At 46.4% G+C, this 567994-nt stretch overlaps 8 protein-coding genes and 1 long non-coding RNA gene across 14 annotated transcripts; 4 read left to right on the top strand and 5 right to left on the bottom strand.

Moving 5' to 3' along the window:
- Positions 1–45452: 45452 nt before the first annotated feature.
- Positions 45453–62165, bottom strand: LOC144938481 (serine/threonine-protein kinase 35-like). Its single transcript, XM_078866333.1, has 5 exons — positions 61632–62165; positions 54926–55209; positions 52600–52809; positions 48527–48880; positions 45453–45533 (listed from the first exon to the last, which is right to left on the bottom strand). Exons 1-4 carry the CDS (start codon positions 61945–61947, stop codon positions 48680–48682), a joined length of 1011 nt encoding a protein of 336 aa, XP_078722459.1. The 5' UTR covers positions 61948–62165; the 3' UTR covers positions 45453–45533; positions 48527–48679.
- Positions 62166–151031: 88866 nt separating this feature from the next.
- LOC144938480 (uncharacterized) lies at positions 151032–173405 on the top strand. Of its 2 annotated transcripts, none has more exons than XM_078866331.1 (3): positions 151032–151133; positions 154377–154851; positions 171596–173405. In XM_078866331.1, exons 2-3 carry the CDS (start codon positions 154702–154704, stop codon positions 172871–172873), a joined length of 1428 nt encoding a protein of 475 aa, XP_078722457.1. In that variant the 5' UTR covers positions 151032–151133; positions 154377–154701; the 3' UTR covers positions 172874–173405. The 2 variants fall into 2 exon arrangements, with proteins under 2 accessions (XP_078722457.1, XP_078722458.1); XM_078866332.1 differs by lacking the exon at positions 151032–151133 and adding an exon at positions 151144–151213.
- Positions 173406–173456: 51 nt separating this feature from the next.
- On the top strand, positions 173457–178499 carry LOC144938479 (uncharacterized). The gene is made up of 2 exons (XM_078866330.1): positions 173457–174639; positions 174841–178499. The coding sequence occupies exons 1-2, from the start codon at positions 173465–173467 to the stop codon at positions 175292–175294; spliced, it is 1629 nt and encodes a 542-aa protein (XP_078722456.1). The 5' UTR covers positions 173457–173464; the 3' UTR covers positions 175295–178499.
- A 7505-nt stretch (positions 178500–186004) lies between these two features.
- On the top strand, positions 186005–396683 carry LOC144938475 (phosphatidylinositol 3,4,5-trisphosphate-dependent Rac exchanger 2 protein-like). Of its 3 annotated transcripts, none has more exons than XM_078866327.1 (41): positions 186005–187047; positions 188299–188462; positions 217101–217172; positions 225312–225434; positions 229509–229613; positions 234113–234214; positions 235848–236009; positions 242085–242218; positions 244701–244849; positions 246803–246952; positions 250397–250541; positions 252237–252337; positions 261989–262092; positions 265224–265273; positions 266611–266686; positions 271149–271221; positions 273518–273681; positions 282277–282369; positions 285457–285605; positions 287190–287275; positions 310118–310254; positions 311642–311930; positions 315762–316120; positions 321773–322060; positions 331732–331981; positions 333134–333401; positions 335477–335890; positions 336692–336786; positions 338924–339006; positions 343838–343928; positions 345329–345457; positions 357860–357901; positions 364468–364685; positions 373220–373322; positions 377299–377442; positions 384161–384275; positions 385793–385859; positions 388279–388475; positions 391602–391704; positions 393898–393965; positions 396143–396683. In XM_078866327.1, exons 2-41 carry the CDS (start codon positions 188301–188303, stop codon positions 396180–396182), a joined length of 5700 nt encoding a protein of 1899 aa, XP_078722453.1. In that variant the 5' UTR covers positions 186005–187047; positions 188299–188300; the 3' UTR covers positions 396183–396683. The 3 variants fall into 3 exon arrangements, with proteins under 3 accessions (XP_078722453.1, XP_078722452.1, XP_078722451.1); XM_078866326.1 differs by having other exon boundaries at positions 246803–246973; positions 315765–316120; XM_078866325.1 differs by having other exon boundaries at positions 246803–246973.
- A 1313-nt stretch (positions 396684–397996) lies between these two features.
- On the bottom strand, positions 397997–417890 carry SLC2A12 (solute carrier family 2 member 12). 2 transcript variants are annotated; one of them, XM_078866323.1, is made up of 8 exons: positions 417428–417890; positions 410972–411653; positions 409107–409161; positions 407178–407526; positions 406109–406234; positions 404875–404997; positions 402742–402874; positions 397997–400396 (listed from the first exon to the last, which is right to left on the bottom strand). In XM_078866323.1, the coding sequence occupies exons 1-8, from the start codon at positions 417468–417470 to the stop codon at positions 400300–400302; spliced, it is 1608 nt and encodes a 535-aa protein (XP_078722449.1). In that variant the 5' UTR covers positions 417471–417890; the 3' UTR covers positions 397997–400299. The 2 variants fall into 2 exon arrangements, with proteins under 2 accessions (XP_078722449.1, XP_078722450.1); XM_078866324.1 differs by lacking the exons at positions 397997–400396; positions 402742–402874 and adding an exon at positions 403306–403501.
- Positions 417891–418106: 216 nt separating this feature from the next.
- EIPR1 (EARP complex and GARP complex interacting protein 1) lies at positions 418107–436604 on the top strand. The gene is made up of 9 exons (XM_078866322.1): positions 418107–418276; positions 421130–421213; positions 421543–421675; positions 422240–422396; positions 424148–424247; positions 426325–426461; positions 428301–428468; positions 430810–430986; positions 432253–436604. Exons 1-9 carry the CDS (start codon positions 418235–418237, stop codon positions 432425–432427), a joined length of 1173 nt encoding a protein of 390 aa, XP_078722448.1. The 5' UTR covers positions 418107–418234; the 3' UTR covers positions 432428–436604.
- A 20189-nt stretch (positions 436605–456793) lies between these two features.
- Positions 456794–481087, bottom strand: LOC144938424 (thyroid peroxidase-like). Its single transcript, XM_078866205.1, has 14 exons — positions 480997–481087; positions 479119–479212; positions 478028–478197; positions 476115–476247; positions 471612–471741; positions 468010–468216; positions 466827–467345; positions 465753–466011; positions 464376–464546; positions 462902–463139; positions 462121–462326; positions 460810–460980; positions 457822–457953; positions 456794–456897 (listed from the first exon to the last, which is right to left on the bottom strand). The coding sequence occupies exons 1-14, from the start codon at positions 481085–481087 to the stop codon at positions 456794–456796; spliced, it is 2625 nt and encodes an 874-aa protein (XP_078722331.1).
- A 6997-nt stretch (positions 481088–488084) lies between these two features.
- On the bottom strand, positions 488085–551719 carry LOC144938476 (otoferlin-like). Of its 2 annotated transcripts, XM_078866329.1 has the most exons (38): positions 551588–551719; positions 550938–551004; positions 549914–549994; positions 548432–548591; positions 547461–547647; positions 544348–544534; positions 542057–542280; positions 541531–541639; positions 539517–539709; positions 538918–539038; positions 537478–537578; positions 536490–536580; positions 535223–535339; positions 533323–533478; positions 531613–531790; positions 530975–531099; positions 530020–530154; positions 529356–529517; positions 527346–527465; positions 525538–525699; positions 524559–524718; positions 523906–524003; positions 522047–522169; positions 519863–519923; positions 518418–518509; positions 510583–510648; positions 508233–508364; positions 506522–506659; positions 503595–503722; positions 502714–502884; positions 501101–501261; positions 499603–499745; positions 498159–498247; positions 495772–495870; positions 493823–494064; positions 490687–490865; positions 489713–489813; positions 488085–489202 (listed from the first exon to the last, which is right to left on the bottom strand). In XM_078866329.1, exons 1-38 carry the CDS (start codon positions 551708–551710, stop codon positions 489025–489027), a joined length of 5160 nt encoding a protein of 1719 aa, XP_078722455.1. In that variant the 5' UTR covers positions 551711–551719; the 3' UTR covers positions 488085–489024. The 2 variants fall into 2 exon arrangements, with proteins under 2 accessions (XP_078722455.1, XP_078722454.1); XM_078866328.1 differs by lacking the exon at positions 510583–510648 and having other exon boundaries at positions 523906–524074; positions 524555–524718.
- Positions 551720–552944: 1225 nt separating this feature from the next.
- LOC144938478 (uncharacterized) lies at positions 552945–555612 on the bottom strand. Its single transcript, XR_013637846.1, has 3 exons — positions 555587–555612; positions 554395–554449; positions 552945–552963 (listed from the first exon to the last, which is right to left on the bottom strand). It is a non-coding gene; the product is annotated as an uncharacterized LOC144938478 (long non-coding RNA).
- Between the last annotated feature and the right edge of the window lie 12382 nt (positions 555613–567994).

Here is a 567994-nt window from a genome sequence, read left to right as displayed (position 1 = left end):
GAAATATCTATAGACACATCAAAACCATTTAGAGAAAGAACTGTAACACTGCTGTGCCCATACCCTGGCTCGCCAGGAGAGGACGGCCCAGCCAATGGTGACTAATATCATCTGTCCTATCTGTATGGGATCGAGTGTTGCCCTCTCGCTCGCATATGCGACTGTGTTTGGGGTGCTCTGGTTCTCCCATCGTAATGTCGAAACGCGCCTCCACGCGTTGCAGATTGTGTAGCGATGTGCGAAGTGGTTGCATTATATGACGCCACAATACGAAGTAATCATTGTAATGTGTTATGGGACATGCCTTGCCAGTAGCAAAATATAAGAATAGGTTGTACCCTTTCTGGCAATAAAACATCTGTGTTAAGATGTTAAAACACCAAACTGAAACCTTTTGCAAGGAATCACGTGTGCAGTAACCTCATATACCTGTATTCAACATGCAAACAAAATAATGCTCTGGTAGTGGATGATGCATTGTCTTTGAAACGGATTGGTCCACACCAGAGACAGCTTTCTATAGCGCCTAGTCTCACAGAGTGTTGGACCAGAGGACAACGCCAAAAGGCGACTAGCACAAGAACAATGCCACTATCAGGACTTTGAGAGCTCGGGGTGAGCAGCCACGACATGGGAGCTCTCTGTCGTTCTCTGTCTTCGGTAGCGAGCGATTATCGCGAGGCCACAGCGGCGCGTCACAAGTTTAAATATGATAATTGTTTTTTACCCTTCTATCTGGCAACAAAACTGACACCTTTTTTTTTACAAGGAGTCATGTTTGCATAGACCACAATACCTGCGGTCGTAATGCAAACAAAAAACATAACTCTGATAATGTATGCACTGTCCATGAAGTTGATTGGTCCACACCCGAGACAGCTTTCCTTAGAGCCTAGTCTCACATGGGTTGGACCAGATGACGCCAAAAGGCGCACAACTCAAAGACAATGCACCATCAGAGTATGAGAGCTCGGGGTGAAGCATTTCCACCATTGGAACCTCATTTGCAAGTAAAAAATATGATAATTGTTTTTACCCTTCTATCTGACAACAAAACTGACACCTTTTTTTTACAAGGAGTCATGTTTGCATAGACCACAATACCTGCGGTCGTAATGCAAACAAAAAACATAACTCTGATAATGTATGCACTGTCCATGAAGTTGATTGGTCCACACCCGAGACAGCTTTCCTTAGAGCCTAGTCTCACATGGGTTGGACCAGATAACGCCAAAAGGCGCACAACTCAAAGACAATGCACCATCAGAGTATGAGAGCTCGGGGTGAAGCATTTCCACCATTGGAACCTCATTTGCCAGTAAAAAATATGATAATTGTTTTTTACCCTTCTATCTGACAACAAAACTGACACCTTTTTTTTTTTACAAGGAGTCATGTTTGCATAGACCACAATACCTGCGGTCGTAATGCAAACAAAAAACATAACTCTGATAATGTATGCACTGTCCTTGAAGTTGATTGGTCCACACCCGAGACAGCTTTCCTTAGAGCCTAGTCTCACATGGTGTTGGACCAGATGACGTCAAAAGGCGCACAACTCAAAGACAATGCACCATCAGAGTATGAGAGCTCGGGGTAAAGCATTTACACCATTGGAACCTCATTTGCCAGTAAAAAATATGATAATTGTTTTTTTTTTACTGGCAAATGAAGTTGAAATAATGTTTATTTGTATTGTTTTAAGACGTGGCAGAATACACATAGAGTATGCAGCGTGGTTCGTTGATGTGAGATTGTGATGAAAGCATTTGAAATAGAGAGGAGAGCAAAGGCTTATTTAGAGGCTTTGGAAATATAATAAATTTGTTTGAAGCTTTCGTGACTGTAGGAATCCATATTCTTTGTTTTTTCAGTAAAGTCACGTAAGTATGAAAGAACCAAAGAGTATACGAGAATGAGCTTTTTACCAGTGTGCCTGTTCAATCGATTTTTTTGTCTTTTCCACCAGTGCATTATGGCCTGCTAAGCCACGACTCGGAAACGTGGACACTCGCAAAGAAAATGTCACAAAAGTTTGAAATGTTCACGAAGAAGCGCGGAGAGGCGTACGCTTGTCACAACACTGAGATTCAGATGAAGGCGCACAAAGATCAGGGAACAAACACAACTCAGAGGCATCCTTTTGACATAAAAGACAAGTAAATCGGCTTGGGCAGGACACATTGCTCCGAAAAAAGTAAACTATAAACTTTTTTGTTTTATCTTAGCAGGTAAGGCCCACTGAGCTATATCGCTCTTTTTCAGAAGCGACCTGGCCACAAATGATAGCTCAACGAAGTGTCTTATCGTGCGGAAACGTACAGCAGCCAAATACTCTAAACGCGTGATGTTGAATCTAAATGTGGAGGGAAAAACCAGAAGACCCGGAGAAAAATCCACACGACCACGGGGCAGAACACGCAAACTCCAAAAAACACAGCTGTCAGGGTGGGGATCGAACCCACGACCTCCTGCATACCAGGCGAGTGAGTTAACATCTCGATCACCGCCGATGGACGAGAGCGGAGACGGAAGAACAGTCAAAGGAGGGAGAGCTTCCAAGCGGACGATGACGGCAGAGATGGAGCGACGGGAATCGCTTCACGCGCACACAGTGAGATGGATGGTGGCATGACAGGACCGTGAGTGGTTAGCGACGGAGTGGGGGAGGCCTTCATCTAGCAGTGGATAAACAGACATTGGATGATGATGATGATGATGACAACGTAGAATCCTTCGGAGGCAAGAATGGGCATAAATTATGACGGCATATATACAGAGGATATAAGACGAAGAGTTATTGGAGGGACACGGTCAGGATTGAGGGTGGGGGTCACGCAAAGGGACCACGACCCAGAGGTATAACTTCAAGAGGGGCTCTGGGCAAAGAAGGCGCGACACAAGGGGATAGGAGATTGGAGGACAAACCCCCAACAGATACACGTCGGCATGAAAGACGAGGTTCGTGAAGAGGTGGAGAGGAGAGAGGGGCTACAAAGAGGGGAGGAGGAGGGGTCAATCCGTGCCCTGCAAGTGTCAGTGTCGGGCGTGTGTGTGTTTTTTGGAACAACACGTGGTGGAGAGCTCTCCGTGTTTTATCTAAAAATCCAACATCCTCACTTCATTTAATTTTTCGGGAATTTCTTCAGCAAGAGTGAGTATTCAGTCTCTTGCGCACACAGGTCGATCTATTTGTGTGTTTAGACCACGGTTTTTATTAGTCTCTATTGTTTAATAGTTCAGGGCGATGCATAGGCTTTTGAAACACAGTGGTGTTTCTTAGGCCCTGTGCACAATCACACAAATAAATAAAGCATCGTTTTCATAGTTGAAAGTTTTTTTTTATCCTCCTTTATTGTTGTTTCCTCCGGTCATAAAAAATAGACACCTTTTGACTTTTATAGCAACTTTTATTGCCGCCAGCAGCAACGGCACTGGAGGCGATTTCGATGCGAAACAAAAAGTCACCGGCAACAATAACACGAACGCAACAAATCACACAAACACAATAACAACACAGAGAGAGAGAGAGAAAGAGAGAGCCAGAGAGAGCTGGAGAGAGACGGGGAGACGACAGCGGTCCACAGACTGGCGCGGTGAAAGGGAAATCGCTTTCTTTTGAAACCGAGCGCGCTGGGGGCGGCTGGGGTGGCGGGGGGGAATGTTTCGTTGAAATAAGTAAAGCGCATGAATAATGAAGAGCGCCTTTGAAGGCGAGGGCCGTGAAAGTGTTGTCCCATCTGCTGCGGATGATCCACTTGGGCCCCCCCCCCGTACACCCCCCCCCCCGCACCCCTGATTGAGGGGTGGACAGGCGCGTGGCTGTCACCAGCAGTGCTCTTCTCTGTGTGTCCAGATGTGTTTGTGGGGGGGGGGGCGCAGGTGGCCTTCATAGATGCTCGCTAACAGCACTTGCCCCAACAGTCTGTTGCAGGCTATACGGGGGGCCTTTGTCTCTGGTGGTGGAGCGGTTAGCGCTACGCTGCGCTACGAACCCGGCGACCCGAGTTCGATTCCCGCTCACGGCCAACACCCCACTGACAATTATGCGAACCGGTTCTGGGCCCTCCCCGAGGTCGACTCAGCCCCAAATGAGCACCTGGTGTGGTGTGTGAACATCGCCACTGGGGAGACAAAGGCGGCCGGGCGTGGTGTTGGCCACCCACCCCTCGTGTGCCGTGCCGGCCTTCATAGGTGCTCGCTAACAGCACTTGCTCTTGAAGTCTGTTGTGGGCTACACGGGATATCTTTGTGTGTCTGTGGTGGTATCATTGTCGGTGTAATGCACTGCAAATATGGTTACAATTTATACATTTCTGACCGTACTCAACTTAAATGGCAAGTGTTATCTGAGCGTATTCTGGACCTCACTTAGATCAACTCAGCCTTAAACGAGCACTCGGTGCAGTGATGACAAAGAAATGATCACTGGATAGACCAAAAAAGTGATTGTCCGTCATGCTGGCCTTAATATTCTCTCTTTTGTCGTTGTTGTGTGTTGATGTATAGTCTATATCAGTGTTTACACTATGAGATCTCTTTTACCAGAGGTGGGACAAAGTCATTGTTATGCAAGTCCAAGTCGAGTCGCAAGTCATCAAATTCATGACTCGAGTCTGACTCGAGTCCAAGTCACATGACTCGAGTCCACATCTCATAGGTGGGACAAAGTCATTGTTATGCAAGTCCAAGTCGAGTCGCAAGTCATCAAATTCATGACTCGAGTCTGACTCGAGTCCAAGTCACATGACTCGAGTCCACACCTCTGTCTTTTACCATATAATAAACTGGTACAAAACTGACACCTTTATTCAAGGCATCATGTTTGCCATAACCACAACACAAGTAGTCAAAAAAGCAAACAAAAAGAAGCAAAAAAACCTACTATTCTATATCAGTGGTTCTCAACCGGGGGGTACGCGGACCTCATGGAGAGCACGTGGCAATGCCCCATCGAGCGGCTTGAGGTGATTCACAAATGCGTGAAATGATATCACGCGCGAGAGTCATTGGTGAACAATCAGGCACAAGTCTGCCAATGTGAATTAACTACGATAACATTTGAATCCGTATGGTAAGATTTCACCATATAAAATACCTTTCTGAAGTCATTCATCGTTAACAATGCGGGTTTCCGAGAGTGACCAGCGGGCGAAAACAAATTACGCCACGCGTGAAAAGCGTCCTCTGATTATTATTTTTATTCGCTTGCAGTTACTGGCTTAGTTAGGATACCGCACAGAATGGACAATCGGTCAAAATATTGATGCTCATTATTAATGAACATTTATTCTCATAACGATGTTGGGTCAGGCAAGGGGGGAGTGGGTGATGGTTACTCGGTTCAAACAAAATTCAACAAAGGGGGTTACAGAAGCCAATAAAACTCAACTTTTTCTTTTATTTTACGAGGTTGGGAACCACTGCCCTGGAGAGATGTCGAGACCTTGGGCTCTGTCCACCCATGAAAGGGAAGCACTCTCCCCTACGCTAATGGACATTCACCCGTCTTGCCTCCCTTGTTTCAAGCACGCCTAATGGAACGCAGTAATGCACAGCCAAGAGCCATCATTTTGAATACAGATTGCAAAATAAAAAAAGGAATATCGCTCACGCGTGCGCGTTGCAGCACAAGACCATTCCGTTTCCTCACGCTGTACACAATGCCGGGTATAGCTTTGTCTTGTGGACATATAAGTGATCCTGTGATGTTTTACTCATGCCCAAATCACCCGCAATGCACCCAATTTCGTCAGATGGAGATAGTGACTGGATTTGGTGACCTCTGCTCGCAGAGAGACGCCCAAGCGCCAAGCGTACGCGTTTTTCCTTCTTGTTGTTTCTTTGTTGACATCGTTCGCTAAGAGCAGCGGCCTCTAGTGGCCGCAGGGATAATGCGAACCCATCAACGTACAAACGCACGGTTGCAATCAAACAAACCATCGATTTTCTTGGTTCTTTCGGTAAAGTCACGTAGAATGGAAATAATAAAATAATAAAAATAAAACATTATAAAATAATTCTTCGCTAACATTCTACGTGACTTTACCGAAAGAACCAAGAAGATGAATCCCTGCAGTCACGAAAGCTTTACATCGAAATTTAAACCATCGATTGTGTCGCGCGCGCCGTTCGACGCACATATTCGTGAGCTCGAGGATCGATGTTATTGAACAAGACGCATCGTCGCAAACCCCAATCATGAATCTCAGCGGGTGGGAGGCTCTTGCTTGGTTAAACAAAGCGACAGTCCGGCACGGACGCACCGAGGAACGCGCCGTTTTCCACGCTGTCGTCTCTCGAGAGGGTGCAATGAAGCGTCGGAGGGGGGGGGTGGTTTGGGTCGGGTGCGATGCGGCTCACGACGTCTCCCGGTGGAGGAACCACGAGTTGAGACGTGGATGCCCCCGGGCAGAATTTTTCTCGTGCGAGTAAAAAAATTTAGAGTTGCGCGAGAGATAAAATAAACGACAACAATAAACCGCGCACTTGAGAATCGAGAGTGAGAAAATGTATTTTTGCTGGAGGAATCCGATGAGCTATGAAGTTATTTTTCACGGATGTTCAGTAAGGGGGGGGGGGGGGCAGGTCAGAACGATACAACAATGAATAATACTAAAACTGCGATAGGAGTTCAAAGAATAGAAAAAGTTAACAAATCACGTCAAAAAATTCTACAAATTTTTACCTTTCGATTTAAAGGTTTCGTGACTGCAGGGATTCATCTTCTTGGTTCTTTCGGTAAAGTCACGTAGAATGGAAATAATAAAATTATAATAATAAAACATAATACAATAATTCTCACGACGTTTCGGCCACAACGCAAGCAGCCGTCCTCAGGTGAAGAACAGGTCTGTCGAGAAGACAGAGTCTGAGGACGGCTGCTTGCGTTGTGGCCGAAACGTCGTGAGAATTATTTTATTATGTTTTATTTTTATTATTTTATTATTTCCATTCTACGTGACTTTACCGAAAGAACCAAGAAGATGAAATTTTAACCTAATTAGACGTCCTTTATTTATCCGGTCGAGAACCAATTTTGGCAGCTCTATGGGGGGTCACGTGTGGCCCAGCGGTGGCGAGCCCCCCAAACTGTCGCAGAGGTTCACGGTTCGAATCCAGTGGCCGCCCTGGTTACAATGAGCGCAGTGTGGCGTTAACCGCCAAACATAGGAAGGGTAAACGAATCACTGTTCCAGGTGCCGCTCTGCAGATTCACTTCGCGTTTTAGCATTTTGCGAGGCCGAGGTTGAAGGCAGAGTGCGACGGGGATGTTTGCAGCTGTGATTCGTGAGCAGCGCGTATTGTGCCGCGTGTCTGTGCGCGTTTCGTGTGTGAGCGGTAGCGTGCCAGTGGTCAACGCGCTGCACTGCGAGCGATCCTGGCCGCCCGAGTTCGATTCCCGTGCATGGCCAACATCAGCCACGAGTGATATCTGAACCGGCCTTGCATCTCCCCTAGGTCAACTCGACCTGAATTGAGTAACCGGTGCATTGTGTAAACATCAGCACGTGGGTAGACTAAGGTGGGGAAGGCACGGGGGCCGACCACACCACCTCCTCGTGAGTCGTTACGGCCTTAATAGGTGCTTGCTAACAGCACTTGTCCCAACAGTCTATTAAGGCTATACCGGGAATCTGTATCATCTGTGTGTGAGTCAGCATGTATCTGTGTACTGGAGTGGGGAACGGTGGTGCAGTGGTTAGCGCGCTGCGCTACGAACCCGTCGACCCGAGTTCACTCACGGCGAACATCGGTGACGAATATCTGAACCGGTCCTGGACCTTCCCTAGGTCGACTCAGCTTTAAATGAGTACCTGGTGTGATGTGTAAACCTCGCCACCGGGGAGACAAAGGCGGCGGGGCGTGGTGTTGGCCACCCACCCCCTCGTGTACCGTGTCCGGCCTTCATCAGTGCTCTCAAAACAGCACTTGCCCCAACAGTCTGTTGAAGGCCACACGGGGGAACTTTGTCTTTTGAGTACGTATCATATATGAGCAATGTTATTGTGCCTGTCTGGTAATTGGGGGGGGGGGGTGGGGGGCGAATGCGTGCTTCGACTCTGCCTACACACGCCAGCTTCTGTGCTACGCAGCAGGGTCTACAAAGTTCGCCTGCAGCACAGAGTCCCCTTTGAACATGTTCCACGCAACACGAAGAGACCGCTAGCTGCCTCTGCTGCTGCTGCTGCTGCATCATTACACATCTTGAGAGAATGGCAAGAGCGAAAGCCAGCAGGGAGAGAGCATTGTTTGGATGCGAACGGGCATTGGAGTGGGGCGTGCGGGTTCGGAATCATTAGGGCGATGGTAGCAACCCTCTAACACGCACGACGGCGTGTCTCGCTTTTAGTTTTAAAGCAAAACGCGCGCGTCTGGGTGATTGGCGGTTTAAACACGTGGGCTTTCGCGATCAATATAATGCACAATCAAGAGGGGCTTTCGATTTAAAGCTTTAGTGACTGCAGGGATTCATCTTCTTGGTTCTTTCGGTAAAGTCAAGTAGAAGGGAAGTAATCAAATAATAAAAATAAAACATAATAAAATAAAATATAAAATAATTCTCACGACGTTTCGGCTACAACGCAAGCAGCCGTCTTCAGGTGAAGAATGTCGTGAGAATTATTATTTTATTATGTTTTATTTTTATTATTTTATTACTTCCCTTCTACGTGACTTTACCGAAAGAACCAAGAAGACAAGAGGGGCTTCTTCACAATTCTGGCCAATCCACTGACGAGGCTGGTTGTAATCGGCAGCGAAACGTCGGACTCGAATTGTGAACGTCGTGGGTTTTACTCTCCAGCGCACAACCGGCGTGATGAAGTGGGTAACACGTTTTTGTTTAAGTGACAAACCCCTTACTAATTGGCTGTGTCGGGTGGTGGCGGGTTTAACGACACATTTATATTTACGCGAACTAACCCAAAAAAAAATAAACCTTTATTATGATTGTTCGTGATAGAGTTTGAATGGTACGACCGCTACGAACAACAGACATTATTGTCTCCGGGAACCAGCGTAGTAGCTGCTGCTGCTACTGCTGCTGCTTCTTCTCAATGTGCGTGCAACGCATCCCAACCCCCGTGATGATCGCCACCCTGTGGGGAAACGTGAGATCGTGTCCGGTGGCTCCCATCGCTCCGCGAGATTCGTCGCGGTTTCATTTCTTTAGCGCGCGCTGAACTCTCTACGAACGCAGAGGTGGGAGAGACGTTATCCCCTCCCCTCTCGCCTGGTGTGTACAGAGGAGGTCCTGGGTCCGATTCTGATTCCAACGCTTGCGTGCTCGGAGTTTGCGTGTGTGCGTATGTATCTCTCTCTCTCCCCCGCGGTCGCGTTTCGCCACCACAATTTGGAGTCTCGCGTTCAGAGCTTCTGAAAAAAAAAGAGCTATTAAAGATCTGAAGCGGCTGTGCTTTCGCTACGTTGTCCCCACCTGAAGAAGGACGCTTGTGTTGCGCCCGAAATGTCGTGATTTAATTTAATTTTAGTTGCTTTCATTCTATTTCATTTCATTTCTTACATTTTTTTACCTACGTGACTTTACCGAAAAAAACAAAGAGTATGAATACTTGCAGTCACGAAAACTTCAAATCTAGAATTATTAAAGATCTATTATCCGCGGAAGTGACGATCGATTTTGGGGAATAAAAAATTGCAGCTGTCTCACATTGGTTGTTGCTCTGCCACGGTGGCGAGATGTGAAAGGCCTCGCCTGGTACGCAGGAGGATCCCGACCCTGACGCCTGCTGCTGTAAATCTGGAGTGTTCTCTCTCTCTCCCCCCGTAGTCGCGTGGATTTTTCTCCGGGTCCTCCGGTTTTTCCCTCCACAATTTAGAAACGCGCGTTTCTCGAGTATTTGGCCGCGATGCATTTCTACGTGAAATGTCTCTTCGTCGAGCTATCATTTGCGGCTAGGTTGCTTCTGTGGACCATACCTGGTAAGATTAGACGTAGTTTCGTTTTGGATTACACTGGTCAACAAAAAAAAATCATTTTTTTCTGGCCTGGACTTTTGCAGCTGTTTTAGACTAATTTCAGGGTGCTGATTCCAAATCTGATCTCAGATTTGCTCTATCACATCTCATTTTTATGCTATCGGCATACCACATTTTCATTGATTTTACCCGAAATTAACTCTGTCACTTATGATTGCAAGTTGTTGCGAGTCAGTGACTGCTTTAGTGTTAAAATATGGTGCTGTATTTTTAGGATAGTGTGTTTATAATATCATTTTATGTAGATATCCACATATATTTAATATTTTTCTTCTGCAGATTTGATTGAAAATGCAATATTTGATATCTCAAAAACCTGATGTGATAGACAAAAACTGATGCCAGATTTGGAATCAGCACCCCAAAATTACCTTAAAACCGTTGAAATACCTTATGCCAGAAAAAGTCTGTTGACCAGTGTTATCTATCATCAAGCAGGTCGCATTTGGTGGGGGTAAAATGTGGGGTGCTCTCACCTCCTCCAAACGGGTCCGGTGAACGTGGAAGAGTAGACCAAATACCGCCCGAGAGATCACTCGAGCGAAGGTCCTTCTGCCAGCAGCCAGCAATTGCAGGGCTGCGCCTCTAGCCTCCGCCGTGGTATTGCCCAGTGATCCATTCTCTAATGTGAACACATTTCGACCCTGCACTGCCGTCCGTCGTTGGAGACAGTTGAGAAAGAGTCCATTCAGACACATCGCCTCTTTTCGCAAGGTGCATCATTTATATCAGAGTGGTGTAACGTTTAGCTCACTGTGCTATGAACCCAGCCGCCCAGGATTCCCAACCAAGGTTAAACATCAATTGTGTGTGGCGAGGGGCAGTACATATTTTTTCTCATGTTATGTTATTGCTGTTGTCTTGAACAGCGTTGTGAGATGCAATTTTAGCTATAGAAATAAATATTATAATTGGGCAACGATATCTGATGTGGATTGACAAGGGCCTGTACGTTTGTTGTCGCTGTTCTATTCTTGCGTCTGGCAGCGATCTGGTCATGAGCTAAATGCCAATGCCGAGATCTGCTGGCCACGAGGGGGCTTCAGTTCGTGCAGTTTTGCATATTCATTAGAGGAGCGCAGACCACAATGGTTCTGCTGTATGGTCCATAGTTTGGGTTGCATGGCCACAGTCACACTGTGGGCTCGTTATTCATTATTACGTATTTGCTCATTTTAAGTACAAAACAAACGCTCACGTTGGCCAAGATTCATCTTGGCCAGCCTGTGGTCATGTGTGCTTTGTGTCATACATTTCAACCCAGCATCCTCGACTTACATTGGCACGACAATGTCCGTTGATTTGATAGGAAAACAGTTAAAACCATCTGAAATGACAGTATGCGTGTTGCAGGAAATGAGGCAGGTAATAAACCGGTTTGATGGCGCGTGTGGTTTTTTTTCATTCCCACCACGCTTACATCTCTGCCCCTAGCCCCCCAACACTCCCACTGCTGCCCCACCAAATCCCATCAACGTGCAAATGAGTTGTAAAATTGACTGACACTTGAGGCCGCAAACGCGATCACTGAGCGAAGCAATAAACGACGCGAGCGACGCGGTGACGTTAGAAATGTGTCGACCCCGTGGGCACGCGCGCCCGGTGCCTCGCTCAGCCCTCCCAGCTTCCGACGCGGCAAATGGCAAAGTCGCTCGCTGGACACGGAACTGCCAAGCCCGTTGCGTCTTCCTCCGATGAGCGCGGTTGGCTACGTGCTGTTGCGAGAGAAGTTCAGCGTACGTACCGCTACGGACGATGCGATGGATGTCAAATCTACAAGTGGGGGGGAATTATAGACTGTCTCTGTCGTGCGTGCGACTGTGGTTGAGAACCCCCCAAAGCATGGATTGTGTAATTTCGCACTGCCCCAAATATGAACGAGTCAGTGGGTCGGTGGGTAGGAGAATGAGTGGGTGAGCGAATGTGGTAAAATTTCGATTTAAAGCTTTCGTGACTGCAGGGATTCATCTTCTTGGTTCTTTCGGTAAAGTCACGTATAGAAGGGAAGTAATAAAATAATAAAAATAAAACATAATAAAACAATTCTCACGACGCTGTCGCCTCGACAGACCTGGTTTTCACCCGAGGACGGCTGCTTGCGTTGTGGCCGAAACGTCGTGAGAATTATTTTATTATATTTTATTTTTATTATTTTATTACTTCCCTTCTACGTGACTTTACCGAAAGAACCAAGAAGACGAGTGTGGTAAGTGAGTGGATGGCTGAGTGGATGAGTGAGTGAGCGAGTCATAAGTGGTGAGTAGGAGAATGATTGTGGAGTGAGTGAGTGTAGTGAGTGAATAGCCGAGTGGGTGGATGAGTTCGTGAGTCATTGGGTGAATAGGTGAATGAGTAAGTGCGTGGGTGAGCAGTTGACTTAGTGAGCGAGCGAGTGGGTAAGTGAATGCATTGCCAAGTGAGCGGGTGGGTGTATCTGAAATTCACGAACTCTCATAAAAAATAACTGAACAGCGAAATAACTTAGAAACGAATCTCTAACAGGTGCTCCCCATTCGCCCTTTGACAGAAGACCCCCTTTAAAGGCGTCTCTAATTTGGACAGTGCTGCTTGAAGCACTTCGCGCGAGGTGCGGTGGTGGCTTGGCCTTGTAGTCTCAGGGGCGCCACGCTGGCGAGATGTTAACTACCTCGCCTGGCATACATGAGGTTGTGGGTTAGATCCCAACCCTGACGCCTGCTGTTTATTTGGAGTTTGCGTGTCTCTCTCCCCGTGGTCGCGTGGATTTTTTTCATCTGGGTCCTCCGGTTTTCCACCTCCACATTTATAAAAAAAAAGTGCGTTTACAATTAGAACCTATAAACTATTTTTATTTTATTTTACCACGTAAGGCCCACTGAGCTATAGAGCTATTTTACAGAAGCTGACCTGGCTATCACAAATTATAGCTCAACCAAGTGGGCTTATCGCGTGGAAATGTATTGCAGCCAAATACTCTAAACGCGCGTATCTAAATTGTGGAGGGAAAAACCCGGTGGACCCGGAGAAAAATCCACGCGACTACGGGGAGAGAGAGAACATTCCAAATATACAGCAGCAGGCGTCAGGGTCGGGATCGAACCCACGACCTCCTGTATAGCAGGCGATGCATTTAACATCTCTCCACCGTGCCAGAGGTCCAACCAACGTGAGACCGCTGGTTCAATTTGACTTTTTCTCTCTCCCCAAAAATTGATCGTCACTTCCGCGGGTAAACACAACGGCGCTAGGAAGTCTCTCCATCAATGACGACCGGGCGCGATTGAGCGTGCAAACAGCCACTCCGTTAATGCCACCCGTGCTCGATCCCGATAACAGCCCCTAGCCCTGGCCACATGACTCACGCGCGAGAAGGCGCGCGCGCACCAGTGCGTGTGCGTGTGTGTGTACGTTTGTTGTGTGCGTATTTCCCTATTTCGCTTTGTGTGTTGTGTTGCTTTTTTTAAATCCTTGATATTAAGTTCGCTTGCTTGCTTACGACCGTGCAAATTTTTCGGTCGTTTTTTAACCCACTTCCCGTGATCCAATCGAGCTGACATTTTCCACACAGACTCGTTGTGCGTGACAATTGATGTTCGTGAAATTTTTTTTCCAAAATGTTACACTTTTTAGGACAAAAATATTATATTTAATTACCAATTGCTTAATGGTGCAATGCAATCATCTGACCCATAGGTGGCAGCCATCTCAAGCCAGAGGACGAGAGGACTCTAGCCGCCACGCATATAAAGGATTTATAGTGAAAAACTTTGTTTTTACGGGTTATACTTGTTTTTGCTGCTGCCAGCGTCCGGAAGAAAATGACCGGAGTCCCTGCGTCGCGCTGCGGTTGTCGTTTTTCTGCGGTGGATAAATCAGTTTCGGGTTTGCGGGGCAGTGGTGTGAAATAATGGCACAGTGTTGGCATACAATTGCACGTTTTTGACAATAGAGCAATAGTAATAATAGCAACTATTCCACTGGTTGTTGCTGTAGATTCACCCAGCAAAGGGAACATTAAACCTCGCCAAAACAAATCAGTAGGGACCTATTTTGTTAATTTTGTTGTAATAATATCAACAATATTTAGTTTTATATATCGTCTGAGCGATCGTGAAAATGTAATATCACAATCGATAAAGAACCACAGACGAGCTGCAAGGCAATAGCCAAGCAGTGAGCCCGCACGACCAAAAATTGCCCATGCTCTGCAGTCCTCGGTATATTAAGATGTTTTCAGCCACATAATAAGACTAATTTACATTTGTAAGGCGCATGTCATTCGTAAATGCCAATGCGCCGTGTGTGGAAAGAAGAAAGTTAACAGAACCTGCAGAGTAAATGTCCAGCACTCGAGGGTAAAGGCCAATTTAAAGAGGTGAGTTTTCAAGACTGACTTAAATAGCTCTGTTTAACCCGTAGGCTTTCGCGACCAATATGATTCATAATAAAGGTTTTTGGGTTAGATCGCGTTATTTATAAATGTGTCGCAACCCTCCACCACCCGACACGGCGAATCAGTAAAAAAGGTGTCACGTGACAAACGACAAATAGTTCACTTCTTTAGCCCACCGGTGTGTTGAAGAGTGAAACCACAACATTTACAATCTTTTAGTACGACGTTTCGCTGGTAATTACATCCAGAATGAAAATTGCCCGATGATGCTGGATGTAATTACCAGCGAAACGTCGTACTCAAAAATTGTAAATATTGTGAATTCACTCTTCAACAAACCGGTGGGCTAAAGTAGTGAACTATTTTGTCTTTTGTCACCGTGACAGAGTTTTTACTGTTTGGCCGTGTCAAGTGGTGGAGGGTTGCGACACATTTATAAATAACGCGATCTAACCCACAAACCTTAATTATGGATTAAATAGGTCTAACCACTTTGATTGTCTTATTATCAACGGCACAATCGTCGTCCCATCGTCTGGGAGCTGCACAGTGGCAGAAGCGCAATCACGCAAGGAACAGAGACTTGACCCTTAAGAGACTTGACCTTGGAGCACTCAGAAGAAGGCGATCGGGGACCTCAATGGAGAGTGAACACGGATCAATTCCTGCAAATATTGTGGGGTTAAACCATGGAGAGTCTTGTAGGGCAGCAGCAGCAGCAGGATCTTATAGTCCGCTCGATACTTGTACGTATGTAAGTTGAACTTCTTTCGCACCGTACGTATCCAAACGTGACTGGTAGTCAGTGCAAAGAAGCAACATATTAAACAAAAATACAATGCAAGTCCTACAATTTAGTGTAATTATCTTGGGTAGATAAGTGAAGTATTATTATTATATACTCTTTGGTTCTTTCGGTAAAGTCACGTAGAAATAAATAAAATAATAATAGAATACGACATTTCGATTGCAACACAAGAAACCGTCATCACGGACAAATGAATGAGAAAACAAACCTAGTAAACTTGGAAATATAATGCAATACAACACAGAAAGTCGGCCAACAAAACCGTCAACACCCCACCTGTTTGATTAACGTTCTTCCAAAGATTGTTAAATTTGAGAGAGAAAAAACATAGACACGGAGACACACAAACAGACACACAAACAGAGAGAGAGAGACACACACAGAGACAAACAGAGAGAGACACACACATAGGCACACAGAAGGACAACGTCTCTGTGTCGAGGTCTTAAATAGAGAGAGAGGCTGGGGGGGTGGGGCAGAGGGGGAGTTGTGTGGAATTGCTGCCCATAGCGGCCGGAGGAGAGAGTGGACTTATCAACAAGCACGGTAGCAAGAACCAGAGTGATTCCTGCAGTCACGAAAGCTTCCAATCTAGTTTATTATTTCGATGTAAAGCTTCTTTCACGACTGCAGGGATTCATCTTCTTGGTTCTTTCGGCAAAGTCACGTAGAAGGGAAATAATAAAATAATAAAAATAAAACATAATAAAATAATTCTCACGACGTTTCGGCCACAACGCAAGCAGCCGTCCTCAGGTGAAGAACAGGTCTGTCGGAAAGATAGTCATTCAGACGCTGTCTTTCCGACAGACCTGTTCTTCACCTGAGGACGGCTGCTTGCGTTGTGGTCGAAACGTCGTGATAATGATTTTATTATGTTTTATTTTTATTATTTTATTATTTTCATTCAACGTGACTTTACCGAAAGAACCAAGAAGATCGCTTATTATCATATAACTTTTTTAATTTTCTTATTTTCTGTTTTCATTCCCTAATAGATATTTGTTTTGCTTCTGCTTGTGTGCAGCTGCTGTTCGGCCCCAGGGGTTTTGGTGTGGCCTCTTGACGGGGCTACGCTACTGCTGGTTTGACAGTCCTGTGCAGCTCCAGGCCTCTGCACCCAACAGAGACACCGAGGCGGTGGCGTCGAGTGGAAGCATGCCCAGCCTGTCGAAGCACGGCTTGTTAAAGGGCGTGTGACCGCTTGTGCACACAACGAATTCATTCGTTTGGCTGTGTTGGGTGGTGGAGTGTTACTTACACAACACACACTCGAGTGTGTGTTGTGTAAGTAACACACTCGAGTGTGTGTTGTGTAACCGAGTGTGTGCTGTGTTGTGTAACCACATTATTGCTTCTTGTTTGTTGTGCAACCAAATTATTAATTGGCCGAACCCAATAATCGATTGTGAATCAGCCCAGCTTAAATATACGCTCCAAAGCTTGGTGGTGTTTCATTCTTCACCTGAGGACGGCTGCTTGCGTTGTGGCCGAAACGTCGTGAGAATTATTTTATTATATTTTATTTTTATTATTTTATTACTTCCCTTCTACGTGACTTTACCGAAAGAACCAAGAAGATGAATCCCTGCAGTCACGAAAACTTTAAATCGAAATCAGCCACATACATGTACTGTTAAAGGCTATTAAATTGTTATAACACTTGAACTACAGGTACTGCAAGATTCCCGTCATCGTGAGCCATGATCTGTCAACTGCTGGATGAGGGGGACCTCTCCAAGATGTCGAATTCAGCCCTGCGGTCGACTGAGTCTGGTGGTGGTGGTGGTGGTGCACCTCACTCCGCCTTCCTCTCTGCCAGCTTATTTTACGTAAGCCTCCTCCACGCGCTCCGTTTACGATGCACGCCGAAACAATTAAGCGTTCGTGAATAAATATCTGAACGCACAACAACAACAACAAAGACACTTTCCACCCCTTATTAGCGCGTGAGTGCATGTGCCTGTTTTTTTTATTCGCGGGGCTTACGTAAGAAAGGAGAAAAAAATTGTCGGATCTCGATCCAAGCTTCCATAAATCAAAAAGCTGTGTGCCTTCCACATGCTTACCCTTGTTGTTGCTGCTGCTGCTGCTGAAATTGTGCATTCTGCCACACCAGTGACCATTAATGCTTGCGTAATGGCCGCTCGTTATTTATGTAACGCTTAATACTACGACGACTACTACTCCTGCCACTAACTTAGCGGGTCGCTGCTGTAATGGTTCAGCCCGCTGGACTTACGATGCGGAGTTCGAGGGCCTCTCCTGGTAAAACAGGCGTCGTAAATCACCCCCCTCAACAACCCCCCCCCCCCCCATGTCCATTTTATCAGCAAAGATGAGTTTGTCGATCGGCATGTTGTGGTGACACCACGGTGGCGAGATGTTAACTACCTCGCCTTGTATACAGGAGGTCGTGGATTCGATCCCGACCCTGACGCCTCCTGTATATTCGGAGTTTTCTCCAGGACGACCGGTTTTTTTTCCCCTCCAGATTAGGAAACAATGAATTTGAAGTATTTAGCTGCTGTAAATTTGCACGCGATAAGCCACTTCGTTGAGATTTCGTTTGTGGCCATGTCGCTTCTGGTAAAGAGCAACATAGCTCAGTGGGCCTTACCTGGTAAAATAGAATTAGTAAATCGTTTAAAGTGTGAATACTTCAAGACGTCTGGCTCGCGTGTAAGAGAACACCAACATATACTCTGCAACTCCCTCTTTATTCGCGCAGAGACTCGGATACTAAGAAGAAGAATAAGCAGAATAATCATTTACCGACACATCCCCGATACATTCTCAGAATGTAGATCACGTAGATGAATATGAAGGTGTGCAGAATGACTCAGGCTGCAAGGAGATTTTGGACTCGGATAATAGGCTTTTGTTTCGCTGGCCAGGATATATTTTTGTAAGGGAATACCTGTGGCCTGGGTGAGATTGGAGGAGCTTGGCTGTCACACACAGCCATGTCCCCCAAAAAAAATCACCCCTGATAGCCAGTCAGGAATGCAGATTCAACTCGTACGCGGTCCGCACGGCCAACGTAATCTCTCAACGTTCCTACTCACTTGCCAGGCAACGCGGTGTGATTACAAACACGAGATGGCAGCGGACTGATGTCACTAGTGCAACTCCAAATACGTAGCATGCCACAGATCCAAGTTGACATTTTCTGCCAATTTCATAATTTAAATACATTGCTCTATGGTACACAAGGTATGTTTCAAATTGTCTCCTACCTCATGTAAGTCAATGCTAAAATCGTTCTTCGTTTGTTTGTTTGTCTGTTTTCCCAACGTGAGACTTTGATGAAATATATTGTAATACATTTTGAACTGTTTTAAACAGTTAAGCATTGTTTTTTTTATCCAGGAAAGTCTCATTGAGTCTCCAGACTCCTCTTGTTGGTTCTTTCGGTAAAGTCACGTAGAAGGGAAATAATACAATAAAGAACCAAGAAGATGAATCCCTGCAGTCACAAAAGCTTTAAATCGAAATATCTCCAGACTCCTTTTCAGGACGGCCCTGCCTTTGCATGTTTGGCCATGTCCCAAATGTGTTGATGTCACAGTCTTCCATTTAATTCTCACTCTGTCCCTTGCCCGGAATGTTGCCTAAAATGAGCTCAGTCCACAGAAGTAGATGCTACAGAAGTACTTCTGAGATTCCGTCAGGTGTGTGGCTGAAAGAGATCACCTGCAGTAATCTCTTTCAGCTACACACTGGGGGACCGCATTTCCCACACGCCCTACTACGCAGAAATGTTCATCGCATGCAGTGAGTCAAACTGATGCTTTTTGTTTAAATTCTCAAAGCTGGACGTTTAGCCAGTCGAGTGAATACTCACAATGAATGTGGTAAAAACAAAAACATTGGCAGTCATTCCTGACTTGGTTGAGACCATCACCCCATTCTGCTTGAGCAACGCAGCTTAACCACGGGCGGCTGAAACTCGGTTTCAAACCCACGTTCTCAGCTACCCCGGGCTTACTGGGATCTAACAGTTGTTGAGCCACCGATCTGCATTGAGTACCGGTGCTATGCATTTTACGGAAATCTTGAAACGGCTCGTGAAACCGAAATTATTTTCGACGTCGAGCAAAAAAAAAACATTTTTTGTTTCTTACGCGACATGAATTGCTACCCGCATTCCCCAAAACAGCAGGACTAGTCGCCGGAATTCAGTCGCTCCATGCAGGAGGAGACTCGGAGGGAAATGCCGCGCCGTGGATTTAATGTGAATTAAAGTGTTGAATGGCACGCTTGTCGTATCGACGTATTTGATCGAGCGTGCGTTGCCGACATTGATCTGGGCCGGCGAACTTGCCGCGCTCGATATGTTCCCGCGTTCATCGCGTTTCTGTTCACAGCGTTAGAGTCCCCGGCTAAGGGAGGACGCATCCACCCGCAGTGAGTCATCTACGCACTTGAAATGCGGTGGTCGCGATGCGCATTCATTGGAAGTGATAAGGGGCCGACGGGAACGCGCTATTGGAGGAGCATCTGAGACGCTTGAATGGTGGCAACTTGAAGTCCATCGGCCGTGGTTTGTCCACTGCTGGATGAAGGCCTCCCTCCCTCCTCCCCCCTCAAGTCATCGCCATCATCTCTCTCTACTCCCTCTCTCCCTTCTTTATGTATATTTTCTGCCTGTTTTTTATATAATTGTTTTTACGACAAGTGCTGCATCTGCACCCAGCCCTTCTCGCAGTGTAACTCGGAGCGCCTCGCTCCGTGCGATTCTTTACGCGCTCGTCAACTTTGATCACATTTGTCGTTTTGCCGGTGTCTGTGTGCTTCAGATCCGTACTCATCATGGTACCGAGCAGAGTCCATCGTAAAAAAAAACACACACACACAAGAGCGCTGAATCAAGCATTGAAGTGTGCATCGCGTCGTATTAGGGGCGATGGCTCATGCCTTTGTGACCGTGAGAACATTTACTGCACAGTACACACACACACACGGTAATGGTATTTTGTTTTGTTTATTCCACTTCAGTCTTTGCCTTATTAAAGGAGACAGCTTTCCCCGTGTCTTAGAAGCCGCTTACTTGCCTCCTCCTTGGGATGCAGTGACGGGCGCTACGGGATAGAGTTCATCGTGAGCGCCACTCAAAGCCTCTTGAGAACGTCCCAACTTTTATTGGGGCACAAACCTCTTTTGGGGAGCCCATCTCCTTCGACGCGCGGGTAAGAAACTACCCCGTTGGTATCGGCCGTCTGCACGACCCCTGGCGTATTGCGCCGTGCCAATTTAAAAGAATTAAATTAACTCCCGGGGCCAATATAGATTCCGTCGTATTTCCGCCGGATGGATTTTTTTTTCTCTCTCTCTCTCGGTCTTTGGACGCGATGCTGTGAAGTTTTCTGAGAATATTTTCCACGTAAGACCTAATTGGTTCCTGGGCGACGGTCAGCAAGTTCGAGCCGTCGTAAGCCGTGGCCTACCTGTAAATGTTTTTTCGCGTGATCGGTTTGGTGCCTATAAATCACGCACTTTTGAGCCTCTCAAAGCTATGCGGTTGTTAAATTAGCTCGGCCACTGACGAATGCTGACCCTATAGCCGAGGGCCAACAGAGGTTTAGATGTGGCCGTTAAAACTGCACGCCCTCTCGCGGTGCATTGGTAAGGACATCCTCACATCGGTACACAGTTCGTATGCCGAGTACAAAAAAAAATACGGAATGGCTCTGTAAGATATTTCTGTCATTTTTTTGCATCTCGTTCGCGAAACGTTACCGCTCGGCGCACACACTGACAGCGTCAGTATTGAGTTTATATTTACCCAATCATGGATTCATACATTATTCATATGTTTTTCAGTTTTATCTTCTAATGCAATCGTTTAAAGTTAAAAAAAAAGCTTTCCGTAATATAAATATGTTTGTTCGAAGCTCCAGTCGGCCCTTTTTTTTTAGAGACGCTGAAGAACGGCCGATGCATTTCTACATTCAGTTCGTCACAGACAACAGCCGAGGTTTGTAAATGAGAAGTGACACATTTATTCTTTATATATTCTGGCGTCATATATATTGTTTTGTTTACCAGCTAAGACACGCCACTCTTGGTGTGTACACATCCCCGAGATGCGCTTGCATTTAAATGTCCCCATGAATGTAAAAAAGCTATCAAGTTACCACCATGAGCAGGCGCGCACCCCTTAGGGATCGAGTTTTACTTCTCGCCAAGGTGGTTTGGAATCAGTCGTTTAAGTCCCTTTTACTTAGTTCCAGGCGAGAACTGATCGAGACAAGGGGTGTCACCTGCAAGGGGAATTATTCGATAATTACAAAAGTGAAAAAAATGCCGGCTAAAAGAATGTCTGTTTCTTTAAAAACGATGAAAACACAAGGGGATATTGCTAAAGTTTGTAATACCAGAAGTGCCCTATAGGCCACGTCACAGTACATATATAAATTCAATATATTAAACAAAGTGAGTGTGCAGGAACATTACGATTGCATTTTCTGCAGAGTCATATCATCATCCAAAGCCGTATGAAGAAGTGAATATACAATGCACTGCCTTTAGATCTGCTGCTCAGCCATTCTTATACGGTTAGTCTTTAAACTTTACTCCAAGGGGATATTTCTTGGGAGTAATTATGGAGCGGCACACAACTTGTCAGAGAGAGAGAGAGGCAGAGCGTACACGCACCGAGGAGATGGAGCAATGACATCAACTCCTCGTGTGCAGGGAGCTATTTATACAGATTGTCGCAGCATAGAACGGTGAGATATGTCAATGACTTAAGGAGGCCTTCATCCAGCGGTGGATTGACCATCGTTGATAACGGGGAGAGAAGCACTTTTCCTGGGCATACCTCCCCCATGCACAGGTGGGTGTTTCATGCTCTCATGTCTCCATCTTTGTGTGATCCACCGACCCAATATACAAGTTTTTGGATTACATGCAACCAAACGATATCCATCTGTTTTGAAGTTATTTCCAGATATGTGTTATCTAAATACATTACGCTTGTAATGGTTTGATGGTAGGATGCTCTTAATCAAATTAACATTACAAATAGCGATAATGATTCACCGCAGATGCTGCTGCTGCTGCTGATGACGATTACATTCAATTTGCATTTAGATAGAATCTAAGTGCAACCGCCTCTCTCGACGTACAAAGCGGAATTCCGCGTGTCAGAGGGGACACGGGGGCATTCGCAACGCGTGCGAGAAACGGGCATTGGCAGGGCAAAGTAGATATGGCTTCATCCTGGAATCACACGGGGGGGGGGCGGGGGATGCTGGAGCAGCGATCAAGGAGTGCTGCAGTGACACGCGCGCGTGGGGAGAGGGGTCGGAGGGGCGAGTGAGTCCCGTGGAGGATCGAAGAGAGAGAGAGTGCGAAGTTCGATATCGAAATTAATTTGGGACTTGACTGGCAGTCAGTGGAGAGATCCGAGTACATACAATGATGATGATGCATAATGCACGGGCATAAGTAGCACTAATCACATACCTGCATTTCCCATAAATATGCTAAATTACTCTTGATATGCAAATTCTTTTGTCAAGGCGCCCTTTCCCCCCATTCCAACCCAGCTTATTTATATGCTCCAAGCACGTGTGCTGTTTCATTCAGACGCTGTCGCCTCGACAGACCTGGTTTTCACCTGAGGACGGCTGCTAGCGATGTGGCCGAATCGTCGTAAAAATTACTTTAATATGTTTTATTTTTATTATTTTATTACTTCCCTTCTACGTCACTTTACCGAAAGAACCAAGAAGATGATGTTGTTGTTGTTGTTGATGATGACGGTGGAATTGTGCAGATGCGCCTGAAAATATTAGGAAGCCACTGGAGCTATGCACTGTTAAATGTAGATTGACAAACGCATTTATTTAGCACTGATTTTTGTGTTTAGTTTGTTGTCCTTTCCCCCCTCCCCCTACCAAACACCTCCGATCAACACGGTTGGCTACGGTTGGCTACGTACGGTGCGAAAGAAGATTAACATACAGTACATACAGACTCACACAGAGACCCATAGACTCACGCAGAGATCCATAGACTCACACAGAGACCCATAGACTTACACAGAGACCGATTGGCTAACACAGATAACCATAGACTCACACAGAGACCCATAGACTCACACAGAGACCCATAGACTCACACAGCGACCAAAAGACTTGCACAGAAACCATAGACTAACACAGAGACCTATGGACTCACACAGAAACCCATAGACTCACACAGAGACCCATAGACTCACACAGAGACCCATTGGCTAACACAGATAACCATAGACTCACACAGAGACACATAGACTCACACAGCGACCAAAAGACTTGCACAGAAACCATAGACTAACACAGAGACCTATGGACTCACACAGAAACCCATAGACTCACACAGAGACCCATAGACTCACACAGAGACCCATTGGCTAACACAGATAACCATAGACTCACACAGAGACACATAGACTCACACAGCGACCAAAAGACTTGCACAGAAACCATAGACTAACACAGAGACCTATGGACTCACACAGAAACTCATAGACTCACACAGAGACCCATAGACTCACACAGAGACCCATTGGCTAACACAGATAACCATAGACTCACACAGAGACACATAGACTCACACAGCTACCAAAATACTTGCACAGAGACCATAGACTAACACAGAGACCTATTGACTCACACAGAAACCCATAGACACACACATCGTCCAATAGACTAACACAGAGACCCATAGACTCACACAGAGACCATAGACTCACACAGAGACCATAGACTCACACAGAGACCCATAGACTCACACAGAGACCATAGACTCACACAGAGACCATAGACTCACACAGAGACCCATAGACTCACACAGAGACAATAGACTCACACAGAGACCCATGGACTCACACAGAGACCCATAGACTCACACAGAGACAATAGACTCACACAGAGACCCATAGACTCACACAGAGACCCATAGACTCACACAGAGACAATAGACTCACACAGAGACCCATAGACTCACACAGAGACCCATAGACTCACACAGAGACCATAGACTCACACAGAGACCATAGACTCACACAGAGACCCATAGACTCACACAGAGACAATAGACTCACACAGAGACCCATAGACTCACACAGAGACCATAGACTCACACATCGTCCAATAGACTCACACAAAGACCCATAGACTCACACAGATACCCATAGACTCACACAGAGACCATAGACTCACACAGAGACCCATAAACACACACATAGTCCAATAGACTCACACAGAGACCCATAGACTCACACAGAGACCCATAAACACACACATAGTCCAATAGACTCACACAGAGACCCATATACTCACACAGAGACCCATAGACTCACACAGATACCCATAGACTCACACAGAGACCATAGACTCACACAGAGACCCATAAACACACACATAGTCCAATAGACTCACACAGAGACCCATAGACTTACACAGAGACCCATAGACTCACACAGCGACCCATAGACTCACACAGAGACCCATAGACTCACACAGAGACCCATAGACTCACACAGCGACCAAAAGACTTGCACAGAAACCATAGACTAACACAGAGACCTATGGACTCACACAGAAACCCATAGACACACACATCGTCCAATAGACTCACACAGAGACCCATAGACTCACACAGAGACCCATAGACTCACACAGAGACCCATAGACTCACACAGCGACCAAAAGACTTACACAGAAACCATAGATTAACACAGAGACCTATGGACTCACACAGAGACCCATAGACTCACACAGCGACCAAAAGACTTACACAGAAACCCATTTCTTTAGAACTGCTTTTTGTGTCCACTCCGATCAGCACGGTTGGCTACACGCAGCACAGAACACGATGAGCGGAGTGTTGTTGCCTTTTATTCAAAGTCCACAATTGCCGGGAGCTGTAGCCGGCGACGAATGGCGACGAGGCGGAGAAGAAATACATCTCATCGCCTCGGTGATTTGCGCGCCACTGATACGGTGGGGCCCCCTGAGATGAAAAAAAAATCATCGGAGATCGAAAGGGTCTCTTCATCGTGGGCATTTGTGAAAAAATAGCTTTATGGCTCATCGGATTCCTCCAGTGTGAATAAATAAATGTCTTCCGATTCCTCCTCCACCTCCTCTCGCCTCCAATCACGCCACCGCATGGCTTCATCCATCGCCTCGCTCGTCTCGAACAGCGTTCCCGGTGCCGGTGGATTGAAGCCACGATGCAATTTATCGCGTCTCTCAATAATCTGAACGCAGTATACAGCGTGCTTCAAAAATATGTTAACACTTACATGGGACAGTCGTTTTTAAAGTAGTGTATAGTAGTGTATAGTGTATAGTAGTGTATAGTAGTGTATAGAGTATAGTAGTGTATAGTAGTGTATAGTGTATAGTAGTGTATAGTGTATAGTAGTGAATAGTGTAGTAGTGAATAGTGTATAGTAGTGTATAGTGTATAGTAGTGTATAGAGTATAGTAGTGTATAGTGTATAGTAGTGTATAGTAGTGTGGTAGTGCTGGAGTCTGTAGCCAGGTAAATGGAGGTGTGGGACCGCCACGACTCAACTCGCTGCCGCCGCGACCCTCACCAGCACAGGCGGACTGAGAAACGAACGGAGTAAAACAACAAAACGCGTGAAAGTCTCATCAAGGTTTCGCTCCATTGGCGGATCCCAAGCCGGGCACGGCGAGTTGTCTTTAACGCTCTCGTTAAACAAGCCGGGCTAAATACCGCCATTCAAGTTCAAGTTCATTTATTAGGTAGAGCCCTGTGAGCCATTCGGCTCTTGAATCGGGTGCAACCGCAACAAACAAAAAACATGAACAAGAAAACATCTTAAAGTGAATATGTGACTAAGTGCAAACAGAAAATCCAAGAAAAGACGGCAAAATATTTCAGAAAAAACACCGTACACCAACGCTGTGTGCAAAAATTCCAGTGGGATGCAAGTCAAACAACAGCAACAACAACCACAAGACAACTTAGATTAAGGCCATCAGTCTAACTCTGTATTGCACCGAGAAGAAGAGGGGCAGTCAATCCCATGTCTGCCGTGCAGCGTCCCCAGCGTGCGGTGGTGGTGTCCGCCTTAGGGGCCGGGTTAGGTCGCGTAAATAGAAATGTGTCGTTAAGCCCGCCACCACCCGGCACAACCAATTAGTCACCGTCTATAAATGACGTCACGCACCTGGAGGGGGGGGGGGTGTCAGACTTTTGTGACGATGTGTGACGAGAGAGGGGGAGGGTTTGAGAAATGTGACGTCACATCAAAATGCGCAACTTTAAATAAATATAGACAACACGTTCTACTTAATTAAAAAGACTTTTTGATAAATGTTTTCTCCTACAACATCAGAGTGCAGCGCCACATTAAATACGCACTACAATGACAATAGTTTAAAGCGATTTGAAGCATGTTTTATATATTTTTTGGGGGGGGGGGGGGGGCAGAGCTTTGTGACGTCATATTTGAGGAGGGGGGGGGGGTTAAAAAATCGTCCAAAATCGCGTGACGTCATTTATGGACGGCCCCTTAATAGCCTGCACTTTTACTTGCTCGTCGTGCCCAACGTTGGGGTCTCTCACACTCGGCCGGTTGACTCGTGGATCGCTGTCGCACGCGTTTGCATTTGGAGCTCTGAGAGGCATCGGATTGCCGGCGGGTTCTCGTGAAGGGAAATAGATTGGCGTCGTCTATATGGGTGCGCGTGCGTGTGTGTCAGTGTGCGTGTGTGTCAGTGTGTGTGTGTGTGTCAGTGTGTGTGTGTGTCAGTGTGTGTGTGTGTGTGTCAGTGTGTGTGTGTCAGTGTGTGTGTGTGTCAGTGTGTGTGTGTCAGTGTGTGTGTGTCAGTGTGTGTGTGTCAGTGTGTGTGTGTGTCAGTGTGTGTGTGTGTCAGTGTGTGTGTGTCAGTGTGTGTGTGTGTCAGTGTGTGTGTGTCAGTGTGTGTGTGTCAGTGTGTGTGTGTGTGTCAGTGTGTGTGTGTCAGTGTGTGTGTGTCAGTGTGTGTGTGTCAGTGTCTGGCAAAACAACCTCCTACCTCCTCGCGGTGCCGGACGGGCAACACTGTCGTTGGCAGTGCTGTGGGGGGAGGGCCAATGCCCATTGGCCTCTCCCCTCATGGCGTCTGTGACCACCACAGTGGCTAAACGGGGGCTCTGGACGGGTGCGAGGGGCTGGTAACCCCTCCACCTTCAATTAACCACCACTAAACTACGAATTAAACATAAACCTGTAACTAATAAGCTTGTACCGGAGGCCCCGGGGGGTCAGGCTTTTATGACGTCTCCTGGCCAAACCCCATTTGGCGGAGCCAGGAGATTGAATTTTCACCCTCGGGGCTCCTCCAGAAACAACGAAAAACCATTGCGGATGGCCACGTGGAATGTTCGAACGCTCACTGCGGAGGAGAGGCTGCCACTCCTCTGTCGGGAGCTGGACCGGTACCGCCTGGCATTCAGGAGGTCCGGTGGACCGGTTCTGAATCCTGCCACCATGAGGGGTGGACAATCCTCTACTCGGGGCAAGAGACTGCAAAACAACAGTGTGTGGCTCTTCTTCTGAACAAAAGAATGAAGGGGGCGTGGGAGCGTGGCGGTGAGGTGTGGGAAGCTGTAAGCCCCAGGATACTTTGGGCTCGCCTTCCCATCAATCAGAGGCGAGGAGTGGTGGTCGTGGTTACTTATGCCCCCACCGAAGACGAACATCCGTGGAGGGATGCAGGCAAAGCCGATGAGTCAGACGCTTTCTATGACCTCCTGTCACAGGTGCTGGCTAAAGTGGCCACTCGGGACAGAGTCATCTTGTTGGGTGACTTCAATGCCCGAGTTGGTCATGATGCTGGCACCTGGTCTGGAGTGATTGGAAGGCATGGGCCAGATCAGCTCAATAATAACGGTAGGAGGCTGCTAGATTTTTGTGCAGCCCATGGGCTTGTAATTACCAACACGCTCTTCCGGCATCGGCGCATCCACACAACATCATGGATACATGCCGGGTCCAAGCAAGAACATCTGCTGGACTACATAGTGACGGACCAGCGGATGCGAGCCCATGTCCTTGACACCAGGACCTACCGTGGAGCTGATCTGCCCTCTGACCATCGACTAGTCATCTGTATGATGCGCCTGCCATTCTTCCACTCCGGTGGTGGGTGTACACCCAGGATCCCATTCCAACCAAAAGTGGCCTGGTCTCAGTTAGCTGATGAAAGTTGCAAGCGAGAATTTCATCATCGCTTGCAGCTGGGGTTGGCATCGTCCCCCACTCCACCTGATGTCGAGGGTAAATGGGCGAGGTTTAAGACTGTGACTCATGCAGCTGCAATGGCTGCTTTGGGTACGCGGTCCAGACCTCCCCAGAAACCCTGGCTGACAGAGGAGGTGTTCAGGTTAATTGAGAAAAAGCGACAGGCCCACTCTCATCGCCTACAGCATCCCACGTCAGAGAATGAGGAGGTTTACCGCAGCCTTCGCTCGGAGGTTCGGAGAGCTGTAAGGTGCTGTAAGGATGGGTGGTGGTCGCGGGTTGCTGAGGAGATGGAGTCTGCCTCAGTGGCCCGCGATCACAAATCACTATTTAACTCCATCAAAAAAGTAACCTGCAGCGCCACACCTATTACCATCATTAGAGGAAAAAACGGTGATCCAATCTCCGACCCCCAGGAACAGGTTTGCAGATTTGCTGAGCATTTCTGTGAGGTCCTGGGGGAGGGAAAATCTCTCAGCCAGGAAAACATCATGGCACAAAGTGGGGATAACCCTGCTGAGGCTGCGGTGCCTCAAATATTGGAAGAGGTCACCCCCTGTGAGTGGCTGGCTGAGGTGCCAGCTGTTGAGGAAGTACTGAGGGCGATCCGGAGTCTGAGACCAGGGAAGGCACCGGGCAGAGATGATCTCCCAAGCGAAATGCTGAGGGAGGGTGGCGTTTGTGCACAGACTGCCCTATATGACATCATAACAACAGTCTGGACCACTGGACGGGTTCCGCAGGACTGGAAGGATGCCCTGGTGGTCCCCCTCTTTAAGAAGGGGGACCGTACCGACTGTAACAACTACAGGGGCATCTCACTCCTCAGTGTGCCGGGTAAGGTCCTGGCAAGGATTATTTAACATCGCCTTGCTAGGCACGCTGAGGAGAGGCTTGCGGAGCCCCAATGCGGTTTCAGGAAAGGGCGGTCCTGCACAGATGCCATATTTTCTGTCCGTCTGCTACAGCAGAGGTGTAGGGAATTCTAAAAAGACCTACATCTCTGCTTTATTGACCTGGTCAAGGCCTATGATACCATCAGTAGGACTGGGCTCTGGGTTGTTCTTCGTGCTTTCGGAGTCCCTGACCCTCTGCTCACGATCATTAAGGACCTTCATGATAGTGAGCGGGCCCGGGTAAAACTACGTGGCCGGGAGTCGGAGCCTTTCCCTGTACACCTTGGGGTGCGACAGGGATGTCCTCTGGCTCCCACATTATTTAACATCTATTTCGACTGCGTAGTTCGTGAAGCCTTCAATAGCTGTACCGGGGGAATTTCCATTTGGTACAGATATAATGGGAGGCTGATCGACGCCCGGGTGCGATCAAGGGATGGCTCCCTATTGGTCAACCACGTTATGTATGCCGATGATTTGGTAATAGCTGCTCATTCAGAAGAGGAGTTGGAGACGCTGCTGCTGAGACTGGAGCGTGCCACTAAGAGGTGGGGCCTTACCATCAGCCCCACCAAAACTAAGCACCTGCCTGGGTATTTTGTACCATCGGACACTCCACCCCCACAACTCCCAATTGGTGGGGCAGTTGTGGAGAGAGTGGAGAGTTTCCCATACCCGGGCAGTGTGCTTATGACCGGCTCCAGTTTATCAGCAGAGGTCTTACTCCGAATCAGTCGAGCGGCAATATCTTTTCATCGGTTGCGTAACGCTGTGTGGAAGCTACCTGGTCTGTCGCTCCGCACGAAGCTTCAGGTCTTCTCGGCCACGGTCATTCCCTCCCTTCTCTACGCTTGCGAAACGTGGACCCCCCTAGTGGAGCATCTTCGCCGGTTAGAAACATTTAGGCTGGCCTGCCTACGATCCATCCTGGGTTTAACCAGGCTGGATTGTGTGAGGAGCTCACAAGTCCTTGAAAGATCTGGGCAAAGTCCCATCAGTGAGCTCCTCCGGCAGGCAAGGCTGCGTTGGCTGGGTCATGTAGCCCGCATGCCCAGCCACCGCATGCCTAAACAGCTTTTGTTCGGCCGGATCGAGGGGGCTAAACGGGCGCGGCACGGGCTAGAGAAGAGATGGAGTGATGTGGTACAGGAGGACGTGGAGCTGAGTGGACTTGCCGATGACTGGTACCAGCGGTGTCAAGATCGGCCTCAGTGGAGGAGGCTCGTGAAGGACGCTACTGGGAAGTTGGAGGCAGTCGCCCTCCAACAACAACGGAGGGCGGAGGAGCGACGCTCACAACAACGAGCGGAGCGCCGGGTGAATAAAGCACAGCAAGTTGGTACAGTAGGGGGCACAGGTGGTGTATCAGCCAGTCATCTCGGTCATCTCGGTCAGTCGACCCGTGGCACCTGGGTCTGCCCCGTGACCTCCTGCCAGCCGGCGTTCGACACTTCACGTGGCCTCAAGGTGCAAATGACCTGGCACAAGCGTCGTGGTGACGTCACCGCCACTTAGTGGCGAATGGCGGTTGTTGTTGTTGTGTCAGTGTGTGTGTGTCAGTGTGTGTGTGTCAGTGTGTGTGTGTGCCAGTGTGTGTGTGTCAGTGTGTGTGTGTCAGTGGATGTGTCAGTGGATGTGTGTCAGTGTGTGTGTGTCTGTGTGTGTGAGCGGTAGTGTAGCGGTTAGCGCGCTGCGCTATGAACCTGGCGACACGAGTTCGATTCCCGCTCACGGCCAACACCAGTGACGATTATCTGAACCGGTCCCGGCCTCCCCTAGGTCGACTCAGCCTCAAATGAGTACCTGGTGAGGTGTGTAAACATCGTCACTGGGGAGACAAAGGCGGTCGGGCGTGGTGCTGGTCACCCACCCCCTCGTGTACCGTTCTGGCCTTCATAGGTGCTCGCTAACAGCACTTGCCCCTACAGTCTGTTAAGGCTATACGGGGGATCTTTTTTGTCAGTGTGTGTGTGTCAGTGTGTGTGTGTGTCAGTGTGTGTGTGTGTCAGTGTGTGTGTGTCAGTGGATTTGTGTCAGTGTGTGTGTGTGTGTGTCAGTGTGTGTCAGTGTGTGTGTGTCAGTGTGTGTGTGTGTCAGTGTGTGTGTGTGTCAGTGTGTGTGTGTGTCAGTGTGTGTGTGTGTCAGTGTGTGTGTGTGTCAGTGTGTGTGTGTGTCAGTGTGTGTGTGTCAGTGTGTGTGTGTCAGTGTGTGTGTGTCAGTGTGTGTGTGTCAGTGTGTGTGTGTCAGTGTGTGTGTGTCAGTGTGTGTGTGTCAGTGTGTGTGTGTCAGTGTGTGTGTGTCAGTGTGTGTGTGTCAGTGTGTGTGTGTCAGTGTGTGTGTGTGTGTGTGTGTGAGTGTGTCAGTGTGTGTGTGTCAGTGTGTGTGTGTCAGTGTGTGTGTGTCAGTGTGTGTGTGTCAGTGTGTGTGTGTGTGTCAGTGTGTGTGTGTGTGTGTCAGTGTGTGTCAGTGTGTCAGTGTGTGTGTGTGTGTCAGTGTGTGTGTGTGTGTCAGTGTGTGTGTGTGTGTCAGTGTGTGTGTGTGTGTCAGTGTGTGTGTGTGTGTCAGTGTGTGTGTGTGTGTCAGTGTGTGTGTGTGTGTCAGTGTGTGTGTGTGTGTCAGTGTGTGTGTGTGTGTCAGTGTGTGTGTGTGTGTGTCAGTGTGTCAGTGTGTGTGTGTGTCAGTGTGTGTGTGGGAGCGATAGTGTAGCGGTTAGCGCGCTGCACTACGAACTTGGTGACCCGAGTTCGATTCCCGCTCACGGCAAATACCAGTGACGATTATCTGAACCGGTCCCGGGCCTACCCTAGGTCGACTCAGCCTCAAATGAGTACCTGGTGCGGTGTGTAAACATTGCCGCTAGGGAGACAAAGGCGGTCGGGCGTGGTGCTGGCCACCCACCCCCTTGTGTACCGTTCCGGCCTTCATAGGTGCTCGCTAACAGCACTTGCCCCTACAGTCTGTTAAGGCTATACGGGGGATCTTTGTGTGACGCAAACAGGGGAGCGGTGGTGTAGTGGTTAGTGCTACGCTGCGCTACGAACCTGGTGACCCGGGTTCGATTCGCGCTCACGGCCAACATCGGTGACCATTATCCGAATCGGGTCCTGGGTCGTCCCCTCGGTCGGCTCAGCCTCAAATGAGCACCTGGTACGGTGTCGTAAACATCGCCGCTGGGAAGACAAAGGCGGCCGGGCGTGGTGCTGGCCACCCATCCGCTCATAGGTGCTCGCTAACAGTACTTGCCCCAACAGTCTGGCAAGGCTATACGGGGGGTCTTTTTCTTTGTGTGCACTTGCAAAATGTATCCAGACCAGTGCTTGAGTGAGATTAATCTGCCCGATTTCCTTGGCTGAAATATCTTCTCTAGCTGCACTCGTAATTGATTGCAACGTTTGAAATACGCATATCTGCTCCAATGCATCATTTGGAGCACACAAGACTTGTGCCGCTGTGTTAGCATATAAAGCAGTCTCCATACCGTATCCACTCCATAACCTATCTGCTGTGAAGAAGGGTCATTTCCCGAAACGTCGCCTATTAAATATTTATTCTATTTTTGATTTGAAGTTTTCGTGACTGCAGGAATCCATACTCTTTGGTTCTTTCGGTAAAGTCGCGTAGGTAGAAAAATTAAATAAATCACGACGTTTCGGGCGCAACACAAGCGTCCATCATCAGGTGAGAAAGCATGGTCAGCTGCTGAGGCAGACTGTTTTAAAAGGTTTGAAATGGGTGTAACAGTCTGCCTCAGCAGCAGATCATTCTTTCTCACCTGATGATGGATGCTTGTGTTGTGATTTATTTTATTTTATACCTACGTGACTTTAAGAACCAAAGAGTATTTTCTATATTTTTTCTTCGTTTTCAGGCCACAACGCTATTAACAAATCCATTTATTTCCACTGTCAATGCAATGTCCGAATAATTTGCCGTGTGAGCAATTCATACTGCGCATTAGCATCCATCTCATACGATCTCATAAGACTGTCCAGTCTGTTGATTTGAAGCTTTCGTGACTGCAGGAATTACTCTTTGGTTCTTTCGGTGAAGTCACGTAGAAAGAAACTAAATTAAGTAATCGAAACGTCGTTCTCTATTATTGCATTTATTTTATTTCTGCGTGACTTTACCGAAAAAAATTAACCCGTAAAAAAACAAAGTTTTTCACTATAAATCTTTTATATGCGTGGCGGCTAGAGTCCTCTCGTCCTCTGGCTTGAGATGGCTGCCACCTATGGGTCAGATGATTGCCTGCCACCATTAAGCAATTGGTAATTAAATATAAAAACAATTTTCCTAAAAAGTGGAAAATTTTGGAAAACATTTTTCACGAAAATAAATTGTCACGCACAACGAGTCTGTGTGCAAAATGTCAGCTCGATTGGATCACGGGAAGTGGGTTAAAAAACGACCGAAAGATTTGCACGGTCGTAAGCGCGCAAGCAAGCAAGCAAGTGAACTTAATATAAAGGATTTAAAAACAAAGATTACTGTATGTCCCGTCAGTTCTCCTTGAACGCGGCGTTCCTGAGAATCAGCACCGCGTTACGGAGAAATCCCGTGAGAATAAAGAATATAAGGCAAAGCACACAGTGAGTTGCGTACACAGGCTGAACAAAGACTGGGGCGAGTGGGTAGCAGCTCGAATCATCCAGCAGCATCCCAGTGCCTTGTGTGATGTTGCGCCGGGGCGATCGCGTTATATAAAAGGGGCCGTCCATAAATGACCTCACGCAATTTTGGACGATTTTTGACCCCCAACCCCTCGTCACACGGCGTCACAAAAAGTCAGCCCCCCCCCCTTAAATATGACGTCACAAAGCTCTGCCCCTCCCCCCCCCAAAAATATATATAAAGGATGCTTCAAATCGCTTTAAACTATTGTCATTGTAGTGCGTATTTAATGTGGCGCTGCACTCTGATGTAGGAGAAAACATTTATTAAAAAGTATATTTAATTAAGTAGAACGTGTTGTCTATATTTATTTAAAGTTGCGCATTTTTATGTGACGTCACATTTCTCAAACCCCCCCCCCCTCGTCACACATCGTCACAAATGTCTGACCCCCCCCCCCCACCTAGGTGCGTGACTTCATTTATGGACGGCCCCCAACAATTCGCATTATAGGAGAACAGACTGGCACGTAGTACACAACACAATTTGAGCATTCTTCTTCGTAATAATCATCATCCATTGTACATCCACTGCTGCATGATGGTTATCTCCATCCCTTCGCTGCAACACAATGCGTCTCACTCGGGTACACGAGCTAATCCCTCAAGCGTCCTTTCGGGCACGATCTTGCCTCTGGCTACCATTCCGTCACCAGCCTCATTCATTGGCCATCAACCCTTGCTAGCCCAAGGCCATTTACTTTTTACATCCTTTATATTAAGTTCACTTGCTTGCTTGCTTGCGTGCTTACGACCGTGCAAATCTTTCGGTCGTTTTTTAACCCACTAACCCGTGATCCAATCGAGCTGACATTTTGCACACAGACTCGTTGTGCGTGACAATTTATTTTCGTGAAATTTTTTTCCAAAAATGTTACACTTTTTAGGAAAAAATAAATTATATTTAATTACCAATTGCTTAATGGTGGCAGGCAATCATCTGACCCATAGGTGGCAGCCATCTCAAGCCAGAGGACGAGAGGACTCTAGCCGCCACGCATATAAAGGATTTATAGTAAAAACTTTGTTTTTACGGGTTAATTTTTATTAAGTCAACATGCGGTCTCTCATTCGTATCCACGCGCTCCTATGTATTATGTCTCTCATTTTAAATTCCCAGCATGCATCTCTCCACACTTCTCCGCACTCTTTTCAGTTGTTTTTGTTCTTGTTGTGTAACGTACACTGATTGAAGACGTTATTCTTTAGGCACATTGCTAAATTACTTTTAATTTCCAAAGTCTGTCGTCCAAAATGTATCAATTCACGTCCATCTTAATATGTACTCAATTTCATTGATGTGTTTTTCTTTGACTATTTCGCAGTATTATTTCGTTTGAGTTATGTCGCAAGATGAAGAAATGTCCATTCAGAACTCTCACAAGAGCAGTGCATCACCCTCTGTTAGAGAATGGTCCGTAGACGTTGAAATCACGGAGCTGTGTCAGACATCATTCAAGTGACCTCATCCACGCTTTGCGCACCGCACTTTAAGAAATGTAAAAGCCTCAGGGTGGAAACCCCAGAGTCTATATGATATAATTTCTATGCAGTCATTGCTAACCCGACCGACACCACCAACTCCCTAAACTTCAGAACCCAGTTTCACCCTGATCCACAATAATTGATAGCGGTCGTTTATCTATACCCATACACAGAGTCTCAAGAATAATGTTTCGAAGGGTCCTCCTAATTGCTTTGTTTTGGTCAATTGGTCATTGCACGTCAGTGGAGATGTTGATGGCTTAGAGAAAATCAACCTACTTGTTCTACTGCATCCTGTAAACCGGGCACTGAATTGCAGCGCAGGTGGGTGTCTAATTCAGGCTCCATATCTGCAAGATTTACGATGCTTCCTTCATTTCATTGAGATGATCGATTCGCAGTGTGGCACCCCCCACAAACGGAATGTGTTATAGTGGGGGGATGTGTTCCCCAAAGTTTGGCGCTGCTAATAAAAATAAGTAAAGACAAAACTCATGGCTAGAAATTAAATTTCAGAAATCGAACATTCTGTTTATTTCAGATGCATCCTAAAACACGTCACCGGAAGTTACGTCACATTCATGCCATCACGTCCACGCTTTTCTCAGCGTCACGTGCCATCCAGTGACGCCACTTTTGTTAGAACGAAGACACTTACAAATATTAGCTAAACGATTCGAAAACCAAAACATCTGAAACGAGATCCAAAATTGTCCGTAAAAAACTCCGAAAACACAAAATGTTAAAAACCAAAACGTATCTCCGTAAGCATGCCGAGAGTTGCCACCTGTCCGTGTTCGATCTGGACAGTCCGAGAAATTGACATTCTTGTTCCGATGGCAGGTATTGACTTGCACTGCGATGTGGTGTGCAGGTTATTTGTGTTAAACGTTATGTATGTTTTTATAAATGTATGAATGTACAGTACTTCTTTCCCACCGTATCAGAGGTGCGGGGGAAGGACAACAAACTAAACACAACAAACAGCAAGTGAAATTAGTTTTCAATCGAGATTAAAAATTGCATAGCTCCAGTGGCTTCCTAATATCGGAAAGAAGAGGGTTCCAGACGGTCGCAAAAGCGCATCTGAAAGCGCGCGGCATAGTTACCGTCTTTGTTTGATGGCTAGCCACAAGTCGCTGCGATTATGACCGGAGATCGCGTGATGATGGTTTATGCTCCTTGACAAGATCAGCGATGTGTTGTGGTTTATTATGTGGCAAGCACTTTGTGTTTCACGAGTGCGACCCCATCATCTATTCGTTCGGCAAACGGAAGCCAATTGCAGCTCAGGCGAGCACTGGACAGGCACGGTCGGATCTTGGAGTACCCGTCACGACAAGTAACGGATAAATTTGAACACAGTGTACTGCACAATTTTGATAATAGACCGAGTGCTGACTGAAAAAAACGTGTCCAAGTTTTAATCTGCGGAAAGGGTGGCAACCCTCCGTGGCCCTATTGGTTGGATTTATTTCCATAGTCGGAGGGGATGGAGAGGAGTTATGTGCATTGCATGGGGCAGCTGAGCAGAGATTAGGGGTTAGGGGAATCGGGGCACGTTGAATGTTCGCTCAACCAGATTAAATGCGCACACTGCTTCCTCCAGAGAAATCGCCGACATGCCAGATTAACGCACATTATATAACATGCTGTTAAAAGGCGTGTAGATTTGCAGCGCGAATCACGATAATTTTCGGAATTCAGTGATTTCAAATTGTGATCAGTGCTACACACAGCCCATCGTCCATAGGTGGGGGGTAGTTAAAATAGATACTGCCCGGTGGGAAGTCAAAGGTGGATGTCCTATAAAGATAACAGGCTCCACCATGGGAATGAGGAATTTCCACCACTGGCTTGGAGACACCAATAGAGATGGGCCCTTTTGCACGGAAGGGCTCAGCTGTAGTGATTCGTGCCTCCGTCTGTATGCAGTCTCGTTTGCACACTCTCATTCACTCCTTTCGCCCGAACGTAACATTTGCAGACAGCTACTTCGCATGCATTGTAAAATAATACTCTTAGGTTTTTTCGGTAAAGTCACGTAGGTAAAAATTTATAATAAAAATAATATAAATAAAATAATAAATCACGACGTTTCGGAGGCAACACAATTCTCTGTCATCAGGTGGGACCGTCACAGCTAAATTTACTGTATCAAGTGAGGATTTAGCTGTGACGGTCCCACCTGATGACGGAGACTTGTGTTGCCTCCGAAACGTCGTGATTTATTATTTTATTTCTATTATTTCAATTATTTTTATTATTTCTTTTTACCTACGTGACTTTACCGAAACAACCGAAGAGTATGAATCCTTGCAGTCACGAAAGCTTCAAATCTTTTGTAAAATAATCCCGCTCTTTAATTTGATGCCCGGATCGTCAAACGCAAGGATCGATTTTAACCGCGGTAGCATAATTGCCAAAGTAACGATACTGCAATCGCAAGCGGCGACAATTCATGTGTTCCGATTATTTTGGATCGAAACTGCGCTTTCGGATGCACGAGAATCAGGTTTGGCTCCTGGGCAAATGAGGGCACTAGGCAGAGCACGCACTTGTAATACGCTTGGACGATAAACATTGTAACCGCGCGAGGCCATTGCGGCACGACACCATATTTATTCTATGAACAACATCTTTTAAATTTTCTTGGTTTTTTCGGTAAAGTCACGTAGAAGGGAAGTAATAAAATAATAAAATAAAACATATTATTTTATTACTTCCCTTCTACGTGACTTTACCGAAAAAAACAAGAAGATGAATCCCTGCAGTCACGAAAGCTTTAAATCGATATTTTAAATTATCAAGGTCTCTCCAATTGTTCAGGGTTTATATATATACAGCTGGACAAAATGATACTCGGTGTGTCTCAACACGTGCTTGGCCATGCGTGGTGAAAGCGGCAGATAATGTCTGCATTGTGTAATTCCATTATTGAGGGTTACGTAACGTGTCCTCGCCGTGATGGATTTGAATCTGCTTTTTGAAGTCCCGTGGCAGATGCTTTATCGCGGGCTCAAGTCTCACGTGAAAAAGAAACGCAGCTATTTGCTTGGCGGAAAAAATAAAACCACAACACGGCAATTCCTTCTTCAAGGTTGCAAATGAATTTAACCTGCTATATAGTGTACACAACAACAGATGAATGTGGCGAGTATTAACAGATATGAAACAGCAAAACAAATTCGACAATAACATTGGCGCTAAGAGGAACAAAAATATCTAATGTGACGTTTCAGGAATAGCCCTTCTAAAAAGTGTTTCCTACCTACCAGTAGATCTACAGCTGAGTTATGAGATTGTATATTAGATTGTATACCATTTTTATTACACTTGTTTACCAAGGAAAGCCGCACCGCGGATTTGGTGGCATCCACACATTTCTTATCATGACCTCTGTTAAGCGCCTTTCATGCCGGGCTGATGCAGCAGTGTTCCTGCTCACAGCTGACCCAGCTGCCAATGTGACTTAACCCGCGCACTCTGGCATCGTTCGTTCAATGTGTTTGATGAGAACGCACTGCTTTAGTAACAACGTAACTGTCGTAGCACTCCGGCTCTTAGCTCTAAGACCTAACCCTGAATGTAATGTAGTCGTTCCTAGTCGTCATAATTAGCGTATATATTACAAAGTAAATAACGTCTCTTTCACATATTTACCTCTCTACGTTGTAAAAACGAGCATTCAACACAACGCATCGATCACACGGCCTTACATGACGCGCATGTTATTATCAGCAGCATTGATTCAATACAAGCAAACTCTGGGCCACTGTCGAAATTTTAGTTTATCAAGCAGTCAGGCCAATGTTGGTGAACTACCTGATGCATACGGTATAGACAAAGACAATATTACTGGTAGGAACCTCCTGGTTACACCAGCCCACAGGGGATTATTGTGTCCGTCTGTCCGTCGTGCAGGGAGGGGCTGGGTGGGGAGGGAAGGGCTGGGTCGGGAGGGTGGGGAGGGGCTGGGTGGGGAGGAGCTGGGTGGGGAGGGGCTGGTCACGCCGTGGTGCCCTTATAAAACTCAACGTTTAACCTACTCACGCCGGCTTGTGCCCGCCCTCAGTCGGGCATATTTGCGGAATACACCACGCCGCCGTTGACCCTGACCATTGACCGAGCAACCCAACGTTCCTACCAGCTCCCTCCGCAGGAATGTGTTTCTATAGGAAATGGACCTGAGTTCGACACGAACTTAAATTTCCTTAGTCGCGTGCTATAGCGAAATGTGCAATATCGATTGTCTGGCTTCCGAGATGGTGAATGTTTTCGCGATGAAATTTTGATACCGGCTTTGTTGAGCTCCACTTGCAGAAAGACAAAACATGGCAGCAGATAGTGGAGTCCAAAGCTTAATTACATGAAAAGTATGGGAACAAGCACAATAATGAAATAGATTAGCAAAGATAGGTATTCCAGGATTAAGAAGCATAGTTGGACTATAGCTTGAGGAAACGTTTAAATCTATATTTCAGAAATAAATTTACGTGTTTACTGTATCACAAACTGTGTGAAAAACTTGCAAGCCGAGAGTATACCAAATTAATCACATTGTTTATTTGTTTTCACTTTTTACCACAAAATGACATTTAGACAGCATTGATAACGAGCAATAATTTAAATGACGAAGGTAACTGAATAAAATGAATATGGCTTTCTTTTTTGCGCCAAAAGTGCACCAATCTGTGGATGCAGGTATAATAAACAAAGCAGCCTCCGACTCACACGTCACACGGGGAGGGAGGAAGCACATCTCCCACACCATCGCTTGTATCCTGCACAAAGGCACGCGCGATCATCTAAAACTTTCTCGTAATGCCGTGCGACATGTTCGGTTGAAAACACCCACCCACGCGTCATCACACCCCACAGCAATATTAATTGTTCAGAACTCGTGTTTTTTTTCTCTCTCCGCATTTCTTCAGGTTACTAAGCAGTGCGCGCACTGCCTCCGGAAAGTCGCACGTCCTCCAATCGTTACAGGGAATTAATAACAAAAGACTAAAAACCCAGCAAAAATTATTTCAGCAGCTCGTTTATTACCGTCTCACACTTTCCAATTTTTTTTAAACATTAGGATGTAATAAATAACAATGAATTGAACTTTTTTTTTTACACTGAAGTTTCGTTGCTGCATTAACCTGGGGGTTTCACTGATACACTGATTGTAGAACAGTCGACGAACACCTACAATGGATGTAGAAAATCATCACAGCACATTTATGTGGGGTTCATGTGGTTTCTCTAAAGTTGCCCGTCTAATCAAGAGGTAAACGTACCAATGGATGCCTAATGCACTAATGGTTAGAGCTGGTTGTTTATGTTTAAAAAGCTCGGCGAACCACTTGTGCGAGGTATATTGACTCAAGCCGTCACCTTACACGTTAAAATGTAAGCACCGATAGTCAACCTAGATGCTTGTCAAATGCCACGTATCATCTCTCCTGCACTGTTTGAAAAGCGGGCAAAGTGAACCCCGCTGGGTTTTCCCCAGATTTAAATACTTAATGAAAAAAAACTTATCTCCGATTATTTCTGAAGCACGAGGGGCAGTCCAAAAACGATAATAGGATTTTAAAAGTAGGCACTTGCTCCCACTAATTCATCTACTGTCAATAATGTATATATTGTGGCCTATGCTTAAATTATATAAAGAACAGATTTAAGTCATCCCGATCGCTACATTACAATTCAGCTAAGTGGTGTAGTGGTTAGAGAATAACAATAATTTGAATTTGTGAAGTCCAATTCATCCGTAGATCACAATGCGCCGTGTATGGAAAACAGGTAATAAAACAAAACCAGAATAAACGGCTAAGAATAGGGGGTAAAGGTCAAATTAAAACGGTGTTTTTTTTTACATATTTAAATAACTCTAATGGCTCTGCCTAATGACCAAAGTCCATAGTCTAGGAGCAGCGCTAGCAAAAGCCCAATCACCGCTATCGGAACGTTGCCAGAAGTCCCAGTTATAGGTTAATTCAGCCGTTCATCCCCATGGGATTGTCAACACCGATTCGTACAATTTAATCCCGGTTGTAGGAATGTGGAGTTACCACCATTAACTTAGGGCTGTAAACAGATTAGTGCCTCGTCATGCTTTCAGTGGGAAAAAAACTATTGAACGTTTGATTAAAATGATCATCAAATAGTACTGGGTGATGAGATACGTATTAGAAATAGGACCGATGGGCTGGTGCAAGGTTGTGTAATCTCATTAAAAAAACTGTAACGGTCCCTCCAACTGCACACCTTACGAGGTTTCCCGTTTACGGACAGGAAAAATCTAACGTGGAACAAACGCGACGTAAAATTGCCAACGACCCGCTGCCTGGGCCCCAAGTTGTTTCTTAACCGTAAGTAAAGGTCCCATTGTCCAGCAAATTTGCGAGTCGCAGCGAATGCCTGTTGATTCCGATGCAAGGAGGGCAATAAACAAAGCCAGCCGGTTGAGACAGATGCAAACAGGGTGCAGTTTGGTCGTAGTAGGAAACGCACATAAGCACATAACCGGTAAACATTTGGTATTGTACAACGCCTGTCGTAACAACAAAGCACATGGTGGGTGCAAATAACAGGGGGTTAAAATTAATCTTGTAGTGACAGCTCTCCATTCCTCAGCACTGATGCAAACTGGCTTAGCAGATATATTATTTTTGAGAAGGGTAGCAACACAACATGATCAAATGTTATAGACGTTACTTTTAACACAGGAATTTGCAAATAATATTAAAATAGCATGTTTTGTTTGTTTTCTGGGCACGTGTGATTGGGGTGTACAATTGTATAGATTAATATTCTTGGTTCTTTCTGTAAAGTCACGTAGAAGGGAAAAAAAATATATAAAACAATACAAATTCTCACGACGTTTCAACTGCAACACAAGCAATCATCATCAGGTGTGAAATCCACAGCAAGAAAATTTGAAAAAAGTGGCGGTTCTTTCCTGACGTTAGAAAAACCGCCACTTTTTTTCAAAATTTCTTGCTGTGGATTTCACACCTGATGATGATTGCTTGTGTTGCAGTCGAAACGTCGTGATAATTATTATTGTTTTATATTTGTATTTTTATTTTATTATTTCCCTTCGACATGACTTTACCGAAAGAACCAAGAATATGAATCCCTGCAGTCACGAAAGCTTTAAATCAAAATGTATAGATGAAGTTAAAATGTTGTTACAACAAAATTTTTAAATGGGTGAATGGTGTAATAATTTGGTGCTATATGTAATGCCATCACAGCAACCACTAAACCTCCAAAAGATTCTGTCAGCAATCTGTCATTAGAAACTGTGTGGATTTACTGAAAGCTTAGCATGTATTACGTCCTGGCTTAGTGTACGTCTGTTGGTAAAAATTACACACACGAGTGCAACAAAAGCATGCATATTAGAACGTGCGAATTAAAACCATTTTGTACATCACTTTAGCATAATAAATGTTGCGTTTAACAATTAAAAACACCCATATAGTAACAACCTAGCATGAATTGTGAACAATTTTCAATGATTGAGTTGCACGGAAATGTATAAACCATACATTATGCTCTAATAGTAACTGTAATTGATGTGAAATTATATTAGCCAAGTTGACCAAGGAATGCTTTGCAAGGCATGCATATGTAAAGGGATGGAGACTTATTCACTGCTGCAATGTATCATGTAATGTCACCAAACAAATGAATAAATACACCTTTTTACCGTCAAATGCACTTAAGGGCCCATTCATTGCTGCCGACTTGACGCAAGTGTTCAAAGCAACATCCCTGAACATTCAGTAATCGATAGGCCATTTACAACACCAACTTCACCTTGCAGCAAACTCATTCAGCGTTTCAAATTGATGAATTAAAATGCTAGGGAAACCGTTTCTGGCGTTTAATATATCTTGCCAATTAAGGTATTTTGCTATGCTCAATGGGCATCTAATTTATTTTTTACCAAGAACCCACTACAAATCACGCAGTAGGAGTGGCATGTGCTGTTTTGGACATAAGAGTGGCTTTTAGTTTCTTAAATATAGGTGCACTGTAATCATGTAGAGCTATTGAACAAGGTCATTATCGCTCTAAGTGCTCAGAATGTTATGCAAAACGATGAGAATTTGCCTCGTTTTGCATTTAAAATCTGAATTACATTTTCTATTTTGAGTGCTTAAAATGGCCAATTTCATCTGCTGTTTACTGCCCAATCTCACCTGCTATACCCATATATTGCACCAAGCTGCGGCGCAGGATAAACACGCTTCTGCTGGTCATAAGTGCAAACGGCGTGTGCTACTTGTGAGGCATTTAGGGTAGTGGCCCGACAATTAAAGGTGTATTTACACTGCTCAAAGCATATTTGGGATTTTGCTGTCATGTTACCTGCCCAAAGACTGCATAAAGAAAATGCAGCTCTTAGCCATTGGCAGTGCACCTATACAAGTGAAACCAGTTTGATGAATGTAGATGCACCATTTGCACCGTTTAGTGCCAGCCAGAAGCCCACTCCATCGACATTTTAACTTCCAAAATCCATACTGACCAAAAGTAATTCCACTAATATTACATTGCATGTGTGTTATTTAACATTGCCTATTATTGCCATGTAAAGCAGACGTCAAATCTTTCACGACTGTGAATCCCCCCTGTACCTGTAAATGTTTCGCAGAATGTTAAGTGGAACACAGCCTGGTGAATGCATTTGAATTTAGAGATTGCGACAAAGATTTTATAAATATTCCACGGTATATCAGATTTGTGGTACCAATCTCCAATTTTCAAATAGTAATGTTATACCCCTGCATGTGTGCCAGAGTAGGTACCCCGTGTACCAAAGATTGGTCCAACAACCAAATGACAGAAATTGAGATGATGCTCTGTGCATGGCTTAGGAATTAAACACTGCCATACACTGAGAGATGTGGGCCAAACGCTAAAAAGCTGTTGCAAAGCACTGCTCAATGTGAACAGGACCAATGTGACATAGGACCAATGTGAAACAGGACCAACGTAAATACACTGTCCAGACCAAAATGCTGCTTTTAGAGTGGATGCCAGCCACCCGTGCGCCATGCAGTCAAGGAAATATATCTACATTTTCTGAAATCGCCAATAAAAAAAAAATGCACCCGACGCTGCTCTAACATGAATAAAATTGTGTTTTTCTTTTAAAGAAGTTTATTAAAAAATCGAACTGAAAAAGTAATTGCATAGATCCCTTTCAAATGTTAGTGGAAAGTTAACCTAGTGAATATCATTAGGTCACTCGTCATGCTGTTTGGACATTCAATTCAAAGGGAAATTCAAACTAGGCTTTACTTTTCACCTGGAATGATTAAGGGAAGGTGTTACTCTTTTTATTTGCATGTCCCTTTAATTCACCGACACATTCGCTCACTCACTTCATCGACCCATACAGCCAGAACACTCGAGTGCAGCGCAAACATTTGTCACAGCCACGATGTACTCGCATAAAATGATGACAACATAAAAAATAAAGTTACACCATAAACTCAACGATGGTCCATTTCAAGTCCAGTGATGTGGTGGGCATCACCTTATTCATATAGTTTTTCAAACCAATGCCAGGTAGTTTAACATTCAGAGGAAACTGCAGCAGTATGCTAAAACAGCGCCACAATCATGGCTACATTCACTCATCAGTTCTCCTCTTAAACAAGCGGAAGCAGCCAGCTTTGGTCATTTTCAGAAGGCCAATCCCACCACGCACAAATCACTGGTCAGTTTATATTCCTTTATTACTTAAGTTACTATGTTTCACAGTGTTCAAGTGGCACTCAAACAGTTGTGCCTTGCGTTTGTTTTGACCGAAAGGTGTCACCCCGCCCTGTAGCAGCCACCACCCCTTGTACTGTGGATTCACGATGGATGCTGTAAAGCCCTTCGGAGCCCTTCCAGCTGCCCCCTCACCAGCCGCATCACCCCCTTATCGCCGCCCCCACCTCCCAGATTCCACGCTTCTCGCCCCCCCCCCACGTAAATGCCTTGCAGTGGTGTTAAATGGCTTGCTTGAGAACCGGGAAACCTGTGAACACAAGGGACACTGTTAATTCAGTGGAACTCATTGCGAGTAAAATTAGAGAAACCTAAAATGAGGTTTGGAAGCTTCCGTGTGTAAGTGTAGGTCACTGTGTGCTAGCACAAACAGCCAGATGTGATTGAACATGGCCAAGAATTTCCATCTAAGGCTTTCTTGCAAATGTGCTGCATGCAACTCAGAATCGCGAGAATTGTATTGTTTAATTTGTATTCTTTTATTATTTCCCTTCTATGTGACTTTACCGAAAAAACCAAGAATATGGAGAGTTTATTTTTAATTTACTCATTAGCAATACCTCCAGCCTACACTGTAGAATTGTTACCATTTCAAAACGGCGGTTACAGTAAGCACTTTGTTTTATCCTTCTGGAGTGCACTGAAATGCCTCTTCGAGATGTATGCAGAGCAACACAGTGATATGCTTGCTATCATTAATTATTTTGGAGTGTCTGCCAACAAAGGGCGCATTTTTGACAGCTGATGGAGGGGGAAGCACAGATAACTTGTTTAAAAGCCAGTTCTTCATGAATACATTCCCTGCGGCTCTTGAAGTGCCGACAAAGATTTTCAAATTTCAAGGGCACCATATTGTGTTAGGACCTGTACAATTTGTGCCCAGAGTGCTCTTGCGAGTCCCTAATATATGGACTGTGGGTTCAAGCAGTACTGTCTATTTCAGCAGGTAAATCATGTTGGCTGCAGTTCTGAGCGATGACATTAAGCAGGGCGTCTCTTCTAACCAAATGCCAGCCTTGTTATGAATCCCTGCGCTCACCTGCAGGGAAAAGATAATGAGCTGTCGTGATCGATTTGTCAAGAGAAAATAAACTGTTTGTGACTGCCGAATTGTTATATTTAAGCTGGTATTGTCGATTCACCAATGTAGTATCTAAAAATGTTAATAACAAATGGTACAAAACTGTAAACGATCTCATCCCAGGCAAAGAAACTTAAGAATAATTATTGGAAACAATATTGTAAAAGAAATGCACCAACCAATGCAGTGTCAGCATTTCAGTCTTAGAGACAAGTCAATGACAACTCCTGGACATTGAGTCAAGTCTTAGTCACTGTTGTCATTAAATGCTAATTAACATAAAAATAATAATAAGAGCAATGACGAAAGATAAAAAATTAAATCCACAAAAAAGAATTTGACAAAAGTTTCACACATTGTCAGACTAGACTAAGACTGAAAGTACTAAAATGCTGACTAAATTGTCACTGCACCATTGTTCCCCCAACAGCCAGCTTTACAAATGATTCATGATCATTCGTCCGAATGTGAGTAATATACTGGCCTCATTACAAGCGGCCCAGTATTTTCACTCTCAAGCTGGTAATGTAATTTGACAACACGGCACTTTTCAAAGCGCTGGTACTATCGTGCTGCAGTAAAGCTTGTATAAGCCTTACAATGCCGTGCAGTCTACCGAAAATAAGTTGTCTTGTAATACTCTGTGCCACGGTTGCGTTGGCACTCACTGAGATTTTTTTTATGTCCGCGTGCATTCAATAGGCTGCCTTCGTTTTTGTTTTGTTTAAAAGATCACTCTGATTGAAAGGGACACACATTAATCTTCATCCCAGCGTGCCGTCAAACTATTTAGAGGGCAACAACATTTTCATAATGCAGACAGGATATTATCACTTTGTAAGTGCATTTTTAAATAATAATAATCTTTGTAGAATACAGGATATTAACATGAATAATTGACATTTGAAGATTTTTTAAACAAAAATTTGACATGCTGGTACTGGTGGGTAAATGTTCAACCCCAAGAAAAACTGAATTAACATTTTATTGCTCGACTGCTTAAGTAAGCAATGCACATTCAGATTGTCAGATTGTCTGTGATAAAACGATCAGAGGGATCCTGTGTGTTCCAATCCATCTCCATGTGGGGAAACAATCTTCAAGTGGGGAAACCTATTACAATAAATCAACATCAACTGTGCACATGGATCCAATTTATCAATGCCTGCTGTAAATGTCTAGGCATGGCTGAACACTGCTCATCTGAATTGAATTTGCAACCAACGCTGGTTGACAGAAGACATTTCAACTTGCAGGCTCCCAATAGAGAACGGAGACCCAGATCTACCATTAGACAGGGCTGAGTGTGATTAGCAATGGAAAAATACGAATTTCTACAAGTGGTCTCTGAACATGCAGTGGAATAATTCTCCACCTAACTAGTGGGCAGGTAGAGAAAACATACCGCAGTTAGTCACGTATGAATATGAAACTGGCAATCACAATGAAATAGTGACAACCTAGTTTTAGCACTGTATAGTACACGTGTGTATATGAACACAGCCACAGTGGTGATGCAGTGCACTGTGTTAAAATCCTGGCTACATTGTTTCAACTACCGGCCATGCAAATTTTTACTTGCCATTAACTTCCCCGTTGTCAAATCAGCCTTACAATGTGTACTGGGTGCAATGTATAAAAGATTAGCAAACTGTGGAAAAAGCAGCCATGCTGGCCAAACCATTTCGCAGACACTTGTGAACTGTCCCTAGGACTTAATAGGCTAAACAGGAGACCTGTGTCTTCCCAAGGGTGTGCATATGACTCAATCTGGAGACTTGACATGCCACAATGAAACTGCCAGACACATGAGCCATTAAAATTTCCTACCCTGAGGACAGCTTGCATTCTGACTTGTTTGTATTACGTCCCTGCTGGTGTTCATCTTCTTGGTTGTTTCGGTAAAGTCACGTAGAAGGGAAATAATAAAATAATAAAAATTAAACATAATAAAATAATTCTCACGACGTTTCGGCCACAACGCAAGCAGCCGTCCTCAGGTGAAGAACAGGTCTGTCGGAAAGACAGCGTCTTTTTATTATGTTTTATTTTCATTATTTTATTATTTCCCTTCTACGTGACTTTACCGAAAGAACCAAGAAGATGAATCCCTGCAGTCACGAAAGCTTTAAATCGAAATTCCCTGCTGGTGGTGAACTCACATTATCAAAGGATGCTTTCTTGGCTGGGCTTGAGGAGAATGAAGCCAGGAGGTAGTAGGTACACACTAAGGGCAGGTGCAGAGGCTGGGGAAGCAGCAGAATGGGCGTCAAGGGGTGTCAGCGGTGGAGATGGCAGGCAGAGCGGTGCGGACGTCACACGGCGCAGGCCACAGCCTCGCGCACGCGAGCCTCCAGCGTGACCGAGTCGGGCCGCTCCTGTGGGTGTGGCGACAGCATCTCGCGCACCAGCACCGCCATCGCCGTGCTCATGGGGCTGTGACGGCGCCGTGGGATGTGCAGCTCCGTGCGGGGGTTCTCGAGCAGCGCCTCGCCCACCGGCACGATGCGCCGGCCCTGTGCGGCACGCACACGCGCACGGTAATGGCGAAGTCCGAGCAAGAGGCAGATTGCTGGGATCAATCTGTCACGATGCCGACTGCTGATCTTTAAAGCGTTGCATGATTGAGTCTGGTTGATGCCCAGATGCCAGACTGCCCAGGAATGCCAAATATTGCAAGTTTTGGCTTGAGATGGCATCGCAGCCATGGATTATTTTATATATCCATGCAAAGCTATGAATGTTACCCACTCGTATACTTGGGTTTTCTCTGGGTCCACCCAATGACCAAACACTCCACCAGGGTATTGGTGATATATAATACAGACTCTGATAAAAAAGTTAAGGACATTATTATTATGCTAAGATATGAGGCCATTAGGGCCAATGACATTGAAAACACCACATATTCCCATAGCTTTCTTTCTTCTGCTGGATTGCTAAGCTATTGTAGTTCCTGTCCCGGTAACCTGCCCTCCTTATTTCCTGCACGTACCCACCCATCACAACAGTCTCTTCTTGATATCATCCAAAATCTATTCTTTCTATTCTAAACTCACCCTTTCCCTATCTTACAATCCTCGCATCATTTGCATACACATACATTCAAAGGAAAGAAACCCATTTCTATTTTACATAGCAATATATTTGCAGCAGTAGGTACATTTGCAAGAGTCGATCGCATATCAGTGGCTAATGCTTGCCAATGACACAAGAGCAAAGCAGTAAAGGTTTAATTTTTAAAGCTGCTCAGTCATTTGTGTGGGGAATTAGCAGAGCATGTTATATTAAATCAATCTTGAGATTCCTGTGATTTAATAACATTTTATTGTATGAACAGTGGTGCAATGAAGCTAATATTATTCCCAGGGGACTGTTTTTTTCAGCCCCATTAGATGGGGAAAAAACCCATAACTAGGCCAGGACATAACTATTACATAACACACACTTGGATGAAGGGCAATTAGGATGATACTGCTTTGCAGGAAAACGGCAAGTGTCTTGCAGCCTTATAAAAGCAAATATAACCACAATGCATTATGTAGCTAAATTTTGTTTGTTAAAATATGCCTTTATGAAAATATAAAAAGCAGTAAAGTAGCATGAGAACTAAATAATGGCTTCACCCTTCATCAGCTTTCAGACGACAGGATGCGACACTTAAAAATAAATGTCAGTTTAAATTGCACTTTTCTTTATAAAGCACTTAGAACAGTGATTCTCAAAACATAGGTCAAACCCCCTGAAAGACATGTCGCAGGCTGTGGCATCAATACCGTGCAGGTGAAGTTTAGAATGTGCTCAATAACTTGGTATACGTGGTACGAAAATGCGTTGTTATTAAACGTGCTCCATCTTAAGTTTACTGGAAGGAATAACATTTAAGAATGCACACAGCAATTTTAGTATTCCCCTGTGGATCTATTAATTGTAAAATATAAAAATAATATTATGAATAGCAAATGTTGAGTGTGGGAACATGTGCCACTCATAAACTGGCATGTACTTTGGCCAAAAGAAAAACGAATTTAACGTAACACACGTTTTCTTAATTTTATTCAAGTAATGAAAGAAATACTTATGGGTTTCATTTCCACTAGTTTCCAATAGTAGTGCCAATCACAAATACAGCAGATATAAAATTTCAAATACATTTTCACCCAATGTCAATAGTATTTATTACATATTCAGTTTATTTCGAGTGGCATATTCAGTAGTCCAAGGGTTTATAACATAAAGCTCCCAAAAGCATTTACGATGTTGGCTTTTGATTAAGAAGCCTACATGTTAAATTGATTAAGATTTTTGCTGAAAACACATGCAATACTCATGACATGCAATGGCATTATTATCGTGCTGCAATGCAAGAAGAGAAGATACACATACTTCAGAGATATCAACATTCCGTCAAAATCAATGATGCCAGCATAGTGTTTTCACATGGGAGGACTGTCATCAGTCTTTTTGGTTACGTTTTGGAATGGTGATTATGATTGTGGGTTATAATTATTAAATTAACAAACGGTGTTTGAATCTACAATGATTTTGTTGTACCTGCAATGGAATAAGTATTTGGGGTTCAAGAGAGATTTTATACATTTCACAAATGCCCACAAATTTGCACTACTATAATGTTTTCAGAATTGTTGGTTAACAGCAAGACATAGAGTTAAGGAAGATGCCCTGCCAAGACGTACCTTCATCAATACCAATTAAAATACAACACCTGCATGATTGTGTTTGCAGGAAAGGCAGTGCATGCGACTCATTTTACAAATTGATTCCGGAATTTATTTTAACATTACATGATACCGAATATTTGCCAAAACTTTCACTCCAGCCATTTTAAGCAACTTTAAATACATACTTTACATTTATGTATAACTTAATTACGCGAGCTAGAACATCATGGGTTATTATGTCCCACTGGCTAACAAATACTACATTTGGATTTGGCATCCAATCTTGCAATGCCCTTGGCGAGGAGTTTGTAAACAATTGAGAGGTAATTAAGCGAAAAACACAACGTGGCTTTCTTATCATTCAAGAATGTGGCCAACGCAAGCTTTTGTAATAGGAGGCCCATGGGTGCCACAAGACCAACTTTCATTTGGCAGCATCAGCCAGTCTTCCACACGTGTGCACGCAAATTCACAGTTCGGCAGCACATAGCATTCTTGCACTGTGCCTCACCAATACAATTAAGATAAACTTTACTGACTATTTTTTTTAGCACAGCCCAATTCACTTGGCTCTATGACAGTCAAGTGAGGTACAGTTAGAAATAAATTAAAATAAAACAAATCACGACGTTTCGATTGCAACACAAGCAATCATCATCATCAGGTGGGAAACCCACAGCAAGAATTTATTTTTGCTTAAGTGGGAGAGAGCTGACCATTGTTATAACACTGTGGGCTCGCATGATAGTTTTTTTCCGAGACCAAGGTACTCTGCAAACCTTCTGGCTACTATCAAAGGTGTGTTCATGAAGCCATCCAGATATATAAACAGACATAACTGAAACCTTGAAGATTTATACAAATTGAGCAATCATTGGAAGGATGTTATTAACCAGGTAAAACCTTAACTGCATTATGGTTGTCTATCATATCTGCCGGGTACTGGTCTATTTATCAGAGTTAATTTCCCTCCCGCCCCGCATCCCCAGCTCTCTCGGCCTCCCACTTCCAGCCCCGCCCACTCCCCCCCCCCAGCCTCACGTCCCCTCTCCAAGCGCTCACCACGCAGCGCTACCCTTCCCCTACCCCACCCTCTCTCTCTCTCCCCCCTTGCCCCTCCCCCCTTCTTACCTATATAACCTCTTGCCACGAGAGCTCTCTCTCTCAATCTCTCCCACTTCAACAAAATTAGTTTTCTTTCTGTGGTGTTCCCACCTGATGATGATTGCTTGTGTTGCATTCGAAACTTCGTGATATGTTTCATTTTAATTTATTTCTAACTACGTGACTTACCGAAAGAACCAAAGAGTATGGATTCCTGCAGTCACAAAAGCTTCAAATCAAGATTATGCAAGTTGATTACCTATATTTAACTTAAGTGTTGCAGACCACAATAAAAAGCAACACGGAAACACACAATAAAGCAAGTATAATTAATCCACCATTTAACTTGAGATTTATAATGACACAAGTGGCATCCCTTGAATAAACATAACCCCAGCCTGGATGCGACCCCTGGCTATGTGAAAGCGTTAGGTGTGTGTGGCGTGTACCTGGCGCACGTAGGAGCCCAACAGCTTGCGCTTGGACTCGGCATCGGTGAAGGTGATGCGTTCCAGCATGGCCCACACGATGATGCCCAGCGCAAAGATATCGGCCTTGGCAGTGAAGTGACCCTCCCACACCTCGGGTGCCATGTAGAAGGAAGAGCCGCATGCAGGGGACAGCCATGGGCGATTCACCGACTCGCCATTGCTCGGGCCCTGCGCAGTGCCCACAAACACCCACTCTTTTTAGTGGAATGAGGCCTAATAGAGGGAAGCCAGGTGGCTCACGCTGCTGTGTCAGAGCTTCGAGCCGAGTATGGATTGTTACATTCATGACAACATGTATGGAATCACACGTATACAAATTTATTGCTTTTGATTTTCATTACATGAACGCTCGGAAAAAGCAGGAAAAACAAGAGTGGGAATACAAACAACGAACAGAACGAAGCCATAGAAACCAAAACGGACAAACATAAAAGAATATTTTTTTTTACCCACAAATCATTATGTATTCACCCATTTGCAAGGGTGGAGGATTGTTATATACCTACTGGTCTACCTGTGATTACATCAGGATTGTGGCATGTCACGTTGTTTTAGAGGCTTTCACAGAGTAGTGCCACACAGCGTTATAAAAAAACATAACATGACTAGAATATATGTATATGTATGGGGAAGACCCAGGAATACTCCAGATATCACTCGCCATTGACGTTAACCATGGCCCTGAATTGAACCACAGGCTGCCAGGTTTGTATTGGAGTGTTGCTAAGTGCTGCACCCATCAGATACACTATACCTATACAGTTTATACACTTGAACAAATTGCCTCTGGAATCTGTTGCATCATAAGCTGCATAAGTCGATCACAATTAATACGTAAACATTCGCAAACGTGCGGGCACCTGCAAATGAGATTGAAACCTAATTCCAAACACTGCACTTTCATCAGCTGCTATCAGCAACAATCCATTCCCAAGGAAGAAGCAATTGGACCCCTGTATGTGCCAGCCAAGGGGACACATCAGCTATCTACAAATAAAGTGTGCAGACAAAGCAGTTGGTATTTACCCATAGACTCCACTGTACACTTACCTGACAAACCATAATCAGTGCATGAGCAATAACCCAAAACCCACACTTTAAAGCAATGCACAAGTAACAATAGACAGTTGCTTTAAAGAAATAGAGGTGCCATCCACATGCTTGTCACTTTTGCTCTTGGGTAATGGTGGTTATTGTTGATGTTGTTTATTTACGATTAAAGTAAGCCTCCGTTTGTTCTTGTAAAGCAAGCTTTAAGCGTGTCATATTACCAATAAGCAAGAGAAGTTCCAGTTCGTGGAAATTTGAGAATTCCAGCAAAGAGACCTCTGAAAGTGAAGTTTTGCCATTGTATTAACAAGACTGCCAAATCAGAAATGAAAAAAATTATCGTAATATATTGGAATATTTGTTTTTTAGTTTGTTTGCCATCTTTTTTCGTTTATATATGACATTTGCATCATTATTTCCAATTTAATAAGGCGTCTGGTTTGGAGGAGAACGCTTTCCACATGTTGCCCCCTTTCGAGTCTCGACAACAGACGCTGTTCTGGGCTCTGTGACAGAGCCCGAGGACCTGGCATAAAAATGCTGGCCCACAACCAACACTGACTGGCATTGGCCCTGCTGCTCTGTTGGGTCTCACACCTGTTTTTAGTTTATTCCCAATGGGGCACACTAATTTACTCCCTACAATTATATTTGACACGGCCGTGCTTAAAGGTCTAATGTGCTCCCATGATGAGCTTTATACGATGGCTGTTAGCCAAGTCTGACACCTAGAATTACCACAGTGGACCTTAATACCCTGTAGCATTATTTGCCAAAGCCACTGCGGCAGTACATTGTCCAAAATCTAAATGTTTAAAATAATTTTCAAATGTAATGTAAAAATAGTGTTGTTGTTAATATTAAGTCATTAATATCTCTATTGTGACCAAACACCAAAAAGGGCACTGAACATTTATGAAATAAATACAAATCGGAGGGCACAAAAAACGCTATCAAGGGATGGAATGGAACATGCCGTGCCCTGACAAGAGCCAACCCTTACTTATGTGAGTCAGATAAAATTCAATCATTAAGTTCATTGCATCGACACCGACAACGTGCTGCTAAAATGCAATAACCTGCCTTTGGCAGGGGATTTCCAGTGATGGGACACATCTTGCGATTCCATTATGAGTGCATTTGTCCAAAGACACAATCACGCCATGGCGAGTAAACAACACAAGTGCTCGCACATTGCATGACGTAAGAATACAAAATATTTCCCCACACTCACCTGTCCTTGGCCAGCGAATATCTTGCTTAGACCAAAGTCAGCCACCTTAAGCACAGGCCGGCCGGAGTTCTCAGCCACCAGGATGTTGTCGGGCTTGAGGTCGCGGTGCACGATGCTGTTGCGGTGCAGGAAGGCGACAGCGCGGCTGAGCTGCATTGCAAAGCTTGTGTTGAGCCAGTGGTCGGGCTGGCGCGACAGCAGATAGCCATTCATATCACCACCATCACAGTACTCCATTACCAGCCACAGGTAGTAGGAGTTGCCCGGACCGAAGCAGCGCTCACCTGTGTGGCGACACAGGGAAGGAGAGGAAAACGAAATACAGTTAGCGATGCTACTGGCGTGCAAACATGAGCTCAAACAGCAGCAGCAGCTACTGCAGTTCACAACTAATGAGATGACCTGTGCCACACCTGGTTCACGGAGGCCATATAGAGGTGAAGGGTCACTAACAGGGAGTTACAAAGCACATCTAACATGCAGTGCAAGTGCACAAGGCGATATAGATAGAGATCATATACACACACGACCACTTGCACGTCACAAGCATATGGACCATGTCACACAACACGCACACTAGCATATGGACTAACTACTTCATATTCCTTAACCTGAGCATAGTGTAGAGGACTGACCTTGTGAATCACAGATAAATGTGTACCCTTCCCCTTTGCAACCAGACTGTTATACAGCTGTGTAAAATGGCGATTTTTTTTTGTGCGACTGCCATGGTCGTACCAACTTTTTATTTAACAAAGAGCATTGCTATACTTATGCCAATGGGTGTTTAACAAAGGGTGAATATCACAAAATAAAATTCAACAGATATGCAGATGCAAACAGCAACAGATGCATTTCACTACCTCTGCCATGTTAAATATTATACATGGGAAAGTGATGAACGCAGATTTCAAGTGCAAATACTAACAAGGGCAGTGAGAGGCCAATGCGGCCATGATCCTCTCAAGAGAATAAATAAGCCTGGCCATCTGCTTTATTGCTGCACGTTGGCCCTCATGGGAACCTTTGTTCATGTGTGGCTGCACTGACATCATTCCACCAAGTCCAGTTGTGGTGCAATTGCACCAGCATTTGCCTACCCATGCAGTTTACATGCTGTTATAATCTTGTGATTTTATTACCTCCAAATGTCACAGTACAGCATTATCTTATGGGTACCTATTTAAATGGGTCAAAATGTAGGTTGTTGCCATCAAAGATAAATGAACAAATTGTGTACTATGCAAATATAAAATTAATAAAAGGTATTTATGAACAGATTTATGAACACATTGACATAGTATTTCGTGTACACTAAATTACTTAAGCTTGAAAAACTTCTCAAAGTTGTGCAAAGAGACTAATACTGCATTTTGCCTCCATATCTGTATAAATACTTTCAGAAATAACATTGTTTAAAAAATGTGTGATTATCTCACTTATATATCCGTGAATAAATATGTGGCTAAGAATAGTTATGATGCAGAAAAAGCCTTTTTATTTCATTTGTGTAGCAAGGTAAAATAGTTGTGGACTGAGAATCAGGATGTACTGCAATGTTATCACATTAACCTCCATGTGTATAAAAGGCAAAGTTGTGATTGTGTGTCGGTTCTAAATGTTTAGCGTACTTCCCGACATGCAACAAACTTGAAATTTTCCAAGTGGGTACTTTCCAGACTGTACACCATGAAAACATTATAAAAACACACCTTATGGGGGGGGGAGGGAGCTCAATAATGCATATATTTTTAGCACGGCAATTGAGCTGTGACGTCAAATCTGTCACGTGACCCGCGCATGTGGAAGCGTAACGCATTGTAGTGTAGCGGTTAGCGCGCTGCGCTACGAACCCGGTGACCCGAGTTCGATTCCCACTCACGGCCACCACCGGTGACGATTATTTGAACCGATCCTCGGCCTCCCCTAGGTCGACTCAGCCTCAAACGAGTAACTGGTGTGGTGTGTGAACATCGCCACTGGGGAGACAAAGGCGGCGGGCGTGGCGCTGGCCACCCACCTCCTCGTGTGCCATGCCGGCCTTCATAGGTACTCGCTAACAGCACTTGCCCCCTAGTCTCACAGGCTACACGGGGGATCTTTGTTTTCATCCTGTGTGTATGGGCGGGGGGGCAGCGACTTCGTAGGGATTCGCGCGATGCGCTACGAACCCGGCGACCCGAGTTCGATTCCCGCTCACGGCCACCGCCGTTGACGATTATTTGAACCGGTCCTGGGCCTCCCCGAGGTCGACTCAGCCTCAAACGAGTAAGTGGTGTGTGAACATCGCCACTGGGGAGACAAAGGCAGCCGGGCGTGGTGAATCAAAGTCCCGGGCGAAGCCGGGTAGTAAAGCCAAGTACCCAATAAATGGAATGTTCGTTAGGATTTAAATTACCCAACTGCAGCTTGTTTACAGTTTGCAAGGGGATGTCTCCTTCAAAGAATGACACCTTCAGCATGTTGGTAAAGTAATAAAACAGTTAAAGTAAGTAAAAAAAACAGTTAAAAAGTTAAAATAAGCACTCCTTTTCTGCAAACAGTAAAACAAGCACAAACACTTGCTTTGACGAAGCAGTGTAATATAAATATACATAATTTATTCTAGATTTAAACTTTCAGTTTTGGCGATTTTGGGAAAAACCTCCACCGAATCAAAGTGGTATGCTGTTGCCTTAACATCACTATCTTTTAAGACGCTCACAGCCATTGTAGCCTGCCTCATGGGAAATACAAGTGTTCCATTTACAGCTCCACTTACTCCATACAATGTCAACACATGCCAATGTCTAGAATTTAAACAACACACCTGGGCTTAAGTAAACATATATGATGTAACTTTAGTAGTATTGTGACTGCACCTTTGACTTTGAGGAGATATGGAATTGGATATGAGCAGAATTAAACAAACCACTACTGTATTTGTCTCCTAGGTTGATGCCTCACCTTGCTGCTTTTAAACACTGGGCAAAGCCAGGTTCTCTTTTTGGGGGCCCTTAATGGAGTATCTGCAAACACTCAAAAGTGTGCATTCATGAGACATTCGTTTGTTGATGTGTCCCAGGAGTTGTTCTAACAAAAGCCTATTTATGCGACGTATCATACATGTCTGAATAACCCTGGTTTTGCTGGGTGATCTGATGGAGTTGTTCTTTGTGCTCATTCTTTCAACCAGCCTTCATTGCCCACCACCGTCTTCGCATATAAAGCAGCAAATACCTGGCACTCGTTATAAATAAAACACGTTTTTACAATGAAATGGCTTTGTAAAAATTGGGCATTTATGTTAATTCACTATTAAACCCTGGCCGAGACACGCATATTTATCCATCGTGGTTACAAACCATCTTAAACGCCCGGTAAAGTTTACAGCACATGTTAAAAGTATGTTTTCCCAACAGTGGAGATTAGGAGAGATTTCCCAGATTGTCTCCCTGTGGAAGCATTAAATCACCCCCTGTACTCTGTCAGCTTAAGCCACCATGTGAGGCTAGTAATATTCTGAGTACAGTATATCTGCTTATACAACATGCCGTATCCTGCCCTACAGAGCTTCCTTATGAAAGGTTGTTTAATAACAAAATGGAATGCAGGGGGGCGATGGCAGTTTTGTAACCGAGAGCACCACATCTAAAGTAACGTCCTTGCGAGAATGCACATGCAGGGGTAACACAATAAAGCCATAAAAGCACACGAAAGCATTTACAAGGACAGATGTACATTATTGTAATAACAACATTACACGTAATCATGCAAATATAGGAAACAAACCCAAGACACCCACACGCGGATCAACAAGACCAAAAAAACGACTTCAAGAAGCGTCCAGAGAAACAGGTAACAAATACACGAAAGGCCTCCCCAGTATCTTACTACCAATGCACATACACACTCCTATTGCCATTTGAAATTGCATTGGACATTGTAATGTGCGGAAATGATACTGTGCAGAGCACTAGTGTTTATGCTCGGACACTGTACAGTAATGCACTGTATTAACCCCCTATTACATTGCAGCACGGTGCCTTATTGCGAATTGGTTTGAATATTGTGAATGGTATACAGCACAAGCACTGTCTACAATATCGCAGACCACCTCCCCCTCACATCACCCCATGCAAACACACCTCTCAAACACGTCAACACCGTGTGCTCACCAAAACACACATCCTCACACCAAGCAGACAACGCACGTCAGGCCAGGCACACGCCGTACAAACACACGCTCCACGATACATGCAAAGTATCATGAACACCCTCAGCACGGACACTATACATTATCCCCACATTATACACCACCCACACACGCACCTAGTACGTTACGTAGCGCAAACCTGACGCATAGACAAAGCCCACAATGAACTCCCTGCACAAACCCACACGTTTGTTGAACTTCGTTCGCACCCTATGCAGCCGACCGTGCAAAATCGGAGGTGCAGAGGAAGGGAAACTGAACACAAAATGCAGAAATTTGTTTCCATTAAACATTGCAAAAAATGCTCATAACATGCACACCAACCCCAAGCCCTGCCCACAAGACCACGCTTCCCCGACAATGCACAGCACATACCTCAAACACAGGTCGCACAAACCCCTTACAGCCAACAATGCACACACAACAACCACCATTCGCCACTAAGTGGCGGTGACGTCACCACGACGCTTGTGCCAGGCTATGTGCACCTTGAGGCCACCTGAAGTGTCGAACGCCCGCTGGCAGGTCACGGGGCAGACCCAGATGCCACGGGTCGACTGACCGAGATGACCGAGATGACTGGCTGATGCACCACCTGTGTCCCCTACTGTGCCAACTTGCTGTGCTTTAGACACCCGGCGCTCCGCTCGTTGTTGTGAGGGTCGCTCCTCCGCCCTCCGTTGTGCACACACACACCCCCTCTCTCTCTCACACCCACACACAACCTCGAATGAACTCTCTCCACGAGTCCCAGGTAAACACACTTTACTTGCCTTAGTTGCCAGTCTCAAATACCAGTGTCTCACAACACGGCTCTCACCATCTTCCTCAACCTAGGATCACCGTTTCATTGCTTTCATGGCTTTATTTTGGTGATTTCGAAAAGTTGTTTGGTTTGGCCATGTTTGTTTGTTGTAGTACGGAGTTATACTGATGGCCTTAATCTAAGTTGTCTTGTGGTTGTTGTTGTTGCTTGACTTGCATCCCACTGGGATTTGTGCACACAGCGTTGGTGTACGGTGTTTTTTTCTGCAATATTTTGCTGTCTTTTCTTAGATTTTCTGTTTGCACTTAGTCACATATTCACTGTAAGATGTTTTCTTGTTTATGTTTTTTGTTTGTTGCGGTTGCACCCGATTCAAGAGCCGAATGGCTCACAGGGCTCTACCTAATAAATGAACTTGAACCTTCAAGGTGGCTTAGCCTCGAGCCCAAAGTGTACTTCATGACAAAAACAAAGACCCCGTCCCCTCCCCCTGTAAAGCCTGAACAGAATGTTGGGGGAAAATAATGTTAGCAAATAGCAACTTTGAAGGCTTGCGCGGCACACGAGGGGGTGGGTGGCCAGCATTACGCCCGGCCGCCTTTGTCTCTTGTGGGTTTCACAACACAACACAAACTACCCCCCGCGTCTCCCTCTCTCCCCACTGCATTCCTCCCTCTTGAGAGCAGTCTCCACGAGTCTCAGGTAAACAAGAGCCGCCATCTGCCACCAAGTTGGAGTCAACGTCACCACGGCCCTTGTGTGCCAGGCTAGGTGCACCTTGGCCACGTTCAGTGTTAAGCGCTCGCTGGGTAGGTCAAGGGACAAGACCCAGGTGTTATGGACGAAGTCAGCTAAAATGACCCCCAGAGATCACAACCCCTTGTACTCTTGTCGAGATATTCACACACACATACACCCTGTCTATCATCCTTGAGGGATGTGTCTGCACGAGTCACTCACATCTGTTTTTACTTTCTCTCTCCACACACACTCCCCTCTATCTCCTTACCCCTTGAGGGACGTCTCCACGAGCCTCAGGTACACGAACACACATTTATCCTCATAAACACACACACACACACCCCTGTCCTTCACTACTAATAAGAAGTCTCCAGGAGGCTCAGGTAAACAAACCTCTCCTCACCTCATACAGCAGCCGCCGCTTGCAACCAAGTGACGTTGACATCACCACAACATTCGTGCCAGGCTAGGTGCACTTTGAAACCACAATAAGTGCTTACACAAGGCAGGCAAGGTCACGGACTGACCCAGATGCCACAGGATGCCCGAGATGACTTACAACCACCACCACCACTCGCGCTCCCTACATCACACAACTTTGCCGCGTCCTCACAAACACACCACTGCCCCTCACCCTTGAGGGACGTCTCTACGAGCCTCAGGTACACGAACACACATGTATCCTCACACACACCAACACCCCTGTCCTTCACCATTAATAAGATGTTTCCAGGAGGCTCAGGTAAACAAACCTCTCCTCACACAAACCTCTCACCTCTCACAGCAGCCGACGTTTGCAACCAAGTGACGGTGACATCCCCACAACGTTCGTGCCAGGCTAGGTGCACTTTGATACCACAATAAGTGCTTACACAGGCCACGGGACAGACCCAGATGCCACAGTATACCCGAAATGACTTACAAGCACCACCACCACCACTCGCGCCCCATACATCGCACAACTTTGCCGCGTCCTCACAACACAAACACCACCGTCCCCTCACCCTTGAGGGACGTCTCCACGAGCCTCAGGTACGCCTCTCCGCGCTCGTAGTCGTCCCTGGCCATGCGAGCAGCGCGCCCGTTGTGCTGCAGCACGCACTCGTCGAAGCGCACCACGTTGTGGTGGCCCCGTGGCGGTCGCACGCTCTTCAGCGCCCACAGCTCCTGTAGGCCGAGCTCCACACTCTCGGGGCTGCAACAGCGGATCCTCTTGACGGCCCTGCGAGCACCAGTGCCCCGTACCACAGCCTCGTACACCACGCCGAAGCTGCCTCGGCCCAGCTCCCTCAGCAGCTCGTACTTGGGCTCGGCGGCCATGGCGTTCTCTTCCTGGCTGGCTGCCTTCCACACTTGCTTATCGCGCTCTCTCTCTACCCCCGCCTTGTCCGTGCTCCCCTACTCCGCTGTGACAATGGCCTGGTGTTACTGTGCAAACTGTCTCGTCGTTAGCGCCGTTGTTGTTGTAGCTACGACGGTGCTAGCGCCGGCCGCTGCTGTCACGCTCGCCACCATCATCGTCTCCCCACCGTTCTTGCTGTTTGCAGTTCAAAATGGTGCCTTATTTGCATACGCTTGGTATTCATGAGGGTGGGGGCGTGGCTTAAGCCGTCTGATTAATTATTCATGAGGAGGCGGGGCTTCAAGGTCGCTTCGCAACGCCGTTAATGCTGCTGCAGGGAGGCGGGGCTTGCGAGACGGTCGTTAATTATTCATGAGGAGGCGGGGCTACGACTGTGATTATGAAACCCGAGCGGAGTGGTTTTCAGTTTTTTCAGTTTTATTTATTTGGTATAGCAACCGCAACAAAGAAAAAACTAAAACATGAACAAGAAAACATCGTCAAGTGATTATGTGACTAAGTGCAAACAGAAAATCCAAGAAAAGACGGCTAAATATTGCAGAAAAAGCACCTTACACCAACGCTGTGTGCAAAAATCCCAGTAGGATGCAAGTCAAACAACAACCACAAGACAACTTAGATTAAAGCCATCAGTCTAACTCCGTACTACAACAAACAAACATGGCCAAACCAATTTTTTTTTTCGAAATCACCTAGATAAAACCATAAAAGCAATGTAACAGTGAATTAATGAAATTTTAAACTTGAATGCTGTCGAACTGACCGATGTTATGATAGCGAATGACCCTCGATTTAATAAATGGGTCCCACAGTCGTAGTCAAAACGATATGAAATAGAAACTACAAAATAACCATCAGCAAATGTGTGTTTGTGTGAGTCATGTATTATCGTGCAGTGATGGACTAACGTTATCCACAACACAGAGTAAATCCATGTGTTTTTGTTGTTGTAAATTTGAGCATTCAAATTGTAAATTGTTAGTGCTGTACGAGTAACGAATTGGCCACGTTGATTTATTCTCATTTATTTGTATTTTATTATTTATTATTTTTTACCTACGTGACTTTACCGAAAAAACCTAAGAGTATGAATCACGAAAGCTTCAAATCTAGAATTGGCCACGTTCTGTTTACGTGACAAACCTTACTAATTGCGGGTTTGATAACGACACATTTATATTTACGGGATCTAACCCCCCCCCCTGCTCTCTATTGTGGCTAATATTGGTTGCGAAAGCCTAACTTAAGTACTCTTAGTTTTTTCGGTAAAGTCACGTAGGTAAAAAAATTGAAATTAAAATTAATACAAATAAAATAGTAATAAAATAATTAAAAAAGTTTTTTTAAATAAAATACAACAATAATAAAATAATTAACTATTATCCAATTAATTCAAATAATAGAAATCTCGACCTTTCGAAACGTCGTGGTTTTTATTATATTAATTATTTTTATTTTATTTTATTATTATTTTATTTTTATTAATTTTAATTTCATTTTTTACCTACGTGACTTTACCGAAAAAACTAAGAGTATGAATCCTTGCAGTCACGAAAGCTTCAAATCTAGGACGTAACTTACGTGTTAACGCGGGCTAACCTTGTTAATCATTATTAACAAAGTGGACCCGGGTTTTATTATTACGCGCGCATGGCCAGTTTAAATGATGCATTTAATAATCACATGGCAGTGGGGAGGAGCCAGCTGCCGAGACTAATTAATTATTCATGAGGGGGGCGGGGCGTTGCAACCGCCCCGCCCCGCCAAAGTTTTCCTCAATGGGGCGGTTGAAAACTCGGGCCGGCTTTGCCAAATCGCTTTTGTTGTTGTTTTCTGGCCGAGCGCGATTTAGATTGTAATAATCGCCAAGTGAGCTCGATGAAGCATCTTAAAAGTGTTACGTTTTAGTCGTTTAAAAACAAAAAATACATCGCATGGCGTGAAAAAAATGGGCCATTTGCGTGAGGGGAAATGCGCGGGAAAACGTTCAGCCAATCACGTGGCGGCAAAGTCGGACTGTGACCACCAGCACACTGATTACAATATTAATTACTTAAAGGGCGATACTGTATAAAAAAATTAGCAACCCCCCCCCCACCATTCCCGATTTGCGTGTAATTAATTCACAATTGTAATTATATCAATCGGTCAATGCCTCCTTGATGCGACGTTTCTGATTCGGTTCACATTCAACGGAAGAAGTAGTCACGTGACAAGCTATCCGTGGCCACGGCGGTCACGTGACGAGTCATTTGGCCCATTCATAAAAAAGCCACGTGACCCCGTGCGCGTTATTTATATTTAGTAGGATTTGATTTAGTTATTTTATACTGGAAGAATCCGATTAACTATACAGCTCTTTTTTACAGATGTTCAGTAGGGGCAGGTCAGAACGTTAAAAATGACAAGCAATACAAAACACGATAGGAGTGCAAAGCATAGGAAAGTTAAACAAATATCTTAAAAATGTATACACATACAACTAAACTATGTTTTTATCCTACCAGGCAAATCCCACCGAGCTATTAGCCTCTTTAAAGAATAGGTGAGCCATATGAAGGGACATTCATAAGTAGACCAAGGTAACGTTTTTATGCCTAACTCAAGGAGAGAGCTTGCGAGTTGTCTGGGCAAACGCAGATATTTAATCGCAACTCCATTATGTGTCACCAGTCAGGCTTGTTATACAAATGCTGCTGCTGTATTACCAGGTGTTATTGGCAAGAGCAATGCAAACACACTGTGGGACCCTATTCAAGGCAAAAACAAACTAGTTAAAATTAGGTTGTGTACGATAACGTGTAGTTATGGTGGTTTTAGAACTGTCTGCAGTCCCTTGAGAGATGCAACCATCAGATTATACTAATTATTTTCTGATATGACGTGGACATTGGTGCACAAGTACAAATAAAACAACTAAAATCACTAAAGATCTAAGTTTCGGTCAATGGCCCTTGATAGCACATGCATAAGATTAATATAATAATTGGTTTTTTACCCTTTTATCTGGCAACAAAACTGACACCTTTTTTACAAGGAGTCATGTTTGCATAGACCACAATACCTGCAGTCATAATGCAAACATTATGCAGTGCATACATTATCAGAGTTATGTTTTTTGTTTGCATTATGCCTGCAGGTATTGTGGTCTATGCAAACATGACTCCTTGTAAACAAAAGGTGTCAGTTTTGTTGCCAGATAAAAGGGTAAAAAAACTATTATCATATTTTTTACTGGCAAATGAGGTTCCAATGGTGTAAAATATTAATATAGTTTTAAAAAAAATGCCAATTTAGAAGAATCATAGTCATGGCACTGCAATGTGTATGTGAACAATGTACGGGGCCTTGCATCATTGTATTTTCAATGTGCATGTAAACTCTCTGTGACTAATCATTATAAATCGAATTTTACATTCTTCTAATTGTGCATCTTAGAATTCACTACGATATTGAGGATTTATTATACGTATTGTATATGCTAACATACCTTTAGACCAACAATGGACAAAGAATGAGATCGACGACATAAAAGTACAAACGAGGAAATTTTATACATTATTGCCACTAAAAGTCAATTAATATATCCATGAATCCATCAGTGAATCAATATTATTTGGCGCGAGGCATAATCAAACTAAGTAAAAGCGTACAGGCAAGGTAAACAAAGAACTAAATAAGTAAAAGGACCCCGGATTCATGAAACAAGTACCAAACATCAGCTCGAATTCAGATCCTAATAAAGATAAACAGCCAATAAACGCAAAACGCGAATATATCTCTAATTTATTTTGTCTCTTTTTAACTCACTATTCTGTCTCTTGTCTACATCTCTATTATTTCACTACATCTCTTGTCACACCCGTATCTCCCTTCTCTAATATTGCAGACTTCTCTCATCTGACCACATCTAACTGTCTAGTGTCATCTCACTTAGGAGTTTAAATTCAAAATGTGCCCCCCCAACTCACCCCAAAGAAATTTATGCTTCGGGCCCCCCTCAGGGCCAACTCCACCATTGGTTGAGAGGATCGTGAATTGTTGCACGCGTCACATTTTAACGCAACTAAATGAATATTTCGGGCCACTGGCCATCATTATTTAATTACATTTTTTACGAGTTGTTGACTAAATAGCTGCTTGTATGACTAACTGAAAGTGTTGGGGGGTGGGGGGGGGATGAAACTTGAGTACAGTTTCAGCCAACTTGTTCCCATGGGGCAATATTAATGCATATGTCACTGCAGGCCGCCTACCAGAGGTCGCAACCGGGTACCCGATACCCGTACCCTACCCGATACCCGGCTGTACGGGTACAGGTAGCCGTTTGCGACCCTGGTGCGGCCAGGTACGGGTAGGCCGTGAGTCACTGGTGAGTAACCGTTTGTCACTCATTTCTGGTAGGGTACGGGTATGGGTACCTATTTGCGACCCTGGTGCGGCCGGGTACGGATACGGGTAAGGAATCAAAACCCGTTTGCGACCTCTGCCGCCTACACCGTATGTAACGTGCACCAAGTGCACTTTGGGTGTGGATGGAATGTCTTGAAAGGGAGAATTGCCATGTACGATCCTACAGGAGATGGATGGATGATGCGCATACTCTTAGTCATTAGTCAGGACGTACGGTATTTATGGAAGGTGTAAAAACAACCTGTGTAGGTCACAACTTTGTAAGCAACATTGTGCGATGATGGCATGCATTACAATCGCAACCACAGAGCCAAAATTAAGGATGAGCTTGGGGCATTAATACATTGGTTCATGACGCAGTAATTTAATTTATTCATCCAGAAAAGCTTTGCTTAGTCTCAAGACTCATGTACATTTCTCATTTCGGATTTTGTTGTCCAATTCATCATAATAATATGAAAAAAAAACACAGTGAATGTCCAAAAATAGAAAGAGTGCAGTCAAAGAGCCTGGCTCCTCAAATAAGCGATAGGACATCACTGATCTCTATTGGAAGACTCAAGGCAGTGATGGATATTCCACATTTCTATCTCAGAGGCCAATATTTCCATAGGAAATCAATAGAAATAACACTATACAAAAGGTGTGCTAACAAACAGCAGGACGGCATGATGGGAGTCAATCCTTCCTGCTGTTTGTGAGCACAACATTGCACTTACAATGTTCTCAGCCTTGTCTAGACCACCAGCATAATAGAGCTGAACGTTTCGTCGTTTCCATTTTCCTCCTGCCAGCATGCATTTTCCTTTGGTGATGGGTTTTCTCATCATTTACAGGACAACCACTGTTGCTGAACTTCCCACAAAACAGGCCGTTCGGTATTTTTCACATATGCAATGGCACGTAAAAGCTATAACGTTCCGATTACGGGGTTAGTCCAGGCCAATACATGTCACGGTTGTGCAGTAAAGACAGTATTCATGACAGGCAGTGATGCAGTCTGTTTATTTTCTTCCTGGTTAATGCGGCTCAGGGTTTGCGCAAACAGATGCCAATCGAAGATTCAGTGCCATGAGTTCCCATGGACGCAAAGTCTTTGAAATGCCATCCGTTGCATTACGTAAGATGCCCTGTGGCAGTTAGATTGCCAAACATATGAACTCCCCGCGTGCATTTTTCAAACATACCAATGTGGCGGTTATTTAAAGGGTAGAAAAACAATTCCTTCAGTTTTCCAGAGCAGACATGAGTCTCTTGCATGCATTGTAGACTGATCGTATCAGTTATTCCGACAGAATGCATTCTGCCGTTGGTAATGCCAACTGGCACTTAATGTGTGTACATACTATGACCACTATCCTGTTACATACAACGGTATACCAATCTAAAACATCATTTTTTTAAAACATGCAATTCATTGCAAGTATCGTCAGCTTTACGGATTGATACTAAATGATACATATGTGCATCTTTGCACTCCTGACATGCATACACTCTATCCACACGATGTGTTCTTATTTCGCTTGCACTGCGAGCACTGCAGATCCGAGGAATGAAACTTGTAAAATGAATTGTGAACCACGTTATTTACAACTCCAAGAACGCAACATACATACTCCGTTACATTACTTTTGTTGATTATTTACGATACCCTCACTTGCAATTGCGTTTTGTTTACATTTTTGGTACAATAGTTACCCTGTATCTGTGTCATATTTAATGTTTCTGCTGCTTACTTTTGTAATTTGCGTTGTGTTCAATCTAGAGGCAAATATGCCCAAAAGTCGATTTGCGTTGCAGAGAATTGCGCTTTACAATATGTTTAATTCCTCGTGTGATAGATGCAGCAGTTTTTTGTTCAGTTTTTTGTTAGTTTGTTTTGCTTTTGAGAACACTATGATGAACTTCTTTCACACCGTACGTAACCGACCGTGTTAATCGGAGGCGTCGCATGCTCAAGATGTTTGACTCAATGCGCTCTCACCTGGTTATGAATACATCATCAAATAACATCGTTTTCAATGGACATTGTTGTCAAAAAACAGAAAATAATACCCTTTGGTTTTTTCGGTAAAGTCACGGAGGTACCTAGGTAACTACGTGACTTTACCGAAAAACCCAACGAGTATAATTGATTCTGTATTTACGAAAGCTTCAAATCTAGAACACAGAAAATTATGATAATTTTTTTTTACCCTTTTATCTGGCAACAAAACTGACACCTTTTTTTTACGAGGAGTCATGTTTGCATAGACCACAATACCTGCGGTCGGAATGCAAACAGTTTTGTTGCCAGATAAAAGGGTAAAAAACCAATTATCATATTTTGCTACTGGCAAAGGAGGTTCCAATGGTGACATAAAATGATGTGAACAGAGCCCTGCAACCAAAGTAATGTAATTGCAGAAATAAACAAAAGCTCACCAGGGGGCGGTTTAACCATAAGGATTGAAATAACTGTCCACAATCTGTCACTGGCGTGGCTGTTGACAGTTTTGCTCTACAGGCTGCACATAGATCTCCGGATGTCAGATGTCTCCACGTGCTGGCAGCAGCTTCAAGAATTGAATTTCGGCAAGGAGCATCAACCGAATTCAACTCATCATCATCATTGTCGCAGAAGCGGCTGTTGGCTTGCCCATCGAACAAAGACAGTTCAGGGGCCGTCCATAAATGACGTCACGCGATTTTGGACGATTTTTGACCCCCCCCCCCTCGTCACACGGCGTCATAAAAAGTCAGACCCCCCCTCAAATATGACGTCACAAAGCTTTACCCCCACCCCCCCCCCCAAAAAAAACATGCTTAAAATCGCTTTAAACTATTGTTATTGTAGTACGTATTTAATGTGGCGCTGCATTATGATGTTGTAGGAGAAAATATTTATGAAAAAGTCTATTTAATTAAGTAGAACGTGTTGTCTATATTTATTTAAAGTTGCGAATTTTGATGTGACGTCACATTTCCCCAACCCCCCCCCCCCCTCGTCACACATCTCACAAATGTCTGACCTCCCCCCCTTCCTAGGTGCGTGACGTCATTTATGGACGGCCCTTCATCACATCGCGCTTCTACGGCTGTCTGCAACGCTCTTCATTCCAATATTACGAAGCCGCTGGCGCTATGCACTTTTAAGTCTGGATTGTAACCTCATTTCTTTAGAACTGCTTTTTGTATTTAGTTTTTTGTCCTTCCCCCACACCTCCGAATAGCACGGTTGGCTACGTACGGTGCGAAAGAAATTCAACGTGCATACATAAAAGAAGCTCCTAGCACGCAGAACGGACCGTCGGACATCATGCCGAACAACACGTGGTACGACCCGTTAACACAGAGAACGAATGTGTCATCTAAACCTATGGCGCCTATATATTAAATGAACATTTTATATGTAGTTATGAACCTAGTAATTCAGTCCATGTTTATATGCAAGTAAATCTGAAATCCACGTGTAAATTATGCCACAAACTATGGGCTAGATTTCACTTCATGTGACTGGAAATGCCATGTTCGAATGTAAGAATTATTGAGGCATCATTCCACAATTGAGGTACTGCGTATATCTTACTTACTCCTCTTCGCTCCCTGTGGAGCATAAGGCCGCAACAAGCCCACGTCATGCCGGACGGTCTTTATGAACATTTACGCAAATATGTATTTAATATTTGTGTAAATTTTATGAAATAGGTTAACAATTTTTTTTTTCTCTCCAGCAACCGGTTCCCCTTCTTTGGCGGCGATGTTAAAATGTATTCCATCTGGTGCAGGAAACAAAACTAATTTGGAGAAATAGGGACCCATGAGCCTCCTGTCACACACGTGTGTGTAGTGGAATAGCGCCGGCTGGTGGACAGCGGCAGCCACTGTAGTGGACAGGCAGTACACACGCCGGTGAGCGTGAGCACGGGGTGTGGGCAGAGCGGAGGAACTGGGGCAACGGTCATAGAGGACCCCGCCTGGAGGCCCCTAGAACCTGCTAGCGGGTTCGAGAAGGGAGGCGCGGTCAGGGCAGAGCCAGGCCGCGCTGGGAGCATAAAAGGAGCCGAGAGCGGGGGCTCGTGGCTGCCGGTTCTGTGAGTGGACTCGTCTCGTCGTTGCTGTCGTCTCGTCGCCGTCGTCGCTAAACGTCTCCGCTAGATATCGCGCTACGAAGGAGAGTAGTTGGTTATCTCAGTCAGCGCCGTCAGTGTTAGGCGGCTAGTGTTGTGTACAGGCTCGGCTGAGCTACTGTGGAGAGTGTGTGGACGAGACCGTGAAAGTTGTTAATAAAGAAGGTGCCTCCTATAAACCCTGTCTCTGAATCGTTGACACTCCACGTACACACTGTGCATTGTCCACAGAAATAATAGGGCACCGTATAATGGACAAGCCAAGAGGTTCACCGACAATGTGAGTAAGCTGAATTTAGAAAATATATTTCTGCACAACAATCACTTACATATGTAGTCTGTTTCCTACACCAACTAGTCTAGTCAACGGCGATCGCACTCAGGATGGTATTACTGGTAGGAACCTCCTGGTTACAACAGCCCACAGGGGATTATTCTGTCCGTCCGTCCGTCGTGCATCCAAAAATGGGAGGGGTGGGGCTGTGTGGAGAGGGGCTGGGTGTGGAGGGTGGGGCTGGGTGGGGAGGGTGGGGCTGGGTGGGGGGTGGGAGGGGTGGGGCTGGGTGGGGAGGGGCTGGTCACCCCGTGGTGCCCTTATAAAACTCAACGTTTAACCTACTCACGCCGGCTTGTGCCCGCCCTCACAGTCGGCCATATTTGCGGAATACACCACGCCGCCGTTGACCCTGGCCATTGACCGAGCAACCCAACGTTCCTACCAGTTCCCTCCGCAGGACTGTGTTTTAACAATACAACCATTTAATAACAATGAAAAACGCGGACAGCCATAAAACACGGCCTCAGCTCTGCCTCACTTTCCCAAAACTATGGGGAAAAAAACAGCTCCGTCCCTTTTAACATGACGGCAACTGTAAGTTGTCGACACATACTATCAATTTGATTCTAGATAAGACCACTGAACATCAAATACCAGTATGCCTGCTATTAGTAGATGATGAAAGTGCATTCGACTCAATGGGAACAGATTGCAGTCAACCAAGCCGTTACAATTTGAGGCGTAAAAATAATTATAATATATATACTGTCATGTGATTGTGAGGGGTAAACTCAAAGCCTATCTAGAACATGATTAGTTCTAGATAGGCAGTTAGTCACAATGTTATACTGCCTCAGAATAATGTAGGCCCTTTGTCAATCCACTGCTGGATGAAGGCCTCCCTATACTGTGACAGTCCTGGAAGTGTCCTTGTTTTTCTTCGAGACCACTACGCTAGTCAGAGCAGCTTGGTCAGAGTGAGGAAACCAGGAAGAGTTCGAATATTACCGACTACTGATGTTAGCCGTGGCCGAGAATTAAGCCTCCGATTGGTGAGTTCAAAGCTCAGTGCGATAACGACTTCAAACCCGCATAGCTTAATGTCATGACATGGACGCGTTACACCCTCCCCTCCCCCCAGCGCTGGATTAAGCTAGTGCGAGGCCTGTAGCATATGTTATAAAGGGGCCCTATACATAAAAAAGTAAAATATAAATATTAAAACACAAATGTTTTACTTGCGTAGTAAAGTGATTGTATTTTTTCATTTGCTATACAGCCAGATAATACGACAAATCGCTAACATTAAACACCCAGTCGTTCATAAAAGTTGATGGCAGTATAGTACTATAGTAATATAGCAAGTGCAGAATCACTGAACTGGCATTTATAGCTTGAACGCGTTTAGCGCGGGGCCCTTGAAAGTGCGGGGCCCATAGCATGTGTAGCTACTTTTGCTACTGGGATAATCCGGCACAGCCCCCACCACCATCCTTCCCCTAGAAATTCGGCGAATCATCACAATTCAGGGTTACAATTCAACCCGACCGTCAATTATTTATCGGCTTGTTTGAGTTCTCCGCCTCGCACGTTCTGTCCCGCTCTGTCATGTTCGTTCTATTAGCCTCGTGGTATATTGCCATGCAATGCGCATACATCATAAATAATCAATTCGTAGGCGCATTATATGGTGCACGCATCACGAGCAAAGGAATTACGCCTAATCGATTAATCAATGAGCCTGTGAATTGTAACGTGGCTGGAAGATATATATGCTGGGTTTCATTTTGTCACGCAATATTTCCAAGAACGCTGCTACTTGGCTTGTACTCTAGCTACCGCTAGAGTACCGCTAGAGTACAGCTACTGCTAGATTACAAGATATGCCTCTCTATAACAATCATTTATAATTGTATCTTATATTCCTGTACTTTAAGCATACGAACCAAGGCCGTAATTATAATATATATTGGGGGGGGGGGACATCCCCCAATATTCAAATATGCTCAAAATGTCCCCCCCCCAATATATTGCTATCAAAAATATTTAAAAATAATCATTGCTATGCTATGTAAATAAAAACAAACTATTTGCTAAACCTTGGCCACAATATTTGGACTTGTCTTCATATAACAATGCATAGATTTATGTTTATATGATTGTGGTTATGGTTGTACTTTATTAATCCATAATCTTTGCCATTACATACAATGAAACAAGAAAAGGTAAAAAAATAACAACAGAGCAATGTAATACAATTAGTAAAAAGTCCATCCCATGTGGTAGTGAATTTTGTAATATTTTAGGCAGGAAATTCGTTTTCAAATTTAGATTTTTTTCTGGGGGGGGGGGGGACCCCCAGACCCCCTGGAAGATTTGGTCCCTCCCAATGTCGACTCCATGATATGAACAGATTCATGACAACCCCAACATCGACTGCCAATCGCCACTAAGTGGCGGTGATGTAACCACGGTGCTTGCGCCAGGCTATGGTGCTCTTTGAGGCCATCACGTGAAGTGTCGAAGGCCCGCTGGTAGGAGGTGATAAGACGGCTCCAATGTGCCCATGGGTTGACCCACTGAGATGACTGGCAAATGCACCACCTGTGGCCCCTCACTGAGGGGAGGTTTATAACGCACCACCGTACACACACCACCGCAGAACAACGAGGACAACGCAAGGCGAGATGCACGTGGCGTGCCATCAATAATTCCCAAAACAGTGTTCAGGACTTTTCCAGCTGAAATTGCAGCACTGGATATACGCACAGTATTTTAGTGAAGGTGCACAATGTTTAAAACGTAGGCAGTCGCGGCCAATATTATTCATAATAAAGGTGTTTTGGGTTATATCGCGTAAGTTTAAATGTGTCGTAACCCTTCACCATCCGACACAGCCAGCAAGGGTTGTCACATAAACAACGCCCAAATGGATTACTACTTCAGCCCATCGATGTGTTGGAGAGTATATCCACAACTTTCACAATTTGAATACGACGTTTCGCTGGTAATTACATTCAGTATCATTGGGCGATTTGCAAGAATATTCAAATGGTAAATGTTGTGGATTTACTCTCCAACACACCGGTGGGCTGAAGTAACAACTAATTGGCGAGTTGCTTACGTGACAAACCTTCCTGGCTGTGTCGGGTGGTGGAGGGTTACGACACATTTATACTTACGCGATCTAACCCCAAAAACACCTTTATTGTGCATGATCCTACTCGTAGAGCTTGACTAAGGCACTGCCTAAATGGACAGCGGTTGTATTTTGGGCCCCATATGTGCATTCATAGTCCTATTGATCCATGGCTCATGGGGCGGCGGGTGGGGACACGTAACGCAGGTGGGCACTCGCTTGCAGCTGATTGGTTGGGGGGTCTTCACCGTGAAGGGCTTGGCAGTACAATTCTCAAGGGGACACACGCTGGGGACAATTGCAGCGGTCGCACATTCCTTACCCACGGTGGGTGTCCCCTGCACATCGATGGGCCGATTGACGTCGAGGTTTTTTTGTTGTCGCAGCAGCAGCAGGCGGAGCGAGCAGTGCGCGTTCCAAGCCTGCGCCGTGAATCGATCCGAACGCATTGGGGGGCTGCTCCGTGCCCTCGATCGTCCGAGGTGCTTTATCAGGTGGCTCGCACAAAGACAAAGACCACCCCCCCTCCCCCGTGTAGCCTTAACAGACTGTAGGGGCAAGTGCTGTTAGCGAGCACCTATGAAGGCCGGAATGGCACACGAGTGGGTGTGTGGCCAGCAACCACGCCCGGCCGCCTTTGTCTCCCCCAGTGGCGATGTTGACGCACCGGGTACGCAATTGAGGCTGAGTCGACCTAGGGGAGACCCAGGACCGGTTCAGATAATTATCACTGGGGTGTTGGCCATGAGCGGGAATCGAAGTCGGGTCGCCGGGTTCGTAGCGCAGCGTAGCGCTAACCACGACACTACCGCCTCCCCACACACACGCGCAACGCACACGCGGGCGGGTGATGATGATGGTGGTGTTGGTGATGAGTCACTCCTTTACTCGCCTGCTACCGCAAACCGCGGAGATGGATTTTAAGCAGAATAAAAATAAGAATAATCGAGCAATGGCTCCTGCCGCGAGGTGGATTTTTTTTTAAAATATAAAATACCAAAAAACCGCAGAAGGCCATTGTTGTCACGTCAATTTACAAGGGGAAGCTGATGAGCTTCACAAATGTGGCTACATCACTCGCTTGTTATACTGGTAGGGACCTCATGGTTACACCAGCCCACAGGGGATTATTGTGTCCGTCCGTCGTGCATCCAAAAATGGGAGGGGTGGGGCTGGGTGGGGAGGGGCTGGGTGGGGAGGAACTGGTCACCCCGTGGTGTCCTTATAAAACTCAACGTTTAACCTACTCACGCCGGCTTGTGCCCGCCCTCGCAGTCGGCCATATTTGCGGAATACACCACGCCGCCGTTGCCATTGACCGAGCAACCCAACGTTCCTACCAGCTCCCTCCGCAGGAATGTGTTTCATAGACCAGCACTGCGGCGTTCGAATATATGCGTAAGCCACTGGAGCAATGCACTTTTTAATCTACATCGAAAACTAATTTCTTTAGAACTGCTTTTTGTGTTCAGTGTGTTGTATCCCCCCCACCCTGCCGCACCTCTGATTATCACGGTTAGAGTATGGTGCGAAAGAAGTTCAACATCCATGTATATGAATGGCAAGGTGACATCGTCTGCAACATCGTTGTGTGGATATCGGGATGATTAAGCCGTTAAGTAGCCTCTGTGGAGGCTCGGTGGATGTCGGTGACGCTTCCCGGTGATATTGATAATGTGTCGTAGTTATTATCCATAATTTAGCGAGCAAATGAAATATGGGGCTCGTTGAGGCGCATGATACATTGCCTCTGTTGCATAGGCGACGTGGCTTAACATCAAGTCGAATAGTACTGTATATTTATCGAGGAATATAGGCAACACTCTTATCCTTTAAAAAAAAATCATATTCTTGGTTATTTTGGTAAAGTCTCGTTGATAAAAAAATTAAAATAAAAGCAAAAAAACACGTTTCGCGCGCAACACAAGCGATCGAAACGTCGTGGTTTTTTACTTTGATTTTATATTTGAATTTATTTTTTATTTTTATTTATTTTTATTTTCTATCTACGTGACTTTACCGAACGAACCAATAACATGAATTCCTGCAGTCACGAAAGTTGTAAGTAAAACAAAATTCAGTCATACGTTCCAGCCTGTTACGGTTTTTACCAATCAGCTGCCAGATGAACACCCTTTTCCCCCCTACACCGTGTCAGTCAATGAGGCTGTTTGCCCATACTTCATTGTGGCTGGTCATCGAAGGTCGCTGAAGGTTTGGTGGGCCCAGGACAAGTTGAGATAGTATTGATGTTGGCCATGACCAGGAGTTTTAGTCAGGTCGCCGGATTCCCAGCACAGCGCACTAACTCCTACACCACCACTCCCAAAAAATGTATAGTATTTAATAATATATTTTATATACAGGACTGCTATGTTCAAATGTAACAGCATCTCCGGATACAGTACATAGCAAGGTGAATAATGTCAACAAATCACAATCAAAACTAATTGAATGTCTGGGATGGATGGAGTGATGGTACGGTAGTTAGTGCACAGCATTATAAATCCTATGACCTGAGTTTGATTTGTGGTGATATCTTCAAAGTGTTCTTCTGACACGCCGCCCTCAGCGCTCATCTGAACTGACCAACATGGTGAATTAAGGACATGAAGCAGTAGCAAAACAGCAGCACAACATAACATTGTACTGATTAGAGTGTGACTTAAAGCTTTCGTGACTGCAGGGATTCATCTTCTTGGTTCTTTCGGTAAAGTCAAGTAGAAGGGAAACAAAGCAGTCGGAAAGACAGCGTCCCAATGAACACCGCCAAGCTTGGCAGCGTATATTTAAGCTAGTTCGGGGGAGGATGGCTGCTTGTGTTGTGGCCGAAACGTCGTTAGAATTAGTATTTTATGATGTTTTATTTTTGTTATTTTATTATTTCCCTTCTACGTGATTTTACCGAAAGAACCAAGAAGATTAGAGTGCGCTCTTTCACGATTCACCATACGTCTGGTATTGGATGAGTTTCGATTTGAGTTACAAATATAAGTTTCACTGCTCAGCATACATACTTAAAGAGTAATACATAAAAGAATGAGGCACTGGAACAGGTCGAGTGGCTGACGTTTTATTTATTATATTTGCAAGGCACGCAGATTTAAGTTATATATATATGCAGATATAAAGCCATAATGTATGTGATGGACTCTCCTGCGCCTAGCTTATATGATACTAAATCAGCAAAATATCTGAGATTTGAATGGGAAAGGCAGTTGCCATCAATTGCTAGAAGCAGTGTGTTACACGGACTTGTGCCGAGCGGTGGACCAGCGGTTCGTGCTATTCATTACGAACATTCGACCCGAAGTTCGATCCCCACTCAATGACGGTTACGAACATCTGAAACCGGTGCTGGGCATCGCCAGGATCGACTCAGCCTTAAACAAACACCTCGTGTGGTGTGTATACATCGGCGCTGGGGAGACAAAAGTGGTCGGTTGTAGTTGTTGGACACCCACTTCTTCCTCGTGTGCTGTGCCCGGCATTTATAGGTGCTCACTAAGTAGCAATTGCCCCAGCAGTCTGTTCAAAGTATTTACAGGGGATCTTTGCCTGTATAAGTTTGTATATATGGTCTCCACGTGTCATGAACGGATGAGTGTATGGCCACACAAAGATTGCGTGTATAAAAAAATATAGTAATTTCCCCCAAAAAGTCTCAATTCAGAAATGTACACATTTGATAACAAAACAGGAATTTATACAGCACACCATTAATAATAATGTAGTTTTCATTTACATGGCAATGCAAATATTATAGGGTAATAATAATGAATAATTAATTAATGTATAGAGTTTAACAATATGTTTGACTACATGAAGCAACCATGATAAATATCACAAGAGCAGAACATCTATAAAGTGAGGTTAAACGATATTTGTAGTCTTAATATAATAATATATATACAGTAATTGTATTATTTGTACATCCAAGTAGTATGGCACAACCCAACACACTGTGTTTGCCCTGGTTCCCGGGTTTAATCGTGGTCATACTTTCCTCCGCCTGTATTTAAAGTTCAAAGTTGGGGGGTGGGAGGGTTGCATTTTATCATATGGTAGGTGAGTGTGTGATCACATTTGCATTTTTTATTGGCACTGGAGTGCATCGTATATTCCTGAAGATAAGCTTGGGGTGCCGCGGTGGTGAGATGTTAACTCCCTCACCTAGTATGCAGGAGGTCGTGGGTTCAATCCAGACCCTGACGCCTGTATATTTGGAGTTTGCGTGTCTCCCTCCCCGTGGTCACGTGGAATTTTCTCTGGGGCCTCTCGTTTTTCCCTCCACATTTAGAAACATGCGTTTACAGTATTTGGCTGCTTCTATACAATTTTCCACGTGATAAGCCACTTAATTGGGCTTTCATTTGTGGCCAGGTCGCTTCTGAAATAGAGCTACATAGCTCAGTGGGCCTTACCTGCTAATATACATTTTTTTATTAGTTACTTAAGGACTCAGTACTTGCTCTCTGCAATGTTGATGCTTTTTTTCTTTTGGAATTGCATTTGCTGCTGCTGCTGCGATGCTCACGCACCGAGATTCTCCCGTGTAAAATAGCCGGGCAACTGGCGAAACGGGATGATCCTCGTCACAAATCAACATAAACTCAAACTTTTCGAAGCGGTGCCAGTGTTTTGTTTTTCTTTTAGGCTTAACAATTACAAATCCAACAGCAAACGAGACAAGGAAAACCCGTGACGGTAAATTGAACACGTAGGCTTTCAAGACAATTATGTTTCGTAATATATTTGTTTGGGTCAGAAGTAAAATGTGTGTAGTACACCCTCCTCCACCTGACACAGCCGATTGATAAAATTGTCACGTAAACAAACGCGTCCCAATCTATCACTGCTTCAGCACCACCGGTGTGTTGGGAGAGCGCTCCACACACATTTAACAAATTGGGTTCGTTCGATGTCTCTGCGGGTAGTTATAACCAGCAGCATCATCAGGCAATTTGAAATTGTTAAATGTTGCGGATTTATCTCCAACACAGCGGTCTGCTGCAGCAGGAATAATTTGCCACGTCTATTCATGTTAAAACGATCATTATTGCTGGAGGAGGGACTGTAACACACACTTTACTTTTGTAATCTGACCCTAAAAAAAGTTAATGAACCCGTAACAGTGTTCAGATAAACGACTAAAGTGCGGGTGCTTACACGTTTGTGCCAGTATTCACAGTTTACATTTCCACTTCCAGATCTAAGAGATTTAATTTCACCTTTAAAAAAAACCCTGTAAACTTTATTGATACTTTCTCAATTTACATTTGTTCATTATTCAACCCCGCACCTCCGATTAGCGCGGTTGGGGCTACGTATGGTGCGAAAGAAGTTCAACGTGCATACCTACAACCCTAATTGATCCATCGCAGTCACTCGAAGCGCTGGTGTGCCACAATCCTCACAGTGCTCAATTATACAGCAAAGAGAATCAATGCGTGAACAGAATTGGGACCGCGATCTGTGCGGTCCAGTATACCGTTAATAGGGTTTCAATGCAACATCGGTGGCAGATCTCTGTCGAAATCAATTGCTAAGTCCCAGGCTGTCCGGGTCAAACCCGGACAGTTGGCAACCTCAGGGGGTTGTCGGGGGGGGGTGAGATCATTCACCCCTCCCCCACCCTCGCCCCCTCTGCCACCATCTGTGATTCTAGATTTGAAGCTTTCGTGACTGCAAGGATTCATATTCTTAGGTTGTTTCGGTAAAGTCACGTAGGTAAAAAATAAAAATTAATAAAAGTAATATAAAATAATAATTTATTTGACTTTTATTAAATAAAAATTAATAAAAGTAAAATAAAATATTATTTTATTTTACTTTTATTCATTTTTATTTGATTTTACTTTTATTAATTTTAATTTTTTACATTTTTTACCTACGTGACTTTACCGAAAAAACCTAAGAATAACCATCTGTGATGTCATGAATTATCACGATTTGGGGTCACGATTCCATTCAAGAACCAATACAGTCGATTATGGTGCCCCAATGCACCTCTATTGTCCCATCTGTCTCTCTGGCCACCGTATCTATGTGCTATGAATAAGGGTCATTGCCCGAAACGTCACTTGTTATATAGTCATTATAAGGCCACATTGTTATTGACGGATGTCTTGGGGTTCATATGGATCTCACTGTGGTTAAAGAACGGCCCTTGATGAAGACATCACACAGGTCGGTGTCTTATACCACACAAGGAACACACCTGTTATATGCTCCTGCAGAGAGTGTTCATCGCACGCCAAACCACACGTGCTTTCATTTTCAGAACTGGAATAAGAAATGAAGTAAAAAAAAAAGGAACGTTTTATACGATTAGATTTTATATGTGTGTGTGTGCAGTCGTTGGTAACCAGGCTGCGACATACATCAACGAACTACACTTAAGAAGGGCTGCTCAGAATCAAGCCCATTATTCTCAGCAGTGCTGACTCAGTGTTCGGCTCTTGTGCCACCCAGACACTGGCAGAAACGCATCTTGTAACACGAATCGGCCAAAAAGAATCCCAGTTTTCAACTGCCCCATTGACGCTAATGCTCAGCAAAGAGATTGTGTCGGGTCACCAAAAATGACTTGCAGGAGGGCCCAACAGCGCGTGTCTCAGGCCCCACATCTCGCTTGACTCGCGGAGCACGGAGTCAGATCATCCAGCGAGGGTTTTGGACGGGAGAGAGACGAGCAGGGACGTGGCCCTGGCGGTGGGCGACACCCGCCGGTTTGACCGGCACGGTCGGCCCACTGTGGGCCTGGAGGGGCATCACAGGTGGTGGCGGTGGCGGCGGTGGCGGCGGCGGCGGCGGCGGTGGCGGCAGCTGCGGCGGCCGTCTGTTCTCCTCCGACATCAACATCGGCGTCGTCGGCCTACCAACGCCGGCGGGCGGCGTGGACGGGACCAGAAGCTCCTCCCGGCTCTCCAGCAGCGTCTCCAGCGGCAGGAACCCTGGGCCCCGGCCCTCGTGCGGCGTCGGCAGGCGGGCCACCGGCCGCCGGAAATCGGCCGAGAAGAGTTGCAGCTCGTGGGCCACGGTGGGGGCGAGCGGGGGCATGAACGTCGCTTCCCGCTGCAGCCGCGGCATCGTCAGAGGGGGCAGCGGGTCGTGGCCGTCTACGGCCGGGCTCGCGAGCTTTGACCAGCGCTCGCTCGCCTTTTTCTTCTTGCGTGGCCGCTTCGGCTTGCGCGGGTCGCTTGATGGCGTGCCCTCCTCGTCCTCGGGGTTCTCTGCGTTCTGGAAGTCTGTCGTCGGGGCTTCCCGTGTGCCTGTTGAATCCTGTGTGTCCAAGGTCAGTGGCTCAGTTGGTGCGCTCTGTATCTGCCTCAACGGCTCAGTATCCGGCTTGTCTGCTGGAGGCTCCGTCACTGTGTCCGTGACTGGTTTATTCTTCTTAACTGACCTTCGCTTTTTTTTCACCGAATCCGTGGCTGGCTTGCTCATTGTTGTGGTCGTTGGGTTTATATCCGAGTCCATGGCTGATTTACCCATCGCTGGGGTTGTTGTATTTTTAAATGACTCAGTAACGGTAGGCGTATCCTGCGTTGCAGCTGTTGGAATTTTTACCGAGTTCATGGCTGTCTTGTCCATTATCGCGGTGTTTGCCTTGTTCGCTGTGTCCATGGGTGGTTTATCCATGGGTTGTTTAAGACTGCTCATGGTCAGTTTATCCATTGTGGGCGCTGTGGGTTGGTTTAAATTGTTTACGTCTGGTTTGTTCATGGTGGATGTTGTGGGTTGGTTTACATTGTCCATGGCTGGCTTATCCATTGATGTGGAAGTTGACTTCGTTATGGCATCCACAGCTGGCTTGTTCTGTGTGTTCACGGGCTTTTCTTGTGCTAGCGGTTGGACAATCAACCGTATTGGATGCACAGTTGTGCCTGTGGATCAAAGGCATGTATTGATCATTAGACGCCACTCAAAGGAGCATTCGGTCAACGGTTTTTTTTTTTACAACATTAAATGCTATCCCTTGATGTGGATCGATTTTCTCCAGATTCAATGCGACAGTTTCCTCCAAAATGTAATACACTCGTTAAAGCTGGACTGGCCAAACAATCTTATACAGAACCACCAGTTGAACACAGCACTATAACACACGTTCTCTGAGTGGCGCTGCAGTTAGGGTGCTTTTGACCCACAATCAGAAGAGTTGAAATTCCAGTTAGGGGTCAACTCAGCCCATCCTCCCTCTATGTTCATTAAAATGAGTACAACTTTCTGAACGGTCAACCGTGGTCATTGTATTATTGGAATTCCCATGGACACAAAAATGTGGAATTTGCACCCTCAATACTGGTTTTGAGCAGGGACATTGCTCTGAATTACTTGCAACCTATCGCATTCGTCAATAACGCTGAGGCCTTAAAGGAATATATAACAGGCAATGTTTCGGGCAATGTCCCCCTTCTTTATAGCAATAAAAAAAGAAGCCAACATCTTTCTTCTTTCTTTTAAGAAGGGCCACGACCCACAACGTCACCGATTTGATATGAAGCATACAGCGTTATTGAGGAATGTGTTCAGTTATTTTTGTCATTGTTGCTTGTGCACCACTGCCAACGCAGTATCACGAATTACATTGTTTGATTCTGAAATTACTTGCATTTAAAAGCGAAATAATCATAATTTAACACGTGTAAAACACACTTTGATTATAATGTGACCGGGACAGATATGCGAAAAAAGCATATGACCTGTTAATTTATTTAGTATTATAAAATGTGCGTGTTAATTCGAGGCCAAGATGCACAACAATAAAAATGATACCCATTACGTGTCCAGGAAAGCCTCACTTTCATTATTCCTGACACTTGTTAACCTGGGAAAGCCTCACTGAGGTCCCGAGATACTTTTTCAGGGGGCCTTTGCCGTCGTGTCACGGTAGCGCGTGATGCTGCTGCTGCTGTGTGCGATTGCAATCAAGCGATTTGCAGGTGATTTTTTCAGCATGGGGATGTTTGGCCAAAACTAATGACGTTTTTTCTTGTGTTTACTGAGTGTCAACATTGTTCTTTTTTCCCTTTCCAGGAGGGTTTTTGAATGGGATGTTTGGCAGATGCAATTATTTGTGTTTGACGTTTAGGAGGAAATCTGTGAGAAAAATCCCTGCATATGAGAGATGATTATTAATTGTATTATTTATTAAGCGCTCTTAAAATGTTATCATCATCATGAACTTCGTAATAAAGTGTTTGCTTTTTGAGATAAAACGTCTGTTTTGCAATAGATACCTGGGTAGCAACAATTATGTTTGGGAGTATATGACTGCTACACATTTCGTTGAGCTATCATTTGTGGCCAGGTCGCTTCTGAAAAAGTGCAACATAGCACAGTAAAATACAAAAATATATATAAATATTAGTGCCACGTCGTACACCAGTGTCCTTTGTCGCTGCAACGTGCCGCTGAAGTTCCCCGCGCGCATTTAAAAAAGTTTCCTGCACGGTATCCATGCCGCAACCTGCCCTTCCTGGTACGGGGGGAGGGCGGGGGACGAAACGACCCACGGGCTGAGAACCGCTGCACTGGAGGGACAGTCTCAGTGCGCACGTACAGCCACGTACCGTTTCGGCGCAGCACCCTTTGCCAAGAGCGGCGGAACGCGGCCGTGAGCCTCCCGTGCGGCTCCGGGTGACCGAGGTGGCCGGGGTAGCCTGGGTGACCGGAGCCCGGCGGCAGCGGCGGCAGCGTCCGGGCGGTCGGATCCGCCGGCGGGACGACGCCGCTGGCCGGTCGGGTCCGTCCGCCGAGCCGGAACGCCAGGATGACGCCCAGGAGGGCGGCGACGCCCAGCGATCCGAGCACGACGGCCGCCAGCGGTCCCTCGGCCAGCGAGCCGCGCCCCTCGCCGACCTCTGCGCCGGAGTTGGGGACGACGCTGCCCAGCTGGTCGTAGACATCGTCTGCGCGAGCACAGGCAAGGCCCACGGTCGGACAACGTGTGTACCCGCACGAGCGCTCAGGTCGACATTGGGCCGCGCTGACTCGATTCCCTCCGCGTCGGAATGTGCCGGCACGTGACCAAATGCGTAAACCCGGCACTTTTCGGAACGGTCTCTACTCCCACGCTATGATGTTTCCACAGAGGGCAAATGTCAGCGAACATGGGTTGCAGAATGGCCGCGACAATCTCTGTCCTGCAAATATCTCACTTGTCAAATAAATATACTGTTGTGCCACAAATTGTTGTCATGTCTTTTAGGAATTGGCTAAAATATGTTATGCAGGTCCCTCTTTAGAAATGCTTGACGCCTCAGTGAAGCTTTCCTTGGTAAATAACATTATCATTAATAATAATAAAAATCTGAAAGGACTATATGAACACGTGACAAAGCACATTTCAATCCAGCAATGACTCCTGATGCATTCATCTCGCGGTGACCTGAGACGCGGTCACATTGAAATGAACTCTTTCATTCCTGATGGTAACACATCGCATCGCAAGTACTCCTCCTGATCGCTGACCCTGAGGTGCGGCAGAGGGGGCCGATTGTGAGGCTACCGAATTTCTGGGAGGCTCAACCAGGACACATGGTTTTGAGTTGGCAGCCCATCCGTTCTGCGGCCTCACCAACTTCTTACAAAGCCACGGCCGCTCTATCACGAGCCCTGCTCCCACGGTGAGTGGCCTCGTCCTTCTCGCCGCTTATGACATCGTCCCCACCCTACTGCTCATTAGGCCCCTGACTAATCCTCTGGCAAAACCCCGCCAACTGCTCAGCTAGCAGCACCCGCCGCCTCTTGCGCCTGTCACGAATCGCGCGGCATGAAGCCAATATTTTCCAAACCGGTGACAAAAATAAAAAGCACGATGTGACATTGGGACAGCCTTTCTCTAACCGGGGAGTGTTCCGGTCAAACCAGGACGTTTGGTATAATCTCCACGTCCGCGTGTAGCTGTCCCGTGGCGGCGCGCGAGGGCAAGTACCTGTGAACACGTACTCGTTGGCGTCTGCGATGCCACCACCTTCGGGAGCGAGGTCCGCTTCGGACCACGTCTCCTCGAGAAGACCATCAGGATCCCCTGAGCCGCATGGTGCAACGTTACAGCACATGCGGGCCGATGGGGGCTTGTCATGACTGCGGCTGGGTTTATCGTCCTAGTTTTGCTGTTTGTTGTGGTTGTTGTTGTTGTTCGACCGAGCCAACATCACCATGCGTCAACTGCGGTTACCGTATTCTCCGGATTAGAAGATGCTCCGGAAAGTAAAACGACCGCCAATCTTGTCAATAACGTTATTAAAATCTGGCCACGCGTGCACACGCACACACACGCACCTATAAGACGAAAACCCCGACTTTTGCTTTAATATGCGGAGGAAAACGAGCGTTTCTCATAATACGGAGAATGCGGTAATACTGATGGGATTAAATCCGGAGTGGGCACAGTTTCCCGTTTAATTTAAGGGCTTCTCTGAGCTTCCTGCACCGTGCGCTGCTGTTCCCTATTGCACTGCCTGCAGAGCTATGAGGTGGCCTGTAGAAGGCAGGAGAGCAAAGTCAGTTGCTGAGCTACTGGCAGAGGTCGCAACCGGGTACCCGATACCCGTACCCTACCCGATACCCGGCTACCCGTGCCCGGCCGGGTACGGGTACCCGTTTGCGATCCTGGTGCGGCCGGGTACGGGTACGGGTAGGCCGTGAGTCACTGGTGAGTAACTGTTTGTCACTCATTTCCCAAGGTCTTGGCTCTTCTCACAATTCAAGTTCCTAGAATCAACCCACCCGCGCCTGCAACATGGCTTCATCCCAGAGGTCGCAATCAGGTACCCGATACCCGTACCCTACCCGTACCCGGCCGGGTACGGGTAGGGTACGGGTACGGCTGGGTACGGGTACCCGTTTGCGACCCTGGTGCGGCCGGGTACGGGTAAGGAATCAAAACCCGTTTGCGACCTCTGGCTACTGGCCTTCTGCGGATTATTGAGTTGCTACCCTATGGGCTTTCTCCAGGTGCTCTTGGTTTCCTCCCTCCCACATGCATGCCCTGTATGGGATTTTCCAAATGTCTCAAGCAGGATTTATTTTGAGTGAAAATGTTTCTTAAACATTGCCTTCGAAGCTTTCGGGCCCAAAGCTTTATTGCTGTAACGAACGCTCCTGGCAAATACGAGTCCAGGGGGTCAATAAGCTTACAGACTTTACTGAAAGAACCAAGAATATAGGCTTAAGCTTGTTTCACGCAGCAAAACTTCGCTCATTTCTTGGCCAAGTGGCCACGCTCGCCTCGGTCCCCATTGGGTTCCTTACGGTTAACGCGTAGGTATACAGACGTCAATTACGAATGGCAACAGATTCTGCTTCGAACGTGCGTTCACAACGCCGTTCTCTGTTTACGCGAATCAGTTCCACCGCGGAGCTTCAGCGCCACTCGCTCAGTGGCCCCAACAAACCTGCCGGGTGCAGTGCGACACGAGTTTGACATCGGCGTTTCGAGCTCTGCTCTTTTTTTAAATCCTTCATATTAAGTTCACTTGCTTGCTTTCTTGCGCGCTTACGACCGTGCAAATCTTTCGGTCGTTTTTTTAACCCACTTCCCGTGATCCAATCGAGCTGACATTTTGCACACAGACTCGTTGTGCGTGACAATTTATTTTCGTGAAATTTTTTTCTCAACATTTTACAATTTTTAGGAAAAAATAAATTATATTTAATTACCAATTGCTTAATGGTGGCAGGCAATCATCTGACCCATAGGTGGCAGCCATCTCAAGCCAGAGGACGAGAGGACTCTAGCCGCCACGCATATAAAGGATTTATAGTGAAAAACTTTGTTTTTACGGGTTAATTTTTTCTTCTGCTCCGATCAAACCGCTCCTTTGTTCGGAGGAAGATTCCCGGTGTAAACGCAGCTCGGGCGTTGGAGCAGTTTTAGACTTTCTGTTCACGTAACTAGCAGTGAATATATCCATCAACAACACAGCGGGGTTTTTCCTTTGTTGTTGGACACCCCGGTGGTGAGATGTTATCTGCCTCGCCTGGTATACAGGAGGTCGTGGGTTTGATCCCGACCCTGACGCCTGTATATTTGGAGTCTGCATGTCTCTCTCCCCTTAGTCATGTGGATTTTTCTCCCGGTCCTCCGCTTTTCACCTTCACATTTAGAAACGTGCGTTTATAGTATTTGGCTGCTATAAATTTTCACGTGATAAGCCACTTAATTGGGCTTTCATTTGTGGTTTGGTCGCTTCTGAAAAGAGCTATATAGCTCAGTGGGCCGTGCTTGGTAAAATAAAAAGTTTAGTTTGTAGTTTAGTTTAACGGTGAATACGGGCAAACGGAAATCACCGAGCGTGACAGTGACTACGATAGCCACCCATCGGCGCTCAAAGCGCAACGACATGAAATGAAAGAGCCTGAATGAGGACGCAGACTTACATTTGTTTAGTCACATAGTGAGAGATAGCAGTGCACTGAGGAAGACCAACAGTGGTAATTGGTTGTTTATTGAATTTACGAATTGGCTGGGGGAGGGCGGATGGGGGAGACGGGGAGAGGGATTGCACACCCCTGACACCAACATTCACTAAACTAAACATTTGACCAAATGTTTCACTGCTCGGGTTGACTGCACTATGCGAACGACGCCACGGAATCCACGGATTAATATTTCATTAAAACTCCGCAGGCTGTCGTTGACCGGACAGAGGCTGCGACCAAAAATAAAATAAAAAAACAGAACCACCAAAACAAACCCAGATGACTAGGACTTTTGCGGATATAATTCCACTCCACAGGTCCACTCCACGCGACAACGATCGCCACGTTGCGCGCAAGCACGTTGCACTTCTTGCACACCGTACGAGCAGTGGCCAGAGACGACAGCGCCGCACGCGCTCCCTCGCTCGCTCACCTCGGCGTGGCGGAGGCGTGGGTGGCGGCGGCGGTGGCTGCGCTGGCGGTCGGGGTGGCGCGGTTGGGGGGGCCACGGGACTTTCGCACAGCCGGCCCGTGAAGCCGGGCAGGCAGACGCAGCGGAAGGTTTCGCCTTGTTGGCCCTCGCAGCGGCCGTTCGCGCACGGATTGGGTTGGCAAGGGTCTCGCGGCGCCGCTGTGGACGCGGCAGCAGCGGCAGCAGCAAAAGCAGCAGTAGCAGAATCGGCAGCGGTAGCAGCAGTAGTTAAAGCAACGGCAGTGCCAGTGGCAGCAGCAGCAGCAGAAGCAGTGGCAGCAGTCGCGGCAGGAGTAGAAGCGGCAGCAGTGGCAGCACCAGCAATAGCAGAAGCAGCGGCAGCAGTAACAGCAGCATTCGCAGCATCAGAAGCAGTGGCAGCAGTAGCGGCAGGAGTAGAAGCGGCAGCACCAGCAATAGCAGAAGCAGCGTCAGCAGTGACAGCAGCAGTCACAGCAGCATCAGAAGCAGTGGCAACAGTGAGCACAAGCACGGTCAGTGCAGGAGCTGTAATCTAGGAGGCTTCGGGCAACATTCGACCACACTGGAGGCCCACTTTCACCTATGACCCAATCAGCCTGAGTGCGTCCGATCTCATTAGAGTGTGGAAGCTGAGCAGGTTTCAGCCTGGTTAAGGACTTGCTAGGGAGACTGCCTGGGAATACCAGGTATCGCTCGCTTGGGCTGTGAAATGACGAGGAGATTGTGGTACAGCAATGGATTCTTGAAATTATCCATGCAGAGCCTAAATTATTACTCCCGCTCGTGTGCGTGGTGGGTTTTCTCCGAGTCCTCCGGTTTCATCATTAGACCTCCTTTGTCAGCACCAAAATATAATAATAGGGGGGTTTTTCCCCTTTCTTTGGCAACAAAACTGAAACCTTTTTACAAGGATTCATGTCTGCATTAACCACAATACTTGCAGTGGTCATAGTGTGTTTTTTGTTTGCATTTTGACTTCAAGTATTGTGGTTAATGCAGACATGAAGCCTTGTAAAAAGGTTTCAGTTTTGTTTCCAGAAAAAGGGGAAAAACCCTATTATTATCCTCCAGTTTCCTTCCACATGAAGCCAAATGACCATCAATGCGATTGTCCAAACGCATCTCAACTCAGCGGAACTTTCACGATAAAGAGTTTTAAGACTCAATGAGGCTCTCCTGGGTAAATGAGAGCACCATCAATATTACTTCCCATCGCCAATCTAGTCTTATACATCTGATTCCAATTTGCTAAATGAAGTTAAAATTGTTTCCCTACTCAAATGAGAAATTGCGTGGTGGTCATTCCACATTCCAATGTAATAAGTGACTGAGAAATGGAATGTATGACCGTGATTCTTTGGGGCAATACAGGTTTTAAAATGTGATCTCATCTTCGGGGTAAATTATACGGTAACATTACAAACAATCCAAACCCAATTTGCTACATATACAGGAACATTTCAATAAAATCTGGATTTGAACAGCGTATAAATGCAACCTGCATCTCAAAACACTGTGCCAAATAGTAGGAAAGAACGCATTTGGGGAAGAAATAGCCATACGATAGACACATAATATATATGTGTGTGTGTAATGTCATGACTAAAAAGCAAACCTGAGTTTGAGTTCCAGTCATAGCTGTTGTCCTTCCCCTGCACCTCCGATTAGCACGGTTCAACACACATACTATCTAATTTTAAAATAATTTATATAGCGCGTTATGCAAGGCGCTCTACACAGAATCAACAATCGTACATACGAAGGTTAATGGTGGAGGTGGGGTGAATTAAACGGATGAGAGGAAGCAATGGCGGGCAAATCCGTGATGATGCGTGACATCGGTGAAAGCGAAATTGATGACGGGAAATGATGATGATGAATGGATCGAATGAATGGGGAATGAGTGAAAGGCATGTGAAAATATGCAGAGGGAAAATACACGTTGCCTTGTGATATTTGGATCGGTCCTAGCCCTCCCCCCCCTTCCCCCGCCCCCCCCTTTAGCCCGCCCCCCTTTCACCAACTCGCACTTTAGCAGCAGGTTCGCTCGATCAAAAATTGGACTCTTGAATTTTCAGCAAAACATTGTTTTGGGCCAGGAACTTACTTAACACCATTCTAGATTTGAAGCTTTTGTGACTGCAAGGATTCATATTCTTAGGTTTTTTCGGTAAAGTCACGTAGGTAAAAAATAAAAATTAATAAAAGTAAAATAAAAATAAAATAAAAATCACGACGTTTCGGAGGCAACACAAGCTTCCTTTTATTAATTTAAATTTTTTACCTACGTGACTTTACCGAAAAAAACCTAAGAATATAACTTAACACCACTCCGCGATGATTGTGCTTCGCAGCTCTCTGACCGCGTCGGTGGGTCGTAGCGCGTGTTGTTCGACACGGTGTCCGACGCTTTCGCCGTCACGTGCCGGGCGGGAGCTTCTTTGAGAAACGGGTAGAATTTCCGTCGCTGCAGAAGCTCCCAGGCACGTGGAGCGAAACGTCGGACATGGTGCCGAAAAAGGCACAGTGCGACCCATGAACAGAATGTTTACAGAATCTTTTAATTAGAATGGAAGAATCCGATGAGCTATGAAGCTCTTTTGCGCTGATGTCCAGTTGGGGTGGGTCAGCGAGTTACATCGAGCAGCTAAGACTAGTTAGAATTTTCCACGTGTATATAACATGGTATAGGGCATGTTGAGTTGGCTTACAAATAAAATAAGTCTAAACCATGCATGCATGTCAATTCCTTTTGTTGCTCTGATAGTATGCTCACCATGTATAAGTAATTAAATATATAACTAGATAATTGCAGGTGTATTGATAATACACTTATGGATTTGTGCCAGGAAAATGGCATGCTTTGATTTTGTGCATATGCATGTCTGTAAGTATGATGAATGGGCTGGGTGAGTAGCACACGCGCCCAGCCACCGCATGCCCAAGCATCTTACATTTGGCAAGATAGAGGGGTCTAAACGGGCACGGCACGAGCTAGAGAAGAGATGGGCTGATGCGGTACAGAATAACATGGAGCTGATTGGACTTGCAGATGACTAATAGTGTCAAGATCACGAAGGACACTACTGAGCAATTGAAGGCAACCACCCTCCGGCAACAATAAAGGGTTGAGGAACTATGCTCACAACAAGAAGCATAACACCGGGCAGCTAAAGCACATTAAGCTGGCACAATGGGAGGGAGAGGTAATTTATCTGCCAGATATCTCAGTCTATCTCGTGACTTCGAATCAGCAGGAATTCAATATTTTACATGGCCTCAAAAGTGCACGAGCCCTGTGGTGACTTCACTGCCACTTAGTAGTGAATTATGGTTGTTATTGTTGGGCATTCAGAATGTACAGTATTTTTCGAATTTCACCTCTAATTTTCAATTGCAGACAATTGAAATGCAATATAGTATGATTGTCGTCTTCAGAAATGGAAGGATATGCTTTGTGTGCACAATCATAACTGTCCATTTCCTGCAAAGGTTCACATGCTGTGGCCATAACAATGTTTGTGTAATTGATGGAAAACAACCTCCTTTGAGAAAATGAAGTCCAAGGAAAGAGTTATAGGAAAATAACAACTCAAGATAATAATCCTATTTCAGCACAATAGGCTATTAGTAAAACGTGGAATTGGATAATCTTTAAAATGAGAGCTGCCATTCACCACTAAGTGGCGGTGACATCACCACAGTGCTTATGCCAGGCTAGGTGCACTTTGAGGCCATCACGTGAAATGTGTAAGGCTTGCTGCAGGCAGGAAGTCACGGGACAGACCCAGGGTGTTAATGGGTTGATTGGCTGAGATGACTGGCAGATGCACCACCTGTGCTCCCCACTGTGCCAACTTGCTGCGTTTTAGCCGCCCGGCACTCCGCTCGTTGATGTGACCGCAGTGCAGTCCATTGTTACTGGAGGGCAACTGCCTCCAGCAGTCCAGCATCCTTCAAGGAGCCTCCTCCACACCAATATGATCAGAATCAGAACATCTATTTTTTACTGGAGGAATCCGATGAGCTGTACAAGTATTTTTCACAGATTTTTCAGTCGGGTTTCACAGATTTCCGTGCACACGCATGCACCCAGCATACTGATACGACAGTACCAGTGAATATCGATAACATAAAACATATATACAGTGCTGTATTGTATAAGCATATATATATATAATAAGCTGTACAGATTTTATCCATTTGCAATTATATAAATGCATCGGTTGGAGCAGTGGCAAAGTGGTTATCTCGCTGCACTGTGACTCCAGTCATCTGAGTTCGATCTCTGGCCCATGGCTAATATCAGTAGTGAGGGACATCTGAGTTCGATCCTTGGCCCATTGCTAATATCAGAAGTGAGGGACATCTGAGTTCGATCCTTGGCCCATTGCTAATATCAGTAGTGAGTGACATCTGAGTTCGATCCTTGGCCCATGGCTAATATCAGTAGTGAGTGACATCTGAGTTCGATCCTTGGCCCATTGCTAATATCAGTAGTGAGTGACATCTGAGTTCGATCCTTGGCCCATGGCTAATATCAGTAGTGAGTGACATCTGAGTTCGATCCTTGGCCCATGGCTAATATCAGTAGTGAGTGACATCTGAGTTCGATCCTTGGCCCATTGCTAATATCAGTAGTGAGTGACATCTGAGTTCGATCCTTGGCCCATGGCTAATATCAGTAGTGAGTGACATCTGAGTTCGATCCTTGGCCCATGGCTAATATCAGTAGTGAGTGACATCTGAGTTCGAACCTTGGCCCATGGCTAATATCAGTAGTGAGTGACATCTGAATTCGATCCTTGGCCCATTGCTAATATCAGTAGTGAGTGACATCTGAGTTCGATCCTTGGCCCATTGCTAATATCAGTAGTGAGTGACATCTGAGTTCGATCTCTGGCCCATGGCTAATATCAGTAGTGAGTGACATCTGAGTTCGATCCTTGGCCCATTGCTAATATCAGTAGTGAGTGACATCTGAGTTCGATCCTTGGCCCATGGCTAATATCAGTAGTGAGTGACATCTGAGTTCGATCCTTGGCCCATTGCTAATATCAGTAGTGAGTGACATCTGAGTTCGATCCTTGGCCCATTGCTAATATCAGTAGTGAGTGACATCTGAGTTCGATCCTTGGCCCATTGCTAATATCAGTAGTGAGTGACATCTGAGTTCGATCCTTGGCCCATGGCTAATATCAGTAGTGAGGGACATCTGAGTTCGATCCTTGGCCCATTGCTAATATCAGTAGTGAGTGACATCTGAGTTCGATCCTTGGCCCATTGCTAATATCAGTAGTGAGTGACATCTGAGTTCGAACCTTGGCCCATTGCTAATATCAGTAGTGAGTGACATCTGAGTTCGATCCTTGGCCCATGGCTAATATCAGTAGTGAGTGACATCTGAGTTCGATCCTTGGCCCATTGCTAATATCAGTAGTGAGTGACATCTGAGTTCGATCCTTGGCCCATGGCTAATATCAGTAGTGAGTGACATCTGAGTTCGATCCTTGGCCCATTGCTAATATCAGTAGTGAGTGACATCTGAGTTCGATCCTTGGCCCATGGCTAATATCAGTAGTGAGTGACATCTGAGTTCGATCCTTGGCCTATTGCTAATATCAGTAGTGAGTGACATCTGAGTTCGATCCTTGGCCCATTGCTAATATCAGTAGTGAGTGACATCTGAGTTCGATCCTTGGCCCATGGCTAATATCAGTAGTGAGTGACATCTGAGTTCGATCCTTGGCCCATTGCTAATATCAGTAGTGAGTGACATCTGAGTTCGATCCTTGGCCCATTGCTAATATCAGTAGTGAGTGACATCTGAGTTCGATCCTTGGCCCATTGCTAATATCAGTAGTGAGTGACATCTGAGTTCGATCCTTGGCCCATTGCTAATATCAGTAGTGAGTGACATCTGAGTTCGATCCTTGGCCCATTGCTAATATCAGTAGTGAGTGACATCTGAGTTCGATCCTTGGCCCATTGCTAATATCAGTAGTGAGTGACATCTGAGTTCGATCCTTGGCCCATTGCTAATATCAGTAGTGAGTGACATCTGAGTTCGATCCTTGGCCCATGGCTAATATCAGTAGTGAGTGACATCTGAGTTCGATCCTTGGCCCATGGCTAATATCAGTAGTGAGTGACATCTGAGTTCGATCCTTGGCCCATGGCTAATATCAGTAGTGAGTGACATCTGAGTTCGATCCTTGGCCCATTGCTAATATCAGTAGTGAGTGACATCTGAGTTCGATCCTTGGCCCATTGCTAATATCAGTAGTGAGTGACATCTGAGTTCGATCCTTGGCCCATTGCTAATATCAGTAGTGAGTGACATCTGAGTTCGATCCTTGGCCCATTGCTAATATCAGTAGTGAGTGACATCTGAGTTCGATCCTTGGCCCATTGCTAATATCAGTAGTGAGTGACATCTGAGTTCGATCCTTGGCCCATTGCTAATATCAGTAGTGAGTGACATCTGAGTTCGATCCTTGGCCCATTGCTAATATCAGTAGTGAGTGACATCTGAGTTCGATCCTTGGCCCATTGCTAATATCAGTAGTGAGTGACATCTGAGTTCGATCCTTGACCCATTGCTAATATCAGTAGTGAGTGACATCTGAGTTCGATCCTTGGCCCATTGCTAATATCAGTAGTGAGTGACATCTGAGTTCGATCCTTGGCCCATTGCTAATATCAGTAGTGAGTGACATCTGAGTTCGATCCTTGGCCCATTGCTAATATCAGTAGTGAGTGACATCTGAGTTCGAACCTTGGCCCATTGCTAATATCAGTAGTGAGTGACATCTGAGTTCGATCCTTGGCCCATTGCTAATATCAGTAGTGAGTGACATCTGAGTTCGATCCTTGGCCTATTGCTAATATCAGTAGTGAGTGATATCTAAACTGGTCCCAGGGCACCCCCTTCCAACTTGCTCAGCGCGGTGAAGTATGGCTAAAAGAATCCCCGTGGCCGATATGATACAAGGCACCTTCAGCGAGCTAACAAAGAGCTAATTATGATCAATATTATTGACTAAGTATACAAATATGTTATATGTTAGTAGTGTGTATGTGCATATTTATAAATATTAAGTTAAATGTTGTTACATTCACCACAACCGCCCTCCTTGAGCAAAGCCTTAATCATTATAGAAGCTCGTTTGAAGAAAGCTGGGCGCCTTTCTGCGCAGACACGAAACAAGGCCATTCTTCTACAATGAAACCCAACACAATAAAAAATGGCTGCCTTGTTTAAATCAATTGGGATCAAACTGTCCATTGTCGCGGGTGACTAATGCACGCCCGGTTAATGAAACGAACACAATGCGTGGGTCCGGAAGCATCGCGCCCCTCACACTCCACCACGGTCAATGAGGCATTTGAATCCAGGCACACCTTTGCGAGATATGACAAACACAAGCCTCCACACGCAGGCCCCCCCGCTTTGTTTGCTGAAAATCCAGTGAGTCGATCGATCGCTCGATCACACGGGGAATTTACGCAAGCCCGAGTGTGAGTGACCACTGTGTGTGTGTGTCCACGTGCGTGCGTGTCCTTCTTCGTTTGGGGAGCGGTGGTGTAGCGATTAGCACGCTGCACGACGGACCCAGCAACCCCAGTTCGATTCCCGCTCACAGCCGACACCTGTGACAATTATCTGAACTGGTCCCGAGCATCGCCTAGGTCTATTCAGCCTGAAATTAGTACCTGGTGCGGTGTGTAAACATCGCCGCCGGGGAGATGAAGGTGACTGGGCATGTGCCGGCCTACATAGGTTGCTCGCTAGCAGCCCTGAAAGTCTGTCAAGGTTATGAGGGGGGATCTTTGTCTTTGTCCATTTCTGTGCTTGGGTTTAAAACAAAAAATGTGCGTGTGTCACACAATCTCTGAGTGGTTGTAGTAGCGAAGAAGTTTTTATTAAAACATTACCATACATCCTAACCAAAACAATATTTTACGACCGTAATTTGCTGGTTCTTCGTCGTCCATTTTATGGGAAGACACCATCGTCTATTTTGATAGGGAAGGAAATACAACCAATGACCAATTTGTTTACAAAACTTACAGAGTAAGGTGTGGTTTCAGTTTTCAGATTCATTAGAAAAAACAAATAGTTTATATCGATTAAGAATAATGTAAATTTTATTAATTATAATTATAACCCTCCACCATCCCACAATCAATAAAATCGAGAAGTCACATGGGGACATTTGCTAATTGATTTTTTTTTCATTCAGAAACACAAAATGTTGAAAGACCCTTGCAAAATCTTGACAAAAAAATCTAAGCGTTAAATACGTACGCTTCGATGGCAACGGGGGGAAGTTTTAAACGGCTGACAATTCTCAAGAGGGCCGGGATGGGCTCACCTGTCTCGCAGCGGGTCCCCGTGAACCCGGGCGCACACTCGCACGTGAACGCCGCCACTCCGTCACGGCACCTCGCTCCGTTCAGACAGGGGCTCGACGCGCACTCGTTCATGTCTGCGACGTCGACAGACACACGTACACACACGCACGCCTCGAAGTCACCGCACGCTCCCCGGGCCCGTCATGGCAAAGTGTCAAAAGGCTCGCCGCTAGCTGACCCAGGCGTTACGGGGGTTAACTGACTGAGACGACCGATGGCAGATGACGCCGCCGGTGCGTCCCGTTCTGTGCCAGTGGCACAGCGATAACTGCAACGCCCAAGCACAAAGGCACATGTTTGAATACAAGAGCAGCTTGGCTTCGCAGATTCACCTCCCCTGCGAGTTCATGAATTCTCTGTTTTCGAGTCTCGGTTGTGCTGTTGTACAGACTTTGTCCCGGGTTGTTTTCCACACCGCTTGACGCAGCATCTTGTGGCGTCTCGTTAAGTGCAAAAGTTGTTTGTTTTGAATAGTTAATTTAATTAGGCTAAAAGTAATGCTGCCATATAGTTTGATTAAATTGTAAATTAAGTGATTCTCATGTGCATGGCTCAGTGCTCGCAACTTGAGCGTTAGGATGATGAATTTTAATCATTGATTCGTCACACACTGTATCTTCCTGGACAAAGACAGCTCACTGGAGATACGGGGCTGAGGGGTGACCATTGTCTCTGAACGAAGACGCCGATTGATTTCCATATTTATAACTCGGCCTGGGTGTAACAAAACTACAGTTTACCACAATAAAGTTCAAGACAATTGCTACCAGATCTCCGTACAAAGGAATTCCGGTCACCCAAACACAGACACCAATTCCCGGGCAGTCCGAGTTGAACCCAGACAGGTGGCAGCCTGTCTGGGTTTTACAGAAATATGCACTCACAAACAGTTTATTAAGCCGGCACGCAACTGACAACAATCGATGCATGATTTTAAAGCAGTTATAATGCCCAGGATGCGTGGTTCATGCGCGTGGACATCAGTTGTTATTTTTCTCCGGGTCGTCCGTTTTTTTAAATCCTTTATATTAAGTTCGCTTGCTTGCTTGCTTGCGCGCTTACGACCGTGCAAATCTTTCGGTCGTTTTTTAACCCACTTCCCGTGATCCAATCGAGCTGACATTTTGCACACAGACTCGTTGTGCGTGACAATTTATTTTCGTGAAATTTTTTCCCCAAAATTTTCCACTTTTTAGGAAAAAAAAAATGTCATATTTAATTTCAAATACCAATGTGATAAAAATGAAACTCTTACTCAAGAAAAACAGAAATGAATAATAAAATAAAATCGATGCCACGCATATAAATGATTTATAGTGAAAAGCTTTGTTTTTACGGGTTAATTTTTTAACCCTCCACGTTCGGAAACACGCGTTGGGTAGTATTTTTGGCTGCTGTTAATTTCCACGTGGTGATCAGCCACTTGGTTGAGCTGCCAATTGTGGTCAGGCCACTGCTGACGAAGAGCTACGTAGCTCAGTGGGCCTTAGCGGGTAAAATAATAATACAAATTGTGCCGGTTCGTCTTGGCATTTACTTCAGATTGCCTCCATTAATTCCCTTCCCCCATTCCCTCCACTTCACCATCCCACGCAAATTATTACCCCCCCACGCCATAGCCCTCCTCCTCCACCGCCCAGAATATCAATACAGGACTCGCCATTGTGTGTGTGTGTCAGTGTGTGTGCGTTAGTGTGTGTGTGTGTTAGTGGGGAGCGGTAGTGTAGCGGTTAGCCCGCTGCGCTATGAACCCGGCAATCCGGGTTAGATTCTCGCTCATGGCCAACACCGGTGGCGATTATCTGAACCGGTCCTGGGCCTCCCCTAGGTCGACTCAGCCTCAAATCAGTACCTGGTGCGGTGTGTAAACATCGCCACTGGAGAGACAAAGGCGGTCGGGCTTGTTGCTGGCCACCCACCCCCTCGTGTGCCGTGCCGGCCTTAATATGTGCTCGCTAACAGCACTTGCCCCTACAGTCTGTTACAGGCAATACGGGTGATCTTTGTGCGTGTGTCTTTGTGTGCCCGTGTCTTTGTGTTACTTTTAACGGCTCGCAAACCTCACGACGGCCGGGAAGGGCTCACCTGTCTCGCAGCGCGTCCCCGTGAACCCGGGCGCACACTCGCACGTGAACGCAGCCACTCCGTCACGACACCTCGCTCCGTTCAGACAGGGGCTCGACGCGCACTCGTTCACGTCTGCGAAGTCGACAGACAGCAGCGGCGGCCGCACGCACAAACACAAACACCCGCACGCCTCGAAGTCACCGCAGACGCTTGCGCCAGGCCTCACGTGCGCTCCCGAGGACGTCACGGCAAAGTGTCAAAAGGCTCGCCGCTGGATGACCCAGGCGTTCCGGGGGTTAACTGACTTGAGATGAACAATTACCAAGCTTGGTATTCCTTGATGCATTGCAGTCTCGAATAGCGTTACTCAATTATCTTCGAAGAGTTGAGTCTGTCTCGTCATAGCAGAGGTCGCAACCGGGTACCCGATACCCGTACCCTACCCAATACCCGGCTACCCGTACCCGGCCAGGTACGGGTACGGGTAGCTGTTTGCGACCCTGGTGCGGGCGGCCGGGCATGGGTACGGGTAGGCCGTGAGTCACTGGTGAGTCACCGTTTGTCACTCATTTCGGGTAGGGTACGGGTAGGGAATCAAAACCCGTTTGCGACCTCTGCGTCATAGTCAGCGGTGCTTTGGTCTCTGATGAGCAGTCCAGAGTCATCAATCACGCTTCGTGTGATTTCCATTCACCCACAGTCATCGTTGAGTAAAATAAAAATAGCGCTTCGTCGATGAATATTTTCGTCACCATTGACTCTGCTATAGTCGGGATGCAGCGTGTTCATGAATAGGTTCACCAGTCGATTCTGTTTCCCATTGTGGTTACGTAAAGAATGTACGGTGGTATGAATCTATACAATGGCAAGTGATCGACAAAGGGGAAACCTAAATGAGCCAGAAATACAATAATTGATTTTTACATGAACAATGTGATAATATATATGTCGCGAGTCAAAACATTAATATTATTTGCAGGTGAGAGCCCGACAAGTTTGAAAATGTATGTTTTAACTCGAAAATGCAGAGATGGACTCTCGGATTAAAATATTTGTGTGCCTCACATTTTATTTTTCATATTTCTCCACCGCAGGGGTGTAGGGCAGTCACAATCCTTTTATTGGAATTGACGAAAGTGCTGAGTCGTTCTGTTTAATTCAGATGGTGACCGGGCACAGGAATGCATTGCTAAGTGGATTGTGCCTTGTGCTCACAAGAACAAGTCTTCCCACTATGCAATGTGCATGCAATTTATTTTTATTTTTAAATGGAATATGAATGAGTTTATTTAGTCATACTTTTTTTTATTGATGAAGATTTTATCTGTTACACAACAGCTATTAATAACGTAACTATTCATAGGCCAATTTAACACATTCCTAAGGAGGGAGCTGGTAGGGACGTTGGGTTGCTCGGTCAATGGCCAAGGTCAATGGCAGCATGGTGTATTCCGAAAATATGGCCAACAGTGAGGGCGGGCACAAGCCGGCGTGAGTAGGTTAAACGTTGAGTTTTATAAGGGCACCACGGGGTGACCAACCCCTCCCCACCCAGCCCCACCCCTCCCACCCCCTACCCAGCCCCACCCTCCCCACCCAGCCCCTTCCCACCCTCCCCACCCAGCCCCTCCCCACCCTCCCCACCCTCCCCACCCAGCCCCTCCCCACTCTCCCCACCCAGCCCTCCCCACCCTCCCCTCCCCACCCAGCCCCTCCCTTTCCACCCAGCCCCTCCCTGCACGACGGACGGACACAATAATCCCCTGTGGCCTGGTGTAACCAGGGGGTTCCTACCAGTAAGAACTTCTCATCAGAAGACGATTTACATTCAATTATCATCAAGGCCCCATGGTGTCAAGTGCAGCGTACAACTCGTATTGTCTCTCTGGACTTTCTCTTCATGTGCTATGAAGAAGGGCCCTTGCCCAAAAATGTCAACTATTATATATAGTTTTACTTTTAAGGCCACAATGTTATTGACAAACGTGTTGAGTATTGTGTTAAATATGCCTGTTGCACGACTGTATTTGATAATTATTTTTACATTTGATAATTCAAATTGATAAATAATTGCTCCCCGTGAACCCAGGTGGGTGCTCGCTTGATAACGCTCCCAGCAAATCCACGCACCGGCCTCCAATCTGCCAGGGATTTGATGCGTACACATCGATGTCTGCACGCACGCTCAATAATAAAACACACAGGCACCACGTCCAGCCGTGGCAAAAAAGGGTTGTATGTCTGGGCAGGTCGTTGCTATCAATTCATCGACACATACAGACTGTGCTGATGATGTCAAAACTGGTCCAGAGTTGTGTTCGTCTTGAATCAATGCTGAGAAAATGATGCACTCCCAGAACGCCGTGCGGCTTAGGGTCGTATAAGAAATATTTTTTTTTACGTAGAGAGATGGACATGTAAAGGAGATATGTCGTCTGCTTAATTGTGTTTTTTTGTAAGCATATAACAGGCCAGGCGTAATGCACCTTCATAGCGAACTGAGGGGTGCATCTAGGCTCGCCGCCCTGGCAGGGGTAACGATTGAGCGTGTTTATTTGTTCCACTTACAAGGTGTCAGATAAAACATGACATTCATAATAAGTGTTTTTGGGTTAGATCGCGTTATTTATAAATGTGTCGTAACCCTCCACCACCCGACACGGCCAATCAGCAAAAAAATGTCATGTTGACAAAAGACAAATAGTTCACTTCTTTAGCCCACCGGTGTGTTGAAGAGTGAAACCACAACATTTACAATTTTTGCCCGATGATGCTGGATGCAATTACCATCGGGCAATTCGCCCGATGATGCTGGGGGAAAAGGGGAGCGTTGCCACAGAGGGTATGTAAAACCCTTTGTACTATAAACCCGGCGTTCCTAGTTCGATTGCCATCCATGGATAACGTCAGTAGTGAGTGATATTGGAACCGATTGCGAACTCTCACCACCTGCCCACACCCCTTGAGTGACCAGCGTGGTGAAGTATGGTCAAACAACCCCACCCCCCACCACGACCGACGTGGACCTTCATGCAGTGGTGGGGTTGACATAATGGCCGTGCACAACGTCGACAGTGCCGTTGACAAAATACAGCTGCGGTTGACCTTATGCTGATACCGATTTTTTACACGCTTTCATTTAACTCACTCTGTCTGTTGTTGTTGTCGTTGTTGTCGTTGTCATATCCTCAAATCTTCTAACTCAATTTTAAACCACTTCCCAATGTGGTATCGACTGCAAACTTGGTATACTTATGTCATACTGATGACAATACTATATTCTATCATAAAAAATATATATTTCTCAACATTCATTTTTATGTTATGTTTCGGCTTGGGTCTAATTGTCCACGGTCAACTGACGTTGGCTGTAATTGGCCACGGTCCCTTACGTTATGGCAAGCTTCGGGGCCACTTCCTGGAGTCGTGGAGTTCTTCCATTACTAGTACATTTAATAAAAGCGTGTTTAAAACAACTGTTGTTTTAAAATATAACTTATTGTTTATCGGGACCCAGTGCCAGATTAAGCTAGTGCGAGGCCTGTAGCATATGTTATAACGGGTCCCTAATTAAAAAAAAAACACGTAAATATTAAAACACATACATTTGAACTTGCATAGTAAAGTTGATTTATTTTTTTATTTGCTATACAGCCAGATAATACGACAAATCGCAAGCCTAAAACACCCAGTCGTTCATAAAAGTTGAAGGCAGTATAGTACTATAGTAATAGAGCAAGTGCAGAATCACTGAACCGGAATTGATAGCTTGAAAGCATTTAGCGCGGGCCCTTGAAAGTGCGAGGCCCGTAGCTACTACATATGTACAGTGAGGGAAACAAGTATTTGATTCCCTGCTGATTTTGTACATTTGCCCAGTGACAAAGAAATTATCAGTCTATAATTTTAATGGTAGGTTTATTTGAACAGTGAGAGACAGAATAACAACAACAAAATCCAGAAAAACGCATGTCAAAAATGTTATAAATTGATTTGCATTTTAATGAGGGAAATAAGTATTTGACCCCTCTGCAAAACATGACTTAGTACTTGGTGGCAAAACCCTTGTTGGCAATCACAGAGGTCAGACGTTTCTTGTAGTTGGCCACCAGGTTTGCACACATCTCAGGAGGGATTTTGTCCCACTCCTCTTTGCAGATCTTCTCCAAGTCATTAAGGTTTCGAGGCTGACGTTTGGCAACTCGAACCTTCAGCTCCCTCCACAGATTTTTTTTTAATGGGATTAAGGTCTGGAGACTGGCTAGGCCACTCCAGGACCTTCATGTGCTTCTTCTTGAGCCACTCCTTTGTTGCCTTGGCCGTGTGTTTTGGGTCATTGTCATGCTGAAATACCCATCCACGACCCATTTTCAATACCCTGGCTGAGGGAAGGAGGTTCTCACTCAAGATTTGACGGTACATGGCCCCGTCCATCGTCCCTTTGATGCGGTGAAGTTGTCCTGTCCCCTTAGCAGAAAAACACCCCCAAAGCATAGTGTTTCCACCTCCATGTTTGACAGTGGGGATGGTGTTCTTGCGGTCATAGGCAACATTTCTCCTCCTCCAAACACGGCGAGTTGAGTTGATGCCAAAGAGTTCCATTTTGGTCTCATCTGACCACAATACTTTCACCCAGTTGTCCTCTGAATCATTCAGATGTTCATTGGCAAACTTCAGATGGGCATGTATATGTGCTTTCTTGAGCAGGGGGACCTTGCGGGCGCTGCAGGATTTCAGTCCTTCACGGCGTAGTGTGTTACCAACTGTTTTCTTGGTGACTATGGTCCCAGCTGCCTTGAGATCATTGACAAGATCCTCCCGTGTAGTTCTGGGCTGATTCCTCACCGTTCTCATGATCATTGCAACTCCATGAGGTGAGATCTTGCATGGAGCCCCAGGCCAAGGGAGATTGACAGTTCTTTTGTGTTTCTTCCATTTGCGAATAATCGCACCAACTGTTGTCACCTTCTCACCAAGCTGCTTGGCGATGGTCTTATAGTCCATTTCAGCCTTGTGTAGGTCTACAATCTTGTCCCTGACATCCTTGGAGAGCTCTTTGGTCTTGGCCATGGTGGAGAGTTTGGAATCTGATTGATTGCTTCTGTGAACAGGTGTCTTTTATACGGGTAACAAGCTGAGATTAGGAGCACTCCCTTTAAGAGTGTACTCCTAATCTCAGCTCGTTACCTGTATAAAAGACACCTGGGAGCCAGAAATCTTTCTGATTGAGAGGGAGTCAAATACTATTTCCTTCATTAAAATTCAAATCAATTTATAACATTTTTGACAAGCGTTTTTCTGGATTGAGTTGTTGTTATTCTGTCTCTCACTGTTAAAATAAACCAACCATTAAAATTATAGACTGATCATTTCTTTGTCAGTGGGCAAACGTACAAAATTAGCAGGGGATCAAATACTTTTTTCCCTCACTGTAGCTACTTTTGCGGCACTGTCGGGACCCCAATGTCAATTATGAAGGCTCGCTGTGACTCACCTGAGTCGCAGAGCGTCCCCGTGTATCCTGCCAGGCAGTTGCACGTGAACGAGCCCACCCCGTTCACACACTGCCCTCCGTTCTGGCACGGACCCGAAGAGCATTCGTCAATATCTGCATCCGCGGGCATAAGCACGCGCACGGACACGTGGCGGAGATCCTCGTTAAGGCCCCGTCGTATGACGTAGGATCACGTGATGTTAGCGAGCACCTATTAAGCGTGGCGTGCGACACAATGGGTGGGGTTGCGCAACACCACGTGCCCAACATCATCCCCCCCTCCCCTTTGTGTTCCGATAATGATATTGACACGTGAATGTTCGCACTCTGCACCAGAGGCTGAGTTCGGGCTGCGTTGACCTAAGGAAGGTCCAGAAAGAGCCTCTTCTGGGTCAACTCGGCCAAACGGTATCCTTGCCGAGGAATTTAACTTCCGGTTGTTGGGACTTTACGCAGTGTGTTTAACACCTGTGCCACACCTCAGCACAAAAGACAAATATCCTCCGTTAAGTATTCAAAAAACTGTTGGGGCAAGTGCTGTTAGCGAGCACCTATGAAGGCTGGCACGGTACACGAGGGGGTTGGTGGCCAGGACCACACCCAACCGCCTTTGTCTCCCCAGTGGCGATGCATTTAAACACCGCACCAGGTACTCATTTGAGGCTGAGTCGACCTAGGGGAGGGCCCGGGACCGGTTCAGATAATCGGCATTGGTGTAGGCCGTGAGCGGGAATCAAACTCAGGTCACCACGTTTGTAGCGCAATGCGCTCACCGCTACGCACACATCAGAACACACTCACACACACACAGAAGTCACCCTTGTTAGACTGGTTATTACGTTGGGTTGAAGTGCTGTAAGTGAGCACATGATGTGCTTTCTTGGCATACAAAGTGGTTACTTGACTATACTTCATGAGTGACACGACGTAGAAAAGCATGTAAACAGGCAGTAGAGATTACACCACCACCCCTGGTTAACTTTGCTTTCAAAACGGATGATACTGGGATTCATAATAGATTTGTTGGTTGGTTTGTCACGTGATTAAAATGGCAAGCTGTGTGGTATACCCACCTCCACCCAACGAAGGCATATATAAAGGGCATCGTGTGGACAATTTTCATTGCTTTTGAGAGCAATCTACGCAACATTTTGTACTTTGGTACGAGATTTCGCTGGTAGTTAGGGGCCGTCCATAAATGACGTCACGCGATTCTGGACGATTTTTGACCCCCCCCCCTCGTCACACTGCGTCACAAAAAGTCAGACCCCCCCTCAAATATGACGTCACAAAGCTCTGCGCCCCCCAAAAAAAAACATAATTCCATTTTTAAAGTAAAACATGTTTCAAATCGCTTTAAACTATTGTCATCGTAGTGCGTATTTAATGTGGTGCTGCACTCTGATGTTGTAGGAGAACACATTTATTAAAAAGTCTATTTAATTAAGTAGAACGTGTTGTCTATATTTATTTAAAGTTGCGCATTTTGATGTCACGTCACATTTCTCAAACCCCCCCCCCTCGTCATAAATGTCTGACCCCCCCCTAGGTGCGTGACGTCATTTATGGACGGCCCCTAAATAAAAAAACACGTAAATATTAAAACACGTAAATGTTAAATTGCATAGTAAAGTTATTTTATTTTTTCATTTGCTATACAGCCGGATAATACGACAAATCGCTAGCCTAAAACACCCAGTCGTTCATAAAAGTTGAAGGCAGTATAGTACTATAGTAATAGAGCAAGTGCAGAATCACTGAACCGGAATAGATAGCTTGAAAGCATTTAGCGCGGGGCTCTTGAAAGTGCGGGGCCCGTAGCTACTACATATGTACTGCAGCTACTTTTGCTACTGTGATAATCCGGCACTGTCGGGACCGCAATATCAATAACGAAGGCTCGCTGTCGCTCACCTGAGTCGCAGAGCGTCCCCGTGTATCCTGCCAGGCAGTTGCACGTGAACGAGCCCGCCCCGTTCACACACTGCCCTCCGTTCTGGCACGGATCCCAAGTGCATTCGTCAATATCTGCATCCGCGGGCATAAGCACGCGCACGGACACGTGGCGGAGATCCTCGTTAAGGCCCCGTCGTATGACGTAGGATCACGTGATGTTAGCGAGCACCTATTAAGCGTGGCGTGCGACACAATGGGTGGGGTTGCGCAACACCACGTGCCCAAAATCATCTCCCCCTCCCCTTTGTGTTCCGATAATGATATTGACACGTGAATGTTCGCACTCTGCACCAGAGGCTGAGTTCGGGCTGCGTTGACCTGGGGAAGGTCCAGAAAGAGCCTCGTTTGGGTCAACTCGGCTAAACGGTATCCTTGCCGAGGAATTCAACTTCCGGTTGTTAGGACTTTACGCAGTGTGCTTAATACCTGTGCCACACCTCAGCACAAAAGACAAAGATCCCCCCGTTAAGCATTCACAGACTGTTGGGGCAAGTGCTCTTAGCGAGCACCTATGAAGGCTGGCACGGTACACGAGGGGGGTGGGTGGCCAGGACCACACCCAACCGCCTTTGTCTTCCCAGTGGCGATGCAAGAGGAGGAGGGGGGTGAGGAGGGTAGGGGGGGGGGGGCGATGCGAGGTGAGCGATGACCGTGGGCTCACCAGTCTCGCAGCGCGTGCCTGTGAACCCCTGCGCGCAGTCGCAAGTGTACGACGCCGCGCCATCGATGCAGCGGCCTCCGTTCTGGCACGGGTTCGGTGAGCACTCGTCGACATCTGCACCGGCGAACAAAAAAATACAAACGACACCACCACCCCCACACCACCCCCACCACGTTTAACAATTTTGACTGCCGCCGAAAGTGCTTTTAGCGAGCACCTACCGAAAGCCGGCTCGTGACACAAGGCGGTGGTTAGCCAGAATTGCGCACGTCTTGTTCTGAGCCGACCTTCAACCATTGTCTCGCCAGCGCCGTGTGTGTGTATACAACGCGGTTCACACGAAGACGAGACAAGCGAAGATAGGGTTCACGATGCTAAGATGCGGGCAAATTGTCACGGTTCCATACGGTGGCCTCTGAAAAATCTGCGTTTTGCGAGAGTAGATTTCATTTGAGCAGTGGAGACAGCGGTGTTCAGATTGTTAAGACCTCTTGGTGGAGTCCAGCATGGAAAAGAGCAGCCACCCAGCATGTGACGCATCCTCCTCCACATCAGCCAGACCCACAGACTCACACTGAGACCCATAGACTCGCATTGAGACGCATAGATTCACACTGCTACCCATAGATTCACACTGCTAGCCATAGACTCATACTGAGACCTATCGACTCACAATGAGACCCACAGACTCACACTGAGACCTATATACTCACAATGAGACCCATAGATTCACACTGAGACCCACAGCCTTACACTGAGACCCTTAGACTCACACTAATGACCCATAAACTCACACTGAGACACACAGACTCACACTGAGACACACATACTCACACTGAGACAGACAGACTCACATTGAGACACACACACTTACACTGAAACACACAGACTCACACTGAGACACACAGACTCACAATACATATACCCAAAACGGACGGAAAATCACCCTCCACATCACTGAAGGTGCACAGTTTGCTGCCCCAGATACCTCTGGAATGAAAAATTGTATTACAGCAGATTGTGTTCACACAATGCACCATGGTACTCATTTACAGCCGAGTCGACCTAGGAAAAGGCCTGAACACGTTTAATACTATTTGCCACCGATGTTATTCATGACCAGGAATCAATCCCAGGTCACCAGGATTATAGTGCAACGCACAAGCAACCGTGCAGCTGCTCCATAGGCACACACACAGATGTATGTACACATGTATGTACACATGTATGTACACATGTATGTGCACATGTATGTACACATGTATGTGCACATGTATGTACACATGTATGTACACATGTATGTGCACATGTATGTGCACATGTATGTACACATGTATGTACACATGTATGTGCACATGTATGTACACATGTATGTACACATGTATGTGCACATGTATGTACACATGTATGTATGTTTCGATTTAAAGCTTTCGTGACTGCAGGGATTCATCTTCTTGGTTCTTTCGGTAAAGTCACGTAGAAGGGAAGTAATAAAATAATAAAAATAAAACATAATAAAATACAATTCTCTAGTGAGAATTGTATTTCATTATGTATTTTATAATGTTTTATTTGTATTATTTTATTATTTCCCTTCTACGTGACTTTACCGAAAGAACCAAGAAGATGTATGCATGTATGCGTGAGCACACATAACAAAAAACCTCAACACAGTCGTCAACAACACTGCGGATCTTCTTTCAGACAATGGCCCTTCTTCACAGCACGTAGAGAGGCCAAACGACAAAGAGTGGGAGTTGGGGTTATGTCTGGACGTGTGGAACAGATTGAACTTCAGGGCAAGTACTCCTGGTGAGGACACAAAGGGGTTGTTGGAAGCGATAATGGATTAGCTCCGTGCGTATGTCTGTCTGTAAAGGAGGTGGGAAATCACGGTTACTCTCGTAAACACGAACTAATTATACATTGAACGTGAAATTTCGAAATAAAGCTTTCGTGACTGCAGGGATTCATATTATTGGTTTTATCGGTGAAGTGGTTTTCACACCTGATGATGATTGCTTGTGTTGCAATCGAAACGTCGTGAGAATTTTATAGTTTTATTTTTATTATTTTATTATTTCCCTCCTACGTGACTTTACCGAAAGAACCAAGAATGTGAACGTGAAGTTATGTTACTAATTTGGACTCACCCGATGGGCAGACGGGTAAATGTATCAAAGGGTTTGCCAAAAATCACCGAAGAAACGACATTGTGATGACGTGGGTTCTTGTCAAACAAACGTTGACCAATGCCAGGTTTATATGCCAAACGTGAGTATTGCTGCTTTGAACACAACTATGCTTGATAAAATCATAGTGAAGAGCTCTCGACCAATTTCATTATTGCTCCTCAATCTAATCGATCATCACACGTACATAAGCCATATAGTAATACTAGATTGGTAGGGCAAGTGCTGTTTGCGAGTGCCTATTTAGAATGACATGGCAGGCAAGGGAGTGGCCAAAGAACATAGGCTTTACCCTTTCTGGAAATAAAACAGATGTTAAGATATTCAAACACCGAATATGCATCTCGTTGAAGGCATCGAGTCTGTATTAACCACACCTGCTTGTGGAAAAACGTTCAAATAAACACGCTCTGATAATTAATATACCCATTGTCTTTGGAACTGATTGGCCTACACCAGAGACAGCCTTGTTCTTTAGGGCCTAGTCTCACCAGTGTCAGACCAGAGGACGCCAACAGACGAACAGTACAGGGTGTCGCGTAGCCCCAGCACCACCCCAGGTCACTTTTGTCTCCGAATAGCTGATTTTTTACTCGGGATAAGCCTTGTATTTTGACGACAATTCCGAATTTTTTACAGATGTTTCATGAACACTGCGGTAGTTTAGCGTGTCGTTGTGATAACAAAAGTGATGTCACCTGATACCACGTGATGCCACTTTTGGCGGGAAAAGAGCAGACAAGTCGCCATTGAAGCGACATCACTTCTTGTGATATCTTTTTATATCAATACGAATATATGAACATTTTCGGTTAATCAGAAATGTTCTATATCTAGGCTCTATGTTCAGATTTTTTTTTAAATGTACCTTGAAAGTCGGTACACAACCCAATGTTTACACACAGGGCATGGCACTCATTTAAAACTCACACAACTTGCTAATGATGTTAGTCATAGCCTCTAATCAAACTCAGGTCACCGGGTACATGACATGGCGCAGCGGTAGCGCGTTCGCCGCTTATTGTTGCAGAGGTTCACGGTTCAAAACCAGCGGCCGCCCTGGTTATTACCGTCCTGTCGTATCAACCAAAGAAATACTACACGCCATCTGCTGCACAGTGAACATTAAAGATCCCGTCATGTCGTTCGTAAGAGTAGGCCATTCTGTGCAGAGATCACGGTCCAAATCTGCCAAATTAAACCTGTAAATTAATCATGAATATCAATACATTACAAGGTCGCACTCATTACACACAAAGTGCTTGCCAAAAATGAACCACAATATCTTGGTGATTTCGTCAAGAAGCATAGACCATCACGCGAACTCGGTCATCCTCGGTGGTCACCGCATCGCGTGCTTTCAGATGCGGCTTCTGCGCCCGTCTGGAACGCTCTTCCTTCCGATATTAGGAAGCCACTGGAGCCGTGCGATTTTTGAGCTTGATTTAAAACTCATGTCTTGAGAACTGCTGTATGTGCTTAGTTTATTGTCCTTCCCTCGCAACTCCGATTAGCACGGTAGGCTACGTACGGTGCGAAAGACGGTTACAACATGCCACACGTAAAATCACACACCAAAAAAAAAATAATCGCCCTCTACCGCAAAAAAAAAATAACTTGGCAGGACCCTCCTGAAACACGAGGCACGAGACTTCAGCGACGCTCCCGGGTCAACGGTTGGCGCGTGAACCCTCCGTAGTCTGTCGCCGCCGTTCCACGACACACAACCCTCACCCCCCACACTCGCTCGGCAGGTGCACGCACACCTGGGACACGGGCGGTGGTGCGGGTGAACGGTTGCCAATTTGGGCTCTTAAGCAGCAGCGAGAGCGCTGCCGCGAGAGGGAAGGGGAGGAAATTATAGATTTGAAGCTTTCGTGACTGCAAGGATTCATATTCTTGGGTTTCTTCGGTAAAGTCACGTAGGTAAAAAATTAAAATTAATTTTATTTTATTATTAAAATTAATTTTATTTTAATTTTACTTTTAATAATTTAAATGTAATTTTTTTACCTACGTGACTTTACCGAAAAAACCCCAAGAATAAGGTGAGGAAAGTGAACTCCGTCACCTTGGAGACGTAACGAGCGGAATTTTCCCATTTTGTTTTGGCTTGCGAGGAGATGCGAGGAATAGGTGAGTAACGCGTGCTCGCAGAGAACTCTTGGGGAACGTGGCCCGTGGAAGTGCGTGCAATTACGAGCAATTTGCGCCGTTCGGGCTCCGGCGTTACGAGCCCTGCATTGAGCATTTAACCCCTCAAGAAAAAAAACGAACAAAAAGACGAAATTGCAAGGGAGCAGAGGGCATTTACGGTCCCTTTAACCGTAAGTTGTTTTGGGTTAAGGACGCTTGTTTTTAATTTTAAGTTAAACGCGTTTGTGACAGAATAAAAAAAAACGCGAGCGTGGGGTTATATTTGATAGGGCACGATGATAGATTTGGAGGTCAAAGTCAAAATTCAAAGTGGAGTGTGATGATAAGGCCAGTAGAAAGAGGGCAAAGACTCCATAATAGAGCTATTTGGGTTAGATTGCGATAATATACATGTGTCGTTAAACCCGCCACCATCCGACACAGCCAATTAGTAAGGTTTCTCACGTGAACAAAACGTGCCAATTCGTTATTCGTACAGCACACGGGTATATTGGACAGTAAAACGACAATATTTCCCATTCGAGTACGACGTTTCGCCGGTAATTACAACCAGCATCATCAGGCGACAGCCAGAGTTGTGAATAAATCCTCCTGCAAAGCCTCCTACGAGATAATAGTACAGTACATGGAACTCAAATTTCATAATCAATTCTTGCAAAGAGTATTTAATGAAACACGTTGTGAGCGTGCGATTTGAATGTAATCAACATTTTTCTTTCTTCAACACAGCTTCTGAACACAGCATCCAAAGGTCCAACACGTCAAGGGACCAGCAACGAACAGCACTATCGAGGTTGGAATAGTTACGAGTTAACACCTTTCTTGAATGGAACAAGGCTATTATTATTGCAAGAGCTTTGAAAAAGATGATAAGAGGCTATTTCAAAGTGGAGAGATGCGAGGGGCATAACAGAGTGAGAAGCATCATGGTCATCAGTGTGGTGGGTGAGTAGGTAAGTGGGTGAGTAAGTGACTAGCTGAGTGTGTTGTTGTGACCTGCAGTGTAGTTAGTGAGTGAGTGAGGAGGTGGATGAGTGAGTTCGCTCTAGTGACACGCAGTGTAGTCGGTGAATATGTGAGTGGGTGAGGAGGTGGATAACTGAGTGGGTGTGTGGTCGTAATCTTTCAGTGTAGTTGGTGAGTGAGGAGAAGGTGGATGAGTGAGTTTGCTCTCGTGACACGCAGTGTAGTTGGTAAACAGGTGAGTGGATGAGGAGGTGGATAACTGAGTGGGTGTGTGGTCGTTATCTTGCGGTGTGGTGGTTAAACGCAGTGCAGATGAGATGGAGCAGTGGACTGAGTCCTCCGCTTGAGTGGAGGGATTGACGAGTGAAGTGTCAGGGGCAATGGTAACCATGGTATTTATTGACCGTCTTCTCCAGATTATATGATGCTATGGAAAATAAGACGCACCTTAAACGTTTGGCTCATTCTAAATAAAAATGCTTCTTATTATTTGGGGAATACGGTATTGCTTTGGAGAGCCATCTTCCAGATGATTTTAATAAATCTCCCAGATACACCATTGGAACCTCATTTGCCAGAAGAAAAAAATATGATAATTGTTTTTTTACCCTTTTATCTGGCAACAAACCTGACACCTTTTTTTACAAGGAGTCATGTTTGCATAGACCACAATACCTGCAGTCGTAATGCAAACAAAAAACATAACTATGATAATGTATGCACTGTCCTTGAAGTTTATTGGTCCACACCCGAGACAGCTTTCCTTAGAGCCTAGTCTCACATGGTGTTGGACCAGATGACGCCAAAAGGCGTCCAGATACGTCATCTGGAAGATGATTCTAAATGGTCAGTGGTGTCTTCTGTCCTCTGCCTAATCATGCAATGCGATGAAGCGACTAGTCGATGGGAACACACCCTTCCGCGAGACAATGCACTCTGCAAACAATAATAAGAAAAGGCACTCCCAACGTTTGCTCTAAAATACCTTGAGAAAAGCAGAGTGCCTTATAAGCCGAAGAGTACGGTAACTCAAATGTGCCGTGAGTGCAAGGCACCTCTCTTTGAGGTCATCGCTTCCGTGCTGGAGGGGAGGGGGGGCTGGGCTATACACATAACACACGGCAAGTTGAATTGTTGATGCTTGAGCAAACATTACACGGTTTGATTTAAGTAGAACAAAATAAAAACACAAAAACCATTTTCCTCCCCGCGAGCGAAATGTTTCATTTTTCTATTCCTGCCAGCAAGAGACCGGGGCGGGGGGGAGGTGGGGGAACGATAAAAACAACATCCCGATTGTTTTTTTACTTTAATAACACCGTGTACGATTCACTGAAGCAGCGAGCGAGTTCTCCGCCGTAGCTCGTACGATACACGCGGTCAGTCGATAGTGGTGCCGGGGCAGTAAACAGGGCCACGGAGGGCTCCCCCCCCCCCCCCCCCAAGTGGTTTTCTGCCCTTAGACGCGAGAGAAACGCGTTCAGTTTGGGTCACAAGGCTCGCACCCGGAGTGTCACGGATGATGGAGACTTTGTGTCACGGGCGCCTCGGGAACAATTTCACGCACCTTGCCCTGCGCGGGCACGCCATCGCACGCACATCCAGGGCTCTCAAGCTCGCGGTGTTTAAAACCTGGGCGAGAAAGTCGTGAGATCAGGATGGGGGAGCCTCACGAAGCGCACGAGTGACCACCCCGCTCAGTGGCGGAGTAAGCTAGTGCGGGGCCTGTAGCACATGTGGGTGTGTGTGTTTGTCGATGTGTTTGTGTGTGTGGGTCGATGTCTGTGTGTGTGTGTCTAAGTCGATGTATCTGTGTGTGTCTTTTCGCCCGGGCACTTCCCGCTAGTATGCTATAAAGTGGCCCTCTATTTTTTTTGTTTTAAACACGCATAAATATTAAAACACGTAAATGTTTAACTTGCATAGCAAAAGAATTGAAATTTTTTTCCCGAGACATGCCAGATAATACGACAAATCGCTAACCTAAAACACCCAGTTGTTCATAAAAGTTGAAGGCGATATAGTACTATAGTAATAGAGCAAGTGCAGAATCACTGAACCGGAATTGATAGCTTGAAAGCATTTAGCGCGGGGCTATTGAAAGCGCGGGGCCTGTAGCTACATATGTAGCTACTTTGCTACTGGGATAATCTGGCACTGCCCCCCCGTCACCCCCCCGGAAAGAAATAACAAAAACTGTCAGCAAATGACGCAAATAGAACTCGGCACAAAATCAACTGTGCCACGTGAGAACCCGCCAAAAAAATCGAAAAACATTCCCCAAACATAAATCAAGGTCACGTGACCACTGTCGCCTTCTCCCCCAGATTCCAGCAATCAACCTGGTGCAGTCACATGAGCGGCAGTGTCTCCCTGCTTCGACGATCGATTGGGGCACGTGGTCATGTCCGTGCGTGGAAATTCCACGTCCCCATGTCAAGGTGTTCCAATTAAGGGCGGCGTACAAGGCTGTCGTTGGCCGGTCGCACCGAGCCATTAGTGCAGGACCATTCTGGCCGCAGCAATGTCTTTGTTTTTTTGGAAGCTCGAGAAAAAATCTGATTCAGAGTTGAATGTTAATTCTGCTGTCGGTGTCACGTCGCGAGATTAGCACCGTTGGCTACGTACGGTGCGAAAGAAGTTCAACGTACATATCCATACGAGATGAAGACCCCTTTCGAAAGTCTTTCAGAGCAGAGCAGTGGAATGTTCATACCTGTCAACCCCTTATCAGTGCCCTATCTTATTTAAGGCAAATTCAGACCTTATTAGTAACCCCGTGTACTTATAAATCTCAACGTTCATTCTACAAAGTCCCATCAACAAGGGAGAAACACAAACAAATATAGCATTTTTTTTTGCCCGTATTGAAACGGCTTTGCACCGTTTGGAACTGAAAACTCAATTTCCCTGTACAACAATATGGGTAAAGCGTATGGGTTGACAGGTATGCATGTTAGAGTATGGCCTACGGAAGGTGATATCAGGTAACTATTTCTGAGATCCCTTTCATTGGCCTATTTATTTCACATCAAGGGGCGTTACAGGTTCCCATACACTCATTACGTGCCAATCGATCCAGAGCATTTAAGGGAAATTAATACATTGATCAAGTGAGAAAACTAATTTAATATTACTGGTGAGCTTCGCGCAGTCATCGGTAACTGGGTTGAGATCATCAACTCGTCACAGTAATTGAATGAGTCATGAAAATCATATATTATTATATATCATTATCATGAGCTCATGACAGATGATGCCTTTAAGTCAGGCTCCAATCCCTCTGTGTAATGCAAGCGGTGGTGATGTGGGTGGCTTGGTGTGTTTATTAAGGGGTGTTACGTCGCATTGATTCATTGATTGATATCGATATTTAAGCTCACGTGTGTGTTAAAATCAATATTATTCAATTTGTTGCATGTAATTGGCTCACGTGACACATGCGGCCGTTATAAATTCTACATTCACTACACATGGCTATACAACGAATCTTGAATCATAATGCTACTATTCATCTAATTCGGAGAGGGTTGCTTTGTTACATGCCCACTAAGCACTTCAAAAAGCCCCACACACATTCAATCTTCATCATAATTGTAAATAGAAATCGTAAAATTCCTTCCTTCAGTCGTTGTACATGCCATGAGTTCACGTGACCCCTGCAGACACTCGCGGCTGCTGCATTCACCACAGTACAGTGAGGGATCGATATCTCAGATCCTATTAACCGTGGGGTTATCCGCTATTTTATTCCGCGGTAAAAAAAAATGCGAATAATTAGAAAGATTTGCCGCTTAACTCTAAAAGCAAGTAGCTTCTACCATCTACGTAACAAAAGCTCAGTCCCATTAGCAGCAGCCGCACCTTGACAACTCTGGCACCTCCCAGCTCAACCAGTCTACACAACAAAGGCTCATTCCTAGCAGCAGCCTCAGCCGCACCAACCTCACAATCTATATATATATAAAATCGCAAATCTGTCTGTCTGTCTGTGTGTGTGTCTGTGTGTCGCCGGACCATACGCAGTTTCATTGGACGGCGGTTGCCCCTGGCAACGGGTAGCGACGCATTCGCTGCAGGGTGGACGCCATTTTTAATTCCCGTTAAAAATATGCGCACGCATTTGTGGTATAAACTCGATATACCCAGCGTTGCCCGGGGGGAAAATACATTTAAAATCTTATGAAAACTTTCAAACATTACATACCAATGAAAAAACAACTGTGTAATTACTTTTAAACCCGACGCGCCAAGAATAGATTCTCTGAATCGCGCAAAGGAATCGAAGATTGTAGATTCCTTTAGATTCGGACGATTCCCGTTTACTATAAGTTGGTTAAAGTCGATATAAACTGCTACGAACGGGAAATATCCGGCGTTGACCGGGGCAAAAATGTAATTAAAAACTCCTGGAAAAATAAAAAAATAAAATAACAATGAAAATGAAACTCTATCCTTCAAAATGTAAACCCCCAACATGCCAGGAATCGATTCTTTGAATCGCACAAAGGACTAATCGAAGGTTGTTAATTATTTTAGGATCGCGCTTCCTGTTTAATATAAGTTGCTTATAGAGTTGATATAAACTGCTACGAATGGGAAATATCCGGCGTTGACTGGGGCAAAAATATAATGGTGAGGGCGGTTGTGAGTGGCGATTGTGAGTGGTGATTAGTGAGTGGTGAGGGGAGGTTGAGTGGTGAGGGTGAGTGGTGAGGGGAGGGTGAGTGGTGAGGGTGAGTGGTGAGTGGTGATTGGTGAGGGTGAGTGTTGAGGGTGAGTGGTGAGGGTGAGTGGTGAGTGGTGATTGGTGAGTGGTGAGTGGTGAGGGTGAGTGGTGAGGGTGAGTGTTGAGGGTGAGTGGTGAGTGGTGATTGGTGAGGGTGTGATTGGTGAGGATGAGTGGTGAGGGAGAGTGGTGAGGGAGAGTGGTGAGGGTGAATGGTGAGGGTGAGTGGTGAGTGGTGAGGGTGAGTGGTGAGGGTGAGTGTTGAGGGTGAGTGGTGAGTGGTGATTCGTGAGGGTGTGATTGCTGAGGATGAGTGGTGAGGGAGAGTGGTGAGGGAGAGTGGTGAGGGTGAATGGTGAGGGTGAGTGGTGAGGGTGTGTATATATGTAAGGTTATTAAGAAATATATTTTTCACCCGGGCAACGCCGGGTACTACTGCTAGTAATAATACAAAACTCCGATCCAGGTGCCTACCTTGGCTCCTCCCCCCTCAACCAGTATATATACAAGGTCGGGTCTCTTGGAATTTCTCTTTACTTGATACAGCAATCGTGCTGTGACGGTTCCACCTGAAGACGGAAGCTTGTGTTGCCTCCGAAACGTCGTGAGTTTTTATTTTACTTTTAATAATTTAAATTTTATTTTTTACCTACGTGACTTTACCGAAAAAACCTAAGAGTATAATGGGAGCGGTTTACGTAAAAAAATAGGGTCACCTATAATTGGAGTCTTCGCAAACCCAACAGCCTCTGCAGGTAACAGGAGAACAGGGTGGCGGATAATAGGTGTTCACCTCGATCGCAACATGAATCAATTCCCGAATCGCGTTACGATCCTGAATACAATAAATGATTCCAATCGTCATGGGGGGAAGGGAGTGGATCTAAGCAGCTGTACTCTTTGCTGTGCTTGGTAAACCGTGTGGGTGAGTGTTCGAGTGTGTGCCAGTATAAGTGAGCAGGTAGTGTCGTGGTTCGCGCACTGCGCTACAAAGCCGGTAAAACAACATCGGTGACGAATATCTGAACCGGTCCTGGGCCTCCGCTAGGTCGACTCAGCCTCGAATGAGTACGTGGCGCGTGCGTGTAAAACATCACCACTGGGGAGATAAAGGCGGCCGGGCGTGGTACTGGCCAGGCATCTCTTCGTGTGCCCGTGCCAACCTTCTTACATATCTGTCAACCCTTACGGTTTACCCCGTATTTTTGTACAGGGGAATTGAGTTTTCAGGTCCATACGGGCACATTTTTGCGTGTATTTGTTTGTGTTTCTCCCTTGTGATGGGACCTTGTAGGATGAACGTTGAGATTGATAAGGGGGCACGGGGTGAGCAATAATGTCTGAATTGGTCTTAAATAGAGCAGCAGCAGGGTGACGTCATCATTTTATTCAATCTGGTGCAGGAGAGCTTCACCATTCTTGCCCGATGAAGCTGATTGTAATTATGAGCGAAACGTCGTACTACTCAAATTTTAAAATGATGTTGATTCTCTCTTAAACACACCGGCCACAACGCAAGCAGCCGTCCTCAGGTGGAGATCAGGTCTGTCGAGAAGACAGAGTCTGTCTGTCGAGAAGACAGAGTCCGTCCTCAGGTAGAGAACAGGTCTGTCTTCTTCTTAGGTTTTTTCGGTAAAGTCACGTAGAAAGTAAAATAAAATAAAAACAATTGTTTTTATTTTATTTTAGTCACGTAGAAAGTAAAATAAAATAAAAACAATTGTTTTTATTTTATTTTACTTTCTACGTGACTTTACCGAAAAAACCTAAGAAGATGATTCCTTGCAGTCACGAAAGCTTCAAATCTAGAACAGGTCTGTCTGCTTGCGTTGTGGCCGAAACGTCGTGAGAATTATTTTCTTATGTTTTATTATAATAATTAATTTATTATTTCCATTCTACGTGACTTTACCGAAAGAACCAGGAAGATATATTATAATCATAGGTGCTCGTTAACAGCACTTGCCCCCAGGAGAGCTTTGCCTTTCTGTGTGCGTGCGAGTGCTCAGCTGCGCTGGAGGTAGCGATGGACCGCGACGCTCACGCACCTATTTCGCAAACCTTCCCCGTGTAGCCTCTGGGACAGTTGCACCTGAAATCGTCCTGGCTGATCTCCACGCACCGAGCCCCCCGCTGGCACGGCTGCGAGTCGCATGGCGGGGGGATGACTGCGATGGGGAGGAGAGGAGACAGAGAGAGAGAGATGCCGCAGCAACGCAAGTACCTGGGTTAGTACTGCGGACATCGCGTATTTCAACGGAGGCACAGTTGCAGTGGCAGCGGCAGTGTCCGCACCTCGATTTAGCGCGGTTGTCTAACGTACCGTGCGAAGTAAGTTCAACGTACATACACGCAATTGGATTGTAATTTGGAAACATGAACAAAATAAAAAAGAAAATAAAGTGGGCCTGTGCAAGGGTATGGAGTCACGGAGAAGTGATGATGGCGAATGCAATGAGAGACTGCGATAGAGTGGCAGCCAAAGGATGGAACGGAGCCTGAATGCCACCACAGAGGTGCAGCGATGGCATGAGTCCATGCGCTGGAGCAGCGTGGATTTTGTGGCATCGCAGGGCCATGACGAAAAGTGGCGGTATGGAGAAGACTTCATTTAGCAGTGCGTAAAGAAAGGCTGCTGATGATGATGACGGTTAAAATGTATCATCTCCTTTTAGATAAAAACATTATTTTCTTAGATGTCTCAAACTAGTGTGTTTCGTTTGTTTTTTGCCTAATTATTTTATGAGCCCATTGATATACATCATCGGTCAAGCAAGGAGTTGTGATAGATCTGAGGGCCTTGGCTGAGTTGGATCTGATGGAAGCCCTGGGTAGCAGCGGTGATGGCTAGAGAGGGGATAGCTTTCCATCCACCCCTCCTGATCCCTGCACAATTATCCTCCACGACACGCGGCCGATGATGCGTGGGTTATAGGTCAATAGGTCACCGTCCCGTTGCCTTAATTGTTAATGCCGGCCAGGTTTGACAGTGACCCCTGTGACACACGGGGCCAAGTTTGTAATTAGGGCTGCGTTTATTTTGTCGAGTTGCTTTGAGTGGGAGGATTTCATTACTATTTTGTTTTTAACAGGAGGTGAGGGGCAGAAGAATACATTATTTTATTTTTCCCCAAGGGGGGCCGGGGGGGGGGGGTTTAATCACCCATTTAACAAGAAAACTGCATCCGCACAGGTCCCATAGCCCATTAGATCGCTCGCTGCATGCACACGAATCGGTCAACATGCAGGCTGTTTGTTTGCCGACGTTTGTTCACCAGAGTTGCTAAGGCATGACCCTGGAGAAGGTCAAAGGTCAAAGTGATTTCCTGCTCAAATGAGCGTTGAAGTGTTTACAGCCCTGAGCCTCGTGGTGGAGATTCACAGTGCCTTCGGTGGGGGGCAAGTCTCCACAAAAGCGGTACTTATTTTATTGACCCTGCTGGATGATGGGTTGAGTCAAGCCCCGGAGCGTATTGCATCAGGCACATAGCGATTCACCTCCATGGCAATTCAACGATTTCATCACACTTAACGTCTTGTGATTCGATTCAATAATTAATCGATCGGCCTGTTCCTCGATTGGACTGCTGTTACTCTTTTTGCAGTATTTTTCTCCGTAATTTTTTTGTTTGCATTACATCGATAAAAGCACAGACCAACGAATGGACAGGCCGGTCTGAGTCGCACGCTTTATACATCCTCGGTGCGTGGTTAACCAGAGCGAGAGTATTTATTTAATTGTGATGACTGTAAGTGAACGGATGTCATCAAGCGCGACGGTGACTACGGCTATCCGCCATAGGCCTAAGCGTGACTGACTACGACAAGACAAAAAATATTTAGTCTGAATTCTGAAGGATACTGTAGCTATAGGAGAATGCTTATCTGTGCCCCTATTAGCCACCATTCCTATTATCCACGGCAGCTGTAGGATCTGCTCAAACTCCTATTATCTCCGGCTCAATTTTTTTTTAAATCAGCGATTGTACCATAATGCACAAAAAAGATGCTTCCCAATACTCTGCAAGATAAGAAGAGTTACGCAGTAAATTCATCCTTTTATCCGCGCGTGGTTATCTGCAATTTCTTACCTCGCGGATAAGATGACTAAAATCGCAGATAACCCCAGGGATCCGTGACATCGTGCCCCCATATCACTGCCGATAAGAGGCATTCTCACAAAGTGCATAATCCATGAAATACGTTATCGTGGATGACACTCTTGGGAATTTGTTAAATGCATGTAATATTTTGATTTGAAGCTTTCGTGACTGCAGGGATTCATATTCTTGGTTCTTTCGGTAAAGTCACGTAGAAGGGAAATAATAAAATAATACAAATATAAAACAATACAAATTTGAAAAAAGTGCCACTTTTTTCAAATTTTCTTGCCGTGGATTTCACACCTGATGATTGCTTGTGTTGCAGTCGAAACGTCGTGAGAATTTTTATTGTTTAATATTTGTATTATTTTATTATTTCCCTTCTACGTGACTTTACCGAAAAAACCAAGAATATGCATGTAATATGTTATGATTTGGGGAGGTCCACCGAGCTATGCAGCTGTTTCAGAAGCGACCTGGCCACAAATGATAGCTAAACGAAGTGGCTTATCACGTGGAAATGCATCGCAGCCAAATACTCTAAACGCGCGTTGATTCTAAATGTGGAGGGAAAAACCAGAGGACCCGGAGAAAAATCCACACGACCACGGGAAGAGAGACATGCAAACTCCAAATATACAGGCATCAGGGTCGGGATCGAACCCATGACCTTCCGTATACCAGGCGAAGGAGTTAATATCTCGCCACTGACCGACCCTCGAAATGGACCCATAGAATTGATCGACGTCTGTTTTCCTAATCTTACCCAGCTTCAGTTTGCTATTTACTAGCCCCCCCCCCACTCCTCCCCTTATAACAAGTAACTTGAACTTTGCATCTTTAACAATATTTAGCTGTAAATGTTTCTGAAGTTAGACGATTATACAGGTAACATAGAAGAATTTGGCTCACACAAAGTTGAAGGGATATACGTTGATAGAAGCTAAAGTGTCCATTAAAAATGTAAGGGCACATTACACAGGTAAATAATGAATGAACTTTGTCATGGCAGTGCCGCACTTTGAAAATCTGTGGTGACATTCGTGGCTAATGTCTGGGACTCTGACTTAACCGACATTTGGAAACCAAGAGTGTGGTACATTGTTTGACTGCTTCAACAAGACTTTGACTTAAACAAAAAATGCTGGCTGAATACATTGCCTCTTACAATTGTAACATTTCATCCATAATAGAGTTTATTGGGTTAGATCGCGTAAATATATAAATGTGTCGTTAAAACCCGCCACCACCCGACATAGCCAACTAGTAATGATTGTCACGTAATCAGAACGTGGCCAATTCGTCATTAGTACAGCACGCCGGTGTGTTGGAGAGCCAAGCCACAACATTTACAATCGGAGTACGACGTTTCGCCAGTAATTGCAACTAGCTTCATCAGGCGACAGCCAGATTTGTGCTGTGCTAGTGACGATTTGGCACGTTCTGTTTACGTGTCAACCCTTACTCGTTGGCTGTGTCGGGTGGTGGCGGGTTTCAACGACACATTTATATATTTACGCGATCTAACCCAATAACCTCTATTATGGATGAAAGCCTACGTGTTAAACTGTAACATTTCGATGGATCTGTTTGCTCTCTTCACGTAAATGTAACATTATACATGGCCACTGCCTGAAATGTCGCTTATTATATTTGCTTTGCGTTTAAGGCGAAAGTGTTATCGACGAATGTGTTGAGTTTTGCCATTTGTGCTTTGCGCCACTGCCAATGCCATCTGTTTAACGCTACATAGTTCAAATAAACCATGAAATAATTACATCGAACACGCACAGTTTGTTGGATGATGTATCGTGACCACATGGATATGCTCGTCTGCAGCTCTAGTCATCCGGATGACAATTAATGACAAATAAACCTGGGCTTGAGCCACTCCTAGGTTCACTTAGCCAAAAAGTAATTATAAGGTGGCAAGTGGTCAATATTGCACGCTGGCAATCGGCGTTTTGATGGCCACGTCAACAACACTTCCTTCAAGGGTCCATGAAGCAAAACATTTCTAACATATAATCTTCACAATCAAGACTTATTGCAGCAGCATCATTTGAATACCATCCATAGACAATATATGGGTGTTGCATGCACGACCGATTTCTAGGTTCACGAGGCCAAGAATTTAGCATCTTGGAAAAGCAGGCCAAAATATTGGCTTCTCGTTCTTTCCTTTCATCATTGTCCGTGCGACTCGTATTCAGCGACTGGAAGGGCAACGATTGAACGCGCGCGTGCGCGCTGCTCGGTGTCGCTCTGAGTGAACGCGCGCACTGTCCGGGCCACTCGAAAACCCAGCGGTCCGTCTCCGACTTTTCTCAGCGCTCATCACCCCCCCCCCGCCGCCCCCCCGCGCCAAAACCCCGCACCCCACAGCCAACGAGGCCCCCAAACTCGATCTCGCATCATCGCGCGTCCTGTTTGGCCCAGACTCGTGGCTGCGATCGATTCGTATGGATTTTTTCTCGGGGGGGGGGGTGGATGTGAGGGAGGGGGGGGTGAATTCAAGAGTCCTGTGGTGCCCTCGAGCAAATTAAAGCCCTTCTGCAATGAAAATCGCTGCCGTTTAACTTAAAAAAAAAATTGAGAGCTTTTCAGCCGAGTGGACTGCGGGGGGTAGGGGGGGGGGTACGCTTGATGAGCCAGGCGCTATCACTTGACATTCGCCGGAACGCAGAGAGCGTCAAGATGTGGCATCTCTTGAAAGGCACTTGATGAATCCTGGTCGCTGTGGTGCAGCAGAACTGAGACATAGCCGCGGCTTGTTTGAGCAAGGGTAGGGCAGGGTCTCCAAAGATTTGCTCGACGATGATGAAGATGTTAATGATTATGCCTTCTGCGCAGAGCCGAGGGTGACTGTAAAAATTTACGCCGTACGGATTCAAAACCGTCAGCCAAAAAAAAAGATCGCAATAACGATGTATTTTTGTGTAAAACGCAGATGTGGGCCTCTGTTATTTGTCGATTCTGCCGCTGCTGCTGCGTTGGCAATGGAGCACAAACACACAAATAACAAGAACAGCAAAACTCAATGCGTTCATTACTAGCACTGCCTTAACTGCCTTCCTACGTGCCTCTCTATGCTTCTCTGTGGTTAAACTGTGGCGACATGTTAACCACCTCGCCTGGTATACAGCAGTTTGTGGGTTCGATCCTGACCCTGACGCCTGAGTTTGCGTGTCTCTCTCCCCGTGGTCGCGTGGATTTTTCTCCGGGTCCTCAAGTTTTTCCCTCCACATTGAGAATCAACATCAAGCGTTTAGGATATTTGACTAACGTAAATGTCCACGTGATAAGCCACTTCGTTGAGCTATCATTTGTGAAAAAGAAGTACAGTACATAGCTCAGTGGGCCTTACCTGGTAAAATACAAAACGTAGTTTTAGTTTCGTTTTCAGTTCTATGTGCTGTGAAGGAGGACCATGGCTCAAAACGCAGAGGTGTGGACTCGAGTCATGTGACTTGGACTCGAGTCAGACTCGAGTCATGAATTTGATGACTTGCGACTCGACTTGGACTTGCATAACAATGACTTTGTCCCACCTATGAGATGTGGACTCGAGTCATGTGACTTGGACTCGAGTCAGACTCGAGTCATGAATTTGATGACTTGCGACTCGACTTGGACTTGCATAACAATGACTTTGTCCCACCTCTGTCAAAACGTCACCCGTTGCATATTTGTTTCCTTTATGAGGCTGACAATGTTATATTTGACGAATGCGTTCGATAATTCTTGTTATTTATTGTTGTTGTTACGATATGGCCGAGAGTCGTGAAGCGACGCACGCGCACGCAGGATGTCCTATTGGGGCCCTGCTTCGGTGACGTCTTTATTAGGGCCCTCTGACCTCACGGCCCAATCGCCTTGGCTCGTTTACAAGAAAAAGGGGGGGACTTTAATGTAATTAACGGTGTCAAAACGACCGTGAGGTGGCAGTTTGAGTGTTTCTGCAGCCCTCGTCTGAACACGGTCACGAAGTTTCATTCGCTGCGTTTATTCATTAATGCGGTGTGAATTAGTTAAATTAGTTGAGAAACGACACTACTCGTATATTGCGTATCAATCGACCTTCACTCGTGCGTGCAGCATTATGTACAACGCAATACGTTCCATAAGTCCACCTGTCTGTTAATACAAATCAAATGATGTTAGTCCATTGCTTTATTGGCCTTCTGGACTCGTACTGTGTGGCAGCATTTGATTCCCGCACCTCCGAATAGCGTGGTCGGCTACGTACGGTGCAAAATAAGTTCAACACACGCACGCACACACACATGCACACACATGCACACACATGCACACACATGCACACACACAAAGACAAAGATCCCCCGTATAGCCTTAACAGACTGTAGGGGCAAGTGCTGTTAGCAAGCACCTATGAAGGCCGGAACGGTACACGAGGGGGTGGGTGGCCAGTACCACGCCCGACCGCCTTTGTCTCCCCCCCCAGTGGCGATGTTTACACACCGCACCAGGTACTCATTTCAGGCTGAGTTGACCTAGGGGAGGTCCAGGACCGGTTCAGATAATCGTCACTGGTGTTGGCCGTGAGCGGGAATTGAACCCGGGTCACCAGGTTCATAGCGCAGCGCGCTAACCGCTACACTACCGCTCCCCCACGCACACGCACACACACGTACACGCACACACACACGTACACACATGCACACACACACGTACATAGTCACGCAAAAACTGTGGACGAGTTGAGACCTCGTTTAGACCTTCCAGGTCGTGCGTGGTTGGGTGCGTCGTCTGGCCAGTGTGGACGAGTAGGCCAAAAACACACTCTTAGAGGGGGCACTCCGGAGCGCCCTCTTAGTAGAGGCCCTACCACCAGCAGTGCCGTGAACGAGCAATTGCAGGCCTGCGCCTTTACCGTTTAGCGTCTCACACACGGGCAGCCGCAGATTGTGGCAGTTAACATCAATGCGGTCGGCATCCCAACAATAATAATAATGTACATTTTTATTTAAAGTTTGCGTGACTGCAGGGATTCATATTTTTGGTTCTTTCGGTAAAGTCACGTAGAAGGGAAACACACCTGATGATGATTGCTAGTGTTGCAGTCGAAACGTAGTGAGAATTTTAATGTTTTATATTTTTATTATTTTATTGTTTCATATTTTTATTATTTTATTGTTTTATATTTTTTATTATTTTATTGTTTCCCTTCTACGTGACTTTACCGAAAGAACCAAGAATAAGAATAATAATGTAGCGCATTGCATTATTCCTCCAACGCAAGACAATTATAACGGGTTCCTTTCCTATTGAAATCGGGCGGTTTGCCAGCATCGGTTCAAGTAAAGGCTGACTGCTGATGAGACACTGAATGTCGAATGCCCCGTTTCGGGAGTTTGCTTGCGTTGAGCCAATGCCGCTGAAATGTTGCACGCCCAGAAGGCGCTGCGACTGATGTGTAAGTCGGCATTTATTTTTAACGAGGAGGGACATCTATGGGAAGGAGGTTTATTGTCTGCTTATTTATGTTATCACGAAAATGCTATGCTTCACAGGCGGATATAGTTTGATCGTCGCGTGTGACGTAACTATGGGGTTTTACCCAGCTCAGTAATTTGTTGGTACTGTACATTTTCAAATTTGCCAAATGCGGACCGTGACGCCAGCGCACGTGTGGCCAACTCTTTATCGAATAACGCCACGGGGGGGACCATTAACATCCACCGTGAAGCAAGACGGCGCATACACAAATCCATACACACACGCATTCTATTCTCGTGCCTAAAACACCCACGGTATTAACCAGGGCGGCCGACCATTCCCCCCCCACTCCCCCAACCACCACCCTCCCCCGAAACCGCAAAGAGCTCGATACAAACACATTCCGCAAGGAGTGAGCGTGCCTTCGTAGTTGAGCAGGAAGCCGGCGTCGTTGACCGAGTCGTCGCTCTGCAGGTAGATAACCGTCTCCCCGCGGCCCTGCATCACGCCGCCGTTGGGCACGCGCGACATGTCGCTGCCGCACAGCCGCGTCGGCTCGCGGCCCGTGAAGCGCACCTGTGGGGGGGGGGGCGGGGGTCGTGGGTCGTGGGGGGTTCAGGGAGGCGGGGGTCGTGGGGGGGTTGAGGGGGGCGGGGGTCGTGGGGGGGTTCAGGGGGTCAGGGGTCGTGGGGGGGGTTCAGGGGGGTGGGGGTCGTGGGGGGGTTGAGGAGGTCAGGGGTCGTGGGGGGGTTCAGGGGGTCAGGGGTCGTGGGGGAGGTTCAGGGGGGCGGGGGTCGTGGGGGGGTTGAGGGGGGTGGGGGTCGTGGGGGGGTTGAGGGGGGCGGGGGTCGTGGGGGGGTTCAGGGGGTCAGGGGTCGTGGGGGGGGGTTCATGGGGGCGGGGGTCGTGGGGGGGGGGGGGGGTTGAGAGGGGCGGGGGTCGCGGGGGGTTCAGGGGGGTGGGGGTCGTGGGGGGGTTGAGGGGGTCAGAGATCGTGGGGAGGTTGAGGGCGTCAGGGGTCGTGGGGGGTTCAGGGGAGCGGGGGTCGTGGGGGGTTGAGGGGGTCAGAGGTCGTGGTTGGGTTGAGGGGTGTGGGGGGGTGTTCAGGGGGGCGGGGGTCAGGTTTCACTCACTGAGGTTATTAAGAAATCTTCTCTCTTTCTCTCTCCCCGTGGATTTTTTCCTCCGGGTCCTCTGGTTTTGGCCCGCCTCATTCACGATCGACATCAGGCGTTTAGAGCATTTTGATAAAACATTTCTCATGATTATTTTGCTGCTTTAAATTACGTGATAAGCCACTTTGGTGAGCTATCATTTGTGGCCAGGTCGCTTCTGAAAAAGAGATATACAGCTCAGTGGCCTTGAGCTGGTAAAAGAAAAAAAATAGTTGAAAAGTCTTTTAAGAGTTTTACGCGCGAGGTTGTTTTTCCACACAGGGCAGATGACCAGGCGGGCGATCGTTTTTTTTTTATCGCGATCGTCAAAGCCACATCCACGCCAGAACTGCGTTTGGTGTTTAGTTTGTTGTCCTTCCCCCGCACCTCCAATTAGCACAGTTCGCTACGTACGGTGCGAGAGAAGTTCAACATACATCAGAATCTGAATATTTGTTTATACTGGAGGAATCCGATGAGCTAGAAAGCTCTTTTTCACAGATGTCCAGCGAGTCAGAACGTTATAAAAACAATACAAAAAACACGATAGAAATGCAAATATCAGGAAAGATAACCAAATAACGTGAAAAATATGCAAATAAAACTAAACTATTTTTTCAACCTTACCAGATGAAGCCCACTGTGGTATTAACTTTTTTTGGCAGATGCGACCTGGCCACAAATGATAGCTCAACAAAGTGGCTTTTCACGTGGACATTTTAGCAGCTTAATGGATATTGCCCACAAATCGGCAGTTCTGGACCAGGCTCTGGTGACCATAGCAGCCACACGACGGACCGTTCATCTTTTTCCATTGCTGGGAGGATGTTACTGCTGCACCGCATTTGCCATTCCCTGTTCAGCTGCGGAGTAAATGTGCATGCAGCTGCAGAGTAATGCGACTTTCCGCGCGCTCTCTGTGTCCACACGTGTATGCACGCCCACACTCGGCACACGCACGGTGACATTTCCGTGAAATCTCGGCTGGGAAGTTCCGCATCAAAGGGAACACAACCCAGATATTGCCCATTCAAACTTCCATCTGTCTTGTGAACAAACAAAAAGAGCCGAATGTTCAGGACGGGTTAGACATTGCCGAGTCCGTGAAAGCAGTGTGAGTGGTGGTGCAGCCAAGGCACGAAGGCAACCCCAAACGCTTCCGCACCGGCGGAAACGGCAAGCTTCTTCTTGGTTCTTTCAGTAAAGTCACGTAGAAGGGAAGTAATAAAATAATAAAAATAAAACATAGCGAGAATTATTTTATTATATTATATTATTTTATTATGTTAAATTTGTATTATTTTATTACTTCCCTTCTACGTGACTTTACCGAAAGAACCAAGAAGATGAATCCCTGCAGTCACGAAAGTTTTAAATCGAAATCGGCAAGCTTGCGGGCTGCTAGGACGAGGAGTGCGATGATGTGACAGAGGGTGACTGTGAAACAAAATTGCGTGTCATGTTGATGCAAACAAATTGGAAAATATATTGTGTCTTTGTACTTCTTGGAACACCATTGCACTGATTTCTACCGTATGCTCCGAATTATAAGAACCTCTCCCAAGATGCACCCCAAACCTGTGCAATGCGTTCCACCATCATTATCCCCCCCCCCAATCCTTCTGCACCAAATTGTGACGATTCAAGGTTACAATGGCCCATCGTGGTGTCAAGGAGATGTTACTTCCCTCGCCTGGTATGCAGGAGGGCGTGAGTTCGATCCCGACCCTGCCGATGCCTGTTGTGTATTTGAAGTGTGCGTGTTCGCTCTCTCTCTCTCCCCCCGTGGTCTTTGCATGGTTTTTTTCTCTGGAATCCTGCAGTTCCTCCACCCCTCCCGTCACAATAAGATACGTGCCATCACATTATTTGGCTGCGACTATAGCTCTCCGCATATGATGATATAAACCACTTCGATGAGCTATCAGGCATGCAGAGGTCACCCCTGAAAAAGAGTGAATAGCTAAGTGAGCTTAACCTGGTGAATAAAATATCGTCAATAAAAAAAACAGTTTTAAAGAATTTGATTTCAACAAGCGAATATTTCGAACATCGCGGTGCGTCGTGGCTGCAGGGTGTGACAGGAAACCCAATCCGGACAACTTGTGCAAATCCACAACAACAACAATCTACGTGATGCATGTAGTGATGATTAGAATTAATAAATGATAGAGTTTTTTTTTCGGTGAGATCGCGTAAATATATAAATGTGTCGTTAGAACCCGCCACCACCCGACACAGCCAACTAGTAAGGGTTGTCACGTAAACAGAACGTGCCAATTCGTCACTAGTACAGCATCACCGGTGTGTTGGAGAGCCAAGCCACAACATTTACAATCCGAGTACGACGTTTCGCCAGTAATTACAACTAGCTTCATCAGGCGACAGCCAGATTTGTGGAGAAGTCCACCTGTTTCGGTGGAGATTACTGAGGCAACGTACATTATGCATCATGCGAGCCCTTTCAACTTGTCCTTCCTGTCTATTGCGCGGATTAAAATAGCCGTACCAACGGTAATCGTTATGGATGATATTGGTCTCGAAAGCCTACGTGTCTTAAATTGATTCGAATTGTTGAATCCTTCACTCGACCAGGTGCTGTGGGCCAACCATCATTACGAGGAGCAGCCCACCCTCAGGATTGCGGCCGCGAACATCAAAGCCAAACCGCGGAATAACGTCGCATCCTCCCGAATGTCTCACGTTCACGAGCATCGCTCCCGCAGCCCTCCCAGCAGAGGCTCATCCCGGCCTCGACATCAACGTATAAAGTCGCTGCTAACCACAGGCCCCCACGCCCCCCCGCACGAACCGAGACGAACCGATCGAGCGGCGCCGACCGCGCGCTGGGCCCCCCTACCTCCAAGAAGTCCCAGCGGCAGGTGGGGTCATCCTCGATTCGCATGGAGCGCATGCGAATGCGCACGGTGTCGCGGCCTCCCGCGCGGATCTCCCACGTGCACCGCACGCGGTTCGGGTAGCCGGGCTGCGGGTAGCCGGGGCTGGCCACCTCTCCCCGCCGCTCGGTCAGAACGCCGCCGCATGGCTGGGAGCTCGCTGGTTGCAGGCGCGCGTCCCGACGGACACACAAAAGTGAGGCGGACGAAGTGAAGGTCAAACTCCTTGCTTTGGGCGGTGCGGCCCTTGATAAGATCGTGCGTTTAAGCTGCAGTGAGACTGTGGCCATGCAACTCAAACTACGGACCGTATAACTGCAGAAGTAGATTTTCGCAGTCTGTGCTCTCGTTCAATGGGGGAAAAGCAAAATTACACGAACTCTCTCCTCCATTCTTCTCGTGGCCAACAGAACTCGACATTGGCATTGAGCACGTGGACATATTACCGTGAACATTGCCGTGAACATTGCCGCCGTACGCGAGGATAGAAGAGAAATGCAATGAAAAGGAAATCATGCTCGCCAACCTTTACCATCCCTTTCGGCCCTACGTATGTACGTTGAACTTCTTTTGCACCGTACGTAGCCAACCGTGTTAATCGGAGGCGCAGGGGGAAGGGCAACAAACTAAACACGAAATGCAGTTCTAAAGAAATTATTTTCAATCTAGATTTGAAGGTGCAGAGCACCAAGTGGCTTTCTAATGTCGGAAGGGAGAGCGTTCCAGACGGCCACAGAAGCGCGGCGATGCAGAGACCATTCATTGGAGGCAGGGGTGCCTTGCCCCCCCCCCAACCCCTTGGTCGCCAAAGCTCCGAGTTGGGGGGGGCACCCTTGACAACCATCCTGAGATGTGTTTTCAACAACGGTGTAAGAAAGAACAAAAAGTATTCAAAACGCGGTTTAATTTATTTTGTGTTAATGAAAATGCTGTCATTTACGCTCCACGTTTTATTTAAATTAATTTAGAGCAGTAACGGTTTTGGCTTCCGCAAATTGCGCACATAAAATATTGGGGCTCCACCTGAGTGATTGCCGCAACCCCCTGAGCTGATAATGTAGTTTACTTCGCCAGTGGCGGTGACAATATTCTGCGGGTTTATAAGATGCTGTGGAAAGCGAAGCCGGTAACTAGGCACTTTGACGCCGGGTGCAGAGAGTGGCATTCGCGCTCAGCCAAAGATTACGGGCTGCAATTAAATCTAACAATCCGGGGCACACAATCGGACGGTTACCTCCGGGAGAGGTCGCCCGATGCGGCTCCCCCGCCCCCGCGTCCCGAATGCGTGCCCCCCGGGGGTCAATAAAGTTGTACAAATCCCGTCTCAAAGACAAAGATCGCCCGTGTAGCCTTAACCGAATTTTGGGGCGAGTGCTGTTAGCGAGCGCCGATAAAAGGCCGGCACGGAACACGAAGGGGGTGGGGGTGGGCCAGCATCATGTTTACACACCGCACCAGGTACTAATTTGAGGCTGAGTCGACCTAGGGGAGGCCCAGAAGCGGTTCAGATAATCGTCACCGGTGTTGGCCAGCACGCTAACCGCTACACGCCGTTCCCCAGCCCGCTAAACCACACACGCGCACACACACATGGGATGTTAAAATGCACCCTGTCCCTCTCATAATCTGTAGAACAGGGTTCTCCTAGGCTGCACCTATGTTTTGGCAATAGGCAAAAATACATAGCTCATGCTGAGAGACGACCACAATATTGCTCTGATTCAACCCTCGAGCGGGAATCAAAGTTGCAAATCTCCAATCCTGGCTCAATTTCTCTGCCACGGAGCCAAACGACGCAGTTCAAGTCACGATGGCCGTCGCTGCGGACGTGTCTCTCCAAGTACTGATGCTTATGCGCAGCGCCAGGTAATAATTTAAGCCTGAGTCGACCTAGGGCAGGCCCTGGACCGGTTCAGATAATAACCACTGATGTTTGCCGTGAGCGGGAGTCAAACGCGGGGCCACCAAGTTTGTAGCGCAGTGCGCCAAGCGGGACACTTCAGCATGCATGCAAAAGACAAAGATCCCCCGTATAGCTTTTAACAGACTGTTGGGGCAAGTGCTGTTCGTGAGCACTCAGGAAGACCAACGTAGCACACGAGGGAGTGGTGGGTTGGCCAGTACCACCTCCGGCTGCCTTTGTCTCCCCTAGCGCCGATGTTGTCACGCGGCACCATGTGGTGCTCATTTAGGGCTGAGTAGACCTATCGGGAGGCGCACGCCCAGCGAAGTTATCCGTCAGCGACGCGGGGAAGTTTAAGAATCGGGTCGCCGGCTTCGTGGCGCAGTGCGCTTCCCGCTCACCGACAACGTGAGATGCCGTCCAAATGCGCGCTGCGACCCCTCACTCGACTCCCCAATAAAAATCTGTCACAAGTGATATTGCCTCGGGCGCTTTAAAATCCGCCGCCGACGCCGAGGCTAAGGGCGCCATTGGCAACACGTCAGTTGTAACTGACGTGTCCGACTAATAAAACCCACTCTTTAATTACACCGCATGCGACAGAATCGGGTGACGCGAGGCGGTGTGCGGGGGAATTAAACGCACGTGGCAGAGGAACGCCGACGTTGAGTTCCTCCGGTGAAGTCAATAAAGTCGGCGGCTCAACGTCTGCGGATTCGCCTAACTTCAGTGCCGACCGCGTTGCAGCCTGCCTGGCCACGCTCCCCTCTCTCTCCCCTCTCTTTCTCGGTGCCTTTCCCGCACCCCTGGCAGGCCACGTAAACAGAACCCTTGGCATGCTCATAGTTTTTTCGGTAAAGTCACGTACGTAAAAAATGAAATAGAAATTAATAAAAATAAAATAATAAAAAATCACGACGTTTCGGAGGCAACACAAGTCTCCGTCATCAGGTGGGACCGTCACAGCTAGATTTGCTGTATCACGTGATACAGCAACAGTGATACAGCAACACTTGATACAGCAAATCTGGCTGTGACGGTCCCACCTGATGATGGAGACTTGTGTTGCCTCCGAAACGTCGTGATTTTTTTTATTAATTTTAATTTCATTTTTTTTACCTACGTGACTTTACCGAAAAAACTAAGAGTATGAATCCTTGCAGTCACGAAAGCTTCACATCTAGAACCCTTGGCCCCACGCATGTTGACCGACGGGACCCCTGCTGCTGTTATATCACGCAACGATGCCCTCGATGTTGCGCATGTATTCGATAAAAAGCGAAGTTTCGGTCAAATTGAACTCTGGATGTTATTACTTTTGAACAGAAAGCTAAACATTAAGTTAAGCAATAAAAACATTTCACTGACACGAACGAATAAACTGTAAATGTTTCTGTCCGTGGTAAGATATAAATGAGAATAGAATTGCAATAAGGTATGGATTTTTGAGGGTTGCGCATCACGATGTTTATTTTATTCATGTCGGTGTTTTATTTGAATGCTGTTATTTTCAATATGAATTGTCTTATGTTTACAATATGGATGGCAAGTTGTGAAGTGTTTATAGCATGACATAGTGATTTCCGAAGGCTAGGAGCGCATGCTCATGAGTACCAATGTGATAAGTTATTCAATAGTGGAAGTTTCAATATACGAACGAAGCTCCAGTAACACATCTACTTTGTATATCGAGGTATTGCTGTATGTAATATCGTAGCAAAGTACGCTGGCGCTGTTTCACACCTTATTAGTAAGGCATTGACATTATTACCGTTCTGTTTTCGAAACAAAGACTGTCCAAATACTGTTTAATGCGAAACTGAAGGGTATAGGGTAAGCGACTTGCATGTTTGGAAGAGAAATGTAAAGGTGGCAATGGGTGGGACATATACAAGGATGTTGGAGAGACACATACTGTGGTAGGCACTGGAGCCTGACGCAGATGTCAGAGACCAAGGGGAATGTCTGAAGCCAAGAGGAAGACATGCTGCAGAGGGGTAGATCTACAGTGAAGATGAAGACCTAATGCCAGTGGGTAAACCTACAGCCAAGAGGAAGACCTAATGCCAAGGAGTGGACCTACAGTTAAGAGGAAGACCTAATGCCAAGGAGTGGACCTACAGTGAAGATAAAGATCTAATACCAGGGGTGGACTTACAACCAAGAGGAATACCTAATGCCGAGGGGTAGACATACAGCCAAGAGGAAGAAAAATGCCAGTGAGTAGATCTACAGTCAAGAGGAAGACCTAATGTCAAGGGGTGGACCTACAGCCAAGAGGAAGAATAATGCCAGTGAGTAGACCTACAGCCAAGAGGAAGTCCTAATGCCAGTGAGTAAATCTACAGCCAAGAGAAAGAATAATGCCAGTGAGTAGACCTACAGCCAAGAGGAAGAATAATGCCGAGGGGTAGACCTACAGTCAAGAGGATGATCTGAAGATAGATGGTAGTAGTGAGACTGTAAGAGCGGACTGTAAGAGCGGGTTGGTTGTTAACTTTTCAAACATTTTCATTGACACGTCAACAACATAAGGAACCAAAACCACGGCTCCACAATTCCAAGCGACCGGCATAAAGCGAACGTAAAGCAGAGCCGTCTTCAGCTGTGATCTAAGGAGAGATAGAGAAATAGGAGGAGAATAGTGGAAATAGAAACAAGAATAGAAAAGAGATAGGGAAGAAATGCAACGGAAATTGTGATTTGGGGGGTGGAAAGAAAATTACGATGGGGTATGGGAAAGTTAGATCAGGGGCGAATCAATAAAGTGTGAAAACACTTACTTGTTGTCGACTACATGATCTAGCAGGAGGAAGGAAGCGACAGCGAGAGGTGCGGTCGCATCACCAACTTTGGCCGTGATGACTTTGTCACCTTGGAATTTGTCGTAGTGAGTTATAAGAAAGTAGTGCCCCAAATATTGATAAGTTAAGTGGGAAGAAAAACCGTTGTAAGCGAAACTAACGTGATTGTCCGCTGCATCAAATATGTCCACTTCAATTCACGGATGAGAATCGGCTTAAGCAAGCGAAACGCTCTTTGTCGCTGACACTCGCACGGACGATGCCGAGGTAGGGGGCAGTCTTACCTTCGCGCCAGCTCAGGTACAGAAGCAGGAAGATGAGGGCCCATCTCGTCTTTACAAAAGCCATGAGCGGTGGTCGAGGCCAGCTCAGCAACACGAGGGAGCGAGCGCCCGCGGGTTCATCACGCGAGGCCCTCCATCGTTGGAACTACAAGTGCCCAACAACAACAAAAACAACAAAAACCAGGCACGGGCAAAAAAAATAACAATTGACGTGGCCGCTGTGAAACACGCAGTGAGACAACTCGGAGAGAAAGAGCGAGAGAGACAGAGAACACAACTCGAGTGAATTCTCGGACCCTGCGACAGCCTCTACTTGCCTTTGACGTCCAGTAGACGGACAACGTGATTAATGCGTGCGTTCATAATTAAGGATTCTTTTCGAATGTCGTGAAGGGTCATTGAAGCGCAGCTGCTGCGTGGCTGTGCCGCCCGCGTGTCTGGGTGGAGAGGTGGATGCTGGTTGGTGATTGTGGCTGGGCGGCTGGGCGGGTGGGCGGGTGGGGAATTTGTTTGGAGTTTGTTGGGTCATGTTTGCGGCCGCCTCGTATGAGCAAAGGACATGTGGAAAAAAACCCAAGAAAAAACCCAAGAAAAAACCCAAGAATATGCAAAGGACAAGTGGAAAAAAACCCAAGAAAAAACACAAGAATATAAGAATATACAAAGGACAAGTGGAAAAAAACCCAAGAAAAAACCCAAGAATATACAAAGGACAAGTGGAAAAAAACCCAAGAGAAAACCCAAGAATATACAAAGGACAAGTGGTTCACGATCGACCCGACGATTTTAAATTTGGATGCAGTCCGCTACCCGCTTTGCGTGCGCTCTCGCGCGAGCGCAAAGAACCGAGGCAAAATCTGACCGCGCTTTCTCGCGACGCGTTGCGTGGTTATTGCTGCAGCGCGGCGTCTTGCTTGGTGATGCCGGTGGTGTTTTTGAAACCAGCGGTCGTAAATGCCGACATCGATATTCTCAACTCGCGTGTAAAATAGCTAACGGCGGACGGCACAGTCCTGTTGATTGGGAAACGCGCAGGGGTCGAACGCACGTCGAGTTTTTGTTTTCACAACTGGCGAACATGAAAACTCCCAACGCATTCGTCGATAACACGTTCATAATAGGAGTTTGATCGCTGCTTGTTCAATAGCGCGAAGATCCAAACTCACGCTTCCTTCTCGTTTCCCGGGTCCATCCGTTGACAGTTCGGCAAGTCGATCCATCCATTCACGGAGCGGTGCTGCTCGCCTTCAATCAGACGTTGCAACGGCTCGCCTTACCAATGCGGGCTTGTCGAACATAGATCTGGGACAGAAGCCGAACCGTGCAAGGGGAAGCCCAAGCCCAACCCCGGTGCTCAGTTATCATCGTCGTCATTATCATCATCATCGTTATCATCATCGTCGTCGTCATCATCATCGTCGTCATAATCATCGTCGTCATTGTCGTCATTATCATCATCATCGTCATCATCATCATCATCATCATTATCGTCATCATCATCGTCATCATCATCATCGTCGTCATCATCATCATCGTCATCATCATCGTCATCATCATCATCATCATTATCGTCATCATCATCATTATTGTCATCATCATCATCATCATCGTCGTCATCATCATCATCATCATCGTCGTCATTATCATCATCGTCGTCATAATTATCGTCATCATTGTCGTCATTATCATCATCATCATCATCGTCATCATCGTCATCATCATCATCGTCATCATCATTATCATCATCATCGTCATCATCATCGTCATCATCATTATCGTCACCATCATCATTATCGTCATCATAATCATCGTCGTCGTCATCATCATCGTCGTCGTGGCGCCGTGCCTACCCAGGAGAAAGTGTGCTGGCTCGGGGCGATGGAACGCGACATCTGGAGGAACGTTCGAAAGAGCCCCTTGATGGCTTCCACTACCCTGCATACGGCGTTGCCCAACGCATGAACACCGCGTTTTACCCAAACCTATTGGTGCACCGATGCCTGCCACCGCCAACGGCGGACGATGGGATCAAGTGGCCGGCTACACCGCGGGAAGAGCCCGCAAGGACTGAAGCAAAGAAGCACTGAGCTCCAACACCTGACATCGAACGCGCTTGTGGCGGTTTCAAAATGCCTTGGCGAGAGTCGCAGCTCCTCGTGACACTGTCCCGCGTGGCGAGGTAGTTGACATGTCGCCTCGCTGGCGATATGTCAACTTATTCATATTCTTAGGTTATTTTCGGTAAAGTCACGTAGGTAAAACATTAAAATTAATAGAAGTAAAATAAAATAAAAATCACGACGTTTCGGAGGCAACACAAGCTTCCGTCTTCAGGTGGAACCATTATATAAACGGAATGGTAGCTCCTGCAATCTCTCATTTACTTGATACAGCTGTCGTGGCTGTGACGGTTCCACCTGAAGACGGAAGCTTGTGTTGCCTCCGAAACGTCGTGATTTTTATTTTACTTCTATTAATTTTAATGTTTTACCTACGTGACTTTACCGAAAAAACCTAAGAATATGAATCATTGCAGTCACGAAAGCTTCAAATCTAGATATGTCAACTACCTCGCCTGGTACGCAGGAGATCGTGGGTTCGATCCCGACTGTGGCGATGCGTGTATATTTGGAGTGTACGTGTTCTCTCTCTCTCTCTCTCACCGTGGTCGCGTGGATTTTTCTCCGGGTCCTCCGGGGGTTTCCCTCCACGATTAGAATCGACATCACGCGTTTAAGAGCACGTGGCACCAATATATTTCCACATGGTAAGCCACTTCGTTCAGCTATCATTTGTGGCCAGGACGCTTCTGAAAAAAATGTTCTGTGGCTCAGTGGGACTTACATTCCTAAATCATTGCACGCTCTTTTCATATAATCCGAGGAACAGGTTAAAATTATCTAATAAGGCGAGTTGAATGTTGCTGTGAGTCAAAACAAATCCTGATAAAGCGGTGTCTTGGACTGTTCCAATTACAATTATACGTTGATGCCATACGCCCATCCGCAAGTGCGAGCCAGGCAAAAACCCTGCTTCGTCTCCGAGATCGGGAACATATAAAGAACGAGTTCGATTCCCAGCCACGGCTAACAACAGTAGCATGCGAGTTTTGATCTGGTCGAGCGAGTGATTTCCTAAGTGCCCGGAGAAATCCCCACGCATGCGATGGTCCTTGCCTTTAACATCTGGCAGTTCAGCAGCATGAGTGATTCAAGCAAGCCTGGCTTGTGCTGATGATACAATGAATGTGCAAATCGATTCACAGTGAACTTATTGATGAGCCAATGTTGCTGTAGTTGTGCATTGCCAGAAGGCCGTGTGGCTGATGAGATTAGTAAAACATTTTTTTTTTATAGACAAATGTTACGTGGAGGGACATATAGAGGAGTGAGCAGCCAGCTGACAATATTGTCTCCCTATCCTGGTCTCTGTAGCTCATCGGATTCCTCCAGCATGAATAAATACTTTAATTCTGATACATGTTGAAGTTAATTCCCAACTTACGTAACAAACTGCGCTAAACGGAGGTGCAGGTGGAAGAACAGCAAACAATTAGTTCTCAAGGAATGGGGTCTCAATCGATTTAAAAGTGGATAGCTCCAAGTGGCGTCCGAATATCGGAAGGAAGAGCGTTCCAGACGGCCGCAGAAGCGCATCTGAAAGCGTGCGATGCGGTGATAAATAATCTTTGATCGATGGCCAGCCAAAAGCAGCCGCTGCGAGGATGACCGGAGTTCCCGTGATGGTTTACGCTCCTTGACCAGATCATCAATGAGTTCCGATATTAGGAAGCCACTGGAGCTATGCACTTTGAAATCCAGATTGAAAACGAATTTGTTTAGAACCCCATTTCGTGCTTAGTTTGTTGTCCTTCTCCCGCACCTCCGGTGTGCACGGTTGGCTACGTACGGTGCGAAAGAAGCCCGGCATACACACATGTCACTCGGGTTTCAATACCTGCGCGCACGTGGCAAGGCTCGAACACGACATTCGGTTTCTGTAACTACCGCGGGAAGGCCGCAGCCCACGTCGCTGGGCGCGCCGAGTGATATTTGAAGACTCTTTGGTTTTTTTTTCTCTTCTTGGTTCTTTCGGTAAAGTCACGTAGAATGGAAATAAAAAATAATAAAAATAAAACATTATAAAATAATTCTCACGACGTTTCGGCCACAACGCAAGCAGCCGTCCTCAGGTGGAGAACAGGTCGTCATAATCATCGTCATCATCATCCGAGAAGACAGAGTCTCTGTCTTCTCGACAGACCTGTCTTCTCGACAGACCTGTTCTCCACCTGAGGACGGCTGCTTGCGTTGTGGCCGAAACGTCGTGAGAATTATTTTAGAATGTTTTCTTTTTATTATTTTATTATTTCCATTCTACGTGACTTTACCGAAAGAACCAAGAAAATGAATCCCTGCAGTCACGAAAGCTTTACATCGAAATTTGACTCTTTGGTTCTTTCGGTAAAGTCACGTATAAAGAGAAAATAATAAATTAAATACTATCATACGACGTTTTGAGTGCAACACAAACAATCATCATCAGGTATACATGAAATAGAAACACAAATCTAGTATACTTAGAAATGTACAATCTGGTTCTGTATTTTATCTCTCTCTCAAATTTAGCATTCTCAGGAAGAACGTAATCAACCAGGTAGAGTGTTGACTGTTATGTTATCCGACTCTCTGTTGTATTACATTACATTTCTAAGTATACTAGATTTGTGTTTCTATTTCATGTATACCTGATGATGATTGCGTGTGTTGCAATCGAAACGTCGTATGCTAGTATTTAATTTATTATTTTATCTTTATACGTGACTTTACCGACAGAACCAAAGAGTAATTCCTGCAGTCACGAAAGCTGCAAATTAAGTTTGATATTTGAAGACATCAAATAGAGCTCGTGGCGACCCACCGACCACCGCGTTTGGCTTCGAGAGCCGCTTCTGCCCGCTGCTGTTCTCCGATGGGCATTGCACCACGGGCTCGAGCCAGAGAATTGACGGGGGTTTTGTTTGCCGACTCACTGCCGCATTCTCGCGGATCACCGAGCTCGCGTGCCATCACCCGCTGTCAATGCAGTTATGTAAATGTCAAATCTTGACGCTTTCGTGACTGCAGGAATTCATGTTCTTTGGGTATTTCGGTAGAGTCACGGTGATGGGTTCATCGCGTAGATAGGGTCATCGGGTGACGAGCGCTTATGCTGCGATTGAACAGTCGTCGTTTTTTTGTTCTTTGCTTTGAACCTATCTACGTGACTTTACTGAAAGACCCAAATAATTATACAAATGTTGTCGCACGCTGGATTATAAGACGCACCACCCCACCAGCTGTTGCTTTGAAATACGATGGAGGGGGGGGGGGTCTTGTAAATCCGGACAATACGGAAAATTAAATACGGTTAAATTTTCCACGTGCAAACATTATTTGTGAACACACAACTGTACCGTGTGATAATAACCACGATTAATAATGCATAAATCGCAGCCCTCTGTTAATTCACTGCTGGATGAAGGCTCTCCCCGCGACGTGTCGGTCGTGGGGGTCCTCTGACCATACTTCACCGCTCTGGCCAGTGCAGGTTAGTAACGGGGGGGGGCAGGGGGGGGGGGGGGAAACCGCGACCAGTTCGAACATCGCCTCCCTACTGCCCTTGGCTCGGCTATCGTTGCGCTAACCACTGCACCACCGCTCCAATCCGGCACAGTCGTTTCATTCCTAAAACTCTGATAAGCGAAAGGTCAATTGTCGTTGGCCTTTGCCACTGCACCTCCGACTAGCACGGCTGGCTACGTACGGTGCGAAAGAAGTTCAACATACAACTACGCCTCGCCCAGTCTTGAGACTCGTTTCAGGTGGTGCCTTGCTTGGCAGTACAGTGGTTCAATTTCTAAAAATCGAAAATAAAATCGTTATTACTGTAGTGGTGTCCTGCCACCGCAGCTGCGATGAGCACGGATAGCTACGTACGGTGCGAAAGAAGTTCAACACTCAAAGCATCTCCGACTGTTGAGACTCGTTTCAGATGGTGGGAAAGAAGGAACTGTGTTAACTTGTATTTTTAGAATCATCTTCCTGCTGTTCAAAAAATAACCCCAAGGCATGCATACGAGAGTCCTTGCCTGTAGACTTCTGGCAGCTCACCGGCATTGGTTTAAGCAAGACTGACCTCTGCTGAATGTCCAAACGAGTTTAGAGTTTTCGTGTGCTGAACCAATGCAGCTGAGAGTTTACATTCCCCAAGGGCTGGGTAGTCAACCGTGCTAATCGGAGGTGCGGGGGAAGGACAACAAACTCAACACACAAAGCGATTCTACAGAGACGAGTTTCCAATTTAGATGTAAACGCGCCTATCTCCAGTGGCTCTGAATATCGGACGCAAGAGCGTTCCAGACGGCCGCAGAAGCGCATTTGAAAGCGCCGCGTGATGCCGGTGACCGCCGTCTTTGCTCGCCGGCCGAGCCAAAAATTCCCCCGCTGCTGCTGCTGCTGCGAGATGACCGGAGTGTCGCGTGATGGCGGTTTATGCTCTTTTGACGAGATCCAGTGAGGAATCGTGGTTCATTTGCGTCAAGAGATGATGACGACGACGACGAGATCTTGGTCCTCGCCTTCATCGGCTTCCGCCGCCACCCACGGGGACACGCGGTGGCGATCGTGAAAGCGTGCGGGCAGCTTTCTTCTCTCTCGCTCTCTCTCTCCGGTTGGAAAAAAATCGCGTTGAGCACATTCAGCCGGGGAGAGGCCGGACGAGCAAACGTGTCTCAATTTCTGGGACGAGTTAGGCGCGCGACTTCCACATTTGCAAGTCGCGATCCTGGAGGGAAAAAGAAAAAAAAACTCGTTCTACTTCGGTCAGGGAATTGGGAATGAAGGGCTGGAAGAGAAAAAAATTAACCCGTAAAAACAAAGTTTTTCACTATAAATCCTTTATATGCGTGTTCAATGGGCCACAACCCAGCCCACATTGGTCTTTGAAACGGGCGGCTAGAGTCCTCTCGTCCTCTGGCTTGAGATGGCTGCCACCTATGGGTAAGATGATTGCATGGCACCATTAAGCAATTGGTAATTAAATATAATATTTTTGTCCTAAAAAGTGTAACATTTTGGAAAAAAATTAACCCGTAAAAACTAAGTTTTTCACTATAAATCCTTTATATGCGTGGCGACTAGAGTCCTCTCGTCCTCTGGCTTGAGATGGCTGCCACCTATGGGTCAGATGATTGCCTGCCACCATTAAGCAATTGGTAATTAAATATAATTTATTTTTTCCTAAAAAGTGTAAAATTTTGGAAAAAAAATTTCACGAAAATAAATTGTCACGCACAACGAGTCTGTGTGCAAAATGTCACCTCGATTGGATCACGGGAAGTGGGTTAAAAAACGACCGAAATATTTGCACGGTCGTAAGCGCGCAAGCAAGCAAGCAAGTGAACTTAATATGAAGGATTGAATAAAGTCGCGGCTTGGAATCGGAGAAGATCAGCAGGAGAAGGAACGGACGATGAGGTGGCTGGACGATGTGAAGAGCGCCACGGGTTCGGCAGCGAGGGGGTAGAAGACGAAGAAGGTGGAAGGCGCTGGGGTTATGGATGTCTCCCAGAGGTCGTGCTCGACCTGCTGCTACAGGATGGCGACAAGATGGTTAGGAGCAAGGCCTCCATCACACTCCGGCACTTTCTCTTTCTCTGGCACCAAGGCACGCGTTGACACGTTGGCCAGCTATGTCCGATCCAACACTAATGGAGTTGTGTGCACACTGCACGCCCGCGATGATTGATAAACATCTTAACACCTGTTTTGTTGTCAGAAAAAGGGGAAAACCTTTTATCATATTTTGGTACTGGCAAAGGAGGTCCCGTGATGTAGATGCTCAAACCCGAGCTCTCATACTCTGATAGTGCGTTGTCTTTGTGCTGTGTACGCCTTTTGGCGTCCTCTGGTCTAACACCGTTTTGAGACGAGGCTCAAAAGAAAGCTGTCTATGATGTGGACCAATCAGTTTAAATTACAATGCATATATTATCAGAGTACGTTTTTATAATAAACGTTTTTTGGGTTAGATCGCGTTATTTATAAATGTGTCGTAACCCTCCACCACCCGACACGGCCAATCAGCAAAAAAGTGTCACGTTGACAAAGACAAATAGTTCACTACTTTAGAGTGATACCACAACATTTAACCCTAACTATTTGTCTTTTGTCAACGTGATAACCCAAAAAACTTTATTATGAATAATATTGGTCGCGAAAGCCTACGTGTTAAACAGAGTATGTTTTGTTTGCATTCTGACCACAAGTATTGTAGTTAATGCAGACATGATTCCTTGTGAAAGGTTTCAGTTTGGTGTTTTAACATCTTACCACCTGTTTTCTTGCGAGAAAAAGGTGAAAACCTATTCTCACGTTCCATGGTGGCTTGGAGAGCCATGGTTAACATTGACATTGGCCGTGTGCGTGTGTGTGTGCGTGTTTGTGTGTTTGCGTGTGGTCTTGTAGCGGTGAGCACGCTACTCTACACTAAGTAACGCGATTTTTGCTCCTGGGTAGTAAGTGTTGTTTCTAATTGCTAATGCCTCAAAAGTATAGACAATGGCTGTTATTCCCCACAAACTTTGCTTTTGTGGCCATGACTTTACGTGAAGGAATTACACAAATGCACACCACGTTTTCTCATTGAAAATAAGTACAAAAGCAATAATAGCCATTTTCTGTACTTTTGAGGCAATTGGAAAATAACACTTACTTCCCAGAAACATTTTTTTTTTAAATATATAAGTGCTGTTAGCGAGCACCTACAAAAGCAGGCCATCTTTGTCTCGCTTGTGGCGATATTTACACATCGCACCAGATACTGATTTGAGGTCGAGTCGACCTAGGGGATGCCCAGGACCGGTTCAGACAATCGCTATTAACTGTGTTTGGTGGCCGTGAGCGGGAATCGAACTCGGGTGGCAGGGTACATAGTGCAGGACGTTAAGCGCTGCGCCACCGTTCCCCCACAACAAATGGAAAGCACACACACACACATTGTGCACAGACACACACACACAATACAAACATACACACGCAGACATTGCACAGAGATACACAGACAATACACACACTGACACACACACTGACACTGTTAGCGAGCACCTATGAAGGCCGGCACGGCACACGAGGTGGTGGGTGGCCAGCACCACGCCCGACCGCCTTTGTATCCCCAGTGGCGATTTTTACACACCAAACCAGGTACTCATTTGAGGCTGAGTCGACCTAGCGGAGGCCCAGCACAGGTTCAGATAATCGTGACTGGTGTTGGCCGTGAGCGAGATTCGAACTCGGGTCGCCAGGTTCATAGTGCAGTGCGCTAACCGCTACACTACCGCTCCCCACACACTGACACACACACACTGACACACACACACTGACACACACATACTGACACACACACACTGACACACACACAGTGACATACACATACACACACTGACACACACACACTGACACACACACACTGACACACACACACTGACACACACATACTGGCACACACACAGTGACATACACATACACACAGTGACACACACACTGACACACACACACTGACACACACACACTGACACACACACACTGACACACACATACTGGCACACACACAGTGACATACACATACACACAGTGACACACACACTGACACACACACACTGACACACACACACTGACACATACACACTGACACACACATACTGGCACACACACAGTGACATACACATACACACAGTGACACACACACTGACACACACACACTGGCACACACACAGTGACACAAAGATCCCCCGTATAGACTTAACAGACTGTAGGGGCAAGTGCTGTTAACGAGCACCTATGAAGGCCGGAACGGTACACGAGGGGGTGGGTGGCCATCACCACGCCCGACCGCCTTTGTATCCCCAGTGGCGATGCTTACACACCAAACCAGGTACTCATTTCAGGCTGAGTCGACCTAGCGGAGGCTCAGCACAGGTTCAGATAATCGTCACTGGTGTTGGCCGTGAGCGAGATTTGAACTCGGGTCGCCAGGTTCATAGTGCAGCGCGCTAACCGCTACACTACCGCTTCCCACAACAACAACAACAACAACCGCCATTCGCCACTAAGTGGCGGTGACGTCACCACGACGCTTGTGCCAGGCCATGTGCACCCTGAGGCCACGTGAAGTGTCGAACGCCCGCTGGCAGGAGGTCACGGGGCAGACCCAGGTACCACGGGTCGACTGACTGAGATGACCGAGATGACTGGCTGATGCACCACCTGTGCCCCCTACTGTGCCAACTTGCTGTGCTTTAGCCACCCGGCGCTCCGCTCGTTGTTGTGAGCGTCGCTCCTCCGCCCTCCGTTGTTGTTGGAGGGCGACTGCCTCCAACTGCCCAGTAGCGTCCTTCACGAGCCTCCTCCACTGAGGCCGATCTTGACACCGCTGGTACCAGTCATCGGCAAGTCCACTCAGCTCCACGTCCTCCTGTACCACATCACTCCATCTCTTCTCCAGCCCGTGCCGCGCCCGTTTAGCCCCCTCGATCCGGCCGAACAAAAGCTGTTTAGGCATGCGGTGGCTGGGCATGCGGGCTACATGACCCAGCCAACGCAGCCTTGCCTGCCGGAGGAGCTCACTGATGGGACTTTGCCCAGATCTTTCAAGGACTTGTGAGCTCCTCACACAATCCAGCCTGGTTAAACCCAGGATGGATCGTAGGCAGGCCAGCCTAAATGTTTCCAACCGGCGAAGATGCTCCACTAGGGGGGTCCACGTTTCGCAAGCGTAGAGAAGGGAGGGAATGACCGTGGCCGAGAAGACCTGAAGCTTCGTGCGGAGCGACAGACCAGGTAGCTTCCACACAGCGTTACGCAACCGATGAAAAGATATTGCCGCTCGACTGATTCGGAGTGAGACCTCTGCTGATAAACTGGAGCCGGTCATAAGCACACTGCCCAGGTATGGGAAACTCTCCACTCTCTCCACAACTGCCCCATCACCGATTGGGAGTTGTGGGGGTGGAGTGCCCGATGGTACAAAATACCCAGGCAGGTGCTTAGTTTTGGTGGGGCTGATGGTAAGGCCCCACCTCTTAGTGGCACGCTCCAGTCTCAGCAGCAGCGTCTCCAACTCCTCTTCTGAATGAGCAGCTATTACCAAATCATCGGCATACATAACGTGGTTGACCAATAGGGAGCCATCCCTTGATCGCACCCGGGCGTCGATCAGCCTCCCATTATATCTGTACCAAATGGTAATTCCCCCGGTACAGCTATTGAAGGCTTCACGAACTACGCAGTCGAAATAGATGTTAAATAATGTGGGGGCCAGAGGACATCCCTGTCGCACCCCAAGGTGTACAGGGAAAGGCTCCGACTCCCGGCCACGTAGTTTTACCCGGGCCCGCTCACCATCATGAAGGTCCTTAATGATCGTGAGCAGAGGGTCAGGGACTCCGAAAGCACGAAGAACAACCCAGAGCCCAGTCCTACTGATGGTATCATAGGCCTTGACCAGGTCAATAAAGCAGAGATGTAGGTCTTTTTGGAATTCCCTACACCTCTGCTGTAGCAGACGGACAGAAAATATGGCATCTGTGCAGGACCGCCCTTTCCTGAAACCGCATTGGGACTCCGCAAGCCTCTCCTCAGCGTGCCTAGCAAGGCGATGTTGAATAATCCTTGCCAGGACCTTACCCGGCACACTGAGGAGTGAGATGCCCCTGTAGTTGTTACAGTCGGTACGGTCCCCCTTCTTAAAGAGGGGGACCACCAGGGCATCCTTCCAGTCCTGCGGAACCCGTCCAGTGGTCCAGACTGTTGTTATGATGTCATATAGGGCAGTCTGTGCACAAACGCCACCCTCCCTCAGCATTTCGCTTGGGAGATCATCTCTGCCCGGTGCCTTCCCTGGTCTCAGACTCCGGATCGCCCTCAGTACTTCCTCAACAGCTGGTACCTCAGCCAGCCACTCACAGGGGGTGACCTCTTCCAATATTTGAGGCACCGCAGCCTCAGCAGGGTTATCCCCACTTTGTGCCATCATGTTTTCCTGGCTGAGAGATTTTCCCTCCCCCAGGACCTCACAGAAATGCTCAGCAAATCTGCAAACCTGTTCCTGGGGGTCGGAGATTGGATCACCGTTTTTTTCCTCTAATGATGGTAATAGGTGTGGCGCTGCAGGTTACTTTTTTGATGGAGTTAAATAGTGATTTGTGATCGCGGGCCACTGAGGCAGACTCCATCTCCTCAGCAACCCGCGACCACCACCCATCCTTACAGCGCCTTACGGCTCTCCGAACCTCCGAGCGAAGGCTGCGGTAAACCTCCTCATTCTCTGACGTGGGATGCTGTAGGCGATGAGAGTGGGCCTGTCGCTTTTTCTCAATTAACCTGAACACCTCCTCCGTCAGCCAGGGTTTCTGGGGAGGTCTGGACCGCGTACCCAAAGTAGCCATTGCAGCTGCATGAGTCACAGTCTTAATCCTCGCCCATTTACCCTCGAAATCAGGTGGAGTGGGGGACGATGCCAACCTCAGCTGCAAGCAATGATGAAATTCTCGCTTGCAACTTTCATCAGCTAGCTGAGACCAGGCCACTTTTGGTTGGAATGGGGTCCTGGGTGTACACCCACCACCGGAGTGGAAGAATGGCAGGCGCATCTTACAGATGACTAGTCGATGGTCAGAGGTCAGATCAGCTCCACGGTAGGTCCTGGTGTCAAGGACATGGGCTCGCATCCGCTGGTCCGTCACTATGTAGTCCAGCAGATGTTCTTGCTTGGACCCGGCATGTATCCATGATGTTGTGTGGATGCGCCGATGCCGGAAGAGCGTGTTGGTAATAACAAGCCCATGGGCTGCACAAAAATCTAGCCGCTTCCCACACACATCCATTGACACACACACACACTGACACACACACACTGACACACACACCCTGACACACACACTGACACACTGACACACACACACTGACACACACACACGAGCCTATTCAACGCGAAGCTCTGCGTTGTAGCGGCTGGGAGAGTGGTGGCGCGGTTTGTTAGCAGGGTGAGCTGTGAACGGGGCCCACCGCTGCAGTTTCATTGACGCCCGCGGTTATCAAAACATCGCCAGCGAATGATCATCGCCAGCGAATGATGTCCGAACCTGTTCGCGAGATCTGAACACCCGCTCGTATTTCACCCCCAACCAGCACTGAACTGGCGTGGTCAAGCTCGGTCAAACCCCCATCCGTGTTCCGACACGGTGTGCGAGGGGGGGGGGGGCTTTCATCCAACATTGGAGTGACAAAAGACCCTTTTAATTACGTTGTTAATCAGGTTAGACTCTGAAGTGCTGTTAGCGAGCACCTATTAAAGCGGCGGGGGGGGGGGATGTTGAAATCAAATTAACAAGAAGACATTTTTTTTTATTCGGTAATAATAACAAATAAATCCCCCTCGATATTTCAAGAGCCACCGAGGCACCGTGGCCGGTGAAGACGAGACGGTGGGCATTGTTTGTTGTTGTTGTTATAAATTAACGTCACGAAGCAGTCCAGTAAGAAGCTGCGTGCGGCTCCCGGAGCCGCAGGTTGCAGACCCCCCCCCCTGCATCAAGGGCAGCAGGACGCGACAAAGGGGTCATTTGACTCTCGCGAGCCCCGTTCCACTGCGCACGCTCGCCCCGCATCGCCTCACCGCCCGCCGCCAATGTTGACAGAGCTCCTATTTAGGGCTGAGTCAACGTAGAGGAGGCCAGCGCCAGCATCGTTTACCAGCTGACAGCGTTGCCATCCTCCTCCTCTCTTCTTCTTTCGTAAGGATTCGTCGCAGCGGATTAAAGATGTAACTTTAGATGCTGTTCATCCACCAAAATTGCCTGCTATATAAAAGCGGAGTGGATCTCGTCCGTTCCACTTCGAAAGCAGTGGAGACAGCGGCTGTCTGCATCGTGGGCCGATCGTTCGGGATCGGTGGCCGCAACTCACGGCTCCATTTGTTCTCGGTCGGATGCCCGGTCCCTGATTCGGGTTATTCGCACGGCCCGTGATGGAACAAGCAGCCGCTGCGTTCGTAGCGGCGGCGTGCCAACCACTTCGCCACCGCTCCTCGGACATACAACGCAGGGCGCGCGCGCGTGTAACCAGAGCGGCCCAGTGCAATACAGACAACACACCGACGTGTAAATGATACGGACCGCTGGGGCAAGCGCAGTTAGCGAGCACCTATTAAGGCCAGCGCGGCGTACGAAAGGGTGGCGTGGACACCACCACCGCCCCGCCTCGCGCTGCCTTTGTCTCGCCGATGCTGACAGTTTACACGACGTATCAAGGTAACACTTTGATGTTCAATCGACCCAAAGGGTAGAGAGGCAGTCGACCGAGAGCACCGCTTCTGATACCGCTTTGCCACTGATGATTAGAGCCGTTGCTGGGAATCGATTCCGAGTTCGCAGTGCGCTACACTCGCAGCAGATTGACGCCCGCGTGCTTCAGACTCCGCTTACAAATTCATGCCGCGCTTCGCACCCGATGAACGCATTATTCGCGAATCAGCGTCCATTGCATTGCGACGAATTTCTGACAACAACAACGACAACAACAACGACAACAACAACGACAACAACAACGACAACAACAACGACAAAAAGCAGCGAGTTACGCGGAGCACGATATGTGCGTCGCATCCCACCTCTCCCCCCCCCCCCCCCCGCAAAAATCCGTGGAAATTAGTCAAATTATTCTTGGATTTCAGCGCCGTGTTAAGCTTTCGTGCCGATGGAAATGTCGCGTAGATGCAGACACGCAGGCACACATCCCTCATTGAGCCTTGCTGCATAGACCGAGGATCGCCAACCTGCGGCTTGGAAGCAGCATGCGGCTCTTTCAGGAACTGCCTCTTGACACGTGCATGCATTAAGGACCGACGTCTCGTGTTCACCACCACGCAGTGCATTGCGGCTCTTGAACTATTGAGCTGGGTTTTTTTTTTACCGAATATTTTTTTGAAAAATGTCTTGTTGTTGTTGTTTTTTTTTTTGCCGACCCCCCTGGTATCGACAGGAGATCGCCTATTAAGGTCGACACTGAACGCGGGGCTATGGTCTGGCAGCGCTGCGCTTGTATTTGTCTCCCTGTTCTTGATGCTTACCCAGCGAACAAGATTTGTGTTGCCTCCGAAACGTCGTGATTTTTATTATTTTATTTTTATTATTTTTAATTTCATTTTTTTACCTACGTGACTTTACCGAAAAAACTAAGAGTATGAATCCTTGCAGTCACGAAAGCTTCAAATCTAGAATACTCGTTTAGGGCCGGGTTTTGCTCTTCTGTGGCTTGATTATATATATTTTATATTTTTATTTTTACAGCAACGGGTACTGTATTCAGGCCGAGCTGACCTAGAGCGAGGCTTGGGAATCCGTTCTAAACGTCGCAGTGATGCTAGCCGTGGCCCGGGAATAGAACTCAAGCTGATCGTCGTGTTTAGAAGTGTGGTTTGTAGCGCAATGCGCAAACCACTGCGCCACCGCTCATCGCTCTCGTACACTCAGAAACAAAGACAAAGATCCCCCCCACCCCTATAGCCTTAACAGACGGTTGGGTCAAGTGCCGTTAGCGAGCATCTATGAAAGCCGGCACGGCACACGAGGGAGTGGGTGGCAGGCACCACACCCGACCGCCTTTGTCTCCCTGCTGCCGATGTGTATACACCGCAAATGGTATTCGTTGAATTATGAATTGACCTAACGGTGGCACAGACCCAGTTGAGATATTCGTCACCGATTTTTGTCCGCGAACGGAAAATCGGACTCGGGTCGTCAGGTTTATCCGTGTCGCGGCGCGCTAACCACTGCGCCACCGCTCCCCATACTCACTCACATTCGCGCATCCCAGATAACAAGGCGAGGGGAGGGGGCACGCGCGCGCGCGCGCGCTCCACGCACTCACACGTGCACGCGCGCACCCACCCACCCACGCCTCCTCCTCCTGGCTCCGTCTCTATAAATGGGGTTCGCTCGTGGAGTGGACGCAGCGAGCCCAGGACTGGCGCGGGTCAGGTACGGGTTTGGTCCGGTGCGGCGTGGTCTGGTATGGGTCTCCGCTCGCTCGAGCAGCTCCTGGAACCGTCAACTCACAGGCAGGATGATGTTGATGATGGCGGTGGCGGCGGTGGCGTTAATAGCGTTGTGTAATTGTTTGTTTGTAAGTGATGAGGATGATGCTGACGATGTGGTGTTGTAAGTGTTGCTAGCAGTGCACGGTTCTTTGTTGGCAAGATGACCCATAATCCACGGACTATCGTAGACGCATAATGGTCGAGTTAATTTCGTTTTCGTCATTGCGCAGACGACGACCGTGACGATGGTGGCGCCGATGGGCAGCGTCAGGGATATTCACCGATGCTTACGGCATAAACAACTTCACAATAATGATGAAGCTCTTTGTAACGCGCGCACATTTCGCGGGGGGGCGGATGCAATACAATGAATGCTTGCTGCTGACAAATTGTTGTTTGTTGGCGAAGTCGGAAGAGCGAAATTAAGTTGATGGTGATTACGATGGGGGGGTGGGGGGGGTTACCGCTAACTCTACCGCGATAACGATGTTGGAGGCGGTTGCGATGACCGCTCTGGTCACTTCAGTGGCGAGGATCGTGATCATTTAGATCAGGGCTCGGCAACCTGCGGCTCTTTAAGGACTGCTTTGTGACGTGGTTCACAAGCATTGGGGCTCTTGAATGATTGGGGGTCTAAATATTTTTTTCACCGATTCCCCCCCCCCCAAAAAAATTTTTACTCTTCTTGTTATTTTGGTTACCGACATTTGATGTAGATGATTAAAGTGGAACGTTTGTCGATAACGTATTGTGTCCTTGACTCAAAACTATCGTAGCTCACCACCACCGTGGTGCTATTAACAAAATGACTTCAATGAGTGATGATCGTCAACGTTCTGCATTTCGCGCGGATGAACACGAAGGGGGGTCGCTTTCCACTGCCGAGTAAAATCATCTTGAGCCGCGTGCCGCAACGATAAATCGCGATTTTCATTCCGTGCTAACAAATTAAACCCGGCTCGCAATCTCTCACTCATTCAGTCATCCGTTGCCTTTCCTTCCCTCCGTGTCTTTAACGCATCACGAATGCAAATTGCACCGGACACAATTTAAACAACAACAACAGCAGCCTCCCGCTGTGCACGAGCCGCTGCTGCACTGGCGCGTCTCCGTTTCTTTGAGCGGCAGTCATCGCGAGATGTCCTCCGATCTCAAACAACCACTCCCAGCCCTGACCACCTCGGTGACTGTATTTGAGCCGAACATTAACTTGGCGAGAGAACCCGCTGAGATTGGTGATCTCTTTCGATTTAAAGCTTTCGTGACTGCAGGGATTCATCTTCTTGGTTCTTTCGGTAAAGTCACGTAGACGGCTGCTTGCGTTGTGGCCGAAACGTCGTGAGAATTGTATTTTATTATGTTTTCTTTTATTATTTCCCTTTTACGTGGCTTTACCAAAAGAACCAAGAGGATTTGTGATCTCGCCATGTCCTCGTTCGCGGCCACGCTACTTCCGTCGACGTGTGCCTGCTGTATACGTTTTTTTTTATCATATGCGCTCCCCCCCTCCTCCTCCCCCCTGCCAGCCTGGGAATAAATACATCGCTGCGTCGTAAAGGCGCGATTGTAGGCAAAACGCGTATTTTCAATACGTCTTCGTGTTCAGGCCGCTGACCAATGTCTGTGTTTAGCTATCACACAAACGCATAAAACGCTGTCCTTGTTCGGTGATTACACTGCGCAAAGAAATAGCGCGCATGGACTTCGCCGAGCGCACGCGCGCGCTCATTCTAACGCCCTCGCCTTCTCGTTCCAACGCAGCAGAGCGCTATCTTGTTTGTGTTTATGGTTCCGATACGGTGACGCATTATTCGTATTGGGTTCTGTCCACACAGGTCGCAAAAAACCAATCCGTTAAGGAGAGCCGTCCGTGTTGTTACGGGGATTTGTTGACCTAACGCGCAAATCGCGCTGGGACGTAGCGTGTCAATCACGTTCATTTACATTTTTAAAAACGCGGGTTTTAAGCAGTCCGCTGCCAGACAATCATGCCCCGAGAAAAATCTACCGCAGATCTGTGAATTGCTATTCGGTGGTGAGGCGTGTGGTGAGTTTTGCAGGGGGCGGTGCGGTGAAGGGGCGGGGTGGGGGGTGTAGTTATCATGAATTAAAACATTCAAGATATGTTCTCGAACGGACGTTTACGTAGCGATAACTATGAGTCTGCTCGCTTAGAGAAAACGCGGCAATAAGGTTCGAACAGTGGTGTGTCGCCTAAATAGGGCAGTAATGTCGCCTCGTGCAAGCCGCTCCGAGGAGATGTCTCGTGAGCGAGTCGGGGGGGGGGGGGAGTCACATCTCGCTATGATCAGCGCCTTTTACGCATTACCTCACGTCACGTTAGCGGCTCCGTCGATATGAATATCAGAAGCCACGGTGAATTTGATTGATTCGGGATATTAATTGGTGCCGAGTGCACTTGTGTGGGCGAGGAACTTGATACCAAACGCGCTCGCTTTACCTTATCTAGTGTTTGATCAATGTGTGACTGCGTGTGTGCGTGTGCGCGTGTGCGCGTGATGGGGAGCGGTGGTGTAGTGATTGGCGCGCTGCGCTACGAAAGCTGACGACCCGAGTCCGATTCCCGTTCACTGCCCACATCAGTGGCGAATATCTGAACCGGTTCTGTGCCACCGATAGGTCGACTCATAATGAAATTAATACCTGGTATGAACATCGACATTGGGGAGACAAAGGTGGCCGTGCGCTGTGCTGGCCACCCACCCCCTGCTCGCTCACAGCACTTTCCCCAACTGTTTGTAAAGGCTATACGGGGGGTCTTTGTTTTTTAATGTGTTCGCGTGCAAATATCCTGCCACTGACTCTTGCTTTGATGGGTCCCCTTTCGCAACTTACGCACGAGCGGCTACACGTGTGCAAGAGTGATGATGTCGCTTGGCTACCGTTTAGACTGATACATTAAATTAGCGGCGCATGTCTTACTGACTGTGTCTGTCTGTCCGTCTGTCGTCTTGGCTGTCTGTCAGTCGGCCTGCATATCTACACGGCTGTCTGTATTGTGTTTGTCTATATGTCTGGTCCTAAGCGTCTGTCTGTCGAGTGATGCGTCCCGTTCATCTGACGTCTTGCCTGTCCGTGTATCCTGTTTGTCCTCAGCGTCCGTTCATCTCCGCGCATAACTTTCTGTCCCTCTGCGTGTCTCTGCGTCCGTGTGTTTAACCAGAATCAAGCATCCCCATCCGTCCGTCCGACCGTCCGCCCGCCCGCTTATTACCCTCCTCTGCAGTCTGCTGAGCTCATCCTTGAAGAAAGCGCAGGGAACGAAATCCCCCAAGCGAGTCGAGGTCGACGCGCGGGGAGGAGCGGAGAGGAGTCCCTGACTCGGCACCAGAGACGCGCCGAGACAGCGAGCAGCGAGTGACCACCTCCGCGAAGTCAAAGCGAACTCCCCTCTCCCCTGCGCGACCCCGGTTCGACCCCTACCGCTCACCAGTCTCTGCTCCATCGGCGGTGTGGGGGGGGGGGGTGATACAAGTCGCTGGGCGATCATGTGGCGGGGTGCGTTCTCGCTCATGCTGCTGCTGTGTCTGTGCGGCGGCGCGGGCGCCCTGCAGCGACACGCGGCCCCGATGTGTCGCGACGAGTGCGCCGGGTGCCTGCGGCTGCCGCACGCCCGCACCCTCAACCTGAGCGCCCTGGTGAGTCCCGCAGCGCACGCGCGCGCACGCACTCGCGCGAGCGCACTCACTCTCGCGCGCACGGCACGCGCGCGCACTCGCGCGAGCGCACACTCGCGCGCACTCACGCGCGCGCACTTACGCGCGCGCACTCACGCGCGCGCAGCTAGGGACAAACAGAGATTCACAAAGACGCAGATTCCCCCCCTCCCCTCCTCCCCTACACCGCTACCGAAACAGGCCCCGAACAGACTGTTGGAGGGCAGAAAGCGGTGTCTGTTAGCGAGCACCTACGAAGGGGCACGGTGGGGGTAGTGAGGTTGGCCAACATCACTACGCGGCCGTCTTTGTCTCCCCCGTGCTCCCCTCCCCCGCTTACTCCCGTCCCTATGCTGACATTTACACACCGCACCAGGTTACTTATTTCAGGCTGAGTAGACCTAGGGGGGAAAAGCCCGTAACATTTTCGGATATTCGGCACTTCTGTTGGTCGTGAGCGGGATTCGCACAAGGCGGGTGGCGGGTTTCGTAGCGCAGTGCGCTAAGCACCACGCCACCGCTCCCGCAGTTCACGCGCGCGAGTTACCACGCGCCAGAGAGCAACGCGAACCCCGAACGCGCGTGTCCGCTGTCAATAAAGTTACGCAAAATCTGATGTCAAAGACCCGCAACGACCGGATTATAAGACGCACCGCCCCATCGTTTGCTTTACAATACAGAGAGCATGCGTCTTATAATCCGGACAACACGGTACCTGTGGGTGTAAGGATTAACACCGCCCCCCCCACACACACGAACCGACATTTCAATGCATCGTCATTATGTTTGTAACATCAGGATGACCGTAGCGGCCTCTAGTGGCTGCAGGGGATCACGTAAACCCTTTAAAGACTGCGTATAATAATCAGAAAAACCCCCATCAATGATTACACACGCGCTTTGATGGATGTATCCGGAGCTTAAGAATCGATGTTAATCGATGATTCGATGCATAGTTAGCTACCACTACCACTCACAGCTACCACTATCGCGTTCTCAACACAAAGCGCTGGTCTCGATGCAGTGCTTTGGAGGCAAAATTTGGTACATCACGTTGACATTTGTGAAACTCCCGAACCCGCTCGGCTACGAGGCGGATAGTTTGATGATGATGATGTGAGTTGTAATGGCAGTACAGCAAGTGGGTTTCATGAACCCGTCTGTGCGGAGCTGTGCAAATTCATCCCATGATAGGCGTCGTGGGTTTCCTCCGAATTACTCGGGATCCCTCGCACGCACGGCATACAGGACAGACATCTCAGTGCAGGACCCTCTTGAACATTATTTTGAGACTCGGTGTCATAAAAACAATGTGACCTCGTGCAATTAAATGTATTTATTGGACCTGGTTGAGTGCCTGCTATGATTAGGCAGCTTTGAGTCTTTTTGTTAAAAGTTAAAATCCAAAATCGCATTTGAATTTTCATCTCTGCCCATCGTCAGTTTTGGGGGTCAGTGAAGTACCGTTTTTTATCACTTCGTACGAAATAAACAGTGATTGTAGATTTATTTCAGAATTTTGAATGTTTATACTGGTAGGAACCTCCTGGTTACACCAGCCCACAGGGGATTATTGTGTCCGTCCGTCGTGCAGGGAGGGGCTGGGTGGGGAGGGAGCGGCTGGGTGGGGAGGGGAGGGTGGGGAAGGGCTGGGTGGGGAGGGTGGGGAGGGTGGGAAGGGGCTGAGTGGGGAGGGTGGGGAGGGGCTGGGTTTGGAGGGTGGGGCTGGGTGGGGGTGGGAGGGGTGGGGCTGGTTGGGGAGGGGCTGGTCACCCCATGGTGCCCTTATAAAACTCAACGTTTAACCTACTCACGCCGGCTTGTGCCCACCCTCACAGTCGGGCATATTTACGGAATACACCACGCCGCCGTTGACCCTGGCCATTGACCGAGCAACCCAACGTTCCTACCAGCTCCCTTCGCAGGACAATGTGTTTTAGATTGTCGGAATCCGATGAGCTATGAAGCTCTTTTTCACAGATGTCCAGTGGGGGCGGCTCAGCAAGTCACAACAACAATCAGTGCAAAGACACGTTGGGGAGGGCAGAATAGAGAAAATAATAGTAAGCAAGTCACTTAATGTAAACAAATCAAATGAGAGTATATAAGTCCGATTTTTCAACACTAACTGCATGCTTGGGCAAGGCAGACAACAACAAGAACGAGTCTCAGACCACCACACCAAGACAATCGATAGAATCGCACAAACAGCACTGTTACCTGCCATTAACGCCACTTTACAGGCATTATTTGAATACGAGAGCACGGTCTTTTTGTCAGAGCGTAACATACAACACGGAGGTGGTGTCATTACGGATCTCAACATCATCTCGACCCTCCGGAATCACCAAACATCGTGATAGAGTGCGGTCATGCTTCGTGAGAGAGCACGATCAAACATCGTGATATCGAGCACGGTCAGGCATCTGAAAGATTACTGTCATACATCGTGATATCGAGTGCGGTCACACACGGTGATAGAGTCCAGTTAAATAACTCCCATGACCGACAACGGCGGAGGTAGGGTGAGATCATCCCTTCTTCGATGAACTGCGCTGCGCTTCAGCGCGCTCAACCAAGGGACGATCTTCATTGAGAAGCAGCAGCAGCGGCAGTCGTAGATGATGATGCTGGCTAATCGGGACGTTGGAGAGGTTGCCTTATATCATATTTATATAAAGCGCATTTATCCAAGGCGCCTTACAGGGTTGCGAGTGGTACAATGAGGGTAGCTGAACGTGATACGGTGAAAAGGGATGGCGTACGAGGGACGGAGCAGTGCCGGATTAAGTTAGTGCGGGGCTTGTAGCATATGTTATAAAGGGGCCCTAAATAAAAAAAGTAAAATATAAATATTAAAACACAAATGTTTAATTTGCATAGTAAAGCAATTGTCTTTTTTCATTTGATATACAGCCAGATACTACGACAAATCGCTAACCTTAAACACCCAGTCGTTCATAAAAGTTGAAGGCAGTGTAGTACTATAGTAATAGAGCAAGTGCAGAATCACTGAACCGGAATTGATAGATTGAAAGCGTTTAGCGCGGGGCCCTTGAAAGTGCGGGGCCCGTAGCATGCTATTGTGATAATCCGGCACTGGGACAGCAGTCAGTGGGTACGGGAATTACGGTGGGTGCCTCGGGGTGGAGGAAAAGATGGACCAGAGGTGAGCCTTTAGGCAGGATCGGAAACTAGACGGGGAGGGACCTTGGGTCACGCGGCGTGAACGCTGCGTTCCAGTGCAAGCGTGGCTATAGCCACTGCTCTTAGAATGGATGTCGACTGGCACGGTATGGTAGTCGAGACGTGCCGACCACCCTTTTGATAACAACACCAACAAGAACAGGACGGCCATCCGCGCGCAGAGGCTTGTGCGCGCTTACCGTCGGAGGCAATTTGCTTAATTGGCAGGTGGCGGCGATTACTCGATATGCTTTGCGCGACACTCCTCCGGCTGCATTATGAACTCGGTTCGGTCCGCGTCTGGCCCGTAAATTACAGCGCTGTGCGCAATCAACGGAAGAGGCGAATGAGGAGGAGAGAGAGAGGTGGGGGGGAGGGTGGTTGCGAATTTAATTTGGCAAGAAATGTTTCAGTGGGCGGGCGGGAGAGAGAGAGAGTTTGTGTGTGCGTGTGTGGGGGTGGGAACTCAAAAACATCGCTCTCAATGTAAGTGACATTGAGAGAAGGGCCGCGTGAACGTCACGCGGCGGTCGTCCCCACGCGTATGCAGCTCGCCGGCGAGCACCTCATTGTAATGCCACTCGCTGGGAAGTGGTCTGTGGGTTGTGCTCACTTGCCGGATTGTCCCAGTAGCAAAAGTATCTGCACATGTAACTACGGGCCCCGCACTTTCAATGGCCCCGCGCTAAATGCTTTCAAGCTAGCAATGCCGGTTCAGTGATTCTGCACTTGCTCTATTACTATAGTACTATACCGCCTTCAACTTTTATGAACGACTGGGTGTTTTAGGTTAGCGATTTGTCGTATTATCTCGCTGGATAGCTAATGAAAAAATGCAATTACTTTACTATGCAAGTAAAACAATTGTGTTTTAATATTTGCGTGTTTATTTATTTATTTAGGGCCCCGTTATAACATGTTCTACAGGCCTCGCACTAGCTTAATCCGGCACTGGGTGTGCTGTGGATTGTTGTGTCGTGCATCGATTGTGGGTGAGCGATTAGCGCGCGCCGCGCCACGAACCCGGAGACCCGAGTTCGATTCCCGCTCACGGCCCACACCAGTGACGATAATCGGCGCCGGTCCTGGGCCTCCCCTAGGTCGACTCGGCCTCAAATGAGTATCCGGTGCGGTGTGCAAACATCGCCACTAAGGGGATAAAAGCGCGACCGGCCGTGGTGCTGGCCACCCACCCCCTCGTGTGCCGTGCCGGCCTTCATAGGTGCTCGCTAACAGGGGGAGGGGGGAGGGGGACAGGCACGTGCTATTTTCAAATACGAATTGGCATTCGCGTTGTTGTGCAGTGCGTCGCGTTCGGGGAATGTGATGGGGCAAGCCAGGCTCTTGGCTAGGGGTAGGGTCGCCAGATCCACGCCCGGCCACCTTTCTTTTCACAGATGTTTGCACACCTTATCATTGTATGGTAAACTTCGTTCGCGCCGTACGTAGCCAACCGTGCCAATCGGAGCGAAGTGCGAGGCACGGGAAACAAACTAAACCCCAAAAAGAAGTTCTCAAGAAATTAGTTTTCAATCTGGATGATGATTTAAAAGTGCATAGCTCCAGTGGCTTCCCCGTATCCGAAGGAAGAGCGTTCCAGACGGCCGCAGAAGCGCATCTGCAAGCGCGCGATGCGGTGACCGTTCGATGGCTATCCCAGGCGCTTATTATCGAGCCCCTATTCAGCGTGACGATATTACCTGACAGAGCGTGGCAAACGCAAACGCTGGGGAAACAAAGACGGCCGGGCGTAGGGTTTGTAATCGGTGTTCGACAACGCAATGCATACTTCATAAGTAACCGTGGTGTCTGCAGCGGAAACTCGGGAGTGCATTATTACTTAATTGGCCTCGAACAATTGAACGCGTGTGACCGATAGCGTGTGAATAATCAGCCGATAAATCAATGGGATACTTTACAACCAAGCGAGAACACATACGTCTCTAAACAAGGAGAGAGAGGCCCAGGGAATATGTCTTATCTATCGTACCGCAGTCATGTCATCGAATATAATTTCACGATGGGTATGGATACAACCTTTAGAGAGAACGGATGTCTTCACCGAGTCTCAAGACTCCTTTTCAGGAGGAAGCGTGGAGGCCGAGATTACCCTCTTGAGACGTGGCTCTCTCAAGCATCATCATTATTATAATTATTTATCTAAGAGAGTGCTCTCTGAGACCTCCTTTACCAGTGGCAAAATATAGTAACAGGTTTTTACCCTTTCAACTGGTACAAAAACTGACACCTTTATACAAGGCATCATGTTTGCAATAACCACAACACAAGCAGTCAAAATGCAAACAAAAAGAAACAACTCTGATGATGTTAATGATATGCACTGTCCTTGAAGTTGATTGGTCCACACCCGAGACAGTTTTTCTTAGAGACTAGTCTCCATTGGTGCATTACATTAATTATCATCATCAGAGTTGTTTCTTTTTGTTTGCATTTTGACTGCTTGTGTTGTGGTTATTGCAAACATGATGCCTTGTATAAAGATGTCAGTTTTTGTACCAGTTGAAAGGGTAAAAACCTATTACTATATTTTGCCACTGGTAAAGGAGATGTCTCATTGTTGTGTATTGTCGGGGCCCGCACGCCAGAGGCCGCACTAAAGGCCACCAAGGGCGGCCAGTGGCCAGCGGACCTTGCAGCTAATCAGCTGATTGTACTCTGAGGGCGAGCTCCCTCCAGCGGGGGCCCCGCTGCCGCCAGCAGTCGCGTGAGCATGGCAATTGCAGGGCTGCACCTCTACCTCGCTTACGTTTCCTTGTTTGGGATGTGGGGTTAGTTTGTGAGTGAGTTTTTTGTTTGTTTTAGTCCGGCGTGAAGTGAGGTGGAGGGAGCTGTGTTGAATGCGGTTCGCGCACGTCATGAACAGCCTGGCAACCTGATTACAATTCACGGCTACGGCTAACGGGGCCGCCACGGTGGCGATGTGTTAACTAGCTCGCCAGGTATACAGGAGGTCGTGGGTTCTATCCTGATCCTGACGCCTGCTGCTGTATATTTGGAGTTGGCATGTCTCTCTCCCCGTGGTCGCGTGTTTTTTTTTCTTCCGGGTCCTCCGGTTTTCCCCTGCATATTTACAAAACACGCATTCAGAGCATTTGGCTGCTATACATTTCCGCACGTGATAAGCCACTTCGTTGAGCTACCATCTGTGGCCAGGTCGCTTCTAAAAAAACGAGCTATACAGCTCAGTGGGCCTTACTTGGTAATATAACAAGTATAACCCGTAAAAAACAAATTTTTTCACTATAAATCCTTTATATGCGTGGCGGCTAGAGTCCTCTCGTCCTCTGGCTTGAGATGGCTGCCACCTATGGGTCAGATGATTGCATGGCACCATTAAGCAATTGGTAATTAAATATAATATTTTTGTCCTAAAAAGTGTACAATTTTGGGAAAAAATTTTCACGAACATTAATTGTCACGCACTACGAGTCTGTGTGGAAAATGTCAGCTCGATTGGATCACGGGAAGTGGGTTAAAAAACGACCAAAAGATTTGCACGGTCGTAAGCAAGCAAGCAAGCGCGCAAGTGAACTTAATATAAAGGATTTAAAAACATGTTTTACGGAGCTGGCGAGTGATATCTGTCGTGCTTTTTGGCATGTGCCTCTTCACCGAGAGGGCGTGGTGAATTATGGGTCAAACAAACCCCCATATCCGTGGGGAGGCCTTTCGTCCAGCAGTGGATTGACGAAGCTCTCTCTCGATGCAGTCGTCGTGTAGGGTTCCAGATGCGATTCGCGGATAGCCAAACATCGCGGACAGCGGGTTCGTGCGTAACGACGGAACGCCCCCTTGACCGACGGCGTGGCCTCGTCTCTGCCCCGTGTCCCCCCCTCTCCTCTCCTCCTCACCGCGTGTCTTGGGAGACTCCGCAGTGCCCACAGCGCGTGGCTGTTGTTCACAACCAGCTTGTTTGCCCGTCCGAGAACGCGGTGTGTATCGCAGTACATCTGAAATATTCAATAGAAAAATTGTTCTGCTCGTGATTGTTAATGTGGGGAGGGGTGGGGGGGGGTTGCCCCATGTGGCGTGACGTCACCCACTCATGGTTATTGGGGAGGGGTGCGGCATGTGGAGTGATGTCACCCGCTCATGATTATTAATCAAGTTCAAGTTTATTTATTAGATATAGCCCTGTGAGCCATTCGGCTCTTGAATCGGATGCAACCGCAACAAACAAAAAACAAAAACATGAACAAAAAATATCTTAAAGTGAATATGTGACTGAGTGCAAACAGAAAATCCAAGAAAAGACAGTCAAATATTGCAGAAAAAGCACCGTACACAAAAATGTGCAAAAATCCCAGTGGGATGCAAGTCAAACAACAACAACAACCACAAGACAACTTAGATTAAGGCCATCAGTCTAACTCTGTACTACAACAAACAAACATGGCCAAACCAAAAAACGTATCAAATTAATGAGGGGGGCGGGGGGCTCATGTGGAGTGACGTCACGCGCGAGACACACACACACACACATTCTTGGCTCATTATATTAGTAACTTGGCCGTGAGTAGGTGACAGGTGACGGGGCCGCCAGACGGCGTGAACGTCGCCCGCTATCCGTGGGCCAATTTTGGGAGGCAACGCAAGAGTTTGTCCGACCCCACTGCCCCTCCGAGCCCCTGATGTCGCCGAATTCACCGGATCATGACACGCCACCGCTGTTTGTTCTCATTTGTTCTGAGATCCACAACAACAACAACGACATCGCTTGCGATCCACTCGTGGATTGCGATTCACCGTATCGCGCACCACCTGATCTAAGCGGATACGAAGGAAGTCTAACAGCTGAACTGCCACGGAGATTTGGTATTTAGAGGCAATGCAGCGGTGATGTCCGTGTCGGCGTGCCGATGTCGTGACTCAATGTGAAGTTTTCTCGGAGAGGACAAAAGTCATCCTCCCAATCTCACGATAGGTCCTGGCGTGATGTGGACCCGTCATGGCACATTGCACGCATCTCCGTGCTGACAAACAAAGACAAAGATCCCTCGTATAGCCGTTACATACTGTTGGGGCAAGTGCTGTTATCGAGAATCTGAGTGCTGTCAGCCGGCACGGCACACGAGGGCATGTGGTGGTCGGCACCACGCCCGCACACACACACACACCGTGAATGTTTCATACCGAAACAGCCCAAGTTCTGCCCAGTGAACTCACAAGCGACGCAAGCTTCCACATCAAATGTCATTTTTGTCCAATAGGCCGGTCACTGCCATCGCAATTTGTATTTCTTCACCACTTTGGCCAGTGGCGTAGTGTAGTTGGCATGGTCCCGAGTGTAAGGAATATATAAAGGGGACCACTCTCTCCAATCTCCCCCCCCCTGCCACCGCCATCCCCTCTCCCGCCCTCCCTCTTCGGAGCTCAGCGCCTGTGAGCCCTGGCGCAGTTAGAGGCCGTCCATAAATGACGTCACGCACTTAGGGGGGGGCGTTGAGAAATGTGACGTCACGTCAAAATGCGCAACTTTGAATAAATATAGACAACACGTTCTACTTAATTAAATAGACTTTTTAAAATAAATGTTTTCTCCTACAACATCAGAGTGCAGCGCCACGTTAAACACGCACCACAATGACAATAGTTTAAAGAGATTTGAAGCGTGTTTTTTTTTTGGGGGGGAGGGGGAGCTTTGTGACGTCACATTTGAGGGGGGGGGGGGAGCTTTGTGACGTCACATTTAAGGGGGGGAGTCTGACTTTTTGTGACGCCGTGTGACGAGGGGGGGGGGTCAAAAATCGTCCAAAATCGCGTGACGTCATTTATGGACGACCCCATACACCTCCTACACCGGCGTTGGCCAACCGGCGTCTCCCGAGCCGCATCCGGCTCTATAATCCACCTCACGCGGCTCTGTCGAAGGGGTCATAACGTAGGACACACTGTCACAACAGCGGTAGCAAAGAGTAACACTGGTCAACACACTTTTTCTAGCATAAGGTATTCCAACGGTTTCAAGGTAATTTTGGGGTGCTGATTCCAAATCTGGCATCAGTTTTCGTCTATCACATCAGGTTTTTGAGATATCGAATATTGCATTTTCAATAAAAACTGCAGAAGAAAAATATTAAATAAATGTGGATATTAACATAAAATTATATTATAAACACACTTTCCTAAAAATACAGCACCGTATTTTAACACTAAAGCAGTCACTGACTCGCAACAACTTGCAATCATAAGTGACAGAGTTAATTTCGGGTAAAATAAATGAAAGTGGGGTATGCCGATAGCATAAAAATGCGATGCGGAAGAGCAAATCTGAGATCAGATTTGGAATCAGCGCCCTGAAATTAGTCTAAAACAGCTGCAAAAGTCCAGGCCAGAATTTTTTGTTGTTGTTGACCAGTGTGATGAACGTATCCCGTGCTGTGCGAAAATTTGTCAACATATACACGTATTTCGATTTAAAGCTTTCGTGACTGCAGGGATTCATCTTCTTGGTTCTTTCGGTAAAGTCACGTAGAATGGAAATAATAAAATAATAAAAATAAAACATAATAATGATGTTTTATTTATAATAAAATAATAAAAATAAAACATAATAATGATGTTTTATTTATAATAAAATAACTAAAATAAAACATAATAATTATGTTTTTATTTTTTTATTTTATTATTTCCATTCTACGTGACTTTACCGAAAGAACCAAGAAGATATACACATATATTACATATACACACTTTCCTCTTTTGCAGAACTCACGGGTAGATGTTGGCTCTTGGTCTGTTACAGGTTGCCCCCCCCCCCACTGGCCTAAGGCACTCGACGGCTGACACCGTTGGCGCAGGGTGGCGAACAACGCGAGCTGCTAGGCTGCCCGATGTTCGCTCGAGCCGGGAGCCGCTCTCTCTCTGTCAGTTGAATTTGCCACGTGCCGAAACAGGCGTCGTGAATTCCGCCAACGTGCCGAAGGTGACGCTGGAATAATCTCACAGCTGTCCGCAGAATTTGGATTCGACAGAGAGATGGCTTTCATTCATTGGCAGGGGAAAGTGCTCGGGTTAAAATCGTGTGCGGTTTTTTTTGTTGTATTACCGGTAACTGTGTAAAAAAGAAAAATCCCGCGGCAAAGAAAATCGCTTTTGGTTTTTTGTGGCGCATACGAACAAAAATTGTATTTAAACGATTTGCTTTTTGAAATAGCGATATTCCAGATTCGGGAATAGCCAAAAATCGCGGTTAGCAAGTTCGCGAATAACGAGGGAATACGGCACAGCGCACGCGCCAGTTTTATCCTGATGCTCGGGTTGAATTGTCCGATAACATCTTGATGTGTAGAGGACCGCAAAGCTTGAGTAAATGTTGGCACCATCTCATCACGTGGCTGCCTTCCTGCCTGTCGGTGGTTCCTCTTCGCGCCGCTGAGTCGTCCTGTGCTTGACAGCGAGCGAATCGCGTGTGGCGTGGTACAAGTTTAAACAATAATAGGATTATCATTATTATTTAGCGTGATTAGTACTGGCTGTCTGGGGCGTGATTAATACTGGCTGCCTGGGTATAATAGGTGTTATAGAGTCGGGCTCAAAGGTGGCCAGCTGATAGTGCAAGCAACAGATGATTGATTCCATCGGTGTGGATATCGAGTGCAGTCCCCTCGTACACCACGGTGAGCTGTAACAGTGTACGCCAGCTTCCTTTCCTTAGCACCACATCATCGCGTAATCGGCCAAACAGCTCGAGGCAGGACCCTCCTCAAAGATAATATCGAGGCCCACTGATACGTTCCTGGGTTAGAAGCGCATTGTGAATTGCGCCAGTAACAAATACATCACACTGCCTTGTTTGTAAGTTCACCTTGGTTCCAAACACAAGCGAACGTCACCGGTGGCGAGATGTCACCCACCTCGCCAGGTATACAGGAGTACCGTGCCTTCGATCCCGACGCTGACGCCTGCTGCTGCTGTATATTTGGAGTTTGCGTGTTCTCCCTGTGTTCGCGCGCATCTTTGTCTTTGCCTTGGAGCCATCGTGTGGTCAGCAGCGCCGCCTGGTGGGAGGTTTTGGTGAGACACGTACACGGAGGAGGCTGTCTCTGGCGCAGGACAATCAGTTCCACGGACAATGCCGATACATCTTCTTGGTTCTTTCGGTAAAGTCACGTAGAATGGAAATAATAAAATAATAAAACATAATAAGATAATTCTCACGACGTTTCGGCCACAACGCAAGCAGCCGTTCTCAGGTGAAGAACAGGTCTGTCGACAGTCTTCTCGACAGACCTGTTCTCCACCTGAGGACGGCTGCTTGCATTGTGGCTGTCTTCTCGAAGACCTGTTCTTCACCTGAGGACGGCTGCTTACGTTGTGGCCGAAAAACGTCGTGAGAATTATTTTATTATGTTTTATTTTTATTATTTTATTTTTTCCATTCTACGTGACTTTACCGAAAGAACCAAGAAGATGAATCCCTGCAGTCACGAAAGCTTTAAATCGAAATGCCGATACATTGTCAGCTCACGTTTTCGTGCACGTTTGATTACAGGCGAAGTGTGTGGTTAATGCAGACTTGATGTGTTGCAGTAGGTGTCGATTTGGTGCTTCAACATATTAACACCTAGATTTGAAGCTTTCGTGACTCTTAGGATTTTTCGGTAAAGTCACGTGGGTAAAAATAAGTAAAAATATAATATTAATAATAATAGAAATAAAATATATTTTTTATTTCTATTATTTTTTCTATTATATTTTTGATTTATTAATAATAATAGAAATAAAATATATTTTTTATTTCTATTATTATTTGTATTACATTTTTATTTATTTTTACCTACGTGACTTTACCGAAAAAACCTGAGAGTATATTAACACCTGTTTTTTTTTCCGAAATGGGTAAACATTTGTTTTTTTTAATTATTATCGAGTGGAAGTTGGATTTTTTTCTTCTTCTAACCTTTGATGCGCACGACGATTCGCCCTTTCGCGATTCGTCGGTGTCACAAACCGGTTTAAGAAATCGATTATTTTATTTAACATCGTGAGACAAATGGCTGCAGTTGGTCGATGAAATAAAATAACAAACAACTCGACACATAAGTCAATAACACAGTGGCATTCATAGCAAAACATAATCATCCATCACATTTTTTAACAAAACAAAAAAACACCGCCCTGAAAGTAACATATAAAACAAGGAAGAGGATATAAAATAATTGCCGATACTGTATATACATATTTCCATTTAAGGAAGTTGTGATTTAGGAAATGTATTGACTTGTTATTTCTGCATTGTGGTGGATTTGGCGACATCCAGTGTGTGCAGAGGGTCAAGCGAGCACATCACACAGCACACACGTACGATTCCACAGGCATAGATGCTTACACACGTGATTCGGCGAACTAGGATAATTGATATTTATCGGTTAACCGGCGCATAACTTCACAGCACTGAAACAGCCATAATTTATCATCATCTATCTGTCTCTCCACATCAATACATCCCACTGGCCCCATCTGCTTCTGAGAGTGCGTACTGTACTTTCAGCAGCGTTGATTCAATTCAAGCAAACTGTGGAGCGGAGTGAGGCTTGCTTGAATCAATCGTTCTGGTGAACTTCCAGATGTGTTTTTGTTTGACTATTCTCTGAATTGTACCAGGTAAGGCCCACTGAGCTGTACAGCTCTTTTTTTTCAGAACTGACCCGGCTATTGCATAGCCCAACGAAATGGCTTATTGTCATGTGAAAAATTACAGCAGCCAAATCCTCCAAGTGCACGTTGATTCTTAATGCGGAGTGGAAAAAAACGGAGGAACCTGGAGAAAAATCCACGCGGTCACGCGGAGAGACATGCAAACTCCACATACACAGCAGGCGTCAGGGTCGGGATCAAACCCACGGCCTCCTGCATACCAGGCGAGGTCGTTAACATCGCATAGCCACCGAGTTAAAGGCATTATCCACGTTGCTGGATCAGTGAAGCTGCACAGTGAACATCTGTGGACAATGCAGATAGTACACCAGTACATAGACACACTTAACACCGGTTCGTTCCCGTCATGCCTCGAGCAGTTTCCATTAAAGTAAATCATTGCATGCTACTTTTAACACACAGCCCTTAGGATGTAGGCGTCTCTCTCCACGTCGTTTGGGTCTTGGGAATTGTTTTTAACCATACTTCACCACGCTGGTCAGTGCCCTTAGGCGGAGGGGTGGGGGGGAGAGCTAACACTGCTTCAGAGGCAACTCGTCACTGATGTTGAGCCCTGGTAGGGGATCGAACTCGGGTTTATTTGGCTGCTGTGACCCAGCGCGCCGTGGCGGCGGCTATATGCGCGCTCGTAATCCAGCAGTGTGGAAGGCGAGGGTCGTTTCGCGAAACTCCCATTTACCGTGGGTGTCGAGGTGCCATATACCCCCCCACCTGGTCTGGCGGTATGAGATGTACAGCATGTATTTTGAACTTCTTACGCACCGTACAACGGTGCTAATGGGGGGGGGGGGATAACAAACTCAACACACAAAAGCAGCTCTAAAAAAATAAGTTTTCAATCCGGATAAAGTGTTTCCCCCGTCACGTGCGTGGAGTTTTTTTTTCACGAGCTCCAGTTTCCTACTCACTTGTGAACCACTCAGGAATTGTTCCGGTAGCACCTCGACATATAGAGGACTGCAGAGCGTGGGCAGTTGTTGGCGCCGGCTCGCCGCCCGTCCGTGGTGCCTCCTCGCTCCCCTATCTCTGCGAGAGCGGGCGAGCGGTGCGTTTGCGAAAACCAGGGCTCGGTAAAGGAGAGATCTGGTCGTTTCGTCTCATCCACCGCGTTGTATTCAACCACCGCCAACCCTGCGGGCCACATTGCTCCTCTGTACGTCTCTTCCCCTGCACTGGTCCACAATGGAATCCTCTCCCACTTGTCTAATTTCTCGACGTCATTACGTAACGACTCGGACGACGGAATTGCCCGATGATGCTGGATGCAATTACCAGCAAAACGTCGTACTCAAATTTTTTTTGTAAATGTTGTGGTTTCACGCTTCAACACACCGGTGGGCTAAAGCAGTGAACTATTTGTCTTTTGTCAACGTGACACTTTTTGCTGATTAGCCGTGTCGGGTGGTGGAGGGTTACGACACATTTATAAATAACGCGATTTCACCCGAAAACGTTGATTATGAATCATATTGGTCGCGAAAGCCTACGTGTTAAACTAGTAAGAAGATATTTGGACGCTGCCGCAATAAGGAACCCGAGGCTTCCCTCTGTTCTTCCAGCGCGTACTTTCCTCCTCTGAGCCTCTCCACTCCTCGTGCTCTCCCCGTTTAATGACACGCGCTTTTTTTTTATTAACTCACTCTGTCTGTTGTTGTTGTATCCTCAAATCTTGTAACTCAATTTTAACCCACTTCCCAATGTGGTATCGACTGCAAACTTGGTATACTTATTTCATACTGATGACAATACTATATTCTATCATAACTTTATTTTTTATTTTTAAGCATTCTTTTTTATATGTTACGTTTCGGCTTGGGTCTTATTGTCCACGCTCAACTGACGTTGGCTGTAAATGACCACGTCCCCTTACGTTACGGCAAGCTTCGGGGCCACTTCCTGGAGTCGTGGAGTTCTGTCATTCCGAGTACGATACATTTCATGAAAGCGTGTTATAAATGTTTTAGTTTTAATATGACTTATTTATTCACCAGCCCCCTTTTCCTCGAACCTTCTTGTCCTTTTTAACACGTAGGCTTTCGCGACCAATATCATCCATAATAGAGGTTTCGTTTTTTTGTGTTAGATCGCGTAAATATATAAATGTGTCGTTAAAACCCGCCACCACCCGACACAGCCAACTAGTAAGGGTTGTCACAAATCTGGCTGTCGCCTGATGAAGCTAGTTGCAATCACTGGTGAAACGTCGTACTCAGATTGTAAATCTTGTGGCTTGGCTCTCCAACACACCGGTGTGCTGTACTAGTGACGAATTGGCACGTTCTGTTTACGTGAAAACCCTTACTAGTTGGCTGTGTCGGGTGGTGGCGGGTTTAACGACACATTCACATGTTTACTTCTTGTCCTTGTTTTTGTTTTACCTTTAACCAATTCCCGTCCTTCCCCTCTCACCGATCCTTTCTCTTTTCCCGTTTTCTCGTCCAAACCCTTATTCCTCCAATCCCTTAAAAAAGTCTCCCTCCCGACCAATCTCCGTGGAGGCCTCTTTCGTCCAATCGGAGACCTTCGTTTATTTTCAAATAGCCGCTCGGCTGCATATTGGCTTGGGGTCATTTGTCGGCCATTACACTTGTAAGGATATCCTTGCTCATTGCAAGAAACGCACAAAGCGTGTGACTATTGCAACTTCAACTAGTGCCGTTAATTACTGTCGCATTGGGTCTCCCGCAGAGGTCGCAAACGGGTTTTGATTCCTTACCCGTACCCGGCCGCACCAGGGTGACAAACGGTTACTCACCAGTGACTCACGGCCTACCCATACCCGGCCGCACCAGGGTCGCAAACGGCTACCCGTACCCGTACCTGGCCGGGTACGGGTAGCCGGGTATTGGGTAGGGTACGGGTATCGGATACCCGGTTGCGACCTCTGGTCCCCCGGTTCTGTCCTCAGCAGGGTAAACACTTGCATTGAGGGTCTTTCACTTGAACTCGATCAACGACGGAGCGACATTTGAATCGAATGCAACTCCGCTGCTGATAGAGACACGCATGGATGGAGTAGGATGCAGTGCTCGTGTGGGGTAATGACTGTGATGGACACTCACAATGATGATGATGGCTTACCTGTCAACTCATTATCAGTGCCCTAACTGATTACAGACCAATTCGGACATTATTAGTCAACCCGTACCCTTATACATCTCAACGTTCATCCTACAAAGTCCCATCACAAGGGAGAAACACAAATATAATTTAGAAGTAATAGGTTTTTACCCTTTAAACTGGTACAAAACTGACACCTTTATACAAGGCATCATGTTTGCAATAACCACAACACAAGCAGTCAAAATGCAAACAAAAAGAAACAACTCTAATGATGATGATAATGATATGCACTGTCCTTGAAGTTGATTGGTCCACACCCAAGGCAGCTTTTCTTAGAGCCTAGGCTCTAAGAAAAGCTGTCTTGGTTGTTTCTTTTTGTTTGCATTTTGACTGCTTGTGTTGTGGTTATTGCAAACATGATGCCTTGTATAAAGGTGTCAGTTTTGTACCAGTTTAAAGGGTAAAAACCTATTACTATATTTTGCCACTGGTAAAGGAGGCCTCATAGTACAAATATAATTTGTTCATACCCGTATTGAAACGGCTGTATGCCGTATGGACCTGAAAACTCAATTTCCCTGCACAAGAATACGGGGTAAACCGTATGGGTTGACAGGTATGTGATGATGATGACGATGATCGTGTTGGAGACATTGGTGATGACGACAGACGACCATGACGATGCGAGTGATCGTGATGATGCGGGCGATGACAACGACAGTAAACGATTGTGATGATGATGTTGACGACGATGAACATGGCAATGACGAGACGGTGGCATTGTGGATGCGTGCAGGTGTGCGCCCTTCAATGCGAGGGAGCTCGTGCCAAGGGGCTCGAGTGGATCGGCTGCGGCCCGGAGAACAGCCTCGATGGATCCCACGCGGGGGCATCCGGCAATCTGCTGGCGGGTGGCGGCGAGGGAAATGGCGGCGGCGGAGACGACGAGGAGGAGACGGTGGCCGGAACCTACGGCCATTACGAGGGCGACGCTTACATGAGTAACGGCGACGATCTAGATGGCGGTGACGCTGCTGCTGCTGCTGGCGGTGGTGGTGGTGGTGGCGATGGCGGTGGTGTCAGCGACGACGACAAAGAGCTGGCGGGCGCTCTCAATCACTTGCTGTATCGCGTAGCGAGCGAGCTGCAGGAGGATCACAATCTTCAGCAGCAGCAGCAGCGCGCCGAACCGTCGGGCTTGTGGAAGCGATACGGGGGCTTTGTGCGCTACAGCAGAAGAGACGGCGGCGGTGGCGCAGAGGACGATGCCTCCTCCTCCTCCTCCAGACGCCGGCGCTACGGGGGCTTCCTGCGCTTCGAGAAGAGCTCAGAGGGGGGAGGAGCGGCGACCGTCGCGCAGGGAGGAAGAGCCGGCGGCGCCCCAGGACTCCCGGAGACTCCCGAAGACGGCCCGCAGAAGCGCTACGCCGGCTTCATGAGATACCAGAGGACGCTGGAGTCGGACAAGGACCCGGGGACGATCGACGTGGAGGAGGAGCAGCAGCGGCAGGAGGAGGAGGAGGACGCGGACGAGGCGGAGGAGGAGGAAGACGCGGCGGGACCTCGCAAACGCTACGGCGGCTTCGTCCGCTACAACAGGGGCGGCGTGCAGAAGAGGTACGGCGGCTTCCTGCGCTACGCCAAGGCGCCCGGGTGGGGAGCAGACGACGAGGGCGACTTGCCGGACCTCCGTAAGCGCTACGGGGGTTTCATCCGCTACAGGAAGGGCGACCTGCAGAAGAGGTACGGCGGCTTCCAGCGGTACAGCCGGGCGCCCGCGGGGGGCGACGGTGCGGCGGGGGAAGGCGACGGGCGGGAGAGGCGCTACGGGGGATTCCAGCGGTTCGCCAAGGGGGCGGAGGCGGAGAGCGCCGGCTACGACGGGGAGAGGAGCGAGGGCGGCGGCGGCGGCGGAGTCGACGACGGCCGGAGCGATCGCAGAAGCGCCGCGCAGAAGCGCTACGGGGGCTTCATCCGATACAAGCGGTCGACTGACGAGGTCGAGGCCGTCCGCGCCGACGAGAGCGATCGGCGTGGCGGGTTCATAGCGGCCAACGCGGCCACGTCCCAGTAGCTGGCGGATTTATTTAGTTTATTTTTCATTTATTTCTCATGGCAACATTCATTGTCCCATTGCTCCTCTCATTCATCTCCATGCTGCCCTACTCCCCATCCTTCTCCCCACCCCCCCTCCGCCTGACATTGTGGAAGTTCGCCGCTCAATCATTCTCTGTTTTGAGGTCACCTTTTGACTTTTGCCCGCATCTCGCGTTCCTCTTGCACGCGAGCACGAGCGAGGGCTGCTGTAGATGAATTCGACCAGCACGTGGTCACGTGGCACGGATGATCCACAGCACTGAGCCCAGAAACGCTGAGGGTCATGGGGTTGATCCCTGGTTTCAGCCGCCAGTGGCTGAACAACGATCCGTATGCGTTTGATTTTGAAGGCCGCATGACTTTACAGGTCAATATCTCAATTTGCCCATTGCAAAACATGTTCCGTAGTATTTTAAAGTGATTACAACCACGCCGTGGTGTTATGTAACCGGATCCCAAATGACATGTTCACGGAAAGAGAAAAATGTCCATTTCGTCTTTATTAGGGTCAATTGAGATGGGCCATGCTTTTCCATAATGCAGTCAAATTAGATGATTATAGCTAGGCATGGGAGCAGGTCTGTGTCTGTCTAGACCCAGAGCCAACTGTTTTCATCAACAGGACTCAAAGCTCACATCAAACATCAACAACACCAATACTAAACTCACCACGCAGATCACCAACACCAATACTAAACTCACCACACACATCACCAACACTAAACTCACTACACAGATCACCAACACTAAACTCACCACACAGATCACCAACACCAATACTAAACTCACCACACAGATCACCAACACCAATACTAAACTCACCACACAGATCACCAACACTAAACTCACTACACAGATCACCAACACTAAACTCACCACACAGATCACCAACACCAATACTAAACTCACCACACAGATCACCAACACTAAACTCACTACACAGATCACCAACACTAAACTCACCACACAGATCACCAACACCAATACTAAACTCACCACACAGATCACCAACACTAAACTCACTACACAGATCACCAACACTAAACTCACCACACAGATCACCAACACTAAACTCACCACACAGATCACCAACACTAAACTCACCACACAGATCACCAACACTAAACTCACCACACAGATCACCAACACTAATACTAAACTCACCACACAGATCACCAATACTAAACTCACCACACAGATCACCAACACCAATACTAAACTCACCACACAGATCACCAACACTAAACTCACTACACAGATCACCAACACTAAACTCACCACACAGATCACCAACACTAATACTAAACTCACCACACAGATCACCAACACCAATACTAAACTCACCACACAGATCACCAATACTAAACTCACCACACAGATCACCAACACTAAACTCACCACACACATCACCAATACTAAACTCACCACACAGATCACCAACACTAAACTCACCACACAGATCACCAACACCAATACTAAACTCACCACGCAGATCACCAACACTAAACTCACCACACACATCACCAACACCACTACTAAACTCACCACACAGATCACCAACACTAAACTCACCACACACATCACCAACACCACTACTAAACTCACCACACAGATCACCAATACTAAACTCACCACACAGATCACCAACACCAATACTAAACTCACCACACAGATCACCAACACTAAACTCACCACACAGATCACCAACACCAATACTAAACTCACCACGCAGATCACCAACACTAAACTCACCACACAGATCACCAACACCAATACTAAACTCACCACACAGATCACCAACACTAAACTCACCACACACATCACCAACACCACTACTAAACTCACCACACAGATCACCAATACTAAACTCACCACACAGATCACCAACACCAATACTAAACTCACCACACAGATCACCAACACTAAACTCACCACACAGATCACCAATACTAAACTCACCACACACATCACCAACACCAACACTAAACTCACCACACAGATCACCAACACTAAACTCACCACACAGATCACCAACACTAAACTCACCACACAGATCACCAACACTAAACTCACCACACACATCACCAACACTAAACTCACCACACAGATCACCAATACTAAACTCACCACACAGATCACCAACACTAAACTCACCACACAGATCACCAACACTAAACTCACCACACAGATCACCAACACTAAACTCACCACACAGATCACCAACACTAAACTCACCACACACATCACCAACACTAAACTCACCACACAGATCATCAACACCAATACTAAACTCACCACGCAGCTCAGTAATATCAATGATCAACTCACAATTCAAATAACCAATAGCAAGGCCCAGATATGGCTATATTTTGGACAAGATTGGCAACCAACTACCTAAAAAAGAAATACATTGTAGAAATTAAACTAACAGCGTGATACGCATCGCGTACCAGTGCGATTGCTCATGAGGTCGGCGAATCCACTAAACTACATGGGGCCTCCTTCAATGGACTGGCTGTCGCAGCGAGAGTTCGTATTGAGATCGAGACGTTCGCAGTGACGCAGTGTTTATGAGAATCGGTCCAGCGGTCCAGGACACAGGAGCACTGATTGGGACATTTCGACGTAGAAACTTAACCGGAAATTTACGAGTCAACAGCCGTCCGTACAGGTTTCCCGCTATCCACGAATCAAATGTGCGAACGTCCAGGAAACCCACCGTTGATTGAGAATGTGTTTTGCAAAAACAACAACCCCCCCGCCCCTCCACCTAATTCGTTTCTCCACCGGCGATGATGAGCGAGTGAGGTTTGCGTGTGGAGGCTGGAGGACGTGAGGGTTAGAGGTTGGAGTCGCTCGATGCCTCGAGAGAGACGATGCCCGTCTCGCGTCGTTGGCATCCTCGATGATTCTCCCTCCCTCCCTCCTTCCCCCTTCTCCCATTTCTCTTCATCTGCATCCCACGTCCTGCCTGGAACCCCTCTCCGCAAAATAACTAAAAAAAGCTCCCTCCGATCGGCTGGTTAAGACAACCAAATGGGAGGAGGCATTGCATTCCGAACCCGCGCACCTGCCTGCAACGTGCACCACAGATTTTACTATATGTGACAAGATGCCTGGCATGAGCCAACAACGCGTTTACGTATATTTGTAATAATAATGACGACGACAATACTACTACTACTAATTATTATTGTGATTTACAGCCCTTTGCCGGTCCACCTGCTGGATGGAAGCCAACCCCAAGCAGTGTATAGAGCACGAATTCATAATTTTTGGGTCTTTCGGTAAAGTCACGTAGATAGGCTCAAAGAAAATAAGAAAATAACAAGATCTCCCACCTGATGACGAGCGCTTGTGTTGCGATCGAAACGTCGTCGTAGTTTTTTTGTTTGTTATTTTCTTTCAACCTATCTAACGTGAAATTTTGATTTAAAGCTTTCGTGACTGCAGGGATTCATCTTCTTGGTTCTTTCGGTAAAGTCACGTAGAAGGGAAATAATGAAATGATAAAAATTAAACATAATAAAATACAAATCTCACTATCTACGTGACTTTATCGAAAGACCCAAAGAATATGAATTCCTGCAGTCACGAAAGCTTTGAGTCAAGATTTAAAGCACGGATTGTTAGGACGCACTTTGCCGCGTTGGTGGGCGCGGGTTCGTGAAAGCAGGCGCCCAACGACCGGCTCAGACATCACTCATATTCTGAGGTTTTTTCGGTAAAGTCACGTAGGTAAAAAAGTAAAATTAAAATTAATCAAAGTAAAATAAATTAAAAAATTAAAATCACGACGTTTCGGAGGCAACACAGACATCACTCGCCACAGATGTGAGTCGTGACCGCGAATCGACCGTCTAATGCGAATTTCAAATGACCGCGTTGCTCTCAATAATCGCTCATCATCGCGAACAACTTGGTGAAATAACGCGTCTGGCTACGCTCCAAAGGGAGAGTTCACACTTTAAGGAGCCGCGTTAATAAGACACCAAGGCAACAACAACAACAACAACTGCTGCACACTTAATCTCTTCCCAGCAACGTTATTAAGGTGATGTTCAGCCATGTTCTATCCACTGCTGGTTGAAGGTCTCTCCACGCCGTCGCATCTGCCACGTTCTGCTTTCAGTGCGTTCAGTTCGCCCCCCCCCCCCCCGCATCTCCCATTAGCGTGGTTGGCTACAGACGGCGCGAAAGATGTCCAAAGTGAGTCCGTCCGTCCAAACGCTGCGACGATACAACAATCGGTCGCGAGTCCGTGCATGAAAACATGATTTCATCACTCCGTCTCCACGGTGGGTTCGCCCCTCGCAGGCCCGTTCACTCCTTTGGCTGCTAAATCGTCGTTAGCCTCGAACATTCTTGCAGCTTGTCCTGAACGTGACGTCTCTCTTCGTTTAGTTCTCTCACGATCCGTGACGCCCTCCAACCCCCCCCCTCCCCATTTATCTCCCTGTAATTCCAAGCATGCATCTCACCAAAGCTTCGTAGCGCACTTTTCATGAATTGGCTGAATGACATCTTTTGGCATATAGAGGACTGCAGAGCTTGGATAACCGTGGGTGCCAGCTCACTGCCTTCCAGCTCGTCTTGTGGCTCCTCGGGGATTGTGGAGATGTAATTTGCATGAAAGACGCAATGTAAAACGAAACACTATATTCAGCGTTTGTTCCATAGTTGTGTTGAATCAATAAACAAAAAAAAATACGCCGTCTACATTTGACACGTGGCTCTGTATAAATTATTGCCGAACAAAAATAAAATGGAAATTCCGTGGTGTAAAATTTTGGTCCCCCCCCCCCAAAAAAAAAATGTGCAAACTCAGTTGGTGAGCTTGCCTTTCAAAGGTTGTAATATGTTCAGAAATCCCCACTCAAGTGTATTGGCATGGACAGACGGCAAGGCAAAGACTCCCCGTATAGCCTTTAACGCGCTGTTGGGGCAAGTGCTGTTAGCCAGCACCTATGAAGGCGGGCACAGCACACAAGGTGTGGTAGATGGCCAACACCACGCCACAGTCAACCTTTGTCTCCCCGGTGCTGATGTTTGCACACCGTACCGGGAACTACTTTATGGCTCAGTCGATGTAGCAGAGGCCCACTGAGCGGTTCAAATATCCGCCACTGTCATTGGTCGTGGGTGCGAATCGAACACGGGGAGTCGCCTAGGCCCGTAGCGCAGTGCGCTAATCACTGCACCACCGCTCCCCCCCCCCCCACACACACGTGTTCCAATTGAAACGCCACTCCCATCGCAGCATTCGGTGTGAAGGTTTAAAACTATCGGGAGCAAAAACGGGAGTGGCTCTTTTGATTTTAGTTGTTGTTGTTCAAAGCTGACTTTATATTTTTTTGTGCAATTTAAAAGCCCTCTCGGAACGCTTGTCAGGATGTGACGTTGAGCTGTGCGCAGTGTTGTAAATATATTTCGTGAGTGTGGCTGACGTTTGCCCGTCGACTGTGTTTGCGTCTTCGTGTCGTTCGCCGTCGCTTAGCTCGTAGGCAATCCGAATGTCGTGTTCGCTCGCCGATGGGTCTATTTTACAGATGTGACAATTCCTGGTGAATAAAGTGACGCTTTTGCCTGAATGGTTCACTCGAGTTGGTGTTGTTGTTGTTGTTTGTTGTTGTGTCGGTGAATGCAACTTTTTTTGAGCGGCAAGAAAAACGTCCCTGGGTTCGATTTCCGACTCGGACGCGTCTCTTCTTCCGTGGAGTTTGTAAATTCTCCTCCTCCTCCTTTGTTCTGCAATGGGTTTCCATCCACATCTGAAAACAAACAAAGAAACAACATACCATGATAACTGCTATTGGCAAGCATTACAAAAAATCACCCCAATGCCGACATTCACGGAAAATGTCACTCGATTTGTATTACCAACAGAGCAATTCATAATAAAGTTTTTGGGTTAGATCGCGTTATTTATAAATGTGTCGTAACCCTCCACCACCCGACACGGCCAATCAGCAAAAAAGTGTCACGTTGACAAAAGACAAATAGTTCCCTACTTTAGCCCACCGCATCCGATTACACACAAATTGTCGGGATTATCTCGAGAAAGAGTTTGGAGGCTCAGAGTTGAGGCCTTGCTGACTCTACAAGCGGACCAAGTTGATGAGTGCCGTGTTCACGACTCACTCACATCCTTGGGCGCAGACCAGACAAACTTAACAGCACATCCACGCAAGCAATACGTGGTATAATAACTCGCAATTACGCAATTGGATGGAGGGTGGGAGGTGTTGATTTTCATTTGTCACAAGGTATGTGTGTTAAAATGTTACACCGCTGGGAAGGAACGAGTAGCAAACACGCGTACATGCACTGCAACTGTGTAAAATACATTTAATGAGAAAAACAAATATCAAATTACCGTAAGTTGCATAAGGTTACCATTAGTGCAAATAAAAAAACGTGATTTTACCGACCTTCATTCCAAGGCACCACAGGGGACTGCAATGTTAAAGGCTCGCATCGCATTCAATGTTACATTCAATGTTACATTCGATGTTACATTCAATGTTCCATTCGATGTTACATTCAATGTTACATTCAATGTTACATTCAATGTTACATTCAATGTTACATTATGTAACGTACGTTGAACTTCTTTCGCACCGTACGCTGCCAAGCGTTGCTACTCAGAAGTGCGGGGAAAGGACAACAAACTAAGCACGAAAAGAAGTTGCAAAGAAATTAGTTTGTCAATCTTAGATGATTTAGAAGAGCAAATAGCCGCCGGTGGATTCCTAAAATCGGCAGGAAGAGCGTTCCAGACGGCCGCAGAAGCGCATCCGTCAGCTCGCGATGCGGTGGCCGCCGTCTTTGCTCAATGGACCAGTCGACAACAAGTTGGTGGGGTAAAGTGTGGGAGGGGTAAAGTGTGGGAGGGGTAAAGTGTGGGGGGGGGGTAAAGTGTGTGGGGGGGGGTAAAGTGTGGGGGGGGGGGTCAAGTGGGGGGGCGGGTAAAGTGTGGGGGGGTTAAAGTGTGGGGGGGGGGTAAAGTGTGGGGGGGGTAAAGTGTGTGGGGTGGGGTAAAGTGTGGGGGGGTAAAGTGTGGGGGGGGGGTAAAGTGGGGGGGGGGGGGGGGTAAAGTGTGGGGGGGGTAAAGTGTGGGGGGGGGGTAAAGTGGGGGGGGGGGGGGTAAAGTGTGGGGTGGGGTAAAGTGTGGGGGGGGGTAAAGTGTGGGGGGGGGGGGGGCGTTCTGCTGAGTTGTAGTGGCGGCGCGTGGCCCCAGGGTACCCACAATGGCTAGCGCTCTATCCGCCGCTCACGGGCCCATCGCGCTAAGCTTTGTGGTACTGGGGTGGTGTTGGCACCAAGCGTGTCGTGTTTCCCTCTTGCACCCTCGCATTTCTACTGCACGGTTAACCATGCCACGGCTTGTATAGCCGTGGCATGGTTAACCGTGCAGGGTTCGATGCTGAATACCGTGCAGGGTTCGATGCTGAATACGTTTCTGAGTTAGAGGCTCCCACAGCGTTCGATGTTAAAAGTTCCCATCGCGTTCAACGATACATCGTGCAAACCAAAGAGTATGGATTCCTGCAGTCACGAAAGCTTCAAATCAAGATTCAAATCAAGACCAAATACATTTCTTTTAAAATCAGGGCTGGTTCTTCGAGCGCTCAATATCTTCACATAAGTCCTGAGCATCGAAACGTGACATTTGAATTGATCATATTCAGGATCAAAATCTGTATTTATATTGGGGGAGGAGGGGGGGGGATATTAAATGTGTTCCATATCACAGAGTGACGACCCAGCATCGATAGCGTCTGAGAGTCTCTCAATCCACGTCGCAATCTCAACTTTGCGGCCCGAACGATTTGCGAGCCGCTCGCAGCATTGGAGCGCTAGGAGATGCAACCGCAACAACACATTCCTGCGGAGGGAGCTGGTAGGAACGTTGGGTTGCTCGGTCAATGGCCAGGGTCAACGGCGGCGTGGTGTCTTCCGCAAATATGCCCGACTGTGAGGGCGGGCACAAGCCGGCGTGAGTAGGTTAAACGTTGAGTTTTATAAGGGCACCACTGGGTGACCAGCCCCTCCCCAACCAGCCCCACCCCTCCCACCCCCCACCCAGCCCCACCCTCCCCACCCAGCCCCTCCCCACTTTCCCCACCCAGCCCCTCCCAACCCACCCCACCCAGCCCCCCCAAACCTTCCCCTCCCAGCCCCACACTCCCCACCCAGCCCCTCCCCACTCTCCCCACCCAGCCCCTCCCAACCCTCCCCACCCAGCCCCTCCCAACCCTCCCCACCCAGCCCCACCCTCCCCACCCATCCCCTCCCCACCCTCCCCTCCCTACCCAGCCCCTCCCTCCTCACCCAGCCCCACCCTCCCCACCCAGCCCCTCCCCACCCTCCCCTCCCCACCCATCCCCTCCCTCCCCACCCAGCCCCTCCCTGCACGACGAACACAATACTCCCATGTGGGCTGGTGTAACCAGGAGGTTCCTACCAGTAAAACAAAAACATGAACAGGAAACATCTTAAAGTGAGTCGGATGAACCTGAAGTCAGGTGCGGTGCCGGATTAAGCTAGAGTGGGGCCTGTAGCATATGTTACAAAGGGGCCCTAAATAAAAAGAAAATAACATATAAATATTAAAACACAATTTTTTAACTTGCATAGTAAAGTAATTGTTTTTGTTTCATTTGATATACAGCCAGATAATACGACAAATCGCTAAGCTAAAACACCCAGTCGTTCATCAAAGTTGAAGGCAGTATAGTACTATAGTAATAGAGCAAGTGCAGAATCACCGGTAGCTTGAAAGAATTTAGCGCGGGGCCCTTGAAAGTGCGGGACCCGTAGCATGTGTAGCTACTTGTGCTCCTGGGATAATCCGGCACTGGTCATGTGTATAAAATTCCTCTTCAATCAAAGTTAATCGGCGAGAAGGCGATGTTGGTGTACCGACCGCCTGAGGTGGCTGTACACATTAAAATACTACTCAAGAGTCTCGTCTTCTTCTCCTTCGTGTGCCTTCTAATGTCGATGCAGAACAACGACTTTACTTTTTCACGTGCAGGCGGTCGGGCCCAGATAACCAAGTCAGGAGCAGCGGAGTCGTTGCCATCCATGTGATGTCGCACAGTCGCACACTGGAGAGATTTAAAATGTCTAATTCGTGCATCAGGCATCCGTACATCTGCCTTGGGTTGTAACGTATGCGATCTAGGGCGGAGCGTGAACTCCGTGGGAGATTAAACCCAGGGATTCTAGATTTGAAGCTTTCGTGACTGCAAGGATGCATACTCATTGGTTATTTTCGGTAAAGTCACGTAGGTAAAAGAATCAATAAAATAAACTAAATGGAAACAACTTAATTAAATAACTGTACAGTTATTTTGCTGTGCCTTTTTTTTTCACCTGATGAAGGAAGCTTCTGTTGCCTCCGAAACGTCGTGATTTAATTTAGTTGTTTTCATTTATTTTATTTTATTGATTGTTTTACCTACGTGACTTTACCGACAAACCCAACGAGTATAAACCTAGGGATCTTCTCCGCTGGGAATTTTAAAGCGTGTCTGTGAGTTCTATTGAACTCCAATAAGGTATCCAAGAGTGCCGGGCGTTGATGATAACGCACATACCGTCTGTATGTCCTGTGACCCGTTTTGCTGTCACCCATAATATTCCACGGTAACGCATAACGAGTGCATTGCTTGTTTATAGAGACACCGCTGAATGCTCAATACATTTTGCGCATACCAAATTCATATACAGGCCATCACTCTACACATAGAATATGCATTCTATTTTGTATATACATAGATACCTATACGGTCTGTATTCTTGGTTCTTTCAGTAAAGTCACGTAGAATGGAAATAATAAAATAATACAAATTAAACATAATAAAATAATTCTCACGACGTTTGGCCACAACGCAAGCAGCTGTCCTCAGGTGAAGAACAGGTCTGTCGGGAAGACAGCGTCTAGTTCTTCACCTGAGGACGGCTGCTTGCGTTGTGGCCGAAACGTCATGAGAATTGTATTTTATTATGTTTGATTTTTTATTATTTTATTATTTCCCTTCTACGTGACTTTACCGAAAGAACCAAGAAGATGAATCCCTGCAGTCACGAAAGCTTTAAATCGAAATTTAATTATTTTATTATGTTTTATTTTTATTATTTTATTATTTCCCTTCTACGTGACTTTACCGAAAGAACCAAGAAGATGAATTCCTGCAGTCACGAAAGCTTTAAATCGAAATTTAATTATTTTATTATGTTTTATTTTTATTATTTTATTATTTCCCTTCTACGTGACTTTACCGAAAGAACCAAGAAGATGAATCCCTGCAGTCACGAAAGCTTTAAATCGAAATTTAATTATTTTATTATGTTTTATTTTTATTATTTTATTATTTCCCTTCTACGTGACTTTACCGAAAGAACCAAGAAGATGAATCCCTGCAGTCACGAAAGCTTTAAATCGAAATTTAATTATTTTATTATGTTTTATTTTTATTATTTTATTATTTCCCTTCTACGTGATGACTTTACCGAAAGAACCAAGAAGATGAACGTATACGAGTGCTTTATTTGTTTCATTTGACACATCCCGATGGCCACCTGGGTCTTCTCCGGAGAGACATTCTCAGCAGACGCTTGCACCGTGGCCCACACGGGGAGCACGTGACCGCGCGTGCACCTTCAGTAGCTGCGCTGTTGTGGTACCGCCAGTGACCACCAGAGGGCAGACTTGGCCCGTGGGTCGCAGCTCTTTGTTTCTCAACACCTCTTCTTTTAATTCTAGATTTGAAGCTTTCGTGACTGCAAGGATTCATATTCTTAGGTTTTTTCGGTAAAGTCACGTAGGTAAAAAATGAAAATTAATAAAAGTAAAAGTTCCACCTGAAGACGGAAGCTTGTGTTGCCTCCGAAACGTCGTGATTTTTATTTTATTTTTATTTAACTTTTATTAATTAAATTTTTTTACCTACGTGACTTTACCGAAAAAACCTCTTCTCTTACCCTATATAACAATGTCTCAACACAAATAACTCTCGCTCCAGTTATTTTGCTGTGCCTTTTTTACACCTGATGAAGGAAGCTTGTGTTGCCTCCGAAACGGCGTGATTTAATTGATTTATTTTCATTTATTATTATTTTATTTTTATTATTATTTTTTACCTACGCGACTTTACCGAAAAAACCTAAGAGTATGAATCCTTGCAGTCACGAAAGCTTCAAATCTAGAAGAGAAAACACAATTAGGGTATCGTCATCTCTCGCCTCGGTCCCTTCGAAACCTATTAGCGTGGGGGCATTGGCGTTTGTAGGGGGGTGGGTGAGCACTTGTCATAACAGAAACCTGCCCAGCGACATCCCAACAATAGCATGGGTAATGCGCACGCATATTATGTCGGTGCGTGTGGAGAGGTAATGACGCGTGTGTATTGCACGCTTGCCGTGATGATCGCATCGCCAATCAGAGAGATGAGACGCCTTCTGAAGGCTCTCACCTGCCGTGTAACGGCTGGCACAATTAATGATGGCATTGCCTGTTTACAACACGCAGGATTAATTCTTCGCGGCAGAGGTTGGTGGTTACGATTGTTGATGGGGGTGATTGTGGTGGTGAGTGTGCAAATATCGTTGGTGGTTGTGGCAGTTATTGGTGATTGTGTTGGTGGTGGTTATGATTGTTTTTTGGGAGTAAGGACGTTATAACACTGCTGATGATGACGTTTAAGGTGTCAATGCGATGATGGCTGTGGTGGTTGTGATTGACAATGCATCGCGTATTGCGATCCTCCTGCTGGCGATGATGAGGATTTTACGATTCGCATCATCGGGCAGGTGAGAATGTCAAATTTTCGCGCACGCACCCAACACATTTCTCATTGTAGTTCGATACACACTTGCCTCTGTTACATGTAATATTAATGTTTATTAACCCGGCAATAAGTTTGCTTATGTTGGCACTGCGTCGCTTGCAGCAACGTTGAGACCGCTATTAAGCAGTAGAGGATTGTCCAGTCAGGATAATAATAACGATTGAGTTTAATCCCATGAACACACCAACACGAGGCCAAATGTCCCACGCTCAGCACTTACGTGTCCATGCACGGGCCCCCTTTTTGTTAATCAATTTATGGATGTGCGGGTTTTTGTTAAACCAAACCTCGGCCACGATGTTCAGCGTGGGATGCTGACTAAAGACATTGACGCGGGAGTTCATCGCAGCACAGCGGCGTACAACAATAGCATTTTCTTCAGCCACCGCCCACGGAATTTAGAAGCCAAAGGATAACCTTGGGCGCACGAGGGTCTGGCGGCCCGGGTCACTCTGACAAATGCGACTCACTCTCTCTCTCTGGGTCTCCTGAGGTCTTCAAAATGAACCGGACTCTTGAAACCCACACAGACAACCTCCGGTTAGCTGCCGAGGTCTGACGAGATCGGACGCGGTGAGTTTTTTTTCGACCAGGTGACAACCGCTCGTAGGCACGCAGCCCGAATGGGACATTTCAAATGAGCGCTGAGCGACGTTTTAACATCCGATTGCGAGGAACAGCACACTCGCTCAGAGATTGGTTGGCGTAGCCTCCATGCAAATTCAGGGATGAGCGCCATCGTTTTCCATATGGGCCCGATGGCTTTTGTTATTGCTGTAGGGAGGACGGGAGGGGAGGAGTAGGGGGGGGATATGTCCTGCACGGGTAGTCACCAGGAATCAATTGTGGCTTTAACCAAAAGAGGCATCCTGGCTGTGTGAGAAAAAGCGTGCCCGCGTGAATAGCGAGACTGTCCCGGTGAACAATGCCTCGATGGCGCTCGCCGCGACGTCAGGCACCATCGCAGGCGAGGTAGCAGTCATTACATCACTGCTCATTCATCACAACATCTGCAACCCTCCCCCCATCTTCCTCCCACGGCAGCCGCCCCTCTGTGCACAGCAAGCATTAATTTCTGCAACTTTCTTTCACCTCTCTCTGTCGGTCTCTGTGCTATTATAACACTGCTCATCCGCAATTGTATCCACTGCTGCTATCACCACCCACCCACCCACCATTCACCACGACAACCCCACCATCATCCAGCACCCACCCACCAAACCTCGCTTCACCCCAAAGCCCCTCTTCCCCACTCTCGCTCTTTCTCTCGCTACCACCCGCGCGCTCCTATCCCTCTCCCCACCATCTCTCCCTCTCCCTCCCTCCCCCTCCCTCCACATCCTCTCTGCTGGGTCGAGGTCAACTCGGCATAGGCAGCAGCGGCAGCAGGAGCAGCAGCAGCAGGAGGAGGAGGGAGTTCGCGTGCGGCGTGGACGCGCAGGCGAATCGTACCTCGGCGGTGGTCGTCTGCCGTTGTGCTCCTTTTGTAATTTCCTTAATTTAGATTTACAATTGTGTATTTTTTTTTTACAACAACCAGCGTTGCCTCACTGGAAATTGCCACCGCTCAGCTTGTCGCGACGTTTTGAGAGAGGGAGAGAGAGAGAGAGACGGAGGGGAGAGGAGAGGGAGAGAGCGAAGGGGGGCTGGTGGGACATTTCGCTCTTCCTCCCGTCTCGCCAGTGCAGTCACAGCCCCCGGCACGGCTGCACCCATCCCAAGCTTATCGATGGAGTTATCGTGACGCTCTCAACTCGCTCCATCGCAAGGATCAACTGATTTTATTTTATTTTTTAAACGGCGCCGGTACATCGGTAATGGGGGTTTAGTGGCCGAACAGACAGTCGAATTAATACTCGGTGCTTTTTAATTCTTCAGTTGTGTTTTTGCGCGTGTTATATTTGAAAGAAATACAACCCCCCACCCCCAACCCCCAACGTATTCTGGATTTTAAAGACGCCGCTGGACTGAAACAGCCGCTCCACATTTTTACTCTGCGAGAAGAGCGAGAGGGCGATCGGTGTCTGTGTTGTAAGCTTGGCTCAAAGACGGCACGCCGTGCACTTGCCTTGGGATATCCATACACAGACAAGCAAGACACTGTGGCTCCAGAGCAGGAGGCTGCCGCTCTCTGCAAGCAACTGTGCGTCAAGACGTGGGTGATTATAGAGGAGGCTTTGGAAATCGACTCGGGCAGCTGTTCTACCCCCATACAACTGCTGCAACTGCATTCTGCCTTCAACCGTGGTGCATTGCAAAGTACACACTGGCTGGCGTCTATATGAATGAGCAAGTAAGTAAGAGCTGTGTGTGCAGTATTGAATTAAGCTCTCTCTTTCTTTCTCACACACACACACACGCGCCACACGCAGGGGATCCGTGCTTTGTAAATGTGTCGAAATGAAATAAGATGACCACGAAATTCAGCAGTTCGCTGCGATTCGCTTATGAGTTTTGCTTTTCACCCAAGTGCATGTGCGATGAATGGTAGTGAACACGGTCATGATGGTGATGTTCATCTCATCGTTGGTCTAACGACGTTCATTCGTATGCTTGTTTTTTTTCTTTCTCTAGAAAGGATAATGATGATGATGATGGTGGTGGCAATGATGGTTGTTATCCGGGTGTAATTTCTCTACTCCATATATTTGTCTGGATGCTGCATGACGGGCCGGCTTGGAGCAAGAATTGGCGGGCATCAGGCACCGCCACCATAGGACACGGATCCGTTATAATCCTGGATAATATTCCTACGAGTAGATATTATTATAGATATACACGACTAACCACAGCGAGGTGAAGTTAGCGCATTCAACCACTGTTTAGGGTGCAATAGAGTGCCGGATATTAAAACTGATGGTGGTGGTGTTGATGGTAACGAGCATCTGCGGCGTGAATGATAATTCGCGACACCTTCGGCTATTAGCCATCTGAAGCGACATCAATAATCCGGAGGTGCGTTTGCCCGCAAGGCGCTCAACGCAGTGCGAGCAGAATGTTGAATTGCTGCTCCGTTTAGGAGCGGAAGCAGGTGGATTGCTTCACTCTTCTGGACGTATTCTCCAACGCACCGGTGGGCTGAAGTAGTGATTCATTGGCTGTGTCGGGTGGTGGAGGGTTACGACACATTTATACTTACGAGATTTAACACACAAAAAAACCTTTATTATGAAGAATGTTGAACGTCGGTGTCAAATGCAATCACGAGGAAATCTCAACGCCATCAGAGAGGAAACTTTTTTTATTGGTCAGAATTCTGACCAACACATTGTCCGTGCGTAAATGAAATATATTTATTTTAAAACGTGACGATATTGTGAGTAGATGGTAGGGCTAATGATAAGAATGTTGGCGTCAAACTGCGACGTCACCTAACCCCACCAACAAAATACGTGATCCTCTGCTCCACGTAATGACGCCTAACGTTGACCACGAATACACAAACAATCATACAATTGAATATTAAGAACAATACAGAACAAATGAAAGACAATAGCATCTCCCCCCTCCTTCCAAACCCACTATGACCCTGCCTCCTCTCTAGGGATGTCAAGCGTCACGCTGCCCTTGTTGAAGGAGGAGGAGGCTGGTGAGACTCAGCAATCCAAGGATGCAGGGGACAGACAGAAGCGGCTCCGCGTGTGTGTGATGAGCGAGATACTGGGCACGGAACGCGACTACGTGGGGGCTCTGCAGTTCCTGGTGTGCGTGAGTAACCCACGGAATCATGGCACCCCCCCCCCATCCATCCATCACCGGTGCCATCCCCTTACCAATCCCGCCCGCCGCCCTCGTCTGGAGAACGCGCATCCATCCCCCCTCTCTCTGTCATTGCCGTTGCAATTTGGTTTATAAAGTGTCCCAAGTGTGACCACGTCCAGTGATAATACACACTGATAATTATGAACGGCACGTTGGTCGAGGGGCAGGCTCGTTTTTCAGCAGGTAACCGCTTCTGGATGCTTGGCCGATGCTTTCTAACGAGTGTGTTGCTTCATGCGAGAGAGGGGGAAGGTGACGAACCTGGATAAAAAAAACCAGTACGATGCATGCATACGAGGAGGTGCGACTCAAAGTGCACCTAGCCTGGCACAGGAGCCGTGGTGACGTCACCGTCACTTCGTGGCGAAGTGCGGCTGTCGGTATTGGTGTTGGTACTCGCAGCCTCGCGTCTGCAACCCTTGGTGAGCCCTTGGCATTCACGCATCCCAAGTACTAACCAGGCTAAAAATCCCTGCTCAGCTTGCAACATTGGATGGGGGTGTGACGAGTTCGTGCGGGGGGTACATTTGTGCCGGTAGACATCTGGAGGAGACATTGCAAGCACATCGGAGTAAACGCACGCACGAATTGACGATTTGAAGAAAGCGGTTAGTTTGAGAGTCCCTTTTACAGCAGGGACATAGGGGCAGAATACTCTGGTGCCAGCGAGGGCAGCGTGGTAGCAATTAGCATGGAAACAAAGGAGAGAGCCTTGAGCTTGGACTTGAACCAGAGGGAAGGTCTCCCGAGTGCTGAGGGCCACATGGAGACATTTCCAGGCAGCGGTGGAGAAGCAGCAACGTCCCAGTCAGCGGAGATTGAATACGGGCTTTGGTAGAAGGCATTGACGGCTGTAGAGCTGTTATAATAATTATACTAAACTTACCTGCCTAGCAAAGCCACAGATAGTCCAATTACAATTTTGTTCCTGGAGGGTTTTGTATTTGGTTTTTATATTCAGATATTTTCAGCCAATTAATGAATGTTCATACGTATGGGAGGAATCCAGAGCACCCAGAGAAAATCTGCGCGTGCGAGGGAGGAACACTCTATCCCACACATACGGAACAGATGGAGATTATCTTCGTGGTTCTTTCGGTAAAGTCACGTAGAATGGAAATAATAAAATAAAAAAAATACAACATAATTAAATAAAATAATAAAATATTATATTTACTTATTTTCTTATTTCCATTCTACGTGACTTTACCGAAAGAACCAAGAAGATGAATCCCTGCAGTCACGAAAGCTTTAAATCGAGATGGAGATTAGTCCACAATTCGCTGTACTCCCTTCTCCTGGCAAACCAGGGTAATGGCAACCTCAAGGCCTCCAGTGTCAGGGAGTTGAACAACTTTCTAGCGCTATCCACCGATCCTCGCTGCCTCCACAGTAGTGGACTACAGGCCACGTGTGTAGCCATCGCCGCCAGGCATCGTAAGGGAAGGCGGTGGGGTGAGGGAGAAAGAGATTCATGTGGCGGGTTGGTGGTGGTCGTGGTGGCGTGGGTCGTGGTTTCAAAGGTTGGGGCGGGGGGAGGTTTTGGGGCCTCCCTTGCTATATGCAGGTCGGAGGCTCCTTGTGGTTTATATTATTTACGACGCTCGTTGGGTGCAGCTAATGGAAGGAGCCGGAGAGACCAAATGTCCGTTCTCCTCCTTTCACGTGACATTGCCCATCTACGTGAAAGACGAGGATTAGTCTGTCCCGGTCTGCTCTTGAACGTGTGGGTGTGTGATTTGAAATTGTAAGGAGTGTCGTTTTGGTTCGCAAACCCATCAGGGTTGTGATGATAATTGCCTTTATTGTGAAATGTCTACATTTGACCGTGCCCATAAATAATGATGATGATGATAAGGCCATGTTTATCCATGGAAGCCTCAATGAGTCTCAAGACTCTCATTTTACAAGTGTCCTGCACTTAGACGCTTGGCCGGTGCCATGAATGCGTGCATGGGCACGTGGGAGGAAAGCATAATGCCTGGAGGTAGACCCACACATCCTAAGTGGGTAGCAATTAAATCTCGGGCGAAGATAGCGTCAAGGATCTATTGATAATCTGCCATCGCCGATTCGCGTCGCAGCCTAAGCCGATACCAGCCACTATTCCCAGTCCGTCTCCCATTAAAAGTTCCAATTTGCCACAAACCTGCTTAGTTTCAGACATCTGGTGAGATTTGGACACTTTCAGGCTGATGAGGATTGTGTGTTTGATTCCTGTCCTCGCTCAACAGCGGGGGATACATTGTCTGTACTTGGCACGAGTCTCCTGTACGTGAACGTGTATTTGAAAGATGTGTCTAGTGTGGTGCGACAGCACTAGGGAGACAAAGAGAGCCATGGCATGATACCGATTATGCCATTGCCTTGTGTAAAATGCTCGTTTGCATAAGTGCTCGCGAACAGCCCTTGGCTGAGCAGTCGACACAACCGAGCAAGCGTTTTTGTCTTCATATTTACCGTCGTGGTTGCACGTTTGCCGCATCTATTGCGCCACATGGTCGTGTGGGCAGATTGTCGAACTTGATCAGCTGGAGGGGCCAGTAAGTGCAAGGGGGAGTTGGGGGTCTCGATTTGTATTGTCTGCTCCCTCTGCCTCCCCCTCCAGAGACACCCTGTTACCCCTCACACCCCCACACACACACCACCCCACACACCCTCACCACCCCACACCCCCCACCACCCCCACTACCTCCACCACCCCCACCACCTCCACCACCCCCACCACCCCCACTACCTCCACCACCCCACACACCCCCACACACCCCCACCACACTACACACCCCCACACACCCCCACTACCTCCACCACCCCACCACCATACACACCCCCACACACCCCACTCACCACACACACCCCCACCACCCCACACACCCCACCACACTACACACCCCCACCACCCCCACTACCTCCACCACCCCCACCACCCCACACACCCCCACCACCCCACAAACCCCCACCACCCCCACTACCTCACCAATCTCACCACCCCACACACCCCCACCACCCCACACACCCCACCACCACCCCACACACCCCACCACCACAACCCCCCCCCAACCACACTACACACCCCCACACACCCCCACCACCTCACACACCCCCACCACCCCACACACCCCCACCACCCCACACACCCCCACCACCCCACCACCACACACACCCCACACACCCCACCACCCCACCACCCCACACACCCCACCACCCCACACACCCCCACTACCCCACACACCCCCACCATCCCACACACCCCCACCACCGCACACACCCCACACACCCCCACCACTCCACACACCCCCACCACACCCCCACCACACCACACACCCCCACCCCACTACACACCCTCACCACCTCACACACCCCACACACCCCCACCACCTCACACACCCCACACACCCCCACCACCCCACACACCCCCACCACACCCCCACCACACCACACACCCCCACCCCACCACACACCCCCACCACCTCACACACCCCACACACCCCCACCACCCCACACACTCCCACCACCCCACACACCCCCACCACCTCACACACCCCCACCACCCCACACACCCCCACCACACCACACACCCCCACCACCCCCACCACCACACACACCCCCACCACCTCACACACCCCCACCACCCCACACACCCCCACTACCCCACACACCCCACCACCACCCCACACACCCCCACCACCCCCACTACCTCCACCACCCCCACCACCCCCACCACCTCACACACCCCCACCACCCCCACTACCTCCACCACCCCCACCACCCCCACCACCCCACACACCCCCACCACCCCCCACACACACCTCACCAATCCCAGCTAACCTTTGGGGGTACAGTGTCAAAATCCGCTTGCTGTTCATGCCCATACACCTCATTACTCTCCCACCGCAATCACAGCAGGCGCATTGTGTTCCCGGCCTCAGACGAATCCACCTGCGTTGAGAGGGTCAATCGTGCCCCTGCCGAGACGGAGGAAGCGCCTTGTGCCCCATTCCGATTTGACGTAGCGACCGGGAGCTGTGCGAGCAAATATTCACTTCGAGTGACGATCAATCGGCCTTTCGGCTCGGCGGTCGAGCGAGCAGCTTGCAATCGGAAGGTGGTGGTGACTTGACCAATCATCACTCCTCCGAGGTAGATACAATTAGTACAATTTTAGGAGAGGGGGGGGGCGGGAGTGGAGTCAACAGTGATTGCCCCATGATTATACGTGTCCTCCCCCGTCACAGGAACGTGGAATTTCCACCATTGGCGTAGAGCTGTAGACCGGAGACGAACACTTCCCTCACTACTCATTCGAGCAAGCAATCACCGACTTGTTTTTTTTACTTAGCCCATCATTACTCTGGGGTAAATAAAATTACTACCCCTTTATGGGGAGAGGGGGGGGAGTCAACAGTGCTTGTCCTATGGGTATACACGCCTCCCGCCATAGGAATGTGGAATTTCCACCATTGGCGTAGATCAAATTGTTTTTTGTATTTCATGAAACGATCAATCAAAGTCAAACCGCATCGCTTGCCACTGGTGGGCTCATCGTTGTCACCTCTGTAAAACCAGCCGTGCGGCCGGTTTACATTGAGTCACCTGTACAAATGTGTAAGGGGGAGGGGGAGTTTAAAAACATATTGCAGCCCCCGCACGGGGTGGGCCGGGCGGCTTTCTGTAATTGTAGCCAGCACCGCGGGCCCGGTGCTTCCACTGATATCCGCGGTTCGCCTTGGGTTCCCGGCCGCCAGCTTGCCCCGGCGCTGCCAGCGAATAAACAAACACGCGTTTAATTTAAGGAGCACATTCCTGCGAAATCCCGCCGCCGTAGTAGCAGCAGCAGCAGCATCTCGGCAGAAAGCTTTGCACCGTGGGTCTTGTTTTGTTTCACGGCGCATATTTCCCCACTTGCAAAATATTTATAAAGCGGTGGGTTTAAAAAAAAGACATAATATATATGCACGCGTGTATTACGATGGCTGAACAGAACTTGTTATGCTTGCTCTGTTAAAATTGACCCATTCCTGGTCATTGATTTATTTTGCAATCTACGTGTTCGTAGTTAATTTACTGCATTGTTTGAAATGTCAGGAGGTCTTTTTTTCTCTGAATATGCTGCTTGAATTGTTGGCTGGATGTCCCTTACTGCAGTCATTATAACAAAGACAGACCTCGGAGATGAAATATGGAAATGAGCGAATATTCTTAGGTTTTTTCGAGAAAGTCACGTAGATAATTTTGTTTTTTTTAATAATAAAAGTAAAAAAAATCACGACGTTTCGGAGGCAACACAAGCCTCCGTCTTTAAGTGGAACCGTCACAGCACGATAGCTGTATACCGAAAAAACCTAAGAATAGGAATCCTTGCAGTCACGAAAGCTTCAAATCTAGAATTAAATGAGCGAATGTTTTGGGTAGTGGCGTTCGCTTATTGGGTCAAAAAAGCTATTACTATTTTTGAAATACAGTGCTCCAACTTTCTAAAGATGTGACTTCAAAGTGTTCCAATTACCCCCATTAGGTCATCACGGCTCTATTTATTTGCGAGAAAATATGAAAATATTATCTCCCCGTGTGTCAGTACGATTTATTCAAAATCTGTTAACATACTTTGAAATTCCATTTATTCCTGACACTGTTACCCACATTACCTCTTATCCATGAGACTAATCGATCCAAAAAATAATCCTATTATCCGCATTTTAACTGGTAATAGGAGTGGTCTGTAAGTGGTTGAAGGTTTATCCTATTGTTCACGGGTAGCACCAGGGATTTCAGGAGTCCTATTTGCCCGTTTATAGGATATGCCAATAGCGTCCCAATATTTATGCGGGCTGACAGAGGTTTCATTGCATATATATACGCCGTGTCATTTGTAAAGGTTTGTTACCTAATATCTGCTATAAAAAAAACACTCTACCAACTGTTTTATATTCCACTCTAACGAATCAATGTTGCTCAATAGTTATTATTTATTATCTTCTTGGTTCTTTCGGTAAAGTCACGTAGAAGGGAAATAATAAAATAATAAAAGTAAAACATAATACAATAATTCTCACGACGTTTCGGCCACAACGCAAGCAGCCGTCCTCAGGTGAAGAACAGGTCTGTCGGAAAGACAGCATCTGTCTTATCGTATTACTTATTTTACGATTACACATTTATTTACAATGGCAATAGTTACGTGTTTTCAGTCAGTGTATAGACGCAAGTTGAGGCAATGCTCACCTCCTGTTCACAGCCCAGAGCCAGTGGTGGAAATTCCTCATTCCTATAACAGGAGCGAGTCTATCCACAAGCCAACCACGGTTGATTTGTAAACAAAAGTGGTGCTCTTTGTATTGACTGCTATGTGATGATGGGCAAGTCAACCCCCGAGCAGGATTTGAACTCTAAACCTTCTGATTGTGAGTCGCTTGTTCTACTGCTAAGCCACCTGGCAAGCTTCATGCACACCAAAAGGCGAAGACAAAGATCCCCCGTGTAGCCTTAACAAACTGTTTGGGCAAGTGCTGCTAGTAAGCACCTATGAAGGCTGGCACGGCACACGAGGGGGTGGGTTGCCAGCACCACGCCCGGCCGCTTTTGTCTCCCCAGTGGCGATGTTTACACACTGCAACAGGTACTCATTTGAGGCTGAGTCGACCTAGGGGAGGCCCAAGACCGGTTCAGATAATCGTAACTGTTGTTGGCCGTGAGTGGGAATCGAACTATGGGTTGCCGGGTTCGTAGCGAGCCCACTAACCTCTGCACTACCGTTGCCCACACACGAACGCAAACAATACATTTCCAAATAAAAAAAATCAACACCTATATCCAAGAAGATAAATAGTTGTTGCGTTCGGAAGTGAATATAAAGGAAGCCTAATTAAGACCCAATGGCACAGTTGGGCTTGCCGATGACAGACGGCAGAGGCTGGGGTCTGTGTTTGTGTCTGGCTGGCAGTCTCTGGCTTGTAAAGCCCCCCCCCCTCCGTGTTTACTGTGCAGACCGTACGAAGGATGCGATGTCCTTTCGAGGCTTGCAGGGTGGGGGTCCCAGACTCTAAACAACGGCACCAGGCATGCAGGGCATTTCCGTCCGTCAGTCCCGTCCGTGTATGATGTTTCAGGGGGGATCGCCTGTTGTATTGGGAAAGGAGGGAGGGAGGGAGGGAAAGTGAAGGGGAGGGGGGTGGGCGAGAGAGGTCTGGACATGGGATTTATTTAAATGAGGAGGGATCACTTGGGACTCACGGAGCACGCGGCCAGGGTGTGTCATGTTCCACTTAATTGAAATGTCTCTGTTTAGTGAGAGGACCCCTCTTGCATCTGCTGTCAAAGACCGTGGATGTTGGTTGGCGGATTTAATCTTAAGTGGGGTTTTTTTTTCGTCTTCTGCTTCCGATATAAAATACAGTACGATTGTCCATCATGTGGAACTTTAGACGGCTACACAAATAAATAGACGTGAGGTGAAATGTAACAACAGTTGTGCGTTTACAAATGTACTGAGACCAAATCACCAAGAATGTGGCTGACATAATTTGATATCAGAAGCGAAGTTGTGTTGAGCTTGCTTAGTGGTTGCAGAGATGACGACACCATGATTTTATATAAAAAGATTGAACAATTTTCGACCCACAATAAACATGTTCGTCCCTTTTACTAAATATTGTAATGTCGCAATTGCCGTTGCTCACTCCATTTTATTTCCTGATAATGTAAAAAAAAGACAAATTCTAGAATGGAACGTGCAAATACATTTCTATTATACATTCAATTTGTACCGTCAAAAATGTTTTTTGGCAGCAATTGATGGAATGGCAATAATATTACCTCACATTTGTGAATTATTTTAAATGTTTTCGCGTAACTAACAGCTATAATTGTGCTCTGCTTGCGTCATACATTGCGGTGATTAGACACATTTATGGCAGGCTTGTGTTGAGAGAGAGCTACAGTTAAAGACCATTAGTCATACTCAATCTACAGCGAAGCACAAAAGCAATACAGATTTTTAAAAAAATATACAAAATGTAATTATTACAGTCACGGGAAGAAATATCCTGAGAATTGTCAATTCTTGAAAGTTTACATATTTTAGTGAAAAAAAACTATTTCACGGAAATATTTTTCTTTAACTTGGATGGGTGACCACCAGCGCTTGCCAGGTGCTGTAGGACATGGACTTTGCAGTGTCCAGGGGGTAGTTCGAACGTGTGGTTGGTTCTCGCCGGATGTGCGATTTCCCTCCCACATGCCAAACATTTAATACATTGGTCAAACATCCTCATCGATCCTTGACACTTAATAAGGCCTTCCTGGATACAGAACTGCCATTGTTATTGTTTTATAAAAATTCTAATGTGAAATGCCCAAATTGTACCAAACTGTGCATAACCAGCTCCAAGCTCATTGGTGAGACATTATATAAACCCGGTGTTCATGCCTCGCACAATTTAGACTGCCCAGTGGAGTTCTTAATGGCCTGCCTGATAAAAGACGAGTGAATATTTGTCGGAGAATCAAACTTTGATTATATATACTTCGATTGATAAGCCTCGCTTAAGAGCAATTGCATAACGGGTGAATTGCGAAATGTATATACCGTACTTAAACACATTCCTGCGGAGGGAGCTGGTAGGAACGTTGGGTTACTCGGTCAATGGCCAGGATCAATGGCGGCGTGGTGTATTCCGCAAATATGCCCGACTGAGGGCGGGCACAAGCCGGCGTGAGTAGGTTAAACATTGAGTTTTATAAGGGCACCATGGGGTGACCAGCCCCTCCCCTCCTCACCCAGCCCCACCCCTCCCACGCCCCACCCAGCCCCACCTACCCCACCCAGCCCCTCCCCACCCTCCCCTCCCCACCCTGCCCCTCCCTGCACGACGGACGGATAGACACAATAATCCCCTGTGGGCTGGTGTAACCAGGAGGTTCCTACCAGTATTAAGCCGATGAATGGGACATAACGGCGGTCGTGGCAGAAGCAGCTTGTGAATCTTCTGGGAAGCCCTGTCCCCCCCCCTTCCTCAGCTGCTCTCACACTCCTCTGGTGACGCCTTGCAAACACGTGTCGCTACTACGGGGTGCTTGTGAAGATCTCGCGGAGACGTCTAAAACTCGACGGCTATTTACGAAGCTGTGGAAAAGCCTGCATTTTATTGACACGTTTAAACGTCTCCCGCAATGTGCCGTCTGCCAAACTCTTCACTCCGCCAGTTGTCTTGGATGTGGGTCACACAGTTAAAGGGCACTGGGGGAAGGAGTTTACTTCATTAGCTAAGGTATGAGACTTTGAAGTGCCTTAAATCTTGTGGAATTGGATTAGGTTTTTAGCTAAAGTAAAAAAAATGTCAATACTGTTTTTGGACTTGGCAGGCCCTGTCCATATACAGACAAGCGTGTGCAAAATAGCGAGTCAGAGGCACGTACGTGCCAGCCGTGTGTTTAGCTAATGATATATCCGTTTTGATTACAGCTGTGGGATGGTAGCCATCGTCAGTCTGAAATTACTCGACCATCGTGATGGGGCTAAGTGGGTACAGAACCCGTCAAGGGGGAGCGGAGGGGGGGGGACAGGATGGACAGTTCTGTTACAGAGCTCACTTTTCTGCGAGTTTAAATCCGAGTTGTGATTTGCTGATGATCTTTTTAGATCGCTTAACCTTCAAAGTATACCCGCGTTTTGAATTTGGTGTGAATATTTTCAACGGCAAAAAAATGCCGGCGGAGCAACGATGATGCTACAATAGTAACGGCGATGACATTATGTGCCGAAGGGGTCGATGTGTGGGTGACTGAACGGTCACATTTCGCCTGCAGGATTTGGTGAACAGCATAAACATTCTACCGTGATTTCTAAATCTCTCTTGCTCCTATGCTTATTACGCTGTATATATAAGGAATTTTCACTCGACTGGAACACAGCGTCTGCTTATATTGCCTCCGCTGAATTTCCATAGCGTTGCTTTGGCACGCATATTGGCAGGCAAGGTCGCGCGCAATGCAAACTACAGAATATTGCATTTCCAAAATGAAACAAATCGAATGCGCAGGACACCCATAATGCACGTGGCAAGCACCGTGCTGGCACATTAAAACCTGCAGTAACAAGAGGGGCCCCAAGCACATGGCCCATGTGCCAGACATATGTCCACCCACGGTGAAATGCTGCAAGATTGTAAACACTCCAGTAGCACCAGGATTCAGGGCAGAAAGCCGCAGTGGTTGGGGGATGTTGGATTTGGGGAGGGGTAGATGGGTGGGTGGTTAGGGGGTTGGCAGTATAGGATGGAGGGAGTTAAGGGGCATGTGTTTTTTGAAGTTGGGTTTTGGTGGGGCAGAGTGTGGTTTGTGGATTTTCGGCTCGGAGGAGATTTTCAAGATCTGGAAGTTTTCAAAGAATGTTTTTGTTGTTGTTGATTAACTAAATTCCCTTGCTTAATATAACGATGGGTGGTTGTGTGCCTGTGGTTGGTGCTTGCCTTCCTTTCACAGCCATGAGCCAGTGCTGAAAACAAAAAATCCACATTCTAATTGCGGTGGCCAGTCTGTCCATAGGGTGACTACAGTTGACGGGTCACGAAGTGGTGTTCAGTTTATCGACCATGCAAGGATGATTGGGCATAGCGTTGATAGCAGTTACAGTAAAGTGTTGTGTGGCTGGGTATACTTCCCACTGTGTCATTTTGACACACTTTGACAGCACAGTTTCTTGTACTGTGCCGACATGACACGTTCATGGCCCATGCGAAATGCATCTTGAGAGAAAACGCGCATGTCTTTAACTTGAAACTTTGGAACCTAAGCACTCAAAAAAGTACAATTGTCCGTACATTTTGTGAAATGTATGGTGCCTTTTTGAATAAAGAATGTTTTCCACATTCGCTATGTCAGCTTGCCACATGCGCTTTTACCCAGCCTCAGTATTTCACTTTAGAGTGTTTTTTTCCTCTCGCAAAGTTCAACATTTTGAAACTGTGGCCACGTGGCTTCCTGTTGTGGGAGGGAGTAACAGCGTGCGGGAGTGAATGCATTTTAAGCCTTTAAATCCATTCGTTTAAATTGCTTAAATATGTCAAGGTATTTCACGCGTCGTTCAAAGAGCCAGGTGAAATGTATTTCTGTTTCTAATATTTCGAAAATATTTGCAAATACGATCCAGACCCCGCGTGACCTTTATTGAAGACGACGAAGAAAATGCCAACTGGTAAAGATTTAAAAGTTTTTTTTACGGGATCAGGCTTGGACTTTGAGATGTCATCTTGATTTGGCTTGATGTGACCAATTGCATAAAACTACAGTTTGCTGGACATTGACCAGTCTGAGTCACTTGTTATATACTGGAGGGCTTTCACATTTTAATACCACGTACAGGAATTCCATATTAGCAAACATAAACTTTCAATGCAATTTCGTGAAACTGATTGTCATGTGTGTGCATGCGCGTAGGTGTGTGTGTGTGTGTATTTGTGCGCGCTTTCATAGTCTATGACGAAGGGCTATTGCCTGAAACGTTGGCTATTATGTATTTATTTATATCATAATTTTATTTTAAGGCAGTGTTATTGACGAATGTGTTGATTTATTTTTCTTTCATGGGAACTTGCCCCACCATGCTGTTGAAAGCTTTTCGGGAGATATTCGTCTTTTCTTGTGATGTGCGCTGTGCATGTGCTTGTGTGCACCCCCTCGCATGAGTGTGTGCGTGCGTCGACACGGCCTTAAACGAGTACCTGGTGTGGAGTGTAAACTTCACCGCTTGGGAGACGCAGGTGGCTGAGCGTGGTGCTGACCACCCACACCCCCTTGTGTGCCGTGCCAGCCTTTGCTCACTCGTGGAACGTGCCCCAAAAAGATCTGTTAAGGCTATCTGGAGGAATCTTTGTCACCGTTGTGCATGTGGCTACAACGGCTTAGGCACACAGCATAGGAAACTCGTCATCCCAGCTTCAGTAGTTGGCTTTGTACAACACGATTGTCTGTTACTAGCTGAACCTGTTTCGGTCCTCCTTTAGGTCGATTCGGCCAAAAGAGAATTCCTTGTGTAGTGCAATATCTCATCGTCCGTCAACACGAGGGAGACACGGCCAGGGCAAGGCACTGGCAATGCCACACTATCACGTGTCACGCCAGCCAAACATGGGCTCGTTCAGAATTCGGTATTTTTGGGGGAATGGTGGCACGTACCATGCGTATGTGTTTGTGTATGTGTACGTGTGGCGCTGTTGTGGGGAGCGGTAGTGTAGCGGTTAGCGCGCTGCGCTATAAACCCAGCGACACGAGTTCGATTCCCGCTCACGGCCAACACCAGTGACGATTATCTGAACCGGTCCCGGGCCTCCCCTAGGTCGACTCAGCCTCAAATGAGTACCTGGTGCGGTGTGTAAACACAAAGGCGGTCGGGCGTGGTGCTGGCCACCCACCCCCTCGTGTGCCGTTCCGGCCGTCGTAGGTGCTCGCTAACAGCACTTGCCCCTACAGTCTGTTAAGGCTACACGGGGGATCTTTATGTGGCACTGTACTGATGAGTGGGGCATCTTAGCTTGTCTTTGAATGCGCTCTTAGAATCGTACTGCTCTTCGGGATGGCTTTGGGGTCGGAGCGCTGAGTGGGCAACTGCTGAGCAGCCTTAGTTCGATTATTTCAGGTTTCAGGAGGCCATAATTTCACCAGGTACTCGGTGTCAAGAGTATCAGCCTGGGCGTGATTAACTGAACAACAAAAAAACAAACCGTGAATTAAAGTTCAGGCTTCACCGGCAATTTCACCGGCAATTTGTGTTGTTGGTTTGACTGCCACGTTAGGATCGCTCTTTGTAGGTCTTGTTAAAGGTAATCCCCGAGTTTTGAGAAGTACTTCTGCGATATTATCTTCTGGGGCCGTTCTCCGATACAGGGCGGTTCACTGCTTGCTTGCGGATTTCCAAATGGAAAGTTATTCATGATGATGTCGTGACAATCACATTACTTGGCACAATTAGAACATAATTGTGGGGGGGGGGGGAAGAAAACCCAAGAGGAGATAAAGAGAGAACGGCGCCAGTCGAGTTGACTATAGCTCAGATTAAACGATTGTTGCACAATGGGGTATTTGGGACACTGCCACAGGCAATGACTGCACACACACAAATACATGAAATTACGTATCCACACTCAATTTGGATAAATCCCTGCTCCTGATAAGGGGCCGTCCATAAATTACGTCACGAGATTTTTAACGATTTTTGACCCCCCCCCTCCCTTCGTCACACGACGTCACAAAAGTCAGACCCCCCCCCCCCTCAAATATGACGTCACAAAGCTCTGCCCCCCCCCCCCCAAAATAAACATGCTTCAAATAGCTTTAAGCTATTGTCATTTTAGTGCGTATTTAATGTGGCGCTGCACTCTGATGTTGTAGGAGAAACCATTTATTAAAAAGTCCATTTCATTAAGTAGAACGTGTTGTCTATATTTATTTAAAGTTCCGCCCTTCGTCACACATCGTCACGAATGTCTGACCCCCCCACCCCACCCCCCTAGGTGCATGACGTCATTTATGGACGGCCCCTAATTAAAATATCACTCTCGTATGCGGAGCGAGTGTGACCAGTGCCGTCTTCCGTTGCGTGTGGGCCCAAGAGTCCTTCTTGAAGGGCTTCCTGAGGTGTTGTTCTGTGACATCCGCTTCTGCGGGCCCATTCTCTTTAACGCGGGTTGTGTTTTTTTTTTGCGTCTCCGGGCGTGACCGTCGCTGGCGCAACCGGAGGGGGCAGGGTAAGATTGGGTGAAAGATGTTGGTTGGGGGGGTAGAGCAAAAAAGTTGTTACATCGATGGCGATCCGTGGGCTGGATGTTAAATAAGTCCGGGCGGTGTGTTGGGGGGCTGGGCGAGCGAACGTGGCCCCCCCGTGTGTTGAGAGGGAGCTTGTGGCGCAGGGCTAAGGGTGATTGTAATGCCGTCGGCTGCCCGCGAGGGAGTTTGCCTCCGTAGGCAACAAATCAATGCCGCCGGGTCTCTCCCCCACCCCCCCCGCTGCGCTTTATGTACGCCCAGCGCGCATGTGTGCGTGCCCCCCCCCCCCCCCCCGTAATGCTCGCTCATGACTTACATTCATGGAGACGCGTGCATGACTTATATGCCCGCACGCACGCACGCACACTCCCACACGTGAACAAAAAAAACAGAATTTGCAACCGCTGAGCAGAGTTGAACACGTAGGCCGAGCAGAGGCCCAAAAAACCCAAACATGCCAAGTGTCCAGCAGCAAAATGGCACAATTATTAATGTTGTAATAGGTAACGGATTACGTGCCCGATAAATTTGAATAGGAGCTCGGGAAAAGACATCGAATTCCCAAGTGTAGAAGTGCTGTCACGTGCATTGTGGTGGTGGTGGTGGATCACAGTGTGGATGACATGAAACGGGCAGTGTGGTAGGTTAGGGACACGTAGGCCTACTCTTTTATGGATGTATGTGTGTTTGAATTTCTTTCGCAGCGTACGTAGCCAACCATGCTTGCTAATCGTAGGCGAGGGCAATTGCTCATTCCAAAGAGCCTCCCTTCTCGCAGCTGCTTTAAAAAAATCACACGAAATATTTAGGCAACTCGCAACGGCAATTCGTCAGCAACTGCAGGAATCTAACTCTCACCTCCACGCAGACAGGTCCATTGCACGTGTCAGTGGTAACGTTGACACACTTATTCTTGGTTCTTTCGGTAAAGTCACGTAGAAGGGAAATAATAAAATAATACATATACAACATAAAAAAAAATATTCTTTTATTATTTCCCTTCTACGTGACTTTACCGAAAGAACCAAGAAGATGAATCCCTGCAGTCACGAAAGCTTTAAATCGAAACTCGTATATCGAAAGTTGACACACTTTATAACGTCAAAGCAAAGCGCCTCCCTGCTCGAGCGAGCGATTGAATATGGCATTTCCAGTGGTCGTCCCGAACCAGTGACGGGAATTTCACAGTGCCGTTCCCTCTCCATTGGAGGACCACGACTCCCCCACGGTGGGTGGTGGTGGTGGTTGAACGCTGCGTTTGATGGCCAGAAGACCGAGCGCTCAATGTGAGTGAAGTCTGTTCACGTGAACAGTGAGCATTGTAGTAGCGATAGAATTGTCAATCTGGGGAGGGGGGGCGACTGATCGCCGACGAGCGAGAACGACTGGAGTGAATTGGTGAGTGCTGTGGATCATCAATCAACCACGACATCTTTACGTTAGATCCTTTCAAGTGCCGTTGCAAGGTGTGCGTGCACGCACGATCACGAACAAGTGTGCACGCAAGCGAATAGCCAATTCACGCCTGTGTGAAAAATCTCACACGATCTGCAGTTGTTTGCGTTTTGGGCCATTTTTAGATGCACACGCGAATTTGATGTTAAATTCCAACTGTAATGTGCACGCCGGGCTAGGCAGTTTTCTTGATTTTTCTTTAAGCTGAATTTGTTTATTGGCAAGTTGCATTTGCGAGCACCTGTTAAGTTTGCTATGCCACGTGATGGCATGGTTTACTGGAACCCTGTGTGCCTCGTCACGTTTGTCCTGGTCCTTGAGATGGTGTTTCTTCATGCGCTCGTTTACGGTACTTGTTTAATTCTGATCAAACCTAGGGGAGGCCAGGGCCAAAGCCATGTACCAAATGGTCACTTATTCTTGTGCCATCGTGACCGTGAATTGAACCAAGGTCTCAGGGATTTAGAATATGCGGTGATCGTGAAATCCGTCAGTGACGAGAACAAAATGGAAAATATTTCTGGACGATGAAGCGTACGTTTAAAACTATACTCACAGGAACGTGTACAAAGTGCACGTACCAATTGTCCGTAATAGAGGTCTTTTGGGGTAGATCGCGTAAATATAAATGTGTGTTGAACCCGCCACTACCCGACACAGCCAATTAGTAAGGTTTGTGACGGAAACATAACTTCCCAATTCATTACTAATACAGTAGCGTTGAAGAGGAAACCCACAACATTTACAATTTTAGTTCGACGTCTCGCCAGTAATTACAACTAGCATCATCAGGCGACAACCAGATATGTGTTTTGAAATCCTCCAGCTTCGTTCTTAAATAATATTGGTCGCAAAGGCCTACGGTGTTAAACTTGCGTACCCATTGTGCATTACGCAGGCACCATCAGCAGTTCCCGAAGAACGGCATTGTTGTTCATTTTGTCTTAGGTCTCATTAAAAATCAATTAAGGCAAATTGTTGTTCACATAAAAAAATAATGTGATGGTAACCTTAGACTAGAGGATTCGGATGCAGTATTTCTGGAACAATTTGATGTTTCTTTGCAAATCACACCGAGGCTGCGTGCTTTTTGGCCACATTTTTATCGTGCATTGTTTTAAATATATGGTGATGTGTACACTCACTGGTTATGCATTTGTATTAAAATAATTGCAACGGTACCCTTTCTCGGTCTTTTTTCACTTCGGGGAGGTCAAGTTCTGTTTGCCAACATCGCTTCCCATTTGCAAGCATTTATTGTTCTCGCGGAGAGTCCGTTTGTCTGAACGCATCCGTGTCCCGGGCTCTGGTGAGCTGCGGTGCTCAGTCTACAGCTGTTCTAGCCCTGGGGGAAATGGCATCTGATTATGTGCACACACTGATTTGCGATTCATGCGAAAAGCTTAAAATTGTGAGTGCCTCGCTGCAAGATTACAATGCTCAATAACTCACAACAAAGCTTTACATTCATGCCATTGCAGTGCAACGCGAGTGCATGAACATTCATATTTCAGGGACACATTGCTGACAACTATTATAATAAATGAAACAGTGGTGGTGATGGCCCATTGGGGTGGCCCTAAGCAGAATTTTATTCGGGGTCCTCCCACTTCAAACGAATAAACTCCTCGTGAGATGACAGAGGAGAGATATACGGCAGACAAGATAGAGGAGAGAGATGGAGTTAAATGGGAGAAGAGATGCAGACAACATAGAGATGAGCGATTAATTGACTTTTTTCCGAGCTCAATTAGCGTTAGCTTTCTATGTTTTCATTAGTTTGGCCCCCCTGTGCGTCTTGAGGCTTCCTTAGGATTTATTTTCTCAGTTTACTGATGCACTTGTGCCACCACTGGCCGACAACAAAATTAGAGAATAAACACTGAAAAGTATGGGAAATTAAGCAGAGACGAAGGCCCCGCTAAAATTACACCGAGACGCAGGGAGCACGGAGCACGTGGAACGGAGAACAGAGGCTGGGGCAGGACACATCGCTCGAAGGGGACGATTGCCCGTGGGCAAGAGTGGTTAGGGAATGGCAGCCAAAGGACAGAATGGACCCGAGCGGTTGACCCCTCCCCCCGCTGCAGAGAAGGAGCAATGGCGTCGGCTCGTGTGCAGGAGCGAGATGGATCGTGACATCCCGGGACCGTAAGGGGTTGGGCTGTCCAGCAGTGGATAGACACTGGCTGCTGATGATGATGGCGATGGTGATCCACACTGACAGGTACTGCAGGGCACAGTTGATGCTCATTCAACCCAACCTGTTTTTCCAATGAAAAGAAAACGAAGTTTGCCCTTGACTCGGGCTCCACATTGCAATGGCAGTACATCGAGACGCAAATTCATTTCAGGCTCTTGGTAAACATTCAAACTGTTAGGCAACCTGTGAGCAATGCCACGCCCGTGTTACGTCCCGTCGCTTCAGAAGAAAGCACGCAGGATTATTTGGTGAAATGAAAAAAACTCAACACGACGATTGTGTAGATTGTACGGCCGTAAACATTAAAACCACCGACGTTTGGCAAGATGACGATCAACTTGCTTGTTTGTGCCAAAACTGATGCAATGCATTCTCGGAATTTTCCTGGCATCGATGACAATAGCACTTTTAAAATGCACGGCGAGCACATTTTTTTGCTTTATTAGACACCACCCTGAATTGCTTTGCCTAATGGAACAGCGTTTGATTGTCCTGTAGTGTTTTTTTATGATGTGAATAACATAGACACTATATGTCTACATTAGGCAAACTTACTTTTGTCTGGAAAATGTTCGGGGATTCCAAAGAAATTAGGATTAACCCAATGCTGTTTTTGTGTGTGTGTGGGTTGGGTGTGGTCATGAGCCACACATATATATAAACCACGGTCTCATATAATTTTGACCTTTTGCCGTTAGTCCATTCAAGGAAAATAGGTCACCTGATGAGCTTTTTTTCGTTTCGCTCGCAACGTTGGAAAACTGAAATCAGATACTCGGTCCGTGCGTGTTCGTTTTCCATCGGTTGTTTAACGCAGTAATGGACCTTTGGATGAAGTCCAGTTGATGGATTGTTGTATAGATGCACTCTGAACAGAGGCGACCCTGGGTGGATGGAATACCGTTTGTTGTATGGGACGGGATAGATGGATTGCTAGCTCACTTGACATATGGCAACGGATGGCCGGCGTAAAATGACACCAACGCCAAACTGCTGCGCTCCTTTGTGTTTGCGTACAATTACATTTTTCGTCGTCAGCATATGGCCGCAATACATATATGCCTCTATGTTTAAACAAAACAAAACAAAAACCTTCCTCCGGTGAGATTTTTCAACAGTGTCACAATCCGTCGTGGACATTTGCTTTTTGCACCCAAAAGTGATGTGAAAAATGGCGTCGATTTTTAAGGCAGAACATCGGAGATCGGAGGCTGTCTACAATGCGCCCTTCGTCATGGTGGGACCTTGTTGCCCTGTAAGCCACGTTCAGTCCCTGGGTTTTCGGTGATCCAGCTTTCCTTGTCAGCCTCAGGCACTACACTCATGTGCTTACCAGGTGTCGGCCGCAGTGCACTTTGGGAAAAAAGGGAATAATTTTACTCAATCAACGTTTTTGCATAAACGGTCGCCTAAACCGTCAGTTGCAACTCCTTGTCAATCCCTTTTGCTGTCCACCTCAAATCCCGCTAAGCTTTTCCAGATGACGTGGTCTGCTGTCTCTTCGCATTGGAACCCACTTTTATCAGTCTGCCGCTTTTTACCACCGCCACCACCAACAAAAAAAAATCTCCTCCCCGACCCTGGGCTGCGTTCGTGTTAAGTTACTCGCTCGTATTTTGTGTTTGCTTGGGCAGACCTCTTACCGATTTCAAGCAAGCGGCACGCTTCATTCCCCAACTCCGCGGGGAAATTTAAGTAAAAATGTGAGAGAGAAAAAATTCGGCGTATTGCCTGATTAGGTACACTGTTATCAAACTTATCATATATAAATATTTTCCAAGGCATTTTTCCCTTGCAAGATGCCTCTTTGACTCGATTAAATTAAATCCGATCTCCGCCCCTCACCCCCCCTCACCCGCCGTCTCCCCGCCGCCCCCCACCGTTAATCTTTCCTTGTATCCAAAAGCCAAAGTTGCATTTCAATGAATTTATAGCGCAGCGAGTGTACAGAAGTTGCCACGTGCTGTTGTGAGTTCCCCCCAGAGGAAACCGAAGGATCAGGGATCGAATAAACCCGGTGAAATCTGGCCGGCCCCATGGGTTGCCGCGAGTGCTTTTCAAATGCTGGTCCCGTGACCCTCCAACGGTCTACCTTTCCTTTTGCCTATCAATCATCGCTCACGCGCGGTGCAAATTTTATTTTTAACCAAATCGACGTTCCCAATTGACACCTGGCGTGAAAGAATAACATCGCTGGACACGGGGAAAAAAGCAACATCGTTGGGAGGGTTTGCACGGCTTGGATTATGGAAAATAATGTTGGGGATAACCCAAGGGCATGCTGAACGCTGAGGATGCTAGGAATTTCATAGTGGTGGCGGGTACGCAAACTTGAAAGTTTGCGGTTGAAAGAGGTGAAGGTAAAGGTGCAGCCCTGCAATTGCTTACTCAATGCAAGTGCTGGCAGAAGGACTGCCACTAGAGGGAGCTCTAGAGAAGCCCTCTAAAGGCTATTTTGCCCTACTCTTCTTTGCCACACAGGCAACCCTGGAAGAGGTTAGAGTGCCCACCCTTTTAACCCACCACGCGCGGCCTGCCAATCAACGAACTGCGGTGCACCCATGCACGCTGCTGCGTTGCGCAGAGGTGGGGCGATCTCAGAAACTTGCTTCAACCCGCCATGCCCGGGAGATCAAAATCGACGACCTCTGACCTGTATTTTTCGAGCTCAGTTTTCGCCGCAGCAACGTGTGATTGAAGGCAGCGACGCGGATGTAATTCGGGAGGTTGCGGTGGGTGGGGGGGGGGTGTTTGACGTGTGCTGCACGGCTATTTAGATGGGCGTCGGTGTGGGCACCCAGAGGCCCCAGGTCACCAAGGCGGGAGGGAGACATTGGATAGGTGGGTAGACTTTATTTATCATCACGTGAGAGCCCATTGAGACGAAGAGGGCATCTTCTCAGGGGATACCTGGGACCCCGAAAGTTGCACAGGTAGACTTAGCCTTAATAACCAAAAACAGCAGTATACAGAATTAGAGTATTAATTAATACAAAATGAAAATATATATATATAAACTAGAGGTTCCATTCACAGGCACCTGCGTTCACATTGTCCAAGCACTGAATCCAAATGTCCATTAAACACTAACTGGGAGGGATAAAAAAAAAGGTTTTTTAAGTGTAAGAGAGTTGTAATATTGTTTTTGTGTACGAGGAGCATTACGCCAGATGGTGAGACACCGTTAGAACAGACTATGCAGGTTGAATATTGACTTTGCAACAGCTGCAAGATATATCAGAAGGAAGGAAGTGATGGCATTGCCATGATGACCTCTTGACCTTGAATCCAGGTGAGAATGTAGCAATTTTTCCATCCATCCATCGTTTATTTTGTAATGCTAAGCACAGGCTCAAATGGTCGCAATGGCCAAGTGTCCAGTAACAAAAGCACTGTAAAAGTTGTTCTCAATAAACGTTAATACTTTTTTTTTATTGAAAATGGTTATAAAGAGCCTTTGGGATAGGAGACAATCGGAGGGAATTCCTAAGTCGATCAGTGCGAAGGAAGACACAGTACAAAGTGGTGAAATGTTGCAATTGTGGTCTGGGGTATGGAGACCAAACGGATTTTCTTATTTTTATTTATTTTCTCTGTGATCATCATTTTCCTGTTATGTACATTTTTCTCTCTCTCTCGTTGTTCATTCATTAGCTCTCACTTGATACAGCAATCGTGCTGTGACGGTTCCACCTGAAGACAGAAGCTTGTGTTGCCTCCGAAACGTCGTGATTTTTATTTTATTTTTTATTTGACTTTTATTAATTTTAATTTTTTACCTACGTGACTTTACCGAAAAAACCTAAGAATATGTATCCTTGCAGTCACGAAAGCTTCAAATCTAGAATTACCCTTTTAATCTTTACCTTTTAGCCCTTACCTGTGACTCTGTCGTAATGGCCATTCTCAACCCACTGCTTGATGAGTGCTGCTGCACCAGCGGGCAGGGGAGGGTCCGCTGAGCGCACGCCCTTGCACAAGATCTTCTTAGCTCAACGGGCTTTTACACGGAAAATAAACTCATGATCCTGATTCTGAAATTCATTGCCATGGCACCTCCGCTTTGATTCGCGTTTGCTCACGCGTGTTGTTGCCTCTCGCCGCCTGCCTGGCCGTCGTTTGACTCGCCGGCCTTGTTCGCTGTCACGCTGTCCATCAAATCAGGTGCCGCTTGCGCTCACCGGGAGCGAATTTAAACGTCGAGTGAATGGAGCCAAAGTTGTCCTGCGAGCTCCTGCATGTCGGTAAATCCCCCCGCCGCCCCCCCCCTTCCCGAAAAAACAAAAAAAAAACCTTCCCCACAACTTATTTCCTTAAATTTGATTTTAATAAGAAATCATAAACAAATGGACTCGTAAATTGAAGTTGGGTGCATGCATTAATGAACGCGTAGAATGTGATTAATTAATTAATGAACTGTGTGCTGTTGTTGGTGCTGGCAGTGGCTTTTTTTTTGCCAAGCAAAGGCCCTTAATGGGATTTATTTCCCCCCGCTCTATGCTGCTCTCTCTGCCGTACTTCGTGTGGTTTTTTGTTCTTCCCTCTCCTCTCTTTGTTTTTGCATGCAAGACGACATGTCATGAGTTTCCATCGCTAGTTTTAACAACCACTCATTGACTGAAGCATTCTCTGGGGGAGTTGGGGAAGGGGAGGGGGGGGCCTCACTGGGGGTAGAGGAGATGAATTAGTTTGGGGAGAGGTTGGGCAGGCGGCTTGGCTGTGTCTGGAAAGGAGTCTGAAGATTTGAGAGTTTCTGGGGGGGGGGGGCGGGGAGAGTGGTTGGGGCTTGGTGGAGGAGGGTAATTGCCCTGTGTTGTGACCGCAGCTAACCTGCAGTCGTCTCATTGACTTTAACAATTATTCATTCTCACGCGTGTTCGGTAGATGCCAAAATAAATCGCTGCTGCTTCAGCAAACGTATAAATGTATCCGTCGATAACACCGCCACTGCTCTTCGTCGAAGGTTAAGGTACGTGAACGTTCGTCAACGTTATGGGCAATGGGCCCTCCTCCTCTGCCATAGACGAGGGCCGTTGCAAGCCGCAGCGGCGTATGTGCCAACTCGTCATTAACAGATTTGACTGACCGGCATGGTGAAGTATGACCAACCAAACTTTGTTTTAGCCCTCGTCCATCGGCGTATTGACAAAGGCCTGCTTGAAATAGTTTTTTTACAACAATTTTCATACGTGCAGGTTTTTTTGCGTGTGTTTTGATTCTGAAATTTCAGGTCATGGTGGTCAGGTGACTTTTGGAAAAATGTCAGGTCATTCTTACAATTGAGACTCATGCTGGTCACGTGAGTCCTCACCTAGTTAAACACAATACACTTTAACTTAATTGGATTCAATATTAAATTATTACAAAAATGTGCCAATCTTCGCTGTTTTGCAGTGTGCTTCACTGCATTGGTAAAGAGCACTGAGTGCGGTGTGCAAACCGTTAGCATGGGGGGAGGCAAAGGCGGTGGTGACCGTGCCACACACCACCATCCCATGCACCGTAACAGCCTTTTAATATGTGCTCGCTAACATCACTTGCCCCAACGGCTATATAAGGGTATCTTTGTCTTTCTATATATATAATCTCATGCTGTATGGATTTCGGGTCCTTGAAAAGCTAAACATTTACACCACACGTTTAAATAATTTATTACATTTACTTTACATATTTCCGTAAATTCTTTGGAATTGCTTTTCGTGTTTACTTTATTGCCCTTCCCCCGCACCTTCGATTAGCACTGATGGCTACACACGGTGCGAAAGAAGTTCAAACATACATATGTGTCTTTTAAATGATAGATTCCCACTCGCTCGCGGGCCTCTAAGTACGTGGTTTTAATCTACGACTCCAATTGTCGGCACTTGCCCGAGAGTCATCCGCTTGTGTGGGGGATTGCCTTCCCAGTATTCAGCCAAACATCTCAAGCAAGACTCTACAAACAGAGTCGGAGAGACGCTTCGTTTTTTTTGTCCACTTCTCAGTCACTGATCTGTGTTAATCGCCTGCGTTGTAAAGTCAAGAGCTGATATTGTTTATCCGTAGAGAGGGTATTGCTGGTGCTAATCGGTTGCCAAAGCTCTCTGATCACGATTGGCATAACTACGAAGAAAATTACATGTAATATAAAATAATTTTATGGCAAGTAATTAAAAATATGTATGTCCAGACCAAGCAAACGTTGTTCTAGAAAACCATCCTCTCAAAGCCAATAACATATCCGGAGAATTCCCTTCCGCTGCTAACATTACTGCTCGATTCAGAATGTTGGCTCGTCAAATACGAGGTCTGCATTTAAATCTGTACAGACTGTCTGTGTCTGTGGCAAGATTCATTCTCGCCAGAAGCTACTCTGCAAGGGTAGAACCAGCCTTTGCCTCCATAATGCGCATCTGCCTTGATGTAAACGACGGCTGATTAACACGAAATGTGAACTTCAGCCGGAATTAATTTACCACCCTGCAGCTATCTTAGCCCTCTTCTGTCCTCATTTATAAACCTCTTCATAGGATTCTAGAAATACTGTATTTGGTACAAAATTAAAGATTATTCAGCATCGAAATGCTTTGTATCTAGTGATAGTGCCTTATGCCGACAATCCACACTCCAGGCCAGCCTAGCAACGTTACAGAAAAAAGAGAGTAAGAAATTAAACCCTACTATTGGTCAACACCTAATATAGCCCATAGGTTAATCATCAACGCTGCATTATTACAGAAATGTGCGTGTTTTTAGCTATCGATTTTTTGTTGTTGTGTTCTCAGGCAGTGTTTATGATGTCAAATTGCGTGGCGCTTGCTGTTGTTATTGTTGTGCCCACACCTGCCAACACGGTCCCTTCCTGTGTGTTTGTTTGTGTGTCGCTCTGTGTTGCGGGGGAGGCTGTGACCAGAGGTCGCAAACGGGTTTTGATTCCTTACCTGTACTCGTACCCGGCCGCACCAGGGTCGCAAATGGCTACCCGTACCCGGCTGGGTACGGGTAGCCGGGTATCGGGTAGGGTACGGGTATCGGGTAGGGTACGGGTATCGGGTACCCGGTTGCGACCTCTGGCTGTGACTCACTTTCAGCGAGTAACTAACAAAGCAGCAGCCAATCGGGGACACGTGCGAGTCATGGCGATCATAGCGGGCTTCAGCGGAACCAAGCCTCCGAATTCAGGAGGGCGGTGCTGCGGCTCACGTTTTCAGCCGAAGCCACACACACAACAAAAACTAAAATTGGTCACTCGCGATAACGATCGTCATCTCCTTTCTTGGATTTTCTGTTTGCACAAAGTCACTTTAAGATGTTTTCTTGTTCATGTTTTTGTTTTTTTGTTTGTTGCGGTTGCACCCGATTCAAGAGCCGAATGGCTCACAGGGCTATACCTAATAAATGAAACTTGAAACTTGAATCTCCCCCCCCAAAAAAAACGCTTCGGTCCCGACCCTTTGCCTTCAAAACCCAGCACGCTCTCGTGCCCGTGGCCCCCGTGACCCAGTGGAGTGCACCTCCATTGATTTACTCTTTGTCGATTGCATTTTTTGCACGAAGCAGCCGGAGGCCAACTGAGCATTAATTAGGAAATAAGTAAATTAATGAGATGTATGAAAAAAAAAATTTGCGAGAAGGCGCTTGAGCGTGTTAACATGGAAGTTAAATCGGTCGCCGTGACGCCCCGGGGTCGATGGGGGTTTATTCCAGGATAAATTGAAATGTTGAAGCAATTTTGCCGCTATACTGAATCGAGGTCCGTTCATCCGTGTTGACGGAAGCCTCGGGTTGAGGGGGGCATTTGAGGAGACTGTAGCACCCCAACATCTCTCTCTCTCTCTTGCACCATGGGGGGGGGAGGGGGTGGTGGTGATGGGGACACACCATGGGGGGGTGGTGATTATTGTCAGCACGTGGATCCTTGATTCTAGCAAATGAAACATCAATTCGCCCGGACAGAGAGAGACCCCGCGTTGACGAAACGTCAGCAAGCGATGAGGTCCTGAACTCTAAAGACCTTTAAAGTGAATGTAATTAAACACACGATTGAATTAACATTTTAAATTAGCATAAGTCTTTTTTTAAAGTCACATTTACAAATTATTAGGGGGATGAGCGGTCATACAGTGGATTGAAAGTTATGATTTGTACCCGGAAAACTGAGTGATTCTCGACCATGGCTAACATCGGTGTGTAAGTGATATCTTAAATAGGTCCTGGCTACCCTTTAACCAATGGACCCTGACCAGCATGGTGAAGTATGGGCAAGCAGCCCCCCACCCCCTACGACTCACTTGGAATGGAGAGGCCTAGAGTTAACAAAGAGCTGTAACTTTCAAAAAATATTTATATCAAAACATTATTACGTGGGGAAATCGTGAACGTGTGCACTTTAAGCTCAACACAATCTAGCGGCAGCAAACCGACGCTTCGTAGGTTTTGCGCGCTTGTGCCCCAGTGTAGCTCTCCGATGTGTTTTTGGGGCAAATCCACAAATGCATCCACGGGCCCAGCATAATTTAATATTTGTATTCGTTGGTTCTTTCGGTAAAGTCACGTAGATAGAAATAATAATACAAATAAAGTGAATATTCAATATTCAATAAAGTGAATATTCACTTTATTTCACTTTATTAATATTCACTTTATTTTTATTATTTTTTCTATCTACGTGACTTTACCGAAAGAACCAAAGAATATGAATTATTTGCCGTCACGAACGTCTTAAGTCAAAATGTAATATTTGTAGCGAGTGGTGGTGATTTCTAAACGTATGCTGTTTATTTGGTTATGCTGCATTGCGAGTGGTGCGTGAGCGCAAGCAACAACATTTCAACACATTTGTCAACACTGCCAAAAAGGAAACATGCGTGTGTGTGTATATATATAATCTATAATAGATGACGTTTCGGCCAATAGTCCCTCCTCTTAGCTGAGAGAAAGCAATGGCCTGAAACGCCACCTTTTAGAGATATGTTCACTTTAGGCAAAATAACTCTGTCGTGATTGTTGTTGTTGTCAGGAATCTACGCAACACGCCTTAAACAAAAACACCCCCCCCACCCGCACAAAGTGAAGGTGACGTGTATTGCGTAATATCGAAGTGCACGTGCACCCGTGTCTGTTCCTCAAGGAAATTCCGCAACCGATTGATGGATTGATGAGCGGCTCTTGGGGTTCATCGTAAATCATTGCCGTTTAGGAAGGAGGGTGGGGGGGGCCGTGTCCACGCAGCGAGCATCTCTCTCTCCCCTCCCAAGATCGTGGGTTCACGCGACGGGCAGACCAGAAAGAAGGAGAGAGTGGGGGGGGAAGTCTAGTGCCTAAGCAGATCTTATCTATGAAGTGTGGTGTACTATATTTCACACTGCCCGCTCCAGTGGAAATAATAACTTAAGTCAGAACCTGTGGCAGACTCGGATGGTTCTGCCAGTGCTCAAGGGGTCTGTTTTCTGTCAGGGTCGGGCTTCAGGGAACATGACGAGAGGCGGTGACGTTTGTGGATAGAGACGCTGTGTTCCCTAAACTGCAGAGTAGCAAAACAAAAATAATCCCCGCTTCCACTCTTGAGAAAAACGAATGTACACTCGCAAAACTACATCACCGAAACCGAAATCTCCCGAGATTCGGGGTCATGTAAGGACTATTATTCGGCAGATGTGAGCCTACATCTGCTCCGTCTATTCACAGTTAGTACATTATACTCGAGATGTTTATTTAATGTCTGCTTTTATTACTGGAACCGTGTCGTTTGTGGGATCGTTCAAATGGGGTTTTGGCACTCCCTTTATCATCTGTGGGGGGGGGAAGGGGGGGGGAGTGGTGGTGCAGTGGTTAGCACGCTGAGCTGTGAGCCGCTGTCACCCGGGTTTGATTCCCAGCCACGGCTAACCCCGATGGTGAGTTACAGCAGGACCAGTCCTGACCTCCGTGAACCTGCACTGACCAGCGTGGTGAAGTATGGCTAAAAAAAAAACTGCCATGATTAACGTGGCATGGAAAGGACTTCATCCAAAGGGGAAAATGAAAATGGCCTGAATGTTTTATCTTCTGAATGATAGTTATGCTAAAGGTGTAATGATTCAATCCTCCACGATGCAGGGTCATGATTTGATGAATAATCAATTCCCTTTTTAACATTGTGGTAAATTGGAGCACCTTGAGTCACTGCAGAGGTCACATTACCATGTGACATACAACCCTTACGAACAGAAAAAAACATTGATTCTTAAACACATGACTTATTGCTCGTGTAGCGAGCGGAATAATCAATATCTAATGCTTGCATCATCACACCCAAAATTAACACACATGCACCACATGTATGCACATCGATATACTGCGAGGGTAGAGCGGTGGTGCAGTGGTTAGCACAATGCGCTTTGAGCCCAGTGACCTGAGTTCGATTCCCTCTAACGGCTAACGCCAGCGGCGAGTGATAACCGAGCAGTAGGTCTTCCCTTTATCAACTCGTACTCATAAGCTTGGTGAAGTATGGTCAAAATCACCAATGACCAAAACGCATCGGATTGCCTTCATCCAGCAGTGGATTAACACACGGCTGTGATTGTCCATCTAATTGTAATGCACTATATGTATACTTGTGTCTCCTATAGGTGCTCAACAGAAAGCTGATGTGCCAATCATTGTCTGAACGCACGGTTCTGTGGTAACGGTGTTACTTTATGATGGCTAAGCATTTACACACTTTTGGCTGCATCGTTCAACGATCTTTATACGAGTCATTTTCCGTCTGTTGTCATTGCACGTGCGTGCGTGTGTGTGTCTACAATCGTGCAAGCGTGCACGCTCTGCACACCATGTGTGCAAAGGCAGAGGCCATCTGAATGCATCGACAAATGCTAACATGCGTCGCTCCGACTTTCGCTTACCCTGAAACCCTCGTCTGTGCATTACTGAAGGTGTATTAAGAAAGAAGGCCACTGAGATTTAAAAACAAAGCATTACAACAATTGCTCATGTTCATATGAAGTACTTATTACGAAGGGCAGAAGTAATGCGGGCTCTCTGTTGCTTTAAAACTGTACCCTGGGCTGTTGTGTTTGGATGAGGGTTGTTCCGGCAACTGCCGCTCCTGCCACCGCTGCTGCCGCTGCTGCTGCTGTGTGCATGGCTCGGCTCTCGCTCGCTCCACGCCGACTCCCGTCTCTGTGTCTCTGCGTCGTTGGCAGGCGTTCCTGCAGCGGATGAGGCAATGCGCGGCTGCCAAGACTGACAAGCACATCACGGACGAGACGATCGCGGTGAGTCGTTCGCGCAAGTCGAGGCGTCTGTATATCCAGCGTTGTTGTTGTTGTTGGGTCGCGACCCCCGCAGTGTCAACCGCACGCTGTCTCGCACGGGGCTCGGAGCCTCTTATTATTCTTCTCCCTCCGCCTCCTCTTCGGTTCGGTTGCTGAAGAATTAGCCCAGCACGTGGAGCAGAACGTCGGACACCGCGTGGTAAAAACTCCGTGAAGCTCGTCGAGAGAGATGTTGCGGCACAACCGGCCACGGTGGCTCGGAGATGTTAACCACCTCGCCTGGTGTGCAGGAGGTCGTGGGTTCGATCCCGAGCCTGAGGCCTGTTGCGTATTTGAAGTGTGCTTGTCTCTCTCTCTTTCCCCCCGTGGTCGTGTGGATTCTTCTCCGGGTCCTCCGGTTTTTCCCCTCCACGTGTAGAATCGGCGTCATGCGCTTAGAGTATTTGACTGCCACACATTTCTACATGATGAGCCACTTCGTTGAGCTATCATTTGCGATAGTCAGGTCGTTTCGTTTCTGAAAAGGAGACACATCGCTCAGTGGGCCTTACCTGTTAAAATTATAATGTTTTTTTTAAATTAATTATCGTCGTAGTTGCCTTACACTAACAAGGCACCATCGCCAGCATGCACGTGAGCGCTGTGCATGTTAACGGTTCACCAACACCCCCCACCCCCATAATGTTCATGTTGTTCAACTGGTCATTTGAATCGTAAGCACACAAGAACCTTTCGCCGACTTATTTTCTGCCACGAAGTTTAATTCTGCGCTTTAGCTACACTTGAACCTGTTGGCTGTGAGTTTTTACATTATTGATCGATTGACCTGCCCTTAGATTATCCTGTGCTTACTTTGCACAACTCACAAACAATTGATTCCAACGCACACGATTCATTGCACGTATCATGGCAGCGAAACTCGATTTTCAATTGTTGAGCGGGTGCATTGTTAATTTTCCCAATTTACCCCACCGCCCCAATCACCGGTTCCGCCATCGACTATCATCACCGTCCACCAAGACGACCGTTATCACCGTCCATCACCACCCAGAGATCACCATACAGTCATCCTTCAGCTATTATCCACTATCCAAATATCATATGTTGGAATTCTTAAAAGCAATATGTACATTTTATAGGGGATGGGGTGGGTGGGGGGAACGGGGTTTTTAGTGTGATTTTTAAGAGTCTAAGGAGAACCCCTTGTACGCGTGAAAATATTTTCACATGTAATTTCACCGCAGTCATTTATCTCGCAGCAGTCCACCGCGGTACACATGAAGTGCATACGATGGTTAATTAAACATATCGCATGCACTGCAGTATTATGCATTGGCCAAGCATCACAATGCCCTAACCTCCTGTGGCTTTTCTAGATAAATACATTTCGCTGTCATTTCTAATATATTATATACATATCAGAAGCGGTTTAATGGTTAGCGCTCTGGACTTACAAGCCAGAGGGATTGCCAGTTCCTCACGGCAAGATGAAACAAAGGTGCAGGATTCTTCAATCCCCCACAACCACCACCACCTCTGTCCGTCCAGCAGTATAAACCTGTTCACCACAGTTAGTGGGGTACCCCAGCTGGCGAGATGCTATCTGCCTCGCCTGGTATGTAGGAGCTCGTGGGTTCGATCCCAACCCTGACGACTGCTGCTGTATATTTTGAGTTTGCGTGTCTCTCTCTTTCCCCGTGGTCACGTGGATTTTTCTCCGGGTCCTCCGGTTTTCCCCTCCACGTTTAGAATCAATTCCGAGGTGTGTAAGCAATTCCATTATAATGATAGAAAAATGCCTTTCTAAATGTGCCACTTCGTCCAGCTATCGTTTGTGGCCAGGTCGCTTCTGAAAAAAAAAAGCTTTTTAGCTCAGTGGGCCTTACCTGGTGAAATATATGTAGTATAGTGTCATAGTTTAGCTTTAGTTTAATCGATAGACTGGATTCATGTGGTGGGGTAAAGTGTGGATCTTCTAAGGCCTCTGGCCAGCGTGGCAGCGTAGGCCAAATGCTCACTGGAGGGGCTCGCTCGAGCTCACTCGTGTGGAGGTTCGTCCGCCAGCAGTGGCATGAGCAAGCAATTGCAGGGCTGCACCTTTACCCTTCCGTTGAATGCCTATCACTGCGACGCATGTTTTTGCTCCGTCTTAATGGTCACGGTACGTTTATCACAGTGTACATTAATCATGTTGCACTAATCCATTCCGATGCGTGAAAGCGACGCCTTCATAATGTGCTTAAATCTGACTCGGTTTTCACACTTTTTTAAATGCTCATTCGCACGCGCGCAGGCAGACATGCACGCAGCAGTGTGCTCAAATAATTGAGCGGATCCTCCTTCATGCGACTAATTCCGTCCATTTAAGCAAATCTCATTAATAATGAAACATGGCATCAAATTGACTCTGCGAACGCGCCGGTAGTGCTGCCCCCCCCCCACGCATGTACGCTGCTTGTTTCCCCTGGGACTGCCTTGTGCGCGATGTATTATTACGTTTATTTAATATGCTCGTTTAACGAGGAAGGCAATCGCTGAGCCTCAAGGCACTTTTGCGGGAGGGTCCAGCCAAGTTTGGGCGACGTTGCTGCTGTGTTAATCCCAATTGGGTAGTTTGCGGGTACATTTTTCAGCTTTACCCGTTACATTGTATGCGCTTATGTGTTTATTTTAATTTTTTTGGCGGTTAGGAGAAAAGTGCGGAATCCGGAGGAAACCCGCGCAGAATAAGGGGGAGAACGCACAAACTCCACTCAGAAAAGGCACCCAAGTTGGGAATCGAATCCAGGCCTTTCTTGATTTGAGGCTCACGTGTTATCGCTACGCATCCCGCCGGCTGGCGGTGATTTAGAACAACGTGGTCCTGCGATCCAAAATGCTCGCTTGCCGAATTTCGAGGACATGTTTTTCCTACATTTTCAAGTTGAGCGAACGAATGACGTTTCAAGCCTTCAGCTGTGCATTCAAGATTCTGGGTCAAACCGTTGTGTTCCATTGCATCTGCCGGATAATGGACGCCTTTTTTTTCCTTATTCATTATTGTGGTATATAGGCCAGTAGCCTTTGGGTAAGAAGGTTTATTTCTGACGTGCAATTGTGTCTTGTGTACAGCACACGCAGTGCAGAGTTTGTAAAAAAAAAAAACTAATTTGGTGATGGCCACGTGACCCAGGATTGAGGACACTGGCACAGCGATGCTGAGAGAGACAGAGTTCGAATCGGGGGTTGAGTGGCCGTGATTAATAGAACTGCTTTCTCAACTGTTAGAGAGCCGATCATCTCTGTAAAAAAAAAAAAAAATCTCACTTAATTTGCCTAAATTCTAGCTCCATTAGTGAGAGTTGAGCCTTGTTGTGAGTTTTTATTGAGAGAGACTGAGGGGGAGTGCGAGTGTAAGGGGCAGTGAAGGGGGGAGTGTGAATGAGAGGGAGCGTAGCTTAGCGGGAGTGTTAGTAACGGGAAGGGTGAGTGAGGGTGAGTGAGGGTGAGTGAAGAGTGGCACGAGTGTGAGTTATGAGAGGTAGCAGACAGAGCGCTGCGCTACGAACACGGCGACCCGAGTTCGTTTCCCGCTCGCGGCCAACACCAGTGACGATTGTCTGAACCAGTTCTACGCCTCCCCTAGGTCGACTCAACCTTAAATGAGTACCGGGTGTGGTGTGCAAACATCGCAAACTGGGAAGACAAAGGCAGTCGGGTGTGGTGCTGGCCACTCGCCTCCACTTGCCGCAACAATCTCTTATGGCTACACGGGGCGATCTTTGTCTTGGCTTTTTGTGTGGACTAAGAGGCTGAGTGTGAGCCGTCGCGTGCATTGCCGTGTCTCTCGTGGTGAGCATGGCCGTGTCTCTCATCACACGAGTGGCCGTGTCTCTCATCACACGAGTGGCCGTGTCTCTCATCACACACGTGGCCGTGTCTCTCATCACACACGTGGCCGTGTCTCTCATCACACACGTGACCGTGTCTCTCATCACATGAGTGGCAGTGTCTCTCATCACACACGTGACCGTGTCTCTCATCACACGCGTGGCCGTGTCTCTCATCACACGAGTGGCCGTGTCTCTCATCACACGCGTGGCCGTGTCTCTCATCACACACGTGGCCGTGTCTCTCATCACACACGTGACCGTGTCTCTCATCACACGCGTGGCCGTGTCTCTCATCACACACGTGGCCGTGTCTCTCATCACACACGTGACCGTGTCTCTCATCACACGAGTGGCCGTGTCTCTCATCACACGCGTGGCCGTGTCTCTCATCACACACGTGGCCGTGTCTCTCATCACACGCGTGGCCGTGTCTCTCATCACACGCGTGGCCGTGTCTCTCATCACACGCGTGGCCGTGTCTCTCATCACACGCGTGGCCGTGTCTCTCATCACACGAGTGGCCGTGTCTCTCATCAAACGCGTGGCCGTGTCTCTCATCACACGCGTGACCGTGTCTCTCATCACACGCGTGGCCGTGTCTCTCATCACACGCGTGGCCGTGTCTCTCATCACACGCGTGACCGTGTCTCTCATCACACGCGTGGCCGTGTCTCTCATCACACGAGTGGCCGTGTCTCTCATCACACGCGTGACCGTGTCTCTCATCACACGCGTGGCCGTGTCTCTCATCACACGCTTGGCCGTGTCTCTCATCACACGCGTGGCCGTGTCTCTCATCACACACGTGGCCGTGTCTCTCATCACACACGTGACCGTGTCTCTCATCACACGAGTGGCCGTGTCTCTCATCACACGAGTGACCGTGTCTCTCATCACACGCGTGACCGTGTCTCTCATCACACGCGTGGCCGTGTCTCTCATCACACACGTGACCGTGTCTCTCATCACACGAGTGGCCGTGTCTCTCATCACACGCGTGGCCGTGTCTCTCATCACACGCGTGGCCGTGTCTCTCATCACACACGTGACCGTGTCTCTCATCACACGCGTGGCCGTGTCTCTCATCACACACGTGACCGTGTCTCTCATCACACGAGTGGCCGTGTCTCTCATCACACGCGTGGCCGTGTCTCTCATCACACGCGTGGCCGTGTCTCTCATCACACGCGTGGCCGTGTCTCTCATCACACGCGTGGCCGTGTCTCTCATCACACGCGTGGCCGTGTCTCTCATCACGCGAGTGGCCGTGTCTCTCATCACACGAGTGGCCGTGTCTCTCATCACGCGAGTGGCCGTGTCTCTCATCACGCGAGTGGCCGTGTCTCTCATCACGCGAGTGGCCGTGTCTCTCATCACACGAGTGGCCGTGTCTCTCATCACACACGTGACCGTGTCTCTCATCACACGCGTGACCGTGTCTCTCATCACACGAGTGGCCGTGTCTCTCATCACACGTGTGACCGTGTCTCTCATCACACACGTGACCGTGTCTCTCATCACACGTGTGACCGTGTCTCTCATCACACGCGTGACCGTGTCTCTCATCACACGCGTGACCGTGTCTCTCATCACACGCGTGACCGTGTCTCTCATCACACGCGTGACCGTGTCTCTCATCACACGAGTGGCCGTGTCTCTCATCACACGCGTGGCCGTGTCTCTCATCACACGCGTGGCCGTGTCTCTCATCACACGCGTGGCCGTGTCTCTCATCACACGCGTGGCCGTGTCTCTCATCACACGCGTGGCCGTGTCTCTCATCACGCGAGTGGCCGTGTCTCTCATCACACGCGTGGCCGTGTCTCTCATCACACGCGTGACCGTGTCTCTCATCACACGCGTGACCGTGTCTCTCATCACACGAGTGGCCGTGTCTCTCATCACACGCGTGGCCGTGTCTCTCATCACACGCGTGGCCGTGTCTCTCATCACACGCGTGGCCGTGTCTCTCATCACACGCGTGGCCGTGTCTCTCATCACACGCGTGGCCGTGTCTCTCATCACACGCGTGGCCGTGTCTCTCATCACGCGAGTGGCCGTGTCTCTCATCACACGCGTGGCCGTGTCTCTCATCACGCGAGTGACCGTGTCTCTCATCACACGCGTGACCGTGTCTCTCATCACACGCGTGGCCGTGTCTCTCATCACACACGTGACCGTGTCTCTCATCACACGAGTGGCCGTGTCTCTCATCACACGCGTGGCCGTGTCTCTCATCACACGCGTGGCCGTGTCTCTCATCACACACGTGACCGTGTCTCTCATCACACGCGTGGCCGTGTCTCTCATCACACACGTGACCGTGTCTCTCATCACACGAGTGGCCGTGTCTCTCATCACACGCGTGGCCGTGTCTCTCATCACACGCGTGGCCGTGTCTCTCATCACACGCGTGGCCGTGTCTCTCATCACACGCGTGGCCGTGTCTCTCATCACGCGAGTGGCCGTGTCTCTCATCACACGAGTGGCCGTGTCTCTCATCACGCGAGTGGCCGTGTCTCTCATCACGCGAGTGGCCGTGTCTCTCATCACGCGAGTGGCCGTGTCTCTCATCACACGAGTGGCCGTGTCTCTCATCACACACGTGACCGTGTCTCTCATCACACGCGTGACCGTGTCTCTCATCACACGAGTGGCCGTGTCTCTCATCACACGTGTGACCGTGTCTCTCATCACACACGTGACCGTGTCTCTCATCACACGTGTGACCGTGTCTCTCATCACACGCGTGACCGTGTCTCTCATCACACGCGTGACCGTGTCTCTCATCACACGCGTGACCGTGTCTCTCATCACACGAGTGGCCGTGTCTCTCATCACACGCGTGGCCGTGTCTCTCATCACACGCGTGGCCGTGTCTCTCATCACACGCGTGGCCGTGTCTCTCATCACGCGAGTGGCCGTGTCTCTCATCACACGCGTGGCCGTGTCTCTCATCACACGCGTGACCGTGTCTCTCATCACACGCGTGACCGTGTCTCTCATCACACGCGTGGCCGTGTCTCTCATCACACGCGTGGCCGTGTCTCTCATCACACGCGTGGCCGTGTCTCTCATCACACGCGTGGCCGTGTCTCTCATCACACGCGTGGCCGTGTCTCTCATCACACGCGTGGCCGTGTCTCTCATCACACGCGTGGCCGTGTCTCTCATCACACGCGTGGCCGTGTCTCTCATCACGCGAGTGGCCGTGTCTCTCATCACACGCGTGGCCGTGTCTCTCATCACGCGAGTGGCCGTGTCTCTCATCACGCGAGTGGCCGTGTCTCTCATCACACACGTGACCGTGTCTCTCATCACACACGTGACCGTGTCTCTCATCACACGTGTGACCGTGTCTCTCATCACACGTGTGACCGTGTCTCTCATCACACGCGTGGCCGTGTCTCTCATCACACGAGTGACCGTGTCTCTCATCACACACGTGACCGTGTCTCTCATCACACGCGTGACCGTGTCTCTCATCACACGCGTGGCCGTGTCTCTCATCACATGAGTGGCCGTGTCTTTCATCACACGAGTGGCCGTGTCTCTCATCACACACGTGACCGTGTCTCTCATCACACGAGTGGCCGTGTCTCTCATCACACACGTGACCGTGTCTCTCATCACACGCGTGACCGTGTCTCTCATCACACGAGTGGCCGTGTCTCTCATCACACGTGTGACCGTGTCTCTCATCACACGCGTGACCGTGTCTCTCATCACACGCGTGGCCGTGTCTCTCATCACACGCGTGGCCGTGTCTCTCATCACACGCGTGGCCGTGTCTCTCATCACGCGAGTGGCCGTGTCTCTCATCACACGTGTGACCGTGTCTCTCATCACACGCGTGGCCGTGTCTCTCATCACACGAGTGACCGTGTCTCTCATCACACGCGTGGCCGTGTCTCTCATCACACACGTGACCGTGTCTCTCATCACACGAGTGACCGTGTCTCTCATCACACACGTGGCCGTGTCTCTCATCACACGCGTGGCCGTGTCTCTCATCACACGCGTGGCCGTGTCTCTCATCACACGCGTGGCCGTGTCTCTCATCACACGCGTGGCCGTGTCTCTCATCACACGCGTGGCCGTGTCTCTCATCACACGCGTGGCCGTGTCTCTCATCACACGAGTGACCGTGTCTCTCATCACACACGTGACCGTGTCTCTCATCACACGCGTGGCCGTGTCTCTCATCACACGCGTGGCCGTGTCTCTCATCACACGCGTGACCGTGTCTCTCATCGCGCGTGCGCAGGTCCTCTTCTCCAACGTGGAGGAGCTGCTGTCCGTGCACAGAGACTTCCTCTCCGCCATCGAGAAGTGCCTGCAGCCCGAGCCGCTGCCGCACCACCAACTTGGCGGCTGCTTCATCCACTTCGTACGCCACGCTTCCTGCTGCACCTCACTTCCCTCTCAAGGACTAGATTAAACTAAACTCTTTTTAAGTCACCGGAGAAAGCCCCACCGGGCTCCGTAGCTCTTTTTCGGAAGCGACCTGGCCACAAATGATCGCTCCACGAAGTGGCTTATCACCACGTGGAAATTTGCAGCAGCCAAATACTCTGAACGCGTGTTTCTAAATGTGGAGATAACAACCGCAGGACCCGGAGATAAATCCACGCGTCCACGGGGAGAACACGCAAACTACAAATATCCACGCGATTGTTGTGAGTTCAGGTGGTGGTAGCTGCTCAAGTGTCTCGTGGGTTTGTTGGTGGGGCTACCAATATGTTGAGAAGGCGGACAGAGGACCCACGTTTGTATTCTTTGCACAAGGACCCCATGCCCAGTACGCTATGCCGCTGCCAGTGGTGAACATTCCACATTCTCGTGGCGATGACCAGTCCTGCTATAGGACAACCATTTTTTACATCTAACAAAGTGGTACTTGTTTTATGAACCCCAGAGCGATGATGAGCCAAGTCAACCCCGACGTGGGATTTGAACTCGCGATTGTCCAATTGTCAGGCTTGCACTCTGTCCACAGTGGCACATGGATGGGTTTGCGTGCTTTTATCATGTTTAGAAGGTAAAATAAATAATTATGCATTTAGAACATTTAGGAACACAAATACGTGTTGCTTCCTGCAATGTTGAACGTTCCGCTTTTAAGAGGACAAATGTCGTGGTATGTCTGCAATCGTAACGCCACGCACGATGTAACTGTTAAATGAAACGCATCACGTGCAGGGTAATGCTTGACAATACTTCCCTGGGGCCAATAAAATGAGTTCCACTTTGGGAGTGGAATTCAGCGATGGTTTCGCTACGGAGAGACTCAATATCGGCGTGGGGAATGTGGAATTCCCACTCCGCTGCTGTCATCAGGAGATGGACACCACCTCGATGAACGTTTGCCCAGGAATTCACCGCCCAAAATTTGGAACGTTGAGGAAACTCACTTGTTTCAGGAGATTTTTTCGGCCAATGAACGATGAGTGTTTATGCTCGTGGGAGGAAACCGGAGCAGCCGGAGGAAACCCACGGGAGCGAGGGAGAAACACTCTATCCCCTGTACTGATGTAAACAGATGGCGTCAGCCTTATCCTGGGCGAGCCAGGGCGTACTGCTCATCGACTCCCGACCTAAAAGTTGCACATCTTGTCAAAATCCTTTGAGGGATTGCCAGCGCGCTCGAAGGGCTGACCACAGGAAAATCCGTCCGTGGCCTCGATGCTGGCAGTCACGTGACTGCTGCTGCTGTCAATGCCTTCTGACGTTTCATGAGCGTGACAGGACAACTTGTGCATCATCATCGTCAACCCCCAAAGCGTGCAGAACCAGGAGAGCGTGGTGGGAGATAGAAGTTAAACAATAATCCTGACCGCCCCATTCCTCTCCCACCTCTCGATGGAGCCCACCGACTTGTGGCTTGTTGGTCTTTATTTGCAACATTGGAACAAAACGGCTTTAAATTTGGAACGGGTACCCCCCCTCCCCTCCCCCGTTTTTTTCACTTGTGAAAGTCGGTCAGCACTCTGATGGAATACATTAACATGAAACGGGAGGCAGGATGGGGGGGGGGGGATAATTTTTTTTCGTTTTTAAAGTCAGGAATTCATGAAAACGTGAGCTTGGCTAAGAAACCCTCCCTGTGCGTGTGGCATTGAGGTGAAACCTGGGCATGAACAATAACACAAAAAATTGAAACGTTTATTGCTGCTGGGAGTTTAATTTAACGAGAAGAGGAAATGGGTGGGAGGGTGCTGCGAAGGGAGAGGTGGGTGGGGGGGTTGCGTTGCCTGTCACTCTTTAGATTTGACAGACGCAGAGCACCTGGCTTTTGCTTCCCCATGCCGATGCCACATGTGGCGCGCGCGCTGATTGGGAAACTTCTGCTAAAGAGGCGAGAGACAGAGAGAGAGCGAGAGAGTGGTTTGGGTGGTGACTGATGATGATGATGAGTCGAAAGAAATGTGCTCATCTCTCCTGTTTACAGTCCTGAGCCAGTGATTGAAAAATCCATATTGCTATGGCAGTCTTTTAACTCGTGACGTCACTACAAAGTGGTACTTTGTGTATTGGCCCCAAAGGAATGAAGGGCCGAGCCAACCCCTAATTGGGAATTGAACTCATGCCCTTCCGATTGCCGTGCACTCCCCTGGTCTACTGCTGCGCCACCTGGCAGACTAAATACAGCGTTTACATTTTAACTTTACTCGTTTTCAGTTTCAGTTTCATTTATTTGGTAGAGCCCTGTGAGCCATTCGGCTCTTGAATCGGGTGCAACCGCAACAAACACAAACATGAATAAGAAAACATCTTAAAGTGACTGTGTGACTGTGTGCAAACAGAAAATCCAAGAAAAGACAGCAAAATATTGCAGAAAAAGCACCGTACACCAACGCTGTGTGCAAAAATCCCAGTGGGATGCAAGTCAAACAACAACAACCACAAGACAACTTAGATTAAGGCCATCAGTCTAACTCCGTACTACAACAAACAAACGTGGACAAACCAAAAAACATTTTCGAAATCACCAAAATAAAGCCATAAAAGCAATGTAACAGTGATCATAGGAACTGTGACCGAATTTTCACAATAAACGACGTCAACATGCAGTTGCTAGAGTGCCTATCTGTCTGCATACTCTGCACTGGGCTAGTATGTAGACAGTTCAGTTCACACATCTGATACAAAAATGTCTGCAATGTTTTTTTTCCCAAAGCAGGATACACGCACACGGTTAGTTGAGGGGTTAGCGCTACGCTGCGCTACGAACCTGGCGACCCGAGTTCGATTCCCGCTCACGGCCAACACCAGTGACGATTATCTGAAACGGATCCTGAGCCTCTCCTAGGTCGACTCCGAGTCAAATGAGTACCTGGTGCGGTGGGTAAACATCGCCACTGGGGAGACAAAGGTGGCTGGACGTGGTGCTGGCCACCGACCCCCTCGTGTGCTGTGCTAGCCTTTATAGGTGCTCGCTAAAAGCACTTGCCCCAACAGTATGTTCAGGCTATGCCTCCCAAATATATGTGTCTTTGTTTCAAATCTGGAAGCAGTGGTGCAGTGGTTCACACATTGCAACCGGGCGACGCGGTTTGGATTCCCGCCCACGATTAACATCAGTGGCCAAATTGTATCTAAACTCGTCCTTGGCCTCCCTTATGTTTTTTTTTCATTAATCCACTGCCGGATGAAGGCCTCACTGTCCGTGTTGGCTATGGGATTGCTTGGCCGTACCTCGACATACTGGTCACTGTGGGTCAGTGAAGAGGTCACTCGGACCGGGTCTGATACCGTTCACCAACGATTCCAGCTGTGAGTGGAAATAAAACGGAGGTCGCCGTTCTCATAATGCGGTGCACTCACCGCTGTGCCACCACCCTCCTTTAGGTTTACTCGGCCAGAAATCCGTAGCCATTGCTGCGGTGTGTAACCTTCAGCACCGGCGAAACATTGGCGATGAGGCGTGGTGCTGGCCACACCACAGCTTCGTGCGCCGTGCCAAGCGTACGTGTCGCCCACTAGACTGCACTTGCCCTTAAGGCAGAGGTCGCAACCGGGTACCCGATACCCGTACCCTACCCGATACCCAGCTACCCGTACCCGGCCGGGTACGTGTACCCACTTGCGACCCTGGTGCGGCCGGGTACAGGTACGGGTAGGCCGTGAGTCACTGGTGAGTCACTGTTTGTCACTCATTTCCCAACGTCTTGGCTCTTCTCACAATTCAAGTTCCTAGAATCAACCCACCCGCGCCTGCAACATGGCTTCATCCCAGAGGTCGCAATCAGGTACCCGATACCCGTACCCTACCCGTGCCCGGCCGGGTACGGGTACAGGTACCCGTTTGCGACCCTGGTGCGGCCGGGTACGGGTAAGGAATCAAAACCCGTTTGCTACCTCTGCCTTAAGGCCTTTACGGCTGAGTGGGGGATCTTTGTCCGTTCTGCGTGAAGCGCATTTTGGTGTGAGCCCTCAACTGACATTGTTCCTCCTCGTGCAGAAAGAGAAGTTCCGCATCTATGAGGAGTACTGCAGCAACCACGAGAAGGCCCTGCGTCTCTACCTGGAGCTCAACAAGATTGCGTCCGTGCGAGCATTTTTCGTGGTGAGGGAGATCGAGCGCGTGCGTTTCTTTTCTGGGCGCGGTTGATGTCGATGTAGAGCAACAACTGATTTTTTTTTTTTATTGAGGTAGCTGAGCCAGATCATTTTGCGTCTGGAGTAGCAGACGGTGTCGCTGTGATGACTTTCGGGCGTTGAGTCGTAAAACGTTACGAGGTTCTGTTCTGGGTGGTGACCAGAGTCGCCGCACACTGCCGAAGAGTTTTTTGCGGAAGAGCGAAGCCAGCGATCTTCTGTGTCCGGTCTTTCGCAAGGTGTTTGTGACTTCTTGCGAACCCCATTTGGCTTTCCAAACAACATCATCATCATCATCAGGGTTGAAGTTGCATCGTTGAAGGTGAATGTGCGTGGGTCCAAATTGTCTTGCGCAACTTCAAGCGGTTTGTGAGCGACATAATTGAGATCATCGAGTGAGTGCTTGCGGAAAGCGAGGGCGAGTAATTGATAGTTGATAGAGAGAGAGAGCGAGGGTGAGAGCGATTGAGCAAAGGAGAGAGTGAGTCAAATCCCAGCTGTGAGTCTCGTTGTATTTGTGGCTGCCCAGTCCCCAGCCCAATCTCTCGGTTCATGGTGCACATGCGGTCACTCGTTTTGGTTTCCCCCCAGGTGTTGTGCATTTAAAAAAAACACGCCGGCTTCCATGAGCTGTGCGCGCGTGGGGAGCGGTGGGGAGCGGTGGCACAGTGCTTAGCGCACTGCCCTTTGAACCCGGCAACTCGAGTTCGATCACCACTCACGGCCAACACCGGTGGGGATTTTCCAAACGGTGATCTCCTCCAGGTCGACTCGGTCTAAAATGAGTACCTGGTGCGATGTGTGAACATCGCTACTGGGGAGACAAAGGCGGTCTCCCACCCCCTCGTGTGCCGTACCGGCCTTTATAGGCTGCTCGCCAACAACACTTTCCCCAAAAGTCTGTTAAAGACTATTGGGGGGGGGGGGGGTCTGTCTTTGTTGTGTTCATGTATAACTGACTGCGACATCTCAGTCTCAGCTGGTCGTCTCGGTCATTCGACTCAAAGCACCTGGGTCTGCTCCGTGACCTCCGGCCAAGCGAGCCTTAGCCATCAAAGTGCACCTAGCCTGGCACAAGCGAAGTGATGAAGTCAACGTCGCTTGTCGGTGAATGGACGCTGTTGTTGTCATCGTTTTTGTTTACGAGCGTTTACTGTTGGCGCAGGTCATTTTGTCGAAAAGGAATTATCTACGATACGTAGTCCTGGCCGCACCACCTTCTTCTGTGCCATCCCGGCCTTGCTAGTTGCTCACTCACATCCCTTGTAGCGACAAGAATACAGTCCCGGGTTATATGGGAGATATTTCTAGATTTGAAGCTTTCCTGACTGCAAGGATTCATATTCTTAAAACTAAAATTAATAAAAGTAAAATTTTTATTTTATTTTAATTTTATTAATTTTAATTTTTTTACCTGCGTGACTTAGGTGACTTTAAATTAAAATTAATAAAAGGAAAATAAAATTAAAATTGTATTTTACTTTTATTAATTTTAATTTTTTACCTACGTGACTTTACCCAAAAAAAACCTAAGAATATGGGAGATATTTGTCTGTTTTTTTAATCTTTACCAAGTGACGTATGAACACGACTGATACTTGTGTAAATGCTCTGGCTTGAATTTTCACGGGGACAGGCTCTAGAGCGACGCAGTCCTCGACGTGCGCATGCGGATTTCCCCGGGCACGTAGCACGTGCTGCGTGTGCACGTAGCGCGTGCTGCGTGCGTGCGCACGCAGCTGCGTGCGTGGGCACGCAGTGCGGGCACGCCGAGGGGCTGCGGGAGGAAGTTGACTAATTTAGGTTAAAAAACGGCGATGCAGAGGGGAAAAAGGCGCACACAAAAGCGGCCGATGTAATTTCTGCAGAGGGGGAGGGAAGTTGTTTTCAAACGTCGGGGGCGGGGGGAGGAGGTGGTGACGACGATGCCGCCGGCTGTGCGGGGAGTTGGAAGGGCGTCCGTGGTGGTGGTGGTGGTGGGCGGGTGGTGACGGCACGCGTGCCCGCTCGGGTGACGGAGCTCTCGGCGGTGGTGTCGAGAGGAAGTCGCCGAGGTCGAGCCGGTCGCAATTGGCTGCCGAGCCCTTTAAAAGTCTCGCTGTTAAGCCGAGATAAATTTTATCGATCAAAACACAACGCGGACAAGAAAGACATTTACGAATACGGCTCAGTCGATTATTTTAATTTCATTTGCCAACGACCGGCGTTCGTTTTTGTTGGCCTCGCTTGCTTTATGACGGGATATACCGCTTTCCCTAGATTATAACATCCATTGACACACCCTAGCACCCACCAGTGACCAAAATAACTTTATCTACACCGGGCAAAAGTTTTGGGTGCATCTTGCTTTCCAGAGTGTCTGATTATCCAGAGAATACGGTACGAATAACGTCTCTTGCATTGCAACCCGTCGGTTATTGACCCTGGCAGGGCCTTGATTTCCACATGGTTGCTGCATTACCAACAGCAATATAACACCTCCGATTAGCAACGGCTGGCTGCGTACGGTACGAAAGAAGTTCAACGTGCACGCGTACAAGCCAAGCCGAGGCAGCCCTAGACGCTTCCGATTATCTCGGTTGGCGGAGGAAGCGAAGATATGGGCAGTTGGGGTTTAGGGCTGTGGGCGTCTGTCCCATGACTGGACCGGCGATGGTCAGCTGGTTGAGCCGTAGTGTCGCTGCTTTTGGGATGTGGGTCGGAACCCCACTTTTATCCGGCACTGCAGCAGCAGTGCCAGCTTCCCTTGGTGTTGGTGACGCACACTCGCATTTCCATCAATCTCTCTCAATGCGTTGGCTCTGATGTTAATGAAATGTAATTGCATAATACTAGCGGTCAGAGTTTAAATGCAACTTTTGCTCCATGAGCTTTGGCGCGGTGGTGATGATTGGTGGTATTCCTGAGGAGCTATGGGTAGAAATTCCACATTCCTATGGTGGGGCCAGTCCTTCCATAGGACAAGTAATAATGTTACTTCTGTAAATTATTGGCATTTTTTTGCAATTATTAAAAAAAGTACAAAAATAAACATCTCCCGTATAGCCTTTAACATATACCGTAGGAGAAATTGCTGACAGGGAGCACCTATGAAGGCAGAGGTGGCCAGCACCACGCCCGGGGCCGCCTTTGTCTCCCCAGTGGCGTTGTTTACACACCTCGCCATCTACTCATTTGAGGCCGAGTCGACCTAGGGGAGGCCCAGGACCGAACTTGGGTTCGTAGTGCAGCGCGCTAACTGATGCACTACCGCTCAACTCCGGCCGAAACAACAACAAAAAACCTAAACCACTCCACCAGAAACAGCAGGTTTGTAGAATGTATAACTGAAATCGCTCCGTTTCATTCTGAAACTTCCTCTGAAGTCGCATCGTTATTGCGAGTTGTCATCACGGTACGATGCTTGTGGAAGTGTAAGGAGTGTACGTTGGAGGTTGGTAGTTGACCGTGTACAAGTCTAATTAGGAAGAGACGAGTGAAGGCACGGTGCTTTAGTAACGACAGAATTGGCCATGGCGATCTCTTGCAATGCAACGATAATGGGTGAGGCCGCATGAAAATACAGCCTATGTCTGATCTATTGTCCCATTTCCTGAGCCAAAATTGTTTACAGAGCAGCGGTGTGTGGGACCTTTTCTCTTACTTGGGGGCCAACATTTTTACGAGCGCGGTGAATAATGCGCGTGATGTCCGCAGGGTAATGCACCTTTTAAATCTCGATTGAAAACTCCTCTCTTTCGAACCGCTCTTTCTGGTTTTGGTTTGTCTTCCTTCTCCCCCACACCTCCGATTAGGGGCCGTCCATAAATGACGTCACGCACCTGGGTAGGTGGGGGGGTCAGACATTTGTGACGATGTGTGACGAGGGGGGGGGGTTTGAGAAACTTGACGTCACATCAAAATGCGCAACTTTAAATAAAAATAGACAACACGTTCTACTTAATTAAATATACGTTTTAATAAATGTTTTCTCCTACAACATCAGATTGCAGCTCCACATTAAATACGCACTACAATGACAATAGTTTAAAGCGATTTGAAGCATGAGTTTTTTTGGGGGGTGGGCAGAGCTTTGTGACCTCATATTTGAGGGGGGGGGGTTCTGCCTTTTTGTAAACGCCGTGTGACGAGGGGGGGGGGGGGTCAAAAATCGTACAAAATCGCGTGACGTCATTTATGGACGGCCCCTTATCACGATTGGCTACGTACGGTGCGACAGGAGTTCAGCACGCACACACACACAAAGTGTAAATAGTATAAAGAAGCGCGCTAAACTTCGACTCGCCGTGCTGTTGCCAGGTTGAAAGTATCCCCCACGAGGACCTGATCAGCGCAGATCAGGTGAACCCAGTGGACACATACATCGTTTGCCGGCCATCTCAAGCAGTAGGCCTCACGTGTGGCCTTCGACTGGCGTGCGTCCGTGACTTGACCGGCGTCGTACATCATTGTCCTTAACGCTTTCAGGGGTGCATGCTGCTGGGAGGCAGACGGGACAATGACATCCCCCTGCAGGGATACCTACTCTCGCCCATACAGAGGATCTGCAAGTACCCGCTCCTTCTCAAGGTACGTCCGCTGCTGCCACTTTGCGAGGGTTCACGCTGATGGGGCCCATCTTGTTGCTTCTCGGCCTCGAATCGATTCGCCCACCGCCACCCGCTCCGTCGGTCAATTCGGGCACAAGCGTCGAGGATCTTTTTTCCCGTCTTGTTTTGATGGCCTGCTCGTGGTGGTGTTCCGTCTCGGTCGTTGCATTCGCCTGAGGGGGTAGCCTGCGCAGGTGCTTGGCATCGCTCAACAACAACGGAAATCCATTGCTACAAGCACAACCTGAATGCACGTGCTGTGAGGAGCAGGAGAGGTGGGGGACACAGCGGCAATTGCACTGTCCTCTGTGAACCCAACGATCCGAGTTTGATTCCCTGCCATGGCTCGCATCAGTGTTGGGAGGAGGGGGGGGGGGGTGACATCTGAAACGGTGCTGGATCTCCCCTCCGTTCACCCAGGAACACTGACCAGCGTGAAGCATGGTCACATAGCCCCCATGACGAACAAGGATGAGGTCTTCGTCCGAGCAGTGGATTGACAAAAGTCCGTAAAGTGTTCTAACTGGTTAACGTGAGGGTAGCAGCAGAGGTCGCAACCGGGTACCTGATACCCGTACACCCTACCCGATACCCGGCTACCCGTACCCGGCCGGGTACGGGTACCCGTTTGCGACCCTGGTGCGGCCGTGAGTCACTGGTGAGTCACCGTTTGTCACTCATTTCCAAACGTCTTGTCTCTTCTCACAATTCAAGTTCCTAGAATCAACCCACCCGCGCCTGCAACATGGCTTCATCCCAGAGGTCGCAATCAGGTACCCGATACCCGTACCCGGCCGGGTACGGGTAGGCTAAGGGTACGGCCGGGTACGGGTACCCGTTTGCGACCCTGGTGCGGCCGGGTACGGGTAAGGAATCAAAACTCGTTTGCGACCTCTGGGTAGCAGCCACTTTCAAACTGTGAACCGGTGCATTTCTTGCCTCCTGTTCTCCAGCCTTTACAGTGCAGCCTCATCACGGGCTCCTGTGTTGCCAGCGCTGCGATTTCCTCTTAGTTTTTAGCCTTCATAATCGGTACTTTTCCCCACTTTGTGGGCGAATCTGGACAGTGAAATGTGGCAAGACGAGCGGGTGAGGACCCACGTGTGTCCTCCTGAGGTGACAGGTTTGTGTGACGTGTCACTTCCACGCCGCTACGCTTTGCCGGGCGTTGATGGTTAACGTGAGAAGAACCGCGCTCGGCTTGGTGTGTGCGTGTGCGTGTGGTGATGACATCACAATGCTGATGACAACTATGGCAATAATAGTGCGTGTGTGTAGAACTTCTTCCACACCGTACGTAGCCAACCACGCTAACCCGAGGTGCGGGAGAAGGACAAGCCACTAAACACAAAACAATATTTAAATCATGATGATGATCATGATTTTTGAATGTTGACAGTGATGATGACGGGCACAGATTGATAATTGCCAGCCATAACGGCGATACTGCCACAGCAGTGGCGCTGACGACGACGATGATGATGACCTTGACATTGAACATGATCGTGATGCCGCCTAGGCTTGCGACGACTGCGATGATGACGACGATGACCGTGACGACGATGACGTTCTCGACGACGACGACTCGCCGCGGTGTGCCGCGTGCCGCGCAGGAGCTGCTGAAGCGCACGGCGGCGACGCACAGCGACCACGGCGCGGTGGGCGAGGCGCTGTGCAGCATGAAGGCCGTGTGCTCGGCCATCAACGAGACCAAGCGTCGCATGGAGCGGCTCGAGGCCCTGCAGGAGTGGCAGTCGAGCATCGAGGGCTGGGAGGTGAGCGGCGGTGCTGGGCGGAAGTCTTGTTGACAAAGAGCTTCGCATAATTGTTTTTTACCCTTCTATCTGGCAACAAAACTGACACGTTTTTTACAAGGAGTCATGTTTGCATAGACCACAATACCTGCGGTCATAATGCAAACAAAAAACATAACTCTGATTATGTGCACTGTCCTTGAAGTTGATTGGTCCACACCCGATTGGTCCAACCCATGTGAGACTAGGCTCTAAGGAAAGCTGTCTCGGGTGTGGACCAATCAACTTCAAGGACAGTGCACATTATCAGAGTTATGTTTTTTGTTTGCATTATGACCGCAGGTATTGTGGTCTATGTAAACATGACTCCTTGTAAAAAAAGGTGTCAGTTTTGTTGCCAGATAGAAGGGTAAAAAAACAATTATCATATTTTTTACTGGCAAATGAAGTTCCAATGGTGTAAAGAGCTTTGCAGTTCGTGAGGATTTCTCGAGGGTACAAGGAGGATTCGGATTCTGACGCCGTCCGAATTTGCATCCGTGTATGTGTGGTTGAACTTCTTTCACGCAGTATGTAGCCAACCGCGCTCATCGGAGGTGCAGAGGAAGGACAGAGAACTAAAGGCTGTTTGTGCAGCCTAAACGGGAGATCAAGTTTAAGTGTGTACAGTTTGACCCGGGTGGGAACTCAAGAGAGAAGGGGTCGTCTCATTCGCAAGAGTGACATGGGTCTCTCAAAGTGAGAAGCGGAAACGTAAAAGCTGAGAATAACAATGAGCCAAATAGAGTTGGAGCAAAAACAGCCGTGTTGCAGAAGAAATTGCAAAACGGCGCAGAAACATAAATACATATTTAATAAAATAACATTTCCCGTCACGAACGTTGGCCCAGCAAATTACTAAAAAAAAAAACCGTTCACAGTAGACCGTAGTTACAGAAACCTCTAAATTGATTTGGGATAATTCCTGGTTTCATTGTGTAAACAAGACAAGGGACGCGCATGTAATGCACAACTTGCAAGGGAAGTTACCGAACGTTAATCGACAGACCTTTGAGACACCGCGCACATTCTGAGAGAAAACAGGCCTTCGTCGCCCGTCGCTAGACAACGCGTCGGGGCCCGGCAGCTACACATCCCGACTAAACGCCACGAGCAGATGCAGCGCGTGCGACGCATCTGCGTTTGCGCCGCGTGTCCTCGCGTGCAAGGCTCGCCGCATTAACGTTGAGCTCGCGGGCGCGCCAGCTGGTTGTGACTGCGGCTCGTTTGTTACCACTGGGGGTGTGATGGACGCGGGGGTGTGACGGACGTGGGCTGGTGGGGGGGGGGGCCCTTGCTTTGTACCTCTTCCCGTCAGCTCTCGCGAGCTCTCGGTGTCGCTCGCAGCCAAGACAGTCGGGGGATGGGAGGGCCTGGTGGTGGTGGTGGTGGAGGAGGGTCTTTGGCACGACGGCGTTCTTGGCGATCCCGCGCGCGGGCTGTGGTTTGCAGGCGGGGAAGGCTGCGAAGAACACTTCCGCTCGCTGGGCCGTCTTTGTTGCTCTCGTCAATAGTTGCCGTTGCAAAACGGACCGCCAAAATGTTTAATCTTGACGGCCTCGAGTGGCAGTGGCGGCGGTGGTGGTGGCGGTGGTGGTGGTGGCGGTGGTGGTGGTGGCGGCGGTGGTGGCGGTGGTGGCGGTGGCGGTGGTGGTGGTGGTTGTGGCGCGAGGCATCGGCTAGCCGGGCAAACGTTGATGGCCGCAATCCGCTCACGGGGGACCCGCCAACGTCCATGAAAGACAGAGAGAGAGAGAGGGGCGCATGAAATATCAGATACATTTGAGAACTGGCAATATGTGCCAAGCGAATTAACCTGGAAAACAGCTTAATCTCTCTGATCTCTACCTTGTCTGCATGGACAATGACAAAAGTCGCACATGCTGTGTAGGTCGTGGTGCATATGAATAAGCTGTGAACACGGTCAAATTAAGACATTTCGATTTAATTGTTCAACTTGGATTTTTTTTTTGGCCCGGAGCTTGAAGCAGCGCTGTCTTTCCATCCCTGGCTCTGCGCCAGTCATGTAAATTCCACATTCCTACGGCAAGCGGTGGTTCTCTTTAGAGGGTATTCACTTTTGGCCTCTGTGGAAGTAGAATTTGGATAGGCCGCAGAGAGGTTGGCCTAAATTTAATGTCATAGTTTATTGAAGTTTAGAGTGTGGGTATTCCCACCACTTCCGAGACGTCTGGCCATTGTGGAAGAGTAGGCCAAGCGCATCGCAGAGGGGCTCTCTAGAGCTCCCTCCAGCGGTGGCTCTTCCGCCAGCGGTGGTGTGAGCAGAAACATTGCAGGGCTGCACCTTTAACGTGTTTAATCTTTTTTTTTACAATAAAGGGAACGGTTATAGTTACTGCAGGGTACTATTATGTAATGACTGTTGCATGACGTAACTATTGTCGCGTTAATGAGAAAACGTACAGAACGACCGACGTGCACCCTGCAGACATTAGAGAGAAAAGAGAAGTTTAATTCCGCTAAGTGGAATAAGTTATTCCCCCCCCCCACAACCTTCAATATGATTTACCAGAAAACTGGTTCGGGAAACCAAAAACCTCACAAGAATGCGCCATGCATCTGGAGAGGAACCAAACCGTGCTTCCTTGATGCCAGGGGCGGCAGGCACGTGAAAAACATTCTCTGTGGTACGGAACAGGAACCCGGTGTGGTTTTGGAACTCGGCGTGTTCCGTTGGCAGTTTAAATCGTTACAAAAACTCGTCGCCAGCACTGCAACTGATCACGGTTTTTTATTGTTTCCCGAGAGTTAAAGGCCCTCTGTGCGCGACCTCGTGATTGGTCGAGCCTCCACTCAGCCGTTTGGCACATTTGGTGCAATAATCTTACCATCTTCTTGGTTCTTTCGGTAAAGTCACGTAGAAGGGAAATAATAAAATAAAAAAAATAAAACATAATAAAATAATTAAATTTCGATTTAAAGCTTTCGTGACTGCAGGGATTCATCTTCTTGGTTCTTTCGGTAAAGTCACGTAGAAGGGAAATAATAAAATAATAAAAATAAAACATAATAAAATAATTAAATTTCGATTTAAAACTTTCGTGACTGCAGGGATTCATCTTCTTGGTTCTTTCGGTAAAGTCACGTAGAAGGGAAATAATAAAATAATAAAAATTTTACATAATAAAATGCTCTTTTTTTATTTTTTTATTTTTTTTTATTTCCCTTCTACGTGACTTTATCGAAAGAACCAAGAAGATGAATCCCTGCAGTCACGAAAGCTTTACATCGTAATTTAATCTATCTAACCATGTCAAGTATTTTGAAAATCTCACAATTCCAGTTTAATTGCCACCATGCAGAAGCACATTCGATTTGTGTATTAATCTCAGAATCTTTTCAAACAAATCGGAAATAGGCAGTGAGTTGTGTGTTCCCGTGTTTGTTTTCTTGAATCCTCTTCAAGCCCATCACAAGCCTCGCAAATGTCCAACATTGCCCGACATACAATAAGCCCCCACAACTGTTCTCAACCATCGGTCATCTTCTGGCTATTCACAAAGCGGCCCTCTAGCAGCAGTGTGTGCGTGGGTGGGTGGGTGGGTGCGGGTGGGGGCAAAGGCTTTCCAGTACACTGGTCTACAGTTCAATGCCGCAGTGTGTGTGCCTGCTGTCTGATGCAGCCCCAAGAGCAGCCCTGTTGTGTGCTATTTGCGTGGCCATTCTCTCACGCCTGCTTGCGTGTGACGTATAAGGGCCCAGGCGGCTATACACTTTAAAGAGCACCATCAATTTCTCCACACCTGGATAAGTACACTATATCGAATTAAAGCTATCAGAAAAACCGTCAGACTTGCCGACTAGAGGAAAAAAGGTGCACTAAATAGACAATTTGCACACGCACTAAGGTCCCCCGTATAGCCTAAACTGACTGTTAGGGCAAGTGCTGTTAGCGGGTACCAATGAAGGCCGGCACAGCACGCGAGTGGGTGGGTGGCCAACACCACGCCCGGCCGCCTTTGTCTCCCCAGCGGCGATGTTTACACACCGCAACGGGGACTCATTTGAGGCCGAGTCGACCTAGGGGAGGCCCAGGACCGGTTCAAATAATTGTCGCTGGTTTTGGCCATGAGTGGAAATCGAACTCGTTTCGCCAGGTTCCTAGTGCAGCGCGTTAACCGCTACACCACCGCTCCCCACACACACAAGACAAAGATCCCCCATATAGCCTTAACAGACTGTAGGGGCAAGTGCTGTTAGCGAGCACCTATGAAGGCCGGAACGGTACACGAGGGGGTGGGTGGCCAGCACCACGCCCGACCGCCTTTGTCTCCCTAGTGGCGATGTTTACACATCGCACCAGGTATTCATTTGAGGCTGAGTCGACCTAGGGGAGGCCCAGGACCGGTTCAGTTAATCGTCACTGGTGTTTTGCCGTGAGCGGGAATCGAACCCGGGTCGCCAGGTTCGTAGTGCAGCGCGCTAACCGCTACACTACCGCTCCTACACACACACAAACACACACAGACACACACAGACAGACACACACAAACACACACAGACACACACAGACAGACACACACAAACACACACAGACAGACACACACACAGAAACACGTACGTTGTCGGCAAAACAAGTTCCCTGAGCGATTATTCTTCGTCACCACCGATGTAATGCTCATACCTGAGAATTAAGTTCAAGTTTATTTTGTTTAACCAGGTGACAACTCAAGAGACCAGGAAAGTCTCATTTGCAAGAGAGACGTGTTTAAATTCCCCGGCATGGCTAACATCAGTGCGAGTGCTATCCGACCTGACCATGGGGACACGCCTCCCTTTCACAAGCCCGCACTGATCGGCGTGGTGAAGTATGGTCAAACGTGGAGGGGGTAGGAGGGGCGGGAATTCATCCAGCAATACATTGACAAAAAGGACTTTAAGTTTATTTCAGGCGAATGCATCGCACAGACATGTAAAGCAGCGCCAGCAACACCATGTATGTGTGAATGTTGAACTTATTTCGCAACCATACGTAGCCAACCGCGGTAATCGTGCTAATCTGAAGTGCTGGCCAGACTGCATTTAAAACAAAACATTTTTTAATGGCCCACTGAGCTTTATAGCTCCACGCAAACTGGCTTATTGTGTGGATATTTATAGCAGCCAAATACTCTAAACGCACATTGATTCTAAATGTGGAGGGAAAAACTGGAGGACCCGGAGAAAAATCCACGCGACCACGGGAAGAACCCACGACCACCTGCATACCAGGCGAGGTAGTGAACATCCCGACACCCCGACACCCTCCATGATGCTGCCCCCTCACGTATACACGACCACCCATTCCTCTGCCCACGTGTTCCAACAAGAGTACTGCCGTCTTCAGAGTCTGTCTCTCGAATGCTGCTGATGTTGACCGCTCGCGAAAGGAGGGGGGGGGGGTATGGTCGTAGTTGTTGGCTGCATGTCAACCGTAAAGCAGGTTTAGCCAAGCCTCGGATGACACGCACATTCCTGCGCGCGTGGCATCTCTCCTCCTGATAATTGTTTTTTTACCCTTCTATCTGGCAACAAAACTGACACCTTTTTTTACAAGGAGTCATGTTTGCATAGACCACAATACCTGCAGCCTGGCAAATGAGGTTCCAAATTTACTGGCAAATGAGGTTCCAATGGTGTGAATGCTTACCCTGAGCTCTCATACTCTGATGGTGCATTGTCTTTGAGTTGTGCGCCTTTTGGCGTCATCTTGGTCCAATCCATGTGAGACTAGGCTCTAAGGAAAGCTGTCTCGGGTGTGGACCAATTAACTTCAAGGACAGTGCATATATTATCAGAGTTATGTTTTTTGTTTGCTTTATGGCTGCAGGTATTGTGGTCTATGCAAACATGACTCCTTGTAAAAAAGGTGTCAGTTTTGTTGCCAGATACAAGGGTAAAAAAACAATTATCATATTTTTTACTGACAAATGAGGTTCCGATGGTGTAAATCTCTCCTCCTTATGCGGGGACCGCGCGTTCTGCGCACACGCGCCTGCCCCGTCTCTCGAAACGAAACCCGCTGCTTGTGTGTGTTTTTTTTTGTGGTATCCGCAGGGTTCCAGCATCACCGACACCTGCACGGAAATGCTGAAGCAGGGCTCCCTGCTCAAGATCTCGGCCGGCAACATTCAGGAGCGCGTCTTCTTCCTCTTCGACAACCTCCTCGTCTACTGCAAGCGCAAGTCCCGGTGAGCCTGGCCCCACCGCCACCGCCGCTTGTCCCCTCGACTCAAACCCGACGGCCGCTTTGCATTCTGGCCTCGGCATCGCGTCCTTGACGTGCTGCGCTGGTGTGGTTTAGTTCGTTTAACCCACACAATGTGTTTCCTATTTGGCTGCTGTGTAATTTGTGTGTGTGTGTAAGCGTGGGCCTGCGTGTGTGTACATGGGCAGCATGTAGACGCATCTATTGAGCTGGTTGTTTTTTTTATTTGCTTCATCACTGTGCTTTAAAAATAAACGTGTTTTAGCTTTTGTTATTTTGGTAACCTAAGTCACATTTGCAAAGATATAATCCTACCCTGAAGTTCTTCACCCGGTTAGGCAAGATAGACTTTACATCAAAAGCAAGCAGTGTCTGAAACTGTTAGGCATCTCCCCTAGGTTTACTCGGCATGAAATGAGCACCTGGTGGTGTGTAAAGATTGGTGCTGGAGAGACCACAGCAGCCTGCTGTGGTGTTGGACCACACCACCTGCTTTCAGAGCCCTCGCCCCTATTGTCTCAAAGGTTAAATAGGGATTTTTTTTTGCTTTGTTTGTGTTTGTGTGCATGTGTGTACATAATCAAGGGGGGGGGGGGAGCGGTGGCATAGTGGTCGGCGCACTTTGTTACGAACCCGGCGACCTGAGTTCCATTCCCGCTTGCGGCCAATTATACCAGTTGCGATGATCTGAACCAGTCCCGGGCCTCCCCGAGATCGACTCGGCCTCAAATGAGCACCTGGTGTGGTGTGTAAACATTGCCACTCGGGAAACCAAAGGTGGTCGGGCATGGTGCCGGCCACCTAACCCTCTTGTGTAGTACCATGCCGGCCTTCATAGGTGCTCGCAAACAGCACTTGCCCCAACAGTCTTAGTACACAGTCATGCTTTAAAGGTGGTCGAGGTTTCAGACTTTAAGCACAGATGAGCGATGTAAAAGTCCAGGTATGTACTCCTTTCTTGTCAATTTTATATAGTTGCAGAGCAATGAGGAATTACATAATCATTGTTTATTTTAATCGCTCTTCCAATGAGTGCCAACAATTTTCTGTTCCTGTTTTTAAATCTCTGATGGAAACACGTGCGGGTTTAGCGGGAGTTTGGGCAAGGGCTAAAATGTGTAACGAGCGTTGTTTTGCACACATTGGGAGAGAGAGAGAGAGAGAAAATAAAGACTTGTCCGGGCAAGTCGAACGTAAACACTGTAAAGTTTTATGCCATATAATATTACGCGTTATACAGCGGCACCGTTAAATCGTTCCAGAGGTGGTCACAAAGTGCAAACATTATGGGTGCGTGTGAGCCCCCCCCCTCCCCCCGTCTCGCCTTGTACTTAGGGTGCTCCCAGTAAAGGCGGGTGGTGGTAGGGAGGGTCCGGGTGTTTGGAAGTTGACCACGGTTCTGTGGGGCTGTGTGCCTCTCTGTTTCGCTGCCTGCGTTTCACCACGTAAGCGAGTTATTGACGGCAGCGGTAACAAAACAAATGTAAGGCCCCGGTTCTTCATCACATGACGACTTTATTAATTGGCTGTGTCGGGTAGAGGAGGGTGTACGACACGCATTTTAACTTCTTGCGTGACCTCACCCCAAAAAAAATCTATTATGAAGCAAGTAAGCACGTTTAATTTAAAAAAAGCGCAACTTTTACGGGCCATGTTAATACACGAGTACACGATGTTCATTCGCTGTGAGCTCCGTTGTTCAACGGTTCAGTCTTACTCCACAACTGGATTGACGTCTTGCGCAATAAATCCCAGGGCCATGCAGTGGCAGCGAGCTGCAGTTTCATGGGCTGCCTACGGCGGAGCTGCGAGGTCCAAATCGGAGAGCGACACGTCCGCCTCACTCTCCGCGCGTCTCCGTCTGTCTCCCCGTGTGTGTGCTCAGCCCTCTCTGTGTCCTCTGGCTGTGTCTGTCGCTCAGATTGTGTCCCGCAGTCTCGCCGTGTCGCTCTCTGCCGCGCTCCGTTTATGCCTTTGTGTCAGCCTCTCTTTGTTTCTGTCTGTCTGTCTGTCTCTTCACGTCTCACCACGTTTCCGTGTCTTTCTTCTAAGTCTTATGTGCGCGTGTGTCTCTCTATCGCTCGGTATGTCTGTATCCATGTTTGTCTGTCTGTCTGTGTCCGTGTGTGGGGAGCGGTGGTGCAGCGGTCAGCGCGCTGCCCTACGAACCCCGCGACCCGAGTTCGATTCCCGCTCACGGCCAACACCAGTGACGATTATCTGAACTGGTCCTGGGCCTTCCCCTAGGTCGACTCGGCCTCAAATGAGTACCCAGTGCGATGTGCAGTAAACATCGCCACTGGGGAGCGGGGGGGGGGGACAAAGGCGGCCGGGCTTGCTGCTGTCCACCTCACCCCCTCGTGCGCCGTACCGGCGGCCTTCATGGGTGTTCGCTAAGTTGCACTTGCCCCAATGGTCTGTCGAGGCTACTCGGTGAACCTTTGCCTTTGTCTCGGTGCGTGCAGCGTGGTGTCGGGGAAGGGCCGTCGCAAGAGCAGCACTCCGGCTCGCCGCCCGTCCCTCATCAGCAACTCGGGGGCGGACGCGTTGTACGTCTTCCGAGGGCGCATCAACACCGAGGTCATGGAGGTGGAGAACATGGAGGACGGCACAGGTGCGGCCTGCGTGCGGGATGGCGGCTCCATCGCGCGACGTCGCAGCGACGCTGGCTGCAGAAATACCACGCTGAGCATTGTGCAATTCGTGTTCAAACATCGAAGTTGCTGCGAGGATTATGTGGCGCTCGTGCCGTTCTTGTAGCGCCAAACGCTGTCGCGGAGGTGCGGCGGCGTTTTGCTTCTCCCGAATTCTTCCCCCCCATCTGTTTCCTCGCTCTTTTTACAGAGTTCTGTGTTGTTGAACCTTCAATTCGGCATCTCCATCTCTTTTTAGAAAATTCTCCTCTTCCTCGGCTCGCCTTCTGTGCTCTCCCTCCCTCGCCACCTCGACTGCCCGCAGTCCCCCAGACGGACGGGGGACCGTCTGTCGGTCACAGCGTGCTCGCATTCGTACGTTCCGTCCAGTTGCTTTCGGGGGGGTCTACACGGCCGTGCCCATTGTTCCGACATCTGCGCGACGGGGGGTCCCCCTGTCCCATTGGTGCCACGACGTGATTCGTACGGCGTCTCGCGACTGCGAGCGCATTTGGGAGCCGTGAATTACAAATTGGCATTGCTTGGTACCCATCCCACGAGTCCTTCCTACTCCACGTTCATTAGCGTTGTCCGTCCGTGTGCCTGTACCCGTGCCCGTGTCCGTTTTGCAAAGCCACGGATGACGACGGTGTCGTTGTGTGCGCGTCTGTCCGTGCTGCGGTGAATGCAGCCGTTTCCTCTTCCTTGTGGCAGTCCCAGTCAGCCGCCTGATGTTCTCAGCACTTCTGCAATTATACCCCGTGTCTTCACCCGAATGAGAATCCCGCAAAAACCCGACCAGTACACATTGCAATCTGAACCGGGGGAGCGATAAAAAACTGTCCCCCCTCGTTTCTCGTTAATGCTCTTGTAAGGCCTGATCGTAAACCTGACTGCATCATTAGTATTGCGCATATTTGCACTTGCGGGAGTGCACACCCCCAGGGTAACGTCAATTGTTCCTCATAGCGTGGGTGGCACCTCTGTGTCCCACGTCGCCAAAACCTCGCGAGCTGCAAATACGGGAATTCAAATTTGGTGTGAGCAAACTGCAATGGAGCAGTAGCTCTGTAAGTTTCCTTTCAGTTGTTAAGTTACATGTTTGTTTTTTAAAATTTAAATATAAAAAATCATATATCACGACGTTTCGATCGCAACACAAAGCGGTCGTCCTCAGGCTGGAAAAAAAAATAGTTTGATTGCACCGTGCAGTCCATTGCAGTACGGTTGCATGCCGTTGCACCCAATCGAGTCTGCCTCTACATTTGGCGATCTTCATTTACGTGACATGTAGGCACTTTTATGTATTTATGATTTTATCGGTGGTGATATGTGTGTTATATGTATATATGTGTATTGTTACTTACAGTAAGCGTCTGTGTATGTGTGCGGGTGCTTGATAATGCTTGTGTGCATGTACGTGTGTGTGATTATTTTTCTAATTTTCCATACTTACACCATCCTTTGCACTTCGCTGCATTAGTGTTCCACCTCGGACAATGGTTCGCGATCAATGTTGTGTAATCCAGTGCAGGGCAATGCAATCGCATCCCACTAATTGCACACCAGCGTTGCGTAGTGCATGTAAGCTTTTAACAGCGTGGAGCCCAATTCACACGCCGGACGATGTTCGATTTTTGGCAAGAAACGTGACGATTGCCGACCATCCCCATCGCTGACAATGCGTCAGATCACCAAGCCGGAGCTTCGTCCATTTGGTGAGATGTTGAATCTGGGCTTAGATGCCGCTCGGTATTACAGAACGTACGGTAAAATGCTACCCGTGTGTGTGTGCGTGCGTGTGTGCGTGCGTGTGTGCGTGTGTGTGCGTGTGTGCGCGTGTGTGTGTGTGTGCGCGTGTGTGCGTGTGTGCGCGTGTGCGCGTGTGTGCGTGTGTGCGCGTGTGTGCGCTGGCCTGTTCTTGGCACCCGTAGCCGACTTCCACAGCAGTGGGCACACGGTGAGCAACGGCTGGAAGATCCACAACACGGCCAAGAACAAATGGTTCGTGTGCATGGCCAAGAGTCCCGAGGAGAAGCAGGAGTGGCTGGACGCGATACTGCTGGAGCGCGAGTGCCGCAAGAGTGAGTGTCGTCGTCACCACGGTAACGAGGCAGTTTGGAACGGGGCCCCGGCAAACGCGACTTTGGAAGTCGAGGAGCGCCGGGTGCTTAGCTTCAGCCGGTCCGGGTCCGGAACACTTGCAGTTTTCCCCGCTCGTGAGAAGACAAAAAAACAACAACTGCGGTATTTGCGCCAAACGTCCCAATTAGGCCGCCACTCCAAAAAAAGAGGCTGTGAGACCCACAGAGGTAATTTATTTTGGTAAAGTCACGTAGGTAAAAAATTAAAATTAATAAAAGTAAAATAAAAAATTAAATAAAAATCACGACGTTTCGGAGGCAACACAGCACAATAGCTGTATCAAGTGATACAGCTATCGTGCTGTGACGGTTCCACCTGAAGACGGAGGCTTGTGTTGCCTCCGAAACGTCGTGATTTTAATTTTATTTTGATTTTACTTTCATTAATTTTGATTTTTTACCTACGTGACTTTACCGAAAAAACCTAAGAATATGAATTCTTGCAGTCACGAAAGCTTCAAATCTAGAAGTAATTTATTTTATTTTATTGTTTTGTTGAGCTCCAGAATTATGTTCCAGTGGCTGTTTAATTTCAGCCAGAAAAGTCCGGAAGGCTCTTCCGAGAACGATTTGGCACGTCACATACAATCCCGCCTCCAACCATTCTTATTTATTTTCATGAATCGGTACGTAAGCTTACGAGAACATAGGGTACAGGAATTCTAAGATAGTTATGAGTAGGCATGCCTTGTACTCGGGCTAGTCTAATACCTTGCGTCGATAAAACCTACACCCCAAACCAAGCCAGCCTAGGAATGTTCTGCAAAATATCGAGTTGTGAAATAACGCCCTACTTACTATCGAATGGTTCCCAGTGATTATTGATTAGTTTACAGATAGGATGCGTGAAGTTCACTCCCCTCTTACTCATGGATAAGAGGAGCTCCGACTGTACCTTAGTTTGACTGTACTGAGCCTACTGTTCTTGCGCTACTGTAATTAAAGGTTACCTTCATAATCAACGTTTTTGGGTTTAGATCGCGTTGTTTATAAATGTGTCGTAACCCTCCACCACCCGACACGGCCAATCAGTAAAAAAGTGTCACGTTGACAAAAGACAAATAGTTCACTGCTTTAGCCCACCGGTGTGTTGAAGCGTGAAACCACAACATCTACAATTTGAGTACGACGTTTCGTTGGTAATTGCATCCAGCATCATCGGGCAATTCGCCAGAATTATGAATAATATTGGTCGCGAAAGCCTACGTGGTAAAGGTTACCTTATCACCAGAATTAGCATTTACGTCGTAGGGACTCAAGCGTACCATCATTTTTGTCCAGTCATGCCGTGGGTATGTCTAAGCTACATCTAAAGCAGTTGGGGGTGGCTGGACACCCACGTCACCCACAGTGATTGGTTGTCGAAGGGGGACCTGAGCTCTTATCGCACGACGTGCTGTGCAAGACAAATCCCACCCTCTGCAGTGGTGGTACACGTGGGTAAATCCTATGGTGGGAAAGTTGTGCTTTTTAGGTCATGGCTAGTTGAGTAAATTATCTCGAAATCCCCCGGGTGGTGTGTAAATTTAGCTCTGTGGCACACTAAGAACTGCCTCGCGTGCGTTGAAATGTACAAGAATCATGTTTTGGGCTGTGCTCAAAAATCAACTCTGGAATATCCGTAGCACAATTTGTTTCACTTACTTTTATGTGGCAGCAGTTGATTGCATTTTTTTTTTTTACCAGTTGCTTATAACAGCCTAACCAGTGCTGTGTGTATTATGACATCAACTGTTTTATGGAATATTCATGCAAATGGAGGAGTTGGAAAACCAAATTTGCAATTTAATGTCTCTGATAAATTACAATGGGCCATACTTTGACCTTAGTGGTATAACTGCTGAACTTGTGTGCATTTTAATGAGTCAGTGCTGCTAAGCATGTGTGTTTGAGTGGAGTAGTGCCATAGCATTCAACATTACGATGACTTCCATGTGTAGCAAAAACAACGATTGGTATTTCAGTCTTGCGAGAGCCTGCCCTCAATCAATTCAAGCCAAACTTAGTAACTTAAACAATGTGTTAACATTAGCACTGGGAAGACAAAGGCGGCCAGGGGGATGTGGGGGTGGCTAAACTATCCCCGGCATGCGAACCTTCTGGCCTTAACAGGACGCTGACAATAAAATAAGAAAATCCACTCATCAAAAAACTAAGTAACGTCATTTCAATGGTTCCCAGTGGTTATTGGTTAGTTTGCTAATTTTTACTTTATTCTTATTTTACCAGGGAAGGCCCACTGAGCTATATAGATATTTTTCAGAAGCGACCTGGCCACAAATGATAGCGTCTTATTATACGGAAATGTTAAATACTTCAAACGCCTGTTTCTAAATGGTGAGGGAAAAAAAGGAGGACCCGGAGAGAAATCCACGCGACCACGGGGAGAACATGCAAACTCCAATTATACAGGCATCAGGGTTTAGATCGAGCCCACGACCTCCTGTATACCAGGCGAGGTATTTAACATATCACCACGGCGGTGCCTCTAACAAATAAGGATATGTGAAGTTCACTCCTCACTCTGTCATGGATAATAGCAGCTGTACTGCCACCTTTGTATTATACCCAGAGGTCACTCGCGATTGTGCTGAAAAGCCAAGGTGTGGTGTGCCTGCCCGAGTAGAGACCGGCGATCCGGGAGCCAAAGTTGATGCCGCTGGTGGAAGACAAGGCAGGATGGAAGGCCTTAGTCGAGTAGCTGACCCCGTGACCCGATTTAGTTTGGGGAAAAGCGGGCCGATATCCATTGACTTACGTGTTTGTTTAGCAAAGCTCCGACGTGCATCCGGGAGAACGAGAGCAACCGCAGTGCCTGCTGTAGACTAGGGCTGAACGATTAATCGATTTCAAATCGAAATCGCAATTTGAAACAATGCGATTAGCAAATCGCAAAGGCTGCGATTTTTTTTCTTATTGGAATAGTTTCATTTTTTATTATTATAACTTTATTTATTTCACTTAACAATTGTTCTATGTTTGACTGTTCTATTTCAAAATTTTATTTTTTTATAAATACATGTGAGAAGCAATTCATATATTTTAAGTTCTCATCCTTGCATTAGAATATATAGAGCACTTCATATTTTAATGGTATCAAGTGGTAATGCTCCATCACATGTTTTAAATCTATTACACAGTGAACATTGAACTGAAGCTTGACTTAAACATTTTTTTTCGCAAATCAAATCGCAATCGCAATATCTGTCAGAAAAATCGCAATTAGATATTTTCCCCAAATCCTTCAGCCTGTAGACCTCGTCTTGTGCGGGGGCTCTGTCACTGGGCACGATTTATCCCGGTTGTCTAAGACGCTGACGGAGAGAGGAGAGAAGGGGACAGGGAGACGTTTGCGACGGTTGTCCCTGCTCTTCTCCGCTGTAGGCATGAGGTTGGGCATGGAGAGGGACACGTGGATGCTGGTGTCGGAGAAGGGAGAGAAGCTCTACCACATGATGAGCATGCAGGCCGGCCTGGTGCGCGACCGCAAGAAGAAATTCGCCACGGTCCCCAAGTGCTTCCTCGGCAGGTGGGGTCCTGGTGACATCGCTTCGCGTTGCGTTGAACCCCTTCGGTGAGAACTCCGAGTGGCCCGGGTCAAATCGTGTCCCCATTTTTGTGCGCGAGCGGCCCGGTTGCGGAGCTTCTCCGGGTAAAGTCACGTAGAATGGAAATAATAAAATAATAAAAATAAAACATAATAAAATAATTCTCACGACGTATCGGCCACAACGCAAGCAGCCGTCCTCAGGTGAAGAACAGGTCTGTCGGGGAGACAGTGTCTGAATGAAACACCACCAGGCTTGGAGCGTATATTTAAGCTGGGTTGGAGGGGGAAGAAGAGCGCCTTGACAAAATAATTTGCATATCAATAGGAATTTAGCATATTTATGGGAAATGCGTAGGAGGTGGGCAGGGGGTTTCAAAGTCATATTATGCCCGTGCATTATGCAGGATTAGCAGCATCAAAGGGAGGGGATAGGGGGTATCATTAACAAAGGGAAGGAATGTTAATAGTATGTAGCTGCCCAGCTTAAATATACGCTCCAAGCTTGGTGGTGTTTCATCCTTCACCTGAGGACGGCTGCTTGCGTTGTAGCCGAAACGTCGTGAGAATTATTTTATCATGTTTTATTTTTATTATTCTACGTGACTTTACCGAAAGAACCAAGAAGATGAATCCCTGCAGTCACGAAAGCTTTAAATCGAAATATAGTTCTCCGGGTAGTTTAACACGTCGGCTTTCGCGACCAATATCATCCATAATACATTCCTTCCCTTTATTAATGTTACCCCTACCCCTCCCTTTGATGCTGCTAATCCTGCATAATGCACGGGCATAATATGCCTTTAAACCCCCCCGCCAAACCTCCTACGCATTTCACAAGTAGTACTAATCGCATATCTGCATTTCCCATAAATATGCTAAATTTATCTTGATATGCAAATTATTTTGTCAAGGAGCCCTTCCCCCCTCCATCCCAGCTTAAATAGACGCTCCAAGCCTGGGGTGTGTCATTCAGACTCTGTCTTCTCGACAGACCTGTTCTCCACCTGAGGATGGCTGCTTGCGTTGTGGCCAAAACGTCGTGAGAATTATTTTATTATGTTTTATTTTTATTATTTCCATTCTACGTGACTTTACCGAAAGAACCAAGAAGATGAATACAGGTTTTATTATGGGTGATTTTGGATGATATCATCCATTTAAGGAGTGTTGGCAACAGTACGCCTTGGTGCTCCGTGCTTGCCTCAATAAGTGCTTGTGAAACGGCACTTGTCCCCAACATTCCCGTTGAAGGCTATATGAGGAGGTTTTTTCGGTAGAGTCACGTAGGTAAAAAATTATAATTTATAAACATTCTAAACAGCGTGCTTCAGCCGCACCGAACCTCACAAAAATAATATTCAGGGCCTACCTTGGCTCCTCCCACCCTCAACCAGTATATATACAAGGACGGTTTTCTTGGAATTTCTCTCACTTGATACAGCTATCGTGCTGTGACGGTTCCACCTGAAGACGGAAGCTTGTGTTGCCTCCGAAACGTCGTGATTTTTATTTTATTTTTATTTTACTTTTATTAATTACAATTTTTTACCTACGTGACTTTACCAAAAAAAAACAAGAATATGAATCCTTGCAGTCACGACAGCTTCAAATCTATATGAGCAGTGGTTGGGGGGGGATCTACCTGTCTGTCTGTCGCGCGTTTCTTGCACACAGTGAGTTTGTATCGTGGCTCAAGGACGTGGGAGAGATCAGCAAGCGGGAGGAAGGCGTCAACCTGGGCCAGGCCCTGCTGGAGAATGGCATCATACACCACGGTGAGATCCCACACACCTCCATTCTCCATCTCCACATTACGTTTAAAAAAGAAAATTGTATGTTGAACTTCTTTCGTACCGTACATAGCCAACTGTGCTAATAGGCGTTGTGGGGAACGACAACAAACTCAACTAAAAAATCAATCCCAAAGAAATTGGTTTTCAAATCACACCGTTCTGGGTCTCTTCAACAGAAACAGTACTGTTAATTCAATATCGCTTGGTTATGAGATCCAGCAAGCCTGTAGACCCAGAAAATTGAAACCCAGGGGATTCAAACAGGTCCAGAGTTTGCTTGTTTTAAACCATTGAACAAATGCTGCTTGATCACGTTGGTTCCGTAAAGTCAGTCAGCCGATGGACTCAAAAGTATGTTTTATTTCCTTTGCCAATAATAATCCACAGAGATGGTGTACACAGTGAGTCTTGTGTTCGAACACGCAGTTCATTGTGGTACGAATTCACGTTACCAGTACGCCATGCGCCATGCTCATCGCTGCACGGGTATTGTTTGAAGTTGCTGTTCCATTGAACTTTAGAACAAACAAACAAAAAGCACAGCTTCATTTAAAATGATGTCTTTTACCATCACTCGGAAACAAAAACAGAGAAACGCTCGAAATCGTTTTGGCCTGACTGGGTGGCCTCAAGGAAAAATATTGTTGTTTAGGGAAAGAAGGTTCTCAAATATTGCGGGAGAGGGTAGGGGTGTGGGTTTGGGTGGTCAGTAGTGATGCCAGGTGACGTGGAGGGAGAGGGGGTGAACACAATGAGACGCATTGAGTGTCTCCGGTGTTTGAAGACCTACGGACGAGCGAAGGTGCAGCACCGCAATTGCCAGCTCGTGCCGCCGCTCGCAGCGGGGCCTCCACTCGAGGCCGCTCTGGAGATTTCCCCTCCGGAGGGTATTTGGCCTACTCTTTCACGCCGCTCACCGGATGTCTTCGAAGACGGTGCGAGAGCACCCACGCCTCACCCCACCACACGCGGATATTCGTAGCGACTGTGCGGTGCGACCCGTGGTTACGCCGCTGGTTTCGACAGAGGCGGGGCGATAAGGAGGAGGTGCTGTGGGTCGTGTGGGTGGTGGGGATTTAATAAACGTGCACCCGTTGTTTCACCTCCACTGCCACGAGATTGAAGTGGCAACCCTCTGGATTGCGAGTCCCACCCTGCTGACTATTCACACCACGACGGCATCTCCCTCTGCATCAGCATCGGTGCACCGTGGCCCGTTCACGCTGCGCGTGCCTATTACCGCAGGTGACGTCACCGCGTGAATGCATTGATTATTATTGAACAGTGGTCGGTGTGATCCACATCTGTGCCCTCTGTGCGCAAAGCACTTAGGAGACCTTGAGCTGTTTCCATACATCTGTGAGCTGTGGTGGTGGGGGGGGGGGGTGGATGGCACATTGAAGAGTTGAAGATTTCAGTTCTCATCATCATCAGGCGTGGTCAATCCACTGCTGGATGAAGGTTTTTCCGTGCTGTTGCCACCGCTGACAATCGTGGCTTCCAAATCGACGGTGTGGCCGCCGCAAGTACAATCACATTTTACGGAGTCCCACGTCTCCCGAGTCTAAAGTTCCAAGCCTTTAAAAATACTTCTTTGTCGACCATCCCGCTCTGCTGTGGATGAACGTCAGTCTGCAAAATGTAAGGATGACGTCGCCGGTGACTTTGGCTGCGTTTCTTTTCGCCATTCCAACTCTTAAACTTTGAACTTAATTTTTTTTGCCAGGTAAGGCCCCACTGAGCTACGCAGTTCTTTTTTTCAGAAGTGACCAGGCCGCGCATGATAGCTCAACGAAGTGGCTTATCGTGTGGACATTTATCGCAGCCAAATACTCTTACCTCTCCGGTAGGCAGTTTTGTGATCATCAACCAGTTTAAAGCGTAGGCTTTCGCGACCAGAATCATCCATAAGAGGTTTTTTTTGGGTTAGATCGCGTAAATATGTAAATGAGTCGTTAAAACCCGTCACCACCCGACACAGCCAACTAGTAAGGGTTCAAATCTAGAATTAAGAAATAGTAAGGGTTGTCACGTAAACAGAACGTGGCAATTCGTCACTAGTACAGCACACCGGTGTGTTGGAGAGCCAAGCCACGACATTTACAATCTGAGTACGACGTTTCGCCAGTAATTGATGAAGCTATTTGTAATTACTGGCGAAACGTCGTTCTCAGATTGTAAATGTTGTGGCTCTCCAACACACCAGTGTGCTGTACTAGTACACTATACACTACACTATATACTACATTATATACTACACTACACACTAGTGCTGTACTAGTGACGAATTGGCATGTTCTGTTTACGTGACGACCCTTACTAGTTGGCTGTGTCGGGTGGTGGCGGATTTTAACTACACACATTTATAGATTAACGCGATCAAACTCAAAAAAAATCCCTATGAATCATCAACCACCACGCAGTCAGTGTCAGGTGTCTTCACAATTTGACAGGAAGTAATTGCATTACTTACAAGAACATGTTTGCAATTAAGCTTTGTGACTAACGAATTTTCGGGCTGGGAGCCAAGGGTGGCCAGGGGTATGGAGTGGGGGGGGGAGAGTTACCCCACCCCTAGCAAATAACCCTCCCCTTGCGTCCCAAGCAACCCAGACACAGAGGAACACGGGGCTAATGGGAAGAGAAAGAGCGGCCACCCCCTCCCCCACCACACACAGCCGTCTTGACAGCTGCTTTTGTGAACGAATACGTGTATTTTTTGTGCGATGGCTGAAAGAGGTGACGTTAAAGACAAGTCCAATTCGCTGGTCAACTGCGTTCGGCTTTTGCCCGGACGGAGGGTGAGCCCGATTGCACGCGCTCCATTCGGCCGGTTTGTGCTCGCAGGGTTGATCCGTCTGCCTTTCCCCCACGTGTTTGGTCTTAGTCGAGGCCAGTGTTTGTAATTAAGTGATTAGTGCCTTCGCTTGTGAGCCACCAAACGCTTCTCCTCGAATTAATAACGCATTGGCCAAGTTTCTTTTGTTGCTTTGATTCAGCGTCATATTGAAATGAGTTTCATATTGCAGGTCCCCTGATTAAACACTTGCACATCTAACCAATTCAATTCAATTGATATTTATTTTCATCAACGGACCGGATTTTACATCGGTTGACACTAAAACGCACGTACACGCATGCACGCCAAAGAATCAATTTTCGCCCGGTTGCACAATTGAGGCAACTGTTGATGACAGAACAAGGGGTCCGATGACCAGTGCCGGATGAAGGCACGTGGGCTTTAGGGGCCTCCGTCAGCTGGAAGGGCCTTCAGAGATGAAGTGAAAAGTGATTTCACTCGTGAATGCTGAATTTTATTTGTTAGCCTTGTGAACATGAATTTTATTTTTCTTCAACTTTTTTTTCCTTTTGATAATATTACTGGGGGCGGGATAGGGGGCTCACAGTGCCCTGTAGCCCAGGGGGCCTACAAAATATTAATCCGGCCCTGCCTACGACCGTGATCGTGCACTCCTGGCCACCTTAGCCTCGTGCTTTGCTCTTGGCAGAGTCGATCCTGCGGGAGGCTCCTGCCAGACATACACTCGATGTCGCTGCTGTGTTGAGCTGCGCGTTTACATGAAAGTATGGTCTGGGCGAGCCGCTGAAATCCGGACACATTGTCTGGCTCTGTAAACTCTTGCGAAGTGTGTGATTTAGCGAGCACCTATGATAGCCGGCATAGCACACACCATTCCAGGCTACCTCTGTCTTACCAGTTCTTACGCTTACAAAGCATACCAGGTACTCATTTAAAGCTGAGTCGACCTATGGGAGGCCCAGGACCTGTTCAGATTTTCGCTACTGTTATTCGGCGTGAGCGGTAATCGAACTCGGGTCGCCAGGTTTGTAGCGCAGTTCTTTAACCACTACACTCAGTTCCTCTATACACTTACACACACACATTGTATGAAGCAACACACAAAGACAGAGATCCCCCGTATAGCCTGTAACAGACTGCTGGGGCAAGTGTTGTTAGTGAGCACCTATGAAGGCCGGCACGGCACAGAAAGGGGTGGATAGCTAGCGCCACATCTGACCACCTTTGTCTCCCGAGTGGCGATGTTTACTCATCACTCCAGGTACTCATTTGTGGTTGAGTCGACCTAGGGGAGGCCCAGGACCGGTTCAGATAATCGTCACTAATCTTGCCCGTGAATGGGAATCGAACTCGGGTCGCCGGGTTCGTAGGGCAGCGCGATAACCGCTACACTAAGGCTCCTACAGCAACACAAAGACAAAGATCCCCCGTATACACACACACATTTGCTCACATCAACACACACTTAGGCACATAAACACACTCGTGTACAGCAACACACTTTTACACACACATACACAAGTGTGCATCAGCACAGACTTGCATGCACAAATACCTGCTCATCAAAGCATGCTTACATGCGGACATGCACACATATGTTCATGTGGTCATTATTTGAAGAAGGGAAGACATAAGGAATTTAATTATGCAAGCAAGAGCACTTCCTGGTGCACTCAACCACTCAACACCAAAGTCATCTCTCTCAATCCCTTGGCCGGTGCTCTGAGAAAAATGAATGCAGTCTCACCGGCTGGGTTTTTGTTGCGAGCCATCTGAGGTCTACAAACTCCCCAGCATCAGCTCCAAAGGGAAATGAAGGAAAGAAAAAAATCATTAATGCTAACAGATGCTTCGGCTGCTGCTGCAGCTCTTAAGAGTTTGGCCACATTCTGCCAGATTTGCTGCGTATGCATCATTTAATTAGCCTGATTCCACAAACGTTTTTGCTCCGTGCTTAATTGTTACTCCATTAATGAATTCCTCTTCCGTAATTTTAATTGCTTAATCACAGTTTTTTTTTATGTATAAGGAATTGACCCCGTGTTATTTTCTCGTGCACTGATCACATTTGTTGAGCTTAGTGTCAGTCTGCTGCTGCTGCTGCTGCTAATGTTGTTCCCACCGTGGATGTGTTGATTCGCTACCACCCTGTAAAGTCAATGAATTGTTCGCGATGGACCGCCGTGATTCCTTTCCAAGAATTGATTTTTTTTTTTGGTACCGTTGCCTTTGTGCAGTTTTGTATTTGTGCCATTAGCCCTGAATGTTAGCGTATGCGTGGCTATTGGTTTCCTCTCACACGCACACACGCAGATACTCAAACGGTATGTCGCCACAATGCATAAAATCATTCATTACTATTGACTCTCAGCTCAAGATACGGCCGACAAATTCGCTCATTACAGAACAACTTTTTACAGATTCCTTGAATCGTATCGGGGTCCCGAATTCCTGAATCGCGACAACTCATTGCATAGCAATCAGAATTAAATGGAGCAAACGTTGCCTTCCTGACACACGTCTTGATTATAATCGGCGAGGTTGTTTTTTTGTCTCCCCGGGTCACTGTTTCCCCCCCCCCCAGGCCTATTTAAGGAAATGCAAATGCGAAGTTGTTGCAAGCAAGCTCGGGTTGGCTTCGTCATCGCGTTGCCAACGTTATTGCAGCCGCAAAAAAAGTGTCACCGGGTTTAAACCTACTACTCGGGAAGGAACGCTTCAGACGTTGACAGAGTTAACGGTTACAGAGTAAAAAAAAAACAACCGTGGCATTTGCTTAACCTTCCGCTCCGCCGCCCCCCACACACACTCCGCTCCTCCGCAAAAAGCTGCCCAGGCCCTAACGTTTGACAGCTTCAGAGCCATCGTGTTGCTGCTACTTTAGCCCGTGTTTAAACTTTAAGCACCGCAGCCTAAATAACTGTCCTGAATTATTTAAACTCCTCCCCTTATTCAGGCTCAAGGATTCGCATCTGTCTCCGCGTTTTGGCGTGTCGCGTAAGCAATGCTCAGTCGAGGAAGTGTGTGTCTGCCTTTGCGCTGCTGGTTTGAGGTTAACTCACTTCCCAATGGTTCGAGCCATCTGGGTTCAAAGCTTAGTCATGAATAATGCTGGCACCAATGAAAAATAGCATTCATACTTAAGAGCCCTTAACTGGGTCAACTTGAAATGTAATGGTGGCAGCAGTGCACGGCTGTGATCCAGTGTGTTTGGGGTTTTAATTTTACCAGGTAATGCCCACCGAGCTATACAGCTCTTTTTCAGAAGCGATTTGGCTACACATGATAACTCAATTGAGTGGCCCATCAGGTGGAAATGTATAGCAGCCAAATGCTCTCAGCGCATGTTTCTAAACGTGGAGGGGAAAACCCGAGAAAATCCACGTGACCATGGGGAGAACATGCAAACTCCAAACATACAGCATGCGTCAGGGTCGGGATTGAACCCGCGACCCCCTGCATACCAGGCGAAGTGGTTAACAGCTCCTAGCCACTGTGGTGCCCCAGTGCTCTGGAGGCCGAGGGCTTTGTGAATGCACGTCCGTTTTGTGAAACTCCCAGACCCCCTTGGCCGGTGAGGTGGCTAGAAGATGGCAGTCCAGCAAGTGGTCCCGTCAACCCAAGCTGTGTGGACCTTTGCTATCCTCTCTAATGTACTAGAAAGGGCATGGGTGGTTCCACCAACACGGACTCAAAAAGCCCCTCAGCTTTTACACGGGTACAAAATTTCTCCTGCCAGATAATAAGCAGAGTGTGTAAGCAGATCTGTCTGCCAGACGCTGTCTCCCCGACAGACCTGGTCTTCACCTGAGGACGGCTGCTTGCATTGTGGCTGAAACGTCGTGAGAATTATTTTATTATGTTTTATTTTTATTATTTTATTATTTCCATTCTACGTGACTTTACCGAAAGAACCAAGAAGATGAATCCATGCAGTCACGAAAGCTTTAAATCGAAAAATGTGTAAGCAGAGTTTTACTGTCATGCTGTTTTTAGTGTTCCATGTGGCTGCAAAAATCTAATATTTGATTTTTCAGCAGAATTAGAATTTTGATCGTGAGCTCATATCCCATTTGGATTTGACGCCAACCATCATCATAATACCTTAGGGGTTAACAAAAAAATAGCATAATCCCGTGAGGGCTGCATAAATTTTAGTTAGAGGTGGTCGACAATGATTTATGTTGTTGTCATTAAGGAGATGCTGGTATCTGCCATGTGAATCTAAACTTTCCACCATTAGATCAGCCAGAACTAGGACTAAAGATGAGCACGTGTTTCTGGGTCGTATTTGTGTCCATCCGCGGGTTGTGCAAATGACCCGACAAGTTTGGAAATACCGTAACGTGAAAATGGCATTCAGGCCAACCGGTCCCGCACATCAACCTGCAAAAAAAAATAACAAAAGCATTGTTGTCTCGTTCGGTCACCGTCGCCGTGAAAACACAGATCTTACCAGCAGGGCCAGCGAGGCTCATTGTCTGGCCCATTTGGCTCACCGCCGTCACGCATTGTTTCGGGAAAACCTCCTTCCCGTGCAATCTCGGAGGGGTCGTCCCAGCCACGCACGCACTGCTATTGAGCCTCACCCATTGGCACTACGTTATTTTGCGTCGTAATGGGAAAAATGTAATTACAATTCGCGAGTTGTGTTTAAAAAAAAAACATTTTACGACTCATGAGCAGCGCATGTGTTTGCAGTTTGCGGATGACGCTCAAGAATGAACACTTTAAACTTGGACCGTTGTGCCGTTACGTAATCCGTTGTGGGCAAAGCCATGTGACAACCTCTACCGCCACTCGTTGCATGATCTCTGCCTGTGTGATATATCTAGATTGGTGGCACAGTTGTTGGCACACTGCGCTATGAAACCCAAGCCACCTTGCCACAACTAACATCCGTGGAGAGTGAAATCTGAACCATTCCTGGAACCCCCCCCCCATCACCACCCCCCGCCGTCACCAACCGGCATTGACCGGCGTGGTGAAGTATGGTCTAGCCACTCGCATGGCCGATATGGCTTGGGGAGATCTTCATCCAGTAGCGGATTAACAACGGGCTGTATGTTGCATTGTAATGTATACAGCATGTATGCAAGTTGAACTAATTCCGCGCACCGTACGTCGGCAACCGCGCTAATCGTCGGTGTGAATCTGTACGCGCCATACAGATGCATGGCACAGTTGAGAGTGCTTTTCTCACAATGAGGTAGGCTATGGGTTGAAATCCCCAGTTGGTGGTGGACTCAACAGCGTTATCCTTCGAGTAGAAGTTTGTGCGGGAGTCAACATTGGATTTCCTATTGGAGAGTCTCAACCACACGCCAGGGGCATGTGACCTTTCCGCCACTGGCCCAGGGCTGTAAAGGAGCAGATGAGCGCTGCCACGTGCTCATTTTAAGCGGGAAGTCAACCTTCATGCAGTGCTCCCACGGGGGACTGTTTTGATTTAAACTGTGATGTGTAGTGTGCAGATCGTATTACAGCTGTTAAGTAGGGGGGTTGCTGTTCCTGATTCTACTCATAGCGTGAATGTGCGTGTGTGTGCATATGTCTAGATTGAAAACTCATTTTTTTAGAACTGATTTTTGTGTTTAGTTTGTTTTCGTTCCACCTGCACCTCCGATTAGCACGGTTGGCTACGTACGTGCGAAAAGACATTCAGCATTTATACATATGCAGTGAGTTCAACTGAGTCGCAGTTGAACTCACCACCAGGCTAGCTACACTAGTTACCACGTGACTGGTGTAGTTAACCACGTGGTGACCACCAGGCTAGCTACACTAGTTACCACGTGACTGGTGTAGTTAACCACGTGGTGACCACCAGGCTAACCACACTAGTTACCACGTGACTGGTGTAGTTAACCACGTGGTCACCACCAGGCTAGCTACACTAGTTACCACGTGACTGGTGTAGTTAACCACGTGGTGACCACCAGGCTAGCTACACTAGTTACCACGTGACTGGTGTAGCTAGTCACGTGGTGACCACCAGGCTAGCTACACTAGTTACCACGTGACTGGTGTAGTTAACCACGTGGTGACCACCAGGCTAGCTACACTAGTTACCACGTGACTGGTGTAGTTAACCACGTGGTGACCACCAGGCTAGCTACACTAGTTACCACGTGACTGGTGTAGCTAGCCTGGTGGTGACCACCAGGCTAGCTACACTAGTTACCACGTGACTGCTACTACGGACCAGACTACAGCTCGGGTCCAGGTCCACGTGTTGGAGACTCGGTAGAACGTAGAACGTGGACGAAGGTTCCTTCAGGATGAACAACAGCGCCGGTCCCTCGGGGGACCCCGCTTATATTCTTTTCATTTTTATGTGACGTCATGTTTCTCAAACCCCCCTCCCCCTCGTTTACACATCGTCACAAATGTCTGACCCCCCCCCCCCCCCCTAGGTGCGTGACGTCATTTATGGACGGCCCCTAAGGCTATTCGGGGGATCATTGTGGGGAGTGGTAGTGTCGTGGTTTTCGCACTGCACTCCGAACCCAGCGACCCGAGGTTCGATTCTCGCTCATAGCCAATATCAGGCACGAATATTTGAACCAGTCCTGGGCCTCCTCTAGGTCTACTTGGCTTCAAATGAGTATCTGGTGTGGTGTGCCAGCGTTGCCGGTGGGGATACAAAGGTGATCAGTTGTGGCACTGGCCACATCACTCCCTCGTGCGCCATGCTGGCCTTCGTAGGTGCTCACCAACTGCACTTGCCCCAACAAGTCTGGATGTCTATATGGGTGATCTTTGTTTTTATGCACACGCTTGTGTGTGTGTGTGTGTTTATCTGTGAACAGTCTCAGACAAGCACCAGTTCAAGGATGAGCCGTTATTTTATCGTTTTCGCTACGATGACGGAACCTTCAAACCTCGGAACGAGATGCAAGACATGATCTCCAAGGTGAGAGATCTACGATCGTCGTCATCATCATCATCAGCAGCGACGGCCACATGAAGCACGTTAGAATACAGTCACAGCAATAACATTAGCGTTCTTGAGCAGCGAGCAGCTCCATAAGACGTGTTTAAACACAGAGAGTGAGCAAAGAACACGAATTGCACTGTATATGAGTATACAGCGACGACATCGCCCAGCAGATGTTGTGCGTTTGCCTTCTTGTGGCAGAGCTTTTTGAGGTGGGAATCGAGAAGGCCACCCCTGTTATTACCGTGGGTGCACGTACCACAAGATACGCCGCCGTCTGATTCACGGTGGACGTTAAAATATCCCCCCCGACATTATTCGAAATGAGGAGGCCACTGTGTGCCCGGTGTGGTGGTCCACATTTTTTTGCCCAATTCAGAAATTGTACCACGGAATTTCGATTCAAATCTTTCGTGACTGCAGGGATTCATCTTCTTGGTCTTTTCGGTAAAGTCGCGTAGAATGAAAATAATAAAATAATAAAAATAAAACATAATAAAATAATTCTCACGACGTTTCGGCCACAACGCAAGCAGCCGTCCTCAGGACGGCTGCTTGCGTTGTGGAAGAATATTCTTTACCTGAGGACGGCTGCTTGCGTTGTGGCCGAAACGTCGTGAAAATAATTTTATTATGTTTTATTTGTATTATTTTATTATTTCCATTCTACGTGACTTTACCGAAAGAACCAAGAAGATGTACTACGGAAGTTGCTCAAATGGGATGGCGCGTAACAGCATCTCCCCCCGACTGTGAAAAGGGACTAGTGGACATCTGTGAAAAAGAGTTTTAAGATATTATTGGGTTCATCCAATCTAAATACGGATTCTGATTCTTAATAATGATTCCACTGCAGACTGAGAAACACAGCACCTTGGTGATAGCCATACGCTGTAAGAGTGACGCGAATACCAGATGCATTTATAATTATGGATTGTTAGATAAGGATGTGTGAGGCTTGAATGCGTCAATGTATACATGGGATATGTGTTTGTGTGCGTGTGCATGCATGAGCAGTAGTATAGCTTCAAATCTAGAATTAAGAAGTATAGCGGTTAGCTCTATGAACCTGGCGAGCCGAGTTCGATTCCCGCTCATGGCCAACACCAGTGATTATTTGAACCAGTCCTGGGCCTCCCCTAGGTTGACTCGGCCTCATGAGAACATGGTGCGATGTGCAGTAAACATCGCCACTGTGGAGCCAAAGGCGGTCGGGCGTGGTGCTGGCCACCCACCCCCCCGTGTACCGAGCCAGCCGTCATAGGTGCTCGCTAACAGCACTTTCCACCAACAGTCTAATAAGGCTACACGAGGAATCTTTGTCTTTGATTTGTGCATGCACGATGGTATTTGGCAGCCGGAGTTGCATTCCTGGCCAAGTGCAACACCTCCAACTATTGGTGTCTAATCTTGGCTTGGGCCTCCTCTCAGTCCACTGAGCCTAAAATGCTTATCTGGAGGCACTGGCACTTGAAATAATACACACGTGACCGGGGGGGCATGGTTCTGGCCACACCGTCTCCTCTGGTGATGTGCTGGTACGTAAATAGGCATTCGCTCACAGCACGGTAACTAATCGGCTGTTAAGTTACATGAGATGTGGTGGTTTGTGCACAAATGTATGTGCGTGTGAGGTCGACTTTGCCTCAAATGTGTACCTGGTGCGGTGTGTAAACATCGCCACTGGGGAGACAAAGACGGTCGGGCGTGGTGCTGGCCACCCACCCTCTCGTGTGCAGTGCCAGCCTAAATAGGTGCTCACTAACAGCACTTGCCCCTACCGTCTTCTAAGGCTATACGGGGGATCTTTGTCTTTATCTTTGTTTTATGAGCGAGTATACATTATTGCATTGTGTGTGTGTGCGCCCATGCGTGCGATATTGAACGCGTGTGAGCGTTGTTTGCATGTATGTTGAACTTCTTTTGCATCGTACATTGCCAACCGTGCGTATCGCAGATGCGACTGAATGTGTGCGTGCATGCGTGGGCATGAGTTCATGAATGTGCGTTTACGAGTGAGAAAATCACGGATACAAAACAATAACATTCGGATTTATAAAGCATCTAAACATGACCGCATCTCAAGATAAAAACTATTTTTCAATTGTTTCAGAGGCCAAAGAATGCTAGGAATGTGTGTGTATATATGTTAGGTTGACTTGGCCTCAAATGAGTACGCGGTGTGTAAACAACGCCACGAGGAAGACAAAGGCGGCTGGGTGTAGTGCTGGCCACCCACCCCCTCATGTGCCTTGTTGTTCTTCATCGGTGCTCGCAAAGAGTGCTTCCCCCTAAAGTGTTTTAAGGCAATATGGGAGATATTTTACTTTATACGCGCACGCATATATATGTAGCATTTCACGACCAATGTGATTAAACATTGGTTTCTTTTGGGTTAGGCCGCATAGATAAAATGAACAGTATATCGCAAACCCTCCTCCACAGCCAATAAAACAAATGTCACGTGACTCAAACGTGGCCAGATTCATAATTGCTTCGGCAGCTCCACTACCGGTGTTACTGCGGACGAGAAACCTCACAACATTTCAATGGGTACGACGTGGCATCTTACTTGACGAGCCGGGTCAGGAAGCACGTCCACCCGAGATCCGAGCTAACAACCTGCTCGCTCGCTCGCGCCTGGGTGCAATCTCCAGCGAAAGTCCCGTGCCCCGATGTAAACATTGTGAGATCGTGTTCTTGGTCCTTTCGGTAAAGTCACGTAGAATGGAAATAATAAAATAATAAAATAAAACATAATAAAATAATTCTCACGACGTTTCGGCCACAACGCAAGCAGCCCGTCCTCGGGTGAAGAACAGGTCTGTCGGGAAGACAGCGTCTGAATGAAACACCCCAGGCTTGGAGCGTATATTTAAGCTGGGTTAAATCGAAATTGTGAGATCACTCACCAACAACAACAATAAACACCGGCGGTGCTGCTGAAGCGGCCGTACATTTGGCCACGTTCGAGTCACGCGGCACTTTCATGAATTGGTCGCGGCGGGTGCGGGAGGGCTTCACGACCTTTCATTCACACGACCTGGCAACTGTGAACCGTGCATATGTGCGCTCGTGACGGCGTGTCTGCGACGTTCTCTTCACAGGGAGTGCGTCTCTACTGCCGCTTGCACTGCCTCTTCTCCCCCATCGTGAAGTGAGTGGAGAGTTTGCACCCCGCGCTGCTTGCCCCACTCGCCTACGTCAGGGTGCCGCTCAGATATCCAAGTTTGTTGTTCGCACGGTGACACCCTCCCGATGTTATTAATTTTGCCGTTAAACGGAAGCATCGCGAGGTTAGAGGCGATCGCTCAATATTTACCGGTCGCTCAGCGGAGTTGAATGATGCATTACAGTCAAATGCGCAGAAGAGCCGGAGTGTAGTGGGGGTGGGGATAGATACGAAGAAGTAGAGGGGGGGATTTCTGAGCAACCTGCAATGAGATTCATCAGCTGTTGACATTGACACCAAAAGGTAACAACTTGAGAGAAGCACGCGATGCAAGACAATCTGAAACTTCACTTTCCCACGTGCATATTACTTGGCACCAAAACCTAAATTCATGAATGTTTCGTATTTCTTCTGTCATCATTACGAGCCATGTTCTATCCACTGCTGGGCGGGGATCATTCCCCTGGCTGCTACTTTCGTCACAAGTCGAGTCAATTGGCCATGATCACTTCTCGCAATGTGTCCTACCCTAGCCCATTTACTTTATCTCTGCAAATAACAATTTTTCTTTTTAACACATACTTAAGACAGTAATTGTATTATTGTTAACAGTCACTAATATCACATTACACTAAGGCACAAAATCTTGTTGTAAAATGTCCAAGCTTTATTCACACATCCGGCCCAACTCATGCTTTAGGCAGTGCTCCACGTTGGGTGAGAATTGACCGGGTAATTATTTTCAGATGTTTTTTTGCCACTATGTGAATCTGGAAATTGTAAGACTGTGTCGATATGTTACCTGCCGTGTGGGGCTGCCACGGAGGTGAGATGTCAACTACCTCGCCTGGTATGCAGGAAGTTGTGGGCTCGATCCCGACCCCGACGCCTGCTGTATATTTGGAGTCTCCGTGTTCTCTCTCTCTCTCTCTCCCCGTGGTCACGTGGATTTTTCTTCAGGTCCTCCAGTTTTTCCCTCTACATTTAGAAACACACATTTAGAGCATTTGGCTGCGATCAATGTCCACCTGTTGCGCATGATGGTCGCCCATCCAAACATTACCCAGACTCAACCATGCTTACTTAGCATACAAGATCTGGGGTATTCCGTCGTGAGTTTTTGGTTTTTCAATTTTTAAAATAATATTTTTTAAAAATTATTTGCATTTTTAATTATACTTTATTATTATTTTTATAATTTTTGTTTTCTATCTACGTGACTTTACCGAATAGAACCAAAGAACATGGACTAAATTTCGAATGAAGTGTCAATTTCGGTTTCACTCAAAGTCACGTGGTTGTGTGTTTTTATATTTCTGTAGGGATAAAGATTACCATCTGAAAACGTACAAGTCTGTGATTATGGCTTACAAGCTCATAGACTGGCTCGTGTCTCAGGTGAGTGCCTGTTATTGGATTTTCAATTACACGTGGAGACATTTCTCCACTCGTATACAGATAAACACGTTTCATGTTTTCCCTTCCCATTATCTGTAATCTAAATGCATTTATTCAAGACAACCCCCCCCACCCACCCCCAATAATGATGCTTTATTTTGTCCTGGAGGTCACCAGGTGGTCAGTGATTAAACCAGGCTCTCCAGTGTAGCGAGCTCATGGTCTCAGCCTGGTCACCAATGACTGTACACGGGAAAAAAAACCCCATAACTAATGAATTATTGGGTAAATTGCAGCTCCGATAATTGAAACATTTGTATATATTTCTTATTTCGACTGCCATGCAATAAACGTCTCTCCGCAGTAGGGCAACATGGGGGCTGTGCATTGCCTGCCGTGTGAATAAGAGGTCACTTGTAGGTAGTATCGGGAGTAGTTCTATGATATCTACTTTTGGCGAGATGGCGACGGCACATTTGGAATAAAACCGAGACAAAAGATAAAAAAGTCGTCCCAGTTTTGAGTGAGAATATTGTTAATCCGTTGTATAGATTTACCACGACAGAAAACTCCTCGACTTTACTAAATAGGGAACATGATGTATCATACCAAATGTAGCAGTTAATAGACATCAATTAATAGACATCAATTAATAGACATCAACTTAAATGCATTCACCAATCAATTCCCACAAAAGAGGAATTTTCCAATTTAACGTCTATAATGTAATCACGAGATGTGTTTCGCTCTACACAGACCGCGTATAGAGTAATGAACCCACCTATTTCGTTATCATTTATTCAATTTTGAACCGCAGTTGCCTCGATTGATTTGGGAGGCTTGTTGTTTACGGAGCTCGTGAAAACAACGGGTTATAGGAACGCACCGCGTTCCAATCCCTGGAATCCGGTCCCGTTTCCTCTTCCAAGTAATTTGCTCGAGCTGGGCAACGTTGATAAAGTTAGGTGAGCCGGGCGAGGTTTTATCAGCGAGCACATGATGGGGAGAAATGCAAAGGGCTGTTGTGGTTTGTTTCAATGTGCATACTCGCGCGTGTGGTGTGTGCCTTGTGCGGAGAAGCGTGGCGTGGCGGTTAGTGCGCTGCGCTACAAACTCGACCATTCGGGTTCATTTCCTACTCACGGTCAACACCAGTGACGAATATCTGAACTGGTCCTGCGCCTCCCCTAGGTTGACTCGGCCTCAAATGAGTACCTGGTGCGATGTGTAAACATCGCCACTAGGGAGACAAAGGCGGCCGGGCGTGGCGTTGGCCACCCTCGTGTGCCGTGCCGGCCTTCATAGGTGCTCGCTAACAGCACTTGCCCCAACAGTCTGTTAAGGCTATACGGGAGTCTTTGTGCCTTGTGTAAACAACAGTGAAGTAAAGTTAAATATGTATTACCTTTGGTTTTAAAAATGTAAATAACAACAATAGGAATAAAAACAAATCTCTATTTTATACCTGCATTTAAAAATCTTGCATATATTTCCAATTTCTAAAATTTCCAGTGTTTAACCATTCGTGTATGAACATAACTATGAATAACTGATGTTTTATAAATATATACAGTCATTATGAAAATAATTTTTATATTTCGTTTTATTATTTTGCATGAAAAAAAGAGAATTTGTTTCCACTGAACCCTCAATTAAGAGAGAGAGGAAAAAACCAACAAAAACCCGCCAAGAGTATTAATTAAAAAAAATATAGACAGTCTGGAAATGTTTTCCTGCTGGTCCCAATATTTTACGAGCAAAATCCTCCTGGCCTCGATCAGTTAACAAAAACCCTCAAAACCAACGGGGCACGCAAGAACCATTTCCTGTTGCTAACCCATGGCCACGCGTAACGCGCTTTTCATGGCATCATCAGCCAACTGCCGATCGCTCTCTCGCGTCAACAAACAAGCAAAATACCTTCTTTTGTCTCGTTAAATATATTAAAATCTTACCTATATTTAGTTAGATTTTTCTTATTTTTCCAATTTTTATTTTATTTTCTATTTACGCGACTTTACAGAAAGAACCATAGCATATGAATTCCTGCATTCACGAAAGTTTTAAGTCAAAATTCAAGCAAAATAGCATCAGCAACGTGGAGGTCACAATCTCCCCCCCCCACCACCACCCTCCCCTAGCAGATGGCGACAGTCTGTGCAGCGGTGTTGATTGCCCCACAGTCCTTGTAGGCTCCAGTGACTACCGGTTGGCAGGTGTTTTGTGTTTTTTTTCCTACGAGTAAGAGTAACCCTGGCAAATCGACGCATCTCGTTCGGGCGGAAAAAAAAATCTGAAGCACGCGATTTGCGGGCTGCTACAGGGTGAGACGAAGCGAGCTTAGTCCGAGAGCCGTGGCCCCCCCTTGGTTCGGCGCTCGCGTGGGATGCCGTTGCCCTGGGAGGGTTGGCGTTGAGTGTGACAACTTCACAGCGAGGGCTGCGCACGGACTAGTGGGTGCACTCAGTTGCTCAGTTTCATTTATTTGGTGTAGCCCTGTTGAGCCATTCGGCTCTTGAATCGGGTGCAACCGCAACAAACAAAAAACAAAAACATGCATAAGAAAACATCTTAAAGTGACTATGTGACTGAGTGCAAACAAAAAATTCAAGAAAAGACAGCAACATTTTTTTGTTGAGTGTTTTCGAACGTTACCCCGAATTTCAGTTCGTATTTGTGGAATTCGTCGACGTTAGTTTTTTTAATGTTGGTTGCGATCGCAATAGTTGAGAGGCTCCCTCTGCGCATGAGAGAGCCTAGCTATTGTTCGAGACTGATATGGAGGTCAGAAGATAATGCACTCTGATAGAAAATGTATGTTCATACCCATATACTATGTTTTGCAAACCTATTACTCTTTCCTAAGTCTCCCTTATTATTGGATTTCATCTGGTAATCAAACAACAACTAGCAAGCGGCAAGGAGTACAGCAATATATTCCTGAAGCTATCTGTACAGAGCTTAAAGTGTTGGACCCTAATGTATAGACATATGTTTTTTCTTTGTGTACTTCAACATTGCAAACACTCATACACGGCATTTGCCAAACGCCCCGATGCACAGGACAACTTCAAAAACGCATCTTTAGCCTCAATTGGGACTTGGCTGGGTAAATAACGGACATTATTTGTTTACTACTCCGAAGTTGTATCGTTTTATCGCTGATTACATTGAGGTGGGTGGGGGGGGGAGGCAATATATTCCCCCAGCCACAAGCTCACAATGGACAAATCGCGCGTTGTAGCGTCGTGGGATTCTCTTAGCATCTGCAACAGATGTGGGGGCGGGGTGGTGGTAGAGAGAGAGGGAGAGATAGAGTTGGTATCTGGGAAGCCAGCGTAGAGGCTTGCGACGAAGCTTGAACCCTGCGGAACAAGGCGCACCTCCGGGACCACCCAGTGATGCCGGCTTCTTTTCATCTCCAAGCCGGCCCCTGGCACGGTCCCCACGTGATCGTTTTGTCCTTCTGCCTTCTTTAGAGCCTCCTTTTTTCACCGTCGGGTTTCGTCCGCGCTTTGTAGCCGAACGTCTTTTGTTGCCGCCCCGTCGCTGAAACGAAAAAGTGATTAAGCTTAAAAAAATTGTCGATCGATGAATCTGATGAGTAGTTTATTTTTTTTTTGGGGGGGGGGGTTCATTTAAGCCCTGACATTAATGCGCGTTGCGCCGAAACGTATTGGGACGTGCGTCGATCGCTGCTAATTTGGCGATTTTTGCGGAGGCGGATTGTGTTGTGAACATTAAACGCGTCGTGAAATCGGCGCCGTTCCGCATCAAACCGCAGTGTGCAGTACGAGCTGTACCTCTCGGTGACGAGCGAGCGCTGGTGGGAAGATGCAGTGCCACTGGCGGTGATGCACAAGCGGATGGATCAAAAACAACTCTACGCATCTGTCATTGACACTGCCCTCAAGAGGAAAACTGATACCATAGGCAGTGATAATCGGTGATACTTCTTTTTGCTCATAAGAAGGACCATTCATAAAATTCTTCCTCTTTAATAGTGGAGTGTTTGTGACGATTGTGTTGCGTTTTTACGACTACAGTATTCCCCCATTATTCACGAGGGATACGTTCCGGAGATGTTCGTGAATTGAAAATTTTGCGGATAACGATATTGGCGGACGACTATTGTGCGGGCAACGTCTGCAGATGCTTCTAAAGCTCCTAGAGTTTGTCTTTCTCTCTCTATCTCATCTCTTTATATCATCACTTTCTCTCTGATCACTTTATCTCATCACTTTCTTTCTCTCTCTCTCTCTCGACGGAGTCGTGGTAGAGTTTCGGATGCGATTCGCGGATGAGCCAAAATCGCGGATAACGAGGGAATTAGCCGTACCGTGTTTCGGGCTATGACTTCTTCAGAGTCCGCGAACGGGGCCGTTGCCCTGGCGTGAGCCATCCGTGGCTAAGTCGGGGGTGGTCTTTGTCTCCTTGTGCCGCCGCGTGCCGATGGGAGCAGGGAGACTGCCGCACGCGCGAGGAAGCCGTCCTGCTCGGCGTCGGCCTCTGTAACAACGGCTTCATGCACCACGGTTCGTACGCCGCACGGACGCCCGGCTCGTACGCATGCACCGCTACGTGTCCCGTCTGCGTCCACGAGCGTTGTCCACGTAAAGGCAAAGGTCTCCTCCCCCTGTGTAGCCTCGACAGACGGCTGGGGAAAGTGCTGTTAGCGAGCGCCTATGAGGGCCGGCACGGCACACGAGGGGGTGGTGTGGCCGCCACCACGACCCCGGCCGCGTTTGTCTCCCGAGTGACGATGTTTACGCGCCGTGCCGGGTACTCATTCGAGGCTCGATGAAACCCAGGACCGATCCAGATAATCGTCACCGGTGTTGGCCGTGAGCGGGAATTCAACTCGGGTCACTGGGTTTGTAGCGTAGCACGACAACCAACCGCTACACGACCGCTCCCTGCAATATCATACACACCTCATAGTCCGAGACATCACTATGTGTACACGCAGTTCGACATCACGCACCACGGCATGCTCAGCTCCTATCTATATTTGCGTTCGGATGAAACGGAACCTCTCGTATGCATGGCTAACTGGAGCGTTTTATGAGATTGTTATCATCCACGGTTTCAGTTCGTTTTAACATTCAATTCCGTGTTTACAGCCCCTCCATTGTTTCCATTGTTATATAATTGTCATATACTTTGCATAAATAATGAATGCTTACATGCATGACGAATACTGTTGCATCACAGTTTACCTTGTCACTCTGTGCTGATCTTTTACCATGAAAATATCTGAAATGCGTTCAAGTCACCCGTTGTGTCCCACCTCTCTATTTCTGCAAAGAAGGGCCATTGCCCGAAACGTCACCTATCATGTACCTTTTCATTTTAAGGTAGTGTTATTGATGAATGCGAGTTGTTATTTAATTTGTTTTTGTGCACCGCTACCCTATGCACGGGTACCATGGTGGCGAGATGTTAAATCCCTTGCTTGGTATACAGGAGGTCGTGGGCTTATTCACGACTCTGATGCCTCTTTATTTGGAGTATACATGCCTCTCTCCCCATGGAGAGAGACATGTAAATACTCTAAACTTGCGTTTAGAGTATTTGGCTGCTATACATTTCCACATCATAAGCCACTTATTTTGCCTATATACCTCAGTGGGCCTTACTTTGTAAAATAAAAGTAGTTTGAGTGGTAGTAGTATTACCGAATAATTGGTTAAATTTCACTGAAAATATTTTAAATCTATTCTCCGACCAGCAAACGTGACTTTTCCCGTATCTACCAAAACAGATATTTTTTTGTTTGTTTTAAATCCCCTCCTCTGAACTGTATCCTTTCCACCAAGAAGTTCATTCCTCCCGAACACTGATTAAATTGCAATTCAAGAAACCGTTTGAATAAGATTGCAAACCATACCCACAGAGGCATTATAATCTATTTCAAACGAGAGCCAAACATAATCAGGGGGTTTGAGAAACAGCGTTAATCTGCATTTTTGGGATTTTCACCAGTTCCCAGTGCAGGGGCATGATAATGGCCTGTTTGTTTTTTTATTTATTTCGAAATGCCAAGTGTCCTTTTTTGCTGAGCTGGTTCTATACAGGGAGGCAATAAATGTTATTCGCAACATCAATGCCGAATGGGTGGCAATCAATGTGCAGTAAACTCACCCACTGCTGCTCTACTTTCTCTCTCTCCCACAAATTGATGAACTGTCACGTTCAGGGTCAAGATTCACGTGTGTTAGCGATCTCATATGCGCCGTCTCATCTCTACAGGCATATTCATTCCATCAGGCCGATATTTGTCTGTAATATTATAGTTAGTCATCATCACACACAATTGAACGCATGTGTTGTGAGGGTACGAGTAGACTTTAATTGATGTTTACATTCCTTGCATATTCAACCCTAGCTGAACCTTTATATTTATTTTTATATTTTTTCCCTTCTACGTGACTTTACCGAAAGAACCAAGAAGATGAATCCCTGCAGTCACGAAAGCTTTAAATCGAACCTTCTGTAGGTTGACTTGGGCTTATATAGATAATGCGGAATGGTCATCTGTTTTGTACCTTGGCCGTTTATTTAGCGTTTTGTGTCTGCGACCTGGGTCTGTCCAGTGACCCCCGCCCAGTGAGCCTTCAAACACATCACATGGCATCAAGGTGCACCTAGCCTGGCACAAGCGCTGTGGTGATGTCATACGCCACTTAGTGGCGAACGGCGGCTGTTGTTGTTAACATGCACACGTGCATGTCACTGTCCGTCCGCGTAAATGTGCGATTTGTTTTAATGTCAAATGCGCCGTGCCCTACCGCTGCTACTGCTGCTGCCGCTTCTGCTGTTGTGATTCAGTGCTTGAGAAGAGCGAGTTCAAGGACGACTCGCTGCTCTTTCGCTTCTACGCGGACGAGGATGCCGAGGGGTTGAGCGGCGGCATGTCGCGGAAGCTCTCGCGCTCCGTGAGCCTCCGCGTCGACTTCAAGGTGGTGGAGAACATCATTGGCAAGACGCTGCTGGTGAGTGAGCCACTCCGGGTCTTCCAGGCGGTGTGGGGAGTGGTGGCGCTCGTAATGAAAACGATTTGAACGACGGTGTTTTTATTTTACCAGGTAAGGCCCACTGAGCTATATAGATCTTTCTTCTTGGTTCTTTCGGTAAAGTCACGTAGAATGGAAACGATAAAAATAATAAAATAAAACATAATAAAATAATTCTCACGACGTTTCGGCCACAACGCAAGCAGCCGTCATCAGGTGGAGACCAGGTCTGTCGGGGAGACGGCGTCTGATGACGGCTGCTTGCGTTGTGGCCGAAACGTCGTGAGAATTATTTCATTATGTTTTATTTTATTATTTTTATTGTTTCCATTCTACGTGACTTTACCGAAAGAGCCAAGAAGATGAATCCCTGCAGTCACGAAAGCTTTAAATCGAAATATATAGATATTTTTCAGAAACGACCTGGCCACAGACGATAGTCCAACGAAGTGGCTTACCATCACATGGAAATTTACAGAAGCCAAACACTCTTTAAACGCATGTTCATCATAAATATGGAGGGGACCACGGTAAGAGAGAGAGACACACACAAACTCCAAACATACAGTCGGCTCGGTCGGGATTGAACCCACGACCTACTCTATACTGGGAAAACTAGTTCACATCTGGCCACCGCGGTTCGAATATGAAGTGTAAACATAAGCTTAGGGTCCCAGGAAGCTCAAGGGCTCCCAGAATCGTGTTTATATGAATAAATACCGGTCGGGCAGTCGGTTTATTTCGGGTAAGGCCCATTGACATGGCGCAGCGGCCAAAGCGGCGAGCACCGTTAAGTGGAAATTGGGTCGACGGCGGCTGCATAGAACAAAATCAGGGGGACATTTAATACAGGTGGCGAATAAACAACGAGAAATATGTACAACGGAAATCTAGCAAGCGATCCAAAATAACGTTGTGCATGACACTGGTGAAGGGCACCCACGTACGGAATTAAAATTTAATTCGTAACGGCATGAATTAGAATTGACATCTCCCACGTTAAACTAACAGTAATTTCAATGAAAATAGGCATACTCAAGCTCCAAAAATATACAAATCTGATTAACATTTAAAGGGTAAAGAATCGCTCTCATTCCCCTCTTGTATGTATGCCTCGGAACGATCGCGACAACAACCCGTTTTGCCGAAAGAAGAGTGTTTTCGATCGTGAATATTACACACTGCTACACATGGACACTGACAAAGAAAATTGAACAAAATTCCGAAAAGTATGCGGGAGTGGAATAGAAAGGCGCATGCTCGGAATTGCACCAAGAGACATAAAGAGGGAAAATGCAATCCGAGATATCATACCGACTGCCAAAGAAAGCAAGTGGGCTTTTAAGAGAACACATCACACAGAAGGGCTCATGGCCAATATATACGAGACCGGTGACGGGAATGGCAGCCAAAGATGAGAGCACGCCCGACGGGGACTAGGATCGCTGACGATGGAGCGATGAGATCGGGCGCACCGCCCAGGTAGCTGTGCATCACAGAAGGCCACGGGGAACGGCGTAGAGCGACGGGGGGAGGGTAAGAGAGCCTCAATCTAGCAGCGGAGAAGCCCCGGAAGCCGGGGGGCGCTATGATCGGACGGCGTTTGTTTTTAGAAGCTCGCTCGTCCTCGCTCATCGACTTGAATTGGCCTCCACGGCGGGGTGGCGGCAAGTGCCCCAATGGGTTCCTCGCGATGGCTACGGCCGCTGCGGTGGTGGCAGCAGCACCTTGTGTGGTGGTTGTTGTTGTTGTTGTTGCTGCCCCCCCCACCCGCATAATTGTTGTGCAGGGCGCTTGTGAAATGACACCGGCCACAATGGAGGCACGAGGACTGCAGCATAGTAACTAGAGCCATTTGTTGGACGGGGAATACCGTTGAATAGTCTCCAAAAGTCTTGAGATACTTTTATTTTTTATTGCTGACAGGCTGAGGATGTGTGTCGTGGTGTGTGCATCTTTGTGTCTCACGGAGAATGGGGAAGCGTGATAGTGTAATGGTTATAGTGTGCACTGTGCTACGGACCAGATGACCCGAGTTTCATTTCATGCCATGGCTAACATTGGTGGCGAGCAATGTCTGAACCGGTCCTGGGACCTCCCTTAGGTCGACTCAACCTAAAATAATTATAAGTGCAATGTGTAAACATCAGCACTGGGGATAGTCAGGCATGGTGGTGGTCACACCTCCCCCCTGTGTCCTGTGCAGGCCTAAATAAGTGCTCACTTAACAGCGCTTGCCTCAACGTGCTCTATAAAGCTATCTGTGGAAGGTCTTTGTTTTGTGGGGATCGGTGGTGCAGTGGTTAGCGCACTGCACGATTTACATGGCGACACGAGTTTGATTGCTGGCCACGGGTAACATCAGTGGTGGGGTGATACAACTTTTCCTGACCTATCCCTCACGTCAAACCAGCTTTAAATGAGTATGGGGCATGGTTGGTAAATAGTAGGATGTAAATGTATAAAAACGTTATCATCAATGTAATACATTCTTTGCTCACAATGCATTCATGCAATTGTCCGCACAATTATGCATGGATGTATGTATGTTGAACTTCTTTCACACCCGTACGTAGCCAACCATTGCTAATCAGAGGTGTGGGGGAAGGACAACAAACACAACACAATTCAATTGGTATATATCTTCTTTGCATTTGGTTTAGTTCAACCCTGTAGCCACTATAGATTATACGTGTATGCCACAGCGGAACTGAAAGAGCCAATTCTTGAATTGAAATGCGACTCTACCCCCTGACATTTTTCGCCGGCTCGCGAGGAAAGCGAATCGTTAATGTAGCGAGCAAACGAAAGCGCTGGGCTGCCCGTGATCCTGGCCACATCGCCTCCTTGCAATGCACCACGGTGGCGTTCATCGGTGTTCACCGACTGCACTTTGCTTCGGGGGATCGGTGTGCTGGAAGTGGCTAAAGTGTGCCGTGCGCTACGACCCCAATGGGGGACTGTGTTCAATCTCAGACCACGGTGCGAGAAAATAGCAGCGATAATTGTTTTTTTACCCTTCTATCTGGCAACAAAACTGACACCTGCAGGTATTGTGGTCTATGCAAACACGACTCCTTGTAAAAAGGTGTCAGTTTTGTTGCCAGATAGAATGGTAAAAAAACCAATTATCATATTTTTACTGGCAAATGAGGTTCCAATGGTGCAAATAGCAGCGGTTGGTATTGAACCTGGCATCGGTCTCGCTCGCTCCGACTCGGCATTTGACACTGGGGAAGAGCAAAAGCGGTCGGGGCGCGTCGACTCCGGTGCTGTGCCAACCTTAAATAAAGGCATTCTCACAAACAAAAGCTTGTGCCAGCTTAGATGCGAGATGTCCGCTGCCTTTATTAAAATTCACGTTTAAGATGGATTCGGGTCACGACTGTTTGCGTGAGTTTAGTTCAACACCTAGGGCTTTTGCGACCAATATAATCCATAGGTGATCATTTTTTGGGTTGGATCGCATAAGGTTTGTCACGTAAACAAAACGCGCCACTTAGTTACGAGTTCAGCACGCCCGTGTGTTGGAAAGTAATAAACCCACAACATTCACAATTCGAGTACGACATTTTACCGGTAAATTGCAACCAGCATCATCAGGCGACAGCGAGAATTGTGGAGAAATCCTGCTGAGAGGGGTAAATGTGCTTGCGTGAATCTGTCACCGATGGTTGAGTCTCCTTCCTTCCACCCACTCTCCTTAGACCACAGGGGCTGTTCACGGCTTGTGCCAGCCATGTGCTTCTACCTGTGCCCTTTGCTCGACTAACAACTTGGCAACGCGCTTGTGCGTGCCTATGGGTGCACAACCGTGCTGTTGTCTGCATACGCAGTTGTGTATGTGCGCGCATGTCTCTCTATGCATGTGTGTGTGTGTGCCTGCGCATTTCAGTCTGCCTATGTATCTGCGCGTGTGTGCTTTTTGCAAGCTCAATAGCGTATTTCCCCCAGGGTCGTCCCAAGGCCTCTGTATCTGCTCAGAATGGCTAATCGACTGTAACAGCATGGAGCATGGGAAATGGTTTCAGCTGTTTGAGCTTGCTTGGCCCATCGCCAGTCACTGCTGAATGTGTGCTGGCTTGTGCGTTGTGTGTGCGTGTATGCGCATGTGACCCTTGTGTTCACTTGTGCACTTATGCATGAGTGTCTTTGTTGTGCGCGTTCACGTGTGTGCGTGCGTGCGTGTGCGAATGGTGTGAAACCGCTACACTCGTTAATGTGCCGTGTGTGTGTGTGTTTGTCTTTGTGTGGGGAGTGGTGGCGCAGTGGTTAGGGCGCTGCACCGCGGACTCGACGTCCCGAGTTCGGTTGCCGCTCACGGCCTACATCGGTGATGAATATCTGAACCGGTCCTGGGCCCTCCCCTAAGTTGACTCGGCCTTAAATGAGTATCTGGCGTGGCGTGTAAATATCAGCATTGGGGAGACAAAGACGTCCGGGCATGGTGCTGACCACCCAAACCCGCTCGTGTGCCATGCTGGCCTTCATAGGCGCTCGTAAGACAGCACTTGCCCCAACAGTCTGCTGAAGGCTATACGGGGGGGGGGGGGGAATCTGCGTGTGTGTGCGTAGCAAGAGCTCTCTTCAATCCCCCTCTCTGTTTCGTCTGTCCAAGTCCCGCCCATCCATAATGCGTGCGTAGATGCGTAGTTCCTTTGTTTCACGACACAATGCCACGGGCAAAAAAAAAATTCAACTGACGATTCTTTGTAAACAATGTTTCCCATGCTTCTACGCCACACGTGCCAAGATATCTAGCGGGTACTGCAGCCACGGTTAAGTTTATCTGCAAAAGTACAACTTGGAAATGCAAAGCGATGCATTATTGTTATTATTTTTTGGTGCGCGTCGTGAACAGCGTAAAGTTTAAGGTCTGCTTCGGGGAGACGGTTTTATTTTACTTATCAATGGGAGGTGTAAATTTCGATTTAAAGCTTTCGTGACTGCAGGGATTCATCTTCTTGGTTCTTTCGGTAAAATCACGCAGAAGGGAAAAAATAAATAAAACATGATAACATTTGATTTTATTATGTTTTATTTTTATTATTTTATTATTTCCCTTCTACGTGACTTGGTTCTTTCGGTAAAGTCACGTAGAAGGGAAATAATAAAATAATAAATAAAACATTATAACATTTTATTTTATTATGTTTTATTTGTATTATTTTATTATTTCCCTTCTACGTGACTTTACCGAAAGAACCAAGAAAACGGGAGGCGTAGCCAACTGAATACCGAACATAGAATAAAACCACACCGATATCTTCACCTGTACGCGATCGTCCAACGTTTCGTGACTGGAGTTACGTGAAGCATCGCCGATCAGAAATTCCACCCTCTCGCTGTGTGTGCGCCTTCTCCCACCAATTGTCATTCGCAGAATTAGAGGATTCATGGGGGGACGTCCTCTTCGCACGTCGATACTCCGTTTCACAATATCAAAATTGAACGTTTTCGTTTCCCAAAAGCCACAACTAATGATTCATTTGTATTTGCGAACGTTAATTCAACTCGCAGGGGCCGGAAATATATTACAACTTTTTAAAAGTCGACCGCTGGTTTTTCAGATTGACCTTTTTTATTGAATCCGTCTCCCTGTATTGGATTAACAGTCGTTGAGAAAATTAATATGTGAGATACAAATAATTCTGTCCTTCCCAAAAACCAGCCAGGGTGACCCCGTGGTAGAGCAAGCACAACCGGCCATCGAAAGGTTGCGAATTCAAATCCTGGTTGCGGGTTGATTCAGCCCATCGTACTAATGTTATCGGGTCGGTAACATTAGTACCAATCTATGGCAGCGGTTCTTAACCACGCACCCCCTGAGGCTGCGAGATGCCCTTTCTGGGAGTGCGAGACGTGACCATGTGTTTTTTTTAGAAGGTAAATCATCGAACATACAAATTTAGTATGGGCACGTGAGTACAACTACTTTGTTTCATCAAAGCCTGTGTATTTGTTAACGTACAATTTATTATACGCTTGAGAACCAAAGGGAATGCAAATGCTGCAGTGAAGGTTAAGAACCACTTGCTCTGTGGGTAAGTCAAGCAGTGGTTGAGCTGGAGGGAGACTTGCTCCTATCATAGGAATGTCACCTCTGGTTCCGAGCTGTAACCATGCGACGAGCACAGCCTCGGTGCTCACGATTGAATACATTAATGAGACAGTGAATGCATTTTCAAAATAAGCTACACGTGACAGATGTTATCCAATTGCAGGTAGAGTCAGAAACAAAACTGTTTAAACAATCGCACCACACCTGTGGTGGCTGTTTTAGAGAAATAATAATTTCTTGGAAAACAGTATTTTATTCATACAAATACTTTTTAATTAAAAAAAGCCACACTTCTGATTAGCACGTTTAGCTACGTATGGTGCGAGAGAAGTCGAATATATAAAATCCAAATTAATGTTCCATTATTATTGGAAACTCAAGGTACGTGGGGACAATTTTCCATTTGTGGTGCACAATTCTATATCAGCCGATATTTCTGCTGTGTGTTGCATATTAGTGACGAAAAACAAAATGTCCCTGAAGTGCCTTGATAAGATACAATCGCGTGCCCATTGCATCACATCCTGGGTCCCCACAGGCTTCTGGAACAAACAAAAAAACACTTCTCAGGTCAAAGGTCTGCTGATTGGAGAGGGTATTGATTCAGTTAAATCTTTTTTTTTTAAACACAAATATTGAGTGAAATTGATTTAAGCAATACAATCACTTGACGTTTCATTCTTTGGCTCACAGGCCTACTTCCTATTCTAGATTTGAAGCTTACTTGATACAGCTGTCGTGGCTGTGACGGTTCCACCTGAAGACGGAGGCTTGTGTTGCCTCCGAAACGTCGTGATTTTTATTTTATTTAACTTTTATTAATTTTAATGTTTTTACCTACGTGACTTTACCGAAAAAACCTAAAAATATGAACTACTTCCAATTTTCCCCCCCCAGTTGTACGCGCTGGAGCATGGAAACGTTGGGACGATTTTAACCTCGCCGAGTTTCACCAGCAAGTCTTTTGCGCCGTATTGACCAATGTCACTGGCTGTGTGTAGCGGCAGCCTTCTTAAACCGGCAATATTGCGGCTCCAAAATTAGTCGTAGCAATTGGCGGCGCCTGTAAGTAACCTTGCAGACATCTTAGTTGGTGATGCGTCGCCAGTGGTGCAACGAGCACGATCAGCAAAGAACTTGACGCATTCATCAACAACAAAAACATAACACTGGTCAACAACAAAAACAACTTTTTTTTCTGGCCTGGACTTTTGCAGCTGTTTTAGACTAATTTCAGGGTGCTGATTCCAAATCTGATCTCAGATTTGCTCTATCACATGATTTTTATGCTATCGGCATACCCCATTTTCATTGATTTTACCCGAAATTAACTTTATTCTGCAGTTTTTATTGAAAATGCAATATTTTATATCTCAAAAACCTGCTGTGATAGACAAAAACTGATGCCAGATTTGGAATCAGCACCCCAAAATTACATTAAAACCATTGGAATACCTAATGCCAAGAAAAGTGTGTTGACCAGTGTATATATAATAGGCTGTTCTGGGCAATGCACTTTCTTAAGAAACGTTTCCTGAACGTCACCTGATTTTCATTTTAGGGTAATGTTACATACAAATACAATCACGATAAAGATCAATAGGTCAGACGTTTCCGCAAAGTTGGAACATTTTAATAATTTACTTATTTATTCAGCAAAGCCAAACTGGTGTCCTGCTAAGTTTTTATTTTTTTATTTTCAGATGTTTTCAGCCAATTAGTGATTGCCCTGCTAAATTGTTTTATTTCATTTTAAGACGTTTAATACAAGCGAGAGAAAACCGGAGCACCCAGAGAAACCTCATGCACATGAGGACGGCAACTCGCTGTCCCCGTACAGATGGAAATGGATGGCGATTAGTTCACTTGCTTTACCGCCTTCTCCGGGCGCGCCTGGTTATGTCACCCTCGACACCCGTGGGAAGGGAGTTTCACAGCGTCTGCACGGTGATCCACCAACTCTCGCTGCCTCCACCCAGTGCTGGATCATAGGCATGCATAGCCACTCCTGCCCGGCTTTGAATTGTGTCTAAAATAAATAAATAAACCCAGCACACTGTCCAATTGATTTTTTTTATTCGTGACATTCTTTTTTCTGATGAAAAGCGGCAGACAACGGCCAAATCAGCGGAGAATCGGAGTGATTTATGATTTTATTTATTTAACTGAGCAGAGTTTTTGGAACTGCCTTTTCTGTCAACACAACAATTAAAGCCCTGGGTATTAAATATTTTTTTTCACCTTGAACCTAGGCAGACGGCACAGTCTCCCCTCACGAAATGTTCACAACCAGCTGGGACATGTTGAGGTTGCACAATATAGCAAGTAAATCATTCAACAGACGTACAGAGTACCTCCTTTTCCCCCAGGATGCCCGTGTCTCACCGATGTCTGCTGCATCTTTTCAGTGGGTGAATTCAGACGCTGTACTAAGTTAAGTTGTACTGCATTGAGTTACTGACATAATGTACAGCAACGTTAATGGCTTTGCCCTCTCCTCGCCCCGTGTGCAGATCAAGCCCAGCAAAGGCGGCTTCGGATTTGAGATTGAAGACAAAAACAATCAGGCCATTGTCAAGTCTGTGGAAAGGGGCTCCTACGCCGAGGTTTGTGCACAACTTCCCGGGTGAACATATAAAAAAAAAGATGGGCCATTGCTCCTTCAGCCGGTCCCTCCGATGCAGCCTTGCAAACATCAGCTCCCCCACGCCTCCATTCGCATGAAGCGGGAGTCCGTTTGCCCGGCAACGTGCAGTCTGTGATGTATAATCATGCAGACACGTGCATTGTCGAGGCTGCATAGAAGTTCTGGAGGCCTTGGGACTGTAAGCCCGGGGCGGAATGCTACGTGGGGCCCCCTTATTTATCGGCATGACAAACCCAGGCTTTTTTGGGGGGGGGGGGGCGGGGGGTTCTTTTGTGTGAAGCCCTGGGGGCAAATTGCCACTTTATCCCCTCCCCCTGGGCATCCCTGGTAGATTCGGTGTGTACGCACGCCAGAGGTCGCAAACGGGTTTTGATTCCTTACCCGTACCCGTACCCGGCCGCACCAGGGTCGCAAACGGGTACCCGTACCCGGCCGTACCCGTACCCTACCCGTACCCGGCCGGGTACGGGTAGGGTACAGGTATCGGGTACCTGATTGCGACCTCTGGGATGAAGCCATGTTGCAGGCGCGGGTGGGTTGATTCTAGGAACTTGAATTGTGAGAAGAGCCAAGACGTTGGGAAATGAGTTACAAACAGTTACTCACCAGTGATTCACGGCCTACCCGTACTCGTACCCGGCCGCACCAGGGTCGCAAAAGGGTACCAGTACCCGTACCCGGGTAGTCGGGTATCGGGTAGGGTACGGGTATCGGATACCCGGTTGCAACCTCTGACGCACGCACGTGACTGCCGAGGTGACTGCCGCCAACCCACGGCACACCTGGGTTTGTCCCGTGACCTCTCGGCGATTCCTCGACCCTTCACGTGGCCTCAAAGTGCGCACCTGGCCTGGCACAGGCGCCGTGGTGACGTCACCGTCACTTAGTGGCGAATGGCGAGGTGGTGGTGCCTGCCGGGAGAGCGGTAGTGTAGCTGTTCGTGGCACTGCGCTATGAGCCCGGTGACCCGAGTTCGATTCTCCTCCCAAGGTCAACACCAGTGACGATTATCTGAACTGGTCCTAGGCCTCCCCTAGGTCGACTCGGCCTCAAATGCATGCCTGATGTGGTGTGTTAACATCGTTGCCAAGGAGACAAAGTTGGTCGCGTGTGGTGCTGGCCACCCACTTACCTCTTGTGCCCGTACCCATCCTTCGTCGGTGCTCGCGAACAGCACTTGCCCCCACAAGTCTGAGGTTATTCGGAATGGTCATGGTGCAGACTTACAGAGTATAGACACACAATTTCCCCACCCCATACCCCCCCCCCCCCCCCCCAAATATGACGAATCATCACGGTTGCAGTCCCAATTCCATTCGGTAATTGTTTAGTTGCTATTGTACGCATGTATGTTGAACTTCTTTCGCACCGTACTTAGCCAAGCGTGCTAATCGGAGGTGTGGGAAACAATAGCAGCCTCTGGTGGCTGCAATGAGCCACGTGAACACTGTACACCAAACACCAATTGAAAAACATTGAATCTTACAGATTGCGATTTGACACGCCCATCATTATTCGTGTAATCATTGATTTTAAAATTGACTAGCTGTTGCAGCATCACATGCCGAACACAAATATAATGAAGGCAAAAGATCACCCCCCCCCCGTATAGCCTTTTGCAGACTGTCAGGGAGAGTGCTATTGGCGAGCACCTATGGAAGCTGGCACAGCGTCACGAAAGGGGGCTGGTGTGGGCAGCACCGTGGCCCGGCTGTCTTCGTCCTCCAAGGGGCGATGTGCGCACACCGCACAGGGCCCACGTATTGGGCTGCGTCGACCTAGGAGGGGTCCACAATTGGTGCCGATAGTCACCAGTGACGTTGGCCTGCGTGCGAGCGGTGTGCCGACGACAGCGGCGGTTCACCGCTAATTGTACGTCGATGTAAACACGGCGAGTGTGCCACGCCGAATACACTTTGAGGCCACGCGAAGTCTCATTGGCTCGCTGGCAGGAGGTCAGACTGCCCCTCAACTGCCTCCGAGCAACCTTGGCGAGCCTTCTCCAAAGAGGTTGATCTGGACACCACTTTTCATCACGTCAGCCCATCTCTTCTCTCGCCCCCGTGGCCTGTTTAGCCTCCTCTGTCTGGCCAAACGGAAGCTGCTTGGGCATGTGGTGCCTGGGGCATGCAAATACGTACGAAGACACAGATCCCCCGTATAGCCTTAGAAGAATTGTATCGAGTGATTTTTCGCGTACACCCAGCACCTATGAAGGACCGCACGGCACATAAGGTGGCCAGCACCACACCTGGGCAGTCTTTGCCTCCCAAGTGGCGATGTTTGCACACCCCACCATCTACTCATTTAAGCACAGTTGGTATTCGTACGGTGCACAAGAAATTAAACGTGCATACATACTTAAGACTGAGTCCACCTAGGGGAGACCAGGTTACATACATGCTTAAGGCTGAATCGACCTAGGGGAGGCCCAGGATACATACATACTTAAGGCTGAGTCCACCTAGGGGAGGCCCAGGATACATACATACTTAAGACTGAGTCCACCTAGGGGAGACCAGGTTACATACATACTTAAGGCTGAGTCGACCTAGGGGAGGCCCAGGATACATACATACTTAAGGCTGAGTCCACCTAGGCGAGGCCCAGGATACATACATACTTAAGGCTGAGTCGACCTAGGGGAGGCCCAGGATACATACATACTTAAGGCTGAGTCGACCTAGGGGAGGCCCAGGATACATACAACTTAAGGCTGAGTCGACCTAGGTGGAGGCCCAGGATACATACATACTTAAGGCTGAGTCGACCTAAGTGGAGGCCCAGGATACATACTAAAGGCTGAGTCGACCTAGGGGAGGCCCAGGATACATACATACTTAAGGCTGAGTCGACCTAGGTGGAGGCCCAGGATACATACATACTTAAGGCTGAGTCGACCTAGGGGAGGCCCAGTATGGGTTCCGATAGTCGTCACTAAAACGTTGGCCGCGAGCGGGAATCGACATCGGCTACTGCCGCGTGACAGCGCCGGGGTTGTGTCACTCGTTGTGTGTTTGCCGGCCTTCGCTGTGGCGGCGTGCAGATGGCGGGGATGCGCGTGGGCAAGAAGGTGTACGCGGTGAACGGCGACCCCGTGTTCCTGCGCTCCTTCGCCGAGGTGGAGGCCCTGCTGCGGGAAAGCCACCACGGGCGCCTACACCTGCGCGTGCTTCTCGCCACCAAGCCCCGCGAGTGAGTGACGCTCGCTCGCTTTGGGGGGGGGGGGGGAGGTTGGTGGGGGGGAGCGATTGGCACGCGTTCCACATATTTCGGAATCGATTTGAAACAAATGCGCATTTTGAGACGTTGCCGGAAAATGCGCGCTGGGTCTCTCGGAGTGATCCGTGTTTGGTCGTTGGGGAAGCGACTGATGCGAACGTCACGTCCGCACTCTTTCGTGGCCGGTCGTGCCGTGGGGGCGCTTTTGTGAGAACGTAGAGACGCGTGAAATGCACCAGAATCTCATGGCTAGAGCACACACGTAGACAACAATCTCACTCCCGACGGTGGCTAACTGACTGTGGTGATGTCAGCGAGCACCTATTAAGAGCCACTCCTCCACAGTGCTGATGGTTACATACAACACCAGGCTGTCATTTAAAGATTAACCTAGTGGAGGCCCGGAACCAGTTCAAATATATGCCCCTGATGTTAGCTGAATTATTCTCACAGCGTGGTGTGTCATTCATTCACCAGCGGGATTGACAACATGCTGTAGGAAAATAAAACGGCTTATTCATCTGCAACATAACGCTCCATTACGAATGTTTACTCATTATGCAAAACGATATCAACAGCTCAAAACAATTCCTTTGTAAAGCAAAAAATAAAAACCCCGTTTATAGCAGCCCATAGTCTTGTTTGCTGAAGGATCTGAATTTGGCACTTATGTATTTACAAATAACACCGACAAAAATCCCCCGTGTAGCCTTTACACATTGTTGGGTAAAGTGCTGTTAGCAATCACCTATTAAGGCCGGAATATCGCACGGGAGTGGTGATCTGGCCACAACCATGACTGGCTACAGTTATCACCCGAGTCCTGATGTTTACACACCTCACCAGATATTAATTTATAGCCGAGCGAAGAAGAGGAGGACAAGGACTGGTTCCGATATCACTCGCCACTGATATTAACTGTGGCCATTAAATCAAACTCGCGCCTGCGGATTCGTAGCACAGCGCACTAACCACCAACGCTCCACCGATAACAATAACACACACACACGGGCACGCACACCCGGCACGCTTTTCCATTTTGTGGCTTAAAAAAGTGTCATTCCTCTCGGGAACAATTTTCATCCGACCTCACGCCAGCCTCCTTAATCTGCTTCCGTTATCCCATTTGATGTCAGCAGTGTTCCTCCTCGCTCAGCCTTGGGGGGGGGGTCCAAATTCAAGACTATATTTCACAGTCTGGTTCCACCCACCCCCTCCCCCCGATCCCCCCCCCCCCCATTCAAATGCAAAACACGCTTTGTGCTTTGAATGTGGCCACGAGGTTTAAATGAAATGGACCTGAAAATCCGCACTGGATTTTCTTCTCCGCTGCCAACAATACACGGACACACAGCTATTATTGCATATACATTATATATATTGCAATGCACAACCACGGCAAATGTAATGAATTGACACACGTGCGTGTGATGTTCTTCATCAGCACCACACGCCACACGGCTCTCACCGCACCTTGTTGTCCTGTGCCCGTCGGTGGCCAAATTCGGCGAGTGATTCTTTCTCTGCACCTCTTTGCTTCTTCTCGGTAACCGGCAGGACCATTAAAGTGTCCAGCTGTGCGGAGGGACTGGGTTTCCAAATCCGGGGATGCGGACCATCTGTAGTGCACGCTGTGGGCAGAGGTAAGGCTTTAACGAGTAAGTGAATGAAAGAATGAAATGAAAGTCGATGGCTTGAATTGACTGATGGCCCGGCGTTCATTAATCAACCCTTAACTGTGACAGCTGCTTGCCAGCTTGAGTGCATTGCCCCCCATATCTGAGTCTGTCCTCTCTCTCTCTCATTTGGCTGCCTCTGCCATCCAACTTCTGAGTATCCCGCCCCCCCCTCCCCATCATCCTGTGACTTGGATGCTGCGTTTTTTGTCTGTCCCAACAACACGCGCACGCTTGAAGCATGACGTGCGTGCGTGTTTAGCGTGTCCATCTGCTCGGCTTTCAGGCGTTAGGCCAGAGTTCCGCTCTCCAGGGGGAGACCGGCGATTGTGTCGTGAAGCCCTGCTGCGTGGATAATAACTGTGACGGTGACGCTGGCACAGTTTGTTCGTAAACAGCAATGAGCCAAATAAATGTCTGTTTATTCGTTTTTTGGCGGTGCTCGTTACAAAAAAGGCCATTAACAGTGCCCACCGATGATGCTCAAATTCTATTTTTTGCGTTAACTGGAGCTTCGTAATACAGTACGTAAAACAACAATTACCATCTTGTTACTTTTAACAGATAGTTGGGAAGGTATTGTTACTGCAATGTCTGCGTGGGTACTTCCACCACTTCCAAGACGTCTGGCCAGCGTGGAAGAGTAGGCCAAAATAGCAATTTTACTCTGAAAACATTTTTTTACGCAAATACTTAATGTCCATGCTTATTAAGGTACTGCTGTCGTTAAGATTCATTTCGAGGTTCAAACGCAAAAGGCGACGATGAGCTGAGCCGCGCTTCCCCGTGATGACCTCGGTGACCTTGCCCCGTGATGACCTCGGTGACCTTGCCCCGTGATGACCTCGTTGACCTTGCCCCGTGATGACCTCGTTGACCTTGCCCCGTGATGACCTCGGTGACCTTGCCCCGTGATGACCTCGGTGACCTTGCCCCGTGATGACCTCGGTGACCTTGCCCCGTGATGACCTCGGTGACCTTGCCCCGTGATGACCTCGGTGACCTTGCCTCGTGATGACCTCGGTGACCTTGCCCCGTGATGACCTCGGTGACCTTGCCCCGTGATGACCTCGGTGACCTTGCCCCGTGATGACCTCGGTGACCTTGCCCCGTGATGACCTCTGTGACCTTGCCCCGTGATGACCTCGGTGACCTTGCTCCGTGATGACCTCGGTGACCGGCAGACCATGTGGGACCCACACACAAACGCCTTGACGAGAGAATAGAAAAGCATTTCTGACACTTTTCCACATCCCCGCATTCGCGGATTCAGCTGGTTGCACCAAACGTCCGAAGCGCCGGTGTTGAGGTTTGTTTGGGAATCGTCGTCCGGCATGTGCTTTGTTAAGGTTTATTGACGCTCGGTGACTTTTTCAATCCACTGATGAGACTTGATCGTGTGTCGCGCGTAGGTGGGGAAACGGAGGTAGGGTGGGGGGCGGTGTGTCTGTGCGCGCGAGAAGGCACGAGGGTAGCGGCAGAGATCACGTGCTCGTGGCTAGCCATCGACGTCGTCGCGCGCTTTCAGATGCGCTTCTGCGTCCGTCTGGAACGCTCTTCCTTCTGATATCGGGAAGCCACTGGAGCTATGCACTTTTAAATCATTGTCTAGATTGAAAACTCATTTCTTTAGAATTGCTTTTTGTTGTTTAGTTTATTGTCCTTCCGCCGCACCTCCGATTAGCTCGGTTGGCTACGTTACGGTGTGAAAGGAATTCAACGCACACACACATGTACGCATCTTTCGGTGTGCACTTTGATATCAGGGCAATAACATGGCCGAGCGGTAGCGCGTTCGCCATTTGTTGCAGAGGTTCCCGGTTCAAATCCGGCAGCCGCCCTGATCAGCACTGTGGTGTGTTGTGGTGTCAACCACGCAAATACGTGCCGTCTGCTTGTGAGCCCGGCATCATGGTTCAAACTTGCCAAATTTAGAAAAATTACTCGTAAATATCTCCGTTTGAAATCTACACAACAATAATACACTCACCCTCCCCTCCACTGTAAAAAAAAAACTGGGCAGGACGCTCCTGAAAAAGAGTCACAAGACTCGTTGAGGCTTTCCTGGGTAAACAAGCGCAGCAGCATAATGATGAGAGGAAAAAAACAGCAGGCAAACGCAGCATTGGAAACATTAACATGTCAGCAAAGGACCTCCACATCTGTATTTTAATGCAGAAAAGGGCTACGTGACCAGGGCTTGTAAACGCTTGGGTGCCTATATCCGCATGTTGTAACTGATTCTCTTTCACTTTTCAGCGACTTATTTCTCGCCGCGGTCGATTATTTTCGTACACGTTGACATTTCATAATTGCAAACTGAAGCGTTGTCATTTCGTGCGCGGCGCGTAAGGAAACAACGCGAGTGGAAACCAAGATGGGGATTTCGCAGGGCGGCAATGATGCGAACAATAAAATAAGCTTACAAATGCACGCGTACAATTGCAGGATGAGTTCAACATGTGTTTCTGAGCCCACGCATTTTGCCTCTGCCAGTTCAACAAGCGAAGTGGAGGGCTTGGAGCTGAGATCATCACGGAGCACTTAGTCTGATCGTTCAATGGGGGCGACGCAACAACAAAAAAAGTCCTCCTTGCCGGGGCTTTTAAACATTCACATAACACACCCCCGTGCGTTGAATGGAATGTGCTAAAGGCAAAGTTGGCTTGGTTGGGGGGAGTGGCGATGGGTGGGTGTTTTTGGGGGGAGGGGTGGTTTAGTCAGGGATAGGGGGGATGGAAAGGGTCATTAATTATCTGCAGACATGTTGATGGTCTGTTGGAAACCATTTTTTTAATTTTTTATGTTTTTTTTTGCCTCTTACTCTCGTCTGTAATTGGTTAACGTGCAATTACTGATTATGTGTCGAACGTAATTGCCAAGTCTGTGTGTGCGTCAGACTTGTCCATGGCTAAAACAACCCGCTAATGATATAGAGAAAAATAGTCTCATTTAACATTATGCATGCCGTATGTTTTTCGTGCAATTACGATCAGGCAAAGGCTTATCCTCTCATCTGTTTTGCACGTTCTCCCCTTATTAAGCCACGTATGCGATGCGCGTACGTATGTTTGAACTTCTTTTGCACCGTACGTAGCCAACCGCGCCAACCGGAGGTCCACACACAGGGGGTGCAATGGTGCTGCGGTGGCTAGCGTGCAGTGTACCATGGAGCCGGCGACCTGAGTTAGATTCCCGATCAGAGATAAACATCGGTCACATGTGACAGGCGAACCGTTCTGGGTCTACACCCGGCCCGCACAGCCTTCTGCCAACCTGCACCGATCAGTTGTGCGGGGAAGTATGATGATAGCCAAAAGGTATTGAGGAGGCCTTCATACATCGCTGGATTGACAAAGGGCTGTGAATTATTATTGTTATTATTCATAATAAACGTTTTTGGGTTAATTCTAGATTTGAAGCTTTCGTGACTGCAAGGATTCATATTCTTAGGTTTTTTCGGTAAAGTCATTTTTTAATTAAAATTAATAAAAGTAAAATAAAAATCACGACGTTTCGGAGGCAGCACAAGCTTCTGTCTTCAGGTGGAACCGTCACAGCACGCTTGCTGTATCAAGTAAATGAGAAATTCCAAGAGATACTACCCCGTATATATACTGGTTGACGGGGGGTGGGTTAGCCAGGACAGGCCCCCTTTTATTATTATGGTAAGGTTGGTGCGGCTTAGGTTAGATCGCGTTATTTATAAATGTGTCGTAACCCTCCACCACCCGACACGGCCTACGTGTTAAATTTAATATTTTTCTTATTACAACTGTCACACACACATACACACTGTGTACCGCTCTGTAATGTAACAAGTTGAAATGGAACACGTTATTTAAATGGAACAAGTTATTCACGGCGACAGTGGAAGATGTGTTTCTCAAAGTTGGTTTTGGAAAAACAAAGGCAAGATTATACATTAGAGAAAAGATTAGCCCGATTATATTTGCTGAAGGGAGTCAATGCATCGTCCAGTGCGAATAGATTGCATTGGACATCAGAAGGCTGAACAGTTGGGCTCAATATCGATATTGATATGAGCCAAGCAATCAATCATTTATAACAAGCTCACGAAAGCAATCAGAGAAATCTGTTTGAGTAACACGGCTGGGAAGCTAAGCAAAATGATGTACACTTTGGACAGTTATTGAAGGAGGAATGAAATCAGAATGATCAAATAGAGAGGTGGATGACAGTGGGTTGGAGTGCTTTTTAAAAGCTGAACTTGATAATGAAAGTAACCAATGTGCCTAAATAAGTGTTTTACACGCTTTGTTTTAACTCACTCTGTCCGTTGTTGTCGTTGTTGTCGTTGTTGTTGTCGTTGTTGTATCCTCAAATCTTGTAACTCAATTTTAACCCACTTCCCAATGTGGTATCGACTGCAAATGTGGTATACTTATGTCAGACTGGTGACAATACTATATTCTATCATACAAAATAAAAACATATATATTTTTAAACATTCTTTTTTATAATTGTCCACGGTCAACTGACCTTGGCTGTAATTGGCCACGGTCCCTTACGTTATGGCAAGCTTTGGGGACACTTCCTGGAGTCGTGGAGTTCTGCGATGACTAGTACATTTCATAAAAGCGTGTTTTTAAAACAAGTTTTTTAATATTACTTATTTCAATGGCTGCCATATTACTTGCTGTGAAACGTGGAACAGAAAGCTGGAGAATGGTGAAGATTATTAAACATAAAGCTCAAAGTGCACAGGGAAACATGGGGCTATGCGTCCTTGGGATTACACCACGAGACATGGATAGAAACATGGGTTCCAGAACATATGTGGACCACAATGCCTTGCTGGTCTCATCAATCGAACAAATATGGCCACCTTATCGCGTGCTTTCAGATGCGCTTCTGCGGACGTCTGGAACGCTCTTCTGATATCGGGAAGCCACTGGAGCTATGCACTTTTAAATCTAGATTGAAAAACGAATTTCTTCAAAGCTGCTTTTTGCGTTTTAGTTTGTTGGCCTTCCCCCGCACATCTGATGAGCACGGTTGGCTACGTACGGTGCGAAAGAAGTTCAACATACACACCGTACACGATTGGCCGGTGATGACGAATGAAATGCATACATTGATTAAAAAACCCATCCAATTACAATAAGTTTATGATGCAGTAAGTCGCGTGATGTCCTCTGTCCGTATGGCCAAGGCTGCACACTGTACTCCACTCCTTGCCGTCACCAACCTTTGACGTTGATGAAACTATGAATTGGAACGGCATGCAACGGAACATTGAGCAGCCAAGAGAATTGTCCTGACCTTTCAAAGCTAATTCACGAAATTTGCAATTGCCTGAGAAAATATTTTTCTTAGGAAGTTGCACATTGTGCGGTGTTAAAGTAATGTTTTTAAATTTAAGCTTCATGCTGTATCGCATACGATTTTAAGCGTATATAAGTGTATATATATATAAATTGCAGTAGTTATGGTTAATGACACGAGATGACTTTTGTAGTTAAACCCAGTGCCTTGGCTCTTTGTGATGTAATACATCAACATTGCAACTTTGTGTGCTATTTTGACCGCACTTAAAAAAAAAGCTTAAGGCAAATTAATGATTTGCTATAGCCTAGCATATACACAGTGGAGGCCCTCATGTGTGTATATGGCCTTGACTATAGCCTAGCATATACATGGGACAGCTATGCCTATATATGTTGTCTTGCCTTTAGCCCATAGGATTTACACGGGGCAGCCACATGTATATGCAACCCTGGCTATCCACTTAGCTGCTCCATGTATCTCGGCCACTCATACACACAGCTGTCAACCCATACGGTTTATATCCCGTATTCTTCTACAGGGAAATTTAGTTTTCGGGTCCATACGGCGTACAGCCGTTTCAATACGGGCACCACATTTTTGTCTAATTGTTTGTGTTTCTCCCTTGTGATGGGACTTGTAGGATGAACGTTGAGATGTATAAGGGCACGGGGGTGACCAATAAGGTCTGAATTGGTCACAATAAGGTAGGGGGCACTAATAAGGGGTTGACAGGTATGCGTACGGACTGCGCCAGAGCCGGCCTCAACAGGCCCTGCCGTCTTGTTTGAAAATGCTCCGCTAGAATCGGCACCAACGCTGTGCACCAGGCGTCGGAAATGCGTTTCACTGACAAGTCTGACCACCTACAATTGGCACGAATTTATATTCTGGCCGCTGAAATTGGCGATTAAGCTACGTTTTAGCCAAAGCTTAGCTAAGCCATGTTAGGTATTGAATCCGATTCTGTTGCACAGATCTCCCATCGCAGAATCCCTCGTTTGAATGAGGTTCAAATAAATAATAATCACAATTTCTCGCACGGTAATCGCTGACTCTCGGAAAGAGAGAACGATCCGGAGGCTCCAAGAACCACAGCCAAGCAGCAAGGCAGTCACGCGGCGAGCCGGCGCCAACAATTGCCCAAGCTCTGCGGTCCTCTGCGTACGAAGGCGCTCTCAGCAAATTAATGAGCTTACATGATGTGGGAGGAAACCAGAACACCCGGTGAAGGCATACGCGTGCGAGGGGGGAACACTCTATCCCATGCAGACGGAGCAGTGCCGCCTTCTCCTGGCGAGCCAGGGTATAGTGCATTGACGGCCCTACGGGAAGGGAGTTTCACAACATTTGTGCGACCCACCAACCCTCGTTGCGTCCATAGGGCTGGATTACAAGGGTGTACCTCTGCCAATGATAGATTCGAACGTGGGAATCACCCGCAGGATTATCTCGTTCCTGCAGAAATCGTTCAGGGTGGAATCGTAGGAATTGAATATTGTATATAGCAGGAATCTCCCCCCAGCTCTCTATGTATGTATGTTGAACTTCTTTCGCGCGCCGTACGTAGCCAACCTTGACGATCGGAGGTGCGGGGAAATCGGAGGTGCAATTGGATGTAGCGGCGAGCGTTTCGGGGTTAAGCGATGCTGGGTGAGCGTTTCGGGGCGAGAGTTTCGGGGCGAGTGATACGGGGCGAGAGTTTCGGGGCGAGTGATACGGGGCGAGCGTTTCGGGGCGAGTGATACGGGGCGAAAGTTTCGGGGCGAGTGATACGGGGCGAGCGTTTCGGGGCGAGTGATATGGGGCGAGTGATACGGGGCGAGAGTTTCGGGGCGAGCATTGCCGATGGAGTGAATGCGGCGTGGTGAGTGGCGTTAGCGTCGGAGTGGCGAGCGCTGTGGTGAGCGACGCGTGTTTTGCAGCTGTCCCCGGCATAGGAGGCATGACTAACAAGCAGCACATGTCCAATCACCCACAATCCCCATTGACCGTGTTCTTCGCCACTCGCTCAGCCCCATGCTCCTCATCTGAACGGCTTCTTTGTTGCAGCCTCTCTCGCTCTCTGTGTCTCTCTCTGTGTTTTTTTTCTTCTTCGAATGTGCCGCATTCTCCCTCCTCCGATGTCCGCTGGCGTTATGAAATAATAAAAAGGGGATTTGGGATTGTCCGATAATGAGTTGTTGCCAAAAGTGAGATTGTTAACGTTTTATATTTAAAGCCTTTTAAATATACAGTGCTGCCTTTCATCTCTCGCTGGGTCGCTATCACGTTTCTCCACATCTGCGCGCAATGTTCCTTTATTTATTTGCCTGTGCGTGTGCACGTGTGGGGAGTGGTAGTACCTGGTGCGGTGTGTAGTAAACATTGCCACTAGGGAGACAAAGGCGGTCGGGCGGGGTGCTGGCCACCCACTCCCCCGTGCGCCGTGCCGGCCTTCATAGGTGCTCGCTAACAGCACTTGCTCCTACAGTCTGTTAATGCTATACGGGGGATCTTTGTCTTTGGGGAGCGGTAGTGCAGTGGCTAGCGCACTGCACTTCGAACCCGGCGACCCAGGTTCGATTTCCGCTGACGGTCAACACCAGTGACGATTATCTGCACCGGTCCTGGGCCTCCCCTAGGTCGACTCAGCTTCAAATGAGTGCCTGGTGCGGTGTGTAAACATCGCCACTGAGGAGACAAAAGCGGCCAGGCGTGGTGCTGGCCACCCACCCCTCGTGTACTGAGCCGGCCTTCAGAGGTGCTCGCTAACAGCACTTGCCCCAACGGTCTGTTATGTCTTTACGGGGGATCTTTGTCTTTGTGTGGTGAAACCTAGCTGAAAAAAAATAATTAACTCTTCTGTGTGACCAACAGAACGAGCCAGCTGGTATATTCCCAAGTGACCACAATATAAACTGCCAACAGCACATAAATTATCGTTGGCCGTTCATGCAGTCACCTGAATAACCCCCACTTTACTAATGGAATAAGGGTACAATTAAATTGTTTTTACTTGAATCTTTTCATTGAAGACAGTGGTGTAATTATTTCATTGTGTTTCCACGAAAGCATCAACGTTGAGCCTCAGTTTTCAAATTTGTCTAGGGTTCCTTATATAGTTTGGCCAATTATTTTTTTCCCTGACCATAAATTCTTCGTGATGCAAAAAAATATCAAGTTCCTTGGAGAAAGCCCCACGCATGCACAGAGGAAAGACTTCAAACTCTAATTCTAGATTTGAAGCTTTCGTGACTGCAAGGATTCATACTCTTAGGTTTTTTCGGTAAAGTCACGTAGGTAAAAAATAGAAAAATAAATTAAAATTAATAAAAGTAAAATAAAAATCACGACGTTTAGGAGGCAACACAAGCTTCCGTCTTCAGGTGGAAACGTCACAGCCACGACAGCTGTATCAATCGTGCTTTGACGGTTCCACCTGAAGACAGAAGCTTGTGTTGCCTCCGAAACGTCGTGATTTTGATTTAACTTTTATGAATTTCTATTTATTTATTTATTTCCTACGTGATTTTACCGAAAAAACCTAAGAGTACTATAAACTCTGTTAAATGTGGGAACCTACCTGTTCTTCTGCCCCTGAGCACATCATAATTCCCTGAAGGTGGATATCGTGTGATTACCATAGCGTCATCTCCGCCGGTAGGGGAGATTTTTTTTTAGGCAGTGCATGACCGTGCGTGGTAGCATTAGTTTTGGAGATGATCATTTCGAAATGGTTGAGATTGGGTGATGATGATGATGATGACGATTTTGCAGTGTTTCAGCTATTAATTTAACACGGTGGTTGTAATAGAGGATGCGTAATTAGCCGTGTGCCAATGCACCCACCATCCCCAGCTAAACAACACCCCGTTAGATCATTCGTCACGATTGGGTGACGTTATTTTATTTAAGAATCTTTTGTCTATCGCAACCTCATTTGCAGTGTTTCTCAATGTTTTTGGTCTCGGGACCTTTTTTTGCCAGTATCAAAGTATGAAAGAATAAGGAAAGGTTTTACTTTTTTCTGGCAATAAAACAGGTGTTCAGACGTTCAGACACCAAATAGAAATCTTGCAAAAAATGTAACCCTTTTTGTCTCTGGGGCCATCCATAAATAAATAAAACATGCTCCAAATCGCTTTAAACTATTGTCATTGTAGTGCGTATTTAATGTGGCGCTGCACTCTGATGTTGTATGAAAAAACATTTATTGAAACATCTATTTAATTAAGTAGAACGTGGTGTCTATATTTATTTAATGTTGCGCATTTTGATGTGACATCACATTTCTCAACCCCCCCCCCCTCGTCACACATCGTCACAAATGTCTGACCCCTCCCCACCCCTGCTAGGTGCGTGACGTCATTTATGGACGGCGTTCCCTGGACTGACACTTGCGAGACTAGGCCCTAAAGAAAGCCGTCTCTGGCGTAGACCAATCAGTTTCAAAGACAATGCCATCTATTTCGATTTAAAGCTTTCGTGACTGCAGGGATTCATCTTCTTGGTTCTTTCGGTAAAGTCACGTAGAAGGGAAGTAATAAAATAATAAAAATAAAACAAAATAAAATAATTCTCACGACCTTTCGGCCACAACGCAAGCAGCCGAAACGTCGTGAGAATTATTTTATTATTTATTATGTTTATTATTTTATTACTTCCCTTCTACGTGACTTTACCGAAAGAACCAAGAAAATGCCATCTATGTTATCGGAGCATGTTTTGTGTGCATGTTCTCACCACAAGGACTGTGTGGTTAGTGCAGCACTTGATTCCTTGCGAAAGGTTTCTATTTGGTGTTTGAACATCTCAACACCTCCTGTTTGAGTAATAGGTTTTTACCTTTTCAACTGGTACAAAAACTGACACCTTTATACAAGGCATCATGTTTGCAATAACCACAACACAAGCAGTCAAAATGCAAACAAAAAGAAACAACTCTGATGATGATAATGATGAGGTCTCATAGTGTAAATACCTCCTGTTTTATTGCCAGAAAGGGTCGAACATTTTCTTATTTTTTTCATGATTTGGTCTTGTTTGTCCAGTGTTGTCTGCTGTATTATGCCAAGTGTAAATTTAGCACGATATACTTCGTGCACAAGCGGTAAACATTATGAATAATAGAATCTGCAATGATCCCGTTCCGAACGATTGATTCGTGAGTGATCATAACGCGAACATTTTTGTAATTGCTGTGAATTTGTTGAACGGACTAATCGATTAACTCCACCTCTTCAAAAACACAGCTTTTACATGGAAACCACGTGACCGGTTTTGTACGGAATTTTTTATTTTTAAACCGTCGGAAAGTGGAACCATTCACGGACTCGTTCGAGACTTTGAAGTGACAAATTAAATTATCTTTGAAAAACCCTCTGAAGTGGGGAAGGAGAGGGGGTGCTTCCAATAAGTGTACCGTCTGGAAGGTGGAAGGGAAATACCACCGTCCGCCACCATGCAGAGAGGCCTGTCTGCCGGGGATGTGCAAGACAGTTGTTGGTCTGTGGCGGTGGCTTATCTTCAGCGTTGTCACCTGAGCGTGAATCGGGCACGGTGACGAAGTGGCTCAGGAAGGTGACACTTCTCTGGAAACCAGGCTCTGTTTAGCCTCGATGTGTTTGCAGTAGGTCAACTCGGTTGTGCAAAAAAACACGCCTAAGATCGAACCCCCCCAAAAAATGTCTTCATGTTACGCTTTATTTATAACATTTGTGTTGCGGCATGCACTTCAGCACTTGCTTTGGTTTCAGATATGAACGGGTCTATTCAAGAAATCAGTAACGGAGATGTTAACAAAAACCATGAAGCTGATAATTTGCACGGACGCCAAAATAATCGCGTAACATCGCGTGCAAAAAGGAAGCCACTGTGTGCAGAGTTACGCTAAAATTTATAGTCGCACGACATTTTTAGTTTGGTGTCAACAGTGGCTAAGTTTATGGATGGATATGACCCCACCATATAAACATAGAATTTTCACCTAGAATCTGGGACGTTGCATTGTCGAATAGTCCAAAAAGCATTGGCATATTTTAAATATTGAATGTTTACAATTGTCCTTTGTCCCTGGAAATTCACTGAAACACATTGCAACAATGTACCAAATTCTTTGGACAAAAACTGCCTTGAGGCTGTACATGACAAGTGGCTAACAACTGTGTTTCCAGTGTGTTGTTGGTGTACACGTGGTATCAGAAATCGTCCTGGGCCTCCCCGTAAATTCACTGTCCTTTTAAACATTTAGAAACAGGTGACAGGGCAGTGGTGTTCGTGACACCACCGCCTCGCGTGCCAAGCCCCCGGCCTCAATAGATGCTCGCTAACAGCACTTGCCACAGCTGTCGGCGTGGTGGCTACGCGTGTTTGGAGAGGCTCGCGCCTTTCGCGTTTGCCTTCGGGAGCAGTTTGCGCGTTGGCGTGGATTAGCGACGACTTCTTGGCAGAACGCGCAAGACGCGGGGGCTCTCTTGACTCTCCGGGATCCTGTGTCTGGAGACAACGAGAATTGGCGAGGGTCGAGTGTTTGAGCGCACATGTCGAAGTGCGACTTGTGATGGGGTGTGTGGTTTATGGTGAGAAGGGGCAGGAGAGGAGAGGGCGGGGGGGGTGTACGTCGCAGGCGGTGGCGGCTTGGAGGGATTGGGGGGGGGGCATCGCGTATGTCAGCACCGCTCGTGTCATTGTCAGCGCCACTAAACCCGGCCACTTCTGGCCGTGTTTTTTTTCGGGAGCGACAGATGGCTGCTTCGTACGGCAGGCTGGTGCGGCAGTGGTGCCGTTCAGCCGGCCGCACCATTGTACGTAGCGTCTGGCGTAGGTCGGGAGGTAGAACGGCGTGCTCCCCACCGCAAGGGTCACGAGTTAAAATCTCGTCCATTAAATAATGACGTCACCCTGATGCTGCTCTATTTAAGACCGGAAGCAACAGGAGAGCTTCACCATTCTTGCCCGATGAAGCTGATTGTAATTATCAGCGAAACGTCGCGCTACTCACATTTTAAAATGCTGTTGATTCTCTCTTCGGGACACTGGTGGGCTAAAGAAGTAAATTAATTTGTCCTTTGAAAACGTGACACATTTTTTACTGTTTGGCTGTGTCGGTGGTGGAGGGTTACGACACATTTATAAATAACACGATCTGACCCAAAAACCTATATTATGATCTCATCCAGGGTTAGGCCGGTTTCATCGTGAACCTCTTTCTGGGGTTTGGTAATAAGAGCCACTTCCTGGACAGAAGAAAACTGTCCCTTGTCCTATGGAGAGACTGGTCGTCCCCTGTTTAAAAAAAAAATAATTTGAATTTACCTCCGTAGCCGATATGTCCCCAGCGAGATGAGTGTTACTGTGAAGAGCATACGTGTGTGTGTTCATGTTGATGTCTATTGCGGGCGTGTGGTGGAGCGAGTAGTGGCACAGTGGTTAGCGCACTGCATATCTGCTGAAACAGTCCTGGGCCCGAATCCCATTCACCAGCCTGAATTAACTAATGTGGTGAAGTATGGTCAAAACATCCCCCATGACCTACATGGTATGGGGGAACCTTCGTCTTGCAGTGGATTGATAATGATCATGAAAATTGTAACTATTTAAAACATGTACATCGCATATTTAATATCTGTGCCTGCCGTGTTACTCTTTATTTTCTGTGTTGCACTCTGTATTCGCATGCTCTAACAATTCAAACATTTCCACTTGACTTTAAGGGATCACTCTTACTTGCATGTGGACAAAATAGTTTCGATTTGGTTCGTGTGTAAAAAAGTAGTTGGGGGGGGGGGGGAAACAATGAAAATCATCAGAAAGAAAGTACTCGCAATGTTTTCCCCTTCTGCGTTTGTCAAACCTTGGCTTGTGTTCCCTGTGCATTGGACCAACAACCAGGGCTCTGACATTCCTCAGTGTTATGCATTTTCCAGTTCTTCTCTGTTTGGCCTCAAAACAAAATCTGACAGCCTTACCTTTTGAATTCATACTTCTGGTTCGGCAATAAATGCGGAGCTTAGGCAGAAACTTGGCAGGCTTTTCGAAAATGTCACGCTGATAATAATAATTTCCGTCACTTTATCGATCCACTGCTAGATGAAGATGTCTCCGTGCCATATCGATCATGGGAGATTATTACCGCGCTTTGTCCCACTTGTCAGTGCGGGGTTGGTGAAGGGGGAGGCCCAGAATGGGTTCACATGTCACCCGTCACTGATGTTAACCGTGGCTGGGACTCAAGCTCAGGTTGGCAGGTTCTTCAGTGCGGCGCGCGGGGGCCGCTGTGCCTCCCACCATTCCCTAATTTTATAATATTCAACTTCCTCCGTACGTAGCCAACCGCACTAATAAATACTGGCAAATGAGGTACCAATGGTGTAAATGCTTACCCCGAGCTCTCATACTCTGATGGTGCATTGTCTTTGAGTTGTGCGGCTTTTGGCGTCATCTGGTCCAACCCATGTGAGACTAGGCTCTAAGGAAAGCTGTCTCGGGTGTGGACCAATCAACTTCAAGGACAGTGCATACATTATCAGAGTTATGTTTTTTGTTTGCATTATGACTGCAGGTATTGTGGTCTATGTAAACATGACTCCTTGTAAAAAAAAAAGGTGTCAGTTTTGTTGCCAGATAAAAGGGTAAAAAAACTATTATCAAATACACGTGGGTCGGGAATTTTATACCTCCGCTTCTGTATGTTGAGAAGAAAGACGTCGGTCATGTCCACGGTAAGAATTCATGTTTGTAAATGTTTCTGTAAAAAATATATTAATTTATTTTATCAATGTTTTTTTTTTCTATATATAATTTTTTATTTAGAAATGGATATGCATAAGTTGTCTTTGAGCGTGGCAATCAAAGGGGTTAATTACGAGTCGTCACAAAAAAGCAAGAGGCAGATGGGCTTAATGGCCATCAACGGCCTTAACTTGCTGAATACATTAATTCCCCTAGCATGTTCCGGCTTAAACATTTCAAAAGTTACTTTTGTCCTCAAGGCGGTGATTGTAACTGCTCGATGTAGACCGACAATCTGTTCCTCGTGAAACATTATTTGCGTTTGTGTGCCTTTGTCGAGAAAGGACTCGCAAAAGGAAATTGGGGCCACCTCGAGACGCGTGTGGAAGTGTGGCGTAAGTGACGCGCTGGAGCAGATTTATTGCTCGCGTTTGTATTGATGTTGTTTGTAGTGGCTGATTTTTGCTAAAAGGCCACGGTCTCGCAAAAATGTCTGTTTTAGCCCTGCTCATTTGAATGAGAGGGGCAGAAATGGAAAAAAAAGAACCCACATGAACCTGGCATCGTGAGTGTTGTGATCTTTTTTTATTTTACAAGAAGAGTTTATTGTCGTGAATCCCAGTCTCACGCAAAAATCTGGCTCGAGTCGGCATTTGAGACAGTGGGGAGATGTTTCGTGGCGTTCTCACTCGAGTTGAATAACTGTGCAGGGGAGTTTGTGGTGGGGGATGAAATGGAAGAGAAACGACACCAAATTGGCACTGCGCATGGTAAATTGTCAATAATGTTTTTAAATTCTCTCAAAACATTCGTAAAACCCTCCCAACTTTTATCATTTTTACTCGTACCCGAATCACCGCAATTGGATTATTGAAGTTTATGTGAAGACCTTTTTTGTAAATGCCATTTGTTGAAGGCTTGTTTTTATTTCGGCTTGAGTAAGCGAAATCCAGTTTGACTTGGAGTTCTCTCAATTCTTTTTTGGATGAAAACAGATTATTCCCGGCCAAGTGTTTTTGTGCGCAGGAAAGAGCCGCGCAGTTTGTCCCCACATTTTGCTGAGGACCGCATTAAATGATGCAGGCCGGAACCTCCAGGAACATGCCAGGAAATTGTGGAAAGAGTATCACAAATAACGATTTGTGTTCAACATTTTCAACTCTTTAACATATTCTTGAGATGTGCACATTTTCTATTAGGTTGATGGTATCCGGTGACTTCATAGCTATAAGCCTTTGATTTAAGACAGATTTTTTTAAAATAATATATTGACCTCGGTAAACAAATCTGTGGCCAAAAAGAGCAAAATTATCTGAGCAAAGTTCACACTGGAAAATATTAACCTTGGAGTCACGTTCGTCAAAAGGTTACTTTTTATTCAAATTGAATAGAAAAATATACATACATTAAAACTACAAAGGCGTAGAGAGATGGTGCAGCGGGTAGCGCGCTCCTCTGTGAAGCCAGCTACCTGAGTTTGATTCCTGGTCATGGCTGATGCCAGTGGCAACCGAAATCTGAATTGGTCATTCCCGCATCTAAACCCTCCTTCACCAAACTGCACTCACCAGTTTGGTGAAGCATGGCAAGAACAACACCATCAACGATGTGGCATGGGTCGGCTGCCATCCACGCATGGATTGCGAATGGCTGGAACTTATTTTTTATTTCATATTTAAGCAATGCAGTCCTGAATTTTGTCACGTGAAATTCATTGAAGTTACATATGTACGTTGCTGCGAGCTCTCCCTGCGAGCTCTCTCTCTCTGCATCCACGTACGTGTGCACTCCGCGCAGGGATGTTCCAGTAGAATCTCCCCGTACACACACGCTCACATACACGCGACGCTTGCGCGTACACGCGACGTCTCAATCTGAATGCTGCCTTTGTGCCTTGCTGTTGATGGAGTCAGTGGGGGAGGGGACGGACGAAGGGCTGTTTCATAGAAATGAAATTAACTTCCCTCTCATCCCCATCCCTTTGCCTTCCCACAGCTCCCCCGCTCCCCCAAGTCCACCCATAGCCCCATCTCCCCTGTTGTGCACACGCAGACAGTTTAGCATTCACACAGCCTGCCCCGAGGGCCAGAAGGGCTGGGAATTTAAAAGGGTTTAAAGTGCCCTGCAGGTTCAGTGTAGTTGGCTATACCACATCAGAGGCCCCTGGAGAGCCAGACTTTAATTACCCCTAAAAGCATGCCCCTTTTTCCCTCTGGGAATTCGGTGTAAGCACGTGTGCGTTGTGTGTGTATATGTACTCAAGTACACACGAATAGATAATCACGGTGAGAAGACCAGGACAGATTGATTTCCCTTGGCTCTCAAGCCTGAGGTCAACGCTTGTGACTGCATCACCCTGAATGCACCCACTCTCTCGTCGCATCTCAGACACTCCGCAGGACGGAGTCTGGTTTTAGCACGTTGATTGGAGACTTACTGGGAATGCCGAGCATTGTGGGCTTTGGGGCTGTGAGGTGGCGGTACAACAATGGATTCTTGAATCCATCCGTACAGCGGTTTGGGAGAATTCCCACATCACACGTTTGTTTCTCTCAGAACACTCCCCGTTTTCTACCACGTTACAAAAAACTCTGAGACGGAATTGGCCAACCATCCCAATGCAGGGGCCCTCCGGAAAAAAATAGCGTGGGACTCGGTGAGGATGGTACTGGGCAATTAAAGAACATTGTAATTCTTGTTATTAACCCCAAAAAATTGTAGACTGAGCCCCAGGTTTTGGGTCAATCCACTGCATTGTCCAGACAGTGCTTGTTCAGGACATGTTCCACGTGAATGTATGTTGAACTTATTTCGCACCGTACGTAGCCAGCCATGCTAGTCAGAGGTGTGGGGGAAGTAATGAGTATTCATTGCAGATTAAATCGTGTAAAGCTCCAGTAGCTTCCTAATATCGGAAGGAAAAGCGTCCCAGACAGCCACAGAAGCGCATGTGACCATCTTTCTTCGATGGTTAGCCAAAAGCCGCCACTGCAAGGATGACCGGAGTTCGTGTGATGGTTTTATGCTCCTTAACGAGATGAGCAAGGCATTGTTGTTCATTTGTGGCGAGCACAGCCTTACTGTGTAAGGATAAGAACTGTTTTAGAAGGCACCTATTACAGCTGCCATTTACACGTGCGGTAGGAGGTGGGGGGTGGGGGGGCTACCTTTGTTTTTTCAATGCTCATATTGACCATGCCATACCATTTTTGGCTAAGTCAACCGAAGAGAAGCCCACAGAAAGATTTCACACCAATAACCACTGGTGTTGTTGCACTGTCTAGGTGTCAGGGATTAGCCGTAATGCTAATCCCTGACACCTCGGCTTGCCAAGTCTGAATGCAGCTAATCCGGGAGATTGTATTATTATTATTATTAAATAATTTTCTTCAAATATCCTCTATCTATTAACATCTCTTGGGTTGCTTTCAATTTGAACAGGAATATCGATGCCAGTTCTGGCAGAGACTCGTGGCCAATCTGGGAGGGTTGGGCAACCCGACTGACATCATCTCCCTAATGCATGTCACTACACACGATTACACTATACGACGTATGTTTCTTGTAAATATTTTGTTTGTTTGTTTTTGCCCTTGTTAGTTTGTACATTCCCAGCCTGCAATATCCTATTATAACTCCCGCAATTGCTGACGATCTTGGGCAATGGTCGTTTTCATTAAAGAGGTGCTTAGCTCAATGGGCCCTACCAACTGAACTAATGAATCTTCTTGGTTCTTTCGGTAAAGTCACGTAGAAGGGAAATAATAAAATAATAAAAATAAAACATAATAAAATAATTCTCACGACGTTCCGGCCACAACGCAAGGATGACCTGAGGACGGCTGCTTGCATTGTGGCCGAAACGTCGTGAGAATTATTTTATGATGTTTTATTTTTATTATTTTATTATTTCCTTTCTATGTGACTTTACCGAAAGAACCAAGAAGATGAATCCCTGCAGTCATGAAAGCTTTAAATCGAAATTGAACTAATGAAGTCGGAGCGTGAGACTAGTTCCTGGCTCATACTACGTATTATATAATTGTGTAATTAGTATTACGATTATCCTGTGGATGGCTTGGCATGCTTTCTATCAGCTTTTGCGTCACACTGTCATCTGTGGGTGGCAAACGAATTGGTTTACTAATGATGGGCATTTTAAATTTGCGAGAGTTTAGCACAAGACTGAAAGCAATTTAGAACTTCACGCTGGCACCGTCCTACGGGGAACTTCAATAAACCTTCCTCCCACAACGTGCGGAGGCCCAAATTCAGAAATATTGGCTTTTGAAATGTAATGTTTCTAAACGTACACTCAACAATTCAGCATTCTAGCCCTTATAGAATATCATATGGACGGTCTTACTCCTTCACGGTGACGTGAGTGTATTCGAAACAACACGCAGCGGGTTCTGCGTGATGCCGTCCTCCCCAGGAGGTGTTGCGCTCCAGGTGAATCGATTTCCAAGCGCTGCGCGATTGATTCTCAGATGTCCACGCCGGGGGTCAGATTGGCGCGTCGGCGAGTGTTTATCTTCATGCCCAGCGTTTGGTGAAAAATGCGCCGATATCTTCTTCTTTACCAGCACCACCACGGCCGCGAACGAGGCAAAATCAACACCACGCGATGGTGATTCAGCCATTTCGTTACGTCGTGAAGCTGGCCCCCGAGTGGAGATTTCTATTTTTTTTAATCATAAAGTTTGCTGCAGCCTTTTTAGAAATGATTGACTGATCCATTTTTCTACAACAGTCTTCTGCTAAATGAATTGACAAAGACACTCATGTTATTACTGTTAATTCCTTGGCAGAGGGAAGTGCATTTGTTTTTGTTACGGGGCTTTACATGCCCATTGCCACGGACGGAGGGAGGCCGCTCTCTCTCGGTCGCTCATTTACATTCAGAGCTGGCTTCCCGCTACCCCTCGGCTGTTTTTATTTGTTTATTTTTCACACGGCCGCAGATCCCAGCCCTTTGATGTGTGCACGCATGTGTGGACTTCTTTTGCACTGTACGTAGACGATCTCCCTAATCGGCGGCGCGGGGGAAGGTCAACGAACTAAAACACAAAGAGCAGTTATGAAGAAATGAGTTTCCAATCAAGATGATTATTTAAAAGTGCGTATCTCTGGTGGCTTCCCGATATGTCGGAAGGAAGAGCGTTCCAGACGGCCGCAGAAGTGCATCTGAAAGCAGCGCGTCTGATGGATGGGAAGTTGTTTTTATTTTATTGTTTTTACTTCAAATCAAAACGGCACGACGCCATCATCACCGTCCCCATCTCCGTCCCCGCGCTGACAGCCCACTGTGCCATCTGCGACTTGCTGGTGCCCCAGCTACTCCTACAGCCCCTCGTTAGGGCCTTCAACGTTGTCGCGCGTTCTGGCACGCGGTTAAGCGTAAAACACGCGCGCTCGCTCGCTCATGAGAGTTTGTAATTACGGTTCGTTATGGACTATGAAAAACGGGTTTCAATCGTGTAAAAGACTGTGATATGAATAGATTTCATAGCCCGTTACTGTTCATCAATGAGTATTTATAACACAGCCTGGTTGGTGATGTGGTTCCAGCACTGGATTCAAACATTGCGGGTTTGTCAGTTTGCATCCTAAGTCGGCCTTGACGCAGCACATCATCTATTCCGGGGTTGATAAAATAGTGCCGCTTAGTCGGTTGTCAATAGGTTAGTTGTTTTATGGAAACTAAACGAAACTTTTATATATTTAGCTATTTATTAGAAGCGACCTGGCCGCAAATGATAGCTCAACGAAGTGGCTTATCGCGTGGAAATGTATAGCAGCCAAATACTCTAAAAGCAAGTTTATAAACGTGGAGGGAAAAACCGGAGGACCCGGAGAAAATTTCACGCGACCACAGGGAGAACACGCAAGCTCCAAAAATATAACAGGCATCAGGGTCTGGATCAAACCCACGACCTCCTGTATACCAAGCGAGGTAGTTAACATCTCATAGCCACCGAGCCTCTGGCCCCCAGGTTTAGGTGTCCTCATTGCGACTGAACACTTCTCCAGGCTGGTTGGTGCCTGCAAATATATCGACTTTTAATTCACGGATTGGCTTCATTTTGTTATTTGAATTGTCTTGCGTTTGTACCCTCCGCACGTACACAATGTCAATGAGAACCAGATAGACCGATGCGTGTGGGTGTTGTCATCGATCTTTATAAATTCACCAGTAGTTGTCTACACCACCTTTTTATCGGCTTAATTATCACACTCCGAGGGAGGCGATTTGATCGATTTTCAGTTGTACGCTTTGAGGCATGGAGCATCAATGTAAGAATCGATTGGATCCAATGACTCGACCTCTCATTACGTCTGCTAGGGATGTAGTCATTCGTCGATTATGTTAAATATATGAGCAATACACACATCTTTACATTCTATAGATTCATACTGCTACACATTCTATGTGTACTACGTGGGTAATTATAACTGAATCGTGACCGATGATCGGATCGATTTGATTGTGGAGGAGGTAATCGATGTTCTTAGGTTTTTTCCGGTAAAGTCACGTAGGTAAAAAATTAAAATTAATAAAAGTAAAATAAAAATAAAATAAAAATCACGACGTTTCGGAGGCAACACAAGCTTCCTGAAGACGGAAGCTTGTGTTGCCTCCGAAACGTCGTGATTTTTTAAAATTTTACTTTTATTAATTTTAATTTTTTACCTACGTGACTTTACCGAAAAAACCTAGGAATATGAATCATTACAGTCACGAAAGCTTCAAAATATAGAATTAAGGTAATCGATGCTTTCTTACTGAACGCAAGCAAATAGGTCCCGCAATGCCATGCCCACTCCCATCATGCCACTCTCTTCTCACTTAGTCCCCGTATCGTGTACATTTCAGAATCAGCAATCTTTATCTGGAGGAATCCGATGAGCTATGAAGCTCTTTTTCACAGATGTCCAGTAGGGGCAGGTCAGCAATTTATTTCTTCTTTCGGGGGAGGGGGGGAGTGGAGGTGGTGGTGGTGTACTGATTCGTACACTTCGCTATAAACCTGGCGACCTGAGTTCGATTCCGGCTGATAGCTGAACTGATCGTGGGCACCTCCCCACCAACCACCCCCGCCCCCGCCAGCCACTTCTACGAACTGCACAGACCAATATGGGGAAGTATGGTCAAACTGCCCCCATTTACCGGCAAGGTGTGGGGAAGCCTTCATCCATTGGTGGATTGAAACGGAGCTGCAAGTTACGAACTCGGGGGGCGGGGCACATTGCGATATATTTATGAAACGCTCGAGGCAAATCTGGGCGAATTCAAATAAACGCGTAGCATTGCAAGTGGAACAAGCAAAAAAAACGTATTTACAAAAAGACTAAACTAAAAATATTTTACACCGACAAAGTAAAGAGTACATACTATAATTTTTACACGTCAATGCCTACGTGAAAAAAAAAATTCCCGGCCAATTCACGATGCTATCTGATTAAGCTCAATTGTCAACAAAGCATCACGTCTCACAGTCAAATTGCCATCGCGAGTTTACCTATCGTCGAGGCTTCATTGATCCAAACAGCATTATCATCATCAGAAGCAAAAAAGTTGACAGCATCATCCCGAAGACGGTTCATAGAAAATCACCCGCATTACCTTGGAGTTCCACTTACGGAGCGAGTGACATTTCGTATGGGACAAATGCAAAGGCATCGTCGGTGCACTCCCGCCAAAATGCCTCGCAGTGCTCTCTGCACCGGAGATCCTACGGTTTTTTTTCCCCTCCCAATACGAACTTTCATGCCCCCACCTGGGTGTGGGGCAGTGAGCCCCCAGTTTTCTTTGCGCCGAACTCGGGGCCGCTGCTGTTCGAGGAAATGTTGTTCCCCCCCCTTCGTGCCGCGGCTCGCTTTGAGTCGTAATTCGAAGAAAAACAAAAAAAGCACGAGATGAGCCAATTATAAATTGTAAGCACCCTTGCAAAAATTGGGGGTAAAGCAAGCTGGCGGTATGTTACGTTAACGAGGGAAAGAGTTGGAACCTCTTCATAACAGAGGTCGCAAACGGGTTTTGATTCCTTACCCGTACCCGTACCCAGCCGTACCTGTACCCTACCCGTACCTGGCCGGGTACAGGTAGGGTACGGGTATCGGGTACCTGATTGTGACCTCTGGGATGAAGCCATGTTGCAGGCGCGGGTGGGTTGATTCTAGGAACTTGAATTGTGAGAAGAGACAAGACGTTGGGAAATGAGTGACAAACAGTTACTCACCAGTGACTCACGGCCTACCCGTACCCGGCCGCACCAGGGTCGCAAACGGGTACCCGTACCCGGCCGGGTACGGGTAGCCAGGTATCGGGTAGGGTACGGGTATCGGGTACCCCGTTGCGACCTCTGCTTCATAAGTGACGGGAGCTTGGGGCCATTGCATTCTGTGCGGGCGCATGTAATTTACTTGTGTCCGTTCGCACGTTTCGTGCGTGTCGTGTCCGCGAAAGGGGCCGTGGTGCAGTGGTCAAGCGCGTTGCGTTTTGAACTCGGCCACCCGAGTTCGATTCCCGCTCACGGCTAACAACGGTGACGAATTTCTGAACCGTTCCTTGGCCTCCTCTCGGTCGACTCAAATGAGTACCTTGTGTAATATCGCCACTGGGGAGACAAAGGTGGTCGGTCGTGGTGATGGCCACCCACTCCCTCGTGTGCCATGGCAGCCTTCATCGGTGCACGCCAAGAGCACTTGCCACAAAAGTATGTTCGGCTATACGGGAGGTCTTTGTCTTTGTTGTGTGTGCATTGTGTGTGTCTTGTTGCGCGTGTGTGCCATGGTTCCATGCAGGAACAGCAGCAGCTGGCGCAGGGCTGCAGCCGGGCCAGTGCATCGTCAAGGTGAACGGCTCGAACGTGAGCAAGGCGAGCCACGCCACCGTCATCGCGCACGTCACCGCCTTCCGCAGCCAGCGCCAGGCGCCGCAGGTTTGGGCAACGTGCACCTCGGACGAAGAGCTCCTCCCCCTCCCACCCCCTCCCCCCTGCTCCCTCGGTGCCAGAGGTCGCAAACGGGTTTTGATTCCCTACCCGTACCCGTACCTGGCCGGGTACGGGTACCCGTTCCCTATCCGTGCCCCGTACCCTACCCGAAATGAGTGACAAACGGTGACTCACCAGTGACTCACGGCCTACCCGTACCCGGCCGCACCAGGGTCGCAAACGGGTACCCGTACCCGTACCCGGCCGGGTATCGGGTAGCCGGGTATCGGGTAGGGTACGGGTATCGGGTACCCGGTTGCGACCTCTGCTCTGTGCATCCCACGTGTGGACGCGCCCGTCCCATGAGTGGGTCGCATAAGCGCGTGACCACGCGTCTAATTTGAAAGCTGCGCGTTTGATAATTAACGGAAACGTTTTGAGCTCCAATCATGAGTCCAGTCGTCGTGCGAAGTGCCAGCTTTCCCAAATGTTGCACACTCGAAATGAGGGACGTGGGCAGGTGCTCCAAATCGAGGGCAAACACATTTATTGTGATTTAAAGCTTTCGTGACTGCAGGGATTCATATTCGTGGTTCTTTCGGTAAAGTCACGTAGAAGGGAAATAATAAAATAATATAAATTTTCTTGCTGTGGATTTCACACCTGATGATGATTGCTTGTGTTGCAGTCGAAACGTCGTGATAATTTTTATTGTTTTATTTTTATATTATTTTATTATTTCCCTTCTACGTGACTTTACCGAAAGAACCAAGAACACATTTATTGTGGTTAATCTGTATAATGCAACAGCACGTAGTGTCACACACAGCAATCTTCACCGAGTCGCCATTAACCACGTGACTGGTATACACATCAGGTTAATCAATAACCCTGCCAGCCCCCCCCACAGGCCCAACTCAGTCATCACATGCTGGTGTTCACACGTGTATTGATGTACTGCACAGCACATAGGGAGTTATTAAAAGAGTGGTCCATTCCTAATGTGCCACACAAACACAACGTGAACTCACAAAGCATCAAAACGGGACCCGGACAACGTGACGAGTCCGCCGTAGCCAACGCATTCCCTTAATTCCGATGCCAAATATTTACAAAGTAAACGGGGTCCCGCATAAGGACGTTCTTTTTGTGGTCAACACCTGTTGGGCATGTGGAGTACCTGGAAGAAAAACTCACCTGCACTCGGGAATGCCACTGAACACCGCTAAATTGATCTTGAACTGAGTGCCGCTACTGGTGGAGATGGCGAGCGTTACGGCCGCGGCTGCGTGTCCCCGCGATGGACGACGAACGTTGAAAACTCTCCCGCACCGCACGTGGCCAATCGACCGTGCTAATCGGAGGACGCGACGGGTGCCGCGTGGGCGTGCAGGAGGACGTGCGCTGGGTGTACAGTTCCCCAGCGGGCCTTTCGGACGGCGAGACGGAGCGTCGTCTCGGAAACGGCGGCGTGCTGACGACGCCGTGCCGGAGCGACGGCGAGCCCTGCGCCTCGCCGTGCGGCTCCAGCCCAGCGAGGTCGTCGCCCTGCGCCAGGCGCCAGCTGCCGCTCGTGCCCTCGCTCGCCTACTCGTTCAACTCGGGCTCCTGCTGCCCGCTGGACGACGCGTCGTTCGGGACCGACCTCATCTCAGAGCTGGCCGAGAGCAAGCTGGAGGAAGGTGCGTGCGTGACATGCGTCTTGGCATAGAAAAACTAAACTATGATTTTTTTTTTCTCACCAGGTAAGGCCCCACTGGGCTATACAGCTCTCTTATCGGAAGCGCCCTGGTCAAGTATGCTAGCTCAACCACGTGGCTTATCACGTGTACATTTATAGCAGCCACATCCTCTCTAAGGTCACCCCCATAGTGCACTTCCTGCCTGTCACTCTGCTCGATTTTCCTTTCTGCCATACATCGCTTCCTCGAGGCAATTGCCGGCGGAAATGAACATTGATGCGGTGTTCGTCTCTTGCTTACGGCCCTGAGGCAGGGAGGAAATTCCACATTTTTATGGCAGAGCCGAGTCCGTCCGTAGGACAGCCACTGTTGAATGCCCCACAACGTGGTACTTCATCGACCTTGAAGGGATGCAAGTATTCTTGCTGTGAAAGTACTGAAATGTTTTACTGCATTAATGCGTTTCTGTGAATGTCTATATACTCCCATTGTAAGCACGTTTGTGTGCTATGAAAAGCACCTTTAATAGCAATTTTTTTTTAAACCACGTTACACTTTTCTCTTTATATTTGGACAATATTATATTTATGTGTGCATATGCAGAATGTTTATGTTTTCAATTTAAGAAGTACGAGTCTTTATTTGTTTTAAAAATGCGGATTAATTGTACTACTCACAGGTGGAACTGAGATTATCTGGGTTTTGTTGGTATAGGCAAACGTTGTATTATTTACTATTATTTGTTTCTTTCGGTTAAGTCACGTCTAAAGATAAAATAATAAATTAAATTAAATAATAGAATACGACGTTTCGATTGCAACACAAGCAATCATCATCAGGTATAATGAAATAGCGACATAAAATCTAACCAGAAAACTATAGCCAGACATATTAGCAGACAGATATCACCAAGATACATAGAGAGAGCAACACAGGTAACAGAGAGAGGTGGTCGTCTCTGTGGGGTGGCCTTAAATCGACAGAAGAGGGCGGACGCAGAGAGAGGGAGGGGGGTTAGAGAAAAAATTAGCATATCAATGAGTGGACAACAAAACGTGGTGCTGTAAGTGCGATGACACGGCAAGCAAGCCTGAAAATCAGGAGAAGGACACACTAAAATTAAATAACCTAGTAAAATATCGAAATGTAATGTAATACAACACAGAGGGTCGGTCAACACACAATTAACGCATAGCCTGGTTGATTACGTATTTCAAAGATTGCTAAGTTAGAATTTAAGTGTGAACATTCCAAAGAAAGGACACAGGCAGAGAGAGCAAGTAGTCAGAGAGAGAGAAAAAAGAAGATAAGTTTAAAACTATTTAAGGCCACCCCACAGAGACGACCACCTCTCTCTGTTACCTGTGTTGCTCTCTCTATGTATCTTGGTGATATCTGTCTGCTAATATGTCTGTCTATAGTTTTCTGGTTAGATTTTATGTCGCTATTTCATTATACCTGATGATGATTGCTTGTGTTGCAATCGAAACGTCGTATTCTATTATTTAATTTAATTTATTATTTTATCTTTAGACGTGACTTAACCGAAAGAAACAAATAATAATTCCTGCAGTCACGAAAGTTCTAAAATTTAGTATTATTTACTCTTTGGTTCTTTCGGTAAAGTCACGTAGGTAGAAATAAAATAAAATAAATCACGACGTTTCGATCGCTTGTGTTGCGATTGAAACGTCGTGATTAATTTTATTTTATTTCTACCTACGTGATTTTACCGAAAGAACCAAATAGTATGGATTCCTGCAGTCACGAAAGCTTCAAATCAAGGTTGTATTATTTACTGCAGTTGCTAATCACAGGGCCTCTTTAACACAAAGCCTTTATTAACAAATCGATAACGTACCACTTAGAAAAAAACTCGTTTCTTTAGAACTGCTTTTTGTGTTTAGTTAGTCTGTCCTTCCCCTGCACCTCTGATTAGCACTGTTGGCTACGTACGGTGCGAAAGAAGTTCAACGTACATGCACATGCACACACACAGATACGTAGCGCTGTGAGTGAGGACCTGGCTGGGTGGCTCTGTTTAGAGCGCTTGACTGGCAGTCAGAATATTGTGAGTTTAAACCCCCCGCTCAGAACGACTTTGGTCCTATCACACCTCCACGGTCAATAGAATGTGACCGCTTCGCGTGCAATCAAAACAGTCGGTGTTTTATTTCGATTTAAAGCTTTCGTGACTGCAGGGATTCATCTTCTTGGTTCTTTCGGTAAAGTCACGTAGAATGGAAATAATAAAAGAATAATAAACATAATAAAATCATTCTTTCGACGTTTTGGCCACAACGCAAGCAGCCGTCCTCAGGTGGAGAACAGGTCTGTCGAGGAGACAGTCTGAATGGGCTCGACGGACCTGTTTTCCACCTGAGGACGGCTGCTTGCGTTGTGGTCGAAATGTCGTGATAATCATTTAATTATGTTTTATTTTCATTATTTTATTATTTCCATTCTACGTGACTTTACCGAAAGAACCAAGAAGATGAGTCGGTGTTCTTTGGATAGACTGGTACCTGCCATGGAAATGTGGAATTTCTACCAACGTCTCAGGGCAGTCGGTGGTGATAAGCACTCCTCCCGATGCTCGTTTGAGCGAGGAACCGACGATTATTTGACGGGGCGTTGCACGAGGGTGGAAAGAGATGGAGGAATTTCCTTCCGAACTTGAGGAGTGGTTGTTCTGCGCTATGGACTGAAAGGACCTCAGCTCAGTTTCCACCCACGACTAAGGTCAGTGGTGAGTGAACTCTGATGGGGTGCCCCTTCTTCCTTCACCAACCCACACTGATCATTGTGGTGAATACTCTGTGGTTTTTTCGGTAAAGTCACGTAGGTAAAATATCAAATAAAACAAATGAAAATAACTAGTTCAAGTTCAAGTTGTGAGCCATTCGGCTCTTAAATCGGGTGCAACCGCAACAAACAAAAAACAAAAACATGAACAAAAAAACATCTTAAAGTGAATATGTGACTGAGTGCAAACAGAAAATCCAAGAAAAGACAGCAAAATATTGCAGAAAAAAACACCGTACACCAACGCTGTGTGCAAAAATCCCAGTGGGATGCAATTAAATCACGACGTTTCGGGCGCAACACAAGCATCCTTCTTCAGGTGGAGACAAGGTAGCGAAAGCACAACCGCTTAAGTGTGTCTAAGAGATGGCTGTGACGAGGAATTATATAGTCGCGGGGGATGGATGGAGGGAGGGGAGAGGGCATGGTGAGTGTGTGGGCGGGCTGTGGACTGGGAGGCAATGATGTGAGGAACGGGGAGGGCGTTGGGAGGCAACGAGACATTGTGGTGAAGTATGGTAAGAAAAAAACATGACGATGGTGCCTTAACAAAGGGTTGGAAATCATAATTATATGATGCACTTCGCGCCCCCCCCCCCCCCCCCCCCACAAGCTAACCCTAGTATGTATACTTAAACAAATTTTGGGGTTGCATGTTATGGTCTGTGTCTAGTTTTAATACGTTATTGACACCGGGCACAAGTTTTGGGTGTGTGTTACAATTCCGGCGCATCTTATAATCCAGTTAATATAGTACTGTAATCTTAAATGCTTGTTGTCTGAACATCTTAAAATAGGATCCCAGAGCTTGGGAAATTGTTTGCGTAGGTTCTGGCCGTCGAGCCCGCATTGTCTCTGCTTTCCCATGAGAAATCTGTGCATCTTACAAATTCCGCAGCGTTGTGAGATGCAAATTGCATGCAACGACGCTATCTAAAAACGCTGTTCTTCTTATTCTTGCAGCAGTAGCAGTAACAAAACAAACCCTAACCAAACGCAACCTCTTGCCCCCGCTGTCTCCCGCAGCAGAGGCGTTCGAATCGTCCTTGGACGGCGACTTCTTCCGCGGCTTGAGCTGGGACCTCGGCGGTGAGGCTCCGGCACGGCAGCCTCCACAACAGCCGCAGCCGCCGCCGACTCCACCGCCGAAGGGAGCCGCGGCTCGCGACGACGCGGAGGAGGGGGAGCGGCGCGGTGGCCCGGCCGCTTCGGCGGCGGCGTCGGCGTCGCCGTCGGTCGGCGAGGGCGAGGGCGTGAGCCTGACGGTGGACAACACGCAGCTGGAGTACGGCGTGGCGTACGAGTTCGAGCGCACCGCCGGCATGCGCTGCCACGTGCTTGAGAAGATGTCCGAGCCGCGGGGGATGTTCCTCCTGGCGGCGCAGGTGAGATGGCGGGGGACGGACGGGCCACGAGCGTCGTCCGTTGGTGGGCTGTTCGTTGGGGGGGGGGGGGGGGGGGGGGCAACGGGTGTGCTCCGGGGGGGTATCTGCAGGAATTAAAATGAACAAGCAGCAGTGGGAAGTAGAACAGCAACAAAAAAACAAAACCCCCAAACAATGAAAAAAATACTAAACTCCAAATATTTTACAGTCACAAGATAAAGAGCCAAATCTTATTTTTTTTACACTTTAATGCCTACATGAAAAAAATGGTTTTGCCTATAAACGTTGCTATCTGAGTAAGCTCAAATGTTAAAGCAGCAAGACTCACAGTCAAACAACAATAGTGAGCCGACGTATAATCCAGGCTTCATTGATCCAATCAGCATCATCATCATCAGCAGCGTAATTGACAGAATAATCGCAATACGGTTGATGGATAAGCACCTGTGTTGCCTTGGAATTTCACCTTTGGCCTGAGTGACATTTGTGCACCCTTTCCAAATGCCTGGTAGTGCTGCAGTATTGAACGTGCTGTGTGCCCTTCTTATGGGCGGGGATGGAAGTGAACTTCTGACTCGTCAAACCCTGGCGCGGCATCGCCAGCGACGGCATCACATCTGGTCTGAACCTATCCCGGATGCGCCTGTGCGCTTGAATGCACGCTTGCGTTTCTCGTGATGTAACGATCGCTGCAGCCACTCCGTGGAGCTCCTTTGCAAGCCTGCCCATCATCCTGTAGCCCACCAACCAGTCGCTCTGCTTCACTTCCCCCTCCCTTCTCTTCCTCCGCCTACCCTCTGCCCCCCTCAAATCTGTCTCTGGAAGAGAGCCAGATGCGTCCTATTTATGGAACGGCACCCGAGTGCGTCCCATGTACGACGTGGTGTGGTTATAGGGCATTTTGTTTCACTTAGAGTCGCTCGGTTCTGTTTGTTTGAAATTTTGCGAACGGCTGGCCTGCGCGGTATGTAGAGAGAGGGCACGTAGCGCTTTGATTTCCCCGCAGTGCCTACAAACATACTGGTTCGGCACTGACACGTCTGTTCATGATGGCGATGATACAGTGAGGAGGTGAACGGAGTTATGTACTGGTTTACTCTTGCAAGCATTGCTGTGGGATCACTTCACTTAGACGTGACTTGCGTGTTCGTCGTGATAATCTCGATACTAAGCAAGGGATTGGCTGAAGCTAATCGTGGCCACGTTCCCCTCTGGGCAAGAGCCGTGAGGTTTTCTACTGCCGTGCTTGTTTTTTGAGTGATTAATAAAGAAATAAAATTCAGAAATTTCACCTTTGAATTGTCAAATACACACTAACTATTAACTATTTAAATATTAATTATTATTATTATTTTTACCAGATAAGGCCCACTGAACTATTTATTTGGCCACAAATAATAGCTCCACAAAGTGGCTGATCATGGGGAAATTAAGAGCAGCCAAATACTCTAAACGAACAATGATTCTAAGGGTGGACGGGAAACCCAGAGGACCTGGAGAAAAAGCCACGTGACCACGTGGAGAGGAACATGCAAACTCCAAATATACGGGTACCGTCAGGGTTGTGGATCGAACCCACGACCTCCTGAATACCAGGCGAGATAATTAACATCTCGCCACTGTGACACCACCGTGGCCAAACTGATCTTTCACCAACATAATAGTGGGTGGTGGGGAGGGTCACCGCCTGAATGTCGTGAGCCTCCACGAGCCAGAGACCGTAATTACTGACGTTTGAGGTCGGACGTTCACCGTACCAGCTGCTGCACGACTTGGCAGGAGGAGGAAGGGGTGGGTGGGGGGGGGAAGTGATGGCGAGGTGCATTGGCCACGATGAACTCTTTAAACGTGAACTTGAGTGGTTACCCCTGTCAAGCTTGAGGAGCTGCGTTTGAATGGAGGTTGTCACGTGGCGGTCACTGTTGTTGATTAGCGGAAGCTTAGACACCCCCCTCCTCTCTGTAAAATCCCCACTGCGTCCCAGACAAACGTGTTTAGCTGGTGGGCCAATGTAACTCTGATAGATTTAAAATTGATTCCTACTCGCGGGACGTGCGTTGCATTGCTGCGTGTGAGGCTGGGGCTCACGCCTGAGCGATGGGTCGCGCCGCCAAATTTTCCTCGGAATCTTGCAACGTAATCATCGCCTGCAGCGGCTTTGTCCGCATCTCGGGCGAGTGGTTACGTGACGAGGAAATTAAACGGCGCGTTCTCTGCTTGCAACTGGTTGTAATCATTCACACACAAGCGATTCAGTTGCACGCATTTTGGTCGCTCAGGTTTGGAACTGCCGTTGGAATGTATTATTATTTCCAGTTGTTATGTTGGACAAAATTGGTTCTCGTAAACTCTGCAGCCACCTCAGGCTGCTACATTCACAACAGTGGCAAAAAAGAGGAATGGATTCTTGAAATGAGCCACAACCCCTGATTGCGACAGTTCATTGTACAGGCTTGGTAGATGCAGTACAGTCAACGGTGGCGAGATGTTAACTACCTCGCCTGGTATACAGGAGGTCGTGGGTGCGATCCCGATCCTGACGCCTGCTGTATATTTGGAGTTTGCATATTCTCTCCGTGGGAGCATGGATTTTTCTCCAGGTCTTCCGGTTTTCCCCTCCACATTTAGAATCAACTTGCATTTTAGACTATTTGGCTGCTATAAATTCCCACTCACCACTGATGTCGTTAGCTGTGGCCGAGTTGAGGTCGTCAGGTTCACGGTGCGGTGTTTATCTACGGGTCAATGCCGGTCGATGGGGGAGCTGCCCGTGACAAAGTAGAGATCATCTCATCCAGATAATTGGACACTGAAAAAAAAAAATCTTTCCAGCTTAGCCCAGCAGCTCCGGGACCACGGATGCATGTGGCCAGAACGTTACTTAACTCGCCGTGCAATGTTTTCTGCACGTCTGGCAAGTTGAAGATGCCGAGTGGTGGCCAGTGTGGCTTCTCGCTTGATGGCATCGGCGGAAGGTGGCAATTCTGGCGCGTCTCTTTTGTGCCCTTTAAACAAAAACAAAAAAACCCGTCGCGAGTGACCGTTGCCAGGTCGTTTCATATCCGACCACGACCCCCAACACGCGCGTGCCGTGAGCTTCGCCAGCAAAGCCCCCCGCAGCTTGTCAGCTTGTCATCGCCGCCAGCGGCAACGAACGGCAGAGTAGGGGGGGGGTAGTGACGCGGGTGAGTGTGTGCGCGCGCAGGCAACGCTGTACGAGCGCATTGTGGACGCAGCCATCGCACAATGGAGCGAGGTCGGCAAGAGTCTCTTGGGGTGGGTGGGGGGAGGGGTTTAGTCAAACCATCTGCCCCAGTGCTGTCTTGCCCCAATGCCAATGTCTCGATTGGTGCAGTAGACACCTCGGCTGCTTTGTTAGTTTCTCACCCCCCCCCCCTTTCCTCCACCTTCCGGCCACACTCCAGTGGAAGGTGATGAAACCTCCTGGGTAGCATGTGCAAGGTTAAGTTTGTTTGTTTAACCAGGTGAAAGAGCTCACGAGACCCCCGGTGTATCATCATTTGCGAGAGTCACCTAGGTCATCGAAGCTGACAAAAGCGAAACAAATAAAATAGAGCCAATGAAGCGAAGACATCTGCGTCAACATGAAGAAATGGAAAACATTTCGCAAAGTGCAAATAAATGTTCAATAATACATTCCTTGGACCGCAAGTCGGTTCGTGCAGATTATTTTAAGACTCATCGTAGTGGTGTGAGCACTGCACTACAAACTCGGTGACTTGATTTCGATTGCCAGTCACCATTAACATCAGTGACAAACCTGATGGTCCACTCAGCCTTAAATGAGTGGTATGTAAACATCGGCTCAGGGGAGATGGGGTGTGTCGCAGGCTACAACGCTGCTTAATAGGCGCTCGCTAACATCATGCGCCACGTCATTTGTTGTTGTTGTTTGTGGAATGTGTTTTGGTTTAGGTCCCAGTGATCCAGCTGTTATACTTTGGCAGTGATAGGCAAACGCAGTACATTCACCCCAGGTCTGGTCTGGACCACCGCTACATGTTTTACTCAATCTAAAATGAGTAGCCTGAGGACGGCTGCTTGCGTTGTGGCCAAAACATGTTTTACTTTTATTATTTTATTATGTTTACATTTTATTATTTTATTATTTCCCTTCTACGTGACTTTACCGAAAGAACCAAGCATATCCCTGCAGTCACGAAAGATTTACATCGAAATGAGTAACCTCGTGATATCGTGTGTCAATATCAGTGCTGTGAGGCTATGGTAGTTCGTGTTGCGTCTGGTCATGGACGTACGGGTCTCCTCCATGTGTTGTGCTGGCCTCAGTAATAGGAAGCTCACGAGCACAACTTGCCCAAAACTGTCGACATGGCCCACGTGTGGGTTGTGTGCATGCATTGATGAGAGCAGTTCTCTTTTTTGCGACATTGCATGAACACACCTCCCGCTTAAAAAAAAATAACAACCAGAGAGTACACGTAATTTACATCCGTACCTCTGTCCGCGACACTCTCGCCAATGGCGTTTTCTTCAGTCAAGTGCCGTCCTCCGAAGAAACCGTAGATGAGAAACACCCCCTTCAATAAAGTTGGTACGGTCCGTGGCTAATTTAAAACACGTGCGTGTCCTCGCAATGGCTCCTAATGGACACACAGGTGTAGGCGGTGTTGACCGACCGTTTCAAGTTACACACGGAGGAGGGTTTTTTTATTGCCATTTCACTTTTTGGAACTCCCAACCACATGGCCTGACACTGTCCAACACTGCACGCTACGATTATCGGGTGCTGTGAGGTGATGCCTCAAACGCGGAGACCAAAGGCTCCACCTGTTCTGGTTTTTGGAGGCCGCCTGCTGTGCTTGTGAAATGTGTATTTATGCACCGGTTGGGTTTAGGAATTTGGTGGTGCCTGTCCAGAAATAATGAATATGTAAGCAGCTTGAGTATTGCAAACACAGTTGGTACCCTTTTTTTGGTCGTGTCCACGCGTCTGATGCTTTTGGCAATGGGACCCATTGCATTCAAAAACATCGCCCCTGCGTGGGCTGATGTGGCGATTGGGCGATGTCGCATGCCTAGAATGGTGAGGGGCAGAGTTCATTTGAGAGGCCACCCACATTTATCTGTGGCAATGAAAGAAAAACACTTTAATGTTCGGCTTACAGCTCGGGGGGGCAGACTCTGCGAATGGGCCTGCATGCGGTGATGTTTCACTGTCGCCGTAAGAGGGTGGTGCCTCCCGCTTACCAGCTACTGGCAGCAACTTGAACACTGCATGGATCAACAGTTTTCAGCAGCAGTTGCGATGGCCATGGCAAGCAAATCATAGTTAAATTTCTCTTTCAAAGGGGCCGCTGTGTGCAATTGTGCGTGCGTGTGTGTGCGTGTGTGCGCGTGTGTGTGTGCGCACGTGTGTGCGTGTGTGTGCGTGTGTCTACGCGTGGCGCAATGGATGCGGCGACCCGAGTTTGATTCCCGTTCACGGCCAACACCAGTGGCGATTATCTGAACCGGTCCTGGGCCTCCCCTCGGTCGACTCTGCCCACCCGCCCCCTCGTGTGCCACGCCGGCCTTCATAGGTGTCGCTCGCTAGCAGCACTTGCCCCAACAGCCCGCGAAGGCTACAAGGGGGATCTTTGTCTGACGTACACTTGGCCGCCCCCGCAGGTGCTTGAGATGCTGAGCGCGGAGGATGAGCGCCTCGCGGGGGAGACGTCCGTCGCGTCCGCACCGCCCGGCCGCCCCCGCGACTCCGCCATCACGAACGCCGCCACCTCCTCCTCCTCCACGTCGTCCAGCGAGACGAGCATGGACAGGGCCGGCTCGGACGGCCGCGATGGCGAGAGCGAGGCCGTGTGCGACGGGACGGCCGTGGCCACGGTCGGCGAGGGCGCCGCGCGTCTGCGCGACAGCACCATGCAGCAGCTGAACAAGCGCATCGTGGCCTACAAGAAGGTGATTGTGAACGGTCGACCCGCGCAGGCCTTCGCGGGTTACTCCGTTGACAGCGTGGAGCGGGTAGTAGCGGCTTGCACGCTGCGATGCGAACCGCGGTGACCTGAGTTTGATTGCCCGGCCGGTTCTGGGTCTCCTCACTGCCACCTGGGCCTTAATGGAGTAGGGGAGCCACGGTGGCGAGATGTTAACTACCTCGCCTGGTATGCAGGAGGTCGTCGGTTCGATCCCGACCCTGACGCCTGCTGTATATTCGGAGTTTGTGTGTGTCTCTCTCTCTCTCCCTCCCCGTGGTCGCGTGGATTTTTCTCTGGGTCCTCCGTTTTTCCTCTCCACATTTAGAAACATGTATTCAGAGTATTTGGCTGCTAAAAATTTCCACATGATAAGCCACTTCATTGCCAACCGTACTATTCAGAGGTGCGGGGGAAGGAGAGCAAATTAATTACAAAGAGCAGTTCTGAGGAAATAAGTTTTAAATCTAGATTTTTAAGTGCATAGCTCCATTGGCATCCTAATACCAGAAGGAAGAGCATTCCAGATGGCCCCAGAACCCCTTTGAAAGCGTGCGATGTGGTGACCGTCTCTGTTCGATGGCTAGCCAAAAGCCGCTGCGAGGTCTTGGTGCTTCTCCTGTCACAATAACTACACCACCACTTTTGATAACCCTGCTCTTTATATCGATCACTATCATCCCATGTACAATGTGTATAATTGTTGTGAAGCGCCTTTTGATTAAGACACTTTATTAATCTACATAACACAAGATACGGTCTTAGCCCAGTCAACAATGGCCACAAGACAAATGTGTGTGTTGCTATTATTTTCTCTTTGCTTGGCTTCGTACAGAATCAATCAGAATATTTACTTATTACTGGAGGAATCTGATTAGCTACAAAGCTCTTTTCCACAGATGTCCAGTAGGGACGGGTAAGAACGTTACGCTCCGCTCCGAGGGTTAACATGTACCGTGTGGTAAGGGGACTCGTCACAGGGCATGAATGTTGGCCATGTCGTCGTAGTGTTAGATCAGAGTGGAGGTTGCGTGGTTCATCTTCAAGGGGGCCCATTCTCTCATGTGGAGTGATGCTCTTCTGTCTGAAGGAGTTCAGACACAGATACAACTGCAGTAGATCAATTTGAAGATTAAAGCATGTAATTGAGAGCAGTCGTCGGGAAAAGTCTTCACGATTATAACCATTTGACAACGTTGCCTTTTAAACTATGTATTTAACGCAACTGACACAGTGGTTAATTTACAACGCTGTAGGCCCACTGCCCAGAGTTTGATGCCCCCCCCCGCCACCCTTCACCAACCCGCACTGTGACCAGCGTGGTGAAGTATGGTGAAGTAATCCACGCGATCGACACGGTATAGGATACGGCATTCGCATTTCGGATAGTGGCGGTCATGAATCGGAGTAAATTCAGAGAAAATATAGAAATTTGACCGTAAACCACGTTTTACAATGCGATGTCTCCAATTAGTGAAAAGTTAAAACAGCTAATATTCGGCTGCAAGCCAAACCAGTGTTTAAATGCACGCACGTGTGTGCATACAAATGTTTATACATACACGTGCATATGACACATGCCAGAGCTGTTGGAAATAGGCCAGCCCCCCCCCCAGCATTACGACTCTCAAGAAATGGATGTTGTCAACGCGATGGATCCCGGGTCCCACACGTGTGGTAATGTGCCTCTCTGTTGCGGAAGAAGTGGTTCCCGGGCAGGAAGCTGTGATGCTTCAAGGCCTCCCTCTAAGGGTGTCTGTCTGTGGCGCTGTCGGCTGACTCAATTACACATACTCTTAGTTCTTTCGGTAAAGTCACGTAGGTAAAAAATGAAATAAAAAAATAAAAACAATGAAATCACGACGTTTCGGAGGCAACACAAGCTTCCGTCTTCAGGTGAAACTGTTACAGCAAAATATCTGTATTACTTGATACAGATATTTTATTGTTTTTATTTAATTTTTTACCTACGTGACTTTACCGAAAGAACTAAGAGTATGAATCCTTGCAGTCACGAAAGCTTCAAATCTAGAATTACTCAATTACAGTTGATGACCAAATACGGGCGGCTGTGTCTGTCCGCTTGTCGACAAAGTCATGGATTCGTAGAAGCGGGAATTTAATAAAATAACATTTCAGGCCGGTGGTCTGTTCGGGTTTTTGGCCCGCAACATATTTCGGCATCCCGCAACGCTCCACATCCATTGCGACCTCTCCCCACGTGGCGTGTGATGTTAGTCGCCTGCCTATTGGAGTCCACCGCCGAAATGGAAACTATTCGGTGAAACAAATTGAACCCTGAATAGAAGAGGCGGTACGGTACAGGCACATAAAGGCCTGTCGTGGTGAATTTATTCGATGATTAACATGGATCCTTAACCTTATAGTGAATGAAAACTCAATACATTCGTCAATAACAATGGCTTGAAGATAAAAAAGAGTAATTTTCCCTTCTTCAAGGCACATAGAGAAGCCAGACACAAATAGTCGTGTACGTTATGATACATGCATGGAATCTTGGAAATAGATTTGCGGTGTATGCTAATTATATGCAAATTGGCACGCTGATGTTGCGTTTAGGCTCGTGGAGCGAACTGAACTCTACAGATAGGAAACATGCGAACCACTATGTATGGGATCGTAAAAACAAGACATTTAAAATCTATTATTGGCTTGAATCGTGGCCTTGAAATGTGACATATCTTCAATTGCTACTTGTGTCACAATAATAACAAAAAATTTACATTCCTTTATTGGTCCACTGCTGAATGATAGCCTTCCCTGCGCCATGTCAGTCACGGGGGGTTGTGCGACCGTACTTCACCACGCTGGTCAGTGTGGGTTGGCTTATGTGGGCGGAGAGGCTTGGACGACTGATGTTAGCCCTGGTCAGGAACACAACTCTGGCGGGCCAGGTTCCCAGTGCAATTCATTAACGCGACCAACTAACACTGCGGTCAGAGTGCTCAATACAACATCGGATTGTTACGATTGTAGTTAGCGGTTGGGGCTTGGCTTTGTTGCGTGTATGTATCTTGAACTTCTTTCGCACCGTACGTAGCCAACCGTGCAAATCGGAGGTGCGGGGGAAGGACAACAAACTAAAACACAAGAAGCAGCTTTAAAGAAACACTTTTCAGTCTAGATTTAAAAAGCGCGATGCAGTGGGCGTTTTTTGTTCGGTGAGTAGCCAAAACCTGCTGCGAGGATGACCGGAGTTTTGCTTTGATGGTTTATGCTTCTTGACGAGATCAGCAAAGGTATTGTGGTTCATTTGTGGCAAGTACTTCGTGTGCAATGAGTGGATTTGTTCAGCATCCGGAAGCCAATGGAGCTCAGGGGAGCACCAGACGGGACACGGTCGGATCTTGCAGTACCTGTCACGAAACGTGCCAAATAATTTTCTACACGGTCGATTCAAATTGGTACGACTTTGTGTGTAGTCAATTGTGATTATTATATACAGATACGAAACTCTGCCTTGGGAACACGGGGTTTATACCGCGAGCTCAGGACTTACGAGTGGAGGAGAGCGAAGCTCCCATTGCTTGTTTTTAGAAAGTAATCGTAATTGATACACTTAGGTTTTTTCGATTAAATGACTTAGGTAAAAAAAATAAATAATAAAAATAAAAGAAGAGAAATAATAAAAGAAATACAATTATTATTTCTATTAAAATAAGAGAAATAATAGTATAAATAAAAGTATTATTATTTATATTATTATTTATATTATTTAAATTTTTATTATTCATTTTTCACCTACTTGACTTTACCGAAAAAACCTAAGAGTATGAATCCTTGCAGCCACGAAAGCTTCAAATCTAGAATTAATCGTAATTGGCCTATCCACTGCTGTATGAAGGCCTCTTGCACGCAACGCCACAATCCGCGTCACGCCTGTGTGCGAGCCAATCGCTTCGCTCCATCTCCACGGTGGTTGGCCCCTTGCGTGCGCTCTCGCTCCTCTGAGTTGCCACTCGGTTAGCGAGGAGAGCTGGCGCCGTGGTTAGAGTGCTCTCTGGAAAACCGTGAGGTCACGAGTTCGAATCTGTCTCCAGTCTTGTTCGACCGGGCCATCTTTCCCTTTTAGCGATCGCCGTGCTTGCCTACCAAAGTCACGCTGACTTTCTCTTCAACGGTCAATGTGACGCCTCCGTTTTGTGTGCTTGCTTGAGAAGGTTAACGTGTTTTTTTTTCAGACAACCGAAACTTAGTGAGACTTTTAAAAAATGAAGACTGAGAGCGTGAACAAACAAGAAAATGGGACAAGAACAAAAGTCTTTAAATGGATTTGAGCTGGATAGGAATTGCTGAGGGGTTTGGGGAATAGGAGGCTGGCTGTGTGTGTGTGTGCGCTCAGAGGTTTCCAGTCCGTTGACTTGCGTGTGATTCTGCTCTCAAAACGTCTCCCACGAATGTAAAAAAAAACTACTATTGCCGTCCACCGCTGCTTGGCTTACCCTCGTTTTGCGTTTGGCCTCAGATGCACTTTAGGTGCCTTTTTTAAAAAGAAGACTTTGTTCCCCATTGATTTTCGTTCGCAGTGCAATGGATCATTTTGTAGCAGATTGAATATTAAAATAGAGTTTCCGCTATGTTTCGGTACTTTATACCGTATTCCATTTGGGGTTGCCTCTTATAACGTGATAGATGTGTGTGGGGGGAACGACGGACCTGGCGACCCAAGTTCGAGTCCCGCTTACGGTCAAAACCAGCGATGATTTTCTGATTTAGTCCTGGGCCTCCCCTAGATTGACTCAGCCTCAAATGAGGATGCGATGAGTACATGTCGCCACAGGGAGACAAAGGCGGCAGGCCGTGATGCTGCCCACCCCCCCACCCCCTTCTGTGCCGTACCGGCCTTAATAGGTGCTTGATTAGAGCACTTGCCCCAACAATCTGCTAAGGCTATATAGGGGGAGGGGGGGGTCTTTGTCTTTGTGTGTGACAATATTTCTAGAACTTTATTGTGACCGGGCACAAGTTTTGGATGCGTTTTACTTTCCAGGAGGGGCATCCTAATCCAGAGAATACGGTAACAATTCACTCACAAACTCTCTGTAATAATTTCACACATTTAACAATGCGATGTCACGGGGTACAATGACAGTTGAAAATAATTTATTCGCACGTTGATTTTTACTGTCCGAATTCGATGCCTGAACTTGAGAGAACAGGAATGGATTTCGTTTTACCTCCAGCTGTGCATTCGCCGAGGCAAAGTGTGTGTGTATGACTTGCCGGCCGTGATACGTCATTCATATTTACCACGATGATGAGCCAACAATGTCTGTGTGTCCCGCGCGTGACGTCACTCCACGTCGGCCAGCCCCCCACATTAATAATCATGAGCAGGTGACGTCATCAACATGGACCCCGCCCTCATTAATACTCATGAACAGGTGACGTCATCCACATGAACCCCGCCCTCATTAATAATCATGAGCGGGTGACGTCACTCCACATCGAACAGCTCCCCACATTAATAATCATGAAGAGGTGACGTCTTCCAAATGGACACCCCCACCATTAATATTAATTAGCGGGTGACGTCACTCCACATGGGGGGGGCGAGGCGCCTCCTCCCCCCTCCTCGGCGTCAACTTTCAAGCCTCACTACAAAGGCAGAACCCTCACGTCACGTGATCTCCGTCATGCTGTTGAGACATCAAAGTAAAAAGGACGTCATGATGAACAAGGGATTATAACCTTTAAATGAAATAAGTCTGTGTCGCCACGGCCTTACAAATTGCACACGAATTGATGCAATGAATATTACTTCCCGGTCTGCTTTTCGCTTGCAAGTTTCAGATTTACTGAAATACACCCGTCATTGGACGGGCAAACGGCTAGTTCATATATAAGGCACAATGTTTTCGTTTGTCAGGTGAAACGGTAGCCATCATAGAAACATCGTACGCGCACGCAAAACACACGGCGCGTTGTTAAAAAAGAACGTCTTACATTTTTGAGGCTACCAGCAGGTTCAAATCAAAAATCGCTTGCCAATGGCAACAACGTTTATGTGTTCCCTGCGCTTGTTTGTGCCCAGATTTTTCATTCAACCATAGCCAGTAACAATGAATGCTTTAAAACGACGCGAGTATTACACCCACGTTTTCGGATGGAGACTCCTTTCGGGAAATGCGCCTGTGCGTGTGTGTGCGTGTTACACTTACGGTAGTGCGGTGTGGAGGGTTAGCGTTCTGCACTACGATCCCGGCCACCCAGGTTAGATTCCTGCTCACGGTCAGCACCCAGTGACGATTATCTGATCCGGTCCTGGGCCTCTCCTAGGTCGACTCAGCCTCAAATGAGTACCTGGTGCGGTGTGTAAACATCGTCACTGGGGAGATCAAGGCGGCCGAGCGTGGTGCTGGCCCTTCGTAGGTGCTCGCTAACAGAATTTGCCTCCACATTCTGTTCAGGGGGGGGGGGGGGGGCATCTTTGTGTTTGTTCCACTTTACGGAGGGCATTCTGCTGGGGCTGAGCGCAAGAGGCATGTTGAGAACGCGTCAGTTTGCATGAACGCATGGGCAATTCGCTTATTTCCAGTCGGTAATTTCATGGTCTCTCAGTGAGGGGAAAATGTGACCAATGACCAACAGACTGTGACAAAAATAAGACGATGTTTGAATTTCCCTTGCAGAATTTTGTTTTGTTTCCCTTGAAAGTTGGCGCTCAATCCCAACTTGCTTTTTTTCTCACAACGCGTCGATATGGTTTTAACAATTGCAAACTCAAACTTTATATATACAGTTAAATCGATCAATTATGGTAATCGATCAATTATAAAATTGTAAGTGCTCAATTCTACTCGCGTATGGCTCAAGTGTATAAAATGAAATGCCTCTTCTAGATTTGAAGTTTTCGTGACTGCAAGAATCCATACCCTTTGGTTCTTTCGGTAAAGTCACGTAGGTGAAAAATTTAAGTAAAAAATGAATAAATGACATAAATAAATAAAATATACGTAAAAAATTAAATGCCTCTTTCTATTTGACATCATATTTTCAGCAACTTCCATTACCCGAAACCCAAACCAACTTTTGTAAAATCTCTTATCCGTGAATCATTATTCAAATAGGTTTTTCACCTAATTAGAAGTGGTCAAGCAGTGATGTCAAATTCATCGGGATATTCGCGTTTATCCGTGATTAAGAGGGGTAATTTGGGTGTGGTCGGATGAAAAAATGTATCCTCTTATCATTGTCTAACCGTGGATATCAGGGGTAATGTTTATGGAGAGGCACAGATAGTAAAATCTACCCGCCATGCCCACACTTAACGCCCCTCCAAGGCGACGCAGATAAGGGACATTTCACCGTGCATTAGTTTCTTTGAGATTTGTATTCTTTACACGCGGTGTGTATAGTACAGCCAAGTGGTGCTCCAGTTGGAGCTCGGCATTTGGAAGGTTGTCGGTTCAAATCCCAGTTGAGGTTTGACTCAGCCCATCATCGTTTCCTGAGAATAAAATAGGTACCACTATGTGAGAAGTCAGTATTGTTCATTGGGGGTGCCATGATAAATATATATCTCTGGTTCAGATGAGCAGGGAGATACTTAAATGGATCTAAACTCGTATCAACTTAAATAGATGTTGCATGTTTTGCAGCAAGTATTTATTTTCCCCCCAGACGTAGCAATGTGGTCACACGCGCGCACACATTTGACATCATACATTTCAGCCCGTGACCTCAAATTGTGAAGAGCAAGCCCCCTGTCAATAAATAATGACATCAGTTTTACATAATAGCTACATTTCCGAAGGCAAAGAGAAAAAAAACTCCAAAGATTTATTTTGTTAACGATTATTTATTTCTGCCCGATACGCTGTGTGTGCATGAGCGGGTTTTTTTTTTTTTGGCCCACTGGTTTAAAGTTCGGGCAGTAAATCATAGCGTTGTATTTCTAGTAGCATCTCTCTTCCATAAATGTTTAAATTCCTCATCTAGTTTTTTTTTTCAATGGCTATTTATTCCTCTAACAAATATATTCCCATCGTGGTGTTGCCGGTGCCAGCTGTGGAAACAAACGAATGGAATGCTCTGCTCTGAGAGGCACACAGACCCCACTACGTGTTGCCCTTTCTCCGTAAGCCACCGCAATCCATGAATGCCTCCAGAAAGGGCAACCTTGTTTATTTCAATTATTTCAAATCAGGCAGTCCCCGGGTTACGGAGGGGTTATGTTCCCGCGAAGATCCGTAACCCGGATTTTCCGTAATGTCGGAAACTGAACAATTTTCCAGAAGAGAACTTCAAAAGGCGTAAGGTGGCCCGGCCTGCCTCACACCTCTGCTCTGCAGTATTCATCCGCAACCTCACCGCGCTGCACTACTTTTGCTCATGTAACTAACACAAAGAATTCCACATATTTAATTATTTTTTACGTTATTTACATTTCTGTAAGGTCGGATTTCCGTAAGTCAGTTGTTTTGCAACCCGGGGACTTACTGTATTATATTTATATCTATCACTCTTTAAGTAACGATAGTTATTTTCCCATTAAAACCTCACCCTAGTTTCGATATTCTTGTTAAGCAACATCCTGCTTTGGGATACTTGGCCAGTTTTGTGTGGTAATGGGCTCAACAGAGTACCCAGCGAGAATAGAATTGGAATCAGAATCTTTATTTATCCTGTAGAAATCCGATGAGCTATGATGATCAATAGAGGCAGGCCAGAAAGTTACACCAAACTATAAAAAACGATCTCATTGCAAAGCATCAAAGACTTAGCAAATCACTGAAAAATAAATACATAAACAGAAATACATGCGCACATATATATGAGTGCAAATTGCATAAGTACATACATTAAAAGCTTGGGAAAGGCAGCAAAACAGCAGCGAAAACAACCCATGTATTTCTGGAGAACGTGCACTTTTGAATCGAGATTGTAAACTCATTTCTCTCAAACTGCTTTTTTGCATTTAGCTTGTTGTCCTTCCTCCGCACCTCTGCTAAGCACAGTTGACTACGTACGGTGCGATAGAAGCTTAACATTTTATTAGACCCCAGAGGGATGATGAGCCGAGTCAAATCCCAACCAGAATGCGAACTCGTAACCTTCCGAGTGCGTGCTGCTAAGCCACTTCGCCAAATATAGGAGGAACGAAGAGCGGTGTTAACCTCCGAGCCGAATGGACATTGAACTTGGACCTTTTCTAACGAAATTAAAATGTCTATTTTACCAGGGAAGGCCCACTGAAGTGTAGCTCTTTTTTCAGAAGCGACGTGACCACGAATGATAGCTCAACGAAGTGGGCTAATCACGTGGAAATGTATCGCAGCCAAATACTCTGAACCCACGTTTAGAAATGTGGAGGGGAAAAACCGGAGGAACCGGAGAAAATTCCACGCGACTACGGGGAGAGATATGCAAACTCCAAGTATATAGGCGTCAGGGTCGGGATCGAACCCACAACCTCCTTTTACAAACAGGTGAGGATATTAACATCTCGCCACCGTGGCGCTTGAGGGTGGCTACACCTGCCCACAACATCTGGCCACGCAGTGGCGGTGCTTTGCCTGATGCGCTCATGGTGCTGACGAACACCGCGCCCACTTGTAGGTGCCCCCGACGGATTTCTATTCTGCGCGTGCGTGCTCATGCGTGTGTGTGTGTGTGTGCGTGCGCGTACCGCAGTTCGCCCGCACGCTACGCAACAAAGCCTGGCCCACGTTCAAGCAGGCCAAGCCGCGGACGCCCAGCCTCCACGGCAGCGACTTCTGCCCCACCAACTGCCACCTGAACGTGCTGGAGGTGTCGTACCCGCGCGACTCCACCGTGCTCGGCTCCTCGCTCGGGGTGCGAACGGAACGGCCAAAGAGCCGCATCGACCCCGACGCGCTCGCGGCCGCCGCCGCCCACCTGAGCGGCGAGGGCGGGGAGCAAGGTATTTGCGCGCGCCACTTTTATTTTTCCTTTACGAACAGCGTTAACTTACGTGTAATTTATTTTTTATATGCACGACAGCTTCGTTCATGAAAACTGCGTTTGACACTGGGTGCACAACCCCGCGACACATTGGAGGCAACATATATTGTAAGATATCGTAAGATATACGCTGCCTCTTTTTGTACGTGACTTTACCGAAAGAACCAAAGAGTAATATCGTAAGATGTTTTCAGCCAATTGGCGATGAGCGTTTATACATGGGGGAGGAAACCAGAGTGCCCAGTGGAAACTCACATGTTGTCCCCGTGTTGTCCCCGTGTTGTTCCCGTGTTGTCTCCGTGTTGTCCCCGTGTTGTCCCCGTGTTGTCCCCGTGTTGTCCCCGTGTTGTCCCCGTGTTGTCCCCGTGTTGTTCCCGTGTTGTCCCCGTGTTGTCCCCGTGTTGTCTCCGTGTTGTCCCCGTGTTGTCCCCGTGTTGTCCCCGTGTTGTTCCCGTGTTGTCCCCGTGTTGTCCCCGTGTTGTCCCCGTGATGTCCCCGTGTTGTCCCCGTGTTGTCCCCGTGATGTCCCCGTGATGTCCCCGTGTTGTCCCCGTGTTGTTCCCGTGTTGTCCCCGTGTTGTCCCCGTGTTGTCCCCGTGTTGTCCCCGTGTTGTCCCCGTGTTGTTCCCGTGTTGTCCCCGTGTTGTCCCCGTGTTGTCCCCGTGATGTCCCCGTGTTGTCCCCGTGATGTCCCCGTGTTGTCCCCGTGTTGTCCCCGTGTTGTCCCCGTGATGTCCCCGTGTTGTCCCCGTGATGTCCCCGTGTTGTCCCCGTGTTGTCCCCGTGATGTCCCCGTGTTGTCCCCGTGTTGTCCCCGTGATGTCCCCGTGATGTCCCCGTGATGTCCCCGTGATGTCCCCGTGATGTCCCCTTGTTCTCCCCGTGTTGTCCCCGTGTTGTCCCCGTGTTGTTCCCGTGTTGTTCCCGTGTTGTCCCCGTGTTGTCCCCGTGTTGTCCCCGTGATGTCCCCGTGTTGTCCCCGTGTTGTCCCCGTGTTGTCCCCGTGATGTCCCCGTGATGTCCCCGTGATGTCCCCGTGATGTCCCCTTGTTCTCCCCGTGTTGTCCCCGTGTGGGCCCCGCGTGGTCCCCGTATCTCCTCCGTGTCCCAGCGGTCGGGAAGCTCAGCCCCATGGTGTACGTGCAGCACTGCGTGGGCACCATGGGCGCTCCCTGGGGCCACTCTCCCTCTGGAGCCGGGCCCAGCGCCGGGGACGGCCCGGGGTCTGGCGGCACCACCACCACCAGCAGCAGCAGCAGCAGGACCCCCCACGGGGCGAGGGATGTGGGTGCTCCCACGAGGGACGCCTGGACGCAGCTGCTGGCCAAGATCGAGGGGGTGATGCGCGAGATTCACAGGGGCTCGGCGCAAGTGCAGAGGTGGGGCCTCGAGGGGCGAGGGTGGAGGAGGCGATTGTTGTTGTGGTTTCCGCACGGTGTTACGATCCTGCTGAACTGCTTTCCTTTCTCGGATGTGTACTGGGTTGGAAATTGGTATCTAAACCTGAGCCTGGGTCTCCGCGAGGTGGACCCAGCCTAAAACGGCTTCTCGGTGCGGCGTGATTAACAATGGCTCTGGCAGTCAGTGCGAGACAATATTGAGCTCGGATGCATTTTCTGAATAAATTTCTTCTGAAGAGTCATATGCATATAGAAGAGCCTTGGACATCCATTGTCAAGCAAACAGGAATGTGGTATTATTCTTGTAATGTCTCAAAAAATGTTTTTGTAATGATCGTAATGTTCAGCCAGCGGAGGATGTTTATCCAAGCTTCTCCACTCTGGTCAATGTGGTTTGGTGAAGGATTTTTTGTTTGTTCTAATTTTTTGTGTGTTTCGTTTTTTCGACTGTAAAATACCTCGTTTTTGTTGCTTGTGCAACGTCGTTGTTGCTGCTGCACTCACGCACCACAGACCCCCCGTGTAGAATAGCAAGGCAATTGGCTAAACGGGACCATCTTCCTTGTAACAAGTCAAATAAACTGAACGCTCGAGGGGGATGCCACTGATGTTGGCTGTCGCCGGAAATTGGACACAGGTCGCCGGGTTGATAGCGCAGTGAGCCAACAACCGCTACCCCATCGCTTCAGCCATATTTCGAGATAGCAGGCAGAATGCATAAATTGCTCAATCAAATATGTAATAGCACCAACATTCTCTCTGATTGGATAATGGTGGTTTGCTCAATCGTTGAAAATGAAATACAGTTGAATTAATTAGCCCAAGGGTCTAATTCTTTTCTCCTTATTCATTAAACAGGACTGGTTTCAACTTCACCGGTGTTCGTCAGCACCATGAGCGCATCAGGCAAAGCACCGCCACTGCGTGGCCAGATATTGTGGGCAGGTGTAGTCACCCTCAAGCGCCGCGGTGGCGAAATGTAAACTAGCTCGCCTGGTATACAGGAGGTCCTGGGTTTGATCCCGACCCTGACGCCTGTAATAGTTGGAGTTTGCATGTCTTTCTCCCCCCGTGGTCGTGTGGTTCCTCCAGTTTTCCCCTCTACATTTACAAAACATGCTGTGAGGGTTTTTGGCTGCTAAACTTTTGCACGTGATAAGCCAACCTCGTTGAGCTCTCATTTGTAGCCAGGTCACTTCTGAAAAAATAGCTATATCGCTAATTGGGCCTTACCTGGTAAAACAAAAAACATAGAATTTTCATAGTTTCATCGTTTCATGCGGATAAAAATACGAGTGTTAGCGGCGGATAGCAAACCACCCGAATAAATCTATGGTGTTGCAGGTGTTGCTCTTCAATCAACCAATAAATGCATTTTGCCATGTATATTTTGAAGCACACGGGGTGTTTTGATGTCTCTTCATAGCTCTGGCAAACACAGTTGGTTTAATGTTGAAGATCGATCGTTTGTAATCTAATCAGGTAAGAACACGTGACTAGTAGTTGTGTAGACACAAAATGACACAATAGCACACCGACAACTAAGCTTAAGGCACCTTGAGATTCGTAAATTTGTGTGTTGTTCGAGCCAGTCAAAGCAATCCTCATGATTTGTTTCAATAACTGTGCATGTGCGAGGCTTGCCCTTTTCAGAGAGCCAGAATACTGCACCTTCATGATTATTAGGGTTCAGTTTTGATGCTGGACAGGCAGAACAGAGCGAGAGTGACAGCCATAGGATTCTAGATTTGAAGCTTTCGTGACTGCAAGGATTCATATTCTTGGGTTTTTTCGGTAAAGTCACGTAGGTAAAAAATTACCGAAAAAAACTAAGAATATGAAGCCATAGGATTCTCAAGGCTCGATATCGATGTCCGAGGCTCAAGAGCCAGAATAAGGGGCACCTTTGGGACCCCGATGACATTTCGTTGTGAACGTCGCCAAGACGTAGCCAGAGTTCCAAAGAGCCCCTAACAGCACGGGCGGACCCGCCCGGTGCGAACGCACCTCACCTCGCGTCTCCCGCTTCCCCCTTTTGCCGTTGCCGCACGCAGTTTCCTCGCCGCGCTCATGGAGAGCGGCGAGGCCGCCGACGCGGTGGAGAGGACGCGGGAGCGAGGCCTCTCCAACGGCCACGGCGAGAGGGAGCCTCGGCCCTCCGCCAACGGAGACGCGGGCGGCGACGCCGCCACCGCCGCCGCCAGGGCGACGACCTCGGCGTCGTGCGCGGAGGTCCGGTGCAACGGGGACGCGGGGCCCGGCAAAGCGGCGGTGGCCGCCGCGGAAGGGGCAGCCACGTGCGGCGGCGAGAGGCGGGACCCGGGGGGGTTGGAGGTGGCCGCCGGCGGAGACGGGGACGGAGGAAAGGGCGACGCGGAGCGGCCGCGCAAGGTCAGCTTCGAGGTGCTCAAGGAGGAGCAGGAGGACTCGGGCCACGACACGGCCACGAGCAACCGCGACTCCTACAGGTGAGGGGTGGGCGACGGCCCCCCTGGCGTGCGGGCCGAGAGACGGAGCGCCCGTCGGCGTGACGAGTGAGGCTGCCGATATGGACATGCAGCTTTGCGACTGGTTATCGACGGGTACTAATGTGTGCGCTCACGATAGACGCTTCACATTCGACGATGACAATTTACGATAATTACGTGTGCAGGTGCTATGTGTGTGGATCGATGAACGAGTGCAAATCCGAGACTTCACGTTAACCGTTGAAGGAAGTTGGTGGGCTTGGCGAGAACACATCGCTAGAAGGGATGATGATGATGGCTGATGGGTGAGAAATCGTGATGGGATGGCAGTCAGAGGAGAGAACATGCCTGAGAGGATGGTCACTGCAGAGATGTCGCAATGAGATCAGATGGCATGCAGGAGTGAGGTGGATTGCAGCATCGCAAGGTCGTGAAAGGTGGCGACGGCCATGGGGGGTCTTCATCCAGCAATTGACAGATCATGGCTGATAATGATGGTCGATAACATTCTTCCCCCATGAATAATGCTGACGATTAATTTCAGAGTGTCCCGTCCACTTTGAAGTAGAAAATCATTAAACATTCCGTAGTGTGATGTTCTACCCGCGGGTTGTTAGACTGTAGGATTACAAGTCCTTAGGGAGAGAGTCAGGGAAGTTCAGCCAAACGATTGTGATGATAATGATGATTGTGATCTTGAGAGACTGCAACGTCTGCTGACACAGTTATAAACCTTGATAAAGAAAAAAGCAGCAATATTTGAAATTAATTGAGGGTTTTTTGGTTGTCTTTGCTGTGCAGCGACTGCCCGAGCCACCGTAACTCTGTGATGTCACTCACGAGCTACTGCGGCAGTCAGCGATGCTCGTCTCTGCTCAGCGACGACGTCGACTCCGGTGAGACGCGGCGCGCGTGAACCTGAGACCCTGTCAACCGCACACTCACTGAGCTCAATCACATGGCCCTGATCACAGGTGGCTGTTCCTAACTCTTTCACACTCCCCCTGTTGTACGTTTGTATGTATGTTGAACTTCTTTCGCATCGTACGTAGCCAACCGTGCAAATTGGAGGTGCGGGGGAAGGAAAACAAACTAAACACAAAAAGCAGTTCTAAAAAATTTGTTTTCAATCTCGATTTGAAAGTGCACAGCTGCAGTGACTTCCTTTTGGTCACCAATTATAGCTGAATTATACGATCCACCAACTGCCAAATGGCCCTAATCTCATCAGATCTCGGTAGCTAAGGAGGGTAGAGCCTAGATATTGCTTGAATGGGGACCACCATGCACAGAAAGGTGGTTCACGGCTGCAGGGATACAGTAGAGGGCAGTGTAGTAAATCCACTGTTGGACCGTACTTCTATGCTTTCCCATCTACGCACCCCAACGCACCAACCCACTCTGACCAGATCGGTCAAGCGTGGTGATAAACCAACATGACCCGCCACGCTGTTGGTAGGACCTCATCCAGCGGGGTTTTAACAAAGGGCCGTCTGTACAAACCTCACCCACATCAGGTCACATTGCAATGGCATAAACTTCTCTGCTGGTATCATACCTTGATGAGATGTTCATCAGGGAACGATAGCAGATAATGATGATGACAACATCACAAGAATGCCTTTTTGCGTCTCCTTGATGGCTCCTGTCTAACCCAGATGGCAGCACTTGCAATGAATCATATAATTTTTTTTCAAAGGAAGCTTGGGTATGTGAAATGCATCAATTTAATGACCGCCCAAACTGACTAAAAACCCCAATTAAATGAAGTCAAAAAGCACACAATGTGTTTTTTTTGTACACTTATTATTGAATGGGCTGAGACCACCAATGTATTCTACATTTGAGAATGTGGTTTGATCGTGGGTGGCTGCCTGACTTTGTGAAGCCCACGATTTCAGTTGTGCCAGTCCAGTGCCCTTGCGAGGGCCTTATTGGCTCTGTGAGCCTCATGGCCACATCAGCCCAATCCATTTCCTGATACATTTAACCGGGAGTATGTGTGCGACGGTGGTCCGTTGGAGAAATATAAACGGCAGATTATCGAGATTTGGCATTCATGCTTTGAACGTTTTCCAGGAGTTGTTATTTGTTTGCATATTTCCAAGTCAAGTTATTGAGATTTCTGTGACGTGATTGTGGTGCTGGCTGGCATGTGAAGAGAGATTGCTTCAGATGTATACTTCCCACGCTGATGCCATCATTACGCATTCAGACCTTTCGGATGCTTTTAAGCCCCACCAATTTGTACGAACGTATGTTAAATATTTTAAGCGCATATTTCTCTAGCATTACCCACGCGTCTTATTATTTATAATGATTTTAAATTTTAACATTTTATCGCATAAAAATCGGTTACTTGCCTATCCGTGTACTTATAAAAATTTTTATCTGATTAATAATGATCGTAATGCATTTATTTTAAATAGCGTAATTTCGCGTGAATTACATCTCAAAACGCTAAACATCGCAAACCACATTAATGTCAATAATGCTACGAGAACATCACAGAGACACAACATGAACACAATGAAGGGTATGAATAGGTGGTATGACAGTAAACATTTGAGCTGCTGACGTCAGCGAAAGTCCAGAGAATAATGACAATTGTAACCCTGTCAGGAGATTCCTTAAACGCCTTCAAGAATCAAGCAAACATTTCTCAGCAAGAGTTTATAATTATATACAAATGATATACATTGTAAAATAGATCATTAGATATACATTGTAAAATAGATAATCTGTGAGTCAGTCATACGAATTGGGTAATTTTCATCATGCAGAGTCGATTAAGGGATCATCCCGACTGGAAGGAAACAGGGATATTTGTTATTCATAATTCAATATCGATCACTAATAACCTTTGACCTCGGTAAAATAATAATTTTGACCGTGCAAATCCTATAGGGCTTTAGGTTATTCATATAATGCAATTTTATGCAGGATTGTATTGTAAAGTTTCACCCTCTCCATAGGATGAGATGATACTGGCTTGTCTTTCTCAATCCCATTCTGCTTTCTTTCTGTCACCAGGTGAGGAGTCGCCAGACACCCTGAGCCTGGCCATGGACCGACACGAGAGGCTGCAGGGATGCCTGGAGCACCTCTTTGCGCAGGTACACTGATGATGGGTCTGACGTAAGGGCACACAAGACGATGGAGCGCGATTGTAAATGGGATGTGATCGCGCGGTGTTGGTGTCTCCGCGGCGAGTCTCTTTGACCTGTCGAATATACAGCTGAAACGTGAGTTTCTGAACTCTCTGTGTTATTGGGATAGGTGACGTCAATCTTGAAAGGTGACAACGGTGGTCAGGCGATTTGCCTTCGGTTGCGTTAAACTGCCCGGGATATTAAACTTCCCGGGATATTAAACTAAAACGAAACGATTTTTATTTTAACAGGTAAGGCCCACTTATAGCTTTTTCAGAAGTGACCTGCCCACAAATGATAGCTCAACGAAGTGGGCTTATCATGTGGAAATTTAGAACAATCAAATAGTCTGAACGCATGTTTCTAATGTGGAGAGAGAAAACCGGAGGACCTGGAGAAAAATACACACGAACACGCAAACTACAAATATGCAGGCGTCAGGGTCGGGATTAAACCCACGACCTGCTGAATACCAGGCGAGGTAGTTAATGTCTCACCACCGCAGCGCCCCCCGCTCAGTGGGTATAGCAACCGGCAGCTGGTTGCGAGATCATGAGTTCAAATCCTACCCAGGCTGTGCTCAGCCCTGTCATTTCGTCTCTAATTTTACACGAGCAGCACTTGCTAAGGCAGTGCTTGTCATCTTCATCGTCTGGCTCGATGCCATATTAATACGGAGTTTAACCTTCTCTTCCAGCTCAGGACTGACAAATGAGCACCGACAAAGACGATTGACGATAGGGACGTGTAGACTTGCATTAAGCTGGTGAGGGTGATAGAGCAGATTTACGGGCCAATAGCCCACGATCATTTGAATTATTCTTATTTCGTATGGCATGTAAGCAACGGTTTGTACAGATGTTATAGCTGCATGTGAAGGTCCTTCATCCAATCCAAGGTGGCAGTAGATGCTGTACGGATTACAGCGATGGCGCACCTCGCCGTTGATGCGTTGTTTGATGGTTTGGGCATTACAGCGACTCGCTACAAGCAAGGCCACACACAGATCCTCTGTGTCGCCTACATGGACCGTTGGGGGCAATTGCTTTAAGCGAGCGCCTTTGTAGACCTGCAACTTGGACACGAGAGGGGGGTAGCGGAGTCCGCACCACGCTCGGCCACCTTGGTCTCCACCGTGCCGAAGTTTGTGTGCCACACCCGGGTACTCATTTGAAGGCCGAGTTGAATTTAGGGTAGGCCCGGGAACGATTCAAAATATAACTCTGCACCAATGTTGACCGCGGCATGGGATTGAACACCGAGACTTGTTTACGTTCGTTGTGCAGCATGCGAACCGTCATGCCACCGGCGCCCTAGGGACACACGCACGCACGCAACACTGGCTTGCGTACACTCGCTTGCACACCTATGTACACAAATTCTTCCCAAGATGTTCTTGCAAATTTTTAGTTTCAAGGTCGGGGAAAAGATTAGATGAACATTTCCTTCACCCACCCACGCATGAACCTCGGAGGGACTGCGAGACAAGTATCAGCCTGCTTTTATGCATTTTTAAATATCAGTCATATTTAAACCGGAGTAGTTCATTAATCAGCGACACGCTCCCTGGCATAGCTATTTGTTGTGTTAGGGCAGGGGGGTCGGAAACTAAAATAATAAGAAGAGCCTTTTTTTCCCGAATTCGTTACAGAACTGAACATTTCAAGAGCCCCAATGCATGTGCATACACAAAGATAGACAAACATCCCCCGTATAGGCTGAACAGACTGTTGGGGAAAGTGCTGTTAGCGAGCACCTATGAAGGCCGGATCTCTATACGAGAGGGTGGGTAGCCAGCACCATGTCCGGCCGCCTTTGTCTCCCTCGTGGCGATGTTTACACATCACACCAGGTACTCATTTGAGGCTGAGTCGATCTAGGGGAGGCTCAGGACCGGTTCATATAATCGTCACTGGTGTTGGCCATGAGCGGGAAACGGGTTCGTAGCGCAGCGCACTAAAAGCTACACTACCGCTCCCTACTACATACCCACAAACATACACACATACATACACACACATACATACACAACAACCGCCATTCGCCACTAAGTGGCGGTGACGTCATCACGACGCTTGTGCCAGGTCGTGTGCACCTTGAGGCCACACATACACACGTACATATGGTACATTGCGTCACTACACATACACACGTACATTACGTCACTACACATACACACGTACATGACGTCACGAAGCTGTCCGTAAAAAGCCACATGCGGCTCCTGAGCAGCAGCAGCAGCGTGCCGGCCCCCTCTGTTAGGGTGATCTGCATCTCCAATTACATTTTTCCACCTTTGTGACTTTATATATATATTTTTTAAGGCAATATCCTTGTTGTTCTCAGCTTCATGTGCTGCTATTTTATTTTTACACGCTTTCTATTAACTCACTGTCTGTTGTTGTTGTCGTATCCTCAAATCTTGTAACTCAATTTTTACCCACTTCCCAATGTGGTATCCACTGCAAACTTGGTATACTTATGTCATACTGATGACAATACTATATTCTATCATAAAAAATAAAAAAAATATTTTTAAACATTATTTTGTAAATTTTATGTTTCGGCTTGGGTCTAATTGTCCACGCTCAACTCACGTTGGCTGTAATTGACCACGGTCCCTTGCGTTATGGCAAGCTTCGGGGCCAATTCCTGGAGTCGTGGAGTTCTTCCATTACTAGCAGGGTACATTTCGTTGGTGGCTCGACTATTGGAAGGAGTGCAGCAGCGACAAATCAGAGCTGCGCGTTTTTACGCACCGTGCAAAGACAAACACTACACCCAATATGCTCACTGACCAAATAACTTAATTCGGCATACCTGTAAAGATGCACAGATTAATCGATTAAGTTAGATTCTAATGCTCATGATCATTGCTCTGAGTTGTGTGTGTGACATAAAAAATGGTTTCTTTTGCCAAAGTGATTTCTTGCACAAGTCTGCAATTGAGGCGGTGTTCATCCCTTGTTCACAGACCTGAGCCAGTCGTGGAAATTCCACATTCCTGTGTCGAGGGCCGAGTCTTACATGAGGACAACCCAATGTTGACTTCTTGGCAAATTAGTACGTATTTTATTCACCCTTCGAGGGATGATTGGCTGAGTCAACGCCCAAGCAGGATTTTTAGCTTGCAACCTTCCGATTGCGAGCCGTGAGCTCCCACGCTAAAGCCACCTGGGCAGACAAACGTGTGTGCAGTGTATATGTTGAGTTCATATGACCCCTGAACCCGCTCTGGGTGCTACATTCACCACTTATGTGACTAATTCTTGAATCAAATTGTCACCAAGAATCGTTAACATTCATCAAGTCGCAAGTGGGAGAATTGCTACATACCTGAGATCAAGCTTCTGAAATGGCAATTGTAATTACCAATCGCCAAGTTCTGCTGTTAAGCACAGTGTTGGTATCTAAGCAATGCTGCATCTGCTTTAATATATACAAATATTATCAGAACATGTTCTTGACTGATAAAATAGTTTCAAGTCTGTACTCGAGAAGGAATGCATCATCGCATTCCTTCCTCTTCCTAATTGTTATTTTATTTGTAATTAGAAAATAATGCTGGGGTCTTTTTCTCATGATAAAATCATAGCGAAGGGAGACGCTGTTTTATGAACGCGTATAATAATTCAAAAACAACGACGTTATCATCAAAGTATCGCCAAAACATGTATTGCTTTTGCCAGATTGTGAACGACCGAGAGCAATGGCAAGGTGCTGCATAGTTGCATGCATGTGGTCATCCAGAACAGAGACCGTACGACGTATAAAGACGCGACACCCGACCCACAAATACGAAGGAGACATCACAGCGATGCACTTGGCCACTCCTGAGCCGGTTTTCTGACCTGACCGCCTGAATGTGAAATGGTAGCTGTTGCTCTGCATCTACATCGGCCATACGAAAGAAGAAGATTCAATGCGTTGCACTGAGATCCTTTGACTCATTACAGTGCTCGTATAGAACATTAACATATGGGAAGGCAAAGATGCAGGCCTGCAATTTCTTGCATACGCCACTGATTGCAAAAGTGTCGTCCACTAAAAGGAGCTGGAGAGAGTCCCTCTATAGGATATTTGGCCTCCTCTTCAACACTTGCCAGACAAATTGAAATTAATAAACAAGGTACATGTTCATCTTCTTGCTTCTTTCGGTAAAGTCACGTAGAAGGGAAATAATAAAATAATAAAAATTAAACGTAAAATTATTCTCACGACGTTTCGGCCACAACGCAAGCAGCCGTCCTCAGGTGAAGAACAGGTCTGTCGGGAAGGACGGCTGCTTGCGTTGTGGCCGAAACGTCGTGAGAATTATTTTATTATGTTTTATTTTTATTATTTTCCTTCTACGTGACTTTACCGAAAGAACCAAGAAGATGAATCCCTGCAGTCACGAAAGCTTTAAATCGAAAGGTACTTGTTAATATTATCACCTGGGTGAGCTCATTAGCTGCAGTGTTGGGGTTCGTGGTATGAAAGTTGTAAAATCCTGGCAATGGTCAACTGATCCTGTCGTCAATGTGATCATCATCATCATCGTGGTCCATCATCTACCATCAAAATCCATTACTTGCACCATCTTTCACCCACCCACAAAGATGCAACGTATTATCATAATTTACAAAGACTATGTGATGCAAGAATCGAGGTGGTTTTTAATATTTATTAATGTTGCCATCACGTTTGGATCACAGGACCACCAATGGGAGACGGACATCACTCAATGAAAACAAAGCCGTGTTATAATCTTCATAATAGCTAATCATCATTATTATTATTACTGTGACCGCAGGTGGAGACACTCACGAAGGTGATGGGCGGAGCTGTGGCGTGCAGCGCGTTTGAGAAGACGAAGCATCTGACTCCTGAGCTCACCTTTCAGGGTGAGGTTGTCTGCTACCCTGCCCACTCCTTCCTCACCTGCGCACCTCCTGTGCTACGCGGCCCCGCTGGCGTTTGGCGTTTCACGTACTCCACCAGGGACGTGCGGTCAGGGGAGGCAGGGCAGTCACAGCCTCACCCGTCATACTCCAATGAAAATAGCTGTTACGAAAAGTAAAAAATAATAAACTAAAAATTCAGATTTCTGTACGATTCCAATAATTTTTATATCGCCAAATTTGCAGAGCTCAGCTGCAAATACAGGAAGAGATGAGAGGTGAGGCAGCGATGAGCTCGGCCTCCCCTCTCATTGTGCAACCCCTCAGAAACTGGATGGAGCGCGGGCAATAAGCGCGTGCCTGTTACTATCTCAGTATGTCACCAATGTAATGTTTGTAGACCCCTTCATTTCATGTCCTCGCCTACCATACTCCAGGTAACTTATTTCACGTAGTGTGTATAAAGATATTTAGGCTTGCTGGTCTCGTCATGAAACTGCAATGAAAAAGCACCAGGGGAGGCAGCTATCACATCTGCCTCACTGAGGGGGATGTGTCCAACGCCCCCCTCAGTGAGGACACGCCCCCTCAGTGAGACCACGCCCCCTAGTGAGGACACGCCCCCCTCAGTGAGGTCACGCCCCCCTCAGTGTGTGAATCTGGCTGTGATACTAGCCAGTGCCTCCCCAGCCATTGACCTCACCGCACGTCACTGGCTACCTGAACTGGTCATCGGGCTCCACGAGATAAACTCGGCCTTAAATGAGGACCTGGTGCGGTGTTTAAAGCACCGGGGAGGCAAAGGCAGCTGGATGTGGTGTTGGTACACACCACCCCTCGTGCTGTGCTCTGCCCTAAATAGGTGTTCACTAACTGAACCTTTCCCCAGCAGTCAATGTAGGCTACACAGAGGAGTTTTGCCTTTACACACATACACTTGCATGTGTGAGTATGTGTGCATATGTAGCCTTAACGTGCACATAGCCTGGCACAAGCGCCGTGGTGACGTCACCGTCACTTAGTGGCGAATGGCGGTTGTTGTTGCACATGCGTGTGTGTATAAGTGGGGAGCGGTGGTGTAGCGGTTAGCGCGCTGCTCTATGAACCCAGCGACCCGGGTCCGATTCCCGCTCACGGCCAACCCCAGTGACGATTATCTGAAACCGGTCCTGGGCCTCCCCTAGGTCGACTCAGCCTCAAATGAGTACCTGGTGCAGTGTGTAAACATCGCCACTGGGGAGACAAAGGTGGCCGTGCGTAGTACTGGCCACCCACCCCTTTGTGTGCCGTGCCGGCCTTCATAGGTGCTCGCTAACAGCACTTGACCCCACAGTCTGTTGAGGCTGCACGTGGGACCTTTGCGTCTGTGTTAACAACGTGCGCACGTGACGCTTGTGATGCAGCTTTCCAGCAGGAGGTGGAGCTTAGCGTGAGCGTCGCCGACATGATCCAGCTGCAGGTGCAGCACGACCTCGCAAAGCTGAGCCGAAACCTGCACACCATCATCCACAGCGTCACCCGGCATGCGAGCGGTGAGAGCGCGCGCGCGCACACGTGGCGAGGTACCTTTCGGGTCCGTTGCGGGCTGTTGGTGTTAACCACGCGTCTGCACACTGCCATGCAGACACGTGGTCAGTCTCGAAAGCAGGGGGTGAACAAGTTGTGGCTTTAGAGCCGTATGTGGCTGTTTTCATACAATTTCAACGTACAGATAATTGAGTAAATATGGCAGGGAATGGGTCGCTGTGGAATGTCTCGGTGATAACACCAGTCAAACTGTATTGTTGAAGAATAACTGAGGATAAAGTCACTTAGAAGGGAAATAATAAAAAAATAAAAATAAAACATAATAAAATAATTCTCACGACGTTTCGGCCACAACGCAAGCAGCCAGGTCTGTCTCCCCGACAGACCTGGTCTTCACCTGAGGACGGCTGCTTGCATTGTGGCCGAAACGTCGTGAGAATTATTTTCTTATGTTTTATTTTTATTATTTTATTATTTCCCTTCTACGTGACTTTACCGAAAGAACCAAGAAGATGATTCCCTGCAGTCACGAAAGCTTTAAATCGAAAAATAACTGAGGAGGCCAATAAACTAAATAGATGCGGTTTATTCCACGACCTGTTTAGTTTATTTAAGTCATAATGTGTGTTGTCATCTGCTGTGTTTGTGTACAAGTAGCTGTGCGTGTGATGCGGCTCTGGAACTATTTTGGTCAAAGGTGGCGCTTCTTCTGTTCAAGGTTGCCGACCCCTGGTCTAACTTATCTGCACGCCGCTGCGGGGAAACGTGTTTGTCTCGTGTATCTGCATGCTACTGCAGGCACACGTGTTCGACAAACACGTGTCCGACAAACACGTGTCCGACAAACACGTGTTCGACAAACACGTGTCCCTGCAGTAGTGTGACGGAGCCGTGCACTGCGGTTAGAGCACTCAACTAGCAATCCAAAGGTTGCGAGGTCAAATCCCAATTGGCGGTTGATTCTTCCCTCTGCGATCAATAAAATGTGTGGGACGTCAACGGCAGTTCTTCCCATGGGCACATTGGCTCCAGCCACGGGAATGAGAAATTTCCATCGCTGTTTCAGGACCGCCGCTGAAGATGAGCACTTCAAATTTGCTTGCCTGTTCAGGGAGGCACATTGCCTTGCTATTATTAAAAGTACATTTTCAACATTATTGTAATTGTTGTGGTCATCAACATAGGAATGTCGAATTTCCACAACATTTGCTTAGCTTCACCACCCCACTATGTGTTTGAGAGGGAAAGACTAAGAGTGTTTATCCCACAAGTTGAGATACTCGATTCGCACCACAATGTGATTCCTGTGGCCAAAGCAGTCAGCGAAAAGCGCTCCAACTCTCTTTGATTCAACTTTCATTGACGCAAACACCGAAGTGTTTTTCGTCAAATTTTCAAGGGCTTCAAGACTCTTATTGCATGGGCGGTTCGAGCGGTCAACGGAACGGCAAGTTGAAAATACCGCACGTAATTATTTCGGTCGGTGTCCTAGTAATCTTCTTTGCTATGTGGGCAATAAAAACCAAAAAACTAAAACAAATGAGCAAAGATTTTTCGATTTAAAGCTTTCGTGACTGCAGGGATTCATCTTCTTGGTTTTTGGTCTGTCGAGTAGACAGACCTGCTCTCCACCTGAGGACGGCTGCTTGTGTTGCCTCCGAAACGTCGTGATTTTTATTTTAATTTTACTTTTATTAATTTAAATTTTTTACCTACGTGACTTTACCGAAAAAAACCTAAGAATATGAAAACGAGTATCGCATTTCGTGGAATTTTACAACCTCGGGGGAGGGGGAGGGGTGGGGGGTGAGGACATTGGGGAAAATATGCAACAAGAAAGCTGCATTTATCAAATCGTGGATGTGGAAATGACCTCTTGAGGATCCCTGATGTTTTAAGTAATCTCTTGGGTATCTTTCGTTCTAAATGGGGACCAGTTGCAGGCTAAAATATACATATATATATTTGGAAACAAGTCTGTACCGTTGGGTTTACAAAGGCGTGCCATGGAAACTATTGGGTGTCAGGATGCATAGATTAATCTATAAACTGAGATTGGTGAGCTGAAAGATCTGTGGATCGGCCAACATGTAGTTAGCTGTCTCTGGTTATCGTGAAGAGTTGAAATACGTGTGATGAGAATATTATGGGTCTGTAGTCCATCAATCAGATTCCAGAAAAGAAAATTGAATATCAAATGCCATTATGCATAGCTTTTCTATGCAGCTTAAAGACATTAAATTCAGCGGAAACTGATGATGTCATCCTGGCTCATACGAAACCAAGAACTAAAAAACACAATATAAAGGAATTGTCAAAACCATTTATAAATATGTGATGGCTACATTAAGAGGCAGCACTGTGATATCGGCTTCCATTGGCCATTCTCCAAACACGATGGGTTGCACAGCTCTTTGAGAGATCTTATTTGGGCACTTTGTCTGACGGTGTGCCGCCGATAGCACAAGTGGGAGGAAATTGGTGGGGGTGGAAGAGAATTCTGAAAATGTTAAGCCAAAAAAAAACGTTCGAGAATAGAAGAAAAAAACAGTTAAATGTGAAGCAAGTACAGAGTTAGGATGTAGGCTTCGGGTCCTTTAGTGGAAGTCAGAGAAGGTGCAGCCAAACCCGTGGTGAGTTATTCCTGTGAGGCGTCGCGTGTTTGTGGATAGTCTTAACATATGATAATTGGTTTTTTACCCTTCTATCTGGAAACAAAACTGACACCTTTTTTTTTTACAAGGAGTCATGTTTGCATAGACCACAATACCTGCAGCCATAATGCAAACAAAAAACATAACTCTGATAATGTATGCACTGTTCTTGAAGTTGATTGGTCCACACCCGAGACAGCTTTCCTTAGAGCCTAGTCTCACATGGGTTGGACCAGATGACGCCAAAAGGCGCACAACTCAAAGACAATGCACCATCAGAGTATGAGAGCTCGGGGTAAGCATTTACACCATTGGAACCTCATTTGCCAGTAAAAAAATATGATCATTGTTTTTTTTTTTGGCAAATGAGGTTCCAATAGTCTTAACTTACTTAGTCCCCACAACGGCGGTTGATTATTGACTCACCCGGCTCAAACGCCCGTGCATAGCGCAGCAACGTCAGCGCGCACCTCGAGCTCAGCATGACGGACGAAGGACGACGATGATTGCGCGACAATTTGTCGGGAGGGAGTGTTTGGGGAGGAGGGGATGGGGGGGGGTTGGCACAAACCTCCAAAAAAATTCATACAAATAAAAATAAACTGTGACGCAGAGACCCCTCTGCAAGTGTGCACGTTCGCTTTTCCATTTTTTTCTTTTTACTGCACGGAAGTGAGCACGTTTCCCAGGCCCCAGAGTGTGGCCAGAGTATTTTTTTGAGGTCGTAAATTAAGCGGAACGGTTTTTGAGAGCAAACCACGCGATGCTTACGCGTTGACCGCCACGTCCCAGGACGCACCCCGCACTGTGATAAAGGCGACACACACGTGCGTACGTGAACTTGTGAGCCAGAGGTTTTTATTTTAGTTTTTCTGCCTTAAGAGGCCAGAACATCAATTAGTGTTTCCGACCATCCGTGTTCGATGCCCAGTGACTTCATCTGCCTGCCATCCCAGTGACATTCCTTGCGCTATGGCGGTTTGTCCAAAATGAAGTCAGTCTCCCGGTGTAGAACACGTGCTTGTTTTTGGAATGGCACAAGCAAAGATGTATGTACGTTTGAACTTCTTTTGGACCGTATGTAGCCAATCATTCTAATCGTAGTTTTGGGGGAAAGACAACAAACTAAACACAAAAAACAGTTCTCAAGAAACGAGTTTTCAATCTAGATTTAAACTGCATTTCTTTAATGACGTCCTAATATCGCATTGAAGAGCATTCCAGACGGCCACAGAAGCGCATCTGAAAGCGTGCGATGCGGTGACCGCCTTTTGTTCGATGGGCAGCCAAAAGCCGCTGCGATGATGACCGGAGTTTGGGTGATGGTCTATGCTCTTTGAAGAGATCAGCAAGATGTTGTGGTGTAGTCGCTGAGATGCGGTGTTGTCATTTCCGATGCGCTTGTAGTCGTGCTGATTTGTTGTGTGTTTTTAAATCCTTTATATTAAGTTCACTTGCTTGCTTGCGCGCTTACGACCGTGCAAATCTTTCGGTCGTTTTTTAACCCACTTCCCGTGATCCAATCGAGCTGACATTTTGCACACAGACTCGTTGTGCGTGACAATTTATTTTCGTGACAATTTTTTTCCAAAATTTTAAATATTTTAGGAATTTTTTTTTATATTTAATTACCAATTGCTTAATGGTGGCAGGCAATCATCTGACCCATAGGTGGCAGTCATCTCAAGCCAGAGGACGAGAGGACTCTAGCCGCCCATTTCAAAGACCAATGGTGGGCTGGGTTGTGGCCAAATGAAACTCTTACTCAAGAAAAATAGAAATGAATAATAAAATAAAACCGATGCCACGCATATAAATTATTTATAGTGAAAAACTTTGCTTTTACGGGTTAAATTTTTTAAGCCTGAGCTATAACCAAATCACCCTGAATGGTCCCAATCTAATCATACAAAGCTAAGCATGCTTTGATCCTGGTTAATACTTGGATGGATGACTCCCAGGGCTTTTTAGGGAATTTAGATGCACGGGGTTTGCGAGATGGGCAAGAGACAGCAGTGCGGAGTGTTGTCATCTCCTCATGCATGGGTTTTCTCTGGATCATACAGTTTACACCCCCACGTGCCCCACTATATGTTTGGAGTATTTGGCTACTATAAAGTTACACGTGATAAGCCACTTCTGTTGAGCTATCATTTGTGGCCAAGGTCGCTTCTGAAAAAGGGCTATATAGCTCAGTGGACCTTACCTTGTAAAATTAATATTTTAAAAAATGGTAGTACTTTGCTCATGAATGGCCATAGCAAAATAGTCTAACGCTGGGGACCCTCTTGAAAAACCTGATCCTCTTCAGGGCTTTCTTGCATAAAATGGCATTATTACGATATAATTGGCCTCGAGTAATCGTGTTTTTAAAATCCTTTATATTCAGTTCGCTTGCTTGCTTAGGACCGTGCCAATCTTTCGGTCGTTTTTTAACCCACTTCCCATGATCCAATGGAGCTGACATTTTCCACACAGACTCGTTGTGCGTGACAATTAATGTTCGTGAAAAAACAATTTCCAAAATGTTACACTTTTTAGGACAAAAGTATTATATTTAATTACCAATTGCTTAATGGTGCCATGCAATCATCTGACCCATAGGTGGCAGCCATCTCAAGCCAGAGGACGAGAGGACTTTAGCCGCCCCGATGCCACGCATATAAAGGATTTATAGTGAAAAACTTTGTTTTTACGGGTTATACTTGTTTCATGTTATTATGCCAAAATGTATTTATCATCCACTCTACAACAGCTGAAAACGCCTTCCGCAACAACTGGCTCGCATGGATGGGGAAGTAAAAATGCCCTAGAAGGGCGCCTTCTCAAGCTCCCTGTAGTGGAGGCCAAATCTACCAGCAGTGGTTTGAGCCAGACATTGAAAGGTTGCACCTTTACCTATACAGCAGGTTTATGAGCTTTCATTTTTCAGAATCGATGAGAATATGTATTTATGCTGGAGGAATCTGACGAGCGATTAAGCTCTCCCTTTTTTCACGGATGACCCGTAGGGACAGGTCAGAACGTTACAGCAAACAATATTAACACACAATAGGAGTGCAAAGTATAGGAAAGGTAAACAAATCACTTGAACAAAATACACAAATCCAAACTACTTTTCATCTGACCAGGTAAAGCCCACTGAGCTATTAGCTTATTTTTCGGGAGCGACCTACCAACAAAGTATAGCTCAATGAAGTGGCTTATCGTGTGGACATTTATAGCAGCAACATAATCTAGACGCAGCTGCGATTCAATCGTCCCATGGAACCCTTGCAAGCAGTTCTCTCTACACCATCAATGTTCGATATCAATCTTCAGAGGCTTACGTGCTGCTGTTAAGTTAATACGTTTCAGCCCTCGTACTCTTGACGCGTTAGTTTTGATGGCAGTGTTCAGCGCCGGCCCTGTAGGAATATCCATCCAGCATCAACTTACGTTCCTGTGCAGCTTGTAATGGTTAGCCATTCTCGAACATCATATTCCTTGCACTTCCTGCCAATATTCCAAAACTCGAGTACACCTTAACCTCCCCTTGTTAAGAGTTAATCAACACCAGCCATGGTCAATCCACTGCTGGATGAAGGCCAGAGGTCGCAAACGGGTTTTGATTTCTTACCCATACCCATACCCGGCCGCACCAGGGTCGCAAACGGGTACCCGTACCCATACCCGGCCGTACCCATACCCTACCTGTACCCGGCCGGGTACGGGTAGGGTACGGGTATCGGGTACCTGATTTCGACATCTGGGATGAAGCCATGTTGCAGGCACGGATGGGTTGATTCTAGGAACTTGAATTGTGAGAAGAGACAAGACGTTGGGAAATGAGTGACAAACAGTTACTCACCAGTGACTCACGGCCTACCCGTACCCGTACCCGGCCGCACCAGGGTCGCAAACGGGTACCCGTACGCGGCCGGGTACGGGTAGCCGGGTATCGGGTATGGTACGGGTATCGGGTACCCGGTTGCGACCTCTGGTGAAGGCCTTACCCCAGGCGCCGACACTTCTCACGACCGTGCAATGCAACACAACCCACCCAGTGCCTGCAACACGGATGGATTTCATAGCCCTTTCCACTTTGCGAACATCTTCCAGTCCTCAGCTTGTGAGAATAAACGCGTGTACTTATTTGCAGGCTGGATAATGATGCACTTGGAATTTGGGAAAAGCCTTGATTATAAACGTGGATTTTACCAAGTTATCTTTGTTATGCAGGGGGGGGGTAGTATACGATTGTTTCGAACACATCCCGTTGTACAAGACTCAATGTCCTATCTGTGTCGGGAACAGTTTACAGGTAATTGCCGAAGCAAATTTAGCGTGCGATTATAGCACACCGTGACCTCCCTTCACAGGCAATGTCACTGAATCTGTTACAACGTTTTGGCCAATAGGAGGGCACCGTGAGAGTGATAGGGCGGCACAGTATATGTAGATATCTCAGTTGTAGTAACATAGATCTTGACTTAAAGCTTTCGTGACTGCAGGAATTCATATTATTTTGGTCTTACGGTAAAGTCACGTAGATAGGTTCAAAGAAAATATAAAAAAAATAATGAATAAAAATCTACGACGTTTCGATTGCAGCACAAGCGTGTGTCATCGTAGTATTTCCTTTGAACCTATCTACGTGATTTTACCGAAAGACCCAAAGAATATGTAGTAACATAACAAATAATATCTAAGTCTGGTGATTGAATAAATTCACAAATTTGAGAATCCTACATTTGGAGCCAGAGTAATCATCGGGCTTTTATTCCACAGAAGATGTATTAAGTCAAACCTGTGTCCGTTACCAGTTTCCCAATTAATTTATTTATTCAGATAAGTATTGTTGAATTAAACAGTTTGTCAACTCAATAGGACGGATAAGCAATGATACACCATTCCAAAATGAAATCCTACTTGCAAATAGTATAAAATAAACGTGTGTGTGTGTTTTCTAGTTTTGCGAATAAATGTGTATACCATGCAGTAGTTAAGTTAATCGTCTAAATGTATGTATGTTGAACTTCTTTCACACCGTACATAGCCAACTATGCTAATCGGAGGTGTGTGGGGAAGGACAACGAACCATTAGCACAAAAAGCAGTTTTAAAGAAACTAGTTTTCAATTTAGATGCATGTGACGAGTTGCCTTCAATGACGGGCATTTACAATCAGGATGCTGTTGTGAAACCAATGTCAAATCATAGCACACAACACCACCGTTACAGAGAAACCGTTCCATTTTGGAAAGTAGCAAGGCACTCATCTTGTAGGAACAAAATAATTTTGTATAAAAAAATATATATATAAAGGTGCATCCCTGCAATGTGTGTATTGATGCCAGTGTTAGTGGAAGCACGTCTTACGAGAGGGTATTTGGTCGAAACTTTCACGCTTGGAAGAGGTGGGTTTCTCCACACTTTACCCCATCACTCGCAACTTAAACAATGGCAATGGAAACGGTGACTTCTGCGTTGCGATTCCTGCCTTCTAACAACCACAATCACCACCACCACCAACACCATTCAGATTTGAATAAGCCGACTTATTCATCCCACCTTGTTCATCGCTAGCCGGTGATTAAGCGTGATGTGTAAGTTACCAGCTGCAGTGCATTTCCCTGCGGATTGTTGTTGAGCGGCAGAAACGGCGTAGAAGCGTGGGGGCAGAGGAAGAAAATGTTTGAATGCTGAGACTCGGCATTGAGAAACGGGGGAGATTTCAGAATAACTTGGGGTATGCAGAGAGTGGAGCGCACCCAGCTCTTGTGTTGGCCACGCGTGAGAAACACGCATTCTTGTAGTTGAAATCACGGAATGCTTCCCTGCCCGCAAAATACCGCGAGCAGTTTGTCGCTGATGGTTAGCACATTTCCACGTCAGACGCCGTTTGCCGCGTGGAAAGTGTGGGCGTGATGTGGAATGCCCCGGGGGGGGGGGGGGGGGGGCAAGGGGCCCCCCATCCCCCAGCGTGGCCCGCTCACAGGGGTCTCGCCCCGACCTCTGCTCCTCCCGTTTCTCCGTGGCGCACGCGCGGCACGGAGAAACGGGCGCGTTACCGTGCGCCCGAGCGAACGGGCGTCACGCTCCCGCTAGGACAAATTAGCGGCGTGTTCTTCAGGTAGCGGTGCGGTGGTTTGTAAACGTTTTATCTCACCTCTTGCCTCTGCGTTGTTTTTTTTCCTTTGGCTGCCAGGCGCACTTACGGTTAGTTTTTGGGAGTCGAGAAGATTACATTGAGAGCCTCCCCCCCCGCCCCACCCCCCCGTTTGTGATTTTAGTGTCGCTTGACGAACGCGCGCCTTAGATGTAATTTGTCTGACAGGGTGAGCTCAATTTATATTCTTAGGTATTTTTTTCGGTAAGTTCACGTAGGTAAAAAATTAAAATTTAGAAAAGTAAAAATAAAATAAAAATCACGACGTTTCGGAGGCAACACAAGCTTTCGTCTTCAGGTGGAACCGTCACAGCACGATAGCTGTATCAAGTAAGATAAATTCCAAGAAAACCGTCCTTGTATATGTACTGAGCTCAAATTTATTTACTTGTAGAAAGTCATGATTGTGCAGCAACAAATGAAGGTGTTGCTATTATAATAATTAGTTATTAATTAAACTAGCCGTGATTTTAGTTTTTTTGGGGCCTTGAAATCATGATGAACTCCACATATTTATTGGGTGTATGGAGAGGAACTATGGAAAAGTTAACGCAAGTACCCGTACTTTGTGGGTCTATAATCTGGTGCAAGCAATACTTCCGATATGCAACTGCTTCAACATATACACGCCCAACAACTAAAACGCCTCAATTGTGACCAATATTGTCGGATCTAAGAAGCTAAGCAGGGATTCATCTTCTTGGTTCTTTCGGTAAAGTCACGTAGAAGGGAAATAATAAAATAATAAAAATAAAACGTAATAACATAAAATTCTCACGACGTTTCGGCCACAACGCAAGCAGCCGTCCTCAGGTGAAGAACAGGTCTTAAATAGCTTAAATATATGCTGCCAAGCTTGGTGGTGTTCATTCAGACGCTGTCTTTCCGACAGACCTGTTCTTCACCTGAGGACGGCTGCTTGCGTTGTGGCCGAAACGTCGTGAGAATTGTATTTTATTATGTTATATTTTTATTATCTTATTATTTCCCTTCTACGTGACTTTACCGAAAGAACCAAGAAGATGAATCCCTGCAGTCACGAAAGCTTTAAATCGAAAGCTAAGCAGGCTTTTTGAACCCTGGTTTTAAGCACTTGGATTGGTGACCATCAGGGCTTGCCACGGGTTGTAGGCATGCGGCCTGTGAGGTGGCGTGCCGAGTATTATCCAGCTTCTCCACTTGCATTCCCCAACGCGAAGCCAACACACCCGTTTATTCGAACAGGCCAAACCGTCCCAATGCTGGTTCCCCTCCTGAAAATGGAAACTCGGAAAACCTCGGCGAGGCTTTCCCCTGCACACAACAACAACAACAATTGATATTTGAAATGATTGTGAAAGTTTCTAGTTCGGGCGTTGCTTGCACTTCAGTCAACGTGTCTGGTTTTTTGTTTTGCTCTGTGCTTGCTTCAGCGTTGCACCCTAAAGGGCTATAAACGTCTGACGTCGTCAGGGTAGTTTAAACTCTCAGTCTCCAATTAAATTAAAATTGTCCTAAATGGGTTCCAGACCGGTATATGACATTTGCAAAGCCCAAAATCTACCAAGACAGTACGGTAATAATTTTCAGTTTGGTGAATTTTAATAAAACATGAGTTCAGCAATGCAAGTCTTTTTGAGTTTATAGAATATAATAATAACATAGGCACTGCTTACTGAAAAAAAAGAATGTCTGCAATTATATATTCCGTTTTTATGCTGGGGTGGCTTTGATCTCAACCTATACATTATACACACTTTGTTTGTAATGGAATATTTATTTTTAATATTTGTCTAATAAAAAAACCTGATATTTTGGATAAATGGGATGTAAAATACAAATACACAATTATATGTTATGAGTGTTATATGCGACCAAAGGATTTACTTGTGTGGAGTGGAAGTGCTGTGATGGTGCACTGCCCTGTGAACTTGACAACCTAAATTGAATTGTAGCTTCATGGAAAATCAGTGGTGAGCGATATTTTTAAACTATAAAAAATTTATATTACCAGGTATGTCCCACTGAGCTGTATAGCTCGTTTTTAGAAGTGACCTGACCACAAATGATAGCTCAACAAAGTGGCTTATCACATGGAAATTTATAGCCGCTAAATACTCTAAACGAATGTTGACCATGGGGAGAACATGCAAACTCCAAATATATACAGGCGTCGGGATCGGGATCATACCCACGACCTCCTTTGCACCGTGCTGAATCCGATCTGATGCTGCCCATCCTACACACCCCACTTCACCAAACTAATATTAAAATAAAAATAACGATGACAAAATTACCCAGAATGTGCCTAATAACATGTAATAATGTTTAGTTTTATGAGCAACCACAGACGAGCTGGAAAGCAGCCAGACGGTGTAAACCTGGCGCCAGCAATGCACCCAGCTCTGTGGTCTCATCTCATCGCTTCCTTAAAGCTAAAGCGGCGTTTGACCGTGGACAGTGCTAGGAAGCATACTCTTAGTTCTTTCGGTAAAGTCACGTAGGTAAAAAATGAAATTAAAATTAATACATATATTTTTTTAATAAATTTTAATTTCATTTTTTACCTACATGACTTTACCGAAAGAACTAAGAGTGAATCCTTGCAGTCACGAAAGCTTCAAATCTAGAATTAAGTGCTAGGAAGATTGACCCACGACGCGTAGACATGTTGTTAACGAGCTTACGGGGCTACGTGGTGACCATCAGTGGGCAGTGCATTCATGTTACATGCTTTTCCTCGTCTACTTGCTCACATTCGACTTACACACTTTCAGAGATACGAACAAACTTGTTCATATGTCCAGTTGTCTGTTCGGACCGAGAGTCGTAAGTTCAACCGCCCCCCCCCCCCCCGCAATAGATGGCAGTGGTGGCATCTACATCTGTGGAACATGAAGAACCAGTGGTATCTACATCTAACGGAGTTTATATAACTTTTACAGCCATTCCCCTTGCAACATTTTTGGTATCGACGGGAGTAAAGTTGGACTCGCGAACAAAATCGACCTACGAACAGACCTCTGGAACCTAACTCGTTCATAAGTAGAGGAGTCACTGCAATGTACTTCAACGTGTATGCTTCCACGTTCACCAACCCGCACTGGCCAGCGTAGTGAAGCACAAACTTTCACGGTGCGATAAGGACACAATCCAGCTGTGCGTTCACGTGAACTGAACAACCGGTGTCTGTGAATATCACCGGGACAAAACAACAATAACAGCATCTCGATGGAAGCTGGTGTTCGTCAAAGTCCCTTGTTTCCCCCCCCCCCTCGCAAGGTTTGCAACGTTAACCCACCGTCTGCGTGACGGTCTTAAAGCCGTGGAGAAACATGAGACGGCGCAAATTGAGTGAATGCTTGCGCGCCGACGTTCGTAAGCATGGAGGCACGTTCATTTACTGACCTCACTCAACTTCCCCCCCCCGCCACTAACCCTCTCCCCCCCCTCCAGTAATTACCCTAATTTTTATGGATCTCGTGCAGAGAGCATTTGCTGAAGCCTTGCAGATCTAGCCCGCGATTACACCGCAGGAAATGAAATGCAGATTTTTGACAGCTGGACTGTTTCTGATTTTTTTTCTCTCTCTCTCTCTATTATTCCTTCTCTCCCCTCCGTTAGAGCTGAAGAGACAAGTCACCCTCGCCCTATTGGACAGCACAGGTATGAACGTGTGTTCAGTGTCAACTGTGAGTTTGCACTACTTCGTGGCCTGTCTCCTCCTTTTACGGTGAATGGAAATGGCAGTCGGCAACCGTGCCTGCGTTGTGTATTGCTGTAAACGTGCGGAGCGGTAGCGCAGCAGGTTAGCGCTACGCTGCGCTACGAACCCAGCGACTCGAGTTCGATTCCCGCTCACGGCCAGCACCGGTGACGATTGTCTGAATCGGTCCGGGGCCTTCTCCAGGTCAACTCTGCCTCAAGTAAGCACCTGGTTTCGATTTAAAGCTTTCGTGACTGCAGGGATTCATCTTCTTGGTTCTTTCGGTAAAGTCACGTAGAAGGGAAATAATAAAATAATAAAAATAAAACATAATAAAATGCAATTCTCACGACGTTTTGGCCACAACACAAGCAGCCGTCCTCGGGTGAAGAACAGGTCTGTCGAAAAGGCAGCGTCTGAATGTCTTTCCGACAGACCTGTTCTTAACCTGAGGACGGCTGCTTGCGTTGTGGCCGAAACGTCGTGAGAATTGTATTTAATTATGTTTTATTATTTCCCTTCTACGTGACTTTACCGAAAGAACCAAGAAGATAAGCACCTGGTGTCGTGTGTAAAACATCACCACTGGGGGAGACAAAGGCGGATGGGCGTGGTGTTGGCCACCCACCCCCTCGTGTGCCATTCCGGGCTTAATAGGTGCTCGCTAAAAGTACTTGCCCCAACTGTCTGTTGAGGCTACGTAGAGCGTTTTTGTCTTTGTACTGAGGATACAAAGGCAGTTAGGCATGGTGCTGATCACACACCCCGTTGTTCACCATGCTGACTTTACTAGGTGACTGCTGACAACTCATTGCGCTGACAGTCTGTTTAAGGCTGTAAGGGGTACCTTTATCTGTGTGTGTGTGTGTCATGTGGTTAGCACTCTACCATAATTTCTGGCCATGCACGACTGTGGCTTCTAGTAATGTACGATAATTGGCACCATACCCTCAATTTGATGGACTCACTCTTAAGTGAAATACTTGCCACGATGTGTCAGACAAATGCAGGCGGTCAGGCGAGCACCACCGTCTAGTCGACTGTGCATCACTCGCATCCACTCCGTGTCCAGACAAATGGAAGGTTGTTGTTGTACTTGGTAATGGCTGTATGCAATTCCATTTGTCTTGTATTGTAATATGTAGTGTAAAGACACACGTGACCAATTGCAATTTTTGGGATGGCATACACATTTTTCTGTTGCGCGTAGTCACTTTAAGATGTTTCTTGTTCATGTTTTTGTTTGTTGCGGTTGCACCCGATTCAAGAGCCGCATGTCTCACAGGGATATACCTAATACATGAACTGAACTGAACATTGATGAAAACCCAAAGGTCAAAGCGCGTGACCCGGGTATATAAATGCATAATAAACTTGCACATTCGCATGCACACTGATAAATTCATTCCTTTATTCCTGTGCACATACGCGGAGATATCAATTGGTTAACTTCCAACGCGAACACATTCAGGCACATGTGAGCATACATCAGGGAGCTGCTGCTGAAGACAACCGAGGGGTGATAGGAGCCGCCCTAGGACTTAAAAAGTGTTGTGCCGGCATGTCCGGGTTACTGTTCACCCAGTCCATTCAATACTCTTAGACACCAGGCAACTCCTGATGAGGACTACTGCGTAGGCTCCGTATTTAGCTTTTGTCTGCGCTTGGCAGTGGCAGGCTTTTCACACGTGCGTAGATGCGTCCGAATTCCGACCCACTCACGTGCGCCCCCACAGGCAGGAAAACACAAACACAGATCCCCTGTATAGCCTGTAACGACTGTTGGGGCAAGTGCTGTTAGCGAGCACCTATGAAGGCTGGCACGGCACATGAGGGGGTGGAGTGGCCAGCACCACGCCCGACCGCCTTTGTCTCCCCAGTGGCGATGTTTACACACTGCACCAGGTTTTAATTTGAGGCCGTGTCGACCTAGGGGAAGCCCAGGACTGGTTCAGACAATCGTCACCGGTGTTGGCCGTGAGCGGGAATCGAACCCGGGTTGCCGGGTTTGTGTCGGGCAGCGTAACGCTTAACCGCTACACCACAAGCAAGCGCGCACACACTCGCACACTTGCGCACGCTAACCCCATTGGCATTTCCACATCATCGTCTCCATCAATCCTTATTCCGTCCGTGCCCTGTTGTTGCCATGGAGAAAATCCCGCGCGCCCATTAACACGGGGCCGCATAAACGCGCGCCCGACAATCGGACACCCCCAGCCGCCTCCGCCGCCAAAGCGCTCGTGTTCAGACCGCTGAGCGGGTGGTCCCTGCGGTTGAACACCGCGCGCGGTTGCGCAATCTCCTGTCCACATGTGCGTAAACGATCTACGAGCGCAAGCCGTGTGACGTTTGCCGTCAACAGAGGTCGCAACCGGGTACCCGATACCCGTACCCTACCCGATACCCGGCTACCCGTACCCGGCCGGGTACGGGTAGCCGTTTGCGATCCTGGTGCGGCCGGGTACGGGTAGGCCGTGAGTCACTGGTGAGTCACCGTTTGTCACTCATTTCGGGTAGGGTACGGGTAGGGAACGGGTACCCGTACCCGACCGGGTACGGGTACGGGTAGCCGTTTGTGACCCTGGTGCGGCCGGGTACGGGTACGGGTAAGGAATTAAAACCCGTTTGTGACCTCTGGTCGTCAAGTTGGACACGTTGCCCACCCCTCCCCCCCCCCCCCCGTTTCTGGCAGAAGTTTGTCTTCATGGACAGCGGGCAGGTCCGTAAAAAGAAAGGGAGCGTTTCTTATCCCCGTAGTTTCCGTGTCCCACCCTGACGCCTGTATCATTGGAGTTTGTGTGCCTCTCTCCCCCATGTGGTCGTGTGGATTTTCCTCCGCATTTAGAAAGATGCTCTGAGAGTAATCTGGCTGCGATACATGTTCCACGTGACAAGCCACTTCGTTGAGCTATCATCTGTAGGCGAGGTGGAGTCTGAAAAAGAGATATATACAGTAGCTCAGTGGGCCTTACCTGCTAAAATAAAAATAGCTTTAGTGTGGTTGCCGGAGGATTTTTCCCTTCATATTATCAAACCGCATGTTCGCTGCATCGCGCGCACAGCCTGGTGTGTTTGCGCCCGTGGGGAAAGGACGCGTGCTCGCACGTACGCTGGTGAACGTGGGCAGAATGATGATGTAGCCTGCATACTATGATGATCAGTGTAAACACGGGCTTTTGATATTTTTATGCAGTTAATACGATTAATACTGGCCAGGTGGCTCAGCGGGAGTGAGCATTTCGCAGTCGGAAGGTTGAGAGTTAAAATCCTGGTCGGTTCGGAGTTTACTCAGCCCATCATCCCTCCAGGGTTGATAAAAGAGAATTACCACTTTGCGTGGAAGTAAACAATGGCTGTCGTATGAATATACTCACTACGTCACGGGCAATGTGGAATTTCCAAGACTGGATGATGGCTGTAAAATGGGATAGGAGCTCCATGTCAATGCTCATTTGAGCAGAAAAATCCTAGTTTTTTTTTTAAAGCAAGATTCAGGAAACCCGGTCAGGTGATGCTGTGTGATGAAGAACGGATTGTTCAACTCACAATTGGGAAGGTCCGTGTCTTGGTCAGAGATCACTCGGGCTCATCATCCTTCCACTGTCGATAAAATATGTACCACTTTATTGAAGGGGAGCTGCGGGCGTCCAATGGAGAGGGAATGGGATTATGGAATTTCCATCAATGGTTCAGGACTGCCAATGGAAATGAGTGCCATGCAATTGCTTGCTCGAGCAGGGAGGTGCTTTGATTTGAGATTATTAAGTGTGTCACCATTACCACTGACTTGCAATGAACCAGTCTGCATGTATGTAAGAGTTCGATTCCTACAGCTGCTGACAAATTGCTGTTGTGAATACATGTATGTTGAACTTTTTTCGCACCGTACGTAACCAGCCGTGATAATTGGAGGTGCGGGGGAAGGACAACAAACTAAACAAAAGACAGTTCTCAAGAAATTAGTTTTAAATTTAGACACAAACATGATGTTGATTTTAAAGCAGCTACTCAAAGGGAGGAATTATCAATTGCAATGATCAATTATCCGCACCTCCAATTAGCATGGTTGGCTATGTACAAGTGTAGGTCTTCGTGTCCTTTAACCAACCACCCTGACTGAATCATCTCATCCATACTGTGATCAACCACCACATTCATCCCTCGCACCGCTCCACTATGGAATTCTCGTCCCATTGTCTCTCTTTCAAAAAAGCTCTCGTAACCTTGCTCAGTTCAGGAAATGTGTTAAACCGTATCTTACTACAACTTTGATTAATTTTGGTTAATTATGTTCTTGTTAACCCAGGAGAGCCTCATCGAATGAATCTCGTGACTTTCTTTCCTGCCAAGTTTTCATATAAGGGGGCGGAAAATTGCTCTTGATATTCCAATTGAGTGATTCGCGAGCAACTTTTCAAATTTGGAACCATGACGCCGGCACACACAATGCGTCTACTCTTGCGAACGGACGTCACGAGATCTTTGACACCCACTGGGATCGCAGATGATGGCGCGTCGTAGTATTATTACGGTTCATACCACACCACAATACGAGGCAGCACAGCCGCTGGATTCGAACCGTGAACCCCCTCCATGCAACAATCGGTGACCGCACGACCCACAAGGCCATGTTATCGCCCCCCATTGCTTGTTTGTTGCTAGCCGCTAGACGTCTTGGGCCTTTTGAGGTTGTGCTCAGTAACTGTTCCAAAAAAAGATAATTACCTGTAAAACAGTTAAATCAATAATGAATGTCATGTCGCTCCAGTAGGCACGATTCTCTTTGCAAAGGTATGATTCATTTCTAGCGCGTGCTCACCCATTTAAAGCACATAACGAATCAAACATGAATGGCAATGTTTAATTTTGTTCTGTAGTTTATGGTTTGAATTAGCGCCATTATTAATAGCCACTCGTGAGTCCACAGTCATTTGCCTTAAATGGCCTTTTTTGTGATCTGCTCTCGCATATAAAGGGGAAGGTGTGTTTCCCATTAACTCTGAAACCCACCCTCACATTCCATCCCCAGAGACACACTGGCAATTACAATGAGCCCACGGTTAGTGTGGTACTTCACACAAAGACAAAGATCCCCCGTGTAGCATCTAACAGACTGTCGGGGCACGGGCTGTTGGCGAGCACCTATGAAGGCCGGCACGGCACACGAGGGGGTGGGTGGCCAGCACCACAACCCAGCCGCCTTTGTCTCCCTCGTGGTGATGTTTCCACACTGCAGCAGGTCCTCATTTGAGACTGATTCGACCTAGGGGGGAGGCCCAGGATTGGTTCAGATAGTCGTCATTGGTGTTGGTGGCCGTGAGCGGGAATCTAACTCGGGTCACCGGGTTCATAGTGCCGCGTGCTAACCACTACATTACCACTTCATACACAGACGCACTGCTTACAAATGTGCTGAATGTACATGTGCAGTATAGATATACGTTCAAATCCATTCAAACAGAAACAAAGATTTCCTGTATTCTTGGTTCTTTCAGTAAAAGTCACGTAGAAGGGAAATAATAAAATAATAAGAATAAAACATAATAAGATAAAATAATTCTCACGACGTTTCGGCCACAACGCAAGCAGCCTTCGTCGTGAGAATTATTTTATTATGTTTTATTTTTATTATTTTATTACTTCCCTTCTACGTGACTTTACCGAAAGAACCAAGAAAATGAATCCATGCAGTCACGAAAGCTTTAAATCCAAAAAATAAATAAAAGATTTCCTGTGTCGTGTTATAAACTATAGGAGGCAGGCGATGTTAGAGAACACCTATGAGAGCTTTTTGACTTTTATTGTTCCACTTGTTTACCTGGGAAAGCCTCACCGGGTTACGTGACTTTTTCATGAGGGTCCTGCCAGGTTCTTGAAGTAGGGCCGTGATGATTGCGACGTATATTCCAGTTGAGTAACTTGCAGTTCAGCTTTGCGAATTTGGACCTTCGCGCATGATGAGCCTACTCTTGCCAATGACAATGAAGGCTTATTAACGTCCAATTAGAAATGGATGGCACGGAATATTTAGTTATTTTGGTTATACAGCCGCACCTATAATCAGGGCAGTTGTGGGATTCGAACTGTAAACTTCTACCACTGGCCCATGGTTGTCAGTAACCCTACCTCGTCACTCTTGCCTTTACATACCATACCGGGTATTGATTTTAGGCTGAGTTGATCTCGGGGAGACCCAGGACAGGTTCAGGTGCCACTGATGCCAAGAATTGTACCCAGGTCGCTTGTGGTGGGTGCAACAAGTGGGTGCTCCCACCTCTTCCAAGTCACGTGGCCAATGTGGAAGAGTAGGCCGCCATTTAGGGGGCTCTCTCGTGCTCCCTCCTGTGGAGGGCCTTCCACCAGCAGTGGGCCATGAGCGAGCAAACGCGAGCCTCGCCCGCGTATTATCCGCGGCGCGTGACGACGGAGAAACGCCCGCGTGCGCGAACGCGAATGGGACGGAGTTTTGCCCGCAATGCCGCCGAGCGATGCCAATTTGCGCGATCCGACTCTAACCCTCCAGACATCGGGCAGCAGACGCGCAGGGACACGGCCTTCTCGCAGGCCCTGGTGGGCGCCGTCTGCGTCTTCTCGGAGCAGCTGCTGTCGGCGCTGACGCGCACCTACAACCCGGGCCGCGACTACGAGAGCCGCGGCACGGAGGCGAGCCGCCGCTGGCTCGAGCAGACCGCCGGCCTCGGAGCGCTCGTCAGCTTCCGCTCGCTGCTCTCGCCCCACCTGGTAGGTGTGGCCGCGGCCTGCTCCTGTGCGTGTGGCTGGGATGAATAACTCGTGTGCTTGCGCCTTTGTGTTTGCGGGGTAGCACCTGTGAAGGCCGGCACTGCACGCGATACGGAGAGGGGCGGGGGGTGGCCAGAAACACGCCCGGCCGCCTTTGTCTCACCATAGGTGCTCGCTAACAGCACTTGCCCCAACAGTCTGTTAAGGCTACACGGGGGGTCTTTGCGTGGAGTGGAAGCGTAGTGGTTAGGGCACCGCCTTATGACCACAATGACCAGATATCTGAACCGGCCCTTGGCCTCTTCTAGGTGAGTATCTGGTGCGGTGTGTAAGCGTCAGCATTGGGGAGACAAAGGTGGCTGGGTGGGGCGTCGGCTACCCCCCCACCCGCTTGTGTGCCATGCCTGGGGTCCTTGTCTATGTCTAAAAGGCTAAATAATTGATGTTTGTCCATGTACTTTTGTGTGTGGGACACAAATCGCTTGGTAGTTGTAGGAATCAAATCTAAATTCCATCACAGAATAACCGGCACACAGTTTTTAATGCGCATTCACGTGCACAGTACGTATCCCCGCTGTGTTGAACAACCGTTCTCAATTGCCCTTTGGCAAGCAATGATCGCTTTCTATAACAACACCTTTCCTGAGACTGTGGACATGTTTGAAGGCGTCTTACAGCGTCTCACTTTTCAATGTCTCCCTGAAAGTATGACGTTTGAATCTTATACGGCAAGATGATAACGTTACGCTCTTGCGTATCTCGTTCGCAAGCGCTTTGCACGATGACAGAGCATCACTCTGAGACTTGTTTTAAATGCGTGCGGAAGGAGCAATAATTTAGCAATAAATATGCAAATACACGAATATAGTGATGATGAATTAAAAATCTTGAGATGGGTGGATTTACGTTGGCATTTTTATTCGATGCTTGCCAGATTTATTGACCTATATATTTGAGGAAGGAGGAGTGGGGGGGTGGGGGTACAATCGCGACGATGCTGGTAGCGCCATCCTTGCTTCTATACCACCTCCCCCCAACTCGGCGTCAGTGAAGGGAGCGATCCGCTAACAGCATCTGACCACGTGCTCCCCAAGGGCCTTTAAAAGGAAATGTATTTCTCTTTGTCTCATGCGATGGGTGTACGCGTGCCTGACACTGCGCTTGCACACGCATGCACGTGTGCAAGCGTCCGGTCGAACGCTTTGGGGAGAACGGGAGCGCAGAGGTTTAGCTCTACGCTGCGTCACGAACCCGGCGAGCCAGAGTTCAATTCTCGCTCACGGCCAACACCGGTGACGATTGTCTGAAGCGGTCATGGGCCTCCCCTACATCGACTCGGCTTCATGAGTACCTGGTGTGCGGTGTGTAGTGAACATCGCCACTGGGAGATGAAGGCGGCCGGGCGTGGTGCTGGCCACCCACCCCCTCTCGTATGCCACTCCGGTCTTCATAGGTGTCGCTCACTAACAGCACTTGCCCCAACAAGTCTGTTAAGGCTACACGGGGGATCTTTGGCTTTGGTCGAACGCTTGAGCGCCGCGTTCACGCGCGTCCGTGTGTCCTCGTGCGTGTTTGCATGCCTAATTGCGCGTGCGTCCTTTGTCTTCGCGATGGGTCGCGCCGGTTCACGTCGGCTCCCGGACCCAATTAAAAGAGATGGCGTGGCGATAAAATACGTCGCATGTCGGTCTGATAATGAAACGAAAGAAATCTGCGGTAAGTGATTGCAAATAGGACCACATTGCAAAAGACGCTGTCCTCGTCGCAGCGTAAAATAAATAAACCACAATTCTAAAAAAACTGAAAATATTCGCGCTTGAATGTGCGCGCCATGGGCGAAGGTGCCCGAACAGAAGCTGATCAAATAAACGAGGCTGTAAAATTCCAGTCAATGGGAAATGTCTGCGCGTCACAACGCGCGCAACCCCAGCGCCGGGGCGATCTGTCTGCAATACTAAAATACACTGCGTGACATCACTAAGGCGAGATTGTCCGGCCCGCATTTCCCGCACACTGCATGCAAAGACGCAAAACGCACGCAACGAATTCCGGCGACGCCGTTGGCCTGTTCTCCGGCGTGAGCTGTCGGCCAAACCAGACGTAAATATTTAATGTGTCATTGCGTGCGGTGAGCAGTGCCATCTGGTGGGGCTTCTTGGGCCTGGTTCTCATCGGTGTGAGTTTGCAAAATGTTGGAAAGTTCATGCTGGGTGCAAGTTAACTCCTAGCTTGTTGGTTTGGTGTAACCTTACAACATTTCACTTCAGGTCACTTTGGGGCGGTCGGGATGGGTGGTCAGAAAATGGCAGGCAGTGTTGGGTGTTATCCCCCCCTCCCCCCCCCCGTATGTGTGGGTTTCCTCCACGTAGTACTCTGGTTTTCTCCCACCCTGGTAAACACGAAGTCATGGTCTTGACTAAACGTCCCAGATGCACGTCCTTCCTGAATAAAGAGTTCAGAGACTCAGCGATGCTTTGGCGGGGGAAATAATCGCCATTGTTTTTAATTACTGTTAACAGTGTTAAAGTGTGTGAGACTACATTCTACACGTGGCCTAATGGCTCATGGGGTTGCTGTGTGTGTGTGTAAGTGGGGAGCGGTAGTGCAGCGGTCAGCACGCTGCGCTATGAATCCGGTGACCCGAGTTCGATTCCTGCTCACGGACAATACCAGTGACGATTATCTGAACCGTTCCTGGGCCTCCCCTAGGTCGACTCAGCCTCAAATGAGTACCTAGTGCGGTGTGTGATCATCGCCACAAAGGCGGTTGGACGTGGTGCTGGCCACCCACCCCCTCGTGTGCAGTGCCAGCCTTCATAGGAGCTCGCTAGCAGTACTTGCCCCAACAGTCTGTTATGGCTACACCGGGGATCTTTGTTTGTGTGTCGATTCTGAACCAATATTTGTGACTTTAGACTTGAGTTCTAAACTAACCTTCTAAACTAACCTGGAAAAGGTGAAGTGTCTTACAATTAACCAAAAATAATAAGAATCGTCATTCACCATTAATTGTCAGGAATGATAGCCACACTTATGTTGGTCATAGCCAGGGACAAGAGGAGGTTACTACTGGTAGGAACCTCTTGGTTACACCAGCCGACAGGGGATTATTGTGTCCGTCCGTCGTGCATCCAAAAATGGGAGGGGAGGGGCTGGGTGGGGAGGGTGGGGCTGGGTGGGGGGTGGGAGGGGTAGGGCTGGGTGGGGGGTGGGAGGGGTGGGGCTGGGTGGGGAGGCGCTGGTCACCCCATGGTGCCCTTATAAAACTCAACGTTTAACCTACTCACGCCGGCTTGTGCTCGCCCTCACAGTCGGGCATATTTGCGGAATACACCACGCCGCCGTTGACCCTGGCAATTGACCGAAGAAATGTTGGGTATAAAATACAAAACAAAATTGCACATTCATTTTCCGAGCTCAGCAGTGCTGTTAGATTGGTGTGATCACACAGGCAGAGGTCCTATAATACATATCTGAATAGAATTACAGAAATATTCTCTTTTATAGCTTGGTTTTCTTGTCACTCTAGGTTTCCTACCCTATGTAAGAATAGGTAAAGGTGCAGCCCTGCAATTGCTTGTTCATGCCACTGCTGGCAGAAGCCACTGAGGATGGAGCTCTTGAGAGAGAAAAGCCCCCTTCTGTCGCCGACATTTCCACATTGGCCAGACATCTGGGATGAGATTTTTTAAAGAATTCCTGACAAAAATTGGCCAAACCTCCCAATGTTTTCAGCAGCTTGCTGAAAATGTCTCGAGTCTCAGTGAGTCGTTGCTGGTTAACACAGACAAGTACACACGAGTGTGCGTACCGTCTATATAATTATGATGACTGGACGTTGTTTCTGACTCTTGTGTTTTGCATTAGTGCTTTGAATGTTATTTTCGTTTGTATGCATCTATGTGCCCGTTTCTATGCTTGCCCTTGGACAGCATCTTGAACTGGTTATGATATTCGTTTGCGTAGCGATTTTAAATTGTTATTAATATGTCATATTACCAGCGGTTAATGCACAAACCTCCAAGCATGACGCACTACTGCACAATTGTTTAATTTGGATTTGAACTGTTGTGGAAGCCACAAATAAAAATAGCAACCCAATTGGGTATTTTTTTTTCATCTACTTGAAGTCAACGATGCAATCTCTTAATTATTGCGTGTTAAAAAAAAGTAGGTTTCGCAGTTTTATTTAATGCTTTTGAGCGTATTGAGTTTTGCAGAAGGAACTACGTAAATAAAATATGATGGCGAGTTGAGGCTGGCGTTCCGGTGTGGCTGATGAGACATTAAACCGAGGTCCTCTTCACCCTGTGGACATTAAACATCCCCTACCCCCTGCCCCCCCACCCCCCCAGATAAGAACAGTGGATTTAATGGTGATGTGCCCTGGCTAAAATTTCACGACAGCTCAATAAAACATAAAATTATATCCTCTGCTTGGCCAATTTGTACATAAATCTCCTTACCCGGGTGTCGTGGTTTGTGATCGTGGAATCTGCCAGTTGCTTAATCGATCCCGCGATGCGCACCTTGAGACGTGGCCACGGGGATAATGTGCGCAACGCATATTGCGACGTTGATGATGATGACTTTTAAGACGATTCTTCTGCCGAATCTCATACCAATTTAAGGATTTGTATGCAACATCAGTGTTAATTTCAACGTAGAATTATACCTAACTTGTATACCAATGCTGTGACACAATGAGTGACGGTACAGTGGAAAGTGTCTGCGGTTGTTCTTGTTGTTGTTCCACTGCTGAGCAAAAGTTTCATGCATCCCTTCCTTTCCTTCTGTCCAGGAGTGGCTTCGTAATTCCGTGATTTCATCTCAGCATCTCTTCCGCTGCCCTCCTTTCTTCTCTCGGTATCCCCTCTCTCGTGCATGTTGTTAATCTCTCACAACTAAATCTTGACTGAAAGCTTTCGTGACTGCAAGAATTCATATTCTTTGAGTCTTTTGGTAAAGTCACGTAGATAGGTTCAAAGAAAATAACAAAAAACTACGACGTTTCGATCGCAACACCGCAAGTGGTCGTCATCAGGAAAACTAAACTTGTCAAAATGATCATAATGGGAGACAACCAATCTTGCATATTCATCTGCAAAAACTGTTTCAGGCACAATGTTCAGGCATAACCTTCAACAATTTGAGTTCAACCCCGGTGAGTCATGGACAGCTGAATGGAGTTCAAAATAACTCACAAACGAACATCTTGTTATGAAAGACCCAACGCAGATGATCGCTGGGTTTTTGATCTTCCGCGAAGGCCATGGTCCACCCAAAACCGCATCCACTGCACAAACCATGGCAGATGGGGATACCTGATGCACAATTGGAAAATAAAAACTCTCCAGTAGTGTGCGACTTGGGTCATCTAGAACAGACCGTAAAACAATGGCCCGATCCACAAATACGAAGGCGACATCACAGCGATGATGCACCACTCCGCTGCTCCTGATGCTGTTTTCTGGCTTGGCTGCTTGAATGTGAAATTGTAGTCGTTGCTCTGCATCGACATCAGCAGCCGTACGAAAGAAGGAGGGAGGAGGAGGCACCATGCTGCAGTGTGTGTGTGTGGGAATGGGGGCTCGTACATCTCCGCTGTCCAACGCCAGCTACGTTTCCCCAAAACTCGACTCACCCATTGCCCTCTCTCGCCCATCGCCCCCCTTTATTTAAATGTCAGACGCATTTCAAAAATAGTGGCGAGGCGGAAATGTTCGATTGCTAACAGATTTTAGTGTTCTCCCCCCATGGGGTTGTGCTTTTCCACATGTGGTGTGTGGGGCATTTCTACACCCCCGCCCTCCCTGCCTTTCCACTCTTTCTTCCACGTGTTCTTTGCAGAAGTTTCGAGAGAGAGAGAGAGAGAAAAAAAAGTTCACCAAATCCCTTAATTAGTTCTAAAACTCTGTTTGCTGTACATTTGCTCTGTGTTTTTTTTTTCTTCCATTCGGTTCTTCCGTTTATTGTTGTCCCCTTAGCTCAATCGCTTCAAACAGTTTGGTCACCAAGCCTTATTCGAGCGATGCTTGAAATTCCAGATGGACAAGCGTGTGCTGAAAGGGATAGGGCCAAGAATAATACGTGAAAAACGGTAATTTTATTAAGTTAACGAATGTCTGTTCTTCGGATTAAAATATAAGCTCCGTGTGGTGTTCCTTCGAGACTGCGCATGGGAGTTTACATCTGCGTACGTTTGAAAAGAAAAAAAAAGTATCTCTCTTATAATGTTTAAGCTGAAACAAATAACTTTTGGCCAGTGGCGCAGGAGCAAACTGATGAAGCTTTACTCACCCTTCCCAAAGTTCATCTCCTGCAATGGAGATCTCACTGCGGGCTTGCTGATGTGCAGAATTTTCCAGACGCTAATTAAAATCGAACACGTGTGTGTGCGTGCGCGCGCGCGTGCGTGTGTATTTTGGCTGATGAATTGTTCCACAGATTTGACGCTTTTTCCCAAGGCCGTCGCTGCATGAAAGAAGATCGTTAAGGAGTACTTATCACAGGTCACGAGTGGGAGTTGATTTTGCTCGAAAACGACCCCGTGGTCGTTGCGTGGTGCAAGTGTTGACGTCATTGTGACATGAGTGTGTGGGTGTCCGGCATAAGCACGCACACATGTGTATGTGCGTGCGCGTGCGTGCGAACGGACTGAATGTAAATTTAAACCAGTGCGCTTCCGACACCAGTTCCTGTTTTGCCTGGGCGGACATTTGTCGGCAGAGATGTTCATGCGCATCTCCAATGTAGCCTTGTCACGTATTTTCTGCAGGCCTTCCTTTAATGATGACAAAACAAATTTCCCATAAATAACAAACACATCTGAGTGAGGTACATCAAGCCGTGGAAATGGCAACCCATAGACCGTTATGATATTCAACCTTACCTTGTTGTTGCTGCTGCTTGAGTTTGAATTAAGATAAGTAGTGGCTGACAGCAATGACTTACCGTGTGCATTTCTGAGCGTGTGCACTTTATACTTTTAAATATTAGTGTGCACTCGTGCGTCTGAGAAATCCTTTCTCGACTGGTGACATCCTTGACCTCGCCCACGTTCACCCATGACTATGAACCATGTTTCACCGGGTTCTTACTTTGCTATTTGCTTGCAACCATTCGCTTATGTTGCTTCCAGTTCTCCATCCCAGTCGCGTTCCTACAGGTGTTCATCTCACTTGCACAAATAACGCACAAAGAGGAATTGACCACTCATGTCAAATAATAGGACCCTCTTGAAAGAGAGTCGTGAAGCCCAGTTATGTTTTTTTCTCTCGAGTGAATGGAACGTGCTATTGAATTGTGAGTAGCAGATATTTGTGCTGATTGTTCGCGCTATTAGCCTACGCGAAATTCCATTAAAATGCCATTTACATGTCATTTTCATAAATTTATTCTCACACGTACAATTGTACGCGTGCGTTGTGATCGCGAGAATATAACTTAATTAATAAATCGATGATACCTTTTTTAACGACAGTGCTTCATTTCAGCTGAAACAGTCCAAAGCACCGTTCCGGGAATTATTTAAGATTTTTTTTGTATTAACCAGTGCATAGGATTTAAGAATAAGTTAAAAGTGCAGCTGTGCAATTGCATACTCTTGCCGCTGCTGGCAGATGGGCCCCCACTCGAGATAACTCTAGAGAGTATTTGGTCTACTCTTCCACGTTGACCTGACATGTTGGAAGAGGTGGGCATACTAACACTCCACCCCACCCACACGCCGATTGACTAATTGTGATGGGCAGAGGCGGGATGGCCAATCGAACTGGCAAACACTGGATTGCAAGTCCAGTACGCTTACCGTTACACCACGGCAAACATCCCTATTATAGCAATAAAGGGTACAATGATACGGGACTGTTGTGAACTGGCCTACCATGCACTCGAGTGGTAGTGCCTCATGCCGATAATCCCAACTCCTGTCAGCGTTGTGGAAAACATCGAGTGAGAAACGAAGCCATGATCACACACCACGGCTACTTATTGGCCTGCCCTGGGGTTATAGCATTAGGCACGTATGGGCGCAGTGGTGACACTTGCTCCTCGCAGCAAGATGCAAGATGGTGCTTGGGTTCGGTTTCCAACGAGGGTAGCTTCTCTGTGTCGCGTTTGTACGTCCTCCCCACATTCCACGTGAATTTCCTTACGGGTTGTCCAGTTTCCTCCCTCGGCTCAAAATAAATGACACCCCCATGCGACGTACCAGCTGTTGAACAAAACGTCCCGGTGCTGAAATATTATCTCAACGTTACACTTGAGTCAGGATTACTGCTGCAAAAAAAACGCACTTGTCAGGAGCCCTCCTTCTTTCGTATGGATGGGGGGGGGGAAGTAACACTTTGTATAGATGATGTCATTGTTGAATGTTAAGGTCATTTAAACGAATCCAAAGCGGCATTAGACGCCATACGGATTGCAGCGACACCGCCGTTGTGTGCGTGAAAAATCGCCTTGAAGACCCAGCGGTGCCCTCGGCGGTCAAACGAGCGGAGTAGCAAATGAACGAGTGCGCACTTGCGTTTCAGGCGGACGAACGCAGCATGCTGGAAGACACGGTCACCGCCCTGCAGGACCTGGAGAGGGTGTCCTTCGTGTTCCGACACGTGGAGAAGGAGCTGCCAGTTTCCAGTGAGGCCTCTGCATGCGCTCACACACACGGCGCGGACACACGCCAAAACGCACGTTCGCCTTGCCCCTTGCGACTGCAGTGCTGAGCGAGTGAGGCATGCGTGCGACTGATGTGGCAGGTTGCAAGGGTTTTTTTTTTTCCGGATGGCAAACTCCGAATTTGTTGTTCTCCTGTAAAATGCCAAAGCGGTGCCGTTTCCGTGTCTTTTCTTACCCTCGCTGGGGGTCAAACACAACGGTGAACAGAACCACGATGTAGATTTACACAAACTAATGGGGGAGGGGTTGGTTCGGATGTTCTCCGGCTGTGATCTAAAATACTTTCACGGAAGTCGTCCTTAATTCAAACTGATATCTCCACCCACACCACCCTTGGCTGGTAAGCACTCCCATCAACCTTAGCCACCCATATTCTTTAGTCCCCCTGTCCACAACAGCAGCTCTTTGCCTCAGTTTCCATTCATCCTGTTCGGTCTGGAGCTTTCGTCCTCATTTCACCACGCACCGCCTTCCTTGAAGTCATCGATCAGCATCGTCTCCTTCCTGCCTCTTGGCCTCTTTTCCGACATCCTTCCATCTCAGAACTTCCTTCACCTCGATAAAAAAAAGTTTCCATTCCACATCGGTGGCCTCTACTCGATTGTTTTGCTTCGGTTTCTCTCATTTCCCTTTCTCTCTGTTTCCATCAGACACGCACGCTCACATCTCGACACATTCCAGGCTTTTTATAGTCCACCCAAACTGACCATAAAATCCACTACTGTCTCCCTGTCATCATATGCCTGAAGAAGGCCGTCGATCTTTCCTCTGCTATTTAAATTGTCCTGTTATTTCATTGTCTTCTCAAGATGTATGTATGTTGAACTTCTTTCGCACCGTACGTAGCCAACCATGCTAATCATAGGTGCGGTTTTGAAAGTAGCGGATTTTTGTGCAGATTGTTCGCTCTATTAGCCTACATCAAATGGCATTGGCATATAATTTACATATAATTTTCATGAATTGATTTTCACACGTACGATTGTATCCAGTATTATCATCAGGAGAATATAATTTAATTAATGAAGCTGATATTGAAAGCTCTATAGTGGTGATGGCAAGTTTGTTCGATTGTGAATATGCATATCAGGCACCAAATTTGAAAGTGAATGGGGCTCCACTTCTTCAATTATTAAATATGTTTGAGATGAGTGAATATTTGGAGAGTTACGTATATTTAGTGTAGAGTTATAACACTTGGAAAGCATTGTCACGATTCAAGAATGCAAATGTATTGAGAATTTAGTTTTTTACAATTCTGTGAATGATAATGATTGTTCTTCTTTGTTCTTTCGGTAAAGTCACGTAGAAGGGAAATAATAAAAAAAAAAAAAAAAAAAAAAACATAATAAAATAATTCTCACGACGTTTCGGCCACAACGCAAGCAGCCGTTCTCATGCGTTGTGGCCGAAACGTCGTGAGAATTATTTTATTATGTTTTATTTTTTATTTTTATTTTTTTATTATTTCCCTTCTACGTGACTTTACCAAAAGAACCAAGAAGATGAATCCCTGCAGTCACGAAAGCTTTAAATCGAAAGATAATGATTGTATCGTAGCTGCGGTGGTGACAAACCCATGAAATACAACATGCATGGGAATCACGTCGATTTCTCACACGTGCAAATGTTTGCACTTGACTCACGAGTCTTGAGAATCACTGTAAATCCATCGGTGAATCGCTGCATCATTCGCCACCCGAATGCATGCACCGTTTGCTGACCGCTGCATTGGCAGCGATGCACAAGCGCAGCCCAACCAACAACAAACTCGGCACACTCGTCAACGGACACTGCCCCAAAAGATAGATTGATAGATTTCGATTTTATTTATGTCAGCATGAAGGGCCCAATAAGCTGCTAGGCTGTCTTTCATGAGCGTCCTGCCACTGTACAGTTGTTGTAGAGTTCAGATCTTTAAAAAAAATATATAATCAGTGAGATTTCAGGCAATGGACCTTCTGCACACTACATGTGCTGTTGACCCTAATGTACGTATTATCATTATTCACCATAAAGCCATAAGTGTTCAGTGCTGTCACCACCTCGCCAAGTGCAGTCGTATTATCTCGGTGAGTGCAGCTCTCCCTGGCAGCGTTCTAGCTTCTATCAGGGGAAAGTTCAAGACCCTCCACCATTATTCACAATGACGATCTGGCGTCACAGCCAACAATCCCGAACATGAAAACACAAACCCTGCAATACAAGTCATACTGGAATAACACCGACTATGTGAAACATGTTGGGCAACACCTTGATGTGTTTTAGCAAATTAAAACACCAGTCACTCAGGGATTTGCAGTTCAGGTTTCATCTTGCGTGCAAATCACGGTTCTATTATTGGAAAAGTGAATGCTGCATAGACAAGTGTCATCCTGTAATTGAGATCCCTGGTGCTCTCCCGCTCGACTCACATGTGCTACCTGTTGAGAACATTACTCACTTGTCAGCCATAGGTTCTCGACAAATACCCCCTGGTACTGGATTCATTTCAACCTGTGATATTGTTTTTTTTCTCTCTCTCTCTCTGAGTTTATTTATACATTGCATGTGTTTTTCTTAAGTGTGCTTGATATCGTTCAAAAGACGGATCAAACAGTGAGAATGATAAAAAAAAAATTAACATTGCACCCTCTCTCTCTTCCTGTATCAACACATTTTAAAGGGGCACCCCCAGTGGCAGCTTTCCCTGTGGGTACAAAGTGACTCAGCACCTGGCCTGGCAACAGGCATTAGTCTGCCAGTAAGGGGGCGATGCTTGCCATGTACAATCCCCATTGGCATATGTGTGGGTCATTTTTTTTACTTGGAAAATTTGTACCCTCACAGAGACAAGATATTGACTCTCTAAATGTATTGCTACCGAAGGATAATGCATCTAAGCTGGACCCAAAGAGTGACCAACGCAGAAGTTAGAAAGAGGTTGCACATAGAAGAAGACAACCCGATGATGCAGGCAATGGTGAGAAGGAAACTGGCACAATTTGGACACCTATGTAGGATGGACAACAACTGTAAAACTAAAAGTGTGTTGTTCGGAAAACAGAAGGAACCAGAAAGAGAGGAGGCCCTAACAGAGAATGGCTTGATGACGACATAAGAGACTGTTTGATGGCATTGGGGCCCCATCAACATGATAAGAGACTTGTGTTTTTGTTGTTTGTTATAGCAGTGCATTGTTGTCACAACGAGTTCGCAGTGTGCAAGTGTAACGCGTGTCACACTTGCTGTGGCTTGGCTCTCCAACACACCGGTGTGCTGTACGAGTAACGAACTGGCACGCTCTGTTTTATGTGACAAACATTACTAATTAGCCGTGTCGGGTGGTGGCGGGTTTAACGACACATTCATATATTTACGCGATCTAACCCTCCCCCCCAAAAAACCCTGTATTATACTGGTCAACAAAAAAAACCCCTTTTTTCTGGCCTGGACTTTTGCAGCTGTTTTAGACTAATTGCAGGGTGCTGATTCCAAATCTGATCTCAGATTTGCTCTATCACATCTCATTTTATGCTATTGGCATACCCCATTTTCATTGATTTTACCCGAAATTAACTCTGTCACTTATGATTGCAAGTTGTTGCGAGCCAGTGACTGCTTTAGTGTTAAAATATGGTGCTGTATTTTTAGCATAGTGTGTTTATAATATCATTTTATGTAGATATCCACATTTATTTAATATTTTCTTCTGCAGTTTTCATTGAAAATGCAATGTTTGATATCTCAAAAACCTGATGTGATAGACAAAAACTGATGCCAGATTTGGAATCAGCACCCCAAAATTACCTTACAACCGTTGGAACACCTTATGCTAGAAAAAGTGTGTTGACCAGTGTTATGGGTAACGCTTGTGTGTGCGGGTGCTGACGAGCACGCGTGTCCGCGTGTCCGCGTGTCCACGTGTCCGCGTATCCGCGTGTCCGCGTGGGTGCAGACATGCCCATCACCTACGAGGTGGAGGGGACACGGCAGGGCGTGCGTGTGGCGTTCTGTCTGGAAGGCAGCTACTTCTCCATGCTGCCGCCGAGGCTGCAGATGGGAGCCGCGGTGCGACTGCACCCTGTGCTCTTCACCCAAGGTGTGTACACTCACACGTGACTATGCACACACACACACGTGTAGGAGCGGTGGAGCAGCGGTTCGCACACTGTATGTATGTGTGTGTTGAACTTCTTTCGTGCCGTACGTAGCCAACCGTGCTAATCGGTGGTGCGGGGGAAGGACAACAAACTAAACACAAAAAGCTGTTCTAGATGAATTACTTTTCAATCTATATTTAAAAGTGCATAGCTCCAATGGCTTCATAATATCGCAAGGAAAGACGTTTCAGACGGCTGCAGAAGCGCATCTGAAAGAGTTGCGATCCGGTGACCGTCTTGGTTCGATGGCCAGCCAATAGCCGCTGCTGCTGCGATGATGACCGGAGTTCGCGTGATGGTTTATGCTCCTTGACGAGATAAACAAGATATTGTGGTTCATTAGTGAAAGCACTCTGTGTAATGAAGGCGACCTTATAACCACACTGTGTTATGCACCGAGTGATCTGAGTTTGATTTCTAGCCACAGCCAACATCCATCGTGAGTGATTTTTTAATCGGTCCTGGGATTCCCCCCCCCCTTCACCGATGTGTATTGACCAGCTTGGTGAAGTATGGTCAAATCAGCCCCATTAACGGCAGGACGTGAGGAGGCCTTCATCCAGTGGTAAATTGACAGAGGCTGTAATTTGTATTTATTTAGGATGTATCGTACAGCCATTTGAAGGCCGCCTTATGCTGCTGTGTTGGAATTGGTGGTTGTTTGACCATACTTCGCCATACCGGTGTCCGTGGTGGAGGTGAAGGGGGGGGGGTTGGCCCGGGACTGGTTCAGCTGTCACTTGTCGCTGAATTTAGCCACACTCAAGAATCGAACTTGGGTTGCCAGGGTTTATAGCGCAGTGCGCTAACCACTATGCCACTGCTCCAACCATTTTTTTAGTATATGCATGTTCACTCAGGTGCCGCTCACAATTCAAGTTTGTTATTTTGAGGGTAACACCTAGATTTATTAATGTATCTGTTCAACTGCTAGCGCTCCAAGTTTAAATAAAATCACTCGATATTTCAAGGTTGCTCAACACAGTTGAAAAATGCATTACCGTCAATACAGAGTCATGGTGTGAAGCAGTGGTTCTCAACCGGGGGTACGTGAACCCCTGGGGGTACATGGCAATGTCCCAGCGAGTACTTGAGGTGTTTTATTAATGTATGAAGTTGTATCATACATGAGAGTCATTGGTGAAAAATTACGTGTGAATCTGCCAATGTGAAATAGCTACGATAACATGTAAATCCATATGGTAACCTAAAACGATATGAATGACCTTTCTGAACTCATTGATCGTGAGCAATGCGGGTTTACGAGATTAACCAGCGAGCGCGAACAAATTACGTCACATGTGCAGAGAGTCCTGTGACATTTTTTTTTATTCGCTTGAAAGTTACTCGCTAGTTAGGACACCTCACACAATGAACAATCGGTTAAAATATTAACGTTCATTATTCATAACATACATTTTTCAGAACCATTTTGGGTCGGGCAACGGGTGGGGTGCACTCGGCTGAAACAAACTTCAACAAGCGGGGTTAAAGTAGCCAAAAAAAGGTTGGGAACCACTGAGTATTTAGAGGCATAGACGCACAGAAGGGAAGGAGATGCTAATCTACTCTTTCGGATTTATACAGGGTGCTTAAAAAAAATGTGAACACTTCTGAAAATTTGCAACAACACCTCAAGAAATGTGCCTCTGGGCTCTGGAGACCAGGCACGTGTTGACAACGATGGCAAAGAAGTGGAGACTCTTTGACTTTTTGAAGCTATTAACATTACATTTGTTATCATGTTACAGTGTATCATCCGTTCTTTTTCCAGTGTTAACTTTTTTTTTAAGCACCCTCTAAAGCACCTCGTCTAGGGCGCTTTAAAATGCAAGCCGAGATCCTGAGCAGCCTGGGAACTTATCTTAAAGGAATTTTTTCATATAACGCCTTAACAACGGAGCTTTACAAGGAATTAACTGCGAAGGTTAATGGTTGAGGTGGGGTGAATGAAACGGATGAGAGGAAGCAATGGGGGGCAAATCCGTGATGATGCGTGACATCGATGAAAGCGAAATCGACGACGGAAAATGATGATGATGATGGTGAATGTATCGAATGAACGGCGAATGAGTGAGAGGCATGTGATGAGGAAATGAAGAGGGAAAAGTTACGGCGGTGGTTATGAGGGGGAGACTCAGGGGGTCGTGGGGTGAGCTCGGGAACAATCAGTGAGCTTTGAGTGAGGAGCGGAAACGAGTGATCGAAGGTGACTGCTTCATGTTAAAATGAGACCATTGTCTATTGACTTCAACAGCAGAAGTAACAGATTGAGAGGAGTGCGTGGTCCAAGAAAAAGGAAACTTTACTTTTCCGTATGCATATTAAGTGCCCAACACTGTGGCACGAGCATTACAAACACGGTCTTCGATCAGCGCGTTTCAGAGGTCGCAAACGGGTTTTGATTCCTTACCCGTACCCGGCCGCACCAGGGTCGCAAACGGGTACCCGTACCCGTACCCGGCCGGGTACAGGTAGCCGGGTATCGGGTAGGGTACGGGTATCGGGTACCCGGTTGCGACTTCTGGCGCGTTTGGCTACGGTGCGAAAGAAGTTCAACATACGAAAGAGGTTCAATTTACTTACATCCCAAATGTATCGTTTAAACCACGTGTAAAAATACACTGCACATGCTCACACCACACACGTACACCACACACACTAGACAATCCAAAAAAAAAAATCTGCGGCGCGTGTCCGATTGTCTATTGACAGTTCCTAGATATTGCACGCAGTTTGGCTCGAAAGCTTTTAATACAAGTCGCTCCAAAGTTTTGGAACCACCTTGTTCTGTCTCTTGGCATCTCCATTTTGTCATCTCTGTTCTCGCTTAAACTGACTCTATTAGGATCACAAAAGTTCAAGTGTGAATGTAATTGTTCAACATAATTGCTCAAATTAAGTGTGTTTAAACAAAAAAAACCCGGTGTAATTGTTAATACGGAATGCTTTGCTGCTGCTGCTGTTGCCTGCCAGTTAAGTAAGTCACCCTTGAAAACGAGATTAATTGCCTGAATGAGCGTTACTCTGGAAATAAACTTCTGATTTTGACAAACACGTGCACGCACACATTAACAAACACATCGAACACTCACACGTGCACGCACTATTCACCACGCATGCAAACAACATGCGGACGTGCTCATACACACAACATCTATTTGTGAATGATGCTGGCCATAGGCATGAATCAGACTCAAGTTTCCAGGTTCGTAGCGCAGTGCACTAATTACTCACACAAACACAGAGATACAAATGCGCACGCACACACGGCACACACATAATTGTTTCAATGAGATATTATTTCTTAACTAAAAAAAACTTTTTTTATTTCACCAGGTTAAGGGCCACTGAGCTATGTAGCTCTTTTTCGGAAGCAACCTGGCCACACATGATAGCTCAACGAAGTGGCTTATTGCGTGAAAATTTACAGCAGCCAAAAACTCTAAACGCGTGTTTCTAAATGTGGAGGGAGAAATCGGAGGTCCCAGAGAAAAGTCCACGAGACGATGGGAAGAGAGAGACACGCAAACTCCAAAAATAGAGCAGGCGTCAGGGTCGGGATCGAACCCACGACCTCCTGCATACCAGGCGAGGGAGTTAACATCTCGCCACCGTGGCGCCCCTAGCTATACAATATGAATACAGTGTTGTTAACTTGGCAAGCGTGGCTTTAAATGAAATACCTCTGTGGCAATTGTTTTTCAATCTTTAAACAAAAAACCCCCCAACAATAGCACACATGTGTATGAATAATTATCAAGTCCTGCACATTGTCAGATATCTCTTCCGGCACTTGAAACTGCTTTAGATTTCCCTCCCGACCTTGCAGATTTCCTGTAGGTTCTGGCTCCACTTTTAAGGGGACTTGTAATACTTTCTCTTTGTAAGCAGGTCCTGCAGGACTTGCGTGAAGGGCTAAAAATAGAATGCTACAGTGCAGGAGCTGGGAGGAAAGGGAAGTCGCAGATCATGATCTTGCATCATTCGTAAAAACATCCACGCTTCTATTTATCTACTCGTGTTATCTTTTTTCAGCGACTTTCTCCAGCAGCAGCAGCAGCATCATCATCATCATTATTATTTTATATAATCCAATCCCCATCTCTTCTTCCTCCTGTTTCCTGTCGCTGTATTTGTGTTTCCCTCTCCGTGGGGCCTCGTGTGAGTTTACACTTGTACAGAGATTGCCCAGAAAGTGACCCCTCCACTCCTCCTCCTCCCGCCGCCCCAGAAATCCGGCACAGCTGCCGTTGAAGCCCTCTGCTCCTCAACGCGACCCATCGCACACCCTCCCGCTAACTCACGAGATCGCATTCGGCTGAAATTGTGTCCACATCTCATAGTTCGTAACTCACGCCGTGCATGTCAATTGGACACAGCGGTGTTTTGCGGTACTTTAAGAAGTGGTGATGTGAAGCATTGTTTGCGGGTGTCCGTGTGTGTGTGTCTTTGTTTGGTGGGGGAGTGGTAGAGTATACTCTTAGTTCTTTCGGTAAAGTCACGTAGGTAAAAAATGAAACAAAAATTAATAAAAAATAAAACAATAAAAATCACGACGTTTCGGAGGCAACACAAGCTTCCGTCTTCTGAAGACGGAGACTTGTGTTGCCTCCGAAACGTCGTGATTTTTATTGTTTTATTTATATTAATTTAAATTTAGTTTTTTACCTACGTGACTTTTACCGAAAGAACTAAGAGTATGAATCCTTGCAGTCACGAAAGCTTCAAATCTAGAGTGGTAGAGTAGCCATTACCACGCTGCGCTCCGAACCCGGCGACTCGAGTTCGATTCGCCGCTCATGTCCAACACCAGTGATGATTATCTGAAACAGTTCTAGGTCTCCCCTAGGTCGACTCAGCCTCAATTGAGTACCTGGTGCGATGTGTAGGGAGACAAAGGCGTCCGGGCGTGGTGCTGGCCACCCACCCCCCCCCTCGTGTGCCATTCCGGCTTTCATAGGTGCTCACTAAAAGCATTTTTTCCAACATTCTGTTTAGGTTTGAAGTTTTCGTGACTGCAAGGATCCATACTCTTTGGTTCTTTCGGTAAAGTCACGTAGGTGAAATTAAAATAAAATAAAAAAATAAGAATAAATTTTAAATTAAATTAAATAAAAATAGAAATAATTAAATTAAATCACGACGTTTCGATTGCCACACAAGCAATCATCATCAAGTGTGATTTCCACACCTGATGATGATTGCTTGTGTTGCATTTGAAACGTCGTGATTCAATTTAGTTATTTCTATTTTTATTTTATAAAAAAATTATTCTTATTTTTTCACCTACATGACTTTACCGAAAGAACCAAAGAGTTTTGTTTAGGCTGATTCCTTCGTTAAGGAGTGATTCCTGATTTTTTTTTTTGTTATTCTGGTAAATTCAAATATCAGGAACATTTTTAGAAGATTCAAAAAAAAATTTGTTTCAGATTATTCTGAAAATGGAAGTGACATCACAAATATGAATGATGTTACTTCCGCTCTTTGCCCGCCAAAAATCGGAACACGTGGCATCGCGTGATGCCACTTTCGTGAGCACGAAGACACAAATATATCATTGACTATGAATTATCTGAAAATTCTGAAAAATATATAAAATTTCGTCCATAAATCAGAAAGTCCAATAACCGAAGCATGTGCATAAGTATATGTCATGAAAAAGCAACGGAATGTGAAGGCGGAAAAAGTTATCTAATAAAATTTATTTGAATAGTGACCCTGAATCATCAAATTGGGAGGGGTACATTATTACATCTTGGATGATCACCATTCACAAAATAATATATTATATATTACTCTGGCCTGTTGCCCCTCTTGGGTCAATTCGGGCTGAAACGATGAGTTTGTTCAGTGAATTTGACAGTTAAATGAGTGCTTGTTTTTTCATAGCGCAAACTTCAAAAACTGCTGGCTCTCGTTAAGTTTGTGCCTTTTTTCAAACTATGGTTACACTGACAAGGCACACCTCGTAGGAAATGTTCTTATTGAATGCTGCGCCATCCATCAATGGCGGCCTCAAACTAAGAAATTGCCAGGCTGCGACATCACAGCGCTGCACTTGAAAGATGCTAAAAAAAAACGCACGTTACGTCCGCAACTTCTGACCCCCTCCGAGGGATTTTTGGCAGTCGGTCGGACGGCGTGCGGGTCTGGCTGCGTGAGACACAACGAGGCGGTTGTGCCTGGTTGGAATTTGAAATGTCCCCAGTCGATGACGTCTGCAAAGACCCAAACTGTTCAGACTCGCAACTCTGGAATCTGCAAATAGTCTGGGTCAAGTTGAGGTTAACCATCACTCGCAAATGCACGAAAATTGATTCTTCTGTTGGACACCGTGTTCAAAACCCCCGTGGTTGCCATGGATATTGCACCATGCTGTTATTTATTGTCCTTAAATATAAATGATAAAGCATGGACTTCTGCGGACACATGCAGCTGCTCTTTCTTATTGTGGTCACTTTATTTTCAGTGCCTTCCTGCCAATTCTAGCTGACTCATTCATTGGTTTATAACAAATCAATGCATCATTACATGTCTGGTACACACACACACACAGTGGGCAAGCTAGCAGCACAGTCCTGATGAATAACTTCTCATGAGTTCAAGTTGGCTCCTTGCTTCATCTCTGTGTCGTTTGACCCCTCTCCGTAGCGCTGGAGCGAATGGACAAGCTGTCTCCGAACGAAGGGCCCTCCTCAGAGGACTTACAAGGTCACGTAAACGCAGCCTCGCTTGAGAAGGTGCAGCGCTACTACAGAAGTCTCAGGTACCCAAATATCCCGGCATGCTTTATTAAGCTATGAGTATCACAACCAAACAATTTACATATTTTCCATTTTGTATATGTACTGCTACACAATTTTCAACGGAGGAGGGATCGCAAAACTCCTTAAGCCCTAGATTTGAAGCTTTCGTGACTGCAATGATTCATATTCTTAGGTTTTTTTCGGTAAAGTCACGTAGGTACCTACGTGACTTTTTTCGGTAAAGTCACGTAGGTACCTACGTGACTTTTTTCGGTAAAGTCACGTAGGTACCTACGTGACTTTACCGAAAAAAACGAAGAATATGATTCCTTAAGCCCTCTCGTGGCTAGCAGACATTCGCATTGGTATTTATCTCGTGAACATATTTCCACGTGAAATAATAGAATCCACTTATGGTGTATACTGTGGAGGAGCTCCCAGCACATGGAGCAAAAATTGTTGCTCTGCGTAATGTTTGGCATGACGTACTGAAGAATTCAGTGAAACGTCGGACATGAGTCCAGGTGCTATGGAAGCAAAGTCCCGGGTCACCCATAGATTTTTGGTTTTTAGAATCTTCACACAGAGCTGACCTCGTGCGATTCTTAGCACGCTGGACTTTCAATCCACATGCTATCTTCTGGCGCGGCATTTGAAACAGCGGTGCACGTTTCTCAGATTCCCCCCTGCCCCTTGGCTCTGTGCACCAATCAGCATAAATGGGTACAGCCACAGAGAGTCGATGTGCAGGCCACGTGTGGTGGGTTAAAGTGTGGGTATGACCACCTCTTCCGACACTTTAGGTCAATGGGGAAGAGTAGACCAAATACCTTTGTGTTAACTTGAGCAGAGGGCCCTTCTGCCAGCAATGCTATGAGCAAGCAATTGCAAGGCCATACCTTTACCTTTTTGATTGTAACCTTACTCTTGATTCATATCAAAGATGTTTGTCCAGAATTAATCTTCTAACTGAATGACCAAAAGTCGTCCAAAGATGGGCCCCTGGTGGGGACGGTGCCACAGACGCTTCTGGAACTAGTCCCATCATAATTACCATTCTCCCTGGGGTCAAAATTATTCAAAATGCTTGGCAGGATAATCTCATTGGTTTGTTATGGATAGACTGACCCCTGCCATAGAAATATGGAATTGACACCACCTTGGTTTGGGCACCGTCCAATGCTGATCTGAGTTTAGGGAGACTCCAACTCGTTATATTTGCGTCAATGAAACTGGAGATTCCTTTCATGGAGTATCCTGTCAGTTTGCAATAGAATGAACTGCTCCCATCAATATTGAAGTATAAACATTAACATTGGTCAATTCCCAAAGCACGAGGAGAGTTTGGCAAATGATTTCTGAGCACGAGATATAAAACATTGAATCAGAAAAACGCACACTGCAAAGTAGTGAAATTTTGTTTTGATTTTTAACAGTTAAAATTTTAATTTTAAATCCGTAATGTCATGTTATGCAATATCGTGGTGCTCTAAATATATTTTGGCATTAGATATATATATCTTTTTTTCTTCAACAGGACCTTCTATTTGGATATGTCAAAACTCCCGTCGGATTCATCCGCCAAGGTTGCTGCAGTTGACAAGGTACGCAACGGAGTAATAATAATAATAATACTATCACTACTAAGTGAAAAGTCATTCTCAGCAAGCGGGCAGAAGTGGCATCTCCGTTGGTTCTGGCTGAAGAGGAACGAGCGGTGGCAGATCCAAACAGGCAGTCGGTAGAGATGCAGGGCTGAGTTGAGTAGCGGATCGAGGGGGTAGTTCCAGGACGCTGGTTCTGTCGTCCGAGGAGCAGTGCGCTAATCGACGAAACGCCGCTGAAGAGGGGTGCCCACTCGAGAAGCCGGTGAAGTCGCCACCCCGCCCAGCCCCAGTTAGAGGAGTTAGTACCTTGAATGAGGATGGATGAGTAGATATTTAAGTGCCATCTGGCTCACAGAAGCCACATGCAAGTGAGTAACTGTCAGGTGAGCCGGCAGCGATGATCCCCATCGTACTTCGGATATGGAATAGCGCGTTGATGTCTAAATTATATGTTTGAGATGCTTCCGTGGTGCGATGGTTAGCAACGCTGAACTTGCGATCCAGAGTATGCCGCTCTATTTGATCTCTTGGCAAAGCGGTTGAAGCGACGAGCAAGTTTCTTAAAACCAGCCCCCCCCCCACTGCCTCTGTCCACCCAGCAGCATAAAATGAGTTTACCGCAGTTAGTCAGTCAGCAGGTCGCGTATAGTGGGGTTAAGCGTGGGTACTCTCACCTCTTCGAACGCGTTTGGCTAGCATGGAAGAGTAGGCCTAAATACCCTCGAGGGGGGCTCTCTAGAGGCTACCGCGAGTGTAGGGTCTTCTTCCAGCGGTGGTGTGCGTAATCAATTGCAGGGCTGCACCTTTGCCTTTGCAGCTCTGCCATTCCTATGTAAACCACAGTAAGAAGGCACTGATGGTTAAAGATCGAACGTAAATAAAACTAAATCCTGTTCGTACAGTTTTTGTTTACCACTATGAATTTTATTTTTCGAAAAGCTGTACAGTAGCGAATTGAAAAGTTTATAAGTTCAAGGGAAATGTATATATTACGACAGCCATGTCGCGTTGGTTAATTTAATGCGGAATTACAATTTACTATATACATTACATACGTGCGCGTGTGTAAATATAACATTGAATCCCACCCATGTGTATATGTGCCTTTATAGTCGGGTTTCTGCATAATATAACACGATACGCACTGTTGAAATGCAATGCAAATAATGAAAGAAACGCTATAGCTCAAACCCCTCAAATTCCACGTGCTTCCACTCCAAGAAACACAAAGCCAGGAGCTATTTTGCCATCGCTGTCGTCATGAACTTTGCGTGGCTGCCTGTTATTCCTGGAGTCTCTTTTCCGGCCCCTTGGCTTCAGGCTGCCGGCTGAACCGAGGCTGCAGAACGCAGCGTTGAGGAGAGAGAAGAGAGTAGGGGGGGGGGTAGTGGAGCGTGTTGATAATAATAATAAAAAAGGGATGAGGTTTCGGGGTAGGCGAATGGGCCTAATTGGGGGGGGGGGGGTAGCATAACGCTGAAGCTGAGCGTGAGCAGAGGGCTTCGAATTTACAAACAAGTGTGGACGATTATTTTGTTGAGACGATTGCCATATTTTTTTGTTTTTACCACTGCTGGAATATAATTGACTGCAGCTCAGCCGATGGGACTGCATGGCTCCCATTCATTGGGTCATGAGATCACGTACTGGCAACGGTCGACAGGGGAAGGCAGAGGGGATGGGTGGGTGTAGTCGGTAATGGCCAGTCGTTAACAGCTCTTGCCCTACAATCGTTTTGGCTTAATGGATGGCCAAGTTGTATGTATGTATATGTGTGTGTGTGTATTGTGGGGAGCGGTAGTGTAGCGGTTAGCGCGCTGCGCTATGAACCTGGCGACCCGGGTTCGATTCCCGCTCACGGCTAACACCAGTGACGATTATCTGAACCGGTCCTGGGCCTCCCCTAGGTCGACTCAGCCTTAAATGAGTACCTGGTGCGGTGTGTAAACATCGCCACTGGGGAGACAAAGGCGGTCGGGCGTGGTGCTGGCCACCCACCCCCTCGTGTACCGTTCCGGCCTTCATAGGTGCTCGCTAACAGCACTTGCCCCTACAGTCTGTTAAGGCTATACGGGGGATCTTTGTCTTTGTTGTGTATTGTGGGGAGCGGTAGTGCGGTGGTTAGCGCTCCGCACTTTGAACCCGGCGTCGTGAGTCCGATTTCCCGCTCACAACCAACATTGGTGACACATCTAAATTAGTCCTGGGCTTTTCCGAGGTCAACTCAGCCTTGAATGAGTACCCCCCGTGTGATATGTAATCATGGCCACTGGGAAAACAGCAATGATGAGGATTGATAATGGCCAGACACGACCCTCGCTTACCGTGTCGGCCTTAATAGGCACTCGCTAGCAGCACTTGCACCGATGAACTGCAAGACTAAATGATCCGTGTCTTTCACCGTTTGCTCCTCCAGTTGTTGAGGCCGTTCAGCGCCCTGGATGAGTTGATTCGCTTGATGGAGGGGCTGCTCGCCCCCTGGAGGAGCTCCACCGTGGAGCCCAGCATCTCCCCCTCGTGCAGCTCCGGCGTGGGGCTGCTCCCTATCGCAGCGGAGGTCTGCGACCGCCTGGGCGCGTGCCATGTGCTCATCTGCAACAGTGGCGTGCACAGGTGTGGAGAGCGGCAGAGGGCTCGGCGCGCCGTGCGCATGCGTCCCGTTCGACTGCAATTTCCCTTGCGTGTGTAGTCCATGGGCCACAGCAGAAACATCGACGCAGTACCTTGGTGTACAGTCTGCTCTCCTGTAACGCGTAGCTTTAACAATGCGAATTGAATATAACGAGATGAATGTATTCGGGAGCACGTTTTTGTTCTAACGTGGACGCGAATGTGATACAACGCGATCGAGTGGACAGAACTATGTCGCGCGAGGAGGAATAAGCGGTCGTACGGCCGCCTCGGCATAGCAACGTCGCACAAGGCACTGGGATGCTGCTGGATGCTTCTAGATGCTACCCACACGCCTCCGTCTTTGTTCAGCCTGCGTACGCATCTCACGTGTTATCGTGGACTGTGCTTAACACAATATTATATATTATTTATTATCACTAGATTTCGATTTAAAGCTTTCGTAACTGCAGGGATTCATCTTCTTGGTTCTTTCGGTAAAGTCACGTAGAAGGAAAATAATAAAATAATAAAAATAAAACATAATAAAATTATTCTCACGACGTTTCGGCCACAACGCAACCAGCCGTCTTCAGGTGGAGAACAGGTCTGTCGAGAAGGCAGAGTCTGCCTTATCGACAGACCTGTTCTTTACCGAAAGAACCAAGAAGACGTATCACTAGATTGTTCCTAAACGCGGTATTCTTCAGGAATGCAACAACTGCCGCGTTACAGGAGAACAGACTGTACCACCTGAGGTCGTCTGGCGTGCGTGGAAGAGTAGGCCAACAATGCCCTGTGAAGGCGGCTCTCTGGAGGTCCCTCTAGTGCATGCCCTTATGCCAGCAGTGGCATGAGCAAGCCATAGCAAGACTGCGCTTTTTTAACAAAGGCATCTTCAGTGATACCGATTTATTTGAAAATGTATACGTCATCCACCTCCATTATATTCCGGTTGTGTTATCGACATCATGTTGTAAAATTAAGTCATTTCTACTTGGAACTTTCACAGCTTGCGGCGTATCGCCCTGTGTCGGACAATGAACCCGCAAGGACGGACCTATATCGTAGTTGTAGTACAATTGGTTGGAAAACACAGGTTTGTAACTAAACTTACGAAACTTTAAATTTCATGAGGCAAGGCCCACTGAGCTATATAGCTCATTTTCAGAAGCGACCTTGCCACAAATGATAGCTCAACGAAGCGGCTTATAATGTGGACATTTATAGCAGCCAAATACTCAAAAATGCATGTTTGGAGGGAAAAACCAGAGGGCCCGGAAAAAAAATCCACGCGATCACAGGGAGAACACACAAACTCCAAATATACAGGCATCTTCAGGATCAGGATCGAACCCACGACCTCCTGCATACCAAGCGAGGTAGTTAATATCTCACCACCGCGGCTCGCCATTTTAAAATCCTTTATATTAAGTTCACTTGCTTGCGCGCTTACGACCGTGCAAATCTTTTGGTCGTTTTTTAACCCACTTCCCGTGATCCAATCGAGCTGACATTTTGCACACAGACTCGTTGTGTGTGATAAAAATGAAACTCTTACTCAAGAAAAACAGAAATGAATAATAAAATAAAACCGATGACACGCATATAAAGGATTTATAGTGAAAAACTTTGTTTTTACGGGTTAATTTTTTAAACTCTGACCGCCACACCCATTTGTTGACCATTCATCGCGCGTCGCTACTGTTGAGAGCACCGCTATCTCAACGTCTTTAGAGGCACGCTAATGACACGACGGTCGGCGCTGTCCGTGGGGGGCGGGCCGGCGGGGTCACCCACCACTCTCTTTCGCACGCCCCGCTAAATCCATCAGCGCTCGACAGAGGCGCTCTCAAAAGTACACGTTTGTCTTCCGTCAATAATTAATGCGATACACTGGAGTGTATCGCTTGTCTTTATTTTTTTTTTCTCATGATCGTTTAGCGGGACGGCGCTTTATCGCCGATCAATGACTGTAATTCTAGCCACTGCCGTCGCGGCGGTGACGAAGCGCTCGTTTCATCCAAATGGGATTCACGCGAAAGTCAGCCGCCCGCCCGCTCGTTCACAGGCGTGCGCACGAGCGAGTGGGTGGGCGGATGGGCGAGCCGGGAGCCGTGCCGAAACAGCGGCAGCAGCGCTCTGCGGTCCTCTTGAGCTGTTCCAACGGCAATGTTGGACTGTGCCACAACTGCCGGTCGCGCACGCTCTGCGACGTTACAGCTGTTGTCGCACACACCGTTTGCCCATACTGCCACCGCTGAAAAGACAAGAAAGCAAATGCCTCCTTGACAGATTGGTCTTTCCACGTAACAATTTTTTGTTTGTTTACGCAGCCCATCACAGCAACCAAAAGCCCCTTTCTGGGAGTGGTTTATTGGGAAAATCAGGAGATCGCTAAAATGTTGTGCAGCTGACGGCACCGTAACACCTCACCATGGCTACCTTGCTTAAATTGATCACCTGGCCTCCAAGATCATTTGTGGTAAAAGCCTCTAAAAATAACAATGACGTAAGCCATTTTTTTTCATGAAATGTACAGTTCAGCAGAGTATTATTTTAGTGGACTGAATTACAGAAGAACACAATGAATACATTTCGGCTCTGCTACGTGAACCTCGTGGCAGATACCCATGCAGTGCATGGCAGTGACCACACCGAAGCTGTGTGTTTTGCAAGAGGCACTATATTGTCACCGATGCTGTAGCTAGGCAATAGCCATGCAATGGCCATGTCCAGAGCTTAATTTCTCACCAAATAGTTCACAGCACACTGCTAGGCTGTCTTGGAGTAGGCATCATCAGCATAAGGCACTATAAATCCTAAGAACAGGTTTATGAAAATCAGATTCAATATAAGGCGAGATGAATGTGGCATCAGCGGCAGAACCAGGAGTGCGATGAGTTATTTTTATTAATATTGGTGTTTTATATTGATATCTAGTAGAGAAGATACGTTGATATTTCAAGATGCCCCCCTCCTGCACCACCCCTCCCCGGTTAATTTTCTCAGCCCGCCTTGTGTGTGTCGCGCCAAAAAACAATTCCTGGAAGAGCGTTTTTGCAGAACCCCCCACTGGCTCAAAAACGAAGCGCCGGTCCCACGTTGCTCTCCGTTCCGCGTGCGCAGGTGCACCCTGCAGGTGACTCTGGAGCAGGTGGCGTGGCTCACGAGGTGTCACGGGCTGCCCCCGCGCACCATGATGCAGGCGACTGACGTCATGAGAAAGCAGGTAGAGATACCCCCCTACCCCCCATGCACATACGCGACCCGCTAATATCACGGGCGTTTGGCGAACCTGCCTTTCACTCGCCGAGCAATGCAAATCGACGACCCAAAGGCAATTTCGATTTAAAGCTTTCGTGACTGCAGGGATTCATCTTCTTGGTTCTTTCGGTAAAGTCACGTAGAAGGGAAGTAATAAAATAATAAAAATAAAACATAATAAAATAATTGTCACGACGTTTCGGCCACAACGCAAGACGCTGTCGCCTCGACAGACCTGGTTTTCACCTGAGGACGGCTGCTTGCGTTGTGGCCGAAACGTCGTGAGAATTATTTCATCATGTTTTATTTTTATTATTTTATTACTTCCCTTCTACGTGACTTTACCGAAAGAACCAAGAAGATGGACCCAAAGGCAGTGGGCCGTACTCAAACACGCGCGAAACATTGCACGGTAGATACGGCCAACCTCCCAACACCCGTGGAAAATGCACGTTGAGTATGCATGGTGAACTTCTTTCGCATCGTACGCAGCCAACCGTGCTAATCGGAGGTGCGGGGGAAGGACAACGAACTAAACAATGAGAGATGGTTCACGTTGAGACTACGGACACACGAAACCAAACCCGTGGAGCACATCGTCAGACGCTCCCCCCGCTCCCATCGTTCACGGACAACATCACAAGCATTTACAACGTCTGCAACACCACCACTGCAGCCACCATGCAAACTCGACAACCTCCACATTGTAGCAAAGCACTGTTGCTGATAACTCGCTGCCCCACAACCCCCATCATACCAAAGTGAGCATAAAATGGCGGTCATCTCTATTGGCTGTACTCGGGCATTCGTGGAAATGCGATATGGCAGGAGCATGTCTATAGATTGGTTATTTACAAATACAGGCAGATCTCGCTGAACGCAGGGGTTACGTTCCTGGAAAAATCAGTGTTGGGCAAAACCACGTTCGACAAAATAATACCTTGTGGAAAAATAGGGTTGCGTTCCCAGGTCTGAAATGATCACCCACTCCCTCTTTGTTTAACCAATTCTACATGGTTCCCCCCCCCCGATGTTATTGTACTCAAGGATGCTGAGATGCTCTCCATGACTTGTGTGGGTGTCATATTCTTGGTTCTTTCGGTAAAGTCACGTAGAAGGGAAATAATTAAATAATGAAAATAAAACAAAAAAATTCTCACGACGTTTCGATTGCAACACAAGCAATCATCATCAGGTGTTGCAATCGAAACGTCGTGATAATTTTAGATTTTTCTCATTATTTAATTATTTCCCTTCTATGTGACTTTGCTGAAAGAACCAAGAATATGAATCCCTGCAGTCACGAAAGCTTTAAATCGAAATTGTGTGGGTGTGTTTTCACTCTTTGAATTTCGCCTCAACGCAAAACCCGCATATCCATTGCATGCGGCAATGTGAACGTATGCCATGTGCTGTTGTGCATGAACGGGGGTGAGAATCTTTGAAGCGTCAAACTGTGTACAGCCGAAACATGCGTTCGAGAAAGCCGTGTTGGGCAAGGCTTTCCCGTGCTGTTGAATTCCCACCATTGTTTTTCATCATGTGGTACTTGTATTTACAAGCCTTAAATTGTGATTTGGATGATAACGTCAGTGGTCTTCTTGGACATGAAACTTTTCTATACTTCACTCCACAATTCATCTCCTCATTTCATCAAGGCCTGGCCATTGTATTAATTTGTTGATCTATACATATTTAAACAACAACAAAAAATTCAGATGATTAGAATAAGTAGAGTACATTAATGTTATAATAGAGGTTTTTCCCCTTTTTTCTGGCAACAAAACTGAAACCTTTTTACGAGGATTCATGTCTGCATTAACCACAATACTTGCAGTCAAAATGCAAACAAAAAACACTATGATAATATATGCATTGTCCTTGAAACTGATTGGTCCACACACAGGGACGGCTTTCTTTTGAGCCTCGACCCATGAATGTTAAAGGACACATGAATGTTATCAGTTTACTCCGATAATGGAGAAACAAAATCGGCTCCTTGTATCTGTTTGGCTGACCTGATATGGTTTGTTGGTATGAACTCACAAACCAGAAGCCCTGCTACTCTCACACCTACACTATAAGCCAGTCATATGCTTGTGCGTGTTGTTGTGTGTGCGTTGTGAATGCATCCTTTGCTTGCTGGTGCTGTTTACAGGGTGCAAGAGTACAGAACACCGGGAAAAACCTGGGAGTGCGCGACCGAACGCCGCTGTCTGTGCCACGGTGAGTGCCCATTGGCTGTCTCAGGGCTCCATTCGAGCGCCAGCGCCTTCTAGAAGCCACTGTGAATGCAAATTTCCTTTGTTACAATACAACCACGATTTATTGCATCATGTTGAACTTCTTTTGTACCGTACGTAGCCAACCGTGCTAATCGGAGGTGCGGGTGAAGGACAACAAACTAAACACAAAAAGTAGATCTAAAGAATTGAGTTTTCAATTTACATTTAAAAGTAGATAGTTCCAGTAGCTTCCTAACATCGGACGGAAGAGCATTCCAGACGGCCGCAGAAGCGCATCTGTGAAAGTACGCGATGTAGTGACCGTCTTTGTTCGACGGTTAGCCAAAAGCCGCTGCGAGGGTTACATTTGTCTAAAAGTTGTTTATTAATTTATAACAGTGGCTAAGCACAGGCCCCAAGGCCCTGAACGTCAATCAGCCATCGACAAAAGGAGCAGCACTGTTATAGTTGTAATCGATAAGAGTGAACACTTTTGTTGAATTGAGCAACGTTCTAAGAAGCTGGGAAAAGAGACGATGGCGGGGAAATTCTCAAGTCGAGCAGCGCAAGGGAAGAATCGGAGGGAGAAGTGCTGTGACCCGCAGTGCGATGGTTGAACACGGTGTGTGGGGGGAGAGGCCCAGAAAAGCCTTCAGAGGCAAGGGGTGACAAGCTGGATGGGTCTAGGATGGCAGCAACCTGAAATAAATTTCGATTTAACGCTTTGGTGACTGCAGGGATCCATCTTCTTGGTTCTTTCGGTAAAGTCACGGAGAAGGGAAATAATAAAATAAAAAAAATGAAACATAATAAAATACAATTCTCACGACGTTTCAGCCACAACGCAAGCAGCCGTCCTCAGGTGAAGAACAGGTCTGTCGGGGAGACAGCGTCTGACAGACCTGTTCTTCACCTGAGGACGGCTCCTTGCATTGTGGCTGAAACGTCGTGAGAATTGTATTTTATTATATTAAATTTTAATGATTTCCCTTCTACGTGACTTTACCGAAAGAACCAAGAAGATGAACCTGAAATAAGTTATACAGGGCGGTCCAGATGTCTTGTGACCATCAATTCATTGCCCCTAATTTTTTTTTCACTTACATATTCACGTGGTTATTTAAATAAACCTTTCTTTAAAAAATTCGTTTTAAATAATTAAATGGACCACCCTGTACATTGGCAATATAATTGCTCCACTCATATTTCCTCTTTTGACATCTTATAGAGTGGGAATTTTCACGTAAATCTATATATATTTCATGTTTGACAAAACTTGTTCTTACGAGTTTAGTTAATCGTGAATGAATGTGTTTGTTTTAATAGCTATGCCGTGTGCCAGTGCTGTCAGTGCTTTTTAAATCCAACCAAGCTGAACTAGGACTGTGGAGCGAGCTTTGGCGTCGTTCGCGGAAAGTTTCCGTGATGTAAATACGGCGTGAATATCGCCTGTACAAATCGTCATTCCGGGGTCTCAAGACTCTCCATTTCACGATAACGGTCACGTTTGGGATGCTTGGTCACTTCCATTAACCGCCGTGCTTGGACAACCCCGTCAATAAATATGGAATGATAAAAAAAAACTCGTCATTCTGCTTTATACTGGCTACCACCGATAGGTCCTCCAAGTTGTCATCTCGTGCGCGTGTACAATGCCCCTTTATCAACACGCTGTGCTTTAAGCAGAAATACACCACCATGCAAATTACACGCGCCTCAACATCCATTGCCTTCGAGATCGATTGCTGGTTGTCTTAAATGACCCAGTGGCTCAGCGGGAGAGAAATTTTAATTCTGCGAGTTCAAATCCCAATTGGGGATTGACTCGAACCATCATTCTTTCCGGGGTCGATACAAATTAGTACCAAACTACGATGGGGCGGGAGTGGGGGGGGTAGTCAAGTGGTTGTGTCCGATGGATCGACGCAACTGCAATAGGAATGTGGAATTTCCACCACTGGCTAAGGGCTGTTAACAGATGAGCTACTTCCTCAATGCTCACTTGAGCCGGAAATAACTTTGTTTGACTTGATATCTGAATACATGCAGAGCATTATCTGGTGATTTATTTTATTTTCTACCTACGTGACTTTACCAGAAAGAACCAAAGAGTATGGATTCCTGCAGTCACGAAAGCTTCAAATCAAGATGTTATCTGACTCGTCCCTCTCTTTGCAGGTTGTACAAGCTGTGCCTTCCTGGATCTGACACGGACTGAAATAGCAGGTCAACAAAAAGCCTTAAAAAAAACTAGCAGTGCAGCATCGTAGCATTACAATTGTGCGTTTTTTTTTATTTACAAAATCCAGTAATTGCAACTTATCGTTAAGATGTATTGTTGAAACATGTTATTGTTCATAAAACAGGTACGTACAAATAAACTGTTAACGTGTTTTGAAATCTAATTACTGTGCTGTAGAGGTTAGCATTGCACAGATGGTATTTAGTGGAAAGATGAACTTTTACATTCTCTGTGTGCTCCGGTTGTTTCATAATGTAAAATGTTACTGCTATTTATTAATTCCAAACCAGTATTTTTTTTGCATAATCGTATTGTGTTCAATGTTGTTTATATTTCTCCCCGAAGGAACAAATGTTTACTGCACATGCAATGATTAAACGATCATACTTTAATAGGTTTTTATTAACATGTCAGGGTTTGTGTCATTTTCTGTATATTGTACAATTTTACAAATGTGTAAAGAAAAACAATGCCTTATTCACCAAATCTGTGTCGTGGTGTTTATTGTGTTGTACATGACTCTCAATACGGCAATACTTTCATAGATGCTTGCCTATGGACAGCCTTACTGTGTGAAGACTTTTTTTAAGCAAAGTGCTGAAGTCTGGCCATGTCCTCTTTCAGTATTTGCATATGGGAGAATACCAGAGAACTCGGAGAATGCAAACACATGAGGGTATAAAACTCACATGCTGCAGACAGTTGAAATACTATACAGTATTTACATCTTGACTTAAAGCTTTCGTGACTGCAAGAATTTATATTCTTTGGGTCTTTCGGTAAAGCCACGTAGATAGAAAAATAAAAAATGAAAATATCACGACGTTTCGATCGCAAGATCCAGGTTCGATTGAAGACAGTACATACAATTCGTGATCTGATCCCGTCTTTGAAGGATGTGATCCCTGACATGCAATTACCCCGGTGTCTACAAACTAAGTTGTGTTTGCGGCAGTACCATAGTTATAATGGGGAAACTTAGCGACATGTCTCGGACCGTGTTCGTGAACAGAAGGCAGATCTGAAACACGGTAGGATCAATACCTCGGCCGTGGCTGATCATTGTTTTAACGCTGTGGGCACACGAAATTGATTTTTCCAAGACGAAGGTACTCTGCAACCCACTGGCTATCAACAAAGATTCGTTCATGAAGCCATCCAGTTATATAGACGGACACAATTTCAACCGAGAAGATGGGTACAAACTGAGAAATCATTGGAAGGACGTTATTAACCAGGTGAAGTGATAACTGGCTGTGATGTTTTCATCCTACCTACCGATGTTAGTTATTTTCGACTCTCTGAGTTACATTACCAGGTTAAATGTCTTTACATTAACAGGCTAAATGTCTCACTAGCACATTCACCGTTGCTCGTTTTCCTCGATGTGGCGGTGGTTTTCATTTTTCTTACATTGACTAATCTCTCACAATACAATGGCCACCTCCACAGCTTCGTGGTCGTGGAGGTAGCTCAGCTCTCCGATCTTACATGTACATGCAAATTTCATCTCTAGCCCTGCCCACTGCACTTATGACCCTTGGGCTACACCCATCTCAAACCTTTAACATCCTGCTTCAGCAGCTCTCCCGCTATATTTTTTCACCTGATGACGATTGCTTGTATTGCGATCGAAACGTCGTATTTTTATTATGATTTTTCTATATACGTGGCTTTACCGAAAGACCCAAAGAATACTATACTTACATGGCGTGCATTTGTAGAACATTACCACTCTGCATTTATTAAGAACATTCACAATACGGTTGAGCAATATTTTTTTTATTCGCCACAAGTCATTTCCTACAGTGGGCCAATGTAAACATAAAAGAGCGGACATGTTAGTACATGTAAAAAAAATTGCTACATATAAATCCAAGCTTATCACTATTCCCTTTGCTGATTATTATAGACACTACAAAAAACATCATGTTATAAGTCACAATCAATTACAAATACCACATCCCTATCACTACCGTAACCATCACGACCCAAACACTTGTTTGCATAGCTTCATCAAATACACTTTTAAGGAGTGCGTTAGAAAATGGAGTACCTGGAAAATACCACGCAGAGGAACGAGGGGGACAGCACTTAAAGGCCTGGACAGATTGATTCACAGGTGGACTTGCCCTACTGCTGCTCAGAGTTTAGAAAAGATAGACGTGTTTCTTGCTTCGCACCAAAGGTGTGGTTTTTATCGGTCCTCCAATGGTAATAACCTTTGTGTATATTGGTGCTTTGCACAAATGCACCGTTTCCTACACTTTATTGCAATTGTTTTCTGACAGTTCGGTCTGTCCCTTGGACGGTGCTTGAATTTAGTTTGGTTCTCGATATGCTGCCGCCCCTCTCACAGCTCGGTGGGTTTGGCCTATTCATAAATCTACCTTCTCCCCACCACCTCTTGCCTCCAAGTGCTCGATCACTGGATATGCGCCACCATTCCCAGAATGGCGTCAGAGCGTGGAGGCGTTTCACCCAGTCGAAGCTACTTTCAAATCGTCATCACATTCCACTCATGAGTGCTGACGAAATACAACCCGAACGCAGTGTATTCTATCTCCTGGAATCCCAGGTGACATGGAGTGTCCACAGCAATAATCCCAGCACATCATCTACCCCTGCGATTTTCACCGACAGAGCTTGTTTGAACCCCTTTTGGACCAGTTTTCCACATTTTGCCAATCACTTTGTGTTCACGGTGTAATTTGGCAAGTGAGTTTTGGTAACAGCACATGGCAGCAGTGATGAATTAAAAATGCACTGGCAGTCGTGCATAAACTTATTTAACAAGCTGCTATGCTTCCCCTTGTCATTGTTCTCCATGCACATGAAGAGGCAATGGATTGATGCACACACCTGCGGTATGATCAACATCAAGCGCTGCATCATACTGTACAGTACAACTGCTACGTGAGAACCCGTGCTTTCACCTCTGAACGCTTATAGGCCTCAGTCTTTGACCTCAAAATGCCATTAATTTTTTTTTACTTACAATCGTCAGATGTGCTCAGTGCGTAGTAGCATTTCGCATTTGACTGGAAATTGGCCAAACGTGGAAAGGAAAAATTGAGGACCGAGACGTTTGAGAAACCCTGCCTTAATCCAAGGGGTTCAATCGCGTACAGCAGCAGCAGCAGCAGAAACAGCAGGATCTCCTGCCACACACGACAAAGATATACAAATATCCCCAGTATAGGCTGAAAAGTCTGTTGGGGCGAGTGATGTTAGCGAGCACCTATGAAGGCCGGCACGGCACACGAAGGGGTAGGTGGCCAACACCACGCCTGACCGCCTTTGTCTCCTTCATGTCAATATTTTTACACATCACACCAGGTACTCATTTGAGGCTGAGTCGACCTGGGGGAGGCCCAGGACCGGTTCAAATAATCGTAACTGCTGTTGACCGTGAGCGGGAATCTAACTCGGGTCGCCAGGTTCATAGCACAGCGCACAAACCACTAGATTACCGCTCCGTACTATATACACGCACACGCAATGATTGGGTCGACGCATCAAGGCACAACAATTGATTAAATTACAATATTAAACAAATGCGTCACCTTGTGCGCGTATGACCGGAGTGTATCACGTTTGATTTGGGTTGCAATTCGCCCGATGTTTTGTCGCCATAAGGATGAGGCATCAAAATATTTGTGGGCGAAAGCAATAATTGTTCCCTTACATTTTTTTTTTTAAAGGCACATAAATAGGCAAGCAATTGCTACATTGGTCGTCATAATTGCACTTATTTTGTAACATGTAACTCCGCTGGAACTGTGCAGTTGCCTTCACCGCTTACATACGTGTAAACTATTTTGTGATCTCGGTAACTTGACTGGCTACGTCGTCAACATTTGTTTATCACAATGACCGACTGAAAATGCAATACATATCGTAGTTACTGAAGCCTTATTGAAATAAATCCTCCGGTGTAAATTCAGAAGCTCTTTGATGATCTTGCTAACTTGACCATCCCAAAATGGTTGCGTGTTCATGACTTGTTTACCGAGCAAACGCTTCATAGAAATGCAGTAGAAACTGTACACGTGGAAAAGCCACGTGTCAATCCCACTGAAATGGGTCCCCCTTAAAGGGGAGCACAACCATCCAGCCGCCTGTACTGGACCTCTTCGTGATTCTGCCTTCGCTTCGCATCTCCACAGCACCACAGCGCCCTCGTGTGTCTGGTTGGAACAAGTCAAACAAAAGAGGAGTTATACACCATTGGAACCTCATTTGCCAGTAAAAAATAAAATTGTTTTTTTTTACCCTTCTATCTGGCAACAAAACTGACACCTTTTTTTTTTACAAGGAGTCATGTACACATAGACCACAATACCTGCAGTCATAATGCAAACAAAAAACATAACTCTGATAATGTATGCACTGTCCTTGAAGTTGATTGGTCCACACCCGAGACAGCTTTTCTTAGAGCCTAGTCTCACATGGGTTGGACCAGATGACGCCAAAAGGCGCACAACTCAAAGACAATGCACCATCAGAGTATGAGAGCTTGGGGTAAGAATTTACACCATTGGAACCCCATTTGCCAGTAAAAAATATGATCATTGTTTTTTTAAAAAACAATTATCAGGAGTTATACATTCAACAAATGCGACGGTTCACACACACCACCGTCCTCCCCCCTCCCCTTAGTAATTCAATACCGGTAGTCCCCGAGTTACGAAGGGTCCGACTTACGATATTTCGATCTTACGATGGCGATAGCGATAAGATAATAATTGCCATCAACAACCTAACATCGTTCAAGTATGCAGACGACGGACAGAATCTTGGTGAGTACAGTACAATGTGATACGTTACAATATGTTCAATGCTTGTATATGTAGCTTTAGCGATTTCATTGTAAGGTTACCACGATACGATACGTTCAATGCATGTTAAAAGTTTTTTTTATAGCAGATAGGATTGTTTCCTGAAAAAACTTTCTATTAAATTGCAGTTCATACAGGTAGGCTAAGAATTTACCTTGTTTTTTTTACTTTACTGTGCAATACAGTATTGTAATTAACAAATGCATACAGTATATAGTTTATACAGTACAGTACTGTAAATTGCTCTGTTTAGCTAAATTATCACCGTTCTTTAATACTCCTGGGTAGGCTAGGCCATCTTCGACTTACGATATTTTCGACTTACGATGGGGTCATTGTAACACATCTCCATCGTAAGTAGAGGACTTACCTGTACATTGTTGCAAATTCAGAGCCGTGATTCAATCATTAGCTTCGCCTGGTTTTTCATCTTTTCAGTTGTATTTCTCATATTTCGATATAAAGCTTTCGTGACTGCAGGGATTCATCTTCTTGGTTCTTTCGGTAAAGTTACGTAGAAGGGAAATAATAAAATAATAAAAAATAAAACATAATAAAATTATTCTCACGACGTTTCGGCCACAACACAAGCAGCCGTCCTCAGGTGAAGAACAGGTCTGTCGGTATCCCTTCTACGTGACTTTACCGAAAAAACCAAGAAGATTTCTCATATTGTTCCGTGTATTTTCAAAAATTCCATTTGCTCTGCTAATACGTAACATTAACATATCATCTTCACATTTACATCCCAAAGTAAAAAACATTGATTCTTACACACGTGATTCTAAGCATTTATCGTCAAGCCAACAATCAATGTTAACAGATAAATGGTCGCATTCACACCCATTCAATAACGATATTTTATAGTGACTGGTCTAAGTGGCTTGAGTGAAATTTGTTAGCGTGTAAAGTATTCTCCCACGTGGCTGATAACGGCAGTGATGTCAATGTGGTTGTAACTTCTAATAACTATTAGAAATGCGAAACAAGATACTGACTGTCAGCTTCATTATCTCAGGATAAAACTGACGGTGCACTGTTGTGGATAACTGTGGTTATCAACTAAATGCATAAGCAAGCAACAGTGTATGCGAATGACATTTGTTTAAGCAGGCAAAATCTGGATTGGCTTTGATCTTCAGGGTTTCATCAGCAGTCCAAAGCTGTTAAACCAATTATGTAATTTTGCTCGGTGTTATAGGCAGGAGCCATCCATTTCAGTTCTGGGGACTGTCAGTGCAAAACAATCACACAGCACAAACACTGCCCTCGTCACAAGTCGGATTCTTTATGAGACTTCTCGACCACAAACTGGATATGTGACAACTTCACCAGTGATTCCATCATGATGTGGGGTGTGTTTGGCATACATCGTGGAGGTTTTGTTCTAAAGGTGGCAAGCGCCCCTTGGGGTGGTGGTTGGGGGTGGTGGTGGTGGTTGGGGGTGGTGGTGGTGATTGGAGGTGGTGGTGGTGGTTGGGGGTGGTGGTGGTTGGGGGTGGTGGTGGTTGGGGGGTGGTGGTGGTACGGGTGGTGGTGGTGGTACGGGTGGTGGTGGTACGGGTGGTGGTACGGGTGGTACGGGTGGTGGTGGTGGTGGTGGTACGGGTGGTGGTGGTACGGGTGGTGGTGGTACGGGTGGTGGTGGTACGGGTGGTGGTGGTGGTGGTACGGGTGGTGGTGGTGGGTCTCACGTGGAATTTAGCTGCTGCGATATTTCCTCCAGAGTCTGACCCTTTGTCTCGGGCACGAATGCGTTCACAAATACCACGGACACCACGCCCATGATAGCATACAGCAGGAATGTCGTTGATAGCCCCAGGCACTCTGTGGGAAAGGTAAAAGGTGATACAAACATCCCCATGTCAAATCTGACACGGCACAAGTTAAATCATTCTTTGAGAGCATTTAAATCAAGCCTTAGTAACATTTTCAAGGGGGTACTATTTGGCCCGTTTGACAAACCTCAGAGCATTTGTTACTGCATTTTTGGAGGAAACTGCAATGCTCAGATCATATCCATGCACATAATACATAACGATAATAGCTTAAGAGTAGGCTCCAACGGTCAGGAACAAGTCACCAATATGTTTGCAGTAATTGAAGTCGTAACAGATATTGTAACGATCATACATAGTGATCGATATTATTTAGCACATTTTACCTTATAGCTCAAAGCACCATGCTTACAGAAAAAAACGCGTCCATCTGGTTTCGTCGGCAGGATCCCCATTGCGGTCTACTTAAGCACACGCGTGCACTGTAAATTAAACAAGCTGTAGGGTTTGGTGGCCATTCCATACATTTACGCGGAGTGCATTTGGACGCTGCGCAAAAGAAATAAAACTTGCCTTGCTTTGTATTTTGTTATATTCGCCAACAGAGATGGCACACAAACCTCAGGTGTCAGTGAAGGGTGCTAAAGGCATTGAGGAAGAGGAGGGTGATTGGAGGCTGGGAGGAAGGAAAGAACAGCAACAGTTTAGAGGTTTAAAGACTTCGTGAGTGGTGGGATATTGATTAGTACACACACAATAAGATGCAAGTAGGAGCACAGGCTTGTTGAAGGGTGTTGATTGCCCTAAAACACATTGTACAAGAAAAAAAAAGTGATACCCCACTTATGCACAACAGCCAATACATTAATCTAGATTTGAAGTTTTCGTGACTGCAGGGATCCATACTCTTTGGTTCTTTCGGTAAAGTCACGTAGGCATAAAGTAAAATAAATTAAATCACGACGTTTCGATTGCAACACAATCAATCATCAGGTGGGAAAACCACAGCAAGATTTTTTTTTGCTGAAGCGGGAGAGAGAGTTACCGTGGTAAGAGGTTTTCCCACCTGATGATGATTGCCTGTGTTGCAATCGAAACGTCGTGATTTAATTTATTTTATTTTATACCTACGTGACTTTACCGAAAGAATCAAAGAGTATAGCCAATGCATTAATTTACATTTGCACTAACATTGGTCACCAAAAGCAGCTGCGTGCACTACCTGCCAGTGCTCGTGAAGAGAAACATAAAACCACAATCCATACGCTGGAAAGTAGACAAGAAACAATGCAGCATCCCCCCTCGCCAGCCTCAGTATTACGTAATTTCCATGTGAATAATAAATTACATGAATCCATACACCATGTGTCTTTGCTGTTATGGTATGGTGATATGAAAAGCCCTTCATCCCACACCAGATTGTTTCTTCAAAAAGGCTTACTTGTTCTTGCGTGATGATACAGAGTTGGATTTGGAAGCAGATGAATAATGGGAGTGAGTAAATATAAACACCGAGATGTAGACAAAAAGGAAATGTTTCTGAAAGAGGCAGACAGTGTTGACATTTTAGCCCAAGAGTGGAACGTAGTTAAGCGTCATTGAGCCAACTTCAAATTCCGATCATTAAAAGGCCACGATACACTTGTGGAAACTGCAGGGCAATCATTGCCAACTATCGTCATTCGCAACGCATTTACTATGAACGCCTATAATAATTTGGTTCTTAATGAGAGATTGTCACGGTTAATGGAGTCGAATGATGGAGTTCTGTCTGGCAATGAGAAGCTTTTTTATTAAGTGTGTTTGATGAACTCTATAGAACACATTGGTAGCCATGTCACCACTCTCTGTTGATCTGATTGGAAGTTGCCATTCCAATTTCTCACTCGCAGCAGCAGCAATCGGATTTGTCCAGATATGGGCAATTAAATCGTTCACGTTGGAAAACGGTACGGCCACTTTCGCTGGTGACAATTTGCCGGTGATGACTCCGCAAAAAAATTGCCAAACTGGATCGTGGCCTTAATAATAGGCGTTCGACAGCCTCACCGATGATATCCAGAAAGACGAGCGACACCACCAGATTGATGCCCCAGTTGAGGCTGGTGGTCACAGCGATGGCCCGACCCTTGATGCCAGCCGGGAATATCTCACTCAGCAGCACCCAGGTCACTGCACAGGAGACACGGACACACTGGCACAACAACACTCTGTATCGCTAATCTAACATTTGAATGCTAGAGGCACCGATTCCCATAGTTGGTGCTTCAAAATAACACTTAAGTTTTTATTATTAATATAATTTGCCAACCCGTAAAACTCGCACATGTTATTTACACACCTGTTCAGTGTGTGCTCTGGGGTTTTGAGCAGACATTGTACAAATGATGACTGACCACCATGCTTCTAATATTGAAACTTTAACATACTAATTTATACGAATGATTGATTTACCTAGAAACACATTACTGCATTCAAAAAAAAGTTAGGAAGGGTTTTGCTTGGAATGTTTGGCCCATTATTATTTGTATGTGGGAAACAAATCAATCCATATTGATAACCCACATATACGAGAATGCTCAAAGCTCAGAAATAAGCTGTCAGCTACCGCTTTGCTAGAGTGGCTTATACACACTTCTCACGCTGCTTGTATGATCCAAATACATTTATAATGCCCCCTCTCAAGTCACTGAATTACAGGCATGTGCTTCACCCAATACATATACACTGTCCTCATGTGTACGAAGATTAGACTGATGATAATGATCCAGCTGTAGTGAAACAATGTGCTTCTTTACAGATTATCATTATGCAATTGAGAGTATATTGGCTAGAAAATATAATATACACTGTATCTGTGACCCTCATACATCCGCAACCCTAATAATAAATGCATCTGTAAAATACCTATCATCTTCAGAATGATCCTTCTGATTATAATTATCTATAACATATATAAAATAATATATTTATATATAATTATCTGTCGTAATCCATGAACAAGAGGCATAACCCAGAACTGCTCATTCACTGCTGGCGCTAAATTCATCCTATATCAGCCACGTCTTTTTGCAGTTAAGAAAAGTCAAGTGGTAAATTCATCCTATTATCGAAACATAATTTTGATAACTAAAAGGATTTATTTTCTCGGATAATAACATGAAAACTCCCTCTCGTCCGCAAATGTTACCCGCCAAGAAAGTCAAAGCGGATAACACTTGGAGCGTGTTTTATTGGGTTGCATCTTCCCTTCTTGCCGTGTGGCGACGCGGCTTTGACTCACTAGGCCCGTAGCTGAGTGAGAAGGCGCCGACGAAGGCCAGGATGGCGAGCAGCGAGGCCCAGCGGGCGGTGGGGCCCACGCTCACACCTCCATCCTCCACGTGCGTCCAGTTGGCCCACGATGGCCCTGCTCCCGCACCGCAGTGGCAGGAAGGGGAGGGGATGATGACGGGTGGTGAAGGTTTTGAGCAAAGCAAAAATACAAAAATGAAAGTATTTCCACTTATTATCCATCTTTTTATGATGCACTTTTTATTTCTTCAGGCGAGGCCCACTGAGCTCTTTTTCAGAAGCGACCTGGCCACAAATGATCGCTACTTGGAACTCTCACAGCGAGCAGTGTATCACCCTGCGTCAGACAATGCACCCAGAAGGATGGACTTAACTTGTAGTTGAAGTACAATTGGTTGGAAAACACACGTTTTTTTTTACTAAACTTACAAAAATACATTTTCATTTCATCAGGTCAGGCCCACTCTGCTGTTTCGCTCTTTATCAGAAGCGACCTGGCCACAAATGATCGCTCAACTAAGTGGCTTATTGCGTGGAAATTAACAGCAGCTAAATAATCTAAAACACATGTTTATAAATGTGGAGGGAAAAACCAGAGGTCCCGGAGAAAAATCCATGCGACCATGGGGAGAACATGCACACTCAGGTGCGCTTCTGCAGCCATCTGGAATACTCTTCCTTCTGATATTAGAAAGCCAGCGGAACTATGCACTTTTAAATCTAGATTGGAAACTCAGATCTTTAGAAGTACTTTTAGTGTTACGTTTGTTGTCCTTCCCCCGCACCTCCGATTAGCGTCGTTGGCTACGTACGCTGCGAGAGAACTTCAATATACATACATGCATACAAAGTGACGACTCATTTGCAAAACAACGTAAATGGGGCAGACGTAAATCGGGGTATTGCTGTATATCAGAATCAACTAAAAGCAAGATGAACTGCTTAGGAGCAGAGCGCTAGAGACCACTCTAACCGACTGCCGCGCTGCCCTCGCTCAACGCTGGACAGAAGCAGCCGAGCGAGAGAGGCAGCCGAGCGAGAGAGGCCGCCGCTCTCACCGCCCATCGTGTCGTTCCCTCCCGACGCGACGGCGCTCGTGTTGCCGCCCGCTGCGTCCCCCAGGCCGGACGTGGCGGCCGCCACCGCCGCGAGCGAGAGGGCCATGGCGACGGAGCCGGCGAGCAGCGAGCGGCGGCGCCCGACGCGATCCACCACGGCCACGGCCACGGAGGTGGCGGCCACCTTGACGAGGCCGAGGCCCACGGAGGCGAGCAGCGCGGAGGCCTCCCCGCGGTACCCCGCCGCACGGAACACGCTCGCCGCGTAGAAGAGCACGGTGGGCTGGCCCGTGAGCTGCTGGAACGTGACGAGTCCGCCGCCGATGAGCATGCGCGTGCGCATGTTGTCCTGAGGAAAAGGCGATCGGGGTCAACGACGGCGATCGTCGTGAGGGCAACAGCAGCAGCTGTTTTTAAACCTTTGCCGTTCTTCTTCCAATTTTGTTCCGATTACATACGAACCAGAAGAAAAACTAAAATAATATATTCTTTGGGTCTTTCGGTAAAGTCACCTAGATCGGTTGAAAGAAAATAACAAAAAACAACAAACATCAGCAGTGTGATGGTGAGAATAAACACCGAAAGACACAAAGAATATGATTTTCTGCAGATCATGAAAGCTTTAAGTCAAGATTTAAAACAAGTATAACCCGTAAAAACAAAGTTTTTTACTATAAATCCTTTATATGCGTGGCGGCTAGAGTCCTCTCGTCCTCTGGCTTGAGATGGCTGCCACCTATGGGTCAGATGATTGCATGGCAGCATTAAGCAATTGGTAATTAAATATAATATTTTTGTCCTAAAAAGTGTAAAATTGTAGAAATTTTTTTTCACGAACATTAATTGTCACGCACGAGTCTGTGTGGAAAATGTCAGCTCGATGGGATCACGGGAAGTGGGTTAAAAAACGACCGAATCATTTGCACGGTCCTAAGCAAGCAAGCAAGTGAACTTAATATAAAGGATTTAATAATATAACTTTATCGGTGCCGAGGCTCCCACAAGGCCCCCACAAGGCCATGCAGGAGGCCGTGCGGCAGAGGTTCGCGCCAGCTATCATAGAGTGCGATCACGTTGCTACAGTTCTCTACGGTGAGAACAATGTTTTTAAAAATAACGGTGCTATGCCTCTCTAAATAATATGAACGCTAACCGCTTGGACGTTCCGAGATTCACTGGTGAACAGGAGTCATCTTGCAACTTGCAGAAGGGAAAGGGTTAAATAATGCCATGTACGTAAATACAAATTGATCTCAAAAGCGTCTCAATGCTACCACGCCTCAAGAGTGGGTGAAAGAGGTTGGGAGAAGAGGCGATTATCAGTTGTCAGAGAAATGGGAGGTAGTGCGATTACACGAGGTTGTTAGTCATGGGCAGAGGAGGAGTTGAGAGTCAGGAATTGGACAATGACAGTCACCAATGCAACCTAGTAAGGAGGAGTTTCAGACCACAAAGGCAACAAAGAAGGTGCATTTAAGCTAGAATTGTTTTAATATTTTACCAAGGCCCACTGAGCGATATAGCTCTTTTTCAGAAGCAACCTGGCCACAAATGATAGCTCAACGAAGTGGCTTATCACGTTGAAATTTAAAGCAGTCAAATACTCTAAACGCATGTTTCTAAATGTGGAGGGAAAAACTGCATGACTCACAGAAGAATCCACACGACCATGGGGAGAACATACAAACTCCAAATATACAAGCGTCAGGGTCAGGATCGAACCCACGACCTCCTACATACCAGGCAAGGTAGTAGGTTGGGGAAATTTAAAGGAGGCCTGGCTTCATTTTATTCTTCCTTTACGTAAAAATATTATTGCATTTTTTGGAATAACATTTTTGAGTCGTTTCATTCTGACACCGAAATCCCCCTCACAAATTTAATTAGAAAATTATTCACGGCCAATCGCAGTGCCTCTATGCTCATTACCTTCCTCCGCAGAAGGTCAAGCACGCTATATTGCTTCTCCATCTCCAAAGATGATCTGCAGATGAGAAACATTTCATTTCGATTTAAAGCTTTCGTGACTGCAGGGATTCATCTTCTTGGTTCTTTCGGTAAAGTCACGTAGAAGGGAAGTAATAAAATAATAAAAATAAAACATAATAAAATCATTCTCACGACGTTTCGGCCACAACGCAAGCAGCCGTCCTCAGGTGAAGCTTGGTGGTGTTTCATTCTTCACCTGAGGACGGCTGCTTGCGTTGTGGCCGAAACGTCGTGAGAATTATTTTACTATGTTTTATTTTTATTATTTTATTACTTCCCTTCTACGTGACTTTACCGAAAGAACCAAGAAGATTAAACATTTCATTGTTTAAAATATATGTACATGAATTCATCAATCTACTGCATCTAGTAGATTATAGAAGGTAACATTGTGATATCACATCTTAAGAGAGGAGGATGGTGCTGCCGTAAAGGCTGGGATAACATTCAAACGAGCACAAATCTACGGACGGTACGGAGCTTCTGCCGCCCGAGTCTCCGGGTACGGGTATCCGTTTGCGACCCTGGTGCGGCCGGGTACGGGTACGGGTAGACCCTGAGTCACCGGTGAGTAACTGTTTGTCACTCATTTCCCAACGTCTTGTCTCTTCTCACAATTCAAGTTCCTAGAATCAACCCACCCGCGCCTGCAACATGGCTTCATCCCAGAGGTCGCAATCAGGTACCCGATACCCGTACCCTACCCGTACCCGGCCGGGTACGGGTAGGGTTCGGGTACCCGTTTGCGACCCTGGTGCGGCCGGGTACGGGTACGGGTAAGGAATCAAAACCCGTTTGCGACCTCTGCCACCACACCACTGATGTCTGCTTCCCTTATATATCTGGTCCCTAACCTTTCCCTCCATTCTAAACACATAAAATCCCTTCTCCTCTGCATAATTTTATAACATGCCTTTTGATAAAGTACCACGTACAGCATCTTTAGACACTGTGTTGATGGACGAAGTATTGTGATATGTATAAAAATGACCAACTTTCAGACAAATATAAATGCCAAAGCTATTTTGATATTGCAGCCAATATCAGGTCCTGCTCAGTGTTGTACACCATTTTGTATTCTTCTTCGTACGGCTGATGTTGATGTAGAGCAACAGATTGATGAATAAGACGTTCGTAGCTAAATGACCATTGTACCATTACACACATTTCAGCTTTACCCTCAGAAATGTAAATCCACCACCAGTTTATTTAACTCACCAACAGTGCCGGCTCAACCACTGGGCCCGTTCAAATGGAGGCAGCCACAAACGACTGCACACAAATTAACCATCATGTTCAATGTCGCTTCTCTCTTCATTTGGAAACATTCCTTGGCTAATACCGCAAGTATATTAACCATAACATAGGTTCAATCTGCTTCACAGTGGACATTAAGATTCTGTGATGTAATTTGAGTAGGCTGTTGTTTGCCAGTGTCATGGTCAACATTTCTTTACTTTACAACACTCAATTTTGATTTCACAAAGCAACATCGCCCCTACTGTTACTGTGAAAGATTGCGCTTTCACATAAGCCATGCAATATAAGGCTAACGCAAATACCAAATGTACTAAATTACGTAGCTCCCCCTAGTGAGGATATTTGGTCACTTGAAGGGAACTCAGAAGTGGTTCTGTGATGCCCTCTTCTGCGGGCCATTGTCTGATAATGGGCGATGAACCGCGGCGGACATATCGTCTCATGACTCAATGCCGATAGCAAATTTAGGATAAAACCGTGGAAAAAACTTTCTGTTTCAAACGCAAAACTGAAAATCGCCCTTGGATGTCTGCTAAAATCTTGACCTGAGTGCGTCGATGTCTGCGCTGACATCCTGCTGGCCCAGGATCCTGCGCAGGGTCCTCTCCGCGGCCTCGGCCTGCCCGCACCGCAGCAGCGAGCGCGGCGACGCAGGAAGGCACGCGACGAGCAGCATCACCTGCGCGAGGGCCGGCACGCAGCACAGGCCGAACATCCACCGCCACGGCGCGACGCCGCCCACCGTCTCCCCGGGGCCTCTCCCCAGCACCAGGTTGGCGGCGTACGCGGCGAGCACTCCGCCCGTCACGCCCAGCTCGTAGGCCGACACGAGGGCCCCGCGGCGGCGCGGGTGGGCCACCTCGGCCACGTAGACGCACGTCGCCACAGAGGACGCCGCGATGGCCGCCCCCACGACGGCGCGTCCCCCGAGCAGAGCGGCGTACGAGGGTGCGCACGCGAGAAAGGCGCTGCCCGTCACCAGCAGGGCGCCGCTGCACCCCACGGCGGCGCGACGGCCCAGCCGGTCGAGGAGGGGCCCGCCCAGGAACGAGGCGACGAGGGCGCCCGCCAGCGCGGCGCCGACCGCCAGCTCCTGCTGTGCCGAGCTCAGCAGGAAGCGGTCGCGGAGGTGCGGCAGTGCGCCCGAGGGTACGGCCAGAGCGTAGCCGAAGGCGAGGCCGCCCAGCGCAGCCACGGCGCATGTGGCCGCCAGCAGCACGGCCGAGCCTGCGTACACGTCAGTGTGTGCGCGCGTGTGTTAGTAGCCAAGCCAACGTGAGCAGTGCTTGTAGTTTTACTGTCTATACTATGTCGCTGAGAGCAACCACCATTTAATTCGATGCTTGTGTCGTGAGCTTGAGAATCAATATTAATGTATGATTGGAAGCATCATTGCACCCTTAAGTGTATTCTCAAAATACTGTATTAATGCAGAGGTGTCTTGTCTCGATATATGTTTTAATTAAAAAACATTATGGTCAATAAATGAAGACTATATTTTTCCCATCGATAACATATAACGTGAATTCATCTTTGGTTCTTTCGGTAAAGTTAAGTAGAAAGAAAATATTAATTAAATAATAGCATACAACGTTTCGATTGCAACACAAGCAATCATCATCAGGTACAAATGAAAGAGAAAACAAACCTAGTAAAATTAGAAATATAATGCAATACAACACAGAGAGTCGGCTAACACAACAGTCAACACCCTACCTGGTTGATTACATTCTTCCAAAGATTGCTAAATTTAAGAGAGAGACAAAACACAGACACGGAGACACATATACAGACACATAAGCAGAGAGAGATAACACAGAGACACACACACATAGAGAGACACACACATGAGAGAGACACACACAAGAGTAATTCCTGCAGTTACGAAAGCTCCAAATCAAGTTTGAACGTTAATTATGTAGTTTAAAAAATATGTAAAATACTCTTGATATACTTAATAAAAAAAGGGTAATAAAAACACCAGAAAAATTGTGCAACTCGCAAACCCAAAGCACCTCCGGTTTGCACAGTTAGCCACATACGGAGCGAAAGAAGTTCAACATACATACGGAAGTTCATATACAAGAAAGCAACAAACTGGGACTCCACGTTGCTATGCACCGTGGAGGGGGCACAGCGAGTAACACGTCAGCATTCTTTTGCATATTTAAAAAAATTAGAGCTTGAAATGCTAATATTCCACTTTGTTTTTTTTCTTACTTTGTTAGGGTACCCCCATCCCGCCAAAAAGTGTGACACGGTATACTATTTTGAGGGCACACCGAAAGGATACATCCAATTAAATGTAGGGGAATATAATCAGGATTAAACTCGAAATAACAGGTGCTAAGTAATTTTATTGACTCGCATCATTCAGCGAGTCGCATTTGTGTTGGCAGATTCGACAGCGTATTGCGTCCCAAGTTGTCACGAACTCAAGTGTTCCAGTATTAGAATAGGTTTGAACTTTTCTGGCAATAATACAGGTGTTTGGATGTTCAAACGCCAAACAAAAACCTCTTTCAAGGAATCATGTCTGCATCAACCACACATACTTGTGGTGGTGAGCATGCAAACAAAAACACATGTGGTTAATGCAGGCATGCTTCCTTGCAAAAGGCTTCTGTTTGGTGTTTGAACATTTTAACACCCGTGTTATTGCCATAAAGAGAAAAACCTATTCTTACACTTTGATGCTGGCAAGAAAGGCGAATGTTACAGACACTGCAATACCGTGGTGGTGAAGCTGCGAGCACAGTGCTGTAGCACTCCTAATCGGATTATTCCGCTTACAGTAATCACAGCCGAGGTGGCACGTTTTGCTTCGAGAATACCTGGAAGTTGGCACAAAACGCATATTCATTGGATTCCAAGTGAATGAAAGGAAATAGCTAAGGTTCAGCAAGTGGCTTATGATGCTAATGCGGGTATTTTTTTAAACATTAATCTAGTAAAAAATATAATGATCTTTACGCCGTGATATTAAAGATTAGTTTAACGTCTTAATCTTGCATGTGTGAACATTTAAGTTACTGTATAGGTTATGTAAAGGTGCAGCCCTGAAATGTCTCTCTGTCACTGCTGATGGAAGTTCCTCCACTAGTGGGAGCCCATGTGGAGGGTATTGTGGTCTACTCTTCCCCACTAGCCAAATATTTTTTTCATATCGGTGTAAGTATCCACGTTATTTTCACACCACGCGTGACCTGCCTTCTGATCGACCATCTGTGGTTATCTCCGTTGATACTGCCAGGTGCATAGACGAGGTGGAAGGGATTCAAGAAACGTGTCAATTGTTTCAACTGCTGTTGTGGGAGATTGAACCGATGACCCTTGGGATTGCAAATCCAGTAGGCTAACCATTACATCAGAGCAGCAACCATTTAAAATGTGTGATGTTACATTATTTCAAATTATTGTCAGTAAACTTTATAGAAAAACGAGATGATTACAAATCATAGTCACGGGGTCAGGGGACATGTTCACGATGACAGATGGCCATAACATGCATGAAGATAAAGATATAGAGACAAACATAGATAAGGGCAGAGACTCATCATCAAGAGTGGAACTCCTCCCATCCGCAATGGTGTAGGGGTCAAAACTTAACAATCATATTCTTCGTGGGACTGCCTGCAAAACTACTCCACTCATCCGTGAAAGAAATGCAAGTAAATACGAATAGGATGGGCTTGTCGATGAACTCCTCTTATCAGCAAATATAATATTAAAAAAATAGGGAGAATTACATTCCAATAATTGCTGTATGAATCTAGATAAGATATTGGGGGTGTTTTCGAACACCAAGAATCACACTGCTCTGAGAGGGATCTGAAACAGTTCTCTCATGAGACCAATAGCCGAGTCACGGTGGCGAGATGGTAACTACCAGAGGTGGGACAAAGTCATTGTTATGCAAGTCCAAGTCGAGTCGCAAGTCATCAAATTCATGACTCGAGTCTGACTCGAGTCCAAGTCACATGACTCGAGTCCACATCTCATAGGTGGGACAAAGTCATTGTTATGCAAGTCCAAGTCGAGTCGCAAGTCATCAAATTCATGACTCGAGTCTGACTCGAGTCCAAGTCACATGACTCGAGTCCACACCTCTGGTAACTACCTCGCCTGGATGCAGGAGATCGTCAGTTTGATCCCGAATCTGATGCCTGCTGTATAGTTGGAGTTTGCGTGTCTCTCTCCCTGTGGCCGCGTGGATTTTTCTCTGGGTCCTCCGTTTTTTTCCCTCCACCTTTGTAAAAATTTGTTAATTGTATTTGGCGGCTATAAAATGCCACGTTATAAGCCACATCATTGGGCTATCATTTGTGGATAGGTCGCTTTTGAAAAAGCACTATATAGCTCAGTTGGCCTTACCTGGTAAAATAAAAAAAAATGTAAAGAACGTAATAATGTATTGATGTACAAAGAAGCCAACAACAACAACCGTCATTCGCCACTAAGTGGCGGCGATGTCATAGGTGTGGTGCTGGAAGATACTTTGTTGAAGGAGTTAAAGAGTGATTTGTGATCACGGGCTACTGAGGCAGACTCCATCTCTTCAGAAACCCGTGACCACCACCCATTCTTCTTCTTTGGTTCTTTCGGTAAAGTCACGTATAAAGATAAACTAATAAATTAAATAATAGCATACTACGACGTTTCGATTGCAACACAAACGTCGTAGTATGCTATTATTTAATTTATTCTTTTATCTTTATACGTGACTTTACCGAAAGAACCAAAGAATAATTCCTGCAGTCACGAAAGCTCCAAAATTAAGATTAGTCCAGCAGATGTTCTTGCTTGGACCCGGCGTCATCAGGAAAAGGGGGTTAACTTCTTAAGGCAAACTGTTTATAAAGGTTTTAAATGGGGGTAGCCCATATTACAGCAGCATGGGCAGGGCAGCTAATATTAATGTGAGTGGTGGGCAGCGACCGCGATGGTGGTGGGTTTTCCACCAATTAAAGGGCTGCCAGTTAAAAAATTAGCATGTTAATGTAAGATTGGTGAGCGTTACACACTGACATTCTTGGGTAAATATAGTAGTCAATACGTTGACCAAGGAGAGACCCATGAACTTGTTTAGATGCCACTTGCCACTGATACTTTCCGGGGCTGGCGGGATCGAATTCTGTGGGTTTGGGAAATACTCTACATATGCTGTGAAGAAAAGACAAAGATGCCCCCCGTATAGCCTGAACAGATTGTACGGGGAAGTGGAGTTAGCAAATACTGGAGTACTGTACTTAGGGGCCGTCCATAAATGACGTCACGCGATTTTGGACGATTTTTGACACGGCATCACAAAAAGTCAGACCCCCCTCAAATATGACGTCTAAAAGCTCTGCCCCCCCTACCAAAAAAATAAAACATGCTTCAAATCGCTTTAAACTATTGTCATTGTAGTGCGTATTTAATGTGGCGCTGCACTCTGATGTAGGAGAAAACATTTATTAAAAAGTCTAATTAATTAAGTAGAACGTGTTGTCTATATTTATTTAAAGTTGCGCATTTTTATGTGACGTCACATTTCTCACCCCCCCACTCGTCACACATCGTCACAAATGTCTGACCCCCCCCCCTAGGTGCGTGACGTCATTTATGGACGGCCCTGTTAAAGGCCGGCACGGCACACGCGGGGGTGGGTGGCTAGTACCACGCCCGACCGCCTTTGTCTCCCCACTACTGATGTTTCTACACCGCACCAGATAATGTTAAGGCTGAATCGACCTAGGGGAGGCCCACGACCGGTTCAGATGTCAGTCACCAATGTTGACCGCGGTCGCCGGGTTCGTAGCGCAGTTGTGCCAGGCTAGGTGCACTTTCTACACGACAGCGCGCACACACAAAAGGCAAACATATAGACTCTTGCCCATTTAAAATGTCCCAGTGTTGTGACATCTCACCTGGTTAAACGAGAAAAACGTCAAGACACAGACACTCACTCACTGACGATTTGACCCTCACCTCTCCAGGGCCAAGCACAGCAGCAGCAGCAGCAGACACACGCAGACTTACGCACAGATGGAGATAATCACAGACCATAGACTATCAACCTCGCTACCAATGCCAATGACTGAGATGACCGGTAGATGCACCACCAGCTGTACCCCCTACTGTGCCAGGCTAGGTGCAGGAGGTCTCTGGACAGACCCAGCAGGTGCCATGGGTCGGCTGACTGAGATGACCGGTAGATGCACCACCAGCTGTACCCCCTACTGTGCCAGGCTAGGTGCAGGAGGTCTCGGGACAGACCCAGCAGGTGCCATGGTTCAGCTGACTAAGATGACCAGGAGATACACCACCAGCTGTACCCCCTACTGTGCCAGGCTATGTGCAGGAGGTATCGGGACAGACCCAGCAGGTGCCACGGGTTGGCTGACTGAGATGACCGGTAGATGCACCACCAGCTGTACCCCCCTGTGCCAGGCTAGGTACAGGAGGTCTCTGGACAGACCCAGCAGGTGCCACGGGTTGCCTGACTGAGATGACCGGTAGATGCACCACCAGGTGTACCCCCTACTGTGCCAGGCTAGGTGCAGGAGGTCTCGGGACAGACCCAGCAGGTGCCACGGGTTGACTGAGATGACCGGTAGATGCACCACCAGCTGTACCCCCCTACTGTGCCAGGCTAGGTGCAGGTCGTCTCGGGATAGACCCAGCAGGTTACCATAGGTCGGCTGACTGAGATGACCGGTAGATGCACCACCAGCTGCACCCCCTACTGTGCCAGGCTAGGTGCAGGAAGTCTCAGGACAGACCCAGCAGGTGCCACGGATTGACCGAGATGACCGGTAGATGCCAACGTTGGCCATTTTATCCGCTCGTTGTTGTGAGCGTCGTTCCTCTGCCCTACGTTGTTGCTGGAGGACGACTGCCTCCGATTGCCCCAGTAGCAGCAGCGTACTCGCTACACGACTAAGCACACACGCACACACGCAGGCAGACAGACAGACAAACTCACTCCGAGGGAGACCGAAGTGGATGCGCGTTCTCACCTCCGTGCGAGTCTGACTCCAGTATCTGAAGTGGCTCCATCATCCGTGCTGACGAGCCGTCGCCTTCACAGCTCTCCTCCCCTCCCACCCAAAGTTAAACACAAACAACAAACACGATGAAGTCATGCATGAACGGCGAACGCCCCCCTCCCCACCCCACCTTTTTCTGCTCGTAATTAGTTAATAATTAGCCCATGAGCCGTGCCCTCACCAAAAAGGCACTCGCTCCGCCCGCTGGAGGCCGCTGCCGCCGATTTAAGTAAAAAATAAATAAATAAACGCGTGGTCAACTTGGGGACAACGTCACTTGTTGAGAATTGCCCCGCTCGCTCTAGAAACGCGTCGTTAAAAATTCCTCGTAACTTTCGTTTTAAAATAAAAAATACAAAAGTTATTTTTTTTTGTTCACGCCGCTTCAGCGAGCCCCTAGCGGTCGGTCAGTGCCCTTTAATTGTCTTTTTTTGTTCCGGCTACCGCCTCTCTAGTTTTTTGGTTCCGGCCACCCGTTTATATTTCGTACAGTGCATAAATTAGCCCCATCCCCCCCCCCATCGACGACGCGTTCAGCCAATCACGCGCGTTTCCTCGGGCGCGTGCGCGCAAGCGTTGGCCACTCGAGCGGCAGCATTGTTTGCCGGCTTCGCCCATGCGCTCTAGGAAATGTAATGAGGGGGTGGGACTGAACGCGTTGCTTTCAATGGGACGTGGGCGATGCCTGTTCCTGTATTTGTGTAAATCTCGGATTTACATTTAAATAGTGACAAGACCACACAAATATTCAGAGTTTTGCTTCCGTATCGCCGCACGATGGAGGACGACGCTCCCGTCATCTACGGCATCGAGTTTCAGGCACGTGAGATTTTCACGTAATAACGAATTGCTCGTTTTTACACCTCACGCCGTGAAGCGCTTTTAGGCCCCTAAATGCTCCAGAGGTTCTATGCGCGTGTGTGTGTGTGACAAATGTGTGTTGTGTTTTATATACATGTGTGTCCGTCCTATACGGTGTGTATGTAGCCCGCATGCCCAGCCACCGCATGACTAAACAGCTTTTGTTCGGCCGGATCGAGGGGGCTAAACAGGCGCGGCACGGGCTAGAGAAGAGATGGAGTGGTGTGGTACAGGAGGATGTGGAGCTGAGTGGACTTGCCGATGACTGGTACCAGCGGTGTCAAGATCGGCCTCAGTGGAGGAGGCTCGTGAAGGACGCTACTGGGCAGTTGGAGGCAGTCGCCCTCCAACAACAACGGAGGGCGGAGGAGCGACGCTCACAACAACGAGCAGAGCGCCGGGTGGATAAAACGCAGAAAGTTGGCACAGTGGGGAGCACAGGTGGTGTATCTGCCAGTCATCTCAGTAATTCAACCCATGGCACCTGGGTCTGTTCCGTGACCTCCTGCCAGCGGGCCTTCGACATTTCACGTGGCCTCAAAGTACACCTAGCCTGGCACCAGGGGCCGTGGTGACGTCGTCGTCACTTAGTGTCGAATGGCCGGTATTGGTATTGGCACTGTTTAGCAAACTGCTACAGAACTCTGCAACCAGTGCTTAATTTCCCTGCCACGGCTAACGTTAGTGGCAAATAGTTTGTGAGCGCATTGTGTTACTCATATGAGCCATACGTACCACTCACTTCAGTGCGTACCAACACTGGGGAAATCAACAGTGATTGTTCTAAAGATAAACTCGCCCCCGCCATAAGAATGTGGAATTGCCACCACCGGCTCTGGGCTGTAAACAGGAGGTGAGCACCGCCTCGCGTTCTCATTTGAGTAGGAAATCACTTGGATTTTTGTGTTCATGAATATGCCTCAGACCTTGACTCGATAGATGAGTATCTGATGACTTGCGTAAACATCAGCACCCGTCACTGACATCACTCAGTAGGTGATCGTTAACAGCGCCCTGACCAACAGTCTATAAGGTTTCGATTTAATGCTTTCGTGACTGCAGGGATTCATCTTCTTGGTTCTTTCGGTAAAGTCACGTAGAAGGGAAGTAATAAAATAATAAAAATAAAACATATATTATATATATTAAAACATATATTTTATTATGTTTTATTTTTATTATTTTATTACTTCCCTTCTACGTGACTTTACCGAAAGAACCAAGAAGACCGTCTATAAGGCTTTATAAGCGAGTATCTTGCATGTAGCCTATGACTAAAAACGTCCTCGTCAGATCTCGGAAGCTCAGCAAAAAGCAGCCTGGTTATTGCTCAGATGGAGGATCATCATTCATAAGAGATCTTATGGGCCACGGTTATATGTGGTCAGCAGGGGACAGTGTAGCAACATTGATTTTACTATAGTAACTATACCATGCCGTCATACTCAAATGTCTATATGATCACAATACACTATTTATGAAATATATGCTTTTCATACTTTAGTCGTGGACTCAATAATTTATTTATTGACTTGTATTTATTTTTCCGATAATCAGAACATAACTCTTTTCTCCAGTGTAACCATTTCCCTCGCTCCCATAACACCTATACGTTTATAGCAATCTCAATGACAGCCTAACCCTACCCGAACCCATATACCAGCCTTCCCACTCCACCTTATGTCTATTCCCTTATTAGTTTCATTCCAACCTCCTCATCTCCTCTCCTGACCAAATCGGGTAACTTGGCAGTTCAGAATAGAACATGAGGAAATAATCATAATAAGGCATTGCAATGCATATGTATATTCTTGGTTCTTTCGGTAAAGTCACGTAGAAGGGAAATAATAAAATAATAAATAAGAAAGAACCAAGAATATGAATCCCTGCAGTCACGAAAGCTTTAAATCAAAATGCATATGTAGTCGGGAAAAGGAGCTTGCCATGGGTGGGTCACGTGTGCATGATGTGAGAAGGCAGTTGACCAAGACAGACGTTCAAGTGACACCCAGAGGTCGGTGACCAAGAACAAGACCGACATTCAGATAGTGGACCGTGGAGGTAGGGTGTCGACTCTACAACAGCGTAGGAGTCCAGAAATAAGTGATAATGGTGTGTGCTGGCAATAATGCATTTTTTTGTGATCACCTTCGCATTAATATTTCCTCGTTTTCTATACATCCTCCTTCCCCAGTCTGCTGAAGTTCTGCTCTGCATTATTCCAGCTGATGGGATTGTAGCAAAGTTGACTTGATTTATAAACTAATTTACCGATGGGTTCATCAACCCGTACGTCTGGGTACTCCATTTTCCTCCCACATGCACAGGACCCTTGAAAAAATTATTCGTCATGCATTCAAATGCAAGAGTGTCATGAAAGAGACGTCCCTGCATAAATTACACATGTTCCAGCTATGCTATTCAATCCTCTTCAAATTTAGGCTGCAGAATCAGTACAGATGTGCTTGATTTCAATACCATTGTTAAGTATCAGAGATACTCAGAACTTATTGATCTATAAAATGTGTCGAACCAGTACACAAATACCATATAGGGTAGCAAGATTAAAATGTTCTGATGGTCCATTATAAGTCTAAGCAATACACACTTGCCATGTAATATCACAACGAGTATTCTTAAGTGCAAGCCAATTTGTTGTCCATTGAATTTTGAAATGTGCATCGTATTGAAATATATTCATCTTAGCATAATTGAATGTGTAGCTAAACAATAATTTTGTATTGGTACACTTCGCCAATCAAAATTTTAGAGTGCAAACGATAAATGTTTAAACCTTTTTTTCCAACTTAGGCTCGAACATTGACTGCACAAACAGCCGAGACAGATGCTATCCGCTTTCTTGTGGGAACACAGTCGATGAAATGTGACAATCAGGTATGGAAATTCAACATTGCTGTAGTTTTTGTATTGTAATGCTGTTGTACAACTTATACAGGGAGTAGCATAACTTGCCCTTGCAATGGGCCTATAATTATAAAATGCCTAAAATATTAAATTCTCTGGATAGCCAATTTTTGTTCATTCCAATTATTTGTATGTCTTAGAAAGCCATTTTTCCCTGTGATAAAATAACACACGTGCCCCATATGGCAGCGGTAGCAACTGAAGACGAAAAAAACGAGTAATATGTCTTCGTGTTGAAGGAGAAATAATGTTTTTTGTGAGCCAATAAAAATTATCACTTGATATGCTTTTCTGTACAGGTGCACGTGATTGACTTTGATGATGAGAACAACGTGATCAATAAGACCGTGTTCTACCATCGCTCTGGCGAGGTGTGGCACATCAGCGCCAGCCCTGGAGACAAGAATGTGGTGGCGACATGCTACAACACCAGTAAGAACCTGTGGGCAAGAGGTCCACACTTGATGACTTGTGCACATAAAATGCAAACTCCAAATGACGACTAATAATGCTACTCATTGAATGATCAATTTCACAATTGGCCAAAATGACACAAGCCGGTATGTTTGATTAGTTTGTGTAACATAAATAACAGTATCCTCCATTCAGTGTCTTTTTTTAGAGCTTCAGTTTCCAGGCCATAATTCTAGTTTGTGTGTGTGCATGCATCATTTGTGCTGATGCTTAATTATAAACAGGTTTGTGGTGTTTCACTCACTAATCATAGCTATCTTGATTCAATTGATGGTCATGTAGAACATCAGCGGCAAGTCATATCTGAACATGGCCAAGATCTGCCATTGATAAAATATTTCTAATGTAATCATCTGACACAACCCCAACATTTACAGTTCAAACAACAACCAGGAGTAGTTATGGCCACACCACCCCTTGTTGTGTTGGCAAGTCTGACATTCGCGACAGTTCGATGAGGATTCACTCGTGATATATTTTTTTTCCCCCGTCCTCGATCCACGTTCCGGTACGACTGCACAGTGGTGGACAATAAGCTGCAGTCGTGTGCGTCCGTGTGGCGTATCCCGCGGGATTTTGATTCGGGCAGCAGTGAGCCTGCTGACGAGAGTGGAACCAACCCACTCGCCCTGGAGCTGCTTTGTCACTTTGACAACAGTGGCCACGGCAACATGGCCAGGTGAGAACCCTGGAGCTCTTCAAGCACTTATGCAACCAAATGCTTTTTAACTTTTCATTGTCAACTTCGTCTCAGTATTTGTTATATTCACGCGATAAATAAGCACGCACCTAAGCGTTAATTGTAATTATATATTACACATCAAGTTTGAACCAAATCTCGAGCACATTATTGAAGATGGAAAAGTACATTGTGGTGATTTACACTGAGACCTCCTTTACCAGTGGCAAAATATAGTAATAGGTTTTTACCCTTTCTACTGGTACAAAAACTGACACCTTTATAAATTGCAATTCCTTACAGGCGAGTCACATGTTAAGTGGCTGATTACTGATCTATTACATAATTACATACACCCCCACCTCTGATCTCGAATCCTGATGGGGTTCAACAATGATGACGTCATCCTGCACTATTTAAGACCGGATGCAGGCGGATAGCTTCACTATTCTGGCAAATCGCCTGAAGATGCTGGATGTAATTTTCAGCGAAACGTCGTACTCAAATTGTACGTGTTATGGATCCACTCTTCAACACACCGGTGGGCTAAAGTAGTGAAATATTTGTCTTTTGTAAACGTGGCACATTTATTCCTGATTGGCCATGTCGGGTGGTGGAGGGTTGCGACACATTTATAAATAACTCGATCTAACCCAAAAACCTTTATTATGAATGATGAGATCCGTGGAACCATTAACTTCAGATCTTCACTTCATGGTCTGAATAGTGCATAGATGTATTGCCAAAGCACCTGAAAACATAAAGTAATGTCAATTACATTTTCTCAAAATTATGGGTGGCTTGAAGGATTATGCCCGTTGTTCATGTGGCCAGGGGACTTTGTGTGGCGAGATGTTGACTACCTCGCCTAGTATAAAGGAGGTTGTGGGTTCGATCCCAACCCTGACGCCTGTATATTTGAAGTCTGCATGTTCTCTCCGTGATGGCTTGGATTTTTCAGCGGGTCATCCGGTATTTCCCTCCACATTTAGAAACATGCGTTTAGAGTATTTGGCTGCTATGCTTTTCCACGTGATAAGCCACTTTGTTGAGCTGTAATTTGTTGCCAGGTCGCTTCTGAAAAAGAGATATACAGCTCAGTGAGCCTTACTTGGTAAAATTAAACATTGTTTGGTTTGATAACATGTCACAGCAATGAGCCGTCACCACTAAGATCTTGAGTGTAAACTTGGGCAGTCATCTGTGCTTCAACGAGGGTTGTTGATTTCAGCAAGTTGATGATCACCCTGCCCCCGGCCATCATAGACTGCACAGCAAGGCCTGCAATATAAATTAGATTCTTGACTTAATGTGGCCCAGCTCTGCCATGAGAGATAAAATATATGAAAATATATGTTTGATGTTTGGCACACAGTGAACTGGTATATAAAGAACATGAAAAACAGACATTGAAGAGACTGCAGATTTTTTTTATGCGCCACGCTATAATTATTTAGCACTTAACGATACATTTTTAAACGTGCTTACCATGCAAATAACTAATAGCTCCGTGGGCTTTACCCGGTTAAAATTTTAATAGTTTAATTTTAATGCATTTATTTAGAGTAATTTACTCATCTTTCCTATACTTTGCACTCATATCGTTATTTTGTGTTGTTTGTTGTTGTAACTGACCTGCTCCTACTGGACATCTGTGAAAAAACCCTTCATATAGCTCATCGATGTCTCCAGGGTAAACAAAGACTCTGAATTCTGAATCAAAGGAATGCATGTTTCTGTCGTGCGTGCAGTGTCTTATGGGAACCCCTTGGTGATGGGAGCAAGGCAGTCACTCTTTCTGACAACCACCTGCTATGCTGGGACCTAAAGGAAAGCTCAACACAGGCCGTTGTGAGTTGTGTTCAGTTGACTTTGTGCCCTCTTAACACGGACGTCCTGCGCAATACTGCATCTCGTTCTTACATCATATTTGGCTGGGTGACACAGTGGTTATGGCGTTTTACCTGCATTCTGAAGGCTGGGAGTTTAAACCCCAGTTGGTGGTCACCACAGCCCTTTGTCCCCCCTGTGGCTGATATAATGACTGCCACTTTGCGGGAAGTTGATCGTGGTTGTCTTTTAGATAGAGTAGCCTCTGCGCTGGGAATGTGCGTTTTTCACAAATGGCTTAGTGCTGTAAACAGGAGATGTGCGTCATCCCACGCTTGTGCGAGCAATAATCTACTTTTACTTCTTTGCTCACATCTAACGTGATATAGATAATGCATGGAACTTTCATGCCTCCAAATAACAAGACCAATCGGTGCATTTGGGATTAATTCAAATAGCAAAACTGAAAGCACTCACTGATGACACTGCCTTGCAAAGGGAATATATATATAACATGTGATCTTTCTGACAATGGTCAAACATACACACAGCTTCACTTAACATGTAATGAACATGCTCACATACCTGTATTACACATATGTGTGCATATTCAAAGCACAGCAAGCAAGTTGGAACAGTAGGGGGCACAGGTGGTGCATCAGCCAGTCATCTCGGTCATCTCAGTCAGTCGACCCGTGGCACCTGGGTCTGCCCCGTGACCTCCTGCCAGCGAGCGTTCGACACTTCACGTGGCCTCAAGGTGCACATGGCCTGGCACAAGCGTCGTGGTTGACATCACCGCCACTTAGTGGCGAATGGCGGTTGTTGTTGTTGTGCGTATTCATGATATAACTCAAATCAACATTTACTTCAGCATATGGCCAAGATAAGTAATGCCTGCTGCGAGTTGCAAAGGTAGTAATGATTAATGGAGAGAGATTAAATCAACTTACGAGTTTCTGTATAGGAGAGATCTTCTGGTGTTTCGCGATACATGGAGTTATAAGCCACATGGTGTGAAGGCCCTTTTAAAATTCCATAATGTCTTGTGAATAGTGTTATTATTTAACAATCAAATCATGGTGCGCATGTGCCTCTGGAGAGTACTGCACGGCCATGTGCGTCATTGGAAATTGTGTTTTGAATTGGATTTCCCATTTGTTGACGCAGCTGAAACTCAGCCACCTGATATATTGCGTTAACATCAGTTGTGGAGGGACAACGCTGATTGCATGCTGTGCTACGCCGCCCGAGTGTGTATTTACGTTTGCTTTTGCACGTGCGCGCACGTGTGTATGTGTGTGTCGAAGTTGTGGGGAGCGGTAGTGTCACGGTTAGCGTTTTGCGCTACGAACCCGGCGACCCGAGTTTAATTCCTGCTCACGGCCAACACCAATGACGATTTTCTGCACCGCTTCTGGGCCTCCCCTAGGTCGAGTCAGCCTTAAATGAGTAGCTGTTGCAGTGTGCAGACATCACCACGAGGGAGACAAAGACAGCCCGGTGTGGTGCTGGCTACCCACCCCCTCGTGTGCCGTTAGGGCCTTCATAGGTGCTCGTTAACAACACTTGCCCCAACGGTCTGTCTTTAAATCCTTTATATTAAGTTTGCTTGCTTGCTTGCGTGCTTGCGTGCTTGCTTGCTTGCTTGCGTGCTTGCGTGCTTGCTTGCTTGCTTACGACCGTGCAAATCTTTCGGTCGTTTTTTAACCCACTTCCCGTGATCCAATCGAGCTGACATTTTCCACACAGACTCGTTGTGCGAGACAATTAATGTTCGTGAAAAAAAAATTCCCAAAATTTTACACTTTTTAGGCAAAAATAAATTATTTTACATATATTCAAATAGAACTCATTCATGGCTTTGGCTGAACGTCACAGTATAATAGCCCAGAGCGTAACCCCTCCACAGGCCGTGGCGGAGTAGCGCAGTTGGTAGCGCCCTCGCTTCCCATGCCAAAGGTCGCGGGATCGATCCCCGCGTCCTACACAGGCGAATATATTGTTAAATCCTTTATATTAAGTTCACTGCCACGCATATAAAGGATTTATAGTGAAAAACTTTGTTTTTACGGGTTATACTTATTTGTTGTTGAAGTTGACGAGCTCCACATCACTGGAGGGGAAGGGTCAGCTGAAGTTCACTGCTGGACGCTGGAGCCCCCATCACAACTGCACGCAAGTGGCGACGGCGAACGACACGGTCATCCGTGGTTGGGACATCCGGTCCATGAGGCAAGGAAACTACTTAACAACTGTGCCTTCAAGAACAGCAGGCTGCAACACAACTCTCAGCCCTGTCAGTCTGAATACACCCACAGCAGAGTAACCTAATACATTTATTCATGACGCATTGCCCACCCGCTGTTGAATAATAGTTTGTTTTTAACGGTGCAATTGATAAAAAAATGTAGAGGTTTTTTGTGCCCTGCCATAGCCTATTTTTTCCACTTTCTGAGTACAACATGCTAAATACTGATGAACTTCGCTTTCATTGCTTGAGAATGTTTACTACAGGTGAGATGTGTATACAGTTTGATTAGAAACATACACCATTGGGTCCGTAATCATATGTTTGTTTCGGAAATGGTCACTCAATGCCCGCATTCACTGAATGTTTCAATTTCGGCCAGATGAGGGCAGCAGTTTATAGCAAAACTGCAATGTGGCTAGGATATTCTTTGTACAACACAAACTTCAGATTTTACTTGCATTGGCTAGCAGTGTCCTGTATAAGGCGTATGAATAAAATCATCCCTACAAAGATCACTGGCTGGATCAGTCGCGTGTTTAGCTGCAACGTTGCAGGTTCAAATCCAAACTCGGCTCTCCTGAACACATGCTTCGTGAATATTATTGAACAAGCAAATATTCAATTTTAATTTGCGCATTATACATTGTAATGATGGGGCCGAAAGCTAAGGGATAATACCATATCAGGGTAGTTGAGCTGGCACTGCTGAGATCTGAGGTTTGGATCTTGAGAATCCTTTATTGAATAATTATTTTCTGAAGTGAAGTGAGACTTTATTCTGACGGGGTCACCAGTGTCAGAACAAACAACTTTATAACATTTTGTTACTTAATTTTTTTATATTCCATCTCTTGACGATAATATGCATTGGCTCCATTGCCATGTTAAACAGATTCCACGCAAGGTATATACACGTTTTCCACCGAGCGTAGTAAGTGGCTGCTGAATTTTGTGTATAAGTAGTTATGGGACCTCATCTTCCAGAGCTATGTTATACTACAAGCTGGTGCACTGCTCGCTGAAACAACCTCCAAGTGGAAATTCATTTTTCTCAAGAGACTTGCATCCCACTGGGATTTTTGCACACAGCGTTGGTGTACGGTGCTTTTTCTGCAATATTTTGCTGTCTTTTTTTGGATTTTCTGTTTGCACTCAGTCACATATTCACTTTAAGATGTTTTCTTGTTCATGTTTTTGTTTTTTGTTTGTTGCGGTTGCACCCGATTCAAGAGCCGAATGGCTCACAAGGCTATACCTAATAAATGAACTTGAAACTTGAATTAGGGTGAGAGCAGACTTACAATATGATTACGGGGAGATTGAATAAACATAGATATGTCATGTTGCACAATTACCACAGTTCAATGTAAGTTATTGATCATCTGGGAAAAAAAGCAAATCTTCACTTTGGCCAGTGACTGCCCGAGTGCATTTAAACAACGTGTTGCTGATTTAAAGCTTTCGTGACTGCAGGGATTCATATTCTTGGTTATTTCGGTAAAGTCACGTAGAAGGGAAACAATAAAAATACCGCCACTTTTTTCAAATTTTCTTGCAGTGTTTTTCACACCTGATGATGATTGCTTGTGTTGCAGTCGAAACGTCGTGATAATTGTATTGTTTTATATTTTTATTATTGTATTGCTTCCCTTCTACATGACTTTACCGAAAGAACCAAGAATATAATGTGTTATTGCTTTTAATTTTAAAGATACTTGAACAAATGTAAGCAAAACTCTTATAATTCTACACTCGCCTAATTCACTGGTGCACTTTAGGGATGCGTCGACGTTAACCCCGTTTTACGTGTCCCAATGCAGACAGGCTTATTGCATAGAGAACGCGCACGGACAGCTGGTCAGAGACATGGACTTCAACCCAAACAAGCAGTACTACCTGGCGAGCTGCGGTGACGACTGCAAGGTCAAGTTCTGGGACACCCGGAACCCGACGGAGCCTGTGCGCAGCTTAGAAGAACATTCACATTGGTGAGTCTTAGAAGGGCATTCACATTGATCAGTCTTAGAAGGGCATTCACATTGGTGAGTCTTAGAAGGGCATTCACATTGGTGAGTCTTAGAAGGGCATTCACATTGGTGAGTCTTAGAAGGGCATTCACATTGATCAGTCTTAGAAGGGCATTCACATTGGTGAGTCTTAGAAGGGCATTCACATTGGTGAGTCTTAGAAGGGGCATTGACATTGATCAGTCTTAGAAGGGCTCTCACATTTATGAGTCTTAGAAGGGCACTCACATTGATCAGTTTTAGAAGGGGCACTCACATTGGTCAGTCTTAGAAGGGCATTGACACTGATCAGTCTTAGAAGGGCATTCACATTGATCAGTCTTAGAAGGGCATTCACATTGATCAGTCTTAGAAGGGGCACTCACATTGATCAGTCTTAGAAGGGGCATTCACATTGATCAGTCTTAGAAGGGCATTCACATGGATCAGTCTTAGAAGGGGCATTCACATTGATCAGTCTTAGAAGGGCACTCACATTGGTCAGTCTTAGAAGAGCATTCACATTGATCAGTCTTAGAAGGGCATTGACACTGATCAGTCTTAGAAGGGCACTCACATTGATCAGTTTTAGAAGGGCACTCACATTGGTCAGTCTTAGAAGGGCATTGACACTGATCAGTCGTAGAAGGGCATTGACATTGATCAGTCTTAGAAGGGCTCTCACATTGATCAGTCTTAGAAGGGCACTCACATTGGTCAGTCTTAGAAGGGCATTGACACTGATCAGTCTTAGAATGCCACTTACACTGATCAGTCTTAGAAGGGCACCCACACTGGTCACTGGAAGTGAAACTGTGCTACTTTACATCATCAATAGACAGGTTTCCATTTTAATAGCATTGTTCTGTATTTTTTCCATGATTCATCGGTATTCTTTGTTATTATTTTCATACATTTTTTCTATTTTCACCATTGGAACCACTGACGGGAAGCACAAATGCATTCAAATGCCGCACATCAGTTGTAATGCTGTGCCACAGTGCAGCAGTGTGCATCGATGCTGCACGTAAGAATGTGATGTTAATAAGACACCAAATTTAATTGCAGTCAACATAAATATATAAAGATATGCTTTGTACGTTTATATAAATTAATCTGACACATACATGTATTATGTTTAAGAACTACACAAGACGTGGACAGCGTTGAAGTAACATTTTACAATAGCTTTTATATGGAACTAGCAGAAGTACCCGGCGTTGCCCGGGTGAAAAATATATTTCTTAATAACCTTACATATATACACAGATGGGCTGCTACCCCTGCCCCCCCCTCCCCAGCCACGATCTCCTCGGCCGCTGTGCAGTAATATGTACGGCCTATAGTGTGGTGGGGTGTCGAGGCCTAGTACCGTGCAGAGCCTCCGGCCTCGCATAAATTGCCCACCCGGCTGAGGCTGGGTACTGGGGCCGTTACCCCCCCCCCACCCCGCGCTACAATAATACTGTCTAATCGCTATAATTGTATTATCTACCGACCCTATAATAGTAATTGCACACATTGGGGTGGGGGGGGGAGTGAAGAGGACGTGAAACTATGATGAATTTACCTCAGAGTCGCGTGTTAATGCGTGCGCATATTTTTAACGGGAATTAAAAATGGCGTCCACCCCGCAGCGAATGCGTCGCTACCCGTTGCCAGGGGCAACCGCCGTGGAAAACCAAACGGACCAATCGTGTCTCGCAAATCCCTCACATTTCGTCCAATGAAACTGCGTATGGTCCGGCGACACACAGACAGACAGACAGACACACACACAGACAGACAGACAGATTTGCGATTTTATATATATAGATACAAACGAGGTGCTGGTTTCTAGATGTCAACATGGGCAGGGAAGTAGAGCAGTGAGAAAAAGATAAATACAACTTTTTTTTATTTACCAGGTAAGGCAGACTGAGCTAAAAAGCTCTTTTTCAGAAGTGACCTGGCCGCTAATGATAGCTCAACGAAGTGGCGTTTTACGTTGAAATTTATAGTAGCCAAATAATATAAATGCATGTTTATAAATGTGGAGGGAGAGACCGGAAGACCCGGAGAAAAATCCACGCGTCCGCGGGGAGCACACGCAAACTCCAAACATACAGGCGTCAGGGTCGGGATCGAACCCACGACCCCCTGCATACCAGGCGAGGTGGTTAACATCTAAACCACCGCGGTTCCCTGCAGTGGCAACACCGGAGGAGGAGAAGGAGTAGCGACCGCCTGGCACGTTGAGTCCAGTGCTGGGAAAGGCGAGCAAGCGAAGGTGGTGGTGCGTGCTGGCACGTGTGACGTTAACGAGGCCTGCTTTTGCCCGCAGGGTGTGGAGCGTTCGCTACAACCACTCGCACGACCAGCTGGTGCTGAGCAGCAGCAGCGACAGTCGCGTGATTCTCTCGAACATGGTGTCCATCTCGTCGGAGCCCTATGGGCAGGGGGCTGATGATGACGATGATGAAGCCAGTGATGCAGACGAGAAGGTCGACACGGAGCCAAAGTAAGCCTTTTGCACCCTACAAGTTACCCCGCTGTGGTTTTTGCTTGCTGTTATATATTTTAACCACGAACTATAACATGCCTGTGAAAATTTAGTTGAAATCTCCCACACCAAAGACTCTTATTGTCCTCTGACACATTACCTGCAATTATTATAAATATTTTGTTCACTTTTTTTTACCTGGTTTAAAGGTCAAAAATGATGTGCAACGCATCATCAATACCATAGGTCCTTGGTACCTTCTGGACAGATTGGGTCCTGAATTCTGTTGACGAAAATATATCAAGTATTGACACAGAGGAACAATGAAAGTCTATTACAATGTAGATTATGTATTTTCTTAAGCTTTTTATGCAGGAAATTCTTAATTTCTAATGCACTTTCACTGGGGTCCTGTTTCAGGATATTCGATAATTTCCTTTTTTAAATATCTTCGGGTCTTTTGGGTGTACCCAGGAAAACTCTTGCTTTTGATAGAATATCAGTCAAACTGCACAGGGGTAGCTCAGTAGTCGTCCTTGCTGTACTCCTACCTATATTATGATCCAGTTGTGAAATAGCAATTTCTGGGTGATCCATCAAAGCCACGTGGGTCTTGGGAATTTGAGAGACTTAACTGGGTAAATTAACTACGGGTTATTAAATATAATTCCTACTGAAATGAGCAATGTGGCAGTGCTCATTTTTGCCAGTCCTCAGCCAGTGGTGGAATTTCTTCATTGTCATTGTAGGGGCCAGTTTAACCGTAGGGTGACCACGATTGACCTCCAAATAGTTCCTACTCATTATTTTGATCGATATTAGCCTGAAGCAATTCCCAATCATGATTTAAACTTGCAGCCTTTCCATTACGAGTCCCTGGCTCTTAACTACAGTGGCACCCATCTAGTCAAAAGAATATAGGTGATTTTCTTAAATAATAAGATTAGAATTAAGTCATCAAAAATGGTCACCGCATGGCCGTCTGGAACGCTCTTCCGATATTAGGAAGCCACTGGAGCTATGCACTTTGAAATCTAGATTTAAAACTCATTTCTTCAGAACTGCCGTTTATATGTAGTTGTTGTCCTTCCCAAGCATCTCCGATTATCACGGTTGGCTACGTACGATGTGAAAGAAATTCGATAATTTTCTGAAATAGCAAGATTATAATTAAGTTATCAACAAACCTCTGAATGGCTGCCAGTACTGGCAAGAGACGAAGATCTGGCAATACACGACTCAGGTGTGCGGTTCCACCGTTCCCTCCCCCCGCCCCGTGAACAGGAGTAAGGAGCCCCCTCAGGACAGCATCATCGCGACGTATGAGGAGCACGAGGACAGCGTGTACGCCGTCGAGTGGTCCGCCGCCGACCCCTGGCTCTTTGCCTCGCTCAGCTACGACGGGCGGCTCGTCATCAACCGCGTGCCCCGCACCGTCAAGTACAAGATCCTGCTCTGAGGCGATGGCAACCGGCGTGCGTGGGCCTTACCCACCCAATTGCTGTTGCCACTTTACTCGAGCCAGGAGGCCACACGCTGGGCTCTGGTGCCCTTCGTGCTGTGATATTTGAAATTCAGGTTTTTTTTGTGTGTGTTTGTCAGGCACTTTGGTGACGTCCGGTTGTATTGTGACACGCAGTGCCAGGTTGTATGCATGCATGTTGAACTTCTTTCGCACCGTACGTGGCCAACCGTGCTAATCGGAGGTGCGGGGGAAGGACAACAGACTAAACACAGAAAGCAGTTATGAAGAAATTAGTTTTCTATTTAGATTTAAAAGTACATAGCTCCAGTAGCTTCCTAATATCGGAAGAGCATTCCAGACGGCTGCAGAAGCGCATCTGAAAGCGCGCGATGCAGTGACCGTTAATCACTGTGCACGTACACAGAGTAAAGGTCTGTAATGTGCGTGTATTGCATCCGTGCATTCGCTACCGCACTACGCTTTAATCCCAGTCACCCGAGTTCGATTTTCCCACAATCACAAAAATGTAGTGCCATGTGCTAGAATAACCTGTTCTGGGCCTCCTTCAGGTCAACGCCATGCTAGTCCATGCGAGTTGGTGAAGGTGGGGAGCATAGCCGTGGGGAGCATAGCAGTACAGTATAACACGTAATGTTCCTGCACTGCCCTTTGCTGCCCACATGTAGTTCCTCTAGCCTATAACACCTATTGTGCATGGGGATCAATCATCCCTCTCCCATTGTATGGTACCTGTTCACATCCTCGCCTGCTACATCTCAGACGCAATATGTGCATCCTGCCCTGGCTTATCACGCTATAGTTTATCAAGGACGGTTTAGAATTTAAGCGTTTAGGAATGGTCTATGGTCATGGGGTAAGCAATGTAACACATTTTTTTTCAAATCTGCTGCGAGTAGTTTGCAGAATCAATTCTATGTTCAATTCTATGATCTTAATTTTGTGCAGCAGTGAACATCTTTAACTGGTTCCTTTCCACAAAGAACGGTTTCGGTCTAACGCTATCATGCATTGATTTAAACCTGCCGATTGGTCGTGCTTGCTATTTTTAGTCTGGATCAAGGAATACATGGATATTTTGTAAAATAATTTGCCGCTCTTATGGTTTTGGAATAGGTCATCAAAATTATTTCTTCTAAAGAAAATCAATCTATTCACTCGCTATTGTCCTTCACATGATGTACACATTTATAAACATGTAGATAGATGTATGAAACCATAGATATATAAACTAACGCTCAGCACACACTTATATAATTTGTATATTTAAAGATATGCTTTAATTATCTAAGCAGAGATAGCAGTATAATCTGTAAATCTACTTGATCATTAAGTTAATCGAATCTTGTGCCCCCCCCCACCCCTATGAGATTGCTGGTCGTAATAACATGCTTTGAATATGGCGCACTATAATGCTTCAAGAGTCTTAAGAGAACTTTACTATAATAGTACTTAAACTCTAAATTCCTAAAACCTGCACTCTGCAGAGCTGGGCAGGGAATCTCAAAGCTGTGTAGCAACTTGTTTGTGAGACAAGCTTGAGCAACCACGTGAGTGTTCATAATTACTCTAATGGGAACTTGACTTTCACTGAGCACTTACTGAGTATCCTTATAATCTGTTCAGCTCACGCGCAGTCCAAACAGAGCTGGTAAGACCCAGCCCTATCGGGCTAAGTGCCTTAACCCCCTTTTACCTGTGCAATTGTGTTATTATCTTAGAAGACACACAGCCAAAATGTCCGCGGGTAATGCTCACGGCATCGATTTATCAGGCTGCCCTTTGCTGATATCGTTTTCTTTAGTGTCCCAAGTGGGACATCCCCACTTGTGTCGAATTTGCGCAGGAAAAACCGCTTCAAAGCAGCCACAGTGTGTGTTTTTATCGAATTAAAACAATACATTTACATTTTCACATTGGGAGGGGGGCGGTGGATTGTTCTGGCAAGCATTAGTAGCCGTCGTGTGATGTCAGGCGTAGCGAGAGGATGTTTCAGTTTCACTGGCCAGCCCTTCTTCTGGGCTTGCTGTTACATGCTCGAAGCAACAGATTGCATTTGCCTGTACAAGCCACGTATGGCTTTTCTTTCATTTTCAGGAGTGGTAAAACAATAAAGGCAGTCTCTCCATCACTTTGCCTAAACACGAGCACAGGTAAAACCCCAGGTGTGCATCCGATTGTTGGCACTGAAATATTTAACTAACAAAACATTCCCTTTCGCTGGGTGCCCTTTTTAAGTTTTCATGCTCATGGCTGCTGCGACTGAGAGCCACAATGTATATGCAATCCATAGGTCATAGCAGGTAATATCCACGATTTAATCTACACGATACTATAGTTAAAGCCTTTAAACACATCGATGTGCTGCTTTCATTACCAAGTTAATTTCTACAAATGCGTTCCAACCTATTATTTCCTTATTTTCATCCCATTCCATCTTAAATAATTGCCCAAGGTGTACACACTCTGATGCCTTTTCATATTTCCAGTTTTATTTAGCAATATTGTTGTGCATGGCTTTTGTTTTGCACGGATAGTTCTTCAATCAGTTCCTGTCGCTAATTTCCATTGCTTTTTTATGACTGCCTCAACAGCAAATCTGAGATGGCTGTTATTTTCTTTATTTTAGAGCGTTTATTTATCCAATCCAGTGTTCGAAATTCCTCTTCTGTTGGCGTTAATATATATCGGGTTATCTCTGATATATATTGTTAATCTAATGCGATCTCTGTGTCGCTGTTTCATCCATGTGAATGGTTTTCATTCTGAATGTTATACTTATTCTGTGATAGCTTGATGACAGCAGCAATTTCTCCCGAGTCAAATGCTTTTGCGTCATCTTCAAAGGCTAAGCATAATGGTAATGTCATGATGGCGACCAAAAGTATCTCCAGGTGATGGGACTATTTCTTTGAGACCGACTTAAGTGGCCTGAAATGTGTTTAATGGATCCAGATTTCATGAACCCAAAACTGAAAAAGTGGCCCCGTTGTTTCCTCAATAGAATTCCTCTCGGTAGTCCACGAGTGAGGAGTGTCGTGTTTCGGAATGGGGCACGGGTGTGAACGCAAGGTGCCTGTGTTCAACCCCTTGCAATTGTGCCTCATCACGCATGGTTTCATAAACAAATTTAAAGGTATTATAAATAATGTATCTCCATTTCCATCTTTTCGAGTGGTTTCCTTTTGTAGGATTGTAGAGTTATTGTAAATTAAACAAGTAGTCGTTTATGCGATGATATGCTTTTGGTTTATTAAAATTACTGGGTTTAAATGTGGTTATACATTTGCGTATTGTTCAGTGCTTGGCCAGTGATTCTCCAAATGTTTGCATTACAAATGTACATTTTCGTGTCCACTTTTAGGGGGATTCTCAAAATGAACTCTGAAGATACTGTAAATATTACATGGTACCAAATGAACAAATTAGAAATAAAGTGTGTGTGTGTGCTAGATTCTGGTTTGTAATTCACTGCTATGTGCATAGTGCAATGCCAAGTTCACTCATTCAGATTTGACACGCGTATATTTGATGTTGGCGATGTGCGCAAGAAGCCCTGCTCCGTTCAGTGACCTGTACTGCCTTTTACTCCCATGAACTGGAAACGGTTGCCTGCGAATGTATTCATTTAAATACTTCGCTTGGGAAATCCATTGAGGTGGAAACATCTCGGTTTGCAAGGGCGTTCAAGAAATGGAAACATTGTGTTTAATTACGTTCTCCAACTGTGTCCAGAGCGTGCTGCTTGATGGAATGCATTGCTAGGAACAATAGCAAACATATGGTGCATGCCTCTTAGCTTGTAAATGCCAACGTTTACTTGGCTTATCCGATCCTTGTAATCAATTTGTTTGTCAGTGTAAATTGGAAAATAACTCTTACTACATTTCACTAATGATGAAGCATGGTTAAGCATTACCCGTTTTTTGCATATGAAAGATGGGGCGAAATAAATATGCTTGCAACTTCAATCAACCTTTTCCTCACACAAGTGGGGTACATCCGTGCGGGTGGTTAGTGTGAGCAAACAACGCAATAGAAAACGATGGTTTTAACAACCTCGGTACTAAATTTCGATTTAAAGCTTTCATGACTGCAGGGATTCCTCTTCTTGGTTCTTTCGGTAAAGTCACGTAGAAGGGAAATAATAAAAATGTTACATTTTTTCCCTTCTACATGACTTTACCGAAAGAACCAAGAAAATTGGGCACGGTTTACATTTTAAACCCGCTGACAGTTTTTTTATTATTATAAATTTGTTTTATTCCACATCCTTTCTCACATCATACATTGCAACATCTTGACATTCTGGACGGCATTACCAGTTGCATCGACGGTATCAGGCACACCGGACTCATCAGAGGGGGTTGGGGGGGTTGGCCAGGTCATTGCCATTCTGGGCTCAGGTATTTAAGACTGTTCTAAGGTTTAGGAATGGACCCCATGCACGTGCTGTATTCTTCTTCCTTGTCTCTTGAGCTCCGCTCAGACAGACGCTCCAGTGCTGAGATTGGGCACCAATGAATACAACCATCGAGTATGGACCGGGGTTTGTGAGTTTTCCACGTACTCAGAGGGTTTTTTTTCTGGCTGCTCTATTTCAAAGTCTTTAACAAAATGTTCTGTTCTCCATTCAGTCCCACTTCTTGCAGGCCCCACAGGGTTGTTTCTACAATTATTTTAGCAGATGTGTAATGACGCTCCTTCGCTGTTTCCATTTTTTTCAGGGGACATTTATTTCCCGAGAACGTTTAACACGTAGGCTTTCGCGACCAATATCTATAATGAAGGTTATTTGGGTTGGGTCGCGTAAATATATAAATGTGTCGTTAAAACCCGGCACCACCCGACACAGTCTACTAGTAAGGGTTGTCACGTAAACAGAACGTGCCAATTCGTCACTAGTACAGCACAAATCTGGCTGTCGCCTGATGAAGCTAGTTGTAATTACTGGTGAAACGTCGTATTCGGATTGTAAATGTTGTGGCTTGGCTCTCCAACACACCGGTTAGTGCTGTACTAGTGACCAATTGGCCACGTTCTGTTTACGTGACAACCCTTACTAGTTGGCTGTGTCGGGTGGTGGCGGGTTTTAACGACACACATTTACGCGATCTGACCCAAAACCCTCCATCATTATCCGGAGAACGTATTTACAAAGGCTCCCGCTAGATTAACTTTAAACGCTCTTTCTAGATGTGTTACCACGCACGACGTAGATGTTTTAGTAAGTCGGCTCCGATGTTCTCCACCTCCAGTCGTTCAGTCCCCACCCCCCCCCCCCCCGAGCAAACGCCCCAATCGCGGGCCTGGGCTCCCCCGGTAGGGATCGGCCATAAATGACGTCACGCGATTTTGGACGATTTTTGACCCCCCCCCCGTCGTCACACGGCGTCACAAAAAGTCAGATCCCCCCTCAAATATGACGTCACAAAGCTCTGCCCCCCCCCCCCCCAAATAAAACGTGCTTCAAATCGCTTTAAACTATTGTCATTGTAGTGCGTATTTAATGTGGCGCTGCACTCTGATGTTGTAGGAGAAACCATTAAAAAGTATTTAATTAAGTAGAACGTGTTTATATTTATTTAAAGTTGCTCATTTTGATGTGAGGTCACATTTCTCAAACCCCCCCCCTCGTCACACATCGTCACAAATGTCTGACCCCCCCCCCCTCTAGGTGCGTGACGTCATTTATGGACGGCCCCCTATATACCCGCTCGACCGCTCGCAACTTCCAGCACTTTCCCCGGTAGACTGATCCAGCTGACTCTTTCACCGTCTAACTTCCCTTCTCGAACCTCCCCTCGTACAGTAAACCCTGCACGTGTTTCCACCCATCTCCACTCGCCCCACCTATAACCTTTGCCACGTACAGTTGTATTGTTAATCTTATTGAATACCCATAACGTTTTTGGGTTAGATCGCGTTATTTATAAATGTGTCGTAACCCTCCACCACCCGACACGGCCAATCAGTCAAAAAGTGTCACGTTGACACCGGTGTGTTGACGAGTGAATCCACAACATTTACACACGTGATGTGCAAAATTGAAGTGACCTTCATAGGCCAATAATGATCTTTGAGGTGGTTTTAATGGAGTGCCATGAAACAGGTCAAGCTATTGTTATATTTCCATTAATTACTATAAGAACAATAATTCCCTTCAAACAGGCCTCATCAACTCTCCTGCCTGCATTGGGATGGTTCGTCATTTCTATTCTCCAGAAACACATTCCTGCGGAGGGAGCTGGTAGGAACGTTGGGTTACTCGGTCAATGGCCAGGGTCAACGGCGGCGTGGTGTATTCCGCAAATATGCCCGACTATGAGGGCGGGCACAAGCCGGCGTGAGTAGGTTAAACGTTGAGTTTTATAAGGGCACCACGGGGTGACCAGCCCCCCCACCCAGCCCCTCCCCACCTTCCCCACCCAGCCCCTCCCTCCCCACCCAGCCCCTCCCTGCATGACGGACGGACGGACACAATAATCCCCTGTGGGTTGGTGTAACCAGGAGGTTCCTACCAGTAAAACGGAGTACCTGGAGAAAACCCACAAGTGCGTGGGTAACAATCCTGGCCTTTCAACCCAAGCCTACAACACCTGGCACTCCCAGGCAGTTTCGCATCCAAGTAATCACCAAACTCAGCCCTACTTCGCTTGTGAGATCTGATGAGATTGCGTTCAGGGTTGTTTTATTTTTTGGAGGCAAAGTGAGTTAGCGTTGCCTGCATATCAGACCACAATTTTGAAACGAAGCTCCGTAAATATATGAATGCGTTGCAGATCTATTACCAATACGTTTGCTGCCCTTCATAGGAGTGAAAGCTGAGGACATGCCTCCATCAGCTATGTGCAACTAGTAATCCCGTCAACTTCAAGTACAGTCCTGCTCAGTTAAATACATCTTCATGAAGATAAAAAAAATTAAATTAGCAAAGACGCTGCTTGATTGAAATGCCGGAGTCTGTCAATAAAACTAACAGGATCGTGTTAACAGCATTACAAGGTATTTTGCAGATGGACCTGTCACAAACAGATGCGGGCCTTCACAAGCCATAACCGTTTGCGTTTCTCATGGACATTGCTAACTTCTGCAACCTGCTTACAGTTTGAGAGGTGTCAATGGGTATTGGGGGGAGAGAGAGAGAAAAAAAAACGCGGTTTTAAATCTTTTATATTAAGTTCGCTTGCTTGCTTGCGCGCTTACGACCATGCAAATCTTTCGGTCGTTTTTTAACCCACTTCCCATGATCCAATCGAGCTGACATTTTGCACAGACTCGTTGTGCGTGACAATTTATTTTCGTGAAAATTTTTTTCCAAAATTTTCCACTTTTTATGAAAAATGTTTTTTCATATTTAATTTCAAATACCAATGTCATAAAAATGAAACTCTTACTCAAGAAAAACAGAAATGAATAATAAATTTAAACCGATGCCACGCATATAAAGGATTTATAGTGAAAAACTTTGTTTTTACGGGTTAATTTTTTACCGCTCACGACGTATTTAATGTACCGAATGTCAGGACGACAATTTCCTGAATAGTTGACGGTTTAAAGTTAAAAGAGGAACGTGAAGCCTAAAAACGCCAGGATGAAGCCGCTTTTCTGCATGAGCAGGCAAGGGGGCCGACGCTTAGTTATTGGCAAATGCACACTGTGCACGGGCTCAGAACGAAAACACTTATTGGGTTGTTTGAGAAACACGCCGTTCAAGCCTCGTCCGAGATTGACTTCCGTTTACTCAGAAAAGAAAAATAGCGGCGTGTTCTAGACGTACGGAATTCTGTGCCGCGTGTGTTTAAGCGGCACTTGAAGCCTAATTGCTGAGGTGCGTTTGTGACAATTTGCAATGGAGCCGTGGGGAGTGGGGGGGGTAACCTGTAAATTAAACACTCTAACAAAAAAATGTTGTTCCTGGGTAGTAAGTGTCGTTTCCCAATTGCTTATGCCTCAAAAGTACAGAAAATGCCTATTATTCCCCACTAACTTTGCTTTTGTGACCAGGACAGTGATATTTATAAATGTACATATTTTCAATGAGAACGTGGTGTGCATTTGTGTCATTCCTTCACGTAAAGTCCTGGTCACAAAAGCAAAGTTTGTGGGGAATAATAGCCATTTTATAAACTTTTTAGGCATAAGCAATACAAAAATAACACTACACAGGAACAAAAATTGCGTTACATAGTGAATTATTTACCTAAAAAAACTACTGTGAATGTTGTGCTTTGCAAGGATTTTTTTTTCCCCTGAATTTTAAAAGCAACGCTGCATTCACCATGAAGGACGAGACGTCAGAATGTTGCCAATGTGCATTTCTTACTGAACAGGGCACAAGACGGAGGAGGTAAAGTGGCCAACACCACTTCAATATGTACCTCATTCACCACCGCTTTTAAACAATAACGTCTCATTTTCATCAACTCAGCACTGTGGCTCACTAACCCACTGACTCATTCGCTTGACTTGTTGTGGAGATGGCTGCGACCAATTCGCCGCAGACTGAAAACTATTTTTCGTGTGTTTAGTTTGTTGTCCTTTCCCCGCACCTCCAATCAGCACGGTTGCTTAAGTACGGTGCAAAAGAAGTGCAACATACGTGCACACGACATACATGTCCAAGCACCTTCAGTTGAGGCTTCCACGTGTGCCTCGTCCTGCCGAAGGGAGCCGGTTGTGTGTGGGCCGTGCTGGAGCCGTTTCAATCGCTGCCGGATCTTCATGCAGATTTCGGTAGCAACGCAAAGGTTGAGAGTGGCATGAGCAGCAGTCGCACCAGCTGACAGGAGCCCCCCCCCCCCCTCGTGAATGTCGCGTCGGCGGTGAGTCTCCCCCTCGTGTGCCCAGCGAAGATCAGTATCCAAATTCGAGATTTTGCGTGGCTTGTTTGGTGATCTAATCAAGTCTCTCCATTTCAATAATCATTTCCATTTAAAGCTTTCGTGACTGCAGGGATTCATCTTCTTGGTTCTTTCGGTAAAGTCACGTAGAAGGAAAATAATAAAATATTTTATTATGTTTTATTTTTATTATTTTATTATTTTCCTTCTACGTGACTTTACCGAAAGAACCAATAAGGTTCAATAATCATGTTACTCTCAGCGTTTGTGCGCTCGAGTTCACTTTTCACTTTGCAATTCATTTTGTTTCCGCAATGTTTATGTATTTATATTAAGGAGAGAATATGGTGAATGAACACTCACTTACCATCGGGGTGGCAGTTTACAGATGTCCAATATCACCCCGATCTGAACATTATCACAAAACTGTGATCCAAATTGAATTTCAAAGGACCCGTCAGTTAAATGACCATTTTTCATTAGAAAATGTAGCCTCCGATACGAACGCACCTATATTTTCATGGAGATCTCTCTTTTTCTTACATGTGACTCGGGAAATATTACACAGCAAATTGCAATTCACATGTCGCCGATTCTATCTCCCGGCGGGCAAGTTGAAACAATGGCAAAGTTTCTCAAATACCCCCCCACCCACCTCCTCCTCTGTCTGCCTAGCAATGTAAATGGGTACACCACAGTTGATCGGCGGGTCACATTTGTCGGACTGAAGTGTGGGTACTCCAATTGCAAATCGTCTGGCCCAGTGCGGAAGCCTCGGCAAAAAAAAAGCCCTCTTTGAAGGGTTCTCCCTTCAGTTGAAGCCCTTCTGCCAGCAGTGGCATGAGCGAAGCAGTTGCGGGCCTGTACCCTTGGCAGGAGCTGCAACGTCGCAGATTTCACAACGCGATCATCGGCCACCAACACCCCCTCCCCCACAAGTTGACAACCCCATTGGTTGCTGCAATGTGTTTAAAGCGAATGCTTGTGTAATGCGAGCGCAAGCGGGGTTCGCTGCTGGCCTTTGGGCCAACCACATGGGCCGGGGTACTGGGAGGCGGAGCCAGTATGGGGGCGTATGTGAAGGTCCCCGCTCGCCTCGGGTCCAATCGGAAGCGAGGTGAGTGGGGGCGGAACCTAGGGGCGGAGCCAGCAGGGCGCGATGGGGAGGCAAGATCTGGAAGGTTCGAAGGCACGTGGTGTGAGGGAGGAGACAGGGTCACGTGGTGAAGGGGATATAGGTGGGAGCCCAGAAGGGCTCCGGGTCAGTTGTTGGAGTGAAGAAGCGGGACCACGTTGGGTGGCCGGAGGGATTCCGCACCATCAGCCACGTGGCCGCACAGGCTCAGCACACCATCGGCCAGCGGTGTGCGGAGCGGGGGAGCTGGAAAGACTGGCGGAAAAGCGCGTGCGGGGCGCGCGCGAGGAGCAGCTGGTCCGCTGTCGGGACCAGCGGGGTGCGAGTGTCAACCAGAATAAAGAGTGACGGAGACCAAGCAGTGTGTCGGCGAAGTCCTTTATTACACTTGTATTATTTGTTACAAATCGAGTCGTGTGCATCATTCGCATAATTTTGAAAGGCCGGTGACCTCTTTTCGTTTGTATGTAGCTGTTGCAGAGTGGATATTTTTCGCAACGTACATCGCCTACCGTGCGTATACTCCGCAAAGCTCCGGAGACTTGCTGACTTTCAAAGACCTCAGGAGGCCTTTGCTCAGCTAAACGTCTTGCTATTCGAGCAAACAGCCGCAAGGCTGTAATTTAATCACGGAATAATGCATTCCTATTATTAAATACCAAAACACTCAAACTCAAATATGTGTTTCCTTTTGAGGCAGGCAGCGTTAATGAGTTGTTTCATGTGCTTGTGCACTACTGCCCAAATGCAGTATCATCAGCTTGTGTATTTAATATCAAGCGCAGCTGGTGGGCTGCTGAATAGGGAAGACTTTCGTTCTGCGTCTCTCAGGATCTGGGGCTTGAACTTACAGAGGAATAATGAGTCATGGATAGCCTTTAGCCAAACTACTTGGGTGCACCCAGTCCCATCAGATCTCAGAAGCTAAGCGCGGTTGAGCCTGGATTGTGCTTGCATGGATGCCCACCGGGTACAGCACAGGTAATCATCGACTGCTGCCGGGGCTTCTTTGTGGACATCAGGCGACAGTGCGAGAGGATCGGTTGTACTTCACTGCTCCCACACCTGTGCTCTGCCATCTCCACCGATCCGCATTGACGAGCGTGGCGAAGTATGGTCATATCAACCCCACAACCCAGATCGGTATGGGGAGGCTTTCATCCAGCAGTGGAATTATAAACAAAACGTTCTGCACACGTGAAATCGATGTGTCAAGAGATGCACAAGAGTCAGGATATTAGCATCTTGTTGGCTCCCACGTCACTTATTGACGCGCTCTCTGGGCTCTCTGGGTACCCACTCGGGTTTCTACCATTTCAGCGGTAGTCCAAACTTGAACGCATTCTCATTCAGCCTCGGCCTATCAACACCGTCCTGTGATGAGGACAATGCCGCCAGACTCGGTACAAATGAAATACTGCCACCCGGACACAGGATGCCAATTCAGAATCAGAATATTCACACTGGAGGAATCCGATGAGCTATGAAGCTCTTCTTTTTTTAGAGATGTTCAATAAGCTTCACAGATGTCCAGCAATTTCTGGACTTGCACTGTCAAGGGTCAAACGGGACAGGTGGCAACCTGAATTCTCGTCAACTCGGGGAGAGAGGGGGGGGGAGCCACTGAGTGTGGCAAAGAGCCCTAAAGATTGTTGGATTTGCGCGTGTAACCAAATATTCCCATTATGCGGAGACGGCAGAACAATGCGGTTAATCCCACTCGGGTGTCACTTGCCGAAAGGCTCGAGGGGGCCCGAAGGTGTTGAAGTAGCCTCCGTTCGCGAGAGGTGGTCGTGGCTGTGGTGGCGGTGAGAGGTGGTGGGGCGGCGTTTGGAGGGCGGGAGGCGACATTTCAATAAGAGTGAAGCCCTCGGTCTCAGCCGGCCGAGCTCTCGTCGTGGCAACAATTGACTGATTGATGGACTGGTGGTGAGGATTTGACCTTCTCGAAGCCCCCCACCCACTTGCCCCCCCCCTCTCCCTCCCTCCCCTCCCGCAACCCACTGCATTGAGTGCGAGCCCCGAAAGAAAATCTGCGGACGGACAACGTCACCGTTGGGTAGGGCGGTCGGAGTCTAGTTTGTGAACGGATGTCGACAGGTCTTGTTTTTTTTTTACTTCTTGTTGGAAGTATAAAAGTTTGAAACAAAGTCGTGGTTTTGCAAGTTGAAGGTCAAGTGCCTGTTTGTTGTGTGACTCGAGGGTGTTGGCAGGCCAAAGTGAAGACAAATCCTCTTGTTTTGGCTTCTTCGGTGCCCTTGATACCGCTGTTATTACTGCAATGACACGTATTGGTATATGGAATTAATGATGTTTTGGTTAATAGGAATGCAATGTCGAGGAAAGAAAAAAATTAACTCCCCACCTCGACAATTCCATGAATTTTCACGAATTGTGATTCAAGAATCGATTGTTGTCATCTTGTCCTCACTGACGTTCTTACTGGGTAGGGTTTTTTTTCTGTTTGTGCAGTTTGGTTCACCTTGTTAAACATAATATAACGGTGTATAAACTGCATACAACTTTAATAAAATATTAAATAATTCATGCTTTACACCCACGATTCAAGGCATGTGTGAGTATAACAATTTATTTTAATCTTTGAAATTATGCGGCATTGCGGTACACATCTAATAATTACACTACAAAACTGGTTTGAGGCCCCCCCCCCCCCTCCCACAAAATGTAGAATGAAAAGCTCATACTGCTGTGTAATAATTGTCTTCGTAATTTTCAATGTACTTGACCAGCAAAAACACACACTGCTCGTGTAAAAGTTCATAAGGAGGCATTGCTAATTAACTTGTTGCCCGCCCTTGATGAAGGTCATTCTTGGCCCTAAGCCAGGATAATATCTCAAGCCTCCTTCGCCCCCCATGCCCTTGAAATCCACATCAACCATCCCCTATTGAATTTTTTTTTTTAAATGTTGAGTATTAATGTGACGGCTCTTTGAGTGCCAGATTTGTGCCACAGAGGCGCCAGACAACGGCGGGGCTTTTAATACGTCCGACAAGAAACAAACAGAGATGCCGACATCCGTTCACAAACTAAACTCCAACCACTCTACAGTACACAACAATAAGATAGACTTGACTAACCCTTTACGGACACCCATAAGAAGGAATTCCTCTACCCGCTGGGTAATATAACCTGGCAGCTCTTTGTCAATTCGATTGGTGGGTGGAAGGGTGGCACAGTGGTTACACTCGTGCCTCACAAGAAGTGGGGTCTGGGCCTATTCACGACTCAGGGTCTGGGTCTATTCCCGACTCAGGGTCTGGGTCTATTCTCGACTTAGGGTCTGGGTCTATTCACGACTCAGGGTCTGGGTCTATTCACGACTCAGGGTCTGGGTTTATTCCTGACTCAGGGTCTGGGTTTATTCCCGACTCAGGGTCTGGGTCTATTCACGACTCAGGGTCTGGGTCTATTCTCGACTCAGGGTCTGGGTCTATTCACGGCTCAGGGTCTGGGTCTATTCACGACTCAGGGTCTGGGTCTATTCCTGACTCAGGGTTTGGGTCTATTCCCGACTCAGGGTCTGGGTCTTTTCCCAACTCAGGATCTGGGTCTATTTCCGACTCAGGGTCTGGGTCTATTCACGACTCAGGGTCTGGGTCTATTCACGACTCAGGGTCTGGGTCTATTCACGACTCAGGGTCTGGGTCTATTCTTGACTCAGGGTCTGGGTCTATTCACGACTCAGGATCTGGGTCTATTCACGACTCAGTGTCTGGGTCTATTCCCAACTCAGCATCTAGGTCTATTCCCGACTCAGGGTCTGGGTCTATTCCCGACTCAGGGTCTGGGTTTATTCACGACTCAGGGTCTGGGTCTATTCACGACTCAGGGTCTGGGTTTATTCACGACTCAGGGTCTGGGTCTATTCACGACTCAGGGTCTGGGTCTATGCCCGACTTAGGGTCTGGGTCTATTGCCGACTCAGGGTCTGGGTTTATTCACGACTCAGGGTCTGGGTTTATTCACGACTCAGGGTCTGGGTCTATTCACGACTCAGGGTCTGGGTCTATTCCCGACTCAGGGTCTGGGTCTATTCCCGACTCAGGGTCTGGGTTTATTCACGACTCAGGGTCTGGGTTTATTCACGACTCAGGGTCTGGGTCTATTCACGACTCAGGGTCTGGGTCTATTCCCGACTCAGGGTCTGGGTTTATTCACGACTCAGGGTCTGGGTCTATTCACGACTCAGGGTCTGGGTTTATTCACGACTCAAAGACTGGGTCTATTCCCGACTCAGGGTCTGGGTTTATTCACGACTCAGGGTCTGGGTCTATTCACGACTCAGTGTCTGGGTCTATTCCCAACTCAGCATCTAGGTCTATTCCCGACTCAGGGTCTGGGTCTATTCCCGACTCAGGATCTGGGTTTATTCACGACTCAGGATCTGGGTTTATTTACGACTCAGGGTCTGGGTTTATTCACGACTCAGGGTCTGGGTCTATTCTCGACTCAGGGTCTGGGTCTATTCTCGACTCAGTGTCTGGGTCTATTCTCGACTCAGGGTCTGGGTCAATTCACGACTCATGGTCTGGCTCTATTCTCGACTCAGTGTCTGGGTCTATTCACGACTCAGGGTCTGGGTCTATTCCCGACTCAGGGTCTGGGTCTATTCACGACTCAGGGTCTTGGTCTATTCACGACTCAGGATCTGGGTCTATTCACGACTCAGGGTCTTGGTCTATTCCCGACTCAGGGTCTGGGTCTATTCCCGACTCAGGATCTGGGTCTATTCACGACTCAGGATCTGGGTCTATTCCCGACTCAGGATCTGGGTCTATTCCCGACTCAGGGTCTGGGTCTATTCCTGACTCAGGGTCTGGGTCTATTCCCGACTCAGGGTCTGGGTCTATTCACGACTCAGGGTCTGGGTCTATTCACGACTCAGGGTCTGGGTCTTTTCACGACTCAGGATCTGGGTCTACTACCGACTCAGGGTCTGGGTCTATTCATGACTCAGGGTCTGGGTCTATTCCCGACTCAGGCACATTTCTCAGTGGAGTTTGTAGTTTCTCCCTCCTGCCACCCCCCTATTTGGAGGTTCTCCAGTTTCCTCCCATGGCAAAACAAAAAGTAGAATGTACCTGGTATTGGCCAAATATCCCAAATTCGACACATTGCCTACATATTACTCTTAGGATTATACACAGCAGCGTCACCTCCTGCGAAAACTTGCCAGTACCCTCCTGCAAAATAGTGGGGACTCAGTGAGGCTTACCTGTGTAAACAATGGCAATTATAATAATGACTTTAAAAAATCATCATCCACTGCTTGCTGAAGGACTCCCTCACAGTTGGTCATTGTGGGTGAGTGGGGGTGTTTGATCATGTATCACTGTGCTGGTCAGTACACTGACGTACTCTTGTAGTCCGTATTGACGCGCACCTCCGATTAGCACGGTTGGCTACGTACGGCGCAAAAGAAGTTCAACGTACACACGTAAAACATACAGGTTGCTGAAGCAGAGTGACCGTAGAATGGCTGAGCTGTCATTTGTCACTGATGATAGTTGTGTCTTGAATCAAACTGAGGTATCTTGGTTCACAGCGCAGTGTGCTGACAGCTGGCTGGGATATCACTCGTCACTGATGATAGTTGTGGCTTGAATCAAACTGACGTCTCTGGGTTCACAGGGCAGTGTGCTAACAGCTGCGCCACTCATCCAACGGGGTGATACCCAGTGAATATGGAACATTTGGCCAACGTTAGTCCAACGGTTCCAACCACATGCCAACATTCGCCCAACGTTGCACGTTTACTGGGTTCGGGTTCCTGATGAGACAGATCGCTGGGGCGTCTCGTTTTGGCTCTGGAATCATAATTGCTAACGGCTGTAAACCAATGTTGTATTTGTGCTGCTGTGTTTCTCCTGAATGGCCACTGAAGTCGTTTGCTCATAGGTCACAGAGCAATCGTGGATTGATTCCTGTCCTGTGCTGAACACAGATCTACTCAGTTCTCTTCAAGGGCACCAGAGAGAATGAACAAGAGAAACACTAGATTTGAGGCTTTCGTGACTGCAAGGATTCATATTCTTAGGTTTTTTCGGTAAAGTCACGTAGGTAAAAAAAATTATATTAATAAAAGTAAAATAAAACAAAATAAAAATCACGTTTGATACAGCTGTCGTGGCTGTGACGGTTCCACCTGAAGACGGAGGCTTGTGTTGCTTCCGAAACGTCGTGATTTTTATTTTGTTTTATTTTACTTTTATTAATTTAAAATTTTTACCTACGTGACTTTACCGAAAAAAAACCTAAGAATAAGAGAAACACTGCAAAAGGCCTCTTAGTGTTTGACAGTACACATTTCATTTGCGCAACAATGTTGGAATCAAAGAGAGTTCAACCAAGAGCAATTAATCTCAATATTTATTGTAAATACGTTGTAATAAACATTACGATTTACAATCATTGTATTTAAGCGGCAGATTGACAATAAAGGTGCCTCGTCAAAGCGCTAAAATTAACTTGTTTAAATACTTATGCTCATGCACAATTTTAAAGTGGTTAATTGCAACCTCATGGGATTTATAGACCAATCGGAGGCTTTTTAAAAGAAATCAGTTAAATTTTTCTCACTAAATGCATTTTCATTTTATTTGTTCAGATATTAACTTTCAATGAGCTCACATTTAGATATCCCTGGCTTGCTCGCCATTGATGCAGACAGTTGTTTTCTTTTAAAATCTTTTAAACCAGCGTTTCCCAATCTTCCAACCTTCACATGTAAATAGTCATTACACACGACGTGTGCCTGATGATTGGTGAACATGGAGTGAGGTAGAAAGTGCTGATCCAAATTAAGACAGAGATCTCGTGTGTATGTGTCAGAGGTGGGACAAAGTCATTGTTATGCAAGTCCAAGTCGAGTCGCAAGTCATCAAATTCATGACTCGAGTCTGACTCGAGTCCAAGTCACATGACTCGAGTCCACATCTCATAGGTGGGACAAAGTCATTGTTATGCAAGTCCAAGTCGAGTCGCAAGTCATCAAATTCATGACTCGAGTCTGACTCGAGTCCAAGTCACATGACTCGAGTCCACACCTCTGGTATGTGTACATCAATCGTCGGGCACAGACAGCATGTAATGATGTACACTGTGTTATGATCAGTAATCATTGAAAAGTGCATCATAATCTGGAGCGAGTATGTACTATTTGATATTCATGTACATCATGAATGTTATGGTTGTTTTACCTCCAAATTACCTCCAAATTCTTACTGAAATATAAACAATGAAATTATAATTTGACCTCTGTAGGAACCCCCCTCAGCCCCCTTTATCGAGGTTGATTTGTCACCAGCTAATTTTATAGACACGTGACTCTTCATACACACTCGCTAAGGCCATTTCAACTGTTGGTTATGGGTTACAGAGAAACCTTGTTTCTGTTCAAGAAAAGTGCAATGATCACGTTGCCTTGTTCACCTCTTGCATCTCTGTAACGGTAAGCCGCCCTGTAGGCCTTCACCAAAACATCACAGCAGCTTTCTGAAGCCAACCAAAATCCGGCAATGGGAAGTGCTTATGATAACACAACAACTCTTTTATAATGAAGCACAATTTGTTTTCCAAAAGTATCCCAGTACATTGCAGATTTGTATCGCGCTAAGCAGGAGAAAAAAAATAGCGTTCACGACTACAACGTGAAATATTGGATTACGTAATGTAAAGTTGTGATGCAGTGAAAACAACATAAACGTGAGGCAAGGTGGTCAGTCCTTGTGCTTAGATTCACAAAGGCTCATTAAGCCTGATGCGTCATCACAAATATGCCAATAATGTGATGACAAAATATAGAGGTTTTTTTTTTGGGGGGGGGGGTCTTACAAAACAATTTATTTCCCACCCACTGCCTAAAACAAGTCGGTTATGATGAAGGTTGTCCAGTACAGAAACAAACAAGAATCAAGGATATGAAAAAAAAGGAAATGTAGTTAGAAGAATGGGAAATAAGAGGAACAAGATGGAAAAATGAACTGAGAAATGTGACCCAAGGGGTGAATAGAGAAGCGGATGGGGAGGAAGAGGCTCTTTAAAAGGGCCTCAGCGCTGCTGCGTGGAGGAGCGGTGTCGGTTTTCACAGGGGGCGTGGAGAGAGGAGGAATCCAGAGTGGGCGTGGCCACACAAGTCACGTGACTTTCAGGAGGCTTGAGCTGACATCTGCACATTCGTTACGACTGGCGTTGTTATGAATTTATTTCGTGTGCTTTGAAAAAAAAATGCAATTAATGTTTTGCATTTTTTTTGCACGATTGAACTATTACATAATTACATTTCATCGACAGCTATAAATGTCTGTGCACAGAAGCAAAGCAACTGATTTAACATGAAGCCTGTAAAATGTAATAAATTATGCAAAATCAATATTTAATGTGAAACAAATTGGCAATAAAACATGTAACGTTTAAATTTCAGATTTGTTTGAATCAAAAACGTAAGTACTTACGAGGTTACATTTTCAAGAGCTTCAGCTAATCAGTCACACTTCTTTAACATCACTTTTGCCAAAAATAGTAGTGTCATTTTAAGTAAACATTTTGATTTCAAAGCAAAAACAAGGACAGAACTTTGCTTAGTCTTTGAACAACCATCCCTGTTACCAAATGTCTGTTGGTGGAACAAATAAGTGTATTAGAAGAGGTGTGCCTGCTCTGATCCAAGAGAAAACGAGGTGTCTACCGAGGCTGTGATCATCAACCCAAAAGAGTATTTGTTTTATAGAGGCACTGCACCACCATAGGAATGCTCTAAACAAACACAACGGAAGAGTTCTGGTTGATGACGCGTTCATATATATATTTGGTTGATTTCGGCTGTTTTGCTCTGGGCATTATCTTATCAACATCGTCATCAGCCACCCTTAAACCAATAGTGGACGAGGCCATTCCATGCTGATATTACTGCCCATGGTGTTGTGCGTGTGAAATCACTTTCCGAAACATCCAGGGTTGTTCTTAAAAAATAATGATAAGGTTTGCATTTGGATAATCAGTTAAATGCCAATCGCGTTCCTGTAGTCGTGACACGCGGTGATTCAATGTCCCTGATGGAAATCTGTCGATCAGCAGATATTGCTGACGTGAAGCAATTTTTTGACCCAACATTACACGAGGTGTCCTTCCAGATTTCTATAGTGTGATTCACCTCATGTCAATTATCCAATATGTTTTAAAAAAATGTTAGCCCTCATATTTGGCTCGATGGAATTAAAGTCAAAATGATTGGCGACCAGGCTGAGCACACCAACCTGCTAAGCGGACATCTGTGACCTACTGAACTTCCTATCTCATCGGATTCCTCTAGTCTAATTCAGGATTCTGATTCGTGTTCTGAAGCTTGTTAACTTGTTAACATCGGTTAATGCAAGGCGGCTGTCCATGCTGGATTCCGCGATGTTTGCTGCACTGGCCCCGTGCTATGACCAAGCTGTCCTTGAGCTCATGTGGCCACCTCTGCCACCTGTTTCACCTTCCGATTATTTCGCGTGATTTTAATGTTTTTCCTTTTAATGTATGAATCACTGTTGTTTATTAGTAACTTCACAGACTGAGATCAAATGTGTTTCATTCGTTATTCTGTTAAGTGGCAGAATCTGCAGGAGGAATTGTATCGCTAATAGTTTTGGGGGGTAAATATTTTGAGAAAATAAATTGAGCGCAAGGATTAAAAAAAATGTTGCCATTGGCAGAACGTTTATAATTCTAAAAAATATATATTTTAACGAGCATACACAAATTGGCGATGGGAGTTTATGGAGAATACCATTTGTGTTTCCATTTGCCGACACAAAATGGTCACGTTTATGAATAAATGTGGAATATTTTTGAGTTTTTTTCGGGACATTAATGGGATGAAGCTCAGGTGAGAGTCAAGAATTCCAGTTCATATTCTCAGGTTTCTTGCGGTCGAAAGAAACACTATTTGTTTTTTAAAATAATGTTTAGAATGTCAACCATTCACATCACTTCATCAACCAATACCAGTAATTTTATCATGCCAGTTTTACACAACTCACCTATAATGGTATAATAAATTAGCCTCAATTAAGACTTTGCAACTGATTCACTTTGGTTGATTTTTATAAAATGGAAAACCGAGGTCACGTCTCTTCTTAGGCAATGGGATTTATTTCGTTGTTTACACCTGGCCTTTAATATCCAAACCACGATATCTGATTACAACCTCGGTGTAATTTTAATTAACTGAGCTCATGACCGCACTCATCAGCCAGCTTCCAGCTGCTTCGAGGAAACTTTAGCTTTGAGAATAATTAGATTCAATATTTCCCATCGAAATTGGCAAATCTCACGAACAACTATCATCTCATCGCCTTGACTTCATTACACGGAAGATGCTTCAGAGGCATATGACGCGGTGATTTACAAATAATGCAAATTAGAATTTCTTGGGGGGTTTTGGCATATTTTTTTTTAAGGCAAACGATGCAGTTTTCGGCAACACGATTTGTTAGGCAACCGTTGTTATGCCATGAGGAGAGAATGCTTCTCGTCAAAAGGAATGTGGAATTCTTCTTTTTTTTTTTTACCCCCCCGCTGACTTAGGGGTCACCGAGGGAGACGATCACTGCCGCAGGGAGACGACGGGACTCGACTGACTGGGACCTGCACTGCCCCTCGGCGCAACGAGGAGGCTCGTCGCGCACAAAGTCGCAGCAGCCGCGTACTCTGAGCGCACGTCGATTCTAAACGTGGAAGGGGGGGAAAAACCGTAGGACGCGGAGACAAAATCCACGCGACCGCGGGGAGAGAGAGACACACGCGAACTCCAAATACACAGGCGTCAGATTCGGGATCGCACCCAAGACCTCCTGTATACCAGGCAAGGTAGTTAACATCTCGCCTCCTATTCTCCTTGAACGTAAGAGTTTGCTGATAGAACTTAGGGCAGGCAACGTGAATGCCACGCGCGTTCAACAATGAGAGTTGCCCCTTAAGCTCGTTAAAATGAGGGCCGTCCACCCTCATTTGCCGCAGGTCTTCTGGTGGAGATGGGGCAACCCGATGACGGCAGAGGCTGGGATCCACGTCACATGACGTCGGGCAGGTCTGGAACGGAGCCAGGGATGCTCTCCCTTCCGTCATTCTGCGGCAGCGGCACACAACAAGACGCCAAGATACCTCGTGTGACCTTAACGGACTGTTGGGGCAAGCGCTGTTCGTGAGTAGCGCCGACAAAGGCCCGGCACGGCACACGAGGGGGGTGGGTGGCCAGCACCACGCCCGGTCGACTTTGTCTCCCACAGTGGCGATGTTTACACACCGCACCAGGTGCTCAATTGAGGATGAGTCGACCTACATGAGGCCCAGGACCGATTCAGATAATCGTCATTGGTGTTGACCGTGAGTGGTAATCGACTTGAGACTAAAATTTCGCAGGTTGTCGTCAACCAGGCTAAGGACTAACACATTTTTTACATCGCCAACGAAATGACCACCGGTGAGATGTCACTGGACCAATATGCGCGCGCATGCTTTAGCCAACATCAGTTAGTCCTGCAAGGGGTGGCTAAAGCCAGGGCTGGATTAAGGTTCTTGTAGGCCCCCTGGCACTTCTGATTCGTCGGATTTTCTCCAGTGGGCACTGCTGCTGTCCCATGTCACTACCACCGCCGCTGTTCACTCGCGAAAAAACACAATTTGAAGATGTTATTGCTAATTTAAAAAAAAAAATTTCTTCGAAAAGTTCATCTCCGGCGTTAATTTCTCTCACACCTTATGAAAACAAAAACAATAAACGATTGACATTGCCATAACTCTGCCGCTTTGTAGACACGCTGTTGCCTATCCTTGCTATGTATAAATATATTTATTCAACAATATATCTCGGTTACCATTTTCTTATCATACATACAAACAACAACAAAACATGGCCACATTCTTTTTCGTAGCGCCCTTCAGTTTTCATGGGCCCTAAAGGCACAGTGGCTTCTGTGCGGCCCAGGCTAAAGCAACCCTTTTAAAGTGCGTGCCCGTGCCCGCTGCTTTAAATGTCCGAGGCATGACGCACGCGCGCCCTGCCTCCAAGTCGGGCAAGTTCAATACGGCGGCGCTGGCAAAGAAAAACTTTTTGGTTTTGTTTTGTAACAAAATGCCACATCCACTTTGTGCAAACACACTTTCAAGCAATGTACACCGACACTGTTTACGTGGAAGGTCTACAAGACCCTTTTGCTAATTCGGCTTTTTCAAGAGAGCCTCTGGCTGTCTGAGCGTCCGCGCCACCGGTGAACCCCAGCCACCCGAGTTCGATTCCCGGCTGCGACTAACACAAACAAAAATCAGAGGCGACTGATACCTGCACTTTGTCAAGCTGTCCACGCCCCCAAGGCCTTCAACAACCCACACTGAGCGGTGCAGTCAAGGACGGTCCAATAAGCGCCCGTGACTGACACAGCACTGGGATGCCTTCATCCGGCAGTGGATTCCAGATCGCTGGACATTATTTTCGGTTCTCCGAAGCTGCTTCGACTAAAGCTTACATTAAGTTTAGATTCATTTACGCGGGAATTCAAAGATGCCATCGTGCTTTTATGAAGCTATTTCATGATGATGTTGATATATGCAAGAGTGATAGTGGTAATCAAGATTATGATAATTTATGATCTTGGTAAGATAATCACGTTAATAATGAATGATTACTGTACAGCTTTTCTTAGCTATTCTTACATGCTGATAGCTCAGTTCATTGTATTAGCCTCTTAAATGTTATCCTGATGGCAATGACGATGATCCAGATGGCAATGATGATCCTGATGGCAATGACGGTGATCCTGACGATGATGATGATACTGATGGAAATGACCATGATTCTGATGGCGATGATGATGATCCTGATGGCAATGATGATCCTGATGGCAATGAGGATGATCCTCACGATGACGACGAAGATGAAACCTTTGGCGAATCGCTCTGCATCTTTTACCTCCATGCCAGAGTCATGGGACATCTTGGAGCCCGTGCGGGTGAAGTTTTTGTCGTTCACGAAGGAGCCGTTGTCCGCGGCTTTAACGGACACGACGTTGGAGGAGCGCCCTTGAAGCTTGGACATCTGCATCCTAGAACACGCGGGCACTCGTCACACCTTCCCCCGCACCTCCATCACGCAAACTCCGGTCTTCCTCGCAGCTGCAGCCTTTTGGCTGGTCATCGAACAAAGACGGTTCACCGCATCGCGCGCTTCCAAGTGCGCTTCTGCGGCCGTCTGGAACGCTCTTCCTTCGAGACATTAGGAAGCCACTGGAGCTAAGCACTTTTTGAAACTCGATTGAAAACTCATTTGTTTTAGAACTGCTCCGATTAGCACGGTTGGCTACGTACGGTGCAAAAGAAGTTCAACATACATAGGTACACGGCCTGCTGATGCGCGTCTTTTGTGTGAGCTTGGTGAGGATTTATCACTCCGGTACAGCATGTGCTATCCCCAGTGGCCCGTTCAACAGGAGCATGTTACTTCAAATGGCTTTCATCTGGTTATTCCATTCAATGAAGAATAATTATTCCTTTCTTCTTATTCTTCTCAGATGTCCATGTATTTTTAAATTACCGTTCAACGGAATATTCATGAACTACTTCCCGCGTTTTGTTTACGGCTTCTATTAACCGAATGAAACGTGCCGCAGTGATTAAAATAATAAAATGTTACAATATAATTTTAAATACATTTAGAGGCGTGTGCTTTAGTTTAAAAAGGTAACCGTCCCTTGGTAAAGCCGCATCTCTTGCATAGAATATTTGTGAAAAGATATTGTCTTAAACAGGATAGTGCCATCACCTATTAACAGTGTTGCTTTATATGTATAGAGTACCCAATTTACAGGGTGCCTCAAAAAACTGTTAACACTTCTGAGAATTTGCAACAAAACCAAAAGAAATGTGCAACCTCCGGGTTCTGGAGACCACCTGGAGAAGATTCCAGGCGTGCGTTGACAACGATGGCGAATAACTGGAGACTCTTTGACTTTCTAAAGCTATTGACATACATTTGTTATTATGTTACAGTGTAGTATTTTCCGTTCTTGTTTCCATTAACAATTATAGTCCCCTAAAAGTGTTCACATTTTTTTGAAAAACCCTGTTTTCAGTTGTTGGTATACGGTGGTCGAAATGCGAATGTAGCAAAGTTCCGGAATGAAAGCTACTACGTCCGGGAGCTCAAGCTCACCGACGCATCTCTCCGCGGAAACACCGTCGCGTAGAAAATCATTTTGAATCGCGACGATCCGGCACAGCGTTGTATGCCAGACCCATTTCGACCGCTGTTGGCACGGTAGATGAATGTCGTGGGTCGCTGTGTGAGCGTCAATGCCGAGCCACCTACAGTTGTTTAATTCCGATCGCAATCAAGGAAAGGAGGCTGCCAGCGCTCACAAATCCCAGCACGATGGACACGATCGTCGCCAGCGAGAGGTTGCCGGAGTCTGTAGTAGGGTGAACAGAGAAAACGCATCTTTAGTTTTCACTCATCCACTCGCTCGCACAAAGACAAAGATCCCCAAATTGCCTTAACAGACTGTTGGGGCAAGTGCTGTTAGCGAGCACATATAAAGGCCGGCACGGCACACGAGGGGGTGGGTGGCCAACACCACGCCTGGCCGCCTTTGTCTCCCTAGCGGTACTCATTTGAGGCTGAGTCGATCTAGGGGAGGCCCAGGACCGGTTCAGATAATCGTCACTGGTGTTGGCCGTGAGCGGGAATCGAACCCGGGGCGTCAGGTTCATAGCTCAGCGTAGCGCTAACCACTACACCACCGCTACACTACCGCTCCCTCCGCTCGCACGCGCACACACACAGACACTCCACGTGTCCCCATGAATCTGGTGGATTAACAACCTAGCGGAGGCACGGTGGGTGGTTTAAACATCACTCGCCGTTGACGTGAGCCGAGTAACGAGCTCGGGTCACCGAGGGTTGTAGCGCGCGGTGCGTGGACCACTCTGCACTGCTGCTCCCACAAGCACCCACACAGACTGTTGGGGCAAGTGCTGTTGGGGCGAGCACCTGTGAAGGCCGGTACCACGACCGAGCCGCCTTTGTCTCCCTGGTGGCGACGTTTACACACCACATTAGGTACTTATTTGAGGCTGAGTCGACCTAGGGGAGGCCCAGCACCGGTTTAGATAATTGTCACTGGTGTTGGCCGTGAGTGGGAATCGAACTCGTGTTGCCGGGTTCACAGCGCAGCGTAGCGCTAACCGCTACACACACACACTTCACACGTCCAGTTCCTGCAAGGTTAACACAAGCAGAATTAATGTGTATCTCCATATATCAACTCGCTCACAAACTCTACATGTGAATGCTTGCCAAGCGTGCGGGGGATTGGGGGGTGCGCGCGGCTCACCGATGCAGGTCCTGCGATCGTCGGCGAGCACGTAGGGGTCAGTGCACGCGCACTCGAAGCCGCCGTCCGTGTTGACGCAGGAGGCCGAGGCGTGGCACGGCGGCACCGTCTCGTCGGCGCACTCGTCAACGTCTTAAGACGGGGAACAGAATAAACGGCGGCGTCTACGTCGCAGTCATCGTCATCCTTAACCCGGGGCTCCGATGGGGAGTTTACGCTTTATTTCGTAAAGTTTCTTTACTCACGTTGACGACGCAAGCAGCGGTCCAACACATTTTTTTGAATTACGAGTATAGTCGCCGGACCGTGGGTGTGAGACATTGCCGTAAAGTGGCTGGGACGAATGAGTGTGGCAGCCAAAGTTGGGACAACCACTGACTGCTATATTGCGATTTAAAGCTTTCGTGACTGCAGGGATTCATCTTCTTGGTTCTTTCGGTAAAGTCACGTAGAAGGGAAATAATAAAATAATAAAAATAAAACATAATAAAATAATTCTCACGACGCTTCGGCCACAACGCAATCAGCCGTCCTCAGGTGAAGAACAGGTCTGTCGGAAAGACAGAGTCTGTCGGAAAGACAAGACAGCGACCTGTTCTTCACCCGAGGACGGCTGCTTGCGTTGTGGCCGATACGTCGTGAGAATTATTTTATTATGTTTTATTTTTATTATTTCCCTTCTACGTGACTTTACCGAAAGAACCAAGAAGATGAACCACTGCTACATGGAGGCGCAGCGTTGAGGTCAGCTCGTGTGCAAGCAGCGAGATGGGTTGTCGCATCGTGCGGTCTGGAGGGGTGCAATGGCTTGGGGTGGCATTCATCCAGCCGTGGATAGATCCCGGCGGACGATGACGCGTCTCGAAAGAAGCACGTAAAATTCGACGACTTGACAATTGTGAATTGTTGTCGGGAACTGCTCGCCGCGATCCCTGCATCCGCCAGAGATGCCTGAGGCCACTGTCGCACGTCCGATTAGCGCGGTTGGCTACGTACGGTGCGAAAGAAGTCCAACACACATACAACATACATAGATACTGGAGGTGCTGCATCCATCGCGTGATCATGGGTTTCACAAAGAGAATCGATGATCGGATCAATCGAAGGCGTCCCCGTATTGGCTTGCGAGGATGGGGGGGTAGGGCAGGGCGGTTCTGGGGTGGGGAGTGACTTGTTAAGTGCCTTCTTTCAGCACAGCCCAGCCTCGTCACTCACGCTGGCAATGTTCTTCACGAGAAGCCTCTTTAGGAAGTTTGTTTTTCGACGCCGAAGGAGACGCACCAGCGGAGCGGCGATGAGCGTGACGTGCCGATGTGGGTCACGGGCCGGGCGTTGGAATCGGGCAGCCGAATTGCCCCGGGAGGGTGTGACGCCTTTTGTGAGAGCGTTTGTAGAGAAAGGCTCGTCAAGTAAAGCATTTCACGCTGTCCGTTCTCTGTTGGAGAACATTACATCGTCGTTCGCGTCGAAGTTACCGCATTTGCTTGGCATCCTCTGTTCGCTTTAGCAATCGTTTACGAGGCGGTTGTGTAACCATGAGAGGGTTCACTGAGATTGGCTCAGTAACCATAGATATATATATTCTTGGTTCTTTCGGTAAAGTCACGTAGAAGGGAAATAATAAAATAATACAAATTTAAAACAATTAAATTCTCACGACGTTTCGACTGCAACACAAGCAATCATCATCAGGTGTGAAATCCACAGCAATATTTTTTTTTCAAAATCCACAGCAATAATTTTTTTCTCATTTTCTTGCTGTGGATTTCACACCTGATGATGATTGCTTGTGTTGCAGTCGAAACGTCGTGAGAATTTAATTGTTTGATACTAACATTTTAATTATTTTATTATTTTCCTTCTATGTGACTTTACCTAAAGAACCAATAATATGAATCCCTGCAGTCACGAAAGCTTAAAATCAAAATTTAACCATTGGTATCTCATTTTTTCAGTTGTTTAATCGCTTATTTTTTAGATCTTTTAATTTAGGTTGTCAACTAGATTTGGGTTGTGATGTTCACACACAACAGTCTTATCTTATGAATGGCACCAAGGGGTCTTGAAGCCTTTAAACTGGTGACATGATGTTATTGACGGTGACGGTGATGGTGATCATAGTAACAATAATGATGGCGTTTACGTTAATGAGAAGAATATCTGTTTTTTTATATAGTAGCCTAATTTATTTAACTGCATCACACAACGCTGCGCACTCTGCAAACACACAGAGACACATAGATAAAGGTGACTTCAGCCAATTACTGATCAGTGTGTACACACGTGGGAGGAAACAGGAGCGCCCTGAGAACACCCACATGTGCGAGGGGGCAACACTCTATTCCATGCAGATGGGACAGATGGTATTCGTCCATATTTGCTGCAGCGCCTCCTCCTGGCGAGCCAGGATATGGCACCTCGACGGCCACGGGAAGGAAATGTCGCAACATTTGTGTGGTCCACCAGCCCTCACGCACCCACAGTGGTGGATTACACGTTGATGGCGGTGACAATGTTGGTGGTGTCAATGATGATTATGAAAATGATTGTGGCGACGACAGTGATGGTTGCGGTGCTAATCCCAATGGGGAAAAGCATAGCGGTGGTGGTGATGATGATGATGGTGGTGCTAATGATGAACATGAAAATGATTGTGGTGATGATTGCGGTGCTAATCACAATGGGGAAAATCACGGTGGTGGTGGTGACGATAATGATGATGGTGGTGACGATGATGGTGGTGGTGCTAATGTTGATTATGAAATGATTGCAGTGATGACAGTGATGATTGCGGTGCTAATCATAATGAACAAAAATCATGGTGGTGGTGACGATGATGATGGTGGTGGTGGTGCTAATGATGATTATGATAATGATTGTGGTGATGACAATTGGGAAAACTGTGGCGGCGCCGGTGGTGGTGATGGCGATGACGATGGTGAACGCAATCGGCGGTGTGTCGTCAGCGATTTGCCGTCGTGTTCTCACCGTCACACGTGGGCGGCGGGCTGCTCCAGCCCTGGAAGGTGCACGTGACGTCGGCGGGGGCTGTGAGTCTGTAGCCGCTGTGACACATGTACGACACCTGGGGCTCCCCACCACTAGCGCACAGGACGAAGCCTCCGTTCTGGATGCTGGGCGGCTCCCCGCAGCGCCCCACTGCACGCAGTCACGGACGAGGATGAAGGTCCCCACAGCGTTGCGTCGGAGACGGCCGGGGCAAGTGCTGCTAGCGAGCGCCCGCTCAGGCACGCGCGTGGCGCGAGCGGGGGAAGGTCCGGTGGAGCAACTACGCCCAGTCGCCTTTGTCTCCCCCGATGATAATATTTACACACCGCACCAAGTACCGATTCAAGCACTGAGTTTGTTGTCATTTCTCCCGCACCTCTGATTAGCACGGTTGGTTACGTGCGGTGCGACGGAAGTTCAACATATATTAAGGTTGAGCCGACCTAGAGGAGACCCACGACTGGGGCAGATGTCACTCGCCACTGATATTATCCATGTCTAATGCCAGTTTCACAGTGCAGTGTGCTAACCACTATCGCCCGCACGCGACATAATCACACGACACGAACAAAGTACAATACTTCGCCCAAATCAGGGCCTTTTTGTAAAAGTCCAAATACTCGGCAAGAGATTTCCCCGAGTAAAGACAGAGAGTGTGCGCATCATTATCTTAGAATGGTCCCGGCCAAAGGAAAGTGGAATTCACACCACCGCCACGCTCCAGGAGATGGGTGCTACGGTGGTGAGATGTTAAGTGCCTCGCCTGGTACACAGGAAGTTGTGGGTTCGATACCGACCCTGACACCTGCACATGTGGAGTTTGCACGTTCTCCCTATAGTCACGTGGATTTTTCTCCTAGTCCTCCGGATTTTCCCTTCACATTTAGAAACGTGCGTTTCGTGTATTTGGCCGCTCTAAATTTCGACATGATGTGCCACTTCATTTGCGGCCAGGTCGCTTCTGAAAAGAGCTATGTAGCTCAGTGGGCCTTACCTGGTAAAATAAAAATAGATAATAGTTTAGTTTTAGGAATGGGTGTGAGTAGCACCACACATGACTGAGGAGCAGTGCAGCTCAGAGTCAGTCGAGTCAAGTTGTCTCCCTGCTCCAACGGGTGTGCGGCAGTGCCCATCCCTCTCAGTGACCCTAACTCAGTGACAGAACAACAAAAAAAACTAACAAATTCCACATTCCTTCGGCGAGGACCGTCAGTTCGGCAGGAGGAGCCAGTCCGACTTTTGAGCGTCGTCAGCCGGCAACGAATCGGGCGCTCGCGACACCGCCGGTACCTGTCGGCCTCTCTTGCCACGCTTGGAGGTCGAGCGCCGGCAAGCTTGAGCACGAGACGAAGTCGGCGGGATACCTGCCCAAGATGAAGGCGTCCACGGGGACCTCGGTGAGGCCGGAGTTGTCGCAGACGACGCGCGACAGCGAGTGGCGGCTCAGCTCCGTGCGCTGGGCGGGAGTAAACACGCCCGGGTTCTCCCACCAGAACCTAAATGAGAAGCACGCACGCACGTGGAGGAGAGTAACTTGAATGCGTCATTTCGTTTGGAGACCGCTAGCCAGTCTGGATTGATCTACGTCTACTTGATTGTCCTTCCCCCGCAAACCCGATTATCACGGTTGGATACGTACGGTGCAAAAGAAGTTCAACGTACACACATACTCTTTTATTTTCTACGAGGTAAGGCCCACTTAGTTTAGCTTCAGTTCACATACCTGTCAACCCCTTATCAGTGCCCTACCTTATTGCAGACCAATTCGGACCTTATTGGTCACCTCGTGCCCCTATACATCTCAGAGTTCATCCTACAAAGTCCCATCACAAGGGAGAAAAAAATAGACTTTTTGTTTTTTGCCCATATTGAAACAGCTATACGCCGTATGGACATGAAAACAAAATTTCCCTGTACAAGAATACGGGGTATAAACCGTATGGGTTGACAGGTATGAATTCAGCTCCGCAAGAAGCTGCCAGCACACGGAGCGAAACATCTGACTATTTCGACACAAGCGGTTACGACCCCGAACAACAACAAATGAAATTTGCGTCTGCGGCGGCAGCACCTGTCCCCGTCTCTCAGAGCCTTCATCTGGCGCCCGATGAGGCAGGCGAAGAGAGGCCCCACCCGGCTGTCCGGGAGCAGGTCCTCGGCCAGCCCGCCGAGCCAAACGTCCACGTTGTTGGGGTGGCCGTAGAGCTCCATGAGCTTGGCCACCACGTCGGGGGACGAGATGGCCCTGGAGAGGTCGGCGGCCGTCTCCAGGCGAGTCAGCCCACAAAATTGGCGCCAGTCGTTGTAGCCTTTGGACGGCGCGCGCACGTGCCATGGAGAGGAGGAGAGAGATGCGGCACACGGCAAGGGTGAGAGGCAGAGGTCGCAAACGGGTTTTGATTCCTTATCCGTACCCGTACCCGGCCGCACCAGGGTCGCAAACGGGTACCCGTACCCGTACCCGGCCGTACCCGTACCCTACCCGTACCCGGCCGGGTACGGGTAGCGTACGGGTATCGGGTACCTGATTGCGACCTCTGGGATGAAGCCATGTTGCAGGCACGGGTGGGTTGATTCTAGGAACTTGAATTGTGAGAAGAGACAAGACGTTGGGAAATGAGTGACAAACAGTTACTCACCAGTGACTCACGGTCTACCCGTACCCGTACCCGGCCGCACCAGGGTCGCAAACGGGTACCCGTACCCGGCCGGGTATGGGTAGCGAGGTACGTATCGGATAGGGTACGGGTATCGGGTACCCGGTTGCGACCTCTAGTGAGAGGCGGGCGAGAGTGCTCCGCGATTATAGTAATTTTTTCGTGGTGGAGGTTCGGCAATTGTACTGAAATCCTCTGATCGGCATTCCCATCGATGACTTTAAAATAAATTGTGAACACAACGGGTTGTGTTCGTTGCAGTGGTGCGCGCCTGTAATCCAGCACTATGGAGGCAAGGGTTGGAGGATCACACAATATTGCGAAACTCCCTTCTCTTGTGCATCACGGTGCCATACCCTGGTTCACCAGGAGAAGGCATTAGAGCAAGGTGACTAATCACCATCTGTTTCCATCTGTATGCTCCCTGTGTGTGGGTGCTCCGGATTCCTCCCACTTGTATAATAAATACTCGCCATTAATTTACTGAAAACATCATTAAATGAAAACCTGCAAATGAGTCATACGCCTCAGTGTGGCTTTCCTGGATAAATAATACAATTATTATTCGTACATTATAGAAATTCCAATAGAATAAAGATGATGGCGATGACAATGATGATGGTGTCATTCGCAGCAATCATGAATATGACGACGATGATATGACGACGATGATCATGATCAGGATTTGAAAAGGAGGATGAGAGGCCATATCGTTTGTATTATCGTTTGCAGTTCACCAAGGAATTGGGCGATTGCCCAGGTAGTCAGTCATGGGCCCCCAGCATCCACTAGGGGACGATTCCCAACCCGGCGTGCGATCGGTGACGTCGTCACGGACGATGCCGGGCGGGGGTGGGGGTGTGCTGCGGGGGGTAGGGGGGGGGGCACCTGGGAGGCCGTGGTCACGACCACGCTGCAGGTTGAGCGACGCGAGGTCAAGCGCCACCTTGTCCGTGAGCTCAAAGAGCCGGTCGCGCAGCTCCTCCGTCATCATCTGGTCGGCTACGAACAGCTTGGCCGGGCGCGCCAGCAGCCCCCGCAGAAGGGGGTCCAACCCTCCTGCGGTGACGCAGAGGGGGGGGGCGGTGGAAGATGTTGGGGGCGTTGGCGTCGGTTTGCGAGCGAGGGGGGGTGATCAAAAAGTGCCGTGTGGTGGTGCACAAAGTGGCTTTGTGAATAAGCTGTCCACGAATTGGATATGACTCCACTGGTGAGACCCAGAAGGTCGAAATTGCTCCAGAGTTTCCCGGCTTAATTAGATTCTGCCTCATAAAACCTGTCTGGAAAGGCTAATAGACAGGACTAAAATATAGATTCTTATTAAAGTGTGCAGACACAGCATAGAGTTGTGCTTATATTTCATGAAACAGTTCAAGTAACGTATGGTTTGGTCCGGGAATGCATCACTGTGCAGACGATGGTTCTTTCATAAATAAGATACCACACTGCATCATGGGTACCCAGAATGCAACGTCAGAAACTTTCAAACATTCTACTGTTCATGGAAAGTCAGTTTCTACGTACATTTGGACTTTTGAAGGGTTGGCCCATTACAAATAATTATACTCTGAAAATAATCATAAAAAACATTGGCCAATCAATATAACTCCAAGATGAGCTGATGCAAAGAGGTAAAAGTTTCCGTCGCTCAATGCGATAGTAGATGCATTTCAAAAGAGAGCACACAAAGTGAAACCAGAAAGATATCTGCCGAATGGCACATGCAGTACACACGAAATGTTGTCCCACATCCGACCGCATAGCCGCTTTTTGGCGTTCTCTGGTCAAACACCGGTGAGACAAGGCTATAAAGAAGGTTGTCTCTGGTGTAGGCCAATCAGTTTCAAAGGCAATAGATATATATTCACAGCATTTGAAAACATAACAATAGGTTTTACCCTTTTTGGCAACAAAACAGGTGTTAAGTGTCAGACCAGAGAACGCCAAAAGGCAAATATTATCAGAGCGTATTTTTGTTTGCATGTTCACCACAAGTACGTGTGGTTAATGCAGTGTCGATGCCTTGCAAAAGGTTTCTATTTGGCGTTTAAACACCTGTTTTATTGTCAGAAAGGTTAAAATATATTGCTCTTTTTCATAATTTTTAATACTGGCAAAAAGGTCCCGCAGATAACCACCAAAAAGTTCATCATTCGCCGATCTCAAGGAGCGACTTGGGAGCGTTCGGGAACCAACAGTCACGGGAAATTTATCTCCCGGATGTAAACTTTCCACCCGCACCACCTCCACCGCCCCCCCCCTGACCTTCCTTGATGATCCTCCATGGCGAGAAGAAGGCTTCGTGCAGATCTATGGTGGAGAACCGCGGGTGCTCCTGGAAGTTGTCGTCGAGGCGGCGGATTTGCGACGAGATGGTGGCGTGGCCGAAGCGGTAGGCGGCCGTTGTGAACACGTTGGAGACCGTGGGGTTCATGCCCGGGTTGTAGCTCTTGAAGGATCCAATATGCTCCTCGAAGGCCACTTCGCCCAGGATTTTGGGGAAATAGTCTCTCATTGTGATTATCTGCAGCGGTGGCGGCGGCGGCGGCGGAAAAGGGAGACAATGTCATCGTGGATATGTACAATTGATTTTGTCGCGTGATCTGCTTAGAAAAGAAAACACGTTCAAGTGTAGCGTGAATGTATAGCCTGAATAGATCATTGTCTGGGTATTCACCTGTGCCTTGCAACATCCACAGAGTGTAGACGATCTAAATGGATGCATTTACCATTTGTACACTTTGGGATGGTCCCAGTCGAAGCCCAGTTGTTCAACACAGATTTTGTTTTGCGCTTACAGACTAATCACGTGCCCATTCCAGAAGTGCCAAAATCATCCTATAATCTGTAAACATCTCCGCATTAACAGGCGCCGCCCAAACACGCCAGCAAATTCACCCAATTATCTGCCATTTGGTTGAACACGTAGGTGTTCGCGACCAAGATCATCCATAATATAGGTTGGACACGTGACAAACCTCACTAATTGGCTGTGTCAGGTGGTGGCGGGTTTAACGACACATTTATATTTACGCGATCTAACCCCAAAAGTTAACTATATTATATCTTCCATTTATCCTAGGATAAAAAGGGCAGAATTGCGGTCGACAGGACCCTCATGAGTAGTGCGATCAGCCCCATATGTAACCATCTCACCGGGCCTGGGCAGCATCACCCTATAGAAATCTAGAAACTGTTTTTACCAATTTTTGTTTTCCAGAGGTAAGACCCCCACTGAGCAACAGAGCTATTTTTTTCCGGAAGCAACCTGGGCCACATGTGGCAGCTCAACAAAGCGGCTCATCGTCACGTATGCACTTACAGCGGCCTAATCGTTACCTGGTGCAGGGCGCCCACGATCTTGCGCGCCTCCTGGTAAGTCGTCTCCCCGCTCCAGTGCGGGTTCATCTGCCGCAGCGCCCGCGCCAGGCGGTTGTGCTCGCGCACCCACAGCGTGTGCACCGAGGCGAGGGTGAGCACCTCGCTGGCGCGGTTGTCGCCTGCCGCGAAGCACTCGATGCGCTCGCCGAACGGGTCGTCGGGATCCTGCGCGCACGCCGTCGGCAGCCCCATGGTCTGGAAGGGCAGCAGCTCGCGGCCGCCGTCGTCGAAGCGCGCGTTCGTCTTCATGAGGCCCTCGTCGCCGTCGAGGTTGCGGAGGGCTCGCGCCGCCGCCGGCGTGCTGCCGTACACGGTGGAGGCGTCGATGAACGAGGTGAGCGCGTTGATCTGCTGCCGCGGCGCCAGGGGCCCCACGGCGCCGAACCACGCGCTCTGCTCGCCCGTGCCGCATACGGGCGACGAGCGGAAGAACGGCAGGCAGGCGCGGTCCGTCACGCGGGGGTCGTTCGCCGGCACCTGTGTGACGCGCGCGAGGGGGGCGGGCGGGCGGGCGGGCTTGTCAGTGGGCGTCTATTGGTGGATTGTGCACGTGTTGTAACGACGGCCCGTGTGCGTGGAGTGCAGCTGCGCTACGGACCCGGCGACCCGAGTTCGATTCCCGCCAACACCGGTGACGATTATCTGAACCGGTCCTGGGTCTCCCCTAGGTCGACAGCCTTAAATGAGCACTGGGGAGACAAAGGCGGTCGGGCGTGGTGCTGGCCATCCACCCCCTCGTGTGCCATGCTGGCCTTCATAGGTGCTCGCTAACAGCAAAAGTCTGTTAAGGCTATGCAGGGGATCTTTGTCTTAATTCATACACATGGCTGACAGTGAGTCGGACGAAGGGGGTTTGGTTGAACTTGAAGGGCAAATTAATTATCGGCCAGCTTGCATGGAAAGCAAATCACAGGTATAGGGAACAACCATCCGAATCTGAAAGATAAGAAGAGTCCAAGTAATTCGAGGCTGTAACAGTGAAAAATTATAGAGGTCAGGGGCTGTCTTTCGTGTTCTTTCGGGTTATATCGCGTGTCGTTCGGGATGATGTCCGACGTTTCGTTCCGCACCTTCGGGAGCTACACGGCGGGAACCGGCTGCCCAGTCTTTTTGTGGGGGGGGGGGGGAAGGGGGGAGGCACCTTCATGGGGAAGCAGGGGTTGCGGTTGTCGCAGGTTTCCTTGCAGTTGAGGCCGCTCATGAACGCCGTCTGGCTGAGGCTCTGGGGCGTCAGCGCGAAGTCGTGGTCGACGTACTGCCCCCACTCGACGATGATGTGCGAGAAGACATCGTCGTCCGTGAGCTGCCCGCTGCGGGTGCTCATCACCTCGTTGGAGACCGTGCGCACCTGATGGAAGAGGTGCGGGCAGCATCATTCACGTCGTGTCACGGGGGGCTTGCGCGGGCAGCGGCCACAGGCTGGGCGCAAGGCCCCGTGGGGTTGTGAATCCGTACGCTACCGCGGTTGGTTTGACACCCAGCAGAGAGTCTGCTGGCATCTCCAGCCAAACCCCCCTAAACTCAGCCAAAACCCCCCTAAACTCAGCCAAAAGCCCCCTTCATATCCGCATCCCACTGGGATTTTTGCACACAGCGTTGGTGTACGGTGATTTTTTTTCTGCAATATTTTGCTGTCTTTTCTTGGATTTTCTGTTTGAACTTAGTCACATATTCACTTTAAGATGTTTTCTGTTCATGTTTTTGTTTTTTGTTTGTTGCGGTTGCACCCGATTCAAGAGCCGAATGGCTCACAGGGCCATACATAATAAATTAGCTTGAAATGAACTTGATCTCCAGTGTCTTCCTCCTCCCACTGCCAGCCCCGCCCACTTCCCCCCCCCCTCCTCTATCTCTCCTCCCTGGCTCCTCCCCCGTCTCTTGCCTATATAGCGTCTTGTTACAGCAGCTCTTTTGCCCACTTCAGCATCTGTTTCTTGCTGTGGTTGTCCCACCTGATGACGGACGCTTGTGTTGCGCCCGAAACGTCGTGATTTATTATTTTATTTCTATTATTATTTCTATAATTTTATATTTTATTTTTATAATTTATTTTTACCTGCGTGACTCTACCGAAAAAAACCTCAGAGTATCTTCACCTTTGTCAAGAATACCGGTCGAAGCATATACACAGCGCAGTGCGTAGCAATGGTTATTCTGGGCATTGTTATTTCTCCACAGTTTTTTGTTGCGGGTTGGCTTTCACTGTCGGGATTTGTTGGGCAGTGATGCCAGTACACGACGGCCTGCCCGCTAAAGTGATTTACTGCCCGCGTGAGCATTAATGCGGTGCTCAGCCCGGAGCCAGCGGTGAAAATTCCCCATTCCTATGACGGGAGCTGAGTCTTTCCACACGGCAGCCATTGTTTTGTTTTTCCACGGCAAAATTGCTCCTGTTTCATCAACTGCGGAGGGATGATGGGCTGAGTCAACTCGCCGAGCAGGATTTGAACTCGCAAGCTTCCGATTTGCGAGCCGCTTCCCAGCTGATTTTTAGCAGAACCCCTTCAATGCCCTCAAACGACAGCAGACGATCGCCTTCGGTGATTGCCCTTTGGGGACATCTGGGCGGCCGTTACTCTGCATGGGCTGCTTTGAGCAGTGCGAATCAGCATTCTGGGTCAGATCTCGATTTGAAGCTTTCGTGGCTGCAGGAATCCATACTCTTTGGTTCTTTCGGTAAAGTCACGTGGGTAAAAATAAAATATATATCAATATAAATAATTCGTCCATCATCAGGTGATGCGCCCGAAACGTCGTGATTTATTTCATTTTATACCTACGTGACTTTACCGAAAGAATCAAAGAGTATGGATACTGGGTCAGGTTTCATAGAATAGCGAAGAAGCCTTAATTTGTTTTTATGTTATTCTCATATACTGCTTTTTATTGACTAGTTAAGCATTAAATTTCGATTTAAAGCTTTCGTGACTGCAGGGATTCATCTTATTGGTTCTTTCGGTAAAGTCACGTAGAATGGATAATAATAAAAATAAAACATATTATGTTTTATTTTCATTATTTTATTATTTCCATTCTACGTGACTTTACCGAAAGAACCAAGAAGATAGTTAAGCATTGGCAGGTAGAGGCTTCTGTCGATGGGTGATCCGAGATTTTTCCCGTGTAGCGCCCAGGCTATGGAACGCTCTTTCAAGCTATATCAGGGATCTCTGAGTCTATGGACATAAAAAAAATCGTCTTAAAACCTATTTATACGCTTCAGATTACTAAACTTTTAGTTCATTTAGTGAATGGATTCTTAAAATGCATTTATAAAACAATTGTTTTTTCATGCTGAGTGTCTGCTGCGGCTGTGTCCTGTACAGCGCTTTGAGATCCTTGATGAAAAGCGCTCTATAAATGGAAGTATTATCATTATTAGGCTGTCCGATTACTCAGTGTAACACATGTTCTATGCCGATATAATTGTTGCATCATCATCAGCAGTGATCAATCCACTGCTGGATGAAGTCCTCTCCAATGTTTCACCATCTCTCATGGTATCGCAATGCAGTAACCCAGCCAGTACCTCGAGCAAACATTCTTCATTAATTTTCAGAGGGGGGGGGGGGGGGTCACTTTCGCCGATAAGACTTCATCGGTGTGAGGGTCGCCACACATTTGGAACCATGGGGGGTTTGACAGCAGCAGGCTGGCGATGGTAGGAGGGTGTTTTCACTCGTTGTGAATTGCCAGGGGCCGCACTAAAGGCCACCAGGGATCGCAAGTAGCCCGCGGGCCATGCCATGAAGACCACCGACCTAGAGACCAAATTATTCCATCGCTCCATCTCCTAGATGGACATTCTCTTGGACGTTTTCCATTCTTTGACTGCCACTCCATCGCTCTTCTTGACCATCGGCCGTGATTCCTTCAAGCGACGTGTATTGCCCAAGCCCACTTACTGTTCTTATCATTTGAATAACGTCTTTAGCCTGTGTATGTTTTTTTTTTACAATGCTGCAAAACTGCACCTTACTGGCCTGCATCAGCAGTTTCCTTGCTGTGGTTGTCTCACCTGATGACGGTTGCTTGTGTTGCGATCGAAACGTCGTGATCTATTATTTTTTCTACCTACATGACTTTACCGAAAGAACCAAAGAGTATGGATTCCTGCAGTCACGAAAGCTTCAAAACAAGATTAAAACCAAACCTTACTTGACGAAGGTGCTTATTTTTCTCGTACAATCCAGGATGAAGCTTTTCCCCCTTGGCCGTACGCGCAAGTTGGGGAAACAAGCGCGCACGTGCAGTCATGCAAATTCATATTGAACATTGCCCCTTAGACAGACGGGCAAAACTTACAGAGTTCAAACCCCCATCCGTGATGGAAATAACTATGCTACTCGACCAAGCAAAACAAGAGAAACAAAAAATTAACCCGTAAAAACAAAGTTTTTCACTATAAATCCTTTATATGCGTGGCATCGGTTTTATTTTATTATTCATTTCTGTTTTTCTTGAGTAAGAGTTTCATTTTTATCACATTGGTATTTTAAATTAAATATGAAAATGTTTTTTTCCTAAAAAGTGTAAAATTATGGAAAAAATGTTTCACGAAAATAAATTGTCACGCACAACGAGTCTGTGTGCAAAATGTCAGCTCGATTGGATCACGGGAAGTGGGTTAAAAAACGACCGGAAGATTTGCATGGTCGTAAGCGCGCAAGCAAGCAAGCAAGTGAACATAATATAAAGGATTTAAAAAAGGGGCACCTCGCCCCGGATTCAAGGCTCACTGACCATGGGCAGAGGAAAGCCGTTGTAGGCGCGGTCGGGGTTCCAGCCCTTGGGCTCGCTGAAGCCGTCTTCGTACTCCGCGGGGAGCCAGCGAGCCAGCGCCACGTTCGTCGAGCCCCAGCGGGGGTTGAACCTGAAAGAGGTTCGCCTCGTCGGGAGTGGTGTCAAGAGGGCCGCTACGGGGCCATCCGTTTAGTGCGTACGCCATGGAGGGGGGAGGAGGGGGGGTGGTTAACCCAAATGCGTTCGCTTGCGTAAGGGGGGTCTACTGACAATGTACGCATCGGAAACAGGGGGGTTGGGGGGTGAAGCCTCGATAATGATTTGTCTACATTGGCCTTCAAATTAGTTAGATAGTCCGGCGGTGTGGACTATCTGTTTGCTTAAACACGTTAATATTATTCATTCTTGATCGTTTCTGCGTGGATCAAATATCGGCCGTTCTATAGGATTCAGGGGTGCGTCAAGCGTACGTACGCAAGTGGGGGGGGGGGGTGTAAAAAGTCCGCGTGCGTACAGGGACGGGGGGAGGGGTCAAGTTTTGACAGATTTTTGCCTACCAACTCGGGGGGCCCCAGCACTCAACTTCGCGTGGGATTTCATCGGCGACGGGGAGGAGAGATCTTGTCGCAGTTTAGGAGTGTAATTTTTTTGTTAAATTCATTTTGATAGCGCAGTTGCTGAGCATGGAATGTTTATGTATTACTGGAGGAATCCGATGAGGTTTTAAAGTTATTTTTGACCTATGTCCAGAACGTTACAATAGCAAACAATATACAAAAACACGATACGAGTGCAAAGTTTACGCAAGGTAAACAAATCACATTAATTTAATTTAAAATTTTCCAGGTTAAAACCCACTGAGATATTCGCTTCTTTCTCAGAAGCGACATGGCCACAAAGGTGTGCAGTGGGCATCAACAGACAGCACTTTTTAAGGTGTAATAGATAAGAGGCTTTTCGATTTAAAGCTTTCGTGACTGCAGGGATTCATATTATTGGTTCTTTTGGTAAAGTCACGTAGAAGGGAAATAATACAATAATAAAAATAAATCTATAAAATTCTCACGACGTTTCGATTACAACACACGCAATCATCATCAGGTGTGAAAACCACAGCAATAACTTTTTTCAAGGTTAAGAAAAAATCGCCACTTTTTTCAAAAATGTTCTTGCTGTGGTTTTCACACCTGATGATGATTGCTTGTGTTGCGATCGAAACGTCGTGATCGATTATTTTTCTACCTACGTGACTTTACCGAAAGAACCAAAGAGAATGGATTCCTGCAGTCACGAAAGCTTCAAATCAAGGTAGGGTAAAGCCTATTCTTATTTTTCATATTGTATTTGACAGCCCGGGACCTTGAACCTAGGTTGATACCCACAAGCTCGACGGCAATTGTATTCGCAGTGTGGCTAACGCATTTGTTTCAAACAGGAAGCGGGCACGCTTTGATTTCGGGCACACGTGGTGACATTCATGCCACGAGACACCTGTAACCTGCTGTCTCAATGGCAAGCTCGACGGCAATTGTATTCGCAGTGTGGCTAACGCATTTGTTTCAAACAGGAAGCGGGCACGCTTTGATTTCGGGCACACGTGGTGACATTCATGCCACGAGACACTTGTAACCTGCTGTCTCAATGGCAAGCTCGACGGCAATTGTATTCGCAGTGTGGCTAACGCATTTGTTTCAAACAGGAAGCGGGCACGCTTTGATTTCGGGCACACGTGGTGACATTCATGCCACGAGACACTTGTAACCTGCTGTCTCAATGGCAAGCTCGACGGCAATTGTATTCGCAGTGTGGCTAACGCATTTGTTTCAAACAGGAAGCGGGCACGCTTTGATTTCGGGCACACGTGGTGACATTCATGCCACGAGACACTTGTAACCTGCTGTCTCAATGGCAAGCTCGACGGCAATTGTATTCGCAGTGTGGCTAACGCATTTGTTTCAAACAGGAAGCGGGCACGCTTTGATTTCGGGCACACGTGGTGACATTCATGCCACGAGACACCTGTAACCTGCTGTCTCAATGGCAAGCTCGACGGCAATTGTATTCGCAGTGTGGCTAACGCATTTGTTTCAAACAGGAAGCGGGCACGCTTTGATTTCGGGCACACGTGGTGACATTCATGCCACGAGACACTTGTAACCTGCTGTCTCAATGGCAAGCTCGACGGCAATTGTATTCGCAGTGTGGCTAACGCATTTGTTTCAAACAGGAAGCGGGCACGCTTTGATTTCGGGCACACGTGGTGACATTCATGCCACGAGACACTTGTAACCTGCTGTCTCAATGGCAAGCTCGACGGCAATTGTATTCGCAGTGTGGCTAACGCATTTGTTTCAAACAGGAAGCGGGCACGCTTTGATTTCGGGCACACGTGGTGACATTCATGCCACGAGACACTTGTAACCTGCTGTCTCAATGGCAAGCTCGACGGCAATTGTATTCGCAGTGTGGCTAACGCATTTGTTTCAAACAGGAAGCGGGCACGCTTTGATTTCGGGCACACGTGGTGACATTCATGCCACGAGACACTTGTAACCTGCTGTCTCAATGGCAAGCTCGACGGCAATTGTATTCGCAGTGTGGCTAACGCATTTGTTTCAAACAGGAAGCGGGCACGCTTTGATTTCGGGCACACGTGGTGACATTCATGCCACGAGACACCTGTAACCTGCTGTCTCAATGGCAAGCTCGACGGCAATTGTATTCGCAGTGTGGCTAACGCATTTGTTTCAAACAGGAAGCGGGCACGCTTTGATTTCGGGCACACGTGGTGACATTCATGCCACGAGACACTTGTAACCTGCTGTCTCAATGGCAAGCTCGACGGCAATTGTATTTGCAGTGTTGCTAACGCATTTGTTTCAAACAGGAAGCGGGCACGCTTTGATTTCGGGCACACGTGGTGACATTCATGCCACGAGACACCTGTAACCTGCTGTCTCAATGGCAAGCTCGACGGCAATTGTATTCGCAGTGTTGCTAACGCATTTGTTTCAAACAGGAAGCGGGCACGCTTTGATTTCGGGCACACGTGGTGACATTCATGCCACGAGACACCTGTAACCTGCTGTCTCAATGGCAAGCTCGACGGCAATTGTATTTGCAGTGTTGCTAACGCATTTGTTTCAAACAGGAAGCGGGCACGCTTTGATTTCGGGCACACGTGGTGACATTCATGCCACGAGACACCTGTAACCTGCTGTCTCAATGGCAAGCTCGATTGCCGCCAGGATATCCCCCCAGGACCTTTAACAGGCGCATTGCAACGATAACAATCCTAACGCGCGCTACTGAGTGGGCAGAGAGAGCGAGCGAGAGCTACGTGAAGTGGGGAGTGGACGTTTGAATTGAGATGTTAAGCACTCTCTTTTCACGACCGATGGACGGTAGTGGTTTTCTGAGCAAGAGAGCCGAGCCTGGTAGATTCTGGGTGGCCTGAGATGAAGGCTGGTGCAAGGATCCAGAGAGAGAGAGGAGTGGAGGATCCCTCAGTGGGTGTGAAGAGGAGGAGGAGACGAAGGAGAAGTAGTTTTGGTGACCCTTGAAGTGCGCGTGTGTGGAGCGTTGTGTGCATTATGAGCGGTAGTGCAGCGCTTATTGATTACTGCGCTATAAGTTCGATTCCCGCTCACGGTCAACGCCAGTGACGACGATCTGAGCCGGTCCCTGCGCCTTCCCCTAGGTCGACTCCGCCTCAAATGAGTACCCGGTGAAGTGTGCTGTGTAGAAAACATCGCCACTGGGGAGACAAAGGCGGTCGTGCGTGGTGCTGGCCACCCGCCCCCTTCGTGTGCCGTCACGGCCTCCATCGGCGCTCGCGAACAGCACTTGCCCCGACAGTCTATTCAAGGGCTATACGGGGGATCTTTGCCTTGTGTGGGTGCTCGCGGGGGGCAGCAGTGGTCCACGCACCGTGGGCTACAACCCCCGTGATCCGAGTTCATTACTCGGCCCTGGCTCACATCAATGGCGAGTGACGTCTAAAGCACCCACCGAGCCTCCACTAGGTTGCCTCGGCCTTAAACGAGTCCCTGGTGCAGCGTGTTAAAGCATAAACACATCAGCGCCGGGGCGAGGGTCCCATCCATCACCACCCCGTGCGCCGTCACGGCGCGCACAGCGCTACTTTGCCCCCCGCCAAGGCAATGCAAGGCTACGACGGGGGGGGGGGGGGGGGGGGTTAGTGGGGGGGTTAGTGGGGGTGGTTAGTGGGGGGTTAGTGGGGGGTCAGTGGGGGGGGGGTCAGTGGAGGGGTTATTGGGGTGGTTAGTGGGGGGTTAGTGGGGTGGGGTTAGTGGTCGAGTTTAGGGGATGGGTTAGTTGAGTGGTTAGTGGGTGGTCAGTGGGGGGGTCAGTGGAGGGGTTAGTGGGGTGGTTAGTGGGGGGGGGGGGGAGTTTAGTGTTGGGGTTGGTGGGGGGGGGGGCGTTAGTGGGGGGGGGGGGGGGGGGTGTCATTGCGCGCGCGCGCGTGCGTGGTTGCGGCACCTGTTGTTGCACGCGCCCGTGACGCTGCGGTATTTGCTGGCGAGGCACGTGTTGGGGCAGGCGGGGGTCTGCAGGTGCGGCCGGCAGCCCGAGAGGCTGGCGACAGTCCGCAGCACGTCCATTGACAGCAGGTCTGCGGCGGTGTTAGCACAGACCCCCGCGTTGACATTAGAACAATTCTCCCCCCCCTCCCTCCCTCCCTGCCTTAGACCTTGAGATTTGGGGAGACGCGAACAACAAACACATGAGTGTTGTTCGTGCCATTGTTGTTCAAAGTGACGTCACCCTCGACTCCCCATATCTAACACACACACACACCTCCCCTTTCCTACATTTTAGAGAATATTGAAATAGTTATTTTCATGCTGGTAGGATGATTGCAGGCTTATTTAATACGGTAGACGGGATAAATTCTAAGGCGGGGGGATCATTCCACCACCTTTATCATCATCATTTATTTAGGGCTGGTAAAATGAGCACTACAGAGTGAGAAGTGAGCATTGTCTCGTGAAGACAATCCTTACTGCCTTGAGAATGATGGCTTAGCATCTGTGTGTGTGTGTCATCTCCAGCAGTGGAGGTAATCGCAAACGTTTGATATGATATGGATATCATTTACATCTACTGGAGGATAACACTGCATTAGTCATACTCAAGCAAACACGCAATCATCATTTGCTGTGGCAGAGTCAAAACAAACTTGTACTGCGTGGGTGTTAGTGACTCAGGGATAGGGGGAAGGGCAGGGAGTTTTAAGTATCGAAGCTCTGCGAAGCACTAGACTACAATACACATTTTCAATGCAGCGTATTTTTTTACAAAGATCAAAAGTGGTCTTTGGCCAGAAGGCCCATGGTCAAGCATAAATAACAGAGCGGCAGCCAAAGAACAGAAATCATCTTCCAGGACGTCAACCGACGAGATGGAGTGATGAAATCAGCTTTGTATGCAGGTGCCATGATGAGTGTTGCATCGAAGAATCGGGAGAGGTGGCGGTGACTTGGGGAGGCCTTCATCCAGCAGTGGATTGACCATGGCTGCTGGTGACGATGAATTTCAAAAAGGCAGTGAATTGCAACCTGTATTGATATATTCTCTTATCAGTAATTAGTTATTACAATCGTGTTAAAGTGTACTGACAAAAATATTCTGGCCAATAGTCTGTAACATTAGAATGTCTGTTTAACACGCGACCAATATCATACATAATAGAGGATTTTTGGGTTAGATCGCGTAAATATATAAATGTGTCGTTAAAACCCATCATCACCCGACACAGCCAACTAGTAAGGGTTGTCACGTAACCAGAACGTGCCAATTGGTCACTAGTACAGCACTAACCGGTGTGTTGGAGAGCCAAACCACAACATTTGCAATCGGAGTACGACGTTTCGCCAATAATTACAACTAGCTTCATCAGGCGACAGCAAGATTTGTGCTGTACACGTGACGAATTGGCATGTTCTGTTTACGTGACAACCCTTATTAGTTGTCTATGTTGGGTGGTGGCGGGTTTAACGACACATTTATATATTTACGCGATCTAACCCAAAAAACCTCTACAGTATTATGTATTAGAATGTCTCCCTGCTTAAAGAGGCAATGGGGGGCAGCTCTCATCTCCGCTGGCATCTCTGACCACCCATTCAGAAAGTTCCCATTCTCACGATCGGGCCTAGTCTCTACGATAACCACAGCTGCGGCTTCTTAAAACAATTGTATTGACTCTGGAAGGATAAAATAATTGACTCGATCCCCATCACCAGAATTTGACCTCACAAGCTTCCAACTGTGAGTCAATTTCCTTTCGCCACAATTCTGTTTCAGCCACATCCGATCAATGGGACGCACGCATAGAGAGAAAAAGAGAGATAGCAGTGGAGGAATGCAGGGCCGTTGAAAGAGTAATGCACCTGTGGCATTGATGGAGCGCTTGTGCCGCTGGTGAACCTTGTGTTTGATGAGGTGCAGTGTTGTTTCCATAACCTCGGCCGCTCGGTTGATCTGCTGACTCTCGCGCTCAGGCCTTTTAAAGAAAGCCAAGAGCTCTACGGGGGTCAGACTCTTCTTAATGCTGGAGCTCCTGTAAGAAAACAAAACAACAACAGATATCAAGCAAAAAAAGTTATCCACACAGTTGATGTCATCTATGTCATGAAGGTTGGCGACCCAAACAGCGCCAAATTTACATAATTTCAACTTTTACACCCAGGACAATGAATTATGGCTTTACCAGTCGCAAAGTCGAAATGTGTATCCATAAGTATGCGTTAATTATAAATACCCTCTTCTTGCTTCTTTCGGTAAAGTCACGTAGAAGGGAAATAATAAAATAATAAAAAATAAAACATAATAAAATACAATTCATAATAAAATACAATTCTCACGTAATAAAATAAAATTCTCACGAATTGTATTTTATTACGTGAGAAATGTATTTTATTATAAATACAATTCTCACGAATTGTATTTTATTACGTGAGAATTGTATTTTGTTATGTTTTATTTTTATTATTTTATTATTTCCCTTCTACGTGACTTTACCGAAAGAACCAAGAAGATGAATCCCTGCAGTCACGAAAGCTTTAAATCGAAATATAAATACCCTATAGGCTCAGTAAGGTGAATGTTCTGACAAGTGTGCATATAAATATATGAAAACATCAACGAGGCGATTTCCTCATTGAACCTTTTAGCCTGCCAGGAAAGTGCTGTTAGCGAGTTACTCTTAAGGCCGGTGTAGAGCGCAATTCAACTTTACGGGTTCGTAGCGCAGTACGCAAACCGCCACGCCAAACACTCATCCACACGACGGCGATGATGTATCGGGAAACACGCACGCTTCACACGTGGCGCGCGATAACACCGCTCATTGAAATTATTATGCCAGTACTGTAGTGAGCCACGAATGCATGTTGCTTTTTGAAGCACTTTGGTTTGGTCATTCATAAACGAGCGACGGTGCGTGAACGCGTCAGCGGAATGCACTGGAGGCGAGCGGTACCTCTTCACCGTGTTGAAAATTGCGCTGTCGACCATGTGCAGAGCCTCTTGCACGGCGGTGTTCACAAAAGGGTCTCCCAGCTTTCCCAGGTAGCCTGTGTGCAAAGCGTCGTCGTGAGTCATCACGGCTACTAGGTTATATTTTCAGCAGCAGCAGCAGCATCAGAAATAGTTGGTAGAAGAATACAGGGGCAGGGCACGTGGTGTCCAAACGACCGGCAGAAGAAGGCAAGCCAGTGGGCGCCACGGTGGCGAGATGTTAACTACCTCGCCAGGTATACAGGAAGTCTGCGGGTTCGATACCCACCCTGACGCGTACTGCTGTATATGTGGATTTTGCGTGTTCTCCCTGTGGTTGCGTGGATTTTTCTCCGGGTCATCCGGTTTTTCCTTCCACATTTAGAAAGATGCGTTTAGACTGATTTGGAGCCTTCGTGACTGAAGGAATCCATACTATTTGGTTATTTCGGTAAAGTCACGTAGGTAGAAAATAGATCACGACGTTTCGATTGCAACACAAGCAATCGTCATCAGGTGGGACAACCACAGAAAAAACTGGTGAAGTAAGTGTACTTCAGCAGTTTTTTTTGCTATTGCTATTATTTTTCTACCTACGTGACTTTACCGAAAGAACCAAAGACTATGCGTTTAGAGTATTTGGCAGCTATACATTTCCACACAATAAGCCACTTCTTGAGATATCGTTCGTGGCAAGGTCGCTTTTGAAAAAGAGCTCTATAGCTCAGTGGGCCTTAACTGGTCAAATAAAAAAAATAGTTTTTAGTTTAACAATAAGAGCCTCTAGTTGTGTCGTCTGTTGAGAGTCTTCTAAAGTCTAATCTCTAGTTGTGTCGTCTGTTGAGAGTCTTCTAAAGTCTAATCTCGTCGTCATGTCACGGAGCATGATCCTTTTAGCTGTAGTGGACGGGTGCTTGAAGAGGAGCAGTAGAATGAATTGTGGCTGAGAACGACCACAAATACCAGCTATTAAAGCTAATCCTGGAAGGAAAAATCGAAGGGAAAAAACGACCAGGACGGCCAAAAACGACATGGCTCAGTGACATCAAAACATGGCTACAATTAACAACAGCAGCACAAACTCTACACGCCGTGCTAGACCGGGACCAATATCATCGTGAAGTCGCATACGCCGTTAGGCAGCACTAAAGAAGAAGAAGAAGAGAACTAAGATGAAGATAGAACCCACAGTAGAAGAGGGCCGGAGATCTTCGGATAACATACGAGATCTTGCAGGAGATAAAGAATAGTACGGTAGTAGATCCAAATCAAACGATTAGGAAATGGTTTGAAAATGCCATATTGGACGTGTTAACGTGTGAAATGTACATACTATGAGAAGTCACATGCACGCACGTGTGATGGGAGTGGGGAGGATACACGGTCGTTTATTGTTTTATTTTTATTAATTTAAATTTCATTTTTACCTACGTGACTTTACCGAAAGAACTAAGAGTATGAATCCTTGCAGTCACGAAAGCTTCAAATCTAGAAAGGATACACGGTGCCAATACGTGGCAGCATTCGATGTTTTGCTCCATTGTAAAAGCCACTTTACTATCAACACAGCCCGGCGAGAACGGGTTGCATACAACAGTGGCTGACTTTCCGCAAGGTTCAGAGCCACAGGGGTACGTCGGTCGGCTTGAACCGAGCTGCTCGTTCAAAGTTCAAAGTTCAAACTTAATTTATTAGGTATAGCCCTGTGAGCCATTCGGCTCTTGAATCGGGTGCAACCGCAACAAACAAAAAAACAACATCTCTGTGCGTGGAGCGAGCGAGCGAGCGATTTAACGCTAGTGGCAGACCTCGCGCCAGCGGAGCGCGTTTGCGGATGACGAGCGGCTGCTCTTGCACTCACCTGTCAGGGAGCTCTCTGCTCCTTTCTCAACAGAGAACACGAGCAGGGAGACGAGGCCCAGGAAGGCGGCGGTCACCAGTGCCTTCTTCATCGCCACGATTTCTGTCAACGTACGGGAAGAGAGAAAAACACAAAAGCGTTCACCCAATGTACAACAGTGTGGGATGTCTGTTCATTGAATTAAATGGCCCTGAGCCGGAAATGGAATGTCTACAGTTCAATGCATAATAAACGGTTTTGGGTTAGATCGCGTTGTTTATAAATGTGTCGTAACCCTCCACCACCCGACACGGCCAATCAGTAAAAAAGTGTCATGTTGACAAAAGACAAATAGTTCACTACTTTAGCCCACCGGTGTGTTGAAGAGTGAATCCACAACATTTACAATTTTGAGTACGACGTTTCGCTGGTAATTACATTCAGCATCATCAGAATTGCCCGAAGATGCTGGATGTAATTACCAGCGAAACGCCGTAACTCAAAAATTGTAAATGTTGTGGATTCACTCTTCAACACACCGGTGGGCTAAAGTAGTGAACTATTTGTCTTTTGTCAACGTAACACATTTTTTACTGATTGGCCATGTCGGGTGGTGGAGGGTTACGACACATTTATAAATAACACGATCTAATCCAAAAACGTTTATTATGAATAATATTGGTCGCGAAAGCCAACGTGTTATACAATTCTATGACCGGATTATGTTATCCCATATAATAGGACAGTCACTTTTGAGACACACAATGGCATTTATTGACTCCATAAGTATGGAACGCTCACAGCCTAAGTTATTGCAAATTCTCTCATTCTGATCAGTGCCACCCGGCCAACAATGTGTCTCTCGCGTGTGTCCACGTACTGCAAATGTGCACGAACCTAAAATCGTACTCACCTCCGCTGCCACCGACTACAATACAATTATTTTCTTAGCCGTGCTACCTCGAACCCTCAACGACCACCTCTCTGGTGCTTCCCGTGCTTGCAAGAATTTGAGAAGATGTTGCCTTAATCATTGGCGGGGGGTTACAGATCTCAACAGAGTGTCACACCTCAGTTCCATCTTCCCGAACCTTCCCGTGTTGTTTGGTGATTTCTTACGTATGTTTATTGGCTGTATGTTTGTTACATGCGCCGTCTGTATGTGTCTATGGTTAATTACAGGTTGTATGTCTACGGTTATGGTTAGCATTAAATGTTATATATTGCGGTTATATCAATGTGTGACGTCTGCTCTTGCTAAAGAAGCAATGTTTAATTTGCCTAAAATTTCATATATTTAATCTCCTGGTTAATTGAAGGATATAATTCAAGTATGATTGAAAATTGCGGTTTAATGGCCATTAACATACTAGTGGTGTTCATTCAGACACTGTCTTTCCGACAGACCTGTTCTTCACCTGAGGATGGCTATTTACGTTGTGGCCGAAACGTCGTGAGAATAATTGTATTATGTTTTATTTTTATTATTTTATTATTTCCCTTCTACGTGACTTTACCGAAAGAACCAAGAAGACTTAGGGCATTTTGTCGCGCACCCATGACAGCCAGAATGGCACACGAAGGGGTGGGTGGCCAACACCACGCCTGGATCCCCTGTGCCGAATTATGCACACGGCACGAGCTATACATTCAAGGCTGAGACCATCTAGAGGAGGTACAGGACCGGTGTAAGTATTAGCCACTGTTATTGGCCTCGAGTCAGAAAAAGCGCTCCATAAGCCAACGCTGCGCTAACCACCACGCCACTGCTTTACAACCGGTGTGCCGCAGCAAAGTTACCAGGTGCGCCGCTGGATTTTCGGAATTTCTAGGAAAGAAGCTCACTGTTCAAAGGCTGGGACCGACAAACGTTCCTCCGTGCTGTTCAGTGGCCGATCCAGCCCCCCCACCCATCCTCTCCTTTCCATTGCTCGCGGTGCAGTCCAGCAGACGGCTGTCAGCACCCACCTCACCCCTGGACTTTAAAATGTCCATGTGCAGTTGGGCAAAAGAGGCGCAGCCCTGCAAGTTCTCGCTCACGCCGCTGCTGTCGGAAGGGCCTCCACTAGCGGAGGGTATTTGGTGGGAGTACTCGGATTTTAACCAGCCACACGTTACACGCTGATCCACTAACTGTGATATACCCATGTATACTGCTCGCTGGACAGAGGGTATTTTAAATAAAACAATTGCTCCCATAATTTAAACTGTTGGGATGGGAGATGGATTTGAACCATCGACCAATCGGGTGCAGGTCCTGCGTGATAAACCATTCCACCGCGACATAAACAGCAGCAGCGCCCTCGTACGGACAATGGCCAGAAAATCCAGGATTTTTGTTCGATGTGCCACGAACATTCATCAGTGTCGAGTGTGTGCCGTGGAGTGAATAACGTTGAGAAACACGGCTCTGCCCTAGCGCCCCCCCCCCATCAATATAAACAGACGTCTCAGTGTTTACTCATTCCGTGATGCGCGCTATGGTGTGCACATTTACGGGCAATGTCTGACACTTACAATGGGATAGTTTGGCCCCCTCACAAAGGCAGGGACTTGAGTTTATACTTTTCAGATATTTACAGTCAAGAACAACTACATTTACATTAATATAGCGCTGCCAATGTATACATGCATTCACATAACATTTGAAACTTATGCCATTAAACTATGATATTGTTTATTAAATGTTATACAAATCAACAATCTGGAAACACAATCACATAATATTTTGTATTTATATTTTAACATAGGATAATATTATTACAAAAAAAAGTTTTTTGTCAATTGGGACATGTATTCGTTTTTTTCTTACAAGGTTTGTAAAAACGTACAGAAATTATACGTAAGTAGATATATCTACCAATATTACTTTAAAATAATGTATTACAGGTAGTAATGTATTACATGTAGTAATTTTGATTCAATCGTACCTTTTAAATATACAATCTAAATATCACTAGTTATAAAAGTTACATGTGAAAAAATTATCGTCAAAATGTGTGCTGAATGTAAGTTACATAAATGAAAAATATTAAGAATATAAAGTGAGGTTTACGTTTAATAGCATGATACAACATTAACGTGTATCCATTAAATGACCAGAATCTTTCACTTTGCTTAGAAACTCCCAGGTTACAACCATAGCCGTTTTTAATCATGTAAGACGTTATTAATTCTGTAACACATTAGTCTTCTGTATTACGTTAATCATTATCTAAGACGTTATTAAGACAACAGGCCAGAGGGTGTCCCATAGAGGTAAACCAAGACTCCCATGGGATGAACACCACAATGCAAGGTGGTGCTGTCAGTCAGCAGGACTCACGTGGTGATGATGTCGGAAAGGATGCCCAGAAAATGTATTCCGATTTTCATCCGAAAACAGCTTGCACACGGAGATTTAAAGGGTTATAAAACGATCGGCCGTTGTCGATGCCGTTATATAGCAGCGTGTGTTTTGTTAATACACCTCATCAGGCCGCTTCTCTTTCGCTTTCATTGCGTAAGAAAGCAACCTCCACGGAGTGCTGCCCAAGCTTTGAAAATGAGCAACATTACACAAACAAACTGCCCTGCCACTTGAGGCTGAGCCCCGTGCACTCAAGTCAGCAGCGCGTACCGTAAGACGCAAGGGGCAGGGTGGCAGGGGCATGCTGCGTAATAGCGGGCCGACGTCGTGATCATTTTCTTCGTGAGGCCAAGGTGTGCGGCAGGCATTTGCTGGAAGTTGAGGGCACGTGTTTGCGGCTGTCATTGTAATTTGTCTCGAAGGGATCATATGGCTTTGTCAAAAAAACAAAACAAAAAATTCGCACCTGCGTGTGTGTGTGCGACGCATACTTAAACGAGCCACTTCATGCTCGACGTGTTTGCGTAGTTTTATTTATTTGCGTGATCTCATTTTGGGGACAAGACGCGTGCAAGGGGGCCTTTGTGATGATAATCTACGACGATGAGCGAGTGGCCCCGCTGGTTGCTGTCTATTGCAATGGTGGCCAATCCATTCAGCGACGTGACCCATTCTGGTGGAACTCACCAGAAGACCATCAAATTATTCACATTTTTTTATTCTACCAGATGAGGCCCACTGAGCGATATAGCAATTTTTCAGAAGCGACCTGGCCACAAATGATATATATCAATGGAGTGGCTTATAGCGTGGAAATTTATAAGAGCCAAATACTCTCAATGCATGTTTTTAAATATGGAGGGAAAATCCGGAGGACCCGGAGAAAAATGCCCGCGACCACGGGGAGAATATGCAAACTCCACATATGCAGTCGCCAGGGTCGGAATCGATCCCCCGACCTCCTGCGCATGAGGCAAGGGAGATATCTCGCCACCGCGGATTTCAGTGGTACCAGCTCAGCGCTCGAACCTCTGCGATACGAGGCCATTCCTCAAACTGCTGACATTCATACATTATTGACGACAAATGATAAAATATTTGATTTTCCTCCATGGGACACCCTCTACCCTGATAATCGCAGATAAGTTTCAGTCCATATGTACAGGAGGCTATTATACAACACATTTTAAAACTGGCACGTTGCATTAAACCAACGTGCCTCTCTTTTAACATATATAGGTGTCCTTTATTTATTTCGTTAACGCTGCAATATTGAACATTATTTTGTATATATTATGACGATTTTGTTTATATTATTCTATTTAAAAAAAATTAATGACAGTGTCAATGGAGATTTTCTGCATACATTTTTTAAATAAAAAAACCCAATATGAAGACCATTATGGCTTGAATTTACAAAATATCTGCACATCAGGCTAGCATACCGTAAGCGTTAGGAACTAATAACAATCTTTCATTTATACATTCTAATAAGGCGATACTTTTACAAATTGCTGCAGTCTTAACATGGCTATCATGCATAAACCACAGCAAGGCATTTGAATAAAGTAACAATAGGTCTTCCGAAGTGGTTCCAATTGTCCATAATGCTTCCTGGCGAACGTTTGCCATTCGTCTTGCCTCCGGCCTCTTTACTTGTTGCTGCTGCTTTCCTCTGCTTGGGGCTGCACCAAGGCTTCTCTCCCGGGCTCGTTGGCGCTGGGCGCTGGCAGTGCCGGAGGTCTCGCGGGGGCTATGGTGGTGTCAAGCCTGACCTGGGACCTCCTGGTGCTCGAGGTCACGTGAGCCTCACGGGCCCCAGGGGTCCCATGGTGGCTGTCCTCGAGCTTGCTGGCACGTGGTTGTGGTACTACTTGGGCTCTCCGATGGTCTTGCTGGGTATGAGCTCCCGATCATGCTGGTCTCTTCGGGGACCCACTGGCGGCACTAGTCCCAGGTAGAATTGGAGTTATTCTGGTAGCTTTTGGGCAGATGGCATGGTCGGTGCAGTTTAAACGGTTGCAGTTCATGGTGCGATTGGGCCGGTTGGAGTTTCATGCGGGTTGGTGTTGGGATTGGGTATCGTCGGATAGGGCTGGTGTAGGATAGGGTTGTCATCCCAGGGAATTGGCATGTGTTCGGGTGGCATTGATTTGTGATGAGATATGGTAGTGACAGTGTGTTCAACATTATCACAGTACAGTATACGGAATAGTTTGGATAAACCTACAGTGACTGAGAATTATCTCTGGATTTGGTGTGTGGGAAAAATGTACAACCCTGTGGCCTTTGGTTGTTCCCTCATCAGTGCTGGGCCTCCGTCACTCCGGCACTCCTAAAGGCCTTCTTCTCTGTCTCATTAGTGGTCCTGGCTTGTTAAAGTTATCTTGTCTTCCTTTGTCTTCTACCTCAATGTTTTGCCTTTTGTATTTCCCAAATCTTGTCCTTGGTTATTGTTGTTGTTGATTTGAAGCTTTCGTGACTGCAGGAATCCATACTCTTTGGCTCTTTCGGTAAAGTCACGTAGATAGAAAATTAATAGATCACGACGTTTCGATCGCAACACAAGCAACCGTCATCAGGTGAGAAAAGCAGTAGGAGAACTGCTGCTGCAGTCTGCTGCTGCACTCACGTGATGACGGTTGCTTGTGTTGCGATCGAAACGTTGTGATCTATTAATTTTCTATCTACGTGACTTTACCGAAAGAACCAAAGAATATTGTTATTGTTCCGATTTAAAGCTTTCGTGACTGCAGGGATTCATCTTCTTGGTTCTTTCGGTAAAGTCACGTAGAATGGAAATAATAAAATAATAAAAATAAAACATTATAAAATAATTCTCACGACGTTTCGGCCACAACGCAAGCAGCCGTCCTCAGGTGGAGAACAGGTCTGTCGAGAAGACATTCAGACTCTGTCCATTCAGACTCTCTCTTCTCGACAGACCTGTTCTCCACCTGAGGACAGCTGCTTGCATTTTATTATGTTTAATTTGTATTATTTTATTATTTCCATTCCACGTGACTTTACCGAAAGAACCAAGAAGATTGTTATCGTTCTATGTTTTAATACTACCTTGAGATGTGGGCTGCATTTAGGCACTTTAAAAACACAATTACTGTTCATCCGTTACTGTGCATTACGTTTTCGTAAGCAGTTATTCACTTGCAATCTTTAATTTCTAAAAATGGTTATGCAATGTTAGGACTGTAAAAAAGTTATTTAAGAGCTTATTTTGGTGAACGATCGTCCAGTAATTTGTGACCACACAAAATACATAGTGGCTCTCATACGTATTCATCCACATGCTGTATTCAAGCTCAATCTATCCACATTTTCATCAGTGGTTAATAAAAATTGATAAACATGTGTAAAGCAAGCCCTCTATGGATATGAACTTTGGGCATCTCAGTCTTGCTACCTTGGGCAAAACAATAAAGACCGTAATTCCAAAGTTGCATTTACCCGAGCTGAAGTATATCTATTCCCTAAGCGACAAGTTCATCTCATTAGTCCATAAGCACGCAAAAAAAGTGCACATGAATTACACAACAGCACATACAAAAGTAACATTTAATGCACCACGTCCTTATTCTAAATTTACAATAAGTGAAACTAAATCAGCTGCTGATCGATATGTACACATACAGTATATCAATGTTATGTATTGATGTAATGTAGACAATGGTGCTGTTTAACCACTTAAAATACGATTTTTGGTCAATGATCCGAGAGGCATTCCGGACCAAAGTTCTCCAGCAGCATTTGTTTAAGAGGAAAACCCCTGGAAATTATTTTGCGCTTCTAACTCTGATTATCGGTTGAACCTGTTCAAGCATATGTTGCCGATGTTAGTGGATGGGATCTCGTACGTAACATGAAGTAAAACAACAGCGTGCGTGTAAAATATGCCACGATCTGCTAATGAGACTCAGAAAGATGACATTGGTTCAGGGTTTGCCAGCTTAAACATTTGCTGCTGTAAAACAAAAATTTGGTCCGGCATTGAGTCAACGGACCACAGGCTTACGAACCCAAGAAGTAATTTTACTTAGTGTAACAGATCCTTTTGTGTTTAGATATATTCTGTACACTGCAATGTGTTTCGGGTTGTACTGTGTGTTGTTCACCACGAGGTCCAACATTTCGCTTGACAAGCTGGGTATCTTCTTTAGGAACTCAAGAGTTGTTTCAAGAATTTAATTAAATTCCAGAAACTCCCAGCACATGCATCGGACATTGTGCTGAATAAAATGCACTGCAACCCGAAAGGACATCGCTGGGCTACACAGGACAATCACGATTACCTGCCCAGTGGTGTATTCTCTACAAGCACACATACCTGATTTAATAAATCACATCTATTTATTGTTGTTGATATCTTAGCAGGAAGCCAAGACGTTCCCATGGTTGGTACACAACTCAAGAGGATCTTGTTTTTTTGTCATTTCTAGTGTCCTCCCAACAGCTGTGCATGTGTAAATCCATGGGAGATGCTGCCATTATGTGGGACATGTTTACAATGTAACATCATCAACATATCCCTTGAGTTGTGTGCACCCGTGCTCCATGAATTATAAACAGGCGGTGTGATCTCGCGCTCTTGTAACCCTGTAGAAAGTTCAAGAGCTCTGGCTACAATCCTCTTGGTATACTCTGGTCACCGTGAAGTTGCCCACAGCCATTGTCTCTGAGGTTCCCTATCCGATGAGGTTGCTTGTGATGGCTCCTGGCAATGTGTAGAAAAGCAGGGCGATGAAGAGGGCGAAGATGAGCAGGAGGATGGCGGTGATGATGTACCACTTGTAGTTCTTCCAGATGACGAGGAAGAGGGACTTGAATGGATTTGTCAGCCATGAGAAAGATGTTTTTGGGCGACTGTGAGAAACAAAACACAAAGAAAATAATCACATTAGTTCAAAAATATCACATTTGATGTAAATCTTTTAACATTTTTTTATAATTGTTTCAAGATACAGCAATTCATTCCAAAACAAGTTTTGCATTTCCATTATCAGAACTCTACTTTGGAACAAGAAAAGACAAGTTAAATACAAACAAGCAAAAGTGCCAGCAAGGCATTGCTGCAAAGCATTCCTGCAAAGCCCAGCTTTGCAGCCATGGTCATTTACAAGACGCAGCTGGTCCTGACACTGTGTTGCCATGCCGTGTGTCTTGGCTCTGCTTGCCGTGTGCGTTTGGCTCGCGGCTGAATGAACAGATTCTAAGTGTATTCAAAGCATCACTGGTCACAGCATTTTTCACGCCTGAATACGACAGAGGACAGGATATCTCGTTGCATTTTTTCGTGAGAAGTCCTGGTAGAAGTGCGAATTGTGCTGTGAATGTTTTTAGGAGTGAAAGCAGCAGAACGTAGGAGAGACGGACTTGGGTTTCTCGAGGGGGTCGGGCTCGCTGCGGCCCAGCCCTGCCGGGTTCTTCTCCGCCTCTTCGGCCGTCAGAAGATGCAGCTCGGCTTCCACCTTCCCCTGCAGGACACATGGACACAGGGGTCACGCAGAGGTCACAGAGGGGGCACGCAGGGGTCGCAGTTAATAAAAGTAATAATGGAAATACAATAATAAATAACGACGTTTCGGAGGCAACACAAGTCTCCGTCATCAGGTGGGACCGTCACAGCTAAAATTACTGCTTGTGTTGCCTCCGAAACGTCGTGATTTATTATTTTATTTTATTTCCACTATTACTTTTATTAACTTTTTAATTTTATTTTTTACCTACGTGACTTTACCGAAAAAACCTAAGAGTATGAATCCTTGCAGTCACGAAAGCTTCAAATCTAGAAGCAAAAATACAATTTATATTCTAGATTTGAAGCTTTCGTGACTGCAAGGATTCATATTCTTAGGTTTTTTCGGTAAAGTCACGTCGGTAAAACATCAACATTTATTTTATTTTATTTTCATTAATTTTGATGTTTTACCGACGTGACATTACCGAAAAAACCTAAGAATACAATTTATATTCTCTCACGTCGCCACTCGTCCATTCATACTCTTGCTGTGGACATAAGTTCACGATGTTTTCCACTGTCATGTCAACTGTGAGCGTTCTGTGAGGGCATGAGGGGGCTTCACTCGTTGTGCTCTAAAGCCAACTGTGGGATTTCCAGCTTAGACATCGATTTGTAGTTGCTACAAATATTATATCCGTACGAAATGTACATCGCAAAATTCACCCCTGCGACGAAACTTAGCAGGATCCTCCTGAAAAAAAGTCTTGAAACTCATGGAGGCCTTCCAGGGCAAAACATTTCCAATTGTTTTACCGAGGGACAACAACAGCAGTGGCTTCGTGCGCGATCATTCTCTCTGGGAGATTCATGAAGACGAACGCCGTACCGTGAGCTCCTGTTCATTGTTGTCATCGGTGGAGACAAAAGGCCACCAGCCCTTGATCCGTTTGAGCTTGAAGATGGAGGCCATGGGCACTGAGCCGTCCATCTTGAGCATGTTCAACGAGCACTGCTTGGACGACTTGGCTCCTCGTGGGAAGCGGTTGAGGTCCAACTCAATTTTACCTGGGTATGACAGGGGACAACATGCATAGGTTCTAGGTTTGAAGCTTTCGTGACTGCAAGGATCCATATTCTTAGTTTTTTTTCGGTAAAGTCACGTAGGTAAAAATATTTAAAATTAGCTATCGTGCTGTGACGGTTCCACCTGAAGACGGAGGCTTGTGTTGCCTCCGAAAGTCGTGATTTTTTAAAATTAATTTTAATTTTTTACCTACGTGACTTTACCAAATAAACCTAAGAACATGCATAGGGGCATGTATAAACAACTTTGCAGGAGAAGGGTCGTCCTAAAATGTCAAGCTCGTTATAATTATAATAATAAAAACGTGTCATGTACAGGCATCCCTCGATATACGGAACAAATATATTCCTGAAAAGTTGCCTGTGAAGCAAAATTCCATAAACCCTATTTTTCCATTGACTTCCATTATATAATTGGAGATGCGATCCTATGGGAGAAAAAAAAATCGGCCCAAAGATGTTATTAAATCACACTTAGGAACGCAGCAAACCTTTGTTAAGCAAATATTTAACGTGAAATTCCATAATGTTATGGAAACATGTAGTAATAATGCTCCAAATAAGTTACGCAACTGGCACAGTAAGAAAACTGCGCACAAACTACCTGGAGCAGTTTGAAATGTATGCTAGGACCAACAATAAACCGTGCATTTTTCAATATCCCCCAAAATCATTTATACTTTACAGATTTTAAATTCCATAGCTTCAAATTTAACGTAATGTAGATGAAATTCGTCTCCTAATTACGAGTTACATTTTAGCGAAATCCCATATACAGTACTGGGATGCCGTACACCAAGGAACTAATCTTGCTCTTCCTTGGTTTCGACACTGATGCATATAGAGAAGCACCCATTGAATGATGGAATATGATGTTTATACTCACAAACATTTTTTAAAATTGTTCATGTAAGAAACAGTGGTTTACAATGTATGCAGACTATATTATGGAACCTTTTTGCCAGTATAAAAGTATGAAAAATAAGAATACGTTTTACCCTTTCTGGCAATACAACAAGCGTGAAGATTTCGATTTAAAGCTTTCGTGACTGCAGAGATTCATCTTCTTGGTTCTTTCGGTAAAGTCACGTAGAATGGAAATAATAAAATAATAAAAATAAAACATAATAAAATACAATTCTCACGACGTTTCGGCCACAACGCAAGCAGCCCTCCTCAGGTGAAGAACAGGTCTGTCTTCCCGAAACGTCGTGAGAATTACTTTATTATGTTTTATTTGTATTATTTTATTATTTCCATTCTACGTGACTTTACCGAAAGAACCAAGAAGATGAAACGTGAACATGTTCAAACACCAAATAGAAACCTTTTGCAAGGAATCAAGTCTGCATTAACCACATGCACTTGTGGTGAACATGCAAACAAACAAGTGTAATAACAGCCATAGAGGGTTCACGTGGGGATTGGCTTGCCGGTCCTGCTTGTAGCCAATAAGGGTTGAGATAGGGAGCATGGCCCCGGCGTGATCACGGCATGTCATCAGGAGTGATTGGCCTAGCCTTTCGGGGCCCCAGCTAATGGGGAGCCGGATGAGGGGCGTGGACCCGGGATTGACAGGGAACCATCGAGAATGGTCGAAGCTGTCCATGAACGATTGGCTGGGGGGACCACGTGACGAAGGGATTAAGAGAGAGTGAGAGAGAACGATCGAGAGCAGACTGGAAACCGACAAGAGCAGGGTCACGCGCGGACGGGGGCTCTGGGTGCCACGTGCGCGGTGGGGACTTAGTGCGAAGTCTGTCCTCTCTCCGTTGTCTGCCAGCAACGGAGAGTGAGTGAGTAAAGTGTATTGTGGAGTGGAAATAAAAAGGACTGATTCCGAAGCCGTCTCAAGAAGGATTATTACACATGCACTGATAATATATGGCGCTGTCTTTGAAACTGATTCGCCTACACCAGAGACACCCTTCAAATAATGTGTTTTTGTTTGCATGTTGATTCCTTGCAAAAGGCATCTATTTGGTGTTTAAGCATCTTAACGCATGTTGTATTGCCAGAAAGGGTAAAACTTATTTTTATGCAGACTATACTGTGACATTTTGGCGACTGGATAGAACACAATTGTACAAACAAGATAAAAGAGTTAAGGGAGGGAAACAAGCTGTAGATGATCGGCAAGAGTGTTCCACAAACATGAAGCAGAAATGCGGAATTAATTTTTTTTACCAAAGTTTAGGCAAATGTTATTTTTTTGTGAGAAAAAGGAAGAACTTCTGAGGCTATGGGAGCGAGTTATAGAAACTTGGTAGTCTGTTAGTTAACATGTTTAAGAGGAGCTTTAGGACGAAGACGGCCCAGTGATGATCTCTCCAGATATCCGGGGGAGGGGGGGGCATGTACAGGTTGCAATGACGAGTTCTATAGGGGGCATCAAGGGAAAAACGTAGAGTGGAGAATGGCCCCTGCCATGGAAATGTGATTTTTCCACCACTACCTCAGGGCTGTAAACAAGAGATGAGCATCGTTTCAATGCTCATTTGTGCAAGAAATCACTTTGAGTTATGTTGACTGTGTAGAATGCCACTGCACCAATATGCCCACACATCCACACAACAAAGACCCCCCCATATAGCCTTAAACAGACTGTTGGTGCAAGTTGCTGTTAGCGAGCACCTATGAAGGCCGGCATGGCACACGAGGGGGTGGGTGGTCAACACCATGCCTCGCTGCCTTCCTCTTCTGAGTGCTGATATTTTTCACACCTCACCAAGTACTCATTTTGAAAACCGAGTCGACCCCAGACAGACCAATGACGAGTTCAGAAATTCGCCACTGTTGTTGGTCGTAAGCGGGAATCGAACTCGGGTCGACAGGTTCGTAGCGCAGTGCACTAACCACTAGGCTACCACTCCCCACACATATACGCACACACGTGTACACACAGTCACACACACACAAAAACATGAACAGGACCTCACCAAGAAAATCATCGGCAGAGAAGTGGTTGGCGTCCCACACTTGCATGTTGAGGATCGCTGGCATCCTGAACTCGGTTGGATCCAAATCGAAGATGGACTGCTTCTTGAAGAAGACAATCTTCTCCTCAGCCACCAGGTAGTCGAAGGGGTAGATGAAGCGCCAGTTGAAGTTGCCCTCGCCCGTGAGCGAGTGGTAGTGCACGTCCGTGTCCTGCTTGTCCACTTCCTTCCCCTTGAGCCAGCTGCTCGCGAGCACCGCATCAGCCGGTTCAGAAGAGTTAACCATTACAATGATTTCGATTGAAAGCTTTCGTGACTGCAGGGATTCATCTTCTTGGTTCTTTCGGTAAAGTCACGCGACTTAAATAGTCGCTCCAAGCCTGGGGCTTGTCATTCAGACTCCGTCTCATAGACAGACATGTTCTCCACCTGAGGACGGCTGCTTGCGTTGTGGCCGAAACGTCGTGAGAATTAATTTATTATGTTGAATTTTTATTATTTTATTATTTCCATTCTACGTGACTTTACCGAAAGAACCAAGGACATTACAATGATCTCACCGATTCAAAGGGTTTTAGACAAACACCACGACAAACGACACGGGCACGCTCAATTTAATTTGCAATAAGCGGTTGAGGCGAGCGCGAGGTTGCTCGTTCATCGTGGATATTTGCATGCCACGTGCAGGGACATGGCCGAGCGAGGAGTCGCACGTTTGCCACTTCATTCTAGATTTGAAGCTTTCGTGACTGCAAGGATTCATATTCTTAGGTTTTTTCGGTAAAGTCACGCAGGTAAAAAATTAAAATTAATAAAAGTAAAATAAATCAAAAAAATCACGACGTTTCGGAGGCAACACAAGCTTCCGTCTTCAGGTGGAACCGTCACAGCACGCTTGCTGTATCAAGTACATTACCGAAAAAACCTAAGAATACGTTTGCTACTTGTTGTGGAGGTTCATGGTTGAAGTTCGGCAGGCCTGCCCTGGTTAATGCAATGGGTACATTGACTGTAAGAATATGCACGATGTGCTTCACCGTGGCAGTGAAATATCCTGTGCCCTGGTTCTGGTATCATGACCCAAATTTGGAAAGTTTGAAAAGTTACAAAATTCACGCAGTTGAAAAAATGTGGGGGCTAGGGCAGCTGGGGGGAGAGTTGCGGGTGGAGAGTGCAATTTATGGTACTTTGGTTGCTAATTTGTGGTACTTTGCGCTAAGTTTACAGCAGTTTGCGGTACTCTGTGGTGATTAGTGTGACCCCGTGAATTTCTGTAGGAAACTGGTCTCGAGCAGGGAATAACAACCACTGGCGAAACGTTGTACTCATATTGCAGATGTTGTGGGTTTACTCTCCAACACACCAGTGTGCTGAACTAGTCACGAATTGGCACGTTTTGTTTACGTGACAAACCTTACTCATTGGCTGTGTGCGATGGTGGCGGATTGAACGACACATTTTTACTTACGCGATCTAACCCAATAAAAAACCTCTTGTGGATATTATTGGTCGCGAAAATCTACGCGTTAAACTGACAAAGAAATTATTGATACGGCTACACTGAGGCCACATGAAGAAAGTAACAAGATACTTGTCAGAAGGATGAGTCTAGCTAGGTGGCTTACCACTTGTGAACGTCATTCGCAGAAACAAAGGATTGTCTTCCATAAATCGTGTTGGAAAATAAATGGCATGAACATAAATGAAGAAATAATTAAACATTTCAGATTGAGCTGATGACAGTGATCATAACCAGTGGAAATCAATTATGGGGAAATTTTAATTCTGTACTTAATAAAGAGGGCTGCAAAAGTTGAGTTGAAAGTTTTAATGAGTAAAAACAAAAAAATGTAGCCTGCAGCAAGAAGGGCAAATGAGATAGGAGATACAGGTATGAAAAATATAGAAAGAGGCCATGGGGAGTGGGGGTGAGGCGAGGCTGTACGTACCCGCGCACGTAAATATCGCTCGATCGCTCGCCTGTGAAGAAATTGTCGTCCTCAAGCTTCACGTCATCCGTGTTCCATATCACAACCTTGAGCACGTAGCTGTGGGGGGGAGGGTGAGCGCAGGGGGAGATCGAGAGAGGATTGTTGCGTGCCAAACACATTTGTGTTTGATGCGTTGCAGAAGAGGAATGTTCACAGAATGTATTAATATGGCGAGGTATATTCAAATGTATATTAAAAAAATCTCTCTGATGTAGGCCAATCAGTTTCTATGGCAATGCATACATCATCAATGCATATTTGTTTGCCTGTATTACCACAAGTGTGTGGTTAATGCAGACTTGATGCCTTGTAATAGGTGTCTATTTGGTGTTTGAGCATCTTAACACCTGCTGTATTAATGCCAGAAACGTTAAAGCCTGTTCTGTGTTTTTCATCCAGGTACATACAAACACGTTGGTCGGGTAAGTGTACATCTTCCAGCACAAATGCTCGTTCGATTGCTTAATCATTGCAACTGATTTGCTAACAAGTGCATCTCAACCCTCATTGGCATTAACACAGGTAACGTGTTTTTTTTCCATTCATACGGTATAATCCAGCTAGATGACACAGTGGAAAAGGTTCAAGTTTATTTTGTTAAACCAGGTGAGGACTCAAGAGACAAGGATCGAGTCTCATTTGCAAGTGGCCTGGGTTGTGAGTTTGTATGTTATGTTGAACTTATACTGGTAGGAACCTCCTGGTTACACCAGCACACAGGGGATTATTGTGTCCGTCGTGCAGGGAGGGGCTGGGTGAGGAGGGGTTGGGTGGGGAGGGGAGGGTGGGGAGGGGCTGGGTGGGGAGGGTGGGGAGGGGCTGGGTGGGGAGGGTTGGGAGGGGCTGGGTGGGGAGGGGAGGGTGGGGAGGGGCTGGGTGGGGAGGGAGGGAGGGGTTGGGTGGGGAGGGGGGGGGCTGGGTGGGGAGGGTGGGAAGGGGCTGGGTGGGGAGGGGCTGGGTGGGGAGGGTGGGGCTGGGTGGGGGGTGGGAGGGGTGGGGCTGGGTGGGGAGGGGCTGGTCACCCCGTGGTGCCCTTATAAAACTCAACGTTTAACCTACTCACGCCGGCTTGTGCCCGCCCTCACAGTCGGGCATATTTGCGGAATACACCACGCCGCCGTTGACCCTGGCCATTGACCGAGCAACCCAACGTTCCTACCAGCTCCCTCCGCAGGAATGTGTTTTTGCACTGTACGTAGCCAACTGTGCTAATCATCATCACCACCATCATCGTTATAATCACCACCACCATCATCACCATCAGCATCATCATTATTATCATCACCACCATCATCATCAGCAACACCATCATAACTATCATCATCAGCACCATCACCATTATCATTACCATCATTACCATTATCAGTTTAAATCCCAGTTGGAGGTCAGCTCATCCCTTCATCTGTCTGGGGTTAAAATAATATTAGTTATCACTTTATCGGATGTCAACACCGATGGTCCTATGGATACACTCTCCCTCGCCATAATAAAGCGGAATTAAACACCACTGGCTCAGGGCTGTAAACAGATGCGCACTGCCTCATGCAGCAGTCGAATTTAAGCCTTTTACAAACGTAAGCAGCAACACCGCTCTATTATTTTGACAATGCGCATTCATAGCTTTTTACTGAGCACGATGAACGGCGATAGATGAGAACTACTGATCCGTGCACAGGCACTGCGAGTCCCAGGCAGACAACGGCAGACATTTCGGTAAAGTCACGTAGATAGAAAAATAAATAATAGATCACGACGTTTCGATCGCAACAACAAGCAATCGTCTTCAGGTGAGAAAGAGAAATAAGTCGCTGTGATGGGGCATTATATAGATCCGAGGGGGGGAGGGGAGGGGCTGCTGTGGGTGAGAGGGTGGGGGTGGAATTCAAAGAGGGAACAAGGTGAGAGAGAGGAAAATAAAAAAATATATATCAAATTTAGCAAACTTAGAAATGTAATGCAACTCAGAGAGTCGGCCAACACAAGAGTAAACACTTTACTTGGTTGATCAACGTCCTTCCAAAGATTGCTAAATATGCATTATTTATTTTTCTATCCAGGTGACTTCACCGAAAGAACCAAAGAGTATGGATTCCTACAGTCACGAAAGCTTCAAATCAAGTCAACTTCACTAAAAAACGAATTGTTGAAACACCAAAAAAGCACCGATATAATTACATTTCTTAAACCCCAAAGCTTCAAAACGAATCAATTTGCTGTCAACTGGTTATAACACGTGTCACGTGTGCTTAGCCACTGCAGGCTCTTTGAGCTCAAAGAAAACACCCCTTCTAAGGTAAGTTCTGACGACTATTTGGACACCGCAGATCCACGCAGACAACGCAGACCTCTTGGGTTTGCGTGGAGAGATGTCCACAGGTGGCCCTGGGTGCGGCAGGTCCTTTGGAAACATGTCCACCCACATTTCCACACGGCCCTGCAACGATGAAAGTTTCATTTCAGAATTTAAGGCCCTTTTTACACGGGGGGAACTGCACTGTTCAAATATTGTGTGCGATAGCCCGGCGACGGAATTCAGATGTACAGGGTGGCCCAGATATCTTGTGACGCTCCTCCCTCCCATTTCATTTTCTAAAATATTTTTGTAAGTAAGGTTTATTTAAAACAAAAATTAATACGCAAAGGGAAACCATTGTTAGGGGGTCAATTAATTTGGGTCACAAGACATCTGGGCCCCCCTGTACAACGGAAATCCAGACACCAGTTAAGTACTCATGATGTTACATACATTAACCTATGTAAAAGAGTCTTTTTGTGAAATAGTTGCATTGCTTTCACAATGAAACTCCTCCATCTTGCAGAAGGTAACCGAGGGCTCAAAACCGAGATCTCATCTGATTTTACGCAATGCCACATGCTCTGTAATGTGTAGAACGTGGTTAAATTATAGTCAGAATCAGAATATTTATTTGTACTGGAGGAATGCGATGAGCTATTAAGTTATTTTTTACAGATGTTCGGTAAGGGGCGGATCAGAACGTTACTACAACAAACAAACACGATAGGGACGCAAAGTATGGTAAAGGTAAACAAATCACTTAAATAAATGTATACTCACATAACTAAACTATGTTTTATCTTACCTGGTAAGACCCGCTGAGCTATACTAATAGGATTTTTCCCATTTTTTCTGGCAACAAAACTGACACCTTTTGCAAGGAATCATGCTTACATTAACCACAATACTTGCAGTCAAATGCAAACAAAAAACAATACTATGATAATTTATGCATTGTCTTTGAAACTGATTGGTCCACACCAGAGACAGCGTTCTTTAGAGCCTAGTCTCATATGGTGTTCGACCAGGTGACGCCAAAATACCCGCTGAACTATTAGCTTACTTTTTCAGAAGTGACCTGTCCACAAATGATAGCTCAACAAAGTGACTTTTATAGCAGCAAAATACTCTAAATGCATGTTTCTAAATGTGGAGGGAAAAACCAGAGGACCCGGAGAAAAATCCACGTGACGACAGGCAGAACATGCAAACTCCAAATATACAGGTGTCAGGGTCAGGATTGAACCCACGACCTCCTGTATATCAGGCGAGGGAGAGAACAAATCGCCACAGCGGATTTCAGCGGTCCCAGCTCATCACTCTAACCTGAGAAACGAGCGATTTTCATTCATACATTTTCGACCACAAATTATAGCTCAACAAAGTGGCTCATCACGTGGCATATTTATTGCAGCAAAATAATCTAAACACTCTTTTAAGTGCACGTTTCTAAACGTGGAGGGAGAAAACAAATGCTGGAGGTATCCATCCACCTGCTCAATGCCAGGCTTGTCAGGGTGAAGGAGAGGCCGTGTCTCCACATGCTCTGGCACCAGCCGGCAGCCCTTGGGGCTGATCTCTCCCCAGTTGTGCAGGACCTTGAGTGCCAGATGCTCATTGGTCTCCTTTATGTGGCCTGAAATCATGAAACACACACAATCTTGTGATTGATTTCCACTGATTATTATAATCGCTGTCATCAGCAAATCTGAAAATGGTTAATTCTCCATTCATGTATATGCCTTTATTTTCCAATACAATTTTAGGAAGACAATAACTTGTTTCTGTGGATAATCTTTTCTTAATTCGTGTTAACAAATTAAGAAAAGAGGCAATCAACGGCAGATTGCTGTAATTTTTTTGGAAGACCGAACTTGACGGTCGAAAGCAATGTAACAATATGCTTGACGAAGAAAGTGTTCCATCAGAAGCCTGTTACCTGCTCTGACAGGAATCAGAAACATGGGCAGACAAATAAAATGGAACAAATTAAGAAAAGTGTGCAAAGCATGTATGCTTGGGTATTACAGTGAGGAGACAGAAAAAGGAACACATGGATCAAGAAACAAATCAAGATTCATATAGACTTTTAAGAATTAAAGTGGGCTTGGGAAGGGCACATGACTCGAAGGCATGATGGCCAATGGTTGAGAATTACGATGGAGTGGCAGCACAAGGAGGGGACATGCCTGAGGACAACCAGCATGGATACGGAGCAATGAGATCAGCTCGTGTGAAGGAGCTGGATGGATTATTGTAGCATGAAACTGTGAAGAATGGTGATGCATTTGGGAAGCCTTCATGCAGCAGCAGTGGACAGAGCATGTTTGATGATGACAACGAAGATAATGATGATAACCGCTACCACCTTCCGTAGGGCGGTACATCCTCATAAAAACGGTGCTATTTCGATTTAAAGCTTTCGTGACTGCAGGGATTCATCTTCTTGGTTCTTTCGGTAAAGCCACGTAGAATGGAAATAATACAATAATAAAAATAAAACATAATTTTATTATTTTATTATTTCCATTCTACGTGGCTTTACCGAAATAACCAAGAAGAAAAAAAACGGTGCTGATTTTCACAAACCCAAAGGCGGCGGTGACCACAAAGTTGAGATTTGTACCCTTCAAAACACAACTCTTTTGAGCTGTCTTCTTGGTTCTTTCGGTAAAGTCACGTAGAATGGAAATAATAAAATAATAAAAATAAAACATAAAAAATTAATTCTCACGACGTTTCGGCCACAACGCAAGCAGCCGTCCTCAGATGAAGAACAGGTCTGTCGAGAAGACCTGTCGAGAAGACCTGTTCTCCACCTGAGGACGGCTGCTTGCGTTGTGGCCGAAACGTCGTGAGAATTATTTTATGTTTTATTTTTATTATTTCCATTCTACGTGACTTTACCGAAAGAACCAAGAAGATGAATCCCTACACTCATGAAAGCTTTAAATCTTTTGAGCTGCTTTGACAAAATGCTTTCATCCTCACCGGTCTCGTCTTCTAACTCGGTGGGCCCTGTGAAGATGCGGCTGGCCACCTTCACACGGCCGATCGGCCCGTATTCCGGTTCGGCCATTTTGTTGTCCTTGCAGAGCTGGGCCAGGATCTCCGTCGGCTTTTGAGGGTCACGCCACACATTGTAGCCATGGCTGGGAAACGGACGTCAAAGCAACAGCGTGTTCAGCTCGTTGCGCACAAGTTCGTGCCGTCACTGCTGTTCACAATGCTGCGTCGGTTGAACCTGCATTTCACTACGGCGCATTCCCACAGCATCCCTCCAGCACTGCTGAGATGGTCCACTTGTATTGCTACTTGTGGAGCAAACAAATTTGATGTCCAAATATTTCAAACTGCCCCCTTTAATTGAAGTACGGCACTCAAATCGCCAACTCATGCCGCTGCTGGTGGAAGGACCTCCGCCTCCACTAGAGGAGGAGGCTCTAGAGAGCCTCCTGATTTGAGATTTCATGCTGCCCTACAATCCTGGCCTGACATCTAGGACGTGGTGGGAGTAATCACACTTCAACCCAGCGCAACTGACCTGCTGAGTTTGCGACTCAGTTTGTGCCACGTTATGATTTATACGCTGCTGAGACTTCTTGTCGCCATGTTTCTCCACGGGTAATTCGTGGAAAACAGCAAACAGCCGAATGCTCCTTACTTGCGTCAACAAATAAAAACAACACAAAACAAACTGTGCTGTTGGGGCGATTTAAGAAAACCTGCTAATTCTTTCAACAGCCATGCCAGGAGATTGATTCAGGTATCGCTGGATTGTTAGTCCAGTGTGCTTACCATGGCAGAATCCCATTCTTAATTGTCCAATCTTAAAACAAGCGTAGACGCAATATTATTTGGTTCTTTCGGTAAAGTCACGTAGATAGAAAAATAAAAATTTGAGTGAATAAAAAAATAAAATAACACTAATGTAAACTGTAGCCTGGTTCTTAACCTCAGTGAGTATACTGGCAGTCTATAATGTAGACAGTAGCCTGATTTTTAAGTTGGTGAGCATATTGGCAGTCTGTATAGACTGTAGCAATGGTTATTAAACAGAGTGCGCATACTGGCAGTCTATATTTTTATTCACTTTTTTATTATTATTATTTTTCTATCTACGTGACTTTACCGACAGAACCAAAGAATATGAATTCCTGCAGTCACGAAAGTTTTAAGTCAAAATTTAAGTGTAGACACTCTCTAAGCTGTGTACTTGCTGTGTATGTACGTATAACTCCATCTTGATTTAAAGCTTTCGTGACTGGAGGGATTCATCTTCTTGGTTCTTTCGGTAAAGTCACGTAGAATGGAAATAATAAAATAATAAAAATAAAACATAATAAAATAATTATCACAACGTTTCGGCCACAACTCAAGCAGCCGTCCTCAGGTGGAGAACAGGTCTGTCGAGAAGACAGGACGGCTGCTTGCGTTGTGGCCGAAACGTCGTGAGAATTGTATTTTATTATGTTTTATTTTTTATTATTTTATTATTTCCTTTCTACGTGACTTTACCGAAAGAACCAAGAAGAAGACACTTAAACCCTTTACAAAATTCAAAAGAAGCATCAAGCGTAATGGGATTTATTCTTGGTACTCACATTGCGTACTGCTGTGCTATCCCACAGGTGGCACGGTGATAGCTGTAGTAGCGATTCTCCAGGTCGATCTTGGTTTCTCCAATGAGGTCATTTATTCCCACCAGGTCCCAATCCATGATCTGCACAGTGAGCATTGATTCCATGGGGAAGGTGGCCTCGATGTCAAAAGACCTGGAAACAGCGAAGCGATCACATCATCACTATACGCCGCATTGTCATTCAATACAATTTTACAGCGAGAAACAGATAGCAGAACACACGGATTATGGAACAAACACGGGTTTAATGACATCATCCAAACTATAAAAAGTGGGCTTGGGGAGGATGCATTGCTAGGAGGGATGATAGACAATGATCAGGAATGATGACGGAGTGGCAGTCAAGGTGATGAACGTATCCGAGAGGACGTCCACGAAGCAGGAGCTATGACATCAGTTCACGTGCAGGTGCTGGATGGATCACTGGCATTGGAAGATCGTGAGAGATTTCGATTTAAAGCTTTCGTGACTGCAGGGATTCATCTTCTTGGTTCTTTCGGTAAAGTCACGTAGAAGGGAAATAATAAGAATATTTTATTACGTTTTATTTTCATTATTTTATTATTTCCCTTCTACGTGACTTTACCGAAAGAACCAAGAAGATGGTGAGAGATGGCGGTGGCTGGGGAAGGCCTTCATCCAACAGTGGATTTATCATGACTGGCTCATGATAATGACGTGGAAATTATGCAGTTCCATTTACAACATATAAACAACATTTACCATGTCTATGTTCCCATTATTATAATAATAATCGTAAGCATATCTAATGGAAATCCATTACGTAAAAAAGACTATCATGAATAACACCAAGACACCGTATCTAATAACATGAGCACGCACTTTCCAAAGATGGGGTTCAGCTGCTTGGCGATGTAGTTTTCATTGTCCTTCACCTCGGTCTTGCCCAGCTTGAGCACAATGTACGGATCCGCCTTCCCATTGATGTCAGCTGGATGGAGGTCAGTCGCCTGGTTCCCAGATCAGCAAACGGAACAAATAGGTATCAGGTTTATTCACATGAAGTGGCTTGTTGGCTTGGAGAATTTATGCTATGTTATGGTACTGAGTCAGTACCTCTTAATAGTACGTAATAACAAATTAATTACTCCTATATCCAATAATTATTTTTCAGGAGGGTCCTGCGTTGGGTTTTTTCATGAAAAAAAAAAAATTTCAGCCAATTAATGACGAGTGTTTATACACGTGGAAATAAACTGGAGCACACGAAGAACACCTACGCACGAGAGGGGGCAACACTCTATCCCCAGTTTAACACATAGGCTTTCGCGACCAATATTGTTCATAATCAACGATTTTTGGGTTTAGATCGCGTTATTTATAAATGTGTCGTAACCCTCCACCACCCGACACGGCCAATCAGTAAAAAAAGTGTCACGTTGACAAAAGACAAATAGTTCACTGCTTTAGCCCACCGGTGTGTTGAAGCGTGAAACCACAACATTTACAATTTGAGTACGACGTTTCGCTGGTAATTGCATCCAGCATCATCGGGCAATTCGCCAGAATGGTGAGGCTCTGCTGTGTCTCCCGTTCTTATATAGAGCAGCAGCAGGGTGACGTCATCATTAACTCATTAACTCATCAGGTGCAAAGATTTGAGGGGGGGGGTTATTGTAATTATATACTTGATTAGTAATAAGGCTATTGTTACGATGCGAGTTGTAGATTAGTAATCACAATAGAACACATTCCAAATGATTACTAATCTACAACTCGCATCGTAACAATAGCCTTATTACTAATCAAGTATATAATTACAATAACCCCCCCCCTCAAATCTTTGCACCTGATGAGTTAATGAGTTAATGATGATGTCACCCTGCTGCTGCTCTATATAAGAACGGGAGACACAGCAGAGCCTCACCATTCTGGCGAATTGCCCGATGATGCTGGATGCAATTACCAGCGAAACGTCGTACTCAAATTGTAAATGTTGTGGTTTCACGCTTCAACACACCGGTGGGCTAAAGCAGTGAACTATTTGTCTTTTGTCAACGTGACACTTTTTTTACTGATTGGCCGTGTCGGGTGGTGGAGGGTTACGACACATTTATAAATAACGCGATCTAAACCCAAAAATCGTTGATTATGAACTCTATCCCCATACAGATGGAGATTAGTCCATTCGCTGTACTGCATTCTCTTGGTAAGCCAGGGTTATGGCACCTCGATGCCCATGGGAAGGGAGTTTCCCGATCTTTTTGTGATCCACCAATCCTTGCCTCCCTAGTGGTGGATTACAGGCACGTGTCACGGCCTCCTGGCCACGTGATCAACGCATCATCATTTGAAACAGTGAGTCTATATTTACTTGCAAGGGAAAAACTAGTCCTGCTTTTTAAGATACTACCTTGCCTGTTTAAAAATATGTATAAAAAACTAAAAACCAGTGCAATCTTCCTGGGTTCAATAAACAATACTCTTTGGTTTTTTCGGTAAAGTCACGTAGGTAAAAAATAAATAAATGAAAACAACTCAATTATTTCATTCATTTTATTTAATTTTTTTACCTACGTGACTTTACCGAAAAAAACAAAGAGTATGAATCCTTGCAGTCACAAAAGCTTCAAATCTAGAATCAATAAACAATGTTCTATATAAAATAATACTGGCCTCGTACGAGCAGCAGGTTCATGGCTTCAACATCATAACAAACATGTGCACAATAAAGCTATTGCAGATGTGCATTTCCAAGTTTTTTTCAATAGAAAGCTTTAAAGAAGTAAAATAAATATCAAAGCCACTATGAAATGTATTTTCTCTTGGAAATCCACATTGCAAACTTTCAGCAGGACAGTTAAGCTCTTAGATTAGACACACATGGAGGGACGAGTGGATGCTACTTTGCAGCTGTTCCTGGCCAGGTAAGGTTAGCCTAATACAATACGCAGAAACATGTACAGGCAATTTGACACGTAGGCTTTCGCGACCAATATAATTCATCATACAGGTTTTTTTGGTTAGATCGCGTAAATATAAATGTGTCGTTAAACCCACCACCACCCGACACAGCCAATTAGTAAGATCTGTCACGTAAACATAACATGCCAATTCGTTACTAGTACAGCACACCGGTGTGTTGGAGAGTAAACCCACAACATGTACAGGCAATGTCAGTTTTTCTGAATCTACCAAATACAGCAATAATCATATTTAATTGGAGGAAAATAATAATAAGTAATTTATTAATCATGGAACATCTTCTGGACCAATGCATGAGAATAGTGTTTAAACAACTGATTGGTTTATATTGAAACTCACCGGTGCGTTCAAATTTATTTCGTTTAATCGGGTGATTACTCAAGAAACCAGGACAGCCTCGTTTGGAAGAGTAACTTGAGAGGCATTAGTCTGCCTGTAGGTGGTGACAATTGCTATGTATAGTCCCAAATTAATTATCATTTTAGATTTTTACAAATTGGGACCCAGATGCCAGTTACACTATTCCCGACTGTCGTGTTTGACGTCAATGACGCGAGGGGATCTTTACTGGCCACTGTGAATCAGACGGAGCATATGTTATGGTTATTACACCTCAGAGAAATAATTAGAGCAGCTCATGCATTCAAATGGTGATTATCTACAGCGAAAGGTGAACGTGCTACCACGAGGCCATGCCACCAACCCACGCGTGGGTTTTTCAGCCAAGATTTCCAGTGATGGAACACATCAATGCAGGTCCATCGAACCCCCACAGTAGCAACTGAGCGCAATCAGCACTGTCACGCGCACGCTTAAGGGCGTACCCGCACGATGTAGACCCTCACGAGTACGCTGATGGGATCGTTTACGGGGATGCCCTGGAACATCCCCAACTGGGGGTCGTACCCCACCTCATCCAGCACCGCTTTGGAGAGGGGCCACTTGTAAATGCAGGCCGAGCCCTGTAGCGAGAACCATAACAACCACGAATAACCAGCTCATGTATCAATCAACACGTGACGATTAGAAGAAACAATGCTGACTACATACGGTACGCAAGAAAACAATGACATACTTTCGCCGTAATGCCTTATCAGCCTGTTGGGGCAACTGCTGTTAGCAAGCACCTATGAAGGCTGGCACGGCACACAAGGGGGTGGGTTGCCTTCACCGCGCTCGGCCGCCTCTCTCCCTAGTGGCGATGTTTACGCATCGCAACAGGTAATCATTTGAGGCTGAGTCGACCTAGGGGAGGATCGACTTAGATAATCGTCACTGGTGTTGGCCGTGAGCAGGAATCGAACCCAGTTCGCCGGATACGTAGCGCAGCGCGCTAACCACTACACTACCGCTCCCAATTAAGAAGTTCAACATGCATACATAAAGGCATCTCCGCACTCTGCCGGTCACTGGGGTTGTTGGCCATACTTTACCACGATGGCCAGTGCTGGTTGGAGAAAAGGGCCAGGGTCGTTCCAGATATTAATCGCCACAGATTGCCAGGTTCATAGCATAGTGCACTAATCACTGTGCCATCACTCCCCCCTGCACATTCATCACTACATTATTACTTAGAGGTGTTATATACTTCAATGGTATTTTTTTTTCATGTGATGCTAAATGTAGGTGTGAGATCAAGACCTAAATGTACTTAGATCTTGGAGCTAATCGTCATCATTGGTGCGTTTTCGTCCTCAAGTTTGAGTGGGGTGGAACTCACCTCGAAAGCTAATCCCAAGTCAGCAGTGACCATTTCTACATTCATATATTGGGGCCAGTCAATCTGTACTGTAGCCACTGCAGACTGCCTTCTCACCAAGCAGTGATAAGTTAGAACTTGGCGAAGCTCATTTGATCAATTCTGGATGGATCATGGGCTGAGTTGACCTTGATTAGAATTTTAACTTAGGAATGAAATCTCTTAAATTTCGATTTAAAGCTTTCGTGACTGCAGGGATTCATCTTATTGGTTATTTCAGTAAAGTCACGTAGAAGGGAAGTAATAAAATAATAAAATTTATTATTTTTATTATTATTATTTATTATTATTATTTTATTACTTCCCTTCTACGTGACTTTACCGAAAGAACCAAGAAGAAGAAAATTAAATCTCTGCTGCTCCTGCTTTTGTTGTCCTTTCCCCGCACCTCCTATCAGAAATGGTCGGCTACGTACGGTATGAAAGAAGTTCTACATACATACTAACTCAAATTTGCACTGCATTTAACATATTTAATAAAGTGATCATAACTCAATAGAATATGACAGCTTTAATTAAGTGAAAATATAAATATATGAGACTGACATTCTACTTTTTGTCCACGTAGGACTCACATACCTGTCAACCCATACGGTTTACCCATATTCTTGTACAGGGAAATTGAGTTTTCAGGTCCATATGGCGTGCAGCCGTTTCAATGCGGGCTTTGTAGGATGAACGTTGAGATTCATAAGGACACGGGGTCACCAATAAGGTCTGAATTGGTCTGTAATAAGGTAGGGGCACTGATAAGGGGTTGACAGGTATGGACTCACCTTGAAACGCCCCACCAATCTCTCCTTGTCAAAGTCGCTGTCTTCGTCGCTGTTCTTGCCGCGATACACATTGAACGTGTTCAGCCAGTCTTCAAAGTTATTGAACTCTGCCTCCAGCTCCTTATCATAAACCTGCATAGAAGAAAAGGCAACTGGGATCAGTGTGTGGCATTGGCAAGTATGCAGTTTTTTTTTATTGAGTATGGTAAATTAACTGTTGAATGGAGTGTATTAACGATGCAGTTCGTGAACAGGTACATGAGGGCAGATGTATTGCAATGCCTCAGCAGAGAACATTTCGGAGACAATTGCAGAAGAGTCCACTTTTGTTAAGCAAATGAGCCAGGTGAGATGTGTCAGTGAAACTGAAGGTAAATATTAGCAAGCCACTGGAGCTATGCACTTTTAAATATAGATTGAAAACTTATTTCTTTATAACAGCTTTTTGTGTTAAGTTAGTTGTCCTTCCCCACACCTCAGATTAGCACGGTTGGATATGTACGGTGTGAAAGAAGTTCAACATGTGTACGTACAAATAGGTGACTCAGAAGTATAGTGGCTTGTTCGCAATTGGAAGTTTGCGAGTTCAAATCATAGTTGGAGGTTGACTTAGCCCATCATCCCTCCAGGGTTGATCAAATATGTACCACTTTAATGGGGAAGTCAACAGTAGTAGTAGTTGGTTTTTACCCTTTAAACTGGTACAAAACTGACACCTTTATACAAGGCATCATGTTTGCAATAACTGCAACACAAGCAGTCAAAATGCAAAAAAAAGAAACAACTCTGATAATGGTAATGATATGCACTGTCCTTGAAGTTGCACTGTCCTTGAAGTTGATTGGTCCTCCAATGGAGACTAGGCTCTAAGGAAATCTGTCTCGGGTGTGGACCAATCAACTTCAAGGACAGTGCATATCATTACCATTATCAGAATTGTTTATTTTTTGTTTGCATTTGACTGCTTGTGTTGCGGTTATTGCAAACATGATGCCTTGTATAAAGGTGTCAGTTTTGTACCAGTTTAAAGGGTAAAAACCTACTACTATATTTTGCCACTGGTAAAGGAGGTCTCATAAGTCAACAGTAGTTTATCATATAAACTCGCTCGTGCCATAGAAATGTGGAATTTCTAGCAGTGGCTCAGGGCTGTGAACAAGAAAGCACTGTCTCAACGCTCATTTTAGTGAGAATCACTTTAACTTTTTTGCGTGAATAAAAGTGCTCATGTAAGTTTAATGCGCGGTAAAATGTCACTGAAAACCAGTGGTAAAATTGCTTTTACAGAAAAAAAATTGATTATTGTATCAGTCATTGCCGTGCCTTCTATAGAGGCAACGTTACTTCAACATTGCTACAATTTGTTTTTACTGAAGTCAAACTAGTTTGGATGAAATGTGTACATTTTTAAAGTTTATAGTTTCTTGCATATGGAGGCTTTTACAACCAATATTGACTCATAATTAGTTTCTTTTGAGTTAGGTGTTGTAACGATGCGAGTCATAATCCCGCCTCCACCCAGCACAGCCAGTTAATAAAAGTGTCACTTGAATCAAACGTGGCCATATTTATGACTGCTTCAGCAGCACCAGAGTTGATGTTGTTGGAGAGTAATCACAACATTTAAATGAGAATGCAGGCAAAGCTTGTTAATCATATTTATTATAGTATTTATCAGCTGCATTTTTAATTCAACAATTGTTCAGCAAATTAACCATGGCCATTTGTTATGTAAATGGTGATGCACAAATGTACCGAGCTAAACATAATTCCTTCAATTGGCTTCCTAATCAATGTATCATGACTAAATTTTAGACTAAAATGTATTTTAGAATGTGACCATTGTTGATTGTACCAGGATGCAATATATTTAGGCTGATCTTTACACTGGGTTTTCAGCAGCCATTCCTGGTTGTTGCATCTACAAGAATTCCATAAATGCAATTGTACAAAATGTATGTTATATCATAGTGGACTCTTGGTAATATAATATTTTGGCCCATCAGCCTATGGGCCTTCAGGAATTTGAACTGCAGTATTTAAAATCCCAGACTGCACTGATTAGACTCAGCAAACTAAATATGGTCTAGATTTTGTCCACCTGATTAAAAATACTGCCAGAAAAGAAAACATTGGCCTAGAAGGCTAATAGGTTGATGAACTGAAATGTGTTTTTTGCATTTTAACCTGGAAAGACAGGACCGCATTAAGCAATTAATTAATAAATACATTGACAAAATAATTAATGTACTATCTGGAATGAAAGTTCCACCGAGCCCAAAGGAAGGCACAGCTCATAACACCTGGGCCCCACTATAGGCAGTGGTAGGGCCTGGTGACCATACCGTACCATGCAGAGTCCACCAGACTTCACGACCATCAAGCAGTGTTTCAGCAGCTCTGGGTTCATGCGACGCTACGAACACACACACACGTCGGCCAGGATTAGCGTCCTTGTTCCACAGGGCTAACAAAAGATGTTCCCCTAAGCTGCAGGACCAAGAGAAAGCCGAGGGTGCTAAAAATATAAGAAAAAAAACAGTTAAATCTTCAGAGTTAAAAACGTGTGCTGCTGCATTGGCATTGGGGCACAAGCACAAGTCATACAAATTAAACACATCTGTCAAGAAAAAACATAAGAATAGAAAAAATATTATTACATTAGTTTTTTTAGGAAAGCCTGAAGCTCAACTCTTTTTAAAGAGGGCCATACCAAATGTTCGCAGTAGGGGGTGATGTTGCTACACGTAATCTCAATTGAGTCATTTGCAAATGTTTCATCATTGGGATGTTTGGCCATTAACAGTTACCTTGTGTGTTTTGTTAGCTGTATATACTGTAATAAGCAACCTTTCAAGCAAATGCCCTTCTTCAAGGCAGAGACAGTTCTTCTATAGATCATATATTTGGATTTTACATCAATTACAATTTCAATCAAATTTCATATAAATTTAAGTATCGTAGATTTAGAATTTGACTTGTATGATTCTGATGTCATTTTGCAAAGTGTAGCATGACTGCAACTAAACGGTGTGAACGGCCACCATCCTAAGCTTGGAAATGTTTCACCTACTTTCATCCCACTGGGATAATTGCACAGGGTTGGTGTACGGTTATTTTTCTGCAATATTTTGCTGTCTTTTCTTGGATTTTCTGTTTGCACATAGTCACTTTAAGATGTTTTCTTGTTCATGTTTTTTGTTTGTTGCGGTTGCACCCGATTCAAGAGCCAAATGGCTCACAGGGCTATACCTAATAAATGAACTTTGAACTTTGAACCTACTGCGCATAAATCATATTGCATTTTACACACACATTTCTCATAAGATGTTTTACTTTGTCACTTCGCGAGTTGAGAACCAAAAAAAACATCAAGTAAAACGAACAACCCTTTGTACAAGTCTATTGGCCCAGAACTTCAGATTAGATGGGGCCATGGTGGGCGTGATGTTCAGTCGGGCTACTCAACATGGGCACCAGTGCAACGGGCAATTTGCTATAAGATGGCAACAAATTTGAAACGTCAATGTGGTATAATCTCCTGGAATTTGTGGTGTTAAAAGTACGCATATTTTTTATTGCGCAAATAATGTATGCTTTCAATTAAATATTTCTCGATGAAATATATTGTGTAAACAGGGATGGCGATGATGTAAATGCAACTATCCGTGGGACTAATGATATTGTGGTTAACTCTCAAGAAAACAAAATATGGTTCAATAATCTGGAAGCCAATGGAGCTGAATATATTTCTGTTCTATAACATGTAACGTCCAGAATAAGTGAAAAAAACTTGTTTGCATATCATAATCTCTTCCAAGCCATATAGCCAGCGTAGAAGAGCAGGCCAAAATAAACTTATAGTGGTGTGCATACGCACTTTCAGGGCTGCACCTTTATCTTTATATACTATATATTTCGACAAACACACATATACGCAGGCACAGCACATATATATACATACCTTGGAACTATGTGTGGCTCAAATATATCGCTGGGAGCCATGTCGATCTCTACAATATCTTTATAACAAAACAGATATACCGAATTACATAGCATACAAGTAAATTGAGGACCTTTCCCCAATCCACTGCCGGATGAGGGCCTCCGCATGCCATGCGGGTCATGGGAGTTTAATTTACCGTACTCCGTGTGGCTGGGTGAAGGCGGGTTAGCAAATTTTTGGAGCATAGAAGCACAGTGCAACAATGTAATTTGCTGCACTAGCCTCAGCTGCTCGCATAGACCTGCAGCCTACACCACCTGTTTTAGATTTGAAGTTTTCGTGACTGCAAGGATTCATACTCTTTGTTTTTCTCGGTAAAGTCACATAGGTAAAAAAATTAAATAAATTAAATCACGACGTTTCGGGCGCAACCCAAGCATCCTTCTTCAGGTGAGGATAACTTAGCGAAAACACACTTAAGCGGTGAAAGCACACTTAAGCGGTGTGCTTTCGCGAAGTTGTCCTCACCTGAAGAAGGACGCTTGTTTTCTTGGTTCTTTCGGTAAAGTCACGTAGAAAGGAAATAATAAAATAATAAAAATAAAACATAATAAAATAATTCTCACACAACGCAAGCAGCCGTCCTTCACCTGAGGACGGCTGCTTGCGTTGTAGCCGAAACGTCGTGAGAATTATTTTATTATGTTTTATTTTTATTATTTTATTATTTCCCTTCTACGTGACTTTACCGAAAGAACCAAGAAGATGAATCCCTGCAGTCACGAAAGCTTTAAATCGAAATTTAAGGACGCTTGTGTTGCGCCCGAAATGTCGTGATTTAATTTATTCAATTTTTTTACCTACGTGACTTTACCGAGAAAAACAAAAGAGTATGAACACCTGTTTTATGCACGGGGATCACCCGGTCAAGCGCTGTTCAGACTCGAAAACACTGCTTAGCTTTTAGGATCTGAGGGGGATTGAGCACATTCCGGGTGATTTGGTCACATGCTTACAGCATACACATATGGGACATTTACACTGCCTGACCTCCCCAGTTCATCCCGACGTAATGAACGAATTACCTGCTTGCTATTGTTACACCACTTGTCTAACATGCGATTCCTTTGCCAGTTTGGATGTTGGGAGATCGTAACCACCGCACTCAAACCTAGGCCCTTGGCTTCTGCTCTTGAGGTGAATTAAATACTTTGTAATAAAAAAAAAACATCACCCATTTGTTTGGGTGTTGTATAAATAATTCCCAACGGAACTATATGTAATGAATATACAGTATATGTGTGCATATGCTGTTTAATATAGCCAACTTATATACGTACCAAATATACAAGTGTTGCATAAAAACGCTTGCACGCAATTATAACAAAAAACAAAGACCGGGGAAGTCTGGCAAGTGCAAATGCCTTTAAGCACATGAAGGCATGCAATTTATGGAGCTATCACATCTGTACGTACTGACCCAGCAGCCCTGATCCAGTTTTAATCCGTCCAATCTGGGTGCCACTGCCTGGAATGTTGAGTAGCCCTTCTTTACAGCTCGCTCAGTGTGGCTTGATTGACCAACAAGTGGCTTTTTTTGGGTTGTTTTTGTTTTGGGGGAAAGGGGGTGGAGAGGAGGGGGGGGGAAGGAATGGATGATATCGATTGTCTTCACAATGCAAAAAAACAGGACTTGGCGAGGGAAAAAAAGAAGTCCCACGTTCACCTGCCAAACTGGAAACGTACGTTTTTTTTTAAAAGAGTTACGTAAGTCAGATTTTTGTAAAGTTCTGGCAGCACCAACGGTAATGATTGTTACAGATCTCGTCTGAGTGTGAACAAGACGACACCCAGAACTATTTTAAAGCCAGTCTCCCATTCCCCTCTTAAACCTTTGCGAGTAGGGGGGGGGAGGCTCAACCAGCATCACATAATACACCACAAATCAATAGTTAATACCGCATTCTCTGAACTATACCGGACTGTTTTTAAGTCCGGTAGGTGTGTGTAATTAGATTTGTAAATCGTCATTGACACTAAGCACAAGTGTGGGGTGCATCTTTCTTTCTGGAACTTCTTATCGTCTGACGGACACAGCAATACCGTATATATTTTTTTCACCAGATCCTCTCTTCTTGGCATACGGTTTGGTTTTGCAGTGCCATGTGTCGATCAACTTGCAGACTTGACACTGGTTACCGTCGTACAATCAGCCACATGCTCTTATCCTGTTTTCCACCAAGTCAACCCATCCCAGGTACCTCTGCTGAGATGGGGAGATAGGAGGGAGCCTTGTGGGTGCTTCCAGAGAATTCAAAAACATACTTTTAAGGATGTCCTCCTACTTACATTTTAATAAAATGCAACTTGGATGTATACAGCATTTAAAAGATGCAGCATCTCAAGATGAAGTACATAAAGTGCAAGATGCACTTTTGGGGATACCAAATGGGGAAATATACAAATTTGTATCATTAGGTTGGTCAGTCACAGGCAAATGAGCAGTCAAAAGTCGTGAGCCCAGACTTTTTAAAAAGTTTTGTAAGCCTAGACTTTAACAAGGGCAGCAGGGGCAAGCATCCAGCAGCATGGATGGCTGAGGAGTGGGAATTCCAGACGACAGCGGTGGTGGCAGCAACCTCCCATTGTGTCCTTGCAGCGGCTGCAGTCATTGCTATTTATGACTGGACATTTTCACAAAAAGCCTTCGAATCTCTAACACTTCTGACCTAAGTGATGGCCACAAAAAAAACCAGTGTCTCTGATGCAAGGCGGCGCATGTCAGTTTGCCATCGACACAAAGCAAGATCCCTGCTCATCTAGGACCAGTGGCACGTCCACAGTGCTCCAGCCCTGAAGAGTTGAAAAGCCATCAATTTTAGGATAGGACAAAAGTGTGTCAGACACCAAGAGTTGGATGTATGTATGTTGAACTTCTTTTGCACCGTATGCGGCCAACTGTGCGCATCAGAGTTGCGGGCTCTTCACCTCCATTATGGAACATTGCATCTGCTTCCAAATGATCCCTGAGGAAGTTGATACAATTATCTTGGTGGAACTTGTCGAGATGGTTGATTATTGCTGGAAGTCCACACGAAATTGGAAGCTTCTCCGGCTGGCTAGGCCAAGAAGAATACAATTCCCGGCGTGAATTGCAGCAAATATATAAAGCGGAAATGTCCAGGCCTGTGCTGAAGCTGCACAAACCTCAACTGTTTATTTTCCACATCAGATGAAAAATTATGGGTGTCGTTATCCCCTGCACAGTGGATAGGGTTGCGCCAATGAGGAGGGAGTGGTAGGGCTGCCAGTAACACTTGAAGGCAGCATGGTATGAATAGGCAGTTTGACAGGTCTACAGATGGACTCCTGAGAATAAGGCTCAAAATTGTGGGTCTCGCAAGAGCCCTGCGTTCATTGAATGGAGCTGCTTTGGTGATGGTGGCGGTGGAAACAGAACTGGGAGGCAATGGCAACTGAGCTTTACTTTCTGGGCCTTCACCCTCACAGTAAATTTTCAGTTGAGGTGATGATATGGGCTATGTGAACGCAAGACTCGCTTCGAATCCGTGAGAGAACCTCCAAACCAATGGGGATGGAGGCCGAAACGGCTTTGTGGCACGGTGGTTTCCCCTTCAAGTGCAGAGGCAGGCAAGTGGAGTCCAGTGGTACTTGGGCCAACAGTTACCAAGGCCACGCTTGGCCTATCTCTGCTTGTTAGCCTGGCTCTCTTCTGCAGGCAAAAGTCAACAGGCTGGATGACACCAAGCAACTGGTGCAAACAGGGTTGCCACCTGTCCCAGTTTTCCTAGGGTGGCCTCGGTAATGTGTACGTCTTCTTTGGACATTATCATTCCTGGCGTTTCTCAGTTGCATAATCATGGACAACTCAGCATAATTCATTTGAACGTATGTACCAACTCCCCAGATATTATGAGACATTCTTCTTATTCTTACGAGGTGGCAACACGAGGTACTAATTACAAGGTTGTCAAGAGTCAAGTTGGGCCTTGTCATGGAGAAATTATGTTTTAAAATAACAGGGGCTTATTAACTAACAAACAATAATGATACCAAACTGCGGCTTCCATGTAAATGCAGAGAAAAAAAGTGATGCTGGTAATCTATCCATCAGAGGAGGATGGGAGACTGACTGGCTGGGTTGACACCCAGACAAGATATCCTACAATCATTCCGACTGGTACTGCCAGACATTACAAAAACTGGTTCTCTTTCCAAAAACCAACCGACAAGATGATGAGAACACAAAACATGTCATATATTGAATTTTGATCCATCATTAACAATCACTGCAATGCATGTTCAGTTATACGGCCGAGGTGCTGCCTAGAGGATGATCGGTTACTTAGCAGCACACGTTTAAACATAATGTCCTGCATTAAATATATCACTTTAATTTTCAATACTTCAGTGCTATATTTTTAACTAGGTTGCCTCCAGTATTGGTAAAATGCTCAAGACAGCATGCTTGTAATGTGAACCTGAAAGGTAGTCTAAGGTCAAATTACAGTACTGTTAAAACATAACATCCATGGCAAACATGACATTGTGATTGTATTATCCTACATATCAATACTGTCATTTTAAATTTATATTAAAACATTTGAGAAAGCATCAATTATAATAAACACAGCACTTTTTCACAGCACTTTTGTAAAAAAAAAAGAAGATAATTGTACCAATGAATTCATGGAATTATCACTAAATTATACTTTTACCGCATCAAAAACTCAGTGTTTTGCTATATGGATAATTAAGCATAATGGGTTGCATACTGTTTGCTAAATGTGCATGCCCAACACTGCTTTAGATTTTCTTCCAATATTGCATGTGCAGTGGTGCATTAGCACAAACAACAAACTCAACACCTTCGTCAATAACACTGCCCTAATGGAAATAAATCACGCCATCTTTTTAACGAAGGTATTTCTGCATATAACAAGTGTGTAATGACGAGTGCGTTATGAGTTTGCCTACAGATAGAATTGGCCTTTGCAAGAGCTACCAGACACACACTCAAAATCAAGAATTGACTATGAGTGTGAATGTGACGATCACCATCTCATATGCAATACAATCCGTTGAATATGCTACAAGGCGTACAATATATAAATAACTTAACAATGCATTTATTTTAGCAAGATATGCTTGTCTCCTTACACCGTTTGGGTGACGGTGGCAGCATTTCTTAAATGCCTTGAGTGTTCATGATCTGAGTTTCCAGGAGGAACTTTTGACTGTTCAAAGCAGCGGTCCATTGCCAAATTCATTTCGAGGTTGGCCCATTAATAAGGCAGCCTACTACGATACTGATACATATGCCACAGCCAAAGGTAGTGGTTTCTAAAATCCCCTATGGTGCATTGCTTTTCACGCCAGGAAAACGATGTGCATGCACATCCAATCAAGGCAGAGTCATGATTGAATATGTTGGAACAGAAGAGATATTCTAACTTTGTCACTTTTTCCCAATTGATTTGTATTTTAAAATGAGGATTGAGTAAAACTACAGTATTGCATAATTTGCCGTTTTTGGCACATATTGGCTAAGGCTGCTATTACGTACACCCTGCAGCCCACAGTGTTGATAAAACACAAGGTCCTAGTCCCCACTGGTACCTCATTTGCCAGTAAAAAATATAATTGTTTTTTTACCCTTCCATCTGGCAACAAAACCGACACCCCTTTTACGAGGAAGCATGTTTGCATTGACCACAATACCTGCAGTCATAATGCAAACAAAAAACACAACTCTGATAATGTATGCACTGTCCTTGAAGTTGATTGGTCCACACCCGAGACAGCTTTCCTTAGAGCCTAGTCTCACATGGGTTGGACCAGACGATGCCAAAAGGCGCACAACTCAAAGACAATGCACCATCAGAGCATGAGAGCTTGGGGCAAGCAGCCACACCAGTGGTGCATTGTCTTTGAGTTGTGCGCCTTTTGGCGTCGTCTGGTCCAACACCATGTGAGACTAGGCTCTAAGTGAAGCTGTCTCGGGTGTGGACCAATCAACATCAAGGACAGTGCATACATTATCAGAGTTGTGTATTTTGCTTGCATTATGACTGCAGGTATTGTGGTCTATGCAAACATGACTCCTCATAAAAAAGGGGTGTCGGTTTTGTTGCCAGATGGAAGGGTAAAAAAACAATTAACAAGGTCCCAGTGTTTATGGCATTCATGGCTCTGGAGTGGAAAGCCTTGGATTGTACCTTCAACTCTTCCACCTGCAGCCCGGGCTTCTTCGTTTGTTTGTCGTTGTCCTTGTCGGCCCCTTTTTTCCGAGCCTTTTTTGGGGCCACTGCTGTTTATGGCAATTGGAATGTGATTGTTTGTGTGAATGGTAACATAGGACATTATACCAATGTTACACATTTATGCACAAGCATAAGAAAGCAACAACAAAAAACTGACGTATTTCATTGCTGGAATGGTGATGCAGTGATCAACACACTGGACAATGAAGCCGGTGATCTGAGTTCGATTCCTGGCCATAGCTAACATCTGTGGTGAGTGGTATCTGAACTGGTCCTGCATCTCCCCCGACACTTTAACTCACACTGACCAGTTTGATTAAGTATGGTCAAACAACTTGCATGACTGACATGGCATGGGGAGGCCTTCACTCAGCAGTGGAATGACAAAGGTCTACAATTATTAAAAATGAACAATAGGCTTTTCATAGGCTTGTCTCAATGCATCCTGTTTAGATTTCAAAGAATGGTCATAATTTGGGGTCACAATTCAAGAATGTATTTTTGGCAGTTGTGGTAGCATCTACAGGATGAACCTCTGCAATGTTTACTAGAACGACATCAATCAATTATATGAAGTATTTATCATTAACATTCAACGTATGTGTCCTGAGAGTCAAGTTTAATAAATCGATTAATAATTCCATGTCTATGTTGTGTATTTAAAATTAATCAACAATACAATTTGTATCATTAAATCACGTAACTTAGACACATGGGAATGCTCAGGCTTGAGTTATAATTAAAACTCAACACATTTGTCAATAGCCCTGCCCTCCTTAGCTTCATAGCACATGTAAGGAAGAAGGGGCAATGCCAGAAACATTGTCTATTATATATTTCTTCTTTTAAGGCAGTGACATATGCGTTGAGTTTTGTTGTTGTATGTGCTTGTGCACCACTGCCAACGCAATATCACCAAATAATTGGGTCATACCTGCATTTGGTAACCCCCAATTGATAACACATGTTGTGAAGATATAGTGTAAACATTCTTCCATCTAGAGCTTATTTGCCTTGTGTTCAAGTACAATGCTGGTAGTGTTATGCTATGAGGCCCCTTTTTCCACTGGCACAATCGAGCTGTGCCAACGTGGGTCCTTGACCTTACGGGGCGCCGCGATGGCGAGATGTTAACTACCTCACCTGGCATGCAGGAGGTCGTGGGTTCCACCCCGATCCTGATGCCTGTATATTTGGAGTTTGCATGTTCTCCCTGTGGTCGTGTGGATTTTTCTCCGGGTCCTCCGGATTTTCACTTAGAACTGAGTCAAATTAATATTGAATTGTGAGAGGTCTTTGGAATACTAGAGAAGATGTACCTCTATTAATGGATCTATATTGCACATTTCAAGCAAGTTGTGTGCGATGGGCCCAGCCAGATGATGGTAAAAAGAACAAACCCTTGACAGTCACTGCAGAAGTTCCCTCTACTGCGTCGTCCTCCGGAGTCTGCCGTCGACTCTGCATACAAAAGAACATCACAGCAAACTCTGAAAGCGGTGACAATGTCGAAATTTTTTGGGAAAATAAACCCAAACAATCAAATATCCCCCTTTCTTCCCCCCTTCCAACCCAGCTTATATACATGCTCCAAGCGCGTGTGCTGTTTCATTCAGACGCTGTCGCCTCGACAGACCTGGTTTTCACCTGAGGACGGGTGCTTGCGTTGTGGCCTAAACGTCGTGAGAATAATTTTATTATGTTTTATTTTTATTATTTTATTACTCCCCTTCTACGTGACTTTACCGAAAGAACCAAGAAGATGAATCAAATATCTCTTATCCTGTATGTATGTCAAAAGGCTGTGTGTTCCAGGCTGCCTGATATGACTTTGAAGCTTTTTTTAAAATGAAATAATACTTTCAATTCATGGCCAGATGTTACGTCATCATGCTCTCACAATACTGAAATTACATGTTCAAGTTTGAAGGGTGACATTAGAAAATACTCTGGAGAGGTATAACAGAAAACCTAGCCCTGCTCAAAGTGTTTTTTTTTGTTTCTCCTGTAAAAGTGAGACAAGTTGATGGAACATTATTGAAAGAAAATTAACGGAATTAGTTACCAAATGAACAACGCATTATTTTCGCACGTTTATACATTTTTCACGTAAGTCAGAATATTAAAAATGTAAAGGCCAACCAGTTTTGTGAGCAATCTGGGTTTAGAAAAGGTTTCTTTACCATACATACTTTTAATCAAATTCTGGACAAGAAAAATATGAAAAATCTGAAGGCTAAATCAATTACCATGATTACCATTATACATATCCTTTGCAAAACATGAAAGGGATTTGACTCAGTGGAAATGTCTAGTGATCTGATATCTCACAAACCAAAGCCAGACCTCTTATACAAATAATAAAAAACAAACTAAACACATTCCTAAATTATACTGTTCTAAAAGAAACAATATGTAATCGATGACTTTTTTGCAATAAATGTATGTGCATTTTACGAAAATGCTTCATATCATGAATGCCATTATGGTATCATCATAATCTTAAGCACCAGCAAATCATCGTGATCAGCAGCATTTGCAGGACCAGCAGCATCACGTACTAATGGTCATTCGCAGAACTCTGAGGTGCTGTAAATCTGACAGAGTTTATGCCACAAACTTGCAAAATGAAAGAACAAGGAGGCCAAATACTTGTATTATTCCTGTCTTGCCATCACAGTCATTTGTATCCAGTATTAGGCACATGACATAGCCCTATCGAAGTACTCCACAGTACACATGGATCGAGGAACATGTCAAAACAAGGGTATAACGATGTATCAATTCTCATTGATTCTAAACCTCAAACCGCTTGTGTAAAAATCCATGTGCTTTTTTCTGTATATATTGTAAATAATGGGTTCACATGGCCCCAAAATCAACACGTATATGTATCACAATGTTAAAACGTGCATTTGCAAAACAGAAATACAAACGGGCCACAGGCTCTGCCTTAGTTCTGCCTTCATTCTGCCAGAGCTTCACCCACTCTGGCCCTTTGTGCAACTGTTGACCAAGCTGTGGCCAAGTATTTCAAGTTTTAAGTTTACTTTGTTTAAGAAGGATGATAACTCAATAGACAAAGAGTCTCAAGTAAGAGGTGAGCTGGTTCACAAAAATGACAAATGTACCAACATGAGTGGCAAACATAAGCTTCTTGTGAATTACAAAAAACTGGAACGTGGTTGAGTTTCTGCAAAATGGATATTGTTCCACCAAAAGGAGGCAGCATTTGAAAACGAATTTCTTTAACATGTAGGCTTTTGCGACCAATGTAATCCATAACAGAGGTTTTTGGGTTGGATCGTGTAAATATAAATTAGTCGTTAAACCGGCGAAACGTTTTACTCGAATGGTAAATGTTGTGGGTTTACTCAGTTGGTGGCGGGTTTAACGACAAATTTATATTTACGCCATCTAACCCAAAAGCCTATATTATGGATAATTTCTGTAAAACTGCTTTGTGTGTCTAGTTTGTTGTCCTTCCCTCCGCACCTCCGATTAGAATGCTAGCCTACGTACAATGTGAAAGAAGTTCAACATATGGCCGAAGGTACTTGACGAAATGAGCCTGCTTATCATACCTCTTTGAGCATCTCTATGGATGCGAAGAACTTGGACCACCAGTCCAGCACGCTCTCGTCCGAATCGTCAGAGGTTTCCTTCTTCTTTTTCTTCTTCATGATCGGGATGGCGACTTGCTTGTCCTACATCACACACACAGACATGCGTATGTGTTTCACTTCTTCCGTCACAGTTTTTTGTCAAGCGCAGAAAATTAAAATAAACGTATTCATTGTCACAGCAGCTTCGTTGCAGCAAAGTGTATATTTAGGAAGAGGATCTCAAGCAAATTTTGATTTAAAGCTTTCGTGACTGCAGGGATTCATCTTCTTGGTTCCTTCGGTAAAGTCACAATGTCTCCCCGACAGACCTGGTCTTCACCTGAGGACGGCTGCTTGCGTTGTGGCCGAAACGTCGTGAGAATTATTTTATGATGTTTTATTTTTATTATTTTATTATTTCCATTCTACGTGACTTTACCGAAAGAACCAAGAAGAGGATCTCAAGCAAAGTTTACTTGAATATTTCTCTGGAATGATACAAAAGATGTTGAAACATCAAATAGACAACTATTTCAAGGCGTGAGCAGCTACATCATGGGACCCCCTTTGCCAGTAATGCTTTTGGTCAGAATGCAAACAAAAAACATACTCTGATAATATATTCATTGTCTTTGAAGCTGATTGGTCCACACCAGAGACAGCTTTCTTTCGAGCCTAGTTTCAAACGGTATTTTGGCATCCTCTGGTCTAACACCGTTTGAGACGAGGCTCGAAAAAAAGCTGTCTCTGGTGTGGACCAATCAGTTTCAAAGACAATGAATATATTATCAGAGTATGTTTTTTGTTTGCATTCTGACCACAAGTATTGTGGTTAATGCAGGCATTATTCCTTGTAAAATGTTTCAGTTAAGTGTTTTAACATCTTAACACCTGTTTTGTTGTCAGAAAAAAGGAGAAAACCTATTCTCATATTGCAATCCATCAAGTGGTAAAGGCTCCCATGTCTATGGAATAGATATGAATCTGTCTCACTTTCAATCACTGGTCAATAAGCATTATTGTTATACGCTTATCTAGGAAATTGTTTTCAAAATACAAGTTTTAGAGATGTTTACTTGTTTGGACAATTCATTAGCAATAAACATTTGTATGCTATAAACCAGAGCATCAGTTGAAAACCTACATACCTAATGCAGGTGACACTCAGGCAAGCAAGAGGTTAAGCTTGTGCATAAGACCTGTGGAGTAATGAAGGTTCTACAAACAAGCTTGTAGGTCCTATCTGCTTCTAGGTTGCATCTACATTTAATTAATCTGCTATCAAAGTTGTAATGCATAAGCAGAACTCTGATCTGCTTCCACGAAGAAATATATGTTTTAGTCGATCAGCCTATAAGCATTCCAGACCAACATTATCAAGCAGCATTTTTTAACGCAACCTCTGGACTGGTTTTAACCTTCTGGATCGAATCAAGAGGCAGGCTTGTTGCACAAATGCTGCTGATCGGATTAAATAATGAGTTTGGTGATGTTGCATTGGCGGTGGTGCACAAACACAAATAACAAAAAAACTCAACACATTAGTCAATAACAGTGACTTAAAAGGAAATATATAGATAGAATGGGCAACGTTTTGGCTAAGGACCTTTATGAACGTATTTATGTTCTATGAAGAAGGGTCATTTGCTAAAACGTCACCTAACATATTTCCTCTTTTAAGTCAGTGCTACTGACGAATGTGTTCACATTTTTGGCATAAGCAAGAGCATTCATTTGAAATGATGGAGCCCCGTTAGAACACATAAAGCAATGCAAGCTTGCGCACTAATCTCATTGTTCGCCACTAGGTGAGGCACTTATATAGAGTCGCTACATACGCCCTCGACGTTGATCGCCGTCTCTGCTTTGTCGGGGTCCAACATACTCGTCTCCATGATCTGTTTCATGAAGTCAGCATCGTTGGTCGTTGGCGCAACTGCAAAAGGAAAACAATACAGAAGACTAAACATCTGTCCAAGGAATGGAATGTGTCTGAGAGGGCGTCTACTGCGGAGATTACGTATTACATCAGTTCGTGTGCAGGTGCTGGATGACTCGTTGCATCGTAGGATTGTGAGAGGTGGCGGTGGTATGGGGAGGCCTTTATCCAGCAGCGGATTGACCCTGGCTGGTGATGATCAAACGTCTGTCTATGCCCCAGGACAATGTCTTGGTCCACACATACTCGAGGAACCAAGCAGGTCATGGTCAATTGACTCAATTGCTTTTGCTTAATTTCTCCAAGTCATTGTCGTCCCCGTGATGTTTAAATGCCGTCGAATTATGCCGCTCATTGCGTAATCCCTACACCCCGCAGAATATGCTTTATTCTCTTCGGGGATTGTGTGAAATTTCCACCGCTTGCTAAACGCTGATGATGGGGATGAGTGCCGAACCATGCTCATTTTACCATGGAGAAGCGGGATGTTTACTGCCATTGCGGAAGCGAAAGGGTTGAGTGCAGTGGGGACAGTACGCTGGGGCAACCCACCGCTGTATCTGCGGCCCTTGTTGGGCCCCTCTGCATGGAAGATGAACTTGCTCAGCGACGTAACTGTGTCCGAGCCCACGAGGATGTAGCGGCCAAACGCACGGCAGTCCACCACTCGGATGTTGAGTGGCGGGTGGTACAACTCCTTCTCTGGAAGATCCTACAACATGAAAACAAAACCCCTACGTTTCTGTTCGCTGCTCCTTGCTATGTTTTAACCAGATATACTTTAAAAAATCCAACTCCTAGCTCCATTAATTGCATGAATACTATTATAATAGTTCCCCATGTTACGTCGTATATATCGGACATATTAGGACATTGTAGGTGAAAATAAATAATACCTTACTGTTTTTTTTAAGCAAGAAACTAGTAGCTTATTCTCTTTAGCCCTTGGATTGCAAAGCCATAATTAACCAGTCTTGAATACATTGCAAGCCCTTACAATTGTACACCTTGATTGGTTAATGCTTTCATTTGTATGTACCAGGTATCTCTTGAAACAATATACTGTATTTCTAAGCTCCAAGAGCCCTGACCTCCGTTAAACCAGGGTCATAATCGCGCAGCTTTCAACTCATCTGGACCCAAAGAACAGTCAACCCTCAAATAAAATGTGTGGACTACCATGCAGTAAAAACAAAAAAAAATGTTAGCTGTCTTAAAAAAATAAAAACGTATCTGCGACATTTCCATGGGCCACTTCTCACAGCGTTCGGGACCACCATTGGTCCACAGACCACAGGGTGTGAGCCACCACCATAATCTTTGTACGTTGAACTTCTTTCGCACGATATGTAGCTAATCAGAGGTGTGGGGGAAGGACAATAAACTAAACACAAAGCAGTTCTAAAGAAATTCGTTTTCAATCTAGAATTAAAAGTGCATAGCTATAGTGGCTTCCTAAAATCGTAAGGAAGAGCCTTCCAAGATGGCCGCCGAAGCACATCTCAATGTTGAGAAAACAATCGTCGCCTACCACTTCAAAGAACTTGACAAGGTGGCTGAAGTTGGGGTTTGTATTGAAGTCTTCGATCACCACCGACTGGATGCCCTTGCCCGCGCACTCGATGTCGACACGTGGCCGATCCACCGACTGCAGCTGCACTCGCTTGAGATCCCTCAGGCCCCAGAAGAGAATCTGCAGAGTGACACAGGCCCAGATTCAGCTGTGACACTGAGCAGCCATTAAGAAAGCACCACACTCAAGCGATCAGTTGTGCAACCAAATCACTCAAGGAGCTGTGCGACTTAACCGCCTGCGACTGCTTTGGCTACCTCTTCTTGGTTCTTTCGGTAAAGTCACGTAGAATGGAAATAATAAAATAATACAAATAAAACATAATAAAATAAATTGCTTTGGCTACCTACTTCTCGGTAAACAGTTGCATAAAATGAAATGAAATGGCTATTATAAATTACTGAGCAAATCGTATGAAGCAAGAAACAATTGCCGTGGTTGTCCCACCTGATGACGGACGCTTGTGTTGCGATCGAAACGTCGTGATTTAATTTATTATATACTTACGTGACTTTACCGAAAAAACCAAAGAGTATGGATCCCTGCAGTCACGAAAACTTTAAATAAAGATAGTAGACCAATCAGTTTCAAAGACAATGCCAATAACTCCTTCCCTTCCTTTGCTTTCTGCCTGTGTTAACTCGCTTTTGCCCAAACATGTTTTTATTCGCTCCATCATAGCTCACCTCCCTCATCTTGTTTACCCCCCAGGTCTCTATTAACTTCCAACCAACCACTCATCCCACTCTCCCCTCTAATCCTTCATCTCACTATCCCCTCCAGCCCCACCTCTTCCAATCCTTACACAAATATCTCCCCTCTCTCTAATTCCCTCCTTTCTTTTATCCCTCGACCTTCCCTCTCACCTCAATGTTTCTCCCTTTTAACTATGTCTTCCTCCGTTCACCCTCCCTCATATCCATTCTCCCCTTTGCTCCATCATCCTCTCTCTATCTGCCCTCACACCATTCGATTCAACCCACTCCTCCCTCCTCATAGCTCACCCTTCTCCCACTCAGCTCTCTCTGCTACCTCCCAAATATACTCGTCCTCATTTCACCCCTCCCTAACCCAAAATCAATTTTCCTTCGAGGGATACATCCATCACGGTGTGTATGTTCGTGGAGATTTTCCAGTAAGCTTCCGATCATGCTACTCCTCGCTGGGGGTATCATTTGAAATCCTGGTCCTGAATAATCAGACCATAACTCAACATCCTTCTGTGTGACCGACTTTTCAGACACATCTGGTCAGGGAATTCTCCGCCTATGTGTTTAGGGGTCTTTCAAAAAAACAAAACTGGATCTCCTCAAGATGGAGGTCGACAATCTGCACGCAGAGATGTAGCCAACTGCGCTCATCGGAGTGTGCGGGAGAATGGACAACAAACTAAACAAAAACAATCTTAAAGTATCAGAATATATTTTTTTATACTGGAGTAAACCGATACGCTATAAAGCTCTTTTTCACAGATGTCCAGTACGAGTGGGTAAGAACGTTACAGCAACAAACAATACAAAAACATGATAGTAGTGCAAAATAAAAAAAAAACGATAAACACATCACCCAAACACACAAATCAAACTAAACCATTCCCATCCTACCAGGCAAAGCCCACTGAGAAATCAACTTATTTTTCAGAAGCGACCTGGCCACAAATAATGACTCAACAAAATGGCCCAACATTTGGACATCCATAGCACCAACATAATCCCAATGCACGAGTTTTCAATCGAGATTTAAGGGGGATGGGGGGACAGCCTCACCTCTATCCTGTATTTGGCCAGCACAGGCCGGATACCCATGGGGACGGCGGTGACGGGTCCATGGTCAGTGCCAGTTGGTCCAGAGAGTGAAGGGAATTCGCAATTCTCTGCAGGTGGGACCTATTGAGAACAATCAATTGAGACGCGTCACGGTTATCCACCACCGCACACCGCTGCGTAGATTTATATAACACCGTTTTTTTTAAGGCACATATAACGTGCGTGTGTGTTTTTTTTTCGATTATGCAATGCAATCAGTGGCAACGTCTCACTGATGCTGCATTGCCACTGGTGCACAATTATTTTTAAATCCTTTATATTACGTTCGCTTGCACGCTTACGACCGTGCAAATCTTTCGCTCGTTTTTTAACCCACTTCCCGTGATCCAATCGAGCTGACATTTTCCACACAGACTCGTAGTGCGTGACAATTAATGTTCGTGAAAATTTTTTTCAAAAATTTTACACTTTTTAGGACAAAAATATTATATTTAATTACCAATTGCTTAATGGTGCAATGCAATCATCTGACCCATAGGTGGCAGCCATCTCAAGCCAGAGGACGAGAGGACTCTAGCCGCCACGCATATAAAGGATTTATAGTGAAAAACTTAGTTTTTACGGGTTATACTTGTTACGTGCTAGGAAGTAAGGTCACTGCCCAAAACGTCACCGATTATGTGTTTCCTTTTAAGGCAATGTTATTGACAAATGTGTTTTTATACATATAATCTAGATTTTTTTTTAAGTGGTATGTATTGCTAATTGCATTAACTTGGTGCAATGGAATCGGAGCTGAGGCTTGTACTGCAAGCATTTGCACAAGTGGCATTAATGATTAATAGCTAAAGTTAAGCCCACTGATAATGGTTCACTTCGTGTTAATTGCAATAACACACATTTGTAGCACTTATAGTGCAAACACAATGCAGAGTATTCTCCCATGCCTTAGCAGCAGCGCAAAAATGTTATTTAACAGACCCCCACATGAGTTGGACAAACACGTGGAAGAATAAGAAGAGAAGGTGATTATACATTCACAATCAGTAGTGGCTTCAGAGTTAGGGGTTAGCAGTTGTGGACCTCCCTAAGATCAAGTCAACTCTAAATGAATCTACAACTCGCATCGTAACAACTGCCTGATTACTAATCTAGTATATAATTACAATAACCCGCCCCCCCTCAAATCGTTGCACCTCATGAGTTAATGATGACGTCACCCTGCTGCTGCTCTATATAAGAACGGGAGACAGATGAGAGCCTCACCATTCTGGCGAATTGCCCGATGATGCTGGATGCAATTACCAGCGAAACGTCGTACTCAAATTGTAAATGTTGTGGTTTCACGCTTCAACACACTGGTGGGCTAAAGTAGTGAACTATTTGTCTTTTGTCAACGGGACACTTTTTTACTGATTGGCCATGTCGGATGGTGGAGGGTTACGACACATTTATAAATAACGCGATCTAAACCCAAAAACGTTGATTATGAATAATATTGGTCGCGAAAGCCTACGTGTTAAACTCTAAATTAGTCGGTGTGATGTGTAGACACCAGAACTAGGGAGACAAAGGCAGTCGGGCATCATCCTGGCCACACCGCCCCCTCATATGCCATGCTGACTCGCTAACAGCACTTGCCCTAACAGTCTGTATGACTATAGGGGGATGCTGGTATTTGTATGTGTGGAGACATTTGAAGGATGCTACTGAGCATTTGGTTGCAGGCATCCCCATCAACAACAGGAGGCAAAGGAACACTGCTCACTACAACTGGTAGGGCATTGGGTGGCTAAAGTAAAGGAAACTGGAAAAATGAATAGCAGTTTTTGTACTACCCTAGTATGTTTATTGGTGACACATTAGCCAGTGGCTTCCTGCCAGCAATCCTTTACCTTTCGTTTTGTTTTCAAAGCTCACCTAGCCCAACAACGATGCGTGGTGATGTCACTGAGTGGGCGAATGGGGGGATGGTGATGCCGCTGTTATTCTGGCGAGTGCGTGGGTCACCTGCAGGAGCTCAAACGATGCCAGCAGCTCTCCGGCAGTGAGTGGGCCTCGGTAGATCTGGTAGTAGTCGAGCATTGGAGGGAAGCGCGGGGGTTCGTACGGCTCCGTGCTGATTTTCACCACCGGCTTGGCCAGCGCTCGACCAATGAACTCGGATTTGCCCTGAATTCAACGAAATAAGCACAATCGCCATCACCATCAGTCGTTGACAACTGCTGCATCCAAATTTGAAGGGTAACTTTTCAAAATTAATGCCAAATATTTTTGTTACTTTATAATTTCTTGGTGATTATAATATCAACCCCATTCATGCTACCACAAACGTTACGGCATCGAATTAGCATTTTTATTAATCATTAAATTGTGCAAACCCAACCTGAATTCATAAAATCTTGAAATGAATTGGATATTAATGACTTAATTTGCATTTACTCAGATATTTGTAATCAGTTTCAATAAAAAAATTACATTGAAAACTACCAAGATCCCACTGTCCTAATCATTCTTTAGAACAGTTTTTGTGTTTAGTTTGTTGTCCTTCCCCGCACCTCCAATGAGCACGGTTGGCAACGTACGGTGCGAAAAAAGTTCAACAAACATCCATACAACGATCACATTTCACCATCACCAGCAGCATTATACAAATTGGCAGCCCTCAACTTACCATGGTGTTTTGATCGTACACCTCGATCACGACCATGGGTGGGTCATCTCTCAGCTCGCGTGGCTCCCCGTACATGTAGATGTCCTGGTACTCCAGCAGCTGGTCCCACGTTGGGCAGAGCGTCTCCTGGAAGACCTGGTCATTCCACAGGGTCGGGGGGCGAGCAAAGGGTTAGCCGACAAGTGGCGGCGCTGTTTAGTCCACAAGAAGCAATGCTCCTACTCATGCAGGAAAGCAATGCAGGAATCTCCTTCGTACAGAAACCACGTGGGAGTATTTGCAGAGAGAGGCGTGGGATGACGCTGTGCAAAGTTCCCCTTTGTAAACTCCTGGCAATAGTGCGCATTTCATATCGATTTCACGATTTACAGCATTAATAATCTCAATGTATTTAAATACAGGCATTTCTAATCATTAGAAGCAATGGGAAATGCTCACTAGATTGTAAGTTCTAAGATGAAATGAGAGTTTAGGTCAACTGAGCTCATCGTTTTTCTTGGATTAGTTGCATTAGCACGACTATTAATCACCGCACAGTCTCAAGTCACTGACTGGTCGGTAAACACAGGCCGGCCCCTGCCACGTGAATGTGACATTTACACCAAACGGCTCAGGACCGGCAATGGATCCGAGCTGCACCCGACGCCGATCAGAGCACGACGACGCAAACTCTGCACCGTGGCACGGGGACTCTCGCGGAGTCTTGCGGTCGTCTCATCACGCCGGTGCCGGTTGGTGGTCGGTGGGGGTAGATGCCGGCGACCTGCTGGGCACATTCACCCGTCCCGTTGCCACACTTGCCCCTGGACTCTGCGCCGGTGCCGGTTCTCCCGTGGCGGTCGCGCCACGACCGAGCGCGGCGCGCGAACCCTCGTTGACGCTGCGCGGGCGACGCGCTCTTCGGCAAACCTTCACTAGAGTGGGCAGCCAGAGAGAGCCGAGCAGCCTGGCGTACCTCGGTGGACTTGCAGTGGGTGGAGAAGATGACTCGAGCGAAGGGGTCGGAGAGCCCCGTGCTGTCGGCAGCGAAGAGGCTGCGAGCCTGGTACATGTGCGCACGCAGCTCGAACTGCGACCTCTCTGCGTCGCGGGGAAGGGAACGGTATCGTGAGAAAATAGATTTGGAGCGGCGATGCATATATGAATATATGGTCAACCTCATTCCCACTGTACGTAGCCAGCCGTGCTAATCAGAGCTGCGGGATTGGGTTGTCCCGGGCAGTCCGGTAACTGGCATCTGTGCCCGGGTGCCAGGAATTGGTTTGTTCCGATATCTGGTGGTATTGTATTAAACTTTTATGAGAGTGTAATGCACACGTTTTAATAGACTTGGGCAGGCTGAGAATATGTCTGGGTTTTGTCAATGGAAAAGTTGGCAACCATGAGCAGCTCGAGATGATCTCATTCACGGGACACTCCATGAAGAACAATTGCACCCTACTAAACTCCGCCGAGGACAGGCCCAGGTCAGAAGAATTATAGCACTGCTGTTGACACACACACACACATGCACAAACATCCGCCCATATACAACATTAGCCAAATGTATAAGAATACATTTTTTATACACTACAAGCATGCCCTTTGACGTACTGCTGTAGGTGAGGACCCTTGGAGGAACGGTGGGATCGATCGATTTCTTCTCCACAAATCCAGTGGGCATGCCGTTGAGGAAGTTATTGCGTTGCTTGTTTGTGCCCAGCCAGAGGTAGACCTCCAGCTTGGCTTGCATGGCCCAACCTCCTGGGCCAAACGAACGTTTCCCTGGCAGCTACAGCACAGGGGCAGAACAGGGCACGTGTGTATGTGTGTGTGTCGAGTATTTCAACTTTTTAAAAGCGCACAGTATTCACTCTAGAAGAGACAGCATTACTCGGAGGCGCAAGGCAGCCGCAAACGAGTGCGAAGGCAGGCATGCAATGAGCCGGCATCAACAAATGCCCAAGCTCTGTGGACCTCGACATATTAAGGTATTATTGGCAAATTGACGAGTGTTTATATTTTGATTTAAAGCTTTCGTGACTGCAGGGATTCGTATTCTTGGTTCTTTCGGTAAAGTTCTTTCGGTAAGAAGGGAAATAATAAAATAATAAAAATATCAAACAATAAAAATGCTCACGACGTTTCGACTGCAAAACAAGCAATCGTCATCAGGTGTGAAATTCACAGCAAGAAAATTTGAAATTTTCTTCGTCGAAACGTCGTGAGAATTTGTATTGTTTTATATTTTTTTATTTTATTATTTCCCTTCTACGTGACTTTACTGAAAGAACCAAGAATATGAGTGTTTATATGTGAAAGAAAAGCGACGAGTGTGCGGGCAAAACAATTTCTATCTCACATAGACGAAACAGGTGGAGTCCATTTTTAGCAAGTCCCCAGGTTGCGGAAGACCCAACTTACGGAAATCCGACCTTATGGAAATGCTCCATATATCATGTTTAAAAAAAATCTATATGCAAAACTTTGCATTTGTAGTGCAGCGCAGTGAGATTGTGGATGAATACTGCGGAGTGAGGCATAAGTCGGGCAGCATCTTCCCGAAGGCGGTAATGTATCACCAATCTGCACTGTCAGTCACGCTATTACATTGGTACCGTGCGTATACCCGCCACATCGTCTCGTAACTTTCAGTTTCTCTTGCTAGTGCTCTTCATTTTAAGTTATTTCCTGTTTGTACTTCATTTAACACAGTTACACTTCAATTGCTTAAGCCAGCATTGATCGGAGTAGTCAAGGCCGAGTCTATGGCATGATAAACGAACATTCGGAAGTGACTGCTTTCTGTTAACAATATAAAAATGTGTCGTGGTATTCATAAACAATTGGATACAGTATATATTCCATTATTTTAATTATGGGTGGTGTTATGGTAGATATTTGATGAATTGAACAAATCATAAGAAGTGTGCACCGTATGTACAGCTATACGATAGAGGTAGTGATAGAAAACGGATGACAGTGAGATAGAGTACTGAGAGAAAACGACTCGTAATTGGGTAGGGGAGGCACAACAAGTTCTGGCTATGGGATTTATCTTGAATTTGGGGGAAAATTGTTCAGTTTCCGACATGGAAATTCTGGTTACATCTCGTTCTCGGGAACCTCACCCTGCCTGCATATGCTGTACTGCCTTCTCCTGGCAAGTCAGGCTATGCCACCTCGACATTCACGTGAAGGGATTTTTGCAACGTTTGTGCGATCTGCCAACCCTCACCTCCACAGTGCCGGATGAAAGGCAGTACAGCAAATATGGGCTCCACCTGTATCGTCTGTATGGGATAGAATGATCCAGGCTCTTACCTTGAGGAAAAGCGTCTTGACTTTACCACAGTCCTTCCCCAACTCCTCATCGGCGTTGGCGTAGAGGATATCTTTGGCGGGGATGCGGGCGAAAGCGATGCGCTTCGTCTTGTTGACCAGCATCCAAATGAACACGTCCGGGATGCTGTGCTGAGGCTGCAGGGAACAACACGTGCCACAACATCGTTTGTTTTTTATTGGTGTAGGGTTGTGGACTCACTGAGAATTATAGCGTCATGAATTCAACACAATGTGTTTGAAACAGACCATCTGAGAAAACAACACAAAAATGGCTTCATTCACATTTAACACAATAACTTGTGAGAGTACTCAGTTCAGAAGAGGATGGTTGTGAGTTCAAATATCATTCAGGCTATCATCCCTCCGCGGTGAATTCAATTCATACCACTTTGTGTGAAGTCAACGGTGGTTGTTCCAGACTAGCCATATCAGAAGAATATAGATTTTACAATGCTGGGTCAGCACCATCAACGGAGCGAATCACAGGGCCAATAGCCCCTTATGAGCAAGGAAATATTCACAGAGTCGTTCACACAGGGGTTTTACAGTCAATATTATCAATCGCGATTCATTTTTTGGTGAGGCCACAATGATCTGACCAATTCCGTGTCATGAAGATCCTTCCATCGCCTGACACAGGCAAACATATAAATTGTCAAGCTGTGTACAAGCATTCAACATGCCGATTAATATTATTATTATTTCAGCTCACCGGTAAGTTGAAGAGCAATCTGACAACATTTAGCAATGAGGCCGTTTAGCGTGAAACTACATCAAGCATATTCGGGGCAAGATCCAGGAAGTCGTGATAAAATACAGTTTAGCAATGCTGTGTGTTATAGTATTTAGCAGTTTTGAAAAGCTCGCATAAATACATTTAAACAGTATCCAAATTGAAGGCATCACCCAGTCATTTGGATTTGGGCGTTTTTTTACTCCTTCACAATCGTTAATAACACTGCAAATTTTGAGTGACCTCAAGCCTAAATTTTGATTTAAAGCTTTCGTGACTGCAGGGATTCATCTTCTTGGTTATTTCGGTAAAGTCACGTAGAAGGGAAGTAATAAAATAATAAAAATAAAACATAATAAAATAAAATAATTCTCACGACGTTTCGGCTACAACGCAAGCAGCCGTCTTCAGGTGAAGAAGAAGATGACCTCAAGCCTTTTTAGGCATCGCCCTCCACCACCAAGTCACTTTCTACGTAATGTGCAATGCTGAACTTTGCCTACCTGGTGGTACACTACACATTGTAATTGGCATCATCGCGCTATCAAAATTCAAATTATCGTGTCATCTGCCATATCATGCGTAAGTGTTTTATTAGATACCACACCACAATTAGTTGATCGACAGGACGTGTGCGTGGGGATAAACTGTGGGTACTTCCACCTCTTCAAAGACATCTGGCCGGCGTGGAAGCGTAAGATAAATACCATCTATACGAGTCTTTTACTTTAGTATAGCCTCTTTTGCCAGCAGTGGCATGAGCAAGCAAACGCAGGGCTGTACCTTGTGCATGCTATTAAGGCCGACAATGAATTGCATTGCGGCCGTCTGGAATGCTCTTCTGATATTCGAAAGCCACTGGAGCTATGCACTTTTAAATCTAGATTGAAAACGAATTTCTTTAGAACTGCTTTTGGTGTTTTAGTTTGTTTCCCTTCCCTCCCACCTCCGATTAGCACGGTTGTCTACGCACGGTGTCAAAGAAGTTCAACATACATGCATATATACATACGTCAGACGAGAGAACACGTGGGTGATCTGCCTGGATACATGTTTCACAGTTCAACAGTGCCCTGTGTGCTGCCACTACTGAGCGGTATTACTCAGCCATCACGATCTTTAGTTTTCCACAGCTCAGAAACGCACCTCGTCAGCGAGGTGCCGAAGCTTCTGCAGGAAGCCCTCGACCGTCCTGACCCGCTCCTTGAGGTTTTTACCCTTCACCTGCTTGATCAGGTTATTGCCCTGTACGCTAATGTGATCCTTGAGAGGAAAAAACAAAAAGAGTGAAGTGTTAGGTCACATCCACGCTAGCGTAGAGAAATAGCAACGCACAAAAGTGTGCTCACAAACAGCAAGAAAGCATGAATCTCATCGTGTCTTTTGTGCATGTATAAAGCTGCCAGCATAGTTATTTATATTTGTATAAATAACATACATAACATAGTTTTTAAAAAGCGCTGTGTATTATATATATGTTTCTAAATCAGCTCAAGTCTTTCATAAATCACGTGACCTCTGCATGACCACCCCCACAATGCATCCCTCCCCTCTCCCGCTGTGAAAACAGACTGCTCTGTGCAACAGCATAGAGGCCCTTATCTAGCCTCTTACTCCCTAACATCATATGATACTTATGGCGGTTACCCAGGGGTACCAAATAATTCCAAAAGGCCGAGGCAATTAAATGTTTTATTTCTGGGACACTATTTTTTGCAGCGGTGTACTTAAGCGACTGGGGTACCAATCAATCCGAAATCAGTGCCACACTCCGCGATGTCGAAACGCCAAACAGCATAACAAAGTCCGTTATCGGAAAAAAATAACTTTGAATAGTGCATCGTGTACAGCTCGTCGAGATGAGTCGACTGCCCCATCGCCGACCATCAACAGACTACAAATGGCTGCATCACGGACATTATGGGTACTATGGAACCCCGGGGTACCGCCATAAGGTTCATCTATCAACTATAATTTGTCGCCAGGTTGCTTCTGAAAAAGAGCTACATAGCTCAGTGGGCCTTCCCTGGTGAAATCAAATTTAAAAAAATGTGTTGTTCATAGTTTACCATCGTTATTTCTGACTATTTGGTCTGGGTTATACATTTATTTCCCATTCTTTTCCTCTCAAATCTCACTCTTTCTCATATATTCTGTCTGTCCTTTCCTATTTTCCTTCTCTTTTTACATTCATTATATCCTTGACGATTCTTTTTCCCTTTCTGGGGTTTGTAAAAAAGTTGCACGTGATATGTGAAAAAAATGTGGGTTTACCCATTTCTGCCAATAAAACAGGAGATGTTAAGATGTTCAAACACCAAATAGATACCTATTGCAAGGCATAAAGTCTACATTTACCACATGTACTTGTGGAAAAACATGGTCATATTTAATCTTTAAAATAAGATCTTACAAGCTCCTTCAAGCGCATCTTGAGCTGTTTTCGGTCAAGATCTGTGTACTCAATTGACGATGATTCCTTATTGGCCAGGGAACAGAATCGCCTGAAATAAAAACAAAAACATATTTTTTTTTAACTGCCAAAAAAACATTCCGACGAATATCCAATACACGAGTTACAACCAAAAATATATGAGTGGAGTAATATAATTTTAATATGAGTGGAGTATACAAAAATACTCACAGACTCGCAAACATTACTATACTTGAGTTTTCAATTTTGTTAGCCCAACAGCATTATACTAATTGGATGAATTTAACATAATGTGCTATAGAATATGAATAAGTCTAACATATATTCATGAAACAGTGTATGAAACCATATTTTTATACTTAACTTACATATTATTAAAGTTTATAAAAGTGAGTCTGCAGCTCATACAATAAAAGCCACATTAATGTCCAATTTCCCTGCACCACATTGAGATGTTTAGCAGTGACACCGACTGCTAACGACAGTTTCACCGGTTTGTGACTCCAGGAAGGTCAGTACACTGCGTGATCGGCTTTGTAAGGGTGACAACCCAGAGCTAGGTGCCCCGCAGACTCAACGCTTCCTCAGGCGCTTCAAGTTACAAGTTTTCAAGTTTCATTTATTAGGTAGAGCCCTGTGAGCCATTCGGCTCTTGAATCGGGTGCAACCGCAACAAACAAAAAAACTAAAACATGAACAAGAAAACATCTTAAAGTGACTATGTGCGAACAGAAAATCCAAGAAAAGACAGCAAAATATTGCAGAAAAAGCACCGTACACCAACACTGTGTGCAAAAATCCCAGTGGGATGCAAGTCAAACAACAACAACAACCACAAGACAACTTAGATTAAGGCCATCAGTCTAACTCTGTACTACAACAAACAAACATGGCCAAACCGAAAAACTTTTCAAAAATCACCAAAATAAAGCCATGAAAGCAATGAGGTGCAACGGGTGAAGCTCACTCGCAACCGCTGCTCATCTCCTCCAAGGCTCCTCGCAGCCTGCGCTCCGGATGGGGCTTATCTGTCTTCATCGCTTCCTTCACGTCGCTGATGCCCTCATCCTGCAGCACACACAAACAATTTCCAGTTCAGGAATAATTCTAACACGTGACGCAGCTTTGTTGCTGCTGCTGCTGATAGTATTCATATTGGTACTATTGATTTCACTAAACAAGTGAAATGATTTGCTGGAGAGACACAGCTGGAAAAATGCAACAGCCTGTGGTTTTATGGCCATTACTGAAAGTGAATCGGGATAAAATTATAGAATAAAGTGAAGCGCAAGAGCAGGTTGAGTAATTTTGAAAACTGAATTTGATAATGAAGAATGATGTAAATAATTGCATGTTGCCCATTGTGACATCGATTGGAAACATGGACAATGAAGTAAAAACAATAAGGAGTATGCAAAACACTCCCTGCAGATCCTTGCATAGTGTCGTGCGTTGTCTTTCAATACACGAGTTGGCTGAAAATAACTCTTTGGTTTTTTCGGTAAAGTCACGTAGGTAAAAACATAAACAAAATAAATGAAAACAACTAGATCAAATCACGACGTTTCGGGCGCAACACAAGCGTCCGTCATCAGGTGGGAAAGCATGGCCGACTGCTGATGCAGACTGTTTTAAAACAGTTTGCGGTCACGAAAGCTTCAAATCTAGAATGGCTGAAAATTATTTAAATTGACACGATTTGGTGACGTAACAACTTGATTTGTTTATCTGTGAAGGCTGGAGGAGGGTGTACACCACCATTTGGCTCATAGTAGTAGGTTTTTACCCTTTTAAACTGGTACAAAACTGACACCTTTATTCAAGGCATTCATGTTTGCAATAACCACAACACAAGTAGTCAAAAAAGCAAACAAAAAGAAGCAACTCTGATAATGATAATAATATGCACTGTCCTTGAAGTTGATTGGTCAACACCCGAGACGGCTTTCTTTAGAGCCTAGTCCCCATTGGTGTTGGACCAGATGACACCAGAAGGCGTACAACTCAAACACAGTGCAATATCAGACCAGATGGTCCAACACCAATGGGGACTAGGCTCTAAAGAAAGCCGTCTCGGGTGTTGACCAATCAACTTCAATGACAGTGCATATTATTATCATTATCAGAGTTTCTTCTTTTTGTTTGCTTTTTTGACTACTTGTGTTGTGGTTATTGCAAACATGATGCCTTGAATAAAGGTGTCAGTTTTGTACCAGTTTAAAAGGGTAAAAACCTACTACTATATTTTACCATTTGGCTTCACACTTAAGTGCTCTAACCCAACAAAAATAATTATGAACCCTCCATCATTAGCGTGCTTGGCTACGTAAGGTGAGAAGAAAGTTCAACGTACGTACAACATAAGTGTGGGACACCGCAGCGGGGCAACAGACCAACGCGCACGTACCAGCTTGTCGGCGATCTTGTCAATGATGTTGGAGTTGTAGAGACGCCGTCGCTGGTCGTGCCACGTGCTCTCCACGTGCACGCACGGCTTCTGCTCGTAGTAAGGCATGTGGAAGTACTGCCTGCCAGCAAACAGCCGTCAACGTGGGCATGGTTAGTTATGGAATACTTGCAAGACTGGACACTTGAGCCGAACGTGAATTCTGGAGCGAACTGAATTACTTCTGCACAGGTTTTTGTGATTGTGATGTATAGCTCTCCAATGTTGAACTTCTTTCGAACCGTACGTAGCCAACCGTGCTAATCGGAGGTGCGAGGGAAGGACAACAAACTAAACACCAAAAGCAGTCCAAAGGAAATGAGTTTTCAATTGAGATTTAAGAGTGCAGGATAGGATTGGAGCATTTCGGATTCGAAAAAACAGGGAATACCACTACTGAAAATACATCCGATGGAATAGGATGGGTAAAATCACCTCCCAACAGGAGTTCAAGTTCAAGTTCATTTATTAGGTATAGCCCTGGACGAGACATGATGAGTGCTTGCCCCCCAGGCAGTTTATGAGACTATAAAAGAGAATGCTTATGCGAGCACAATTACCTGTCGTTAGTCTCCGGCTTCATGGGAGGTGTGGTAGAGAACATCGACGATAAATCATCCGCGCCCTTGGCTTTCTCGGCTGTCAGCAGCACTGTCTCCTCCTCGTCATCATCATCGTCATCTTCATCCTCGTCGTCACTGCGCTCCTGGGGGTTCGACTTGTTCAGCCCGTCTATGCTGTTTCCGTAATTCCCTTTGAATGACAGGACATCGGCATTAAGAGTGACGTTTCGAATTAGGGGTAATCATATGAATGTTAGGAGTCACAGCGGGTCCATTGGGGGGGCCCTAAGTCGATACTACTTTCGGGGGGGGGGGCCCATTAAATCTAGAAGATGACAGAAAAAATAAAATGTAGTGAAATGCAGTGCAATGAGAGAAGAGACACACAAATGAGACAGATGGAATGGAATTAGAGGTGCAGAGTCAGGTAGGAGCAGACAGATGCAGACAAAATGGGGATGATATTACGTCACTTTTAATGTTTATTAGGATTTGAATTTGACCGAAAAATATGGTTCAACCCATATTTGTTTCATGAATCCGGGGCCCCTGGGGCTATTCGTTTGCTATGCTTATGTCTGGCGCAGAGGTCGGAAACCAAAATGACAAGAAGAGCCTATTTTTTTCGAACCTGGTAAACAAAAAAAACGATTTAAAGCATTCGTGACAGCAGGGATTCATCTTCTTGGTTCTTTCGGTAAAGTCACGTAGAAGGTCTTCACCTGAGGATGGCTGCTTGCATTGTGGCCGAAACGTCGTGAGAATTATATTATTATGTTTATTTTTATTATTTTATTACTTCCCTTCTACGTGACTTTACCGAAAGAACCAAGAAGAAAAAAAAAACCTCAATATTTCAAGAGCCGCAATGCACCGTGGTGAGTACGAGAAGGTGGTTCCTTAGTAAACCACGTGTCATGAAGCAAGTCCCTTTAAAGAGCCGCCCGCGGCTCTGGAACCACTGGTCTAGCGCCACCACTGGGTCAGAGGCAGAGGTCGCAACCGGGTACCCGATACCCGTACCCTACCCGATACCCGGCTACCCGTACCCGGCCAGGTACGGGTAGCCGTTTGCGACGCTGGTGCGGCCGGGTACGGGTACGGGTAGGCCGTGAGTCACTGGTGAGTAACCGTTTGTCACTCATTTCGGGTAGGGTACGGGTACGGGTAGGGTACGGGTACCCATTTGCGACCCTGGTGTGGCCGGGTACGGGTAAAGAATCAAAACCCGTTTGCGACCTCTGGTCAGAGGCAAAATGTTCCAGAGCCCCGCCCACTTCGTTTATGACCCTTGGGCTACACCTATTTTAAACCTTTAAAACAGTCTGCATCAGCAGCTTTCCCCCTATTTGTTTCCTCCTGATGACGATCGCTTGTGTTGTGATCGAAACGTCGTAGTTTTTTTGTATATTTTATTTTTAGTAATTAAAAACAATAACAATACTCTTTGGTTCTTTCGGTAAAGTCATGTAGATAGAAAATTAATAGGTCACAACGTTTCGATCGCAACACAAGCAACCGTCATCAGGTGAGTGCAGCAGCAGACTGCAGCAGCAGTTCTCCTGCTGTCTTTGTCTCACCTGATGAGGCTTGCTTGTGTTACGATCGAAACGTCGAAAAGACCCATATAATATGAATTCCTGCAGTCACGAAAGCTTTAAGTCAAGAATTAAAATGTTCTAGAGTTCACACAATTGGGAGGTGTTAAAGCTGTTAGCGAACACTGTTGTTATATGGCATGAATCAGCAGAAGAGGGGAATATTCCTAGATTTCAGACAAGGCATTGACATTGTTTTGTATCTGGACTTCCTATGATTGCCATTATAAACATACAGGATGAAGCTAAACGTAGAATCAGACCTCCGGCTGAAATTAATAAAATATTTGACCAGACATCCAACAACTGTGCTCTTTCAAGCAAGCTCACCCCTCCCATTAAAGGCACTCCCCAAAACTGCGGAAGGGGATCCCTGGAGGGTGAGATTAATTAGGTGGAAAGTGGCATCTCACCAATGCTGATTTCAAAGCTGATCAGCTTTTCACTGATACTCCTGTCAATCATCGTGGCCTCCAGAAAAGCTCCGAACAAGAAAAACTCTTCCATCTTTCCAAGCACCGACTGTCACCAAGGGGAACATGCGTACACACAGTGCATTCATTTTTTGGCTGTATTAATTTCAGCTGTATTTATCTTCATGTTTTTTTTTTACTCGTGAGTGACTTTACGTTTATGAATCACCATCAATTAGTAATTTTTTAAAAGCTAAGTTATTACCATCCTAATATTTTAAAAGCTACTTTTCAACCACTTACTTGCTAATCCTGTTAGGGTGGGGCCTTACCAAGATATGTGTCACTTGCTATGTATCAACACTGGACACCCTTTCCAAATGTCTTACAAATCCATACAATCCACCAACCGTCTCCTCAAAGAGCTGAAATGCAGGTGTACACCACAAACAGAGTTACGTTTTGTAAATCTTAAGAAAGAAAATGACAGCGACGAGACGAGCCGTTAGAACAGCATTTCGCTTACATCATTGATCTTCGGAATATCCTCCACCATAACCTCCGTGGTGTTGTTCAGCTCCGGGGACGTCTTGTCCAGCTGCTCGGTGGTGAGCTGCAAGAGGAGGCGGGCGCGGAACGACACGCCCTCCCCGAGGCCGTCGTTCAGCTCCTGGTGTTCGTCCACCAGCGTGTAGTTGCGCGTCGAGCCGTACATGTTGACCCACGCCGGGCCGAACGTCGGCATGAAGCCTGCAAGAGGGGGGGGGGGTGGCGATGACATTGCCACAACACCTCTTTACAAAGCGCGTATATCAGCTGTGTAGCGGAGGCAGCGCGAGGAACACCGAGTTGACAGCACCATGTTGATAGGAACACAAAGAAGGACGAACAAACGTTGTACGTTTTTTTTGTTACAAGGCCATGAGTCGTTTCATTGTGTTTATGTGTGTATGTTGAACTTCTTTTGCCAGCCGTGCTAATCAGTAGGTGCAGAGGAAAGGACAACACACTAAACACAAAAAGCCGTTCTAAAGAAATGAGTTTTCAATCTAGATGATTTAAAAGTGCATAGTTTCAGTAGCTTACTGATGTCAGAAGAGCGTTACAGGAGGCCGCATAAGCGCATCTGAAAGGGTGCGATGCAGTGACTTTCAGATGCGCTTCTGCGGCCGTCTGGAACGCTCTTTCTTCATAATTGTCCCTGGAGGGATGTTCACTCAGTTGACCACCTTCAACGGGATGATTTAAACTCGCCAGAAACCACCGGCAACTTCTTTATTCCGTAAATAATACGGCAGTCTTTAGAGGAGGAAGAATAAGGCACAAAGCTCTCCCAAGGCACGGTGTGGTTAGCAGGCCATATATTTCCCACTCCTAACTGAAGGGGATCTACAGCGGACCTCGTGGGTGGGAGCACAGGGCGTGGAGAGGTTCACTACTCCAAGATACTGTGATAAAGGTAGTTGAGAGCAAACTGGCAACAACATTGCCTTCATATCCACAGTACTTTAGTTGTACCGCATCTCAACATACAAAATCGTACATGAAAGGTTTGAAATATATTCATTTCAGGAACCTCTCTCCTCAAGCACGTGTTCGAGTCCCGTTGCCTATGATACCACGTTCACACACCACACACGCAAGAGGCATGGGTAGAAACTCAGAACGAGGCTTTGGTGTAAGACTGGTGACCGTGATGAGACGGGTCGACTCAATGTACATTTCAACCTCCTCCACCCGAGGGAATGACTGAGGGCTTCAAACCCAGAATTTCAGAGATGCGGGCTCAGTTCCATGACATAAATCTTAGCTATCTGTTACTTATTTATTTTTACTGTGCAACGAAGATGTTCGTTGTAATATTATCAAAGCAATTTGCCAGCATAGTTGCAATCCAGAGTCTACGTGTGATTAAAACTGGGTTGTTAGTGACTGTGCAAGCACCATCATATTAACCTGGTTTCGCACTTCATTTGGCAAATACAAGCACTGATCATTATTACACGTTTGGTTTGATTAGTGATCTGACGAACACTGATCGCTGGGTACAAAAGCACGCCCAACTGTGGACAATGAGTAGGCATGCAATGACGTCTGTTTCACGCGTAGGCTTTCGCGACCATTATTATTCAGAACGAAGAGTAGATCGCTTAAATACAACTGTGTCATTAAGACCGGAAACAGGAAGATTCTACACAATTCTGGCTCATCACCAGATGAAGCTGGTTGTAATCACCAGCGAAATGTCGTAGTCAAATTGTAAATGCTGTGGGTTTACTCTCCAACACACCGGTGTGCTGAAGAAATCACAAACCTTCCTAATTTGCTGTGTCGGGTGGCGGTGGGTTAACGACACATTCATATTTACACGATCTAACCCAAAATAACCTTTATAATGAATGTAACAACGTGCTAATTTAACTCGTCAAAGTATTCTTAGTGTGAAAGAGTAGGCCAAAATACTGTAGAATGGCTATGGTTCCCTATATAGGGGCTCTATAGCCCCCTCTAGCGAAAGCCCTTCCGCCAGCAATGGCACAAGCAAGTCATTGCAAGGGCTTCACTTTCACCTACAAACTGGCAGAGGTGGGACAAAGTCATTGTTATGCAAGTCCAAGTCGAGTCGCAAGTCATCAAATTCATGACTCGAGTCTGACTCGAGTCCAAGTCACATGACTCGAGTCCACATCTCATAGGTGGGACAAAGTCATTGTTATGCAAGTCCAAGTCGAGTCGCAAGTCATCAAATTCATGACTCGAGTCTGACTCGAGTCCAAGTCACATGACTCGAGTCCACACCTCTGCAAACTGGCGCACCTTTGTCCCCATTGTTGCAGATCTTCGTGAGGTCGATGAAGTGACTGCCGATGGCCACGTCGTTGACTTTGTCGCTGTCGCGGATTTGGAGCTTCATGCGGCGGCAGAGTGGTGGGAAGATATCGGTGAGCACCACCTGCTCGTTCCACACCGGCTCGTAGCTGTTGTTCTGCACCGACGTCTTGCCCTGGGCGCCAGTGCACAGCACGCAGCACGCAGAGTCAATCGCGAGAGAATGATTTCATCGCGATAATCAGTTCGGTTCAGTTTATTTTGAAGTAACCTGTGAGCTAAGAAGCTCTTGAATCGGGTTTCATCAACAAAGGCATCGGTTCCTTGGCAAACGTAACGTACATAACGGGTCGCGAGAAATATAGAAATAAAAAGAAATACATAAGGGAGGGAAAAAATGGCAACAGATGACAATGTCGAATATATTACAAAATTATATTTTAAATATTTAACTAGTGACGATTATGATTAAATAACATATTGCAAATAAGGCATAAAAACGCAAATGGTAATCCTGAGAAAGATCAAATATCAAGTTACAGTAATAATAACAACAGTCACGATATCGCACCAAGTAAAATAATGTGGCATCTATATATAACGAAACATAGTGCATAAAGGCATAAAAAACACAAGAGGTCACTTACATGAAAATCATGAAGACATGCATACATTGAAAGGCATCTGTTTGCTTATGAAACATGAAACTGCATTTGAGCATTTGAGTTCATCGATCAATGTGCCTTACCGATCAGTGGTTTTAAGCGGCGTTTGCTCATTGCAAGGGTGACGAGGGATGCCGGCCAATGAGTGGAACTAACGTTGTATCGGCGGCCAAAGAAGGAAACGTGCCCGATGTTATCCGTCCACTGTGGAGATGGAACTATGAAATCGAATTTAGTGCAGGCTGTTGCGTTGCAGAACCATGAGAAAAAAAATGGCGGCCGTTTTTAGGAGGCCTTCATTAAGCGGTGAATATATCGTGGCCGATGGTAATTATTTGTGTCCTCATCAAGTATAGATCAGGGTACAAGGTTGGTTTAGCATCAGATCTTAGAATTTGGGGACAGATTTTGTTTGTAAAGCAATGCATTTGCTGTTTATGTGTGATTAGTGTAGATGAGTGCTAATTTTGATTACTGTATTTGCAAGTCAGCCTACAGTTTCCTGGGACATGCAGGGCATGTTCTAACATGTGATCTCTGCTGCTCCTTGCCAGGTTACTTTTTATAAATTGGACACATCAGAATCAGAATATCTATTTATACTGGAGGAATATGATTAACTATAAAGCTCTTTTTCACAGATGTCCAGTTATTATTGTTTATATCTAATACTTATTTTGGTGATTGCCATTATCAGTTTGATATTGCATTAAAGTACATTCCTCTGCTGCATGTACTGAGATGTGGTATGTATGTATGTTGAACTTCTTTCGCACTCTACGTAGCCAACCGTGCTAATTGGAGGTGCGGGGGAAGGGCAACAAACTAAACACAGAAAAAGCATTTTAAAAGAAATTCGTTTTCAATCTATATTTAAAAGCGCATAGGTCCAATGGCTTCCTAATTTCGGAAGGAAGAGAATTCCAGACGGCCGCAGAAGCGCATCGGAAAGGGATTAGTGAAATGGTAGTGAGTGCGATGGACTTGGTTTTGGTGATTTTAGCATTGTAAAGTGGCTCGTATATTTAAAGGTTAGGAAGAAAACATGAAAATAATGGGAGATTCAAAATAGGTGTATGAAGAAAAGCCTATCTATATTCTCCAGCATATTCAGGATACGTTTCATGGTCTTAAGTCATGCTGTTCTTTAAGTTCATTTGACATAAAAACATTGTACTTGTTTCTGATCATATCAGTCGAAAGTCAATGAAAGGGGCTCGCTGTCAGATATAGCCTTGATAATGCAGAATTGTGAGAGCATTTTTAGATGCACTCTACATACATGCACATATTGTACTTCTCTTCCATGCTGGCCATATTTTTTGGAAGACGTCGGCGCAGCTACACTTTCCCCTACCATACCCGGACCTGCCGATTGACTGTGGCATACCTCTCCACCTGATGAAGACTGATGAAGACCGCTTGTGTTGCGATCGAAACGTCGTGTGTTTTTTGCTTTTATTATTTTGTATTTTTATTTTACCATTTAAAATTTTATTTTGGTTTTTTGCTTTTATTATATTCAATTTATTTGTGTTTTTTATTATTATTTTTATTATTTTATTTTTTTGGTCTTCTATCTACGTGACTTTACCAAAAGAACCAAGAATATGTGGCATAAATTTTGATTTAAAGCTTTCGTGACTGCAGGGATTCATATTCTTGGTTCTTTCGGTAAAGTCACGTAGAAGGGAAATAATAAGATAATATAAATATAAAACAATAAAAATTCTCACGACGTTTCGACTGCAACACAAGCAATCATCACCAGGTGTGAAATCCACAGCAAGAAAGTTTGAAAAAAAAGCAAGATGATGATTGCTTGTGTTGCAGTCGAAACGTCGTGAGAATTTTTATTGTTTTATATTTATATTATTTTATTATTTCCCTTCTATGTGACTTTACCAAAAGAACCAAGAATATGTGGCATACCCATTTATACTGCTGCGTCGATAAGAGGCACGGGAATTTAATGAACTTGCGACATTGTTTCAACTGCCGCACTGGAAGATGAATCCAGTGTATTAACCATTATTACGGCAGCATATTATGTATGTTATGCACTAAACCACAAAAAAACTCAAATCCCCCGTATAGCCTTTAACAGACTGTTGGGGCAAGTGCTGTGAGCGAGCACCTGTGAAGGCCGTCACAGCACACGAGGGGGTGGGTGTCCAGTGTGGCGATGTTTACACACTGCACCAGCTACTCATTTGAGGCTGAGTAGACCTAGGGGAGGCCCGGGACCGGTTCATATACTCGTCACTGGTGTTGGCCGTGAGCAGAAATCAAACTCGGGTCCCTGAGTTCGTAGCGCAGCGCGCCAACCGCTGCACTTCCACTCCCTACACTGATTCACACGCACAGCGTAGCATGCGTGGTGCAGCAATTAAGGATGCGAAGATCGCTCCCCAATTTCCCCCCGCTCGCTGGAACCTTCTGTCCAGCGAAGGAGACTTGCACGTAGGGGTCGACGAGGTCCCTCTCCTGGCCCATGAGGGCCTTCTTCACGTTGGCCACGATGGCGGTGTTCATCTTGGGCAGGCCCACGGCTCTGTAGATATTCACGTAGAAACGGGCCCACTGCCTCTCCCCCTTGCAGCCATCCGGAAGTATCAGGTTCCTTTCCATGAGCAAACGAAGCAAAAAAAGACAAGAAACATTTTTTTACGTGAGAAATGTTTAACGTTCGAGCGCAGATGCAGAGGGGAAAACGTTGCAAGGTTTGCTGTTTATTGAGCACGGGTGTACAGAGAACATACACAGTGGGAACGCTTGTTGGGAAAATAGGTCGACAGCTGGGGGAGAAAGAGTAAGTTTATGAAAGGGTGAACTAGAAGTTAAACATTGCCTGGTTTTTGTTTGAGGGTCTTTACAGGTGGAGGGCGAATGTGGGCACGGTGTCGAGACAGTGCAGATATAGAAGAGATAGCGTTCTAGGCGTTGTGCCTAAAATTGCATGCACATTGCGACACTCGTTCCGTTGTATTGAGGTTACATTTCTTTAGCTTTTGAAGCGTGTTTCACGAGCAACTCAATAAAACGATCGAGACAATTTATCTGGCTGTAGCATCATCTCTACAGATTTAATCTGAGTCTTTAACATCTGGAAGTGTATTCAAAGGCTGGATTTCATCCAGTGCACTCAGGCTTTGTAGCACACTAACTTTCGCAAACATTGAATTGAGAAAGGTCTGCGTACCCTCACACACTTGTGTATATCAAACATACACATTTGTAAACCAATGGAAATAGATACACGATAAAGATATGTGTTATGCCCGATCTTATGAACCGTTATTAATCGGCATAATTTTCATGAAACCTAGTGGTGTGCGTTCAATATCGAGTCCACAAAGTTCCTTTGGCTACGTCATGTTGTGTAAGATGGAACCGAATGCACAAACCCTTCAAGCGAGTCGTCGTCGCTTTCGATCGACTTGTGCGACTTCTTGATGTTGTCGCCTTTCCCCACCACGGTGATGTCGCACTGCACGTAGCCCTTGACGTCGGCCGTGATGTCGTCTGGGTCAATCAGCGTGGCCCACTTGTGGTAGAAGCGGTGGTCTGCCAGTTACGATGAACATGGACGAGGAAAGTGGTCGACAGACATCATCAACAACACTGTCAATCATCATCATTATTATTATTATCCTGCAGCAACGCACTTTGTATCTGGCTGAGTGGTACTCTGGCTTCGTGCGTGTGAGCTTAACAGCAATGGACAACTGCACGTTAGAATGTTGGCACCACTTTTGGTACAAATATAAACTTTACATTTTTTAAGTTTGAGTGATCCTCATCAGCATAAAGAGAAGCATTTGACAAACTCCCGGGGCTCTCTCGAATCTTGATACGATGTGTGTCATCAATGCCGCAGCAGACACGTGGCAATTCATAGCCATAAAATTAATCTGATCAGACTTCACCAAGCCCAGGGTAATCCCTGTGAGGATATTCGGCCAGCCATGGCCCAACAGCAATGGCATGGTGCCGGCGTTGTTGAAGGTGCGAAGAAAAGAGCCCATCCTCAGGCGCCGCCAGATGATTCTACCTCCGAGGAGTAGCTGGTCGTCTGGGACGAGTGTGGCGACCCTGAACCTCGGTTACAAGTTTGATCAGAGACACTTTTGCGAGCTTTATGTACCGGACTGTCCAGCAGGAGCTGCACCTATTCTCGAGGCTAGGTCCATAAGAAAATGAGAGCCTTTGTTTCGCAGTCTGCTTGAGTGTTGGGTTTCGGAATACTCTTCGAGCGTGAATCTCTGAAGGCCCCAGGAGGACAAGATCCTGTAATCCTGAGATAGACCCGTCAACTATTCATCGTTCCCTCTGTTGGAGTCATTCCGCCGGCAGGTCAAGAATGAGTGGACCAAGCCTTCTGTCTCTCAAGTCCACAAAGAGCCTGCTACGGTGCTTTGCGATGAATGACAAGGACATGCTAATCTCCTCATCGGTGCACTCGGTGGATCCAGCCATTAGGTCCAAGGTTTTCCAAGGCTACTCTTTTCTGCAGGAGAAAATCTCACAACCTAGGATCCCCTAGGCTGAACTTCTTTTGCACCATACATAGTCAGCCGTGCTAATCGGAGGTGCGGGAAAAGGGCAACAAACTAAACACAAAAATAAGTTCTCAAGAAAAGAGTTTTCAATCGGGATTCAAAAGTGTATAGCTCCAGTGGCTTCCTAATATTGTAAGAAAAAGCATTCCAGACGGCTGCAGAAGCGCGTGATGCAGTGCTCTGGATGACTTTCGCTCGAAGCAAAAACGTTGACAAGGAGAAACCTAAATTTTCTTAAATCTGAAACAGGATTGGAAAACAGTCTTAAAGACAGAACACAGCTATTACGAGTCAAGAATACAACAATTATGAATAATCAACGCTCACCAGGCTGACTGTAGACCGTGCCAACGTCGAGTTTGAAGGTCCCAATTGGAGTCCCACTTCGGATCGCATCTTTATTGTGAACTACCTGTGAATAAACACACGGAAATCATCAGCAATGCAACTATCGCCATGGAGAGCTGTGCAGAGAAGCATGAGCAGACAGCCAGGTGCAAGCCGCATTCAACACTTGAGGGCAGTGTCTAAACGAAACAATTTATTTGTAACGATTTAAAGCTTTCGTGACTGCGGGGATTCGTCTTCATGGTTCTTTCGGTATTTTATTATATTTGATTTTTATTATTTTATTATTTCCCTTCTACGTGACTTTACCGAAAGAACCAAGAAGATGAATTTATTTGTTATTTTTTACCAGGTAAGGCCCATTGAGCTATGTGACTCTTTTTCAGAAGCGACCTGGCTATCAACAAAGTGGCTGATCATGTGGGAATTTATAGCAGACAACTACTCTTAAACGCATGTTTCTAAATTTGAAGGAAAAAAACTAGAGGACCTGAATACAAATCCACGTGATCACAGGGAGAGAGAACATGCAATCTCCAAATCAGAGGTGGGACAAAGTCATTGTTATGCAAGTCCAAGTCGAGTCGCAAGTCATCAAATTCATGACTCGAGTCTGACTCGAGTCCAAGTCACATGACTCGAGTCCACACCTCTGCTCCAAATACACAGGCGTCAGGGTCGGGATCAAACCCACGACCTCCTGCATACCAGGCGAGGTAGTGTCACTCTAAATGTGTCTCTCATCTCATCCGTGTAGTTTTCTTTTCTCTCTGCTTGCGTCTTTCTATGTGTTTCTCAATGTGTCTCTCTGTCGTTGTGTCTACTTGTGTGAATCTCACTCTAAAGGGTTCCCCTCGTCTCTCCTGATCTCTCCACACATGTTCGTCTTCGTGTCTCTCCTCACGTTTTCTCCCCTTGCCCATTTTGCTGTGAATGATCTACCTGGGCCACCCGTATCTGTACGATGGACTTTTGTCGTCATGTACAACTTTGATTATTACACTCACCGTCAGCTTAATGATCGTGTCAAACATTGTATTGGGAGCCGTGTTGAAGTCAAACACGAAATACTGCAACGAAAGATAAACAAAGAATAAGTTAGGCTGTATACAAGTGTAATGTGATGGTATATCCGGGTGGTTGATTGATCACACCTCGTTACGATGATTGGCTCTACCGGTCCTGGCCCATATCCAATGGGGAGAAGTCTAGGGGCGTGGCCCTGACGTAATGGGAAGGTGACATCTGGGAGGAGATGATTGGATCTGCTGGCTTTAGCCACAGCCAATGGGGGGACGAGTCAGGGGCGTGGTCCTGGGATCGTACGATGGAATCTGGAAGATTCCATGGAGGTTAACCAGGACTGGTGGAAAGGTACCACGTGACCCGGGTATTAAAAGGGGTGGAGACGGGCAACACGTGGTCAGATCTGGAACGAACGAATGATGAGGCCGCGCTGGAGCGGGGGTCCAGGCCTGCCACGTGGCAGCAAGAGTCTCACTCTATCCCTCTCATGCTGTCTGTTAACAGCGTGAAGGAGTAAGACAGGAGTGGAATTTATATGAGGAGAGTTGTGAACTAAAGACAAATAAAGACCCTGAATCCAGAAGTCGCTTCCACGACCTTTATTACACCAGCACCACAGGCCCTCACCTCGTTGTAGTTGGGGCAATTCGTGGATTTTTCGATCCTCGTTTTCTTCTTTATATCTCCAACCTCCAAAATCACCATTGGGTCTATGTTGAGTCCCACCAGCTTCTGTGCGCGAATGATCATCACACTCACCTGCACAAGAGGACAGGGGATTGTGGTGGCAACAGCAACCCGCTCACATACCCAGCAGGGGATTCTTCCGAGTTCGGGCAAATTCTGCCACAGATGATGTTGGGAAAGCCCTGGCACTCATCCCCATGGGCAGTCGTAAGTCACTTGTGGAAATTACACATTCGAATGGTGGGGGCCAGTAAAGTAGAGATGGTGATGATGGTATTGGCGGTGATGATAATAATGGTCTTGATGATAAAGATAATCGTATGGCACACTACACTTTCATGAACTATTGGCCATTGTTCATCCCATCCTGTGCAGGTTGATGGGCATGGTAAAGATGGTGACTATGGTGGTTATGATGATGATGATGATATTGGTCGTGATGATAATAATGGTCTTTATGATGATGATGGTATGGCGCACTTTATTTTCATGGAATATTGCTCATATTGTTCGTGTTTATTTATGGCTAGGCAGCATCCACAAGTACTGTAGCCTCTATAGTACCTCACAATCCTTCCATGGATGAGTGGAGCAAACTGGAAGTGCGGTAATTGCAATTCCATTCTAATATCTACGTTCATCCACAGGTGTATGTTCGAACAAGAGGAGTGTTTTTGACAGTCAAATGCAGACAATAGCATCCATGAAAAGCACTTCTAATATCACCACGCATATGAAGAATCACACTGTTACAACAATAAGAACAATAATAGAGTTTATGGAGAGAATTTGATTACTTTTTTAAAAATATATATCACCAAAGAAAAACGGAGGTTGAAGAAGTGTTTATATCCAGCAGCATTGTTGCTTTTCCACTGGCACATCTGAACCACATCAGCGCAGAGCTCTCACGGTACTGGTGGTTTTCCACTGGCTAGTTTGCTGAGCCGAGCCAAAACCAAACCATGGACCTCTGGCCTCACAAGAAATGTGAAACTGGCTTGGGGCCAAGCAGGGCCAGGGGTGTGGTTATTCGTGTGATACTGATCTGGCTGTGCAGTAAAACAATCCACCTGGCGCCTCTTGAGCTGTGCTGGACTGGCTCTCGGCACTGCCACAGCGTGGCTCGATTGGCGCAGTGGAAAATGAAGAAGTTACATGTGATCGTACATCGACGGGGTGGAGTATTGTAGTCGCAAACTCATCAGGGTGCCTGGGAAGAGCACATCCCAGTAGAAGAGCACCACCAGCAGAAGTCACCAGATGGACGCAGCCAGCAGAGGGGCCCAGAAAGAGTGTACACCCAGCAAGGCAGCCTGGGATCAACGCACAAGCAGCGGTGGGTGGGGGGAAGGAGGGCAAGGGGCAGCAACGCAAGCATTTATGAAGAGTGGAGTGATCAGTAGTAACCCATATAGCAGTGTATTAAAGGTTGCAGTGAGGCCTAAGTGAACCAGAGAGATACACGTGGTTTGTTGCTTATTTTCTGTCAGTTAAAAAAAAACTTATATATTTACTGATGGGACGGGCTTGATTTCATATTGGTGTTTTAGGCGCTGGAATGGTGCCTTAAGTATTATTTTGCTTCCAGAAGTTTCCAACATTAATTTTTCAAACACATGCTAAATAAGCCGAATGTATCTTGAATTTAATTGAGCATTAAAAAACGTGTGAAAAATAATGGAAATGCCCAAACAAGTCTGGAGAGATGCATGCTTGCGATTACATCGAGAGACAGAAATTGGATTCTAGAACATACGCAGGTTGAAGACAAAATTCTAACTGTTAAGAATAATTCAGCGTACTCAGCAGGCTTAAGCGAGCTTGGGCAGGAGACATCGCTAGAATGTATGATGGCAGATGGTCAAGAAAAATCATGGCGTTACAGCCAATGAATGGATATATTTTTTTAATGAAACAACCTTCAACTTCACCATTGGAACCTCGTTTGCCAGTAGAAAAATATGCTAATTGGTTTTTTACCCTTTTATCTGGCAACAAAACTGACACCTTTTTACGAGGAGTCATGTTTGCATAGACCACAATACCTGCAGTCATAATGCAAACAAAAAACACAACTCTGATAATGTATGCACTGTCCTTGAAGTTGATTGGTCCACACACGAGACAGCTTTCCTTAGAGCCTAGTCTCACATGGTGTTGGACCAGATGACGCCAAAAGGCGCAATTATCAACCTTCAACTTGGAGATGAAGACATGAAATCAGTTCGTGTGCAGGTAGAAGGTGAATTGGTAAATCTGAGGATCGTGAAGTATGGCAGCGGCTTGGCGGAGGGCATTCATCCAGCTGTAGATTGACCACAGATGATGATGATGATGAAAACATCTAAATGTAACACATTCTCGTAATTAGTTTGATGCATCGTGATGTTTCGTTGCACGGTGTTCCTGCCTGGTCATCATGTGCATTGGCTGCTGTGCGGGGGGGCGGGGGAGATGAAGAGAGCCGTGATGGGACCGCTACCATCACCGTCACCGCCACTGTCACCGCCACCGTCATCACCACCGTCACTGCCACTGTCACCGCCACCGTCACCGCCACCACCACCGTCACCGTCATCACCACCGCCACCGTCACCTCCACCACCACCGTCACCATCATCATCACCGTCACCGCCACCACCACCATCACCGTCATCGCCACCGTCATCATCACCGTCATCGCCACTGTCATAACCACCATCACTGTCACCACCACCGTCACCGCCACCGTCACCAGAATGTACCTGGTAGCTCTGCGGCTTGCCCGCAGTCGGATCGACCCTCTGCTCCGGTTTCGATCTGTGAGCAAAGCATCGCTTCGCTGTTTAATGCCAGCTCCTGGCGTTGTAAAAGTCTCACGAAGCCATTTCAGTCCCATTGATTTGACGTGAAAATACCAACATAACATTTACAGAATGCGCATACATTCACAAACGACACTGAGAAGTGTAAATAAGAGTTACATTATTACGCAGTACTTATACGAAATAAAAAACACGCTATTTTCATTGATTGCATTGAATTGACTAACGGATCCAGATCGAGCAAACCGAATCTACGTAATCACGGGATCTGGATGTAGATTTGGGTCATAATCAACCCGAGCTGATTGCGCCCCCTGAACCTTGACCGTGCCTCCTCTCGTAGAATGTGCGCAATTTTGTCTTGAAACCAGACCACATCTTCTTCTACTTCTACTTCATTCTAGCACCTTGAAAGGTGAGGGTTGGTGAATAACCCCAATTTGTGAAACTCCCTCCCTTACCCGTGGGAGCCGGGGTCACCATCAGAGGTCGTAAACGGGTTTTGATTCCTTACCCGTACCCGTACCCGGCCGCACCAGGGTCGCAAAGGGGTACCTGTTCCCGGCCGGGTACGGGTACCCGTTCCCTTACCCCTACCTTACCCGAAATGAGTGACAAACGGTGACTCACCAGTGACTCACGGCCTACCCGTACCCGTACCCAGCCGCACCAGGGTCGCAAACGGGTACCCGTACCCGTACCCGGCCGGGTACGGGTAGCCGGGTATCGGGTAGGGTACGGGTATCGGGTACCCGGTTGCGACCTCTGGTCACCATCCCCCGGCTCAGCAGGGTAAGGCAGTCGAGCAAGTTGATTAATTTCCACCTGTATGAATGTGGGGTTTTTTCACTGATGCTCTGCTTTCCTTCCACGTGTATAAACACACTTTCTAGATGTTTAATTATCTAGATGTTTAATTATCCAGACATATATATAGCGGCTCAATACTGCATGGCCATATTACACTATTAGGGAAAATACCTACATCAGTTTGCAGTGATCGGGGTGTAATGCAGGCATGTAGTGTCCGGTGAAAACTGCAATATCTGTGCTATATTATCGATGCATGCTATCGTATCGATTAATTCTATCTCGCTCTCCTTACACGACCGCCCGTTATAGCCGCATTCACCTTTTGTTGGAAACATCCGATGTCTCCACCTTGCCTGAGGCAATGGAAATGGTGTCCAGGTTATCGCCCTTGCCACTCACCGACATCCCACCTGATCCATCCGAATCCTCGCTCTCTGCAATCACACAGGGAACGGTCAAGCACGTTCACAACCTGAATGTCGCCCATATTCTGGTTTGCAAAAGCCCACAGCACTTTGCAAATGCGTGCCACGCGTACCCTTTGCCCATATACAAGGGCTTTGCCGTAGCAGGAATGGTATTTAATAGAACAAAGTTGCCACTGATTTTAACCTCATGCAACCCAGGTAAGTGGCCTTTCTCACCTTCGAAAGTTGGATTGACATACGCCGCTTCATCGTCTTTGGATTTCTTTCGTCCAATATTGAATTTCAAGAACTTTCTGTGGATTTGAAAAGCATAACGTTTTAAACACGAGTGTTATTTCGTATATATCTATGGCAGAACAGCTCTCCGAAACCCCATTTGCAGCCACAGAGTGTTTGGCAGTGTGTGAGGCAGTCCAGGGCTTTGTAGGACAAATCCACTGTTCCAAAATACTGTAGCTCTACAAGGTGAACAACCATTGACATGTAAGTATGTGCACGCCAGGGTTGCCCTTTGTTCTCATTTACGCGGGGTTAATCCTCTGCTTTAGGTAGCTGCTGTCCTGGTAAATCCGCAAGTTTTTTCAGGATATAAAGTTCAGTTTTTTGTCAATTGCCCAATGATATTTCGATTTAAAGCTTTCGTGACTGCAGGGATTCATCTTCTTGGTTCTTTCGGTAAAGTCACGTAGAAGGGAAGTAATAGAATAATTAAAAAAAACATAATAAAATAATTCTCACGACGTTTCGGCCACAACGCAAGCAGCGGGCATATGTAATACTAATCACATTCCTGCATTTCCCATAAATATGCTAAATTCATCTTGATATGCAAATTCTTTAGTCGAAGCGACCTTTCCCCCCCTCCCAACCCAGCTTATATACATGCTCCAAGCTCGTGTGCTGTCTCCCCGACAGACCTGGTTTTCACCTGAGGACGGCTGCTTGCGTTGTGGCCGAAACGTCGTGAGAATTATTTTATTATGTTTTATTTGTATTATTTTATTACTTCCCTTCTACGTGACTTTAACCGAAAGAACCAAGAATATGCCCAATGACACCTCACTCAAATGAGTTTACGCAGTGCTCTTCAGGTACTGTGAGTTGCTCGTCTTCACATGACATGCCCCGGGGTTTTATTATTTTGCACCTGAGAGGTCGCGACCCCGAGTGCACGTGTGTGTTGTTATGGATCTGAGCGTGATTGGTCTGCTTGGAGGCAAGGGTACACGAGGCAGAAGTTCATGTGCAAGTAGAAGCAGGCAGAGGTGTGGACTCGAGTCATGTGACTTGGACTCGAGTCAGACTCGAGTCATGAATTTGATGACTTGCGACTCGACTTGGACTTGCATAACAATGACTTTGTCCCACCTATGAGATGTGGACTCGAGTCATGTGACTTGGACTCGAGTCAGACTCGAGTCATGAATTTGATGACTTGCGACTCGACTTGGACTTGCATAACAATGACTTTGTCCCACCTATGAGATGTGGACTCGAGTCATGTGACTTGGACTCGAGTCAGACTCGAGTCATGAATTTGATGACTTGCGACTCGACTTGGACTTGCATAACAATGACTTTGTCCCACCTCTGGAAGCAGGCCTACGGATATGCGAGTCGGTGCGTGCTTTTGATTAGCCATCATAGAATTGGCACGAGCCCTTGCGGTGTTTAGGGCTAACACATGCTCACGTGCCAGAATTATACGTAACTATAATTGTATATGCAGTCTGATAATTACCAAAATTCAATAATGTCCGTTGACTAATTGTTTTTATACAAATGATGAACCTTAGATTGTGTTGTTAATCTCTTGAATGGTATACAATTACAAAATACCCGAGGCAGCCCCATTAAAAGTGGCTTTAGTTACTACTTATCTTGTCTTGTTATTTTAAACAAGAAATATGGCAAACAAAACTGCTGTGAGTTAAAACGTGCTGGTTCTTCTGAAGTGGCAGCAAGAAAAACAGGTCTTACAGTGAACCCCCAGTGGGCTATGAGACATTTGTAATCATAAGGAGAGAAATTTACCTTGGGGGACAGAAATGTAAGTGACTTCTGCCGTTTTACGTCACATGAATATAAATATACATATATACGTTTCAGGGATGTATATTTTATTTGTGTCCTGAATATTCCCCAATCTGACAATAGTTTGTGAAATATTCAATGTGGTCAATATTCAACCTTTTTGAGTTGGAAATGGAAATGTTATAAGGTATGTCCAAAATAATAAGCACGATTTTTTTTAAGTGTTTCAAAGAGGGTGGTGATTTAAAGCTTTTGGATTTTTTTTTTTTACAATTCTCAATGTTGTACCTCAACATTTTATAAGGTCAAACTCATTACACACAAAGTTCTTGCCACAAAGGAACCACAATACCTTGCTGATTTCGTCAAGGAGTGTAAACCATCATGCAAACTCTGGTCATCCGTGCAGCATATTTTGGCTAACCACCAAACAAAGAAGGTAATTGCATCGCACGCTCTCAGATGTGTTTCTGCGGCCGTCTGGAACGCTCTTCAGATATTAGGAAGCACTTTTAAATCGAGATTGAAAACTAATTTCTTAAGAACTGCTTTTTGTGTTTAGTTTGTTGTCCTTCCCCCGCACCTCCAATGAGCTCGGTTGGTTACGTACGGTGCGACAGAAGTTCGACATACAGTAAAACCTTGGATTGCGAATAACTTGGTCTGCGAGTGTTTTGCAAGACGAGCAAGTTTTTTAAATAAATATTAATTTGATAAACGAGCGAGGTCTTGCAATGCGAGTAGTACGTGTATACGCTTTGTCTGCCGAGCGTCACGTGATCACAACTGATATACGAGTGCTTTGATATACGAGTGCTTTGGATTACAAACACGTTTCCGAAACGAATTATCCTCGCAATCCAAGGTTTTACTGTACATGTCAAACCCAGCAACATTCCAAATTTTAGGGCTCACCTTTTTTTACCTCCACCGGTCTCATCTTCTGGCATGAGTGTGTCCGTGTCCCCTGTCGGGGTTGGGATGAGATGTCGGTTGTGGAATGCCACAAAATCCCGCTCGCTCCACGCACCCACTGTGCCATCGAGCGCCTGGTATTGGAGTTCCAGTGTGACCGTTGCCTGGACACATGAGAAAATAAAATCCATATTATTATTATTGCTGGGAGTTTGGCTTCATGTCGGAGGAAACTGTAATTGGTGAAGACAGGGCACAAGAGTTAACGCGTTTGTTGAAACGAACAAGGCTGTAAGGACTTGGCAGAAGAGAGATGATCGGAGGGAATTCCAAAATTGGAGCAATTTGAGGAAAAAAGGAAAAAAGTAAAGCGTTGTGACCTGTAGTTTCAGATTTGAGTATTACGAATTTTGTAAATATGTTAGTTGATTTAAAGACGTAATGTGTCTTTGTGCTAACGAAGGTGTCATCACTCAACGCAAGGTGACACTATATTTGGCAGGAAATGCACTGATGTGATAATGTTGGGCATCCTTTCCTGTGATGTCATGTTTTTGGATCAATCCAAGGTTCGATTTCTTCTGGATCATCATAAATTCCAGTCTTAAGATTTGTTTGGATTAATCAGAACATTTGGAACATCACTTGTATGAATGCCGTAGTGATGAGTTTTTCATTGCATTTTTTCGTACATTCTATTTTCATATTTATAATCCCTATATCAGCATTTTGCTGACCGAGTCGCCCTTGAAAAACAGCTTCGTAGCTGCGTGGGCTTTACTCGGTGGGAGAATAAACGTCCGATTCTGTGAACTCGTTTGGGTTTTGGTGGCCCGTCTCTGTGCTCACCATGATCGAGGCGTTGTTTTCATCAAGGAGTGTTTCCGTCAACTCCAACTGTCCTTGCTCCACCAGCTGCTGCAGCACCATGCGGAAGGTCCCCACCAGCCTGGCGTGGCACGGACAAAAACAGATTCCTTATTTAGCCTCGTAGACTCTCGAAAGTACTGTATTGGTTTAGCCATGTTTGTTTGTTGTAGTACAGAGTTAGACTGATGGCCTTAATCTAAGTTGTCTTGTGGTTGTTGCTGTTGTTGTTTAACTTGCATCCCACTGGGATTTTTGCACACAGCGTTGGTGTACGGTTTTTTTTCTGCAATATTTTGCTGTCTTTTCTTGGATTTTCTGTTTGCACACAGTCACATATTCACTTTAAGATGTTTTTTGTTCATGTTTTTGTTTTTTGTTTGTTGCAGTTGCACCCGATTCAAGAGCCGAATGGCTCACAGGGCTATACCTAATAAATGAACTTGAACTTGAACATGACGTTAGCGGGCACCTATTCAGACCACAAAATAGCACACGAGGCTATAGTGTTGCAAACACCATAAAGTATTTTAAATATTTTTTTTACTAAGGCCCATTGGTCTGTATAGCTATTTTCGGAAGCGACATGGCCACGAATGAAAGCCCAACGAAGTGGCTTATCGTGTGGAAATTTATAGCAGCCAAATACTCTAAACACATGAAGATTCTAAATGTGGAGGGAAACCCGTAGGACCTGCAGACAAAATCCACATTTTTCTCGAATAAATAAAAAAATCCACAAAATCCAAAAATCCAAAAATGAGGCCTAGATGTCAAATTTCAGATGATCCAAAAACAGGAAGTGATGTCACTTTAACCACATCATGTCCACCTCTTTTTCCACCAAGAGTGGTGTCCCGTGCCATCTAATGACCCCACGTTTGTTCGTAGGAGGACACGTTCAATTGTTACATCATGCAAATTATATGAAAATGCGATGTACATTTAAAAAAATCTGAAACTCGTCCAGAGTGGGCACCGATTAACGCTGGCACAATACACACAAACTCCGTGTTTGGTCAGCACTACTCTGGTGGGTGTTGGTAGGATAAAGTTACATAGAGCCGGGAGGAGACCAAGCTATATTCAGTCATCAATGACCACTGATGTTGTGCATGACCAGGAACCACAATCATTGGGAGATATGTTTTCAACTACCATGTCACTATTTCCCACACAGACTTACGTACATGCATGCATGCATTTGCTGATCCACACCCTATACAGTAGAAACGGCAAGAGCCCTGAGGAAATAGCCACTGTGGCTACCATAATAATCTGCCTTGCCGAACATACTAAGTAAGCACATTACAATGGCAAAAGTATTTTTGTATTTTTTTAATGAATGAAAAAGTCCCATCATTTGCTTTCAAGCGCTGTCTGTAAAATGTGAAGTCGCCTTTGGCTACTCTGTGATTTAAACATCTCGCATGTGCTGTTACGTGCAGATATAATATTTTACCAAAAATTACCGTATGACCGTATTCTGCAAATACGTATTAGGATACACATAGAGAAAACATTTGGAAGCCAGTCCATTCAGGGAGCCTTTAGATATATTTCAATGAGATTCTTCAACTGCACCCCAATACCCTAATTATAATGTAATTTAACGTAGGAAAACATGTATTATTGCGACATTATCGATGAATATTGTTGGCCGTAGGATTAATTGCAAGTGCAGAACAATACATTTCATTTAAAGTAAAAATAAAATTGCCAATTGTGTCCAAAAACTATACAACTATGCACGGCTATTGTTAATCTGTGTGATGAGAATTGTAGCAATTGTTGTTTTCATAAACATGTCAAGTTGTCCTCAGATGTACTGACAACAACCGCCATTCGTCACAAAGTGACGGTGATGTCACCACAATGCCTGTGACAGGTTATCTGCAATTTAAGGCCACGTGAAATGTCGAACGCCCGCTGGCAGGAGGTCACGGGACAGATCCAGGTGGTATGGGTTGACTGACTGAGATGACCGGCAGATGCACCACCTGTGCCCCCCTACTGTGCCAACGTGCTGTTTTTTTAGCCGCCCGGCGCTCCGCTCGTTGTTGTGCGGATGAACATCCAGACAGACGTATGAAAACAATTTTCCTTGGCCATAGCAATAAGTAGTCGGTCAAGTCTTTTTAAAAGATCTTTGTGGTCAACATCCTCAAACACACCCATTAAAATGCCCCAAGCAGCTGGATTGTTGAAATTAAAGTGCATTCCAGCATACCACGGCTTCAAGCATGCCGCGGGTGTCCTGCTTTGTCGACTTCCATCATATATTTTAGGCATCTGAAAATCCTGACCATCAGCATGTTTTCTGCCGGCCTAGTCTGCACACGTCAGCAGTTTGACTCCTATACCCACCCAGCCACGTTGACAGGGAAATGGCAAAGCAAGCCATCAGCTGCTGTGCGATGCACGTCACAGGGTAAGCTTAACTGGGAATTGCACCTGCCATTAACTCCACATGTATTGATGGAAAAAAAGGATGATCTTTATGACTTGAATTCGACAATAGTATGTGAATGCACTGTCGAAAGTGAGTAATGTATCATAATATTCAGGGCCTACCTTGGCTCCTCCCACCCTCAACCAGTATATATACAAGGACTGTTTTCTTGGAATTTCTCTCACTTGATACAGCTATCGTGCTGTGACGGTTCCACCTGAAGACGGAAGCTTGTGTTGCCTCCGAAACGTCGTGATTTTAATTTTATTTTTATCAATTTTAATTTTTTACCTACGTGACTTTACCGAAAAAACCTAAGAATATGAATCCTTGCAGTCACGAAAGCTTCAAATCTAGGAGTAATGTATCGTCATTATGAATTGACCCATATGCTGGAACGCAAGGATTGATCGATGGAATCAATTGCGAGACAGAACAGGAAGGCTCAATCACTGTGATGTAAGACAGATCACTTATCCTACACTCACAGTCCCAGAAGCCAGGGACAAGACGACGCTATGAGTTCAGCACCTTTGTTTACTGCAAAGGGCCCCCTTCTTCATACCATCCCGGATAAACCTCTGCTAGGAAAACTACATTGATACGGACTTGCTACAACAGAGAGGGTTAGCTGTGCAATGTTTCCTCATGTCGTGACCAATTCAAATGGTATTCCTGGTGCCTTGTGTTTACATACCGCCGTTCAGCACTTACAAATGAAGGTTCACGATGGCTCTTTAAATTAAAGTTGCTAAGCGGATGCACTCAGGTTTGTCATGTAATGTTGTCAGCAACCAACGGCAATGGGAGTAAGTGAGCGTTAACCAGGGAAACCCTGGCATTTTATTTAGTTATTTGTTCTTCTGCCTCACCTCCGATTAGTACCATTGGCTACGTACGGTGCGAAAGAAGTTCAAAGCAAAGGCAATGCTGTAACGAATTGACTAACATTCGTAATTGGAGCAATAGCGCTCAAAAAAGGCAGTCACTTGCTGGAGTCAAATTGTCAAGCTATAATTAATTACGTTTAAAACAACCAAGCATCTACCATGTAACATGGCCCAGCAGTATCACGTTTTGCCACGAGTTGCAGAGGTCGATTCCGGTGGTTGCCCTAGTTTTTACTACGGATGTATTAAAACGCACAAAATAACGGTGCCGTCCGCTTCACGAGTAGTCTATTGTTGTGTCGTTGTCACGGTCAAAATTAGCCAAATGTGCAAAAAATTACCCACAAATGACTCAATTGAGATTATCCGCAGAAACTATTGCCCCCTACTGAAAGCAGCTGGCAGGGCCCCCCTGAAAATGTGATGAGACTAAGCGAGGCTTGGCTGAAAAGCGTAATAATTATAATTAGAAAATAAGTCATGAAATATTTAGAGTTTAGAGCGCACACCTGTCCATAAATTTATAATACATTTAGGAATGTCTGTGAGTAAATCCAATGGACTGTATTACGTTTTAAAGTTGAACATTACGTCCAGGCGTTGTTTGTTGATGAATGTGACACCTTATGCCAGCCACCTTTCTGTAACACGATATTCGAACACGGTCAATATTCATGGTCATGGTGTAACGTGTCTCACTGGCATGTGAAAGTAGGTTGGCAGAAAACGAAAACAACAAAGGATAAAAGTCCTTTGGGCGTGACACACTATCTCATTATAGAATATCTGTATAAATATGCCTGTTTTGTCATGTTTTACTAATTATAATAAAAGCTTATATGCATACGTAGAAATAAGGTATTTTTGACTTAGCAATGTGTCAGTCAAAAAGGCATCATGTGAAAAGACATTTGACATGTCCTGATTGTTACAGGTAGGTTTCAAAGTTGAACTGTTACGAGTTTTAAATAAACACTAATTATGTTTTAACTAAATTAGAACAAGCCAATTATGGTTTGACATCTAAAGTAAAAAAGGCTTGAGATGCAAAACATGAATAGCTTTACCCCATCTAAAGTTTAAATGTGAGACTGATTGATGTTACAAATGGACCATTTTTTTTAAACTCACACGGAGTTGGCAAGCCCTTTAGAGTAAAGATAAATGCTGCTTAGGACAGACAGAAGAAAGAAAGCATAGCCCGAAGTAGTTTTTATTCTGAAGCATTTACAATAAGTTAAATGTTTAATTTCAAGTGCCTGCCTGTTATGCCGCTAAACGCTTACAACTTACGCTGCTAAATGCCAACAATATCCAGCCCACCAGCTCAAGCATTCAATGTAAGTACGTAATATATATCTATATAAAACAGACACAATATTATAGATAACTTCACATAAACATATCTACCATACAGCTGCAAAAAAACCCCGAAAATGTTGACGCGAATCAACTGCCCAGTTGACTTTGTACAATTCTACACTGGCCAGCCCATGGATGTTGATTTAGTAGTCAAAGAAGCAGTGTTTTCAAATTAATAAAAAAAAACGTCAGAGAAATTGCATGTCACAGGGTGGCACCCGTGCAGGACTAATTTTAAAACATCACCTGCGGTAAAAAAAATAAAAACCCTGCAACAACCACACACACGACACCGATGACACCACCGTAACGATCTTTGCCTCTAAAAATAATATTAGAAACAAGTATGGGCACATGGCAACAGACGACCAATTTCTTTTTTGAGTATACTGTACTGTATTTGTATGGAAGGAAGCTATAGAGTGCCTGGAGACAACCCATGTATATACAGTTATTTTTTTATTTTATCAGGTAAGGCCCACTGAACTATACAGCTCTTTTTCCGATTTAAAGCTTTCGTGACTGCAGGGATTCAGCCGTCCTCAGGTGAAGAACAGGTCTGTCGACAGACAGACAGACAGACCTGTTCTTCACCTGAGGACGGCTGCTTGCGTTGTGGCCGAAACGTCGTGAGAATTATTTTATTATGTTTTATTTTTATTATTTTATTATTTCCATTCTACGTGACTTTACCGAAAGAACCAAGAAGATATAAAGCTCTTTTTCAGAAGCGACCTGGCCACAAATTATAGCTCAATGAAGTGGCTTATGATGTGGAAATGTAGATCAGCCAAATACTGGACTCCAAACGCACATTTCCAAACATGGAGGGAAAAACGAGATGACCTGGATAAAAATCCACGTGACCACGAGGAGAGAGAACACACCAACTCCAAATATACAGCAGCAGGCGTCAGGGCCAGGATCAAACCCACCACCTCCTGTACACCAGGCGAGGCAGTCAACAACTCGCCACTCAAACTCAATGTAGATAGAGCAGAGACGCACACTGTGTCCCACGGGGGGACATGCCCATCACACTTCAGGCTTCAAATTCCATCTCATCCAACAACCTCACCTACGAGTTGCTGCATTGTAAAGACTTGCACCAGCAAACCCAATTTGCAGATTAAACGTGGATAACAAATGTTCCAAGTGCGCTTGCACGCTTTGGACGTTCGATTTCCACGCGACCAAGAAGCACACCACGCGGTGCTATTGCCGGCACGGCTGGCAAAATGTGTGTGGGCGAGGGCAATCTTGGAGAGGCGACAAGCGGTTTTATTAATTTCAATGTTTTACCTACGTGACTTTACCGAAAAAAACCTAAGAATAGGCGACAAGCGGTTTGCCGCACGCCCGACAGACATTGTTCCAGTGCTGACATCGCCTACGTAGCGTAAGTCGCCCCGCCGGCAGCTCCAAGCTGCTGTGAGGAATTTTCACGAGAGATTGAATGGTAGCGACGCACGGGGGGGGGGGGGGGTGACAAATGTGTCGTTTGTGCCACGTGTTTGTCCCACAGACGCAGGCATCCTCAGCGCTGTCTTTTCAAACGAAACAAAAACATTATTTGACCAGATAAGGCCCACTGAGCTATGTAGCTCTTTTCGATTTAAAGCTTTCGTGACTGCAGGGATTTATCTTCTTGGTTCTTTCGGTAAAGTCACGTAGAAGGGAAATAATAAAATAATAAAAAAGCAAACATAATAAAATTCTTATTTTATTATGTTTCCTTTATTTTATTTTATTATTTCCCTTCTACGTGACTTTACCGAAAGAACCAAGAAGACTACGTAGCTCTTTTTCAGAAGTAACCTGGCCACAAATGGTAGCCCAGTGAAGTTGGCTTATCATGTAGAAAATTATAGCAACCAAATACTCTGAAGGCATGTTTCTAAATGTGGAGGGAAAAGCCGGAGGACCCGGAGATAAATCCACGAGACGAAGGGGAGAGAGACACACGCAAACTCCAAATATACAACAGCAGGCGTCATGGTCGGGATCGAACCAACGACCTCCTGTATACCAGGCGAGGTAGTTAACATCTCATAGTCACCGTGATGATGATGAGAGAGAGACACGCAAACTCCAAATGTACAGCAGCAGGCGTCACGGTCGGGATCGAACCAACGACCTCCTGTATACCAGGCGAGGTAGTTAACATCTCATAGTCACCGTGATGATGATGAGAGAGAGACACGCAAACTCCAAATATACAGCAGCAGGCGTCAGGGTCGGGATCGAACCAACGACCTCTTGTATACCAGGCGAGGTAGTTAACATCTCGCCACTGCGGCGCCCAAATCGCACTCCCCCCCCACCCCATCCCACAGTTCGTGACTTCCACGCAGGCGACCGCGCTGCATGTTAAATGGTAATGCCACAGCGAGCTCAACTTCGCAAAGTGATGCTCTGCACACAGCAAGACATTGCTGCAAATCGTAAGTGTCATGGGTTTAACCAGACGAGATGACTGGCAGATGCAAGCACGCAAGCGAACAACAACAACAACAATTGCCATTCGCGGCGAAGTGGCGGTAACGTCACCGTGGCGTTTGCGTCAGGCTAGGTGCACTTTGAGGCCAAGTGAATTGTTGAAAGCTCACTGACAGGAGGTCACGAGACAGACCCAGGTGCCATGGGTCGACTGACTGAGATGACTGGCAGATGCACCACCTGTGCTCCCTTCTGTGCCAACTCGCTGCTTTTTAGCAACCCAGTACTCGCCATTGTGAGCATCACTCATCTGCCATCCGCTGTTGTTGGAGGGTGACTGTTTCCAACTGCAGAGTAGCGTCCTTCACGAGTCTCCTCCGTAGAGGCCGATCTTGACACTGCTCGTACCAAGCAAACACACGCATCTATACATGCACAACTTCTACCTTTTAGAGAGTAGCTTGCCATGATTGTAAACTTGGACTTCCAAGGTTTCACTTCCATTGATTGCAGTGGCCAGGGGCCAGCGGAATATCTGCGGAAACAAAGGAGACATCACATCAAGCACAGTCAGCGGAGTCTGTAGTGGGGCACCACACAGGCCAAGATGACCCAAGCAATAGATTCAGTATGAAAAAATAAGAATAGGTTTGACCCTTTCTGACAATAAAACAGGTATTAAGATTTCGATTTAAAGCTTTCGTGACTGCAGGGATTCATATTCTTGGTTCTTATTATTTCCCTTCTACGTGACTTTACCGAAAGAACCAAGAATAGGTATTGAGATGTTCAAACACCAAATATAAACCTTTGGCAAGGAATCAAGTCTGCATTAACAACACGTACTTGTGGTGAACATGCTCTGATAATATATGCATTGTCTTTGAAACTGTTGTTTTTTGTTTACGCCAAAAGGCGAACTGAATGTATGTTTCAATACATTCAGCGTGGGAGCGCAGGCGATAGCCCAGGGCATTGGGGAACTTTGATTACACTGGTCAACACACTTTTTCTGGCATAAGGTATTCCAACGGTTTTAATGTCATTTTGGGGTGCTGATTCCAAATCTGGTATCAGTTTTGTCTATCACATCAGGTTTTTGAGATATCAAATATTGCATTTTCAATAAAAACTGCAGAAGAAAAATATTAAATAAATGTGGATATCTACATAAAATGATATTATAAACACACTATCCTAAAAATACAGCACCATATTTTAACACTAAAGCAGTCACTGACTAGCAACAACTTGCAATCATAAGTGACAGAGTTAATTTCGGGAAAAATCAATGAAAATGGGGTATGCCGATAGCATAAAAAAGGGATGTGATAGAGCAA

Source organism: Lampetra fluviatilis, chromosome 22 (assembly GCF_964198595.1).
Source record: "Lampetra fluviatilis chromosome 22, kcLamFluv1.1, whole genome shotgun sequence".
Lineage (NCBI taxonomy): Eukaryota > Metazoa > Chordata > Hyperoartia > Petromyzontiformes > Petromyzontidae > Lampetra > Lampetra fluviatilis.
Note: the sequence above shows the minus strand (reverse complement) of the source record. Positions and strands in the feature narration are given on the sequence as shown.

Bases quoted from the DNA above. Each gene is read 5' to 3' on its own strand.
- LOC144938424 (XM_078866205.1), bottom strand. From the start codon at position 481,087: ATGAAGAAGGCACTGGTGACCGCCGCCTTCCTGGGCCTCGTCTCCCTG. The intron at 467,346-468,009 runs GTGCCTCCCCCC...CGCGTCACACAG, and splicing joins ACCCCTGCTTCCCCATGAAG to GTGCCGGCGAACGACCCCCG. The intron at 456,898-457,821 runs GTGAGCCGCGCG...ACCCTACTACAG, and splicing joins CGATCGCAGGACCTGCATCG to ACTCCGGCAACCTCTCGCTG.
- LOC144938479 (XM_078866330.1), top strand. From the start codon at position 173,465: ATGGGAGCAGGTCTGTGTCTGTCTAGACCCAGAGCCAACTGTTTTCAT. The intron at 174,640-174,840 runs TAAACTCACCAC...CACACAGATCAC, and splicing joins ACCACGCAGATCACCAACAC to CAATACTAAACTCACCACAC.
- LOC144938475 (XM_078866325.1), top strand. From the start codon at position 188,301: ATGTCAAGCGTCACGCTGCCCTTGTTGAAGGAGGAGGAGGCTGGTGAG. The intron at 234,215-235,847 runs GTACGTCCGCTG...CGTGCCGCGCAG, and splicing joins AGTACCCGCTCCTTCTCAAG to GAGCTGCTGAAGCGCACGGC. The intron at 339,007-343,837 runs GTACACTGATGA...CTGTGACCGCAG, and splicing joins TGGAGCACCTCTTTGCGCAG to GTGGAGACACTCACGAAGGT.
- LOC144938480 (XM_078866331.1), top strand. From the start codon at position 154,702: ATGTGGCGGGGTGCGTTCTCGCTCATGCTGCTGCTGTGTCTGTGCGGC. The intron at 154,852-171,595 runs GTGAGTCCCGCA...GGATGCGTGCAG, and splicing joins CCCTCAACCTGAGCGCCCTG to GTGTGCGCCCTTCAATGCGA.
- SLC2A12 (XM_078866323.1), bottom strand. From the start codon at position 417,470: ATGATGGAGCCACTTCAGATACTGGAGTCAGACTCGCACGGAG. The intron at 406,235-407,177 runs GTGAGAGCGGCG...GTGCGGGAGCAG, and splicing joins AGGGAACGACACGATGGGCG to GGCCATCGTGGGCCAACTGG. The intron at 404,998-406,108 runs GTGAGTCAAAGC...TCTCCTGTGCAG, and splicing joins CTCACTCAGCTACGGGCCTA to TGACCTGGGTGCTGCTGAGT.
- LOC144938476 (XM_078866328.1), bottom strand. From the start codon at position 551,710: ATGATCATTCGCGCACAGAAGCTGGTGGGACTCAACATAGACCCAATG. The intron at 544,535-547,460 runs GTTCCAGCGAGC...ACTGGCGCCCAG, and splicing joins TCTCCTTCGCTGGACAGAAG to GGCAAGACGTCGGTGCAGAA. The intron at 501,262-502,713 runs GTGAGTACCAAG...TCCGTTTCCCAG, and splicing joins ATAGCACAGCAGTACGCAAT to CCATGGCTACAATGTGTGGC.
- LOC144938481 (XM_078866333.1), bottom strand. From the start codon at position 61,947: ATGGCCGCCGAGCCCAAGTACGAGCTGCTGAGGGAGCTGGGCCGAGGC. The intron at 55,210-61,631 runs GTGAGGGGACGG...GTCGCCACACAG, and splicing joins CGTGGAGACGTCCCTCAAGG to GTGAGCGCTGCTTCGGTCCG. The intron at 52,810-54,925 runs GTGAGTGTGGGG...GGCACTGCGCAG, and splicing joins TATTCGCTGGCCAAGGACAG to GGCCCGAGCAATGGCGAGTC.
- EIPR1 (XM_078866322.1), top strand. From the start codon at position 418,235: ATGGAGGACGACGCTCCCGTCATCTACGGCATCGAGTTTCAG. The intron at 418,277-421,129 runs GCACGTGAGATT...TTTCCAACTTAG, and splicing joins TCTACGGCATCGAGTTTCAG to GCTCGAACATTGACTGCACA. The intron at 422,397-424,147 runs GTGAGAACCCTG...TCGTGCGTGCAG, and splicing joins GGCCACGGCAACATGGCCAG to TGTCTTATGGGAACCCCTTG.